Raw genomic sequence first — 576,716 nt, forward strand, 5'->3', positions numbered from 1 at the left:
GTTTGATTTGGTTAAAAGTGGGAGGTAACACGGGGAAAACAAACGTTTCTTTCTTCTTTCAAATGGAGATGAAGATCCATGGTTGCAATAACTTGCGGCAGGTATGGGACAAGTTATAATGTTTATTCAGTGGAAAATGTAGATAAAAAGTGTGAATCATGTTTAGTGGGGAAGAAAGTTGTGAATGCTCGAGAATGAGTCCGTGCGGGTAATATCGTGAATGATGGCTTGTGCGGGCGGTAGTTATGAATGTATATGAAAGTATAGAGTGGGAGGGGGAGAGAGAAGGAGGGAACTTAAGTGTTAGGATAGGTTTTTGCAAAAAGCAGTGGGTTTGAAGTTCACGTGTACGGAGAGGAGGGAGCAAAGAAGGGAAAGTATGGGGATACATGAAAGCATGTGAGATATAGAGACATTGGCAACAAGTGAAAGGAAAGGTTTGTTAAATGTGAACCAAATTAACAGATAGACACAGTTGGGTCATGTTGTGTTTATAACAATGGAGCGCTGAGCAAATGCTATAGGGGTGTTTTAATATTACTATTGTCATTTAGGCTGATTGTGGGTATAGTCAGACAGGTTGAAACGTAAAATGGCATTGTAAAGAATTGTATATTATTTAAAACATTACGATTTGAAGTAACAATTGGCTATTGTTTCATTGTGATTTGTAGAGACCCCTGACGAAGGGCTTCCCAGCCCGAAATGCATTGGGTGCATTGAATAAACACTGCCTTTTTAATGAACTGTGCATCATTCGTGTTCTTACGAGAGGTCCGGAGGGGCACAGTTCGAACAGAAGAAATTTGGAAAAATGGCACATACAACCGCGTGTGAATCAAAACATTCAATATTCTAGTGAGGAGAGGAGTAAAAGAGTTTGATTAAATGGATTACATGGATTATTGTGGAAATACAAACATAGCCAACATGGCACAATTCAGCAGTGCAATTGGTTGGGACGAGATGACGCCCCACCTCGTAATACTGTTACATTTAAAAAGCTGGCATTTTCTTGTCCTAACCATTTGGTGCCTGCTGCCTTTTTCCTGGGTCACATAAATATCAGTAGTTTGCAGTTGACCTTTGAAAATTCCTCACAGACAGTGAGATAAAGAAAGAATAGGTGTTGGCAGGATGGGCCATTCTTCCCGGATTTGGGAGCAGAGCTGTTCATTGTCCCATTTACATTTAAAAGGGCTGCCTCACAAAGGATCTTGACACCAGCCTTTTGTAACCCTAGATCACTTGGAGCCTGTGCAGGAGAAGGAAGGAAATTCAAGAACCAGATGGGGGCGATAGCCTATAAGTTTGTCCCAGTTCAAAGGCTGGCACCAGGTATAAATAATGGGCCCTCGGACCAACTCTTTAGTAGATTCTTGGACCTGCTATAAAATGGACTAACAATGGGACCTTCTATTTTACCAGCACCTGAAATTAATATCACCCTTTAGTATCTTTCCCACAGAGATATGCTATTACACATAGGTCAAGGGGATGTGTGCATTCTGAGTAGCACCCATTGTAACAATGCTAGTTCCCTAGGGAACATAATCAGACAAATCAAACATAAGCTAAGATGCACCACAAATTTATAAACAGTGTCAATTTGTCTATATTCAAATCAATTTCAGAGGACAAGGTAATCCTTGATTTCAGTTTCTTTATTCCAAATTCATTGGACAATGCAAAACGATACAGCCGACGCGTTTCGTCCTAACACAGGACTTCTTCAGGGCTGTTTAGAAAAATACATAGATACAATACAATTACAAACAGATCATATGATTAAAAAATATCCTATACTGGATATTGATCTAACACACTTGAGCTTACATACTGACAGACAAATTTACATAGATTCTTTTAAGTAGAAAATGATCATTTAAAATTCAATACAAACATAACGAAAATTGTCATGTTATATCTCCTGTCCATGATTTCTCAATATCCCCCACATTGAAAGCACAGCTAGACAAATTTGTATTTAATGCAATATATGTATAAGGGGCTTCTGTTTGAAGTTATCTTATATATGCATTTAGAGACACTAAATGAGGAAGAAGAGGAAAAGAAAAGGTGAGAGTCGGTGGGCACAGAAAGAAAGGAATAAAGAAAATCATACTGCCATTCACTAGGTTTATTCGAGTTAGGTCATTTTTTACATATAAAAGGGAAAATATTCCTGGTTGTGAGGTTTATGTGTACAGATCCCAAGGGTCAGGACTGGGCATACTCTATAATAAGTATATAATGTACCTACCAAGAATTAGCAGATAAGTTACTTCAAACTTTATCAGTTTAAGATTGTGCAATAGAGGCTGAGAATCTTCTGTCCAAAATTCTTATGATCCATATAGTTTAATCTGCAATATGAGATAAATAGCCTTTTCATTAAGACAAAAATGCTTGTAGTGTAAATGTATATCTAATAAAGATTGTAAGTGGACACAACCTCCATAGTAAAAAGTTGTTCATATATAACCCCATGGAATCTATTTAATAGAGCATTTAATTTTCAAAATATAAGCTATGAACCCATGTTAGGTCCATGAGACACGTACCTACATGTGGATATATGACGTTCAAAAACATGTTCTTTGTAATGTTACTTTCGGGAATTATTTTCTGAGTTTAACTGGAGAAACGTGATCCACTCACAAATACGGAGGGGGCACATGAACCGATCTAAAGGAAGGGAGGTAAACAGAGTAAGGTATGAGCATGTAAAGTATTTCAGAGCCTGACCCTATTATAAAGGCTACAAGAAAATTTAATACGTAAAAATCAAGGACAAGAGCCATTCCACCAAAAATTCCCCAGTGTTAGATCTCTGTATTCTTATTGCACACCCTCTTATTATTAAAAGAACTTGGTATAAAATAAGGTAAGAGGCATTCAGAATCCCTATTACGATCCGTTGCGTGCTGGACTAACTTGAGCATCTGCGCCCTATTCACGTCATGTGCCCCTCTAAGAGCCCTGTTCAGACCCAATCCATCATCATAATTTAAACAGAGTTCCTAAAGTCAAAACCAAGAAAAAGTACTGTCTCTAGGTCAACGATCTCACTGGTTCTTTGACGAAGCCTACTATAGTAATCTATCGCTTACGGAGTGGTTAGGCTGACAAGCGCTTACCATAATCTGTTAGTTACGAAAGGCGGGCCACAGGACAATCCACTGCAACAGGAAGCGGTCCCTCGATCAGGAATCCCAATATGCCGATAAAACACTCGCTTTATATGTTTCAAATGGCCCGGCAAGTTCAAAACACCTGTGTGAGGTTACGGGGCGACGCCCCTTGTAGATCACATGGGTTCTGGCGTGACAATAGTGGCCATCTTTGAATGGTATGTCCCGATCACCCTTATAGAGTAATAAAGGGCCAAATGAAGTTTATAGGTGATATGAGTCTGGCAGTGTCACCTTCATTTAATCTCAAATTTATATTTGTTAAGTGGTACTAATAGTGTATATGATATAAAGGTTGAAAATATCAAATCCTATCTACAAGCTATTATTTGAAAGGAGTTTCACTTTCGGAGGCCCCTGCGGGTCATGTGATTATCGGCACGAATTACGCGGCCATCTTGGAATATACACAGTCCCTATCAGGGAGTTGGGACCCACCACGTTGTGTGTGATGAGAAAACCGAGCCTCAACGTTCTGGCGTGACAAAAGTGACCATCTTTGAATGATATGTCCTGATCACCCATTTAGAGTAATAAAGAACCAATGAAGTTTATAGACGATATGTGTTTGGCAGTATCAACTTTATTTAGTCTAGGGTTTATATTTGTTAGGTAGTGCCAGAAGCGTTTATGATCAAACGGCGGAAGAATGATTTCCTATCTACAAGCTATAGTTTGAAGGAAGTTTCACATTCGAAAGCCCCTGCGGGTCATGTGATTATCGGCACGAATTACGCGGCCATCTTGGAATATACACAGTCCCTATCCGGGAATTGGGACCCACCACGTTGTGTGTGTTGAGAGAGCCGAGCCTCAACGTGGCAACTGCAAAAGTTGCAAGCGCAGTGCACGGACTGCAAATAGGCGATTCAAATGTATATTGCGGCTGAATATGGAAAAGAAAAATAAGAGCTGAAAGTCCTTGATCTGAATCCTGATCTGGCACAGGATATGACGGTCTCTCTATAGAGTCCTTATAGGCTGCTTGTAATCTTGACCTATGTTTATTTGTTAGATTCGAAATGCGGATCTTCATAAAAAGAATTCTTTTAATTAAAAGAAAAATAATATCAGTGTGGTAATCAAAAGGCGTATATGGGTGAATTCTAATGTGTGGCGGCCATCTTGGAGTGGACTTATATCAATGACCCTATAGGTAAAGCCAATTGTACAACACTCTAAGGGCAACATGATATTCTCTCTTTCTTCAATATAACGGTTAAATGGAATCAAATGTACACAACACCTACCGTAAAAAGTTCCCCTAGTGAATTGACAGTATAATAGAAGGTACTCCATATGATTTCAATACTTAAATTCGTATATAGAGAGGAGTTGTAAAGAGGGTTGGGGAAAGATTTGAAGTGACAGTAAAGACTAAGGACAGCAGAATTACATGATTTTCTACATATGTTATATTTCCAGTGATTAGTATCAGACGTACCATAGTTGGGGCAGAATTACATGATTAAATACATATGTTATGTTACCAGTGATTAGTATCAGACGTATCATAGTTGGGGCAAGGTTTTTATAGAAAATAATGCATCTCATTGTCACTGTTATGTCCCATCTCAACACTCCGTAATCTACATATCCATTCTGCTTCCTTCTTTCTGAGTGCGAGTTCTCTATTTCCACCCCTGGGGTGTACTGGGACCTGATCTATACCCATGAACCGAAGATTGTCTGCCCTGGAATGTTTTTCCTGCATATGGAAAGTCAACGGGTACCTCATGTCCCCATTCCGAACAGCCCGGACATGTTCTTGGATTCTCAATTTTAGGGGCCTTTTTGTACTGCCCACGTATATTTTATTACAATGGCAGCATATTATGTAAACTATGTAAGTTGAATTACAATTGATAAGATATTCAATTGTGTGTTTGCGTCTAGTGTTGAAGCTAAAGTTCTTAGTCTTATTCATCCCTAGATTGCAAACATTACATTTGTTACATGTAAAGAAACCTACTGTTTTTGTAGTGAGCCAAGTTTGTTTCTTGGTTGTAGTAACATAGCTTGGACAAAGCATATCTCGAAGATTTTGTCCTCTTCTGTATGTCACCATGGGCTTTTTGTCCAAATATTCATTAAGACCTGGTACGTCAGTGAGTAAATGCCAGTGCTTTCTGAGGGTGTTGTACACCCTGCTACTCTGTTCATTAAATTGGGTATTAAATGAGATGTAACTCTTATTAGGCACTTTCTTGTTCTTATTGACTAACGTAGTGGTTCTATTGATCTTTTTTACTTTGTTTTGTGCTTCACTGAGGATATGTTTAGGATATCCTCTTTCCAAAAACAGTCTTTCTGTCTCCCTTATGTTGGAAATGAAATCCTCTTCCATGCTGCAATTCCGGCGCATGCGGATCATTTCCCCATAGGGGATATTATTGATCACATGTTGTGGATGTGAACTTCGATAGTGAAGTGTGCTGTTACAGGCTGTGGTCTTTCTATGTGTCCGGCTATGGATATGGTTGTTTTGGATAAAGAAGGTAATATCCAAAAAGTCAATTTCCTCAGAGCTATGGTTAATGGTGAATTTGACATTAAAAGGATTATCATTGAGATAGTCATAGTATGACATCAAGTCCTCTACCAGTCCATCCCAGAGTATGATGACGTCATCAATATATCTGCCCCAGAATATTACATGGTGCATCCATGATGATGCATGTTTGCCCCAGGCATGCCCCCGCTCGAACCAGCCCATAAAGAGCCCGGCGTAAGCAGGAGCAAACCTGGAGCCCATAGCCGTGCCCTGGATTTGATGGTACCAGTCGGAATCATGGAGGAAGTAGTTCTTAGATAAGATAATGTCAGTCATTTCTAATAACATCTCATTATGATGACAGTGGTCCGCAGTTCTCTGTCCCAAAAAGGACTGTAAAGCTATAATCCCAAACTCTTTTTTGATACAGGTATACAAGCTTGTCACATCTAAGGTGACAAAAATAAGGGTGTCTGACCATGTGAAGCCCTCAAATTTACCCAAGATGTCCTTTGTATCTTTTATGTATGCTGGTTAATTTTGTACCAACGGTTGAATATATTTGTCCACATACTCCGATAGTTTTTCTGTTGGTGAATTAACCCCTGAAATAATTGGGCGGCCAGGTGGAAAAGGGCCGCCCTTATGTATTTTGGGTAATATATAGATGCAAGGAAAAGAAGGTGTTGTAACTTTTAGGTATCTGAATTCGTCATCACTAATCAGACCATCCTCCCGCCATTTCACTAGTCTCGTGTTGATGTGATCTCCCAGTGTCTTCATGGGGTTAGTTGTAATTTTCCTATAGCAATTACTGTCCATGAGTTGTCGTTCTATTTCCTTCATATAGCAATCTTTTTCCATCAGAACCACATTACCCCCCTTATCCGCTTCGCGAATAACGATTGTATGGTCAATTCTTAGATCTTTAAGGGCTGCCTTTTCCCCTGATGTTAAATTATGGGCCCGTGTATTCGCGCGGATTGGATTGGCTGACAATTTGTGAAAACCTTGTGTAACTCTTTCAAAGAAGGTGTCTATATTGGGATGGGTGCCAATAGGTACAAACTTGGATTTTAATTTCAACCCGCTATCAATACTTGTATCCTCAACAACATTAAGTTCATCACATACAGATTCCATATCAATTGAAGTTTCCAACTCAATGGACATCATTGTTTGAATAGTTTTTATTTCTTGTACAGTATACGTGGATAATGTTATTTCATTAGACAGTTGGTTACAAGTAGGTGGGTTGCGTATGAAGTGGTCTTTAAGTTTAAGCAATCTAACAAACTTGAAAAGATCCACAAAAATATCAACATCCCCACCCAATTGGTTGGGGCAAAATCCCAAACCCTTGTTTAGGACAGATATCTCATTTCCAGACAGTTCTCTATTCGAAAGATTTACAATTAGTGTTTTCTGTGTCCCCTCCTCATTGATTCCCATTATTTCCCTGTTTTCTTGGACCTCGTAATTCTGCCCCCTGGTTCTAGTTTCGATTTCTTGTTGTCGTTTTTGTTTGGATTTCTGCCATTTCCTCCCTCCCCTTCTTGTCTTTGATCTCTTGGTGTTATTTTTGCACTTAGTTTTAGTCTCTCCATCTCCAATAAAAAAGTATTGGACCTTGTTTCACTATCTGCAGCCCCCACCGAGTCTTCTGTGGTGACTGAGCTGACTGCTGATGAGATGGAGGTTATACTATTTGCAGAAGCGAGTTCTGACATTTCCTCCCTTTGTCTTTTTCCCTCCCCAGGTGTCTTAATATTGTCATATTTATGGGAGAAGGTATAAACCCTACCGTCTCTGTAGTCCTTATCATCCCTCTTTATCTTTTTTAATTTTTTGTCCCTTAGATATAGTTGGTATTCCTCCAGGATTCCATCCAAAACTGCATAGTTCTTTTTAATAGTATCTTTAAGCTCTGATGTTTCAATCTCTTTCTCTAATTCCTCAATCTCCTGTTGTAATTTGATTCCTTTGATTTCTGCATTTTTTATCAAAATTTTCATCATATTGTTCCTCATTTAGTGTCTCTAAATGCATATATAAGATAACTTCAAACAGAAGCCCCTTATACATATATTGCATTAAATACAAATTTGTCTAGCTGTGCTTTCAATGTGGGGGATATTGAGAAATCATGGACAGGAGATATAACATGACAATTTTCGTTATGTTTGTATTGAATTTTAAATGATCATTTTCTACTTAAAAGAATCTATGTAAATTTGTCTGTCAGTATGTAAGCTCAAGTGTGTTAGATCAATATCCAGTATAGGATATTTTTTAATCATATGATCTGTTTGTAATTGTATTGTATCTATGTATTTTTCTAAACAGCCCTGAAGAAGTCCTGTGTTAGGACGAAACGCGTCGGCTGTATCGTTTTGCATTGTCCAATGAATTTGGAATAAAGAAACTGAAATCAAGGATTACCTTGTCCTCTGAAATTGATTTGAATATAGACAAATTGACACTGTTTATAAATTTGTGGTGCATCTTAGCTTATGTTTGATTTGTTAGATTCTTGGACCTGTGGAGGAACCCCCAAAGGACTGCCTTGTATCTGCAGAGGACTGCCCTGCTGCTTGATGCCTGCCTTGCATGTTTGTTGACCCACTTGAGTTGCATAGCAAGTTAACCTGCCTTTATGGTAGCTTATGCTATGTTGTTCTCTACAGCAGCAGATTCTGTTCACTGAGACATCTCAAAAGGGGTATTCCACCTTGTGGAGCGCTTGTTGGCTACAGCTTACAGCTTTCGCAAGCTAAAGATTTTTAACTTCCAAAAAGTGACAAAGTCTGAACAGAGAAATCTTCACTGCAACTTTATCCAGCGGCTCCTCAATGACAATGATGCCTCCTCCTTGGATACCCCTGGCTGCCTTGCCCCACTGAAAATTACCTTCTCAAGAAATTGTCTTCATAATTTATGCCAAGCACAGAGGTAAGCCGAGATAGGGCGCAATCCACATTGTGCAGTCGAACTGAAGGCAGTCTTAACATTTGACTTTGCCCCAGTCTCTCATGACCAGATACCCGGGGTTTGACCTGTGATCTTTTTGCCCCTATTTTTCACGAAATGTTTTAAGAGTGCTTTTTGCTGGTTCTGCTAATAGGATTTAATTACTTTTGGTGTAATTTTATTTATTAAAATGTTCTCTATTTTTCTAAATTGGTGTAGGATTTTTCTTGTATTGTCACTTTATCACTGTTTCTGTGCTGCAGAAATTCTTAAAAAGTGTCTCTAAATTAAGCCTAATTCCTTTTGTGCCAAGCTACCAGAGGATTAAGCACACATTAATTTAGTAACTTTAGTGGTTCCGACTGACAGGAATTGTGGTTGTTGCTTGAGAAGGGTCTTCACTTCCCTCAATCAAAAACCCAAGTTCCTACCGACACAATAGTCTTCTGCATTAATATTCTATCGAGAATATCAGCTGCCACACTATTGTAAAATTCAGTATATGTAGGTAAATACAGTTCACTAATCTGAAAGACCCCTGTAAGAAATTGGGTTACTGGTTGAGGGGGGTGAAACTCTTCTCGAGCAGCAACCGCAAATCTCCTCAAGGTGACGTCACAAGCAAACACTAATTAACCTGTGCTCAACACTCGGTAGCTTGGCAAAGAGCAGTCACGCTTAATGCAGGTAAAAGGTGTATTGTATTTGTGTAACACTTGTAGCAGTAACACAGTATGCAACCAAAGAGTCCCACACCAGTGTAGAAAAATAGGGTACTTTTTAATAAATAAAACAAGATCAAAATGACAAAAATTCAATCATAGAACCAGAGATATTCAATTTGAAAGATTTTAGTAAAAATGGCACCAAAAGGCATAAAGTGTCAACTGTGGATATCTTGTTTCTCCGGACCGGGACAAAGTCACAAGTATAGGCTGACCGCAATGGAGCGCAGGCTGGCTACAAGTTCCAGTTAGGCCCTCTGAAAAAAGTACCTTCAATCCTGGTTTGTGGACCATTGGAAGGATTTGCGTTGAAGATGCATTATGCAACCAAAGTGATGCATTGGTTCTGAGATGCAGTGAGTTTGCAGTGTGAGGTCCTGTTGTGTTGTCTTCAAAGATCTCACCGATTAGGGCTTGCGAAGCAAACTCCGGAGTTGGGGATACGTAACGCAGTTGAGGCGATGCACCGGTTCTGAGGCACTGTGATGAGGAATCTGGCATTTTAGAGGCTTCCATTGACAAGAGATGTGAAGGCCTGTGCCAAGGATGCATTGCACAGTAACGGTTCCAATGAGGTGACAGGCTACAATACAATTGTAGGTCTTTGCAGCAGATCCGATCCATGCAGCAGCAGCACTGCATCGGTTCTGCTCAGCATTGTGCAGTGCAGCAGGAGATGTTTTGGTTCATCTAGGCCCACAGAGGCTGGCAGAGCACCTTAGACCCACTGCGAAGGGCCCAAGTCTGGGTTTGCACCACTTGGCAGAGTAGACTTACAGATGGTAGTGTCCAGGTACCGGTGCAAGTTTGTTGGAGCCTTTATTCCCTGAGTCTCAAGTCATGAGGCCCGTCAACTAGCCCTTGGAGTCACTCTAATGTTCTGGATTGAAGACATGTAGGTCCAGTCCATCTTACCCAGGCAGGAGGTCAGCAGGCAGAAGATCAGCATAGCAAAACAGCAGCACAGCAGGAAAGTAGTTCAGATGAGTGCAGTCCAGCAGAGTGGCAGTCATTTAGTAGCACAGCAGTCCTTCTTCCTGGCAGAGTATCCACAGGTCCTGAAGTGTACTGAAGTGGTGGTGTCTGAGGTCTAGTATTTACACCCAGAAGTGGGAGAGAAGTTTCAAGATGTTTCCCATTGAAGTCCCCAGGTATTCTGCCACCCCTGTCCTGGCTCCAGTATAACTACTTGGGTATGCAGCTGTTTGTGTGAGGCCGGACACAGCCTTTTCAAGTATTAGTGAGGCTGTGCCCAGCTCCTCCCTCCCATCCTGTCAGTAATGGTCAATCCAGTCACACGCAAGTTCGCTATAATGTGTGGCTGTTTAGGAGGAATGCACACAGCTCAACTGTCTGATACACCCAGTCATGTGACTCAGGTACAGGCTTCAGGCACCAAATGGCTAAGTCAAGAAAATGGCAACGGTCGCATTTTCAAAACTATAATTTAAAATCCGACTTCAAATTAAGTTAGGGTTTTAAATCCCAATTCCAGAGACACCAAACATGACCTAAGTACCTGTTCCCATTTGGAAAGTACACTTATAAAGTGTAGTAAGGCAACTCCAATGTTATCCTAAGAGAGAGGTAGGCCTTGCAGTAGTGAAAAACAAATGTGAGAGTTTTTCACTACCAGGACAGGTAAAACTTAAATGTACATGTGCTATTTTTAACTACATTGCACCCTCCTCTCTGGGCTGTCCTGGGCATACCGTGAGTTGACTTATATGTATTAAAAAGGAAGGTTTGGGCCTGGAAAAAGGGTTTACTTTTCCAGGTCGAATTAACAATTTAAAACTATACACACAGGCTGCAATGGTAGGCCTGAGACATGATTAAAGTGCTTCTTAAGTGGGTGACACAATCAATGCTGCAGAACCACTTGTAGCATTTAATTTACAGACCCTGGGTACATGTTGTACCACTTTACTAGGGACCTAGAAGTAAATTAAATATGCCAATTGGTTATCAGCCAATGTTAACATGCTTAGGAAGGAGAGCACAAGCACTTTCGCACTGGTTAGCAGTAGTAAAGGGCACACAGTCCCAAGGTCAGCAAAAACGAGAAACGCAAAAATGGAGGAGGAAGCAAAATGTTGTGGGGAAGACCACCCTCAGGCTAACAGGTCTAACTTTTATAACCAGATAATATATGGAATAATATAGCACTTGCTGTACAATATAAGGATATTGCAAGTCACTCACTGAGGAGCTCAATATCATAGAGAGGAACAAATCCGAAGGTTCCTTTATAACTTCATGGAACTTTGAGATAACAAGCAATAATCTTTTAATATATGGTAGGAGGTATGTTATTTCTTATATTACATAACCACACCATTACTATTCCCACAGGTTGCTTTACCCATTGGTGTCTTGTTTTGATAGTAAACTTGCAGGCATGAAGAATAAAGTATGTATGTAGAATTTAAACACACCAAAAGCAGCTGAGAAAAGACATTATGATCAATTTCATGTGAATCAGAATAAGAAAGCACTGTAGATAGAATATGTGGAAATGACTTGTAGCATGCAAAAAACCATATTGTCATTAATATCTCCTCTTTGCTATTTCTTTTTTTTTAGAAAAATAGAGAAGAATCAACAAACAAGATATTTTGTTTAAACTTCATCAGCGTTTTTCCCCAGTGACTTGCCTTTAACCTTGGCTGCATGCTCTGGCAGGAGCTATGACGTCACAACTCAACTGAAATAAATCATTGCAGCTGAGCAGCCACGTCATTTCTTTATTACAGGAGGCTATATAATCACTCACAACCCGACTGTAATGAGGAAATCAGAGACAGGCTTTTATAGAGCGATTACAGGCTCTCGCGTATTGCATTGGATTATAGGAGACAAAAAACGGTATCACTGTATAGTAAATGCTCTTTACACTTTCAATGCAGCGAGTTTTTCATACCAGCAGGCCTTTTTTCTGCCTAGGGAATGTAGACGCACCTTGAAGGTTATGTACAGTTTGCTCATCTGAACTGCTCAAACGACCACTTAGGTATATTTCATTTTGCAAGTCGGCGCCATATTACAGTTTCCTGATTGATTTACTAAACCTTATACATATCTTATACACCAAATAGTTCTGACAAGTCTCACAGGCAATCCTGGTTCAGTGCAAAGAACCTTGAATTCACCTGTCAGTCAATGAATTTTAGCAGCTTGTCACGGGGCACCAATATCACTTAATACATTTAGATATGGTTTAGCCGAAACCAGTCGCGACTTTATAAAGATTTTACAGCTGTACCCAGATGTCTAGAGGTAAGTGCCAGTTCTATCATTAATGACAGCATTGTGGTCTCAGGGAAAAATGCAAGCAGGCTATGCAATGACACAGCCTAAGATCGATCTATGGTCCCTACATGGCGCTTTGGATGACCTTGTCCAAGAGACACTGAAATGCCCAAAAGAAAGTACATCCCAGCAATCTTGATAAATGGATAGTAATAATCACAGTTTGTGACCATGTCTTCTTGATTTTTTCAAGTTCTCCCCCAGTTACCCACTGGAAATAAATATACTACGTGCCCATTAAATTTTGAGCTGGCAACGGTTTTCTTGGTTTTGTCAGAAGCAATATACAGTCTCTTTATAGTTTGAAGTAAACGATGCAAGCTTGGAAGGGCATACATTCATCCCTTTCCATTCAAGGTGACATTACTGTTTTATTTGCATAACGATGCTGATGAACGCTGAGGACATCTGTATGTAGCAGCCCTTTCAACTAATTTCCGATTTGGAACCATATTTCACGAGGCTCCAAGATTACAGTGTTCACTGTGTATGAGAGACATACAAACCCTTCACCCTTTATCAATTCCTTTTGAGGTGAAGATAGGGGATGGGGGCCTCTGTCTCTTTACTACCCAGGGCTCAGTCAACCTGAACCCTTTGAATGCTTGTGAGAATATACATCAGCCAACCTTAGTAATGCCAATACAGGAGTTATCTGTTATTTTATTACAGTGCCCCCACTTGGCCTAAAACTAAAACCTTTTACATTTGCAACAATGATTCTGACATGGGTGATGTTAATCATTATTTTCTCTTTTAAAAAATATTCTGTGAGGAACCCATCCAATATATTGTTGGTTCTGGCCATTACAACAACATAATCAGCTTGCAGAAGAAGGATGAACCCATGGAAATGACAGAAGCAACATTAATTGTGATCAGTAGTAGATATTTTTACATGTAGTCATTAAAGTTATTAAAAGTGTAATGGGCAAACACTCATTCCTGCCGGACCTAATTTTGCTCTGCTGAACTTGGTGGTGTTTTTCTCTTCCTCTTAAAATGTTATTCGTGAGGTATTACCTTAGGGCTGAGGTCAATGACTTATACAAGTTCAGGTTTAGGGCCCACTTCACCTAATGAGAAAAGCATACTAATTATTCTGCTTCTCTCCAGCATAGAAGTAATATTGTAGAATTTTTGGTACAATCATAAACAGGATTTATCAGCATCCATAAAGCTGCATACAAATGCTTGCTATATAAAAAAAATAGAAAATGTCCTCTATCCATTCCCGAGTTTTACTCAAAGGCGTCTTGCCAAATACTTTCCTGGTGGTGATGAGCAAACAGAAAAATATAATTGATTTAGGACTCATTTATTTGAATGAATCTACATTTCAGTCTAATTACATGAATCAGAGATTTCTCGGGTGTAGATGATTGCATTAGCAAATATTTTAAAGCGGCCAAGATAGCAATGCCTTTGAAACTGTGGTCTCGATTTCAATATGCACAATAGTGTCATTTATCACTGGTATCTTACCGCCTAAACATTATTGCATTTTGATTGGGAAAGCATTCGCTACAGTTTTACACTTGGCTCCTGAAGGATAGCACATGCAAGCAGTCACAGTATGCTCCAATAGGTGTGCTATTGTTACCCATGTAGAATAAAAATCAATAAACTAACATATCAGTTCGAACTTTAGAGACATGGGCCAATCTGGCATCTTGCCCTGACCTGGCAGCTGCGATTCCAGCTGGCTAATTACATTTTTAGGTCGAGCCTAGCATTGCAGCGCATGCCCTGCATGCTTTGCGAGGTATGCAGTATTCAGTATAGCGTGGAAGCTTCGTGGAAGCTCCGCCCTCTCTCCGCCCATCATTTTCATTGGCTTGAGTCTTAAATGCTGCCTCACGATTGGTTGTAGGCTTGTTAGTCCCTCCTTATGACGGGTATGTTGTCATTTGTGTCCTTCCATGGCTCCTTGCCCCTTTACTGCACAGACTACTTTCTTCCTGTGCCCCCCTCCTGCAGTACGATGCCTACTCGCTCGCCCACCCGCGGCCCCCCGTTCGTTCCTTGGAGCCCATCCGCACTCTTGTTTGCAATGCAATAGGTCTCGCGTAAATGCGAGTCCTATTGCATTACAAATGCTTGTTTTGTCCCTTGCTGCTAAAGCTCACTCTTCCCCGCGCTCCCTGTTTTGCACCGCAGATGTACTGGAGGATTTCACTAGGGCGCGCGGGGCTTACACAGATACCCACAAAAGCTGCATAGTATCCGCAAGCCTTTTCTTTTTAACAAGTCACCATTCATAGGGTTTCAGACTTTCCATCAAGGCAGCTCTCGGAAAAAGGCTCTCCCTGGTGCAGGAAGAAAGGAAAGCGCAGTGTGCAATAAGAAGCAGCCAAGCCCAGGAGGAGGCGGCGGGGGAGGAGGAAAAGGTCAGGCACAGTGGCCTCCTGCTCGCAGAGCACTAGCACGAGGAAGTTTTTACCCGGGCTGACACCCACCCATCTTCCCTCGGTGTAGAGACTGGATGATACCGAGGCCTTGGTCAGTCTACAGGAAGTGCGGAAGACCCCGGGCTATCCAAGCCAAGACTTGACAGCCAAGAATAAATTGCTGGTCAGGAGAATACCTGCCCCAGGGACAGTAGGAAACTCCTCACCCAGCCTTAGACGGGGCTGTTGTCATGCCAGATCTCCCCGCATTAGACTCCAGCTCAGAGGGATACCGTTGCTCAGCCCAGTACATCTCGCAGCACGACCGGCTAGGCTAGGCATCAGAGGTTCCTCTGCTTCCAACCTCCCACGAGTTCCTGCCCCAGCCCCTCATCAATCTAGACTCTGCCTCAGAGGGAGAACCAGGCTCGCCATACTTCACAGCTTCCCGGACTGAGAGGGAGTCCCTGCCCCAGCCCTCCTCATCTCTCAGTAAGCATTGTGGCTCAGCCTTGTAAGAGACTCTTACCTACACCCCGCACGCATCACAGCTCTCCAGTTCAGCCTCAGAGGAAGCCCCTGCCCCAGACCTGCCCACCTCACAGCCAGCATTCCCTGCTCTGCAGTGTTCACTCCACAGACCTAATAGTATCTATCCTGCACCCCGCACACATCACAGTATCTCTGCCTCAGCCGAGCACTATTCATAGTTTCTTTGCCTCATCTTCGGAGGTAGCCGCTGCCTTGGACTCGCACTCACACCTCAGTGTCCCGGCTCAGCCTCAGTCTTGCACATCTCATCGCAGCCCCTCTGCTGAGAATACTTGCCTGGATCACAATGTCCCTATCAGGCTTGACCCTCTGTGGGAAGCTCCCTCCTGCCATGGACTTAATTTCGACTACTCGTTCGATGCCACCAACGAGGAGAAGGCAGAAAAGATAGACAGTAAAGACCCCTACAAAGCCGGTAAGTGACTGAGCACTCACGCCCAGAACCTGTCCGTGTGGTGGTACCTAACACTGACTCATCTGCCCCACCACGTGCACATCTAAAAGTAATTTAAGTTTCTGTGAATGTGCTGAAGTCGACCTCTGAGTGCCTGGTAGGGTTTATTAAGAGAATACACTTTTCAGTTCTTTTACATATATTTTACATCAACTGTATAGTGGGAAACATATTTCTTTCTTTCTTTGCATCATCTTATATGTCTTCTGTCTAGCCCTCTCAAATCTCTAGCTGTCTTTGATTCTATCTCCAGTCTCTCTATTCTCCCTCTTTCCTCTTGGTCCATCTCTTTCTCTATCTATTGCTGCCTGTCTTTCGCTCTCCGAGTCTCTCTTGCTTCATCACTACCTCCACGCAAAGACACTACCCCGTCTATCTCATTATCCACATATCCTGCCTGTCTCCTTACCTCTGGCCCTATGGCTTGATTTATAGGGGCATATTATCAAGGATGGCGTTAACATTATCGCCAGTTTAGCGGCAGAAAACTGATGCTAAAGCGGCGATAATGGGCTTGATAATATGCCCTGGAAAATTCTAATAGAAGTCCATGTTCACACCAGAACATGGAGTCTATTGGAATTCTCCAGGGCACATTATCAAGCCCATTATCGCCGTTTTAGCTGCAGTTTTCTGCCCCTAAACCAGCGATAATTTTAATGCCGTCCTTGATAATATGCCCCGGTATCACTAAAAAGACCACATTGTGTGAACACACTCAGGTGTTCATTATAAAAGTGAGAACAGTAGGGGTGGGGAGAAGGTAAGCGTATGCAAAGCAGCTTAAATACTTACAATTCCACAGGCAGCGTGGCTTCTGCTGCGCTACGCTAGAATGAATGTCCACAACAACCAACCATGATGATGCGCGAGGCTTAATATACGTATGTTCAAAGGCAAATGGTCAACTTTAAAAAAAGTACATTTTATATGGTTCTATCCATAAGGCTTAAGCTGCACGTGAGGAATTCATAGAGGATTTTCCGTCCATTTCAATATGATGTAAACGGTCCTTGTAAATGTTAGTTAGTGATACACATTTTGTACGATCTCACAATGAAGGGCTTGCTAGGATTCTGCTCCAGGCTTCTGGTACAGCCGCACCGCAGCCCTCCCGTTTAGGATCGCCCCTCTTGATTCATAGTATGTTCTCAGGTGATGCAGATGTATTATTTCTCATCCACGCATCAGTACAAGGTCGCCACCCGCTTCCGCAATAAAACATCTACAGGGCAGCAAAACTGCAGGCAAGCGGTGACGTAAGAGAGGCCGAGCGTTGATGTAAGAGATTTCAACACTCATCAGGGGGCATATTATCAAGCACGGCGTTAAAATGATCGCCGCTTTAGAGGCAGAAAACTGCAGCTAAAGCGACGATAATGGGCTTGATAATATGCCCTGGAGAATTCCCATAGCAGCCCAGGTTCACACCAGAACATGGGCTTCTATGGGAATTCACAAGGGCATATTATCAAGCCCATTATCGCCGCTTTAGGGGCAGTTTTCCGCCGCTAAAGCGGCGATAATTTTAACGCCGTTTCTTGATAATATGCACCCAGATGCGCCCATTTCCCTGAATACCATTTATTCCTAGAGAATACATACAGATGAGGCCTGATTCCTAGATTTTGCTGTGACTTGCTCTTGTAGTACTACTGACTTACTCCTGCAGTCATAGAGTAAGCCAGTAGCACAGCTTACTCCTGGAATTCAGGAATAAGGCAGCGGTAATTAGATCGCACTTTCAGCTGAATGTTTGTGAATCAGGGCAGTAATCTCCAAGAATCACACTTACTTCTTTACTTATTGCTCTTCCAGGTCTGTAGGCCTTTTAGAGGCAGCCTCCCCCCCTCCCATTCTTGTGAAAGGTTGTTCCATTTATCAACTACCCTGGCGCCAATGGAGTTTTATAACATTGCTTGTGGCTTTCACCCCTCCAGTATTATGCACTTAATTAGAAATGCCAACATTTCTCTCTTCTGCAGGCTATCCTTCTTTTCATTGTTGAGCACCTTAAATGGCTCCCCGTTGGAACCATGCACCGCACTGACCACCCCTCTCTGGGCGGTCTGAGATCTTTGCCCTTCGACATTCGTGACCTTCGGAACTGGAACCGGTAATAGGCCTCATGAGGTCAGGAGGGGTGCACAAGAGAAGCACAGCATCCTTTCCTTCAGGTGACCATCTCACCAGGGTGAAACATAAAAACCGCAACATCACTCTCAGTTTGGTGGCTTTGGAGACTTTACTTCACCTGCTCCATCACTTCCTAATGTTTACTCCTCACACAGATTTCCAGTTCTCAAAGATTTTGCAGTCACTTACTCTTGTAGTACTTATGGCTTACTCCTTACAAGAGTAAGACACACTTAATGCAAGTTTTTTTTATTAGGCCCATACAGGGTAGGCAGCTATCTACCAGCCCTTTTCTCCAGTTTTGCAAATTTTCTCTTGTCCTTGTGAGTCGCAGTGGGTGCGAGGGGCTGTCCAAAGAATGTTCTCCCCTTCTTGAAACTCATAGAGAATTACACAGTTGAGAACACGCAAGCTAAGCATCATACAGAAAGTGTAAGCTGTCAACGTCTGAGAGAAGACACCTGGATGAGCAGTCTGTGGATATTTCTAGGAGCAGCAAGGGTTCCACCCATGGGTGTGTTCTATTCCTAATGCCACACTTACAATGAGCCACTCTTCGTGCCTGCACAATGCACATGTGAGTGCTGAGATGACAGTTTACTGTACCATGCAGGCCTCCATCCCAGCATCTGCAGTAAGGCATTAAGTTGATACCTGGCCCATTCATATTAGAGCCGGACAGTCTGGGACTAACTACACACTGATGGACCAGTAGAGAATGGCCAGTAGAGAATGAATCAGTATTAGGTTATAGGTTAGTACGAAATACACTTCTATTTTGGACATCTATTTTTATGGGATTACTTGTCATGCCAACAGGAAACAGACACGATGCAGACATTTGAACTCTTCACGGGAATAACCACAGCAATGGCCAAGCAGCCACCAGCAGAAGTAAGACTCTCTGACTTTAGCCCATGTTTTGAGATCAATATGGAGTGATAACTCAGTGTAAATAACTCCCAGCCCTATTTCTTCTTCCTGTCGGTTTGAAAATTGGTATATTCGAATTGTACTGGTATGTGCATGGTTGGTTTGGTGATATTTGAAAGGAAATGGATTAATGATATGCTCCAATCAGGTAGTCAAAACCGCATACTAAATAGCAGATTTCCCTATTAATATCACAGTAAAGTTTATATTTAAGCCATTTTGCTGTCAAATCCTATTCTGCAGATATGGCTAGTTTATGTAATGCTGTCTGATGTGAAAGAACATATAAAGCTCAATGGGCTCAATCAGCGTTTTAGGTTTTGTAGTCTTCTTCCAATTCACAAAATCAGTGCAACTTTTCTACTAAAGAAAGTGAAACTAGTCAGAGCTGACATCCTCATAGGAGACTTTTATGAGTGTGTCATGGTTGATACCAACAATTGAGGAATGAAAGTGCTAAGTGTTTGTGTTATCTATCAGGCATGTATAACCATCTCTGAAGGAGTCCAACATATCTCTCTCTTTCACACACACACACACATGCACGCACACACACACCTCTGCTAAGCACAACACACATTAGCTTAGGAGAAGATTGCAATATAATTTGCCAATGTCTTCTAAGTATCTTGCCCATTCAGTATTGGGAGTAGGTTTATTTAAGTGAAGGTCTTTATCTTTTTTATACTTGTTGAAATATCTTACATTGTCATACCTTTGGAACTTTTAGATTTTGGGTGTGTCACATATATCTTTATTAGGATATCACCCTCCAGAGAGATTCAGAGAGATGTATTGTTTTGCTTAACTAATTGGGTGCAGTCCCCAAGGTTCTGTTTCGCTTTAAGTTGGCATGTAACTGGAAGCAATCTAAATTTCTCCACTCACGACCAGCTTCTGATTATGCCTTGTTCAATGCAAGTTTCCCATTCAGAGTTTAATGAACATAAATCAAATTTGAGTTCTCCAAGTACCAAGTAGAAAGTGAGTGACTTGCTGTGTCTCACTCGCCTATTTCATACTACTTAAAGGGTCATCCAATGTAGAGGAAAAACACAGTTCTCTTTGTCTAGCCTTACAACTCTAACAATCACCAACAACAGTAAGACCTCGACCCTCGGTCTTGGTCCACTCTCTCCCCGCAGCTCTGCTGTGCCGTCTCTTGCCTCCAGACCCCCACCTCCTCCTTGGGAGGTTCGAGGCTGCTGTCCGCTCCTGCACCTGCTGCCCGCTCAAGCTGGGACCAGACTGCCTGCAACCACCCTAACCTTTCTCGGCCGTTTTTTTTCCCTGTTGTGCCACTGTTATTGTGCCCATCTGTGTCTTGCTCTAATTCCACCACTGTTTTTATGTTCTCGTGCCTGCCTGTTCCTTTCATCTTTTGCTGCTGCTGCCCCTGCGGCCCCTTCCCCCCCAGAATTTCCCCTGGGAATTCCCCCCTGGAATTCCCCTGCTCCCGCCTCCCAGCCTCTCCTCCCTCCCAACTCCCCTACTTAATGGCGGGTGCTGCAGGTGAGCATGAGTAAGACCTCCAACCCTCGGTGTAGGTCTAGGTCCACTCTCTCCCCACAGCTCTGCTGTGCCGTCTCTTGCCTCCAGACCCGACCTCCTCCTTGGGAGGTCGAGGCTGCTGTCCGCTCCTGCGCCTGCTGTCCGCTCCAACTGGGACCAGACTGCTGACAACCACCGTAACCTTTCTCAGCCATTGTTTTCTTCTTAATTTTTCCCTGTTGTGCCACTGTTATTGTGCCCATCTGTGTCTTGCTCTAATTCCACCAATGTTTTCATTTTCTCGTGCCTGCCTCTTCCTTTCGCCTTTTGCCGCTGCTGCCCCTGTGGCCCCTCCCTCCCGGAACTCCCCCTGGGAATTCCCCCACTCCCACCTCCCAGCCTCTCCTCCCTCCCACCTCCCCTACTTAATGGCGGCCGCACGCAGAGAGCGTGCCGCTGGCACGCCGAAGGCTCGCCACAGGCAAGCCCGTCTGCGCCCATCCACAACCCGACTGCGGCCTGCGCCAGGAACCCTGGACTATCCATTACCCATCGCTACTACGACCTCACCACCCTCCTCGCAATCAACCCTGGAAGACTTAAAGAATGCCAACAGGCCTCGCCGAACACGACCCATGGCCAGTTCTCCTGCCTCTACTGCCACCAGACCCTCACCGCTAACCAGGCCTCAAACACCGCCGATGCCTGCACCGGCGACACCCTAGAATGCATCCTCCTCAATGTGCGCTCCGTTCACAAACACACCATGGAAATCTGGAATCTACTCGACTCTCTCTCGCCCAACATCGCCTTCTTCACAGAGACCTGGGCCAACGCATCCTCCGCCCCTGACATCAGCACCGCAATCCCAGATGGATACAAGATCCAGAGGAAAGACCGCCCCAACCACCCAGGAGGTGGCCTCGCCATCGCCTACAAGTGCACCCTCTGCCTCACCACCTCCAGCGAAACCTTCCCCTCTGCCAAACACCTGCACTTCCAGATCTAGACCACCCCCAAAGCCACACTCCGAGGAACCCTCGTCTACAGACCCTCCGGCCCCCGAACACCCTTCGCCACCACCGTCACCGACTTCATCACACCCCACGCCATTGCCTCAACAAACTACATACTCATGGGAGACCTGAACTTCCACCTCGACAACCCCAGTGACCCCAACTCCACTATCCTTCGTGACAACCTCGCCAGCATCGGACTTAAACAGCTCGTCAACACACCGACCCACAGAGCAGGACACACCCTTGACCCCATCTTCGCGGCAGGAACCAGCATCCAATTCAGCCACACAACGCAGCCGCCATGGACCAACCACCACTGCGTACACTTCGCCATCTACAAACCCAAGGCACCCAAACCAGCCCCATGCCCATCACAAAGGAACTGGAGCAAGGTTTCCAACAAGCAACTTAACTCCACCCTCACCCGAGACAACTACACCTGGGCACCCGACGCAAAGGACGCAGCCAGAGAACTCCACACCTGAATCTCCGACTAAGCAGACAAGCTTGCCCCGCTACGCAACCCCGACAGACAATGCCCCAGGAAAGCCGCTTGGTACACCACCGCTCTCCAAGAAGCCAGACTTACCTGCAGACACCTGGAGAAGAACAGGAGAAACACCAAGACAACCGAAAACCACACCACCTACAAGGACGCCATGATGGCCTACCATAACCAGATCAGAGCCACCAAGAGGAACTTCATCCACAACAAAATCCTGGTCAACTCCATCAACTCCAAGGAACTTTTCAGTGTCATTCAAGAATTCACCAACCCACGCAGCGAAGCCACAGATATTACCCCATCCCAAGACCTCTGTGACAAGCTTGGAACCTATTTCCACCAAAAGATCAAAAACCTCAATGACAAATTCATCGACCATCCACCAGGTGCCACAGATGGCCCCCGACCCCCAGAAACACTAGCCAGCCCACCATCTTCAACTGGACACCAATCACAGCCGAAGAAACCTCCTCGACCATGAAAAGCATCCACTTGGGGGCCCCCACCATCCCCTGCCCCCTCACATCTGCCACAGAGTCACGGCTGCCATCGCACCCAAACTGCAACGCACCATCAACACCACCTTCAAAACAGGCACCTTCCCAAATGACTGGAAGCGCACACAAGTCAGACCTCTGCTCAAGAAGCCCACAGCTGACCCCACTGACCTCAAGAACTATCTGCCCATCTCGCTCCTCCCCTTCACAGCCAAAGTTGCAGAGAAAACAGTCAACAGGAAACTGACACGATTCATTGAAGAGAACGCCGTCCTCGACCCATCCCAATCTGGATTCCGAAGCAACCACAGCACAGAGACTGCCCTACTCTCTGCCACAGATGACATCTGCACCCTCCTGGACCAAGGCCACTCCACAGCCCTTATCCTACTCGACCTATCAGCGGCCTTCGACACCATCTCCCACCGCACACTAGTCACCAGACTACACAACGCAGGCATTCAAGGAACAGCTCTGGACTGGATCCGATCATTCCTCACCAGAAGAAGCCAAAGGATCAGACTCCCACCCTTCCTCTCCGACCCCACAAAAATCACTTGCAGAGTCCCACAAGGTTCATCCCTGAGCCCCACCCTCTTCAATATCTACATGACCCCCCTCGCAGCCATCGTCAGACAACACGGCCTCAACATCGTATCCTATGCCGACGACACCCAGCTCATCCTCTCCCTCAACAAAGACCCCACCACTGCCAAACTCAACTTCTAGAAAGGAATGCAAGACATCGCAGTCTGGATGACAAACAACTGCCTGAAGATCAACACCAAGAAGACAGAAGCCGTCGTCCTCGGTACCACTCCTTCTGCATGGGACAGCACCTGGTGGCCGACCGCCCTCAGAAGCCCACCTACCCCCTCAGACCACGCCAAGAACCTCGGCATTTTACTCAACTCATCACTCACCATGAACCAACAGGTCAACGCCGTCACCTCCAGCTGCTTCAACACCCTCCGCATCTACCAGCAGACTGGACTATGGAAACGCACTCTACGCCGGCATCCACAAGTTCCTACTCCGCAAACTCCAGACAATAGAGAACACCACAGCCAGACTCGCCCTCGGCATCCCCCGACACGAACACATCAGTCAACGCCTACGAAGTCTCCACTGGCTCCCCGTGGAGAAAAGAGTCACTTTTAAAATCCTCACTCACGCCTACAAATGCCTACACAACAACTGACCCAAATACCTCAACGACAGAATCAACTTCCACGTACCCAAAAGAAACCTCCAATCTTCCAACTGCATACTGGCCGAAACCCCGTGCATCCACAAAGCCAGAGCAGGCGGAAGATCCTTCTCTCACATTGCAGCCAAGACCTGGAACAAGCTACCGGCAGACATCAATCGTGCCCCCTCCCTGAACACCTTCAGGAAGTCCCTCAAGACCTGGCTCTTCGGCTAAACAGATCTGCGGACCCCCCCCCCCCTCAGCGCCTTGAGACCCTCACTGGTGAGTAGCGTGCTTACAATTCCCTGATTGATTGAACAAGCATTCTAGCCAGGTCCGGTCACTTAGTGGACTTTCCGTCAAATGTATGTGCCTGTGTTTGACCTCATGGTCACAGGTTAAAATCCAGGTGGGTCCACTCAGCCTTTCATCCTTATGAGACCCATAAAATGAGTACCATTGTGTTAGATTACAATAAACATTTGATATTCAGCACCAATATACCGTTTTGAAAGAATTGCACTTTACAAATACACGTTATGTAATTCTAGAAAATTATTTTGTTTGATGATATCAGCTGGGGGTTTGCGATGTATTGGGACATCATTTGCTGGATGACCCTTTTAAACATATCTCTCTTATTAGTCACACTAGTCAATGTTGTTGAGATTAAGTTTCAATGTCCTCACAATACATCTAACAGAAGGCATCTTACTAACATTCTTTCATTGGCCATTTCACCTGGAGATTCTCAGTTATGTGGCACCAACCAATGATTGTATTGAAAAGAATACATATTAGTAATCCTTTGGGGCAAGAAAGGAAAATCATATTTTCATCAGAGGTACCTTCAAAGTTTCAAGTGAGATCTTGGCTGTAAGGGCGCCCACTATGCAATAATTCATATATTTTGTTACTTTTCTTTACCCAACTCATTTGAACAGATGTTAAATGTTATTGATATAATACTGTATCAATGCAACAGTATACAATATCTCCCAAAGATATTTAAATTACCTGTTTGACATTCTCTGAAGATCATGTCCATGTTTGCTTAAAATCCCACCCAATAAATAGCAAGTCAGTAAGTTAGTTGCTTAGACTCAAATTTAAAAGCCATGTGTCTTATATTTTTTTAGTGATCACAACCAAGGCTGGTGTAAATGCCAATTTGTTTCAGTTTTCAGTTATGGAGATATAGTCTAATTTAACTAAATAGATCAACTAACAGACCAGGATAGTTTGAGTTAGAGCAAAGTATTTTTAAAGATTAGAATTGCAATCCTCTCACCCTATCTTTACCCTTCTGATGGAATAGATAGAGTGTATGTTAATGGATAGAGGCTCAAGGGTTAGACTGATGAACATTGGAGACAATGTGTATTTGATTGGTTCATTTGTGTGTCTTTAGATTTTTTGTCAACACCACAACTGCATGCAGAAATATTTTGGCACATAACTCTGAATATTCGGACAGCAACTTCAATAGACGTCTGGCCAAAGCATTTGATATTTGGAAGCATATGAGGGGAGCCGTCCCTATAGCATAAATAAAAGAAATGTTTATTTACAATGCCAATAGCTTAACTCGCGTAAAAGCAAGACCCATTGCATTGCAAATGCTTGTTAGATTACATCACACATATTTACAAGAAAGTGATGCATCTGTGGAGATGCGTCACTTTCCCTGCGCCACCCTGAGAAACCCTTGCATCACCATGAATGCACCGTATTTACAATACAACGCACCATGGCGCAAGGATTGACAGATGTGTCAGAAATTCTGACTCATCTGTTGGGGCAAAAGTCATGCATTGCTGGAGTTGTGTCGCAAGCACGACGCAACTCCAGCAGTGCATGCTGAGGCCTATACTTATTGTACTGCGTCACTCCTTAGGCCTTCTTCAAGCAGGCGTAAGGTTTTGACGCAGTGGTGTCCTAGAAGTGATGCAATGAAATGTTATAGATTTCACTGCGTCACTTTTGCTAAGCATTCCTGCGTGGGAAGGCCCACCCTGCATACATTATACCTGATGCAGGTATAACGTGATGCAGGGCTTTACAATGTGACGCATCTCCCTAGATGCGTCACATTGTAAATTTGCCGCTTTTTTTACGCCACCGATGCATACAAAAGTGATACAACAGTGGCGCAAAAGTGGTGTAAGGGGCTTGTAAATCTGCCCCACCGCATGATTCAACTATCCAATTAGGTTGTGAAGAACTCACTTTTGAATGTAGACTCACCACTAATCATGTGTTTAATGAACTGTTAATGTACAGTCCTACGGTCCCAAGATCTAATTTCTTACTATCAGTAAATGATTTTATGAATCATGCATGCAATTTCCTACCAACACCTTTTTAGGCGATTTTAATTTTCAAGGATTTATCAAGTAAAGAAACAGATCAACTTATTGACAATTTGAGCTGCTTCGGCCCTAAACAACAGGTTAATGCCGCCACAATGTCAGTGGGCCATGTCTTGGATGGTATTTTCTCAAGCAACCCAGACCTGCAGCTGGAAGCAGTTCTGCCGCTAGTATGGTCTGATTATGAACCCATCAGCTTCAATTTAAAACTCCTGTTTAAAAGTGCATTAGTTGGTATACCTTCGCAAGTCACAAAATCCTGGGCCTGAAAGAAAATTAACAAAACTGAATGTATTGATATCTTAGCAATACCTCAACTCCACTCACAAACGATTTGTATACAATCATAGCTAACTATTCTGAATGGATTAACTCAGAAATTGCATAGTTAGACCTCCTTAAGGCCTTTAAAAACCATAGAAATAAACCCACTGCCCTTGGTTTATCCCCAAAATAAGATCACCTACACAAAAATGACATAGGCAGGAGAAAAAATGGAGAGACAACTACAGCCTGAAGCCAAGAATGTCAGATCCTGGTTGCAGAAGTGGCTGAGCTCGGCTTGGTGCAGCTTGCGGCCTGGGGTGGTCTGAATCCTTGAGGTCCGGCTCGGGGGAGATCCCCCCCCCCAAGTGGCTAATAAGAAGAGCGGTGGCTATCGCAATTCCGCCAGGAGGAACCGCCACCCGGACACATTTTGTCCGCCAGCTGTAGTCCAGTGGCTGGTAGTACGTCCCCGGTCAATATGGGCAAAGATAAGCAGGGCAGTGTGGGTTCTAAACAAAGTACCGTAGACCAGTACACAACACCCCCCATTAGGGGGTTATAGGAGGAGTGGCCTGTGGGACAGTGTCTGACAACGCGGCACTCCTGGCTGGCATTATGGACTCAGGAAATACCCTGGATGCCAAAATTGGAGCGGTAGGATCAGAGGTCTCCCTGTTGGGGCAGGACCTTCGAAATGAAGAGGACCGAATCACTGAGGCGGAAACTCGCGTCTTGACAGTCGAAAACCAGGTATCAGCTCTTCAAAAAAAAAGTGAATAAAATGGCAGTGGTAGCCCAGGAGATGGCCTTGCGAGTGGAAGATGTGGAATGCCGAGCCCGCCGCAATAACCTGCGCTTCGTGGGTCTTCCAGAGGGACGTGAAGGCTCCTTAATGGTCCGCCTCATCACTGCATGGCTTCGGTCGGTACTGCCAAGGGAAACACTGTCCATCTGCTTTGTCATAGAAAAGGCACATCGGAAACACACATGAAGAAACCCCCTCCAGGCAAGAGTCCAAGACCGGTAATTGTTCGACTGCTGAACTATATAGATAGAGACACCATATTACAGTTCTCCAGAACGCATAAAGACGAGCTGATGTTCGACTCACGCCGAATCATGGTCTTCCCTGACTACATCAGGCTGATAGCAGCAGCGCCAATCCTTCATGGCCGCTAAGCGTAGGCTCAGAAAGCTAAATGTTCAATACATGTTGTTATACCCGGGCCAGGATGCTCGTTGCCTTTCATTCCAAGACGTTCTTCTTCGATAAGCCAGAGGCAGTCTTTGCCTGGGCAAATGAAAGAGCCCTTTGGAATTGGACTCCTCTCAAACTTCGCAAAGCCCTCAAAGGAACCATACGAAAAGGAAGAACTCTAAGCGGAGACATCGTTCTGGATCAAATCGGCGTACACGGACCACTGAGACGGCATCTTAAGCGAACCCTATCTGCCACGACCTAGTGTGGAGAGACATTACTTGTAAACTTATTCCTGAAACTCTTGTTCCGTTTGAATGCTATAATGGCGTATCGACCCGCCACGGAACAATCACGCCCCTAGACTCTTATGTTTAGGTGTTGGGGGAAGTTGGGAACCAATTGGTGAAGGACCTCTGGGCCTCCCCGTTTTGGGGTCTGGGGTGTCCTCCTCCGCTACAAATGCTCCACTTTCAAGGCAGTCTTGGGATGGGGGGAGGGGTGGGAGTTTCTCTTAAACAGTTTCGTTAATATTGTTAGCTGTTCACAGCAGCACAGGCCAGACCCCATATGCATTTTGACAGGTGGATGTCCTAAAGGTTGGGAATAACTTGTCCGACACACCAGGCCCCGTTTGGGGAACTCACTATCGTTAGCTGGGGTGCCATTTTACGCCAGGCCTAGAGAGGCCAAGAGTTATGCAGCGTACCTCATTATCCTGCAGGAGACGCATCTGCTTGGTAACAGAGCCCCCTGTCTTGCTAGATTTGTGTATCATGGGATTTACCACTCTGGGTTCAATAGGGGTTCTCGGGGCACAGACATTCTTTTACATCGCAGGGTCCCCTACACTCACACAAAGCAATGGCAGGATCCCGGAGGTCGCTACACTATCATCTCAGGGACATTGTACGGTGAACCCATTACTATTGCCAATATATATGCCCCTCCTCCCCTGGGGAATATCTTCATTGCCCAAATTAGACGGCTGTGGGGAGAGCTCCCAGACGGCATGACACTGCTTGGGAGAGACTGGAATGATGTGATGGCCCCAATTGACAGGCGACGAGGGAGCCCAGAGGGGGGGAATCCAAACTGCACCTCCTTGCCACTTTATTGGGATGGGCAGACGTCTGGCGAGACTATCACCCGGAAGTCCAAGAATACATGTCTGCAGTTCATGGTTCTCTATCCAGACTTTTTCCCAACACAAAATAAATGGCCCAATGCTTAGGCTGCTTTCTCCCTGCACATGGAGGATGTATTACATTTTCTTCAACCATGTCATCATGCCTTCCATTGGAGGTTTATGCAGAAAAAAATCAGTAATGATCCATTTTCCCCATTGGGTGGGTGACTACTAATACAGCACAGTGGTGTCAACCTGGTAAGGGGTTACAGTCAGTGAAGCCAGCTGAGGCTCTTCCGACTTTATGCCATTGGTCTCCTGGATTCTAAATAGGTGGGCAAACCGTATGCTTGGGAAAGCAGGAGGATTGCTACTTTTGTCTTTCCCCCTGATTTGCCAAACTCTAAACAAGACCCTACAGGAGGGAAAAGCACAGTGAATCCGCATCACACCCAGAGGCACAATTTTAGTATAGGAGTTGTAGTCAAAATGAAAGATAAAATCAAGGTTAATTTGTAGAATCCAGATAATAATTAGATATTGGAGTTCCTGGACCCATTTGACATGTACATTTTTAGGCCCTTGCACAAGCCCTCTAATACCTTAGTAGTTCTCAATGTGGAAAGCAGGGTTCCTAGCCAATGCAATAGGTAAAACACCATCCCCATTTACTGTTCTCAAGTAAACTAAGGAGATAATTGCAAAGATGTAAACTATCCTGTACAAGGCACACCTTATAATCAAGCTCTGTGCACTGATAATGTTATAAAAAATGGTAGAAAGGTTGGGGTCCAAATTGCCTCAAATCTCTAATTGTATCCATTTTCAGGTAATATCAGCATAGGGACCCTGAGGTTGTCAACCACTTTTCACAAGGTTGAAGCTGCCCTATAGAGACAGGTTCTACTCTCTGAATCAGGTAATATCCTATGTCAGGTGATAGGATCCGTTCCTTGATTTGCAACAGCAATTGTAGTCACAAGCAACTGATATATTTAATTGAAATTAGCGATTAGGAGGGTGCTCCCCTTAATCGCTTTCAATCTTCTTCCTCTATGTGATTCATAATGAGCTGCAAAATGTGCTTTGTGAGTTAGAACAACTTTTGTGACTCACAAAGTCCTTTTGGTACATATTGAAGCACTATTTTGAGATTGCAAAGTCTGTTATTTTTGAATCACAGTATTTCTGACTCTAAAATAGTTATATAAATAAGGCTCTTGAACTCTGGTAACCATAAGGGGGCTATTCAAAAAGGTAAACTTACACATGAGTAAATCTACACCTGTAAGTTTACTCTTTCACTTTGCAGTAAATTTACTACTTGAGGCTATTCACCATTTACAAGTGTAAATTTACTAAAAAGTGTAGGCGAAGATCTCCCTTTGGGAACATGTTGGGAAAAGTTTAAATGTTTAATAAAGTTTGAATGAAATTAGTAAAATATTTTTAAGATAAGTACTATTTTAAATTAATTTAAATCTTCATTTTAAATGTAGATACATTTAAAAAAAATGCTTAAGTATTATTAGTTTATATTTTATTAAATATTTAAATATGTTGAATAAATTAAATATAATAAAAATATTTACAATTTACAATTTATATTTATTTATTATGGAGTAAAAATTATTGAAATGTATGTGTGGAATTAATTTAGGATATTTATTTAAACAGATTAGTTACATTCATTTTTACATTTAAAAATGTTATTACCATATTTTATAATAAACCAATAAATATGTTATTTTTGCTTAACATGAAATTATATTTATTTATATTCATACAAAGTTAAAATCCATTATTTTCCATGGGAGGGTGGTGCAGTACCAATGGTTAGCTATGGATGGTGCTGGATATACTTGAGCTCTGAGCTGAAGTGCATTTTCTACAGTTTAACCCCTTCGATGCTCATGACGGAGCGGTTCCGTCATGAGCATCGGTTGAGCTGTGCTCATGACGGAACCGCTCCGTTATGAGCACAGCCCCTGGGGGAAGCGCTGGCGCTCCCCCACTGGGGCATCGATCGTGCCCCCACAGAGGGGGATGGCAGCGGAAGAGTTTCTGCTGCCACCCCCGAGCCCCCCACGCTTCCTGATGACGTCAGCGCGCACAGCGCGCGCCGGCGTCATTAGGAAGCGTTGGACGCACTGGAATTCATTTCTTCCAGCGCGTCCAACGGGGAGGGTGAGTATTTTGCTGCGGTGTGGCGGGGGGCGGAATTCAAAGGCCTTGAGGCATCGGGGGAGAGGAAAGAGTATTTCCTCTCCCCTGATGTCTCAATGCTGGGCATTCCTGTCCCACGATCGCGCACAGCGTCGCGATCGTGGAGCAGGGATGCCCCACTAGACACCAGGGATGTCCATTTGGTCATTTGGGAAGCGACCCCTTGGGCAAGGGTCGCTTCCCTTGGGGAATAATAATTGCACAGACTTTTCTGCCCCCCCTGGGGGCAGATTGGTCCACTTTCGGTCCGTTTCTGCCCCCAGGGGGGGCAGAAAAGCCCACTAGACACCAGGGATGTCTTTTTATTGATATGGGAAGCGACCCCTTGGGCAAGGGTCGCTTCCCAGGGGGAAACATTTATGCTCAGACTTTTCTGCCCCCCCCTAGGGGCAGATCGGTCCACTTTCGGTCCGTTTCCGCCCCCAGGGGGGCAGAAAAGCCCACTAGACACCAGGGATGTTGTTTTATTGATTTGGGAAGCGACCCCTTGGGCAGGGGTCGCTTCCCTGGGGGAATCATTTATGCTCAGACTTTTCTGCCCCCCCCCCCTGGGGGCAGATCGGTCCACTTTTGATCTGTTTCAGAAAAGCCCACTAGACACCAGAGATGTCGTTTTGTTCATTTGGGAAGCGACCCCTTGGGGGAATAATTTTCTGGAAGACTATTCTGCCCCCCCCCCCTGGGGGCAGATCGGTCGACTTTCGGTCCGTCCGCAGGGGGGGCAGAAAAGCCCACTAGACACCAGGGAATTAGTGTAAATAAAAATAGAAGTGACCCCTTTGGCAAGTGTCGCTTCCAGGGGGCAATTTTTATAATATGTATTTGGCCCACCCGCCCCGGGACAGAGTAGCCTTTTTTTTTCCTGCTGTTTTCTGCCCCACCTGGCACATAGCCCAATTGACCATTTGGGTAGTAACATAGCATGTTATAATGTTTATTGTTATATTTTTTGTGAATTGCAATAGTAATGTTTTTTTGTTTACTTTTTTGTTCTAGGTGAAGGCTTTTGCTCTTTTCAGTTTGCCGTGTTGTTACTGGTGGTTCTGCTGTTTGTGTAGTTTGGTAAGAGACTCTTTTTTGTACAATGTAAATGTGTTTGATTTCTCTGCATGAATTTTTTTTGCAAATGGTGTAATAATAGCAGTATGTTTGTTTTTTGAGTGTCAAAAACTTTTTGCATTGGTGCTCGATGTGTATTTTGTTGTCTTGTGAGTAATTTGTTTTTTTTCTTCTTTCTAGTTTGATATCGTTGGTTTTTGCTGTGTCACTGCAGAGTTGGTTTCTGGTGAGTGCAGCTGTCTCTTGTAATTGGATTGTATAGTTTTTGAGTACATTGATCTTTGTGATAAAGGTAAACACTTTTTTATGGCCATTTTGATGTCGCCTCACTACGTTTTGGGCCCTTGCCTGCCACGGGTACTTGGGCCTCCCACACAAGTGAGGCACCATTTTTACTGGGAGACCTGGCGGAACGCTGGGTGGTGGTAAATTTGTGTGAGCCCGGTGATGCCACAACTTTCCCTCCCCAAAATGTGTGAAAAAAGTATTTTTTTCAGCTAAAATTGAGGTTTGCAGGGGATTCTGGGTAAGGAAACGTTGGGAGATCCACGCAAGCCATACCTCCCTGGAAGCCGCCGGGTGTCTAGTTTTCAGAAATGCATGGGTTTGGTAGGTTTCCCTAGATGGCCGCCGAGCACCGGGCCAAAAACCAAAGTGACTCCCCTTGCAAAACCAGGTGGTTTTGCGATAGGCCATTTTGATGTCGCCTCACTACGTTTTGGGCCCTTGCCTGCCGCGGGTACTTGGGCCTCCCACACTAGTGAGGCACCATTTTTACCGGGAGACCTGGGGGAACGCTGGGTGGTGGTAAATTTGTGTGAGCCCGGTGATGCCACAACTTTCCCACCCCAAAATATGTGAAAAAAGCGATTTTTTTCAGCTAAAATTGAGGTTTGCAGGGGATTCTGGGTAAGGAAACGTTGGGGGATCCACGCAAGCCATACCTCCCTGGAAGCCGACGGGTGTCTAGTTTTCAGAAATGCATGGGTTTGGTAGGTTTCTCTAGATGGCCGCAGAGCACCGGGCCAAAAACCAAAGTGACCCCCCTTGCAAAACCAGGTGGTTTTGCGATAGGCCATTTTGATGTCGCCTCACTACGTTTTGGGCCCTTGCCTGCCGCGGGTACTTGGGCCTCCCACACAAGTGAGGCACCATTTTTACCTGGAGACCTGGGGGAACGCTGGGTGGTGGTAAATTTGTGTGAGCCCGGTGATGCCACAACTTTCCCACCCCAAAATTTGTGAAAAAAGTGATTTTTTCAGCTAAAATTGAGGATTGCAGGGGATTCTGGGTAAGGAAACGTTGGGGGATCCATACAAGCCATACCTCCCTGGAAGCCGCCGGGTGTCTAGTTTTCAGAAATGCATGGGTTTGGTAGGTTTCCCTAGATGGCCGCCGAGCACCGGACCAAAAACCCAAGTGACCCCCCCTTGCAAAACCAGGTGGTTTTGCGATAGGCCATTTTGATGTCGCCTCACTACGTTTTGGGCCTTTGCCTGCCGCGGGTACTTGGGCCTCCCACACAAGTGAGGCACCATTTTTACCGGGAGACCTGGGGGAGCGCTGGGTGGTGGTAAATTTGTGTGAACCCGGTGATGCCACAACTTTCCCACCCCAAAATGTGTGAAAAAAGTGATTTTTTTAGCTAAAATTGAGGTTTGCAGGGGATTCTGGTTAAGGAAACGTTGGGGGATCCACGCAAGCCATACCTCACTGGAAGCCGCCGGGTGTCTAGTTTTCAGAAATGCATGGGTTTGGTAGGTTTCCCTAGATGGCCACCGAGCACCGGGCCAAAAACCCAAGTGACCCCCCTTGCAAAACCAGGTGGTTTTGCGATAGGCCATTTTGATGTCGCCTCACTACGTTTTGGGCCCTTGCCTGCCGCGGGTACTTGGGCCACCCACACAAGTGAGGCACCATTTTTAACGGGAGACCTGGGGGAACGCTGGGTGGTGGTAAATTTGTGTGAGCCCGGTGATGCCACAACTTTCCCACCCCAAAATGTGTGAAAAAAGTGATTTTTTTAGCTAAAATTGAGGTTTGCAGGGGATTCTGGGTAAGGAAACGTTGGGGGATCCACGCAAGCCATACCTCCATGGAAGCCGCCGGGTGTCTAGTTTTCAGAAATGTGTGGGTTTGGTAGGTTTCCCTAGATGGTCGCCGAGCAACGGGCCAAAAACCAAAGTGACCCACCAGGCAAAACCAGGTGGTTTTGCGATAGGCCATTTTGATGTCGCCTCACTACGTTTTGGGCCCTTGCCTGCCGCGGGTACTTGGGCCTCCCACACAAGTGAGGCACCATTTTTACCGGGAGACCTGGGGGAACGCTGGGTGGTGGTAAATTTGTGTGAGCCCGGTGATGCCACAACTTTCCCACCCCAAAATGTGTGAAAAAAGTGATTTTTTCTGCTAAAATTGATGTTTGCAGGGGATTCTGGGTAAGGAAACATTGGGGGATCCACGCAAGCCATACCTCCCTGGAAGCCGCCGGGTGTCTAGTTTTCATAAATGCATGGGTTTGGTAGGTTTCCCTATATGGCCGCCGAGCAGCGGGCCAAAAACCCAAGTGACCCCCCTTGCAAAACCAGGTGGTTTTGCGATAGGCCATTTTGATGTCGCCTCACTACGTTTTGGGCCCTTGCCTGCCGCGGGTACTTGGGCCTCCCACACAAGTGAGGCATCATTTTTACCGGGAGACCTGAGGGAACGCTGGGTGGTGGTAAATTTGTGTGAGCCCGGTGATGCCACAACTTTCCCACCCCAAAATGTGTGAAAAAAGTGTTTTTTTCTGCTAAAATTGAGGTTTGCAGGGGATTCTGGGTAAGGAAACGTTGGGGGATCCACGCAAGCCATACCTCCCTGGAAGCCGCCGGGTGTCTAGTTTTCAGAAATGCGTGGGTTTGGTAGGTTTCCCTAGGTGCCGGCAGAGCTAGGGTTAAAAAACTACAGCTCGTCACTTTGCCAAAAAAGGGTCATTTTTCACTGCAAAATTGAGGTGTGACCACGTTGCGTTTTGCGCCGTTTCCTGTCGCGGGCACTATGCCGACCCGCACAAGTGAGGTACCATTTTTCTCGTAGGACTTTGGGGAACGCTGGGTGGTTGGAAATTTGTGGATCCACGCATATTCCAGAACTTTCCATCACAGAAATGTGGAGAAAATGTGTTTTTTTTGTCAATTTTTTACGTTTGCAAGGGATTCTGGGTAACAGACCATGGTGGGAGGGACTCAAGTCACCCCATCCTGGATTCCCCTGGGTGTCTAGTTTTCAAAAATGTATAGGTTTGCTAGGTTTCCCTAGGTGCCGGCAGGGCTAGGGTTCAAAAACTACAGCTCGTCACTTTGCCAAAAAAGGGTCATTTTTCACTGCAAAATTGAGGTGTGACCACGTTGCGTTTTGCGCCGTTTCCTGTCACGGGCACTATGCCGACCTGCACAAGTGAGGTACCATTTTTCTCGTAGGACTTTGGAGAACACGGGATGGGTGGACATTTGTGGATCCATGCAGATTCCAGAACTTTCCATCACAGAAATGTGGAGAAAATGTGTTTTTTTTGTCAATTTTTTACATTTGCAAGTGATTCTGGGTAACAGACCATGGTGGGAGGCACTCAAGTCACCCCATCCTGGATTCCCCTGGGTGTCTAGTTTTCAAAAATGTATAGGTTTGCTAGGTTTCCCTAGGTGCCGGCAGGGCTAGGGTTAAAAAACAACAGCTAGTCACTTTGCCAAAAAAGGGTCATTTTTCACTGCAAAATTGAGGTGTGACCACATTGCGTTTTGCGCCGTTTCCTGACGTGGCCACTATGCCGACCCGCACAAGTGAGGTACCATTTTTCTTGTAAGACTTTGGGGAACGTTGGGTGGGTGGAAATTTGTGGATCCACGCAGATTCCAGAACTTTCCATCACAGAAATGTGGTGAAAATGTGTTTTTTTGTTTGGCAATTTTTTACGTTTGCAAGGGATTCTGGGTAACAGACCATGGTGGGAGGCAGTCAAGTCACCCCAACCTGGATACCCCTGGGTGTCTAGTTTTCAAAAATGTATAGGTTTGCTAGGTTTCCCTATGTGCCGGCAGGGCTAGGGTTCAAAAACTACAGCTCGTCACTTTGCCAAAAAAGGATCATTTTTCACTGCAAAATTGAGGTGTGACCACGTTGCGTTTTGCACCGTTTCCTGTCACGGGCACTATGCCGACCCGCACATGTGAGGTACCATTTTTTTTGTAGGACTTTGGGGAACGCGGGGTGAGTGGAAATTTGTGGATCCACGCAGATTCCAGAACTTTCCATCACAGAAATGTGGAGAAAATGTGTTTTTTTTGTCAATTTTTTAAGTTTGCAAGGGATTCTGGGTAACAGACCATGGTGGGAGGCAGTCAAGTCACCCCATCCTGTATTCCCCTGGGTGTCTAGTTTTCAAAAATGTATAGGTTTGCTAGGTTTCCCTAGGTGCCGGCAGGGCTAGGGATCAAAAACTACAGCTAGTCACTTTGCAAAAAAAGGGTCATTTTTCACTGCAAAATTGAGGTGTGACCACGTTGCGTTTTGCGCCGTTTCCTGTCACAGCCACTATGCCGACCCGCACAAGTGAGGTACCATTTCTCTCGTAAGACTTTGGGGAACGCGGGGTGGGTGGAAATTTATGGATCCATGCAGATTCCAGAACTTTCCATCATAGAAATGTGGGGAAAATGTGTTTTTTTTGTCAATTTTTTATGTTTGCAAGGGATTCTGGGTAACAGACCATGGTGGGAGGCAGTCAAGTCACCCCATCCTGGATTCCGCTGGGTGTCTCGTTTTCAAAAATGTATAGGTTTGCTAGGTTTCCCTAGGTGCCGGCAGGGCTAGGGTTCAAAAACGACAGCTCGTCACTTTGCCAAAAAAGGGTCATTTTTCACTGCAAAATTGAGGTGTGACCACGTTGCGTTTCGTGCCGTTTCCTGTCGCGGGCACTAGGCCGACCTGCACAAGTGAGGTACCATTTTTCTCGTAGGACTTTGGGGAATTCGGGGTGGGTGGAAATTTGTGGATCCACGCAGATTCCAGAACTTTCCAACACAGAAATGTGGGGAAAATGTGTTTTTTTTGTCAATTTTTTACGTTTGCAAGGGATTCTGGGTAACAGACCATGGTGGGAGGCAGTCAGGTCCCCCCATCCTGGATTCTCCTGTGTGTCTAGTTTTCAAAAATGTATAGGTTTGGTAGGTTTCCCTAGGTGCCGGCAGAGCTAGGGTTAAAAAACTACAGCTAGTCACTTTGCCAAAAAAGGGTCATTTTTCACTGCAAAATTGAGGTGTGACCACGTTGCGTTTTGCGCCGTTCCCTGTCGCTTGCACTATGCCGACCCGCACAAGTGAGGTACAATTTTTCTCGTAGGACTTTGGGGAACGCGGGGTGGGTGGAAATTTGTGGATCCACGCAGATTCCAGAACTTTCCATCACAGAAATATGGGGAAAATGTGTTTTTTTGTCAATTTTTTACGTTTGCAAGGGATTCTGGGTAGCAGACCATGGTGGGAGGCAGTCAAGTCACCCCATCCTGGATTCCCCTGGGTGTCTAGTTTTCAAAAATGTATAGGTTTGCTAGGTTTCCCTAGGTGCCGGCAGGGCTAGGGATCAAAAACTACAGCTAGTCACTTTGCAAAAAAAGGGTCATTTTTCACTGCAAAATTGAGGTGTGACCACGTTGCGTTTTGTGCCGTTTCCTGTCACAGCCACTATGCCGACCCGCACAAGTGAGGTACCATTTCTCTCGTAAGACTTTGGGGAACGCGGGGTGGGTGGAAATTTATGGATCCATGCAGATTCCAGAACTTTCCATCATAGAAATGTGGGGAAAATGTGTTTTTTTTGTCAATTTTTTATGTTTGCAAGGGATTCTGGGTAACAGACCATGGTGGGAGGCAGTCAAGTCACCCCATCCTGGATTCCCCTGGGTGTCTCGTTTTCAAAAATGTATAGGTTTGCTAGGTTTCCCTAGGTGCCGGCAGGGCTAGGGTTCAAAAACGACAGCTCGTCACTTTGCCAAAAAAGGGTCATTTTTCACTGCAAAATTGAGGTGTGACCACGTTGCGTTTCGTGCCGTTTCCTGTCGCGGGCACTAGGCCGACCTGCACAAGTGAGGTACCATTTTTCTCGTAGGACTTTGGGGAATTTGGGGTGGGTGGAAATTTGTGGATCCACGCAGATTCCAGAACTTTCCAACACAGAAATGTGGGGAAAATGTGTTTTTTTTGTCAATTTTTTACGTTTGCAAGGGATTCTGGGTAACAGACCATGGTGGGAGGCAGTCAGGTCACCCCATCCTGGATTCCCCTGGGTGTCTAGTTTTCAAAAATGTATAGGTTTGGTAGGTTTCCCTAGGTGCCGGCAGAGCTAGGGTTAAAAAACTACAGCTAGTCACTTTGCCAAAAAAGGGTCATTTTTCACTGCAAAATTGAGGTGTGACCACGTTGCGTTTTGCGCCGTTCCCTGTCGCTTGCACTATGCCGACCCGCACAAGTGAGGTACAATTTTTCTCGTAGGACTTTGGGGAACGCGGGGTGGGTGGAAATTTGTGGATCCACGCAGATTCCAGAACTTTCCATCACAGAAATATGGGGAAAATGTGTTTTTTTTGTCAATTTTTTACGTTTGCAAGGGATTCTGGGTAGCAGACCATGGTGGGAGGCAGTCAAGTCACCCCATCCTGGATTCCCCTGGGTGTCTAGTTTTCAAAAATGTATAGGTTTGCTAGGTTTCCCTAGGTGCCGGCAGGGCTAGGGTTCAAAAACTACAGCTAGTCACTTTGCCAAAAAAGGGTCATTTGCACTGCAAAATTGAGGTGTGACCACGTTGCGTTTTGCGCCGTTTCCTGTCACGGGCACTATGCCGACCCGCACAAGTGAGGTACCATTTTTCTCGTAGGACTTTGGGGAACGTGGGGTGAGTGGAAATTTGTGGATCCACGCAGATTCCAGAACTTTCCATCACAGAAATTTGGAGAAAATGTGTTTTTTTTGTCAATTTTTTACGTTTGCAAGGGATTCTGGGTAACAGACCCTGGTGGGAGGCAGTCAAGTCACCCCATCCTGTATTCCCCTGGGTGTCTAGTTTTCAAAAATGTATAGGTTTGCTAGGTTTCCTTAGGTGCCGGCAGGGCTAGGGATAAAAAACTACAGCTCGTCACTTTGCCAAAAAAGGATCATTTTTCACTGCAAAATTGAGGTGTGACCACGTTGCGTTTCGTGCCGTTTCCTGTCGCGGGCACAAGGCCGACCCGCACAAGTGAGGTACCATTTTTCTCGTAGGACGTTGGGGAACGCGGGGTGGGTGGAAATTTGTGGATCCACGCAGATTCCAGAATTTTCCATCACAGAAATGTGGGGAAAATGTGTTTTTTTTGTCAATTTTTTACGTTTGCAAGGGATTCTGGGTAACAGACCATGGAGGGAGGCAGTCAAGTCACCCCATCCTGGATTGCCCTGGGTGTCTAGTTTTCAAAAATGTATAGGTTTGCTAGGTTTCCCTAGGTGCCGGCAGGGCTAGGGATCAAAAACTACAGCTCGTCACTTTGCCAAAAAAGGGTCATTTTTCACTGCAAAATTGAGGTGTGACCACGTTGCGTTTCGTGCCGTTTCCTGTCGCGGGCACTAGGCCGACCCGCGCAAGTGAGGTACCATTATTCTCGTAGGACGTTGGGGAACGCGGGGTGGGTGGAAATTTGTGGATCCACGCAGATTCCAGAACTTTACATCACAGAAATGTGGGGAAAATGTGTTTTTTTTGTCAATTTTTTACGTTTGCAAGGGATTCTGGGTAGCAGACCATGGTGGGAGGCAGTCAAGTCACCCCATCCTGGATTCCCCTGGGTGTCTAGTTTTCAAAAATGTATAGGTTTGCTAGGTTTCCCTAGGTGCCGGCAGGGCTAGGGTTAAAAAACAACAGCTAGTCACTTTGCCAAAAAAGGGTCATTTTTCACTGCAAAATTGAGGTGTGACCACATTGCGTTTTGCGCCGTTTCCTGACGTGGCCACTATGCCGACCCGCACAAGTGAGGTACCATTTTTCTCGTAAGACTTTGGGGAACGTTGGGTGGGTGGAAATTTGTGGATCCACGCAGATTCCAGAACTTTCCATCACAGAAATGTGGTGAAAATGTGTTTTTTTGTTTGGCAATTTTTTACGTTTGCAAGGGATTCTGGGTAACAGACCATGGTGGGAGGCAGTCAAGTCACCCCAACCTGGATACCCCTGGGTGTCTAGTTTGCAAAAATGTATAGGTTTGCTAGGTTTCCCTAGGTGCCGGCAGGGCTAGGGTTCAAAAACTACAGCTCGTCACTTTGCCAAAAAAGGGTCATTTTTCACTGCAAAATTGAGGTGTGACCACGTTGCGTTTTGCACCGTTTCCTGTCACGGGCACTATGCCGACCCGCACATGTGAGGTACCATTTTTTTTGTAGGACTTTGGGGAACGCGGGGTGAGTGGAAATTTGTGGATCCACGCAGATTCCAGAACTTTCCATCACAGAAATGTGGAGAAAATGTGTTTTTTTTGTCAATTTTTTAAGTTTGCAAGGGATTCTGGGTAACAGACCATGGTGGGAGGCAGTCAAGTCACCCCATCCTGTATTCCCCTGGGTGTCTAGTTTTCAAAAATGTATAGGTTTGCTAGGTTTCCCTAGGTGCCGGCAGGGCTAGGGATCAAAAACTACAGCTAGTCACTTTGCAAAAAAAGGGTAATTTTTCACTGCAAAATTGAGGTGTGACCACGTTGCGTTTTGCGCCGTTTCCTGTCACAGCCACTATGCCGACCCGCACAAGTGAGGTACCATTTCTCTCGTAAGACTTTGGGGAACGCGGGGTGGGTGGAAATTTATGGATCCATGCAGATTCCAGAACTTTCCATCATAGAAATGTGGGGAAAATGTGTTTTTTTTGTCAATTTTTTATGTTTGCAAGGGATTCTGGGTAACAGACCATGGTGGGAGGCAGTCAAGTCACCCCATCCTGGATTCCCCTGGGTGTCTCGTTTTCAAAAATGTATAGGTTTGCTAGGTTTCCTGTTGGACTTGGCCCTTCTGGCAGGTTCACCCCTGGACTTTTTTGGATTTTTATTGGTGACTTGGTATGGTGATTGTTTGGTCTCTGCGCACTTTCCCTGTGTCCCAGGGTAAAGTGCGTGCGTGCGCTGAGTGCATGTGGTGAGATAGGCCTGCCCTCCCATAGGAATGCATGGGGAATGTATGTGTCCCTAGTAGTTCCTGATGCGTGGGGTGTGCAGGCCCGAGTTTGGTATGTGCGGACTCGTGGGAGTGAATGCTGCGCGATGATGTGTGCGGCGTGTATGTACCTAGTGTGGAAGTGCCACTTCTAGAAGTGGGCACTTCTGTGTGCAGTGTGTCTGTCGCGTGATTGGCTGGTCGTGTCATGTGACGGGCTAGGGATTCCCCAGTGTCAGGATGAGTCACCCAGTGGTGAATGGGGAGATCATCAGCTAGATGGGTGGGAGGAGTCCACCTGGGTCCTGAATAGGACAGGGTTTTCCAAACACAATGCTGGCCCCGCCCCCTGTGGTGCGACTGACGACCCTAGCCCTGCCAGTGAATAGAGTGAGGGGCTGAGCACATCAAGGGTGCTCCCCAACCAGCTGCGACTGGTTTTCCCCCTCACCCTGAACCCAGACAAAGGGATTTGGTGTATAAAAAGGGGCTGTGCCCCCTTACAAAAGGTTCTTGTTCTCTGCCAGGATCTTACCTGAGGGGGGCTGCTGCTGCTGGGTGCCAGGAGAGACCGCCACTGGGGACTGCCTCCCTGCTGGAGGGCCCTGTGAGCTGGCCCCTGGGCCCAGTCCTGACCCCCCACCTCTGAAGACTTTGTTCTGGACCGGGTTTTTATCCTTAAGCGCCTGGGAGCGCTTTCATTTGTTTCATAGCGCTAGGAGCGCTTTATTCTGGACCCCAGCACTTCTAGAGCGCTTTTGCTCTTGCCTTTAGCGCTCAGGAGCGCTCTATTTTTGAAAGCCGGTGCCCACCCGGCGTTTGCCCCGTTCTGGGCTGATCCTGAGGTCCCCTGGCAGGTGCCCACCCTGCCAGGGACATTGCCACAATATCGAGTGCCCACCTCGATTTATTGAATACTAAAAGCGCCGGTGCCCACCCGGCATTTGCTCCGTGAATCGCCCTCCGGCGCCCGACCAGGAAGTCAGGCGGGCCGGGGGCGGGCCTCCGGGACAACCGGAACAGGAAGTGGGAAGGCAGGAGCCTACCCCGCCTCCCACCGAGGACTTGCGCTGATTTGGGAAGCCCCGGAGCCGGCAGGAGCCTACCCTGCGCCCCGGGGCCCTGGGGAGAAGTACTGCGCCCCCCCCACCCAGGCGGGAGCCCACCCCGCACTGGGACGTGCCGCCGGCGTGCACCGAGCCGTAGGCTCCGCATTCCAGACCCCCGAGGGAAGAGCTCCGGTGAAGAGGGCTCCTCGCTACAGGGCACCGTCCTGCCTGCACCGCCGGAGGAAGACTGCTGCCACCTTCGCCTCGAGGACCCTTCCCCCCCAGCTACGAACCGGTGAGTCGAGGCGGTAGGCTGGGGAGGAGAGGTGCTGAGTTGGGGCTGCATGGGGACTGAGCGCCTGCGCTTCCACGAGGCCCGCAATATTTTCTTTGAGCGCTGGTGCGCTCCAACGGCCCCCATTGTTTTTGAAGAGCCCAGGGAGGCTCTAAACCTAACGGGGGGGCATTTTGTTCATCAGCAGAGCGGCCCCGGAAGGCAGCGGGCCGCTCCTACGTTATCTAGGGGCATTCTTGATTTCGAGCCCACGAGGCTCTAACAGGGCACATTTGTTTATTGAGCCCACGAGGCTTCAACGAAGGCGCACAGTATTATTTAGAGCCTGCGAGGCTCTAGGGGGCATTTCATTTGTTTCAGAGCCCTGGGAGGCTCCAACGTTGGCCCCAGCATTTCTCCAGTTGCCCAGCACTTAGTGGGCAACTGCTACGTTTAGGTTGTAGCCTCTGTGTTTTGGCTTGCGCAGCTTGCGCAGCCTTGCCCTAACATTTGGACACAGGGCGCCCTTGCCCCTTCACGGCCAGTTGGCCTGGGACTGCCACAGGTAGTGGCTTATGTGAGTTCTTGCGCAATTGTGTTTCCCTGCACCTCTGAATGTGTTTTTGCGTCATGTGCTTTGCTTTACACCTCTGAATGTTATGCATCATGTGTTTATGTGCTTAGACCCCTACAGGTATAGTGATACTTAGGTGGTTGTTTTCTCCCTAGTACAGGTGGTGCTAGTGAGGTCCTGATTCCCTGCGCAATACTGTCCTAAGGTGGTTAGGGTTGCGTAGGTGGTACTTTCTGGTTACCAGTAGTTACTGGTTGTGTGCTACATATGTTATTTTGTACTACAGTATTATTCCTATGTTCTAAGTGCTAATTCCTGGCAGTGGTCCATGTGGCCCTGTCCCCTGTATATATACTCCCTTGTAAATTCTGCCCGTGCCTGGTGGCACCTTGTAGAGTGTGTGTTTTTATCTAATGTGTTGTGTATAATACAAAGGCTATTTTTATAGAATACCTTGTGTGGAGTTTCCTTTGTGGTGGGCCTTGGGTGTTGTTGCTGGGTGCGCGCGCAAACGCTTTACACATCGCCTCAGAGATAAGCCGGACTGCTCGTGCCAAGCTACCAAGGGGGTGAGCAGGGGTTATCTTTGGCGTGTAACTCCCCAGCCCTGACTAGAGTGGTGGTTTCTGCCTGGCTTTGGCGCAAGCCCTAGCCAACCAGAAATCCCATTTCTAACATTGGTGATCAGCGGTGGGATTTGGACTTGCGTTTGCGCTGTACCGCAGCAGCAACTGGCCGCACTACAAAACTCTGCATTTAGATAAATCACATGGTATAGGGATTATTGTTCTAAGTTTGTTTTTAAGTGTCATTTCTTTGGAAATGTGTTTCTTGTGCACTGTGAGTTAGGTGTCCCTAGCTCGGGAGGGTAGATCATCCCCCTTAGTGCATTGTGTTTCTGGATTCACCAGAGGGTGGGATCCAGTGGTGGCAGCGTAATAGTGTCCTGTACATTTGTCCCCCGCCCTGCGCCCAGAGTTGGTACCTGTGTCACGTGGTGGTCAGGTTGAGGAATCAGGGGTGGTAGAAACTGCCTTACCAGTCCGAGGGGAGGGTTGTGTGTGTGGATGAATGGTGTGTGGCACTAGGCAAGTGAGTGTGAGTTCTCTGGGTTAGAGAGCTTGCTGAATCTTTTTGTGAATTGTGTGCTCCTGTGTGAAACTCAGACCCCTAGGTTCCCTGTATAATTGTTACCATAACGTCCGCCAGAATGGAGCCTGCTTGTGATCCCTATGAGCTAGCTTGGCGCCAGAGGCAGGAGTTAGAAAGGTACTGTACAGAGGAAGAGTCAGAAGAGGAGGTAGAGGATGACAATACCTGGACGCCAGTAGAGAGTGAGGACCCCATAGGTAGGGCGTCCCGTGCTGGGTCCAGCGTAGGAGGCAGCGCCTCATCCCTTTCCCTGTCCCCAGAGGAGTGGGAAGATAGGAGGAAAGAAAGGGAGCACCAGCTGGCGTTAGAGAAGCTCAGGTTAGAGCATGCTCAGGCTATGGCGCAGCTGGAGGCCAGGAAGCAACAGCAAGAGACTGAGTGGGTCTTGGCGCGGGAGAGGGTAGAGGAGGCTGAGAGGGCCTCCACCAGAGGCAAAGTAGCTCTGGAGGGTAGACTATCCCCTGCGCGCAGTTTTAATTTTCTGGGCTCCCCAGGGAGGGTTGAGTCCAGTGGTAGTAGCGATGTAGATTCCAGTGTAGGAAATCCCAGTCCCAGTTCCCCCAGTCTGGTACCTGTTCCCCAGGAGGAGGAGTTAAGGTTGAAATTCAGGGGCAGTAGGAAACTGTCTCACCAGACTTGGGAGGAGTTTGTGGATGGATGTGAGGATGCAATGTTTGATTGGATTTCCACAGCAAGTGATTTTGACATACTGTGTAATCTGGTTCTCAAAGAACACCTGCTCAGTTGTTGTGTGCCAGGGTTGCGCCAACACCTGTTGGGGTGTGGATTGTCTGAGCCCCTTGAGCTTGCGGAGGAAGCAGAGCGCTGGGAAAGGGCTAGAGGTTCTCTAGAGTCATTAGGGAGTGACTCCAAAAGTAGTGGGTCAGGTATCTTCCAGCCCAGCGTGGTGGAAGAGGCTCAGTGTAGCCCAGCTAGGTCCCAGGATAGCGAGGAGGGTGTAGGGGCTCACTGCCTGGCTCAGTGGAGCAGGAGTGAGAGGGTGACCGAGGGTCCCCGGACGTACGAAACCCTGCCTCAGGACTTGGATGGTTTCATGAGGGAACACCAAGTTGGGGACCTAGGCTGTCCTGTTAGCCCATTTGAGGATGATCTCCTGGTGAGTAGAGGACCCCGAGCACCTGTAACCAGGGCTCCGGTGGTTCTGGAGTCTGGCAGTACCTCTCCGGTAGGGAGGGTACAGGAGGCCAGCGTGAGGAGTGATTGGGGGATGAGTTCCCCAGTGGAAGAGCCTGTGGGTCAGGGACTACCCAGTTGGGCTAGGATCCCGTGTAGTGGCCAGGGTGGCACCACTTCTGTTCTGGGGGATCTCCGCGCACTGTCAGGTGGACAGGGGACGGGAGATCAGCGCCAGACAGACAGTCACTTGACGTATGTGTCCTTTGATAGCCTCAGGGGGATGGAGTGGAAATCCCCAGAAGTCCTGGAGTGCCAGGCAATTATGCCACCAAAGGTTCTAGGCCGGAGGTTGGGAGGCCAGGTTAAGGATCAGCCTGACCTGAGGGGTGGGACGTCTGTAACCAGCGTCCCGACCAGTTCTTCTTCCAGAGGTACCGCCCCAGTTGGTAGGGAGCAGGGCTCTGGAAGGGGGTGCAGAGGGTGGGAGAGCCCACCTCTGCCCCCGGTACAACCTGAGGGGTTAAACCCTGGGTTGGGATGGCGTTCTAGGTGTACCCCTCGCCAGAGGAGGAGGAACCCTAGGAGAAGAGGTAGGGGGAGGAGAGCTTTCCCTGAGACTCCTGGTCCGCCTGAGGGTGTAGACCCTAGGCTGGAGAACCAGTGGCAGTCTAGTCCTGTCTTTCAGAGAGGAAGAGTGGAGAATGGCCGCTATGTGCCAGGGGTTACTACCCCCCACTCTGTGGTTAGGCAAAGACCAGTGGCACCTGGGTGGCCTAGGGCCTGGTCTTGGCCGCGGACAGCTTGGGAGTACCAGTGGGGTAGCCCAGTTGGTCCGGACAGTGGTGTTAAAAAGAATTCCATGGGTTCACCGTGGCGTAGAACCGGAGGGTGTCCATGCAGTTGCGGGCCCGCGTCCGTGTTCTATCGCCCCAAGCAGGGAAGTCCATCACGGTGGTGATTGGTCTGCCCTGCGTTTTGGCTGGAAGGGGGTTGTGTTGGACTTGGCCCTTCTGGCAGGTTCACCCCTGGACTTTTTTGGATTTTTATTGGTGACTTGGTATGGTGATTGTTTGGTCTCTGCGCACTTTCCCTGTGTCCCAGGGTAAAGTGCGTGCGTGCGCTGAGTGCATGTGGTGAGATAGGCCTGCCCTCCCATAGGAATGCATGGGGAATGTATGTGTCCCTAGTAGTTCCTGATGCGTGGGGTGTGCAGGCCCGAGTTTGGTATGTGCGGACTCGTGGGAGTGAATGCTGCGCGATGATGTGTGCGGCGTGTATGTACCTAGTGTGGAAGTGCCACTTCTAGAAGTGGGCACTTCTGTGTGCAGTGTGTCTGTCGCGTGATTGGCTGGTCGTGTCATGTGACGGGCTAGGGATTCCCCAGTGTCAGGATGAGTCACCCAGTGGTGAATGGGGAGATCATCAGCTAGATGGGTGGGAGGAGTCCACCTGGGTCCTGAATAGGACAGGGTTTTCCAAACACAATGCTGGCCCCGCCCCCTGTGGTGCGACTGACGACCCTAGCCCTGCCAGTGAATAGAGTGAGGGGCTGAGCACATCAAGGGTGCTCCCCAACCAGCTGCGACTGGTTTTCCCCCTCACCCTGAACCCAGACAAAGGGATTTGGTGTATAAAAAGGGGCTGTGCCCCCTTACAAAAGGTTCTTGTTCTCTGCCAGGATCTTACCTGAGGGGGGCTGCTGCTGCTGGGTGCCAGGAGAGACCGCCACTGGGGACTGCCTCCCTGCTGGAGGGCCCTGTGAGCTGGCCCCTGGGCCCAGTCCTGACCCCCCACCTCTGAAGACTTTGTTCTGGACCGGGTTTTTATCCTTAAGCGCCTGGGAGCGCTTTCATTTGTTTCATAGCGCTAGGAGCGCTTTATTCTGGACCCCAGCACTTCTAGAGCGCTTTTGCTCTTGCCTTTAGCGCTCAGGAGCGCTCTATTTTTGAAAGCCGGTGCCCACCCGGCGTTTGCCCCGTTCTGGGCTGATCCTGAGGTCCCCTGGCAGGTGCCCACCCTGCCAGGGACATTGCCACAATATCGAGTGCCCACCTCGATTTATTGAATACTAAAAGCGCCGGTGCCCACCCGGCATTTGCTCCGTGAATCGCCCTCCGGCGCCCGACCAGGAAGTCAGGCGGGCCGGGGGCGGGCCTCCGGGACAACCGGAACAGGAAGTGGGAAGGCAGGAGCCTACCCCGCCTCCCACCGAGGACTTGCGCTGATTTGGGAAGCCCCGGAGCCGGCAGGAGCCTACCCTGCGCCCCGGGGCCCTGGGGAGAAGTACTGCGCCCCCCCCACCCAGGCGGGAGCCCACCCCGCACTGGGACGTGCCGCCGGCGTGCACCGAGCCGTAGGCTCCGCATTCCAGACCCCCGAGGGAAGAGCTCCGGTGAAGAGGGCTCCTCGCTACAGGGCACCGTCCTGCCTGCACCGCCGGAGGAAGACTGCTGCCACCTTCGCCTCGAGGACCCTTCCCCCCCAGCTACGAACCGGTGAGTCGAGGCGGTAGGCTGGGGAGGAGAGGTGCTGAGTTGGGGCTGCATGGGGACTGAGCGCCTGCGCTTCCACGAGGCCCGCAATATTTTCTTTGAGCGCTGGTGCGCTCCAACGGCCCCCATTGTTTTTGAAGAGCCCAGGGAGGCTCTAAACCTAACGGGGGGGCATTTTGTTCATCAGCAGAGCGGCCCCGGAAGGCAGCGGGCCGCTCCTACGTTATCTAGGGGCATTCTTGATTTCGAGCCCACGAGGCTCTAACAGGGCACATTTGTTTATTGAGCCCACGAGGCTTCAACGAAGGCGCACAGTATTATTTAGAGCCTGCGAGGCTCTAGGGGGCATTTCATTTGTTTCAGAGCCCTGGGAGGCTCCAACGTTGGCCCCAGCATTTCTCCAGTTGCCCAGCACTTAGTGGGCAACTGCTACGTTTAGGTTGTAGCCTCTGTGTTTTGGCTTGCGCAGCTTGCGCAGCCTTGCCCTAACATTTGGACACAGGGCGCCCTTGCCCCTTCACGGCCAGTTGGCCTGGGACTGCCACAGGTAGTGGCTTATGTGAGTTCTTGCGCAATTGTGTTTCCCTGCACCTCTGAATGTGTTTTTGCGTCATGTGCTTTGCTTTACACCTCTGAATGTTATGCATCATGTGTTTATGTGCTTAGACCCCTACAGGTATAGTGATACTTAGGTGGTTGTTTTCTCCCTAGTACAGGTGGTGCTAGTGAGGTCCTGATTCCCTGCGCAATACTGTCCTAAGGTGGTTAGGGTTGCGTAGGTGGTACTTTCTGGTTACCAGTAGTTACTGGTTGTGTGCTACATATGTTATTTTGTACTACAGTATTATTCCTATGTTCTAAGTGCTAATTCCTGGCAGTGGTCCATGTGGCCCTGTCCCCTGTATATATACTCCCTTGTAAATTCTGCCCGTGCCTGGTGGCACCTTGTAGAGTGTGTGTTTTTATCTAATGTGTTGTGTATAATACAAAGGCTATTTTTATAGAATACCTTGTGTGGAGTTTCCTTTGTGGTGGGCCTTGGGTGTTGTTGCTGGGTGCGCGCGCAAACGCTTTACACATCGCCTCAGAGATAAGCCGGACTGCTCGTGCCAAGCTACCAAGGGGGTGAGCAGGGGTTATCTTTGGCGTGTAACTCCCCAGCCCTGACTAGAGTGGTGGTTTCTGCCTGGCTTTGGCGCAAGCCCTAGCCAACCAGAAATCCCATTTCTAACATTTCCCTAGGTGCCGGCAGGGCTAGGGTTCAAAAACGACAGCTCGTCACTTTGCCAAAAAAGGGTCATTTTTCACTGCAAAATTGAGGTGTGACCACGTTGCGTTTCGTGCCGTTTCCTGTCGCGGGCACTAGGCCGACCTGCACAAGTGAGGTACCATTTTTCTTGTAGGACTTTGGGGAATTCGGGGTGGGTGGAAATTTGTGGATCCACGCAGATTCCAGAACTTTCCAACACAGAAATGTGGGGAAAATGTGTTTTTTTTGTCAATTTTTTACGTTTGCAAGGGATTCTGGGTAACAGACCATGGTGGGAGGCAGTCAGGTCACCCCATCCTGGATTCCCCTGTGTGTCTAGTTTTCAAAAATGTATAGGTTTGGTAGGTTTCCCTAGGTGCCGGCAGAGCTAGGGTTAAAAAACTACAGCTAGTCACTTTGCCAAAAAAGGGTCATTTTTCACTGCAAAATTGAGGTGTGACCACGTTGCGTTTTGCGCCGTTCCCTGTCGCTTGCACTATGCCGACCATCACAAGTGAGGTACAATTTTTCTCGTAGGACTTTGGGGAACGCGGGGTGGGTGGAAATTTGTGGATCCACGCAGATTCCAGAACTTTCCATCACAGAAATATGGGGAAAATGTGTTTTTTTGTCAATTTTTTACGTTTGCAAGGGATTCTGGGTAGCAGACCATGGTGGGAGGCAGTCAAGTCACCCCATCCTGGATTCCCCTGGGTGTCTAGTTTTCAAAAATGTATAGGTTTGCTAGGTTTCCCTAGGTGCCGGCAGGGCTAGGGATCAAAAACTACAGCTAGTCACTTTGCAAAAAAAGGGTAATTTTTCACTGCAAAATTGAGGTGTGACCACGTTGCGTTTTGCGCCGTTTCCTGTCACAGCCACTATGCCGACCCGCACAAGTGAGGTACCATTTCTCTCGTAAGACTTTGGGGAACGCGGGGTGGGTGGAAATTTATGGATCCATGCAGATTCCAGAACTTTCCATCATAGAAATGTGGGGAAAATGTGTTTTTTTTGTCAATTTTTTATGTTTGCAAGGGATTCTGGGTAACAGACCATGGTGGGAGGCAGTCAAGTCACCCCATCCTGGATTCCCCTGGGTGTCTCGTTTTCAAAAATGTATAGGTTTGCTAGGTTTCCCTAGGTGCCGGCAGGGCTAGGGTTCAAAAACGACAGCTCGTCACTTTGCCAAAAAAGGGTCATTTTTCACTGCAAAATTGAGGTGTGACCACGTTGCGTTTCGTGCCGTTTCCAGTCGCGGGCACTAGGCCGACCTGCACAAGTGAGGTACCATTTTTCTCGTAGGACTTTGGGGAATTTGGGGTGGGTGGAAATTTGTGGATCCACGCAGATTCCAGAACTTTCCAACACAGAAATGTGGGGAAAATGTGTTTTTTTTGTCAATTTTTTACGTTTGCAAGGGATTCTGGGTAACAGACCATGGTGGGAGGCAGTCAGGTCACCCCATCCTGGATTCCCCTGGGTGTCTAGTTTTCAAAAATGTATAGGTTTGGTAGGTTTCCCTAGGTGCCGGCAGAGCTAGGGTTAAAAAACTACAGCTAGTCACTTTGCCAAAAAAGGGTCATTTTTCACTGCAAAATTGAGGTGTGACCACGTTGCGTTTTGCGCCGTTCCCTGTCGCTTGCACTATGCCGACCCGCACAAGTGAGGTACAATTTTTCTCTTAGGACTTTGGGGAACGCGGGGTGGGTGGAAATTTGTGGATCCACGCAGATTCCAGAACTTTCCATCACAGAAATATGGGGAAAATGTGTTTTTTTTGTCAATTTTTTACGTTTGCAAGGGATTCCGGGTAGCAGACCATGGTGGGAGGCAGTCAAGTCACCCCATCCTGGATTCCCCTGGGTGTCTAGTTTTCAAAAATGTATAGGTTTGCTAGGTTTCCCTAGGTGCCGGCAGGGCTAGGGTTCAAAAAGTACAGCTAGTCACTTTGCCAAAAAAGGGTCATTTGCACTGCAAAATTGAGGTGTGACCACGTTGCGTTTTGCGCCGTTTCCTGTCACGGGCACTATGCCGACCCGCACAAGTGAGGTACCATTTTTCTCGTAGGACTTTGGGGAACGTGGGATGAGTGGAAATTTGTGGATCCACGCAGATTCCAGAACTTTCCATCACAGAAATTTGGAGAAAATGTGTTTTTTTTGTCAATTTTTTACGTTTGCAAGGGATTCTGGGTAACAGACCATGGTGGGAGGCAGTCAAGTCACCCCATCCTGTATTCCCCTGGGTGTCTAGTTTTCAAAAATGTATAGGTTTGCTAGGTTTCCCTAGGTGCCGGCAGGGCTAGGGATAAAAAACTACAGCTCGTCACTTTGCCAAAAAAGGGTCATTTTTCACTGCAAAATTGAGGTGTGACCACGTTGCGTTTCGTGCCGTTTCCTGTCGCGGGCACAAGGCTGACCCGCACAAGTGAGGTACCATTTTTCTCGTAGGACGTTGGGGAACGCGGGGTGGGTGGAAATTTGTGGATCCACGCAGATTCCAGAATTTTCCATCACAGAAATGTGGGGAAAATGTGTTTTTTTTGTCAATTTTTTAGGTTTGCAAGGGATTCTGGGTAACAGACCATGGAGGGAGGCAGTCAAGTCACCCCATCCTGGATTGCCCTGGGTGTCTAGTTTTCAAAAATGTATAGGTTTGCTAGGTTTCCCTAGGTGCCGGCAGGGCTAGGGATCAAAAACTACAGCTCGTCACTTTGCCAAAAAAGGGTCATTTTTCACTGCAAAATTGAGGTGTGACCACGTTGCGTTTCGTGCCGTTTCCTGTCGCGGGCACTAGGCCGACCCGCACAAGTGAGGTACCATTTTTCTCGTAGGACGTTGGGGAACGCGGGGTGGGTGGAAATTTGTGGATCCACACAGATTCCAGAACTTTACATCACAGAAATGTGGGGAAAATGTGTTTTTTTTGTCAATTTTTTACGTTTGCAAGGGATTCTGGGTAGCAGACCATGGTGGGAGGCAGTCAAGTCACCCCATCCTGGATTCCCCTGGGTGTCTAGTTTTCAAAAATGTACAGGTTTGCTAGGTTTCCCTAGGTGCCGGCAGGGCTAGGGTTCAAAAACTACAGCTAGTCACTTTGCCAAAAAGGGGTCATTTTTCACTGCAAACTTGAGGTGTGACCACGTTGCGTTTTGCGCCATTTCCTGTCGCGGGCACTATGCCGACCCGCACAAGTGAGGTACCATTTTTCTCTTAGGACTTTGGGGAACGCGGGGTGGGTGGAAATTTGTGGATCCACGCAGATTCCAGAACTTTCCATCACAGAAATGTGGAGAAAATGTGTTTCTTTTGTCAATTTTTTACGTTTGCAAGGGATTCTGGGTAACAGACCATGGTGGGAGGCACTCAAGTCACCCCATCCTGGATTCCCCTGGGTGTCTAGTTTTCAAAAATGTATAGGTTTGCTAGGTTTCCCTAGGTGCCGGCAGGGCTAGGGTTCAAAAACTACAGCTAGACTCTTCGCAAAAAAAAGTGTAAATTTTCAGTGTGAAAATGTGGTGTGTTCACCTTAGGTTTTCAGCCACTTCCTGTCGTTGGCACTATGCCTACCCACACAAGTGAGGTACCATTTTTATCAGGAGACGTAGGGTAGTTCAGATTTGTAAAACAACTGTTATTACCTATTGATTTTTGATGCATTTCTCCCTTCCAAATGAAAGACATTGTGTAAAAAAAAAGTCATTTTGAAAAATGACCAATAATTGTCATGCAAGTATGAGTATTCCCAATTTCGAAAATGTCCAAATATTCACTGTTTCTAAACTCTGTAATTTGTTCCCATTTCAGAAATACATAGGTGTCTTCATACCGATTTTTCCATGTATACATTTTCCCACAATAATTGCTATATACCCGGAACAAAAAAAAAAAACATTGCAAAATGCTGCTCAGTTTTTCACTCTGGGTTCGTTGGGCTCTTGGTGAACCTACAAGTCCTATATATCCCCACAACCAGGAAGGTCCACCGGATGTAACGGTACATTGCTTTCAAAGAGATGTCATAATTCGAAGAAGTTACAGGTGAAAACGTTGACTCAAAAGGCTGCTTTTTTCAACAAATTTTTAATTTTTCCTATATTGACCTGTTAGTTTCTATAAAGAAACCTTGATGGATCTACACAAATGACCCCTTGCTGAATTCAGAATTTTGTCTACTTTTCAAAAATGTATAGCTCTCCAGGATCCATTATTGATTTTCTACCCATTTTTACCATTATCTGGAAGGAGGTTCAAAGCACAAAAAATAGCAAAAATAGGGTATGTCCCAGAAAATTGTCAAAACTGTGTAATAAATGTTGGATTTCTGACAAAAATCTGTCATTCCCTAAAAGCTGGAGAAATTGTGATTTCAGACCCTTTTTTGATATAATTTGCAGAGAAAAACCCAGATGCTTTCATTTGCAGCCACTTTTCCCCATTTTTCACAAAAAAAACAAAATTTTGCTGTATTTTGACTAATTTCTGGGAACCCTCTAGGAGAATCCACAAACCCTGGGTACCTTTAGAATCCCCATGATGTTGGAAGAAAAGGACGCAAATTTGGCATGGATACCTAATGTGGTCAAAAAGTTACAGGGGCCTAACAGCGCACTACCCCAAATAGCCCAAAAAAAGCTTAGCACAGGAGGGAAAAAGGCCTAGCGGCGAAGGGGTTAAGGTCTTTTTATTGTTGTTGTAACTACAGAAGTGCAGTTTGTAAATAGCAATGGGCTTGCTCTTTTGTGGAAGGATACATGTCTCTTCCTAATCCCCTTCCTAGCCTTCCCTTAATTCTATTTACTTCTCTATAAACCCCTCCCATTTATTCCTAAATATTCCCCAATTTCCATCCACCCTGTCCCTCCCACATTTACAACTAAAACATATAACTACATTTGTTGGGCTCTACACAGTGACGGCGGAGATCTTTGCATATGTAATATGGTAGAGACGGAGGTATAACTCTGCGCAAGTAGGTTAGTATATAGCATTTTGTACTTTGTTAATATTACCATTGTAGTACTACTAAATGTACTACAAAATGCAGTTGGTGACAAGGACTTTAAATGTAACAATTGCCTGAGGCAAAGAGGAATGTTGCGGGTTACTATACAAGATATATTCAGATATGATGGGGTTTATAACAATCTCTGAAGTCTGTGAAATGCTTAGGTGCAAATTTAACAGCCAGATTTGGAGTAGGGGTGGGCGGAATTTGCGAAATTAATTTTTGCAAATTATCGCGAAAATGCTAAAAATCTCCGCAAACACGCCGGAAATATCGCGAAGACGCGGAAGTTTTTTTCCCGCCAGTTTGCGGTAATTTTTGCGTGATCGTGGGTGCCATCTTACCCATGCGGTTGCTCACGGGCGCGGTCATCTTGTTTTCCCTTGCATGTTCGCGCCCGTTCGCGGTAGATATTTCCTGTTCACGACCGCTTTTACTTGATCGCGTTGCTTTTTGCTTGCTCGGGGAGAAAATATCGCGCTAACTTGCGCACGTGGTCGCAATGGGCGCGGCCATCTTGTTTTTCACTTTATTGCATGGTTCTGGGGCCTGATTTTGAATCTCCCTACATCTTTTCAATCCTTTGTTTAAACCCACTTTTTTTTATCTTTCTTATTTATTATTTCTCTAACTATTTTCCTGCTTCTATATTTTTGTTTTTTGTCTCCTTTTGTTTTTTGTTTTTTAGCTACCTTTTCTCTTTCTATTGCCTGCTATTATTTACTTCCTTTACTTCTTTAATTTTATTACCTTTTCTTACCCCAGAACCATGTCTAAGGGTAGGGCTGGTTGCCGTCGCAGCCAGAGCCGCGACCGCCTTCCTTGCGGAAGGCGGCGCCCACAAGGGGTGCAGGCATGGGCCTTATTTGGGGAGGTGGAGTTGGCTGCACTGATTTTCTTTGTGCAGCGCCACCTTCCCTCAACCCTGGCAGCAGGTGGCAGGCCTGGGTCCTAGTACGGCCTCCGGGAGCAGCTGCAGCGGTGGGGGAAGATGCGCCGGGCAGTGTTGCGCTTCTCTGGGGTCCGGCGCACCCAGGCGCAGCTGACGCACTGGTGGTCCGAAATCCTGGACCGTGAGCAGGACCTACTGGACCTGCTAGGAGTGAGGGTCCCGGGACTTGGTGAGTAACTATTTAATTATTACTACTTTGTGTCTGTTCTTCTGCTCTGTGTTATATATTGCGAATATCTTTTTTTTCTTCTAACCAGCTAGAATGTTGCTGCTTACATTCCAGGTTAATTACGTTTAAAAGTCTTCTGTGATTATGACACAGGTGCTCTTCTGCGCTACTACTAATCTTACTTGTTTGCAACTTTGCGTTTGTGCTCGCTTAGCGTGATTCTGTACGAGATTATTTTAGAGAAATTAAGTTACGTAATGCTACAGTGACTCTAGTCCACTCGTTACTTTGTCCTGTCACTAATAGATCGGGGCAGATTGATACTTAGGTTTAGGTACTTTGTATGAGTTTCTAATTTGTTAGTGGTATGCGTGATGCCCCCTCAGTTATGTGACGTGCTGCTAGTACGGCAGTCTTTATTAGAACCTTTTCTAGTTTGTTCAATGAGTGGTGGTAATTGGCTTAGCACTAGCAGAACATCAGCATCAATCAATCAACCCAAAATGTGGTGTATACAAAAAATGTAGTCATGTGTCCTCCATTTGACCATATGCATTGTTGAGGAATAAAAGAAGTGGAAATGCATACTTAATGTACAATTGGCATGCCTGGAATAGGTGGGCTAGGTTGGGTGGTACGTCGTACTTAGGCTTAGTTGCTTGTAACTTAGTATTCTGGAATCAGAATGGAAGACTGGATTACTGTTGATAAATAGTAACTTAAGTAGTCGATCCGCGAATCCCCCGATACTACTTGTTGACCAGATGAGATCGGTCAAATTAGTTATTGCAATTGTTGTTTACATAAGTGTTTTTTGACCGTTGTTGAAAAATATTGTATTTGTTTGACACCATCCATCAATGTTTGTCTCTTTCTTATATCTTTCCTGTTCATCAGCACCCAGGGGCAGACAGACAGGGAGTGGGGAGTCGGCGGGACAACAGTCTGAACAGCACCACCAGGAGGACACCAATGAGGGCTCTTCTGCTGGCCCCAGTAAGTCTTCTTGTTTTTAATAATATTTCTTATTCCATAACTTTTACTGCACCATATTTTTCACGAACTATTGTTTGTTTCCAAATGCTATATTTTTACCAACAATTATCCTTCGATCTGTACGGTTTCAAAAATCTTATCCCTGCCTCTGCTATGACGACTCTCAGTACTACTACTACTATCAGTCTGTCTGTATTGTAGTAGCTAAGCTTGCCCAGTTGGCCAGTGCCACTCTTTATGTGAAAGGTTGTAATATAAAACTCATATTCACCAGTAGCTCTAGCCATTGAGTCCAATCTTTTGGGTCGTCCTCTTGTACTCATGTACTAGTCTTATTGATCTTGATTCTTTGTTAATATTGAGGCTTTGAAAATTCACAGCAACAAAAGCCCAACCAGATTTATTACTATTTTGATAGGATAGCCTATAGGACATACTACTACTGTTGTAGGGAACTTCCACATACACAGACCTTTGCACAAGAAAATAGGATGTTGGTGATGGTAGGTTGGACCTTCCTCACACACCTCAATCAGAAATTCAGAACCCACCACAATCCCCTGCTCGACTATAGTACTGTCTTGTCATAACTATTAGGTCTCCAAACCCTCCCCCCAAGATACCCAACAAGTACACAATCCAGAACATAACACACCCAACCTCTCAGTCGTGGAAGCAATGCACATGCGCACCCTTACTTTAATTTGCTCACTCGTGTAAGTTAGTCCACACCAAATACCACCAAGTCTATGTACGTTCAAAATGTTTATTTTGAATTGAGAAGCTCTGTACATTGTTCTATTATAAAATGCAGCACCAACCGGAAAATCAATAACATTAAAACAATAAACATTGTTACACTTACTTACAGTTGGGAATTAAATCATGATAACTGAACAGTGGTGGAAGGCAGCACCACCATCCCTTAGGAATTTAGTTTATATAAATGTATAAATGAAGATGTGAGTGAAGGGACCGCTCACCTTAGAAGAACCTAGTACTGGTAGTTGTTGCATCATTCAGAAGCTCTGCAAAGCTCTGGTTCGTAGAAGGGAATCTTCCGTCTGTAATGCGAAAAATGAAATGGTGCGCGTTAGTATATTGCAACTTGCAAGTATTTCTCAGCCGTGCCAAAAAGTGTAGCATTTATTGATAAGCAATATGGACTAACAGTACAACAGTACTTCCTAAAAAAGTGGCTTGTTAATGTTTTTGTTGACCGCTTGTACGCAGCGCGTAGACTAGACAGTAGCAGTGTGAGGTAGGTCATGTGGGCTCAAAGGTGTCTTATACAAAAAGCTGCAAGGTAATGTCACATGTGCAAAAATAAAAGAGGCAAAGGTAAAATGGTTGCATGGCTCGGGCTAACTAAGCAAAGGCTAGAATGACCATATATAACTATTAGTGTCTACTCTACTACTACCTGATTTGTACTAGTGATGTATGTTAGTATTAACTCATTTTTCAACCTTGCTACTGATCAATAGGGGGGAGGTGTATATGACGCCTAATAAATGTGTAATGTTTTCTAGGCGCACTACCGACCACCATTGCCGGGGCCAGCGAAGGCGACGCGGAGGGAGAAGGTGCGGCAGTTGCTGCAGATACCAATGGAGCGGTAGGGGGAGTGGCAGCACCAGTGGCTGGCGGTGGTAAGTTAGATTCATAATCCTTAACTATTGTTGAACTTGACAGTACACTCACTGCAAGGGTGTACTGTATGTATATGTATACTGTCCTGTTGAGACTTAGGGCCCCGCCGACACCGCAGGGGCAAACCTCCCACCATCCCTGTAGAAAAGAGTCAGACCCCCACATGTCGACCAGGCGGAAAAGGGTGCAATATGGCTGTGGTGTCTCTCGCCATATAATCTGCATTTTGGAATGCATTTGCATGGCGGCATTGCCGTCCGCCATGGAAAGGCATGCAGACATTGCAGAGTATGCTTGGGTGTCCCCATGGAGGGTACCTACCTATGCTATGGTACACCCCTGCCTTTCAAAGAAAAACGTGACAGGCTGGGCCCGTCATGTTGTGCGTGGAAAAGCAGCGCAACATGTATTTTTAGCATTGCTCTAGGCACCGCCAACCAGAATGTAAAAAAAACAGGATGCGCCCGCCACTGTGCCGGGCACATCATCCTAATTAATTGTCCCCACGGGACCCCCACCCTTTTTAGCCTGAGAATGGCGGGCGGACTAAGTCCGCCCGCCATGCGAAGTCGTAAGTAAGCATGAGTTGTTGTGAACGTTTGAAGAGTCAACTAGAAGACTAGAATCCCTTTAATTGGCATAGGAGCGGGAGTATTGAGTAACCAATGGCCTCATCTATCTGATTTCAACTCCGCTTTGAAAGTTTTATGGAGAAGAGCACCTGGTGCACTATTCAACTAAAAAGTTAAAGACGGGTGGAAGGAAGAAGGACGGGCGAGATTTAAAATGTTATGTACTACTGTGCTTTATAGTGCTACTCTACCATGCCACTATGTGTATAAATAATTAACTTGTCTTACTGTTTTTCTAAGAGTATATTTTCCAATTGTCTTGTTTTTTTCTTTTTGATACACAGCTACTCCTAAACTCAACCGAAAAGGGTTGGCCGCCAAGGCACGGCGCCGGAAGCTAGAGGCAATTCAGCGGGAATATCGGCGGCTGGTGGTCTTAGCAGAGGAGGAGGAAGAGACTGCGGCAGCAATTCAAGCCTCCTCCAGTGCCCCGGGCCCCAGCCACCGCCCTCCAGCAGTAGCTGCCCGCCGCCACCGTAGTGCCATCTCTCGTGCCCCCCCTACTGTGGCTGCAACTGCCGCGCCCTTAGACGCCGCGTCGCCCGTTTAGAGGAGCAGATGCGTTTCCTCCTTGAGTCCCGCCCCACACCTTAGTCCCTGTCATCAAGCTCTGCCCCTTTTTTAATTCTTGTTTGGGTGGGTGGGAACTGGTTTGGGCGTTGGGTTTGGGTTTTTGCTTTACGGACTTTTTCTCCTGGACTTTCCTATGGACATTGGTTGGGGTTAGGGAGGGGGTGGGTCAGCTTTTGTGGGTTTAGTTTATTTTTGTTAGGGTAAATTAAATATATTTTTCTATGTTACATGCAATGTTGTTAATGTTTTGTAGTTGGGGTAACTGTTTTACATCACACTGTTTCCTTGCTGGTGCAGGGCCGCCCATAGCCTGTGTTTGATTTAAATAATTGGTTGACTGTGTAAGACACAAACAGATAGATGCAGCAACCCTCACTGTTTGACTTGTCCTTCTAGTACTTTCACTCTGTCCTCTAGTCTAAGCATTATTTATCTGGACTGGTGTGTGAAATTGAAATCATTGACAACATGTCCATTATTAATTCTGCCTTCCCCAAACTTCTCTCTTACCTGTGCTTGATGTTTAGGTTTAACTTTGGCACAACAATGGCTGCATGATGAAGATGGTTTCCTTTTTCTAACATGCCATGATTGGGGTGGTGATGGTGCTAGTTTAGTAGTAGTAGTAGACACTGGCAGGGCGGCAGCATTTGCAAACAAAGAAAAGGAGACAGTCAATCGCCTTTGAGAGACTGTTAGAGGAGTAGTAGAAGTACAGTACAGAACTTACCGAGCAACAATAATATGCTAAAATATTTTACAACAAAACATAATGGTGGTTGGGATAGCCTACTAGACAGAGTTACAAACTATAGTTGTGTCGAGTCACTTGACTAGGCCTACAGCCTAACAGTTAGTGCTGTATATGAGGAATGACAACAAACAAATCCAATCAATGCCAGCAATTAATGCTGAGGTATATGTTCCTCTGTTAAATAAAATAACCTCTAAAATATCCTACTCATGGGTGGGCAAGCAGAAGAAGATCATCGCTCTGCCTTGAAATTGAAGTACTGTTTCTTTTGCCACATCCGCCCCAGCAAGTGTGTGATTAAGTCACACCTCGACAATAAGTCACACAGCCCGGGGGAAGAGGGTTAGGGTTTGTTGAATGGATGGGAAGGGGGTTTTTGGGAAAGGTTTTACATAGAAAAACAGTATGCATGGACAAATAAACGACAATCATTGAAGACTACCATATCCATATGTTAAGGGAGAAAAAGGAAATGCATGCATGATGATGAGAGACCCGGATTACATACACTTCTAGTTCTTGTTCTGTTGTTCTGGCCTTAATACTTTTACAGATAGCAAATAGAAATTTTCAATATTGGTAGGGAAGAATAGTAAACAGAGAGCAAACCTAATGATGATCATAACAACTCCAAGAACACACTGTTGTAAAGATTGTATACAAAATATTAATCAAATTATTTAAAAGAAGATAAAAGTGGATACTGTTACTGTGTTATCCTGGTAAAAAAGTGGACTGGAATTGCATCTCGGCATTCCTCTTGGTCCTCTCGTCCATCAATCTTGGGTGTGTCGCCTCGCCACTCGCCACTGCCCGGCTGGAAAAAAAAGGTTGATTTATTGGTAAGGTAAGTGTGCATTGTAATGTTTTCCAAAGTATAGGGCATGGCCCGGCCTGTAATTGTAGATGGAAAACCAAAGGGGATATTGAGAAACAGGGCACTTTCCGAGGTGGCATGTATGCATCATCTCGACTCTAGTCAGTTTCCAGCATTGACCTTCAACAATAACAGGAGGGAGCGCCCACAGTGCTTAGCAGTAGCACATCCTACGTTAAGACTTTAGAGTACTTTTTTTTTTTTAAAGAGTTGAACAAAGGCAAAGCACATTATCCATTCCAAACATAGCATTTTACAGTTTAAGTTAGTAAATCAATGCACCACAGTCATCCCACCGCTACACTCTATTCCACTTCTACACAGACATTTGGGTCTGCTGTGGTTGTTGTTGACGTGTTTACCTTTAGGCTTTTATGTTTATGCCACTCATGAAACGTCCTCCTGACTTCATCATCATCTCCGATACTTTTACTTTCTGACTGTGAAGATCGGCCTGCAGTAGAAGTAAAATTGTTATTACACAACAAGAGTAGAAATATTATTGACTTGAGTCAGTCTTTAGTGTGTACAGAAAGATAGATTACTAGTACACGTTGACTTCACTTTGTGCACAACAAATAAACAACGAAAACACAATGACCAATCGCTCAGAGTCAGGTGTCCAATGCATGCCATTAATTGTCATTACCTGTTCCTTCTCATCTTAAGGTAACGGGCCGTCTATTTCGCCATCATCATGATGGACGGTGCTGTTGTGTCAATCATACTCATTGCGCAGAGTGAGTGAGTCCCCTTCCTGTATTGAATTAAAAGCAATGTATCACCAAGCTGCAGGAGAAGTACAAATTTCCTATTTGCAAGAACGGGAAAATTGAATTCACCTTGAGTTAAGTTTAGTGTGTTCTGTAGAAAGTTGATTAGTGGCAGTGCACAATTACATAAATTCATGCACAACAAACACAACACAATCATTCAGTCTGCGACTCTGCGTCCAATGCATGGCATCAATCATTACCTGTTCCATCTTATTTTCAGTTAATGGCCAGTCTCTCTCGGCTCTGAAAGGAGGATAGCTATAGTAGTCATCTGATTCATGCTCCACTTCTTTTGGCAGGACTAGGAAAGTTTGAATTTGTTCTTGCAGTATTTTACCATCATCCAATCATCATTCATGAGGGCAATGGATTTGGGCAGGAGATTCAGTATGATGGAGCGGAGGAGCTGGATTCGGAGGACTGTACTGTCAAATTGCAGACACCTGAAAATTGTATATTAAATAAGAAGAGTAGAAGACGTGGTAATGGATTTGTTGTGATTCACAAGTTTGTAACCGGAACGACAGACACACAAAGAAAGGTGGGAAAAAGGGAGGAAGACAGTAAGTGCAAGCCTAATTGTCAGGGAAGTATAGCTCGTCCTCATACTCTGGGGGGTCAGCCAGTAGTAGGTAATAATCATCATGTGACACACTACTTCCGTCACCTGAGCCGCTGTCCTCATCTTCCTCTATTGCTTCATGTATTGTGTAATTTCGTGGTATGAAGTGCTGATTCATTTTGATCATTGTTAACATCTCCCCGTTTTTGGGCGAGAGACTGGTCCTTCTCAATGTTACAATGGAACCAGCAGCACTGAAAACACATTCGGAAGAGACACTTGTGACAGGGCAAGCCAGATAGCTGATCGCCAGCCTGCTGAGCTGTGGCCATTCAGACCTTTTCCTATACCAATACTACAATGGGTTTTGATCAATGTACACCTCTGTTGGGTCGTCCAGATAGGCCTGGACCATCCGCTCAATGTTCAGGGTTGCTGCTGGTAAGCTTTCGTGCTCTTTTCTCTGTGCATCAGCACTGTGCTTATTAATGCCTAACTTTACATACCAATCGTGTAATGGTTGTACTCGGCCTAATGATCCAGTTATTGTTTCTGTGGTCGATAGTGATGGTGAGTGTTGTGATCCAAACGCACTGCCCTCAGCCGACGAAGTTGCACTTGATCCTGCATGGCCTGCTGCAGTACTTCTTGTGGGTTGATCTTGCGGGCTTTGAATTAGCAGCCGTTCGTTTTCCAACTTACTGGCTGTTCAGCTATACAAGTTTTGTAGCGGGCAACATCAATCTCGGAAAAAGCAAAGAAAGTCTTCAGTCCAAATGTTGCACGTGGATCCAGAATTGTGGCACAAATGTAATGTTCTTGCGACAAAATTTTATTTTGTATCCTTACATTTTCAGCTAAGCGCCGGGATAAGCTCTCCACCAAGTCACGGGCTTGCCTTTTGTCCTCTACACCTTTGTATGATTCAGACACATTATTCAGCTGATGCTCTAGCATTTGCAATAATGGGATAGCTAGGCCCATTGTACAGTCCTCCTTGCTGACTTCACATGTGAAGACCTCAAAAGGACAAAGCATCTCAGTCAGGCATTTAATTAGGCTCCATTGCTCCATCTCAAGGTTCATGCCTTTAACAGTAGCATCCCCTCTTCTTTTCCAGACATATTCATGAAGTGACCTGTGCTGCTCATACAGACGATCAAGCATGTAATACGTTGAGTTCCAACGTGTTGCCACCTCCTGGATGAGTGCCTTGACTGGCATCCTATGTTCACGTTGGATGATCCTCAGCTGCTTCCGAGCTTTAAAAGAATGGCTGAAATGAGTGCATATTCTTTGGCAGATGGCCAGTAAATTGCTGACTATGGGTTATTTTTTCAGAAAGTCTTGAACTATAATGTTTATGCAGTGCGCCAAACACGGAACCCTGAAATAGGAAACAAGTTCCATGGCCTTAAGTACATTACTGCCATTGTCTGTGGCAACAAAACCAATACCAAGCTCTCTTGGCCGCTGCCATTCCAAAACCTTGCTGCGAAACTCGTGTAAAATGTTTTCAGCCGTATGAGATTTCTCCATGGCGAACATGGCTACAGTTGCCGAGTACCTTCAAAAATTGCAGCTGTGTCAACAGCACCTCGTGCAGATAGCTTATAGAGATCCAGTGTGCAGTGATGCACATGTAATCTGTGGCTTGGCAACTGGTCCACATGTCTGTTGGCAGGTGGATATTGTGAACAGCACTCTGCTGCAAAGCTTGTCCAACCAATTCCAGCACACCATGATGTAGTGTCGGAACAGCAATTCTTGCGAAATAGGACCGGCTGGGAACCTTCCATTTAGGGCAGATGTCAGACACAAATTCAAGGAAACCCACCCCTTCCACAAATGAAAAAGGAAGAAGGTCCAGCGCTAACATTTTAGCCAGCTTCGCATTGTACAACCATGCCGTTGGGTGGTTGCGTTGGAACTGCCCCTCCAACCTAAACATGCTCTCAATGGTAGGCTGTATTCCTTTCCTTTGTGGTGCTGTTTTCATTAACCCACTAAGGCTCAACGACACAGATTGTCTCATTGCGGTACTCGGTCGCCTTGGTGTCTCAGCCTGACTTAGAGTATGGCTCTTACTGCGGTGCCACTCTGATGTTACTGAGGAGGATGTGGGCGTTACCACTGCACTACTGTGGACAGGGCTGGAAATGCCTCCCTCTTCTTCACCTTCCACCGCAATAATCTCGCTCCCTGATTCTTCCTGACCAACTTCAATGGGTTGAGTTTTTCTACTTTCTTTTAACTCAAGTAGGTGATCCTCCCACATGATAGTGTGGTGTATTCTGAGATGACTTGCTTGTCCTCCGATACCATAGTTTGTACCAAGCTTACCACGCCGAACACCTTGCCTACAAATTGAGCATATAGCAATGTTCTCCTCCTTGGCGCTAACAGAAAAGAAGTCCCAAACTGGGGAGGAGAACTTTCTGGCACTGCTGGATGTGCCACTTTCAATACCAGATGAACTGGAGAGTGTGCTTGAAATGTGACCCTGTGCACCTAGACTGTGACTTTTACTACCACTACCTACTGAGATGGTTGAGCTGGATGTATGTCCCTGCCGGGCCTTGGAAAATATGGCAGCTGGAGGTAGTGGTGGTGTAACCTGTGTTGGTGATATCCGTGCTACATCCCGCTCAGTAGCAGCCTTTCTGGATAGGGTGAGAATGTTGGTCTCCAATCCCTTTGGGGCGGGAGTAATGTGCGTGATGACTGGCTCGTCTTCATCAACATCATCACCCCCCTCTTCTACATCTACCTCCATAACTCTAAGTTTTTCTGGGACCTTCCTTTTCAGAAGCATTGTCTTGTGGCGTATATCACTCTCAGACTGAGCTGGTGGGAGCCAAGTGGCATCACGATCATCAGAAGCGGGGCTTGAAGAAGAAGATGATGGACTAAGCCTCCTTTTCCTTGCTGGTGGTCTGGAAGACAATAGATCTTCTGAAACAGTGGTTTGACTTTGCTCCACTTTGTCTGCAGGAAGCTCGATTTCCTGAAATGCCCCTACGCCAGGAACAACAACTACTATGGTGGGCTGTTGCGGCCGCTGCTGTTCTTGTTGCGGCTGCTGCTGTTCTTGCTGCGGCTGCTGCTGTTCTTGCTGCGGCTGCTGCTGTTCTTGTTGCGGCTGCTGCTGTTCTTGTTGCGGCTGCTGCTGTTCTTGTTGCGGCTACACACTTATCTGCTGAGTTTGCACCTGCGTTGAACTTGATTGTGTACTACTTTGCGGTAATGACATTTCTTCAACATCGCTGCTCGTTAGTAGACTGGCTACCTCTGCGACCTTGGGCCTAGGTTGGTGGGGTTGGACCGCTGTGCTGCTCCCAGCTTGGTTCCCGGACAACACTGCTGCAGGTGTAACTTTTTTGGTGCCAAAAAAAACATTGGCTGGCACACCACCAGTCGTGGTTAATAATGGCACTTCCTTTTTCTGTTCCTTCTTCTCACCGGCAACTTTCTTGGTACTGGACCTTGTACCTTTCTTTGGGGCCATCTTCTTCAGATGTCAGGCAGGATGCAGATGCACAACAAGTTCTGGTCACACGTGGACGTGATGTGCAGCAGGACTTCTGTCTGGCTGGCAGTACAACGGGTAGCCGGGTGATGCTGATGACACCTCCTCCTCTGTCTTTTGTGCCCCTAAAAGCAAATAAGCCAGGAGAAGAACATCAGTGAAATGTTGCATTTGTTGTTGTGGTTCAGTTACTTAGTACTGTACTAGTGCAAACAAAAGATATAGTCTAGTCATTTGTGACTTTTTTTTAACAAGGTCCATGTTATACTACTGTGTACAGTCACACACTACACTCTCAGGAAGGATAGGAAAGTTAATAATATCCACCAAAATAAAAATGTAATGGAAGTGGGGTGGACCCTATTTGCCATTAAATTATTTGAGCATCTAAGCATCCATGGAGCTGCTGCTGGCAAAGGGGGCGGATGGATGGAAGCAGTAAGCCAAATAGCCAATAGGAAAACCATGCAGGCCTATGGCAAAAGCAGGACACTAATAACTCCTAGTACAAACACAAAAAAAGGCCACCAGCCACATGGACACTCACAAATCACAAACAAGCAGGGGGCCTGGGAAACACCAGGAGCTGACAAAAGGCCTATAAAAGCCAGGTAAAGGATGCATGCTAAAGCACACTGCTCTGCCTTTTTAATGCAATAAAATGGAAATACGGACATTCACAGGCCCCAAAAAGGTCTGCAGGGTGCATGCATTGCACACCAACACACCAGACACATACAACAAAAGCATGTCTTTAAGACAACCAACATCAGAAAGGCCACCCCAAAAAAACACACTTCCCCAACTCAATCCAATGCCATACATGCCCTAAATGATGTCTAAATTCAACAGACCACACAGAAAACACTTGATTAATAAAGCTGTGGCTACCTGCTCTGATCCTAGTGGATAAAAGCAGGCCTGTTGGAAGACAAGGCCAGGCAAGCTTACAGGCCTAGGCTTCAAAATGGCCACCAGCCACATGGCCAGGCCCAACAACATCAGAAAGCCCACCCCAAAAAAAAACACTTCCCCAACTCAATCCAATGCCATCCATGCCCTAAATGATGTCTAAATTCAACAGACCACACAGAAAACATTTGATTAATAAAGCTGTGGCTACCTGCTCTGATCCTAGTGGATGAAAAAGCAGGCCTGTTGGCAGACAAGGCCAGGCAAGCTTGCAGGCCTAGGCTTCAAAATGGCCACCAGCCACATGGCCAGGCCCAACAACATCAAAAAGCCCACCCCCAAAAAAATACACTTCCCCAACCCAATACAATGCCATCCCTGCCCTAAATGATGTCTAAATTAGGCCTGGGCTAAATTTCCGTTCCGCTCGTGGAAATTACGATAATTTGACATTTTCGCGTTCCGCGGAGAGCGCGAAAATGTCAAGATTTCCGCAATCCGCATTTTACCGGAAATTTTTTGCTTGCTCGCGCTGTAAAATAATACATTCTCGCGTGCGTGCGATCGCCTTACCTGAATCCCCGCGTTCGCCGACAAGTTTTCCCGGTCCGGTCGCGTACTCCACAAGATGTTGGATTGTTGGTAGCCATTTGCGCTATCTCGCGACAGTTTGCGCCCGCAGTAACGTCATTCGTCGCGCGATCACGTCTTTCTTCTTGCGATCATGCACTGCAAGACAAGTGAAAACAAGATGGCCGCGCCCGCGAGCAACCGCATGGGTAAGTTGGCGAGCCGCGACCACGCAGAAAATACCACGAACGGGCGGGATAAAAACTTCCGCATCTTCGCGATATTTCCGCGTGTTTGCGGAGATTTTTATCATTTTCGCGATAATTTGCGAAAGTGAATTTCGCAAATTCCACCCACCCCTAGTCTAAATTCAACAGACCACACAGAAAACACTTGATTAATAAAGCTGTGGCTACCTGCTCTGATCCTAGTGGATGAAAAAACAGGTCTGTTGGCAGACAAGGCCAGGCAAGCTTACAGGCCTAGGCTTCAAAATGGCCACCAGCCACATGGTCAGGCCCAACAACATCATAAAGCCCACCCCCAAAAAACACACTTCCCCAACTCAATCTAATGCCATCCATGCCATAAATGATGTCTAAATTCAACAGACCACACAGAAAACACTTGATTAATAAAGCTGTGGCTACCTGCTCTGATCCTAGTGGATGAAAAAGCAGGCCTGTTGGCAGACAAGGCCAGGCAAACTTGCAGGCCTAGGCTTCAAAATGGCCACCAGCCACATGGCCAGGCCCAACAACATCAGAAAGCCCACCCCCCAAAAAACACACTTCCCCAACTCAATCCAATGCCATCCATGCCCTAAATGATGTCTAAATTCAACAGACCACACAGAAAACACTTGATTAATAAAGCTGTGGCTACCTGCTCTGATCCTAGTGGATGAAAAAGCAGGCCTGTTGGCAGACAAGGCCAGGCAAGCTTGCAGGCCTAGGCTTCAAAATGGCCACCAGCCACATGATCAGGCCCAACAACATCAGAAAGCCCACCCCAAAAAAACACACTTCCCCAACTCAATCCAATGCCATCCATGCCCTAAATGATGTCTAAATTCAACACACCACACAGAAAACACTTGATTAATAAAGCTGTGGCTACCTGCTCTGATCCTAGTGGATGAAAAAGCAGGCCTATTGGCAGACAAGGCCAGGCAAGCTTGCAGGCCTAGGCTTCAAAATGGCCACCAGCCACATGGCCAGGCCCAACAACATCAGAAAGCTCACCCCCAAAAAAACACAGTTCCCCAACTCAATCTAATGCCATCCATGCCATAAATGATGTCTAAATTCAACAGACCACACAGAAAACACTTGATTAATAAAGCTGTGGCTACCTGCTCTGATCCTAGTGGATGAAAGCAGGGCTGTTGGCAGACAAGGCCAGGCAAGCTTGCGGGCCTAGGCTTCAAAATGGCCACCAGCCACATGACCAGGCCCAACAACATCAGAAAGCCCACCCCCAAAAAACACACTTCCCCAACTCAATCCAATGCCATCCATGCCCTAAATGATGCTTGAAAATGAAATACATTCATAAAACACCAAAGGAACAGTTGCTTCATCATGCACACCCCCAAAAAAACACACTTCCCCAACTCAATCTAATGCCATCCATGCCATAAATGATGTCTAAATTCAACAGACCACACAGAAAACACTTGATAAATAAAGCTGTGGCTACCTGCTCTGATCCTAGTGGATGAAAGCAGGGCTGTTGGCAGACAAGGCCAGGCAAGCTTGCGGGCCTAGGCTTCAAAATGGCCACCAGCCACATGGCCAGGCCCAACAACATCAGAAAGCCCACCCCCAAAAAACACACTTCCCCAACTCAATCCAATGCCATCCATGCCCTAAATGATGCTTGAAAATGAAATACATTCATAAAACACCAAAGGAACAGTTGCTTCATCATGCACACCCCCAAAAAAACACACTTCCCCAACTCAATCTAATGCCATCCATGCCATAAATGATGTCTAAATTCAACAGACCACACAGAAAACACTTGATAAATAAAGCTGTGGCTACCTGCTCTGATCCTAGTGGATGAAAGCAGGGCTGTTGGCAGACAAGGCCAGGCAAGCTTGCGGGCCTAGGCTTCAAAATGGCCACCAGCCACATGGCCAGGCCCAACAACATCAGAAAGCCCACCCCCAAAAAACACACTTCCCCAACTCAATCCAATGCCATCCATGCCCTAAATGATGCTTGAAAATGAAATACATTCATAAAACACCAAAGGAACAGTTGCTTCATCATGCACACACCCATGAGGCCTTGCCCATGACTAGCTCGGGCCTACTACTGACTACTACTACCCACAACATTTAAAAAAAAAGGAATGATGATAGTTACCAAAAATAAATTGTAGTTACAACAACTGCAATGCCCACAATCAAACAGACACAACAACCACTTACTTGTAAAATATCCAAATCAAAAAATCCTCAAAACCAATTGCAATGATGCAGCAGACAAAAAGAGTGATCTTTCCAGCTCAAAATCCAAAGGCAGAATGACCAGGAGATGGACAAAGCACTGGGAGGAGCCTGCTGGACAGGAACAGGAAGTTGGAGATTCTGTGTCACTTCCTCCCTCTCCCCACCTTTTTAAAAAAAGGCTCCTTGCACAAAAAAGGACAGCCAAATGTCAATCTGAGGAGTTGTTTTCATCCAAAATCATTTGCAGAAGGTTTCATGCTGCTGGAGCTGATATTCTTCTCCAAATTGAAAATTGTACATGTTCGAGTTCTCGAGCTTCACATTACTTCCGCCGGATGTCGATGGCGTGTCCAAAATGACTTGATTGCATTCTCTCGCTCCCTGTCGCATTGGATATGACGTGTTCGGGGTCTCTTTCTCCTTTTCGGGTTCGATTAGACGTGCCCGCGTCCTCACTCTCTCGCTCGCGGTGGAGAATGACGTGTTCGAGATCTCAATCTTCTCATACTCACACGGTGCATGATCGCGAGAAGAATGACGTGATCGCGCGACAAATGACTTGATCGTGCGACAAGTGACAATAATGCGAGCGCGAACTGTTGCGAGACAGCTCAAAATGGCTACCAACAATCCAATAGCTCGTGGAGAACGCAACCGGGTCGGGAACACTTGTCTGCGAGCGCGGGGATTCAGGTAAAATGATCGCACGCACGCGAGAATGTATTTTTTTACAGCGCGAGCAAGAAACAAATTATCGCTAAGCTGCGGATTGCGGAAATTTTGACATTTTCGCGCTTTCCGCAGAACGCGAAAATGCCGAATTATCGCAATTTCCGCGAACGGAACGGAATTTTTGCCCTGGCCTAATTTGGAGTTCGATTTGTGAATTTTACATCCACCATTTTAGCATGTTAACAACCTACTCTACGGTAATAGTTAAGCATCTGCCATTTTTAGGGGAGAAACCTTACATGGAAAATTCAACAAAGTGCAATGATGCTGGTGGAAATTCTGCCGCCAAATGAGAATATTGAGGAAGTTCCCCAAGTGGAGGTGGACAGACATTGTTCACATAGTAGTCTTTGCAACATGCTCGGGGTCTATCACAGCTTCTTAGTGCCACTACACTTACCTTTCCTGAAAGTCCGCCATCATTTCTATAGCTGTGTATGAAGGAGTTTACTCTGACAGGCTAGTTGGCAGACCTCACAATACAGTAATTTGGGTCCTGACATGCTCATCCCATTCACAAGCCAGAGATGTATGATTTGCACACCGACAGGTTTGCACATAAAAATGCAATGTTCTTTCTGACCTATGTACTAACATGTTACATCACAAACGGTACATTTGCAGCTCTAACAAAATGACCTGCTTAATGAATATTAATCATTCAGCTTGCAGTTTACATATCTCTGTGATTGGCTGCAATTGCAGGGATGAAGGATTGAAAGGTACCGAAATAAGGAGAGGGGAGAGGAGCATATGGCTAGGTTCGTCCTCCTAGGTACTAATAACGCAAAAAAAGATCCGACATCAGGGATCAGAGAACCTAGCTAGATGGGAAGGGAGGGTCTACTTAGTGAGTAAGACGCACCTCAAATAAAGAAAAGAAAATACTTTTCTTGAGTCCCCTCATTCACCAAAGGTTTCCCCTAGGTGATATGCTTCATCATTGGGGCCATCCCAAGCATCTACTGCTTGGGGCGTGCTGCGACTTGCGACAGTTACGTAGGAGCACTATTTAGTGAAGACTATGTGTAGTGCAGTGAGAGGGAAGTGGTGTGGGTTTAAATCAAAAATTACCTAGCTAGTGAGCGTAAATGAGTTTATTCGTGCTCCTAGTTGGTAAAGGATAAAAAGGGGGGTTAATAAAAGGGAGGAATTAGGTAATAATGTGCTAATAGTCCCTAATATTGAAAGCCAACATGTTTTGAGGTTATCCCCTAAACCTCTTCTTCAGGACCGCATGGGGGCCAGCCCCATGTGTACCACTCCGTGCAAAGACCTATAATAGGGTGATAAAGTAAAAAGGAAAAATAAACGCGCACATTAGTGTCAGCGTAAATCAATTACATACGGTTAGATTGAACGCGTAGTATCTGGAGAAATACAAAAAACATACATGTTAATACGCTGCCTGCCCAATGATGTTGTGGGCAGGTGATTCATCTAAGATCAATTTCAACCGTGGGAGATGGTGCTCATGCCTGTAACTTAGAATAGGTGTAGACATCCAATGTAGTGTCTAGTAAAACACATATGAAAAGACATTACACTCGTGATGGGACATCCGACATAACAGACACAACATAAAACATATATAGTGGCGTTTGGACCTACTTAGTAGTTAATCAAAATTTGTCTCATGGTCTGCCGGGGTGGAGCAGCCTAAATAACCCTAGGAGAGAGTGGGGGTTATAAAGCTTAGAGTTGGTATGGCGTTACAGCCCTGCAGAATGGACAAAAGTTTAAGTTAGTGAAAAAAAGGAAAAAGGGGCTCAAGGTTGCAAGTTAGCCCCAGGCGCAGGAGAGAGAAAACTTACTTGACTCGGCTTGCCTCCGTCAAATTGACCTATTGGATCCCATCGGCGGACAGCATCTTAGCGTGTCCTGGGTTCCAGGGGTTTAAATACTCTCTGAGATTGTTAGAAAGTGCTTAGTCACCGGCTCTTGGAAAAGAAGAGTTGGGCCATGTGTAGCGCTTCGGTTGTAGCGGCCATCTTGAGTGTAGTAGGCAATGCGTTTTAGGTCTATGAAAGTTGGATAAGGATTGTAAAATAATTGTGAAGGGTGCGGAGCACACTAGCATTGAAGGGGAAGAGTTAGAGAATTATTAGGAAAAAATTCTTGAAAGCGGACAATGGCGAGTCTCGAACCTGGGAGGTCGAGAGGGAGTTGTCTCAGTAGTAGGAGGAAACACAATAATGTGGCAGCCATTTTAGCCTAGTCGGCTAAGGAAGGGGAAGATAGGGAAAGACATAGGGCCCGATTCACAGAACTAACTTAAGACAAAATCCTAAAATTACTACCATTTTCGTATTCACAGAAGGAACTTAATCATTTTGGTATTCACAGAAGACACTTACTCACTTCGGTATTCACAGAAGTTAGGAGTCCTAACTTTAGGACTCCTAAATGCCTTCTGTGAATACCGAAAGTCTTAAAATTGGGATTTTTCTCAGTTTAGGAGTCCTAAAGTTAGGACTTCTAACTTTACTACTACTAAACTGAGAAAAATCCTAATTTTAAGGCTTTCGGTATTCACAGAAGGCATTTAGGAGCCCTAAAGTTAGGAGTCCTAACTTTACTATTACTAAATTGAGAAAAATCCGAATTTTAGACTTTCGATATTCACAGAAGGCATTTAGGAGTCCTAACTATACTACTACTAAACTGAAAAAAATCCTAATTTTAAGACTTTCGGTATTCACAGAAGGCATTTAGGAGTACTAAAGTTAGGACTCCTAACTTCTGTGAATACCAAAATGAGTAAGTGCCTTCTGTGAATACCAAAATGAGTAAGTGCCTTCTGTGAATACCAAAATGGTAGTAAGTTTAGGATTTTGTCTTAAGTCAGTTCTATGAATCGGGCCCAGTGTCCGAAGCACAATTGAGAAGGGTGGGCACTGGCTCATAGCTAAAAATGGGAAAAAAATGACTAATGAGGACAAATTTAAGGTAACAAAAGAAAAATTAAAATTAAAAATGAATGGAAAGGAATTAAGGGCAAAATTAATAGAATTAAGGACAAAATTAGAATGATGCAAGACATTGGCAACAAAGGTGTAAAAATGATGCACATGGTTTTCTTAAAGTAAAGATTATTAAGCAAAAAAAGAATTAAGAAAAACAGGTAATAAAAATTAGGAAAAAGGACTAGGGGTTAGGCAAAAATCAGAATATACAACAAGTTAAAAAAGGAAAAATGAAAAAAGCAAAATATGTCTGTGAGGTTATGCCGGTTTATCTGACAAATTGGCCCCACGGGATATTGTCATTTAATCCTTTGGTATCGGTGCGCAGTTTGAAGACCCAGCGTTGTTCTTTTTCTAGCAGTCTATGCTCAAGGTTGTCACAAGGCTTAATATGCTCTAGGACCACCCACCTCATGTTGTTAGGTGTGTGTTGCATGCCGTTAAAATCTGCTGTCATTCTGGTACTTGCTCTGTGGCATCGGATGTTGCTGCGGTGTTCACAAATCCTTGAGCTCAGCTTCCTAGTTGTCATGCCACATAGTGGAGATTGCAGGAGCATGTGATCAGGTAGACTACACCCACTGTGTTGCATGTCGTGAAATTTCTGAGTTCCCATGTCGTGCCTGTGTTGAATTGGACCGTTTTTGTGGTCGAGGTCAGGTGGCACACACTGCAGTTATGACAGGGGTGATGGCCTGTAGGTAAATTGCTTATGGTCTTTTGCATTTTCCTCTGGTTCGCTTTTGGGCGTGTGTGTACCAAGAGGTCGCGTAGATTCTTTCCCCTCCTATGTGAAAACATGGGTGTTGGGATATCAAGGTTACCGCTGTTAAGGATCCTCCAGTGTTTTTTTACCATCTTGGTGATTTTGTCCGACGCTGTGCTAAAAGTGGTGATACAGATGGGTCTCCTGTCTTTTTCGGTTTCCTGTTTAACGTAAGTTGCTAGGAGGGCATCTCTGTTGTTATTTTTTGCTCTCTTCTTTGCTTTATTGATGACATGAGAGGGATACTTTCTGTATTTCAGTTTTTTTGCCAGGTCTCTGGCCTGTTCCTCATAGTCCGTGCAATTTCTCCTTAATCTGAGGAATTGGCCAAATGGTAGGTTCTCTTTGAGGTGTCTTGGATGGAAACTGTTGTAGAGCAAGAGACAGTTCTTCGCCGTGGGTTTAAAATGAGTAGTGGTTTTTAGGTGTCCTTCTGCAGCGTAGATGTTGAGGTCTAGAAAGGTAAGCTCAGATCTGCTCATTGTGTGTGTAAATTTGAGGAAAGGGTCTTGTAAGTTCAACCATTCTAAAGACAGATTAGCCTCTCTTTCATCGCCATTCCATATTACTAGGATATCATCTATGTATCTCTTCCATTCGGTGATCAGGGGCCGAAAGGTGTTGTTGTCTGAAAGGATCTTATGTTCTTCCATGTGGTAGACATACAAACCCGCTACACTAGGAGCGAAGGTGATGCCCATACTGGTCCCATGTTGTTGTTGGAAGATTGTATCTTCAAAACGGAAGAAATTTTCAGTGAGGGCCCATTTGCAACATTCCAAAACCATATGTCGCGGTGTATGGTAAGGCCAGGACACTCCATAGAGAATGTCTTCTCGGATGTCCAGGGTTGCCTTATGGGGTAGGTTTGTGTAGAGGCTTTCCACACACCGTGACATATTGTTTTGGAATTATGCAAATGGGCCCTCACTGAAAATTTCTTCCGTTTCGAACAACAACCCGATTTCGGTCTCAAAACATAAATACATATCTTAAAGATTTGATATCTGGAAGGGATGCCCTTAACACGCCCCTTCCAAATACTGAAACATTATTTATTCCCAATTAGCAATTCGGTAAGATTCGGCAACATATTACCGAATCCCGAATCGGCTTTAGTGAATGCAAAAATAAGATTTTGCAGTCGGAAATGCTTCGATTTTATGAATTGAAACCTTACCAATCATAAAATTGCTTAACTCATGAGGGCTCAAGTCACTTGTAGAAAATCAATTATGTAATTAGAAATCTCCGGCATCATTATTAAAATTGTGATGGAATGCAGCGCAACACCCAAAGTTGCTGCACTGGATTGCATGACAGAGAGAGAGTAGAAAAGTGCCATATCTTCAAAGCTATAGCATTGTCCTGTTCTCTCTCTTGTACTGGCGCACAATTAACCTCTGGAGAGCAAAACACACACCTTTGCACCATAGAGCCAAGTTGTCTGTGTGAATCTAGTTTAGGTTTTGTACTGCAAGGGTGCCCTTCCAGTACAAAATACCATGTCTAGACAAACTTTAAAACTTTTCCCACTTTGGATGAGTGCTGTGCAGTGCAGAACACGTGCAAAGTCATAAAAGTTAGGAGAACTAAAACCATGTCTTCATTTAAATGCCTACTTTCAAGTGGCGTTGTTTTTTTGCCTAAAACGCTGTCTACTATTGTTAGTAGATAAGGCTTTGTGTAAAAAACCATGGGTGGTTGCATGGGAACACCAAATACACGAGAACACCCATGTACCACCCATGGAATTCTCCCTTGATGCAGGATAACGGAAAGCAGAAGAATGTAAATTAACACAAAAAAACATTATGCAAAGGTTGCAGCACTTTTGTGATGCAAACCCAGAACAAAATGTTTGTTTATTAATCTAGGTTAATCTTTGTATGTTTGTTTGTCTCTTAATTGTTCTTTAGAACCTCAGATACAGTACTGAGTTCCTAATAGGTTGTTCCATGGTTACTTCTCATAATGTGCATGTTTTTTGATTCCCTCATTCTGACCTGCACTAAAACTTCAAGTGTGTGCTGTGTGGACAAGGACAACCTTCAGCCATGTATTATCATACAGGATAAGTCCCTTGTTTACATAACATGGTGCTTCATAATAAGAATGAGGTGTACTTTTATTAACTCACTTGAAGTGATGTGGTACCACGGATGTTGAGTCATCAAAATGCAAGCGGTAGTAGAAATGACATCACTAGCCCTTTCATTCCAATGACATCATAGAAAGTGCAGGTTCAATAAAAAAGACAGCAGTTATGGAAGCAGATTCATATCTAGGGTATTCACAATCTATATTTTAACCAGAGTGCCACCATGATATGCAAAGGGTCAATCCACCACCTATGAAGGTAATTCTGTCATATGCAAATATAGTCTAAAATGCTTGGGCACATATAATGTACCCTTGTGCAGTCAGCAACATTGCTTTCCTCCCCATACCAGCATGTTCCTGCACTACATGGAATTCATATCATAACTTTTATTTTTAATGTGAAAGTGCTGTCTTTTGGATTTGATAAGACTAAAATTCCTGTATGTAATGTATCATTTAATAAAAAAAACTATAAATAATAGTATTGAGCGCTTATATGCAAAACCCACAAGCTGCTAAAGGGTATTTCAGGTTCAATGGAATTAAGGAAGCTAATGATGATGATGATTTATGATGATGCATATAGTAGACCTGGGAATGCACCCACCCACAATCCCCTTCCCTGTGATAACATCCCCACATGTATAACTCCGTTTTCAATGCTCATTAAGACTCTGCATGTGCTGGCCCAGCCTCAAGTACCTCTCCCCAAGAAACCTTTTTCAACATCCACAACAGTGGGTCTCAACTGGACGTCTTCCCCTTTGTGAATGGATTACCACCTCATTTTCGGAGTTAGTTACTTTTTAATAGTATGCATCTGTAATTGTGATTACCGACCAGTGATACATTGCAAAATGAATCACAGTTTGTAAGGGTTGTCCTAAACAGGGTTCTTCCAAATTGTGATTCACGATCCATTTCTAAACCCATTTTGCAATTTGGTAACCCTTTGCAAAAAGTGTTAGGCACCTACCACCAAGCAAATTCACGTTTGTAACCTCTGTGATTTTGCTTATTACATTTGTCCCCCAGTGCCTAGTTATTTGCATACGACCTCCATTTATAACACTTGGAGTATTCAAACCTACACTTGTGTTACAAATCTTTAAAGATTAAAGTTACAATTTGAAGTATTTAAGCAGAAGATGTACTGTTGACAATGCCCTTTTTAAAATCGCACTACAATATGTTCATCATTGATGTCTTCCATGAAATATCAACATGCAGAAACCTTAATCTGGGGTACAACTTAACTTCCTTCAATAACCCTCCACATTAACTCCAAAGAAGCCAAGCCCATGCCACCAATCAGAAAACGATTAAAACACATAAACAAGGCTTTTACAAAGGAATAAAGTAATGAAAAAGCCTCATGAAAAGCATTCAGTTAGTACTGTCAGTTTAAGCACTGTTTACATGTCATATATGTTTCTCTCTCTGGCTTTTTCCTGTAGGTCATATGCCAAACGGACAATCGGAGTCAGCTGTACTCTCGATGGCATGCTACTTCTACATATCTATTCAGATGGGCTTTATCTGAAACTTTAACCCTGGGTTAAGGAAAACCAATTTGCAGCTATAGGAATACTAGCAAAGAAGGCATATACAGTTGCAAAGACTTATGGGTACTGCACAGCAATTCCTTCTCAGCAGGCCAGTCTATCTTTCCAGATGCTCATACTTCAGCCTGTAGGAAAACAAAAAATGCTATGGGTTAAATTGTCACGTTAATCTCAGCCACTGATAAATAATTTGGGCCTCATCACAATCCATACAGTTTTTGCCCATCATGCCCCTCTGACAGGACCCAGCCATATGCAAATCAGACATGGTCCTGCTTCAACAGGGACAGTCCAGCCCAGACTCCCAAGACAGGTCCCTTCTGAAACAGGACACAAGAAACCCCAGATCAGTTTCGGTTTTTTGGGCCACTCAGGTTGGCTCCAGAGTTAAGGTGAGAATGGGTGCCACCTCTGGGCATACCCATCATATTTAGGGGATCACACTGAGGAATACAACAAAGAGATTGTGGAATTCTTGAATTTATCTCTGCAACTGACAGCCTCACCGGAGAGCACAACGGAACAGTCCTCTTCTAAGTCAGGTTATGAAACAATCATCTAAGGTATGTAGCCTGGTATCTGCTGTACCCTGTGTACTCAAGTACCCACAATGACTTCTCATTCATTTTTCAGGTAACCGAGGGAGACATAGGTCAGAATTTAAAGTAGTGTACTCAAGATCAAACAATGATGATGGAGCAAGCCCTGATGATAACTTTGTGCTTCTTATTCTACTACAAACAGTGACTTAACCCGGACCTCATCTCCTCCCAGAGCACCAAGGGCCATTCCGTAAACTCACTATTATATTTGGTCTTAGAAGCCATGATAAAACTGCATTAACCAGCAGTCATCTTCTAGTTGTAGCAAGAGGGACTCTAGTCCCTGTCCTGCATGGCCAAAGGTTAGGCATTCCCCATGTTTGCACCATACTTGTACAGCAAAATGAAGTTCATTTAGTTACATAATTTTTCTTAATATTTGTCATTTTTGGAATAAAGGAAGTGAAGCCGAGTCAGGAGGTAAAGTTATTTTAACAAAAATTGCACAGTTGTGTTCAGTGAGGAAGGTTTTTAGAGAGTCCTCTGTTCTCCTGGTAATATCATTTACAACTATACTCCTACTTAATAGCATACACGAGAAACATTATTTATAGCTCTTAGAAACAGAAATGAGTCACTATATAAAAACAAATTATTAAAAACATATAATAGGGTGTCCAGCTTTATGTTCAATACCTACCCTGCGTGGATAGACCAAGACCTGGCCTGGTATACCCAAAACTCCTTTGCATCTGTCCCTTTCCAGTGTGCCCATATTAGCATCACTTCCAGACCAGCGCAGCTTCTCCTTAGCTTTATAGCATTTTTATGACACAGACATAATAAAAGAGATCACAGCACCATAAGAGCAAAGAAGCTTTGGGGCATATCAGCAAGCTGGCGATGAAAAATTATCGTCGCTTTAGCATCTGTTTTCGGACGAAAAGCGGCGATACTTTTATCGCTTAATCATCAAGGTCACTCTAACGCGTGATTCCTTGCTTCGGCTCCCTCTCCAATAGCGCCCACCTTTGCATCTCTAATGAGATGCAAAGTGGGCGTTCCGTCCCAAAATATCTGGAGAAATGTCGCTAAGTGACATTTCTCCAATTATCAAGGGAATCGCTAACAGGCATAGCGATAAGAAAAGTAGCGTTAACCACAGTTAACGCTACTTTCCTTACGCCTGCTTTCACCCTGTCTTAGCCATTATATCCAATGTAAGGTGGATATAATGGCTAAGTATGCCCTGCCTTATCAGCAAGCTAACGCCAAAATGTGTGAGATTCTCGCTGGATTCCCAGCGATAATCTCACTTCTGGCTGTTAGCGCGAGGAATTATATCGCTTTTGAGATAGGCGTTGCTGATAGCACGCTATCTCAGTGATAAAATTCCATGCTAGCCGGCGATAATTATCCTAGCGCCGGCCCTTGCTGATATGCCCCTTTGTGAGCACTGTGAAGTAATTGTCAGCTCAAGTTGTTTTCAGTAGGTGATGACTTTCAAATATGATGTCCTTAACCTCCCAACGAGCCTCATCCATGCTGCAAAGGGGCCTTCACATCCCCTGCATGCTCTCATGCAAGTTTTAATTTTAGTGGCGGGCCTGGGCATGGAGGTGCCAGTCAACGCAGCAGAATGCCAGCAGCGTCGAAACAATGTATTCAGTATACCCCCCTACTAAAGCTGACAGAAAATGTGTGTCATTTTTCTTTACCGAGCTAGAGAAAGTGACAAAGGCTCACGAGAGACCAGGTTAACCTTACATTCCTCGTACTGCCTTTATGATATCTGAGGTCAGAGGTTGCAAGGGCAGGGGTCGCAGGAAGTAAGCCAGGGGTCGCAGCTCCGACCCCTGGTTACCCCTAAATGGCGTCCGTCATTTCTAATTAAGACAGGCTAGGGCAGGGGCACCCAGAGTACGGCCCGCGGGCCGCCAGCGGCCCTGCAGGCCTTCCTTGGCGGCCCGCGGAGCATGCAGACATCGTACCTTGGTTTTTTATTTTTTTCCAAAGTGTGTCAGCAAACTCCGCCGGACTCCGAGAGAGACTGCTCTATGGGGGCCAGGAGATTCCAGGATAAGAGTGGAGACAGGCCCCCGTCGTGTTTGGCTGCCCGGGATGAGAGAGCTTCCCTGCACCCGAGCACTTCACAGGTCTTTAAAAGACCTTTTGCTTGTTAACGAGGCTTTGATGTTGCAGGGGCGCTAAGAAGAGGTGAAATACAACAAAGCCTCATTAGCAAGTAAATGGTCTTTTAAAGACCCGTGAAGTTCTCCGGTGAGCCCGGGAAGCTGTCCCAGCCCGGGCTGCCACACGTGCAGGGTGAGGTGACAGAGGACAGCAGGGTGAGAGTGCCCAGTGAGGTGAGGGGGGGGCAGCAGGGAGTGAGCCAGCGAGGAGTGAGAGCCGGGTGAAATGGCAGAGGCTGACGGGGGCAGCAGGGAGTGAGAGCCAGGTGTGGTGACGGAGGGCAGCAGGGTCTGAGAGCTGGCTTTTACATTACACAGGGAGAGGGGGGAGTGGGGGAGCTGTTTGTGGGCTGGTGTCGGGGACGTGTAGACACAGCCCGAGGCCCAGAGACAGAGAGAGATATAGATAGACAGGGACAGACTGACAGATAAAGGCAGGAGGCAGGCAGAGGCAGGTAGAGGCAGAGACAGGAACAGGCACGGAGAGAGGCAGATGGAGAGAGGGAGATAGACGGAGAGAGGGAGAGGGGGAGGGAGAGGGAGGGGGAGGGAGGGAGACAGAGGGAGGGGGAGAGGGAGGGAGGGAGACAGAGGGAGGGAGACGGAGGGAGGGAGATGGAGAGAGAGATGGAGGGAGGGAGACGGAGGGAGAGGGGAGACAGAGGGAGGGAGGGAGATGGAGGGGGAGATGGAGGGAGGAAGACGGAGGGAGGGAGGGAGACGGAGGAAGTAAGATGGAGGGAGGGGGAGACGGATTGAGGGAGACAGGGAGATGGATGGATGGAGGGAGAGGGAGGGAGGTGGGGAGACAGGGAGGGTGGGAGAAAGGGAGAGAGACCGAGGGAGACATAGGGAGGGAGAGATGGAGAGGGATGGAGGGAGAGAGGGGGACGGAGGGAGGGAGAGGGAGACAGGGAGAGGGAGACGGAGGGAGGAAGAGAGGGAGACGGAGGGAGGGGGAGGGAGACGGAGGGAGGGAGGGAGAGGGAGGGAGATGGGGAGACGGAGGGTGGGAGAGGGAGGGAGACGGGGAGACAGAGGGAGGGAGACGGAGGGAGGGAGGAAGAGGCAGGGAGGGAGACGGAGGGAGGGAGAAGGAGTGGAGGGAGGAAGAGAGATGGAGGGAGGGGGGAGACGGATTGAGGGAGAAAGGGAGATGGATGGATGGAGGGAGAGGGAGGGAGGCGGGGAGACAGGGAGGGTGGGAGAAAGGGAGGGAGACAGAGGGAGACTTAGGGAGGGAGAGATGGAGAGGGATGGAGGGAGAGAGGGGGACGGAGGGAGGGAGAGGGAGACAGGGAGAGGGAGACGGAGGGAGGGGGAGGGAGACGGAGGGAGGGAGGGAGGGAGAGGGAGGGAGGGAGAGGGAGGGAGATGGGAGATGGAGGGTGGGAGTGGGAGTGGGAGGGAGAGGGAGGGAGATGGGGAGACAGAGGGAGGGAGACGGAGGGAGGGAGGAAGAGGGAGGGAGGGAGACGGAGGGAGGGAGAAGGAGATGGAGGGAGGAAGAGAGATGGAGGGAGAGGGAGGGAGACGGAGGGAGGGAGAGAGGGGGACGGAGGGAGACAGAGGGAGGGAGACAGAGGGAGGGAGAGGGAGGGAGACGGGGAGGGAGAGGGAGACGGAGGGAGACAGGCAGGGAGAGGGAGAGACAGACAGAGAGAGAGAGAGAGAGAGAGAGAGAGAGAGAGAGAGAGAGAGAGAGGGAGAGAGAGAGATGTGCGTATGCCAGGTTTGGTGGCTCAGTGGACGAAGGCGTCCACTGCAGGGGCCTGTGTTCAACCTCATGGACACAGTTTTTTTTGCGCTAGCCCCGCCCCCTCCGCCACTGACCCCGCCCCCACCAGTGCGGCCCTCGGCCACAAACCACACTGTAAATTTGGCCCCTGAGAGAAAGTTTGTGAGTACCCCTGGGCTAGGGTAAACACCAAAAGGTTATTACAGCCACTAATTCACAAGGTCAAAATCAGGCTTCGCCTTCATGTCTTGGTCAACTTGTTTATACATTTATCTTTGCTTTCAGGTTGCCCTGAGCCTTAGTCAAGGAAAAACCTGTTGGAGTCACCCTATGTACCTGATTCTGGATGGAGCTGTGAGTGCAAGCAACAAATGCCCTACACACACAATACAATTGCTATGAAATAATATGCACTATTAAACAGTTTGGCCAGGTGACAGGCCAGTCGTGGGGGACTTTGCAGCAGTTGCACCACCATGTTTGGCTGACTAATCTCTAAACCTTGGTCGAGCCAGGGTATCTCTGCTGGCATGACGTCAGACACTTAGGGAGCACCAAAAAGAGCGATCATGCAACCAGAGGTACAAATGATGAATCTGTAATTGTTGGCTGCTTATCAATTAACATTCTACCTCTGAATAAGGCTGTGAATCTGCATGCCGTTAAAGTTTTTCAGAAAAAAAACATCATGATCTTTTCTTTCTTTCTAGGAATCAGAAAGTCAACACTGACACTGTAACTAAGGTTCCTGCTGCAGTCACAAATGTATCCCAAAAACTAGATTTTCACTCAATCCATTTGCTGTAAATAAAAAATGATAGTGTGTTGACTGGTCATTAAATAACTGCATTTCATGGCTACTGCATACAAAACCTTAACGGAAACTACTTATTTTAATAATAATATATTTTTGTTTTGATTATGTAGTAAGACTGATAAGGCTTGCAACTTGCTCTCAGATCAGAGTGGTGCAAATTCATGCTGCCTCATCCTGAATGGCTGGATAAGGCACACCCGACTGAAATAAATATCCTTCATAAATAAGAATAATATATAGAAAAATACAGTTAACTCGCCGATACACAATTTCTTTTAATGTAAAATAGTAGAACAGTAGCACTACTCATATCCTGTAGTCTATTCGCAAACCTATGGAAAGGGACCTTCACTACTCCTATCATTTCTCTTCTGAGCTCTCTGCCAAAGTTGCAGAGATAGGCAGAGTGGATTTACAATAAAGAAATAAATCTAAGAGGCATATTAACAATGCGGCGATAAAAAATTGTTGCCGCTTTTGCGGCCGTTTTCGGCCGAAAAGCAGCGATAATTTTATCCCCTAATTAGCAAGGTCACGCTATCGCGTGAAACCTTGCATTAGCGCCCAGATTCTTAACGCCCAGCTTTGCATCGCTAATGAGATGCAAAGTGGGCGTTCCTCCCCTGACATGACTCCTATCATCAAGCCCCACGCTATGAAGCATAGCGACAAGAAAAGTAGCGATAACCCCTGTTATCGCTACTTTCCTTACGCCTGCTTCAGGACTGACTTAGCCATGATATCCTATGGAAGGTGGATATCATGGCTAAGTATGTGAGGCCCTAACATCAAGCTAACGCCACACTACGTGAGATTAGTTTCCAGCGATAATCTCACGTTTGGCAGTTAGCACTAGGATTTATATCGCTTTTGAGATAAGCGTTGATAATAGCACGCTATCTCAGCGATAAAAATCCACGTTAGCCGGCGATAATTATCCTAGCGCTAAGTGCGCTTAGCAATAATTATCGCCAGTTGTTGCTGATATGCCCCTAATTGTTTTAGAAGATGCTTTGTACTTTAAGTGCAAATTCATCATGTCGAAATATGGGATAAACTTTATTTCACATATCCAACACCACACATCTCTTGGCTAGTCGATGTGATTTTATTTATTTTTAATTCTTTTTTAGCTAATGGAGCTCGTTATACCCGTTCCAGCCCGTTATGCACTGCCCATTATAAACTGCTTATCCTATGTGATTTATTGATTGACGATTTCGTTATCCCTACCAGTGATCTGTATATTGCCATCATATATTCATTGTTCATATCATTCTAATTAATATTTCTACACTCGGTTAATCTTCTAAAATTAACCAGAGATTATCCTAATGAGCCCATTAATAATTTAAAAATCGAGCCAAAAAATGAAAGTGACTTTCAGTTTTGTATCCAATTAGTCATCCGACATAAATGAATTCCTTCAAGCCATTCGTTTATATTTCTCTGCGGTCAAAATGTTATCCAGCTCCTAATTTACAAAGATTCCCACGGTGTTTTCTCTTCAAGGGAACCTGCTGGAGATTTTAATAAAGGTCCATGCCACCCCCAGCCTCGCTTGAGAAATTAATCTTTTGAGGCAATTTGTTATCACATGAAAGGTTTAATTATCTTCGATGGTGAATCTTCTCCTCCTTCGTGTGCGCTCTTAAAAAGCCTTGGCTGAGCGCGGAAAAAAAGGAGTGTCTGTGCACGAAGAAATCTTAAAGCTGACAATATATTTAAGATCAACCAAATTAAGGCATTTCAACAAAAGTATTGTTTGTGAGTTGGCTTAAAATGTAAGTGCCCCAAATAAGAGGTATTGCTATTTCCGTAATTATTTGTACTTGATTTATCGACCTCGTAAGGAGGAATAGCTAAATTTGCCCTCCACTAGTGGACATTATGACAATGCCCGATTGTGGACACTGGGAGGTATATTTACTTATGTGTGTGCGAGAGGAGGAGTTGCAGAGCAAAATAAAAATCTGGGCTGCATTCGTAGACCTTAATGTATTATAAATTAGGCGGCAGATTTACAAGACACTTGCGCCACTTTTGCGTAACTTTTCCCATGTTAAAAGTGACGCAAAATTGGCGCAAGGGGCTTGTAAATCTGCCCCCTAGATGTTTTGCTTTGAGGTTACCCAACGCGACTATCCGCACAAAACATCAGCATGCTCTTATGTGCTAAAAAGTCTGTGACATTTTGGGAACAAAATAATGGCCAGAAAAATCCCAAACATCTGATGTGTGTGTGAATGTGGGAAACAGTTACATGGAAATCTTTTGTATATGTTTTACTGTATAGGTACAGCAACATACATTTAATATAGGGAAATCAAAGGATTACAGTTGCATAACTTTGAACATATTACGTCAACAAATGTGCTTTACTGTTATGGATACAGGCCAGTGAGTGGTGTCTGCTAGAGTCATTACTTTCTTGAAATGAATTGTAAAACAACGGACACACAAGTTATGGGCAGTTTACCAAACCTTAACTTGTGAATTTCAGTGTTGTTTAGATTTCAATTTGTAGCCATAATTGCATTTCGACTGTGTTTTTTTTCCAATGTATTTTCTTAAACACACATTAATATTTTATAAGCAACCAGGGGCTGTATTACAGATGGTGCCCCAGGGGCGCAAGGGGTGTTTGTGGCCGCTTTGTGCGCACCTGGGGCACTTTGGTATTATAAAAGGGGACGCAGACGCTTGTGCATCCCCTTCTATAATACCGATAGCGCTGACGCACTTAAAGCGCCAGCACTATCAACCGATGGCATTCCCTAATTTGCATAGGGGTGTGCCCTATGCAAATGAGGGAATTCCTTTACTCTGCGCCTGCGCCATATCACTGACGTGGGCACAGAGTCAAAAAAGCCTTCAGGAGGCGCACTGATAGGGTGCCATTTAAAAAGTGCCACACTGTCCTGACAGCAGCCCTCTGCAGGAGGTAAAGGGGGTCCCAAGGACCACCCCCAGACTTCCCCTTGAGGGCGAGTGCAGTCACTGACTGCACCCGACTGCAAGGGGATCTTTAAACCTCTTTGAGGGTGCCGCCTGCACTGTGAAAACACGGAGCGGCTGCCGCTTGTTTTCACATGAATGTGCTGGCCCCAGGCCACCGCGAGTTTGCGACTGCCCTAGGGCAGCGTATTCATCCATAATGGGGCGTATTTTCACTCTTTGCGCCCGGCGCACCTTTCGAAAGGTGCACCAGGCGCAAACAGTGATAATGTGTCATACGACCCCATAACTATAACTTCACTATGACCTTGGTCTTCTCAGTGAATTTATGATGGTTGTTGATCAATTTCCACATGGAACTATGTTTCTTGGACTTCAACTTCTCTTTACAGCTAACCATCAATGCGGATGGACTTTGCCAGTGTGCAGGGACTGGCTACAGGCGTTTGTGACTAAACTGTTTTAGCTAGCCATCTCCTACAGTGCGTAGCCTTTCGTCACGTGAAGCAGGGGTTCTATGAAGTGCCTCACCTCTGGTCAGACCCTGCACCCAAATGTTCACAGCTGGCCAACCCCTGCGGCCCACAGCCTTAAAAAATATCACAAGAAAGATAAACATGGTAAGTGTCTGTCAACTGTTGTGCAGGTCCATAAAACTGCACTAAAGTTGTCCCAATTTTTTTTTTGACCACCCCATTTAACTTTGGTGCCTCTTCTTTGATCTGCAAGAAGCACAAGAATCCTGCACTAGGTTTAACATGCTAGCAGCCTACCAAATTTCATGAAGTTTCATTAACGAGCACCAAAGTTATTAGCGCATTAAATTGGTGTTTGTCTCGCTTTTTAACTTTAATCCCCTTTTATGGATCTGCACAAAGCATGCTATACCGACAGAAGACTAAACATTCATGCAAAGGTGTGTGTGGCACTAAGCAGCCTGTTTGAATGCCAGAGCAAGACATGGGATGGCATCAACAGTGCCTTGTCTCTGTAGCTATGTCGCTGCATTGTTTCCCCCTTATACAATGCAGCACAGGAATATACCCTTTTGGTACATCGTCAGTACTCACATATTTGCTTATTGCTTGCACCTGTCCCCTGGACCACATGTCACCCAAGCATTCATTCAGCTATTACCCCCTGATCACAATGTTTCCTTTTACAATTTCTGCACGTTGTCCTCCCCATGACCTCCTCATTGCACATTCAAAAGGATCAGTTTCACAGATCCTACCTTTGTGTCATATTTTAGAATGAAGTTGATATCTCTCTTGAGATTAATTTGCTATCCACTTCATTAAGTACTGTGTGGGTGATACTTAGATCCTACATACAATCTCTTACTTTCACTTTCTCTTGAAAAAAAGCATCACACTATGCTCCAAGAAAGTTAGGAGCTGCAGGCTAAAATTTGTCAGTTGGAAACCAGCCTTATTGGGCGTATTAATTTAGGAGATCCGGACTAAAAATATGTATCTCTAGCAATATGTAAAGCATAGTCATAACTCAAGAAACTTCACTTAAATCTGACCTCACAATCTGTCTACATAATTGAACTAATGATTAGGTATGACAATGCTCAATCTGTTATCGAAGGTAATATAACTTTACTCTGTGAGATGGTCAATAATCTTGCCCAACCCCCTTCACATTTTTAAAGGTTTTTAGATAGGAATGTATGCAAACTTTGACTCTTTTTCCAGTGTTTCCACTCTGAAGCACAATGTTCTAGACATACAACTTTCATTATTGGAACACCATAAAAATAGACATTAGGAGGTGTTGGGACTGGATTTTCCCTTGAATGGGTCTTGAGAGCGTGCCCTCCAGAGCTATGAATGCCATAGTAAGTGTCTGATTATTTATGGATTGTTTGGTCTCATAAAACATAACAATCACTTCTGTGTGCTGAATGCCCACTTTTCTATTTGTGAAACCCAGAACAGGGCTCTGAGGTCTGAAAGGGCATATCACACGCACCCCTCCTTTACTGAGCATGAATTCCTTCAGCTCAGCAAGCTGTAGAGTTCTGACAGTGGTGACAGTACAGGCCACTTTACCTGGTGACATCCAGAGAGAGTTGCATTTTGGTCTCTCCAGTTTTAAATTAGCCGCCAGTCCCCTGCAACCGGGTCTTTTGTTCCATGCATGGGCAACATGAATGTTGTCTATATGATTGCTATCTGTATGTGCAATAGGATATGCATGAAGAGTGTATGTTGTGCATGGCTGTGGCAGCCGAAGGATCCATTTTGATTCCCTGACCTTAAGTGGAGAGTGCCTACCTGACAGCAAAATGAACTTCAGGCCTTCTCCACACCATTTCTGGGATCTTTTAGATTGACCTAGACTCTAGGGTGTGGCATATAGGAATCAAAGGGTCCTTTTGAAGTGCAGAGTCAGTCTATGCTCCCTTCCTGCTCTATTCTCCTTCACTTATGTAGGTTTGAATACTCCAAGTGTTATAAAAGGACGCCATATGCAAATAACTAGGAACTGGGGGGCAAATGTAATCAGCAAAATCACAGGGTTTACAAATGGGAAATGGCTTTGTGGTAGGTACTAAACACATTTTGCAAAGGGTTACCAAATTGCAAAATGAGTTTAGAAATGGATACTAAATCACAATTTGGAAGGACACTGTTTAGGACATCCCGTACTTCAACCATCACCTCACATTTCATGTACCCACCAGAGACCTCCGCATCACCCAACTGCCCTGGCAACCATACCATGTACCTGCAAGACCACAACCGGAGGAAGATCCTTCTAAATTGCTGCGTAGTCTTGGAACACCCTGCCTCTCTACCTCAGGCAATCACCGTCCCCCCCTGCCTCAGTTTAGGAAGGACCTCAGGACCTGGCTCTTTGACTAAACCAAAGCGCCTTCGGCGGAGCACCAGCCACCCCAACCAGCACCTTCAGACCCTTACAGGTGAGTAGTTGCACTTTACAAGCCATTGATTAATTGATGGCATCCAGTCTTAAGTATATACGGATTCAATGCAAAGGGGGAGCAACAATCCAACCATTGGCAGAGCAATTGCAAGCATGCCCTCAAAAGTATTGAGAAATACAAAACAATACTTAACATAAGGAGTCAACCCTAATGGCTTTAAAGCACGTCATAGCTAAGTGGAAGACCAACTGCTACATTAATTTGAGAGAAACAGCCTTCCAGGAAGGTCCAATTACTGGGCAAGTTCTAAACATGTATTTGCAGCATAGATTTGGTATCTAGGGCAGACTGAGGGTAGACCAGGAATCCATCTAATATAAAAGTCAGAGAGATTGTGGTTACATTGTAATCTAACCTTGTTTATTATTGCCAAGAATATCTCATAGCCAAGGATTGCTTAAGAATCTCCAAGGATATCCCCTTATTTAATCAGATGGGCAATTTAGCAGCTGCCTATAGCAGTTGGATATCCATTGCTGTTACAAATGTCTGATATAAATAGATTTCTTTAAGTAGGCAGCATTTAGTATACACAGATATCTGAAAGTTAAGCATGTGTTTTCTTGTCTTAATCGAATTCAGACTTTCTGTTGGGATCACAATAACCCTAGCTAATTCCTAAAATTGATTTAAAACTACCTGAAAATATAATTGTTGTAAGTGCTTTAAATTAGAGTTTAACCAAGAGCAATGGTTATGAATCCAGAAACTCTCTGGTAGTTCTGCAAGGTTCCACAGGGGTAAATAGCATTAGTATGTTAGGACTGTTAAGTAGCTATAGATACCCTGTGGAACATAGCAAGGTAAAATAATAACTTTTGATTTCCCACACCTGGGATGACAGTCGGTCGAAGAGAAACAAAGTACAAAAAAAAGTAACAGAGTCAAAATGGATATCAGCGAAAATAACAATTATGGATACTTCCTGTACTACTTTGGCTAACCACTTCCCTAATGCAGCCTACTAGTAAAATTGGAAATTAGGGAGTTCCCATCAAATCCAGAAGCGCTGGGTCTGGTGGGTCAGTGGGTTAATGCATCCACCCCAGGTATCTGTGTTTGACCTCATAAACACAGGTTCAAATCCTGACAGGTCTTCCCAGCTTTTCATCCTTCTGAGGGAAATAAAATGAGTGCCATTCAGTTGGGTACCGATAAACATCTGTTATTCAATACCAAGATCTCCTTCTGGGTGAACAGGTGCTTTGCAAATACATATGTAATATTTTCTTCTTTTCACAGGAAGTCGAAGAAACCCAAGAGCTTGTCTTGACGTTTTACATGTACATATAACAGACAAAATAGATGCCTCTTTTCTTTTTAAGAAAATATACAAGAGAGGTAAAATGGGAGTGCACTGAATAGACAGAGTAGTTTAGGAATTAAAACCATATTAATGTAACTTAAGTGCCTTAGGCAAGTGAGAGGGATCCGCTCCAACGTAATGAACAGTCTGATTGTTTCCTTTAATATAGGTGTTACATATTAGATCAGAATTCATCACACATAGTAAATTAGCCAAATCCTCAGATACATAATTTTTATAAATGAGTGTTATGTGTATGGAAAGTTGGTCGATATTCAATAGCTGTGACTTGTCATAATTACATTTATATCGGGACATCTCACCAAAGGAACAGCTGCAGTTTCAATCAAGATGATTAAGAGGCTAAAATTATAAGAAGCAATCAGGATGTCATTGGCATATGTTAGTACTTTATATTCAGCCCGAGGAAATGGCAATGGGGGATATTTGTAGCATTAATCAGATACGTAAAAAAGTGTCATGAATAAGGTTTATAAATAAGGAGGCTGTAGACAGCCTTTATGGACGCCACAAGAGATATTAAAGATATTAAATGAGGCTATGGAATGGCCAGTTATAGTAAGTACTGTTTTGGGGCATGGTTAATGGTTTGAATTAATTTAATTTCTTTCCATCTAATGATATCAAAGACATGGAGTAATGCCCTAACTCTGCTTTGTCAATCAGTGCCACTGCCAGGTTAGTATAATCTCTTCCTGGGATGAAGCCAGGCTGCCATTGAGTCACTAAAGTTGATATTATGTTTTTTAATTTTCTGAACTAGAAAGAGAAGTTTATACCTTTTACTCCTAATACAGTAATAATATTAAAAGATAGGAATAACGTTTAAGAAAAATGTTTGTCATTGCTGAGGAAGACTATGATATGAGAAAGTTTTCAGAAAGAGGCCATAGAAGTTCCCGACATGATTTCATGCATTAGCTAAAGGAAAAAGAGGACTTCATCATCTACTTTGAATGTTATTATCAACTGGTATGGTATCGATAATCACCGCTTTGGTTTCTGGAATGGCATGAGTAGTTTCCAAAAGCTCATCAAGTGTAATTGGGATGGCAAGTTCTTCTTGTATTTTCAGTGTCATAGTTTCCAGAATTTTTTGATCAGAGAAGTGGTCAAACTTACACTTTTGTGCCTTGCTTACACATAAAGCAGAATAGTTGTTTATAAAAATAGGAAAAAACTTCTACCTGGAAACAGCCTTCTCTCCCTCCATTTTCAGTTACAAAATAACAGTAAAATTGTAATTGTTGGACCATATTTGTACAGCAGAGTGACTTAAATTGGGCCCACATGGAGACAAGCTTGCACCAAAAATGTTAGTGCTGCAAGTTCTTGTTTTTGTTTGCTTCAATATGTTCTTCCGTCACCTTGTCTAGTTTTCTTCATAGAATATATTCCTCCTTCTGGGCAAACGAGCATGCTTGCACTGTATAATAAAGGGCAAAACCACAAATATCTGCTGTTATTGCATCCCATACTATACGCTGGAGACAGAGTGACTAGTGATTATTAAAACAGCTTTAACATCATGTTTGCTCTCGTAAATATATATTATCAGTGCATGTGGTAATATCCATGATGCTGCCCCAATTGGATAATAAAACATTTTGTAGTTTTTAATTAAGGTTTTATTAATTGAAAATAAATCTGTCCTTGAATATTGGTGATAGACCAGTGTTTAGCAAGTATATCCTCTCTAATAAGACTGTCTTAATCTCAGAGAGTTCCTAATATCTAGTGATTTTAGTAAGATGGAAATTGTCTGCTGTGTCACTTTCTGTCAGTGCTAACTTTAGTGTGATAAATACTACAATTAAAACAACAGCAAACCACATAGCTGCAAGAGAATGTCTGCAATTTATTTTGGAGTCTCACTTGGTGTATCATTGTGAATAATGGCTATTACCCACCCTTTGGGCCTATTACAGTTTTAAAGAGATAAACCTGTCATAACTATTGAAAACAAATCTCTGAACTAATCATTAGGGATCATTTAAATGGGTCAGATTCTCTGAAAAATGTGTTCAGTATTTTTAGGCGCTAATGAAGAAGAAGGAAGATAGACAGCCAATATAGGGAGGTCCTTCTTTGGAATAAGATTTTATCAATTGTCCTGGAATAGTCAGTGTTTTTTATGCTCACTGCCCCTTTTCCGCACTAGAAGCTGATGCTCTCTGCGAATCTTACCTCCCTAAGAACCAGACTATGGCTCCAAATCCCCCCTCCACAATCCCAGTAATAGTGGGCACAAATAAAACCCCTGTAATTATCAACTCACCCAGACTTCCCGCTCAATACACCACCATTCATACACTTACAATCTACTAAGGATAATCCCTACACTCTATTGTGCATGCTCCTCAACCGTATAGCTGCAGCTCAGCACGCTACAGATATCGCGGAAACTATACTCAGTGATAAAATTAACATTGCTTTCCTCACGGAATCCTGGCTCAATGACCTCTTGACCTCCTTACACCACCTAGATACACCATCATTAGACATGATAGACCTAAAAGAACAGGTGGAGGACTAGCCATAATCTACAAAGTAGAAATGTATTTTGCAATGTTAAATAACGCACAATGCTCAACTTTTGAATACCTCAGTGTTGAACTTAAGGGTAAAGGCTCCCCTCCTATCAAACTTCATACCATCTACCACCTTCCTGGTGATTGCACCCTCTTCGCAGAAGAGCTATCTGACCTCCTAACTCGGTTCTCCTTAATAGACACAAAGGATGTGTTTTTAGGTGACTTCAACATTTACAGGAACAACTCAGAAGACACCGCAGTCCGGCTCCTCACAAACCATCTTGAAATAAACTAACTAAAACAGCTCTGCAATGAACCAATTCACATCAAAGGCTCTACTCTTATGCTATGATCACTAAACATCAACTGGTCACTCTCAGTTCCATCTTACCCATTGACTGGTCAGACCACCATCTCATACTGTTCAATATCGATACGACCATCAGACCACACACAGACTTAACAAATAAACCTAACCAGTGGACCAGAAACCTCAAACAAGTCCTACTTAGGAAACTGGAATCCAAGATTTGTGAACAATTACAGCGTCACCCTCTCACTCATATGGTTAATAGTCTCACTGCCCACTACAACACGGCAATGTCGGAAGTTCTCAACCAAGTGACACCACTCAAATTAAAACAACCGAGATCAATCCAATCTAAATCTCCTTTTAACTCTGATCTTAACAGCAAAAGAAGACAACTCAGACAAGCAGAAAAGACATGGAGACAAAACGCCTCGACAATCCACCTAGTACTACTTAGAACTGCAAGGCTGTCATATAAGAAACACATTTTGAGAGAAAAAGCTTCTTTCTTCCGCAGCCAACTTGGATGTGCAAAGAACAGGCCCAGGGAACTCTTTAACATTGTTAAACAATAAACCATGTCTTCATCCCCACATGAAATAATCACGACTAATGAACAATGTGAAGACATTGCCAGCTTCTTCACTGACAAAATTGCAAAAATTAAGCAATCCTTCTTTCAAGTCACAAACCTACCTTCCCTCCGAACTGTCCTCACTGACTCACCCCCCTCCACATTAATTCCACCACCTGAACCTATCAATGACCAAATGGCCCCAATAGGAACTAACGGCAACCATCTGAACACCCAATTTAAAAACGATGCCAATTGGTCGGACTTCAAACCCATGACAGAAATTGAAGTCTTCAATATAATTGCGAAACTAAAGCCCACTTCACACACTAAGGATCCCCTCCCCTCCACAATAGTACAAAATCTCAACCACATCATTGCCCAGTTTTGGACAAAATTCACCAATACATCTCTCGCCTCGGAATGTGTAACGGATTTCCTCCAACTAGGACAAATCACACCCATACTCAAAAATCCCAGGGCACACGCAAATGATCTCAACAACCTCAGACCTATCTCCAACCTCCCATTCCTGGCCAAAACTATGAAAAATGCGTCTTACAACAACTTAACCCCTTCGCTGCGGCGCGAATTCTGCCGCGGTGTGGGGAAGCTAGGGGGCGGGCAGGGCGCTTCGGTGCTCATGATGGCACCACACCGTCATGAGTCAGGGCGGCGTGTGCTTGTGACAGCGTGGTGCCGTCATGACTCCGCCCACTCACTAATTTGCTTGCACAGGTGGGGAATTAGTGCTGCATGGGCGGAGCGGCAGAGGTATGACGGCTCCACGCCGTCATGAGCACACGGCTACCATGACTCATGACGGCGTGGAGCCGTCATGAGCACGCAAGGGGTTAACCTTCATATAGGGAAATTCAACCTCTATGACACCTTCCAATCAGGGTTCAGGAAAGGCTGTAGCACAGAAAATGCCATGCTCAATATCTCAGATGACATCCATAGATCCCTAGATGAAGGAGACGCATGCCTACTTATCCTTCTCGACTTGTCAGCGGTTTTTGATACCTAAAATCACCCAGCCTTACTAGAGTCACTGAAGATCCACTCTGGTAACAATTGCACAGTTTTAAAACGGTTCACCTCTTACCTACAACACCGATCACAACAAATCAAAATCAACTCTTGCCTCTCTAAACCCATACCTATTACACTTGGTGTGCCCCGGGGTTCAATTCTCTCCCCTTCCCTTTTCAAGCTCTTCATGGAACCCTTTACTACCATCCTGAAGCAAGCAGGGATCAAATATCACCTATATGCCAACAACACTCAACTCTATTATAAAATCAAGTCACCCAGTGACATCCCACATCTCAACGCCACACTGAGCAAGATACAATCTTGGTTTAACTCCAACCACCTAAAGTTAAACTCCAACAACAAAGAAGTAATACTGTTCTCCCCCAAAAGTAACCACCTACCAATCCAAGACTGGCTCAATGACCTGAATGCACTAAATTTGTGTCTCACTCTATCCAACTCTGCAAAATACTCAGGCTTGACCCTGGACAAAAACATGTCAATGAAGGATCACATCAAAAACTCAGTCAAAGGAGTGCTTTACACACCAAAACACCTAAAAAAATCAAAGCATACATTCCCTCTGATGATTTCAAGATGGTAGTACAATCTCTGGTCCTCTCCAAACTTGACTATGGGAATGCCATCCTCAGAGGGACTCTGAAAACTCACATTGCCCCCCTTAGATCAGTTCTAAACATGTCAGCCTGGCTCATAACAGGTATTGAATGGTTTGAACACATCACACCTGCTCTCAAGATCCTCAAATGGCGTCCCATCGAAGGAACATGTACTTACATGACTGCCTGTATAACCCACAAAGCCCTTCACTCTCATACCCTCCGACTGCTTAGACAAACTCATAAAAGCAGGAAGAACCAGAACTCTGAGAAGCTCTAACACACTTCTTCTTGTTCCTCCCAAGCCAAAATGGAAATCAACCCCTTTTGCAACGAGCATATGGCACTCTCTCCCTAGAATCTTCTTTGCAACCCCTCCTTCTCTTGCTTCAAAAGAGACCTGAAACTCCATCTCCTCCACAAAAGCAACAGTCTGTGACAGTTGATTGTTTGTTTTTCTATTGTCTATTATGTCTTTCTCACCCTTAACTCATTCTGTGCTATTGACCACATAGGGTAACCCTCACTGCCTAACTAGTTTCCTTGTATATATTTTGTGTGGACTTGAATCTAATATGTCTCACATCATATGCTCATCGACTTGATTATTGTCTTGTTCACAATTATGGAAAGTGCTCTAATACCTTCGGTCTAGCTGGTGCAATATAAAACCTATCAAATAAAATAAAAAAATAAAAATGCCCCTTCCAGTTTGCTAGAGTCTCTTTGATACTTGCCTCATACATTTCCCCATGGTTCTTCTTTAGGCAAATGTCCAATATATTGGAAAATTGCAAAATGATGAGTGCTCCTTGAAACTCTTCCCAGTAAATTCTGGATTGCCACGATGAGACTTGGGATTAATATGACTGAAGGAAAAGTGAAACCCCCATTACAACCTTCTCCCCATTGACAAAAAAGCGATGTTACCCCAAAAGATATTCTCCCCACCTGACACTCAAAAAGTTCACATCATCAGGCTTCTGATAATTAGGAAAGGTGGATTATCACCAATATGAAGGCCTGTGCCACATTATTTTCATCCTTGCAACCCTCTACATATTCTTTCATTTTCTTGCTAGGAGTCAATTTCAATTCATTATTCAGATGGGAGGCATGATCACCCTGGATCTGCCAAGTGATCACTGGGCACTGGGCAGTTTGGGAAGTGTCTGCAGTGACAGCACAGTCAGTTTTGCTCAGTTTTGCCACACTCTGGCTTAGAAGAGCTGAGTCAGGTTCTGCCGCTGACGGACACTTGGTACCTCAACCATCACAAGCTGACAACCTCAAATGAGACAAATCCAGCAGAGCAAGAGGATCAAGTGAACCATTCAAATCAGTCCTCTAGCTTGCCTCCCAGAGTACATAAAAGAGGATCCAAGGTGAAGTGCTGGAGGTCAGGGTCAAGAGGTGGTAGTCCCCCAAGAGCTCAAGTGCTTGAAAGTGCTTGAAACTGTAATGCCTGCAGAACCTGCAGGCAGGACAACAAAAACATGGCACAGGTTGTCCCAGACCCCACGGGCCTCAATAAAACTGAACGTGTGTATGTTCAGACAATAGAGTTGCATTGTCTAGGCTGCGCAGTAGTCAATTGTATATAAAAGAGCAGTCTTATGAGGGGTTGGTAGGTGGTAAAGGTGGTCGATCTAGGGCCCCGTTAAGTCGCCCAGCGGGACCATATTTTTCTATGCTTCTGGGGACAGCCCCGGGCCTGCAAAACTGCAATCTCTGCTCCCATGCATCTGTCTCAGGCCTTCTTCCACCCGCCTATTGTCAGAGGGGACGTTCCTTTCCATAATTTGTCAATGTCTAATTTGGCGAGGGTGGGGGCAAGGAAGAGCAATCCCGCCAATCCCTTTTGTACTGTGAAGTAGGAACAACCTAGAGTCAAATGGAAGATCCCACAATGGAACCCAGCGTTGGCAGGACGCAATCTTATGCCAGAATGGTTGTAAAGCGCCACAGCTCCAGACAGTTTTCAGGAAGGTTCCCTCTTCCTTCTCACATCTAAGGCACCTGGAGGACTGGATGATGCCCATCATACACAGGCGGGATCGTGTGAAATATATACGGTGGAGATATTTGAATTGGATGAAGCAGTAAAGTGTAGAGACCACCGCACCACAGGGGATGGCCAGGGCCTTCGTCCAGTCATCATCTGTCAAATCAGGTAGGTCCTCTATCCATGCTCCTTTGGTTTTATGTAGTGTTGTTCGGGCGTGGGAGGCCAATGTCTGGTAGATCTGATGGATCCTATGTACTCCCAGGTCGACCTTTAGCAGGCGGCCCTCAAGGGGGTGAAATTTGGGCAAAGTATCAATTGAGTGAATTAAGGAAGTGAGTGTGTGCCTCAGCTGGAGGTATTTGTACAATTGCATCCGGTGTAGCTGAAAATCGGTCTGCAGTGTTTTGAGAGTAGTACCCTGCATAATGTCCCAAGGGTGGAAACAGATCCCATTTCGGAATCCTGAGAGAGCCACAACAGGGCGCAAATATGTACCATGCCACAGCGGGTCACCTGTGTCAGACGACCGCCAACCCATGTGCCTAACCGTACATCTCCAAAGCTGAACCACGGTTCCGCTTGCTGTGGGTAGGATGTCCAGGTTGATATGGTTGTAAAGGAGCTGTAGCTGGGGGTACTCTCCATCGCAAAAGCAGGATTTGTAGGCGAGTTATGCCACCATTCGTTAATGATCAATAGATGTGATTCTGCATAATATGCATACACATCCGCTGCTGTGACTCCTCTGCAGTACGTTAACTGTGTACATGTACTCAGCACCACCTGAACCACCCCTTTGTTCCATAAACACATATTGGTAAAAGCATTTACTTGAGCAAACCATGTATGTGGTATGTTATATGGAAAGTTCTGTAGCCAATATAATATTCGGGGTAAAGAAACCATTTTAAAAATCGCTGAACACCCATACAGTGAGAGGGGAAGATTAGACCACATTGCAGTCTCGTCACATAGACTAGTGATTTGTGAATTAATTTTGTGTGCCCACGAGATCTTCGGACAGGGTGAAATAAAAATGCATAAATATTTAAAGCCTTTGGTCGCGTGTGACAGCTGCGCCCCCCAGGTTCCATGTCTCTGATCCCAGAATACTGGAAAGAGTACCGATCTTGAGGGGTTGGTATTAAGTCCTGAGGTCTCTCTCTCAATACTCGGAGGATCTGGAGGTATTCGGGGTCCCGAGAACCACTGGTTGGTCAGAATAAACAAAACATCGTCCGCGTATAGCGCGATGCAGTCGGATTGAGTCTGTGACAATTCGAAGCCTCGGATCAGAGGGTCACCTTGAACCCAGGCCGCTAAGGGCTCCAAAGCCATGGCAAACAGTAGCAGAGACATGTGGCAACCCTGCCCCGTGCCGTGACCAATAGGGAAGGGAACCAACCGGTGCCCCGCGATCCGGACCGAAGTTGTTAGGTCTGTATAAAGTAGACACACATAAGCTAAGAAGCGCGGGCCAAAGTTAATGGCTTCAAGGAGTTGAAACAGGTACGTCCATCTAAGGGAGTCAAACGCCTTGTCTATATCAGCTAATAAGGTAGCTGTGGGGCGGCCCAGCTCAGAGGCCTTCGCTATGGTGTTGTGGACCTGCCAGATGTTGTGTTGGGGGGACTGGTGTGGCATGAAGCCAGACTGATTCAGGTGGATCAGTTCCTGAATGCAGGCACGAAGACGGTCTGCCAGGACTTTGCCCAAAAGTTTGGGCTCAAAATGGATAAGGGAGATGGGTTGATACAACAATGGATCTTCCGGGGGGCGGCCGGGTTTCAGGAACAGGACAATCTCGGCATGTCAAGTATGTGTTGGTCTAAGACGTCATGCAGTGCACCCAGTAAAGGTGGGCCTAGTGTGCTCATGTGTGGCCTGAGGAATTCAGCAGGCAATCCATTGGGTCCGGGGACCTGGCCCAGGCGTATGCTGGCCAGTGCAACACTGAGCTCATCTACCGTAATGGGGGCATCTAGCTGATCCCGCATATGCTCTGTGAGCTTTCAAGGAGGAATGTCTCTGAGAAATTCGGCAATCAGAGCAGTGGACAGATGTTCCTGCCATGTGTAGAGTGAGGAAAAGTATTTTGCGAACTCTCTGGCTACCGCCTTGGGGGACGAGCACCGTGTTCTGTTTGCTCCTGGACATTTGCGGGAGACATTGCTGCCTGGCACAGTCAATGGAGCATTTTGCTACATTTGTCTCCCCATTGGTAGATCCGATGTTGTGATGCTAGCCAGATCTCCTGCGCTTCATTAGTGAGGTGTTGTTGTATGTGTTGTTGCGTGAGGAGTAGATTATGTTGTGAAGATGGGCTGAATCCAGTAGCAAGCTGAGCTGAGCTTTTAGGGTCGTCTGGGGACCTTCCAGTTCAACCAGTTGTGCGATGCGTTTGCGCTTTTTGCCCTCACGGAAACTTATGTCTACCTCACCGATTGTAGGTTTTAAGGCTTTCCTCAGGATAATCTTGGATGGGGCCGAGGCTGTGTTAGACGCGAGATAGTCCGAGACGGCCTGTCTCAGGATTACCTGATAGTCTGGGTCGCGAAGGTGACATGAGGACATACGCCACCTAAATGGGAGTTTATGAGAGCCAATGCAGCGTTTGAAAAGGGCTGGGGAATGGTCAGCTAGCCCCCTGGGTAGGTTAGAGATATGGGAGATCCGATGAATGTAGCTATGTGGTATGAATACGTAATACAATCGCGACAGCGAACCATGGACGGCGGACATAAAGGTGTATCCCAGCTCGGAGGGATGATACTTGAGCCATGTGTTGGACCATGCCATTGTAGTGGCCAGGAGGTGTAGTTTGGATCTACCTGTCTGGGGTTCCCACACCGGTTTGCGCTGCCTGTCCATGGACATCATGACGTCATTCCAATCTCTGCCTAGCAGCAGCAGGTCCTCGGGGAATTCCCCCCACAGCTGTGTGATTTTGTCAACAAAAGTGTTTCCCAATGGGGGGTATATACGCTACCTATGTTGACTTGTTCCCCATGAAGTGTGCCTGATATAATGGTGTATCGTCCCCCTGGATCTAGCCAGTGTTTAGTGGGAATAAATGGGATGCAGCGGTGTAAGAGGATGGCTGTGCCCCGGGATCTCCTAGTAAACCCAGATTGGTGTTGTATGGTACCCGAATCTGGCGAGGCAGGGAGCTTTATTGCATAGAAGGTGAGTCTCCTGTAGGAGAAGGATGTCAGCCTCGTATCTCTTGGCTTGGCAAAGGACAGCACCGCTCTTGATTTTGTTTAGCAGCCCTCTGACATTCTAGGATACTACTGTCAATTCCCCAAGCAGGGGAGAGCATGTCTGTGTCACCGTCCACCGTCTATGAGAGATGTTATTTTAGCTGAGGTCGTAAAGTCATGGTGTAACATCTGTGCACATGTGGAAACTACATCAGTAAGAATGTGGAACCTCTGAAATTCCCCAACCTCCCTCCCCCACCCCAATACTTCCACCAACGAGGAGCATCTGTCGCGTCAAAGGGAACCCCGAGCCCCCAACGGTGGGGTCCAAGGGAGCCTCTGCCCATCATACCCCATCTTCCCATGGAACGTTAACATGAATGTTTAGGGGTGTGATGGTTCTGTGGCTGGGCATCCATGCCAGCATAACGTTCAAACAGAGCAGAATATTCCAAAGGGAGGGCAGACTATTTCTGGCCGGGGAGATGATTGCGGTGGCCAATGTTAGGATTCTTTGTCCAGGGCCGAGGAGCACCAGTTGAATCCTGATCCTTGTCTCCTCTTGGAATTGTTCCTCTTTGGCCTGTTCCATTGAGAGCTCTGAGAGGAGTCAGATTCTAGTGGTGATGGAGAGTAAGGTCTAAAATGCGTCCTCTCATCCATCCAAGCGAAGACCGCCTCTGGTGAATCAAAGAAGGAGGATTTGAAATTGTAGGTGATGCGCATTCAGGCTGGATATAGTAGCATGTATTGTATATTGAGGTCTCTGAGCCTGCGCTTAGCTGCCATGAAAGACTGGCGCTGCTGCTGCACCAGCTGGGTATTATCAGGGAAGATCATAATATGGCACGATTCAAACAATAACTTGTCTTTGTGAGTCCTAGCAAATTGTAGTATGGCGTCTCGGTCTGCATAATTCAGCCTCCTGGCATTACTGACTTTGACTTTCTCCATGGGGGGCTTCTTTGCCAGTGCCTGATGCACCCTCTCCACAACAAAGGAAGTAGACAATGTGGCCTCAGGCAGCAGGGCCTTCAGCCATTGGGTTATGAAGTGGTCCATGGAGGAGCCTTCGCAGCCTTCCGGAAAACCGAAAAAGCGCAGATTGTTGCGTCTAGAGCAGCCCTCTGCATCTTCTACACGGGATGCCAGCTTCTGCACACCACTGTGAGTTTGTTCATCTTCTTCTGCAGGGTTGTTATGTTATCTTCAACTTTCGAGACACGTGTTTCTGCCCGGTGATACGATCCATGGCCTTCCGGAGGTCCTGCCATAGAAAAGAGACCTCGGACCCCATCGCACCGATCTTTGCATCGAGAACATCTCTTGCCTCAGTAATTGCCACCAGGTGCACCGCGTTGTCTGGTATTGAGTCACCGGTTTCCCCCCCGGTGGACCCACGGGGGGTTGTAGTATTGATCTAGAGTGCTCTGCTTGGAGCCTGCACCCTCCTGCCTGTCCTTGCCCATGTTGGTCGGGGAAGAGGGTTTCTTGGTCCAGTGACGGCGAGGATCTCACGCCAAGGAGATGTTATGGCCGGACTGGTCAAGTCTGTGGGATGCCCCCCAAGCGCTCCGTCGATCACGTCGGGAGACGGCCCCGCAGGCCCGGCCTCACGGAAACCAGCCCACCCTGGACCACAAGCCGCACCAAGCCTAGCCTGGCCGCTTCCTTAGCCCAAGGTAGCCAACCAAGTAGGACCCCTAATGAGACCAAACTCGCCGGACCCCTGGCCCACAGCACGCCCCCGCAGGGACTTTGCACCACTGGTACGTCGCTGCTGCAGGGGGGTACCCTCCTCACCAGATTTGATGCTGCGGTGCCCGTCAAAGGGGCTCTGGGTATCCCGTCTGTAGGATCGGTCACGTCACCTGCCACAGTAAGGGACTCCCCACGCCTCCCTAGTGGATCTCTACATGGGCCTTGCAGATTTGGGATTGCGGCCTGGTATGTGGGCCCAGGCTTGGCCTCCTGTTCATCCTGTGGGGCCTGGCCTCACCCTAGGGCCCCCCACTGAAGCTGGCACGCCAGAATATTTTATTTTCCAAATTATCCGTTGCCCAGAAATCAATGTGGGGGGGGCCTGCAGCTCACCTTCACTGGGCCCGGGCCCTGCACCCTGGGGCAGGCGCGTTCCAGTGGACATGCAGATGCTGTATTTGGGCAGTGTTGGGCCAGGTGCACTGTCCGGAACCAGTGTCCCCAATCAAAGAATAAATGCCAGCTCATAGGGGCTAGAATCGTTTACAGTAACAGAAGCAGATTCTATGCCCTGTGCAACCTCAGAGAACCACACTACTTGTCCTGAACTGCATTGGTAAATGCGTGGTCTTCTAAGATGGGCGCAAGTGCTAAGGTTAGCGCTGCAGCCTTCCAGCAGTGCGCACGAGGATTCCAGCACAGCTGAGGGAGAGCGCAAGCCTCAGCTGTGCGCACTTCACCAGGACTGTTAGGTGAGCAGCAGTGCTTGCCTTCTCGTCTGTGGCATCTTAGAATAGTTTAGAGAGAGTGAGGGTCCATTTCATTTTCTCCGGCGGTAGAAAAGCATCTTTCTACGCGTCAGGTATTTTGAAAGAAGCTTTCAAGGAAAAAGGCTTGAGTTCCTTTCTAGAATTACCAGAAGAAATTCCTGACGCAAACCGGAGTGCTTCGTCTCTGACAGCAAGGCCCCAGTCACGCAAGTACCAGTTCTGGGAAAACTATTTACTATTTAGTACACACATCATTGCTACAATGTATCTTGCTATTGAAAATCTCAGTCATAAGTATCCTTTTTCTGCTGGCTAAAATAATCAAACTACAAATCATTATTCCAGTTAAGACAAGTCTAGCGTTAATGAGATAAACTTACCTGAGAAAACTGATCATGGAGGGCATTCTGTGTCCATATATCTACCTGTAAAACCAAAGAAAAGAAAGGTTATTAGATTTAACTACAGCACTAAATAGACAGTTAGAGTGTTATAGCCTTTCTAAGAGGAACTAAAGCTGTCATTGCTTTTTAACAGGATATTGCTACGCTCCATTTCACACCATAGTGGAGTTTATGTATTAAACGCATCAATAACCAATAGAAGAGAGGCAATAGCTCAGTCTCTCAGGGTACTGTGGTATGAGGGTGTGAAATACTTAAATACTTTGCTGTTTAAAAATTGTTCAGATCTTAGTAATTTGTTGTTTGTATTACAGTGTCTAAGAAAACAAAAGAATCAGCGCAAGAAGCAAGATAGAAGTAACAGAATAGAAGACACCAGAAAATAGAAGAGGAGGCTGTCTCTTCTCTGTCCCCAACCCCTGTCCCCCGGGAGTTCTTTCATACTTCCAGAAATATTCTTTGGGAGCGTGGAGGTAAACTCAGGGAGGCATTGGGAATAATCATCATTCTGCTCCTGTGAAGTTTCTGGGAAACTTCAATAAGACTCTCTGACATGCGCCCCAGCCGAGTACTGCTTCCAGCACCTGCCCCGCCAAGGAGCTCGCTGCCTCGTACTGGTACCTGGCATCCAGGGCACTGTTTTGCATGGGGCAGCCCAATCCAGGCAGGGTAGGCTCCACCTAGAATCCTCACACGGCCCAGGGCTCCCTGACACGGCCTCACCCACAACTAGGACAGGCCCGCCTGGACAGAGGGCCCACCGACAACCCCGGAGCGAGTCTGGGCTTAGGCAACCGCCTCTGCAGTGCCAGACGGGCGTGGCATCGCCTCACCTATGGGGACTCGATTAGCCCTGCTCTGTCTCCTAGGATACCTGCCCGATCAAGGTTGCAGGCACCAGGCGGGTACTAGCCCTGAGCAGGCCCAGGCCTGCGCCGCACTCCGGTCAGCTGCAATCGGCGATGCACCGGCGGGGCGCTGCTTTTTTTTCTCCTGAAACTGGGTGTCTGTTGTTTCTAGCCCCTGGTCTGGCCAATGCAATCCGTTGGAACGAGGATTTCAATGGATTTCAGCAGATTACTGGTGTGGATGTGCGGAGCCTTGTCAGGCTGCGTCCGCCATGTTGGCTGTCCAAACCACGCCCCCCAAGATGAGATAGTTTAACAAGAAAGAAAGAAACAAAGACATGCCTACTGATATCTTTAACTTCCTCTGTTACCTAATTTGTGATCTATCTCATATTTTAGAATATACTATTGTGCTGTTATTGGGTAGTGCATGATGCAGCTAGACCAATACTTTCCACATCAAATACCCAGCTTTGATAGTTTTCACATACGAGATGGGATTCGTACAAATTTTGGTGGTCCCACATTTTTTAAAGATATATACTTAAAACGTTTTTACAATATTTGTAGGGGTAATTAAACTTTGCAAAAAGTACTATTTCATGGGGCTTCAGCAATCTGCAACCAATTCCTACTCCCCTACATATCTCATGACTTTGGATGGCCACTACACTTTCTCAAAATCCCCTACATTTTTGATGCAATCAAATGTAAATCTTTCTGTACAGGCATTAGAAGTATTATGAGTTCTGTTTTTTAAGATACCTACATATTTGAGATATTTGTCTGCATAGTCAAATATTCTCAACATACTCCACAGATTTGTACGATAAGACCTATCCTCTCTCTGGGGGTTTTAATTTACATATCTTGGGCAAAGCAAACTAGTGATAGAGCAGCATAATTTGACGAATATGCCAACAGACCAGGTCTCGAATCTCATCAGAGGTGAGAAGAGAATCACTGATACATCTTAATTTTTTAGAAAATCGAAAAAAGGAGGCAGAGTCAAAAGGGATGGGGCTGTTTGACTGTCACATCCTTAATTATAAGGTAAACGTTATACTTGCGAAATGGTAGGTTGCAAGCATACCGGGGCTATGTTTGACCCAAATAAAATGATACTTTGGGCGCTTAATTGTACTTCTTTCAAAGGTGACATACTCTGTATTAGACCTGTACTATTATTTATTTTCTATTTTCTGTGGTTTGTATGTCTATCATTCTTGAAAGTAATCTGCTTTGGTGTTTCATGTAATTTGCTAATACTTTGAATAACCTAATTTTAAAAAGATACTGTTATCAGGTGCTTCCTGAGCCTTACTTTGTACATTCTCTGTAGATCTAATACTGCCCGGCCACTTAGTCTAAGCTTTCTCCCAACTCTCCAGAGGAATTAGATCAGTTGAATGCTCCCTGATAAGTCGTAAAAATGTTCTCTCCTACAATGCATCATTAACGTGCATTGGCACGTATGTCCTAATTTCGAGTTACGGTTAGTGGTAATTGTGCACTTTTGGAGGAATTACCACTGTGCTCAATTAATTTTTTTTTTCCAGATATAGAAATGCCCTGAGTGAAACTACCTGCTTCGGTATTGTGAATTAAAAAACGACCCAGAATCCATAACAAATATGTAGTTATGGGTTCTACATGTTGTTCCCTATTCCTGATCTCATACTAGTAACAGTTGATAAATGGGGTGAAGATACCAGCCTTGAATCAATACCATTGTGTCTGGTATTACCACCACCTTTTACAAGCCTTAGTAATGTAGCCATAGAACTACTACACCTGCTATATCTGTCAGAAATCTTATTAAGTGCATGGCTTTCAATGTTACAACCTCTAATATTCATTATGTTGCTTTTCCTGACATTGTCACAAGAACAACTAGGACTTGGCAGCAATTAGTGAGACCTGGCTCTTTGAAGAGAAAGCAAGTGCAGTGTTTCCAGGGTAGATTGCTAAGAAGGATTTAGTTAGGGTGAAAATAGAAATCAGTTACCCATGTCATTATGGCTAATTAACCTATTGCAGACATAGTAGCCCATGAACTCTGATGTTTCATGTCTACAAAGTGGTCACCTCCTGGCAGTTTAACTATTTTTATCATGTTCATAATTATTTTACTGATAAAATGTAGACGAATTCAAAGGAAATCCAAGCCACCGCCTTCGCCCTCCACCTAAGTGTGTGTTAATGCATATCACACTCATCTTGAGACTTCTACTGAGTAATGGCTTTTTCTTTCTTTTAATTTTTTTTTTGGTATGGCAAACATATCAGCATTACCTCAGTGGATATTTTTGTCAAAGCAATTGAGAACTGATCTTATCTCTTTCGACGTTGTGTGTCATCAGATCATGCAAAATAATAGAAGCTACAGGACATTCATAACAACATCTGTATATGTTCCGCCCAATTGATACCAGTTAATTACCGCTGTCCTTTGTGCTTAGCAATAAAAGAAAGAAAAGCAAATAAAACATGGTACCTTCGCAGGAACAAAACAAGCACATAAAAAGAGTTGCTCAGTGAAGGTTGCCATGATTATGATAGTGCCTAAAGGACTGGCCAAAGTGGTTTCAAATTCAACACTCCAACTTACAAGTTGACCCTTGGAATCCAGATGGCGCTTGACAGGTTGGATGGACCTTTGCCACCATATTGAGAATGGAGCTAAAACAAAAACACAGGTCATGCACTTATCATCAACTGCTAGATCCTCAATTTTCCATCAACGATGAGAGGCTGAAGAAGTTCCCAAAACCCTTATGTATCTTTAAGATTTAGTAGGTCTGTTTATGTTTATTCAGATGAGTCCAATTTACAAAATTATTGAGTACAAGGTTGATTAGTGACAGCATAAATCAATACAGAGTGTTCCATAAAGGAAATTGTCACTAATTAGCTAAAGAGACTAATATACCCTGAAGTAGGATCCATGAAAAGTCCCTTCTAGAAAAGAGAAAGAGTTTCGGAGCATATATAAAGACTAGAACTTCACATAAAGAGTCGTTCTGGAAACTCAGCTGAATTCCCTACAGCCGCAGTAGCAACCGCCAAAATATCAGTGATAGAGGAATGATCGTTGCAGTAGCAGTGATCGGAGAAAATCAGGATGAAGGGAAAACAATAAGGGCCTGATTATGAGTTTGGTGGTGTGGGAGCAAGGAGGCACGCCACTGCCCGCTTCCACACCACCAAATTCCACTGCTGACCGCCCGCCAGATTACAAGTTGTAATCCAAACAGGCTGTCCTGTGGCAACTGGCCCACAGCACTGCCTTTTAAAGGCTCATAGGAGAGCTTTAGAAAGGCAGTGCCGTGGGACCACCACAGCGCATTGCAGCACAGCATGGACTGTAAAGTTCATGCTGGGCAGGAACTGGGTGTGCAGAAAGAACGGGGGGCACACCATGTGCAACCCTGCATGCACCCCCATGCATCTAGGCACCAGGGTGCCCTGTTGGGCCTCTTAGATATCCCACCACCACCCTTTTCATGGTGGGCTCGCCACCATAAAAAGGAGGGCAGTGAGGAAACTCATAATATGCTTGGCAGTGCAGCAGCTGCACCACCAGCATATTATGGCTGCAGACCACTGCAAGACCGCCAGGCATCACGGATCCCTGGCGGTAGCAGGGGTCATATGGCGGTTCGACAGCCAAAGTCATGACACGGCAGTCGGAACTCTGGTGCAGTTGCCGCACCACCACCATGAGTTTGGCGACCCATCGGACAACCAAACTCATAATTAGACCCTGTCACCCTTAGCAATAGCTATCGGAAACAAAAGGCAAAAATGTAAAAGAGTGACTCTCCTGTAATAAAGTCATAAGGGGTCTCCTAACTAACTAGGAATACATTTTATAATATAAAAACACACAATAAAGTAATGAAAGCTGCTAGGTGTCTGAGTCGCTCGACCAATGGAAACCGCTCATCCGATGATGTCGTCAACATCTGTTGCTTCTCCTTCCAAATCTCAAAGTAAACATTCACATTCATGTTCTAGTTAAGGATTTATAAAATATATCTAAATTATTGTTCATTCTAGCAGTTTATTCATTCTAAATTCACAGCAAGGTTCATTGCTAATACAAGGTGATCTAATATGGTTCGATGAGGCTAAGGGAGCATAATCTTGAAGTCAGCACATCATTTAGCAAGATGCTGGTGCTAAGCAAATGTCCTTATTAAACGTCTACTTAGCTATGAGCAAGAGTCTAAAGAAAAGCCTTGGGACTAGTTACAGAGGCACATTTAAGAATGATAGAGTAGTACAAAAAGTTTTCTTCATGTTATTTTTCATATACATTTAAAGCTAGCACATTTTTCCTACATGTGATTTACTTATGTATTGGTTTAGCAAAGCTGAAATGCATTCTAAAGTGATTCTTTATACATTTAAAGCAAGCACATGTTTCCTACATGTTATTTTCAATGGTGGCTGCTTCCTTGAAGCAGTTGTGGGCAGTGGCGGTCCGTCCATTGGGGGCGTTGCCCCACTAAGCACAGTCACAGTCATCATCATGCTAACATTATGAAAATTAATTGAAATAAATATTTTGGAAATCGATCGATCGATCGCACTGTGCCACTGACTCGCGCACTCCGGGATAAGCCCGACTCAATGTGGATGGCACTGAGGGTGTGGGGGCGGGGCTGCTGTGAGTGACTGACACAGCGCGAATAGTGCAGCAGGCAGCAGCAGCAGTGTGCGCATGTCAATTTTTGGGCTAGTCATGACTGGCCCGAACATGCGCACACGCACACAATACCTTGACCTTCCCTCCTCCCCTAGCGACTCAGTCTCAGACAGTGTGTGGGTGTGGCGAGGCGAGGGACCCTTCATACCGCAGCCCCCGGGTCTCATTATGGGCAGGGAGTAACCCTGCTCTTGGCCCAATCCTGTTGCAGTGCGCTGCTAATGCAGCGCCATGATTGGCTAAGACACCGCAGTCTGCATGGTGCCGCGCGTGGGTGGTGGCCGCACTTGTATGGCCAATCAAAGTGTGGCTGGCTTATGTGAAGCCAAGCCATGCAGTAGTGATTGGCCATTGATTTCCCGACCTCTACGCTGATACGCTCGCTGACTCGGCAGTCGGCACGTGTCGCTCGTCCCCGCGCTAGTGCTGCCACATGACTCGAGTCACTCACGGACACGGAGTCAGTCACGAGTCGCACTGTCGCAGTCGTCGTTATTCACCTGGCCTGGCAGAAAGGTAAGGCGGCACTGATGTTCTATGCAAATATGCATTGATTTATGATTTTTGAACCTGAATCACCAATGATGGCGGCGCGCCCGCAAGGTCTGATTAACGAGAGACTCACCACCACTAAACTGGATCCATCTTGCCCTGACTTGACTTAACCTACGTAGTACGCGGCCGCAGCCTACCCCTCTATACTGGCCCATCATCACTGACCTTTTCAGTCTGTTTATTCCCCCCTCGGCCCTCGCATTATCGCATACCCTTTCCTCAATAAAAACCTACAAAATGTGGTTTTGTGCTGCTGAGTCACGCGTTGTAGTGTCATAGATTTGTGTCCAGCGCCTAGAATTTATGCCATTTAGTGCAGTATTATACCTTCTACTTGTACTTTGTACTCTTTTGTAACATGCACATGTCACCTTTCCTTTTGTAACGTATCGTTTGCTACCGCTTGTATTTTGTTTGCTTTTGAAACATGCACAATTGCCTCCATTGCCTCTCATGTAACGTAACGTTTGTTTTAGTGTTTTGAGTGTCTGCCAATTATTGCAATATTTTACCTCTACTCTACTTGTACTTTGTATGCTTTTGTAACATGCACACATATCACTTTTTCCTTTCGTAACGTATCGTTTGCTCCCTCTTGTATTTTGTTTCCTCTTGATACTTGCACAATTGTCACTATTGCCTTTGCAACATGCTCACTTGTACTTTTCTCCTCATGCATCATTACTGTTCCCATTGTGAAGCGCGCTGCTGACACCTTCAGGTAAAGTCCGCGCTATATAAAAACGCATTAAATAAAATACAATAAAGGGGGAGCTTCGGCACCTATCAAAGGACTGACACTAGGCTTTGTTTTTCGTAGGATTTTGGTTATTTTGGTGTCCATTGTAATTGTGAGTCTTCTCTGAGTAGACCCTTGAGCTTATTGTGCGACATTACATATGTCGTAGAAAATGGTTAAAAGGATGCTACTACTGATAACGAGACTTATGACTTCCAAAGATGTGACAGACGGTCACTACAGGGCAATGACGTCACACAATCCCATGTCGACGAGTACCGATTACCTCTGCCAATATAACCCACAATACCTTTTCTCTTACACAAGGACCTATTTGGAGATGGGAATTGATAACAGTAAAAGAGTTAATCTAGTTTGGGGCTTCTCACACCTATGAGCCGTTAACAGGCGGAGACTAGAATGGAGAATTTCCATGGTTTTATAATCTGACAACAAGGCGCTGCTCTTGTTCTCAATCTCAACTGCGGTCCAAGCCAAGGTCCCCAAATGGCCAAAGTGTTCCGACCCTACTACTCGACTCTCTATAGTGCTGCAGCTGCTGGCTGCTAGTGGTAAGTGAGGGTGTGAGAGTCACGAGTCGCACTGTCGCAGTCGTCGTTATTCACCTGGCCTGGCAGAAAGGTAAGGCGGCACTGTGACTGATGTTCTATGCATTGATTTTTGAACCTGAATCACCATAGATGGCGGCGCGCCCACAAGGTCTGATTAACGGTTAATCAGACCTTGCGGCCGCGCCACCATCTATGGTGATTCAGGTTAAAAAAACGAGAGACTCACCACTAAACTGGATCTTGCCCTGACTTAACCTACGTAGTACGCGGCTGCGGCCTACCCCTCTATATACTGGACCATCATCACTGACCTTTTCAGTCTGTTTATTCCCCTCTGAGCTGGAAACCCCCAGTGTTAGCATTAGGCTTCAGGAGAGTTCATGTACCTGATGCAGGTCACAAAATGCACATGAGGTCAGTGAGTCACTGCATGTGTCAGAGAGATCATTTTGTTAATTGCAGTTTGTAAGTAAAAATCCTAACATACAACAGTGAGCTATGAACTGTCATCTAAGAGCTGCATGCAAACTGCAAGGTAAAAATGGTAGCGTTATGTATTTTTCCCCCAGTCTTTGTTTGATTACCCTAATCTTTCAAAAATAAATTGTTATATTTTTATTTTCAGCACCTGGTAAAGCCTGACAAGTTGCAACTGGAACCTTTACCTAATTTTTGGCCAATTCTTGGACAAAGAACAAGAGGCCCCAACCTCCTTTGCTGCTCTTTCATCCCAGCTACGACCCAGCAAACACTAGTGTTAAAGGTAAGGAAACTGATGATATTTTTATTTAGATTGGAGTTAGGGCTATGTTTCTGGTCACTCTACATGGTGGTTGGGATGGGTGCACATTCTGTACATTGTACCCTCCCCCAGTGGATGGAATTTACTAATACTGAGCCTTAGCCCTGTGGTTTGGGCAATAACGGTTGTGAAAGGCACTATCTATTCCTTGCCTTCTTCAAGGCCCTCAAACAGTGTCTGTTTCAGTGCCTTCAGCAACCACTATGGCACACAGAGGCAGCGAGCAGCGGTAAGGCTGTATTTTTAGCAGTCCTGTTGCGCAAAGGGGAGCTGTTGGATTGGAGATATATTGTGAAAATGCACAAGATAGATGTATTTATACTGAAATTTGATATTATTGCACCAAATCTTATACGTTGTACTTTGACTATTGACAGGCTTCTTTCATATTGGTAAGGACAACATCGACATGATGAATACGGTAGAACAATTAATTACACGGTCATTCCATGCACGGCAACTTGAAGAGAAACTACAGATAAAGAGATTAGGACCTGATCGGCCAGACCTACAACTACAACAAGTTACCCAGGACAGAGGAAAATCTTACACACCTACATTCTCAAACACCTGGTACACAAAAGCTGAATGGCTTAGAGGGTGTCCGACAAGAAACAAACTGTTCTGCTTCCCCTGCTTGCTGTTTAATGGTGATTTTCCTTGGACAAGAGAAGGAGTGATAGACTTGAAGCATCTGTCTGAAAAAATCAAGAAGCATGCACACACAAAAAAGCATATGGAAAACGTAACAAGACTGGGAATGTTGGGAGACACACCGATTGAGCAGCACATAAGCAGTGCATACCGCCAAACAATACAGAAACACAATGAAACAGTTGATAGGAATAGGCACATACTATCAAAATTAATTGATTGCATTCGTTTCTGTGGTGCTTTCGAACTGGCATTGCGAGGCCATGATGAATCAGAAGATTCCACAAATCCAGGAATATTCAAAGGCCTTGTGGATTTAATAGCAAGCATAGACAAAGAAATGGAAGTACATTTAGCAACTGCTACAGTCTTTAAGGGCACCTCTAAAACTATCCAAAATGAACTCCCTGAGTGTATGCTCGAAATTCTGAGAAGCCATATTGTCCAAGAGTTGCAAAACACGGACTTTGTGGCTATTCAGGCTGATGACACCACTGATGTGGCCACACAAACACAGTCCGTATTAGTCTTTCGGTACCTGGACAATGACAATAATGTTGTGGAGAGGTTCTATGGTTTCACTCATTTAAGAGACTCAACTGCAGAAACCATTACTGCAGCTATACTGCGTCAACTGAACTTCATTTTTCCAGAGGGGCACCAACAAAAAAAAACTTATTGCACAAAGCTATGATGGTGCGTCCGTAATGAGTGGAAGCCTTGGTGGAGTACAGAAAAGAATTAGAGATGTGTACCCTTATGCTCATTACGTGCACTGTTACGCCCACCAACTTAATCTTATTATGCAGCAGGCAGTATCAAAGATCTCCGAGACACGAATTTTCTTTCTGGATGTAGGAGGCATGGCAGCATTCTTCTCACGTTCCCCAAAAAGAACGGAAGCACTTCAGGAGATTGTGGACAAAAGGGTTCCAAGGGGATCCTCAACTCGTTGGAACTTTAACATACGTACAGTCCAACTAATATATCAATATAGGGAGGACCTTGTGAAATGTTTTCATAATATAGAAGTCAATGACACCTTTGATTTCAAAACTCAAAGTGAAGCCCGTGGCTTTGCTAGAACACTAGAAGATAGAGAGTTTCAGTTCTTTCTGTTTTTATTTCAAGACATAATGTCAGCTGTCGAAAATTTATACAATCAGTTACAAGCACGAGAGATCGATACTGTCTCTGTGAAAAGAAATACCGCTATGTTTGTCGAGCGCATAAGCATAGTGAGAAATGAGGTTGACAATTTAGACAGCAAACTGCCAGAGGCTTCAATTTTTGGAAACCACAGGAAAAACATCACCACTCTGGTCCGAAATGCAAAGGAGATATGTGACATTGTAATTTTGCATGCACAAGAACGGTTTGCTTTCACAAAACATTTGGTGAGTGCTGCATTATTGGAAAGTCAAAACTTTGCAAAATATGGTGAATCCTTCCCTCAGCATGCTCTGCATGAGGCTGTGGAAGCTTATCCCATGCTCAACCAAGAGGACCTCAAAAGTGAGCTGACTGTACTGTACTCAATGCCTGTGTACCGAAATGCCAGAGATGCCAGGGCTTTGCTGACTTTAATTCATAAACTTAATATGGAAAAGACATTTACAGAGACAGTGACTTTACTTAAAATTGTCATAACCACTCCTATGACAACAGCAGAGGCAGAACGATCTTTTTCCGCCTTAAAGAGGATTAAGACATTCCTAAGAAACACCATGCTTCAGGAAAGACTGAATGCTTTGGCAATGCTTTCTATAGAGAGCAAGTTAGTTCAAAATATCTCTGATTTTAACGTTCAAGTAATTGAAAAGTTTGCTGCTCTTAAAGACAGACGTGCTGAGTTTAGATACAAAAAGTAAACATATGTATGTTCAATGCTGCTAGTTTCCGACCACCTGTTTAGTTGTTTGTTAAATAAAAAACACCTGTGAGGTACTCAGAAATGCATTATATCTCAAAGTCTGTTATGAAGCTCTGTGGTTATACTGAATAAGCAGCTACCTATGTTATATGACATGATCTCTTTATTACTGTAATAACTGCACTTTCTTCATTGCTTTATTAACCTTTCTGCTTTCTCAAATTTGCTTGCAAATGCACCATTTTTCCACTCTTTTTTCGAAATTTTCTCGGGGGGAGAACCCCCCGGTACCCCCCTTAGGTTGTTCGGGCTCGCTCGCTACGCTCGCTCGCTATGCTGAAGTATGCCAAACATTTTACGCCCCACCACTTTCAAATGTCACCGTCCGCCACTGGTTGTGGGGTGGGGAAGGGGGTAAACAAAAAGAAAGATAACTTACTTCCTTTCAACCAGCCTGCCAGCCCCCGCTCTCCTCCGTCCTCTCTGCCCTCTTACTGGCTTCAGTACAAACAGGAAGCACCCAAGCTCCTATAAGCTGATCACAACGCTGCAATGCATCGTTGTGAGTGGTCTGAGCACCATGGTTAAATGCTCAGACAGGGAATGGGAGCATGGCTATGTTCACCACCCAGTCTGTAATACAGCCTGTATGAAGAACTTTCAAAGTGCACATGAATGTTTGGCCGGCCCAAGACAGCCGGCCAAACATTTATAATCACTTACAGAGTGACATAACTCCTCCCCCGTGCACTGCCCTGCCCAGCCCCACCCTGCCACCAAAACTGCCTCAGAAAAATAAAATGATAATAACCTTGTGTCAGTATCATTTTTTCCCCGTTATTGCAGTTGAGAGTCAGTGGGGCGACGCTTCTCCACCTTAGCAGAGGAGCCGCCCTGGTTATTTTCTAAGTGAAAACATTTCTGCAATGGTGTAAACGTATTCTAAGGTGAAATTCAAATATGGTCTGCAAGTCCAAATTTGTTTTAAAAACTCATTCCTTACAAACCCTCCCTTCTGATGATTTTTAAATCATCACACAATTTTGTTTTACATGCAAATTCAATTCTAGTAAGCACTTTTGTCCAAAGATGTGTCTTGCCTCTTTCTTTTGATCCCCTACTAACGTTTTGTGAATTCATGTAGTCGCCATTCATAATGCCATGAAATCCCATGTCCCTTTCATACATTTTCTTCTGAAAATGTTCCTGTCATTTGCACATGGAGTATTTACAGCTCAGATATAGAATGTAAATAAATATTAGACAAAGTCCTACTATTACTACTGGCATTAATATCACTTTCAGTATATCTTTTCCGGCTGACGAAAACCAATTTCTAATTGTGCTCATTTCTTTCCCAAAATTCTCACACAAACTTAGTGTTTCCCATTCACGTAATTCAGGTTGTATCCCTGAAATGTTCTTTGCATAACTTTCTATTTCCTTACTCTTGTCTGGTTGAATGCACAGCTTTAAGTTAATTTCAACATGTGGCAAACTCTTCCCTTTTCAGTGAGTTAGATTTCTAAAACAAGACAGTCCTACAAATCCATGGACCTTATAGCAATTAGTTCAGTGTTAATCAAGAGTAAAGCTCCAGGGGTGCTGGTTGCCATTTTGTCAACTACAGTAGCTAATTTCTTGATCTTTTCATAATTTTGGACGACTCCTACAGGTGGCATCACTGCTTTAAATATGTCTCCCACTAATCCAACTATTTTGCTTGTGCTTCATTTCTATCTGTGTGCTGGTGTTGATGCTAATGCATCTAGGCTTTTAGCATGGAACATCTCAAGAATTAGTATGCCTAAATAGCAAGATCCCTCCCAATCGGTAGGCAATAAGAAATAGGCATTTTGTCCCCACATGTATTAAACCCCTGTAATATTTGTCATGTTCCTCCTGTCAGTTTGAATGTGTGATCACAGCTGCTGATACCTACATGTTTAGTCCTTTTTAGTGTTCTTCTTTTTTAAAAGCAAACCTTCCCTTGTGTTTGCTGTCTAGTCTGAGTTTATGGGAAACCATTTTCTTTCTAAATTCATTCTCTTCTTTCTTGCATTAATTCTCTAAAATGTCTCACTCTCTGTCTGTAGCTTTTGTCATGTTCATGTATCTTTCCTCTAAGGCCATATTGCAAGCCTTCTCTACAGTTCACATCAAATAGGTTAAATGGTTTTTGTACGTATTTACGCTATCTACAGGCATATGTGGGAAGAAATAATACCAAGCTGTGTCCATCATTTTTGCTTGTGGGTTTAAATTCATGCTTTCTATTGAGGACACTCTAGATAGTACTAAATCATAATTGGAATAGAAGTATTTGAAATGTCCTAGCCTATAAACTAGTGGATGTAAAATGCTACAGGAAACTGCATAAGATAAAGGTATGTGCTAGTATGTGACCTCTTCAGAAACAGAAGTTGCTATGTGTGCACAGACATAGTAATCCTAAACATCCAGGGTATTCTTGTATTAACCTAGAATATACATCAGTAGAGAAAACGTCTTTCTTGTAACTCAGAAACATTTTAGTGAATATACTATCCCAAATTGATGGTAGATGTGTATTAGTAACATTGGCGCTTGGTGTCTCTGAATAAGGTGTTAGGTAAAAACCTATTAGCGCGATTGTAATCATTATTACAGGTATTACAAAAACCACACCCATGATACATTTACCCCTATTTGTAATGCAGCACATTGTTCTGAGTCAGTATTTGAATAGCTTGCTGCAAAAGATTAGTAGACGTTCTTCTTTAAATCTTTCAAGTCACTGTTATGTTTTTTTTTTTGTTAGTTGCTCAGTTACCTAATAGACAATCCTTAACCCTGCTCCGTGTTCTTCTAAAGTGTTATCCATAATTCTTCTGTTACTTTCTTCAAGGATCTAGGTTAGACTTCTGTAAAACAAATAACTAAAATAAAAAAGAACTAATAGGCACAGCTCACAGTTTTTATTTGCTCAGTATTAAGTTTCCCCCCCTCAAATTATGTTCTCCAGTTTTCAATGTTCAGGCAGTGCAAGGAGGCACTAACAATTCAGGATTCATGTTGTACAGATCTTCTAATGTAACATTCAATGCTGCATTCATGTAGTAAGACTAATCCGGTGCTAAATATCTTCTGAAAGGTACTTGAGTCCTTCCAGACCTTTCTAGAACTTGATGATTTGGATCGAAATCACCTTTATCTTCTATTTCACTCTGCTCATGCATTGTTTCTGGAATCTGTGCTATTGATGAGCTTCCCCTTAGTCTCTCTTTTCTGAGACTCCTGGGTCACTCTACTTGACAGCAGACTCGTTTTATCCCAGAGCTCATGCCTTCATCTGGATCTTGTTTGTCTATTTGTTCTATTTCAGTGATGATTTCAGTGTGCGGTTCAATCTCTGCTTGATCTTCGTCAAACCACTCTCTGTAAATTCAAGCACTTGTACTTGTCTTGCAGCTTGCTTATCTTCACCACTTTCTTCTCATTTTGCTTGTCTCTGTATTCCAACTGGTGCTGGTGTTGTGGGTCTAGGTGGTCTCTCAGCTGGTGGTGCGACAACTAAAGCTCTTCTTGCTGGATCATAGACCAAATGTACTTCTTCTGGATTGGTCACTTTCTTGGTGTGTGAGGTATATAGCCAGTTCGGAATGCCAGTACATTCAACATGCAAAGTTCATAGTCAGTATGACTTGGAAGGGGCCTATCCATCTGGGTTGAAGAAAAGTCTTCTGAACATGCGTCTTGATCATGACCTAATCACCAGGGCACTGTTCTTAGTGGGGGTCTTGGATTGCAACTGATACCTGATGAGAGACAGGACAAATTAAATCAACCATTGTCCTGCAGTAATCCAATACTATAACATCTGTGATATTCAAAAGGGCACTTGCAGGCGCAGCAGATGGTTTTATAGCCCTTCCCATTAGGAGTTTGTGGGGGGCTAATTCTGTCTTCCTGTCTGGTATGCTTTGAATGCTCAACAGCACCAAGGGTAAAGCATCTGGTCATTTCAGGTAGGTCGAAGCGCAAAACTTTGCCAATCTAGACTTGATTGTCCCATTCATTTGTTTGACTGTGCCTGATGCTTCTGGTCTATAACTTCAATGTAGCTTTTGTTCAATCTGGAGAGCAGCACATCACTTCATTGTTGAAGTGTGTTCCTCTATCTGACTCAAGAAGGACCAGCATCCCAAATGAGTTCATGTAATGAAAGTTTAACTACAGTCAGACTGTCATTTCTGCTCATTGGGTAGGCTTTCACTTACTTCAAGAAAGCACATATAATTACCAGGATATATCTTAACCTGTTGTGCACAGGCATCTCAATAGCAGCTATTTGTAGTCTGTTGAAGGGGCCACTTGATCTCCCTTAGTGTGTGTTTCTAATGTGTTTTAATTTTATTGCCTTCAGCTGTTGACATATAACACTCCTTCTGCAATTCTCATTAGCGATCACCCGAAACCTGGGATTGTACCAGCTTTGGAAAAAGAATCTTATCATCGCACCCCTCACTAATGTGTATAACCATGATAGTAACGTGCCATTGGAAACAACAAACTATCAGGCAACACTGGCCTTCCATCGGCCGACATTCAGATGTAATTTGCTTATTTTAGACAACCTGACCAGATCCACCCGTTTTGTTCTGCTTCAGACACACTTTCCTGTACTGTTTTCAAATCCTCTCATGTCAGTCATTTCCATTATCATTGCAAAAGCACTTTCTTACTCAAATTCACATGTGAAACATCCATTAAATGTGTGTGCAAGCAGTGCACAATACCTGGCTACGGAGTGAGCATTTCTCTTGCCCACGGGAATGTATCTGCTGCTAGTTTGAAGATCTGGACATATTACTATTGCAATTTCACTAGGCATTTGGAATGTATTGAGCATGTTTTTAACATGATATCTATTCTGGATAGGAGTACCTGTGGAGGTGAGAAATCCACGTTGACACCAGGCAACCAATTGTGTGCCAGTAAAGGGGAAAGCACACGGATGTGTCGTATTGTTGTTAATACGACTCATCCCTGTGCTTTTAAAATGATGAATTGTAATTGAGACCCTTCTGGGGAGGCAGATCTGATCTTCCACAGCTGTTGTACTTCTTCTTGCTTTAGTGCTGCATTGGGTCAGCGGAGGCTTTCTTTAAGAGGGGTCTGACATCTGCGTGTTTCCATCTGTCCTGGAAAGGTTGCTGTGGAGATGGAGATGTTGAGGACGTTGGTGAGTTGCATGCTGATTGGGTTCATTGTGAGGTTGTAGAGGTGGTGGGGGCAGGGGTTGGTAGGCACCCCTGACTGGATGGAATACATGATGGCTGAGGTGGTCAAAGCCATGAGTGGAGACAAGGTGGTAATGGCTTGGCTGATGTTTGCTGGCTGTTTGAGGTCGGTGGTGTTGAGGGTAGCAGATTGGAGGTTGAAGTTGTTGTAGATTTCGGTGATCTTGCTGTGGAAGTAGTCTGAGAGTGTGTCGCATATTTGTTGGGAGAGGTGGATAGTGGTCTCTATGGCTGTCAGATTGGAGAATTCTTTGACTATTTTGAAGAATTATTTTTGGTTTTGGCCGCAGAGTCGATGTGGGTGGTATGGCAGCTCTTTTGGCTTCTTTGATGCATCGTGATAGTTGATGAAGGCTGTTTTGTGAGCTGCTCTGACATCAGGGTTCTTGGTGGTGCGCCATCATTTCTCCAGTAGGTGGAAGTTGCCCTTCATGGTCCTGAGATCTGAGGTGTGCCTGCGGGCATGTTTGGAGGTCTTGTTGGGTATTGTAGTTCTCAGTGGAGCGAGTTTGTCAATGTTGTCGGTGATCCAGGTGACGGAGGTTTGGACAGCCTGGTCGATATCTATTAAGACCTCGGGTTGGGAGGTGGTGAGGGCCTGAGACCACTGAGTTTCAGTGACCTTGTTTAAGTTGCGGTGGGAGGAGATCTGATGCCTGGTGATGGTGTGCTGGGAGTAGTTGAAGTGTACTATGGCGTGATCATTCCAGGTGATTTCTGCGGTGTGAGACCAGTTGGGTGAGGCCGATGTTGTTCAGATTCGCTAGGAGGGGAATGGAATATGCATTATTAGGGTCATCGGTGTGGAAGTTGAGGTCGCCGAGTAGGACGTAATGGTGAGAGTTGATTGCTAGGGGGGCATTGAGGCTGGAGATGGTGTCACAGAATGTTGATCGGGGGTCTGTAGGTGAGGGTGCCTCTTATCGTGGTCTTTGCATCCATTTGTAGTAGGAAGTTGAGGTGTTCTATGAGCAGCATGGGCTTGTCTTTGGTTATAGTGCATCTGATATTTCCTTGAAGATGATGGCGATTCCTCCACCTTGTTTGTTGGAGTGGTCTCAGTGTATCATCTTGTAGCCTTTGGGAGTGGTGGTGATGATGTCGGGGTTCATGGAGGGGTTGAGCCATGTTTGGTTGAAGGTGATGTCTGCAGAGAGGGTGTTTATGGTGCCCCACAATTCCGTGGCATGTTTGCAGAGTGAGCGGGCATTGAGCAGGATACAGTGGTGAGATTGCGGGGTGTTCTTGGTCTTGAGGGGAGGAGTGGGGCAGGATCTTTTGTGGGTAGTGTCGCAGGAGAAGTGGCAATGTCAGCAGATGAAGAGTCCTTTGGTGTATTGTGGGGAGAAGTACACGCAGCTGCAGTTGCAGCATCCGGGGTCTAGGTCCAGGATTTCATTTGTGGTGTACTGTCGGGGGTAGGAGGGCCGGGGGTCCTGGCATTGGGTGTTATCCAACCGGTGGTGCATTGGCATTGTACCCACTGCACGTGTCCATTGCATGGCAGTGTGGCAGTCTCCATTTGTGGTCCAGGTAGGCAGTTCGAGTGGACCAGGATGCTATGCAGGGATCTAGAGCGGGTAGCACAGGGACAGCAGGCAATGCAGGGGAAGGGTCTCCTGTGTGAATTTATTTATAAAGCTGTCACTGGAATCAGTGAGAATTGATTAAGACAAGAAATTTGGTACCAGACATCTCAGAAATTAGTGAAGCCATCCTGGAGCTAGGAAACTCATATTGACAAGTATCCAGGATATGTACCCTTTAAGGCTTCCCTACGCACTTACAACACCCCAGAATGGACTGGACATTATAGGTGCATATTTGCACATGATGATATGCCCACATATAGGATATAGTGCACCAAGCCTTAGGGCTAAAGGCCTGAACTAGGGGTAACTTACCTATATCCTATGTAGTGTATGGGAGACATGGCACACATGACGGTGTGCCATGTAGACTCTTCAGATTTATCTGCACCAAGACACGCAGCCTGCAGTGGCAGAGTGCATAGCCTTAGTGAGGGGTGCCCAGGGTGGCACACCCAGAGCTGCAGCCCCAGAGGACCTTCCTCAATATCCAAGCCCTGGGTACCAGGGGTACCATTTATTAGGGACTTACAGGGCAACTGAAGTTGTGCCAATCATGGTTCAGTTTTAGAGAAAGAGATCTGCACTGGGGAACTAATTAACAGGGGCCCAGTGCACATACAGTTCAAAATTACTTCAGACATCAGGCAAAAAGTGGGGGATAACCATGTCAAATGAGGCACTTTCCTACAATTGCCCAAAGTTCTGCACCACACCAAGCCCATACTGGCTGTCTGCAAAGATGAAGACTCTCATTTGAGCACTTAAACTGCAAGTTTGGGTGAGGGCAATTAACTCGGCAACTTGTGCATAGAAAAGAGGCTGCAGGCAGGAGCCTTCCATCACGTCATTTATGGTGCACACAGCATATGCTACTCTTAGTGTGCCTTCATTTCATGCTGCTCTTAGTGTGGCTTCATTTCCTCTCAGGCATGAACCATCCCCAAATAGGACATGGTCAGGCTCATTAAAGGTAGGTTTGGTATCCACAGTCTACAGTAGCCAACCATTCCCGAAAACATCCTGATTTCCTTTTATATTCGTGGTGGATTCATCTGTAAAACGTCTTCCACTCTTTCTCGTGACACCTTCCTAAGTTCTTTCATGATAAAGTGTCCCAGATACTAACCCTTTTTTTGACAGGAATAGTGACAGCTTCTCCTACCAATTTCTTAAACTCTTTTAAAACATTTCATGAGGACAATTACATTATTCAAACTTTAACGTAAACCCAAATATTTTGATTCTTTTCCGTACATATCAATTTTATTTCACTAATCAAATGACAGCAATTCATTTCATGCGATTATTTTCCAAATGCAAAGAAAGCACTCAAATTGACACTATCCAATCACAGCGCGACACTGAAAATCCACTAGTCAATGGCAGCGTGAAAGCGCTCCAACCGCCAATCCCATCGTGAAACACAAGACGTTCAATTGCACTTCTCGCAGCAGTCACCCTCTTTTACAATTTTCTTCACATTCACACACTTTCAAATAACTTCTTTTGACAACTTCTTGTTTTCTCTTACAAAGGAAATTAATTATCACAGCCACTCAAGAGTTTACTACACTGGCAATTGAACTCTCAACCAGAGAACAATCAAACAGATCAATACAGTTTCCCCTATTTGCACAATAAGGTTCCACCAACATCAACCAATATTAATCAAATGCAACAGCGTGTCCCTAATATTACCGATGGAAGTGATGGCACCTCACACTCCACATCTAAATCTCTGCAAACAAGTTTAAAACTTTACTTTTTGTCCCAAGATCTTTTGACTTAAACTAGCCTGAATCTCAACTTCTCCTCTTCAACGACTTGATGCCTCTATCACTCACTCCTACACCCTGAAAGAAAGACACTCACAACCACGACACTTTCAACAACGACATTTTCACCCTATTGATATTCATACCTTTAAAACTGCAACTGCCAATACCACAACCGCCTTTGAATTCTTCTTCGCCAGGCCATCAGGATCCCGATACTGGAAACTGGAATTATTTTATTATAAATTGAGTGCTAATTTTAATGCTCCATTCGGGGAGTGAATCATATCCTCTGCTACCAGAAACTGTTATTGCCTAAATGACTGGCCAAAGTGGTCACTTACAATAAACACCCCAACTTACAAGTTGACCCTTGGAATCCATATGGCGCATGACAGGTCGGATGGTCCTTTGCCACCATATTCCGAATGGAGCTAGAACAAAAACACAGATCATGCATATATCATCACCTGCCAGATCCTTAATTTACACTCAATGATGAGAGGTTAAATAAATTTCCCGAACCTTTATTTATCTTTTAGGACTCAGTAGGTTTCTTCGTCTTTATTCAGATGAATCCAATTTACAGAAATATCAAGTAAAAGGTAGATTAGTGACAGCATAAATCAATACAGAGTGTTCCATAAAGCAAATTGTGACTAACTAGCTAAAGACAAAGACACCAAGAGTCTCCTAGCCCTTTTACAGGAAATCACGGTTGATGATCATGCCACGATCTTAGTCTCATTGGACATAGAGAGTCTCTATACAAGCATCCCCCAGGACAATACCATGAGAGTCTTGAGTGAGGTCCCAATGAAGGTGCCCGGGAATATCAGACTCCCAAACAATTTATTGTCGAGTGTGCCACTTTGGCCCTAAAACGGAACTTCTTTGAATACCAAGGTGATTTGTTCCTTCAAACAACAGGGACTTCTATGAGCAGCACTTTTGCCCCAAGCGTAGCAGGGCTTTATGTCCATGATTTTGAACGCAAATACATCTTAAGTACCAACAACCCCTACGCTTTCGGTATATCTTTTCGGAAAATATATATCGCCGATATTTTTGTCATATGGCAAGGGCCAGAAGCCCCTCTTTTTGAGTTCTTGGAATGGATCAACACCCAAGATCCAAATTTGAGATTTACACACACCGTGGAATGAATGAGGTAGCATTTGTAAATGAATGAGGTAGCATTTGTAAAGCAAACGGCTACCCATGGGCATCCCAGCGCTGAGAAGTGAGAGAAGCTTCTGAGACTCATTTGGGGAAAAGCCGACCACCGCGCTCTGACTCTCTTAATCCTTGGTACAAAAGCCAAATGTTGTTCATCTGAGCGTAGAGACCTATTGGCGTGGTATGGTTTGGCCAGGGGGGAGATGATCTTAGGTCCATTCCCTCCAAGCAACCTATGAGTGATACATAGGGCTTTGAAATGGACTCTCTCCCGGATGGGCAGCCAATGTAGGGCTTTCATGGCAGGTTTGGCAGACTGTCGGTTGGAAGTCCCCATGAGAATTCTTGCCGCACAGTTCTGAATTATTTGAAGTTTAGAGAAGACTGCGCTCGGAGCACCCAGATACAGTACATTGCTAAAGTCCAAGCTTGACAGAATAAGCGCTTGGACCGCAAGTTTCTTAGCCTGAAAGGGAGGCAGTGGTAGTACTTTACGCAGCATTCTTAGAATGCCAAAGTAGGAGGCGACTACGTTTCTGGTCTGGACTGTAAGACTAAGGTCTGAGTCCAGCCAGAACCCCAGACTTTTTATATTGGGGTGCCGATCCCATTGCAGCTGGCCACATCAAATTTGGTCTAAAAAGCGACGGGTTACCAAGGAGCATAAGCTCCGTATTGTCGCTATTTAGCTTCAGGTGGGAATGGTTCATCTATTTAGCCACTTCTTCAAGGCAGGTGCAGAGGCAGGAGGAGGCCAAGTCTGAGTGGTTAAGTGAGACCACCAACTGGGTATCATCAGCGTATGTCACGATATTCACTCCATAGGGCCGTATGATGTCCGCTAGAGGAGTCATATACGTATTAAAGAGCATTGGGCTCAGGGAAGAGCCCTGTGGAACTCCACAAAGAAGGGGCCAAGATTTGGAAATAGTCTCACCCTCAAATACCTGGAAGGATCTTCCTTCCAGGAATGACTTCAGCCAGGTCAATGCTATTCTGGACATGGCTAAGTTTCTGAGGCGGTCGACCAAGATACGGTGATTGACCGTATCAAATGCAGCGCTCAGATCCAAAAGAATCATGGCAGACGAGCCCCCCCCTGCATCAAGAATTTTTCTGGATTCTTCAATGACGACCAGGAGAGCTGTCTCCGTGCCGTGGCGAGGGCGGAAGCCTATTTGAGTGGGGTGGAGGAGATTGTTAGATTCCAGGTAGGCAGAGAGTGTGGTATTTACGTATTTCTCCAAAATCTTACTGATTCTCAGGAGGAGGGAAATAGGACGGTAATTGGCCAAACAGTCTAGGTCTAGGGTAGGCTTCTTCAGGAGAGCTTTAATCATAGATTTTTTCCAGGGGGGGGACCACTCCGGAGGATATAGATGAATTAATCAAGTCTAGGATGACTGGGCCAATTATCTCTGTCACCTGATTAAGAATCCTAAGCGGAGCAGGGTCGCTAGGTGACCCGCTTTTTACAGGGGCAGATGTAGTAAGAAGCAGTCATAGTCCATTATAGTGAAGGCTATTAAACAGGTTTCTTTGTTCCCTGTGTATAGATTACCACAGAGGGGGAAATTGAGGTCTTTGGTAGAAGAAAAAGATCCATAGATGGTCTGAATTTTGTTATAGAAATATTCCACCATTTCATTTCGTGGATAAGAGAGAGATGGTGTTCTTAGACCTGGTGATAACCAAAGTACAAGGGAAACTGCTAACCAGGACACACTACAAGCCTACGGCTAAAAACAATTTACTTTAATTTTCAAGCTTTCACCCAAGACCAATGCCAGAGAACCTACCCTATGGTCAGTATTTGAGAATTCCTCATAATTGCAGTAATATTGGCGACTATCGTTCCCAGGCTTCTGATCTCACCAATTGTTGGACTTGGCCCTTCTGGCAGGTTCACCCCTGAACTTTTTTTCTTTTTACTGATGACTTGGTGTGGTAATTGTTTGGTCTCTGCGCACTTTCCCTGTGTCCCAGGGTAAAGTGCGTGCGTGCTCTGAGTGCATGTGGTGAGATAGGCCTGCCCTCCCATAGGAATGCATGGGGAATGTATGTGTCCCTAGTAGTTCCTGATGCGTGGGGTGTGCAGGCCCGAGTTTGGTATGTGCGGACTCGTTGGAGTGAATGCTGCGCGATGATGTGTGCGGCGTGCATGTACCTAGTGTGGAAGTGCCACTTCTAGAAGTGGGCACTTCTGTGTGCAGTGTGTCTGTCACGTGATTGGCTGGTCGTGTCATGTGACGGGCTAGGGATTCCCCAGAGTCAGGATGAGTCACCCAGTGGTGAATGGGGAGATCAGCAGCTAGATGGGTGGGAGGAGTACACCTGGGTCCTGAATAGGACAGGGTTTTCCACACACAATGCTGGCCCCGCCCCCTGTGGTGCGACTGACGACCCTAGCCCTGCCAGTGAATAGAGTGAGGGGCTGAGCACATCAAGAGTGCTCCCCAACCAGCTGCGACTGGTTTTCCCCCTCACCCTGAACCCAGAACAAAGGGTTTGCCTGTATAAAAATGGGGCTGTGTCCCCACAGAAACTGTTCTCTGCCAGGATATTACCTGAGGGGGGCTGCTGCTGCTGCTGGACCAGAGGACCGCCACCTGGACTACCTCCCTGCCTGGAGGCCCAGTGAGCTGGCTCTGGGTCCAGCCTTGCCCCCCACCCCTGCCCTGCTGCATGCAGGGAAGAACCTTGCTGGACTTTTGTGCTTTCTGGCACCCCTAAGCGCCTGGAAGCGCTTTTATTTTACCTATAGCGCTAAGGAGCGCTTTAAGTGTGGCCAGCAGCGTGCGCTGCACTTATTAGTGAGGGAACCCCGACGTAGGGATTCCCTGCTATTTTGCAATATTCAGAGCGGGTGCCCACCCCGCATTGTTGCGCTGGTTGGCGGGTGCCTACCCCGCTTATTTGTGGATTTCCGCCGTACATACTGAGGGAGCCCACCCCTCTCATTGCCGAGAAATCACCGCCGCGGCCCCGGGGAAGACAGGAAGTCAGGCAGCGCCCTTGGTGACGTGGGCGGGGCCTCATCTCAAACCAGGAAGTCGACGGGAGCCTACCCCGCGCTTCCCAGAAGGGCTCCGGTGAAGTAGGGCGGCCGCGAGGACGAGAGGGGTCCCGGAGGTACTGGCTGCCCGAGCGGGGCTCTCGTGAGGAAAAGGAGAGCCCCGCCGCCACCGGAGACGTCAGCGCAGCCTCCGCTTCAGCCCGGTAAGTGGGGCGCTTGCCGGGAGGGTGCGCGAAGCAGCCTGGGTGGTTGCTGAGCGCTGGTGCGCTCCAACACGACCCACATTGTTTTTGAAGAGCCCAGGGAGGCTCTAAACCTAACGGGGGCATTTTGTTAATCAGCAGAGCGGCCCCGGAAGGCAGCGGGCCGCTCCAACGTTATTTGGGGCCATTATTCCGCTTTGCCTAGAGCCCCGAGTGAGGCTCCCCCGACTGGGCAAATTGGTGTTCCGAGCCCCGCGTTAGGCTCCGACGACATGGGCAGATTGTTTGTCTAGGAAGCTCCACCGTTTGCCCCCCCCCCTCATTTCCGCCTAGAGCCCAGAGAGGCTCCATCGTTGGGGGCAGATTTGTTTTCGAGCGCTCGTGCGCTCCAACGAGGGCATAATTTGTCTAGAGTCCAGAGGGACTCCCAAGGGGTCATATTTGTTCTAGAGCCTAGAAGGCTCCCACGACGGGGCACATTGTTTGTTTAGAGCCCACGAGGCTCCCACGCTGTTTTGGGGGCATCCTCCTTTCAGAGCCTAGAAGGCTTCCAGGGCGGACAGACTCGTGTTCAAGGCACAGTAGTGCCCACGCTCATGTTCTCCAGCTGCCCAGCACTTAGTGGGCAGCTGCAACGTTTAGGTTGTGCATTGTGCGCCTGGCTTGCGCAGCCTGCGCAGTCGCGCCCTGACATTATCGGCTATTGGTCATTTCTGCACCCCTGAGAGGCCAGTTGGCCTGGGGACAGTTTTGCTGTGTTGTGCCCTCCCCTAGGGTGCCTGGTGATTTTCATACATGTACTTTTTGCGCCTGCGCAATGCCTTCATGATATTTTTTTCCTAAACTGTGTTGCACCTCTGAATGTATTTTATGCATCATGTGTTTATGTGCTTAGACCCCTACAGGTATTGTGATACTTAGGTGGTTGTTTTCTCCCTAGTACAGGTGGTACTAGTGAGGTCCTAGTTCCCTGCGTGATATATTCCTAAAGGTGGTTAGGGTTGCGTAGGTGGTACTTTCTGGTTACCAGTAGTTACTGGTTGTGTGCTATATGTTCTATTTTTAGTGCTACAGTGATTGTATGCGCTATGTTCTAAAGTATTATTCCTACGTTCTAAGTGCTATTTCTACAAAGTGCTAATTCCTGACAGTGGTCCATGTGGCCCTGTCCCCTGTATATATAATCCCTTGTAAATTCTGCCCGTGCCTGTTGGCACATTGTAAAGTGTGTGTTTTTATCTAATGTGTTGTGTATAATACAAAGGTTATTTTTATATAATACCTTGTGTGGAGTTTCCTTTGTGGTGGGCCTTGGGTGTTGTTGCTGGGTGCATGCGCAAACGCTTTACACATCGCCTCAGGGATAAGCCTGTCTGCTCGTGCCAAGCTACCAAGGGGGTGAGCAGGGGTTATCTTTGGCGTGTAACTTCCTTGCCCTGACTAGAGTGGTGGTTTCTGCCTGACTTTGGCGCAAGCCTTAGCCAACCAGAAATCCCATTTCTAACACCAATAAACTCCGGAAACGGGGTTACCCTGAGTGGATCCTGAAAAGGGGTTGCAAACGAGCTAGGAACCAACCAAGGGAAGTCTTACTTGAGGACCAAGTGAAAAACTCTGAGGAAGTGCCATTGACATGTGTCACAACATACAACGTCATTTTAAAATCAATAAATAATCACTGGAAGATCCTGGAAAGCAACAACAGAAAATGGACTAAACCCTTGTTCTCGTATAAAAAAGCAAGGAGTATCAGGAACGCTCTTGTCCACACTCGCCCAAAGAAAACTGGGACAGAAACAACACCAACTGTCTTGAATGCCTGGGGCCTGCCCAAAGTCCGAGGACACTTTCCCTTGTGGAACTTGTAGTGTTTGCCACCTTACTACATCCACAAAAATTTTGAACTTAGAGAGTGGGAGTACCTGGACGCAACGCTCACATACTAATTGTAATTCAACCAACATGATCTATATGATCACATGCCCTTGCGGTTTAAGGTATGTGGGTATGACAACATGAAAAACCAAGCAACGTGTGTGTGAGCATCGCAGTAATGTGCGATGTAGGAAGAGTCCCACTAGAATGGCGGATCATTTCCTACAGTTCAATCACAGAACGAACGACTTACGATGGACTGTCATCGAAAAGATTACATCTGGTACTAATATGACACTAGGGGGCATATCATCAAGGCCAGGCAATAATTATCACTCAGCACTCTTAACGCAAGAATAATTATCACCAGCCAATGCTGAATTGTTTTGCGGAGATAGCGGGCTATCAGCAACGCTTATCTCCAAAGCGATAAAATTCAATGCGCAAGCCGCACAACATTTGACGATAGCTTGCTGATAGGGCAAGGCAGACTTAACCATGATATCCACCTTCCATAGGATATCATGGCTAAGTCAGTTGAAAAGCAGGAGTAAGGAAAGTAGCGGTAACCATGGTTAGCGCTACTTTTCTTATCACTATGCTTGTTAGCGATTTCCTTGATAGTTGGAGAAATGTCCGTTAGCGACATTTCCCCAGTTATTTCAGGAAGGAACGCCCACTTTGCATCTCATTAGAGATGCAAAGCTGGGCGTTCTGAAAACAGGCGCTAAGGCAAGGATTCACACGATAGCATGACCTTGCTGATATAGTGACAAAACTATCGCCGCTTTTCAGCCGAAAACGGCCGCAAAAGCGGGGATACTTTTTTATCGCCAAAAGATTGTTCGAGGAAGAACAGCGGTGAGTTTACCGCCTTTCAACTAACACTCTGGGACTCAATGACAACATCCCTTGGGGTTCTGTTTTACATCACTGAGTTGTATGTATTTAACATTCCTTGAACACGCACTAGTCCAGCTTTTCAAGCTATTCTATGTATCCTGCTTTTTGTCCTTTCTGATCTACTTACAGCACACAGCTAGTATATACTGGCACTGGTCTCTTGATTGTAATTCATCAAGTTTTAGCCCTGTATGGTCTAATAATGATTGATACCTTACGAGCATTGGCTATTTGGACCTTGATTCTACTTATAATTTTGCATTCATCATTCTTTTTAGTCCGATTAAGATGTCGGACCTCAGATCAGACTCTTCTATATATTTATTACCAACGTTTTGTCATTAGAATTTCAATGCTTATTCAATCTGCTTATCTTTCTACTGACCAATACCAAGAGGTTTTATCAGATTTATTTCCTTTCTATGGTTTACTACCAAAACTGATGACTGTTCCCAAGAAAAAAAGCCCTATCTAAATATACTAACAAGATGTGGCAGATATAACCTTTATATGGAACCGATCACCAATTGCGATATTCGCATTCCCGTTGGCTTAGCGCAATGAAGCATGTGAAATTCAAAGTACTTCACAGAACACTCCGTGAATGGCCGGTCTAGTGTTTTCACGCGTAGCGCAGGTAGCGTCTTAAAGACATCATGACGTTGACGTTTCGCGCCTGGTAATGAAATTGTTCTTAGCTCTACTTAAGCCTGAGATTCCGATGAGGCAGTATATGCGGGGTCTTGCGGTAGGGAACATGCAGGTGTCATACGGGTGACAAACTTTGGCGTAGTAAGTAAGATTTTTTGTTTTAAACGTCGAGAAATCTGAACTGGTTTCTGTGTTAATCTACGATTTTGTTACCCGCTACAGAGTGTGACTACAAATTCGCACCTCCCACCAAGACCCATGGGGCATTTCCACTGAATAATTTGTGTAAGCATTATCCACTTCTAATCTAAATTCAGTCTTTGTTTACAAGAAAATTTCGCCTTTCACCCTGATTGTTTGCATAACTTTTAAGTTTTACTTCAGACAAAGTCCGCTGTGCTATTTTAAAGACTCAAGTACCTTCGGCGTTTGCCGTTTTTGGCGCATATATAAAACTGACGCTATTTTCCCACATTAAAGTTCTGTGGTTGAAAAATAATTACTCATTAGAATGAATTAATTTGAAAGCGCCAAGACTATCTTAGGTTGGGCTTTGAATCTTCAGTACTGTACATACAGTGGGGATATCACGAAAACATTATAGTCATTGCAAAAGATATAGTGGGTTTACTCAAGGAATGTTTCATACGCTAACATCACTGTTGGATGTGTGTTCCTATAATCTAGTGTGTTCCTTTGTGTTTGTTCTCTCTCTTTGCACAGAGTTACGTGGCTTTCAAAAATATTGAAGCCTTGACTACGAACTCTCACATCACAGGTTAGAGTGCGCCTTAGCAAGCGTATACCGTCGTGGTGTTTTTCTCGATTTCTTGGTCCTGATGAAAGCCTTGCAAATTTGCGAATAAAGGCAGAAACATGTTGTCCATTTTCCTTTTCTTTCACAGTGGATGAGTCTGGTCAATCTAGCCAGTATCATCCACCACATTGTTTTTAACAGTGCCCAGTTCACCACTAATAAAGTCTATTGATGGTAGAATTGGCCACTTTTTAAATCATATTTCACATAATCACACTTGGATTACATCAAAAACCTGCTCAGCTGTAACCAGGCGTTGTAGCACACCAGGGAGGCATTGGGCCTCTCTGGTGGGGACCCAATGAAGAAGCATGTCACCAACTAGGTTGGTGAGTAAGGGTCCTTTTTAATCACAAGAGTGATCCTTCACTTTTTGATATAGTTTTATTCCTTGGCTTGGGCCTCACTCTTTTGTTGTTTGACTAAGATTGTTAATAGGGGGGCTAAGAGTGACCCGGTATCCCCCTCTCTTGTTGTTTACATTTAACTAGCTAAAGAGCCTCATCTACACTAAATTAGGACCCGTGAAGAGTCAATTCTAGAAATGAGTAAGATTTTTGGAGCATAGATAAAGACTTTAGCTTCTCATAAAGAGTCATTCTGGAAACTCATCTGAGTTCCCCACAGCTGCAGTAGCAACCGTCAGAATATCAGTGATGTAGGAATGATCGTTGCATTAGCAGTGATCAGAGAAAATCAGGATGAAGGGAAAATAATAAGTCACCCTTAGAAATAGCTGTCAGTAACAAAGGGCAAGGATGCAAAAGAGCGACTCTCCCGTAGTAGAGTCATAAGCGGTCTCCTAAATATCTTACTAGGAACACTTATTACAATATAAAAGAACACAATAAGGTAACTAAAACTAGTAGGTGTCTGAGTCTCTCATCCAATGGAAACCGCTCTTCCAATCGGGTCATCAACATCGATTGTTTCTCCTCCCGATTCCCACTGTAAACATTCACAACAATATATAGTAAAACAGTGTTGTGATTACTAGAAACATGGAGGGTAGTTCTCATGAGAACCTTCTAATCTAACCTAAAGCTGTGTTCAATATCCCATTTTTGATACAAATGCTAGTCAGATGCACTGAAATAAATCTGTCAATAATGTTCTAGTTAAGCATACATAAAATATATCTAAATTAGTCTTCATTCTAGCAGTTTATTCATTATAAATTCAAAGCAAGCTTCATTGTTAATATGAGATGATCGAATATGGTACAATGAGGATTAAGATGCATCATCATTAAGTCAGCAAATTCTTTAGCAAGATGCTGGTGCTAGACAAATGTCTTGAATGGAAGTCTACTTAGCTATGAGCAAGAGTCGAAAAAAAGCCTTGGGCCTACTTACAGAGCATAATATAAGAATAATAGCCTAGTACCTAAAACAAGTTCACATTATTTTCATATATCTTTAAAGCAAGCTAATTTTCCCTATGTGTGATTTACTTATGTATTCTTTTAGCAAAGCTGTAATGCATTCTAAAGGAATTTTAAACACATTTAAAGAAGGCTCATTTTTCCTATGTGTTATTTTCTTTGTGAAAACATTTCTGGAATGGTTTAAACACATTCTAAGGTGAAATTCTAACATGGTCTGCATGTCGAAATTTGTTTTCAAAACTCATTCCTTACAATCACCAACTGTTCCCTCAAATACAAGAGTGCCATACCTCGCACCATCAGTGCAGTAGAGTGCGGAGAATGCGTGAAGTGGTAGGGTGCTCAGGGGAAGTAGGCCTCCCACCGTGTTTGATGCGTATATCTATGCCCCATTAGTGCCCTCGTTTAAGTCATCCTAGTGGTCATGATCCAAAAAAACTAGCTATCACTTCTTGCCAGAGGTCTGCGGTTGCTTTCATGTGCAGTCCTCTAGATCCTTCAGCCCGTAATGCAGTACCTTCTGCTAAGGCCCATGTTTCTACACCAGCCCACCATCTGCTGTGCAGAGAGCCATAGGATAAGTTTTAATGACCCACTGTGACTCTGTGGGCTAGCCCTAGGGCCAGGTCTAGGAACCTGTTACCTACTTTTCTCTCTGGTCACCTCTTCTATCGATCAAGAAGGCATAGCTCATGGTACAGAGATGGCAATGATTAAAGGTTTGCTCCAGATCCTCAACCATCTCCACCCAGAAATGCTCTGACTGGACAGCTCCCCACCATGTGTAAAAAGGCTACATCAACCAGAGGTCACCTAGGACAGCTCATTTCAGGTAAGTAAAGCATATCATACAGTCTGGGTGGTGTGAGATTTGTACAATGTAGATAATTATATTGAGTGAATTTGAACCATGTGTTACGAGTGAGCTTCTAATAGCTCTTTAGGACCTGGTCCCAATCCTTTTCCGTAGAAGCCCTACCAATCATAGTCTCCCATTTATCCTGGAAAGTTGGCAAGTCATCCATCCTCATGAAAAGTGCCATTTTATAAAGCCAAGACATAAGGTGTTGTCCTCTGCCAAAGGTCATCAGAGTGTGCAATACTTTATAAACAGGCGGTTCTAGGTTCAATGCCCCATACGTGTGCTGCACTGCTATGGCCAGCGCTCCGTAAGACACAAATTGGGTACCCGGTAAGCCATTATCTGTATCCAGCTCCTCCTTGGTCCTAAAGGTCCTGTCAGGGTAACAGTTCCCAAGAGTCTCCACGTCTGCCTCTGTCCACACATCTAGTTGCTGGGCAGTAAAATATATGCACCCCCAGCTTCTGGGAATCCCACCAGGGGTATCGCCGGAACAAAGATTGGAAATGACCTCACATTGCGACAGGCCCCTCTACAGCACCTAAGAGCAACTTGTAAATGCCGGGGTCTGGAATTTGTGGCCAGTTTGATCCCCAACAGCAGGGCCAGCAACACCCCCTCCTTATTGACTGTCCCCCAGCTCAGCCACATGAATCCCAACCAACCATCAGTCAACACATTGCAGCTGTGCCACAAAATAATACAGCTCAAAATCTGGGACCCCAAGGCCCCCCCCGGTTTTTGTAATGCGATGCTGCGCGCACAACAAATTTGATTTAATTGTTTACTTACCTCCGTTCAGCCATATTATGGTGTTTACTATCCCCCACCCTGCCCCTCCCCCACACGGCCTCACCGCCCCACAGAACACCTTCCATGGGCCGCTACTGCATGTGTGGATGATTTGTTCAGTCTCACCGCAGGGGAATCAGCAAGGGGAGAGTGGACCTATCAAGTACTATATACACCACTCCATTATAGTTACCCCCCATTAGCATCAGAGAATCTAGGTTTCATAAAAGGACTAGGGAGAGTGCTTTGAAATACTGCACTTGACCCATAATCGGGGCATAAATACTACCAAACAGTATCCAGAGCCCATTAAATCTCTCTACCAAGATCGCATATCAGCCCTCCTTGTCAATGTTAGTCCATTCAATCTCTAGTGGGGTTACCAGCCTAACCCAGACCAACACTCTCCTGGTAAAAGCAGAATGCCCTATTGCAAATACCTGTCCCCTCCAGTGCCTCTGTAGCCTAAGCATCTCAGACCCTGTTAAGTAGGTCTCCTAGAGGAAGGCCACTTCGATGTTCCTACATTTCAGGAAAGAGGATTTTGTATCATTTGTTAGCGGAACCCATCCCCCGGACTTTCCATGTCAAAAAGGAGCAGTGCATTTTCTTTTCAGTCAGAGGTGGAACTAAGTATGGAGGTCCCATCTTTCCCTCCCCAACCTCATCGTGAGATAATATCACAGCTGTTGGCTCACATTAAGCAAAGAACAATCAAACATTTTCCCAACTCCCTACTCCAGGGTCACAGAAGTAAAAGCTCTCTGGCCAAAACCAAAATTCCTATGCAATTGTAAACCCAAACCCCCAATATCAGTTTAATGAAAAGAGGTTTCTAGTGAGGGGGCGACTGCCATAGTGTTCTCACAGAAAGGTTTCTCTGCCACCAACCTCCCCATATAAATGCAGTGTAAATTCAAATGCACCTGGGGCTGGCCTATCCCAGCAAAATACTGTTTGAGTCTCCTTGCATCTGTTCAGTTGGTGCCAGTGAGCAACATTTCTCCAGGAGATCCACCCCTGCTGGGACGTCTCCAAGAAAGCAGAGAGCAAGTGCAGAGAGCAACGCACCCATATGTGGTGGTCGCCACATTCGAGATCATTTGCCATCCTGGAGGTATTATGAGGACCCTCAGCGAGCTCCTCAGGCAAAGGATCAGTTTTGAAATATTCAGAGGAAGCCCTAGAGCTGCCATCATCTGGAGGTTACCTCAGTGTTGTCCCCAGGAAACAGACCACACTCAGCCACTCCACTCTCATCTAATCGGCCTGTTTCCAGTCTGGTCATGAGCCCCTGTTAGTCGCCGGGTTTCACTGGCGGTATCACTTCATCTGCGGCGAGCCACTGCCCAGCTCTTCATCCAGGGCAGCTTTGTGGGACTCCAGTCAGTCCCATGCCATCGTTGAGTCATTGAAGAACAGTGTTTTGCCACTCAACATAATCTTAAGGTGGGCAGAGAACAAAAGCAAATACCGAACTCTGTCTTCTCTCATCCCGATTTTAACAGTAAGAATGGCGCACATTGTTGCTGGACAAGCATGGTGTAATCCGCGAAGATAGCCACCAAAGTCTTTTGAATCACAAATTTGCATGCCACCTGGGCCTTCTAGTTTGTCCATTGAGTCCGGGCTCTGATAGGGCTCTGCTCCCTGCACCACGCAGGAGGACTCTGGGCGTTCACCTAATACATTGCCACTGCTTCCCTTAGTGTGCCCCATGGCATATACTTTACAATTCATCCCAACCATCCTTTGGGGATAAATAATCTCAATCCCAGATGCCTAGCAGGGAGAGAAGTGCAGCCAATTCTCTGTATGTCCTCAGAGCCCGGGGGAAAGAGCCCTCTCCTTTGCAAGTCTGGCACTCCAGCAACATCCACTCATTAATGGGTCCTCCCCATCACCAGGTGCATCAAGATCTCTCCCACTGGGAGTTCCAAATTTGACCTCGTCCACTGGTGGTCCCTCGACTTCTCTTCCTATGTGGGGAGGCAGCCCCTCTTACCAGCAGGCTGCCACCAACCAGTGCCACCAGAGTCTGAAGTCTCAGGGCCATCCTCATTGGCCTATCCTCCATCTCTGTGCTGTGCTGCCTGATGGAACCAACCAGTCCTGCGGTACATCCTGGATCCCGGAGTCCTGTTTCTTTACCCCAGATGTTTGTCCCTGTTCCAGCAGGTTAGGCCCAATCCAGCTGTCCGGGTACCCCATGCCCACCTCCCGAGGCCGACACCACTGTCAGGAGGCCAGGGGGCACCCAGCAGCTGCTCATCCCCCTGCGCCCAAGTGTGGAACCCAGTACAGGCAAGCGCTGCACCAGCATGCAGCCAAACTATCTGCTGTCCCGTCCATGGGCAGTAGGGGGGTGGTATTCACTAGCAGCTGATTGTGATCCTCTGGTCACTGTGCCCAGATCTAGTTTAGACAGCTGCTCTCAGCTCCGTGGCACTGCAGCACCCATCACCTTAGGCAAAAGGCTGTGAGGCTGCATCAATCCCGCTATAGCTTGAATCGGAAGTCGCATCTCACTCCGCCACACCCAGTAGAAGTCAGAAAACGAGGCAGGTGTTGAATGGGTGTGGTTTCAGCCCCTAATGGCAGGATGTCAAACGGTGGTTGGCGGCGGAGCTGGAGCCCAGAACAGCATGGAGAAAGGAGGGCAGCCCTGGCACGTACCACGATGAGCCCTAATCAAGTCCAAGATACACCTACAAGTGCGCACACTGTCTCTCACGGTCGCATATGATAGCGCAAGCCACTGAGTCCATCCGTTTCCCAAGGCCATCTGAGTCATGACCGCTTAAAGATAGTTTAACTGCAACAAGTCAAAGACTTTTTTATAGCTACCAAAAAAAACAACGCTTCTGAGAACTGCTCTACAACAGTATTATCATCAATGCAAAACCTCAACATCTAGAATGCAACCTCTTGTAGGTCAAAAAACGATAGCAGGATCACAATTGTTGTAGAGTTATGTGAACACTTTTGTCTCCATATGGTTTAGCACGTGAACAATCTTAAATGACAGACCAAAGATTCAGTGAGTCATTTTAAACAATAATAATCTCCTTTCGCATATCCCAAATAAGCCAACATGCTTACCAGCAAGGGCAAAGTTCCTATGGTCACTTTAACTCTAACCCCACCATGGCCAAATAGGTAATGTTGCTCAACGGATCCTAGAACAAAGACAAACTGAGAGCATGTTGCTTGTTCTACTGGGGAGTGATGAGCACCCTGGAATACACAACAGAGAGCTTAAAATGGAAATCTACTCCAAATTCAGGCCGAAACCCATAACACAATATGATAGCACCCTCTGCAGACAATGAAAGCCCCCTGAGACTCCAGTATCTCACAGATACTCATAGGTTGAGCTCTGACCCATAGAGAGGTTGGAGAGCTGCATACCAAGGGCTGCAGAGGCCTGCATTAAGCCCCTGCAGTAGTGGCTCGCGAACAGTAGCTGCTCCTTTGCAATGGCAGAGGAGCGTTGCCCAACTGCTTTTAAGCAGTGTAAAGAAAAGGAAACATAAAATGATAATAACTTTGAGTTATTATCATTTTATGTTTTTGGGCGGGCTGCTCTTCTCTTAGAGAAGGGCAGGGTAGGAGTGGTTTTCCCACTCCTAAGTGCACATAACTGTTTGGTCGGCACTCTCAGGCCACCACAAACAATCATGTGCACTTTTCCTGTTCTCCATGCAGGCTGCATTACAGCCTGTGTGGAGAACATGCCCAGGCCCCCATTCCCTGGCTGAGCGTTAAACCAGGATGCTCAGACCAATCTCGTTGTGATTGGTCAGGGGAGCCTGGGTGCTTACCAATCACAATGGTGCATTGCAGTGTTGTGATTCGTCATGGGAGCCTGACTGTGCTACCTGTCCTCGAGTCCAAGGAAGAGAGCAGGAGAGAAACGCGGGACCCAGCGGCAAGGTAAGTGTTTTTTTAATATTTTTTATTGTTTCTTACATTGCGCACCCCCTGCGTGCAACCCCTCCCCCCCCGCACCCGCCTACCTCCCGCGAGCCACGCCGGCCACCACTGCTTGTGAATCAAACCGTCTCCCCTTTCACTCTGAAAGATTTTCATGTGCTTCATCTACAGAACCAACACCTGCAGGATACCAGAGGGCCTCAATTTCAAAATGCCATTTAACATTGCAAATAGTTTTTAACTTTTCACCACAGAATCCTTGATAAATAAGGCGACTGTTTGCGGAAATGTTGGGGTTTAAGAAACGCTGTTATACAAGCTCTGATATGTTTTGCTTTTCCAACGCCCTTAATACAGCTTCCATTTCACACCCCTCCCTGTGCGGCAGTGAACCAGATTAAATATCAACAGCGACTTCTATGGCAAAGAAAAAAGGAAAAAGAATAAAATAATAAAATGACTGATTCAAATCAGATTCAATTAACATGGATGTGGTTGGAATAATAACGGTCTGTGTAACTAAGTTTTATGCAATATATAGGTGGCAGGAAACTATTTATGCTTTTCTTGTGTATGTCCGCTTCGAGCATAAGTGAACACTTTGGGCAGATTTCCAAGGAACTGACGCATCTGCATAGATGTGCCAGTTTCCTTGCATCAGCGCCAAATGTCCTTGCGTCACTATGGATGCTCTGTATTTACAAAACAGTTCTCCATGGCGCAAGGATTAACAGATGCGTCAGAAATTCTGACGCATTTTTTGGCACAAAAGTGACGCATTACTGGAGTTGCTCATGAAAGTGACACAACTCCAGCAATGCGTTACAACAGATGGGTGAGTCCCATTCAAAAAGCCCTGCGTCATTCCTTGCGCCCGGTCTGAGCAGGCGTAGGGATTTTGACGCAGTGAAGGCGAAGAATGACACAGTGAAATCTTGCAGATTTCACTGCACCAGTTCTACATGGCTTTTTGCATGTGAACGCCCACCTTGCATACATTATACCTGACGCAGGTATAATGTAACGCAGGGCTTTAGAATGTAACGCATCTCCCAAGATGCATCAAGTTGTAAATTAGCTGCATATTTTACGCCGCTGCTGCGTCACAAAAGTGATGCAATGGCAGCACAAAAGTGGGGCAAAGGGGCTTGTAAATCTGCCCCTTTGTTTCCAAGGTCAGGCTGACCTATATGGCAATGCTGCTGTGCAAGAGGAGCTGGTCTTGTAGATCAGTGAATGTGCTGTGTGACTGTTTGTGGGCCTCTTTTATGGTCTAGTGGGACGGTTTTTACTGTTGATTTCTCCGATATTACGACAAACCTTGCCTGCAGCAAGCACTACTTCATCCACCCTTCCACTCCTGTCCCAGTCCTGCCCTGGTTACAGCAATTAAATACTTAAAAGTACACTTTGTTTCAACTTGGAAAACCTTTTGTACAAGACCTGCTTGACTTGGCAGATATCAGAATTGATGTACAGGCATGTGACCTAGTGCTACTTTATGTCATACAATATTTCTATCCACTATAGCTCAAATTAATTGCACAGAATCGGGGCGATTTTACCACATGCATGCGATTTCATGGTTCTTGTGCAGTAACATCACTACAATACATTGCAATTATGAAAATGTGCTTTTACAGCATTCATGCAGTAAAATGATTCAGAACTGTGAGGCCTATTCACAAAGAAATAACGCAGCGTGCCGCTGCATGAACTTTAGTACAATGTGCCGCTGTGTTTTCCCTTGCTCCAGTTCTAAAAAAGCTGCCCAGCGCCAACGCAGACACCCTTGCGCCATGGTGCAAGGGTGTCTGTGTTGCAGGAATGATTGTTTTATGTGCAGAAAGGGACACCTTCCTGCACATAAACAATCATTATAGGCAGTTTTGTCCATCTATGTGTGCTTCAGAATGCAGCACACAATGAAAGAGCAATAAACAAGGAGAAGTAAAAGTATTGCTCCTCATTGTACCACTCTAACACTAGCTTTCAATGCCATTAGTTTTTGGCACTGCCTCAGATTTACAAAAACTTCCTACTACAAACGGATGCAAAGACCACGATAAGAGGCACCCTCACCTACAGACCTCCGGAGCTCTGATCAACATTCTGCAAAATCATCTACAACCTCATTGCCCCCCTAGCAATCAACTATCACCATTACGTCCTACTCCGCGACCTCAACTTCCACATCAATGACCCTAACAATGCCAACTCCATTACCCTTCTAGAGAATCTGAACAACATCTGCCTCAACCAACTGGTCTCACACCACAGAAATCTCCTGGAATGATCCCGCCATGGTACACTTCAACTACTCTCAGCACCCCATCACCAGTCATCAGATCTCCTCCCACCGCAACTGGAGAAAGGTCACCGAAACTCAGTTGTCTCAGGCCCTCACCACCTCCCAACCCGAGGCCTCAATAGATATCGACCAGGCTGTCCAAAACTTCTCCACCTGGATCACCGATAACATTGACAGACTCGCCCCACTGAGACCTACAATACCCAACAAGACCTCCTAAAATGTCAGCAGGCATACCTCAGAGGTCAGGACCACGAAGCACAACTTCCACCCACTGGAGAAATGATGGCGTACCACCAAAAACCCCGCTGTCAGAGTAGCTCACAAAACAGCCTTCAGCAACTATCACTGTGCATCAAAGTAGCCAAAAGAGCAGCCATACCACCCACATTGACTCCGCAGCCAAAACCTAAAAGAATTCTTCAAAATAGTCAAAGAATTCTCCAATCCGACAACCATAGAGAACACTATCCACCCCTCCCAAGAAATCTGCAACACCCTCTCAGACTGCTTCCACAGCAAGATCACCAACATCTACAACAACTTCAACCTCCAACCTGCTGCCCTCAACTCCTCCGATCTCAAACAGCCAGAAAACATCAGCCAAGCTATTACCACCTGGTCTCCACTCATGGCCCTGACCACCTTAGCCATCATGTATTCCATCCAGCCAGGGTGCCCACCAACCCCTGCCCCCACCCACTCTAAAACCTCGCACTGAACCCAATCAACATGCAACTCACCAGCATCCTCAAAATCTCCATCTCCACAGCAACCTTTCCCAGGAAAGATGGAAACACACAGATGTCAGACCCCTCTTAAAGAAAGCCTCAGCTGACCCAATGCAGCACTAAAGCAAGAAGAAGTACAACAGCTGTGAAAGATCAGATCTGCCTCCCCAGAAGGGTCTCAATTACAATTCATCATTTTAAAAGCACAGGGATGAGTCCTATTAACAACAATACGACACATCTGTGTGCTTTCCCCTTCACTGGCACACACTTGGCTTCCTGCACTAGCGCAGGCACCCTTGCGCCATGTTGCAAGGGTCAGTGTGTTGCAGGAACGATCATTTTTGTGCAGGAAGGGACACCTTCCTGCACATAAACAATCATTAAATGCGGTTTGGTCCTTCTATGTGTGCTGCAGAATGCAGCACACAATGAAAGAGCAATAAACAAGGAGAAATAAAAGTATTTCTCCTCATTGCACCACTCTAACACTAGCTTTTAATGCTGTTAGTTTGTGGCACTGCCTCAGATTTACAGATACTTGTAAATCTGAGGCAGTGTAAAAAACCAATGGGTGTTGCAGTGGAACACCCACAGCACCACCCATTTCATGCCCCTTTCATGCAGATACCTGCGTTAAAGGGTCCAATAGTTACAAAGTGGTGTTAAACCATGCAAAGTGGCTTAGCGCCGCTTTGTATATATGGAGCAGGGCATTGATCTACCGGAGCATCGAAAAAGTGACGCTCCAGTGGCGCAATGCCCTTGTAACTATGCCCCTAAGTATTTATGAGGAAAATCCCATGGAATGAGGAGTTACAGTGCGAGGCCTATTTTGTGAGCCATAAAACCACACAGAATGCCCTATTCCTTGAGGTTTTCCCGCCTACAATTTCCACCTGCCCTGAGAAGGTGGTAAATGTATGCAGGGGCTTCTGCTTGGAGTATGGAGTAAGAGGTGGGAGAGGTGGATGGGGGAGTCGGGAAGGGACGGTTTTCTTTTTTTTTAGAAAAGGAAACATTGTATGCTTCCCGTGTTAGAAAAAAAGTGGCACGAAACTTGACTACTACTGCTGCAGCCATTTAATTTCGTTCCACCCGATTTATAATCTGCCCCTATTAAGCAACACTGTGCCTCAGATAAAAAGGCCCTCGTCTTCGGGAACGACTCAGATGTAATCCTTGTTCAACCCTTGACACTGCCAGCGATGTGCGCCAATAGCCCTGTGCATGGACTTCTGGATGAAAAAGTAACCTCTAACTGGAGTCACCCAGCATCCTTTGAACTTGTTCTGTGTAGCAACAGATGATGAGCAATAAAGAGGACGAGGGGTCTGCCGCACTGGTCTAATTAAAACGTTAACTTTACCAATACTCATTCCTTTCTTCATGCTCAAAAACAATCCGTTTATTGTCCAGCTGCTGAGAAAGACAGTACTGTAAAGATAAAGCCATATCTTTGCTAAAGAAACATACCACATATAAACACAATTTACCTAATAATAGAATAGGACACTGCTCATCCGGAAAAGTTATTAAATAGAACTTTTAATTTGGTAACTGAATACTTTAATACGACCATCTCAAGAGGAGTCAAAATGACAAGCGGCCCTCAAATGAAAGGTCATCAGACCATCTACTTTACACAGCCCAAGCAGGTTTTAGAAAGGGCATGTGACTGAATAAGAAGTACATCAATCCTTGATGGATTGAAATAAAGACAAGTGTGGTGTCAGAGCCTGGGCGTTCTGGACCTACGATTAGCTTGAAACACCATTGTACTTAGGACTCCTGAAGGAAGATTGAATTGGAATTTAAGCACAGTAATTAGCCTGGATCTGCAAACAGGATCTTCGCAATCCTCTTGCCAATTCCTTCCTTGCCGAGTTTCTCAGGATCAACGCATTCTTTCATTTTCATATACTTCCAACCTGAAAGATTCTGTATATAGAAATTAGTGTTTTAAGTTACGACACCACAATTATATTTTGGATTTGATGGTCCTCTTTATCTTTTTTTTTATTTTATTTTTATTTTATTAGCCATAAGTATAATAACATTAGACAAAAATAGCACAAAAATACAACACAAGTAACCGATTTCAAAACACATGAGAACACAGAGAGTACAACATACATTGCACTAACAGAAGTAATAAGATGATAATAAATTAAATTAGTTATTTATACAAAATAGCTTAACTACAAATCAGGAGCAATACCACTTCTAGTCCCACTGAAGGCTTGATCACACCCTTTTAAATTTTTCCCAAGAGAGTGGACCTCTGGCTTTAACTAATGCCAGTTCCAGTTCATAAATTTCTCTCAATAATACCCAAAATTAATTAATACTGGGCCCACTGTTTGAATCCATGCACAGGCAATGCATAGACGAGCACATGCTATGATAATAGAAACTACAAATTTTGTTAGATTGCCCCGCTCTGATATTACCCCCAATACAATTTTCTTCTTTGTTATCTGATTATCATAACCTGACAGTATTGCAAGCTCATGGGTTACATCATACCAGAACATATTCAACTTTGGACACGTGACAAATATATGGCGTAGGTCGGCAGCATATTCTTGGCACAGTGACTTTATGGATGTTTGGGTCGTAGCCCACTTAGAGATATGCTCTAGAGTATAATACAGCATAAACATTATCCAGTGTTGCTGAAGTTTCAAATTTACTGAGGTAATTGCAGTATCTATAATTTGCAAATATTCATATACTTCATCCTTAGTTATTTCGGTTTCAAAGATCAGACTCAGCCTGACTGCAGTCTGTAAACCATTGTCACTAGTAGCCCTAAAAGTTTCAGATAAACTGTACAAATACTAGCCCGGCCAGAAATCTGAAAAATTGCGGATAGTACCTCAGTCGAGCTAGGACATTCTTATAAGCCCTCTCCATGAGTAAGATAATCCCTTACTTGCAAATACTTAAAAAATGTATTCTGTAATATCCCAAATTCTTCTTTCAAAGATATAAATGATCGAAATCCTTGTCCGTCATACAGCTGCCCAAGCTGTGTTATACCACTACGCTGCCACCCCCTCCCCATGTGATCATGAAATATATCAGACAATCTCGGATTTAGCCATAGCTCAGTGTATGCATGCAGCTCCGGCAATGTATGGACCTTACATATATCTTGCCAGATTCTAATGATATGTCTAACTACCTTAAATCGAACCCTCTTGTAGTAATTAGGGTCGGCCATTTCATTCAATAGAAACCCCATGTTTGGACCACAGGCCAGCTGGTATGAGAGCCAAGTCATGCCAGTACCGGGCCCCTTTAGTAAACTTTGAATCCTAAAACAAGGGCAGTCCAAAAATATAATTTAAAATCTGGGAGTTTGAAACCACCTTGTACATATGGTAACTTAATGTACCGAAGAGCTCTCCTTGCCCGCCGGTAGCCCCATATAAAACTGCCTACAGCGCTTTCTAACCGCTTGAAGAACGACAGTGGCACCCTTAATGGGAAAGTATGAAACAGGTACAAATACTTCGGGAGAATGTCATTTTAACTACATTACACCTCCCAATTATACTGAGGGGTAGCCTATGCCAGCTGCGCATATTTGCTACCACCTTTTTCAACAATGGCTCGTAGCTTAAAGCAACCACATTGTCAACATGACAACTAAGACACACTCCAAGGTACGTTGCCGTTCTAGTGATTCCTAGTGTAATTGGGGCCGCTTCAGGTTGAAAATTTAAAATCGTCTGTGTTTTATCCAGATTTAATTTATAGCCAGAGAAAGAGCCAAAACGCTGGGCCTCTTGTCTAATCTCAGCTATAGCTTTTACTGGTCTTGTAGAAAGATAGCAATATCATCTGTGTATGCAGTTAATTTTAATTCCATACCATTAAGGGACACTGGAGGGATATGAGCATTTTGAAGCAAATGCTTTATAAAAGGCTCAATATAAAGAGCAAATAATAATGGGGATAGCGGGAAACCCTCCCGAGTACCCCTCTGAACATTAAAGTGAGATGATGAAAGGCCATTAAGCTTGACAGCAGCTGTAGGTTTGCTGTAAAGTTTCTGTACCGCCGACCTAAACTTCTGACCGAGACCTAATGATGATATCGTAAGCAATAAAGCTCCCCAAACCACCAGGTCAAAGGCCTTCTCGGAATCCAACATCAACATCCCAATCTGCTGATTCAATTGGCCAGAAACATCAAATGCAGCAATAGCTGTATTAATATGAGCAGCCATGTCACGACCAGGGACAAGGCCATGCTGTTGTTCAGATACTAAAAGATGAATACTAGGGGCCAGGCGAGAGGCAAGAATTTTCTAAAAAATGTCGGAGTCAGCATTAATTAAGGTTATTGGCCCGTATGAACTCCTATCCTCTACCGGTTTCCCCTTTTTTGGAAAAACTATGATGTTAGTAATATTCCAGGAGGAGGGGATTTCTTCTCCTTGCATTCTTTTGTTACACAGCGCAAGCAGGACCGGAACCAATATCTCTTTAAAAGTTCTATAGAATTCTAGCGAATGATATCTTCGCCTACAGCCTTACCTGCAGGTAGTGCACTAATTGCTTCTTCAATTTCTACTAGATCCATATCTTTTTGCATTGGCTCTGTAAGCAGCGGATTCAAAACAGACATTACGCTCGCTTGTATATAATCCATAGCAATTTGCTGGCTAACAGATGTTGAATCGCCATAGAGCTCAGCATAAAATAGCCTAAATTGTTCCACAATATCTGTGGATCTAGTATAGACTAGACCATCTGCCACTTTAATTTGTTTAATATGTGATTTAGCCCTCTGATCGGCTAGCTGATAGGCCAACACACGGCCAACACTTTCCCCATATTCATATTGTTTAGTTTTAAACTTATGAGAATTGCTAGCTACTCTGTCCCTTAGCCTTCTCTTAAGCTGTGCTCTTAATTCAATAACCTGCATATAAATCATCCGCTCACCAGTATCCTTTGAAGCAATAGCTCTAGCATGTTGCTGCTGCAATTCAATATACAGCCTGTGTTCCTTCTCCACCAAGATTACATTTTGCCGATTCTGTTTTATAACATATTGCAATGTAGCCCCTCTCACATACACCCTCAAACAGTCTCAGACTATTGCACTAGAAGCCATGCCCTGATTATTTTCTATGAACTCCCTCAATATTCCTTGCATATATTTCACGTAATCAGGGTTATTAAGAAGGTGTCTAGGAAAAGAAAACTCCCTGACTAGCTCTTTCCGCCCTGGCTGGAGCTGCACTGTCAGCATAATTGGGTTATGGTCCGACGTAATTTTAGGACATACCTCTATGGATGCATTTTCTAACATTGTATCATTAGTAAAAATCATATTGATTCTAGACTACTGTTTATGCGGATTTGAAAAAAAAGTATATCCTGGTACTGTTGGAAATACTTTCCTCCAAGCATCCTCCAATTGATGTATGTGAAGTAGATCAAATATAGCTGCCCTTGTCTGAACCATTCTAACACGCATTAGAATATTCGTGGTGTCAATTTTTTATCTAAGATACAATTAAAGTCTCCCATATCTATTAATTCACCTGCCATTACAATAATTCTGAACATAAATAAGAAGTGACTTTGGGGCAGTCAATATTAGGACCGTATACCATACATACTGTGACCTTACGCCCAAAGATCAGGAGTTGGGCAATTGCCCATCTCCCTTTAGGAATCGGCCATTGTTCGAAGCAGAGTAACTCTGCATTGCTAAGGCCACCCCTCGAATAGAAACTGATTATGAAGTACACACTAGTAAGTCATACCCAAGTTGTTTAAAATGGCCTCTATCCTTAAAAGCTAAATGTGTTGCGGCAAGCCCTAATATTTGAGGTTTAAATACCCGGAGTTCCTACGTTACCAACCAATGCTTTCCGGCCTGATTGAGCCCAGATACATTCTAAAACATAAACTTAAAATAAGACATTTAACAATACTTGTAAATTCAGTCCAGTCACTTTCCCCCTCATTATGTGCCCCTTACCCCTGTGCTCCATCTTTGCAACTTTTACTAAACTATGGCTATTTATCCCCCTCCCTCCCTGATACCCTCCCCAACTGCCATTCCAACAGATCGACCAAGGACGGCCGGCAACCATTCTCTAGCCCTCCTGCACCCTTCCAGCCCCCCGTGCATTTGAAAAGGAACCACCCCCTTCCTTGCTGTTCCAAATTGACAGCATACAGAAGACGCCACCTCCGCTCCCCTTGAGGAAACCTATGAACCCACCACACCCCAACCATTCCACCCCAAGTAAGTGGATAGCAGTGAAAAAAACAAAGCAAAACATTAAATCATACCAATACTTAGTAAGACATATAACCAAAGCAGTCACAGGTTATACTATTGTCTATAGTCACAAAAGTGCCTCCTTTACACATGAGATCGATCTGTAGAGGTGGACTGCCACTTATATAGGGCTTGTTTGGCCTCCTGCTTGTTGAAAAAAAAAGTGTGCAACCATCCTTAATTATCTTTAAACGTGCCGGCTCTTGCAAAAAAACCTGTGAGCACACAGTTTTCAGAGGATCCATTAATTGACGCTGCCGTCATTGCTTATCCATAGTCGGTTTGCAAAGGTCAGAACGCACAAATATGGACATAGTATCCAGTTTGACCGGAGTCGATGGACGTGCCTTTAAATATATTGCTTGACGTAGCAAAAATTGCCCAGAAACACAAGAATAGGCCGTGCAAAGTTAGATCTGGCTTGATTGCCTTGGGAGAGAAACAAAGGCAGTCTGTGCACACGCTGGACCTGAGTGTCCATATCCCAGTCTGCTAGGTCAGGAAAGGCTTTCTGAAAAAGGGTGACGATGAAGGGCCACGGGTCTGTACCTTCCCTTCCTTCCGGAATGTCAAAAATCCTTAGATTCTGGCACCGCTGCTGATTTTCGAGGTCTTCAATCTTGGCTTGCATGAGCATCATTTGAGAGTCATGCATTTTTACCAGGTTCACAGTATGAGCATTGACCTCCTCTACAGCTGCAACTCATTGTTGAAGATCAGTAACCTCAGAAGAGAGCTGAGTGACCATAGATGTTACATCTGACAGCGCTTGCTTGATCTCTCTACTGTCAGCCTTGGCCTGCTGATAGTAGTTTTGAGCTTTAGCTCTCTGGATGGCTAGCGCCTTCATAATTCTAGAGAGTGAAGGTTCCTCACCAGCAGCTTGCTGAGCCTCATTAGCAGTTACTTTTTCTAATGCATGGGACCTTTACATTTGTACTTGTATGGGGGAAAAGGAAGATGGCGGATTGACTCCGCAATAGGAGGACGCCTACCTATGTTCTCTCTATGGAGCCTGGGTGAGCCGCTGCTGACCCGCCCGCTACCACTTCATGCCCGCTGGATGCAGTTACGATATGCTCTGAAGTTGTAGCGGCCACAGAAAAGAAGGAGGAATTTATGGGCGGGGTTGTGCTATACTCGCTATACTCATCGGATGTGGCAGATCACACAATCGAGCACAGCAGTGTATGGCGGTCGAGCGGTGTGGTGGTTTTGACTTTGGCTACCGCTACCTCTACCGTCAACCTTGAATACTGGGCGCGCCCTCTTCATGCGAGGCAGCAGGCATGTATTGACAGTGCGGCTGGGGGAAAATCCAGAATTGAAAATAGCTCTACCACGAACTACTCGATGGGGTCGAGCTGGTATGCTGATCGAAACCGAGACTGCAGAGGAGGCACTAGATGGCGGTGGAGACAGCAGTGACTCAGTACCAGTGGGAGAAGCATTAGTATGTGATGCAGCGCTGGGGGCTGGGTGTAATCTTGGCTCTGGTATTGCTGTCGGTCCCCAGCTGGGGAAACCAATCCTGAAATTGCTGCGCTCTGGGCGAGCAACAGATCTGCTCCGGTCCTGTGGCCCAGAGACTGCCATCCCGGGTTTTTAAGTGCCCGAGTTGCTTAATGCTGCGGTACAGGAGGGCTAGGGGGTGAAGAAGGACCAACTAATCATCCAGATTTAACCTCAATACCCCCTGTCGCTGTCAGCCAAGATCTTGGCAGTACTACTGATCTGTCAGCTAAGATGCTGGAGAAAACGGCGGAAGCTTCTGCAAGTAAGGCGGTGTGCGAACCAGCTGCTGGAGCTGGCTCTGCCGACACTTTAAGAATTAATTCAGTTCAGACAACAGAGCTTATTGTGTTGACTTCAGAGGACTCTTTGGAAAATTTGATGCAGTCAAACATCAATTTTTCGAGTTCTGGCATAGTGGGTGAGAGTAGGAATAATGGTATTGCCAAAATATTGGAGCAACTGATTGGTGATTCTACTGATAATGGAACCACTGGTGTTATAAATGCAGAACAGCCCGAACGACCAGAACAGTCTTTAGATGTGGCACAGTCTAATTCTGTCGTGGGTCAGGCGCAAGGCACTATGACTGGCTATTACTGTGAAAAAGCGTCTCTTAGTAGCCCAAAAATCAATACCCCTGCGGGGGTAAAGGTGCTAAAGGAAAAGGCCCCAAAATTATCAGGGCAGGTAAAGGAGCTAAAGGTCAGGCAGTGGAAAAACGCAAGTGACTGACGCATTGGGTCGTCTTAAGGAAGCAGCAGTAAGCACCGTAAAGGTCGGTCCTGGGGCAAGCCCTCTGCGGAAATGGGTGTCGTCAAAGGGTGAGGTAAATGCCATTATTTCTAGGTTATCTAATCCTGGCAATATAGTAACTGCTCCAACAGACAACGAATGACCAGCATCAGCAGCTGCATTTATTGCTGAGGGTGTATCCACGATAAATGAGGGCATCGAGGGTCTGGATGGCCAGGGCGGATTGCTAGATGGGTCTAATAGTGGATGTCAAGGCCTCCCTTCAATGTCATCAGCTACGTCAGTAGCACAAGTTGAGGAGATTATGCCTGCCACTTTCATAATATCTCCGGTTTTCTCTCCCAGTACAGTAGATACATTGTTGCCTGCATTGGATTTGCTGGTCCTCGTTGGATAACTACAGGGGTTTCTTCATGCCTCTTCGAGGCTGATCGACATAGGGGTCATTTTTCTGAAAGGGTACTCAAAATGAAGATCACAATCTTAGGGAAGCTGGTCACATTCTGGGATACAAAAATAAGTAATTACACCTTGGCAAGAATGTTAAAAAAAAGATCGGCGTGAATATAAACACCAAACTGTCTGCCATCAAGTGTCAGGATCCATTCATCTAATTCCTCAGATGAGATTTTTAATTTTCCTCTTTTATTCACATCAAACCGGTGCAGTTGTGACAGCTGTCCTCTTGGGACTACTCTAAAGTATATGTTTAGGTTGCCAAAAAATGTCTTCTGCTCCCACAGCTAAGAGTACAGTATGCTGCATCTTGTTCAAAAAAGCTTCTTAATAAGAGGACACATGCATTCCTTTCCTGTGCCCTCTATGCTAGGTGCAAGTTAAGCAGTGGGCTTTCCACGCCATTCTAGTTTGGACCCAGCAATATGCAATTCAGTCTTCCCCCTGCTCCCAATGGGAACAGTCCAGCTAGAACTGTCAGGCAGGTCCTCCCTGGGCTAGAAACAAGCATCCTGGGACTGGTTTTGGGGTATCACCCCTGATCAGCCAGGCTAGCTTTAATCTAGTGGCATAGCGAGCATAGGATCCATGTCTGGGCACACCCTTTCCACTTGGGGCAACAAATGCAAAAAGAACAGATGATTGACGGAATGCTGATTAAATCAAATGTTCACTCCCAGTCCCAGATCTGGGTTAAATACATTGTTTTTTTGCTCATACTGTTGTACTTAAGCCTCTCCAAGGATGGAGTTTGATCTGGCAAACATGGCGTCCTACACTGTAGCCCAGCTACAGGAGTTCTGTAAGGAGAGCAGACTTACAACAGCAAAGAGCACCACCAGGAAGGTGGAATTGCAAAAAGGCACTGAGGACCTGGGCGGAAGTCCACTCCTAACTGGCTACAGCAGCTGAAGGAGATGATGAGGTGGACAAGCAAGGAGAGGGTTTGGATATCAGTCCTGAGAGGCAGCAGACTGCTGAGGGGGAACACTTGTCTCCTGAGTTGGAGCTCCATGCCGGAGCAGGGAGCAGTGTATTTTTATGCAACCGGTCCCCAGAGGAGCTGGCAGAAAGGAGGGAGAAGAGAGAATTCAAGTTGGAGATGGCCAAGATCATAATGAAGGAGAAGAGGTGAGCCATGGAAGAGATACTGGCTTTTCAGCATTTGACTCATGAAAGGAGCCTTGAGGAGCTGGAACTGAATGCAAAGGAAGCAGATCACAGCCATGGAGGAAGCATTACCTCAGTGTAACAAGGGGACATGAAGGTTTGCATTCCAAAATATCTGGTGCCCAACTTTGTGGTAGGGTATGACATAGTTAAGTGGCTTGCTGCATATGAGGTAGCTCTAAAGTTACACAAGATTCCAGAGGAGCACTGGGTGTGGCTTGTTGAAACACCTGCCTCCAGTGGGAGGGATACACTGCTTACACTAGAAGTGGAGGACCAAACCAGATATTCTTCTATGAAAGTCATCCTTGTCACCAAGTTTGGGCTCATCCTAGAGAAATACTACATCAGTTTCAGGGTTAGTCAAAAGATGCAGAATCAGTGTTAGGTGGACTTCTTGGATTATGTCAGCAAGGCACTGAATGGTTGGGTGTGGGACAGCAACGTTGATTCTTTTACTGGGTTGTTCAATCTGATAATAAAAGGGCACAGCTCAGTACATGTTTTACAGAGCTGTGCCAGCATATAGTTGACAGCAGGCTGTATTGCCCAAGGAAGCTTGCTGAGGAAGCATACCTCTGAACCAGTACCAGAGTTTCCAGGAAGGTACCTGGGAGTAAACCCAAGAAGTGTTGCCAAGGTTCACTCCAGCAAAGTGAGGGGGAGGTTAAAGATGACACAGACAAGTCCCAGAGAAAAGAAGGGGGAAACATTTTTCAAGCCTGTTTTGAAAAAAGGGGGATGGTTATGGTGCGTGGTGTACCAAGGCACGACATTTCTAACACTGCTTCTTTGAGTGCTCCCAGTTAGGACACAAGCAGGGGGACTCTGTCTATACAAAGAAACCACCCACTGGTGGGACGTCTACAGGGGTGGCCAATATGGCCTTAGGGGTAAGTAGTCCACAGGTCTTAGACCATGCCATGTTCTCCCTCAGCTGACAGGATAGACTCAGAGCGTGAGCTTGTGATCCTTGAAGGTGAAAGTCATCACTTGGGATCCCTGTCACTTCTCTGAGGTTCACTGGGGTTAGCCAGATTATAATATTGGAAAGGTTAGTTTCCCCAGAGCAGTACATTTACCAGGTGTGTAGGGTGACTCAGGCCCATAAACAGAACCTTGTTCACCCTATGACCTTGGTATCCCTGGGTGGGGTGTGCAGATGTCCCAGAGGAGGGTCATAATTAGTCCCCAGATGCCTATAGACTGCATTCTGAGGAATGAGTTGTTCCCGGTGTCTGAAGAACTGAAAAGGTCGGCCACCCAGGATGACTTGACAGGTCAGAATTCTAGGAGGTACCACTACTAAATGGAAGCAGATCACAGCCATGGAGGAAGCATTACCTCAGTGTAACAAGGGGACATGAAGGTTTGCATTCCAAAATATCTGGTGCCCAACTTTGTGGTAGGGTATGACATAGTTAAGTGGCTTGCTGCATATGAGGTAGCTCTAAAGTTACACAAGATTCCAGAGGAGCACTGGGTGTGGCTTGTGGAAACACCTGCCTCCAGTGGGAGGGATACACTGCTTTCACTAGAAGTGGAGGACCAAACCAGATATTCTTCTATGAAAGTCATCCTTGTCACCAAGTTTGGACTCATCCTAGAGAAATACTACATCAGTTTCAGGGTTAGTCAAAAGATGCAGAATCAGTATTAGGTGGACTTCTTGGATTATGTCAGCAAGGCACTGAATGGTTGGGTGTGGGACAGCAACGTTGATTTTTTTACTGGGTTGTTCAATCTGATAATAAAAGGGCACAGCTCAGTACATGTTTTACAGAGCTGTGCCAGCATATAGTTGACAGCAGGCTGTATTGCCCAAGGAAGCTTGCTGAGGAAGCATACCTCTGAACCAGTACCAGAGTTTCCAGGAAGGTACCTGGGAGTAAACCCAAGAAGTGTTGCCAAGGTTCACTCCAGCAAAGTGAGGGAGAGGTTAAAGATGACACAGACAAGTCCCAGAGTAAAGAAGGGGGAAACATTTTTCAAGCCTGTTTTGAAAAAAGGGGGATGGTTATGGTGCGTGGTGTGCCAAGGCACGACATTTCTAACCCTGCTTCTTTGAGTGCTCCCAGTTAGGACACAAGCAGGGGGACTCTGTCTATACAAAGAAACCACCCACTGGTGGGACGTCTACAGGGGTGGCCAATATGGCCTTAGGGGTAAGTAGTCCACAGGTCTTAGACCATGCCATGTTCTCCCTCAGCTGACGGGATAGACTCAGAGCGTGAGCTTGTGATCCCTGAAGGTGAAAGTCGTCACTTGGGATCCCTGTCACTTCTCTAAGGTTCACTGGGGTTAGCCAGATTATAATATTGGAAAGGTTCGTTTCTCTAGAGCAGTACATTTACCAGGTGTGTAGGGTGACTCAGGCCCATAAACAGAACCTTGTTCACCCCATGACCTGGTATCCCTGGGTGGGGTGGGCAGATGTCCCAGAGGAGGGTCATAATTAATCCCCAGATGCCTATAGACTGTATTCTGAGGAATGAGTTGTCCCCGGTGTCTGAAGAACTGAAAAGGTCGGCCACCCAGGATGACTTGACAGGTCAGAATTCTAGGAGGTACCACTACTAAATGGAGGGTATGGGAGCCCAGAAGGTTTTTGCTGATGATGTTTGCTGAATTCATTTTTGCTGGCCATGGGACTCTGCACTTTATCACTGCTACCCAGTGCTAAAGTGCTTTTGCTTTTATCTTAAAACTTGGTAGAATTGGCTTATACCCAATTTATATATTTAATTTACCTATAAGTCCCTAATAAAGTGATGCACCATATACTTAGGGTCTGTACATTAAATGTTACTAGTGGGCCTGCAACACACACTGTGCCAGCCACTTAAGTAGCACTTTGAAGCTTGTCCCAGGCTTTCCATTTCAGTCTGTATGCATCTTCAAACTGCCTTGTTGACTTGGGAATACAACTCCCTTGACAAGCATTAAACTCCTCTTGAATTACATATAAGTCATCCATAAGGTGGGCCTGAGTTAGCCCAAAGGGCATGGTGCTGTCTAATTAAATGGTTGGATATGTATTTTACGTTTTGTTTCCTGGCAGTGAAAATCTTCTAATTTCATTGTTCACTACTGTAAGGCCTACTCCTTTCATAGGATAACATTTAATAAGCTGTAAATTCCAAAAGGGAGCTGGTGGCTATGTCATGTTTGGTGTTTTGGGAATTATAATGATAAACCCTGTTGAATGGTAAAGTCGTGTTTTGGATTACAATTTTAAAAATGCCACTTTAGAAAGTTTGCATTTTTCTGCCCTTATCCCATTGGTGCCTTTAGACTATCTTGGGTCCCATGACTGGGTGTAACTGACAGTTATACCTTGTGAATTCCTCACAGGCAGTCACACAATAGAGGGTTTCAGTGTTCCTGAATGGGCCATCTGCTGGCAGGATGGTGGGAGGCTGGAGCTGAGCACAGTCCCACTTGTAACTGAAAAGCCGATGATTTGCATTCACATTAAACTGTCTAACAATCTAACAATTTAACTACAGCCAGTTTGGAGCAAAGTCAGGGGAGGCAGGAAATTCTATGTACTTCAAAGTCACAGTGTAGAAGTTTCTCACACATTCCAGAACCAGGGCATTAGGGTATCAAATTGGGACCTAAGACACCAACTCTTTAGTACACTTCTTGACCTGTTGATACTATGCCAGGAAGAAGGACTGCTGTGCTGCTGAAGGACTGCCACTCTGCAATACTGCTGCTCAGATGGATCTGCTGCCCTGCTGTGCTGAACTGCTGCCCTCTTGTCTGGGTGAAAAGATCTAAACCTCCATTCATTGAACCCAGAGTGACTCCAAGGGCTAGTTGGCTGGCCTCCTGATCTAGTTCCTCAGGGATTTAACAGGCTCCAACAACCTTGCACCCACACTTAGACTCTAACATCTGTGAGTTCACTGTGTCAAGTGGTGCCACCTTAGTCATGGACCCCTGGAACTGGGCCTAAAGGTGCTCTGACAGTCTTTATGGATCCAGCTGAACCAATGCATCACCCTTAATGCGCGATGCAACCCGGACTCCGGACTTCACATCGCAGGCTTTCATCAATGGGATCTCTGTTGATGACGCAACAGGACCTCGCACCACAGCCTAGCCGCATCTCAGAACCGATGCATTATTTCAGCTGTTTGACACATCTTTTACACAGATCTTTGCAACGCTCTGCAAACCAGTAGTTAAGGTACTTTGTTCAGCTGGCCTTACTGGGTCCCTGTAGCTGCCCCGCACTGCATCAAGGTTGGCCTGAGCTTTTGACTTTGTCGCAGTCAGGCATGACCAGGTATCTACTATTCCGGTATCGAACCAGCCGGCTCTGCTGAGTGCCCGACCTAATGATCCCCGATCGTAGAGACTCCTGACACAATGTGTAATCCAATTGGTAAGGACTCAAAAGTAGACTAAAACAAAAGTGCAGTACTAAAAATGTGATAGTGTGCTAAAAATGACTACGTGGGCAAAAAGTTAACTTTAATAGAGATTGACCAGGTGTCATGTCTAAAAAGGACCAAATAGTCTTGAAAAAATAGACTATAACTGGATTTGGTCTCAAAGGGTCGACATGTTTCAGCCGAGGTGGTCACCTGACCCGGCTTTCTTCAGGACCTATATCGATGGAGCTAAGGCTACTGCAAAAGTGATATGTCTAATGAGACAATGTGAAAAACAAGAAATCAGAAAGTTTGTGGCAACAGCCACCCTACCAGGCAAGCAATTTTTTGCTCGGGTATAGGAACTTGGTCCTCTTTCCCAGCTTTCTGTGGGAGGACAGCCTCACCTCACCCGGCTGACTGCTCGGAGAAGGAGGCACCGCTCTATCCGTCGATACCTCGAGCCGGACTCCGCGCCGGCTGGTTCGATAGTGTTGGCCCAGACTTTTTGACCCCTTAGAGTCTCAAATGACGATGCTCCGCCAATAAGGGTGGGCTGATGGACTCTTTGCTTCTGACACACTGATGTATTCATTACTCTGAGAGGTCCTTTCACTTTGTTCATAGCTTCCTACTAGCTCCCTCTGCTTTGTGTTGTTTGACTTAGTACCTTCTTTTGTTGTTTCTGTGTAGTTTGGGGTATTAAGGTACGTTAGTCGTTAAACTAGTTTCCCCTTGGACCCTTGTATATATGGTGTTTTCAGCTGGTGAAAATAACCTTCTGTTGCTCTTGGTACCTACATCGCGTACTAACAGTGACATAGAGACATTTTTTAAATATTTCTCAGGTTCAGCATTGTATGACAAATGCCTGACTTTGTCCTGTGATAAAAGATTCCTAAGTAGCAGCATTGGCAGTGATGAACTTTAATGTTGTTTGCAGAAATGATGGACACAGATGTTTACCATGGAAAATTGCTCTTATAAACATTGGTAGTGATCTGTTTGCAGACTCAGTGCTGCAAAACATGTAGGTATGGATCCCAATTCATTATTACAATCAACTTTTGAGGTTTTTCTAACAAAAATGAATGCTTCTATCTCCGATGCATTCTGTTAATATCAGCAGCAGCAACTCTGTAATGGCGAAGGAGCATTGCCACCCTGCTCAAAGCCAGCAGATAAAAAAGAAAGTGATAATAAAACAATTTTATTAACATTTCATTTTTCTCTGACAGCTGACGTGAGTCTAGGGCGGAACCGGGCCATCTTCTTGTCAGCAGCAGGAAGGAGGAGTGGTGGGAACTTGTGAGTGCGCATGTCACTTTGGCCGGCTATCTTAGGCCGGTCAGACATGAGCACTTATTTCTCCTACTCAGCTGTGTTCCATAGCTGGGGTGGAGAAGAGGCACAGGCTGCCTGTCCCTTAAAGTGTGTCAAACCAGCCCCGCACAGGCCAACCCTGACTCTTCTCTCATGCTTCATAATAGCATGAGAGCAGCGTCTTGATTGGGTGGGGACTCTGGGAGCCTGTACTGTGTGGCCCATGGACTGCCAGGAGCAGAGGAGCACCGGGACCGCCAGTTGCATCAGGTGAGTTCATTTTTTAATTATTATTCTCCCCATCCCCCGCCCCACCACTTTTTAATTGCAGCAACAGCTACTGGTTAATATGCCCTGTGACATATTCATAATTTGGAGGGTCAAAGCACGAATCTAGAATATTCAAATATTAACAAAAATCAGTCTGCAAATGTGGATAACTTAGAGGCAGTATGCCGTTTCTTTCATTCAGTCATAATCCACCCATTCGTAAACCATAATTCATTTACTACCCCTAACTCTCTCATTCAAGCAAGTTTTTGTTTCTGAAATGTATTGTTCCTAAATATGGCTACATTGTAGTAATCATCGTCCCGTTCACGCTGACAGGTGAATTACCAGGCCCACTACTATTTTAAATACTTTCTTTGCTTTTATTTTTCATCCATTCTTTCAAAACTTTCATTCATTCCGCCGTTCAATCAGACTTATTAATTAATTAATTCATTAGTGCATCCGCACATACACTCATCCATCTATCGAGATTCAGACTATCAGTCAGTCATCCGTGTATCCATCCACCCACTCCGCTTTATCCATTCGCCAGTACTATAGCTCGGCCAATCAGCAGAGTCAATGCTTGCTTCTGACGCACAATGACATGAAGATCCCGTAACAAAAACAAAGCGAAACAATGAATGGGATTAAGTTAGAAAGGCAGGAATACCCTTACTATCAGCATTGTATTGCTTTCCACTGAATAACACAATGGTCAACCCCTTCATTGCTCTGGTTTCAATATTTCAACGCTTTGTCAGGGGTAGTAAGCGTTGTATAAATACAATACGATTAGGCAAACTAGAAAGCATTCCGTAGCTTGCGCACAAAATACACATATAATACTAAGGGGCTAATTTACAAGACCCTTGCGCAGCCAGTGCTCTCTTTTAGGGGCAGATTTAGGACGACTGGCGCATCCCTGCAAATCAGCAGGGATGCGACAGGTAAGATGCGTCACACAAGTTTACCCAGGCGCCACCACAGAGGCGCCGCATTTACTATGCGGTGCATCATGGCGCAAGGATAAACAGATGCGTGACGCATTTCCCGTCGGAAGGGTGGCGCATTGCTAGAGTCGTGTTGCAAGCGCGACGCAACTCCAGTAATGCTTGTGACCTGCCCATACATAATGTGGTGCTTCACGCCTTACGCTTGCTTCAAGCAGACGCAAGGTTTGGACGCAGCGGTGTTGGAAAAGTGACTGAGTGGAATCTTGTAGTTTTCACTCAGGCACTTTACCGATGCTTTACTGCGCCTGAACGCCCCCCCCCCCCCGCCTCACGTCCACATGAAACCTGACGCACGTTTCATGTGGCGCAGGGCTTTTTCAACGTGACGCATCTCCCTAGATGCATCACGTTGTAAATAGGGCGCAACGTGGTGTATGGTTTATGCCGCCGCTGCATCACAGAAGTGACGCAACGGCGGTGCAAAAGTGGCGCAAGAGGCTCGTAAATCTGCCCCTTAGTATGAGCAAAAAGTGACGTACAGGCGGCGGAAGGGTCTTGCAAATAAGCCCCTTACTTTTTTCTTTAGAGTAGGGTTCTGACTCGCAAAGCAATTGAAACATGTTTCACATTTGAAACTACTCAGTGACAGCTTTGAAACGCAAAGCCGTCTGTGTTTTATTTCGGATTTAAACAAAAACGACATGGCAGGCTGATAATTAAATGGGGATCATTGCGCGTCCCGCGTGAGCAGCGGCTGCTGATGCAGAAAGGCTGCAGGCCCTCAGCAGATAATCAGCAGTAATCCTCATAGATGCATAACCGCAGGTGCCTTATCCCTACCAGGTCTGGAGGCACATTAGCATCCAGAACCTATTCCCATTCAAGCACAAGCGATGTAATCCTTTAACCAAAGGTAAACAGCTACCTTATGCCCTTGCTCCCCAAGTCTGGCACACATTTCAATATGTGATTGCAAAAAGACAGATGGAATTCAATATTTCCTTTCACAAATTGGCCAAAATCTTTCAAGACTTTGCGCTTGCCAAAAGTTTTCGGTTAGGCAGTGGAGATGAATATAAAATCATCATATATTCAATATTTGCATAATTCAGGAACTTTCGTCTACTTAAATGGAATTATATAATATTAGCTTTTGTGTATGGCTGTACTCTTTAAACTTGTCATGTCAAATGGTGTTCTTCGAGACCCATGTTCAGGACGTTTATATTTGATATTTGATTAAAAATGTTTATAGAGTAGAAAGAGGTTGGTAGAGAAAAGTCTGAAAAATGAATTTATTAAAAAAATTCTTACTGAACACATTCAGATGAGCAGGAGCAACAATACATCTTTAAAATTAAAAAAACATAAAAAATACTTTTTCCACAAGAATTACAGAAAAGGTGTTCAATGGCATCAGTTTAGGATTCTAGTGTCAATTAAAGGAAAGTAATAGCTTGGGTAGGAGGAGTCCAACGAGCTAGAAGTAAAGTTGAATTCAGTGTGTGATCATTTAAGAATGCAAACAAGAAAGTGAATCATTTTCCAGCTGAACGCTCAATTCACTTAAGGTATTTAGAGGAAACAATGAGCCAGATTCACAAAAATGAACACCAAAATATGGATGGAGATTATGTACTCCTCTGCCTGAATATATTTTTACGTTTACTTCCTATTCATTATCATTCCTGCCTGTATGTCTGGGAAGCTGCACAAGGTGTCGTTTTGCAGGCGTACAACTGGCAGTGTCTGGAGACATTTCCCAAGGTCTCCTCTTCTATTTAACGGAGACCACATTCAAAATGACCGCATTTGACTATTTATCCACAGAACGTCCAGAATCTTTATGAGAATCTTCTAAACATTTTTATAGTGCCTAATTGGGACTCATAGATGTGCCGCCTTGAGAAAGCCCCAGACCTACGTGCCGGGAAGGGCCCAAACATGTGTTGGCTGTCCACTTTCTATATATCTTGTTTCACCACTTGAATCCCTCCCAGGGGCGAGCCTTGCTCCCACTCTCAGCGCCCAAAACTGCGCCCCTTTCTCCCTTAATCATTTCAGTGACAAAAGGATTTGGTGTATAGAAATGCAGCAGTTTTATTCACACATCACGTGGTTGTACATCTCACAATTTACTTGGTCATTCATAAACATCCATGTCGTTGTATATTCTGCATTATTCTTGCTGGCCACTCGCCTGCTCTTCAGTGTCCGTGCCATGTGGCACCCAAGAACCCTCTGCAAGCATGTCATCTACTCTGCCTGTGGCTGTGTGCTGTCATTCGCTCACTCAGTGCCCCTGCTGTGAGGTATCCCAAGGGCACTGTGTGAGCCGCCCTTCTACCTCTAGTAATCTCCTCTTTTGTGTACTATTTCTGGGATTCTTCCGCCCTCCACCTCGACTTTGCGCTGCAACGCCCGTTTCCTTCGACGTGGGTGGGTGGGATTCCGTCTTTGGCTGGGGTGGGTTAGTATGCAAACTGGGGACCTGTTCCCCTTTTTAACACCCCGACCACTTGTCGCCGCGTCCTCTGATTGCGGGGCCAGTGGCTACCTCGGAGGTGACCAATCTGGTGCCCCCCTTTTTCGTGGGCTTTGTTGGGTAAGAGGGAGGGCTCCCGCCTGTGGACGGTGTTTGACCCAGGCCCCCATCTGGTCGGGCAGCGCTTCCCCCGGCCCATGTTTCAACCCCGCCCTGGGGGGAGCCTTCCTCCCCCTCTCAGCAGCAAAAACTGCATCCCTTTCTCCCTTAATCATTCCAGTGACAACATTATTTGGTGCATAGAAAGGCCGCAGTTTTATTCACATATAACATGGTTGTACATATAATTTACTTGGTTATTCATAAACATCCATGTCGTTGTATATTCTGCATTGTCCTTCTTGTTACATTTCTGTAGTTGTTCATTTCCTGACAGCACAATCATTTCTAGCAATGACCCTTTGCCAGGCCTCTTGGTTTGCGGTTCCAGGCTTTCCTTGCTACTGATTTTTGTGGGTGTCCGTTAGGACCGGCCTGGGCTGCAAGTAAAGTTCCTCTTGCCCTGGACCCTTGCTGGACCCTCGCCTGCTCCTCAGTTTTCCTGCCATGTGGCATCACAAGTACCCTGCGCAAGCATCTCATCTACTCTGCCTGTGGCTGTGTGCTGTCATTTGCTCACTCAGTGCCCCTGCCGTGAGGCATCCAAAGCACACTGTGTGAGCTGCCAATCTACCTCTAGTAATCTCCTCTTTTGTGTACTTTTTATGGGTTTCTTCTGCCATGCTACCTATGGTTCGACGATCGGAGGGAACTCCCCCCTTTTCCTCCTTGCCCGTTTGGGCTTTAAGAGAAGCCCATTTCCTCTAGGATCCTCACAGTGTTAAGTATGAACATGTCCATGCCCACCCCGTCAGGTGTACCCCGTCTTCCAAGTGATAACCCGGGGATCTCAGTTTAATGAAGCTGTGCCTTACGAAACCCCAGTTATTGGCCCTGCATATCTTTGCCATGGTAATGTTTAGCTTGCGTCTGGATTTTTCAACCGTTCCCTGGTCTAGGGCCCACCTCCACGCCCTGCACACTAATATTTCTGAAAAAATTCTCTCTGCCGGGCGGACTAACTTCGCTAGAGCGCGCACGGCCTGTGAACATTTTTTCCAAGAGGCCTCTCGTCCCTATGGCTGCCAGGTCATTCTTTGCCAGGTGGACCACTACTGCGTCTGGCCTGCCCCTTGCCCCAGTGCCCTCTGTACTGCGGGAAGCAGCAGGTCCCACTTCATCCTAGATCACCCCAGCCAGATCACTGCTGTGTTACGGAGCCAGACTGCACCGAATTCACGCCTTTCTGTCACCCATCGCTGTGCATGCATTATGTAGTATTGCCTCACAATCCAAACTTTCTTGAGCTGCTCCAACTGACCTAGACGAAGGCATGGTAAGAAACCAGACTCAGTAAACTGAAGGGCGTATGTAACGTTTGAAGGTACCCGATGCCCAGCGCCCTATTGCTTTGATCTGATCCACGCCCAACCCTAGGTCCGCCACCGTGGTAGCCGCCCCTATGCTGAACGAGTGTGACCCAAAATCCCTTGTAGGGAGTCTGGCCCTTTCCAGAGTTTTCTGCATTATTGCTATGAAGTGAAACCGGTTTAAGCATGACCCATTCTCATGTGTAAAGAACCGCCCGAGCGCAGGCCCCCCTGTAGCATATAATCCCGGACGAGGCACACCGGACAGCATGTCTTCTCCTTGATACCTTCAGTCCTCATAAACTTCCCTTTAACCGCCTGGTCCATCTTTGACCGGCGTAACTAGATTACCAAATATCCTGTTCTCATGCTCACAGCCACTCGGAGTATGCAGGCAACCCCCGGGTTCCTTTTTGCGGGTGTCACTAACTCGCTGACCCTGTAAGCCCTGAAGAAGGCAAGTGCGAATGTTGCCTTGAATAGCTTAATTTTTTGGTCCCCGCTGCATACCTTTTCTAATGCACAGATTTCCTGTTGTAGGTTCGCAAAAGCAATGGACTGTCCCCAATCCCCCTCCCTGTGTTGCAATCTGCCCCAGCCTTTCAATGCCATCTTGTATAGAAAGGACCTCTAGGGATCCCTCCCCGATGCTAGTTTGGTGTAGTATGCTACTGTGCTGAGGTGTGCCTGGGCCCATGATTTGGTTTTCCCGTTCTGGAATGCCCATTCTAGGAACGCTGTCACCTCCTCTTGTCCTGCCATCTGTCCACCCCAGGTGCCTGTTATGTCAGCAAAGGTCCAAAAGTTGGTCGCACTCTGCTCGTCACACCAGAAACTTGCCCCAGGGAACTGTGGTAGATGTAGTGGCGACAGCGAGTACGCCTATGCCACGATGTATGTAGAAAAGTATGTGTATGCATTAGCCATCCCTGGACACGTGTTTCGAGGTAGTTGCCTCTCATCAGCAGGGAGCAGGTCAGTGTAAAGGGGTGCCACGTGGACTGCCAAAATGTAATTAAAACAGGTGAAGTACCTCTCATGGCGCGCAGGTGCAGGTCCAAGGCTCGTCAGCCCGTTGGCTCAAGGGAGCCGTAATAAATGATTCAAAAGTTGGTCGCACTCTGCTCGTCACACCAGCAAGTTGCCCCAAGGAACTGTGGTAGATGTAGTGGCGGCGGCGAGTACGCCTTTGCCACGATGTATGTAGAAAAGTATGTGTATGCATTAGCCATCCCTGGACACGTGTTTCGAGGTAGTTGCCTCTCGTCAGCAGGGAGCAGGTCAGTGTAAAGGGGTGCCGCGTGGACTGCCAAAATGTAATTAAAACAGGTGAAGTACCTCTCATGGCGCGCAGGTGCAGGTCCAAGGCTCGTCAGCCCGTTGGCTCAAGGGAGCCGTAATAAATGATTCAAAAGTTGGTCGCACTCTGCTCGTCACACCAGCAAGTTGCCCCAAGGAACTGTGGTAGATGTAGTGGCGACAGCGAGTACGCCTATGCCACGATGTATGTAGAAAAGTATGTGTATGCATTAGCCATCCCTGGACACGTGTTTCGAGGTAGTTGCCTCTCGTCAGCAGGGAGCAGGTCAGTGTAAAGGGGTGCCGCGTGGACTGCCAAAATGTAATTAAAACAGGTGAAGTACCTCTCATGGCGCGCAGGTGCAGGTCCAAGGCTCGTCGGCCCGTTGGCTCAAAGGAGCCGTAATAAATGATTCAAAAGTTGGTCGCACTCTGCTCGTCACACCAGCAAGTTGCCCCAAGGAACTGTGGTAGATGTAGTGGCGACGGCGAGAACGCCTATGCCCCGATGTATGTAGAAAAGTATGTGTATGCATTAGCCATCCCTGGACACGTGTTTCGAGGTAGTTGCCTCTCGTCAGCAGGGAGCAGGTCAGTGTAAAGGGGTGCCGCGTGGACTGCCAAAATGTAATTAAAACAGGTGAAGTACCTCTCATGGCGCGCAGGTGCAGGTCCAAGGCTCGTCAGCCCGTTGGCTCAAGGGAGCCGTAATAATTGATTCAAAAGATGGTCGCACTCTGCTCGTCACACCAGCAAGTTGCCCCAAGGAACTGTGTGACGAGCAGAGTGCGACCAACTTTTGAATCATTTATTACGGCTCCCTTGAGCCAACGGGCTGACGAGCCTTGGACCTGCACCTGGGTGCCATGAGAGGTACTTCACCTGTTTTAATTACATTTTGGCAGTCCACGCGGCACCCCTTTACACTGACCTGCTCCCTGCTGGCGAGAGGCAACTACCTCGAAACACGTGTCCAGGGATGGCTAATGCATGCACATACTTCTCTACAAACATCGTGGCATAGGCGTACTCGCCGTCGCCACTACATCTACCACAGTTCCTTGGGGCAACTTGCTGGTGTGACGAGCAGAGTGCGACCAACTTTTGAATAATTTATTACGGCTCCCTTGAGCCAACGGGCTGACGAGCCTTGGACCTGCACCTGCGCGCCGTGAGAGGTACTTCACCTGTTTTAATTACATTTTGGCAGTCCACGCGGCATCCCTTTACACTGACCTGCTTCCTGCTGACGAGAGGCAACTACCTCGAAACACGTGTCCAGGGATGGCTAATGCATACACATACTTCTCTACAAACATCGTGGCATAGGCGTACTCGCCGTCGCCACTACATCTACCACAGTTCCTTGGGGCAACTTGCTGGTGTGACGAGCAGAGTGCGACCAACTTTTGAATAATTTATTACTGCTCCCTTGAGCCAACGGGCTGACGAGCCTTGGACCTGCACCTACGCGCCATGAGAGGTACTTCACCTGTTTTAATTACATTTTGGCAGTCCACGCGGCACCCCTTTACACTGACCTGCTCCCTGCTGATGAGAGGCAACTACCTCGAAACACGTGTCCAGGGATGGCTAATGCATACACATACTTTTCTACATACATCGTGGCATAGGCGTACTCGCCGTCGCCACTACATCTACCACAGTTCCTTGGGGCAACTTGCTGGTGTGACGAGCAGAGTGCGACCAACTTTTGAATCATTTATTACGGCTCCCTTGAGCCAACGGGCTGATGAGCCTTGGACCTGCACCTGCGAGCCATGAGAGGTACTTCACCTGTTTTAATTACATTTTGGCAGTCCACGCGGCACCCCTTTACACTGACCTGCTCCCTGCTGACGAGAGGCAACTACCTCGAAACACGTGTCCAGGGATGGCTAATGCATACACATACTTTTCTACATACATCGTGGCATAGGCGTACTCGCCGTTGCCACTACATCTACCACAGTTCCTTGGGGCAACTTGCTGGTGTGACGAGCAGAGTGCGACCAACTTTTGAATCATGTCACCAAAGGTCGCCCAGCACTTACGATAGCGGTTCTCTGTCTTGGGCGCCAGTGCATTGTCCAGAAATCTTCTCACTCTGGGTCCACCAACCCCCATAGTTCTTCCGGCACTGGTGTCATAGCCTGGTCCGCATCCGGGGCGAGTTCCCTGAACCTGCCCCATTGAAAATAAGAAATGGCATCCGCTATTGAGTTGTCTTTTCCAACAATGTGTCTCGCCCTAATTGCTATGCTTGCTTTCAGCTGGCAGGCGACTAGCCTCCGCAGTAGGTTGACCACCGCCAGGCATTATGTTGTCCCTAAATTGATTGCCAGCACTACAGTGTGGTTATCTGACCATAGGATTATATGTCTGTTAACCAGTTTGTGGCCCCATATGGTGAATGCTACGACAATGGGGAAACGTTCCAGCAAGGAGATGTTGCCTGTAGTGCCGTTCCGATGCCAACTCTCTGGCATTGCACCAGCTGCCCATACTGACCCCACAAAGGCCCACAGCCATGGACCCCTGCCGAGTCCGTGTACAGTTCCAGTTGGTCAGCATGCACCCATGATTCTCGCCACATAAGGGTACCGTTGAATTTGGCCAGGAATGTGTCCCATTGCCCCAGGTCCTCTTTTACTCCTTGTGCTAAGTGGACCCTGTGGTGCTGTCCATAGTCAGCCAGGCCAGACATCTAGCAAAAGGGCGCCCGCAGGGACCACTCTTGTGGTGAAGTTCAACTTCCCTGGCAGCTGCTGTATCTCGCCTAGCGTTGGCTTCTTTTGCTGCCTTAGTCATTGTATGATCTGGCACAGCTCATCCACCTGCTCTGGTGGTAGTTTGCAAGTCCCGGCCACCGAGTCTAGTTCTATTCTGAAGAAGGACAGTTTGGTGGTTGGGCCCATGGTTTCTTCCTGAGTGAGTGGGACTCCCAACTCCTGTGCCAAGCCCACAAACAGGTGGAGGGGTTTGCACACGCCCCTGTCCCCACCCTACCAATGCATAGGAAGTCATCCAAGTAGTGGCCCCTCCCCCCTGCGGGGTAACTACTCCCAAGTTCCCATTCCAAAAACCCACTAAAGGACTCAAAATACGCACATGATATAGAAAAGCCCATTGGCAGACATTTGTCGTAGTAATATTCCCTGTCCAGCGGAAAACCGAGGAGGTAGCAACTGTCCGGGTGTACCGGCAATAAGCGGAAAGCTGACTCTATGTCTGTTTTTTCCAACAATGCCCCTTTTTCTGCTTATCTGATCAGTTCTACTCCATTGTACATGGATGTGTATGCTACTGAGCAGCTAGCCTGATCCAACCAATCATCGATGGAGTCCCCGTGGGGGTGTGACAGGTGGTGTATCAGCCTGAACTTGCTAGCTTCTTTTTTGGGTACCACGCCCAACAGGTAAACTATCAGGTTTTGGAGTGTGGGGAAGGGAGAGGGCCAGCTACTCTACCCAGTTGGACTTCCTTGCTCACCTTCTGCCTAGCCGCTTCTGGGTTATCTCGTATTGACTTCAGGTTGCGGCTATCCAGTGAAATCATTGGTGGTCTGTAGGGGATGGGAAAACCCGCCATGAAACCTTCTGCTAATGGTTGTCTGTCAGTTTTTTTCAGATAATGACTTAGCAATGAAGCCAGTATACTTGTTGTTATGGGGTTGGGCAGTGAAGGCCCCCTGGCTGTCCCTTCCCAACCTTGGGGTGTCATACCATACACGTTATTTCTTTGTGTTGCCTTTGTCTCTGCTGGTACCTGTCCCTTGAAACTGTCTGCATTGCATGGCAGGGTGGTTTCCCCTGCAGGTTCCAGAGCTGTGCTTAAACCTGCAGGTGCTTCCCCATTTCAATCAATCCTTGTCATACTTCCAACATGTTGCCACACAGGATTTTCCTACCTTGCCGTCGTACTGGATTTTCCCCTTGAAACCCTGTTCCTGACTCTCGTATCTCTGTTTGAACCCAGGGGGACGAAAATTGGATTTACACGTGCTGACCCCTTCCCTGGCCGCCATCATGTGGGTTGTGAAGCCCTCCATGTCCTGACAGTCCCACTCCATCACTGGCCATATCTGCATCTTTTCCCTAAAGCCATCATCATATCTCAACCATGTGTCAACCTGGTATTTTTGTTGCGCTTCGTGTACCTTCTGCTCATATAAAATGAATGCTGCCGAACTCTGGTGGAACTTTTCTATGAACACGCATGCCAGTGTATTGAAGGCCCTTAACCAGATTTCCAAAGTTCTGTCTATCCTGGGCTTGTGTCTGTCCTTCCTGTCCTCATCTTTTTTGTCTTGTGTTGTGAGGTCTAAGCCTGTTTGGCGTACCTCAAGCAACGATAAAATATCTATATACTTGTTAGACCTGTCAGCCCTTTGGGTGGTCCCTCCTCATCATTATTTATTTTGTCCCACTTTTGCCTCAAACCCTGTTAGTATTTTTCCTTTTTGGGAACCACCAGATTTTTTAGTGTTGATGCAGGGTCAGGAAGCCATTTTCCCTACCCCTGGAACTTCTGTCTGAGGGCCTGCAACACAAAATGGTGGCCACCCATTGTCACCTGTGACATCACTGGAACCTACTAGTACCTTCCAGAACATTCTAGAACCCTGTGACAGTGTGAGGCAGGTTTAGAATGTTGGGAAGCCTGCTCAGAGTTGGCAGTTGGAGTAGGCAGTTGGCACCTGACTGGTGAAGGGAGAGCAGCACAACACTGAAGGAGGAAGGAGTGAGGCAGCAGGGGTGGAAACTTGTGCCTGGAGTGGGGTCTGGAAACCCACCCTTGATACTAGTCCCTACTGACTGAGCCCAGCCTAGAGCCCTGTGTGGGAGAAAGTCAAGAAGAACCAACTCAAGGACCTGAACAGCCGGAACAGGCCTTGGAAGTAAAGAACAGCAAGTTCCTGACCTGTCTATTGGTATCTTCCTGGAGTCCGACGCCGAGAAGCCTAGAGACCTGGGGCCGGAGGTGAAGAAGCAGCGCTGACTGGAAAGCAGACATCGTACCCGGAGCCGCCAGAGGTCGAGAGAGGGCGCCGACGGAGGTCGTGGAGACACCAGAGGTCGAGGAGGAAGTCACCTGAGGTCGAGTGTGCGGCGTCGACGGGGGAGTGAAGTCCGCCCTCCGGAGTCGCCGGAGACCGAGGTGAATCGTGCCGGAGGTCGGGAGTGGAGATCGCACTCTGGAGTCGCCGGAACCTGAGGAAAGGAGCACCGGAGGTCGGGAGTGGAGATCGCACTCCGGAGTCGCCGGAACCTGAAGGGAAGAGCACCGGAGGTCGGGAGTGGAGGTCGCACTCCGGAGACACCCGGAAGTAGGGAGATCGTGTCCCTGTGACGCCGGAGACCGACATCGAATCGAGGCTGCCCAGCAACATCGAGCCGAGGCCGCCCGCTGACATCGATCCGGACCCACCTCACGGCGTCAACAGGAACTGACATCGAGCCGAGGCCGTCCGCCGACATCGTTCCGGAACCACCTCACGGCGTCGACAAGAACTGACATCGAGCCGAGGCCGGCTAGCGACATCGTACCGGAACTGCCTCACGGCGTCGACACGACTCCGGCGGAGTCGGAAGTTCATAAAGAGGGCAGTAAGTGGAATAGAGGGCGCCTAAGGCCCTGTGGAGCCCTAAGAGACCATCCTAGGGGCTAGAGAGGTGTTAGGGCCAGCCTGGGAGTGCCAGGGGTGGACTGAGACTGATACAGTGACCTGTGTGAGGGGTTGTGTAGTTTGGGAGAGCCAGATTCCTAGATTACCCTTGATCTACCTCAGTTTTAGCCTCAGCCTTATCCAAGCTAGGTGAGACACCCTCAGGCCATCCACATAACCACAAGCTGTGATTGGGCCAAATCAACCCATAGTACCTCTCAAATGTGACCTGGTTTGAAAGTGTACTGATGGCTTATATTTATTGAGAGTATTGTATTCTTTGTATTTATCCTATTTATTGTCTCACAGTATTTATTGTCTCACAGTATTTATTCCCTCGCAGTATTTATTTGCCTATGTATTTTATGCACATCTATTTATTCATTGATTATTTATGATCTGAGCTTATTTTTTTGACCTACCCTTTTTACAGAAGAAGCTTTGTGTACTGTAAGTGTGTTATTATTTATTTAACCTGCAACTAAGAGAAAACAAGATAAACACAGATATATTTTCATAAATTTTTACGGTGTAGAGTCGTTTTTGGAACGGATGCACGCATGGTTATTGTGAGGGTGTGACGTACGCTTAACACGGCGCCTGACCCCCGACCGCTCGAGCCAAGCTACCCCTTGTGTGTTGGGAAACCCCCGGGTGACTGCTAAACCCCGGTTGCCCGGGGTTTTCTAACAGTACTCCTTTCTCCAAATCCTTTTTTTCTCTGCTAGCGGAATACGGTTTGCTAGGCCCAGAAGTTTTGTGGTGGTGGGCAGGTCCCCCAGGGAGGGGCGTCTGTATTCCCTTGCAGTTCCCCCCCGGGTCCTGGCCCTCCCCTGCCCCGGCCTTCGCCGGGTTGCTTCCTTCTGTTGCTGTTCCTCCCCCTAGTACAGTCTCCTCAGACCCCATGTCCTCTTTCCTTTTCTCCCCCTGTAGGCTTTCGTGCCTACCCCCTGTTTTCTCCTTTGGGTCTCTTTTATTCTTTGTTCTGTGCTCTGGCCCCTATCCCTTTCTATTGTTTTCTGCATTTATTTGGGTCCCCCACCCAATGGGGATCCTGGCCCAGGCCGTTGCCACCAAGGCACCCACGCTGCAGGGTAGGCCTGCCTCTTCCCCCATGCCTCACCCTGAAATTCCTGATAGTCCCCTCCCTAGTATGCTTGAGGATCGTTAATGCCCCATGGATGTGGGCTACCCCAATGTGAGGGTCTCCTTGTCTCACTCCCAAAAATCCAGGACAATTTGTGTGTGCAGATGCTTGTGATGGCACCAGCTGCTGCTCGCTCCGTGCGGCTCACTTACCCGCTCCTTGATGTGGAAGGCATCCTCCCCCTCTGTGATCGCCTTGTGATCTGGGCTGTTCCCATGTAACTAAACCAGCCGTTTGGGATGTTGGGCCGGTGACCCACTCATGATTGCCTGGTCACAGGCTCCTGCCCCGATTGTTGGCTCCGCCTCCCACCGGTAATCACACGCAGTCTCTGGCTCAGCCCCAATGCCTCCGCAGGCTTCTTCTAGGGCTCCTGCCTCAGTTGCTGACTCTGTCTCCCCCCACACCGGCTTACCCTGGTTCCAGGCGGTCATGGAGGACGCTTCTGTGTTTGCCACCCTCATCACTGTTGGGTTGACGATGACCGGTTCCCGCCGGTTCTAGTTGTGCCGCATCTCTGAACCAGCTGCAGGCACCTTCCAAGCATGACCTGAAATCCTGGCCATGACGCTCCACCTCAGCGCAGGGTAGCTCCTGCCTTGAACGAGCTGCAGACTTAGACCGATATGGTGGTGGAGCAGCGTAGGAGCCCGGTGACGGTTCTGCTCTTCCTTCTTCCTCCTGGCAAGCGCAAGGGATGGTCAGGCCTGGCAAGTGGGTGCACTTGTCAGGACAACAAGGCAGCTAACAAACTGCACACAGGCACTACAGTGGCAGGCCAGAGGTCTCTTTTAGGGCTACTTGTCTGGGTGGCACAATTAGTGCTGCAGGCCCACTGGTAGTATTTGCATTACCAGCCCTGGCACACATAGTGCACTTTACAAGGGACTTTACCAGCAAGACAAACATACCAATTATGGACAACCAATTACCATAACACTATATACAGGGAACACTTGCACTTTGGAACTGATCAGCAGTGGCAAAGTGCACAAAGCATCTAAGGCGGCAACATTATATCAGCAAAAGGTCTAGGAGGAAGGCAAAAAGTTTAAGGAACTTTAGCTAAAAAGGGCCAAGTCCAACACAACTCCCTCCGAGCCTAAAGCCAGGGTAGGCCAATCAACTACCTTGATGGACTCCCCTGCATGGGGGTGATAGAACCTGGATGTGGGCCCGCCACTGCAGGGACACCCACCTGTTCTATGCCTTCCTGACCCCAGAGGGTTCCCCTGGTTACAACTCCCTGGGCCAACTAAGCTACTCCACTAATACTTCCTGGCAATCGGGGGCCCTCTAGGTGTGCTGGTTCCTTGCCAACTCCCTCCTGGAGCGGTACCCCTGGGAGACCCAGAGGCCAGGGCACTGGTTACAGTTATCCTGCCCTTCAGGTTAGAGGCGGGGTTACCCTGGTGACATCAAGGGGACCCAGTCCTTCTGGCTTGGCCCTTACCCACGGGTTCTCCTACTGGGGAACACATCCCCCTCTAAACCTTCCGTCTAGACTTCTGGGCCTGTCACTTAGGAATGGCACCAACAAATTTCAGGACCGCGGGAGCCCTGGTTACAGATGCCCCACTACCTCCAGATGCTAGGTGTTCTTCCTCGCACAGCTGGCAAGTAGGTTCTAGACCTCCAACCGGGTGCTCTCCTAAGGAACCATCCAGTCTCTGGGGTGGGGCTGCGGACCCCCAGGGATGCTGCTTATACTCCTCTCAGTGATCATTGTTTACCGAGAGGAATCTGGCCAAGATCATCAACAACGCAGCAGGCAGCACCTTAACCCGTCCGGTTACAGCGTCGCCTAACACCAGAGCTGTAACGTCATCGGCCACCCAGCAGGACGTCTGATGAGCTGGGAGAGAGAGAGAGCGAGGCAGCGCACCCCCCAGGTAAGGCTTGGACTCCGGTCTGGAGCCACAAGCGTGTGTGGCCTGTGGGGGCGTGCAGGAGGGGTACAGTAATGCTCCAAGCTCTCTCCCGCTGCACCGTGTTAGACGCGCTGAGTCCCCGAGTGGCCCGTACTTGCCCAGCAGTATCGGGGCTGCCCCTTTAAGCTCATGACCTTTGTCTCTGGTGTTGGGGCCTAGTAGGGGCCCGAGTTGACCGCGCCAATTGGCGTCTGCTTTATTCTTGCATTACAAACTGCCTGATTATTGCATTACGTCCGCTTCATTCTTGCATTACGAACTGCCTGAATATTGCAAAACGAATCACATTATTCTTGCATTACGAACTGCCTGATTATTGAATTACGAATCACATTATTCTTGCATTATGAACTGCCTGATTTTTGCATTATGAGGCGAATCATCCTTGCATTACGAACTGCATTATTCTTGCATTACGAATCGCATTATTCTTGCATTATGACCTGCATTATTCCTGCGTTACAAACTGCATTAGTACGTGCATTAAGGACTGTGTTATTACTACATTATGAACTGCATTATGAACTGCATAGCATTGCATTAGGACTGCATTAGATCATTGTGAACAGCTCATTAATACCGCAAGAACCTATATGTGATTGCTGGCCTAATAACCGGCAGAGTGATATAATATGAATAAGCATATGTTGGGTTTCTATCATTTGGTCTCATCGTATTCTTTTTGATAAAGATACCGCTATTTTTATAAAAACCAGTGTGGTGTCCATTTGTGGTGTTATCACTGTTTTACTGGGAGTGTGGTTGCAAATACTTTACACATTGCCATGGAGATAAGCCTGGCTGCTCGTGCCAAGCTACCAGTGGGTGAGCAGGGGTTATCTAAGAGTGTGTCCCTCATGTCCCTGACTAGAAGCAAGGGTCCCTATTTGGACTAAGGTACCTACCTCAGTCAACTAGAGACCCCCAGTTCTAACAATTTCATTTAAGCCAATTGTTTTATTTACCTTTGAGGCTTCTTGTATGTGCTTCATTTGGTTCGTTGCTTCACGTGCAAGCCTTCCAGCGTGCCTTCACCTGCTCAAGTGCAACCCTTGCCAGAGCGTCTCCACATCATTGCAGCCTACGCCGGAGTCTGCTACATGCATTGCACGCGTATATGTCTATGCGTAAGGTCATGCAATATGACCTGGAGGGCCACCATTTTGGTTCTTGTTTTTAGCAGTAACACTATTGCATTCAATGCATTCTAGTTTTGGTCATACAACCTAACCCATAGTGTGTTGTATTATTATTCTCCGCTTTGGAAACAGCAATATAAATAATAATGCGGAGCATGGCTGTGGAAACGAAAGTAGCAGAGGAGAAGTAAGCAGTAAAAAATGTTTGCCTTCAAGTGTGCCAGCATTGATTTAACAATGGTAAACGGTATGTAACTGGAACTGTTACTCCTGCAGTCATAAATCCTACACAGTGCTTCACTATATTTACTATTTGGGTGCATGCATTATTTGAACCATTTTTTACTTTATACTCTTGTGCATGCAACCATGGAAGAGGAATTTCAAACAGTACATTGAATGTGGGTATCATTTTAAATACACCCAAAGAATTTCGTATGGATCCTGGTGAGCTGAACGTTAAGTGGCAAGAGTGGAAAGAACATTTCTTAAATTACATTGCAACATTGGAAGGCAATGGTTATGTACTATCGCCTGATAAGAAGAAAATAATCTTCATACATTGTTTGGGTGCAGAGGGTGTCAGAGTTTGCAATCAAATGCACAAACCTGGAAGAAGTGGTGACTGTGTTATGTTTAAAAATGCAATTTTAGATCTGGATGAGCATTATTCACCCATTATATGTGTCGCTGTCACAAGTAATGTTTTTTTTCAACGTAAGCAGGAGCACAATGAATCAGTTGAAGCCTATGTCTCTGTCCTCAAGAACTAAGCGCCTGATTTCGATGTGGGGCGGAATTCCCTCCTCCCGACACTGACTCTGTCCTGGGACTGACCGACACACGCTCAGCGGGTCCCGACCTCCTCATTAGGATGCTACCGAACACTGTTCGGTTGCATTCCTATATTTCACTATGGGAGCATGCATTATGGCCATAAACTGGCCATAATACATGCTCCACAGTGAAATGGGAGGTGTGGTGCATCCCTGCACCGCGTGGCAGGCACCTCAAGGTGCCTGCAACAAGGTGAGGGATCAACAGGGGGGCACCTCGCCTCCAACCGGAGGCCGTGCACCAAAGGGGTCCCTGCTGTGTGCCCCCACACACACCTTCCGACATGGTTTCCGAGTCAGACACACCGGCATGAAAACCATGTCGGAAACCATGCATTGTAATCTCAAGGGCGGAGAGGCCCGTCCTTGAGATCACTAGCTGGCTTCCATCTGGCGGACGGGCTCTCCTTCAGATGCCAGCTGGATGACCAGCCACTTTCCTTTCCGACCGCCTCCATAATAATGAGGCAGTCGGAAAGGAAACCGAGCATCCCGTTACGATGCATCCCTGCCTTTACGAGACGCATCGTAATTGGTCCCTCAGTAGTTAAATTCAGAATTGGCAACTGCATGACGAGTTGATTAGAGATGAAATAGTCATGTGTGCAAGGGATAAAGGCTTCCAAGGGAGATTGTGAATTGAGGAAGACACCATTGCCTTAGTTAAGAAATCAGAACTTTCAGAGAGAGGTGCCAAAGTGGTGACTCCATCATCTGACAGCTCCTCTGTAAATAAAGTTTCAGAAGGGAAAAAAGAAAAAGTGACCTCTCCAAAAATACAACTGTTCATTCTAAGTACAACAAAGTTTCTGGGAAGGAAGGAATTAGCCATGGAAGCATATCTGGTTTTATGTGTTTTCCACTGTGGCAGCCAAATTTGCCAATTGTCCTGAGAAGAAGATGAAATGTCTTGAAAGTGGAATTTTAGGACATTTCACAAGGGTATGTAGCAAGAAGGATAAAAAGATGAATCAAGTAGTTTTACTGAAAGTGGTTCTGATTCTTCAGGGAATGAGTTGGTTGATGTGTCAGACGATCTTGTCCTTGTCCTAGGAAAAGTAGTAGTAAAAAGAATGTTGTCTTAATTGTAGGTAAGATTGCAACAAACCATTATGCATCATTATATTGAAGGTATTCCATTACAGTTTGCAGCTGAATCTGGTTTTCCGTTCACAATTATTGCCCATTTAGTTTGTGATGTGTCTTAGGTCCTGATTCAGAACCTACAAATGTAAACCATGGTCTGTCATTTTTAGGTTGAAAAGACCAGAAGGCATTATAACTCGTTCTTTATCCTAATAGTCCAGAGCAGGATTTGGTCATTTGTGATGGGGAATTACCAAAAAGAGTAGGATTTTAAAGGAGTTTTCTGAAGTGTTTAATGGCAAAATCAGAGAAAAAACCTGTGCATCCCCCAAAATTCACAAAGTCGGCAATATACTCATAATTGTCAGAGAAGGGGTTAAGATTGAGCTCAAGAAATTGAAAGATGCTGGCATCATAGAGCCTGTTGAAGACTTCAAGTGGATTTCACCAATGGTCATTGCAAGATGAGTCCATGGTAAAACCAGGCTCTGTGTTGATCATAGGTACATAAACAATAACATACTTGTGGATCAATACCCCTTTCAGAGAATTGATTAAATGCTCTCTTTAACCAAGAATGCTCAGTGGTTCTCCGCTATAGACCTCTCTTTGACACATCACCAAATTTCTCTGCATCCCTCTAATAGAGATGTGACACTTTTCTCTACACCCTTTGGCTGTTTTCAGTTCCGCTGTATGCATTTTAGACTTGCGTCTGCAGCCACTGTGTTCCAGAAGCTTATGACAGAACTATTTGGTGATATGCTAGGTTTGTGTTTTTTCAAAATAATATCCTAGTGGTGGACTGCAACATAAAAGTCCATGATGACAAATTGAGAAAGGTGATGAAGGTGCTATTAAAAAAAGATTGACCATCTGCAATCACGAAATGCAAATTTGCTGAATAGAAGGTCACCTGCTTAGGACATGAAGTTAGTACTATTGGAATTTGACTTCAACAGAAATTAGTGAAAACCATAGTGGATGCACCTTCAGCCAAGTCAAAAGATGACCGTAGGTTACTGTCAGGTCTAGCTGAGTTATATGCAAAATTTGGATACAGATTTTCTGAAAAAAACTCATACTATGAAATCTCTACTAAAAACAATGCACATTTTGTTGGGAATAATGCATGTCGACATTCTTTTTAGACCATCAAAACCTCTATTAGCAAACCACCAAACTTTCAAGAGTTTGATCCCAATGCTAGTACAGTTGTTTCCACTAATGCAAGCGGCAAGGGGTTTGGCACCGGCCTTACCTAAGTACATGCAAATGGTAAGGAAGTAGTAATTGCTTTTGCATCATGCTCACTCATCCCCAGTGAGACCGCAAAACCTTAGCATTTGTTTAGGCATTGGAGAATTTTAGGAAATGTGAATGGGGAAGGAAATTCACACTATGATGCAACCACAAACCTTTGAAAAAACTGTTGACAACTGAGGGACTTTTAAGGCCACAGCTAGAATAACTAGATTGTCAATGCGGTTACAGGATTACAGGTATGACATCCAGTATGTGCCTGGTGCAAATAATTTTACAGCAGATTTGTTTTGTAGAAGGGCGTTGACTTTGACAGAAATTGATAGCAGTCAATGAAATTAATTTTCGGTGGCCAACATTCTGCAAATTAATATATCCCAAGACTGCTTTGATCAAAATGAGTGGTTAGAAGCTAAGGGAAAGTAAAACATTTTAAAAGAAGTCGAAGAGAAAACTGTAAATGGGTGAGGTGGTTTGGAATAAAATGTCTAAAAGATGAACACAGGATTTTCGGAAGTTAAAGATGAATTGTGAGTGAATGATTCTTTGGTATTACATAAGAAGAAAGTAATTCCATCCATCTTGAAGGTGCGTAGAAGCGGAGTTAAGAATAATTAACCTATACCTCCCTTTGTCCACTTACCTGTCTGTACTTTTTCATTGATATTTTGACTATGATATTCATGTAGCATACTTGATATTCCATACTACAATTGTCTATATGACAGCACCAATTAATGATCTTCTCATGGAATGTGTTTTGGGTTTTGAAGACTTCTGTCTTATTGAAAGAGCGGCCACAGAGGATGAGCAGGCTGGCAGTGAAGGTAAAACCTGGTATGTTGATGGTCTTGTTTACTTCTTTTTTGGGTATCTGGTGGCCCTCGGATGCTGACAATGAAAAGATGGAGCTGACGAGCACTGTTTCATATTCATATCCAGTTTTCTTAGAATTGATTGTGAACTTTTCGCGTTCTGATTCAGATTCTGAAAATAAAACCCGAGATGTAGCGTTGAATGAATCACTTTCTCACCATTTACTCTCTTTAATATCTCCTGCCTGTTAGTTTTCAATTTCAACTAAGAAAACTAGTTTGCAATTGACATTGAGAGATGTCTGGTGTGATTGTTATCTTCTTTGACTATTTCTAAGGACTTGTGAATCTTCGATAAGTTCCTCTTGCACATTAAGAAGTATTGAAAGAGCAAAACTGATGGCCATATTCATGACTCTGTTTGCATGGCTCGTGTACCACAGAAGGTGGTGCAAGAGCAATGCACACATAAAGTCATCTTTTTGAAGCCACAGAAAGACATTTTGCGTGGCTTTGAATGGCTTCAATACTATGAAGAAATGCAATGCAGCACAAATTGCCGTGTTGCATTACTCTGCGAAAGAGAGGCATTCCATAGGCGGATAGCACTCGTTACAACGCATGCGTTTACAATGCAAGTCGTTTCAGTGATACCTTGTTACATCGCATGCAATTACAACGCAAGATGTTACAAAGACTTGCTGTAGGGGGGGCACTGAAGTTTGGAATAGTATAATTTACTATTCCAACTCCAGTGTATGCAACAGTAGGGAAGGTGTTGGATTGAAAATCCAACAAATCCAACACCTTCTGCCCCTACAGCAAGTCGTTGTAACGACTTGTGTTGTAATGGCATGCGATGTAACAACGCGTCATTGTATCCACTTGCGATGTAATGACAGGCATTGTAAATGAAGCATTGTAAATGTTGTTTACCTCCATAGGTGCTTAGTGGGTCTTTCCAAGCAACTCCTGTGGTTTTTGACCCATTCCCAGATTTACCATACCTTGTAAGCCTCAGAATGATCCAAAAAGATACATCTCCCAAGGTGAGGCATAACGAGGAGAAATGTCTTTATTTCTCCTCTGTTTTTACTTCTTTTTATGTGTGCTCCATTCTGCAGCACAATTAGATAGAGGAAAACACCTCTCAGGATTGTTTATGTGCCAGAAGGTGCCCATTTCTGCATAAAAACAATCTTGAATACAACAGAGGCACCATTACACAATGGTGCAAGGGTGCCTGCATTAGCGCTAGGCTGCCATAACAGCGTCAGGGCAAGGGGAACAGACAGGAATGTGCTATATTGGATAAATACAGTACATTCCTGCCCATTCCGTGTGACGCAGGGCAGTACAGCAAGGTGACTTGCTGCGCTGCCCTGCACCACAAGGGTCGTAAATACGGCTGAGTCTCATTTGATTCTGCTTAGTAACAAGGATGATGTAAAGGAAAAAGAGGGGGATTCTGGTGTTTCAAGTCATAGTGCATATATAATGATGAATCCTGTTCCCATGATACCTTTTACCTTGCTCATATCTCCCTTCTCTACGAGGAAGGTACTATCTGTCACCTGGCACAACTAACTGTTCTTTCATCGTGAATCTGGCAGCTGATTCCAAACAGCCAGTACTTGCTAATGAATCTGACTCTGCTAGATGTACCAAAGGGTTTATCAGCTCCTCCGGCACCTTTGCATGTCAGTTACAGATATATGAATATAGCCTTTAAATATAGTGTTCACTTACCCCTGCAATTGACCTACCACATGGCACATTTACTTCTCTTATGGGGGCATATCAACAACAACCGGCCATAATTATCGCTGAGCGCACTTAGTGCTCGGATAATTATCGCCGGCTAGCGCCGATTTTTATCGCTGAGATAGCGTGCTATTAGCAACGCTTATCTCATCAGTGATAAAAATCCTAGCGCTAACTGGCTAACGTGAGATTATCGCTGGAAACCCAGCGATAATCTCACATTAGCTAGTTGATAGGGACTCACAAACTTAGCCATGATATCCACCTTCCATAGGATATCATGGCTAAGTCAGTCCTGAAGCAGGCGTAAGGAAAGTAGCGATAACAGGGGTTATCGCTACTTTTCCTGACGCTATGCTTCATAGCGTTAGGCTTGCTGATAGGAGAAATGTCGCTTAGCGACATTTCTCCTGTCATGCCAGGTCGGGAACGCCCACTTTGCATCACATTAGAGATGCAAAGCTGGGCGTTAGGAATCCTGATGCTAAAGCAAGGTTTCACGCGTTAGCGTGACCTTGCTGATTAGGCAATAAAATTATCGCCGCTTTTCGTCCGAAAACGGCCGCTAAAGCGGCAATAATTTTTTATCGCCTGCTTGTTGATATGCCCCTTAGTTCTCATTGTGGCATACGTAAAATGAATGATTTGGGAGATGTTTCCAAACCAACTGAATTCATCTAGAAAATAATACGTTACTATTAGTCTTGGCCTGCTCTGCTTTAGCCCTTTCCACAATTATTAAGGCTATTATGGTTTAGAAAACTTAGGGGCAGATTTACAAGCCCCTTGTTCCACTATTGCGTCATTTTTTACATGGGAAAAGTGACGCAAAAGTGGCGCAAGTGCCTTGTAAATCTGCCCCATAGTACCTCTTATTAGACGTCCCCTATAACCATGCTGGTTAATTCAACTCTGGATTATTTGGCATGCAAAGTCAGATGAAGGAGCAAGCCAGATGAGGATTCTTTTCCTGATGGCACCTTTTAGTTTCTCCTTTTTGTCCTGCAAAGTTTGATCCTGAGGCAAAGCCACACCTGAGTTGACACTGTGGATGCAAATTCCACAACTGGATATTTTCTGCATTAATTAACAGTAAAGAGACTCAAGTGCAATGCCTTTACAATGTTTAAAATAACAACGTTTTATTAGTTGATATGACTGTAGTTCTAAAAGCTGCCTCACTGTTGCCTGTACTGTGTGTAAGAAGAATGGAAACTTGGCAGCCACACCTGGATCAATGTCTTTCGTGAAGCAAAATAAAACTTTTTGAGAACATTTACAAATAAAATGTGTTACAAAATGTATAAAGAAAATGGGGGCATATCAGCAAGCGGGCGATGAAAAATTATCGCCGCTTTAGTGTCCAATTTCGGACGAAAAGTGGCGATAATTTTATCGCTTAATCAGCAAGGTCACGCTAACGCATGATTCCTTGCTTTAGCTCCCTTTCCCATAACGCCCATCCTGTGCATCTCTAATGAGATGCAAAGTGGGCGTTCCGTCCCAAAATAACTGGAGAAATGTCGCTAACCGACATTTGTCCAATTATCAAGGGAATCGCTAACAGGCATAGCGATAAGAAAAGTAGCGCTAACCACATTTAACGCTACTTTCCTTCAGCCTGCTTTGACCCTGACTTAGCCATTATATCCTATGTAAGGTGAATATAATGGCTAAGTATGCCCTGCCTTATCAGCAAGCTAATGCCAAAATGTGTGAGATTATCAGTGGATTTCCAGCGATAATCTCCCTTTTGGCTGTTAGCGTGAGGAATTTTATCGCTTTTGAGATAAGCGTTGCTGATAGCACGCTATCTCAGCGATAAAATTCCACGCTAGCCGGCGATAATTATCCTAACGCTAAGTGCACTTAGCGATAATTATCACCGGCCCTTGCTGATATGCCCCATGATGTTTGGAAGTGCAATAATATGTCCATATTTCACGTCTTTTACTTTCTGGATGTTTGATAGAGAATGCGTAGAAAACAATTCAGATGATGATAATATACCAGTGTACTTTTCAGATAAACATGATTCATTTCGACCAATCTATCTTCTCTGACCAATTGTTCTGAAAACAGATATTTTATAAGTTTTATTTTTTAATTTAGGCATTTTCAAAGCAACCGCAAGATACTTTGCGCCGTTGATGCCTTGCAAGTGAGCCTTTTCACCTTGTGTGGCTCGCTTTCAAATCGTGCTTTTTCTAGAGGAATCTCTACGGATCTCCACAGACTAAACTGCATGAGAAGAACGCTCAAAGAAAGACAGATAAAGCAATATGGACTAGAGGGGGGAATAAACGCCAGAGGAACTCCGTGAGCATCAAACGAGACACATAGAATCACATGATACAAAAAAAAAAATCAAACACAAAACAAAGGTAACATTTTGGTTGTCGCACTAACCTTATAAAAAAGTCTTTTGAGACGCAGGAAAAAAATGCTGAAAGCCATGTTTACCTCTGAGATTTCTTCTTGTTTGAAAGGTGCAGATTGCGATGAATAATAACAGTGTCCTTCTAGGATTCCGCGCACAGCAATCAATCATGACAAAATGTCTCCCGTCATAAAAGCCTTTTGGTAACAAATGTAATTAACCGTTTTCCCTAAACAACTGATTGTTTGATTTCCATAACGCTATTTCAGTAACAACCCAAGTTTAGAAGTACGGCAAGATCTAAGCATGTATGTAGACAAACATTGTCAGGGGTTTTTGAGCCTTTTGTCTCGGTTTATTTACCAGACAGTCACATTATCTTCATGCAATTTATTTACACTTTAAATCGGGATTCATCTCTATGTGATGGTTTGCACGTCAAGGTCTTGTTATTAATAATAATTGCATTGATAGCTAAACTTTCATTACAGTCATCTCAGGAGTGTACACATATAATGACGCACACACAATTTATTGTTCAGTGTGACTTGCATATTTGTCTTCAGAAGTTTACATTACTGTACTGAAGCACAGCGTTTTCTGAATTCCCTTTTCACTATGTAACTCACAAATATTACAGAAGATACAACATTTGATTTACCTCTCACACAATTCAGTGCAATTATTGTGTTAAAATAGTCCATTTTTAACACAAAGGCGGCAGGGTTTGTTCTCCATGATCCAGATCAAGATAGTAGAATACCAGTTAAGGGCATTACATATTAAATATGCTCATGCAGATGGTATGGGATTATAAACAGAAAACAGAAAATGTACATCTGGGCAGGGGCGGCTCCTCCATTAAGGTGGAGGAGCGTCGCCCCATTGAAAAATAACATGATTATAAAACCAGATTATTATCTTTTTATTTTTCTTACTGAGCCAATTGCCAGAATACAGGCAGGGGCAGGGCCATCGTAGCAGAGCGTCACTCAGCTGCAGGGAGGAGAGCTGTGCACTGCAAGTCTTAGGACGGCCAAACTGATTCACGCAGTTCCATTTCTCCAGCCGAGCTGTATTGCACCGCTGGGTGGAGAAATGGCACGGGCTCCCTGTGCCTGAGTGAGCGGCAAGCCAGCCTGCTCAGGCCAATCACGGCGCTGCTCTCATTCTGGTATTGCCAGCATGAGAGCAGCGCTGTGATTAGCCCCTTGGAGCCTGTGAAGTGTAGGTATGGTTGCAAAACAAAACCCCAAGATCACTGAAATTTGCCAGTTATGGCTTATTAAACTGACTATAAATTGTGCCCCCTTCATGCACTGCTGGTGACTTCACATATTACATTGCTCATGATATATTGCATGACACTACTATAGGCATCATTGATGAGGGGCGTGGCCTGGTCGAGCGCCAATATGGTGCCTTGATGAAGAAGCTCCCGAGCAGCCGCGCTGCGGACGCTGTTTACTATCGAGTCAGCATGATGGAGCAGGCCCCCGGTGATGGTGCTGGTGGCCTGAAACCTGCGTGCAAGTGGGGAGAGGTGTGGGGGCACCTGGAATGCCCCGTACCTGCTGCAGCGGCTGCCTCTCAACCATAGCCTGATGCGGAACTCAGAGGCCCGCGATGTCAGGGGTCAAGGGTGAGCCTGAGGGCGGGGCCTGCGGTTGTGGGGAGCGGCTGTGGACTGCTAAATTGAGCCCGAGGATGTGCAGCCTTTGATGCTGAGGCCGTGAGAAGCCGGCTCTGCCGTGGGCCTAATGCAGGTATTAGCGGTGAGTTCGGGGGGGGGGGGTGGAGTCATCCTGCCCTCCTCGTCTGCTATTTCCTCTCCCCTTGGCTTTTACAGTGTGGGGGGAGAGAAGCATCCCACATGTCGTGTGGTGCACGATGAAGCACAGACATCGGCGGATTTGGCTGCTGGTGGCTGCGGAGGTCTTTGGGGGCATAACAAGAATAACCAGAATGCAGATACCCTGGGCCCCTCCAGCGGTGGCTGAGTTGGGAATAAGGCACAATGGAGACTTCCGGAGGGTGCTGGGGACTGAGGGGATACCGCTGAAGTCCACATATAACTCCATGCCTGGAATCACAGGTGGTGCGCTATCTTTTTTGCCGTACCATGAGTTGCACAAATCGACTTGGAGATTCATAAACTCTGCTTCAGCTTAGCATTTATTGGCAGCCATGGGGCGTGGAGACCCTAAACAGAGGCAGCTCCCCTTCAAGACCTCCAAGACCCCAGGGAGGGGGGGAGGAGATGATGCGCCACACGACAATCCTCCTGGCCGCATCAATCTACCCGGGTGCTGGCGGTGCAGTGGTGGAGGGAACCGCCGCTATCATGGCGGAGTTGCTTGCTGGATTTAAGGCCATAGATGCGTGCTTTGATGAGCTGGGTGTGCGAATGGATGGCAAGCACGGCCAGGTAGAGCAACATGAAACTCGCTAGAAAGCCGCTGAGCAGCGCATCTCTGATTCCGACGATGCATAAACCGCAATGGCTAAGTGCCAAGATCGTGCTGAGCGACTGCTAAAAACAACTGCAGCAAAATTCGAGGATTTTAAAGCGTGATCACGCCGTAATAACCGCTGCATCACAGGGATTGCTGAATCAACCAGCACTGGTCCCATGGAGGCCTATGTCGAACGTCTGTTAGCAGAACTGATGGGCAGAGACAGCTTCTCATCGACATTTGCGGTAGAGTGAGCTCACCGGTCTCTGGCCCCCAGGGCAGCTCCTGGGCACCCCCTAGACTTGTCATAGCATGACTATTGAACTATCAAGACAGAGATGTTGCGTTGAGAAAGGCTAGGGAGATGGAAAATCTGCAGTTCCAGGGAATGAACTTGTCGTTCTACTCAGATTTTACGCCCATGGTGCAGGAGGCCTGGCTTGAATATTAAGACATAAATGCACTCTGAGGAACTAAAACGTTTGATACGCCATGCTGTACCTGGCATGACTGTGTGTTCAACTTAGGGGGAAAGCTGTTATTTTTGATACACCCACGGAGGCAGCTGATGGCTGGAAACGATATAAGTCGAACAAAGATGATGCCCCTGGAAAATATGGTCAACATGGGCTTAAGACATGGAAGCAGGAGCGTGGCTCTTTATGCTACCTTGTGACATGTTGATCTCGTCGCATACTTTGCAGCATTTCAGATACCGCATAATAGACTGCACTACCCTTTGTCTCTCTTTGCCACTAAAGACACGCTTATAATAAATAAAGCAATTCACAACAATACACCCAGTTACCTGGCTCTAAAGTTGGAAAGGTCTGGAGGCTGCAGACGACTTCGAAGTGCGAGCACTTTCCTTCTGAAACCCCAATCCTTCCATAAGAAGAGAACTGGCTGTAGAGCTTTCTCAGGGATTGCACCAAGGATCTGGCACTCCTTACCTCCAATAGTTTGTGGAAGCACTTTCCTTGCCGCCTTCAAAAAAGAAGTAAAAATACTACCAATGAACAAATTTATGCCATAAGTTTGATTTCTAGGACGGCACCGAGTCATCTTTATGATCGGAATACGTTTGCCTACCTCAGGTGGAATGGTTGAGTCCACTTTATGTATGGCGAATATCACTACCCTTACTGTTCAATAACCGTATGTAGTGCAAAGCTTAGCTGGTGGTGGGTCTCTCTTGGTTTTATCTATACACTTCTTATCCATTGGGATTCGATCGTGGTTATAATATGTATGTTTGCTAGCACACTCACGTATTGTTCTTTAACTGTATATTGTACTACGTCCTGCAGTTTCACGGTCCTCTATGTTTGTTAGTCATATATCTTTTATTCCTTTTGTACGAATTGACACTTTTGAATGTATGTATACCACCTCAACCATTTATGTTCTTATACTGTAAAACGCTCTGATACCCTTGTGGGTCACGTTCGCGCTATATAAAACTTTATAAATAAAAAAATAAATACCACTTGAACCTTTGGCTCAAATGATCAGGGCCTATTCCGTTAAGGGCCTTGAAGGTGTTCTTGGCCTCGCCTATCGGGGCAGACGAGATTATCGAGGCCATAGATGGCCTGGATGGCTCGCGACCCCTTGGCACAGATGGGCTCACTGGTATATTTTATAAAATGTACAAGGAGCACCTTGTCCCGCAGCTCCTGGAGGTTTACGCTGAGGCACTTGAATCAGGGGCGCTCCCCCCCACTATGCGCGAGGCAATCGTAGCATTGCTGTCAAAGCCGGGTAAGCCGTCTGAACAGTGTTCTTCCTACAGGCCACTTTCTCTCCTAAACCAGGATTATAAAATACTAGCCAAAGTCCTGGCCACATGTATTTCGCTCATAATCGTGCAGATTATATCCCCCTATCAATCAGGGTTTATGCCAAACAGGTCCACATCAGTGAACTTACGTATGCTGTTTGCAATTATCAACCAGATTAACCCAGCACTCCCTGCTGCAGCGATATTATTAGATGCCGAAAAGGCATTTGATTCCCTAGAATGGGATTTTCTGCATGCAGCACTAACAAAGCTAGGCTTCCCTCAAAATTTTCGGTCACTGGTCCGAATAATATACACTAGGCCAGTTGCACAGCCACACATCAATGGGGCATTAACTGATAAATTTAATATGTCAAGAGGCACCCGTCAAGGATGCCCGCTGTCGCCCCTACTTTTCATCATTGCGATGGACCCCCTAGAGCAGCATTTACAAAAGCAGCATTTACAGCGAGGTATATAATTCCACCAAGGACCCCTGCTTGCGTCATTATATGCGGACGACATTCTGCTGTTTGTTTGCGAGCCCGCCTCAAATCTTCCTCCTGTTATGAGAGAGGTGGTGCCACTTGGTGCCTTCTCTGGCCTAGTCATAAACTGGAAAAAATCTGAAATATTCCCTCTGACAGATGCTACTGAGCCTTTCACACTGGATTTCTTGAAACGTTGGTGCGACGAGCCCCCCAAGTATTTGGGAGTATTCATCCACCGCACAGCCTCGGAGGTAGTGCGGTTCAACTATGGGCCAGTCATCGATCGACTAGCTGGACAAATAGCTTGCTGGATCACGCTGCCCTTGTCGATGGCAGGGGGTATTGCGATCATTAAAATGGTCGTGCTGCCCAGGTTTTTATACCTGTTTTTAAACATACCAATCCCACTTACTGCCTCCTTTTTTTAAACTCTTAGAGGGCTGCTGATCAGGCTTGTCTGGGCGCGGGTACAGGCACGGGTGTGATGGAAAACTCTTATTCAACCCTTTGAGAGGGGGGGTTCAAGGTGCCCAACTTCTACCTGTATTATTTAGTTGCGCAGGCCCATTATGCTTACTTCTGGTACCATCCTGAAGTGCGCTTACAGTTCTTGAGACCTGTGCACACGCAAGCCCGCCCTTACCGACTATTCTCCATCCTTCCAAATGGGCTAAAAAGAACGCTGAATGAGATACATACTTTACAGACCACAGCATGGGCGTGGGAACGCTTGCACAGATACCTGGGGTCAGAACAATTGTATTACCCACACTTACTGATTCTCAACAACCCTTGGGTAGTGCCCACGATTGAAATGCTGACGCAGAGAGCACTTGCCCGCTGCCAAATACACAACTTGGGTGGCATGTTCAGGGACAGACAACTACGTACACTGTCTGTCTTGGTGGCAAACCAGGATGTCAGCACGCTAGACCGCTTTTTTGTACACAGAATGAGAGTGGCTTTGGACACGGCACTGCACCCGAAAACCGAGGAACTTATAGACTATCCCCAACTAACAATGATTATCACAGCACCCGATGGTGCGCACTTAGTTTCTGGATTGTATCGGCAGGCGCAGGCACTCCGGCCACTGATGGGTGATGGAGCCCGTGCGGCATGGCAGAGGGACCTAGCACAGCCGATGACCAAAAAGATATGGGCCTACTGCTATGAGCAGGCAAGCTTAGTGTCCAATAGTTACAAACATAAGCTCCTACACTTCAAATACATACACAGAATTTATGATACCCCTGTGTTGCTCGCCAGGATGGACCGTTCGAGGACAGACTGCTGTCAGAGATGTGCGATGGCTAACACCGACTTCTTTCATTTGGCATGGAACTGTCCTGCGGTCCTGGTCTACTGGGAGGTGGTGTTTGGCCATCTCAAGCAAATGGTTGAGCCACACTCCCACATATGCCATTGTTGGCCCTACTGGGGTATGTACTTCCGCGCTCAGTAAGAGTATAAGACGCTTCACTGCTATTGCGTTAGTGCTGGCAAAAAAAAGGTTTTCCTGTCCTGGGGTGGAACGGTGGCGCCACAGGCTGGGGCATTGCTCAGAGATATGCTGTATTTTGATACAACCAGTGATGTATATGCATCCCTACGTCCTCCGGCTTCCCGCCCCAAAGATATTTGGCAGCCACTCCGCTCCTATCTATTAGCCGCAGCTTACAGACTGAACTGTACCAGATGATGTTGTGAGAACAGGGTTGCCCGGTCGACCATATGGTTTGAGAGAACCACAATATGTTTACTACATGTGTCTTTATTGTTGGTTTCTATTGTTTTATATGTATTGTGCATAAAATACTATGTGTGGACAAATGATCGACTCAACATTATATTGCCAGAAAAAGATTTGAGTGAGTGAGACAACGATAACGATGTAACTTTCGTTTTACTTTGTATGATCTTTTCCAAAAACTCAATAAAACCAAGTTAAAAAAAAGGTTATCATTGATGACATTTCAAATGGGATGATCAATTTTTCCAACTGCAGTTCATTATGCAAGGGAATATTTGTGAAATAGGGGCAACACTGTGTGAGTTTCTGGACCACCTTAAAATACTCTTTCAATAATTGATAAACCGACCAGTGCCATGAAAAACCTTTTGAAATGTCACCAGTACATAGTAAAGATGCACTGTGATCAACTTTTATTTTTGGACTGAAGAGAGTATAGTGCAACATGCCTTGACAATCAAGATGAGAGAGGCAATAACAAAGAACTGCCAAGTTCAATCTACATGGCCAAGACATGCACAGGATTCAACTACAACACGAACCATAAAGAAACTCTAATATGAGTCCTCCTGGCTCACTTTCACACCCACCTCCTCCACCTCAACCACCACAGCCACCACATTAAACATTAAAACATAACTAAATTCACTACACTCCTCTTTTAACACCTCTTTCACTCAAATACACATGTATCCATACTTTTATATGTACCATTCACATATCCAGATTTGTAATACTCTAACCAGTGAGCACCTTTAAAAATCGAACTTACAATACCTACCCTAAAGCCATGTTAATTTGAATGTGTGTTTATGTTAATGCTGACAATATCTATGTACCTACACATGTCACAATAAAGTCAGACATTTGAATTACATTCACAATCATTTACTCCCTAAGATCAAAAACACATTAAATAATGTTCTTTGACATTTTATGCATTAAATCAAAATATAGTTTTGTGTATGTTAGAAATGTTTATCCTAGACACTCCTTGGGATTGGGCAAAATGAAAATTATAGTGACATTATCACATGGTAAAGGTAAACTCAAAAGGGGATTGGCAAATAATAAAAATACACTGAGAGAAACATGGACAAATTCAATTTAAAATAGAGTATAATCAGAAGAACATGAATTCAACCTAATGGTTGCAACACATAGCTAGAGAGTCCTAAAAGAATGTCAAATGTTTCAATGAAACCCAATAGTCCAAATATTAATCAGAGCCACTCCCCTTAACCCAGTTGTAGTATCAAAATAGAGTTTCTTGGTTGGAGACAAAGGTTCCTGGCTATCATCTAGTTCACTCTTAAAAACCACAACATTGATATTCTTATTTAAAATAGACATGTAGCTGGAAGTGGCAGGACAGACCGCAGCTTAGAAATTCAATGCACAGGTATATGGGGGAAAACAGATGACGGCTCTCAGCAGGCCTTAATCTTTAGAATTTAAGTGAGTCAGTCTCTAGACATGTGCCTACTGACTTCTGATGCTTGGTTCCTCCTCCTTGCTGGTGGTAGAGAGTTTTTTTTCCCATCATGCAGTCAAGGACCTTATCAAAACGTTGCCCGCTCCTGCTCTGGTGTTGGTTGACCAGTTAAGTTTGCTATATAGTAGTGAAGCTCAAATAACGAAATGATAAGTGGTTATATCCATTATTTCATGTATCTACAAATACTATTAAAAATATCACACCATTAAATAAGAGAAATATTGATATTGAGAAACTCTGGACAGCGTTGTGCCATACTAATGTGTAAGGTAACTTTACATTTGTCTCACTGGTAAAGTTGTGTCCATTCATTTTTTACATTTTCAGCCATGACACTAAAAAATGTAAGCCATGCCTTCAAAGCAGGATATCTTTTGTGGAATTGAGAAATGTTGACAGGATTGTGGCATGGCAGACAATGCCAGACAATCCTACTGAGGCAACAGTCCTCCCAGCATGCAGACTACCGTGTACATGATTTTGAAGTAGAAATTGATTTTGAGTTTTGTTTGTATATTTAAATGAAAATATGCACCTTAAAATAGTAGAAGCAAAAAAAAAAATCAAAGCTAGTTGGAGTTTGAAAAACCCATTGCTTGTGGAATAGTGAGTAGAAGTTATTCAATGGCAGTCTTCTATACACTTATGTTGGTAAAACAAAATGCAATGTGTGTCAACGTTCAAAGTTTCAAACTGTGGTTAATGATGGGCTATACACCCAATATAATAAGGCCATAATACATTTCAACGACACTGACTTAATATTATGTTTATTCTTTTAAACAAAAAGAAACATAAAACAATAAAACAAAAACATACCCATTTATTTAAGAGGACAACATATGGTACAGCCAACATGGGCATAATATAAAGGCATTAAACAAGTGTATATGACTGGACAACACGTTTAAAACAGATAAAATAATAGATAAATATATCACTTCCATGCTTTCTACTGCTAAAATATTTCAGCCGAGCTGAGAGTATTGGTCAGACAGCTTTAAGGAACGCCCGTGCGGTGGTGTCCGTCAGGGATGGGAGTACAAGCAAAGCACATCCTGGGCCTTAAGGAATGGCCAGAACAGAAGTTCTTCCCTAAACCAGTCCATACCACTTTGGATGTGGACACCCACTGCATTGCAGCATGTACCAATCTCCCAGCAAATCCGGACCCATACGGCAGTGGGCGGGGATCTCAGGCCATAGAACAGAGGTCCCAGCCATGCACAGACAGGTCCCACCCCTCAGCCCCCGACACCACCGCCCGCAACCTCAGACAGTGGATCAACGACTACGCCAACACTGTCGCCCGACAAGAAACCCTCCAATAGACACACCAGCAAGAAAGCCAGCTGGTTCACTGAAGACCTCCAGGCCTCCAAGCAAACCTGCCGAAAGCTAGAGAAGAAATGGCACCGTGAACGAACACCGGACAGCTACGCAGCCCACAAGAATGCCACCCGCAGACACCATCACCTCATCAGATCCACCAAAAGGGCCTCCTTCAAAGACCACCTAGACAATAACGCACACAACAGCAAAGAGCTCTTCGACATCGTGAAGGAACTTTCCAACCCCAGCTCCAACACCAATGACATCCCTCATTCGCAAGACCTGTGCGACTCCCTTGCCACCTTCTTCCATCGCAAGATCACAGACATCCACGACAGCATCAACGCCACGACTGCCCCGACAACCACTAAGACCTCCGCCCGCACAACCACCATCCGCACCGACCCCCTGCTCTTCGGGACCAACATAAACGACGACGACACCATCAAAATCATGAACACCATCCACTCCGGATCTCCGTCAGACCCATGACCACACCACATCTTCAACAAAGCCAGCACCACCATCGCACCCCATCTCCGGAAAGCCATCAACAGCTCCTTCGAGACAGCAACCTTTCCGGAGAGCTGGAAGCATGCCGAAATCAACGCCTTACTCAAAAAACCCAAGGCTGACCCCAAGGACCTCAAGATCTGCCGGCCCATCTCCCTGCTCCCTTTCCCAGCGAAGTTCATCGAGAACACTGTCAACAAACAACTGACCCGGTACCTCGAGGAGAACAGCATCCTGGACCCGTCCCAGTTCGGGTTCCTCAGCAACCACAGCACCGAAACTGCCCTCATCGCCGCCACTAATGACAGCAGGGCCCTGCTAGACAACGGAGAAACCGTGGCCCTCATCCTTCTGGACCTGTCGTCCGCCTTCGACACAGTCTGCCACCGCACCCTACGCACACATCTCCACGACGCTGGGATCCAAGTTAAGGCCCTGGACTGGACCACCTCCTTCCTCTCCGGCAGACCCCAGAGCATCCACCTACACCCTTTCCACTCCGAAGCCACCAAGATCATCTGCAGCGTACCCCAGGGCTCATCCCTCAGCCCAACACTGTTTAACATCTTCATGGCACCGCTCGCCCACGTCGCCCGACTGCATTACCTCAACATCATCTCCTATGCCGACAACACCCAGCTGATCCTCTCCCTCACCAAGGACCCCCACATCGCCAAAACCAACCTCCATGAAGGAATGAAAGCCGTTGCCGAGTGGATGAAGAACAGCCGACTGAAGCTAAACTCAGACAGGACGGACGTCCTCATCCTCGGTTCCACCCCCTCGGCTTGGGACGACTCCTGGTGGCCGACCACACTGGGAACAGCTCCAACACCCACCGACCACACACGCAACCTAGGGTTCATCCTCGACTCCACCCTCTCCATGACAAAGCAGGTCAACACCGCCTCATCCTCCTGCTTCAACACCCTCCACATGCTCCGCAACATCTACAGGTGGATCCCCACCGAAACTAAAAGAACGGTCACCCAGGCCCTCGTCAGCAGCAGGTTGGACTACGGAAACGCCCTCTACGCAGGAGCCTCGGCCAAACTCCTGAAACAACTTTAACGCATTCAGAACGCCTCTGCATGACTGATCCTCGACATCCCTTGCCGCAGCCACATCACACCCCATCTGAGAGACCTGCACTGGCTCCCCGTCAACAAGATGATTACCTTGAAGCTCCTCACCCACGTGCACAAGGCACTACAAAACACCGGACCAGCATACCTCAACAGATGACTCAGCTTCTACACCCCAACCGCCAGCTTCGCTCTGCCGACCTCACCCTCGCCACAGTCCCCCCCATCTGAAGAACGACCTCCGGTGGCAGATCATTCTCCCACCTCGCCCCCAAGACCTGGAACACCCTCCCCATCCACCTACAGCAAACCCAAGACCTGCTGACCTTCAGAAGACTCTTCAAAACCTGGCTATTCAAGCAGTAGCAGCATCCCCCCCAGCGCCTTGAGACCCTCATGGGTAAGTAGTGCGCTTTACAAATGTTCTGATTGATTGATTGATTGATTGATTGAGTATTGAAGTCTCCCTGCCTCATACACATTGGTGTTTTTAAACATAGAGGAAGAGGTTATTTGAGAATGCAGTTGCTTTTCTTTAGGTGGAGCAAAATTGAAAAGCTAAAACAATTACGTAGACATACTTATGTAAATATGCATATGTTTTTAATTTTGAAAAAAGCAATTGAGATAAAATGAGTGTAACACCGAAGTCAAAGTGCATAAATTAGTATGTTTGATTGAGATATTGTGATTGTGAAACACAATGATCTCAGGATGGTAGAGTTGTATGATGTAATAGCCAACCAATAATTAGTGACATAATGCTGTCCAACCACTATGATGAAACAAAACTAGTAGTTCATGTGAACATTGAGGCCATTAGTCAATTAAGCACCTGCACAACCTGGCAGCCTTTGAAACAGTATCGCATTATCCCATGATCAGAAGACTACATCACATCAGTATACATGGAAACATGGCCAACATCGTTAGGTCCCACTGACTAAACATCATATTCTCTGCAGACAACCCCCAGCTCATCCTTTCACTCTCAGAAGGTCCCACCCACAGAAGAACTAACTTCCAGAGGTGCATGATGAGCAATGCCAACTGGATAAACAAAATGGAAGCGCTGATCTTCTGCAACAACACTACTCCTTGGAATGACTCCTGGTGGCCCTCAGAACTAGGACCATTACCCAAATTGACTTACCACGCCAGAAACCTCAGCATAATCCCGGACAGCAAACTCATGATGAAGTCCTAGATTAATGCAGTCACCTGCTTTTGCACACTTCTCATGTTATGTAAAGTTTTCAGTCGGTGTGCCATCACTCAGGCCCTACTCCACAGCCTATTAGAATATGGCAACGCACTCTACACTGTGATTACCACAGACCTTCTCCAGAGGCTCTAGACCATACAGAACTCTGCTGCCAGACTCATCTTTATCCTCCCCAGATGGACCCACATCACTCCACCTCAGAAAATTCCACTGGCTTCCAATACAGAAAAGATGTCAATTCAAGCTGATTATCCATGCCTACAAAGCCCTGCACAACCAAGGACCAGCCTACATCAGCCATCACCTGAATGTCCACCATCCTACCAGACAACTACACTCTGCCTCTCTCTCACTCACACCCAACTTCTGCATCCACTGATGCAACAGAGGAGGATGATCCCTCCTACCCCACTGTGAAAACCTTAAACGAAATCAGTGATGTCATTTGAGATGTCATCAGCGATGTCATCAGTGGTGTCAATGACCATGCCATGAGTGATGTAATATGTGAGGTCATAAGCAGTGCATTGCGGGGGTGTAAGTTACAGTTGGCTCAGGTAACTATGACTGCTGAATTTCACTGTTTTTTTTACGAGTGAAATCTCAGCCTAACTATAATGTCTTTTTAACCTTTCCTTTCTCAAGGAATGTCTAAGGTTTTTCACATTCTATTTCTTAAATGGAATGTCCCTGTACCCTTTGTTCTTTTTAATGAATTTCTATGGTTGTTTAACTAGTATTCATGTTTGCAGAGTGCTGGAGAAAGGGGGTGGTACTTCCTACCAGCTTTCATGAATCCCACTGTAAGGGACTTTCTGGAGGTAACCGGATGGCTTCTTGGCCCCCAAGGTCCATAGGGAGGCAATGGTACTTCATCCCCAAAGCAGTAGTGCACCAGGAGGTGCATTTGCAGAGTGGTGGAGAAAGTGGGCATGGCCTCCAAAGTCCTTACATCAATCGTAATCTGTGGGAGTTACTGGAGGTAACAGAAGGGGTAGTTGACCCCAAGGACCGTCTGGAACCAAGAGGAATGTCAGATTCCTCTGTCCAAAAGCAATTCTGCTCTGCTACTAGTAAGCAAGAGCATTTTTATGCTCTTGCTTACTAGAAGTGGATCGTAAAGTTCATGCCGAGCCATAGTAAAATGCAATGTCCCCGGGTGGGCACCCCAGGACATTGCAGGAGCCGGCCCTGGGGGGTGGCAGTCCAGAGGGCCGTATTTGGCACCAGGAGGAGAGCAATGTGACCTCCCCTCCTTTGTTTTGTTTAGCCCCGAGGAGGTGGTGGTCCCGGGGACCAGGAGTCTGCAACAGACCCCCTGCATTATATTATTTGAACCCCGGGAATGCTGTGATCCACGGGGAAGCAGGGGGGCCTAGTGGGCCCCCGCATTTCTATTATTCATTGCCCTAGGGAAGTGATGGTCCCCAGGACTCCAGGGGGCACAGCGGGCCCCCCTCATTAATAAAATATTAGCCCCATGGAGATGGCAATCCACGTGGCTGCAGAGAGGCCATTGAGGCCTTGCCTGCACTAATTTTAAACAATAGTCCTGATGAGGTGGCAGTCACCTGGGTTACAGCGGGCTGTGCAGGCCCCCTGCATTACTTTACTTGTTTGCCCCGAGGAGGTGGCGGTCCCCGGGGCATGGGGTGCTGCAGCAGCACCCCGCATAATTTTAAAAACATGCAAGCGGGTGTCTTATAAAAGCCGCACGGGAGTCCATGCATCTTTTTATAAAACATTTGCCACTGATCCATGTATCTACCCATGAATTTGCTGCAAAATAAATAGAGAAAATATTTTAACACTTGGCGGGGTCCCTGGGGGGATGCCTCAGGGTGTTCCTACCCTGGCCCTTTCTTTTTCTTTTTTACTTGTTTTTGTGGAACTATCAATATGGCTGCCAAGACTGCCTATTTGAAGTGTCGGCAGCCAAAAATAAACACAAAGAAGCACAAAAAACACGAATGGAGAATAGAGAGGGTAATACGTCTGTTTGATGACCCATATATTAACAAGTGTCCCTAATACAACCGATTAAAGACTCAAAAAATAAGTATCCCACTATAGAAGTTCAGAAAATTGACTTATCCTATATGCATATGAAGTTCTTCATCCTAATTGAGTCCCCTCATACATTTGCTGTTAAGTCTGATTATGTATTCAGACTCCATCCTCCTCAGGATGTGTTCCCTGTCTCCACCTCTCGTACTTGTCAAGGCTCTGTCAAAACCATAAAAAGAGATCTTTTCAGTGTCGGTTGAGTGGACCTGTTGCCAATGTCTAGCCACAGTACAACTAGGATCATTGTGTTTTTGTGGCACGCATGTACTTGAGAATTCTTTTCTTCAAGGGAAAGATGGTACCTCCCACATATTGAAGTCCTCAAGGACAGACCTAAACATAAATGAAAACATCAGTACTGCACATGATGAATCTCCTAATTTTGTCCATACCACCCTTGAGTAATGTGTATGACTTTACATTCTTGCTGTGCGCACATGTTTTGCATTCACTGCATTTAAAAACCCTGTTGTGTGGTACTGAAAATTCTGGACCGGTGTTATAAACATCGTCGTATCATGACGATTTTGGTATCAGCAGACCGAGAATGATTAGGATACTATGCACAAGCATTTTCGCTATATTCGGGTGACGAAATCACCCTGAAATCAGAGTTTCCGTCCTGAACCCTCGGCTTCCATTGAACGGCAGCCATTTTGTGATTGCCCTCACATAGGCCAATGACTAGGCCAAAAATCGAGTCTGAAGGACACATACACCTTTACTGACTCCTCTGTGACCTGGGTAAGCTGACTCCACTGCCTGAAGCCAAACCTGTTCGGCCAGTTCTTTTCCCAGTGGCCGAATGAGATTAGTATCAAGGCACAACATATCATAAACCCTTTCATCACACACAAACCATGCCTAATCTTACACACCCCTGCCCCTGTTTCTTTCTTTATGACTTGCTTTACGAGGAGGAGGTGCCCGTTTTTATTGGGGGTCCGTCGATATCTGATGAAAGTACTGAGCCTTGTCGGGTAATTAATTGAGGGCTGGACAAACTGAAATATGGGCTTGTCATCATGACTCTGCTTTTTCTTTGTAGGGAAAATATGTGAATGGTCAACTGTAAAATAAGGAATGTTTGCCTAAAGCTTAATATTTTGTATTAAAAGAGAAGGCTGGCTTTGTAAGGTTGAGCAGTCTCCTGAGAATATACACCGTGTTGTACTTCTAGGATACCTGTTACTGGCTGCAGCCAATAAATACGATCTTTGACTTCACCAAGAAGACTCTGTGTTTCTGTAGTCTGAAACAGGAAGGACTCGAAGTCTTAGGGTGTGTTCCCTGGCACCGTTGGGTTCTGAAAAACCCAGTACTTCAGTTGGCACCCAATGTGGGGCGATTTCAGTGGTACCGGTCCAAGCCAGAGGTTCGTGAGGAGCTTCGTGTGAAAATTATGGAGGAAGGCCGCCACTTCATCGACCCCTGCATGTCGACGTGGTCCGAAAGTCTTTGCTGCGAGGTTCCCCTCTTCCCGACGGCTACGAAGGACTGCTGCCCTGACTATCGCCCTGTTTTGGACCCTTGATGATTGGTAGAGCGAAACGATAGACGAGTCTTCTAGTGACGTAATCGATACCTCAGTTAAGTATAAGTGAAGCGTCTCCCAGTCTTAGTTTGGTATCCCCTTGGGATCTTTGATTTGGAACTTGCAAGTACCAAAGCCGAGGGACTTGTGTATTCACGAGACTATCGTATTCGATAATCCTTTGAAGTTTGAAGCTATACTAGAGAGCGAAGATGCCTGGTCTTAGCAGACTTGGAAATTTGTTTTGTCTTGGTTGTGATAGGGATTCCCGATTGGAGGACTCGTGTCCGGTTCCTCTGATTGGAACTCCAACCTATGAACTATATGTGAAACATGGCGTAGGCCCCATCACATATAATGAAGTATGGATCCGATACACCAGGAAAGATGGTGTTTTAAAATGGCCCCAATATGGTAGTTTTGACACAGAGATTCTGGATAATCTGGAGGTTAAACTTTTTAAGAAGAAAGCCCGGCCGGCGATGTTTGACTCTTTCCGCCTATGGCGTAAGGAAGCCAAACAGAAGGAAATTAAATTAGCAAAGAGAAATAAGAGAGAAAAGGGTATGTCGATAATGCAAGCTGCTATGCAGTTTAAAGATAATGAAGAAGAACAGATGAGTGAGCAGTTGCACAGACAACGTAAAATGGTGATCGATAGATGTTATCCAGTTTTGCCGCTTCTTCAGCAAGATGCAGCAAAAGAAATTGAGAAAGATCCTTTAATGTCACACTGGTTGAGTTCGCCACCCCCTTATGCGCAGAGTGCTACAGCACCTCCACAACCTTTAGTTGTGCAACATCCGGTTATTGTGCCTCAGGTTCTACCACAGCCGCCAGCTCCTCTTCAGTTGGCTCCTACTCCTATGGCGCAGCCCCCTCAAGGGCCGCCGACTTTACTACCTGCTTCATCTGTACTTCCTACGACTTTGTCTACTACATCGACTGCCTCTTCTGGTGTTCTTCCTGATACTGCCTCTGTGTCTGCATCTGCGTCTGCCTTGCCTTCCTCTGTTTTTTCTCCTGTTCTTACGTCAACTTCTCCTTCTATCCGACAGAGAATGACTGATACTGTTGCTAGCCTTATATTTCCACTCTTCGGGTCATTTGGTTTGACCCCTGATTCGGAGCGAAAGCAGTCGTGTAGTCAACTGCCTAATTCTCTCGAGAGAGAAATGTTTGACCGTATGGCGCGTCAATGGGTTATTTACCCTTTAAGATATGATGTGGAGTCTGTTATGGATGTCTTCCGTCAATGGGAAGCACCGAAACAAAGATACGTTTTTGAAAAAATGTGTGCGTTCCTTTGTGAGGAATTGGAGGATAATGATTTGGAAGTAAGTCCGCCTGATTTGTGCCGTGTACGGTTTGAGTTTTCAAAGGGCACGATTGTGGGTCCCGATGTTGACAAAGCAGTTGCGACGTTGTTGTCCTTTAGGAATAAGGATCCTTCTCAGTCACTGTTTGAACATGACCCCTCTGTTAAGAAAAAAGTGAGACAGTTCCCAATGAGAGAAGTCCCTCCGGTATGGAAGGACGCCGTTGCGGCTAATGCCGCTAATAACATTGATGCTGTTCCAGCCCATTTTCAGCGTGTTTGGGTACATGTTCCTTGGAAGCGAGCTGAAGTTTTAGCCCTTAAGCAGACTTTGCCTGACCCCCGTAAAAACCCTGCAGGGTATTATAAGGAATTATCACAGACTGCAGACTCGTGCATTATGAATTTAGCCGACATAGACATGTTATTTGGGAATGTTGTTCCACAGCCTTTGTGGGGATTGATTCGCCATGCAGATCATGCGCAAGAGTTAGGTGACTCATGGGCTAATATTAGTACTGCAAATGATAGACAAGTTGGTGGTGCCAAGCCTGAGCCTCTGGTAGCAGAACTCCCTGCTAGGATCATTACTTACATGAAAACTTTAATGCCTGCGATGCGTGTGAATTGGGATAAATTGTCTGCGTGTAAGCAGAAGAAAGATGAAACAGTGTCTGATTTCTTCACCAGGTTTGAGGAAACGTTTATCGACCACAGTGGTCAAGATATGAGTACAGAAGGTGGTCAACGGTTGTTCGTTGACAAGTTTGTGCACAATTTGCTTCCCAAGCTGTGTAAAAAATTGAAAGATTCAGAGAGTTCTTGGGCCGTTTCCTCTTCAGCACAAATATTGGCTACTGCACAGTACTATGAAAATAGGGATAAAGATGAGAAGGATAGAGCAGAAAAGAAAACTAAAGAATTAAAGACGAAGGTTCTTTTACAACAGGCGTATCCGCCACGTGTTGGTCAGAGTAACTATCAGCAACCTCAACAGTTTCAGAGAAACTCGCAAAGGTTCGAGTATTCTCAACCACGTGTTCCTGTAGGTCCCAATCAGTGTTCATATTGTAAAGAAGAGGGTCATTTCAAGTATAGTTGTCCTATTTTGTTACAGCGTACGAATGGTATTTCTGGCGCAAGAGGTCGAGGTGTTCAACAAGCTCCTAGAGGTAGAGGACGTGGAAGTATCCCCCAGAACGCGCGTTCCCTTCCACCTCAGAATTCAATGAATAGCTTTGACCAGCAAAATAGTGCGTCTGGTAGGACGGCCCAGTACTATGCTGACGACTACTATGCAGAAGATGAGAATATCGAAGGTAACGATTGCTAGGACAGCCATAGACAAAGAGAGGGAGTTGTTTCAGTTCCAGTAGATCAGAGTGGACCTTATGTTAAGGTGATTACATCAGGTGTGTCAGAGTCTTTTCTGTTGGATACTGGTGCTACAAAGAGTTCTATTATGCACTCAAAACTCCCTGGCGCACCTTTGTCTGGCGAGATGAATGTTTCAGTAGGTTTTTCTGGCGCCCCGGTTAGGAATCCGATTTCTAGTCCTATGTCCCTTTCTGTTGGACCTTGTGAATTGGAAGCACCCCTTATTCTGACGACAGGTTGTGGTGAAAAGTTGTTAGGATTGGATTTGTTGAAAAGATTGTATGCAACATTATAGTGTTCTCCTTCGGGAGTACAACTTACACTGGGTAGGAAAGTGATCTCTCCAATGTATCTGTCGAAGGATAAACTTCCGACAGAATTGTCGTTTCTTCCTGATATTCTTTGGGCTACTGGTCCTAATGATGTGGGTCTTTTGGAAATACCGCCATATGTTGTGACATTGAAAGCCAATGTTAAATTGCCACGCATTCCCCAATACAAGATCTCTAGTGAAGGTGAAAAGGCGTTGCTAGCGATCATTTATGATTTGATTGAAAAAGATGTAATTGAAGAGACAAGAGGCAACGTTTGTAATAGTCCTGTTCTACCTGTCTTGAAACGTACTGACCCTTCTCAGCTACCAGTTTACAGGTTCATGATTGATCTTAGAGAAGTCAATAAAATAGTTGTGCCACAGTTTCCAGTTGTTCCTGATATCACTGCCCTATTGACTATGATTTTAGCTTCCGCCACCTGGTTCTCGGTGATTGACTTGAAGAATGCTTTCTTCAGCATCCCGATTGCCGAGGAGAGCAGGGATATTTTTGGCTTCAGTTTAGGAGGCCGAAGTTTCCGCTTCAAACGCGCTCCTCAAGGCTACTGTGAAAGTCCATCAATATATAGTCAAGCTTTAAAAACACAGCTTGATGCAGTTGTTTTACCTGATGGCGCTACCCTTATTCAGTACGTCGACGATTTGCTAATCGCTGCAGATACTGAGGAAATTTGTAAAGAAGCCACCTTGTTGTTGTTGCATCATTTGTCTGATTTACATCACAAAGTGTCTCTTTCAAAACTGCAATATTGTCGACAAGAAGTGACCTACTTAGGTCATCTCTTATCGAAGGAGGGAAGGAAACTGACCCCAGAAAGAATTCAGGCAATTGCAAAATTGAGTGTGCCAAGGACACAGAGAGAAGTACGTGCTTTCTTGGGCATCACATCATACTGCAGACAATCGATACTGAATTTTTCTTTGCTGGCCAAACCTTTGGTAGCATTGACCTGTAAAGATACACCGAATCCCGTTCCATGGTCTGAAGTTTGTCAGAAAAGTTTTTCCGAATTGCGTAATGCATTGTGTTCGGCTCCTGTGTTGGGTACCCCCGACTACAGTAAGCCCTTTACACTGTATGTCCATGAGAAAGATGGTTGTGCATTGTCAGTGCTGACACAGTCTTTTGGAGACAAGCAGCGTCCATGCGCGTATTTTTCGTCGACTTTGGATCCGGTAGCTAAAGCATTGCCGAGTTGCTTGAGAGCCACAGCGGCAGCAGCTGTTTCTATTCGACAGTCTGCGGGGTTAGTGATGAATAATATGTTGATTGTGATGGTTCCACATGCAGTGGACACGTTGTTAAACAGGACCAAGACACAGCACTTAACTAGTGCTCGATTGTCAGGTTACGAGTTGACACTGTTAGCGAGTCATGTGCACATAAAAAGGTGCAATACGTTGAATCCAGCCACGTTATTGCCAATTTCAGTAGAAACAGATGATGTTGAACAGCATGATTGTTTTCTTAGGACAGAAGAAGAAACGAAAGGGAGAGTAGATCTTAAAGATACTCCTCTTGTAAAGTGTGATGGTACCTTATGGGTGGATGGTTCATGCTTCAAGCTTCCGAATGGTGATACGACTGCAGCATATGCTGTCACGACTTTGCATACGATTGTTGAAGCTGCACGTATACCACATAATTCAGCTCAAGCAGCAGAGTTGATGGCACTTACGAGAGCGTCTGTGTTATCGAAAGGAATGAAAGTGACCATATATACTGACAGCCAGTATGCGTTTGGTGTAGCTCATAGTTTTGGACGATTGTGGAAAGAACGCGGGTTCCTGACTTCGCATGGAGCTAAGATTCAGCATGGTCAGTTGGTGAATGAGCTTCTTGAGTCACTGACCTTGCCATTACAAGTTGCGATTGTGAAATGCAGTGCACACAAGAAGGTTACTGATGATGTTGGTCGTGGCAATGCATTTGCTGACGAAATCGCAAAAGAAACAGCAAAAGATGTGATGAATCGAATGTATGTTGTAGGCCCTGCAAGATGGGTTGGTGACGTTGGAATGTGTGAAGATACGATAGAGAGTGTGAAGTCTCTTCAAGCTGAACCTTCAGAGAAAGAGTTGAGTGTGTGGAGAGAAAGTACGGGTAAATTGGATGAAAATGGTTGTTGGGTTGACTTGTCCGAACATCAGCGATGGTTGTTACCCGATGCTTATGTGCTTGCAGTGGTGACAATGGCTCATGGAATGGCCCATATCAGTGTGAAAGGGATTTGTAAGTTGTTGGCTCCAGTATGGCAAAATGCTGGAATTCCTAAATGTGCAGAGAATGTGGTCAAGAATTGCATGGTGTGTCTGAAATACAATCCTGGTAGGGGAACCCCAACTCCAGCTGGTCATTTTGCACCCCCAACATATCCGTTCGAGGTCTTGCAGCTAGATTTCATCCACATGGAAAGGTGCAACAATTTGAAATACGTACTCGTTGTTGTTTGTGCCTTTTCAAGATGGCTAGAAGCATATCCCTTAAAAGACAACACTGCCTTATCCACAGCTAAAGCCCTTGCCAAAGAATTCTTCCCTAGGTTTGGAATGCCGAGAATGGTCTGGAGTGATAATGGGAGTGAATTTGTGGGTCGAGTGATGAAAAAAGTATGTGAGGGGCTAGGCATTCAGCAGAAATTCCACGCTGCAAATCACCCCCAATCAGCTGGACTAGTAGAGTGCTATAATGGCATGCTAAAACTTAAATTGGCAAAAATACAAGCGAGCTCTGGTCTTAAATGGCCTGACGCTCTGCCTTTAGCACTCCTATCAACAAGAATGACTGTGCATTCGCGAGTGGGACTTAGTCCCTATGAAATTGTGTTCGGCCGCCCGGCCAACATATGGGGAGTGCCAAGGCCGACAAAATTCAGTGAGATCAAACACCCTGTACTGCTTGATTATTTGTATGAATTGACGGCTAAATTGCGTGTTTTACACCAACAGGTTCACGATATTCTGCCTCAGGTCTCTGAAGCTCCAGGACATCTTATCGATCCTGGATCATGGGTGCTAGTCAAAAACTTCCAGCGGACAAACAATGACCAGCCCCGTTGGACCGGCCCCCACCTCGTCCTTCTCTCAACAAGATCAGCTGTTCGAGTGGAAGGGAAAAAGAACTGGATCCACGGCGTACACTGCAAGAGGGTCCCTTTGCCTCTACCGTACGACCGGTGGGTCCAGAAGGGGATCGCTGACTCTGAGACTGAGACCGTGCCTCGTTTTCTGCCTTTTAGCGATGCACGTGTAAAAGGAACACTTTCTGAACAAGAAAGTGACAATATTTTGCAAGAAGCTGTGCCACCGTCAATTCGATTGAACACTACAGAGCCTGAACTCTTGTTCCAGAACCAGACAGTACCTGGAAAAAGCCATTACAATTTGAGGCCGAGAACTATGGACAAATAAAACATTATTTTTTCTTTGCTATTTTTGAAAGTGCAGCTCTCTCTTCTGAGAAACTTTCTTATTTTTGTTTTTCGAACCGCCATCCGGCTTCAGCTGTAGGGTCGTGGTTGCCCAAGTCTTTGGAGTGCAGCTGAAGACGTTAGGTCGACAGTTCTGGTCTGTCTAAGGGAGTTGCCCTGGACTGACAGAAGCATTCCTTAGCATAGAACACCCCACCACCACGAGCAGAAATTAGAGAGGATGGAGTTTTTCGAGAATGAGAGACCTGCCAAACTGATAAACTTTAAAGCAGGAATGTGTATAATGATGACAAAGAAATGATTTTTGATATTATGTATTTTCATGTTGCTTAGTGTAATGACGTTTTTAATAGGATATATTTTATTCTCTTTTCAAGTGACATTTGCACCCACTACACAGCCCATACCTCCTTCTACTGTTTCCTCGCATTCTTTTCACCCTCTGCCTGAACACGAGTATGCTAGAAGATTAGAATTCATCAATAATTCATTCATTCAGCTTCTACACCAACACCAATTAGTAGTTAACACAACTAACTGTTGGGTGTGTGGTCTTATGCCTCATACTACTGATAAAGGTATCCCTTATCTGGTCCTGCCTTTCAGCCATAATGGTTCTGTGTGGGCATATAGAACGATATTCATATACGCTCATGAAGCCAACCCCCTACGTTCTGTGAAAGATAATCCTAAGAATAGTGCTCTAGTTAAGGGTATAGTAGATATGATTAGGGAAGATATTTCCTATGAGACTATTCCGAGAGATGAGACACTAGCATATATTGGATGGAACATAACAGGATATGGAGTTACTCTGAGTGAGAACCAGCGAGCAAAGAGATCCTCCCCGATTTGGATTGTGCCCCATCAGGGTCACCTATGTCTGCAAGGTAATGGCAAGAATCCCAGAGCTCAGTTAGGGAAAAGTATCTGCACTGAAACATATGTTTTTGCGTCTCAGACTTCCCCTTCGTTCTTAGTAGCTAAGGGTACCTATTTCATCTGCCATAATAGAGCCTATACATGGTTGCCCCCTGACTTCTCAGGCACATGTTTTGTTTCGTTCCTGTTGCCTCCCACCTACACGGCTGCGGCAGATTACCATAAGACAAGGATAGTTAGAGGTGTCATCAGTAAAGAAGACACTACAGGACAAGAACTTGGAGATTTCGTAAAGGGTTTTCTGCCGTTTTGGGGGCCTATGGTTAACAGCAGGAACATAAGGCAATTGACAAGGGTGGTTGAATCCACAGTAGATGAAACCGCCGGTGCCCTTAGTAATTTGACGGCTGAGCTCCAGTCGGATCGCCTTATGACTCTTCAGAACAGGGTCGCATTAGACGTCATACTTGCAGACCGAGGTGGAGTATGTAAAGTGATCCAATCAAGTTGCTGTGTTTACATTCCAGATAACGCTCCGACAGTTTACCAGGCCATTTCCAAACTGCATAAGATCTCTGAATCTATACACGTGGATAAAGGAAATTGGTCATTGATGGGGTGGTTCTGGGAACTGATATCCGCCTGGGGATGGAAGATTCTGATAGTCATTGGGATGATCTTAGCCATTCTTTTCCTGTTCTGTCTGTGTGTACAGTGTGCTCCTGCAATATGTGGCCTCTGTGCTACATCGTGTGTAAGGAAACCTGTATCAAGGGACGAGCTAAGTAATAGGATGATGCTACAGCAACATCTCAACGACTTTATGAACATAGACCTGGACTCAGACCTAGACTCAGATTAACGTGAGTATAGGTTATTGCCTATGTAAGGGCAAAAGGAGGGTCTGTGGTACTGAAAATTCTGGACCCGTGTTATAAACATCGTCGTATCATGACGATTTTGGTATCAGCAGACCGAGAATGATTAGGATACTATGCACAAGCATTTTCGCTATATTCGGGTGACGAAATCACCCTGAAATCAGAGTTTCCGTCCTGAACCCTCGGCTTCCATTGAACGGCAGCCATTTTGTGATTGCCCTCACATAGGCCAATGACTAGGCCAAAAATCGAGTCTGAAGGACACATACACCTTTGCTGACTCCTCTGTGACCTGGGCAAGCTGACTCCACTGCCTGAAGGCAAACCTGTTCGGCCAGTTCCTTTCCCAGTGGCCGAATGAGATTAGTATCAAGGCACAACATATCATAAACCCTTTCATCACACACAAACCATGCCTAATCTTACACACACCTGCCCCTGTTTCTTTCTTTATGACTTGCTTTACGAGGAGGAGGTGCCCGTTTTTATTGGGGGTCCGTCGATATCTGATGAAAGTACTGAGCCTTGTCGGGTAATTAATTGAGGGCTGGACAAACTGAAATATGGGCTTGTCATCATGACTCTGCTTTTTCTTTGTAGGGAAAATATGTGAATGGTCAACTGTAAAATAAGGAATGTTTGCCTAGAGCTTAATATTTTGTATAAAAAGAGAAGGCTGGCTTTGTAAGGTTGAGCAGTCTCCTGAGAATATACACCGTGTTGTACTTCTAGGATACCTGTTACTGGCTGCAGCCAATAAATACGTTCTTTGACTTCACCAAGAAGACTCTGTGTTTCTGTAGTCTGAAACAGGAAGGACTCGAAGTCTTAGGGTGTGTTCCCTGGCACCGCTGGGTTCTGAAAAACCCAGTACTTCAGTTGTTCACTGAGTTACGATCTAGCAGCTGCTGGGTTTCTTAATGGGGTAGCTGTGCACCAATATGTCATGTAGAGATTTACTCTTCCTATATGTAATGAGGGGAATGGACTGATTAACTTGCCGACAGTTGCATCGGATCTCACCATACCCCAATGTCTATATATATATTTGTACACACTCGACAGTCACTGCACAGACTCATGTACGGACTCACAAACTCACTCAGACAGTTATACACCCATTCACATACCAACTCACACATTTATACATCCAGTCACATACCCACTAAATTACTCATGCACCCACTTACATACCCATTTAGGTACTCATGCACCCACTCACAGACCCACTCAGATACCCATGCACCCACTTACAGACTCACTCGAAGAGTCACACACCCATGTACAGACCCACTCAGACTCATGCACCCAATTACAGACCCACTCACACATGTAATCACTGACCCAGTGAGACACTCACACACCCATATATATATTTGTGTGTGTTTGACAGTTATAGTTTAACGAACTAACTATAAAACTATAACATGCATCCCGTAATGGGCTGCTTTTGACCCCACATAATACACCACTCATTCATGCAATTTAAATCACATCATTGATGAAATCACTGATGATACCTCAAATGTCATCAGTGATGTGATTTGAGACATCATTAGTGATATCCTCAATTATGTCATTTAAGAGGCCATGAGTGATGTGGGAGGGAGAGGTGTGGTGCAGCGGCCAGGGCAGCCGAAACCCGAGCACAGGGCTCACGGTTCCATCCCTGGAGCTGGATGCTGTCTCCAGAGCACGGGACTCACGGTTTGATCCCTGGGGCCAGCAGCTTCTCCACCCAAAACCATGTGACTCTGGGAAATAGCTTGCTTAATCTCCCTGATGGCCCCCAGCACCTTGAGACCCTTAGGGGTGATTAGTTGGTGCTTTACAAATACTGGGTTTATCACATAACTGTTTTTAGTGCATGATGGTTTTGCAAGTTTTAGTTAGTTCACTATACTATAGCTGGTGAATTTTAGTGCTTTTTAATGTTTGAAACATAAGTTCTTATCTCATTTCGCCACCTAACTGTATCACCATGTTAAACTTTTTCAGTGAAGTTCTGGTGTATTTTGAATGCACATTAACATATTATTACCATATCTATCTATAAATTCACTTTAACCTTCATTTTCTTCATTTCCAAGGTTTTTATCATATTTTAACCCCTTCGATGCTGCGCAGATTCCGCCGCTGTGCTGACGGAATCTTGCGCGGGTGTGGTCATGACGGAATGGTTCCGTCATGAGCACAGCTCAACCGTGGGTCATGACGGAACCATTCCGTCATGAGCACCGAAGGGGTTAAGTTGAATATCCACCCCACCTATAGGTGACCTACACTCACCCACATGCTGGCCACAAACTCCATGCTGCACACAGCCTTTGGCTGTGTCCAACAGAATCTTTGCCACATGCCCTGGGAGAAACCAGGCCCTGCGCCCAAACCACTATGGATGACCAACCTTGAACCATGCTCAGCATGTCTTGTTCCAAACCTCCACTTGCTGTGCATAGACTTCGGCCATGTGCAGCGGTGGGTTGGCCACAAGAGTTGGCCTTTGGCTAAGCCCTATGCCAAACCCCATGTGCAATATGTGCCCAAATCCCACAACAGCTGACCTCCTGCCAGCAGCCAACTGCCCCACTGTGCAACGCCAAGTTCCTATGTCACTCTATCCATCCATGCTCATTGGTAGATTTGCCCTGTGCCCAGACCACTGTAGGTAGACAACCCCACTATGCTTGGCCTACAGCATTCACAATGGTGGCTAGCCACAGAGTCTGGTCTATGTCAGGGTCCTTCTAATTATTTTTTGGTTCCACAATACTGGATGGGAGCGGGCATACCACACATGAGGGCCTCACTGAGTACCACAGATTCAGCCCCTGGAACTCCAGTTCACAAGATCAAAACCATTTTTTTTAATGTACCCTAATGGAAAGTATTTTTGGGATCCCTTACAGGGACTGGTGGGTCAGAATACAATACAGCAAGAACTGCAATAAATGTTTGTGTATGTATGTCTATGCACATGATAAATCCAAGCAGAATGTCTTGTGCTGAATTTGACTACAAGGCTTTGTGCAAAAAACAAAAATGAATCCAGAAGGGATTAAAATCAATAAAGTTGGTTGAAGATGACTGTAGAGATAAACAGCATAAACTTCGATTGTATTTCTCTTGTTTTTCTGAGTTTGTATCATTATGAAAACAGAAGGACACTTTGGAAACTTAGTCCATCAATGAGAAAATCCACAGACAGAAACAATGGTGATTTTCAAGTCTCAGTTGTTACAGAGAAGATTTCGATAACAGTGATACTGGTATTGTCAGGACTGTCAGGCCTTATCTAAATAACAAACTCCCTGTGAGAGTGAACCTCCTTAAATCCCACCATCTAAAGAAAAGGCGCGAAAGACTGTGTCAATCCAAAATGGCCGCTAGGGTTGGGACGTGTGAACAGCAGGTTAGCGTTCTAGCGTACAGTACCAATCATCAAGATCCAGGTGTCAGGTCCGAGGAGCGGCGCACTTCACCGGAGTTTCTGAAGAGAGAAGTCTGTATCCAGTTGGCGTCGCGAAGTTAGTGAGGGAAATTACTTTGTCGCGCTATTCCAAGTGTTCGAGAATATACGGAGTTGCGGAGATATAAATATTCGAGTAAGACCGTAAAAACTCACCGACGGATTTGAAGGAGCTTGCGCATTTTTAGAAAGGGTCTCCATTCCAGGCATGCACACAAGTCCTTAGCTTGGTTATGAGCAGAGCGAAGGGAGGCTTTCATTGCTGCGCATGAAGCAGCGGTATTTGCAGCATCAGAACAAGCAAAATTTGATGCGCTAAGCTTCTGTAAAAAAAGTTCTTTCCCATTTAGCATATAGTGTAAGGTGACAAAAATATAAAAGAAAAGACAAGACAGTCAGGTGATTCCAAAATAATAACCATTGGAGTGATATCTATTTTCCCACTTAAATAACGGAGAGCAGAATACATCGTTAAGGCTTACAAGTAGAGGAACCTCACCCCAGAAATTAAGCTAAGAGTAGACAGTGAAAGAAGTTCTACTTACCTTTAGGAATCCAGTTTTAAGGCACACTTCAGGACGCAGCAGGTGAGAAAAACTGTAGGGAAGAGACCTGAGAAAGAATAGATTAATGTTTAGTAGCAAGCTAACACATGTAATGTTTTAGTTTACAGCACCTGAAGGAAGACAATACATAGACAAGAATAATTAACAAGAAGAGGAGCATTGGTCACTCACTGACAGGGTAGGTGAACAGGAAGAAAAGACACATATAAATAAAGAATAGTTATAGGGCAAGATAATTAAACAATGTTCATGTGAAAATTCTCTTTCAGTACAACAACCTGTCCAGTCAAGGAGAAAAGCTGAAGATAGATAGACGTCCAGGCTGAAGAAAGAAAAGACGCAGAGTGACTGTCTCTTCTCTGTCCCATCCCCTTTCCCCCCTTGGGTTTCTTTGGCGACTCGTTACTCAAGGCGCGTCGATGGGAAGACTGAGAGAGGCATTGGGAACTTGCGACATTTTGCTCCTGTGTGTAGAGAAGAGCACAGATCTGACAGAGTGAAGTGCCCATGTATTATTTCGCACCTGAGCAAAATGGCGGAAGGTTTGGACTTAAAGAAGTTAGGAGAAATATTAGAAGGAATCCAAAGGGAACTGATTTCAGTCAGAGAGGAGAATAGGGAGTTGAGAAAAGAAACCACAGATTTAACATTAAAAGTGAGTAATATAGTGTCTGGTCCTAGTTTAAGATATTCGACATATCCAGAAGGGAATCCTAGTGACGCTTCAGTCTCTCAATCTAAGGTAACGATACAAGTAATACATTCCTTGTCACCTGTAATTCCTTTAGCACCCCCAGAACGATTCAGCGGAGATCCCCGAAAGGCTCAAGTGTTTCTGATGCAATGTACATTACACTTTATGTGTCGCCCGGCACTCTTCCCCGATGCGCAGTCTCGAGTGGCATTTATCCTGTCATACTTAAGTGGGGACGCAGCGTCTTGGTCTATGCCCTTGGTGACCAGCAATGTTCCAATTTTATATGATTTGGATGAATTTAAAAAAGAATTTCTTCTAATCTTGAACAGGAGAAGAGTTTCGCAGGCTACAGACAATGATTTATTGGAAATCAAGCAGGGCAGTCGAGATCCGGTGGCTTATTTGGCCCAGTTTAATAAGTTGGTTGTAGAAACTGAATGCCCAGAGAACAAACGAGCTGCAGTATTCTATCGAGGGTTAAAAGACGAATTAAAGGATGCATTAGCGCAAGTGCCCAATAGACCCACAGAGATTGCAGCATTAATAGATTTAGTTTTAGAAATCGATTTCCGCCAAAGTGAAAGAAGAGGAGAGAGGAAGCGAGATTTTCATCCAAGTGTGGACAGATTTGATCGAGTAAGAACCGAAGGAAGCATGGAAAATGACTCAAACCGTGGGGGAGAACCCATGCAAAGGAAGAGAAGGAACGACGAAGGGCGAACAAGCAATGCCTATATTGTGGAGGTACAGGACACTTCATCCGGAATTGTCCCAAGAAACCTAAGCAGACACCGGCGGAAAACGCCTTGCACCACCAGTAAGTGGAGTTGGACTGGTGGTTGCAGAATCTAAAACAGCTCCGGAGGCACATACATTGGCAAATACCTTGCAGTCAGCAGCTCCGCATTTGGTTTTGATGATGACTCTACGATATAGAGAAAGAAATTTAAGACAGGTAACTGTCATGATAGATTCCGGAGCGACGGGCAACTTTTGCGATTTAAAGTTTATGGAGAAAATCGGTCTAAGAGAAATCAAGCAGGAAAGAAAGGAAGCTGTCCGAGCTGTTGATGGAACAAACCTTTCTTCAGGACCCATAGTGAGCCATACAGAACCAGTGGAATTGGAATCGAGGGAAGGTCATCGTGAAATCTTGCAATTTAATTTGATAGACGCCCCTCAGTTCCAATTAATATTGGGACTACCATGGCTCACGGAGCATAATCCAACTATAGATTGGGAAGCTCGAACACTAACTCTGAATTCAGACTATTGTAAGGAAAATTGTTATAAGGAATGTACAAGACTTCAAGAGAAAACTTCGGCATTTCATTTAAGTGAAAGGGATTCAACTATCTGTGTGATCAATACAACTGAACTGCCAGCGGAGTACACCAAGTTTCAGGATGTGTTTAGTGAGGTGGAAGCTGAGAGACTTCCTCCACATAAAGACTTTGACTGTAAAATCGAGTTGGAACCAGGGTCCAATCTTCGATGTAGTAGAATTTATGCTTTGACAGAACGAGAAGATGAACATCTGAAGGAGTATATTCGAAGGTATCTAGAGAACAGATTCATAAGACCGTCCCAATCCCCTGTCTCTTCTCCGCTCTTTTTTATTCCGAAGAAAAGTAGAGAATTGAGATCTTGCATTGACTATAGGGCAATACATTGGATTACTGTAAAGAATAAATACCCCTTGCCTTTAATTTCAGTTTTATTGGATCAGGTGAAGGGAGCAAAAATTTATACCAAATTGGATTTGAGGGGGGCCTATCATTTAGTTTGAATTCGTGAAGGAGACAAATGGAAGACGGCTTTTAGAACCAAGCATGGGCTCTTTGAATATCAAGTAATGCCCTACGGTTTATGCAACGCCCCAGCCGCCTTTCAACATTTCATCAATGATGTATTGAAGGAATTCATTGATCGGAATGCAATCGTATACATAGATGACATACTAATTTACTTGAATTCCATAGAAGAACATGAAGAACACATCAAGAAGGTCCTGCAGAAACTGCGTGAGAACAGTTTATTTGTAAAATTAGAAAAGTGTGCATTTAGTGTTTCCTCTGTGGAGTATTTGGGATTTGTGCTAACTCCAAGTGGAGTAACCATGGATGAAAATAAGATCAAGGCAGTTATTGAATGGGAATCTCCTAAATCAGTGAAAGAAATTCAAAGTTTTATTGGATTCGCTAATTTCTATAGGAGATTCATTCAAAGAAGTTGATTCCCATGACCAAATTACTTAAGAAGGGTGTCAGTTTTGAGTGGTCAAAGGAAGCGGAAGAGTCATTCAAGCAACTGAAGAAGGATTTCACCACAGCGCCAATATTACTACATCCTGATCCATCGGAGCCATTTTTTGTGGAAACAGATGCCTCCAATTTGGCTTTGGGGGGAGTGTTATCCCAAAGACATAAGACCACAGGACAACTGCATCCGGTGGCCTATCGTTCTAAGAAACTATCCGCAGCGGAAGTTAACTACACCATCACTGAGAAAGAGTTATTAGCCATCAAGGACGCGTTCAAGGAGTGGAGGCACTATTTGATGGGAGCTAGGCATGGGGTGACAGTCTATACAGATCACAGAAAACTGAAATTTTTGAAGTCGGCCAGAACTTTAACTCCTAGGCAATTACGTTGGTCGTTATATTTTGCCGACTATGACTTCATCCTTACTTATCGCCCTGGTTCACAAAATGGGAAGGCGGATGCCTTGTCAAGACTGGGAACAGAAGGAGTTTTGGAAGAGATCAAGGATCAGACAATCATACCTGCATAAAAGGTGATTGGAGCAGTTTTGCAAGAGTCGCTAGAAGACAGAAGTCAGACGATAATGTCTCTGGAGGAAATTAAAAAGTCGGTTAAAGAAGATTCTGGAAGAGAAAGTCGAGAAGATTTACCGTGCCATCAAGGAGCTCTTTACCTGCCAGCGCCCGAAATGCAGCAAAAGGCTCTGAAGGAGAGTCATGATGACATATTGGCAGGACATAAGGGAATTACCAAGTCTGAAGATCTAGTGAGACGGCGTTTTTGGTGGCCAAGTATGATAAAAGATGTACGACAGTATGTAACCACATGTGAGATCTGAGCTAGGGGAAAGCCAGAGCGACAAGCTCCCAAGGGGTTACTGCAACCCATGCCAACTCCATCCTACCCATGGCATACCATAACCTTGGATTTAATAGTAGATCTGCCCTCTAGTAGAGGTTTTGATACAATATTGGTGTGCGTAGACGCATTTACTAAAATGGCCCATTTTATACCATTAAAGGGGGTTCCCACGGCAGTAACTTTGGCACATGTTTTTAGTCAAAACATAGTTCGAGCCCATGGCATACCTAAGGTTTTGATATCAGACAGGGGTTCCCAATTCTTATCCCATTTCTGGAAGGCATTTACTAAGAAATTGAATGTAGACACTAGGTTCACCACTAGTTATCACCCAGAGACTGATGGCCAAACAGAGAGAACAAATCAGGAATTAGAACAATACCTAAGATTGTGTCTGTTAGAGCAGGAGGGTGATTGGCCAGATTTCCTGTGGGCAGCCAAATTTGCGCATAAAAATGCGAAAAATGTATCTACCGGTTACTCTCCTTTTTATCTCAACACAGGAAGACATCCTCATCAATCCCTAAGTTTTCAGGAGGTAGATGTACCAGCAGTAACAGATTTAGTTGGGCACATGACACGAGTGCATAAATTAGCCACAGAAAATGTAACCAAGGCCAAGGAAAGTTATAAATTCTATGCAGACAGGAAAAGAAGAAGAGAACCAGAATTGCAAGTAGGAGATAAGGTTTGGCTAAACACAAAGAACCTAGGGCTTAAGGGAGTCAGAAAATTACAGCCCAGATTTGTAGGCCCTTATTTGGTTGAGAAAAAAACTAAGTACATTACATTATCAGTTGAGGTTGCCTAAAAGTTTACGGGTGCATCCGGTGTTTCATGTCTCCTTGTTAAAAAAGGCATCAAATGATTTACGGATTCAGAAACCCCCAAAACCAATCCAAACAGAGAAAGGAGAAGAGTTTAAGGCTCAGCAAATATTAGATGCGAAGATACACAAGGGACGACTGTACTATTTGCTGGATTGGAAGGGCTATAGACCTGAGGAGAGATCTTGGGAAGTGTCTTCAAATGTTAATGCCCCTAGATTAATTAGGGAATTCCATAGAAGATTTCCAAATAAGCCCAAGCAGGAAGGAAGCCCTTTGAGGGGGGTACTGTCAGGACTGTCAGGCCTTATTCAAATAACAAACTCCCTGTGAGAGTGAACCTCCTTAAATCCCACCATCTAAAGAAAAGGCGCAAAAGACTGAGTCAATCCAAAATGGCCGCTAGGGTTGGGACGTGTGAACAGCAGGTTAGCGTTCTAGCGTACAATACCAATCATCAAGATCCAGGTGTCAGTTCTGAGGAGCGGCGCACTTCACCGGAGTTTCTGAAGAGAGAAGTCTGTATCCAGTTGGCATCGCGAAGTTAGTGAGGGAAATTACTTAGTCGCGCTATTCCAAGTGTTCGAGAATATACGGAGTTGCGGAGATATAAATATTCAAGTAAGACCGTAAAATCTCATCGAGGGATTTGAAGGAGCTTGCGCATTTTTAGAAAGGGTCTCCATTCCAGGCATGCGCACGACTCCTTAGCTTGGTTATTAGCAGAGCGAAGGGAGGCTTTCATTGCTGCGCATGAAGCAGCGGTATTTGCAGCGTCAGAACAAGCAAAATTTGACGCGCTAAGCTTATGTAAATATAGTTCTTTCCCATTTAGCATCTAGTGTAAGGTGACAAAAATATAAAAGAAAAGACAAGACAGTGAGGGGATTCCAAAATAATAACCGTTGGAGTGATATCTATTTTCCCACTTAAATAACGGAGAGCAGAATACATCGTTAAGGCTTACAAGTAGAGGAACCTCACCCCAGAAATTAAGCTAAGAGTAGACAGTGAAAGAAGTTCTACTTACCTTTAGGAATCCAGTTTTAAGGCACACTTCAGGACGCAGCAGGTGAGAAAAACTGTAGGGAAGAGACCAGAGAAAGAATAGATTAGTGTTTAGTAGCAAGCTAACACATGTAATGTTTTAGTTTACAGCACCTGAAGGAAGGCAATACATAGACAAGAATAGTTAACAAGAAGAGGAGCATTGGTCCCTCACTGACAGGGTAGGTGAACAGGAAGAAAAGACACATATAAATAAAGAATAGTTATAGGGCAAGATAATTAAACAATGTTCATGTGAAAATTCTCTTTCAGTACAACAACCTGTCCAGTCAAGGAGAAAAGCTGAAGATAGATAGACGTCCAGGCTGAAGAAAGAAAAGACGCAGAGTGACTGTCTCTTCTTTGTCCATCCCCTTTCCCCCCTTGGGTTTCTTTGGCGACTCGTTACTGAAGGCGCGTCGCTGGGAAGACTGGAAGAGGCATTGGGAACTTGCAACATTTTGCTCCTGTGTGTAGAGAAGAACACAGATCCGACAGGTATGCAACAATTGTTGATTATAATGAAGCCAGAATGTCACTAAATATTGAAGATGCTGAAATAGTAGATTCCTACTGCATCAGAGGTGTAGGAGCTGAAACTGTTGAAGCATTTCATGAAGGGACAATGAAGTTGTCTGAGAATTGTAAGATTCTTGGTCCTACACATGTCGGCAGCACGGGTGAAGACTCAAACACAGCAACTCTGATGATGATGGGTAACTGCATTACATTGCAGAACGCTTGGTGCTCTCTGATTAGTTGAGTTCCTTCCTAGCAATAAACAGGAAGTCTGGATTGTTGTTCCAACAGAATGTTCAATATGAGATCTTATAAGCAGTTCAAACATTGCCACACTGATCGAAATGAGAAGGTTGAGTTTGCCAAAACACAAACTCCAGTGTGCACTTAGCTTAGCTAGTATATCTCTGAGATATAATGCAGTAGCTTTGTAGCATGATATTCAGTTGATAGGGCGCATTCACATTCACGTTGACTTATTTCTTCACCAGGAAACAAAAAACAAAGTTTGAAAAGAGAGAGCCTAAAAAGGAAGGGATGAATTCAAAAATAGTTTTAAGACTAGTCACCATACCTGATCAGGCAATTTAAAAAACATGGTTATGTTCAAAACATGAACACAGTGTGCAATCAATCATATATATGCGTGGAAAATGCAACTTGTAAAAGCCACTGGATCTCAGCTGGAGAACAGGCTGTTTGGAGAGTGAATTTATCAGTTGCTGGGTTAATGGTACCTATTTCGGAGTTACAAATGCAATAACCTTATTTCATTTATCAACACATGTATTTATAATTTCTACCTTTGGCCATCAAGCTCTTTAAAAAAAACTTCCTTTCAAGAGTATAAAGTGTAATACCACAATATTTTATAATCCCTGGGGGACTTATTGGTCCTTTGAGGATTTACATGGGCACTTCTCAATGGTCTGCTGTACTTCTGGCAGCCGCTAAAGCACATTATAATATGTTAGTGGTAGACCCAGCCCTTGTGAGGCACCATCGAAGGAAATATGCAAACCTTTTTTGCCGAACCCCAGAAGATTCTGGAGCACTCCTGTTGCCCAAGGCAATGCACCAAATATAGCAACAATGTGCTGCAAAGGAAAATGCAGTTTGAGCTCTCATATTTAAAATTTAAATTTTTTGATCTTTGGGACTGTGGGCAAGTTCTGCACACTGGCACTCCCTGCAGTCTGCGGGAGCAGCCTGTACACTGTATTAGCATCCCTGGTCAGCATGGGTGGGACCCTGCTACACCTAGATCTGTTGTACCCCCCAAACAAATGCTCAGGAGGCAGGAGAGCACGCAGTACCACTCACTGCACTTTGGCCCACCCAGGGGTGCTACTTTTTTTCCAACTCCAGTGTGGGAGAGCTCAGGGTCTGCCCTCCTACCCTTTAGCCCCTGGCTCAGAACCTGTTCTCCTCAACAAGTGGTCAACCCCAGTGACACCTCACAGCCCTGAAGACAGAATACCCTCTCTGCCTTAACTTTTCAGATCCCATGGCCTGCTTTGGCCATTTGCAAGGTATTTGTGTGTTGGCGGAAATTAGGGGGCTGCCCTCAGATGAGTTCCGGGGCAACCATTCTCTTCCAGGGTCCCTCAGCATATCCATTTCTCTACTGTCCCCAGAGGTTCTAGGAGGGCCTGAGAATGTGCCCCTGGGGAGTTGAATCAATGGACTCCCATCCAGCCCAAGCCCAGGGTGCACCAGGGATTTGTTCTTCTTCACTGTACTGTGAACCCAGCTTCTCTCTCTATCCTGCCCTCTGTGCAGATGTTTTAAGTGGTGGTGTAAAGCTCCAGAAGGTAACCACCTCTGATCAATCCTAGGGTAACACGTTATCACTCCACTCCATCCTAACCCACCTGCACAGAATTTTAGTACATTCCAACAGTGCAATTTACAGTGTTCTATTGAAAGCCCTCCCTGAGACCCTGAAACCAAACCCTTAGTTACCAAAGCTTCCTGGTCCCTTCTCTTAAAACCTAAAATTGGGATTTCTCCTGTGAATGTCTCCAGTGGATTTGACTTCTCCTTGGAATGATCCTCCCCACCTCTGTTGCTGTGTAAAAAGTAATAAGCACAAGCAGATTCTGTCTCCACCCTTTCCTATGCCAGAAATAGTCAAAATATCTATCAAATGGTGCTAATGTGTGGGAAAGCCATAGATCCTCATGGTGACAAGAGAGTAATTACTATGGCCCAGCAGTGAGAAAAAATCCAGGAAGATAATTATGAGCTGAGTCATGGAAAAGTCGAGACATTTTCAAGCGCCTGAAGAAGTGCAGATATGACAAAAGTAATAGTAAACTTGCACTTGTAATCCCTGTTCACCATAAGATTGATGTGTCACATTGTTCTTGTTAGAAATGGGATTTCTGGTTGGCTAGGGCTTGCGCCAAAGCCAGGCAGAAACCACCACTCTAGTCAGGGCTGGGGAGTTACATGCCAAAGATAACCCCTAATCACCCCCTTGGTAGCTTGGCACGAGCAGTCAGGCTTATCCCGGAGGCAATGTGTAAAGCGTTTGCGTGCGCACCCAGCAACACAAAGGAAACTCCACACAAGGTTATATATAAAAATAGCCTTTGTATTATACCAAAACACATTAGATAATATTCACACAATTTACCCTGTGCCAACTGGCACTGGGCGGAATTTACAGGGGACTATTTACACAAGACAGGGCCACATGGACCCCTGTCAGAATCATCACAAATCACCAAATTGTAAATGTAGAAATGTAGAACAAATAATAAATGTAGTGCACAACCAGTAACCACTGGTAAGAGGTAAGTACACCCTACGCAATCCTAAACACTTTAGGCATATATCACGCAGGGAACCATGAACTCACTAGCACAACCTATATTAGGAAGAACCATCCCCTACGCATAGGCACCGTTAGGAATAAACATAGCATAGAGGCAATGCACATAAAAGGTAGAACAAATCTGAAATGTAGCGCACAACCAATAACTACTGGTCAAAGTTGGGAATAGAACATAAGCATACAGGCAATGCTCAGGCACAAAAGTACATATGTAAAAAATAATCATGTACCCTAAGTGAGGGCACAACACAAGAAAACTGTCCCCAGGCCAACTTGGCCTTTCAGGGGCTCAAATGCCCTTTGTCCACAGAGTCAGGGCTGGACTGTGCACGCAGTCAAGGCAGAAGGTGCAAAGACTTGGCCTAAACGTTGCAGCTGCCCACTACTTGCTGGGCAGCTGGGAACCCGAGCCTGGCACCAGCGTCGCTCCTGGCTCTCCTCTGGGTTCTAATGAATAATAGGGCCCAAGACAATGAGGGAGCCTTGTAGGCTCTAAGAAGAAAACAACTGTATCCCCAGGAGCCTCGTGGGCTCTACCTCATCCAGCACTGTGGGACAACATGGGAGCGGCCCGCTGTCATCCGGGGCCGCTCTACCGCAAAGGGAATGCCCCCGACGTTGGAGTACCGCTCGGGGTACTCGTGAGCCCTTAAAATACTATGTGCCTGAAACGTTGGAGTCCTGCTCGGGGGCTCTAAAACATGGAATAATACCCCCAACGATGGAGTCCCCAGGGGACTCTAGAACAACAACTGTGGCTTCAAGTTGCAGCGGCCCGCTCTCCTGCGGGGCCGCTGACGGACACAGGCACTGCCACCACTGTGCCTTGTGGGCACTCAACATACACCCGGTCTGCCCCCACACTCACCGGGACACTCCATGCGCTGCTCCGACATCTCCGGTGGCGGCGGGGCTCTCTCCTCCTCACGAGAGCCCAGCTCGGGCATGCAGTACTTCCGGGACCTTTTTCTTCCTCTGAGCCGCAACACCAAGCCTCCCGGTCACTTGGAGACCCGCGCTGTGGGAACCAATCCCAGCGCCGCCTCGGCGGTGTCGCTAGGGAACGGGAACCAATCCCGGCGCGGCCTAGCGGTGACGCGACGGAAATCCCTGAGGCCTGGGACCAATCCCAGTGCGGCTGCTGCTGACGTCGGTGGGCCCAGTACTTGCAACGAAGCCCCCGGGCCAGCGGCGGTGAATTCCTCGATGCCGGGCAGGCTACCGTTTATCTTTACATAAAGTCCCTGGCGGGGTGGGCACCCGCTAGGGGTATACTTAAAAAGGGGCAGCCATAAGGCGGGGTGGGCACCCGCTTATGTTCAAAGTAAATAAAGTGGCGGGGTGGACTCCCGTCACTAGCACGAAGTCCCTGGCGGGGTGCGCACCTGCTAGGGGTATGAAGCAACACAAAGTCCCAGGCGGGGTGGGCACCCGCTAGGGGTATAAATCAGCGCACAATGCGGGATAGGCTCCAGCTCGTTTTCCGCCGCGCTGAGATGCAGGGTAGACAGCAGCTGTGGGGAAGAGGAATCTCCACGCCAGGGATTCCCTTAAAATGGTTGCAGCTCAGCGTTGCCGGCAGCAACGGGGCACGCCTCGTCCTAGCTGGTCAAAGAACCACACTCTCTGTTCAAATAAAGGAAAAAGCGCTCCCAGGGAGCCAGAGGCAAAAGTCCAGGATCAACAAGTGGAGAGCTTCTCCTCAGCAAGGCAAAGTCCAGGGAAAGTCTTTAGGCAGGCAGGGGGGCAAGGACTGGGCCCAGGGGCCAGCTCACAGGGCCCTCAAGGCAGGGAGGCAGTCCCCAGTGGTGGTCCTCCTGGCGCCCAGCAGCAGCACCAGGCCCCCCCTTCAGTTAGGATCAGCAGAACATGTTACATGGGGTCACAGCCCCTTTTTATACACAGGCTACCTTTGTTTCAAGGTGCAGGGAAGGGGCGAACCAGATGCAACTGGTTCTTGAGCACTTTGTTTTGATCAGCCCCTCTCCCTATTCACAGAACAGGCCAGGGTCATCAGTCGCACCACAGGGGGCGGAGCCAGCATGGTGTGGGGAAAGCCCAGCCCTATTCAGGTCCCAGGTGTACTCCTCCCACTCATCAACATGCAGACCCATCCTGGCTCCTGGAGCCAGGCACACCAGCCAATCACACGCCAGACAGTTACTGCACATTTATGCCAGAGTCTAGAAGTGGCACTTCTACACTAGCCACAGTAACGCCGCACACATCATCGCACAGTATTTACTCTCACGAGTTCGCAGTTTTGGTGTGAACCTGCCAGAAGGGCCAAGTCCAACAGTTCTCTTGACCTAAGTATAGCAAAGATGTATTTTAGTAAATATTTTGCCCATAATGTAGTATACAGTGAAGAACACCTCCTTTTTCAGAGAAACACCCCAGACTTTATGAATGTCCACTCACATTCTAATTTTTAAAGCCCACCTTAGTAACCTATTAAACCAATGGGAACCTGGGTATAAATATATGCACAAAGGACAATCAATTTATCAAGGACTTGTCTGTTATCAAGTAAATGCTTATCAGCAAACAAATTACTGTAGACATTTAATGTAATGGGAAGGAAGTCTAGCCTAATCTGCATTGAAATATCATTTTATTATCATAGTCAATTAGAATACGAGCAAAGAAATAGTCAGCAATAAACACACTTTTAGTACTAGGTGGAAATGGAGAGGAAAGGAAGGGCAATATAATGTAAGGTGGATTTGTGGAGAGCTCCATGTCACCATAAGCGTATCTAGGTGCTGAGTAGGTGAGAGTAGGTGTGTGGTGAGGCTGGGCATGAATACAAACAGTCTCCATGGTCCTGCAAGAAGACTAATTGAATAGCCAGGTCTTCAACTTCTTGGGGAATTCAAGAAGTGAGGAGCAGGCCCTAATGAGTTGGAGAAGGTTGTTCCTGGATTTGGCAGCTTGGTAGGTGAATGATTGACTTACTTTTCTGTTTCTGTGGATGCAGGTGTCTGTGCAAGCAAGTAAGAGTGAAGCTAAGTGAGGTTTTCTGGTGAGTTGGTGGAGGCGAAGCCGGTGATTGTGATATGTAGGATCCATGTTGTGTAGTAACTTCAATGCATGTGTGAGAAGTCTGAACTGGCAGTGTTTCTGGAACGGGAGCCAGAGGAGATCCATAAGGAGTGGTGTGGTGTGGGTTTGGCACGGGAGGTCAAAAATGAGTCTGATGGTGAGGTTTTTGACCGTTTGAAGTCTGTGAAGAAGATAGGTCAGGATGCCTGCGTAGAATGTGTTGCCATAGTCCAATCTGATTGTGATTAGGGCCTTCGTGATGGCATGTCTAGTGTCCAAAGGGAGTCATTTTAAAATTTTACGTAACATCCGGAGGATGTGGAAGTATCAGCAGGTCACTTCATGGTGGGGTTGGTGTCCAGGATGAGGTCTGGGTTCCTAGATCGGTTTAGGTTAGTGTAGATCCAAGATTGGTGGGCCCCCAGGTGGAGTCCCAATCCCAAGGTGAGCTCTTATTCCTGAAGATCAGCACTTCAATTTTGTCTGTATTATGCTTGAGGCAATTTTCTTTCATCCAATTTGCCACGCTGGTAATGCATTGTTGAAGTTTGTCTTGGTTGTGGCGGGGTCATCTGAGAGGGAAGAAATGAGCTGGGTGTCATCGGCATAGGTGATGATGTTGATTCCATGGGATCTGATGATGTTTTCCTCAGTCATGTCTATGTTTAAAACAGTGGGGCTGCACAATGACCCCTAGGGGACTCCGCAGATGATGTCCTTGGGTTCTGATGTGAATGTAGAAAGCCTGACTTATTGTGTTATTCTGGAGAGGAATGAAGTTATCCATTTGAGTGCTGGTCCTAGTATTCCTGCTGTTTGTAGTCTGGATATGAGTGTGTGGTGGGAGATGGCGCCAAAAGTGGTGGAGAGGTCAAGAGGATAAGAGCGGGGTCTGTCCACTGTGGAGGATGCTGCATATGTCGTCTGCAGCAGCGATGAGGGCTATTTTGGTGCACTGGTTGTTTTGGAATCCTGATTGCAAGGCATCCAGGAGGTTGTGGCATTCTGGGTGGTCAGAGAGTTGTCTGTTAATTATCTTCTCGATGACTTCGGCTGCAAAGAGGAGCAGCGGTAAGGGTCGCTAGTTTTTGAGTACTTCGGGGTCGGCTAAGGTGTTTTGTTTTTAGAAGGGCAGTGACTTCAGCAGAGTGAATTGTCTGATAACAATTGAGTTCTTGGTGAGTCATTGTTCCTAGTACACACACTCAAATTAGAAAGCCAACACACACGTCAGTACCAATCAAAGAAGGGTACCTTTTGCAGAATGAAACCTCAGTGCAATTACCAGCCTGAGTTGGACCGGAGTGCCACTTGCTCAGCCCATACATGTGTGCAAACATATGTGCACATGTTCATGTACAGCCACCTTAGAATCTTTTACTGCAGCTGCACGTTAGCAGAATTCTTTTTAAAGCTGGTCACCTGTGACTCGCACTCCAAATCCATTTTAATAGATCTTACAGTGAGTAAGAATCAGTTGGTGAAACACATCCATGGTACAAGTTCAAAAACTGGGCAGTCCAAAAAGCGAAAATCCAGGGGATTAATTGGGTTGGAACCTATTTCTCTATCAATTAAATGACTGTTTTCTTTTTTTGGAAAAAGATAAAATACATGTGAAAAAGAGAGTGCAAACAAAAATAATGTATGGATTTGTGATGTAGTGATAATTTCAGTATCAATTATTCAATGACAATGTAGTGGTATCTGATGTAATGGTCATGATGAAGTAACTTCCACCCTATTTCGTTCAGATGTAGTAATGTACAACTGATTTTAACAAAAAAATTAGCTTCCAGCTCAAGCCAGCCAAAAGTTGTTAACGATTACGCAAATGTGGTGGCAATCCACAAGCATAAACAAAAACTTAAACACTTTGAAATGTAATTCAAGCATAGTGGGAAGAATGATTCCAATTTTGTAACTTTTTATTTTGTTTCACAATTGAAACAAACTCATATAACAACGCAGATTCTGACAAGCATTTCTTTCAGCAGGAAATGTAGACTTTAGAAGAAGCACAAATGTGCTGCTTCTATTGTTAAAGTCCTTGATTTGCATCATACACAGGGCCAAAGTCCTTGCTTTGCATCATACACAGGGCCACTGAACTTATATGATTGTGCGGCCACAGTGAGTTTTGCATAAATGATCTGCAGATTTTAACCCAAAAAAAAGTTATTATCTCAAATGGTTCAAAAGTTACTCAGAATGCATCGACGGATGTTACTGTGCAGTAGAACGCCGTTTGCAAAGCTTGACTGATCACCTGTCTCTGCTCTATTGCTATATTTCGATGTTGAGCTGGTACTACTGAGGTACAGCCAATGCCCACAGAGTGTAACAAAGATTTAAAATAACAAAATGATGAAGTAATAGTTACAAATTGTGCTGCATTATGCCATATAATTTGTAGGCCTGGGCGAAAATTTCGTTCCGTTCGCGGAAATTGCGATAATTTGACATTTTCGCGTTCCGCGGAGAGCGCGAAAATGTCAAAAATTCCGGTTTCCACAGCTTGGCGATAATTTGTTTCTTGCTCGCGCTGTAAAATAATACATTCTCGCGCACGCGTGATCGCCTTACCTGAATCCCTGCGTTCGCCGACAAGTTTTCTTGATCCGGTCGCGTTCTCCAAGAGATGTTGTATTGTTTTTAGCCATTTGTGCTGTCTCGCGCCCGCAGTGACGTCATGCGTCGCGCGATCACGTCTTTCTTCTCGCGATCATGCACCGCGAGCCAACTCAAAACAAGATGGCCGCGCCCGCAAGCAACCACATGGGTAAGTTGGCGACCCGCAACCATGCAGAAAATCTCGCGAACATGCCGGAAAAAAACTTCCGCATCTTCGCGATATTTCCGCTTGTTTGCGATAATTTTAAACATTTTCGCGATAATTTGCGAAAGTTAATTTCGCAAATTCCGCCCACCCCTAATAATTTGCCTTTTCATAGTGCGTAATTTACTCAACCCTGCCGCATAATTTGGGCCTCTTCTGCCACATAATTCCAGTGGCCCGCTCATACAGTACATTTTAGTGAGACATGTGCACAACAGATACGAAAGTAACTATACAGTTTGGGCAAGCTGATTTTTAATGAACAGTGAAACTTTGTTTTATTGTGAACACATTAAATCCAAAACTGAAGACAAGTTGCAAAAGTTCATTGGGATTCAGTGAATAAATGAGCTATATCTATTTTTTTAAATATGTGAATATGCAGGAGCTCATGTGTAGAAACATGCAGAAAGATTGTATCTTTTCTATAATTAACTTAGGAGTGGAAAAAATAAACACAAGAATAGAGAAGCAGAAAGAAAAGCAATGTTTCTTTTTTGTTGCTTTAAACAGCTGCTCCGTAACCTCACCTAACTTTCACCTGGGCTGGTGGCTCTGGCAGCAGGCATTATGACGTCAGAACTCAACTGTAATAACTTATTGCAAATGGGTTTTGATGTTTTTTCTTTATAATTGGTGCCTCATGCATTACAAGTCACAAATTATATTAGGGATAAAGTACCCACTGCTGTACATTATAAGGATATTGCATGTCACTGAGGAGTTCAAGTAGTACTATAACCATTTAGAGGAATGGGGTGGAAGGCTGAGTTTCTATATAATATTATGGGACTCCAAGGTGACTTGCAATATCCTTATCATGTACGGCAGGAGGTACTTTACCTTATATATTACATGTCTACACATTACCTTTCCCACAAACCATTTAAAACCTTGGTGCATAACTCCTTAAAATGAAAAAGCGAGCATGTTTGGAAACATCAAGACTAAAAATAAAACCTCTAGTGCAAAACACTTAAAAAACCTGTTAGATATTTGTTGCAAACAGAAATTAAAAACAATTCAATAAGTCAGTTTTTAAAAAAATACAAAAGCTGAAATAGCTCAGAAGGTGTAGAAACATGCAGAAAGATGCTAGCTTTTCTCTCTCTAAGGTGTGCAAAAATAAACATAGTCTCTCTGTTTCTCATTGTAAGCTATTAAAATAGAGTAGAAGAAAGATAGGCAAGTTCTGTTTTGGTTGCTTCAGACAGCTGCTTTAATTATGATCCATGACCTGAGCTGCCTTTCATTTGTTTGCTGACTCTGGCTGCAAGCATTGTGACATCTGAAGTTGACAGTAATAATCTTATAATAGTCAAGTTCTAACATCTTTTCTTTATAGTTGGCAACTTGGTGCATCACAAGTCATCCATTACAAAGATATTGGTGACTGCCATGGATTACAGAATCCCATGTATTATAAAGAAAGAAGAAATGGGCGTTTGTACTGGGATCACAGAATTCAATGAATTATGAAATTGTATTTATGTGCCTCCACGCAAGACCAAATTATTAAATGCTGGTGAATAACATTTTAAATTGGGTGTCATCAGTGTATTAAGGGGAAAATGTATCCCAAAAAATCGTGCAGCAACCCACCTGGCTGCACTGCATAATAGGGAAAGGGCAGGAATGCGCCATACTAAACCTTATAAGGTGAATTCCTGTCTTTTCTTTACGCTGGTGCACAATGTGCTTCCTGGCGCCATTGCAGGCACACTTGCAGCATGGTGAAAGGGTGCCTGTATTGTAAGCAGGATTGTTTGTGTGCAGGAAGGGACACCTTCCTGCACAAACACAATCCTCTGAGGCCTTTTCCTTTTTCTATGTGTGCTGTAGATTGCAGCACAGAAAGAAAGAGGAAAAATAAGGAGAAAATAAGATGTTTCTCCTCGTTACACCTCGCCTGGACAGGCGTAGTATTTTGACGCATTCCCAGGTTTACCAGTGTTGGTAAATCTGGGAATGTGCCAAAATCCATGGGTGAATATGTGGGAACAGTCACTCTCCACCAATGGAACACCTTCCTGGGGCAGACTAATGCCACACAGCAATTTTCACTGTGCTGCGTTACTCTAGATTATTCAAGCCACACAGGGCCACACATGGTGGTCTTGCGTGGCTTAATAAATCTTAGTTAGTAGTTGCGTCAACCTTGCGCCCCTTCTTCATAAATGTCCCTTTGTTTCTTCTCTTAATAAACTGATGCCTTTTAGAGCATGATAGTGACTTGTTTACCAATGGGCTAAAATTGAAAAATAGCTACATGATACAGCATGGAATGTATTACAATGTGTTTGCCTTTAATGGCATAATTTGCAAGGCATGTTAATAAGCACAGAAATAGTACATAGATGATTTCCCCTATCTTCCAAATAAATACCTGGTCAATTCCCTGACAGCACTGTTGTTTTTTTCATGTTATATTCCTAACCATAAATGTAATATTTTGAAAATGTTCCCAAATTTGAGGCTTTCCCATAGTACGATGGCCATTTACCAGTGAATGTTGTGAATTTTGATTGAGATTTACCAGGCAAGATAGCCTTTTTCTGCAGCTATGGTATCAAAAAGTTATGAATCAGATTCTAAAGGTTTTCAAGTTCATGAGCCAAACAAAGAATTAAAATTGTTTTTTTCTTCATAGGATGGCATTAATCCTATTGTCAAAGAACACTAACGTAATATGAGGAAAGCTTGTTGATGATCTGCCAAAATGTTCAAATTACCTGTGATGGAGCGCGATGGTGCTCTGTTATTTGTAGGGTGCATCATAATCACAGTTAGTCCACCCCCGCATATATTCTTTTGTCGTGTTACCCTTTGATTATTAGAAAGTGTTCAGAAGTAACACATGAAATTATAAATGGTAGGAAAAGTGTTGTGCCATGCAAAGAGACAACGTAGCATTCATGTTAAAATATTGTAATCCATAGTATTTGATACCATTTATCTAACAAAATTGTCTGCATGAGATGTAACGCATTTTGATTTGAATGTGCGCTATTTAAAAGTTGCATGTAGATGTCATTAATTATGCTTAACGTGTAGGACTTCATACGTTGTTTGTAGTACAGATGAATTTGATGTGCTTTTGTGATGCAACGATATAGAAAGACCTAAATTAAATGTTTACTTATGTGTATAATTGAAAGGCCTATTTGTCGTATTCTTATGTTAGCTGATTTTTGTAGGCCTGAAATGTATTTTCCCTGGAGGCTCTTTAGTAAGCCTTATTAGCTAAATTCATGTGCGTGTTGAATTTGTTCTGTTCTCACGTTTCTGTTGCAGGTGGAGAAAGTAGTCCCTGTTAGTTAGAATAACGTCTTTTGTTAAGGAGAGTTAGGCTCGGGAGGATGGGATACAAATGAGCAAGGAGAACTGATATTTCGGAGCCAGTGTTCTTTTCCGTTGAGGAAGGCCTGGGAATCAAGGTAATCGAGCCAGGATCTGGGAGCACCGACACCGCATGGAAAATCACCTATGAGAAGTGTCCAGCAGGATGAGGTGATCTGTGGGCGTGTTATGCATTTTGGGGGGTTTGTATTAGGGACAGTGCCCCGGGGTGGCATCAGGAGAAGAGGTGAGGCGATCGAAGGAGAAAGAAGGAGCATCTCAGAACGAGCTCCGTAGCTTTGGCTAACTGACCCATGCAACGTGAGTGTACTTTTTAGGAAGTCTTCACGCGCTGACACCTTTCCTTATCTTGCCTGGGAAATGTTAAGTAGGAATGTCACAATAGTGTTAGTGTAGGGACAGACTAATGTTCTTTATTCTTTCACAGATGAAGATGGATCTTGACGTGGGGGCAATCATTGCCTGCGCTCTGCTTCTTGAGATTGTCAGTCTGTTTACGATCCATCGCATAAGATTAGCTCGTACGTTTGGATATGTATTAGTACCTATGTACTTTTACAACCTCGTAATGAGGTGCTTGTATGTCCAGTTGTTTTTGGCTTTGTAATAAACCCACTAACTTGCAATTCGGAGTCCGTGATTCTTTAGAGTTATGTTCTTATAAATTGTGGTCCTGTTTAAACGAGTCATTCCTCCCTCTACACTTCTCAGCAGGCAATAAAGGTCCATCGGCCATGAGTTCCACAGTAATTTGGTAGGGAGGAACTCTGCTCTTTCACCCGTTTTTCATTACTTCTGTTTATTGTTATAAAATCAGATTTCCAATTCTCTTCAATGCACAATACAGTTTTGATTTTCGCTCTCAGCAGTTATAAATGATAGAATCTCATGTTCAGGTGGTTACCCCTCCTCTAGTTATCCTGTTGTCTCAGCAAGGTCTAATTATTTAATTAGGAATTGAGTAATCTTTTTTGACATTCCCGAGGCCTAGTAAACTGACAGGAGGCAGCTTATAGGTGGCATCATTTTAATTGCTTTCACTACAGTAAGTGAAATGTGGTGTTCTGTTTCCACTCTGTCGGATATTATCTTACCAATTTCCGAGTACACGTTTTCAGGCCCACATATATGTAATAAACGTGAGTGCCTGCTTGTGAATCGCAGATGTTTGCTGGGGAGGAATGTCTCTGGGGTAGACACCGTCAAAGGCTATTAATCAAGTAGCATTAGTAACCTGACAGACAAACCATTGCCCCAGGCCTTAATGCACTGCAAATGGAAACACCAGGCCTCATTTCCTAAAGGGTTGCTGTGAACTCGGGGAGTTCCTATGATAATCCCGGCTCTGAAGCTGTGGATCAGTGAATCCACGCTCGGTGTCGCTGTTGTCGTCACTTCCATAATCAGAAATGTCCCCTGGCACAGTTCAGCCCCTTGACCTAGCAATACACAAGCAGAATTTGGCAAGAGTTTATTTTTTTTGTAGCGAAAAATAGTCACTAATGACCTGCTGCTGACTGACGGTTATATTCGCTCCCTCACTTATGTTACATTCTTATAATATCATTGATGTATTTCTGAAGTATATGATCAGTTCATTTTACTCAGACAACACAATGTATTTGTAGGACGCACGTTCACCCAGGAGCATAACACGGAGCTGAAAACATGCGCATCGTTACCCAACTCAATGCTGTTTATTTTATCTACCTCGGAAGGATGAGAGGCTGGGTGAACTTGCCGAAATTGAAACCTGCCATACAAGGCCTATAGAGGGTAAATTAGTCCAATGAGCCACCAGGCCCTGCATACCAGAAAGGTTGTAAACATTATGGGGCAGATTTACAAGCCCCTTGCGCCGCTTCTGCGTCACTTTTAACATGGAAAAAATGACGCAAAAGTGGCGCAAAGGGGCTTGTGAATCTGCCCCTATGTTGTCTCCTACATATTTAAATAATTGTGTTAATAAAAAGCGAGTTCATGATACTGCCTGGGGAAATAAATGCTTGAAGATTTGACCAGGCCTTTTCTTTGGAATGTTGGTAGACAATTGCTTTTAATGTCAGATATTCAGGGCAGTATTACCAACATAGGGGGCATATTATCAAGACAGGCAAAAACAATATCGCCACTTTAGCGACAGAAAACTGCTGCTAAAACGGCGATAATGGGCTTGATAATATGCTCTATGGAATTCCAATTGAATCTCATGTTAGATGTCCTTCACATTTAACATGGGCTTCAATTGCAATTCCATAGAGCATATTATCAAGCCCATTATCGCCGTTGTAGCGGCAGTTTTCTGCCGCTAAAGCAGCGATAATTTTATCGCCCGTCGTGATATTATGCCCCAAAGATCCATAACAGTCCCTGGATGGGCTTGTGTTCTTTGTATATAGCTTTACTCGCTATTTCCAGTCATTAGGTAACATATATTGACTCGAACATCCTCGTCTTAAATTGGTAAATTCTTCTAAACGGACAATTCTTGACAGAGTTGTATTTAGGTTATGAGGGCACATTCTAAATATAGGGAGGCGCTTTCTGAAACCATCGCAAACATTAAGTGAGCAGCAAGCCCTGCATAAGTCACATTTAGTCAAACTCCAAAAACGTATAAACACTTTCGGGTCTGTAGGGATTCCACAAACTGATAGCCCAGAAGTCAAAAGAATCCGATTCGAAATGCCCCGAGCTATTCAAAGTCGGAGGCTCATTAGGAGGATCAGAACTGGGTCAGCAAGCGTTTCCGTCCTTGCTTTGCGGTGGATGTGGGAGCTGTAATCATTTCTGCGTCGTGTTTGAACCACGCTTTGCTACTTGTATCCGGAAATGGCGTCTCAACCAAAGGAATGTCATCTCTGAGGTTCAAAGAGTGTTTGTAACCTGTGCGTGATGAATACACGTTTAATGGGCACTCATTTATTTTTTTAAGCATGTGGTGATCTTCGTGGGATTTTGAACATCCAAATGTTAACATGCAGGAACGTTTCCTTTCAGACGTTTTCATTCTGGACAAATAAACATCAGCTTCGAGAGGGAGGGGGTACAGCGGTTAAGGTCGGGGAGGCCGTCACACATCATTTTTCAGTAGATCCATTTCATGTCAATGCTTGGTGCAAACACCTTTTACCACCATATTATGAAGCAAGTTCCATGTGTGACAAGAATGTATGTGCATGTTTGTTGTGTAGCAGTTTTTTTGTGTTTGAGGTTGTTCCGTTGTTCTTACTATCGCTGTGTTTTTGTGCTGCACTATTGGAATGTGATGTTGTTGTGCTTTATTATGTTTGTTGTGAATGTATGTACCTATAAACCAGGGGCGTAACACAGGCCCCCGCATCGCCCGCAGTGCGAGGGGGCCCCCAAGCTCCAGGGGGCCCCCTCAGCACTGCACTACGGCCAGAGAGCTTTTGATAGAGTTCAGAGGGGGCCCCTCCATGTACCTTGCAGGGGGACCCCTCATTTATCGTTACGCCACTGCTATAAAGTACTTCTATAGCGCTTACCTAGCCAAAAAGCAGAAGAGCTCTGTATAGAGCTGTTTTGACTGTTTAGTTGTGGTATGGCAAGTTATTTTCTAGTTGTGTTATGTTGCTTTGTGCATGCTATACTGCCATGTTGCTTACTTTAGATATTTGACAACAAATGCTGCTACAATTCCAGTCAAAAGCAGAAGATGGCTTTAAAGTTCCCTTGAAAAGCAACCTTTTGCCACTGTCTAAGGTGGTAATATAGTGATGCTCCATCTCTTAGACTACGTAAAAGACTAGTCAGTCCAAAACTGTGGCACAGACTGTCTTGATTTATTGTTGAAAGTGCTCACTATATGTGATATCGCATGTTTCATTATTATTCAGCTGTGCAGTGATTTTTGTGGTTTTGTGGGGTGAGACAATTTAAGTAAGGAATGTTGTGTTTCTGGTTGACAGAAACATTCATAACACACAGCAACATTCAAAGTTATGATAGAAGAACGAAATGTAGTCAGCTGCTCCAGTTGTGTGTTTTGGCCCACCACGCAAGGGATCATTGTATCAACAGAAACAACAGCCACTATACACCCTCTGTCAGGAAGTTCATGGTAAACTCTGTTGCCTTTCAAACCCAAACAAATGTAGCAGTAGAGTGGTTAGTCTACGTGAGTTGAGCCAAAAATATTGTTTCAACTCGAATAGGCTCTTGCATGAGCAGAGTGTGGAAAACTTAGGCCCTAATTATGATGGCAGTCCGCTGGACCACAGACCGACCACCGTATCGGGCAGGTGACCGTCCGACAATGAGTAGTCTGTCCCACCTGCCCTTTTACGATAGCACCGCCGTGCAGGCTGTTGTAAAATGCTCTTTTCTACTGTGGCTTGTGCTGGGGCCCAGGAAAAGGGTCACAGCACAAGCCAGAGTAGAAAAGGGCACTTTGTGCACATCCATGCACCTTGTGTCAGGCACACAGGGCATGAATGTGTGCCCAGGGCCAATTAACAGTGGCCTATGGGGGACCAGTTTGGGACCCCCAAAGTCCCTTTCCACCTGGCATTTCATGGCAGTGGGACCGCTATGAACAGGCAGTCAGAAAGGGATATCCTAATCGCTATGGCGGTGTCTGTGCAGACACCGCCTCCATTGTAGGGTTGGGATTCCAACCTCCATCCCAATGGGATCTTTGATTCTGTCAGATGCGGCGAACTACCCCCAACCTCTGCAGTCTGACTGGCAGAATTGTAACGCAGTGGTCCAACCGATGCCCTGGATGGCGGGCAGACAAACACCGACGACCTGTCAGTGGCGGTCCACCCCCCATTGTAATGAGGGCCTTAATGTCAAGAATATACTCAGACTGCAGTAGTGAATATATCAAAAATACCTTTGCTCTACATGCTCGGCGATATGTTGAAAGGCCGGTGGTAGCAAAAGTGGCAAGATACACCTTTTGTGGACCCATACAACCACAGTGGTGAACCCTTGTCCACTTCTTCATTCATCAATAGCTCTTTTTTTAAAGGACTGCCATCCACTGAAAGTAAAGAGTGTCTAGTTTACTTTTTATCCCCTCGTGACCTCTGAGGTCAACAGTTGTAAGGTGAAGCCCAGCGCTACCTGAAAGCAGTGCTCAATTTGAGCAGTTGGATGTAAAGGCGGTCCTCTGGCACTCATTTTTGGGGGCCAGCACTTATTTTTCCATTGTGGACTGACCCAGAGGAAGAGAGATAAAACACTCGAAGATGGAAGAAGGAGGAAGAGAAAGATGGAAATACTGTGAAAAAGACAGAAAGCAGTGATTAACTAGAACCTGAAAGTGAGATAGGGCATCAGGGAATGTCTGTTGATGGATTAAAGAGGTGTGAGGTAGAATCAAGACAATGCAGCCTTGGTATTCAGTACCACAACATTTGATAGGGCTGACAGCAGGCTTCTTGGCAAAATGTTTGGCCCCAGGACTTATTCTTTTACAAAGTCACCCATCCATGCATCCTTTCATCCACCTATTCATCTTTTCACTCATCTGCCCTTTCACCTGTACATCCTTTCAGCCTCTCACTGATCCTTTCATCCATCTACCCTATCACCTTTCCTTTCACTCATCCAGCCTTTCACCCATCCTTTCTATACTTAGCATAAAAGGGGTGGGCAATGGGTGTTGTGGTGGGCGTTCCTCCACAACACCCATTGATTTTGAAGCTGCACCCTATCTAAAAGAGTGGCATAAATCTGGACCTGCGCCAAAATTAAGACCAGGGAATACCTGTTCTTAACAGGGCGCAATGAGGAGAGATGCTTTATTTCTCATTGTTTTAGCACACAAAAAAAATGTAAAACGCCATGCATGATTGTTTATGTGCAGGAAGGTGTGCCTTCCTACACATAAATAGTCGTTTAAAAAATTAAGAATTGCAACTTCTATGTCGGCCGCACAAAGTAGCACGCATCGAAGTTAGAAATCGCCATTAAAGATTGTTTATGTACAGGAAGGGACAACTTCCTGCACATAAGCAATTATTCCTCACAACACAACCTTGCACTATGGTGCACAGGTATCTGCATTGGTGTGAGGCGGCTAAATTTAGCGCCGGCGCAGGGGGAAATGCAGGGCTGCACCGTATTGTTGTAAATAGGGTGCAGCTCTGCGTTTCAGAAGTGGCGAACGCGGCGTTAAGCCAAGAAGGCTAACGCTGTGCTCTGTCACTTCTTTGTAATTATGCCTCTGAGTTTGAAATACATTTTGGGCCTCATGTAGGAAGCCAAATACCGGTCAGTAACGGCCGAAATTCGGTAAATATCCCGTTACCGACCGGTATTTAGGCATTTGCGATGTAGGGGGCTGATTTTCTGGATTCGGTATTTACCGAATCGGAAATTAAGAAATCGGTAAAATACCGATTCGGTAAATACCGAATCCTGAAATCAGATGTAGGGAGCACTCTAAAGAGTGAAAGTTAGTATTAAGAATTCGTTATTTACCACCAAATACAGGTTGGTGATAAATAACGAATACCTTGCAAAAAGCAATATTTTGCTGATTTAAGAGTGCCATGTGGCAGACATACATGCCCTTAGGGCATGTATGTGCGCCACATGTGCACACATGCAAGATTCAGGGGTGCAACAGGGTGTCAATGTGACACCCTGCCACCCTTGTATATGCTCCCCCATTACCGAATCGGTATTTACCAAATCGGTAATGAGGCATACCTTCCCATTGATTCCTATGGGCCTCCAGGCCCATAGGAATCAATGGGAAGGTATGCCTCATTACCGAATCGGTAAATACCGATTCATAATTACCGAATTTTTCCGATTCGGTAAACTTTATCGAATCATTACCTACATCATATTTACCGATTCATAAATACCGAATCGGTAAAATTCGGTATTTATGAATCGGTAAATGTGAGGCTACCTACATATGGCCCTTTGTCTCTCATTTAAAGCTGCATAGACCTACAAATCTTTGAGTTTCCTGCCGGCTCAGAGGCGAATGTCCAATAAAATGTGATGGTACCTTACAAGGTGGTAGCACACTTACACAATGCCTTATGAGCCCACACCCTTGTCACCGTAGCATGATGGACCACTTGGTGATTTTCAAAGACAAGTTTTATTTCTTAAAGACAAATTCCTACAGAAGAGTTTTGTTTTGAAAAATTAAAAATCAATGGTCCTTGAATTGCTAGAGTTTTCCCCCAATGTATGGTTGATAGACATATTTTTTTCAATGCCCGATTCAATCATGCTGTGTTTTTCCTAGAAAAGCACAGCAGGCACAAACATAGCAAATATGCCATTAGAAGCCCCACTCTATATAAGGCAGGTTTTTTCAATGCCGTATTGGTAGCCTACATGAGCTGGAAAGGGTGTTTTAAACAGTAGAACTGGGTGTGACTCCACCATCAAAATGTTTTGAAATTACAGAAACAAATATTTGCTTTGGGGAAGTTGTATCTGGAATCAAAAGCCATGACGTGCTGGGAGTTTTGTCCTCACACAGTTGGCACCATATTTTATTCCTAGGAAGAAAAAAATCATGCTCAAAAGGTACCAAAAACAGGACATTCATCCTGCACAAATACTGGGTTAGCTAGTGGCACATGCATCACAGGTCATAAGTTATCGAGTGCAGCACCAGCAGAGTCTCCACCCTTACTATAAAGGATGTAATGGAATCATGGATTTAACCAATTTACAGTGGACTGCCACTCTGGCAAACTTTAAATTGCCCCCTTAGGAGTTGATGACAAATTTCCAACCCACTCATAATCCCTGTGTGCGCAAGAATCAGAATTTCAAGTTGGTTGGTATTTTTGGCACCCAGAGATAACAGGGTGTAGATAATACCTTACCATTCATTATATTTCAGCAGGTCAAACACACCTGAATTTAACAGGAAAACGTGCACATACTTATCATACCATGTGGATTTTGGTGCTTGGTACATTAAGCATCAACACCAACATGTTATGCACCAAAAACTGGGATTAGGTGTTATTTATTGCATCCAATAAATAACTGTATCGTTATTTATCAGGTGATATAAATAACAAATATTCCTCCCAAAAAACTTAAAATTACGGTTCCCTGTCTAAAATTCTATATCATTAATGAAAAATATGAGTAATTTAAAAATTCACTTTGAGAAGTGCCACTTTTGTATCCAAATAGAGAAGATTTATATAAAAAGAAAAAAATACATGTTTTACATTTGCAAAATTTTAAAAACAATCTTATGATAAGTTGTAAAAAAATCAGTCTATTGAGCTGTTTGTTTCCTTTTTGGCATGGCTTATGTATTTCGTTGGCTATTATAAAATACCCAGTTTACAGTTCTAACAGTAGTCCTAGTCAATTTGTTTGGTAGTGTCAAGTGATTGTAATGGTAAATTGTGAAAAATTTCAATTAATACATTCAAGTGCTATTTAACTCAAAATATGTTAAACTAAAATCTTCAAATTAAATGTTTTTCAAAGCAAATGTTTCCAGCAAAAGGGCCTAGTTTAATGTGGGGGTGATTGGTAGCTATCCAATGTCAATTAAATTCCGCTTTCACAGAAATAAGAAAATGGGTTATTAGTTGGGGAGGAGGTGAGTCTTTCCCAAGTAATAATTGTAAAATTCTGTCAGGTCCAATACACAAGTTGTATAAAATACATCTGTGCACAATCCCTAGTACATTGGGCACACAGCAGGCAGACTTAACTTAAGAAAAAGTATGTGAAGTATTAAGCAGTGTTAAAACAATTAAAAAGTCAAAACATAGCAAAATAAATATCCAACAACCAAAAAGTGAACAGTTGCAGAGAGAGTCTCTGTTGTACTCTTGTTCAAGCGATAGCCTTCTCTTATTGTTGTTAACTGGTTAGGCCAATATACTGAATAGTTTCCAGGTATCTAGAGCAAGTTGGCTTTCAAGTTAGCGATAGCAGATATAGCCGCTTCCGTCATAATAGGTTTCTGTTATAACCTGTTGTGTTGTGTGAATCTTCCTTATTACTATTCTGTCCCTTGCTGCTCAGCCATGAGTGATGTCACTTAGAATGTTGGGTGTGAGGGACTGGTTTCCTTCTGGTTTTAGCATAGTGATGGGATGGCTTAATCATGTGGGCCTTGTCTAGGTATGGCTTAAGATTGGTTCTTCTGTAGTCTTTGTCATATATAGGGTCTGGCAGCAGAATCTAAAAGTTTCTGCAACTTGGTCATCCCAGTAACGTCCTCCCCTTCATGAACCATTTAAATTTGACTCTTTTACTGGTCATTTTCAAGTGAAGCTTAAGCATTTACTCTTTTACTGGTCATTTTCAAGTGAAGCTTAAGCACCAACAGCTTCCCACTTTCATTTCCACTTCCATAATATTTTTGTTGGAGCCAGAGCATGGCATATTCAGCCATATCCAAGTCCAATATCATTATTTGGGTAAGCGTTGTGTCTAATTTGAACCATACATAGTATTGAGACACCTGACTTTTTATGAATTTCCTCCAGCTCTTTTAATGCTTTCTCAATTTCAAACCATTTTTAGGTCGAGCCTATACAGCGCTTGCTTTGTAAGGCGATCTGTTAAAGGTAATTTGTGGAGGTCTGATAAGCTGTTGTGTGTGTCCTTAAAAAAATCAAAGCCTGCAAATGGCTACTGGTGGGTGCAAGTCCCGCCTTTTTTTGCAAGTTAACTCCCATGGAGTATTGCCGCTGGAACGAGCAGACACGCGCACAATGCTTTCGTGCTGATTACCAGGAAGCACTGCTGAGACTTTTTAACCCCTCCCAGCCCGGCACACACTTCAGCTTCTGCCCTGCCTGTAGCATTTTTTTCCCTTCACAAATGTTAACTTTATCGTATTTTTTTTATTTATTTTCAGGGCATGCACACCACTGGTTTTACCTGGTGCCCAATTCATGGGCCATGCACATAAGTTTTATCTTTTTTTTGCCCCAGAGGAATTCCGTGAAAGAAATCCCTCAACTGCACACTGGGACACGTTCACTATTAATTTGGTGTGTGGAGAAAGTCAAAAGCTTCTCACATGATGAAGCTTTTCTTTAATCTCAAAGTTTCAGAAGGAAACAAGATACGAGGGTCTGGACAGGCTTCGCTCTCTGGCAGCCGTCTTATGAAAGAGAATAGGTGTGTGTGCTGGCCGCTACTCTTTCACCGAGGAGTTAGCTTGCAGGAACCGGTAGAAGCCCTGAGCCCTGCTCGCCGCTTGCGCAGCAGGGGTCTGGGCCTATGCGCCTTTGGCCTCTTTCTGCTGCTAAGGGGTGCTGTTCACCTGATCTGCAGAGCAGCCTTCCTGTCTTGCAGAGCAAGACTCGACGAGATGCAGGTGGGTTCGACTTTCAGGGGAGCTTGCTACTCCATGCTACTCCACAGAAGCTCGCAGTTCATTGAAGTCAACTGGTCACTGAGATTTCACAGACTTCAGCAGTAGAATTGGTGATACTAATTCCATTTCATGCAGTCACAGTTTATTTGGTTTTCGTATTTCCCTGCACGACACAGAAGACGTTGTTCAGCTTTCTCTCATGCATAACGTGCACAGCAACTTCACAGACTTTCGCGAGGAAAAAAACTAAAGGCACTGGAAATCAGAAGCCTTTGAAATCAAGTCAACCATTTTGGTGTGTGAAGCTTTGATGTTGTAGTCTTTTCAGGAGATATGCGGGAAGAATACGGGTGCAAAGGCAATACCGGCAGCTGTAGGCTGTCCATTTCCATGCGTGAGTGGCTCATCCATTTCAAGTTTTTCAGTTGCATGCTTTGATCTATAGTCCTGTATAACGCATTATAAAGCAAGGACATCAAATCCCAGAATTCAATGAAAATTCCTGGACTGAACTGAATCATGTCCAATACCAGTAGCTTTAGAGCTCTGCTGACTGTTCCTGTGTATTGACATATCGACTTGGGAAATCAGAGGCTTATCTACTAACCGTGTATCAGTTGCAGTCACTGGACCGCAATTATACTTATTCTTTACTGCTAAACTGTGCGTAGAGGGGTCAATATAACGTGCTCACCTGGGGTCCTAAGGTACACTTGCTACGTTATTGCAGAAATTTCAAACACAATTGGCAGACATATCGTTTCCATTGGCTGTCATAGCGTTTTATTTTGTGAGGTGATTTTTTCTTTTTCTTTTTATATATGTTTTGTTTAAATTACATTTATGTAGCTCTTACTACCCCTGACTAAGTGTCTATATGATCATGTAGAACGTTTAGACTCTGAGCTTGTTTTCACAAATTTTATATTCTTTTTTTAAACCTTTGCATGCTTAGAAAATTCAAATAAATAAATGCATGTAATATAATTTCGCCAGGATGGCGTTGTTTAAATGAAAAGCCATGTAAAATTACCACAAAGTAAGCTTTCCATATGGCAAATATCACAGCAACAAAAAAAATATTTTGCCTCCCTAAAAAATTTATGTATGAAAATTATCTGCAAAAAGATTTTTTTCTGCTGAACATCACCAGTGGGCAAATTCACGCTGTAACTAAACTCCTCGCTGGTTTGAAGCGTAAAAGGCCATTTTTCAGGACAAGGTTATCAAAAACTCTTTTATTAACATAACAATTCAACTCCAATAACTTTAATCACCAATAAACAAGCCCATCCCCCTCATCCATCCATTCTCCATCTGTCTCATCACTTTCACTCCTTCCCATTCCTGCTGTAAACCTTTCCATCCATCCGTTCTTCACCTTCACCGCCCTTTTAAGCATCCTCTCTTTCATTCCCTCTGCTGCACCTTGCATCCTGCGCTCCGCCGTCCTTCACCTGTATACCTCCCCCCGAGGGGCGGCTCCGCCCGTCCATGACTCACCACCCCTCCAAAGCTCTGCCACCCAGGTAACCCCCGTAGGGCGGTTACCTGCTCCACACTGTTTGGTGCACCTTTCCTTCACTAAACCCTGCAGCACCAGATGGATTCATTCCAAAGCTTGCTGATCGTATCCCGCATTTCCATCAAGTAATAAGCATTGCCCATCCTCGAAAGGTGCACCCCATTGTCCCTGAAAAGGACCTGCTCTTCAAGCCTCAAACCCCATGAGCAATCAACTTAATGTTCCTTGGCTGGCAAAAAACTCTCATTGCCCAATTCAGTTTCCTCCGTGCCTTATCAATCTCTGCATGGTTGGCAGCTCCTCTCCAAACCCTTCTTGGTACCAGTCCGTCCATGCATGGCAAGTACCCGCAAGGTTTTTTCTCAGAACCTCCAAATCCCTTTGCATGGCGTGCAGCAATGCCAGGCCTGACAGCTGCACCAAGTCATTTTCCTCCAAATGGATGACTAGCATGTCCGGGCAGCCCCTCTGAGCAACCATCTTGGTAAGCCAGGGCAGGAGTGCATCCCATCGCATTCCCCCTTTACCCCACCAGCTCACTTTGTGATGGCTGCTTCTCAGACCCAAATTTCATCCATAGAGTTGCTGGTCTGAATACCTGGCTGCCCAGTGCACAAACGAATGTCCCTCGATCCAGGTGACTGTCTTGGTCCCTGGGCCGCTCACGCACCCTACAGCAGAAAGAAAGCAGAATTAACACTAGAAAATAACCTCATGTTCCCACAAACCCCCTGTGTCATCGCCAGAAACTGTGAAGCCCCTTTTGCTCCCCTTTCAAGTTATTTTGTCACATACTTCTCACAAAAACGCGAACGCCAACGTCCTATCTGACGAATCTGACCCCATGACCACCCCAGACATGCCGCTGAAGTAGCCGCAGCTATCCTGAAGGCGTGTGTTCCATATTCAGCGGGCTCCCTCCCTACACTCCTGAGTGTTCTGCGCAGCACCGCCAGTAATTGAAAAGACAAAACCCTCCCTCCAGCAACGTGGCCGAATATCTCCCCACTCCCCCGCTGACCCCACAAGGCAGCCCCTTGGCATTCCCACACCGGGCAAACTTCAGGGGACCCACATTCTTGCAACCAAACCCACTTACCCCTCCCCGCCTGATCTGTCTTTGATTGCCTCAGCCAAACTCCCAGGTTCCTGTGAGCCATATCCACCTCACTGTACAATAAACCAGGCCTCCGTGAGGTTTCCAGCAATTCCGACACCTGGAAGGCTCCAAAAAAACATCCATATCATGCAAAGCCTAAATAACTGCGCCTCCCCCGCATCATAACAGCAAACCGGTAACACCTCCAACAAGTCCCTCAACAATTCAAAAGTAATGGCCCCCCTCACTGCCCCCCTGCCCCTCACTCCCTCCCACAACCCTTCAATACTCTGCTCAGAAGTTCGTCCTTCACCGGATCAAAGCCCATATACAATTTACAGTAAAAGGAGATCCCGGCCAACTTCACCGCTATGGTTGTTTGCGACAGTCCCCATCTAAACAACGCAACACAAAAGTCAGGACTCCCTGCTCGGCCTCTGGACGTGTGATGATTTGCGACATCATCCCAAGCCCCAGCGACTCTCTGAACTCCGACCAAGCCAGCTTGTAACTCCGCCGCGTTGAATCTGCCAAGGATTTTTCAACCAAACCTATCAGCCTCATTACCCCCAGGCCCAGATGTTGTCCGGCAACTGCGTCTTGCACTGCTCCGCTCCTGGTGCCAAAGTTCGAAAGCGCTGCCACTGCAAACTAGACAAAGCATCCGCCACGTCATTGCTTGCTCCAGACACGTGCTTGGCACGAATAACAATATTCAACCGTAAACAGTTCAACATAAACCTACCAACAGTCTCAACACTCTCAGGTCCCTCGCCTTCTGCCCATTGACCAGTTCCACTACCGTGGTATTATCCACATGGAAAAGCACCGTCCGGTTCTGCAGCTCCCTGCCAGACACCACCAGCGCCACCAGCAATGAAAAAACATCCAAGAGGGCGATGCTCCGACCTTGGGTCAACCAATGTGCCGGTCACCTTTCTGCACACCACTGCCCATCCCAAAATAGGCCAAATCCCGATGCCCCAGCAGCATCCGAAAAAATCTGCACTTGCCAGATCATGTTTTCTTCCACAAAGTTCAACAAGACACCATTGAAGTTTTCCAAAAACATTTGCCACACTCCCAGGTCAGACCTGACTCCCAGTGAAATCCGGACAATGTCATGCGGTAACACGGCACCTGACATGGCCATGCCAAGCCACCTGCAAAATGTCCTCCCTGCTCTCAGCACCCTGCATGCAAAGTTCAAGAAACCAAGCAACTTCTTCACTGTCCACAAATCGATCTTCTTTTCCCCATCACTGTTGCCAGAAATCCCTGCATGTCTGTCACTTCGTCCTGTGGGAGCCGCGCCATCCAATGCACAGAGTCTAGCTCAATGCCCAGGAATGTCAGCCTACAGCTGGGCCCAACTTTCTTTTCCGGCGCCAAAGGTACTCCGAACGTCTGTGCCATGTCCTTAAACTGCTGCATCACCTGTCCACAGTTACCCAAGTCCCCTTTTCCCACGAACTGGAAATCGTCCAGATAGTGTGTCACCGCTCCATGCCCACACTTGATGAACACCCATTGTAAAAATTTACTGAACATCTCAAACAGCGAACAGGAGATGGCACATCCCATGGGCAAGACCTTGCCCACGTAGATGGCCCCATCGAACTGCAAGCTCAGCAGCGGGAAATCCATTGGATGAATACGCAACAGGCGGCAAGCAGACTTGACATCACACTTGGCCATCTGTGCTCACCCCCCGCACATCCTTACCAGACGGATCGCATCGTCCACCAAGGCATACAGCACCCTAGAGTCACTCTCCATGATAAAATCATTCACTGATGCCCCTCCCTTCTGACACCTCCTTCTCCAATTTTGCTGCCACAATTGCAAGCAGTTGCTTAGCTGATTTCAGATTGTCCGCCCAGTGCCTGCGCCTATGACCCTGATAACCCACCCAAAAACCTTCTTGAAAACCCCATTGCAACCGCAGTGCCGCCTCTCTGTCAGGGTAGACTGAAAGCCATGGGCCCACGGCTTCCAGCTTAATTGGAGATGGGGCCCTTTGGACCCACCTGCCCTCTCCCCTTCATTGCCTGCCACTGCTCACTGGGGGTGACCAGGGCGAAGCACTGGACAAGTGGGTGTCTACCCCCGCACTTGGAGCATTCGTGCTTAAACGTACAAGGGTGCCTTGTGCAGGACCCTTTGTAGAAGTTCCAGCAGGTCCCTGTATTTGCCCCTGATGGCTTGGATGGCCCGCCCACACTCCCTGCTGTCACACTAATCCCACCTGCCCCATACTGGGCGGGACATGCCTGAAAGGACCAATAGGTCACCGGCAGCCCGCTCGCCATATGAGTGGATGCTGTTGATTGCGTGGATGACATACATTGCAGCCACAACCCCTGATCCAATTCCCCCCCAAGGCTTGTCGGGGTTGATGCTAACTGGTGCCCGAAACTCTTCATCATAACTCAGCCACGCTGAGCCTCCAAATTGCATCTGAGCTTTCTTGATTATGTCCATGTATTTCAGCAAAGCTATCGCTCTGTTCAGATATTGTTTGAACTATATACTGGTGAAATTCCGAAATGCTGAGGTCCGATTTTCCATCGTAATGGGCACCCTCGGCCGTCTCCTTCGTTCCCATTCCTTCTCCTTAGGGCCCTCTTTTGACTGTATCTCCCGATGTAGTGATTTGAAAACATCGACATATTGGTATTTCCATATCCTGGCCCGGGTCTTATCTGAGGGATGGGAACCCAAGGGCATTGCTAACCCCATGTACGGGAGCTTCTTCTGGTGTTTATCACCGTCCTTATCCTCCTTATCGTCCATCCCCACTGATGCATCCGTCTGTACCCCGGTCCCCACCACATTGACCGTCTGAACCCCCATCCCCACCAAACACGCCTGCCCCCCGTCTCGCTGGCTATCTAGACTGGCGCAGCTTCTACCTGGAGGCCCCCGTCCCGTATCTTCCCATCTCCCACACCGACCGACCGGCAGGATTTCACCCATCTTCTCCTCCCCCCATGCTAACCACCACACCCCCTGTAACTGAGGGTCCTCCTCGTGTTCCCATGTCGCTTACTTGGCCACGGGTCTTCCACTGGTGCACCGCCTTCCCTTTGGTCACCGCCTTTTTCTGCAAGACACCAATTTTCTTGTTTGGCCCCCCAGAGGCCCCTGGCAAGACCCTATCCCCTTCGTCCTCCTCACGCAACTCACCATCCTCCCAGTCATCACTCTCGTCCTCATAGTCCAACACCCACTCCATCACGTTCTCTGCTTGCTCACTCACTCACTCTCTCCTGCCTTCCTCTCTTTTGCTCTCGCACCGCACTAGCGTTCCTCACCACGCCTTTCTGCTTAGCGCGCTCCCTCGGCAGCAGGTTGGCTGCTGCGGACCCACATGCTACTTCTGGCCGACATGCCAGAGCCGTGTTGCTCCCTGCCAGCCATTCCCTCCCTCTCCCAGCCGATGCTGCCGGGTAAACCCTCCCCCAGGCTGCTCCAACCTGGGGGGTCCTCAGCACCAACGGGCCTCACTGCGGTGCAGTCTGTCCCTGACCCACCACCTACCTGCTGTTTGACAGGGACCCATACCCACCGACCCCTCGATGATTCAGGGTCCTGAAGCAAAATTGGGGTCCTCCCTCATTGATCCCACACCTCCATCTCCCTCTCCGTGCCTCTCCAGCCCGCCCGGTCCCTGCCCTCACACATGGCAGCCCACCTGTCCTCTGTCTCCTGGATCAGTCACTTCTGCTCCTTGATCCTGTTATCTAAGGATAGCCCTGCCCACCATGGCAACATCGGGGGCAGGTCATCCTGCAGGTCATCCCCCATCCCCTAACACAGCAACCAGTTTGCCCTGTTCCCTGGAGCACGAAGGTCCCACGTGGGCCTCCCCCTGCAGCCCTGCTGTCTTAGCCTTCTTCTTCGCTGGGGCCTGTACTGTTGGGGCTTTCTTGTCCCCTCGAGCCGATTTGGGGCTAGTGGAAAGGTCCAAAGGCATGCCGGCATCCTCCTCAGCCCCCCCTCTCCCCCATCTTCTGCACTTCCATCAGACATTGAGTCTGCCTCGCGCTGCATCCCTCCACCCTCCGCCTCCCCTTCACCTGGTACTGAAGTATATGTCAGGCGCGTGGACAGGCTGTGCCTCCTGCCCCTGCCCTTCCCTCTGGACGTGCCCTGCCCCCAGGGCCCAGGGGGTCTCTCCAACATCAGCAGCTCATCCAGACATGCCGCGATCGCCGCAGTCACGCCCGCTGATGCGGACCGCGTGGGCCGGACCATGCCGACCGACACCTCAGCCAATACGCCGGGACAGAGTAGATATGCACAGCCCGCTTGTCCGAAGACGCGCAGTGCTTCATGCATCGCGTCAGACTCCGCGCCAGTCATAACTCACGGTAGGCGCCCCTTGCACTAAATGCTTGCCACTGTCCTGGCCCCGCCTCGATGGGCCAATCCTCGCTAATCTACCCACTCTCTATCAATTTGACAATCTACCTAAACCTCCCTAACCCGGTGGTGCGAGGTGTTGGGAAAGAGGCCGGAACCTCCAACCCCAGCACCTTTATAATCACCACCGGTCCGCCCCCAATCCCACCCCTTTGAACTCCCACCCCACCTCGTCCTTCCGGCCAGGTGAAGATCCCTGGGAGAAGACTAGTCGGCGACTTTGCTTCCCCCGGGGGACGACATTGTGCAAAGTACACAAACTCTACAAAAGTGAATTTCGGCACATACTTCGGTTATTTATTTGACGCATGCCTCAGCAGTGATAATGAACAAATGATATTTGGACTAGAGCATAAGAGCAGAGTGCAGTGTAACGTAACTGATTGTAGCATGCTTTCGCACATACTTATTAAGCGGTGGAAGTCCCACGTACACATTAACAGCAACGTAGAGTAATAATGCACAGGAAACTCGATGAAACAACATTTTCATGGTTTATTTCTCATATTTGCATTGTACGCAAACCTGACTCTAAATTACTTTGAGCAGTCAGTGGCAAAAGTATTATATACCTCTAATATAATCTCCAGTATAACCAGAGGTATCTAAATTACATTTCGGGCTACTATAGCACTGATTGTCAATGAAACAACCTTCCTTGGGAAAAGATCCAGTGTTATGTTCAGCATCACCTGTTTGTCCAACCACAACTTGTGTGTTTAAGGCTTCCTGTGTCTGCTCAGCCATTTTCAAAGTGAAGAAGTTCTGTGCGTTATCAGATTACTATCTGCCCCGGCCACATCCTCTGTGGCAGTGGGCTTTTTATCTTTATCGTGGCTATGTGAAGTTTCAAACTAAAACTACCACATACCAAAAAATAAGTTGGGGATAATAAAAAAGATGGTGTCTTACCATCACAAGTTCTGGCTCGCACTCGAGTCCAGATGAAACCAATGAAAAAGGCTGCTGCAGTGTAACAATAACCAAGAGGCAGCCGTGTTGGTCTTTTACATAAATGTCATTAAAGATGTCTGTTCAGCGCACAGACAGCCGGGACAGCCCTTTTAAAATAACTTTTCTGTTGAAAAGGACACTCGAGGTACGCCTGCCTCCTTGGCAGTGATGCTCTTTGGAGATTGTATTGCACGATTGTTCAGACGAGCAGAAGGAAGACACAATAAGATCTGCCAAGCTCAGCTTTCAGTCTGATATTGCTTGAAATAATGCCTAGAACCCCCCATATAAACCTAATAGCAGTTTCATACAAGCGCATCTTTCCCTCTCTGGAGCCATGCAGGTTGAAAGGCAGAATGCTCCTCTTCTGATTAGGGTTCAGGTGTGCCCAGTGGGGATGGGAGGGAAGCCTCTTCACTTTATCAGGAAGTGAGAGGAACAAAGAGGCTAATTGCCTCTTCTAGGCTGCCTCATTCTTCGATGAGCACTTAATACACATTGCGCAAGAGCGGCAATTGGCTCCTGAATAAAGGCCTCGAGGTTATCAGAAGCTGCCATATTGAGCTCTCACAATGCCAGCCCAATAGTCATTGACTCAACTGTTCTGCACTGCTCAATATTTGCAGCGCCTCAGGCTAAATACTATGCGCCCTTTCTAAGGAATTTTATTTTTCAGGTATTTTGACGGGTTGCCCTATGTTACAGTACCATATTTTGTTTCTGAAGTAGTGTGTAATATTTCTTGTAAACTGTTTTATTAAGGAGATTTCGATAACAATGGGAATGCGAGCAGTAAAGGTAACAACAGTACAGAGTCAGTTCATCTAGCGTGTCACTACAGTTCCATTTTAAGTCATGTCACAAGTTGTTATGTTACTGATTATATAGGTCTGCGCTCACTTATTGTTTGGCCTCTAGATATTTATCAAATTTAACAGACTGAGGTGTGCCATGAATGTCTCAAATGCTTTCTGTAATTTAAAAGCATGGTTTGGACCTCTGGGGTTAAAGCAGTGGGTTTTGGTTCACTAACAATCCTTGTTTGTGTTGATAAATGTGTACCCTTTTCCTGTGAATAATTATTTTCCTTCATTGTAACATCCACAAATGCTGTTAGCTGTTTGCCCCAATGTCTGACCGATCAGATCTACTTCAGCTGTGTTTAAATTGTATGCAAACGACCCCTGTCCTTTCTTTGAGGGAGAGGAGGGTAGTTCCAATACCTTGGATGACTTGGAAAGGCTCCTATGAAGAGTCCACTTTCAATTAATCGAGCCATTCAACAAGACTTGCCATGATTAGAAGGGTCTCTCACTCTTAGGAATTCTGGTTTGCGTTTTCGGACCGTCCAGGCATAGGTAGTCATCTGTCTTTCAGGTCACTTAAAATGAACTTGCTGTTTTCCCTGTGTTGCTTACTCAGATATCCATTTATATTTTAATTATGTTTACAAAGCTCCGTGCATTGCAATCATTTGATTTTTTTTCCTGTTCATTGTTTTGAACTTTGTCTTATTCTAAAACTATTGCCCATCTATTTGCTTTTGTTCTTTACTATGTTTGTCTTAAATGCTTCCTTTTTATTGGTGCATTTTTGTAGACGCTGTTTGCGAGGAATGCTGTGTTCAGTCAATGGCTGCATGGATAAAATCCCAAAGGCGAGACCGATTGCATTACAAATGCTTGTTCGTTTTGGATCTTGTTTTCTCTAGCTGAAATGGCTATCAACTCTTTCCTGACAAATGATTTTAGGGCATCCCATATGGTACTCAGTGATACTTGACTCATATCTTTGTCTATTAAATATTGGGTAATTGCTGTTTGCATTGCGTTATTGTGTGTATCATGTTGTAAAATATTGTCTTGCAGCCTCAAAGGGCCTGGCTCCCTCTCTTTCCAGAACAATACTGAGTAATGGATGGTTGGACAAAGACGTAGCTCCTCTTTCCACATTGCTCAATTTAGCTTGTAGAGCAGTTGTGCCTCGGACGTAATCTCTGTGAGTATATGGTTTGTGAGAGGCTGAAAAATAAGTGTAATCCCTCTGTGGGAGATGTGCTGTCTTCTAGCCCACTCTCTCCTAGCTATGCTATTCTGTTCTTAATGACGGCCTCATTTGTCTAAATTGTGGACCTGATCTGTCTGTCTCATTGTTCATAAAAAGATTTCCTTCATGCAGTACTGCGTTATATGGGGTTTGCATAAGGTCTTTGATAGTTTGTTTCAAAAATGGGCCCTGACCTTTGCTAGGTGTGTTAGCTAAGATAAAATATTCAATCTTCATTTTTATAAGATATGCAAGTACCCTGCCTCTCTTCTCACATATCTTGCCCTCAACCTCTCCTTAAAGTTATGTGACAAAAGTATGCCTACCACTTCCTTTTTGGTAGGCCCAGAGGACAAAAGTTGTCTAGCAAGCCAGAGAGATTTTAATCTATTCCATTCTTTAGAAAGGAGTTGTGTCCCAGGAAAAAACAAATATCACATCCCATCCATTCAAACATTAACAGTTTTGCTGATATGTTTGTAAGGCTGTTCAATCCTCAGGTGTTGAGGCTAAGTATTTTAACAGTGAAAGCATTGAAACTGTGGCATCTCCTCTGTGCTGAATTGTAACAGAGGCGTAGATTCAAAATCTCTGCACTATCTATCTCGTAACTGCTGGAAGGAACAGGGAGCTTCCTATAGCATCATCATAAGTAAGTAACTAAAAATGAACCCCAAATGTAACTACAAGAGTATTATTGAGTCCAAACTGAGTGGGAACAATCTGAATCTATCCATCGAGTGTGGCCTGAACATAGGGGGCAGGTAACCTGTCCAAAGTTTGTGCGCTATAATTTTGGCATCACTGCCTGACCTATCCTTACTCTTATAGGTTTGGCTGCCCACAGGGGGGTCACGACTCGGTCACATCTCCATGGTTATCTTAAAAGAGGGTATGTCTATTGTTGGTTGAATTCTTTTGACACCTGATCAAGCACTACTTGTCTTACTTGAGCAATGATGTTGTAGGCTTCTCATAGTTCATTCGGGGATCTGCTTGCACTCTGCCAGGTGTTAGCCCTATGGGTGGACATTGGCAGGGTCCACTGGGTCCCAGCCTGCACGGCATGCTTCGGAAGATGTAAAATTATTTTCTCTGCAATTCAGTGTATCTGATGGAGTAAGCTGTGCCACTGCTAATGAAAGAGGAGAATGGAAATGGGTGTTTGCTTCCATATTCAATATATTTAATATTATTCTCTTTCAAGAAGTCAGTGTCAGTTTGAAAGTCTCTTCATTTTTGGAGGGGGACCACTGAGAGGTTCTGAAGCATTATAATCCTGGGACCTGGAAACTGTAGAACCAGCATCTCATTCTTTTCTGAGTATCTCTTCTTTTAGCTTAATAAAATAAATAAAAGCTAGGATATCAGGTGGTCTTGTGTTGTTCCTTCATGGACATCCAGCTCTGTGACCCTACCCATTTAAATGCCAGTTTTGTCATCCTTGGGAAGAGACTTTACAAGTATCGCTCAACAGATGGCCTCTTCAAATGAATAGGAATACCTAAGATTCAAATATTCTGCTGGTGAAAGCAATTTTCCGAACCATATGTTGTTTTTTTCAAAATTAGAAACTCTTGTTGTAGGATTTCGATGTCTTCATTGTGAGTCTTCCCAGTGTCATCCCAGTGTCTTCCAGTGCAGATACCATATTCCCTATGGTGTCCAGGTCTTATTTTACATTGCAAAGTTCCTTGGTAAAATCTTGTTTTACTAAGGGTAGGTCCAATCTGAGGGATTCAAACAGGGATTCCATAAACACACTTGTGAGTGGTACACTTTCTTCAGTGGAGCAGTCTGGCAATGGACCTGCTGTTGGCTGAAGTGATGTGCACTATTTGTGAGGCTGCATTGCAGATTTAGCAGCATGACTTTTAAACTCTGGTCATTTATGCCCTTATTTGAGTCCACCGCTACAAAAAGGGGCAGAACCCACAACCGGAGTGCTGTCAAAGTGGGTTTTATATTCCAGTTTGTTCGAGCATGTAAGGCTTTGTCCCAACAACTGTGATTTAATTGCCTTGACTTAATAAAGTTGCATGTCACTCTGGATAATTCCTAGTCATCTGCACCACTGCTCTGGGAATCTTCACAAGAAAAACAGTTTGAGTAGAATTTGCTAGTACATTCAATTAGATTTCATCTTTCAAAGTCATTAGCTCAGAGGGACTCCTGCCCCATTCAGCAGTGGATGAGAGGATCATTTCCTTTGCATGAAGAGTCTTTCGGAACATTGTCCTATATATTTTGAATGGTGCAGAGCCCAAATACTCACATTTTCAAGTAATGAGTCATTTTCCTATTTAGCTTTATCCAGAGAAGATTTCTGTATTTGTACAATATTACTGTGGCTGAATGAATGTTGATGTTTCACCGTAGGTTATCCAGAAGAATGCTTTCTAAAAAAAAGTCCTATTGCCTGCCTCAGGATCCTATAGATAGGCTGTAGAGAATTCTATTTGCAGCCCAGACAGCATTCCTTCATCATCTCCCGGGTCACTTACCTCGGGGGGGCAACACCTTCTGTCAACAAGCTGGCCTTCTTCAGCTTCTTGGCAGGTACCACGTTGGACACACAGTGAGTCAATCCAGGCCTCTGCTCCATCATGTTTGTTCCCTTGGGGATCAACGTGAAATGCACACCCACTGCTGAAATCCGGCAGGAATTTCAGTACCATTGAATTTGCATTTCAGCATGGCTAGGAACCAGGCCTCGCCTCGAGCACTCCTACCACCCTCAGCGACCTTAACTGATCAGCTGGCTGTTCGTCTCCTGTAACTAAGCCAACTTCTCCAGTTTGAGTGGTGGGAGCCTCAATGTGTTTCATTCTCCCTCTTGACACATCTTATTTGGTGACCATCTTTCCCTTGCCCCCAACAATTGGAACATTTTAATTAGAAAATTACACAAAAATAATTAAAATCCAAAAAGATGAACCAGAAATGTGAACTTTAAAGTTTGAAGTTTTAGAGGAAAAAGCACCCCTCAAAAACCTAATAAAAAGTCATTGTTTACTGTTGACCAGGACCTAAATCCAATTTTAGGCTGATCACAGTGAAGCAGAGGTCAGATATACCAAGTGTGTTATCCTGGTTAAAGATATTGCCTTCTGACCTAGTCTTTGAAATGGAAATCCAAATCATCCGGCAGGGTAAGTTTGAAGGCTGTAGCGACTGAAATCCTCCCAAAGCCAGATAGCAGTTGAACAAAGTTCCACTAAACAGATAGCAGTTGAGGAAAGTTCCACTAAAGCTATCAGTTTTGGTGGAGAAACTCTAATTACATACCCACCAAAGTACCTTTATAGGTAGGATTCTTTTTGCACCTTCACCCACTCAATATTTCTGCCTTTGAATTTAATTTCATTTTTGGAGCTCAAAAGGTTGCAGGGGAAAGCATGAAGTTGTGTCCAACAAAGTCATCCTAAAATGAAATACCCTTGCTTTGAGTTGCTGCTTAGGCTACAGAGGCATAGAATTTTAAAAGGTTTTCAAGTCTCAAGCTTTTACATTTTCTGGAACAGTTCCTCTTGGTTTCTTCCAAGTCTCCCTGGACCTCGAAGACAGCATTTATGGGCTAGGACTCACTACAGGAGAGGCCACCAGCAGGGTCTACTCTATATCCAGTTGCTATTGGTCAGATGTTCACTCCAAAAAACAGTCCCTAGCTTCATGTTGTATCCCTGTAGTCACATAGGAGGCCTATCAATTTACCCATGGAGTCTGCTTCTTAGTCCTAGGGTAAATACATGAAAAGACATGAGCAACCAGTGAAACCGAAACATTGGCTCAGAGATACTAAGAACCTTGACCTCTGGAAGCTGACTGCTCGCTGCGAGAATGACCTACCTCCCCCAAATCTATCTAAGGTCAACAACCTCACAGAGCACTACAACTCAACTATGTCCAACATATTGGATGATCTGGCCCGCTAACGTGCAAAAGGTCCCAAATCAAAGACAAAAACACTGGTTCAGCAGACCCCTCAATAGCAAAAGGAGAGCTCTCGGACTCAAAGAAAGAAACTGGAGACAGCACCCCTTAGCCCCCCAACTCAAACTTCTCCGCCAGGTCAGAAATACTTACAACAGGAACATCTTCTTACCCAAAAAAGAGTTTTTCAGAACTGGAAAATGCCAAGAACAGACCCCGCAAACTCTTTGAAATAGTCAAACTTCAATCAAACAAACTTGCAAAATCATCCAAAGAAACTACAAAATCACTAATAACCTGTGATGAGCTCTCCTCCTTCTCTACAACCAAAATTGATTCGCTAGGTATCGAACTTAATGCCACCTCAAACTTCCCTCCTCCTCTTACCGGGACCCATCTCTCCCCTCTTCCCGCCCAAGCAACACCCAAAACCAATGCTCACTGGTCCTACTTCGAACTTTATGATGACCATTCGATCTCGAAAATTCTATCCACCTTAAAACCAAATCCCCACTTCAACCACCCTCTCCCCGCCAACTGCTTGGCAGGGACCTCCCTACTCATCGCTCCCATTTGGACTGCAATTATCAACGCTTCCCTTCTTCAAGCGTCCATACCTGACTCCCTAAAAACCATGCAAGTCTTCCCATCCTAAAAAAAAACACTCTGAATCCGGCAATTCCAGACAGCTTCAGACTAATTTCTAGTATTCCTCTTCTTGCAAAAGTGCTGGAGAAATGTGTGAAACTACAACTAAGCCAACATATCACTAATTTCATTCTGCTTGACGATTTCTAATCTGGGTTCAGGCCTGGACACAGCACTGAAGCTACTATTCTTAACATCGTAGATGAGGCTCTCCAAGCCCTTGACCATGGCAAAACCTGCATCCTGATCCTCCTAGACCTCTCTTTGGCATTCGACACCGTCAACCATGAGAAACTTCTCGAACGCCTCAAACACAAGATGGGTCTAGGAGGTACCATCATCAACTGGTTTGGTTCCTTCCTCCAGAACCCCACCCAGAAATTCTTAGTCAACAGCAACCTATCTGCTCCTTCCCTGATATCAATTTGTGTCCCTCAAGGCTCTACTCTGTCTCCTACCCTCTTCAATCTCTGCCTTGAACCCTTAGCTGAAATTCTTCGCAGGCCAACATCTCCTTCTACATGTACGCTGATGATACTCAGATATACATCAAAATCTCTTCTCTTGGGGAGATTACCCACCAGAACGATGCCCTAAAACTAACAGTTCAATGGCTCCCCAATAACCAACTCAAACTGAATGCCCAAAAGACGGAGTTCCTCCTCATCTCCCCCCCAATAACTCCAATGGCATCCAGGAATAGATTAACTCTATCACAGCACTCAACTGCACACCAACCATAGCGGATTCTGCCAAATCTCTCGGTATAACCTTGGACAGCAACCTGAATATGCGCAAACACATCAACTCGATGGCCAAAATGGCCAGGTACCGTCTGAGCTATTTGAGAAAACTAAAACCCTTCCTTGAAACTGCTGACCTAAAAAACGCAGTTCAGACGTTAGTTATCTCTAGAATTGAATACGGCTGCTCTACCCTATCTGGCCTACCAAAGACTTCCATGGCCCCTCTAAATGCTTGCCTCAACACAGCAGCTAGACTCTTATCTGACTCAAGAAAATTTGACCACATTTCATCACATCTGAAGGCCTTGAACTGGTTTCCTCTCGAGGCCAGAATCCAGCTCAAGCTGGCTTGCATCACTCACAAAGCCCTGTACACGAACTCCCCGGTATACCTCGCCCAAACAAGTGTGGTATCTGGGAAACTCAGAAACTCCCTGTCTGCCAGAGACCTTGTGCTCCAGCCAAAACGCTTCCGCAAAGAAAAAACATATAAACGAGTGTTCTCTGGGGCTGCCCCAAGAATCTGGAACTCACTACCATCCTCCATCAAAAGAATATCTTCTCTGTCAATCTTCAAAAAGGAAGCTAAAACCTTCCTAAGGAGCAAATTCCTCCAATAACGCTCCTTTTATCGCACATACTGCCTTTTATCATGACTTTTGTTTCTGTGCATAATCTCATGTACTGTTTGGCACTCTCTGTGTACCAATTCTCTCTCCTTCAAATGTTCTGCCGGTTCTCTCTGCCTTTTGCTATCTTTTGTACCCCATATACAATTGCTCGGTTTTCCCTTTTTATCGCTTACATGTTGCTCACTGATTTTGGTTCTGCACTGATTATTGTATATAACTCTGGCTGTTGTCCTAATGTGTTCAATTTCCTAACCCCCATTCCCTGCTTTTTGCCGATGCCTAATGCTGTACGTAATGTGTTTATTCCTGTAAAGCGCTCTGATACCCTGACGGGTCATTGAACTGCTACAGTCCTTTTGCAGTGAAAATAGCTTTGAGGATGCTGTCAATACACTAAATTCTTGAAGGTATCACTTTTAGAAACTAGGCACCCTTCCATTTGGGTTATAAGGCCTACTTAGGGGTGACTTACTCAATATTAATCCTATTATTCCTGACAGACATTTATATTTTGTCACATTTACCTGCAGATTTAAAAGCTGTGGCAGCCAGGCTACCCATGTAGTCCTGAAGCCATTTTTTCCCCATGTCTTCCTATTGCAGGTACCATATGTGCTGCAGTCCACAGGTGACTTTTAACTTTTCATACATTTGGTGTGTTCCCCTACACAATATATTATGGCCTTTTAGGAACGTTAAATATGCCCAATTGGGAAATTAGTCAATTGTACCATATCAAAGGGGTTAGAGCACATGCACTGGGAAATGAACAGAAATACCTTAGTGAGCAATGGTCAAAAATAAGAAAAAATTGGGGGTGACCACACAAAAATGATAGTCATTACTTTGCATTCGTGCTTTGCAGTCACCACCTTTGTCTCCTCCTTTCTTTGTACAGAAGAAAGGGGGGGAACTGTGTACCCATACTGGTTAAAGAGTCTTTAATTGTTGTGAAGATTAAAATGCAATACCCACAACCATTTTATACCATTTGGCAGAATCAAGCAGATAAGTTACTATTCTTAGAAGATTGGCTCTGCAGAATTCATAACACAAAGGGCAGTCCAAACTAAGGGTCAAATGTAGAATGCCTTTTTGTCGATGCATAGATTTGCAAAACCACAGTGCCCGATTCATGAAGGTGCTTATGTGTAGTAAAGCTACAAGTCTGTAGTCTCAATGCTGAGAGTGTATTATGCAGAGATTCCACCCTAAGTGCGGAGATTCTGCCATGAGTGCGGAGACTACACCACGATTGCGGAGACTCATAACTTTACTACACGTAACTATCTTCTTGAATCGGGCTCACAGTATTTGTGACTACAAAATGTCTTGTTGCTATCTTTCGAACATAACTACTCATTTTGTGATTCAATAAAGCCTTTTTGAATTACAAAATGGGCTTCCCAAACCTTTCTGATTCTCAGTTAGGGAAGGAAGTACAAGAGGCACTTCCTCCTAAATGTGAATTGCAATGAGATTTATCAATGGTGTGTGGCCTCAATTGCAGTTGCAAACCATTGATACATTTCATTCATGCCACAAAAGAGATGGTGACACATTTGCAAAGACAAAGCTGTTGCTGGCGGTGTTTTCTTTAAGAATCATGGGTTGCTTTAACACCCTGTCCATTACAAAATCAGAGACAGATCACAAACCGCCAGTCAATAGCTTGTGACTGCTGTTTCCAACCTGTCTTTTTGTGCATCAGACTTTAAGTTCATTCCAAATTTTCATTGATAAGATAATGCTGTGCAACCTGGTTGTGTTTTGTGAGGACTATGTCAATTAAATATTGATTTATATTCTAGAAATGAAGAAAAGCACATCCATCATGTTACCAGAGTTCTCGTATGAAAATATGTGCTTTACCACTTTGAAAACTTTGCAACTTTCACACTAACATGGCTGAATTTTGGGATAAATCACCATTCCACATGGAGTTAGAATGGATGAACATAAAGAGCCCTATTCACACACTGCACTCTGTATGTTTAGTAGTACTATAGTAATAAAACTCCAATGCTACAAAATTCTATTCAGTAACCTACATACAAAGTCCCTGTCTCCATCACTCTTATATTTTTTTATGCAGAGAACTCCATGCGGGTTATGGAGCTCTCCACACGTATATGCCTACTTTTTTTTTAAATGTGGGAGCAAACGTGGGAGTGACTGGAGAAGGGGGACTATTTACTAACAAATGGGAGGGGTTTTAGAAGGGGTAAAGAGACAGTTTTGGAGGGACAAGCATCCAACCACAAATCAGTAAGCCCATTGCTATTCATAAACTGCTCTTCTATAGTAATTAATGCCACAACAGTTACTAAATAGTGAATATAATCCAGCGTAGCCTCCGAGTAAGTCCATTACCATGCATGATGAACCACTGGCACTACCCCCCCCCCCCATAGAAAATAATTGAGCCAACAAATAAATATATAAATATATTGGAAAATGAAGGAACATTTATTTTATATTTTTTAAGATTCACTTTTTTTAACCCTTTCGGTGTTCATGACAGAATGGTTCCATCATAAGCACCAGTGCTTGTGTGCTCATGAGGGATCCATTCCATCATGTGCACAAGCGCACTGAATCCCTCCGCTGTTAACAGCAGAGGAATTACCTTTTTTTTTTGCCTCAGGAGTCATTTTTTTCTTTTTCAATGTAATGATGATCATGCGCATGGCGCGCTGACGTCATTACATTGAAATTGAAATAGAAACTTAGTTTCAGTTTCACTGTTTCGGTGCTTGTGGGGCTATCTCCACCCACTGAGCACCAAAACACACAGGAGAGGTTTCATTGTTAAGTTCTTACCTGGTACAAAATGTTATTTGTAGAAGAAAATCATGGCTATGACGCATGTTTCATTTAAAAAAAAAAATGTAATCGTTTACATGAATCTCTATAAGTACAATTGAATATGGTACATTGAAAATGGCTTCTTTTTAAAAAAAAAATTGTTATGTGCAGTATTAGTCACCATGAGAAAGTATTTCACTTCTATAAAGTGAATACATTGATTTAAAATAAAAACTGGATGGTGTGCATTGAGCCCACGCTCTAAAACTGGAGATGACTGATGTAATTAGTCAGTGGAAATGCACCTCTTCAAATGCCGTGGTGTTTCGAGCCAGACTGACCCCTGACATTGTGACTTAGGTGTGCTGCTTCGATCAAAGAACAATATGAAAGCTTTCTCTCTTGCATGTGAAGGAAAAAAATGACAATGAACTCAGTGGTAAAAAAAATTGTTCCACATCTAAGAAATCCTACTAAAGACAGATTAGTATTGATTTCTCGCTCTCCTTACCTTGAAGGAACCTCGACTACAAAAGTGGTTTGACTGTGAACTTCACATTCATTTTCACTTCAGGTATTAGAGATCGATAACGTACACCACAGATATTGCAGGAAAACGTGTCTATTTAAAAATCCACTGATACATTGGGGACTTGGTGGGTAGGCGAGCCCATGCATAATGCGGACCTTCCCTGCAGCAATGAGTGCCAGTGTTATGGACATCCGTTCAGAATCACAGAAATCAGGGGCATCCTTTATCATTGAGATTAAGAGTAAAAATTGCACAAATGTTATCCAATATAATAAACAAAACAACAATATCATAAACGGAACAGATAACATACCATGCCTGTATCCCTTCGGTATGTATCTGTTTTATTCTTAAAATGTCATTTTAATTTACCTTTTATTCTACATGTATCACGATGTTGCTTTTAATCACATTTTAAAAATAAAAGCATTGATCTGGTCCTTACATAGTATTTCATGTAACCCTCTGCCAAAATGAGTGTTGTAATGAGCAATATTCTCAGGTAAGTAAATGATGATCACATGGTCAACCAACCTAAAAGTGTTTCTATAGGAGTCAACATGTTGCCTTGCAGCCACTTCACCGTGTTAGATGTGACATAAACAATTAATTGAGAGAGCGCAAATATCTTGGGGCCATATCAGCAACGAGGCGATGTAAAATTATCGCCGCTTTGCGTCCGTTTTCGGACGAAAAGCAGCGATAATTTTATCGCCTAATCAGAAAGGTTACGCATTCATGTGAAACCTTGCATTAGCTCCCGGATTCTCAATGCCCAGCTTTGCATCTCTAATGAGATGCAAAGAGGGAGTTCCTGACCTGACATGACTGTAGAAATGTCGCTAAGCGACATTTCTCCTATCATCAAGCCCCACTCTATGAAGCATAGCGGCAAGAAAAGTAGCGATAACCCCTGTTATCGCTACTTTCCTTACGCCTGCTTCAGGACTGACTTCGCCATGATATCCTATGGAAGGTGGATATCATGGCTAACTATGTGAGGCCCTATCATCAAGTTAACACCAAACTTTGTCAGATTATCGCTGGGTTTCCAGCAATAATCTCACGTTTGGCAGTTAGCGCTAGGATTTTTGTCGCTTTTGAGATAAGCGTTGCTAATAGCACGCTATCTCAGCGATAAAAATCCATGTTAGCTGGCGATAATAATCCTAGCGCTAAGTGCGCTTAGCGATAATTATCGCCGGTTGTTGCTGATATGCCCCTGGGTACAGTGTGAAGCATTGGTTACAATTCCAATATTAGGGAGGTTAGCCCCTGGTACTCTGTATGTAGCTTCGGGTGAGTCAGGAAGTGTGCCAGTACTGGTGAGGGTAATAGTAGGAGAATGAAGGAGCTATCTCAGGACCGGCATGGTACAGGACATCATCACCTATTTTATACTACGCTATAAAAATCCAAATAACTTTGGTAAATACTTGTATTTACTTAAGTGCGAAGGCGACCCAAAAACACACGTCCCCTTTACGAATAAACAAAAAGATGAGCAATAGGTTCTGATAAACAAAAGCAGGTAGATTTTCAAACACAGTGCATAAACAGTATAGCCAGGTAGACGATTATAGATAAAATATTAGAAAAGTAAATTCGGTTCTGAGTCTCAATCAAAGTGTCTTCGGATCAGGAAGATGTTAAGCTCCTTTTTTTAAATTGAAATACAGGGAGTTGAACAGAAAGCAGGTGGAAATGTGTGCACTGCTCTGTTAGAAAATAGGATGGAGCAAGGAGAAGGAGTTCTGTATTCCTCACCCCCTATGAACGCCACAGATGATTAATTCCTCAGCTAAATAGGAAGGAGTGGACATTTGTAGGGCTTTTTGGGTGATGATTGCAATTTCAAATTGCACACTAGGTTCAACAGGAAGCCACTGTAGTGTCTAAAAGACAGACATGGTTGAATTCCTTACACCTAGAATCCAAGCAAGTATTTACATGTACCACTGCTATAAGAGAGTGTAATATGTGGTTACATGTACAAGCGGATGCCGTTTGGATTGGCATCCGCAGCTAGTGTATTTCAACGGTTAATGGATGAAATTTTTGGGAATCTGGAGGGTATACAAACTTTCCAGGATGATATTTTAGTGCATACTGAACATGTTATGTTGTTGGAGAGTGTTTTGAGAAAGTTAAATTTGCATGGGATGACAGTGAATATTAACAGTGAATATTAACAAATGTAAATTTTTAACACAGGAAGTTAATTATTTAGGACATAACATTTCGGCGGAAGGTATAAAACCAAAGGTATCCTTATTGAAAGGTATCAATGATGCTAGTGTTCCTAAGGATAAAGATGCACTTAGGTCCTTTTTGGGATTAAGTGAATATTACGCGAGGTTTGTTCAGGGATATGCTTTCATCGTACAACCTTTGAGAGATCTTTTAAAGAAGAATGCGAAATATATTTGGTCTGATGAATGTCAACAGGTTTTTGAATCTGTAAAAAAACTGATTATTTCAGCTCCTGCGATTAAGCCATTTACACAGGGAGCCAAGTGCATGATTACGGTAGATGCAAGTGCTAAAGGTTTGGGGGCGGTTCTTAGCCAAATGTTGGGTGGTAGGGAGTGCACAATCGCTTTTGCTTCACGTACATTAAATGGTGCCGAAAAGAACTATAGCACTATTGAGCGAGAAGCACTAGCATGCTCTTGGGCTTCAGAGAAATTTAAAATGTATATTTGGGGAACAAAATTTGAGTTACACACGGATCACAAACCTTTAATTTACATGCTGGGTGATAGTTGTTCTAATAAGGCTTCTTCAAGATTAATAAGGATTTTATCTAGATTACAGGAGTTCAATTTTGACATTAAGTACATTCCTGGTGGGAGAAATGTAAGGGCTGATTGTTTGTCGAGGTTGCCGGTAACAGAAGATGATGACAGTGTAAAGGAGGAATGGGAAGATGTGGAGTATGTCTTTACTGTTAATGATATTAATGGACAACTTAAGATATCTGAAAAGGATTGGTTTGAGTGCTGTGGAAAGGATGATTGCATGGTTCAAGTAAAGAAGTGTCTCGTTGACGGGTGGCCATGTGATAGGGGCATGTCCACAGATTTGAGGTGTTTTGCTCAGGTGGCATCGGAATTGTCATTGGTTAATGATATCTTGATAAGACAAGATTTGTTTGTTCCTCCTGTTGGTCTCAGGTCCAAGATCATTTCATTAGCTCATGAGGGACATTTAGGTATAACGGCTACAGTGAAGAAGATCAAACAAATCTATTGGTGGCCAGGTATTGATGGACAGGTGAAGAGATTTGTAGAAACGTGTGCAGAGTGCTTATTTTCAGACAAACACTGGAAAACTTCTACAGCACCTTTGTGTCCAGTTATATTGCCTAACAATGCATGGGAAAAAATTGGATTGTATTTTACAGGTCCATTTAATGTTTTAGGTGGTGATAAAAGATATTTAGTTGTAGCTATCGATTATTATTCAAAGTGGTTGTATTTTTCTTTGGTGCGATGTGCAGATTCTTCTTCAGTGATTATATTTCTGAAACAGTTATTCGGCATTGAAGGTAGAGTTAAAGAAGTGGTTACTGACAATGGGTCCCATTTTGTTTCTGAGGAATTTACTAATTTCCTCAGTAAACATGATGTGAAACATATTAGAGTACCTGTGTATAGTCCGGCTTCTAATGGACTAGTGGAAAGGGCGAATAGACTAATTAAAGAAGGTGTGCAAACAGCAGTGGCTAATAAATTGGATGTGGCGGATTATTTACATTTTAAGGTTTGGAATTATAATATTACTCCACAAAGCACCACTGGTGTTGCTCCTTTTGTTTTGTTAAGAGGACGAAAACCCATCTCTGCAATTAGCCAAACTTGGTTGTTAGACAAAGCTGATCGCTATCACAATATTGACTTACATGTAGTAAGGGAACATGTGAAAGAAAAACAGAATAGTTATAAAAAAAATTATGATAGCAGAATGCATGTGAAAGAAGGGACATTGGATGTTGGAGATTGGGTTTTAATTAAAAAACCAAAGAAGGTCGGTAAAGGATATTCCAAATTCTCTGAACCTGTAAAAGTTGTGAAAATCAATAAGACGACCGTCTTGTTACAGGACAGGGGATGGTGGAATAGTAATGCTTTGGTGAAAGTGACGAAGGAACAAGCAAAAATCATTCTACAAAGAACTATTTTTCTAAAAAAGGGGAAAGACAGGATTGGTTTGATTTGGATGCTTTAACGTACATTAATAGGAGTTGTGATAACTTTGACAGAGGTGATCTTCAAAACAATGCGGAAAGTGTTGTACCATCATCTAGTACAAATCTTGGGGGGGGGTGGAGACAATTCAATCAGAAGCAGTTCAAGAGTGAGATCTGCTCCCATTCACTCCAGAGACTATGTGTACTATTGATCAAGTGTTATTGACGTATATGTATTTATTTTATTGTATTTTATTTTATTAAGGAAAGGGGTGTGTGTAATATGTGGTAATGTAGTCTTTAGTTATGTATATTGCTTTAAGGAATCTTGGGTAGGAATGTTTATGTTGTAGAGTTCTTTTCCACTGAATGTTGATGTGGCATTATTTGAAGACCAGCTGTTGTGCTAGAAGCGGATGGTTGTGAGTCCTGTTATTGGAATAAACATCTTTCTAATTTGTAATGCACTTTGTGGGAATTCCTGATTAAGAGAATACTACAGAGAGCTAAATACATGTTTGTGCTATGCCAGTAAAAAGAGAATTCATTAATTCAGGTTGGAAAGAACAAGCAACTGAACCCAGGTCTTCAAGTTTTGTTGAGGAATAAGCTCCCAGATATCACAGAACAATCTAAGCTGGTAGTGTAAGCTCTTGTTTATAGAAGAGATTAGTCCTTATATATTAAATCTGTTGTTGTCCAGGAGGATAGCCAGGGATTTGGCACCATCCAAGAAAGAAGGTTTCCAATGCAGGAGAGTGCAGTATTCAATCCACTACTGAGAGGTAGCAACTCTCTTTTAGAGGTGTTGATTTTTAAATGATGGTTAGACACTGATCTTCAGATGGTTTTAAGGGTGTTGAAGAGAAAGGAGGTTTTATAATTCGGAGATTAAATCTCAAAAGAGATCTGGGTGTCTTCAATATTGTGATGATAAACTTTCCCAGAGAATCCCAGAGTTTCCGAGGGTAGCCCTTGGTGGTTCGAAATGCATATTAAACATTGTCAGACACAGACTGGAGCCTTGAGGATCCGACTGTGGTATACTGACATAGTTAGATACAGTTATCTATTTTAGCTCTTTGGATTTATTTTGACAAAAAAGAGGCTAGCCAGTTCAACCATACACCCTCACTGCCAATTTATTCTTTCACAATTGGTGGAGCAGGGACTTTAAAAATATATTTGGTTTAAAGTATTACGTTTTCCACTCATCTGGAGGGAAGTCCTCACTCATTACTGGTCCCAGGGCTAAAACCCATTGGACAAAGAGAATTAATCAGAAGTAAATCAACAATCCTAACTTTCTATACATCAGATTTCAAATATCTCTTGAGAGTCAATGATGAGATTTGGTGTGAGTTTTTAAAGATATATAAAATCTTTTAGTAAGTAGATCTTAAATCTCAAAGTATGTAATCAATTAATTTGAGAGACAGGACAGAAAAATTCCATGAAGCACATTCTATACAAGTAAATCTCTATTCTAAGTTGAGGAAATGAGAGAAAAGGTATTTTTAGAATCTAGAAAGAGTTCCAATGGAGAGGTGAAAGCATAAAGCTTTTAAGTAATCCTTAGCGCCTGATTACGAGTTTGGCAGTGTTTGGGCGGCCTGCCACACCAGCACCCTGTTCCCACACCGCCAAACTAGACTTCCCGCCACATTAGGGTGGTGCTTTGGCTGTCCAGGTGGTGAGCGTATTAAGGCACAGCAATGGGAACTCCAAAGCCCATTCCTGTAGGGCATGGGCTGGTGCAGTCTATGCCGTGCAGGAACTGGGGTGAATAAGCACAGGGTGGCATACCATGCACCCCATGGCCCTGAGACAACAGGGGTCCCTGTAGGGCCCCCTTAGTTTCCTCACAGGAACAGTTTTCATGGCAGGCGCATCTATATGAAAACTGTCCCATGGAAGCCCAACCACCCAACTCAAAATATGGCTGTCGGAATGCTGGTGTGGTCACCGTTGGTTTGGCAGTTCATCCGACCACCGGGCTCATAATCAGGCCCTTAGTCAGTTATCGCTTCCCAAAAGGAGAAGTTCATGAAATTTCCGGGGCGTCTCAGAGCAGCATAGATTCAGGCAAGGGAAAAGAATAGGTCTCTTTGAGTAAATCAGAGAGAAACTCAGCAAAGGCTCAGCAAAGAGTAATACCTATCACTAAGGTAAAATGTTGCATTTTTCAGTCTTCTCCTCAAATCAACGTACAGTGTCATCATGGAAACAGGAACGCTTCCGTCCTCTAAGCAGTTCTAGACTAAAGGCTTACAGATATTAAGTGCTAATATGAAACATTTCATACACATTGTGCAAGTCAGGGTTTGGTGCCCACTTTTCATTTCTACTACAGGACAAAACAGTTCATGGTTAGGTCTCTACATCACACACATGAAATCATGCAATTCTCCCATGGTCTAACTTGTGGATTTCACTCATGAAGAATTATTTCACGGAAATTAAACTACACAATTTAATACACTATTGTTTTCTGTGAAAATATCTCTTTGGGAAGGTTGAAATCAATCGTGTTCTACTGGTTCATGTTCAGTTCAACAAATTTGTATCATTGAAAGTCTTACATCCTTCATTACTAACATTTTTGACCTTAGGAAAGAGAAAAGGGAAAAATGCATTCAGAAGTCTTTCTATGGTAATACATGCAGCTATGAAATCCTAGTCCTCTCAGTTGATTTTGAAATGTGGCATTTTGATCAAGCCCTACACAATATTTCTACAAGTTATGTGTATTATTTTTAATTTATTAAAAACGCTCTAGCATGATGTTGAACAGAGACATATGGGTGACCATATTGAAGGCAAGTGAAGGCTTGAGAAATACAATTAAGCTTAAATATCCTGAGACAAGGAAATTAATACAGTTTCATCAACTTTTAGAAAAACAATCTCTGTGTAGGAACCCTGTCTGAACTGAACGTATTCTAGTGGATAGTTTGACTGAATCTTATAAGAACATTGGAAGGCTGAACAAGTTTCATTCGATTTCTTCAGGAAAGATAATACTAATCTAGGGTGGAAGTTCTCTACATTAGTGTAAGGTTTCTTCAAAAGACTGGGAGAACACATTGAACAAGCAACACATTTACCATAGTGTCCCAATCTGGTGGCAAGTGTTTGTCCAGCTCGTTACTCAGATTGCCAGGCATCAGTAAAATGGGCAGAAGTTTTATTAGCTATCAGTTTGAGTAGCATGGCCTCTGACATCTCAGTAAAATGACGCCTATTCATCTCAGTTTAAGTGTTGAACTGTCAGTCAGTCAAAGGATGGGGGGTTGGGGGAAGTGAGAGTTCAAAGGACTTTGCCTTTACAGTAAAGAATTTTACAAAGTCTTTCTGTCTGGATTCAGGGATGTTGAACGGGCCAGCAGTTGGGTTATTTTTCTGTTCAAATACCTAAAACCTGTTTTGGGCAATTCATCGAGGCCTTTAATGGTGATTAGATGATTGCGCACTTTGCTATGTATGTTTTTTTCTGGCGGCCCTACACTTAGTCAGCTTAGAGGGAGAGAGTGAGTTTCGCCAAGTATTCTCAGCAATTGTCTTCCAAGAACCAGGGGGCATATGTATCCTCATCTCCATTTGCGATACTCAAATAGCGATTTTTTGAGAATCGCTATTTGAGAATTGCAAAACGGGATGTATTTAAAAAATCGCACAAATTTTGCGATTTCTTAAAATTCCTTAATTGCGATTAGCAAATTGCGAAATCGCAATTAAGGAATACCTTCCCATTCATTCCTTTGGGCCAGGAGGCCCATAGCAATGAATGGGAAGTCCATCTCAATTTGCGAATCGCTATTTGCTAATCGCAAATTGAGAATATTTTCAAAGGTGCAAGGGTGTCATGATGACACCCTGATGCACCCCTGAAATCAGCATGTGTGCACATATGGCACACATACATGCCCTAAGGGCATGTATGTGCACCACATGGCACTTTGAAATATGCAAAAAAGTACATATTTCAAAGAAATCGCAACTTACCACCAACTTGAAGTTGGTGGTAATTTGCGATTTCTTAAGGAGAAATCGCACAACTTAGGTGCGTGTTACATTGCATTTAAGAAATGGCTATTTGCGATTTCTTAAATGCTTACGCAAACTTAAGAAATCGCAAATTTAGCGATTCCTTAAGATTGCGAGGCTGAAATGCCTCATACATCTCCTTTTGCGATTTTGTATTCGTAAACGTTGTTTTTTTGCAATTCACAGCGTTTGCGAATACAAAATCCTTTGATACATATGCCCCAGGTAACAGATGGCTTTGACCTTTTCCTCTTACTTCTTAGTGCAGCACAATTTTCGGTTAGGTCTCTCATGCAAACATTACCTGTCACTGAGGAGATTTAATTGTTTTGTTGCATTATATTAAGGAGAAGGTTCATCCAAACCCCCTACTTGCATGTGTGCTCATGTCTAAGCCTGGGCGAAGCACTATGCTACGCTTGCGTAGTTTGCGAAGTTCGCGCTACTTCGCACTATGCAAACTGCACGTAGCACAGTGCGAACACGCGTAGCGTAGTGTTGCGTAGTGCTGCGGTCATTTTTTGCTTGCTCGCTGTCCTCAACGTCAAGTTGGCGACCGCGAGCAAGCAAAATGACATCCCGGCGAGACTTTTTCCTTGTTCGCGATCAGCAACATCAAGTTGGCGATCAAGAGCATGGAAAATAAACCTCCCGGCGAGATTCCCAACGCGAGGAGGTCAGGTTTCTCATTGCGAGGGGTCGCGTATGCTCGCGACCGCTCGCGATGAGGAACTACCAGTTCACGTTGAGAAAGCTGCCGCTCGAGTAAAAATCTACTCGAGCAGCAGAAAACTACAGCTCGCACTGTGCAAGATGCCATTTTCAATGATTGCACAGTGCCGGTTGCTTGTCCGCACTGTGCAATCATTGAAAACAACATCTTGCACAGTGCAAACATGTTACTACGCAGTTCGCGAAGTGCTACCCGTAGCTCGCGTAGTGCGAACTTCACTTTGCGTAGCTTCGCAAAGTGCTACTTCGCGAACTACGCCCACCCTTACTCATGTCAATATTTCTGGTATCTTGAAACTAAACCATCTCTATGTTTAGCCACGTATTTGCAGTGGACAAAGGCTATTGGGCAAGGAACCTGAAGATGGTTAGGCAAATCCATAAAGATGGAGGCTTCAGTGGTCAGTAGGAGATACTCCGAGATGATCATGTCAAGCATGGACCATTTGAAATGCAGACTTTCCCACGAAGAAACACAGGGTTTAAACATTATTCTATCATGTAATCCTTAGATTACCCAATGCATGTGTTATGCTCACTTTGAAATAAATGGCCTTTAATCTGACTGTTGGGGCACTAAGAGAAGAACCATCCATAGATAGGCACTAGAAGAAGTTCTACAGATCACTGGGTTATTTTATGTAACAGATTGTTGCTCTACCACCCTGTTGTCTTAAAGGTCACAATGGAAATTGGAGCCCTATGGAGAAGAAAAGCCTGATAATGTTTGAGGTACCTTTAAAACAGATTTTTGTAAGAAGCAGGATATCCAGGTTAAATATTAAAATAGTGTCAGAAATCTACAAACAATGCAATGCTTATGTACTAAAAGACAGTTATTCAGCAGGCTATTCAGATCGAAATAGACACGTGGAATAACTCATCTACTTTTTGGAGGGCAGTAATCAACATCAATAGCACCATACCTAGAGCAATAACCTCACACATACCGAAAACCACATTGATGCACTATCTATCAGAGCACTTTAAAGTGGAGAATATTCACTGCATCGGGAAAGACAACCCTGAGTCCGCACAACCATCAGGAGAATGCAGAAGCTGAAATTCCCAGCTGAGAACTGCTAAAACAAAACCTTTGAAGATAAAGATCCCTTATGGCAAATCAGCCTGAAGAGTGTAAACGGGGTTAGCATCCATCTCTAAGCCCGGATAATTTCCTCAATTGGAAGCTGTTCATTACCTCAGGGTCCATCCAGAGCAAATATCCAAGGGGGTGGGCAGAAGGGGCCCAGAACCAAATGGGGTCCCCCCTGCAATCTTCAAGGAAGACATCAGTTTTCTGGACAGAACAATTATCTCCACTTTTTAATTACATCTTAGGTAGTAACAGCACCCCGACATCATGGAATAGGTCACTAATTCCACCAATATTTAAAGTTGCAGATAAATGTAAGCCTAGAAACTGCCAAATATTTCGCCGGGGCTCTATTGGAAAAATATCTGTCTCGGGCTGGTGTCAACAGCATAATTTGTCCATCCAATGGCAAATATCTAAGGGCTGGCCAGAATGGGCCCAGGACCAATTAGGTTTTCCCCTGTATCTTCAAGAAACGCCTAGATTTTTGGGTAGTACAATTATCCCCACTCTTTAATTACATCTTAGGTAGTAGCAGCTCCCCAACATCATAGAATGGATCAATAATTTCACCAATAATTAAAGGGGCAGATAAATGAAGGCCTGGAAACTCCAAATATTTTCCTGGGGCTCTACTGGAAAAACATCTGTTTTGGTCTGATGTCAACGCCATAATCCCACTAAATCAAACAAGCTTTACCAAGAACATGGGAACAAAAAAATTAACATTTTGGCCCTCTATCTGCTGACTGATTTTGCAGTGATGTTGAAGCAAGTGATTCATTTAAGCTTCATAGACTAAAAAGCTGCATTCAACAGGATGGATCGTGGGAAACCATGGCATACATTTCCAAATGGAACATCCCATCCGGCCTGTGAAAGGTGATACAGATACTTTATACTAAGACGTGCATCCGGGTCAAGGTGGCAGACGGCTCGCATTTTTTGTGCTATGTTAAAAATATTTATAGAGTGCAGGTACACCACACGGGATCTGGGCGCTGGATATAGGGGGTAGCGTGCTACTCCTTGATTAATTCATATGCCTGGGAGAACAACCACGTTTTTAGGAGTCTCCTAAATTGAGGATAACTTGTTGAGGATCTGATGATGGAGGCGAGAGAATTCCAAAAATGATGGGACAGAACAGCAAATCTAGATCCACCTAATCTCTTCCATTTAAAGGTGGGGATAACCAGGAGGTTAGATGGGATAACCTTAAGTTTCCGGTGGGGACATACCTCTGGGTGAGGGTAGAGAAAAATTCCGGGCATGTGCTGTGAAGGGATTTAAAGATAAGGCATCCACTCTGAAATGCTCAGCGTTGTATTACTAGAAGCCAGAGTAGCTTACTCATTAGATGAGTGATGTGGTGCCATCTCGTTGATGATAAATCAGTCTAGCTGCCTGGTTTTGCACCAACTGCAATCTTCTTGTTAAATACACCAGGAGGCCGAAGTAGAGTGAATTTGCATAATTAATGTGAGAGCTTCAAAAGTAAGGAATCTACTAATTTTCCTGATCTTCCGAAGCTGGAAAAAACAGGTGGAGACTATCGTCTTGATCTGGTTCTTCAAAGAGAGGTCGCTATCAATTTTGGCACCAAAGCTCTTGGCTGAAGTTGAGGGTAGGGGTGGCGTTCCCAACTCAGCAGGCCAGACATTCAAGCTCCAAGGATTTTGAGAGCCACCAACTAAGACAAGTTCTGTTTTGTCTGGGTTCTATTTGTGGTTGCTATTCATCCAGTTACGTATATGTAACATAGTTGTCTTCAAATTGAAGATGGAGTCAGAAGTATTGTTGATGGTAAAGATCAATTGCAAATCATCTGCATAATTGAAAGTGCACACATTTCTGTCACCAAGAAACCGAATTAGTGGAAGAAGGTACAAATTGAACAGGTGCGGGGGCAGGGAAGATCCCTGCGGCACGCCACAGGTCAATTGAACTTTGGGAGCCATAAATTAGGAAAGACGAACCAAGTGGGAGTGACCATCTAGAAAAGACGTGAGCCATTTCAGGGCAGATCCCTGGATCCCCGTGTCTCTGACATGATCCACCAAGAGTTCATGGTCTACTGTGTCGAAAGCCGCAGATAGATCAAGGAGCACCAAAGCCTGAGTAATACCATTGTCTGCTTCTTTCCTCATTTTGTCTAGTACGGTCAAGATTACTGGCTGCCTCAGTTGAGTGAGAGGGACAAAAGCCCGCTTGATGAGAGTCAAGCAATTGGAAATGTTCGATAAAAGAGCAGAGACAGTTGGCAACGTGGGCTTCCAACAGCTTAGTCAAAAAGGGGAGCAGAGAGATGGGCGTTAGTTCGTAAGGACAAGAGGATCTGCACCCATTTTCTTGATTAGTGGAAGTACTACCTCCTCTGTGAAGGCTTTGGGAACAGAGACCTGGATTAGTGAATCATTCAGTAGAGAGAGGGCAGGATCAGGACATGCATAAAAAGCTTCCCTCAGAATATGAGGGGGGCAGCTATGAAAAGTAGATCCGGATTAGACTTTGTTCAGCAGGTCCACAAAGAATTCTCTGCTAATTATGGGCAACTGATGCAGAGAATGAGGGTTCCTAGAGGCAGCTGGCTGGGCGCCAGGGAAGGAATTAGCAGGTATGCTGGCTTTAATGGTAATGATTTAATCGTTGAAAAAGGAGTTCAGAGAATTACATAATGCCTGAGTTGGGGCTAATTTTACTGGTGGGCACAGTGGTCGCCAACGAGTTACAGAAGGTTTTGACGTTGGTATGATTCCAGTTCCTCACCATTAGACCCACCTTAACTGGGGGTTTAGAGATAGCCAAATCATTAAGGGTAAACCTTATTAATAAATGATTGGACCAGGTGCATGGGGAAAACCGTCAGGGTGGACACTGTGAGGTCGTTGGTCCATAGTTGAAGTCGCCAATTAGTAATATTTTAGCATGGTTGATTACTAGGTGTGATATTTGTTCCCCCAATAATTGAGGGAAATTAGGCATGTTATGAGGGGTCTATAGATCAGCACACAGATCAGGGGGTAATTGAGGAGTCAAGTTTGATAAGTAAGCTTTCTACTGAGTTGATGTCTAGGGCGGTGAGAGTGGTGAACTTCAGCTCTTGATGAAATATGGCAGCAACCCCTCCTCCAGTTTTCCCTGAGGCCTGATTGGTCTGGAGAATGTAATAATTGCTCTGGTGTGCAGCAAGGATGTCAGGATTAGACTCATGGGAGATCCATGTTTCAGTCAATAGGAGTATATCTGGTTTAGCGGAGTCAAGTAGATGAAATATTTCCAATTGATGTTTCACCAGTTGATGTTTCACCAAAGACTGAGTATTCAGATATATTATTGTTAGTTGAGTCGTCCTATGGCTATCGTCCCTAGGGATGGTGTCGTCAGCTGAGTACAGTGAGTTAAGTTCAGGAAGAAGGTCCCTAAAGTTCCTAATCCCCAGATTGACTAATCTGGAATGAGTGGTGGAATTAAGTAGGTAGTCGTTAAAATACCATTGTTTTAGTTCGGACTTTGAATAAGTTAAAATTTGGGCATAGTGACTAGCCCCTAGCTCCGGAAAGTCACGGATGGGTGCAGACAGGCCAGCCTTTGGGACGCCTTTGGCGTGCGATTGGCGAGCCCACTTTGTGCGTCCGCTGCACTCCCACGCTGCAGCAGCCGTCATTAAATGGCCGGGTATAGCTGTAGACTGATCCCCCCGACCCACCATGATTGGTTTCCCCTACTGAGCTTGATTGAGGAAGTATGGCTGATGTCAGGCGCTGACACAAAAAGATATAAAAATGCCAAGTGCGATTCAATATGAAGAAAAAGGCAAGTCAAATTCAAACAATGCAATGTTTGAAAACACACAAATAAAACAAGGGCAGCAGCGATACTTATAACGCTAGCTCCTGCTCTGCAGCCGGCATTAAATGGCTGGGTAAAGCTGTAGATTCCGCTCCGCCCACCATGATTGGTTCCCCCTACTGGACTTGGTTAAGGAAGTGTGACTGACGTCACGCGCCAACACAAACAGATAGAAAAATTCCAACTGCAATTCAATATGAAGAAAAAGAAAAAGTCAAATTCGAACAATATAATGTTTAAAAACACGCAAATAAGACAAGGGCAGCAGCGATACCCATAATGCCTATTATTGCGTGCCTGCTTCAACCCTCTTTAATTTGTTCCTTTCTGATCTTCCATAAATTATAAGCAAGATTAACAGTCATGCCCCAAGACTGGGAGGGATACAACTCTCCAGCTTATTTTATGCTGTCGACCTAGGGCCCGATTCACAGAACTAACTTAAGACAAAATCCTAAACTTACTACCATTTTGGTATTCACAGAAGGCACTTACTCATTTTGGTATTCACAGAAGGCAATTACTCATTTCGGTATTCACAGAAGTTAGGAGTCCTAACTTTAGGACTCCTAAATGCCTTCTGTGAATACCGAAAGTCTTAAAATTATGATTTTTCTCAGTTTAGTAGTAGTATAGTTAGGACTCCTAACTTTAGGACTCCTAAATGACTTCTGTGAATACCGAAAGTCTTAAAATTAGGATTTTTCTCAATTTAGTAGTCCTAAATTTAGGACTCCTAACTTTAGGACTCCTAAATGCCTTCTGTGAATACCGAAAGCCTTAAAATTAGGATTTTTCTCAGTTTAGTAGTTGTAAAGTTAGGAGTGGACTCCTAAACTGAGAAAAATCCAAGGGCCCGATTCACAGAACTAATTTAAGACAAAATCCTAAACTTACTACCATTTTGGTATTCACAGAAGGCACTTACTCATTTTGGTATTCACAGAAGGCACTTACTCATTTCGGTATTCACAGAAGTTAGGAGTCCTAACTTTAGGACTCCTAAATGCCTTCTGTGGATACCGAAAGTCTTAAAATTAGGATTTTTCTCAGTTTAGTAGTAGTATAGTTAGGACTCCTAACTTTAGGACTCCTAAATGCCTTCTGTGAATACCGAAAGTCTTAAAATTAGGATTTTTCTCAATTTAGTAGTAGTAAAGTTAGGACTCCTAACTTTAGGACTCCTAAATGCCTTCTGTGAATACCGAAAGCCTTAAAATTAGGATTTTTCTCAGTTTAGTAGTTGTAAAGTTAGGAGTCCTAACCTTAGGACTCCTAAACTGAGAAAAATCCTAATTTTAAGGCTTTCGGTATTCACAGAAGGCATTTAGGAGTCCTAAAGTTAGGAGTCCTAACTATACTATTACTAAACTGAGAAAAATCCTAATTTTAAGACTTTCGGTATTCACAGAATGCATTTAGGAGTCCTAAAGTTAGGACTCCTAACTTCTGTGAATACCGAAATGAGTAAGTGCCTTCTGTGAATACCAAAATGAGTAAGTGCCTTCTGTGAATACCAAAATGGTAGTAAGTTTAGGATTTTGTCTTAAGTTAGTTCTGTGAATCGGGCCCCTAGTGCTAGTCAGTACGATGAAGGTGGGCTTACAATGGCTTCTGGTCACAACCCTTGCTTATTCCATTTAAATGAACTGACAATTGATATGAAAAAGACCAAAACCCTAACGGTCAATAGAAAAGGGCTGAAATACCATACCTGGCACCTGGGGAGAGGTGAGCTGAAAGCTGTCAGCATGTACAAGTATCTAGGAGTGCTCTTTAATGCCACTGGAAGGTTCAACCACCAATAGGAAGATATTAAAAGAAATGGCAATGCCCTAATAGTATGTTTTGGAGCCCTGCAAACAAAACTGAAGGGCCCAACGTTAACCATGTTACTATAAGCCCTTCCCAGTTTAACCTATAGTAGCGAGGCCCTGAGAGGTCAGGACAATACCACTGTGAGAAGTTGGCCCGGCATATGCTGGTCACTAATTATAGTGGCCACCTTGCACCAGTCCAATTTGACTCTTATGGTAGATAGGTTTAAGACAACCTTTTAAAGAAAGCTATACTAGTGGTAGCTGTGGAGAGCAGCCTTCAGGTTAAGTCTCTGAGGAATGTAAAGCAGCTTGTTTTACCATATAATTTCTTGAATTACCAAATGAAAGGACACCACACAGGTATATATATCAAATATATATGTATTTATTTCTAGACACACTCTACTAATCTCTTTATGAGATTAGAAGTCAGGAACACATTCAAATATCAATGATTCACAATAAGTTAAGCACAAATATGGCTGGGGCCCTAGGGGCATACCAGACCATATACTAAAAAAGAGGTTTAGGAAAGTCGACTTGCAAGGGGACAAGGCCAAGGGCATGTAGAATCGCTGGGGCTTCACTAATGCATTAAAAGCAGGTAAGTAAAAGACCCACAGGAGACGCATGCAGTGTGAGAACACAGCTGCGGGTTCCCTATTGATTTCAATGGAGCAAGTCGTGGTTGCATTTTTAAAGTTTAAGGGTACTTTGAGGAAGTCTACATGCAAGCCACTTACAAGGTAAGTAATTCGAGGGCCAACACACACTAGGGGACCGGCGTGCACGAGTTACCTCAACAAGGGAAGCCGGGTGCATAGGTGTCTTTTGGTGTCGGGTCGCGTCGCTGTTTTCCATGGAAGCCAAAGAAGATTTGCTGCTTGCGAAGACTGAAAAAGTGTCCGGTGGAATCCAAGGCTGGATTCAAGATGCAGATGACCTGAAAATTGAAGGGACAGTGTTCACAGTCACTTGCCAGTGACCCGGGGCCAGGAAGATGGATGCCCACGGAAGTCGGGTGATTTCAGGTGATCAATAGTGATTTGACACTTCACGCATGAGAACCAGGAGGCATCGACGATGACCAGCAGCTGGATTCGGAGTGTGCCACAATGTCTGCAGCTTATGATGTGTCGGCAACCGGATTGGAGCCAACAAGCCTTGGCAACAGCAAGTCTTGTGGAAAGTGAATAAAGTCAGCGGTGCAGACTAGCAAGGTCTGAGGGATTCACCCAGTGAGGGTAAGTGAGGGCAAGCCTGGAGAAACCAGAGGAGCCCTTTGGTTTGTTCAGAAAGTCTTCAGGAGACCCGCAAGCCAACGGGCAAGTGATTGCAAAGACACCTCGTGAGGAAATGCTTCACAGGAGCCCACGGTCACTCGGGATGGGGTAAGCCTCTGATTTTCACTGCAAAAGCTGCTGGAGGCTTGGGCCACAAATGGTCCAAAGCACAAGTTCGTAGAATGTCGTGAGGGGGTTACACTTGACAATAGTGCATGGTACCCAGGTATTGCAGTTCCTCGTCACTCGTGGGGTCCACTCACCTCAGCTTTGCTAAGGCCTCAAAATGGCCATCGAGAAGTCAGGAAATCTACTTCCAAAGCTGCAGGGACTTCGAACTCCAGCGGGAGCGGGAAAGTTTAAGACTGTTGATTGGAGTTTTTGGTGCCTGCTAAGTAGGGGAGTCACTCCTTGACTCCAAGGGAGATTCTTCTGTCTTCCAAAGGTAGTGGAACGTCGAAGGGCCAGGATTCTTCTTGAAAGCGTTGCCCAGGATTATCTAACTTGCAATGGCAAGGTTTCCCTATCTTATACTGAAGATAGGGGAGGGACTAGCTCTATGACCACTCCTCCTGGAGGGTCAGGGTAGGGGGTGGTTACACCCATTTCCCTTTGTCCAGTTTCATGCCAGAACAGGGACAGGTAGCCCCTGAACCGGTTTGAGCTGGCATATGCACAGAGGAGCCTACTGCTCCCCCAGTGCAGGACTTCAAAGCACTCTAGGAGTGCACCCACCCAGCCCCAATACACTAAATCCTGTCTGGAAGGTGGTGACACCTCCCTGTGACAGGATGCCTATTGTTGGGCCTCCTCCACTGTGAGTTTCAGTCAGCAGCAGGAGGGCAGCCCAGTGTCTGTGCTGGTGGCATCCATTTTGTGATGCCAGGGCTCTTTCAGATCTCTACCATTTTACTACAGTGGGTACATGTCGTCCACTCTAGAAGGGTGGGATCATACTCCCACATCATGGACCGATGTGGTGGTATGATTCCAAGTTGTTTGACACCAAACACAACATGTTTTGATGCAGTCATTCCAAAGCTAGCATTTATAATGCACTTAAGAGTATATGGTTTAATCGCACCCACAAACAGCCACAGAGAATAGACTCTGCCAGCTGCAGAGGGGCCCTGCTCAGGCAGAGGCACTGCCTCACCTTGTAAACCAAGCACCCTGCCCTCAGGATTGATAGGGCCTGCCATAGGGGTGGCTGATAGGTTTATATGTGTGTTTATGGTGACATATAGGAACCTATACCTCAGTGAGGAGTGCTAACACTACCTCACCCAGGCTGCAGTAGCAGGCCTGTGGTGTCAGATTTAGTCTGCTTCCCATGGGTGGCATAATACATGCTTCAGCCCCTGGTAAGCCTGTGAAGTGCCTATGCCCCAGGTACCTAAGGTACCATATACTAGAGACTCATAAGGTACCACAGCATCCAATCACTTGTGCATCTAATATGCACACCAAGTCATTTAGAGAGAACAGAGAGACTGGGGCCCTGATTAGCAGGGACCCAGCCAGACTATAGCCAGAAACCAGTGTATATATCAGAAAAAAAGTGGGGACAACATAAGTGCAGATCCTACTCTCCTACAACCATCCTGGAGAAAGCAATAATGAAACTCTTCAAGAACATTTTTAAATTACAGTCATATACATGTCCTGCTCAGATCAGATTGGAATTTGCCTTTGTGAAGCAATCCATGGCCTGGCCGGCAGCTTTTGTGAGTTGCTGCTACAAATTCAAAGCATCAAGCAAGGGTACCTTAAGTCGTCACCTCTGACTTGATTTAAAAGGTAGGGCTCGATCTTCAGCAAAAGCATACTTAAATTCAGCCATAATTAATATTGTCTTTTCCTCAGCACAGGATCTATCACTGAGCAGGGTTAAATTTAAAACAAATAACAAAATTAAGTATTAAAACCCTCCCTAGGGAGGATATAACTGCGCTGGCCAGGTGCAGCCATAGCTGTCTAACCTCTAACTACTATACAAATCTTAAGCCTCAGTGCTACTTAGGAGAGCTGTATACAAACCCAATAAAAGAAAAGATCTTAAAAAACAAACTGGGAGTTCTGCCCACACTGAAGTACGCCTTACCATGGAGAAGAATAGAAGAGCAGGACCATTGCAGGCTATGCAGACAGGGAATGGAATATATTGCCCATGTGTTGTGTCTGTGCAAACCTAATCTGGAACACAGACGGTCAATTCTTAGAAATAAATTCAACGAAAGAGGATAAGAGTCATGGAGAGAGGCATCAGTAGCTTGTTTTAACCTTGAAGATCCTCGGCGGAATTGTGAGGTGGTAACAATCTTCAGATGGTAGATTGCTCCACTCTGGAGCAAGAAAGAAAAAGTTAGAAACAAAGGAACTTGAATCAGAATCAACCATGGTAACACAAAAGGCCAAACTAGGAAGCCTAGCACAATGCATAATGCACTATCAGAATCTGTATGCAGATCCAAACTAGGAGGAGACTAGGTGCAAAATCATACTATAATCCAAACATTGCAAGGTTTTTGTTGATACAGGCATAGTACTGCATAAGAAAAAAACCACATGAATTCACGGTTGAGGAAATACCTGAATGATCTGCTTCGGGAGTACATTAGGCACAGAAACACTATTTGAATGGTTTTTGCTAGGCAGACAACATGCACTAAAATACTTTTTTACAGTCAAACTGCAAGTTGCTACCGTTGCTACTACTAAGAAAATTCTAGACATTATTTTATATATCTAGCCTAGGATAAGGTTTAGTGTTAATACACTTAGAGGGGTACAATGGGCCTCTTTCCAAAGCTTTTTATTTTTTACCTTATTGGGAAATGCTGCATTCAAACGAATTTGAACTAGAATCAATCATGGAAATAAGGTAGGACCAACCGAGATGCTTGCATGATGCACGTTTCACTTTTAGAATCAGCTTACTGATCCATACCAGGCCAAGACCAAGCATAAAGTCACTTTAGACTACATTAATGCATGTTTCTTCTTTCCGAAGGCAATGTACTCTATAAAAATCCTGCGTTTTGCAGTCGAGAATGTACTAGATTAGCCTGTGCCAATCGGACGTTAGGTACAAAAACACTTTACTGCTACACAAATGGCTTATGTAAGGTGGACATTATGCACGAAACACTTCATGACCATTGAATTGTATGTCGCCAAGAGTCGTTACCTCTAAGAACTCAGACGCTATTTTGTTCTCCAGCCTAGGTTAAGGAACAGCATCAGGACGCCTAGAGAAGGATAAGGGCTTCTTTTTATGCTTTTTTTTAAACAAAATTATCTGCATCTAAGTCCATTCTCACAAAGTCAATACATGTGCGGTCAAACATGTCATACACCATTAATGAACATACGTTAAAATAGTGTAAGGCCTCACAGTGTACTCAGGATCCCAATCTCAAAACTCTCTTGCCACATCAATAACGCCATACTCAAAGCATATAAGTATTGAATCTTCTACAAATCAAACTCACATACATACATGTGAATTCCTAAAGTGTTGTGCCCAGATCTGTCATAGAAAGGTACTTGTATCTTTACAGTTTGCCCCAAGTAAAAGACAGCCTACTTTGTCAGATCTGTTTCAATCTAAAATCACCATGACACCTTGCCCTCCAAAAAGCATTATCTGTTATTTGACCCCAAAATATAAAAAGATCCATGTCACATTTTGGCAATGCACTACATGCACTAACCAAATAGGCAAGCTAAATTAAGTGAAGAAATCCAAGACTGTGCTAATGTTATGTAGGCAAGCAACACTATCAGAGGTTTTAAAAGGACAAATGTATGTGTGAAGTTTAAACATGTTGGCACTGTCACAGCCTACGTAGGGGTGAACACATGCCAGATAAACTTCATAAGTTTGTAACTTTGCTCAGATAGTGAGTGTTAAAAACAGAGAGATAAAAAAAAAAAAAACCATCATGGCAAACTGCTGCCTAAACATGAAAGTCATCATGCAGAAGTGTTATCAGGGCATTGTCAACATTTGCTATTACATATTTAACTTGATGATACATGTGTAAACCAATGGTCAACAGTGACTAACACACATTGATCCAAATTGTAAGGAATGCGTCTGAGTGTGTCAGCAAACATAAGACACATGGACAGTCATGTCTAACAATGTGCATAATCATTTACTGTTGTCTTATTGGAATTTCAGGTGACTAAGGATATGGGTTGCAGCCATGGACCATGACCCCATTCATCATCATCATCATCAACTGACTTTATTTTGCATTGAGACAATGGTTAAAAGTATACAATAAAATAGAGCATTTCACTGCAATTAAAATTACATTTAAAATCCATTCAAAAAGATCCAATAAAATGATGAATACAGTACAAGAGCCAGTGGGTTTAAAAACATCAGATTAAAACAAAGATATAACAGCAGTCTCATGTTCGAGCAGTCACATCGATAAAACAGTAGACTTAAGAAGTGACCAATGTTGTACTATGCACCTTACGGGTTCCCAGGGCAGCCAGAAAAAAGGAAGCAAGAATGTAACAAACTAATAGTGTTTCCAATTGATAAAATGTGGACAGGGCTAAGCCTGACATGCGCAGTGAGAATTTCTTTAAAAGTGTGATAATAAAAATCTTCCTCTCTAGAGCGTACAGGGGGCAGAAGACTAAGAAGTGAAAGGTTGATTGGGGTGCCATGTTGTTACACAGACAATGCGGTAAATTGCTTACAGAAAATTAAATATTAGGGTGACCCAGCATTAATGGAATTAAATTCAGTCAACATCTTGACAAAATAAAACAATGCTGGTTGTTCTCAACAAACCCTAAATAAGATAGAGAATGATTTTAATATCTGCAGTATATTATAATAAAACATTTCTCTCTATGACCTTCCCACCTATCCCGAATCGCTCTGTTTAGGTAAATGTCCTTTAATCTAGATTCAGATAAATGTTCACAGAGGGTCGGTGTCATATAAAAAGGCCAGTTCTGGGATGGTTAGATTTTTCCTGACATACGCTAGCCAAGGGATTTTATTAACGTGGTGCAGGTTCAGGATATCAATCAGAATTTTCAGGTTTAGAGCCACTGTGCCCCTGTTCCATTCTGAAAGCCATAGGAAAAGAGGCGCAAATTTGATGGCATCAGTAATGAATGGCAAACCAATTTGTTTATGTGCGACAAACTTATTACAATAAGGTGGGACTGACAGCAACCTTTTGATAAATTTGTACTCAATGACTTGAAGTGAAGTCAAGTTAGTTATTCCCCAAATTGCTGGCCCATATTTGCTGGCCCATATTTAGCAATTGAATGTGTTTTTGCCCGATGGATTTTTAGCATTTCTACAACTGGCTCACAGCACAATTGTTTGGACAATCTGAAAATTGCCGCGATGCTTTGGGCCATTAGATTTGCACGAATATCCAGCATCGTCTTCCAATTTGGTTTTACACCAGAAACTATCCCCAAATAATTAAGATGTTCCATCTGTTCAATCTTTTCACCCTCTGAGTAATATCTCATTCTCTTCTTTCTGGGCCCGCCCATTGCCATGATAAAGGTTTTGGCTTTATTTACATGTCCATGGGAGTCCTAGCCAATAAGACCACATTGTCTGCGTAAAGGAGGATTGGGAGGAGAGACAACTGGACCTGTGGAGTGTCTTTCGAGCTTTTAATCAAGGCATCATTTAGGTAGTTGGTATATAGAGCAAACAGAAAGGGGGCCAGAACACATCCTTGTCTGACACCCCTTTCAATGTTAAAGGGTTTAGTGCATTCACCATGCAAATCAAAGTGCACTGAAGCAGTGGCATCCCTATAAAGCTCTCTTATAAAGTTAATGATGGTGTTATCTATTCCCATAACCATCAAAATGGGCCAAAGTTTGTTATGCACCACTCAGGCAAAGGCCTTTGACAGGTCCATGAAAGCCATATAAAGGCTGGCATTTTTTACTGTAGTATATTTGCTTGTGATCAATTACAAATTAAGGCACTGATCAACGGTGCCCCTCCCCTAGCGAAACCCGTACTGCACTTCTGTAAGGATGTTCTTTTCCTTTGCCCATGCTTCTAGTTTATTTTAAAGAAGCTTGCCCATAAGTTTAGCTGTACTATCGAGCAAGGAGCTGGGGTGAAAGTTTGCCAGCATAGAGGCGTCCCCATTTTTATAAATTGGAATTATGACAGAGTTTTCCAAGATGGAGGGGAACCTGTCTTGGCTATCGCATTAAATATCACTGTTGAAAGAGGGGACCAGAAGGGAAGATCAGCCGGAAAGATATCCAAGAGGACCCCATCCGGCCCTGGAGCCTTCCTCAAGGAAGATTGTAGCAGTGCCAATTTGATTTCCTCTAGCTCCAAAATAAATTATATTAGGGGGTAACATCAACACTAACAAGATCCCCTCTGTTGTCAAAAATTTCTTGAAAATAACTAACCCAAGAGTCTTCATCAATATGGACCTTGAGGGAGTGTCCATCGTTATCTTTCAGAAATGGTGCATTAATAACCTTCCATAAAGCGGTGCTGTCTTGAAGGGCTGAGGCTTGTTTTAAATTATCCCAGGCCTCTGATTTAAGGTGCCTCAACCGATTATCCCTAGTTAATTTGTATATTTTCCTTAAAGTGCAAACCACCTCTTGGTTTCTAGGAGAGGTTTGAAGGGCCTTGCATAGGTTTGCAGAGGCCAGGCAACAAATCTTATCAAACCACCCATACGGTGCACTATCTCTAGCTAGGATCAAACGAAAAAGCTGTGATTTAAAGTAATGCAGTAATCTACAAAATGCTTCAGTTACCAGTGCTTGATTTGAGAAAGGATCCAAGGAGGTGTTAATATCTTCCCGGTTAGACGCTATAAAATTTTGAGATGAGACTAGCTGCATCGACCTTGTCCCATTTTAGTATAAAACCATTATTTCTAGCTAAGATCGGATTAGGGATTTTAGTTGTATTATGTATTTTAGAATCATGCCACGTAATAGCACAGGGAATATGGCATGGTCACTAAATTCGGTAAAATATGGCTGTGACTTAGTTAGGTATGTACTAAAAAATTCAGAGGAAATAGTAAAGTCCAACGTGGATGAATATTCGGCTCTATAAAAGGTAGGGAAAAAGTTCCCCGTGTGTGGGTCTATTACATTTTGTAAGTTTAGTTGCCACTTCCATATGATACTATTTAGCACGTTGCCAGACATCTCTATGATCTACAATCCCACATAGATCCATTGGATCCCAGTTGCATATATTTGTATTAAAATCACCTAGCCAAATAATACAGAAGGGTTTTGGGAGGAACTCCACAAGGTCTTCTAATACATTATCTAAGAGTAGAGGTACAGCTTCAGGATTTTGGAAATTATTATTATATTAGTTCACACTTGCCTTTAATCACCAAGATATGAAAATAGGGAGAAGTAGTTAGGAAGCGCAAAACATTAAGGGCAGCCGTGTTGCAAATCAGTGTAAGTAAACTGCCCCTGTCCCTGCCCTCAGATGAGGGCAAGGCTGCAGAATGACCTCATTCACCCAGCCCCAGATGAAGACAGAAGAATGGTATAACACTGCACACAGCAAGACGAGGAATGTTGTAGAGAGGACTTTTGGTATCCTAAAGTCCAGGTTTAGATGTCTGGACATGTCTGGGGGAAGACTGTTGTACTCACCTCCTATGGTCTGAAAATTAATCCTCATCTGTGCCATATTGCACAACATCTGTGTAAAAACAAATCTCCTTTGGAAGCGTAAGCCTACACATCAAGGAAATAGAAGAGGATGAAGACAGTGAAGGAGACATCCAGTACACACTGGCCGGTTGGCGGAGATAGGGCCAGATTATGGCTAATTTATTTAGCTAATCTACATCATATGAGCATAAAATAGACGGAAATTATGTGGCAAGTCCTAGCAGATTTGGGTCTTCCGCCTTATCTATTGGCCGTTCTATCTAGGCTTCATGATAATAATTTTGCCCAGGTAAGGTGTGGTAAATATGGTGACCTTACTGACCGATTTCCCATCCAAAAGGGTGTTCGCCAAGGGTGTGTGTTGGCTCCCACACTGTTCAGCCTTTATATTAATGGTCTTGTTGACCATCTGAATTGTGTGGTAAACAATGATGCCCCTAAATTGGTCTTAGGTTGAGTGCCCGCTCTGATGTTTGCAGACGATACTCTGTTTCTGTCTAGAACATCATCGGGCATTCAAAACATACTGAATGGCTTCGTGAAGTTCTGTGAGCTAAGGGGACTGGAAATCAACTTGGGGAAAACAAAATATATGATTTTCAACCCCACGAAGCGGGTGCGTCCAAATCCAGTTTTATTTGGTACTCCCCTTGAAAGGGTTAAAACCTTTGTTTATTTGGGCGTTACCTTAACTGAGAATTTTAGTTGGAACCCGCAGATTGCTAAGTCGACGCTGAAGCTTGTCCAGCTGGTAGGGGGTTTAAATAAAGTTTTTAAAAAATCAACTTTTAAACCAGTGTCTCCTGCTTTGGAGATTTATTGTCGGCAGGCAAGAGTGGCTGCAATTTATGGGGCTGAACTTTGGGGACATAAGCAGATAGGAACCCTTACAAAGGCTGAGCAGTCCTTTTTAAGAACTCTTTTAGGGCTCCCTCCCAGCACGCCTTTGATCCCCCTCAGGTTTGACCTTGGTTTAGTTCCAATAGAGGAGATCATTAGTGGCAGACCAATTTTGTACTGGAAGAGGTTATGGTCAGCGCCTGAACTGGCCTCATATAGAGCAGAATTTGCTGAGATCTGGCCCGCCCTAAAATATAAAAAGATACCTTGGCTCCTGCATATCAATGCAACTAGTATTCGTCTAGGACTGCCGGAATTGTGGGCAACTCCGGAAACCTATTGTCCCGGGTTACCACAGAAAGAACTTCTCTCTCTGATATCCACACAATTTTTTTTATCTCTTTCAAGCTCTACAGCGGTGGGTAGGTTGACCTCAGAGTTCCTCATAGTTAAACCAGATTCTAAACTAGAGGAATTTATGGACCAAATTAAACCCCCACTTGCTCGAAAATTATATATTCAGCTAAGACATGGTACCCTACCGGTTAGGTCCTTTTCATCCAAGTGGCAGAGCGAGAATCAGGAAACTTGTCCTGCATGTAATTATAAAACGGAGACTATTGCACATGTGCTGTTTTTCTGTCCTGCCTATTATGTAATCAGAAAATGTTGCTTGATTCCCATCTGCAGGAACTTGGGATTTCGTTATTTTATGCAGGCCTGTAGGTCTTTAACTTATGATACCCATCCCCATATTGTCTTTGCAGTATCTCGTTATTTACACAGTATGTGGCGCAGGAGACAAACCTTTTTAAATTAATCCTTTTTCTCACTGATAACTTGTAGTTTAATCCTTTTTTAAACTTTTAACCTTTCTATGCTTATTGATGTCTTATTGTAACTGTTGATGTACTTGTGTGTACTATTATGGTCTTTTGACCGAAATAAAGTTATCACTGACTGACTGACAGAAATTATGTAAAATGATCGGTAAATAAATTAATTTCTGAACTCATTCACTGTTATCTTTATGAGAATTTGAATGCAAAAATCAAGACACTCACATCTTCCCCAGAGGGGGCAGAAAGACTGTTGCATGTATATTGGGTTGTGGGCATGGCCATGCCCTGGTGGATAGCCCCCACCCCAATATTTTTATATATATATAAAAATAAAACCCCTGGTGCCTAGTGGACTTTCTGTCACCCCCTGGGGCAGATCAGGGGCAATTGATCAGGGGCAATTGCCCCATATGCCCCCTAAGGGGGCAGAAAGACTGTTCCATTTATTTAGGAGTGGAGGCATGGCAATGCCCTGGTGGGTATTCCCATCCCTATATTTTTATAAGGGAAAAAAATCCCTGTTTTCTAAAGAGTTTTGGCCCAATATTTTTGTAAGGGAAAAAAATTGCTAATGTATAGTTGGCTTTTTGCCCCCGCCGGGTGGCAAATCAGGGGTAATTGCCCCATCGGTCCCCCTTGGGGGCAAAAAAGACTGTTCCATGCATTTAGGGGTGGGACCATGGCCATACCCTGGTGGGCATCTCCATCCCTATATTTTTATAAGGGAAAAAGTCCCTGATTTCTAGAGGGATTTTTGCCCCCCAAGGGGTAGATTAGGGGCACTTGTTCCCATCTGCCCCCAGGGGGGTGGAAAGACTGCTATAAACAAATGTGCTGTGGGAGCACTTGCCTAAGGGGCTGCTCCCCCTATCCCCTGTGTCTAGTGGGTGGATCCCTTATTGGGGATCACTCTCCTGTGGCGATCCCCAAACAGTGATCCACTGGAAAGAGGTACCATTAGGAAGGGGAGATTCTCCCCTTTCCACCAATACCTCTACCATAAGAATCAGTGCTTGAGGGGCAAGATATCCCCCTGAGCACTGATTCAGTGAAAGTGAAATGAAATGAGCCCTTCGGCTCATTTTACTTTCACTTTTGTATGTAATGACATCAGCGCTTTGTGTGCACTGATCATCTTTACATACAAATATTGAAAAAAGCTCATGGCTGCTCTAAAGTTCTTCCTGAAGAGCATGCGCCTCACTGGAAATATAGGAAACCCTCTGGTGCATTGGGGAGGTCAACAAATTACTGTTTGTCTCTAAACGTACTTGGTGCATCAAATGACAATATCCGACCACACAAGTTCAGTATGCATGATGTGAGGATTGGTAGGTTGTCATCCTGAAATTAATGTAAAATGAATAGCTTCAGAGTGCATCAAACACATCCCTAGGCAACCAAATAATTGCAGAGTTTTTTTTTTTTTTTGAATCTTCAATTTGCTTTATTCAAAGACGATATCTTCAACTGATATTCTTAATGATTGTTAAATCAAAATGATACATTTTTTTTTTTTTTTTTTTAAATTTTCAAAACCTTTATTCAGCATGAATACGAAATACACAGCCCCATGCCTACAACCAACCTGTGGCCGGCGGCGTGATACGAGAAGGAAAATGAATGTTAAACACAGCTGCCTGCCTACAACCCTCCAGGGGCCGGCTGCGGCATAAGAAGCAGGATAATTAGCATACCAGCATGAATGACCACCACCCATCAACCACAGAGTACTTTGCATTGAAACAATCTACCCACAACAACATGCAGCGATGGTATAGAGGTGCCTCATAATTGTGCACAATGACCGTCTCACCTCTCGGCCCCGTGTGTTGCCTGGCCGAGGGACAGAAGGTGGGCCACTACCGTAGGAGCGGTGTCTAGAAAGGTTAAGGGGTAAGCGGGTAGGAAGGCCCGCTATGGCTGTGGGTGTGACAACAGATATGCCTGCAAGGGACCCCAGATGTCAGTTGGCTTAGAAGCGGAAGGCAGAAGTTCAGCATATCGAAGTAAAGTATCCTGACAGTGTACCATATCACCAATCCAATCCTTAAATTTGGGAGCCCTGCCCCGTCCCCATCTGCAGGCTATCAGACGTTTCGCCATAAGAAGGGCGATAGTGGCAAATCTGCGGACCGGTTTTCGTATAGTTTTTGTATAACCCAGGAGTGCCTGCGTCGGAGAGGGTGCCAGTGGGACATCTATCATTTCCGAAACGCCGGAATACACTTGTTGCCAATAGTCGGCAATCTCCCGGCATCCCCACGTCATGTGAAGGAAGTCCGCCCCCGGAGCGCGGCAGCGCCAGCATAGATCATCCTCTCGGAGGCCCACCCTATGCATGTGTGCTGGAGTACAATAGAGCCTATGTAAGAACCTATAATGGATCACCCTGAACCTGCTACTGGAGGAGATCTGTTCAGTTTGTAAGCAGCAATAGCTCCAGAGTTCGTCATCTATGGGCAGTCCTAGGTCTTCCTCCCATTTGGTACGTGCCCTGCAAGGCAAGGAGTCTGGTGTAGTGCGTAGCGAGTGGTATAGGGTAGAGACTGCGTGTGCCGGAGTGGTAGCCTTGAGTAGCCGATGCAAGGGTTCCAACGTGGGTGGCTCACCAGGAAACTCCCCTGTCACTGCTCGAATACCACTACGAAGCCTGACATATAGGAAGGTGTCCATGAAAGTGGGTGCAAAGTGAGTGAACATGTGAGATTGGGAACGGAATTGTCCGTCATGATAGAGGTCCCCCCATGTTGTAATGTGGAATTTGGCCATAAAGTTTTTAAACAGTTGTTCCTGTAAAAAGGGCAACTGGGGATGGTATGCCAGGGGAAGCAGTGGAGAATAAAGCAGCGGTGCGCGTGCCACCTTCGCAATGTATCGCCACGCCAGAATGGAACTCGAAATCGTGGAGCGGTATGCCGTATGTGTCTCTGGTGTACTGAGTATCGCTCCCTCCAGTGGGATAGGAGCAACCAGCCAATGTTCCACAGCCGTCTGCGGCAGGAAGGGCGTGGGGCGAATCCAGTGATGAATGTAGTGGGCCTGCGCGCTATGATAATACATCTCAAAGTCCGGGAGGTCGAGCCCTCCCTGCACGAATGGACGAGTCAGCACCTCCCAACGAAGACGCGGCCTCCTCCCTCCCCAGACCAGGCGAACGAGCTCAGACCTCAAGAGACGAAAGAAGGACTTGCCAGGGTAATATGGGATATTCATGAAAAGGTACAGGAGTTTCGGAAGAACCACCATCTTAATTAAGGAAGCGCGGCCCGCAAAGGAGAGGGGCAGCGTGATCCATCTCGACACACATGCCTGGATATAGTCAAACGCACGGCCATAGTTCATCCGCATTAGTTCTTCTCGGTCATGGGAGAGAAGTATGCCCAGGTAGCGAACCTCTTCCATCTCCCACCGTAGAGGGTAGTCCAGAGGGAAAGGCTGAGCGGCCGCAGTCAGGGGAAATATAGTGGATTTTCCCCAATTGATATGGATACCAGACATACCCGCGAAGCGAATAAACTCACGAAGGATAGAGTTGAGGTTGGTAGAGGGATCACGTATTTAGAGCGTGATGTCATCCGCGTATAGGGAGATGAGGACCTCTCGCTGAAGACAGCGCAGTGCCTTGTCTTGGTGATGTTGGCGGAGCCGGGCCGCCAGAGGTTCCATCGCCACCGCAAACAGCAGCGGAGATAGTGGGCAACCCTGCCGGGTACCCCGCGACACCACAAAAGCGTCCGATATGTGCCCATTCAACCCCACCCTAGCAACCGGCCGGTCATACAGGAGATCTATCCAGCGCGTGAAGCCCAGCGGCATGCCCATGTTGCGCAAAATACAGTGGAGATAGTCCCATTCCAGAGAGTCGAAGGCCTTGGTGGCGTCCAAAAAAACCGCCACCAATGGCAACTCCGGGTCTACATTATGCAGGATGGAGAATAGCGTCCGGAGATTATTGGAAGTGGCCCTGCCAGGGACGAATCCTGCTTGATCTGATAACACCAGGCCTCCCAGCAACAACTGCAACCGGTTAGCTAGTATTTTAGTCAGGATTTTGGCGTCACAATTAATTAACGAGAGAGGGCGGTACAAGGAGGTAATCAGTGCCTCCTGCATTGACGGAGGAAGCGTGCCCGATTCATGCGCTTCCATGTAGACCTCCCGGAGCACCGGAGCAAGGATATCCATATACGCCTTGTAGAAATCCATGGGCAACCCGTCCAGGCCAGTGGCCCTTCCCAGAGCCATCTGTTTGATCGCATCTCTAACCTCCTCCAGGCCGATCGGCTCCGCCAGGAACTCCCGTTGACGGTCAGAGAGCCATCCCAGTTTGGGCTCCCGAAGGTAATCGTCCATGTCCAGTGCACCGACCCTAGTAGTAGAGTATAGCGTGGAATAGTGTGTAGTGAAGGCCGCTAGAAGCGAATGCGTGTCACGTATGGGAGTCCCATCCTCCCCCTCTAGCTCCAGCACAAAATTAGAGCCTCGCGGTGGGCGGACCGCTCCTGCCAAAGGTTTACCGGGTCGTTCCCCTTCCCCGTACGTACGAGCTTTAAAGTACTTGCCCCGGAAATTTACCTCTCTTTCAGCGGTGGACATGTAGTCCGATAACGTCTTGCGGTACTTTGCCTGCGCATCTGTATTATTGGCGTAGTCTGGGCTATGTTCTAGGGTGTGGAGTGTAGTTTCCAGTTTGCGTAATGTATCTCGCAAGGTCCTTAGTACCCCGGAGCTCTTAGAAATGCAAAAGCCCCGTATTGTGACCTTTAGCGCCTCCCAGAGAGTGGCCGCCCGGTCTACCGTTCCCTTGTTACGGGATAGGAAATCTTCTAGCTCTTGACCCAATTCGATTCGAAACAGTTCATCAAGTAAGATGGTGGGCTGGAGTCTCCAAGTCCGAGGCTTACCCATTATGTCGGGTAGACAGAACTTGGCCAGAACCGGAGAGTGATCGGAGTACGTACGGCCCACATGTCGCACCTCCACCAAGGAGGGGGCCAGGGCCCTATTCACCATAATGTAGTCTAGTCTGGCCCAAGTTGCATGTGCACTATTCCAGTGCGTGCCTTCCAATGAAGTCGGGTGTAAGTGTCGCCAGGTATCCACGACATCATGGGTGTCGCAGATGTCCCTTAGGTATCTGTGTGTATTAGTGTAGTGGTGCATAGATGGGTTCCACCTATCCAAAGTGGGGTCTAAAACAGCGTTGAAATCTCCCCCCCAAATGAGGTGTGTGGATCCCACTTCTCTAATCTTGTTCCAGAGAGCAATGAAACTGCTCGGGTTGTCGCAGTTGGGGCCATAAGAGCAGGCAAGGGTGATGGTCTCGATACCTATCCTACCCCACGCCATACAATAACGACCCTCGCGATCCGTGGTGGTGCCTATGGGAACATAGGGAACTCCCCTTTTAACTAGGATAGTAGTGCCTCTCGCATAAGACGAGTATGGCGCATGAAGTGAGTGGGCAGCCCATCTGGCAGCGAAGGTGGCATTGCGGAGGGGGTCCATGTGAGTCTCCTCAAGAAATACAACCTGAGCCTGCAACCTGTCTAAGGCACCCAAGATTCGCCTCCGTTTCCTTGGATCCCCCAGACCATGTACATTCCAGGTAATAGCAGTGAGAACCCCTCCCCCCCCCAGCTCAGTGCGTGTGGTGCGGGTCATTTGTGCCAATAAATGAATTATGGGTTAAGGGGCGCATCTGGCAGCAAGGCCATAGATGAATTGGCCGAAAAAGGGTGGCACGCTGTGCCATTTCAACAAGTAAGTTCGCAGTGCTCATGCTGAAGAACAACAACAACCCCAAAACAGTCCCTAGAAAACCTACCCCCCCACCCACTCCGACATCCCAATCATGTCGGACAACCCCATCCCCATCCCACCCCCTCCCACCACTGCAGCCCAATCCTGCCGGAATTTAGAGGGCGAAAGGCCAAGGCAGTCCTTTACTGGGCCAACGGAAACGGTCCCTCTCAAAAGCATCATCCTCCCCAGCTCCACAGCCAAAGTACAGGTCACTCCAGAGAGAGGAAGCAAGAGTGAGGGGGGGCTGGCAGTGCCAAGGAAGAAAGACAGACACATGAAGGGGGAAAGAGACAGAACATGAACCAGAACAGTGGTACTCATCAGTCCGGTGCAGACGTCGGAGAGCTGGAGCCCGATCCAGTCCCAGGACTGCGTCGCCGAGGGGCCGCAGAAGGCTGTTCTTTCAAGAAGTCCTCCACTTGTTGCGGATTGCCAAAAAAGAGGGGCTTGCCATGGTGGGTGACCTTGAGCTTGGCTGGATATTGCATGGAGTAAGGAATGTCTCGTTGCTGTAGTTTCTTTTTTACTCCTGTAAACTTCCGACGGGCATCCTGCACTGCCTGGGTAAAATCCGGGTAGAATGAAATGGTGACGTTTTCATGCAGGATCGGTTGTTTCTCCCTGGCCAGGCGCAATACGGCGTCCCGATTCCTGTAATTCAGAAATTTGATGATGACAGGGCGCGGTGGGGCACCAGGGACCGGACGAGGCCCCAAGGAGCGGTGGGCCCGCTCCACCACCAGCTGTGGCGAGAAAGAGTCCCTTCCAAATTTATCGATCAGCAGCCGCTCAATGAGATCCTCCATACGGCCCCCACCGCTGGACTCCGCAAGGCCAATCAGGCGAACGTTGTTCCGTCGGGAGCGTGCCTCTAAATCTTCATTTTTGTCGGCAATGACCTTGAGCAGCCGGTCCATCTGCGTCAACTTAGTTGCCCCAGCCACTGCGCCATCCTCCAGCTCCGATATTCGGCCCTCCGCCTCTTTCAGGCGCTCTCCGTGTTGGTCCAGCCGGTGTACCACCGCCTCCAAGCGCGTGTTCATATTGTCAATTTTGGTGTCAATGGACGTTAAGCTCTTCTGCATGCCGAGAAGGATAGTTTTCCAGTCCACCTCCTCCTCCTCGCTGGGACCCGACTCTCCACTCTCCGCGGGCAGCGCGCGCGTTTTCTTTTTGGGGGGGTTGAACTGTAGCGTCGCTTGTTTTGCGTCCGATTTGCCCATGGCAGCCTCAGACGAGAGCCCAGATCTCCAAGAGTTAGTCCGCCAGGTGAGTTCAATGTTGTATGCGACCACGTGAGCACCAATTCGAGGGGCCAGCCACAGTCCGCAGTGCTAACACCAGCTCATCAGATGACCAGTCCCCTCTATCCGCCAGGATTCTGCAGCTCAGCTTGGCTTCAAGGCGCTCCGTGCAGCCACAGCACCTCCTCAGCCCCCGCAAGGACAGGGCTGCGCCACTCCGCTCCGCAGGCCACGAGGCGCCGACCGGGGGATGCACCAAGCCAGGCCCAGAAGAGACGACCGTCAGGCAAGGGCCGCAGCCACCTCTTAGCGTCAGTGGAGGGGTTCTGCCACCAGCCCCCACCTCGATGCAGCTCCCGGTGCCCCCGGCCACGGCACCCCCGCGACCCACGGGCCCAGAAGCGCGCTCCTCCGCTTCAGTGCGGTCCAGCCGGGCGGGCAGGGCACTTACACGCACCGCGTCCGTAGCCCCGATGCAGCGATGTCCCTTCAGCGTTCCCCGCACGCCCGGCACATCAGGTAGGCACCGGCAGTCGCGATGCAGGGAGAGGGACGTCCAGGCCCACCTCGGCTGTCCAGCAGAGCGTCCGCCGCATCAGCCACAGTCCACAACTCCCCCGCGGCTCGCAGGGCCCGATGAATCCCCGGTCTCGCGTTGCTGGGAGCTTCCGCTCCGACGGTCCGCTCCTCACGCTGCCCCGTCCGCAACGGGTAATATCTTCACCGCCAAGATGCCCACGGACCTGGAACTCACACCGAGTGTACCCACGACCTTTAGCCGTCCATTGGTGTTGTTTGGATGTCGGTAACTGGCCTGTAGGATGGTGCTGTAGGGTTTATTGTTGCCCGGCTGGCGAGAGCCTCGCTAAAGCGCGGCCATGACAGTCCAGCGCCCAAATAATTGCAGAGTTCTTAAATAAGTGTATCCAAAAAAATATACAGTTTTGTTTTGGAAAACCATCTTTAGCATAATTGAACACCATGATTCATACAACTCTGGTGACCATGATCCCAATATGGTTCCCTTTCACTGTCCACATGATCTACAAATGCAGCAGAATGTCCGTAAATCAGTACAGGGGTTTAATATAGCCATATCCAAAAACTACTTTTAAATAATTAAAGGGTGTATGATAGTATCCAAATAGAGCAGCACACTTCCTATGGAAGTAGTAATAATTTAAAGGCAAGTCATTTGAAACATTAACAATGTGTGAGCATCGTAGCCAACATGCCATAATGTGAAAGCACAATGACTTAAGACATCTTAAATCATGTGTGTCTCTCCACTCTTATATTGGAGGTGTCAGGCAAACAAAAAGATGCTCACTACTGTTTACTCCTTCAGAAGAAGGAATGTTGGGTGTCTTAAGTGAGTAGCATACTTACTGTCTTATCTTTAATAGAAGTTGAAGCACCAGGCCCATAAGGTTTCTCATGCCAACATCAATTCCCTTCCACAGATAACAATAAGCCAGTTGCCCAGTAACAGTTTGTCTTGCCCTCCCCGCACCAGCATGAAGCTAATTACATCTACCAGTGTCTTGACTCCCACAACCTCCGCTGTAGTCCTCCCTCTTCTTTCCTGGACAACATTCTAAAACATCTCAAAATCTGTGCTGTACGGGCAGGAGAGATATGTGGCCACACCAACTTATTCTCAAGGCCCTCACAAATCTGCTGTAACAAGGCCGGTTATTCTAAGGGCTGACCAAGGGTGCAGGAATTAATGTAATTTAGATCTACAAAAATATGATTGATGCAGCTAAATGGTAGGAGTAACAATTGGACAAGATTATCCACTTGCCTTTGGTGGAGAATGAACCCTTGTAGTAGGATTGTTGCAACTCATTAATTAATTCACTAGTGATCATAGTGTCTGACCAGGCAGCAGATGTCTGTAGCCACCGTTCATTTATTACAATCCCATCCCCTCCAACATCACAGGAACCAACATTTTATGTGTGGAATTCTCCACCCGACTGCGGTGTCTCTGCAGTCATAGACTTAATATTAACTCAAAATAGCAAAACAACTGTAAACTTACACAAGTATGTAAGTTTACCTTTCTAAATCCGATCCTATATATCTCTGCAACCGAAAGAGTAGGACAAATGTAATATTATACCACCTCTATGTATTGACTGCGCGAAATAACCAACTTTTGCATGATGCACCACCAGTTTTTTTACTTGACTTTTTGTGCTGGCAGTAGAAGACTGTGCACTGTGCACTGCACTCTTGTTAATCAGAGATAAAGTGTCTGTGCTCCCATTTTCAACATGATGAAATTGGCATTCCCCTGATAAGCATATTTAACGTACTTCTAAATCCCTACCTAGTATATGGTACAAAGTTGTACCCAGGGCCTGTAAGTTAAATGTCGCAAGTGGATTACAGTATGCCTTATGCCATCTACTCCAGGGACAGTGTAAACATGACTGTAGGCCTGACATATGTAGCCTGGCTGTGCAGGTTTAAACTGAAAATTCTACCTGTCAATATAATCACTTCTGACAAGCCTAAATCTTCCTTTAATTAATGTGATCCCTAAATATGCCTTACTGCCCATAAGAAAGGCTGCATAGTATTTAAAAGTAGGATGTGTAAAAGTTTAATGTCAATCATGTCCTAACAGCAAAAAGGCCCAAATGCTATTTTCATTGTAGCAGGGTTTGCTATTTCATGGGAAAGCATTGGAATACAAAATTACATTTAATACTTCTATCTCCAGCTAGGAGGCAGCTACACAGACCATTTTTGAACACGTGGACATAGTTATCACAGGACTAATTCACTGATGAAGTCATTTTTTTTAATAAATTGTTTTCAGAAAATTACCATCCGTTCTAAAGCCTCTAGAGCCCCATTAGCATGAGCTGCAACTGCCGGTCCAAGGAGATGAATAGCCCCTTTGATGAAGTGTGAACCTACTCCAAGAGCTGCAACAAAGGCCTTGGGTGTGGGGAGGTGTTCTATTCCTCTGGCGGGATGATCATCTGGGCTGTGCCCAAGAACCTATTTAACTTCCGTTGGACTTGGCCCTATTTGCAGGGTCATCCCTGAAATTTTTACCTTCCTCCTGTATTTTTTCTGACCTGTTGTTGGCTGTTCTATGACTCTGGGCACTTTACCACTGCTGATCAGTGCTAAAGTGCATATGCTCTCCCTACTGTAAAATGTATATGTTGGTTGGATTCCATGATTGGCTTATTTGGTTTACTGTCAGACCCAAGTAAAGTGCACCAGGAGTGCCCAGGGCTTGTAAATACAAATGCTGCTGGTGGGCTTGCAGCACTGGTTGTGCCACCCACAGAAGCGGCCTAGTAAAATGTGTCTAAGGTCTGCCATTGCAGAACCTGCGTGCAGTCTGGTTCTGTCATGCTGATTGGGCGAGTGCACCCACTTGCCAGTCCTTAAACCTTCCCCTAACTTCATATTAGTCACCCCTATGGTAGGCCCAAGGGCAGGGTGCATTGCAAGCATAAGGTAGGACAAGCCCTGATGTGTGTGGCATGTCCTAATAGTGAATTACAGCCAATTTCGTGTTTCACTATTGTAAGGCTACCTGTTCTCCATAAGCCAGAATGGGCTGTTAGAATTGTTACATTCTATGATCCTAACAGACCAAGGGAACATGGTAGAAATTCGAGTTTAGCATGCCTGAACTCAGAATAATAAAATACATCTTTTAGTAAAGTTTATTTCAATATTCTGTGTTTGCAAATACCACTTTTAGAAAGCTGGTATTTGCTTGCCCAACCATTTCAGCCCGTCTCTGCTAGGATGCACATCTGCTGTCTGGTTTCTGTGAGTGACAGGGCTGGGGAATTCCAGGAGACAGGCTGGGGCAGCCCGGTGGTGAATAGAGAGATTTACATCCAGATGGGTGGGAGGAGTACACCTGGACTCTGAATAGGGCTGTGCTCTGCCACCACAATGCTGGCTCCACCTCCTGTGGAGCGGCTGATGTCTCTGCCCTGCACTCTGAATGGAAAGTCAGAGACATGTCAACAAAGTGCTCAGGAATTGGTTTGGACTGGGCAAAGGCCCCTCTACCCCAGAGGGACAAAGGAATTAGCGGTATAAGTATTGGGACCCTGCTCCCAAGAAATTAGATCCTGCTTGACATGAAGAACCTCTGCCTGAGGAGAAAGAACTGGGAAAGCCGTAAGAAGGAGTACTGTTCCTGACCTGGGGATTGGCCTGCAGTGGTTGCCTTGCTGCTGAAGGAGAGGAGAAAGACTACAAAGACTTTATTTCAACTTGTGCTTTAAAAGATCTCCAAGGGCCTGAGTAGAGCTGGCCTCCTGTTAAGATGTCCCAGGAACAAAAGGACTTCACCCCCAGCTTCCTCCTGAACTCTGCTGTGTGAGTTCTGCCCCTTCTAGAGTGCTGGAACCAGTTTTGGGACCTCTGGGAGCTGTGCCGGCTGTTGGGAAGCTGGCCAAGAAGAAAGAAATCAAAGATCTCCACTTTTTCACGCACAGCCGGCTTAGCAAGAAAATTTCCGTTGCACCGCTCGTTAGCATGCAGAATTTTATCGCTGAGGACATCATCGCAGAGCCTGCTGCCGCTGAGCCAGATCAGCGCTGGAAAAATGATCGCCCCGCTCGTTAGCCGGCCGAATTTGATCGCTACCAGCCAAGATCCACGCTTCGCCTGTTAGCGGGAAGAATTCTATCGCTGTGAACTTCGTCACAGAGCCTGCCGCTGCTGTGTGGAATCGTCGCAGAACAACCAAGATAACCGCTGGTGAAATTGTCGCCCCGCTCGTTAGCGGGCCGAATTTTGTCGCATTGTGCCTGAGCGAGTAAATTTCTACCGGATAAGCTACACCTTGATTTTCAACGCTGAAGTGCCGCTAGGAACTTTTTATCGCATCATAAGGTACTGTGGGTTAAAACGGACGCTAAGGTGAATAATTTTGTCGCTAACCTAAGAACTCTTTCTAAAATCATATACTGGAACTGTGTATGTCATTTTTGTCGTTATTTGGTCTTGTGCTAAGCCTTTATATAAAAGATCACTATTTTTGATATAAATCTAGTGTGGTGTCCATTTGTGGTGTTGTCACTGGGTTACTGTATGTGGTCACAAATGCTTAACCTATAATGCTCTGAGATAAGCCTTGTCTGCTCACGCCAAGCTACCTAGAGGGTGAGCAGGGGTTATTTTAGGAGTGTAACCCCTTACCCTGACTAGAGGAGAGGGTCCCTGGTTGTCACAAGTACCTACCTGTGCCAACCAGAGATCCCCATTTCTAACAACTTCAAAGAGGCCTACTATGTCACACGCATGTGTAGCTAACACCCGGTCCTGTCTGCCTCCTTTGACCCACTAGTTAGGCAGACATCAGTCCCAGTAGGAGAGGAGCTGCCCATAGAACCAGTTTTGAAGTACCATAGAGGAGGGGTTTCTCATTTCCCTGGCCATGACTCTAGGTTGGACACAGGAGCTGTGCACAGGGGAGGAAAAGTTCTGCCATTTTGGTTTTAGATAGAGAGGGACTCCTTTGAATTGTTTGCAGTATGGCACACAGAAAGTACTGTAAAAGTGGGTAGGATTGCCCCCTAGGATATTTTACTTTATTAGTCTGGGAGGGGACAGGTATCACCGAGACCAAAAGGCTGGTGCCAGCTGTACATGTGACAATCTGTGGAGGAACAGAAGAGGACTGTACCTGCTGTCTATGACCTAAGAAGAGCCTAGAACACTGGACCTGCTGTCTCTCTTACACCCAGAAAAAAGGTGTTGACTACAAGGCTAACACAGCTGAAATCCTGTTTAAGCTACAATGACTCAAGCTACAAAAAGGCATTTCGCACAACTGCCAAGATGACCAGTTCCAAATCGATCTGCCTTGGATCCTGCTGCTCACCTCAGCTAGCGTGGGTCTTGACCCCAAACGTTTTGGCTTAAAAGACCTCCAGAGGACTGGGATCAACCTGCCGAGCTGATCCTGTGAAGGTGCGTTGCCTCTGGGCTAACGATTTGGGTTGCTCCCTGAATTCAGTTAACCTGAAATTGCACCAAAATGGTACCACCTCCTCATTTCTCCCTCTTTCTATGCGTAATGCAGTAATTGCCTCTTAGGATTGCTTTTGTGCAGGAAGGAAACCCTTCCTGCCCATGAAAAATCCGACCATGGTGCAAGGGTGACTCCATTGGAGCTCTGCAGCCACATGTGTCCCAACACAGGTAGAGGGCTGAAGAGTATAATACCTTATTAGATATGCACTGTTCAGCTCCCTCCCATTCATGCAATGCAGCACAGAAATATTGCTTGCTGCCATGTATTGCGTGAACTTTTAGTAAATATGCCCTTAGTTTCTGTATCCGACTCTATCATGGTTGCCCAAAAGCTGCACCTAGTTACCGGTCAGGTGCAACCAGATAACCACGGTGGGTGAGTAACGTATTTTGACTCTATTTAAAACTTTAAAATTCATAATAGTGGTTCCCACATTTGGATATTTGTTGTACTGATGTCATTTTTATTGTTTTTTAAAGTGACTTTATTTCTCTAAAGTGATTTAGAATTTTTCGAAAGATTTCTTTTGACTTTTTTGCTGTTTGAGTACTGCATATTTACTTTAAACACTGCCGCTAAGTTAATCCTCTTTGCTCTGTGCCATAGCTTCCCTGGGGTTGGGCTCTGGTTAATTTAGTGACTTCAACACTTCACACTGACAAGGGCTGTGTTTATTGCACGAGGTGGGTACTCACTCTCCTCAACTGATAACCCAATTTCTTACTCTGGTGTCCAGTGATGGGATCCAGGACTTGCGTTTTTCTGTACCACTCAGTGATTTAAGTTAAAATAAGAAATACCTTTTGTAATCTGACATCAAAATTGACTTTTTTAAATTAATTACATTTTTAATTGCCTATTTTTTTATTTTTCTGGAATATCATTACTACACTCATGTTTTACATCCTCCTTGAAGTGGATCTGATTAGCATTGAGAGCCTCAGCATGGAGGAGCTGAGGAAGCTGTGTAAGGACAGATGGCTGAAGCTGGCAAAGGGGTCCAAGAAGGTGGAGTACCAGATACCCCTTAAAGCATGGCAGGAGGGCAGCCTGCTACAGGCCCTCGCACAGGGGCAGGAGGATCATGACCTAGCAGAGGAGCAAGAGGAAGATAGCATTGTAGAGGCCCAGTGCCAGAGGGGGATAAGCTTACAGGAGGCAAATACCTGCCTTCTCAAGAGCAGGCAGCATAGCCTCTTCCAACAGTCTAACCCAATCAGAGCAGGAAGACAAAGAAGCTGATGAAAATCTGAAATTAAAACTGGCAACCCTTTAACTGAAGGAAAATATTTGCACTGGCACTGGAGGATAAGGAACTGTCCTTGTTCTTGGAAGAAAATAAGTTCCTGGTGACTAATGAAGTCAGCCAGAAACAACTGGAACTGAAGGCAAAGAGGGCCTTTGAGTCAATTGATGATTGTGGAGGCCACGCTGAAGTGCCAAGGAAAGGTAAGAGTCGACATCCCCAAAGATCTTTTTCTCAGCTATGTGGTGGGAGAAGGCATAAATGAGTAGATTACATCATATGATGTAGTCCTGCGTATGTATAGAGTCCCAGATAAGGACTGTGAAACTAGTCTGTGGAAGCACATATCCATTCTGGAGAAGGATACCTTATTGGCCCTTGAGGTACCTGACCAGATGACATATACCCCAAGAAAGACACCCATATCCTAAAAAAGACCCCCAAAACTGTTTTCATGGAAACGAATCCTAGTCATCTTCTAAACACAAGTAACAGGGTTTCCTTGGATAGAAACCCCAGGTACCTTACCAGTCCAAGTGATTTGACTGTTAGCAGTCAGGGTACAATAAAGAAGATGCTGTCTGTCCAAGGAAGAAGCAGCCCACCACTGGGTGCTTTCCATGGGTATTGCGAGTGTAGTGCTAAGGGAGTATGTTGTCCAGTTGTTTGAGTGGTAGTACAGATGTTACCCTAGTGCCCCAGCGAGATGGTGCCTATCACTCACATGCCTGACAACACTAAGAAATACAAGCAGTGGCTCACCATCAACAGGCAGAGTGTGGAGGCTTTAAGAGACACAGGACCCAGCATGTCTACTTTTAGCCGTCATGAGGTGTTTTCAGAGCAAAGCACATCAGGTTGTCGCAGCTGGCAACCAGGTAAGCCACCACCCTGTGGCTTAGGTGCCCATAGAGTGGGGTGAGGACTCTGCTTCTCTTAAAATAGCAGTGAGTTCAGCCATGCCTGTAGATTGTCTGCTGGGGAATGACCTAGAGCACTGTTAAACCTGTTCGCCTTATGATGGTCTTCCCCATACCTTTTGCCTGTTTGCCTCACCTTTTTGCTGACCTTAGGACTTGGAGCACTTTATTACTGCCAACCAGTGCTGAAGTGCATGTGCTTTTCACCTAAAACGCGGTATGATTGACTTATCCACAACTGGCATATTTAATGTATCTACAAGCTCCTAGTAGAATGCATTATATGTTCCCAGGGCCTGTAAATTAAATGATACTAGTGGGCCTGCTGTACCGACTGTGCCACCCACACACGTAACACTTAAAACGTGTCTCAGGCATTCCATGTAGACCTTGTGTGTCCAGTTTTACTGCCGTATCGACTTGACATTCAAAACTCTTTGCCAAAGACTTATACTTCACTTGTATTACATAAAAGGTACCCCTCATGTAGGCCCTAGGTACACTGTAGGCAGGATTCTGTGTAATCAAAAGGTCGGACTAGTACTTTTAAGTTTTACATTTCCTTGTAGTAAAAAGCTCAGAAATTAGTTTTTCACAACTGTGAGACCTACCCTTCTCATAGGGTAATATTAGGAATTCCTCACTACAATTATAAGCTGTAATTCCTCATTTATAAGGAGTAGCTGTGTCATAATTCATATAATTGGAATTGTAACGATAAATCCTCTTTACTGGTAAAGATGAATTTATCACTACCCTTTTAAAAATGCCACTTTTAGAAAGATGGCATCTTTCTGCTCTAAGCCCTGTGTGCCTGCAGCCTGTCTCTAATAAATGTCCACGGTGGGTGACAGCTGTACTTTGTGCATTCCCTCTAGAGGGGCCATCCACATCCTGATGGGCCATCCTGGGCAAGATGGAAGGAAGAGGTGACATTTACACCTGAATAGGCTGTGTCCTGTCCCCACACAAAGGCTGCATAACTCCTTCCAGTGAGTCTGGGGCCACAGCTGGGAGGGAGGATCTCTGTGCACTTAAAAGCCCCTCTTGGAATGCACCTCCACTTTAAAGGCACAACTGGGTATAAGTACTGGGTCCCTGACTCCACCAAATCTGACACTAGTCAACCTGTGAAGTAACTCTTCCAGGAGGAAGGACTGTTGCGCTGCTACAAGGACTTCCGATCTGCTGAAGTGCTCCACTGGAAAAACTAGTTTTATGCTGTGCTGCCCTGCTGCTGCTATCCTCTGCCCTGTTGTGGAAGAAATTGACACTTTGGCTCGAACCCAGAGTGATATCCAAGGGCATGTTGGCTTGCCTTCTCAAATAAAACTCAGGGATATCAAAATCTTACCCCTGCTTCTGTGCCTGGACCATTGGAAGTGATTGCTCCAGTCTAACCAATACATCCTCTGCTGCATGAAGCAGGATTGATGCATTGCCGCTGTTACGGGAACAAAACTGGCGCATCGCCATTGGAACCGACACATCTGAACCACTGCATCACCGCCGCTGTAGTGAGAGACAATATGGCTCCTGAATCCGACCCGCGCTCCATCGCGGTTGTCCTGAATTCTTGACTTTGCCCCGGTCCAGTTTGACCAGATAACACCATCGGTGCTTTTAGCTTCTAAGCACTATTTTTCACTTTTAATCTTTAAAAATTCATATCTTGACTCCTACTAATTGGATCTTTGTTGTTTTGGTCTTGGTTTATTTATAAAATCATGATCTATTAGTCTAAACTGGGGTGGAGTATTTTGTCATGTTTTCACTGTATTACCATTTGAAATGTTGCACAAATACTTTACACATTACCTCTTAAATTAAGCCTTCCTGCTATGTGCCAAGCCACCAGAGGGTGATCACAGGTTAATTTGTGGTGTGTATCTGACTTACCCTGACTTGCATTGTTGTTCCTGTTTGAACAGAGTGCATACCTCTGCCAACCTGGAACTCAATTTCTATCAATCACACTGTCTGGAAAGAGGTGGAGCTCAGGTCGTATCTGCAGATGTTAGGATTGGCTGAGTGGGTGCTCATTACCACATAGTCAATAGCAACCCCCCATCATGGGACTCAGAAGGCCCTGGAGTGGCCCAGATACCTGCCTGAAAGGTGAAGGTCAGGGGTATAGGAAACCCGCATGGACATTTCTATGGTCCGGGAGGAGGCTGAACCTTAGGGTGGAAGACATTGCTTCTCTGGTAGAAATACCTGAGCTACCTAGTTGGAAAATTGCAGAAGGACCATCCCAGATGGATTTCTGCAAGTTGTAGATGTAGTGCCTCAATCTAGAGGGCCTATGGTGGCAGGCTGAGGGCCAGGACAATGGTGCCACCTCTGGTGACCACCAAATTTATTGGGAGAATGGTCTCTTGTACAGTGGACCTAAGGTGCTTGTGACTGGATCAACCAAAGTGTCAGTGGTTCATGTGTACTACTGGGCCTTCCTACTAGAGCTGCTCATGGGATGCCCTTGGCAGGACATCTGGGGCAGGTCAAAACCTTTGACTGCCTAGTCACCCACTTTTATTGGGTCAGATAAGAACTAAACTAAAGCAGGTGTATTCAGTAGGTTGTGTGTTACCTGTTTAGACAGTGGTAACTCAGGAATAAAGTATAATGTTCCCATGCAAACTTTTCTTGTGGTCGTGTGGATATTGTGGATCCTCTGGACCCCAAGGCAGCCTTGGACAGCAGGCTTATCCCGATCTTGGTAGATCACGCCAAGGGTTCTCCAAGGAGGTTGTGTGGGGCGCTGTCTTCATGTCTGCCTACATGTAGGTTATTTGGGATCAGTGTGGGGTAACCTATAAGTTCTCCATACCCTACCACCTCCAAACAAATGGGCTTATTTAAAGATTCAACAAGACCCAGAGGGGCATAATTTTGGATCTTTCAGAAGCCCTGAGGCATTAGTGGGACGTCCTGTTCTCGTGCCTTCTCTTTGCCTACAAGAAGTGCCCCAGAAATGTGTGGAATTTGGCCCCTTTGAGCTCTTGGTTTACCCTGTTAGAGGACCTTTCAGCACTGCCAAGGAGGGGTGGGATAAATCTCCCAAAGATAAAAAACACAAGAAGTAGTGAGCTATATGTTAGTCCTCAGAGTTCACATTAAAAGCATCAAAGCAGACGCCATTGAAACTCTTGAGGCAAGCCAGAAACTGATGAAAGAATGATATGACCAGAAGGGCACTCTGGTAGAAAAAACACCTGGCCACAAAATGTGGGTCAAGGAATCTGGGAAGCCTAATCCTGTACAGGATCCTATGAGACAAAGAGAAAAAGAATGAGGTCAGCTACCTGGTGGATCACCAGACATCCATGCAGCCCTTAAGAGTTCTACATCTGAATCGTCTCAAACCACAGATTGAGAGGTCAGAATTAGCAATGCTCATTGTGACAGATCATGGTGGGAAAGAGGACATTGAAACATTGCCAGACCTGTTAGCCGCCAAGGATGAGGGTGGGTCAATAGAGGGAGCTGTCCTCTCCTCGGGCAATAGAGAGACTGTAGTCAGTTTCTGGGGCAGTACCCCTCTCTATTCTCCCTTACCCCTCGGATCTTTGATGGTGTCTCCATGACACTGACACAGGACACAGCATGCTTGTCAAAAACAAGATTTATAGGCAGTCTGATAAGGTGAGTGTAAGCATTAAAGATGAGGTTTCCAGTATTGGGGTAGTTGAGCCCTTCTGTGGTCCTTGTTCCATCCCAGTGGCTTTGATACCAAAGGCTGCCAAACCCAGGCACCTGCACAGAACTTAGATTATGTGTGGATTACAGGGGCCTTAATTTAGTCATCAAGACTGATGCTTACCGCATTCCTAGTGGGTTTTTTGACCATTTACATTAGTACCTTTGAATTGATGTCAGAGTATTGGCAGATTGCCTCAACTTGAGGGGTCAAGAAGAGGTCAGCATTCCCCACCCCTAAATGCCTTTTCAACTCAAAGGGATGCTCTTTGGGTTAAAGAATGCCCCTGGTCTCCTTCGCGAAGTTGGTCAACTGGGTCCTAGCTCAATGGGAAAATGTCAGTGCAGCCTACCTTGACGACATTCTGTCTTCATCTACAGCTGTGATGCCTGCCTCTACCACCTTAAAAAGGTGTTTTAGATCCTGCAACAGGTAGGTCTGACTATGAAGACAGATAAGTACCAGATAGGGCAGGGATCTATGGTGCACTTAGGCCACAAAATTGGTGGAGGTACAACCTTTCCAGCCGAAAATACAGACCATTGTGGCGTGGGAGCCTCCTAAGACCCTGACACTGATGAGATGATTCTTAGGTCCCACTGGATAAGACAGGAGATTTTTCAAGGGATACAGCACCATTGCTACCTCTGTGACTGAGCTGCATTCTAAGAAGCAGACACAGCAGGTGATCTGGACAGAGGTGTACCAAAAAGCATTTGTCACCCTGAAGGAAGCCATGTGTTTAACATCAGTGCTTTAGACATCTGACGTAAGTAATGAATTCCTTGTGCAGATAGATACATGGTATTGGGGCTGTACTGTCACAGCTAAATGATGAGAGCCTGGACCAACCTGTAGGCCTTCATCAGCAAGCAAACTCCTTCTAGCCAGGGAAATGGTGACGTTTAACTGAGAATGAAGCATTTGCCGTTGACTGGACACTGAAGAAAGTGAGACTATACCTGTTTGGTACTCATTTCCAGGTTAAGACAGACCAGTCTCCCCTCAGATGGCCGATACCGATGGGGTGTGAGAATCCTAAACTGTTGAGGTGGTCTATCTCGCTATACAGTATGTACTTTATAGTCGAACATCGCCCTGGACTTGACACATCAGTGGTGATACTCTTTACATCTTTTTCTGCCTTAACAATGAGGACTTCCAAGGTGGTGGGTAGTTCTCCCGGCCCTCTGCTGGGAGAACCTGTGTTTGGAATAATGAGTTTTTGCATGGTGTTCCCAGAGATTGTTTCCTGGCGTATTTAACTTATAGTTTGGTTCCTGTGACACAGTGTTCACAGGACCCACATGTGGACATAGCCGTTCCACTTAGAGTGACACCCTGAGAATGCAAAACGTGATGGGTGGAATCCGTGAGTTAATCTCGATACGTGGCTGATGAAGTTGCTTGTGTTCTGGATCAGGGAGGGCCTGGCCCGGCAGTTGGGCCTAGACTGTGTCCATTGGAGAAGGTTCAAAACTGATGTTTATATTATTGGTTCAAACTAAGGTGGCAAGGTGTGCAACAAACAATGCACTGGGATGTGGCCCTGAGTAATTACCAGTACCTGAGATTTAATTCAGGCAATCCTTCTATCACTTTTTTGTATACTTGAGTGTGTCTGCCTAAGTTGGATGGTGATGCCTAGACATGGGTCATGTGCACACTGAGGGCTAGATGTATGATAATTTCATTTTGCGATTTTCTGTTTGCCATTTTTTTGTGACTTGCAGTTAGAGACTCGTAAAATGAGACACATTAGCAATTCCCAACTGGGTTGCAATCAACCTGCCTCATCAATATTCATGAGGCAGGTTGCAATTTACAACCCAATGGGAATGGGAAATAACACAGGGATGGTGGCCTGCTTTGGACAGCAGACCACCATGTCCGTGTTTGCTTTTAAATAAATCAACTTTTTTTTCCTAATTGCAGCCCATTTTTCTGAGAGAAAAATGGGATGCGTTTCAAAAAGTAAAATTAAACGTTTCTGTTTATTTTTTTAAGGGTAGACAGTGGCCCGTGGTAGTACGGCCTGCTTTTAGAAAAATGTTGCTACCATTCACAAAGGGGAAGGGGTCCCTTGGGGACCCCTTCCCATTTGGAAATGGGTTACCACCCACTTGAGGTTGATTGTTTTGCGACTACATTCTGGTCGCAATACAATCATACATACCCCTGCGACTGGCTATTAGGAAGAGACACCCTTGGCATGCCCCTTCCTAATAGCGACTCCAAAAGCTTTTTTTGCGAGTCGGTCATAGGTTACCGACTCAAAACATAGGGTTTGTACATGGAAAAATGCATTTTACCAGTTGCAAACGGCAGAATGGGCCATATGCGACCTGTAAAATTCAGCTTACATCTGGCCCTGTATCACTGGAGCCAAGCTATACCTGACTGATGAGTCCTAACTAGAGCAAAACTAGCCCTAGGTTGCTTGTGTTCTTGTTCAGGGAGGACCTGCCCTGGCAGTTCGGGCTGATCTGTCCCATTAGAGCAGGGTCAAGGCTGATTTGCATTTGGCTGGGTCAAAACCGAGGTGGCATGGTGAGCAAAATAACGATGAACTGGAATGCTACCCCACGAATTACTAGTGGCTGAGATTAATTTAAGCATTTCATCACTTTTTTGTATACTTTGTTGCAGACTGTGTCTGCTGCTAAACACAAGGGCTAGGTTCCACAACTGCTAATTCCACCCTCAGAATTCCTAAATTCCCAGGAAAAATGAATGGCAACCTGTCCAAATGTGTTTTTCTGTACAGATTTATTTTACTAAGGTATACATGTTATTTCCTACCCCAGGAACTATAATTGCCATCAATCCTGGCAATTCAGTGTGCAAGAAAATAACGAGGATTGCATGAATTTGCAAATAATTCCCCTGGTCCTTTATATGGGGATTTTGATTGTTTTCAAAACTAGTAATTCCTAATGGTGATTTGTATTGAGGGCCTCAATGGCAACACATCACTGCCAATAGTTTTTTCATTGCTAAGTGGATTTATGATCAATCCAACCCAACTAGAGATGTGTCTAACAAATACTGTACACTCGTCAGCTCACTTTCACTGGCCTTCATTGATAACTCAGTATGCTGTTCTTGGGGTTGGCAGATCTGAAGTCTCATACATATTCAATGTACCTTTGAATTGTATTAGTATTATGGATTCGGATAACAGATCCATGCCTGAAGCCTGCTCCGCGCTCAAACTACTCTACCTCAGAATTTATAGTAGATAAATTATAGTCATTAACTTTTTGTTAAAAAGCTGTTTTGACAGCTATTGATTTGATCATTCATGTTTTTCTTATAAATTTGTGAGCATGAATGTTTATATGGTGACTGTTCTTATTAAAACAGTTATAGTCTACAGGCTCCATTTTAGTGATCATTTTGGACTTTTAGATTATTTCCTGTATCATTGATTTTTGTTTTTTTCCCCACCGTTATTAATAGGTAAGAAAATGGAAAGAATATATGTTCTCTTAGACCAGTGTCCTAGTTTTTCTTTGTAGATGTCTTGCAAGCACTTTTAAACTCGATGATGCACGTTTTGTATTGCGAGTTGCCTTGCTCCTGCCTGTGCACATTCATGGACCTCATACACCTTTCCCTGTTGTCTAAAATACTTGTGAGCTGGCCGAGCTGCAACATACCATGCCTTAATGGTGACGAATTGTTACTGCTTGGCAACAACACACGAGAGTCCCTTCCTCTCCATGGGCCTACAGACCTGGAGAAGCCACACAGCCAAGCTATTCGTCTTTGATGACTGCCTCGTCCTACTCAGCTAAACCATTAACCATCCCTGGATATGGTAATTATCTCTCCATGCCAGACTACTTCTAGACTGCAGACTGCTCTTCATTTCTTAATCATATAAGACCTCGAAACCATAAAAATTCAAGATTTCATCATAAAGTCGCATGATCGTACCTCACATGCCTTGAGTCAGATACAGTGGCTCGCAATATTTCTCATAACAAAATTCAAAATTCTCCATCTCGCACACAAAGCGGTACACAAATTTACCTAGCGGACCCGAAAGTTGATACTTTAAGCACATCTGTGTCCAAGAACTGAAGACCCACCAACTTCATATTGGTGGATTTCTGGTTTGTGTCCAGATTTCTGGATTAGTTCATCAAAAGTAACAGATTCACAGACGGTTCAGATCCTGTTTATTTTGCTAAATGATTTTCAAAAATAACTTTACAGGTAGAATTGCTCAATTACTAGCCTTACTGTTATTTTTGTGGCTAGAGTGATTGCAACTAGATTTTGGAATGCCACCTTCCAGCTTTCTTCGCTCTCTTTCCTTCTCCACAACACTTTCCCCATACACTTTTTGATGTATACCATCTGAAATTTGTATGTTCCCTATACCTCGTGCACATTTTGCATAAAAATGTTTTTAAAAAAACATTAAACACCCACTGCCTGTTCAGATCTTTGGACAGAGTCGGTGTGTTTTTGTTTGTCAGATAGTTTGAAGACCTAACTAAACTGGCCTGGTGGTCTGATTGAAAAAGTCTTTTGAGGTTTGCCGTCTACCCTGAGACCGTGCTCTCTGTTCCTGCATTATGTAAGAGGACTTACATAGGACTTAGCATGCATTCAGGCCCTCATTTATGAGGCCCTATCGGCACTTTTCCGCTACCAGAATGTCACTTTTTGACGGTCCGGGGGCGCAATGTGCCACTGGCATATTTATATGGCCACCTAAAGCCACGTTACGTGGCTTTTCATGGCGTTATAAATATGTGCCCTTTCACTGCGTGAAAGGGGTGTTCCATGGGTTTTGCTGGGGGCAATCCCAGCAACATCCATGGCTTTTTGACACTGCCCCACATTTATGAGAAATCGTAAGTCTGAGGCAGCACCAAAAACATACGCATCCCCAGTATGAAGCCTATGGGAGGCACAACGCGGAGGCACATTCTGCAGCACACAAAGAAAAAGGAAAAAGCCTCTTGTGATTGTTTTTGTGCCGGAAGGGTGCGCTTCCTGCACAAAACAAATTATATCCTCAATGCGGTCCCCCTTGCACTATGGTGCAAAGGTGCCTGCATTGGCGCACGGCAGCCCAATGTGTGCTGGCGCAGTGGAAAAGAACAGGAATGTGACGTATCTAATAGATACTGTGAGAAGTTGGCCTGGTATATGATGTTCACTAGTTAAAGTGACCACCTTGTACCATGCCAAGCAACCCTTATGGTGTGGTTGTAAGTCAACCTTTTCGGACTAGCTGCCCTAGTGGTAGCGTAGGCTAAGCAGTCTTTGAGGCTAAACTCGTTAAAGCGTGTTAAGCAAGCTGTTTTACCATATGTAACCCCCCTTTATACCAATGAAAGGACACCACACAGATATATATTCAAAATATATATGTATTTATTACTCAAAGTATCCCCTAGACTCTTTATGAGCACAGGAGCACAAATCGTTAAACAGGAAAGTATCACAATATACAGAAGTTGCACTTTATATGGATGGGCCCTGGTGGCCATTCAAACCATATACTAAAATAGTGGTATAAGTACCATGTCTAGGAAAGGAACAAGGCCTAGGGCCTTTAGAATCGCTGGGCCTACAAGGAGCTAACTTCAGTTAGTGACCAGGAGGTCCACGGGTCGCGTGTGCAGTGAGGAAAGTTACACGCAGGCTCCCATAGGTTTTCAATGGGTGCGTAAAAGTTCAAAAGTTACTGCTAGAAGGGTCTTCTGGTTGGACTACGAAATCAAGACTTCAAACCTAGACATTAGAGATGTTACTCTACACTTGTGCACCGGAGTGCCAGCTTTACCTCACCCACAGGAAGCGGGTGCATAGGTCTCGAAGTGCGTCGGGTTTCGTCTATCTGTTCAATGGAGCCTGATGACAAAGATGCTGCAGGCGGCCGGTCCAGAAGAGATGCAGTGGATCCAAGGATGGATCGGAGTTGTAGAAGACCTGTAAGCAGAGGGGACAGTGTTCACAGTCACTAGCCAGTGACCGGCGTGGCACCAGGTAGGTAGCAGGCGATGTCGGGTGCAAACAGGTGAAGAGGTGTAGCTTGTCTCCGCAGCCACGTGGTCCCTGAAGGTCGACGACGTCCAGGAGTCGGTTCACAAGCTGTCCCACGCAGGCTCTCGCTGTTGGCGGTGTCGGCGACTCAAAGGATGCAAACAAGCCTTGGCAAAAGCAGGAGTCGCAGGAATTGAAGAAAGCTGTTTACTCTGACCAGCAAGGTCAGAGGGGCGGCTCCTTTGGAGGGAAGCAGGGGCCAGTCTGGAGCAACGAGACCAGCATCGTAGTTTTCAAAGTTAATCGCCAAAAATGGCCACTAGCCAACTGGCCAGGGACCGGGCAGGCGCGTCAAGATGCAAAGTGCAGAGGGGCCCCACGCAGATCGTGGAGAGGCTGGAGGGCTCACCTTTGGTGCAGATGCTGCACGGATGTTGGGCTTCTCAGGACCCAATGCACAACTTGGAGGGAGCCTCTGTTGTCGCGCTTGCAGCTTGTCGAGTGTCTTCCAAGATGGCTGGCTCCACATGTCTCGGTGCCTCCACGGGTTCCTTCTTTGCAGGGACTGTGGATCGGGCTGTGAGAGGTCTGGAGGTCCAGTTCTTGTCGGTCTCTGGGCTCGGGCTCCAGCAGGAGGCGGCGGCAAAGCAGACATCGATTTGCTGGTTAGTGCTTGCGTTAGCAAGATGGTCACTCCCTGACCATAGGGGAGATTTCCTTCTGTCCTCTGTGCAGCAGAGCGTCGAAGTTCCCGTCTTCTTCTTTGTTTCAAGTTGATTCCAGGATGTCTGAAGTCTTAGGACACAGCTCCTACCTTTAAGCGGATTCTAGGGGCCGGACAACCTTCTAGGTCCCTCCCTAAGGGTGGGACCAGGAAGGGGGGTGGTTACACCCCCAATCCTTTTTCCAGCTCGCCCCAGGTCCGGGGCTGGTGTGCCCCAGGACCGGTTTGAACTGGCATATGCACCGAGGCTCCTTGTGAGCCTCAGGCATGTCTGATTCTATTCAAGCCCTACCTGACCAATACACAAAATCCTGTCTGGGGTGGTGCACGCACCTCCCCTGGCAGGAAACCCTTTGTCCACGTCTCCCAAGCTGGAAGGACTCCCAGCAGCAGGAGGGCAGACTTGTGTCTGTGGTGGCAGCGTCCATTTTGTGGAGCTGAGGCTATGTCTGATTTTACCCGGGTTTCAGGTTCTGTACATGTCGTGTCCCTCTAGAAGGGTGGAATGCTAACCCCGTCGCCAGAATTGGCGAGGGGTTAGTATTCTAATTCGTATGACACCTTACTCGACATGTTTTGATAAAGCCAAACCAAAGATAGCATTTAACCGCGAGGTTCATAATGCACTTAAGAGTATATGGTATGGCGATATCTGGAAACGGTAGAAGGAAGTTGTTCCGAACACTGCAGACAGGCTCAGCTCATGCCAGAGCACCATCTCACATGGAACCAAGCACTCTGCCTTCAGGATTGTTAAGGCCTGCCATAGGAGTGACTTATAAGTTAACATGTGTCCCATTTAAGGTTAGGTATAGGTATACTACACCTAAGTAAGAGGTGGTTACACCAACTTACCCCAGCTGAGTGATCAGCCAGTTGTGTCAAATTGTTAGGCCAGGCCAGGGGTGGCACAATACATGCTACAGCCCCTGGTAGGCCTTAGATACACCAATGCCCTGGGTACCTAGTGTACACTGGTACAGGGGCTCACAGGGTGATCCAATTCCAATTGGTTTTGCACCTATAGTGCATAGTGTCAAATTAGTAGAGAGAACAGCAGGCTGGGGGTCTGATTAGCAGGCACACAGCCTCAATACGTCAAAAACCAGTGAAGCAAAAAGCAAACATTTGGGGTGACCATAGGATAGCAGACCCTACTCTCCTACACAACCCCCCCCCCCCAAATGCAGGGACATAAACTAGCCTTGACCAGTCTCGTCTTCATGTCCTAAGTGGAAGTACCTGGAGAGACCATCTGCATTCCCATGGTCTGTACCTGGCCGGTGCTCCACTGTAAAGTCCATTCCCTGTAAGGAAATGGACCACCTAAGCAGTTTGGGGTTTTCACCCTTCATCTGATTTAGCCACAAGAGGGGCTTATGGTTGGTCTGAATCTTGAAGTGAGTGCCAAACAAGTATGGCCTCAGCTTCTTCAGGGCCCACACCACAGCAAAGGCCTCCCTCTCAATAGCTGACCAATTCTTCTCTCTGGGGGTCAACCTTCTGCTAATAAAAGCAATGGGTTGGTCTTGACCATCTACATTAAGTTGTGACAGCACAGCTCCCACACCCAACTCAGAAGCATCTGTTTGGACAATAAACTCTTTGGAGTAGTCAGGACTTTTCAGGATAGGTGCAGAGCACATGGCCTTCTTCAGGTCATCAAATGCCTTTTGACAGCTTACTGTCCACTGAACCTTTTTGGGCATCTTCTTGGATGTCAGATCATTAAGAGGAGTCACAATGGACCCATAGTTCTTAACAAACTTCCTGTAGTACCCAGTCAAGCCCAAGAAAGCTCGAACTTGAGTCTGGGTGGTTGGAGGAGACCAGTCCTTGATGGATTGTATCTTACTCTCCAGTGGTTGAACTTGGCCTCCACCTACAAGGTGGCCCAAGTACACAACCTTACTCTGCCCTATCTGGCACTTAGTAGCCTTGATAGTGAGGCCTGCCTTTTGCAGAGCCTCAAGTACCTTCTTCAGGTGGATCAGGTGATCCTCCCAGGTGGAGCTAAAGACAGCAATGTCATCAAGATATGCTGCACAAAAGTCATCCAACCCAGTAAGGACTTGATTCACCAACCTTTGGAAGGTGGCAGGTGCATTCTTCAGACCAAAGGGCATCACCAAAAATTGGTAGTGTCCTCCTGGGGTTGAGAATGCTGTTTTGGACTTAGACTCCTCAGCTAACATGATTTGCCAATAGCCAGCTGTCAAATCAAATGTGCTCAAAAACTTAGCAGAAGCTAGTTTATCTATGAGCTCATCTGCCCTTGGAATAGGATGTGCATCTGTCCTAGTGACAGCATTGAGTCCTCTGTAATCCACACAGAACCTCATCTCTCTCTTGCCATCTTTGGTGTGAGGTTTGGGGACCAGAACCACTGGGCTAGCTCAGGGACTCTCTGAGGGCTCAATGACACCCAGTTCCAGCATTTTGTGTACCTCAGCCTTTATACAGTCCCTGACATGGTCAGGTTGTCTGTAAAGTTTGTTCTTTACAGGAAGACTGTCACCAGTGTCCACCACATGGGTACACCAGTCAGTTTGACTAGGTATCAGTGAAAACATATGCTGAAATGATTGTAGAACCTGTCTACATTCAATCTGCTGATGCTCAGTGAGGTTGCCTCCAAGGGTCACTCCTTCAACTGAACCATCTTCAGGGTTCTGAGACAACAGGTCTGGGAGAGGGTCACTCTCTTCCTCCTGTCCCTCATCTGTAGCCATGAGCAAGCCCATGTCTGCCCTGTCAACATATGCTTTTAACCTGTTAACATGGAGTACCCTGTGGGGACTCCTGGGAGTTCCTAGGTCCACCAAGTAGGTAACCTCTCCCTTCTTTTCCAGGATTGTATGGGGTCCAGACCATTTGTCTTGGAGTGCTGCTGGGGCCACTGGCTCCAACACCCATACCTTCTGTCCTGGCTGAAACTCAACCAAGACAGCCTTTTGGTCATGCCAAGCTTTCTGTAAGGCCTGGCTTGCCTCAAGGTTTTTAGATGCCTTCTCCATGTACTCAGCCATCCTGGAGCGGAGACCAAGTACATAGTCCACTATGTCTTGTTTAGGCTTTTTGAGAGGTAACTCCCATCCTTCCCTCACTAAACACAGTGGGCCTCTTACAGGGTGCCCAAACAACAATTCAAAGGGGCTGTAGCCAACTCCTTTTTGTGGGACCTCTATGTAAGAAAACAGAAGGCAGGGTAGAAGGATGTCCCATCTTCGACCGAGCTTTTCAGGTAATCCTTTGATCATACCCTTTAGGGTCTTGTTGAATCTCTCAACAAGCCCATTGCATTGTGGGTGATAAGGAGTGGTGAAATTGTAGTTGACACCACATTCCTTCCACATAGCTGTCAAGTATCCTGACATGAAGTTGGTACCTCTGTCAGAAACCACCTCCTTAGGAAACCCCACTCTGGAGAATACTCCTAGCAGGGCCCTGGCCACAACAGGAGCTGTAGTGGTCCTAAGGGGAATTGCCTCTGGATACCTGGTGGCATGATCCACTACCACCAGTATAAATCTGTGCCCAGATGCAGTGGGGGGATCCATGGGACCCACTATATCTATTCCCACTCTTTCAAAGGGTACCCCCACCACAGGTAGTGGTATTAGGGGGGCCTTTGTTGTGCCACCTGATTTGCCACTGGCTTGGCAGGTCACACAGGAGCGACAAAACTCCTTGGTATCTTCATTCATGTGAGGCCAGTGAAAGTGAGGGACAAGCCTGTCCCAAGTCTTGTTCTGGCCTAAGTGTCCTGCTAGAGGAATATCGTGGGCCAAGGTAAGAAGGAAGCCCCTAAATTGCAGAGGTATAACCAACCTCCTGGTTGCACCAGGTTTTGGGTCTCTAGCCTCTGAATAAAGGAGCCCATCATCCCAATACATTTTATGGGTACCTTGAGCATTCCCAGCAGCCTCAGCAGCAGCCAGCTGTCTGAGGGGTTCAAGAGATGGACAGGATAACTGAGCCTGCCCCAAGTCAGCCCTAGAAGGCCCCCCTGTCCCCAGAAACTCAACCTGGTCAGGTTCAAGCTCTTCAGGGACAGTTCCTTCAGGGTTCTCAAGATCATCTCCCTGGGAAGACTGATCATCTCTTGGAGGCAGGGGGGAAGGCACAGCCTTAACCCTCCTGTTCTTCTTCTTGGTAGGTGCTTGGTCCATTGTTCCAGGGTCCAAGACCTGAGGTTCAGTAAGGCACTCTTTGGCCTGTGACCTGGTCACAGCAAGGACATGTGGTGATATACCTAACATCTCTGCATGTGTCCTGTACTCCACTTCTGACCATAGAGAACTCTCTAGGTCATTGCCCAACAAACATTCTACTGGTAGGTCTGCACTAACCACAACCCTTTTGAGGCCAGTTACCCCTCCCCATGAGAAGTTAACAATAACCACACTATGAGAAGTAGTGGCATTGCTGGCATTGGTCACCAGGTAATTCTCACCTGGTATGTACTGTCCAGGATCCACAAAGCCTGGTGTCACCATAGTGACACTGGCACATGTGTCCCTGTAGGCTTGAGCCACTTTTGCATTTATTAAAGGAGTTTGTCTGTACTTGCCCAGGTTACTGGGGCTCACAGTCAGGGACAAATCCATGTCCCCATCAAAGATCAAGACTGCCTGTGTAAGGGTTCTGTCTAAGTCAGAATCTCCTTCAGTTCCCATAGTGATTCCCACTACACCCTTTGTCTGGGGACCAACACTGCTAACAGTAGTACTGGGAGCAGGTGCCTTAGGGGCAACAGTGTTGGGGGCTCCACCCTTCTTACAATCACTAGTCCAGTGAGTTGTATTCTTGCAAGATTTGCACCAGGGTTTCTTTGGACCTTCTTTCTTCTTCCCTTCAGGTTGTTGGGACCCACCCTCGTTAGTACTAGTTTGGGGCCCTGTTGAAGACTTCTGGTCTTTGGATTTCTGATCACCCTTTTGGTCTGTTTTCTTCTGATCACCCCCTTGGCCCTGGTTCTGGTTCTTTTGCTTAACCCTGGTTCTGACCCATTTGTCTGCCTTCTTTCCCAATTCTTGGGGAGAGGTCAGATCTGAGTCAACCAAGTGTTGATGCAGTTGCTGGTTTTGACAGTTATTTAAAATCAGTTCTCTCATCATCAAATTGTACAATCCTGTATAATCAGACACCTTACTTCCCAGCAACCAACCCTCCAAAGCCTTAGTGGCACATTCAATGTATTCAGACCAGTCCTGAGTCTGTGTCTTCTGGGTATCTCTGAACATTAACCTGTACTGTTCAGTGGTAAAGCCTAACCCATCAACCAAGACACTCTTCAGGGCTCTGTAGTTTCTGACATCCTCCTCTCTAACAGTGAGGAGTCTATCTCTGCCTCTACCTTCAAAGGAGAGCCATAAGATTGCTGCCCACTGGTCTTCAGGAACCTGCTGCACTTTGCAGGCTCTCTCAAGAGCAGTCATCCACTTGTGGATATCATCCCCACTTTTGTAGGGGGGCACAACCTTGGACAGATTCCTATTATCAAAGACCCTATCTTTGTCCCTAGGGACAATGCTGCCACCAGTGGGTATAGACCCACCCTCTCTAGGTTGCCTAGCCTTGCTCAGTTTCTCATCCATCAGGGCTACTTCTAGCTCCTGTCTCCTGATCCTCAGCTGGGCTTCCTTCATTCTGGCCTCATACTCCCTCCTCTGAGGGCTGGTCATCCTTCTCCTGGAGTGACCTTGAGAGCCTCTAGAGGCATGAGAGGCATTAGAGTCACCTGAGTGATTCCTCTGTCTCCCAAACCCCTGGTTAAGTCCACTAGGGAGATTCAATGGGGGGAACCCATTGTCAGTCCCAAGTAGTCTTAAGTTAGCTGAGCCAGGTATAGCACCTGGCACTGGGCTAGTTCTCCCATCAGAACTACTACTACTATCAGACTCAACCCCTTTGTCATCCCTGTCTCTATGCTGATCCTCATCATCTGTAGTCAGATTCTCAACTAAGGGGCGACTGTTAGAAAGGGGTACTTCAGTAGCATCCTCAGAAGGAGGGCCTCCTGTTCCAGTCCCTGAGGGGTCTAACTGGAAGGCTTTCTTGAGAGCTCTCTGATCTTCATCAGCTTGTAAGAGTTCTCTGAGTTCAGCAGATGTAGGGTTTCTGGGCTGTTTAAGGCCCCTGATATTAGCCAACTGCCTGAGCTCATTCTGGTTTAGGGTAGCAAAGATGGTTGGTGCCCTCTGGGGGTCACTCTCGACAGAGATGGGTACATTGGACCCCTCTGCCCCAGCCATTGCTCTTAAGTGTGGGTGGATGTGTTGCAACTACCTACACTTGGGTTTTCCTACTAAATCTATCTAGTAGTTGTAGTCAGGGTGTGCTACTCCCTTTGCTCTACAACAACTAAGTTCAGTAAAACTTAAGTATATAACTAATCTTGTTTTATATGTACCTAAAGGTACCTGTATGATCTTTCAATTGGTAACAAAGAGATTACAGAGGTAAAACACAGCAAGCTCAAATCCCACCGCTGCTCACCAATGTGAGAAGTTGGCCTGGTATATATTGTTCACTAGTTAAAGTGACCACCTTGTACCATGCCAAGCAACCCTTATGGTGTGGTTGTAAGTCAACCTTTTCGGACTAGCTGCCCTAGTGGTAGCGTAGGCTAAGCAGTCTTTGAGGCTAAACTCGTTAAAGCGTGTTAAGCAAGCTGTTTTACCATATGTAACCCCCCTTTATACCAATGAAAGGACACCACACAGATATATAATCAAAATTTATATGTATTTATTACTCAAAGTATCCCCTAGACTCTTTATGAGCACAGGAGCACAAATCGTTAAACAAGAAAGTATCGCAATATACAGAAGTTGCACTTTATATGGATGGGCCCTGGTGGCCACTCAAACCATATACTAAAATAGTGGTATAAGTACCACGTCTAGGAAAGGAACAAGGCCTAGGGCCTTTAGAATTGCTGGGCCTACAAGGAGCTAACTTCAGTTAGTGACCAGGAGGTCCACGGGTCGCGTGTGCAGTGAGGAAAGTTACACGCGGGCTCCCATAGGTTTTCAATGGGTGCGTAAAAGTTCAAAAGTTACTGCTAGAAGGGTCTTCTGGTTGGACTACGAAATCAAGACTTCAAACCTAGACATTAGAGATGTTACTCTACACTTGTGCACCGGTGTGCCAGCTTTACCTCACCCACAGGAAGCGGGTGCATAGGTCTCGAAGTGCGTCGGGTTTCCTCTATCTGTTCAATGGAGCCTGATGACAAAGATGCTGCAGGCGGCCAGTCCAGAAGAGATGCAGTGGATCCAAGGATGGATCGGAGTTGTAGAAGACCTGTAAGCAGAGGGGACAGTGTTCACAGTCACTAGCCATTGAGCGGCGTGGCACCAGGTAGGTACCTGGCGATGTCAGGTGCAAACAGGTGAAGAGGTGTAGCTTGTCTCCGCAGCCACGTGGTCCCTGAAGGTCGACGACGTCCAGGTCTCAGTTCACCAGCTGTCCCACGCAGGCTCTCGCTGTTGGCAGTGTTGGCGACTCGAAGGCAGCAAACAAGCCTTGGCAAAAGCAGGAGTCGCAGGAATTGAAGAAAGCTGTTTACTCTGACCAGCAAGGTCAGAGGGGCTGCTCTTTTAGAGGGAAGCAGGGGCCAGTCTGGAGCAACCAGACCAGCATCGTAGTTTTCAAAGTTAATTGCCAAAATGTCCACCAGCCAACAGGCCAGGGACCGGGCAGGCGCGTCGTGATGCAAAGTGCAGAGGGGCCCCACGCAGATCGTGGAGATGCTGGAGGGCTCAACTTTGGTGCAGATGCTGCTCGGATGTTGGGCTTCTCAGGACCCAAAGCACAACTTGGAGGGAGCCTCTGTTGTCGCGCTTGCAGCTTGTCAAGTGTCTTCCAAGATGGCTGGCTCCACGTGTCTCGGTGCCTCCACGGGTTCCTTCTTTGCAGGGACTGTGGATCGGGCTGTGAGAGGTCTGGAGGTCCAGTTCTTGTTGGTCTCTGGGCTCGGGCTCTGGCAGGAGGCGGCGGCAAAGCAGACGTCGATTCGCTGGTTGGTGCTTGCGTTAGCAAGATGGTCACTCCCTGACCATAGGGGAGATTTCCTTCTGTCCTCTGTGTAGCAGAGCGTCGAAGGACACAGCTCCTACCTTTAAGCGGATTCTAGGGGCCGGACTACCTGCTAGGTCCCTCCCTAAGGGTGGGACCAGGAAGGGGGGTGGTTACACCCCCAATCCTTTGTCCAGCTCGCCCCAGGTCCGGGGCTGGTGTGCCCCAGGACCGGTTTGAACTGGCATATGCACCGAGGCTCCTTGTGAGCCTCAGGCATGTCTGATTCTATTCAAGCCCTACCTGACCAATACACAAAATCCTGTCTGGGGTGGTGCATGCACCTCCCCTGGCAGGAAACCCTTTGTCCACGTCTTCCAAGCTGGAAGGACTCCCAGCAGCAGGAGGGCAGACTTGTGTCTGTGGTGGCAGCGTCCATTTTGTGGAGCTGAGGCTATGTCTGATTTTACCCGGGTTTCAGGTTCTGTACATGTCGTGTCCCTCTAGAAGGGTGGAATGCTAACCCCGTCGCCAGAATTGGCGAGGGGTTAGTATTCCAATTCGTATGACACCTTACTCGACATGTTTTGATAAAGCCAAACCAAAGATAGCATTTAACCGTGAGGTTCATAATGCACTTAAGAGTATATGGTATGGCGATATCTGGAAACGGTAGAAGGAAGTTGTTCCGACCACTGCAGACAGGCTCAGCTCATGCCAGAGCACCATCTCACATGGAACCAAGCACTCTGCCTTCAGGATTGTTAAGGCCTGCCATAGGAGTGACTTATAGGTTAACATGTGTCCCATTTAAGGTTAGGTATAGGTATACTACACCTAAGTAAGAGGTGGTTACACCAACTTACCCCAGCTGAGTGATCAGCCAGTTGTGTCAAATTGTTAGGCCAGGCCAGGGGTGGCACAATACATGCTTCAGCCCCTGGTAGGCCTTAGATACACCAATGCCCTGGGTACCTAGTGTACACTGGTACAGGGGCTCACAGGGTGATCCAATTCCAATTGGTTAAGCACCTATAGTGCATAGTGTCAATTTAGTAGAGAGAACAGCAGGCTAGGGGGCTGATTAGCAGGCCCACAGCCTCAATACGTCAAAAACCAGTGAAGCAAAAAGCAAATATTTGGGGTGACCATAGGATAGCAGACCCTACTCTCCTACAGATACCATGACTCCCTGCCCTTTGCTTTTGCCGTAGGGCAGTGCAGCAGGCCCTATGGCAAAAAAAATATATAAATGAGGCCGTCAAAATCTAATGGGGCTTATCTATGAGCCCCTTGCGCAGCCGGTGCATCACTTTTTGTGACGGACCAGCAGCATAAAATATGTGCCGCACTGCTACAAATTTACAAAGTGACGCATCTAAGCAGATGTGTCACTTTGTAAACCCCTGCGCTACATTATACCTAAGTCAGGTATTATGTATACAGGGTGGGTGTTCCCCTGCAAAAAACAGGTCTGAAAAGTGGCGCTGTGTAATCTATGAGATTTCACTACGCCACTTATAGGACGCCACTGCGCCAAATCCTTACACCTGCCTCACAGTAGACGTAAGACTGGCGCAGGCCCTTTCACTTGGGGCTTGCTGGAGTTGCGTCTGTTTTTAGACACACTCCAGCAATGCGTCAATTTTGCGCCTACAGATACTTCCGAAATACTGACGCATCTGTAAATCCTTGCAACATGGAGCGCCATGCAGTAAATGCGGCGCATTCATGATGTCGTGAGGATAGCACTATGAAAAGTGTAACATCACAGTTTCCCCCAGCGATATGACACTTTTCATAAATGAGGCCCAATATTTCTAAGACTTTCGTCATTTCTTGCTTCTGTCAAAAATACTTAAAGTGAACGAGGAGAGCTCTTTGCCAATGGACCTCTCATGACTGACTCCCTGCTCCTCCTATATGAGATATGACATTATTTTTTGATGGTTCAAAAAGGCATCAATCGTGCATTTTTGCTGATAACTAAATATATTCAACAAGCAAATATTCGTTTGATATTTTAACTTACGAAAAATCACTCTAACTTTGTGAATGCATTTGAAACCCTGTACAGAGGCCATCATTTTAGCTGATTCAATTATGTTGTAATAAAAGGGCATTTCACCCGACTTAGGCGGCACAAATGGTATATTTTATATTTTGACCCAATCGATTTTGATGTTTAACTGCTTATGGATCGCCCTGTTGTTTCGGGAAAAGTCTGACTCCTTATACAACCGTGATGGACTGGATAAGTAGGCTTGGAAAGCTGCTCCTCGTGATAATGAACACTGGAGACTCGGAGACCCACTGTGTTTCTTTGAAAAGACATTATGTTAATAACACTGCGGCGGAAAAATAAGGCTCGAGGCCATCTTTCATATACTTCCTGATTATCTTTAATTTTGATTAGTTATGCAAGCTGATTCTAAAAGTTGTCCCAGCATAATTTCCTGGTTATTATTTTTAAAAGCTGAAATGTGTGCACAAAATGTACTACAAGGAAATGTTTCCCTGAGCCTTGACTGCAGTGACTGCAAATGGGAAATTAACATTCAGCATGAGGTGCCGGTGAAAAACAGTAGGAAATTCATTTTCAAAATCATATCGAGCCTAGGGAGGTGCTTCGCGCCATGATTACATTACTACTCATTGCATTTCAGGGGAGGACACAATGTTCGGGGAAAGCCACTACTTTTCTTGGGAGTGTGGGTTTTGACAAAACAAGAAGGCTGCGCCATATTAATGCTATACAAACAATAGACAGGGCCATAGGTTCCATTATACACGAAATGGCTACACATTTTAAATGTTCTGAAATCATACAGGTTTCCTCTCCCTTCAGCGCATGAATAGGAAAATGCATAAATATGGTTTTAGAATCTTAGAAAAAGCAGTGATTATTTATATAGTTTGACACAAATCTGAATTGTTGACCCCAAGACTCAGGTGCCGATTCCGATCCTGTAAAACCCGGGTACGAACCGTCAGACGGAGCGTTTTCTCCGTCCGACTCGTACCCGGGAAAAACACCTTACAAACCCGCAAGTACGATTCGTACAGAAACACCATTTCCGTACGAATCGTAAAAAACACCGACTGGCAAAAAAATACATACAAATCGGATCCGGGACACCGCGGACGTGACGTCCGGACGGAGTCAGGCAGCGTTTCACGAACCAGCAAGTACGATCCGTGCCCACGTCACTCCGCACGGATTATATTTTACGGCAGCCAAAAACTGCTGGGAAATCAGGACGACGCGCAGAAGGAGCACCTGTACGCGACGGACAGCCATGGACCCCAACCTACGTGTCATCCTGGCCCTCATAGCAGTCCACCTGGTGTACAGGAACCAACGCAGACGCAGCAGAAGGTCAGAACAACACCCAGGGGCAAAGGGGGGGGCAGGGGCAGGTAACATAACCCCCACCCAAGTTAAAAATCATACATGCCCTGTACATACCTGACCCCCAGGGCCTGGTCACTTTGGGGGGCGGGGGCGTCTCCACCAAGGCCTGCGTCCACCACAACGGAAGTGGACATGGACGCGAACCGGCAACACAACAATTGTGGGGTGCCGTAGGGGTGGGCGTAGTACAACCCGTACCCATGCCTTTGGGACGTGGGTACGGGCCGAACCGCCATTGTTGGGGTGCCATAGGGGTACGGCCCATACCCATGCCTTAAGAGCGTGGGTACGGGTCATACCACGCCCACCCCTACGTCACCCCAACAATGGCGGTACGGCCCGTACCCATGCCTTTGGGACGTGGGTACGGGCCGTACCGCCATTGTTGGGGTGACGAAGGGGTGGGCGTGGTACGACCCGTACCCACGCTCTTAAGGCGTGGGTACGGGCCGTACCCCTACGGCACCCCAACAATGGCGGTACGGCCCGTACCCACGTCCCAAAGGCATGGGTATGGGAGGTACCACGCCCACCCCTACGTCACCCCAACAATGGCGGTACGGCCCATACCCATGCCTTTGGGATGTGGGTACGGGCCGTACCGCCATTGTTGGGGTGACGAAGGGGTGGGCGTGGTACGACCCGTACCCACACTCTTAAGGCGTGGGTACGGGCCGTACCCCTACGGCACCCCAACAATGGCGGTACGGCCCGTACCCACGTCCCAAAGGCATGGGTACAGGCCATACCGCCATTGTTGGGGTGACGTAGGGGTGGGCGTGGTACGACCCGTACCCATGCCTTTGGGACGTGGGTACTGGCCGTACCGCCATTGTTGGGGTGCCGTAGGGGTACGGCCCGTACCCACGCCTCAAGAGTGTGGGTACGGGTCGTACCACGCCCACCCCTATGTCACCCCAACAATGGCGGTATGGCCCGTACCCATGCCTTTGGGACGTGGGTACGGGCCGTACCAGCATCATTGGGGTGCCGTAGGGGTACGGCCCATACCCACGCCTTAAGAGCATGGGTACGGGTCATACTACGCCAGTGGACAGACACATAGGGGTGTGTGGTCATCAGCCCCAGCAGTGCCCAGACATAGGAGGGGTGGGGAACTTTGATTTTCGATTGTGATCGTATCGACCCGCCATTTTGTGCTCCACCGCCATTTTGTGTTGCCCTCACTCAGGCAGCACGACGATCGAAGTCTTTTTCTGCTTTTCCTGCAATAGTGTTTCGAAATAACCTTGTGCCTCTGTTTACAAAAGCTGGTGTTAGAGACTAGCCGAGTACACTAATCCCTGTCTGTTTTTCCTAATCCCTGTCTCAACTATCTGTTGGTTCACACTATTCTCTTCTGATTTTATCTTATCGTCTGGCCTTCGCTGTCCTCTGCTCGCATTCTCTTGTTTCACAACTATCCTCCAAAACACACAAACGTATCTCGTCACCTGAAAGACAGCTACAAGTCAGTTAATGAATTAGCCCGTGGGGAGGGGTGACAAACACAGTTAGAGAGACTTCCTCGAGTTACTCGATACTTTATTTTCAAACCTTTCCTATTGGTTCTGTTCTGTTTTCCAACTTTTCTTATTGGCTCCTTTTATATGTTTTAGGTGTGTTCTTAGTTAATGTATATGTCACCTATATACTATATAAGATTGTGCGCCACGGAGTGAAGTGGCAGTCTCCTGAGAACATACCGTGTGTACTTCTAGGACAACTGTACTAGCTGCAGCTAATAAAATCTGATCTTTTATGCCGACAGAGTGTTCCCGTGTCTCTGTGTAGCTAAGCAGGAGAACCCAGGAGATTAAGGCATACCCTGCGCCGCCAGGTCCAAACGGTTCTGGTTCTTCAACTGGCGCCCAACGTGGGGCGGCTTCAGTGGTACCAGTTCTGCCTGAAGGTCGTGAGGGACCCCGCAAGAAAATTCTGGAGGAATCGCGAGCCACGTCAAGCGACCCCTGTATGTCGAAAGTGGTCCGAAGGTCTTTTTCAGAGCGGTTACTCCTTCCTGACGGCTACTAACGACTGCTGCCCTGACTGCCGCCCTGCTTTGGCCCTTCCTTTGGTGATGTATGGTAAGGTGAGACGATAGACGGGCCTCTGTTGGCGTAAGAAGACGTCCTTAGTTAAGTATTTGGTGGGTCGCGCCCACAATTTTGGTTCTTTGTTCCTTAGTTTCTTTGGTCCTTAGATTCGACTATTGCAATAGCCGAAGCCGAGGGTAAGTGCATTTGTGCTGCGTAAACTGAGTTTTACCCCCTTGATGTTTGTGAACAGTCCGGTGAAATCACGAGATGCCTGGTCTGACTAAGTTTGGAAAACTTTGTTGCTTTGGTTGTAATAGGGATTCCCGGCTTGAGGACTCTTGTCCGATTCCTTCAGTTGGAACTCCCACATATGAGCTCTATTCTAAACATGGTGTTGGCCCCATTGCCTTTAACGAGACATGGACCCGATACACGAAGAAAGATGGTGTTTTAAAATGGCCAGAAAATGGTAGTTTCGATTCTGATGTGCTAGATAATTTGGAAGCAGTTTTATTCAAAAGAAAAGCCCCGGCCGGCAATGTTTGACTCTTTTCGCCTTTGGCGTAAGGAAGCCAAACAGAGAGAAATTAAACAAGCAAAACGAGATAGGAAAGCACAGGGTATGACAATTATACAGGCTGCCCAACAATTCAAAGATGATGAAATTAATAATGCGATGGAAATTTCAGAAAGACAGCATCGTATGGCGATAGATAAATGCTATCCGGTGTTGCCTGTTTCCCCTTCCGATAACAAGAAAGATTTAGAAGAAGATCCCTTAATGTCCCATTTATTGAGATTGCCTCCGCCCTATGCACAAGGTGCTAATGCACCCCAGTTGTTACAGCCTGTTCAGCTGCCAGCAGTACCTCCGCCTGTTCCGGCTCTTCCGCCTTTGCCCCTTTTAGTATCTCCGCCTCTACCAGTTTTGCCTTTAACTTCAACTTCTTTGCCCTCATCTCCTGATCTTCGATCTCCCTTGCCTTCTGCTCCTTCTGCAATTACCGGTTCTCCTTCCGTTAGTTCGCCTAATACCTTGTCCCCTATTCTTATGTCCAATTCTCCGTCTGTGCGTAAGCGTCTCACGGACACCGTCACTGGTATTCTATCTCCTTTCTTTGAAGCTTTAAATGTGTCTCCGGCTTTTGCTCGAAGACAGTCTCGTAGTCAGTTCCCAGATTCTGAAGAGCGAGAAAGGTTGGACTCTCTCGCACGTAAATGGATCAAGTGGGGTCCCCAGTATAGCGTGCCCGATATTATGTCTACCTTCTCACAATGGAATGCGCCTATGCAAAGATATGTTTTTAATGTAATGTGTGATACTCTCATTAAAGAATGGGAGGATGTGAATTCGAGTTCGATTCCACAGGGTCGGTTAGATGTTCAGACTGATTTTGACAAAGGACTTGTTGTGGGTTTTAAGGTTGAGAAAGCTGTAAGGACACTTATTTCCTTTAGATCCTTGTTGTCCTCTCAGACTTTCTCTGATTCCGATCCTTCGGTTAGACTAACACTGAAAAATTATCCAATGAGAGAGGTTCCTCCAGTTTGGAAGGAAGAAGTTGCGGCTCAAGGTAATAATCCAGCTATTCCTGCTCATTTCCAACGTATATGGGTTTTTTGTGACATTACGCTTAGCCTCAGCCGCAGGAGTCAGTTGTAACGGGGCCACTACCTGTTCCATGGGTACTTGCTGCTGCCTACTCAGGGACATTTGCTGATACTAATATTTTCTTCGTTGCTGCTAGTTCACTCACCTGCCGCTTGAGCAGGATCTTTCTCTCTCTCTCTTCCTAGTCACGAGCGCCATCTTGGATCGGTCTAGATCCTAAACTTTGAGCGCCATCTTGGATCGGTCTAGATCCTAAACTTTGAGCGCCATCTTGCAACGTGCATTTACGCTCTCAGACGGGGAGACTATAAAACACAGAGTCATGCAAGCGCGCAGCTGTTTGTGACATTACGCTTAGCCTCAGCCGCAGGAGTCAGTTGTAACGGGGCCACTACCTGTTCCATGGGTACTTGCTGCTGCCTACTCAGGGACATTTGATGATACTAATATTTTCTTCGTTGCTGCTAGTTCACTGACCGGATTTCGGTCTTTTACTGTGTTTATTGTGTCTTTTACTGTGTTTACTGTGTTTTTATCTGCACTCTGAACCGCATACCCTCATTTAAAATCAGAATTCACTCACCTGCCGCTTGAGCAGGATCTTTCTCTCTCTCTCTTCCTAGTCACGAGCGCCATCTTGGATCGGTCTAGATCCTAAACTTTGAGCGCCATCTTGGATCGGTCTAGATCCTAAACTTTGAGCGCCATCTTGCAACGTGCATTTACGCTCTCAGACGGGGAGACTATAAAACACAGAGTCATGCAAGCGCGCAGCTGTTTCTGACATTACGCTTAGCCTCAGCCGCAGGAGTCAGTTGTAACGGGGCCACTACCTGTTCCATGGGTACTTGCTGCTGCCTACTCAGGGACATTTGCTGATACTAATATTTTCTTCGTTGCTGCTAGTTCACTGACCGGATTTCGGTCTTTTACTGTGTTTATTGTGTCTTTTACTGTGTTTACTGTGTTTTTATCTGCACTCTGAACCGCATACCCTCATTTAAAATCAGAATTCACTCACCTGCCGCTTGAGCAGGATCTTTCTCTCTCTCTCTTCCTAGTCACGAGCGCCATCTTGGATCGGTCTAGATCCTAAACTTTGAGCGCCATCTTGGATCGGTCTAGATCCTAAACTTTGAGCGCCATCTTGCAACGTGCATTTACGCTCTCAGACGGGGAGACTATAAAACACAGAGTCATGCAAGTGCGCAGCGCGCGTGCGCAGCGGGCGCGCCGCAGGTGCGCCGACCGGACTCGGCCCAGGGCCATAACTTCTGGCCCTCCACTATGCTATTCTTCCCTGCAACTAAGACAGTTGAACCCTGGCCATTCCGACCGACATTGCATTACTCGGCCTCCCTCCACTGCAGTGGGCGTTACCCCCACCCCTTGCCCTGGGTGTCAATACCAACTTCCGCAACCTCGTCTTCCTGGCTCCTCAGCCTTAGACCCCCCTAGCAATATACCTTTTCATGAATTGCATATCACTCAGCCCCATGGTTATCGAGCAGCGCTCATTAATACGCGCTCCCTTCCCTGTCACAGCTTACAGATCAGCGAGTTTATTCTCGCCCATGATCTTGACTTCCTTTTTGCCACTGAAACCTGGGGAGATGCTGGTTCAGGACCGGACTTTTGTCTGGCAACCCCTGAGGGCTATAGTGTCGCTAGGCATGATAGACATATAGGAAGAGGTGGTGGACTTGCTATCATTTACAAGAATCTCTATCGCACTACACTCGATCCCATACAGTCCATTAACTGTGAAGCAGCCACCTTTGCCATTAATATTAATCACATACAAGCCCTCAAGGGAATTTTGCTATACCGACCTCCTGGGCCCCGAAATTCTTTCCTTGCCACACTCTCTGATTTTAATGATCTTATCATAAGTTCGCCGGAATACATGATCTTAGGAGATTTTAACTTCCCTCTGGAAGAACAGGGCAACCACGAAACCACTCAACTCACTGATGATCTCCTAACCTTAAGACTTCAACAATTGGTGAAGGGAACTACACACCAGGCGGGGCACATACTAGATGGTCTGTTTACCAATAACTCAGACATCTTTGTACAGGATATTCTTCCTCTCACCTGGTCAGATCACAGGGCCATTATCTTTGGGATCCATACACGGCACGCTAACCCTCCCCATTCCAGGCCACGAACTAGGTTAGGGACCCGTGCTTGGAAAAATGAGGATATCCATCAGATGGCAGATATCCTGACACTATCCTTTCCTATGGGGATAGCCAATCCTGTCTTCTCAGCCTCCGACTTCCAAGACTGGATTCGGAATGCTGCTGATCAGGTGGCGCCGGAGAAGTTTACGCGACCTAACAGATAATCCCTTTCGGCGGTTTGGTATACCGAAGAGCTTAGGCTCCACCGACAACATTGCAGGAACTTAGAAAGGCGCTGGAGGAAATTTTACTGCCCCATAGCCAAGCATTCCTACAAAGACGCCCTGACAATATACAAAAAGACTATCATTGCCCGAAAAAGTGCATTTTTCTCGGCTCAAATCGAGAATGCCAGCAACTCTGCTAGAGAGCTGTTTTCAGTGGTCACCACTCTGTCCACCCCCTCTACGGGACCTGGGGTCGAACCCTCTCAGTCTCTCTGTAATGCTCTGTCCAGCTTTTTCACCACTAAGGTAGCAGATATATACTCATCCTTTGCAGGGAACGCAGAGACAAGATCCAGAGTCTGCAGTGGTGTAGAACCCGCCACCGATCATGATCCCTTCTCTTCCTTTGCTCCCATTACGCAAGATCAAATCAGCAGACTTATCTTTACTACCAAGTCTGGCTCCCCCTTAGACCCCTGCCCTCCTTCAGTGATGGCTAACCTTAGCGAGGTGATCTCTTATCCACTTATGAAAATCTGTGACACCGCATTTCAAACTGGTCACTATCCAGATCTTTGGAAGAAGGCCGTGATCAAACCTCTCCTGAAGAAACCCTCCCTGGACCCCACAGCTCTGGCCAGCTATAGACCAATAGCGTGTCTCCCCTTTCCTGCCAAAATATGCGAATCTCTGATGAATAAACAACTCTCAGAGTTCATCGATACTCACCAACTTCTCGACGAAACGCTGTTTGGCTTTAGGAAAGGTCATGGAACTGAAACCGCTTTAATAAAAGCTTCAGATGAGATTAGAGCCATTATGGACCAGGGAGGTGTGGCTGTCCTGATTCTGCTGGATTTGTCCACAGCCTTTGACACGGTCGACCATGATATTCTGGTCGACCGTGTCACAGCCCTGGGGATAAACGGTATGGCTAGAAATCTCATTTCATCTTTTCTTGCCTACCGTACCCAGACAGTGAAGTTGGGTAACTTCTATTCTCCTGTCTCTGCACTCCCCTGTAGAGTCCCACAGGGCTCCTCGCTAAGTCCAACGCTATTTAATATCTATGTAGCAGACTTAGCGAGGGTAATAAAGGCCCATGGGCTGCGACTTACATCCTACGCAGATGACACCCAACTGGTTCTGGCAATACACAAGGACGGCCCAGTGGTGGCAGCTAATTTCCAAAGCGCCATGCTTGCTGTCAGTACCTGGATGTCCTCCAACTGTCTGAGGCTTAACTCGGACAAAACTGAGGTCATGACCTTTGGTAATCTCTCCCCGGTTTGGTCTTCTGTCTGGTGGCCTGACCAGCTGGGCCCTCCTCCTGTCCCAGTTGATAAGGCCAGAAACCTGGGAGTCATTTTTGACAGCAAGCTGTCATTCAACCTTCATGTCAACAAGGTTGTGTCATCTGCGTTCTTTATTTTAAAGAAAATTAGGAAAATACTGCCTTACCTTCCCACCTCAGCTGGGAAGACCCTGGTCTCTACCCTAGTGTTTTCTAAAATCGATTATGGGAACGCCCTCTTCCTTAATACTCAGAAACTCGTTCTATCTAAGTTGCAGTCCATACAAAATGCTGCTGCAAGAATTCTTCTTGACATCCCCCGCCGCCAGCCAACTACTCCAGCCATTCGTCACCTGCATTGGCTAAGAGTAGAGGGCTGCATTAAATTCAAGGCCCTCTGCATTGCCTATAAGGCAGTGCATGGCGTCGGTCCAAAGTTTCTGATTGAAGCATTCCAGTTGTATAGCCCCAAGAGACAGCTGAGATCGGCCAACTCCTGCCTGCTTCCGTTACCTCGCACCAGAACGGCAACATGGGGAGACAGGCGCTTCCTGGTTGCCGCACCTAAACTCTGGAACCTTTTGCCACTCACCATAAAAACTGCCCCCAATTTGATAAGCTTTCGTAGGCTCTTAAAGACATGGCTGTTCAATCAGTAATCCTGCGGCTTGGTCTCTCGTTTTTGTCACATGCGCCGAGACACCTTCGGGTATTTGTTTGCGCAATAAAAATCGCGAAATAAATAAATAAATACATGTCCCTTGGAAACGATCTGAAGTTCTAGCTCTTAAGCAGACTCTACCGGATCCTCGTAAGAACCCTGCAGGTTATTATAAAGAGTTATCACAGACGGTTGATGCTTGCATCATGAATCTAGCTGATATCGATATGTTGATGGGAAATGTAGTTCCGCAAGCCTTATGGGCTAAGATTCGTAGAGAGAATCATGATCAAGCATTAGGTAGTGATTGGGCTGCTATAATAGCTGCGAATGCAGCTCAAGTGGGTGGTGCCAAGCCTGATGCTTTAGTTTCAGAACTCCCTGGTAGGATTATTACATTAATGAAAACGATGATGCCTGCCTTGAGAGTTAACTGGGATAAATTAGCAGCATGTAAACAAAAGAAAGATGAGAGTGTCTCTGATTTCTTTACTTGTTTCGAGGAGACATTTATTGATCATAGTGGTCAAGATATGGCTACAGAGGGTGGTCAGCGATTATTTGTGGACAAATTTGTATTTAATTTGCTTCCTGAGTTGTCACACAAATTGAAAGATTCTGAAAGTTCATGGGCTGTTTCTTCTTCTGCCCAGATATTGGCTTCTGCACAATATTATGAAAATAGAGATAAAGAAGAAAGAGAAAAGCAAGAGAAAAAGACAAAAGAATTGAAAACAAAGGTTCTCTTGCAACAAGCTTATCCTCCTCGCTATATTCAGCCTCAGTTTCAACAGCCTCCGCAGTTTCAGAGGTTATATCAAAAACCTGAGTCATATATTCCGTGACCTTTATTAGGACCTAATCAATGTGCCTATTGTAGAGAGGAAGGTCATTTTAAGAATAGTTGTCCGGTTTTATTGCAGCGCAATGAAGCATTATCTGCTCCACGAGGTCGTGGTGGCCTCCAGTCAGCAAACAGAGGTAGAGGTCGAGGTATGTCGACTCAAGAACAGCGTCCCTTCCTCTTCCTAATTCCGTGAATTATTTTGATCAGCAAAATGTTAGGTCTACACAGTATTACAATGAGGATTGTTATGTCGAAGGCGAGAATGAAAGTCTTCATGCTAACTAGGACAGCCATGGACAAAGTAAGGGAGTTGTGTCGATTCCAGTAGATCAGAATGGACCCTATGTTAATGTCACTACAATGGGTGTTTCAGAGCCATTTCTCCTAGATACTGGTGCAATGAGAAGTTCTATCATTCATTCCAAACTCCCTGGGGCACCTTTGTCTGGCTTAACGAATGTTTCTGTAGGATTTTCTAGCGCCCCTGTTCGTAATCCAGTTTCTTGCCCTTTGCCTATTTCAGATGGCCCTTATGATTTGGAAGCTCCGCTTCTTTTGACGAATGGTTGTGGTGAAAATCTGATGGGTTTAGACTTATTAAAAAGAATGCATGCTACGATATATTGTTCTCCTTTTGGTGTACATCTTACTTTAGGACAGAAACTGACTTCTCCAATGTATTTGTCCAAAGATCAGTTTCCACCTGAATTGCTTTCTCTTCCGGCAACGCTTTGGGCCACGGGTCCGAACGATGTGGGCTGTCTGGAGATTCCACCTTATGTTGTCACTCTTAAGCCTAATGTTGAATTGCCACGTATTCCGTAGTATAGAATTTCCACTGAAGGTGAAAGAGCGCTTCTGGAAATCATTCATGACTTGATTCAGATGGGTGTGGTTGAGGAAACGAGAGGTAACGTATGCAATAGTCCTATTCTTCCTGTTCTTAAACGCACTGATCCTTCTCAGCCTCCTGTATATCGTTTCGTAATTGATCTTCGGGAGGTAAACAAAATTGTTGTACCACAATTTCCTGTAGTCTCAGATATCACTGCTTTGTTGACAATTATACCTTCCACAGCGACTTGGTTCTCTGTTATCGATCTAAAGAATGCTTTCTTTAGTATTCCCATTGCTGAAGAAAGTAGGGATATTTTTGGCTTCTCTCTTGGAGGCCGAAGCTTCCGGTTTAGGCGCGCACCTCAGGGCTATTGTGAAAGTCCCTTGATGCCTTTCATTTGCCGTCTGGTGCTGCACTTATTCAATACATGGACGACTTGTTGATAGCTGCTGATTCAGAAGATATTTGCAAAAATGTGACTGTTGCATTGTTAAGCCATCTGTTTAATCTGAATCATAAGGTTTCACCTTCAAAACTACAATATGTTCGTCGAGAGGTTACCTACTTGGGTCATCTCCTATCAAAGGAGGGACGACGATTAACCCCAGAACGAATTCAGGCGATTGTGCAAATGTCTGTGCCATCCACACAAAGGGAGGTACGTGCCTTTCTGGTACTGTAGGCAGTGGATTCTGAACTTTTCTTTGTTAGCTAAACCTCTGTTGGCACTCACTTTGAAAGATACGCCTCAGCCCCTTCCATGGTCTGATAAATGTCAGAAGAGTTTCACTGACTTGCGTACTGTTCTGTGTTCTGCTCCTGTATTGGGTACTCCCGATTACAGTAAGCCTTTCACGCTCTACGTTTATGAAAGAGAGGGTTGTGCGTTGTCAGTTTTAACACAGAGATTTGGAGATAAACAGCGGCCATGTGCATATTTTTCGGCTACGTTAGATCCAGTAGCTAAAGCATTACCTAGTTGTCTTAAAGCAACAGCAGCAGCAGCAATTTCTACAGAGAAAGAATTGAGCAAGTGGAAAGAAAGTACAGGAATGTTGGGTGGAATTGTCTGAGCACCAACGTTGGCTGTTACCAGACGCTTATGTGCTACCAGTAGTCACTATGGCGCATGGTCCAGCCCACTTAAGTGCGAAAGGTATATGCAAGCTTCTGGCTCCAGTGTGGCAGAATGAAGGAATCCCAAAGTGTGCAGACAATGTAGTGAAACATTGTATTGTTTGTTTGATGTACAATCCGGGAAAGGGAACCCCAACTCCGGCAGATCACTTTGCTCCTCCGACATATCCCTTTGAGGTGTTGCAGATTGATTACATTCATATGGAGCGATGCAATAACCTCAAAAATGTTCTGGTGGTAGTATGCGCCTTTTCTAGATGGATAGAAGCATACCCTCTAAAAGAGAATACAGCCTTATCTACAGCTAAAGCTCTACTAAAATAATTTTTCCCCAGGTTTGGTTTGCCGCGCATTGTGTGGAGTGACAATGGGAGCGAATTTGTGGGCCAAGTCATGCAAAAAGTTTGTGCGGGTCTTGGTATCAAGCAAACGTTCCATGTGGCAAATCATCCACAGTCATCGGGTTTAGTGGAATGCTACAATGGAACTTTAAAGCTAAAACTAGCGAAAGTACAGGCTAGTACAGGACTTAATTGGCCCGATGCTCTACCATTGGCTCTTCTATCCACCAGAACAGCAGTACACTCTCGTTTGGGACTTAGCCCTTACGAAGTGGTTTTTGGACACCCAGCTAATGTATGGGAAGCCCCTCGCCCTAAGAAATACTCAGACTTACCATGTCCAATGTTAATTGATTACTTGCATGACCTTACGACTAAATTGCGTGTTCTCCATCAACAGGTTCAGAGTGGTTTGCCGAAGGTTTCCACAGACCCAGGTCATTCCATCCGGCCAGGTGATTGGGTCTGCATAAAGAACTTCCAAAGGACGAAAAATTTGGAACCCAGGTGGAGAGAGCCCGAATGGTTTTGCTCACCACGAGAACAGCAGTGAAAGTCGAAGGAAAGAAAAATTGGATTCACGGTGTGCATTGCAAGAAAGTGCCTTTGCCTCTTCCGTTCGATCAGTGGGTACGTAAGGGCATTAGAGACTCTGAGAGCTAAAAGGTTCCACCATTTGTACCTTTTAGTGATGCACGCCTGAATGGAACATTGTCTGAGAAAGAGGTCGACGACATTCTTCAGGAATTAATACCACCACATCGTCGCTTGAATACGACCAATCCGCGAACATTGTTCCGAGACCAAACTGTACCTGATAAAGAACACTATAACCTAAGACCTAGACTAAAGAACACTCAAGATTTCTCTCTCCTATGTAGTATTCTATCCCGGTTGCAGGGTCACGGTAGGAGTCTTGATTGCGACCTGAGTAGTGGCAATAGGCCTGCAGGACTTGCAGTGTCATAGGACGGCAGACAATCGTGATTAAGTGATTGAGGAAGATTGCCGTGAGCATCTACTTAGAAAGATGGAGACTACATTAGGCAAAAGAGAAAGTAAAGATAAAATTATTCATTGTAAAGAAATGTATAGTCGTTGTGGTATTACTTTATGTATTATTATATTATTGTGTATTCTTTTGGCATGTATAAATTGGATTGTTATTGCTCTGCAGCGAAAAGTTGTCTCTCCTTCTACCTCTTCGTCTTCTTCTACTGTCTCTCCACATCTATTTCATACACTTCCTCATTAGAAGAACTGAATATTACAATAACTCATTTGTCCAGTTGTTACATCAACACCAATTAGTGATCAATACAACTGACTGTTGGGTGTGTGGACTTATGCCACATACCGTAGAAAAAGGGATGCCGTATTTAGTTCTTCCGTTCTCTTATGAAGGTTCTGCTTGGGCTTATTTTGTTATCTTCTCTAATGCCTATCAAAGCAAATTCAGATGATCCGTTAGTTCATATATTGGTGATCCAGATTTTAGTCATAGTTCATTGATAAAGGGAGTGGTAGCTATGGCTAAAATCATGGAAAATAGTAAGATCTCCATTGACGAAAGAAAAGCGTACACTAACTGGAACGTCACCCATTATGTCACTAGCCTTAGTGATAAAGTTAAAAAAGGAAAATCTTCACCGATTTGGACTATACCACATCAGGGCAATTTCTGTCTACAGATAAATGGTCAGTCTGCTGAAACCGTACAAAGAAATAGCTGTTCCCACACATATGTTTACTCCTCTCAGAATTCACCGCCTCTAGTACCATCTCAGGGTACATATTTCATCTGTTATAATAGGGCTTACACGTGGTTGCCAACTGGTTTTTCTGGTACCTGTTATATAGCATTCCTTCTTCCCCCTACATACACCGCTTCTGCAAATCATCATCGAAACAGATATGGCAGGGGGATTATTAATTCTAAGGACACAGCAGGACAAGAGGGAGGAGATTTCCTCAAAGGATTTCTTCCTTTTTGGGGCCCAATGGCCAACAGCAGAAATATAAGGCAACTGGTTCGTGTCGTAGAAACCACCATAGACATCACTGTAGGAGCCTTAAGTAATATCACGGCAGAACTACAGGCAGATCGTCTTATGACTTTACAAAATTGAGTTACCTTAGACTTTGTTCTTGCAGACCGTGGTGGAGTGTGCAAATTGATTGGGTCAAGTTGCTGTATTTTCATACCTAATGACGCTCCAACAGTATACCAAGCTATCTCCAAGTTACATATAATCTCTGAGTCAATTCAGCAGGACTAAGGAGATTGGTCGTTATTGGAGTGGTTTTGGGGACTACTGTCCAAATGGGGTTGGAAGGTATTGACATTCCTTGGAGTAGTTTTAGCCATCGTATTCTCCTGTTGCCTTTGCATGCACTGTGGCCCCGCCATCTGCGACATTTGTGCTACTATGTGCATCCCTAAACCCAAATCACAAAGAACAGAGAATATCAGAATGATGCTACAGCAACAGCTCGATGACCTCATGGCCATCGACATTGACTCAGATTAATGTGAGTCTGTGTATCTTGCCTGAGTTCTGACAAAAGGAGGGTCTGAGGAACTTCGATTTTCGATCGTGATCGTATCGACCCACCATTTTGTGCTCTGCCGCCATTTTGTGTTGCCCTCACTCAGGCAGCACGACAATCGAAGTCTTTTTCTGCTTTTCCTGCAATAGTGTGTCGAAATAACCTTGTGCCTCTGTTTACAAAAGCTGGTGTTAGAGACTAGCCGAGTACACTAATCCCTGTCTGGTTTTCCTAATCCCTGTCTCAACTATCTGTTGGTTCACACTATTCTCTTCTGATTTTATCTTATTGACTGGCCTTCGCTGTCCTCTGCTCGCATTCTCTTGTTTCACAACTATCCTCCAAAACACACAAACACATCTCGTCACCTGCAAGACAGCTACAAGTCAGTTAATAAATTAGCCCGTGGGGAGGGGTGACAAACACAGTTAGAGGAGAGACTTCCTCGAGTTAATCGATACTTTATTTTCAAACCTTTCCTATTGGTTCTGTTCTGTTTTCCAACTTTTCTTATTGGCTCCTTTTATATGTTTTAGGTGTGTTCTTAGTTAATGTATATGTCACCTATATACTATATAAGATTGTGCGCCACGGAGTGAAGTGTCAGTCTCCTGAGAACATACCGTGTGTACTTCTAGGACAACTGTACTAGCTGTAGCTAATAAAATCTAATCTTTTACGCCGACAGAGTGTTCCCGTGTCTCTGTGTAGCTAAGCAGGAGAACCCAGGAGATTAAGGCGTACCCTGCGCCGCCAGGTCCAAAAGGTTCTGGTTCTTCAGGGGTGGGTGCAGAGTCCTCCCAGCAGTGCCCAGACACAGGAGGGGTGGGTGCAGAGTCCTCCCAGCAGTGCCCAGACACAGGAGGGGTGGGTGCAGAGTCCTCCCAGCAGTGCCCAGACATAGGAGGGGTGGGTGCCTATCACTCCCAGCAGTGCCCAGACACAGGAGGGGTGGGTGCAGAGTCCTCCCAGCAGTGCCCAGACATAGGAGGGGTGGGTGCCTATCACTCCCAACAGTGCCCAGACACAGGAGGGGTGGGTGCAGAGTCCTCCCAGCAGTGCCCAGACATAGGAGGGGTGGGTGCCTATCACTCCCAGCAGTGCCCAGACACAGGAGGGGTGGGTGCAGAGTCCTCCCAGCAGTGCCCAGACATAGGAGGGGTGGGTGCCTATTACTCCCAGCAGTGCCCAGACACAGGAGGGGTGGGTGCAGAGCCCTCCCAGCAGTGCCCAGACACAGGAAGGGTGGGTGCAGAGTCCTCCCAGCAGTGCCCAGACACAGGAGGGGTGGGTGCAGAGTCCTCCCAGCAGTGCCCAAACATAGGAGGGGTGGGTGCCTATCACTCCCAGCAGTGCCCAGACACAGGAGGGGTGAGTGCAGAGTCCTCCCAGCAGTGCCCAGACACAGGAGGGGTGGGTGCAGAGTCCTCCCAGCAGTGCCCAGACATAGGAGGGGTGGGTGCAGAGTCCTCCCAGCAGTGCCCAGACATAGGAGGGGTGGGTGCCTATCACTCCCAGCAGTGCCCAGACACAGGAGGGGTGGGTGCAGAGTCCTCCCAGCAGTGCCCAGACATTGGAGGGGTGGGTGCCTATCACTCCCAGCAGTGCCCAGACACAGGAGGGGTGGGTGCAGAGTCCTCCCAGCAGTGCCCAGACACAAGAGGGGTGGGTGCAGAGTTCTCCCAGCAGTGCCCAGACACAGGAGGGGTGGGTGCAGAGTCCTCCCAGCAGTGCCCAGACATAGGAGGGGTGGGTGCCTATCACTCCCAGCAGTGCCCAGACACAGGAGGGGTGGGTGCATAGTCCTCCCAGCAGTGCCCAGACACAGGAGGGGTGGGTGCAGAGTCCTCCCAGCAGTGCCCAGACATAGGAGGGGTGGGTGCCTATCACTCCCAGTAGTGCCCAGACACAGGAGGGGTGGGTGCAGAGTCCTCCTTGCAGTGCCCAGACATAGGAGGGGTGGGTGCCTATCACTCCCAGCAGTGCCCAGACACAGGAGGGGTGGGTGCAGAGTCCTCCCAGCAGTGCCCAGACACAGGAGGGGTGGGTGCCTATCACTCCCAGCAGTGCCCAGACACAGGAGAGGTGGGTGCAGAGTCCTCCCAGCAGTGCCCAGACACAGGAGGGGTGGGTGCCTATCACTCCCAGCAGTGCCCAGACACAGGTGGGGTGGGTGCCTATCACTCCCAGCAGGGCCCAGACACAGGAGAGGTGGGTGCAGAGTCCTCCCAGCAGTGCCCAGACTCAGGAGGGGTGGGGCCAGAGACCTCCCAGCAGTGCCCAGACATATGAGGGGTGGGTGCCTATCACTCCCAGCAGTACCCAGACACAGGAGGGGTGGGTGCAGAGTCCTCCCAGCAGTGCCCAGACACAGGAGGGGTGGGTGCAGAGTCCTCCCAGCAGTGCCCAGACACAGGAGGGGTGAGTGCAGAGACCTCCCAGCAGTGCCCAGACATAGGAGAGGTGGGTGCCTATCACTCCCAGCAGTGCCCGGACACAGGAGGGGTGGGTGCAGAGTCCTCCCAGCAGTGCCCAGACACAGGAGGGGTGGGTGCAGAGTCCTCCCAGCAGTGGACAGAGACATGGTGGTGTGTACACCATCCTACAATTAGCAAAACTCCATAGGTGCATGAAGGCATACACAAAGTGCGACTATATTGAGAGTGGCATGCCAACACATCACTGAAAGCAGTGTCCTACTCCCATGAGGGTAGATGTCCATCCCCCACTGCATGACACACCACATGTGGGTGTGATGACAAATGACACATGCTTACCCACCCCTGGCACTGGCAGCACAATACACACACTGAGAGCATGCAACAAGACTGTATATTCATGTGCCACCCTACTAAACTAAGAGACCCAAAGGGAACACACACTGTCACGCACATTCCAGGACTGATAGGAATGTACATGTGCTGGGGCAGCCAACAAGTTGTTGCCTCCCATGGAAGGAAAAGGGTGGAGTACCCACAGATACAATGCCCACAATTGTCAGACAGGTGCCCAACGACCCTGCAGAACACGTAACACATGTGTGCGAGGCTGGGAGTACACACATGCATAGTGCGTAAAAGGGAACATGTCCACATGAAGTCATGTCAATATACTCCATACACAAGTACAGTGACCACCAAGGATGCCACAAATGATGCAGGTGGAGACATTGCTGAGCATGCATGGCCAAAGTTGAAGGGATCCGTCACACACCCAGGAACTGTAGACAGAGCTCAGCACAACAATTGGGAAACACCCTGCAGGGAAGATGTCAGGGTCCACAGAGGAAGGAACACACCTTGGGACAATGTCACCATACAGTAAGAGCTTACATGACCAAAGATTATTTGCAGATACCTTGTGATGGCACACAGATATCAGGGTCCACCCCATGAGCAGCACTACAACATTTCCCAGACACCTAACACATTATAACCACCCCAAATCATGGAGCAGCACCACCAACAGCAAGACCAGAAAAGCATTCGTGTGCAAATGAAAACCAAAATGCTTTATTCAGCATAAAAAATTATAGCAAAATAAATGTCCACTATATACAGGGCCCATAGGCCAGGCCAAGTGCGAAGTCCTGGTGGGGGACACTTTGGGACGCGTCTCGCCTAGCTTGCCTGCACAGTTCACTCTTCCATATTATCCACAGAAGGGGGGGCATCATGTGGGGGGAAGGACCAGGCACCGCAGGGACAGGAGGGGCAACGGTAGGTGTTGTGGGTGCAGGGACAGACAACTCCACCACAGGGGGTGGGGCAGCGCCAAAGGTGGTGGTTAGCAGGGCGCTGCACACGGTTGCAAGCTCTTCCAGCGTCTCCCCTGCACCCGAATGACCCACAGGATCCAAGGAGGGGGGGGGTCGGAGGGATGGGTTGCAGCGCTACTGGGGGAGGGTGTGGATAGGGGGGGGCTCAACTCCCCTGCCTGGGGACTTTCTCGACCGCTTGCGGGGTGGTGTCACACTGGGGCTGAGGGACAGACTGGCCATGAAGGACTCTTTGTCTGACTGTTGGGCAGGGGAGCTAAGGGGAGTGGTTTTGGAGGAAGTGGGCCGTGAGGACTGTGGACTCCCACTGTGGCTGCGTGGCTGCCGTTTGCTCCCTGACCCAGTGGGTATGCCTACTTCCCCCTGTGTGTGCGTGACAGGAGGTGTGCGCTTGGCCTTCCCTGGTGGTGTGCTGCCTGTGTCTGGTGGGGTGCGTGCATGGGGACGTCTGGGTGTGCGTGGGACAGGCATGGGATGGGAAGTGTGGATGATGCAGGGGTAGGGGGGGACGTAGCGCTGCTGGAGATCCACTGCTGCAATCAGTGACGGGTCTATGGACTTCAGCAACATCCGTTGGTCAGACATCTCTGCTGACATGCCCTCCATGTACGACACCATCTGTGTCAGCAGTCTGGTGTGGCCATGGAGGACATTAAGCAGCGATGTCTGACCAACCTGCAACTGCCGCAGAATGTCCACAGACTCGGCATTGACGGCAGCAGGGGAGGCAGGGGGTACGGTGCCTGGCACGAAGGAGACATGTTGTTGCCTAGCACGGAGGGAAGGGACCCGAGCAAGTGGGAGGCCGGTGATGGGAATGGAGGGGGAGGCGAGAGATGGAGTGCTGCTTTCAGCTCTGGGAGCAGCCTCCGCCCCCTCTGGGAGCTCATCCTCAGACCCGTCAGCGTCATAGTCGGTGGTGGGACTCGACAGGTCCTCCGCCTCACTCCCCTCGGCCTCCGTGCCACTCGCTGCGCCAGACTCCCCAGCACTGGTGGCACCGGTGCTGGATCCCTCCTCAAGGTCCATGCCAGTGTCTCCCTCGGTTTCCCCCGGCGATGATGTGGGCAAGGTGAAGAGACAGGAGAAATCAGACACCTGTATACATATGACACATGATTCAAAACTACATAGGTCACAGTGCATAGCATGAAAAACAACATGAGTAACATCTATAATACTACGCACATATGTAGTCCCTGCATCACACAGTTGGTTGACCCACAATGCCACTGGGAAACAATGGAGAGCATGACACAACAGCAAATAACTTGATATCAAATTAGACAGTGGAGCCAGTCTCTGGGGACAGTCGAGCACAGCATCTGGACAACACACCGTTGCCAAAAAAGGGATGAGCAGGAACCATGTCTCCTAACTTTTGGCACATGCTGCTTAGCAAATACATTAAACCATGCCCAACATGACTGGGTCACTGCATGTTGAGTGTATGTTCAGGCAATCATCATACACAGACCAGACCTGGGAAGGAGACATAAGGTTTGGACATGTAGGCCTTTCCCACACAAACCCTCCCCTACCTGAGACAATGTGATTGAGACAGAGGAAGTACTTACACCTCCTACTCGGGGACTACAAACATGCCCTTCAATGAATCCTGAGTGTACACAAAGTACCCCTCGTGAGCCTGTCCACACATATAATTGACAAACAACCATCATCAGATAGTTGTACCAAGACACACAGGCACTGGCCACTGTGAGGATGCACAAGCCAAATTGGGTCACCCTGTACAGTGGACACATGTAGCACACTTTACGTAAATACAAATTAGGCCAGGGTACAATGCCACAGAGCCCAACCTATGCTGAATACACAGAGAATGTCCACATTGTTGAATGACACACATGATACCTAGGAAAAGGTGCCCCAGGGGACTGTAGTGGCCACACTCCTCCATGGTCCTGTATGGATATGACAGCAACAGAAGCGACCGTCCCTGCACTATGCACATCTCCCACTCATGCACATCATGTCTGAGGGCACAACATTGGTCATGCATGCTGTAAGGCAGTACACTTGTAAGACACACTCCTATGTCGGGACTCAGCACCAGTGGCAACTAACATGGACCCCACAATGACTGAACTGGCCAGGGCACAGGCAAGGTCCCAACACATGTAACACACCACCCCCACACATGATGCTGCAAGCATTGGGCACTTGGATTAACTGGCAGCCTAGATAACCTTGTGCAAGAGTGACTACCCACAGACCCGGGAACACATGTCAAGGAGGGGATGGGAGGAAGAACAGCACGGGTTGACTTTGTGGAACAGGATATGCACTGCACATATAAACCCTGGCAGTGTATCCATGAGACTGCGCACCTCCAAAAGCTGGTGACACACAACAAACACACGCGTGTATGGACCGTATCTCTATGGCGTACGCCTACGGCAACACAACCATAGTGATACGGACCCTACACACGCGTGTACGGACCGTATCCCTATGGCGTACGCCTACGGCAACACAACCATAGTGATACGGACCCTACACACGCGTGTACGGACCGTATCCCTATGGCGTATGCCTACGGCTACACAACCATGGTGATACGGACCCTACACACGTGTGTACGGACCGTATCCCTATGGCGTACACCGAAGGCAACACAACCATAGTGATACGGACCCTACACACGCGTGTACGGACCGTTTCCCTATGGCGTATGCCTACGGCAACACAACCATAGTGATACGGACCCTACACACGCGTGTACGGACCGTATCCCTATGGCGTACGCCTACGGCAACACAACCATAGTGATACGGACCCTACACACGCGTGTACGGACCATATCCCTATGGTGTACGCCTACGGCAACACAACCATAGTGATACGGACCCTACACACGCCCTCAGAGCGTGTGTATGGTGCGTTTCACACCTTACACTGGTGACAGGCGGCACACAGAAAGGAATTGAGCTGTCATACTTGGCCAAGGCTGGACATCAAGTCATTGTCAGTGCAGTCGTACATGTCTTGGGCCTAGGTGTGTCAGGCTGTGATGTGGCACAAATGTCCTCATGTTTGAACCCAATAGATGTGTGATGAGCTGTGTACACAAGTTATGTGTGATGGTGCACTATGTGCCACACATCCCCGTCACACCTTTGACATGTGTGCATGTAGTACAGACTTGTTGAGCAATGCGTCACTGGCATGGCACAGTCGCCAACACCCGCAACTGTCCCCTGATGCCAGGTACATGGACAATTACACCTGACATGTGACTACCGGCGTTGCACGATGTGAGTATGTCATGTGTGTGTCATGTGTTCCCATAAGCTTGCTGTTGGTGTTCCATCAAATGCATCTGAAGTTTCTGCATCCAACATGTGCATGTGTGTGGATGGGCATGGCACACTATTATGCACACCAGTACACATGTGGAATCAGACGTAACGTGTGTATGTATGCATCGAACATGGACTTGCGAGACAAGGACATATCTGCGTAGTATCAATGTATGTGTGATCAGTCTTGACATGTACCCCTTCATGGCAAGGTGTGTGGTCTGTCCTTTTTTCAGGGACATGTGACCTGTGCCTCTAGTGTTTCGCAACCTGTCTGTATGATAAACATCCTTCTTCTGCACATATGTGGATGTCTGTCACTCCTGTAATGCGTCTGCCTGTTCACTTACACTGGCCCACAGCTAGTTTCATGCCATGTCATGTTGAGCTTGAGAATCCACGTTTGTAGCTGGCTCTTGGTAGGAGTGTCACCTGCCTGGCATACGTGTCCAGGATATATTGCACAGACCTGACTCTGTATGTAGCATATGTGTATTGGCTGTTTAACATGTGCTCAGTACATTGACATTGTTGTTGTACTGTACTCACTCTTCGTTGTCCCTTCCAAATTACTGCAGGGCTCCGCCTCTCCCCCGACCAATCCCAGACTTGGCTGCACTGAGGGAACGTGACTGTATACGCCGCTACCGCTTCACCCAACGGTGGATTGTGAACTTGACAGCAAGGCTGGCACCACACCTCCAACCGCTACACAGGTATCCTACTGCACTGACACCCATGATGAAGGTGATGGCAGCCCTACATTTCTTTGCCACGGGTACGTTTCAAGATACCATAGCTCATGTTGGTGGCCTGTCCCAGACCATGTTCAGCCGTGTCCTGCATGATTTTTTAGAGGCCATGTTGGTTCACCTGGATGAGTTTATTCATTTCCCAACTCCTGAGCAGTTGACAGGTGTCAAGGGTGACTTCTATGCCCTGGGAGGGATGCCCCATGTCATTGGGTCTATTGATGGGACACATGTGGCTTTGGTACCACCACAGGTTCAGGAGGTAGTCTTTCGCAACCGTAAACACTACCACTCCATTAATGCCCTTGTGGTGTGTGTTGCTAACATGGTGATTTCCCATGTCTGTGCTCGTTTTCCAGGATCAGCACACGATGCCTACATCATGAGGCGTAGCAGGGTGCCTGAAATGATGCTGCAGCTGTGCAACGAACGAGCATGTCTTGTTGGTGGGTATACTCTGTTACTCCTTTATTTAGCGTCATCTTTCTGTCTTACTGCTTCTCCTGACCCACTTCTGTCCATGATGTTTCCATGTAGGGGACTCTGGCTATCCCAACATGCCATGGCTGATCACGCCTCTCCGCAACCCCAGAACGGCTGGCGATCACCAGTACAACAACGCCCATGGGCAGACCAGGCGAGTGATAGAGAGGACCTTTGGCCTCCTGAAGAGCCGATTCCAGTGCCTCCACAAGACCGGCGGCGCACTCCCATATGCATCAGTGAAAGTCTGCAAAATCTTCCTCGTGTGCTGCATGCTGCACAACATGGCAGTGGAGAAAGCTGTGCCACTCATCCTGGATCCGGATGAGCAGGAACATCCACCCGTGGAGGATGAGGGGCTTGGTGACGAGGCAAGAGATGTTGAGGAGGAGGAGGAAGAGGACATCCGGAGTCGGCTCATACGCAACTTCTTTGCTTAGTGGTGAGTTGCAGTGTCTGAGTGTGCACGCATTGAGCCTTGTGTGGCATGTGTTGCAATGTGTGGGTCCATCTGCATGTATGGCAAATGTGTCAGAGGTGTGTTTGGATGTGTCACTCGAGTGATGGTGTAATAAAAGAATGTCTTTCCTGAGACACTATTTTCACCTAGCAGGTTGACAACCTTATACGTGTCGAGTACATGCCCATGCATGCGGATGTGCTTCTTTTGGCTCACTTCTTGTATGTCTCTCATCGCCAGGTATTTGCGCATGCTGTCTGCTGGTGGCATTGGTGTGCTCCTGCTATTCCTCATGAATACAGCAACGTGTGCTGAATCAGCGTAACATGCAGGGACATGTCGAAAATTCTCCTTAGGGTAAGGGATGCAGCACGGCTTTTTGGGTGTGCTATTTGTTTGGAATGTGTGTGCACTGCTCCTGTTCATGTTTGGTTACTTTGCATACATGTAGAATCACTGTGGGGCACATGACATGGATCTAGATTCACCTGAATTGATAGTCACACTTGGTGACAGTCATCTGTAATGTGATTGTGGATTGGGATGAAGGCATCAATGTGTGTAACACTGCCCTCGGAAACATACGGGATGCACCGGGTTGACATAGTGTGGGACATCCCCATTAGAGGCTCAATGGTGAATAGCAGCCTCTCCGTGAGCAGCACGGGGTGTTTGCCTCAAACCCGTCACTTGTGTGCCAGTTCTATGGATTGCCTGCATCTGTGGTGCAAAGGGGGGTGCCAGTGTAGGTCCCACATGTTCATCCACATGACCTGTGCATCTGTTAATATAGATGCATTTGCCTTCAGGCAAACATGACTAATAAAGGTGTCCCTCAGCCTCCAAGGTGCCTCATCTCTGTCAATGCAGGTCTCTTGCCACTGTGCATGCGGCATGTCTGGCATAGTTATCACAGATTGTGCATATGAGTCTATGTGTAGAGTAGCAAGATGCAAGCTGTTTGTCAGGGATTATGATATGTATTGTGCATGATGTACATGGCTGTGTAGGTATTTTGGCATCTCAGTCCCCACAACGGCCACTTTGCTGCATGTGCATCCATTGTCTGTGTGTGTGCCATGTTGAACCAGACACTCCTTCCTTATCATACACCTTTTGCAGTAGTCCTTTCTGACATGCTTGTGTTTGTGTGCAACTTGTGGCATGGTTTTCAGGACATGACGCCTGCTGCTGCAGGCCCTGCAGCTAGGGCACACAGAGTTTCTATATTTGCCCTCACACACACTCCTCTAAGACGCACCCCCCTTCCTCCCTCCACCCATTCATTTTGGTGTAATCTGCTTGTGTGTGACACAGTTGCGGTGGCAAAGGCTGGACCGTCTGCACATGCTGCATGCACATTGCACGTGCCTCATGTCCTTGCATGTGCCACATCACGCTACACCATGATGTTGAGGCCGCCCACCAACCAATGTCCATCCAATACATCTTTTGCATGCACTCAGGCATGCACTCATCGCCCACACAATACCTTTGCATAATGAGTGTGCAACTCCAACTGCCTACACAGCGCTGGCATGCCTTCCAGGCCCTGTCACACCAACCAGGTCATGTCCCTCCTACTCCCCACCGGCTCTGTACCCCAACAAGGCCATGGGACTGGTACTCCAGGCCTCTGCATGTAGTATGGTGTCGTTGTGGGACACATGGCACAGGTATCATGTCTCAGCGTGTCAGTCTACAATGTGTCCAGGATCCCCCTCTACATCATGACATGCGCACTGCATCTCATCATCATCTGGTGTCCCATTGCCAGCCAGGTGCTCCTCACCCTCCCCAAAGACGCAGTCCTTGCCAGTTCTCATATAGAATAATGCATGGTATCCATTGGCAGATGGCTGAACATCGGCCATCTGATGCTGGACTTGTACACGACTGAGGTGTTCATCTGCGGATTGTCCCCTTACAGCTGGGTCAACTGCTTGTGTCCCACCCGCAAGGGCCCTGCACAGGCACACAGTGTCCACGCACACGAGCTGGTGTGCATCATAGATTGCTTGCTCACATATGCTATGCTGATCACCAGCATCTGTACCTCAGGCTTCAGCACACTCTGCATTATGCACAAGATCCACAGTTCGATCCACCTCAAGGCAAGACAGACCATCCCCCAGGTCAACTACAACATCCGTGTCTAATCCTACCCTGCACTCTATGGAGAAGTACGTTACAACTCCCATGATACTTGTCCACATCCAGGGTGCATCTGCACAGCTCTGCTTCAACATCCGGCAACCCAGCCACATCATCGTCCAATAGAGATAGCTGCAATGGATCACTGTCAGCTGCAGGATGACCTTCACAATCCACGCCCACACTCAGGATGCAGTCCACGACCCCAACACAACCTTGTGGCACTGTCATCCAAGACCCCATTGTGCCATCTCCATGCATCCAACCTTGGCCTGGCCACCATTCTCCACATCCACCTGACTCCTGCATGCAGGACATAGTTCTCCCACCTGGCTACACATACCTGGGACTCCCACTCCAGGACACTCCAGATGATCCCTAACCTCTGCGCATGACTGTTGCTCTCTGAAATAGGACTGTCCGCACAGTTGTGCAGGCACCCCCTCAGCTTGTTGGGCCCATCACGGGTGGGTATGGTGCTCCATGTCTGTATTGGATGATACATTGTGACCCATGTGTGTCCTGTGCCAGACTCAGACCCCAGGGTATGCATGGTTGGAGTTACTTCAAAACTCAGGCATGGTTTGACTTTCCAACACACACATGTTATGGAATAATGCAAAATGACGGCATCATCTCGTGATTTTTATGAATCTTATTAGTGGTGGGGTACGTATTTGGGGGGATGTAAAGAGGTGCTTGCCGGGTGTCTGTAATCCAAAGTTCACAGGGGGAGTTGGGATCCTTGCCATTGGAAGTCATCAGAGTCCATGCCACAGTCTTTGTCAACATTGGTCAGACAGTGACCAGCAAGTCCATGTGGCAGAGAATATCATTGGATGCGGTGCTGCTGTTGCGCCAGAGGGCCAGGTGCCAGGCCAGGTGACCTGGGAGATGGTGATGGGCCGCTGACTCTCACGGTCTTTTGCGTGGACAACCCACCTTCCTCCGGGGACCCTCAGAAGCAGGCCGTGACGATGTCTGTGATGCTCCATCAGACAAATCCTCCTCCTCCTGATCCCTCCCTGTGGCTGGTGGTGATCTTCGCCTGGTGGCACAGGGAGGGTTGCCCATGTTGTCGCCAATCCGACGGAGTGAACGGCTCATGTCCGTTAGCACCGCCACGAGCTCAGCCTGTCTTGCCTCCATCCGTCCTTGGTGTTGCTGTTGACTGGCATATTGCTCGGCCTGCAGGTTCTTAATCTCATTGAGGGTCTCCACTACCTGGCTGATGCCCCTGGTGTCACGCCGGTATGTGTCCAGGATGTTGTGGACGTGTGACATAACAGGTTCCTCAGCTGTCTGGTCAGGTTCGCGCCTCCGCCGTCCTCCACTCCCACCACCCCTGCCCACTTGAGCCTGGCCTGCTATTGTGGGCACATCGGGTCTCCGGGACCCCTGAGGGATGGCATTTGTGGGGTTGCCTGCCTCCTCCTGGGTGCCCGGAGTACCTTGTCCCTCCTGGTTAGACTGGCTGCGTTGTTGTGTGCGAGCAGGGCTCCTGTGTGTATCCTGGGATGTGGCAGGAATGGGGGTGGTGGTTGGCACAGTTGTACCTGACGCAGGTGCTGCAGGTGCTTGGGCACCAGAGGGGCCAGGTTGGTCGGGGTCATCCACGGTGTGGTGAGAGTCGTCGCTGCCAGTGGGATCATCGTCACGCCGAGCCTGGTCCTGTGATTCTTCCCCCCCAGTGTTGGGGGGAGATCGACGACGTTGCCCTGTGTGTGAGAGAGAGACAATGTTAATGGTGTTTCATGCGTCATCCATGTTTCATACATATTCAAGTTGGCACAGTTCCTCTGGGTAGTTGGATATGTCTAGCATTCCTCTCACAGTGCACTTGTGGATGGGTATGTTGCGGGGGACAGATTGATATGTACTCCTGGTTATTTGGCCTGTCTAATGAGTGTTGGTCTGCTTATTTGGCTATGGATTGGTCTTGTTGTGTCACATATCCATTGTGGGAGTGCCAATTTGCGTTTGCTGCCCCGGGGGTGTGTGCTTGTGTAAGGGGGGGGTGTGTGACTGGGCATGGTGTTGGGTGTGGTGTGATTTGTCATTGGGGCTACCAGGTGATGTGTCTATCCCCTCATGGTGCATGCTGGCATGACAGTGAATGTGAGTTCTTGTGGTAGGTAGGTGGTATGTGGAGTTGGTGTTTCAGTGTACAGTGGTCACGGGATTGCCTTGCGCTGTCTACAGCAGGGCCAAGTGTCATTTACCTTGTCTGTACTTGCCAAGTCCCTGTGCATTGTGCATGGTGCATGGGTATGTCCCTTGGCCACAGCTTTCAACACTTTTCCTATGTGTGACACACTCTTTGTTGTTGCATCATTTTTTAACACAGTGAGCAGTGTAGCGAGCGTGCGTAGCGAGCGATGCAGAACCGGCTTACGCGTTGCACTGTACGTGGGCAAATGGTGCTTGTTCATATCTATTGGAGAATGCAGGTAGGTAACTTATGCATTTGTGACTGGGTTCTAACAAATACAGTGAGTGGGTATACTGGGTGTAAGGTTAGGTTTGTGCCAGCAGCAAGGATCTACTCGTACACAGTTTGACACATGGCCCAGTGATTTCCAAACGAAAAAGGGATGTTTCACGCACTGCCAGTCCTTGTCAACATGCACACAGTCCACCTGCTGACGAGCGGACATGCCCACACCACCCAAGGGTGATTTTGTCTCCCTCTGTCTCCCTCTCTCCCTCCCTCTGTCACCCTCCTCCCTCTGTCTGTCTCCCTCTGTCGCCCTCTGTCTCCCTCCCTCTCTCTCCCTCCCTCTGTCTGTCTCCCTCTGTCGCCCTCCCTCTCTCTCCCTCTCCCTCCCTCTCCCTCTGTCTGTCTGTCACCCTCTGTCACCTCAGCCCAGCTTCCTGGGCACACACACTTTGCAGGTCTTTCAAAGGCCATTGGCTTGTTCATGTGGCTTTGTTTAGAATCTCCCGGCCCCCATTGGGCAGAGTGTCTCGGAGTCTGCGCTGCTGCGGCGGTGTGTGCTGACACTCTTTCACAGTGATGCCTCTTCATTAGCTGCTGTTATGTGCAAATTGGGCCTTCATACCCATGTCACCCTGCGACGTGGCCACCATTTGCAGGCGACACAGTACAGTGTCGGGACACACTGTTTGTATAGCTCTGCCCTAGGCCATATGGGCTGAGGGCATTGATGTCTGCTTCTGAGTTGCACAATGTTTTTTTGGAGGCCCACCCTCCTGGCATCACGGACATCCTGTCTTGTGTTGGTGTTTTGTGTGGCCTGTGACTTGGCATGGCCTTGCTTGGTGCATGGGGCATGGAGCCGCTATTGGCATGTGCGTGTTTTTAGAGGGTGGTTGTGTCCGGTGATGGCTTTGGGGTAGTTGCGTGCATTATTGTGAGTTGGGTTGTTGATGCAGTTCCCCCCATGTGTGGTGAGTTGTTTGTGTACTCACCAGGCTCGGCGACTCCTTCTACTCCGTGTACTCCCACCGGCGGCAGCGTGCGCATCACCTTCTCCTCCCAGGGATGGTAGTGTACCGGTCTGCGGGGCGGGCCACCTCCAGTGATGTTCCCCTGGTTATATTCGTCAGTCATTTTGCGGCGGACCGTCCTCCGCAGATTGTACCACCTGGCTTGGCATTCATGCCTGGTCCTTCTGATGGGCGCAACAGCATTCACCCTCTCGACGATCCTCTGCCACATTGCTGATTTTGCTGCTACGCTGGTCTGTATGACCAATGTTCCAAAGAGCTGTGGCTCGACTCTGATGATTTCGTTGACAAGGATCTCCAGCTCCGCTGTTGTGAACTTTGGATTCCTGTCTGTGGGCATGGTGTGGGGTATGGGTGTGGATTGTTGTGTGTGTGTGTATGTGGTTGTGAAGGTGTGTGTGTGAATGTGATGAGGGGGTGTTTGTGAAGGTGGTTTTGTGAAGGTGTGCAAGTGTAAGGTGTAGTCAGGGTTCAAGTATGGTGCTGTGGGTTGTCTGTGGGGTCTGGCAGCAGTGGGTCTGTTGCAAAGGCTCATGGTTTGTGTGTGTGGGCCCTTTTTATTGGTCCATTTGTGGGTGTGGCTTTGTTTGAACTTTGGGTGGGTGTGTTATAAGGAGTGGTTGTGTTTTGGGCCTCTGTTTACCTGTTTGGCTGTTACAGGTCAGTGTATTGGTTATAGGTAGGGCACACTGTCGCAAGAAGGCAGGACATCAGCCCACCTCGTATTGATGGGTGGAAGACGCTGCTGCCGGTCGCGACCCGAGTCGGAAGTTAGGGGACTGCCTGGACGAGGCCTTGCAGGAAGATGACGGCCCAAGAGGAAGCCAGGTGGCCATGCCTGGTTGGGGGCATGGCCTAAAGCCCCGAAGCAGAGAGTCCCGGCTGGGAGAGTGGCGTCCGTGCAGCTGACGAGATACCAATGACCAGACGGTGGAGTCCCGATTGCAGGATGATCTTGAAGCTTTGTGGCCTTGCCTATGGAGAGCCCCGGTTAGTGGGGCTGAGGTTGCAGCCCCACGACAGAGCCCCAGAAGGGACCGAGTGCTTGTATATATTGTGGCTACCTGTGAGACCCGCTGTCCCGGGGCACAGGGAGATTAAGTGGTTTGCTTAAAATCAGTCTACGCAGCCTCTGATCCATGTCTCAGCAGTCCCCTCTGCCTCCAATTAGCATCTCTGCAATGGACTGCACCTTATCAAGCCTTCATAGTGTCTACTGTCTCTAACACAGTCTGTGCACCCTTGATCTGTGTCTCTGCCGTCGGCTGTCTGGTTCAAGTCAGTTGCGTCGTTCTCTCTATTCCGTGTCACTGTCCTAGCGGTCTCTGGTCCGTGCCACTGTCCCAGAGGTCTCTGGCCCGTAATACTGTCCCAGCGGTCCATGTCACTGTCCCAGCAGTCTCTGGTCCCTGTCACTGTCCCAGCGGCCTCTGTGGTAGCGGCCTCTGGTCCACTTCTCAGCTGTCACACCCCTTCTGCCTTCTTTTGTCACGGTGCCTCAGTTTCGGTCCCTCTCTGATGTCTCGGATCCTTGTCTGTGCTGTTGTCTTTTTGTTATCGAAGCCACTTTTTTTACTTTCTCGCCCGTCTTTTAAGTATTTCTCCGTCTGCTGTCTCATTCTCAGATCCACATCTCTTGAGCCTCGCCTGTTCCTGATCCGTGCTTTTGAACCCCCAGTCTATGGGCTCTGTTGCTCCACGTGCACCTGTCTCACTCGGGTCCCTGTCTTTGTGCCTGGCTTCTCCTATTCTTGTCTTCATCATCTCCCGTCTCTGTCGCTTCTCTCTGCAGTCTCTAATCACTAGCTGGGTAACTCATGCTTCGGATCTGTGTGCATAGGTAGGGGTACTTGCACTTGTTCAGCTGGAATGGAAGAGTACCTGCGCTTCTCAGCAGGGCGAAACAATACTTTTAATGTGTGAGTACCGTCCGTTCTCCTCAGCATAATGGTACCCCGGATTGAGGAGTAACAGCTCTGCTCTAGTTCCTTATGATGCACCTTTTGTCTACAAAATTTCCCAGCAGCCACCTGCATCTTAACACGGCTTCTATCTCTTGCTTTGGATGGATTCACTGCAATCTCCTCTATCTAAAGTTAACAAGCTTTAAAATGGAAGCACAGCCTTCGATCCTAGGCACGAAGGGCTGGATGGGTCAGCCATCAGCATAACACACCTCGCTTATCTATGCTCAAATCAGATGCCAGCCCCTATGCCATCCTTGTGAAAGGCATGCAAGCTCTGTATATGTGATGTCAGACAAGCAATTGAGGGGATCAGGCGCACTTTGGGTGTATTTTTCGCCGAACATTTGCTCTCCTAACAGAGCTTTGGAATATACCAGTGCCCGCTCGAAGGCAATATTTCTCTACATGTGTTCCCATACCTGGTGTGCCATGCAGTTTGGTGCTTACTTTCCCTCCATATTAAAGAATAGTAGATGTTTCAGCACCAAGGCTAATATGCTGAATTGCTAAATACATATAAGGTCCGAAAGGCGAGACCGATGCATTGCAAATGCTTGTTTAATTTGTGTTCTGTATTTTAGTATATATTTTAAATGTATGTGATGTATTTTCTTTTAATAAGAATTGTTGAAGTGTTTTGATATATGTGTTAAATTTTTAGTAGTTATCAATTTTATTTTAATTCAATTTTGTGTTTTTTAGTTCCATAGCAGCTTGTGGGTTTATATGGAAATAGGGTGCGAAGTAATTTAATTATAATAAATTAATGATTATTTTTTATTTACTAATATTTATTACATTTAGATTTTATAGTGTTAATTGTGGGAAGTAATGTATTATTAATTAATTATTAATTGGTTGAGAATTAATATTAATTAATTAATTGCTAATTATTTATGGTAATTGTGTAATTCTTTTAGGTGCATGTGGTGGGGTTTATAGGGGTAAAGGGTGAGAAGTAATTTTTAATTAATTATTAGTAAGTTGTTTATTAGTATTAATTAATCGAAAATTAAATATGGAAATTGTTTAATTAATTTTAGGTGTGGGTTGTGGGGTTTATAGGGGTAATGGGTGGAAAGTAATTTATTTTTGATTAATTAATAATTAGTTGTTAATTGATAGTAATTAATTTATTATAAACTTATTATGGAAATTGTATAATTAATTTTAGGTGCGGGCTGTGGGGTTTATAGGGGTAAAGGGTGGGAAGTAATTTAGGTTTAATTAATTCATAATTACTTGTTAATAAATATGAATTGATTAAGTGTAAATTAATTATGGAAACTGTGTAATTAATTTTAGGTGACGGTTGTGTAATTTATAGTGGCAAAGGGTGGGACGTAATTTATGTTTAATTAATAATGTGTTCTGAAATAATATTCATTAATTAATTAAAAAACTAAATATGGAAATTGTGCAATTAATTTTAGTTGTGTGTTGTGGGGTTTATAGGGGTAAAGGTTGGTAAGTCATTTATTTTTAATTAATCTATAATTAGTTGATCATTTATATGAATTAATTAATTGATATTTAATTAGGGTAATTGCTTCTATTTTTATGTGTTGGGGTTTACTTTTATAGGGATAAAGGGTGGGGAGTACATGAATTTTACTTACTTTATAATTAGTTGTTAAATACTATTATCTTTGTAATTGAAAATTATATCAACTGTGTAAACAAAAATGTAAAGTTTAATTTTAGCTGTGGTTTGTGGGGGTTATAGGGGTAAAGTGTGGGAAGCTTATTCTATTTTATGAGTTTTAAGTAGTTTTTTAATTAATAATATTTCTTTAATTGGTAATTAATTATGTTAATTATGTATGTACATATTTCTTTTTAATGTAGATGTGGGTTGTGAACTGTGTGGTGTTATAGGGTAGGGAAAAAAAGTAAATGTATGTAATAATTAATGTCATTGTTTCAAAATAATTTCTAATTAAAAATATGTATTTGAAAATATTTTTTTTTAATTTAATATAATATTTGTAGGTATTTGTCATATGCATTAAACATTCTTATATGCTTTTTATTTTTTTAATATATTTGTTTTCAAAATATTTTTGTTGTTAATATTTTGTTTATTTTTAAGGGTGGGCGTAGTTCGCGAAGTAGCACTTCGCAAAGCTACGCAAAGTGAAGTTCGCACTATGCGAGCTACGCGTAGCACTTCGCGAACTGCGTAGTAACATGTTCGCACTGTGCAAGATGTTGTTTTCAATGATTGCACAGTGCGGACAAGCAACCGGCACTGTGCAATCATTGAAAATGGCATCTTGCGCAGTGCGAGCTGTAGTTTTCTGCTGCTCGAGTAGATTTTTACTCGAGCGGCAGCTTTCTCAACGCGAACTGGTAGTTTCTCATCGCGAGCGGTCGCGAGCATTCGCGACCCCTCGCAATGAGAAACCTCGCGTTGGGAATCTCACCGGGAGGTTTATTTTCCATGCTCGCGATCGCCAACTTGATGTTGCTGATCGCGAACAAGGAAAAAGTCTCACCGGGATGTCATTTTGCTTGCTCGCGGTCGCCAACTTGACGTTGAGGACCGCGAGCAAGCAAAAAATGACCGCAGCACTACGCAACACTACGCTACGCATGTTCGCACTGTGCTACGTGCAGTTCGCGTAGTGCGAAGTAGCGCGAACTTCGCAAACTACGCGAGCGTAGCGTAGTGCTTCGCCCAGGCCTATTTATTTTTCATTTTGAACCGACTGGAGTGAGAATATTAATTGTTACCCCTTCACAATTCAACACTTTCCCTACTGTTGTACTGATTAGAGTGGGAATAATACACTTTACCCAGCCACTATCCAACACTTTCTCTACTGTTGCACTCACCGGAGTGGGAATAGTAATTTTTATATGTTTGCTATCCAACACTGTCCCTACTGTTGCACTTATTGGAGTGGGAATAGTAATTTTTACCCCTCAGCTATCCAACACTTTCTCTACTGTTGCACTCATTGGAGTGGGAATAGTAATTTATACCCTCCGCTATCCAACATTTTCCCTACTGTTAAAATGATTGCAGTGCGAATAGTACATTTTATCCCGCCGCAATACAAAAATGTACCTACTGTTGCACTGACTGGATTGGGAATAGTACTTTTTACCCCTCCGCTATCGAACACCTTCCCTATTGCTGCACTCACTGGAGTGGGAACAGTAATTTTTACCCCTCCGATATCCAACACTTTCACTACTGTTGCACTGACTGTAGTGGTAAATTTAAGTTTAAAGGTTTTTAAATAGTTTAATGGCTTAATTTATAATACAATGTTTGTTGTTAATAGATTTTATGTTATTGGTGTATATATTTGTACATTTTTATATAATCTAGATTTATTTATTATTATGTATGTATTTAACTATTTAAATTATGTTTATTTGTTAAAATGTATATTAATTCTACTTTATTTTGTTTTAATTACATTTATGATTTAATATTTATTATTTTATTTTAGATATATATAAAAATCTATATTTTGTGCAACTATATATTTTTTTCAATATGTTTGTATTTACCTGTTTAAGTATAGGGAGTCGATATTTTTGCATTCTATATTTTTTCATCTTTATTTTTTACATCTTTAGTTTTTTACATCGATATTCTGTCAGTGAACCGTCCAATTGCTAATCCAATACCCAGAAGTGGATGTGAGGCTCACTGTGTGACTGAAACTAAGCTATCAGACTCACAAAAGATACGATCTCAAAACACTAGGGGTTTGGTTAAGGAAAAGTATTTCTTGATAAGGACGAGAACACTCACTCACCCGGAGGTGACAGGCTTCATCATGAGGCTCCCTCCTCACACAGGGGCCACAAGGTCCCTGGTGTGGGCTACAACTCTCCACTGAGTGAAATAGATGGAGAGAAGCTGAGGTGTTTTCAGTGGGGGTGCCAATGAGATGTCTGAGTGAGGGGCAGAGTGCAAAAATAGAAAAGTGAAAAGTTAAACCTATCTCACGGGACCCAATAATTTTATTCGATGGTACCCCTGGATAGAGTTAAAAGAAAAGAGGACTGGGGGTTTAAAGCAAATATATCCCCTTAGTGGTCAACATGTTTCTGCCTTCAATCAACTTCAGATGGAGTTCTTACGCATTCTTCAGGACCAGTTAACAAATCAAGTCGGTCTGCATTAAATCATAAAGGTTTATCAGATGGATATACTGGCTGTGATTGTGTGGAGCCACAAAAGTGATGGGTGATTAGTACACCATCTCCATCAGACAAGAACAAAAAAATGAAGGTCGCCTTATATATCTGTGGTGCACATGGAATTCTCAGGGCACAGTATCATTTTACCCCCTAAAACATTGGTGACATGAAGATAAATGCCAAAACTGGGTTACCTGATGCAGGAGATAAATGTTACCTCTCTTCATCCATGCGGTGCCCCACAGCAAGCTCGGCTATTGAAACTATAAACACAAAAGATGAAAGACAAGTGGCAGTCTAGTGTTGTCAGAATTATACATAGTCTCATATACCAGGTTTGGCAAGAGATAGGCGGATATATAATCAGTGAAGATCATTCTCACAAATCATGGATAAGAGTAGGAAACTATCTGAAAAAGTTGAATGTACAATGTCTGTGGCATTTAATTTCCCCTATATATACACTACTATTAAAGTTAAAATTCAAGGTTGTGTAGGAGCATGTGTGCAAGTTGCAGGATACATGTTCTCATATCCAAGCAAACACTGTATTGCACACCGGGAAGACCGACCCCATAACCCTCTGCCACATGAGGATCTAGTTTGTTATTAGAGACAGGGGTCCCTGAAAAATTGGAAAATATTAATGCAATGAATATAGCTTCAATCAGTGCTATATTTATGCCGATATCCAGCCGCACACAGGTGCATTTTAATATTTACAATATTGAAATAAAGGTGAATACATTGCAAGTCAAATGACAGTGGGATACAAGCCTGTATCTGAGGACTTACATATCATACAAACAGTTGAGTACAGAAAAGGCTCAGGCAGTTTCGTGGTTGTTTCATTCAGTAAATGCTTAAATGGCGAAACAACTAATATACATGAGGTCACCTTCACAATAACTTAGGTACAGAAAATACTATGTGTAAGGCTGACAACTGTGTCGACGGCGTTTCGATCCTTATCAAAAAGATATCGGACCATCATCAGGACTTTAACAATTAAAATGCCTGTGAACAATTGCCTAAGATTACAATATAAGTGAAACAAAAAAGGAATTGGAGAGGGAAAAAAGAAATATAGCCATAATATTGGAGTTAGTTGATGAATAAGAAACATAGAAACAATATGGTGTGACTAGTGAAGTCAAAGAATGGCGTCAGAATCATGCATACTTAAGTGGAACGGTATAGTGACTGCTTTACAAGTGAGAGAATTGCGCGATAATAAAGCTATCTAAGCGCGGCCATGCATTCACGAATTTTGGAATTAATGGCTAACCCGATGGAGTTACGTTAAGGTGAAGTGATGGACAAGATAGTGAGAGGCTGATGCGAGGTGCACAAGAATATCGTGACAGGAATAACACGTGAACAAACTGGTAACAGTGAAGGAATAAGTGAGGTTTGCGGGGAAGTAGAAGGTTAAAATAGGGTAAGAACCTCGGACTACGTGGTGTTCGTGTATAAGACACGGAGGCTCAATGTAGCAGATGGGCGAGGCGAATCCGAAGCATCCCGGAATGGGACAATTGTTCGAAACCTGAAATGGAAAGGGTGGGAGTGAGGGCGGGATTGCGGTACGTAGGAGGGTAATTACGCCGAAAGTGAAGGTAGGTCTTACCTTACAAATTGAAGGTAGGAGATTCAATAGTAGTTAAACCTCGCGGTGGAGGGACAGGCCTGTAAGAGAGGATAGCCATTGTGTCAAGGCCTGCGAGGCTGATGGTATGATACTGGGGGTTACGGGGAGAGAAGGAGTCGTCTACGAGGAGTGATGGTGCTTACCTCATGGGCGGGTGGAGTGAAGTCCGACGGTGGATTCCGGTGCAGCGGGATAGATCTGACCGATGTGATAGGAAAGGCGTCATAAGGTCGTGGGTCGATGGTCATGTGACCAAGAGGGAGGAGGGATGTTTATATTGGAGTGGTGAATGTTTTGCCGTGCGCTGAATGTGGAGGAGAAGGAAAAACGCTAGGCACTGGCGGTGGGAATAGTGGTGTCCAGTTGGAAAGGAAACGTAGAGCATTTGGAAGGTGACTGGAGGACAGAGAAGTGTATTAAAAGGATCGCGTGTAAGGGGAGTGAAATGAGGGATGGTTGTTGAGTAGCAGCGGCCATCTTGGAATGGTTAGAAGATGCAGTTAGTAAACTGGGGGGAAAAAGGAAGGAATTACATCCAGAAGGAGGATGAAGGGAAAGGGACTAATGATAGTCAAAAGATAAAATCGAATGAAGAAAAAGGAGTAGCATTGTAGTAATTAAGAGAAAACGTTACAGCCATCAAGGGTCTACATCAAACAATTACATGCAAGATGTAATAGATGCAATATATATCAGTCAAAACGCAGAGGAAATGAATGTTGGTACACTGATAGGGTTACAACAGTGTTGTCCAGTCTTCAAGGCGGTTTAACCCCGTGTGGATACTGCCCGTTTTAAGGATCCATTTCAATTCCTCTTTGTTGAGCAGTTGCGAGAGGTCAGCTCCCCTCGGTGGTACCTTAACCACGCTTATCACTGTCCAGCGTATGTCATCTTCAGTATGACCTGAATTTTGGAAATGTTCAACGAGAGGAGCATTGGGCGTGTTGCAGCGGAGTCTGCTCCTGTGTTGGCAAATTCCGATCCGAATCTTTAGTGTTGTCTGACCTATGTAGATCTTATCACAGGGACACAAACCAGCATAGATAACATTGCTAGTGTTACAATTGGAAAATTCTCTGTGTATATGTTTTATAGTGCCAAACACAAATTCCTTACAGTCAAAGGTAAATCTACAAGCAGTGCAGTTACCACACCTTGTGTGTCCGGTTAGGCGTGGGAGCCCCCAATGGTCATGAAGAGTACCTGTGTGGGGCAGACAAGGTAGGGCTGCCCTGACTAGGTGGTCTTTAATGTTTTTATTCTTTTTGAACTCAAAAAGTGGTCTGTCAAGGTTAAGTAGGCCAGCATTGATCACATTCCAGTGTTTTAATACGCCCTTACGTAGTTTGTTTGAGGAGGGAGAAAAAGTTTAACACATACGATGCGGTTCTGTGTCTTTTTTGGTTTGGGTAAAAGGAGGCATTCTCTTGGGCAATACCATGCTCTTTTGAGGGCATTGCGTATCAATCTCTTAGGATATCCTCTGGCTGTGAGTTTGGTACTCAATACTTTTGCTTCTTTGAAGTAATCTTCCTTAAGAGTACAGTTACATCGTATGCGCAAGAACTGGGAGTACGGAAGGGAATCCCTCAGTGCTCTGGGGTGATTGCTGTTGTATTTAAGTAGAGTATTGCGTTCCATGGGTTTCCTAAACAAGCTAGTAATAAGCTGTCCGTCTTTGTGTGTTATGTTGAGGTCTAGGAAGGGGATAGATGTTTTGCTATGTGAAAGCGTGAATTTGAGGCCCCCACAGTTGTTGTTTAACCAATGTAGGAACTGTTCTAGCAACGTTTGGGTGTCATACCAGATCATAAAAATATCATCTATGTAGCGCTTCCAAAGTGAGATTGCATTTTTAAAGGGGTTCTCTTGTGCAAGTATGTAATTGGTCTCGAGAGCATTCACGTACAATATCGCCAGATTTGGGGCAATAACAGCTCCCATTGATGTACCTTTGGTTTGCTGGTAAAATTGGCCATCGAACAAGAAAAAATTTCTGGTGAGGCAGATTTAGAGCAACTGCAGGATAAAAATGGTGGGAACAGCATGTGGTCTCGGACGTGTGTCTAAGATGTTTTCAATCACCCTTAAAGAATCATTTTGGGGGATGTTAGTGTATAAAGATTCGACATATAGGGTGCACAGGTTGTCAGTGCACGGGTCAAAAGAATGATTCTCGACTAGTGTAATCATTTGCATGCTATCTCTTACATAGCACGGGGTAATAGGTACAAAATCTTATATAAAAAAATCTACATAGAGGCCAAGTGGCTCAAGGATAGACCCGCATCCAGAGACTATGGGGCGTCCTGGTGGGTTGGCCTGATCTTTGTGGATCTTTGGAAGTGTGTAGATGACAGGTGTGCATGGTGCTTTCGCGTTTAGAAACTGGTGCTCGAGTTTGGATATAAACCCTTGTTCAAGGCCTGATGTGGTCACTTGCAGGATTCAATCAATCAATCAAGCATTTGTAGAGCGCGCTTCTCACCCGGAAGGGTCTCAAGGCGCTGGGGGAGGGGGGTAAGTTACTGCACGAACAGCCAGGTCTTGAGTTGCTTCCTGAAGGAAAGATGGTCCTGGGTCAACCGAAGATGGATGGGGAGGGAGTTCCAAGTCTTGGCTGCCAGGTAGGAGAAGGATCTTCCTCCGGCGGTGGCTCTGCGGAAGCGTGGTACGGCGGCGAGGGCGAGGCTGGTCGATCGTAGCTGGCGGGTGGGCGCGTAGAAGGTCAGGCGGTTGTTGAGGTACTTGGGGCCCAGGTCGTGGAGAGCCTTGTGTGCGTGGGTGAGGAGCCTGAACGTGATCCTCTTGCTGACGGGGAGCCAGTGCAGGTCTCTCAGGTGGCCGGAGATGTGGCTGTGTCGGGGGATGTCCAGGACAAGTCGTGCGGAGGCGTTCTGGATGCGTTGGAGTCTTTTCTGCAGTTTGGCTGTGGTTCCGGCGTAGAGGGTGTTCCCGTAGTCCAGTCAGCTGGTGACGAGTGCCTGGGTGACGGTCTTCCTGGTCTCGGTGGGGATCCAACGGATGATCTTACGGAGCATACGCAGGGTGTTGAAGCATGATGAGGAGACGGCGTTGACTTGTCTGGTCATCGAGAGGGAGGAGTCCAGGATGAAGCCCAGGTTGCGTGCGTGGTCCGTTGGCTTGGGAGTGGTGCCCAGGGCGGGGGGCCACCAAGAGTCGTCCCAGGAGGAGGGTGATGATCCCAGGATGAGGACTTCCATTTTGTCTGAGTTCAGTTTCAGGTGGCTGTTCTTCATCCACTCGGCGACGTCTTTCATCCCTTCGTGTAGGCTGGTTCTGGCGGTGGCGGGGTCGTTGGTGAGGGAGAGGATCAGCTGGGTATCGTCGGCGTAGGAGATGATGTTGAAGTTGTGTTGGCGTGCAATGGCTGTGAGGGGGCTCATGTAGACGTTGAAGAGGGTTGGGCTGAGTGATGATCCTTGTGGTACGCCGCAAATGACTTCGGTGGCCTCGGATCTGAACGGGGAGGCGGACTCTCTGGGTTCTTCCGGCGAGGAACGAGATGATCCACTCTAGTGCTTTCCCTTGGATTCCGATGTTGCTGAGGCACTGTACTAGGGTGCGGTGGCAGACAGTGTCGAACGCTGCGGAGAGGTCCAGGAGGATGAGGGCTGCTGTTTCCCCGTTGTCAAGCAGGGATCTGATGTCATCGGTGGCTGCGATCAGGGCGGTCTCGGTGCTGTGGTTGGCTCGGAAGCCGGACTGCGAGAGGTCGAGGGATCCATTCGTCTCGAGGAAGGCGGCGAGCTGTCTGTTGACGGTCTTCTCGATGACTTTGGCAGGAAAAGGGAGGAGCGAGATGGGGCGGAAGTTCTTGAGGTCGGTGGGGTCTGCTGTTGGTTTCTTCAGGAGGATTAGTTGTTGTAGTTCAACAGTGGGGTTGGTGGGACGTTTGCAGTAATGGTCTGTATTCTCTAATTGTTTCAATATTTCATTTTTATAGCTAGTTACTTCTTGTAGTACTATGCCACCGTCTTTATCGGCATGTTTTATGACAATGTCATTATTAGTCTTGAGTGTTGGGAGTGGAGATTTTTCAGACAGTGTGATGTTATACGGGACAAAATGTCGTTCCTTCGCCATTTGCGAGAGATCATTGAGTACAAGTCTCTCGAATGTAGGGGATTCAATTTATTGAATCCCTACCACTGAAAAACTCCAACACACCCTTGAGACCTGCATCTACATTCTCTCCATCTTCGAATATGGTTCCTCCAGAAATTTCTACATTCGAAAAACTTGTACTCAATGATCTCTCGCAAATGGCGAAGGAACGACATTTTGTCCCGTATAACATCACACTGGCAGAAAAATCTGCACTCACAACACTCAAGACTAATAATCCCCCAAAATGATTCTTTAAGGGTGATTGAAAACTTCTTAGACACACGTCCGAGATATTAAGATAACTTCTATGTAACACACTATGAAAGCATGGAGCAGCTAACCTGCCGCTTGACTTTCTTGTGGCCCAGTGCACTGTATACCTGTTCGTAGTGGATTTGCTGTGATTATCAGATCTCAGCTGAAAGAGATTTCCCTTGGTCAGGAAACACACAGCGAACTGGTCTCAGCTTCTTTCACCTGTGTATCAACTCTCAGCAGCCTCGCTGGACCTCTTGTGATAATGTGGTTTGAAGGCCTCTCAAATCCAGTCGTCCATTCATGAGGTTTATATAGGAAGACCATTGACTTTTAGACTACATTCTGGGAACTTCCAATAATTCGAGACATAAGAAGACTAAACCTACATGGCAAAAATGTGTCAACTCGTACTACGTTTATTTTACACGTCTACTGTCAAACTTTGAAAAACAGATACAGCAAAGCTTGTAGAAGACTTGTGCCATTTTATGTAGTAGCAAAGTCATTATTTAGATGAATTGACACTTTCACAAGTTCTGTGAAAGATAAAGACATGCTAAATGTGGACCAAAGGCAGACATGCTAACTTCATACACTCAGAATGGAATCGACGTTTGTGCATTTTGTGACAGTTTGCACTTCAACATGCTACACAGGGTACGTCTGAAGTCATGTTTGCACTGCCACTATAGTGGATTGCACAATAGGTGCTGCAGTCAACAAGTGGTGATAAACTTCCAGTCTCCGGATGCACGTTTACACCATATACCAGTGATTTACAGGCAAGTTAAATGTTCTACTTAGGAATAAGCAATGTAACATGGTTAAAAGGAGAAAACAGTTACATTACTACTGGTTAGCAGGAGCAAAAAAATACACAGGGTTCTAAAGCAAGCAAAGATATAAAGTCCAGCAAAAAGTAAAACACCAGGTGTGACTATGCAGAAAAGGCCAATTTCCTATAATATTTGGTTCTATATCAACTCCCATTAGACACAAATGTATTTGTATAAGATTAGATTGAATTTCTTTATCACTTTTCAAAATAATAAGTTGATCCCCAGCCCATAGGTTAAGTAATTATAACCAATAATCTGTTGTCATATACTGTAATATTGCAAGAAGAAACAGTGACTGAAACTCAATTTTAATTCAAATGGGGTTCATTCTTTTGTGGAAGCTATATTATTATGCTTGATAGGAAGTCAATTACTCATGACATAGAGAGCGGTGTTATAAGCTGATGCTGCCTTGAAATATTTGACACATTTATTCTAAAGGGGCCATCCGGTTAATGATGACAAAAAACTTCTCAAAGCCAAAAGTAACATCCTCAAACAAAGCAACATTCTAGTATTCCAAGTATACAAGTATCTGTATATATATATTATCCACTGGCGGTCTCCAGTAGATAGTTATAGTTACAACCTAGTTTCCATAGGAAATCTCAAAATTCTATTTTGAATAACTTTGGCGCCGGATGACGAATCCTCGCGAAATTTTCAAAACAAATGGGGCGCTCCGTTCAGCTCCTACCCTGAAAGTCTCGGGGTGATTCGTCAAGCGGGGGCCGAGAAAAAGGGGGTGTCCCAAAACGCAGCTTCCCCATGCATTTTTCCATAGGACCTTTAGTCGCAGCTACAGCCCGAACGGCTGAACAGAATTACGTGAAATTTGGCAGAGAGGTAGCCATAAGGTCAAGGAAGTGCCTTTTGCAGGTCTGGTGTAAATCTGTTCAGTATTTCCTGAGAAAATAGCATTTAAAAGCATATCAATATCTATGCGCGCACACCGTGCGCGCACGGTGCGCGCACCCTGCCGTGCGCGAGCGCCATTCTGATTGGTTGTTAGATGTCGGTAAACATTCGAATCGGTTGAAACCAGGAAGTGTCGGCCGCAAATTTTGTCTCTCGCAGTCTGAGGGTGTGAAAAACAAAGGTGGAGAACGTGAAAAGGGGGCAGAGTGGACAGTTCCTGACCCCCTAGCCTTGGTCAGGGGGTCACAGAAGGACCCCCAAGGGAGGAAAAAACATTTCTTTTTTTTTTATATCGCGAAGTGCGCGCACGGCATGCACTGCGAACCGTGGGCCCTCAGCGAGCGCACCGTGCGCGAAGTGCAACGTGCGCGCACCGTGCGCGCACCTCGCGATTTAAAAAAAAAAAGAATTGTTTTTGAAAAACCTGAAAAAAAAAACATTTAATAAATACATAACTTAGCATTTAGAAAACCGAACAAATTCATTGAAAAACCTATAGGTTTCACACACGTTATAGTTACGAATTAGCATTTAAAAAACCTTGCAAATTCTCTTAAAAAACCATAGGTTTCACACATGTTATAGTTAGCTGGACATTTCACTCGTAAAAAACCAATGAAATTCCCCCGTTATAGTTAGTGCAGGCAACTATAACTCACGCGACCGCAATCCTCTGCTGATGACGTCATATATTACATCACTGATGACATATGTGTCTTTCTGAAAAATAAATATTTGTAATTATGCATAGCTAAAGATTAATGGAAGAAGACATGGGTAAATAAGTGTCTAAATACAGTGATGTAATATCTGACGTCATCAGCAGAGGATTGCGGTCGCGTGAGTTATAGTTGCCTGCACTAACTATAACGGGGGAATTTCATTGTTTTTTTACGAGTGAAATGTCCAGCTAACTATAACATGTGTGAAACATCACTCATGACATAGTCAGTGACATCACTCATGACATCACTGATGACATCTCAAATGACATCACTGATGACATCACTGATGACATCATCCATTGAGTATGTGTTTCTGAACAATTTTAATATGGATAATATATATAGGGAAAGGCCTGTTGAAGAATAAGTGGGTGTACAATTGTGTAAATGGATGATTTTCTGTGGTGCGTAACTGACTCTATAAGTGAGTCATTAAATGTATCTTACTGCAGACTAGTGAGTAAACTGTGTAAATGTTTGTATGTGTCTGTATGTTGGTGTATACGTGGTGGCATGGTTGTTTGTGAATACCTATATAAGTGTCTGTATGAGTTATTGATTGCTTGTCTTAGTTTCTGTATGGGTTCCTCAGTGTTTGTGTGGGTAGGGTGTGTGTGAATCTATGCATAGATGTGTGAGTGGGTGATTCTATGGGTGCATGGTTTTAAGAGTGCATCTGTGATGGACTGTATGGTTGAGTGAGTGTATGTATGGGTGTGTTAGGGATTGAATGTATATCTCATTGGTACATTTGTGACGAACTACATATGTGAAAGGCAGTATATATGCGTGTAAGAGTATATAAGTGGGTACATGTGAGAGTGTGTGATTGTGACAGTTACTGTATGGATGAGTGTGTGCTTGTATCAATGATTCTATAAGAGTGTAAGAATGTGATACTATTTTTATGAGTAAGTGAACTTGAGTGTGTATAACCACATAGGTGAGTAAATGGGAGTGTGATTATTTCCATGACTGAGTAGGTGTGAGAGTACCTCTATGGATGATTGGTAGTGTGTGAGTGGTAGGTGTATAATTGCATATGTTAGTTTTGTATGGAGTGACTGTAAGTATGAGGGACTGTACAGGTGAATGAGTGGAGGTGTATGTAGACCTAAGAGTTAATAAGTGGGTATGTAGTTATTGGTATTGCAGTATGTATGGTTTTGAGAATGGAACTCTTAAATTTTGAGTCGGTGTATCACAGGTTATATTAGGGTGTGAGAAGATGTGGTAACTTATCACATGGATGACGTCATCAGTGATGTCATCAGTGATGTCATTTGAGATGTCATCAGTGATGAGGAACTTCGATTTTCGATCACGATCGTATCGACCTGCCATTTTGTGGCCTGCCACCATTTTGTGTTGCCATCATTCAGGCAGCACGGCGAACAAAGTCTATTCTGCTTTTTCTGTAGCCTGGTGTCGAAATACGCCCTCGGCCTCTATTTGCAAAGCTGGTGTTAGAACTAGCCGAGTACACTAATCCCTGTCTGGCTTTTCTAATCCCTGTCTCAACTATCTGTTGGCTCACACTATTCTTTCCTGACCTTATCTTATCGACTGGCCTTCACTGTCTCCTGCTAGCATTCTCTTGTTTCATGACTGTCCTCCAACACACACAAACATATCTTGCCACCTGCAAGTTAGATATGAATCTGTCAATGTATTAGCTTGAGGGTGGGATGACAAACACAGTTGGAGGAGAGGTCTCTTCGAGTTATCTGACACTTCTGTTTTCAAACCTTTCTTATTGGTTCCACCTTGTTTTCCAACTTTCCTTATTGGCTCTTTCTTGTATGCTCTGAGAGGGCATTTTATTAATAATTGTGTCATTGTATGGTATTTAACTTGATGCGCCACAGAGTGAAGTGGCAGTCTCCTGAGAACCTACTTTGTGTACTTTTAGGATAACTGTACTAGCTGCAGCTAAATAAATCTGATCTTCTAACGCCGACAGAGTGTCCCGTGTCACTGTGTAGCGAAGCAGGAGAACTCCGGAGACTTTGGGCCAGGCCCAAAAGGTTCTGGTTCTTCAACTGGCGCCCACCGTGGGGCGGCTTCAGTGGTACCGGTTCTGCTCGAAGGTCGTGAGGAACCCCGCAAGAAAATTCCGGAGGGTTCGCGAGCCACACTAAGCGACCCCTGTATGTCGAAAGTGGTCCAAAGGTCTTTTGCAGCGCGGTTACTCCTTACTGACAGCTACTGACGACCGCTGCCCTGACTGCCGCCCTGCTTTGGCCCTTCCTTGGATGATGTATGGTAAGGCGAGACGATAGACGGGCCTCTGTTGGTGGAAGAAGACGTCCTTAGATAAGTATCTTCGTGGGTCGCGCCCACAAGTTTGTTCTTTGATGTTCTTTGATTAATTTCTTTGGTTTCTTAGATTTATCCTTTGCAAAAGATAAAGCCGAGGGTAAGTGCATTTGTGCTGCATAAACTGAGTTTGACAACTGAGTTTTACTCCCTTGAAGTTTGTGAACAGTCCGGAGACATCTCGAGATGCCTGGTCTGACTAAGTTTGGAAGAATTTGTTGTCTTGGTTGTAATAGAGATTCCCGACTTGAGGACTCTTGTCCGATTCCTTCGGTTGGAACTCCCACATATGAGCTTTATTCGAAACATGGTATCGGCCCCATTGCCTTTAACGAGACATGGACCCGATACACGAAGAAAGATGGTGTTCTCAAATGGCCAGAAAATGGTAGTTTTGATCCTGATGTGCTAGATAATTTGGAGGCAGTTTTATTCAAAAGAAAAGCCCAGCCGGCAATGTTTGACTCTTTCCGCCTTTGACGGAAGGAAGCCAAACAGAAAGAAATTAAACAAGCAAAACGAGATAGGAAAGCACAGGGTATGACAATTATACAGGCTGCCCAACAGTTCAAAGACGATGAAATTGATAATGCGACTGAAATTTCAGAAAGACAACATCGTATGGCGATAGACAAATGCTATCCGGTGTTGCCTGTTTCTTCTTCTAATAATAAGAAAGATATAGAAGAAGATCCCCTAATGTTCCACTTATTAAGGTTGCCTTCACCCTATGCGCAAAGTGCCAATATACCTCAGCCGTTACAGCCTGTTCAGCCGCCAGTGGTACTTCCGCCTGTTCCGGCTCTTCCGCATTTGCCACCTCCAGTATCACCGCCCTTGCCGGTTTTTCCGTTAGTCTTAACCTCTTTGCCTTCATCTCCTGATCTTAGCTCTCCTTTGCCTTCTGCTCCTCCTGCAGATATCCATTCTTCTCCTGTCAGTTCTCCTAATACTCTGTCTCCAATTCTTATGTCTAATTCTCCGTCTGTGCGTAAGCGTCTCACAGACACTGTCACTGGTATGTTATCTCCTTTCTTTGAAGCTTTAAATATGTCTCCGGCTTTCGTTCGAAGACAATCTCGTAGTCAGTTCCCAGATTTTGAGGAACGGGAGAAGTTAGACTCTCTTGCACGAGAATGGATCAAGAAGGGTCCACAATACAGTGTGCTTGATATTATGCCTACCTTTTTGCAATGGAATGCACCTACGCAAAGATACGTTTTCAATGTAATGTGCGACATTCTCATTAAAGAATGGGAAGATGTGAGTTCGAGTCCGATCTCACAAGATCTATTAAATGTTCAGACTGATTTTGAAAAAGGACTTATTGTGGGTTCTAAGGTTGAGGAAGCTGTAAGGAAGCTTATCTCTTATAGATCCTTATTGTTTTCTCAGATTTTCCTTGATTCCGATCCGTCGGTTAGACTGACGTCGAAAAATTATCCTATGAGAGAGGTTCCTCCACTATGGAAGGAAGTGGTTCCAGCAGCAGATCCTCCTATCCCTGCTCATTTCCAACATATATGGGTACATGTCCCCTGGAAGAGATCTGAAGTTTTGGCCCTTAAGCAGACTCTACCAGATCCTCGTAAGAACTCTGCAGGTTACTATAAAGAATTATCGCAGACAGTTGACATGCTAATGGGAAATGTAGTCTCACAGACAATATGGGCTAAAATTCGTAGAGAGGATCACGCGCAGGAACTAGGTGCTACTTGGAATGTTATAACTGATACAGATAGAGACCAAGTGGGTGGCGCAAAGCCCGACGCTCTGATCTCGGAACTCCCTGGTAGGATCATTAACTTAATGAAAACTATGATGCCTGCATTGAGAGTTAACTGGGATAAACTAGCAGCATGCAAACAAAAGAAAGATGAAAGTGTCTCTGACTTCTTTACTCGTTTCGAGGAGACATTTATCGACCATATTGGTCAAGACATGGCTACGGAGGGTGGACAGCGATTATTCGTGGACAAATTTGTATTCAATTTGCTTCCCGAGCTGTCACACAAATTAAAAGATTCAGAAAGTTCATGGGCTGTTTCTTCTTCTGCCCAGATATTGGCTACTGTGCAATATTATGAGAATAGAGATAAGGAAGAAAAAGAAAAGCAAGAGAAAAAGACGAAAGATTTAAAGACGAATGTTCTCTTGCAACAAGCCTATCCGCCACGTTATGCTCAGCCCCAAATTCAGCAGCCCCCGCAGTTTCAGAGGTTGTATCAAAAACCTGAGCTATACAATCCGCGACCTTTATTAGGTCCTAATCAATGTGCCTATTGTAGAGAGGAAGGTCATTTTAAGAATAGTTGTCCAGTTTTATTGCAGCGCAATGGAGCGTTACCTGCTCTACGAGCTCGTGCTGGCCTCCAGTCAGCAAACAGAGGTAGAGGTCGAGGTATGTTGACTCAAGAACAGCGTGCCCTTCCTTCTCCCAATTCCATGAACTACTTTGATCAGCAAACTGTGAGGTCTACTCAGTATTACAATGAAGACCATTATGTCGAAGGTGAGAATGAGAGTCTTCATGCCAACTAGGGCAGCCATTGACAAAGTAAGGGAGTTGTGCCAATCCCAGTAGATCAAAATGGACCTTATGTTAACGTCACTACAATGGGTGTTTCAGAGCCATTTCTTCTGGATACTGAGGCAATGAGAAGTTCTATCATTCATTATAAACTCCCTGGGGCACCTTTGTCTGGCTTAACGAATGTTTCCGTAGGATTTTCTGGCACCCCTGTTCGCAATCCAGTTTCTTGCCCGTTGCCTATTTCAGTTGGTCCTTATGATTTGGAAGCTCCACTTCTGTTAACGAATGGTTGCGGTGAAAATCTGTTGGGTCTAGACCTATTGAAGAGAATGCATGCTACAATATATTGTTCTCCTTCTGGTGTACATCTTACTTTAGGACAGAAATTGGTCTCCCCAATGTATTTGTCCAAAGATCAGTTTCCACTTGAATTACTTTCTCTTCCAACAGCACTTTGGGCCACGGGTCCGAACGATGTGGGTTGTCTTGAGATTCCACCTTATGTTGTCACTTTCAAGCCTAATGTTGAATTACCGCGCATCCCACAGTATAGAATTTCTGCTGAAGGTGAGAAAGTGCTTTTGGGCATCATCCATGACTTAATTCAGAAGGGTGTGGTTGAAGAAACAAGAGGTAACACATGCAATAGTCCTATTCTTCCTGTTCTTAAACGCACTGATCCTTCTCAGCCTCCTGTGTACTGTTTTGTTATTGATCTACGAGAAGTAAACAAAATTGTGATTCCAAAATTTCCTGTTGTCCCAGATATCACTGGTTTGTTGACAATGATACCTTCCACAGCGATTTGGTTTTCCGTTATCGATCTAAAGAATGCCTTCTTTAGTATTCCCATTGCAGAAGAGATTAGCGACATTTTTGGCTTCTCTCTTGGAGGCCGAAGCTTCCGGTTTAAGCGTGCACCCCAAGGCTATTGTGAGAGTCCCTCCATTTACAGTCAAGCTTTAAAATGTCATCTTGATACTTTTCATTTGCCGTCTGGTGCTGCTCTTATTCAATATATGGACGACTTGTTAGTCGCCGCTGATTCAGAAGATATCTGCAAAGATGTCACTGTTGCATTGTTACGCCTCTTGTTTAAACTGAATCACAAGGTTTCACCTTCCAAACTACAACATGTTTGTCGAGAGGTTACCTACTTGGGTCATCTCCTATCAAAGGAGGGACGACGATTGACACCAGAACAAATTCAGGCGATTGCGCGAATGTCTGTACCATCCACACAAAGGGAAGTACGTGCCTTTCTGGGTATTACTTGCTATTGCAGACAGTGGATCCCTAACTTCTCTCTAATTTCCAAACCTTTGTTGGCACTCACTTTGCTCTGTGTTCTGCTCCTGTACTAGGCACCCCAGATTACACTAAGCCTTTAACGCTCTATGTTCACGAGAGAGATGGTTGTGCATTGTCAGTTTTAGCACAGCAATTCGGAGACAAACAGCGGCCATGTGCCTATTTTTCGGCTACGTTGGATCCTGTAGCTAAAGCATTTCCCAGTTGTCTCAAAGCGACAGCAGCAGCAGCAATTTCTATCCGGCAGTCTGCTGGAGTGGTGTTGGATAACACTCTCATTGTCATGGTTCCACATGCAGTGGATACTTTACTAAACAGAACGAAAACACAGCATCTTACGAGTGCTCGTTTAACTGGTTACGAACTGACACTGTTGGCTAGTCACATACACATCAAACGATGTAATACCCTAAATCCAGCTACTTTGTTGCCCCTTCCAAATGAGGAAAGTGTTGAGGATCAGCATGATTGTTTCTTCCGTACTGAGGAAGAAACAAAAGGAAGAATTGACCTGAGAGACACACCGCTAGAGAATCCGGATGGGACTCTATGGGTAGATGGTTCTTGTTTTAAAATGCCAAATGGAGATACAGTTTCAGCCTATGCTGTAACTACTTTACATACGATTGTGGAAACTGCACGCATTAGACATAATTCAGCGCAAGCAGCAGAATTGATAGCATTAACAAGAGCTTGTGTATTATCAAAAGGGAAAAGAGTGAACGTATACACTGACAGCCAATACGCTTTTGGTGTAGCGTTCAATTTCGGGCGTCTCTGGAGGGAAAGGGGATTCCTCACTTCACATGGCACCAAAATACAACATGGTCAGTTAGTGACTGATCTCCTCGAATCACTTGCCTTACCCACCCAAATAGCGATTGTGAAATGTAGCGCACACAAAAAGATTACGGATGATGTTGGTCGAGGAAATGCGTTTGCAGACGAAATAGCAAAGAAGACAGCGAGAGATTCAACGAGTCGAATATATGTGGGAGGTCCTGGGAATTGGGTCAGAGAGAGAGGAATATATGAGAATACAGTGGAAAGTGTAAAAGCGATTCAGAAAGAGGCTTCAGAGAGCGAGATGAGCAAGTGGAAAGAAAGTACGGAAATGTTAGATGAGATGGGTTGTTGGGTGGAATTATCTGAACATCAACGTTGGCTGTTACCAGATGCCTATGTTCTCCCAGTGGTTACTATGGCACATGGTCCAGCCCACTTAAGTGCAAAAGGCATTTGTAAACTTCTGGCTCCAGTGTGGCAGAATGAGAATATCCCAAAATGTGCAGACAATGTAGTAAAGCACTGTATTGTTTGTTTAATGTACAATCCGGGAAAGGGAACCCCAACTCCACCACGTCACTTTGCTCCTCCAACATATCCATTTGAGGTGTTGCAAATCGAGCGATGCAACAACCTCAAATATGTTCTGGTGGTAGTATGCGCCTTTTCAAGGTGGATAGAAGCATATCCTCTAAAAGATAACATAGCTTTATCCACAGCTAAAATTCTACTAAAAGAATTCTTCCCCAGGTTTGGTTTGCCGCGCATTGTCTGGAGTGACAATGGGAGCGAATTTGTTGGCCAAGTCATGCAGAAAGTTTGTGCAGGTCTTGGTATCAAACAAAAGTTCCACGCGGCAAATCACCCACAGTCAGCGGGTTTAGTAGAAAGTTACAACAGAACCTTGAAGTTAAAGTTAGCAAAGGTTCAAGCAAGTACAGGACTCAATTGGCCTGATGCTTTGCCGTTAGCTCTGCTATCCACCAGAACTGCAGTACACTCTCGTTTGGGACTTAGCCCATACGAAGTGGTGTTTGGCCGACCGGCTAACGTATGGGGAATCCCTCGCCCTAAGAAATACTCAGACTTGCCATATCCAATGTTGATTGACTATCTGCATGACCTTACGACTAAATTGCGTGTTCTTCATCAACAGGTTCAGAGTGCTCTGCCGGAGGCTTCCACAGACCCAGGTCACTCCATCCGACCAGGTGACTGGGTATGTGTGAAGAATTTCCAGAGGTCCAGCAATTTGGAGACCAGATGGCGGGAGCCCCGGATGGTCTTGCTGACCACGAGAACAGCAGTTAAAGTCGAAGGAAAGAAAAATTGGATTCACGGTGTGCATTGCAAGAAAGTGCCTTTGCCTTTTGATCAGTGGGTTCGCAGAGGTATCGGTGTCTGTGAAAGTGAAAGAACTCCACGATTCGTGCCTTTTAGTGATGCACACCTGAATGGGACACTGTCTGAGAAAGAGGACGACGACATTTTACAAAAAGCAATTCCATCACATCGTCGCTTGGATACGACTGAACCACGTACATTGTTTCAAGATCAGAATGTTCCGGGGAAAGAACGATATAGTTTAAGGCCCAGACCAAAGAACATTTAAGACTCTTCTCCTTTGTGTAGTATTCTGTCCTGGTTGCAGGGTCACGGTAGGAGTCTAAGTCACGACCTGAGTAGTGGCAATAGGTCTGCAGGATCTTCAGTGTCATAGGACGGTAGAGCATCGTGACTTCAGTGATTGAGGAAGATTGCTGTGAGCATCCATTAGTAAGATGGAAACTACACTAGGTAATAAAGAAAGAAAAGATGAAATGAAGAAAGCATCCTGTAAAAATAATGTACAGTCATTTCACCATAACTTTATGTCTTATTATATCATTGTGTATTGTTTTGGCGTTTATTAGTTGGATAATTTATGCTTTGCAGCCAAAAGATGCCTCCCCTTCTTTTTCTTCTTTGCCTTCTTCTACTATCTCTCCACACCTCTTTCATACTCTTCCTTCACATGAACTCGTCAGAAGAACTGAATACTATAACAATTCCTTTATCCAACTATTACATCAGCACCAGTTAGTAGTTAATACAACTAATTGTTGGGTGTGTGGTCTTATGCCACATACCACAGAGAAAGGAATGCCATATCTAGTTCTTCCTTTTTCTTATGAGGGTTCTGCTTGGGCTTACTTCATCATTTTCTCCAATGCTTATCAAAGCAAATTCAGACGATCTGTTAGTTCACAAATTAATTATCCGGATTTTAGTCATAGTTCTTTGATTAAGGGTATGGTAGTTATGGCTAAAATCATGGAAAACAGTAAAATCTCCATTGACGAAAGAAAAGCATACACTAATTGGAACGTCACCCAATACATGTCCAGTCTTAGTAGTAAAGTTGGAAAAGGAAAGTCCTCGCCGATTTGGACTATACCACATCAGGGTAACTTCTGCTTACAGATAAATGATCGCTCTTCTGACACTACACAAAGGAATAACTGCTCCTACACGTACGTTTATTCCTCTCAGAACTCGCCTCCTCTAGTGCCATCTCAAGGCACCTATTTCATCTGTTATAATAGAGCTTATACTTGGTTACCAACGGGTTTCTCTGGTACTTGTTATATAGCCTTTCTACTTCCCCCTACTTACACTGCTTCTGCAAATCATCACCAGACCCGATACGGCAGAGAGATTATTGATTCAAAGAACACAGCAGGACAAGAGGGAGGAGATTTCCTTAAAGGTTTTCTTCCCTTCTGGGGTCCAATGGCTAACAGCAGAAATATAAGGCAATTGGTCTGTGTCGTAGAGACTACAATAGACATCACTGTAGAAGCCTTAAGTAACATCACGGCAGAACTACAGGCGTCTTATGACCTTACAAAATCGAGTTGCCTTAGACTTTGTTCTTGCCGATCGTGGTGGAGTATGCAAATTGATCGGGTCAAGTTGCTGTATTTTCATACCTAATGACGCTCCGACAGTATACCAAGCTATCTCCAAGCTGCACATAATCTCCGAGTCTATTCATCAGGACAAAGGAGATTGGTCTTTAACGGAATGGTTTTGGGGACTACTGTCTAAATAGGGTTGGAAAGCATTGACGTTTCTTGGTATAATCTTGACCATTATTTTCTCCTGTTGCCTTTGTATACACTGTGGTCCCGCTATCTGTGATCTTTGTGCTACTATGTGCATCCCAAAACCCAAACCACAAGTAACAGAAAACATAAGAAGGATGTTACAGCAACAGCTCGATGACCTCATGGCCATTGACGTGGACTCAGATTAACATGAGTCTATCTTGCCTGAGTTCTGGCAAAAGGAGGGTCTGAGGAACTTCGATTTCGATCACGATCGTATCGACCCGCCATTTTGTGGCCCGCCGCCATTTTGTGTTGCCATCACTCAGGCAGCACGGCGAACAGAGTCTATTCTGCTTTTTCTGTAGTCTGGTGTCGAAATACGCCCTCGGCCTCTATTTGCAAAGCTGGTGTTAGAACTAGCCGAGTACACTAATCCCTGTCTGGATTTTCTAATCCCTGTCTCAACTATCTGTTGGCTCACACTATTCTTTCCTGACCGTATCTTATCGACTGGCCTTCACTGTCTCCTGCTAGCATTCTCTTGTTTCACGACTGTCTTCCAACACACACAAACGTATCTCGCCGCCTGCAAGTTAGTTATGAATCTGTTAATGTATTAGCTTGAGGGTGGGATGACAAACACAGTTGGAGGAGAGGTCTCTTCGAGTTATCTGACACTTCTGTTTTCAAACCTTTCTTATTGGTTCCACCTTGTTTTCCAACTTTTCTTATTGGCTCTTTCTTGTATGCTCTGGGAGGGCATTTTATTAATAATTGTGTCATGGTATTTAACTTGATGCGCCACAGAGTGAAGTGGCAGTCTCCTGAGAACCTACTTTGTGTACTTCTAGGATAACTGTACTAGCTGCAGCTAAATAAGTCTGATCTTCTAACGCCGACAAGAGTGTCCCGTGTCTCTGTGTAGCGAAGCAGGAGAACTCCGGAGACTTTGGGCGTACCCTGCGCCGCCAGGCCCAAAAGGTTCTGGTTCTTCAGGGATGTCATGAGTGATGTCACTGACAATGTCATGAGTGATGTAATATGTGACGTCATCAGCAGTGGATTGCGGGCGCGCGAGTTTGTAGTTAGCTGAACTAACTATAACGGGGGAATTTCATTGGTTTTTTACGAGTCAAATGTCCAGCTAACTATAACATGTGTGAAACCTATGGTTTTTTCAGTGAATTTGCAAGGTTTTTTAAATGCTAATTCCTAACTATAACGTGTGTGAAACCTATGTTTTTTTCAGTGAATTTGCAAGGTTTTTTAAATACTAATTCCTAACTATAACGTGTGTGAAACCTATGGTTTTTTCAGTGAATTTGCAAGGTTTTTTAAATGCTAATTCCTAACTATAACGTTTGTGAAACCTATGGCATGCGCGCGTGCTCCGTACGCACGTGCTCCGTACGCGCATGCGCGCGCGATCCCTATGCGCATGTGCGCGTGCATCGTGCGCGCGTGCTCCGTACGCGCATGCGCGCGTCTTACGTACGCGCATGCGTGCTTGTACCGTGCGTGCACCGTAAGCGTACCGTGCGCGCACGGTAAGTCATGTGATCAAGAAACAACACTTTTCATTGGTTTATAGTAGTTTCAGTTCCAGAAACTTCCAACACCACACCCACTCCGCTCATTATTTCTTCTGATTCCCTGGGAGAAGGAGCTGAACTGTTTTTGTGATACAATGGCAGAGCAGCAGCCATCCTCTGGGAGTGAGCAGGAGACCCTTGTGAGACAGAGACAGAGGAAACAGAAAGACTCTTTTATTTGGCAATGTTTTAGATTTCCAGAGGGGCAGAAGAAAGTGAATGCTCCCAAAGTCACCTGCACTCTTTGTAATCGTGTCTTATCAAGAGGAGATCCTAAAAAGAAGTACTCTTTTATTATCTTCACTATGATCAGGCACGTTAGGGATGTACATCCTGTGGCTTATGCTCGAGCTGCTAGAGAAAACCCTCCAGCAGCTCTTCCGAGCACATCCGCAGCAGCTCAGCCGAGTACATCATCGGCAGCTCAGCTGAGCACTTTATCTGCGGCGGCAGCTTCACCTTCTTCAGCTCCTCTGCATATACACCCTCTGTTTAAGAGGGTGCATATAAGGTGCAATACGTGTAATGTTCTTCTTGCTTTGGGAGAGACCAGCATTCCCCTAATAGAGATCAAGATACAGCAGCACACGTGCGGCACCCTATAATTTTTGCCATTCTTTTCTTCCTCTGTCCCTCAATTAACACAACGGCCCTTTTTAGAGCCACCTAAAATCTAAACACTTTTTTTTAAAAATCTTTTTTTTTGTTTTTTCTCCCCGCCGTGCGCGCACCCCTGGAATTTTTTTATAAAAAATAAAATGTTTTTTTCACCCTTCATTGTCCTTCAGGGACCTCCTGTCAAAAGGTAGGGGGTCAGGAACTCTGTACCCTGCCCCCTTTTCACGTTCTCCACCTTTTTTTTAAATGGAAACTCACATTTCCTTTTTTTGCATATTTTAACCCTTTCCAAATGATTTCTACCCCCAATATGACTTCTGCCTGCTAGCATAGCATTAGATCATGTAACACTTGTGTGTGCAGAGACGTCAGAAGTTCAGCACATAATGTTTCTAATCCAAAGAGCAAGAGTGCTTGACTTTTCAAACCTAACAGCAAATCCAAAGTAATGTTCTGTGGGAACACATTTTTCTGAACCAATAAAAAACATGCTTTTAAAAATATAAACATACAGCCTAGTTTTTAGTGTAGAATGGTCTGAAACAGCCAATGAGTTCTTTTTATTTAAAAAAAATTATATAAGCCTCCAATTTACAACTACCTTTCTTTTCATTTTGTCATTCTATTGAAAGACACCTTCAGAGTGCATCCAGGTCTCCTCCTCACTCCCTGAAATACACTGCTGTTCTACCATTTTTAATTAAAATTGATTGTTGCTCAGCTCCTATTCCCAGGTAATAAGAAGAAATAGTGAGGGGAGTGGCTATGGTGTATGAAGATTCTGGAAGAGAAACTACTATGAACCAATGCTTCTGAGTGCATCCAGATGTCCTCCTCACTCCCTGAAGTAGAGTGCTCTTCTGCCATTTACAACTAAAATTGATACCTGTTCTGCTCCTTGTCCCACGAAATAAGAAGAAATCGTGAGGGGATTGGCAAGGCATTTATAGAGTAGACGGTGTACATTTCACAGATGAAGGGAACAGAGTCTTCCTCTTGATCTTTACACTCTGCATCGATACTTACTTATAGGTACCAAAAACACTCAATTAACACAATGGCTCTTTTTAGAGCCAACCAACATCCAAACACTTAATACAGATATTTCAAACTTACCTGACCAACAAAATAACTTAATTATAAATAAATGGGTTTTTTTAATTGCTAGAAAAAAGGATTACATTTCCAAAATTTTCTTTCTCGATCTGAAAAAAAAGAAAAAAAGTAGTAATATCTAACAATACATTTTAGAATACAGTACACATATTTTCATATTTTACAAAGTAATGTTTTGCCCTTTTTTTGCTGTTTTCAGAATATATTGAATTTCACTGCAAATTGTGAAATCAATTGCATTCATCACTTAACAGCGGGCAAAAAAATTAACAATCTGAAAGATTGTTTAAAAAAAGCCCGGAATCTCTTCTCAGTAAAATTTACCTTGATAGAAATGTAACATATATATTAATAATATCATCTAAGAACAATAACTATTTCCAATAAATAACGTCAGTAAATCTTGTTGCTTAAGCTCATACACCAAAATAATATCTGTCAAAGAAGTCCACAATAGAAAATGTTACCTTTCCATAAGGCCAAAGGGTAATTTTTAAATTCTTTTGTGGTGAAATATCCAATGGTTATCCTATAAAATCGAAATAATGGTTTCTTCAGATGCTGCAATATGTATCTAAAATTTTGGTTTTAGAAAAATTAAGTAGGAATTTGGTAATTCTGCAGGCAAACGTTGCTTGAAAATCAATTGAGAATCATTACACAGTGTCCAGCCTCTTTCACATTTTAGATAAACTGTGTAATGACCAGAAGTTATAGAAAGTCCATCATGGAAAATTATTGCAACTGCAACAAAAGTTTTTCCTGATATTGATAATTGATTTCCTGTAAACTTCTTTATTAAAGTGTCCAATTTTGTTCCATCAGCTCTACAACGTTGCATCATTAAAATTACATACTGTCCATATTTCTTTAAAAATAACGTTGATAACATTTCTGATTTACATTGAGAACATTCCATGTTGTGATTTGCATCTTTAACTAATTTACTAAAAGTCACTGATTTACTCTCTGGTAATGTTAAATATATGAACCTTTCAGAATCAACATTAGAGCTGCATGTGTTCAAACAGTTTTCACAACTATGTTCCCATTTATAAGAGAGACCAAACATATTTTCTATTTCTACCCCTTCATCTTCCAGTACCATAAGCATATACATTAAGATGGACATTTTCAGTAAACTGTGTACATCCTGAACATACATCTAAAAGATTTCTAACATCAGAAGCACTTTCTATTTTAGTTTTATCATTACTCAGCTTCTCATAAAGAAAACTCAGCAGAGAACAGAATCTTTTTTCATGATTTAGTATTATCTGCTCTTGTAAACTTTCAAGATAAAATACAACATTCAGCACTACATTAGCGTAGCAGTTGACACCAGAGCTATTTTCAAAATGACAAACAACAACCTCTTCAACATTGTCCTTTTTCTTTTTGCTTGCAATCACATCACTCTCCTTTTGTTTTCTCTTCTGTACATCCTCATTACAGATATTCTCAATTCTCCTTTTCCGACAAACAACACGTTTTTCAAACACAGGATGCTGACCTTAATGAGGAGCATAGCTTCTTCTTAATCTATTATATTCCTTTACACAGTTTGCATCAGCACTAACTTTTGACTCATCAAAGTCTATCATGAATAAACCAGATATTTTTGCACGCGTGACAAAGCAACATGTTCCATACCTTCTTTAAACACAGTTGATCCAATGTTTACAAAAGCACTATCTACAGTTAATCCTTGAGATTTATGAATAGTTACAGCATATGCTAGAGAAAACGGAAAATGCTTCCCACGTACATATAAGTCTTTCACAAGCAAGAAACGAACTGAACAACGACTAATGTCTTTAACCTCTTCAATCTGATCAAATTTTATTTAAAAAAATTCAATTCCATCTTTTTTCTGGTAATTAACAAAACCCACAACTTTACCCATAGCTCCATTCACTAAACCTTTTTCTACATCCAAATTACGTCTTAAAATTACTCGACAGTTCATACATACATAAAGATTGTTTTCTAAACCAGCTGTTTTCGAAATGTTTTCCTCTAGAGAATCCAATTTAGTAGTCAATTTGCTTGTCAATATAATAGTTATTCCTTCATGCAGTATTTTATCCACAGCTTCCAGTTTTACAATCTCTTCATTTTCCAATTTCAAAAGTTCTTGATTGAATATAGAGCATTCATGTAGTGTTGGCATTAAGCAGATTACAGTATTTTTTCCAGCAATTTTCTTGTATATTTTCTCTGGAACTATTTGTTCTGTTGGAAACACATTACATAGCAATCGACTCTGTAAAGCTTTTCTTCCATGTTCTGTGAGTGGTCCAATTCTGATATCTTTGAGAATACTTGCATAATCATCATCATTTGCTTGCCGCATATTGGTAATGAGTTCTTTGTACTGAAAGTATGTCCAAATATTCACATTACCTATACTTCCTAACGACTTTTTCGTGTCTTCATGTGTAAGAGTATGAAATATTGGTTGTCCTTTAACTGGAGTGAGCTGCAGTAGATCCCCAAAAACTATAACATGTTTTCCTCCAAATAGCACGTCATAGTTTGTCTTTAGAATTTGCTGCATTCTTAAATTCACAAAGGCAAGCATTAAGTTTGATACCATGCTTACCTCATCAATAATGAGAACTTTCATTTTTTTCAATACTCTTGAAACTTCAAAACATGCTTCTCCTGTTAGCTTATGGTACTGTATTTTGTTCTCATGCTCTACTGGTAACATTAGCAAACGATGGAGGGTAATTCCTTTTATGTTATATGCTGCTAACCCAGTTGGAGCAGTAACAACACAAGACAGAGTTGAATCAGTTTTTTTCTGTCGGTAGCTTCTAATTTCTTTAATCAAGAAACTTTTTCTGGTCCCAGCTTGTCCACTCACATACATTCCGATTGGTTCAAATGATGTGCATGAGCACTCTTTATTTTCATGTAGTAATCCATGATCAATTTGTTTTGTGACTTCCTCATAAATTTGTTGTTGTTCATCATTCAGTTGCTGTTCCAAATTTGGTAAGTTTATTAAATCTTCCTGAGCTTGATTCATAGCTGTTTCCACTTCAGTCATGGCTATTGCAGCTTCATTTTCTACGATTGCTTGTCCTAGGGGATCTTGACTGAGCGTCCCAGAACTTTGACTGTCTTGAGAACTGTCTCTAGCTACTTCAGCTGCAATTCTTGCTTCTTGTTCAATTTCTTTATTTAACATTTGTACATAAGTTGTGAAAGTACTGCGTTCTATGGTATCTTTGCATGCATTAAAGGAATCTTCATAGCTTTGAAAATGTCCAAGTAATTCATCCTCTGAGCGCCATGGTTTCAACAACTGTAAAAGTGCTAAGTGGTAAAATTCCTTCTTGTCAGTATTGTCGCAACTCAGCTTCCTGTGATTAATCAAAGTTCCTTTTGTTTGTTTTACCAAACATCCTTCCTCACCAATGACTTTATATTTTCCATTGTTGATGTCTTCTGTGGCATTCCGTTTATAAATGTCGTTCTGCAGCACTTCATAGAGACACATGTTCTCAAGATGATGACTTCTCTTTGGGTAATATGTGTCCAACATGTTTGTTCTTAAAATGTCTGTACTTTCAGGTTCGTACTCTGCTAAATATTCAATTTCTCGAATATATTTCAGTACCCGATTTCGCATTCCTGCAAGGCCTAAACTTACCCAAATTATTCTTCTGGATTTGGAGTTGCAGATGATAACCTATCTGAGCATTCGTATGACCCAATTTCTCGATGCGATAACATCTTTAAACTGAAACTGTATAGCTTTTTACTGACAGTCTTCTCGTGAGAAATCTCTTCCCACATTTCTTACAATTCCGTTTTCTCTGATTTAGTAATGTAAGATGTGACATACCGAGCAACAGCAATAGAATTGTCAGCTACATACTGAATATCCATGTTAGCATTCCACATGGATAAAATGACTGGGTTGTAGTCATTTATATATTTTGACTCTTCTTTTCTTCTTAGGTTGTAGGTATTCTTAGGCGATTTTCTTGTAATAGTATGTCGCACAGCTGACATAAAACTGTTTACTCTTCCTTTTGAAAGAACAGGTCGTGGAAATCCAAATCAACATTTTGTGTAGAATTTATCTTTACTCTTGTACTTTCGTTGACAGTATTTTCCACACCGATGACTTTGGAAACGTAAAACTTGCTCTTTTAAATTTTTTTCTTCTGTGCTTTTAGGTATAGCACATGTTGCATATCCTTCAATGAAAGATAAAACTGCATCATCAGAATCTGTTCCAAATTTTGGGGCATCCTTGATCCACAGCAGCATATGAATATGAGGAGCACCTCTTGCTTGGTACTCTTTTCTCCAAAAGAAATCCACAACTTCTCCAAGAGGTGGATTTCTTTTATTGCAGATGAAGGACATCATAGCCTCAAATCTATGATTGAAATATCTGCAAACATTAACCGGATCCAATGAGCACAATTCTCCTGCTGTCTTGTATTGGATATTTTCAATATTTGAATTTGCCTCTCGAAGAAAATCCAGTAAATCATCCCAAGCGTACTCTGCACAGCTTAGGGTAAGGAACCATGTAGGAGTTCCTAAATTCCGTAACATACATTTCAATTCTCCATGGCGTCGGTACCAATATTCATTAGTCCCACGCTGACAAGCCATTAGATTAATCAATTTAGATTCCAAATGATCATCTCGCTGTTGCACTTTGTTCAGAAAATCCTTTGCAGACACATTGGTGCCAATTACGATCCTGGAAAAACCGGGTACGAACCGTCGGTCGGAGCGTTTTCTCCGTCCGACTCGTACCCGGTTGTAAAACTTTACAAACATGGAAGTACGATTCGCACGGAAACACCATTTCCGTACGAATCGTAAAAAACACCGACCGACGAAAATATACATACCAATGTGATCCGGGAATGCTCCGACGTGACGTCAGGACGCTTTCAGGCAGCGTTTCACGACCCAGGAAGTATGATTCGAACCGACAGCAGTCCGGACGGCAATATTTTCACGGCACCAAAAAGTGCCGGAAAAGCGAAGTACGCCGCGAAACGAGCAGATTAGGGGGCCCGGTACGCGCCGTACCCCCCCAGCCCCCGTGAGTCCGTGCCGAACCCCCCGTGTATGTACACCCATGTACGTACGAGTCGAACCCCCCCGTGTATGTACACCCGTGTACGAGTCGAACCCCTCGTGTATGTACACCCGTGTACGAGTCGAACCCCCCCGTGTATGTACACCCGTGTACGAGTCGAACCCCCCGTGTATGTACACCCGTGTACGTACGAGTCAAACCCCCCCATGTATGTACACCCGTGTATGAGTCGAACCCACCCGTGTATGTACACCCGTGTACGAGTCGAACCCCCACCCGTGTATGTACACCCGTGTACGAGTCGAACCCCCCGTGTATGTACACCCGTGTACGTACAAATCGAACCCCCACCTGTGTATGTACACCCGTGTACGAGTCGATCCCCCTGTGTATGTACACCCGTGTACGTACGAGTTGAACCCTCCCTGTGTATGTACACCCGTGTACGAGTCGAACCTACCCGTGTATGTACACCCGTGTATGAGTCGAACCCCCACCCGTGTATGTACACCCGTGTACGAGTCGAACCCCCCCGTGTATGTACACCCGTGTACGTACGAGTCGAACCCCCACCCGTGTATGTACACCCGTGTATGAGTCGAACCCCCCGTGTATGTACACCCGTGTACGTACGAGTCGAACCCCCACCCGTGTATGTACACCCGTGTACGAGTCGAACCCCCCGGTGTATGTACACCCGTGTACGTACGAGTCAAACCCCCCCCGTGTATGTACACCCGTGAACGAGTCGATTCCACTCGTGTATGTACACCCGTGTACGAGTCGAACCCCCACCCGTGTATGTACACCCGTGTACGAGTCGAACCCCCTGTGTATGTACACCCGTGTACGTACGAGTCGAACCCCCACCCGTGTATGTACACCCGTGTACGAGTCGAACCCTCCATGTATGTACACCCATGTACGTACGAGTTGAACCCCCACCCGTGTATGTACGGTGCGTACCCCCAGCGCAGCAGCCATCCTCTGGGAGTGAGCAGGAGACCCTTGTGAGACAGAGACAGAGGAAATAGAAAGACTCTTTTATTTGGCAATTTTTTAGATTTCCAGAGGGGCAGAAGAAAGTGAATGCTCCCAAAGTCACCTGCACTCTTTGTAATTGTGTCTTATCAAGAGGAGATCCTAAAAAGAAGTACTCTTTTAGTATCTTCACTATGATCAGGCACGTTAGGGATGTACATCCTGTGGCTTATGCTCGAGCTGCTAGAGAAAACCCTCCAGCAGCTCAGCCGAGCACATCCGCAGCAGCTCAGCCGAGTACATCATCGGCAGCTCAGCCGAGCACTTTATCTGCGGCGGCAGCTTCACCTTCTTCAGCTCCTCTGGATATACACCCTCTGTTTAAGAGGGTGCATATAAGGTGCAATATGTGTAATGTTTTTCTTGCTTTGGGGGAGACCAGCATTCCCCTAATAGGGATCAAGATACAGCAGCACACGTGCGGCACCCTATAATTTTTGCCATTCTTTTCTTCCTCTGTCCCTCAATTAACACAACGGCCCTTTTTAGAGCCACCTAAAATCTAAACCCTTTTTTTTTTAAATCTTTTTTTTTTTTTTTTTCCCCACCGTGCGCGCACGGTACGCGCACCCCTGGATTTTTTTATAAAAAATAAAATGTTTTTTTCACCCTTCATTGTCCTTCAGGGACCTCCTGTCAAAAGGTAGGGGGTCAGGAACTCTGTACCCTGCCCCCTTTTCACGTTCTCCACCTTTGGATAAATGGAAACTCACATTTCTTTTTTTTGCATATTTTAACCCTTTCCAAATGATTTCTACCCCCAATATGACTTCTGCCTGCTAGCATAGCATTAGATCATGTAACACTTGTGTGTGCAGAGACGTCAGAAGTTCAGCACATAATGTTTCTAATCCAAAGAGCAAGAGTGCTTGACTTTTCAAACCTAAAAGGAAATCCAAAGTAATGTTCTGTGGGAACACATTTTTCTGAACCAATATAAACATACAGCCTAGTTTTTAGTGTAGAATGGTCTGAAACAGCCAATGAGTTATTTTTATTTTTAAAAAAGTATATAAGCCTCCAATTTACAACTACCTTTCTTTTCATTTTGTCATTCTATTGAAAGACACCTTCAGAGTGCATCCAGGTCTCCTCCTCACTCCCTGAAATACACTGCTGTTCTACCATTTTTAATTAAAATTGATTGTTGCTCAGCTCCTTGTCCCAGGTAATAAGAAGAAATAGTGAGGGAGTGGCTCTGGTGTATGAAGATTCTGGAAGAGAAACTACTATGAACCAATGCTTCTGAGTGCATCCAGATGTCCTCCTCACTCCCTGAAGTAGAGTGCTCTTCTGCCATTTACAACTAAAATTGATACCTGTTCTGCTCCTTGTCCCACGAAATAAGAAGAAATAGTGAGGGGATTGGCAAGGCATTTATAGAGTAGACGGTGTACATTTCACAGATGAAGGGAACAGTGTCTTCCTCTTGATCTTTACACTCTGCATCGATACTTACTTATAGGTACCAAAAAACACTCAATTAACACAATGGCTCTTTTTAGAGCCAACCAACATCCAAACACTTAATACAGATATTTCAAACTTACCTGACCAACAAAATAACTTAATTATAAATAAATGTTTTTTTTTAATTGCTAGAAAAAAGGATTACATTTCCAATATTTTCTTTCTCGATCTGAAAAAAAAGTAAAAAAAGTAGTAATATTTAACAATACATTTTAGAATACAGTACACATATTTTCATATTTTACAAAGTAATTTTTTGCCCTTTTTTTGCTGTTTTCAGAATATATTGAATTTCACTGCAAATTGTGAAATCAATTGCATTCATCACTTAACAGCGAGCAAAAAAATTAACAATCTGAAAGATTGTTTAAAAAAAGCCCGGAATCTCTTCTCAGTAAAACATACCTTGATAGAAATGTAATATATATATTAATATTATCATCTAAGAACAATAACTATTTCCAATAAATAACATCAGTAAATCTTGTTGCTTAAGCTCATACACCAAAATAATATCTGTCAAAGAAGTCCACAATAGAAAATGTTACCTTTCCATGAGGCCAAATTGTAATTTTTAAATTCTTTTGTGGTGAAATATCCAATGGTAATCCTATAAAATCGAAATAATGGTTTCTTCAGATGCTGCAATATGTATCTAAAATTTTGGTTTTAGAACAATTAAGTAGGAATTTGGTAATTCTGCAGGCAAACGTTGCTTGAAAATCAATTGAGAATCATTACACAGTGTCCAGCCTCTTTCACATTTTAGATAAACTGTGTAATGACCAGAAGTTATAGAAAGTCCATCATGGAAAATTATTGCAACTGCAACAAAAGTTTTTCCTGATATTGATAATTGATTTCCTGTAAACTTCTTTATTAAAGTGTTCAATTTTGTTCCATCAGCTCTACAACGTTGCATCATTAAAATTACATACTGTCCATATTTCTTTAAAAATAACGTTGATAACATTTCTGATTTACATTGAGAACATTCCATGTTGTGATTTGCATCTTTAACTAATTTACTAAAAGTCACTGTTTTACGCTCTGGTAATGTTAAATATATGAACCTTTCAGAATCAACATTAGAGCTGCATGTGTTCAAACAGTTTTCACAACTATGTTCCCATTTAAAAGAGAGACCAAACATATTTTCTATTTCTACCCCTTCATCTTCCAGTACCATAAGCATATACATTAAGAATTCCTGTGCATCTTGCTGGACATTTTCAGTAAACTGTGTACATCCTGAACATACATCTAAAAGATTTCTAACATCAGAAGCACTTTCTATTTTAGTTTTATCATTACTCAGCTTCTCATAAAGAAAACTCAGCAGAGAACAGAATCTTTTTTCATGATTTAGTATTATCTGCTCTTGTAAACTTTCAAGATAAAATACAACATTCAGCACTACATTAGCGTAGCAGTTGACACCAGAGCTATTTTCAAAATGACAAACAACAACCTCTTCAACATTGTCCTTTTTCTTTTTGCTTGCAATCACATCACTCTCCTTTTGTTTTCTCTTCTGTACATCCTCATTACAGATATTCTCAATTCTCCTTTTCCGACAAACAACACGTTTTTCAAACACAGAATACTGACCTAAATGAGGAGCATAGCTTCTTCTTAATCTATTATATTCCTTTACACAGTTTGCATCAGCACTAACTTTTGACTCATCAAAGTCTATCATGAATAAACCAGATATTTTTTTCACGCATGACAAAGCAACATATGCCATACCTTCTTTAAACACAGTAGATCCAATGTTTACAAAAGCACTATCTACAGTTAATCCTTGAGATTTATGAATAGTTACAGCATATGCTAGAGAAAACAGAAAATGCTTCCTACGTACATATAAGTCTTTCACAAGCAAGAAACGAACTGAACAATGACTAATGTCTTTAACCTCTTCAATCTGATCAAATTTTATTTTAAAAAATTCAATTCCATCTTTTTTCTGGTAATTAACAAAACCCACAACTTTACCCATAGCTCCATTCACTAAACCTTTTTCTACATCCAAATTACGTCTTAAAATTACTCGACAGTTCATACATACATAAAGATTGTTTTCTAAACCAGCTGTTTTCTAAATGTTTTTCTCTAGAGAATCCAATTTAGTTGTCAATTTGCTTGTCAATATAATAGTTATTCCTTCATGCTGTATTTTATCCACAGCTTCCAGTTTTACAATCTCTTCATTTTCCAATTTCAATAGTTCTTGATTGAATATAGAGCATTCATGTAGTGTTGGCATTAAGCAGATTACAGTATTTTTTCCAGCAATTTTCTTGTATATTTTCTCTGGAACTATTTGTTCTGTTGGAAACAAATTACATAGCAATCGACTCTGTAAAGCTTTTCTTCCATGTTCTGTGAGTAGTCCAATTCTGATATCTTTGAGAATACTTGCATAATCATCATCATTTGCTTGCCGCATATTGGTAATGAGTTCTTTGTACTGAAAGTATGTCCAAATATTCACATTACCTATACTTCCTAACGACTTTTTCGTGTCTTCATGTGTAAGAGTATGAAATACTGGTTGTCCTTTAACTGGAGTGAGCTGCAGTAGATCCCAAAAAACTATAACATGTTTTCCTCCAAATAGCACGTCATAGTTTGTCTTTAGAATTTGCTGCATTCTTAAATTCACAAAGGCAAGCATTAATTTGATACCATGCTTACCTCATCAATAATGAGAACTTTCATTTTTTTCAATACTCTTGAAACTTCAAAACATGCTTCTCCTGTTAGCTTATGGTACTGTATTTTGTTCTCATGCTCTACTGTTAACATTAGCAAACGATGGAGGGTAATTCCTTTTATGTTATATGCTTCTAACCCAGTCGGAGCAGTAACAACACAAGACAGAGTTGAATCAGTTTTTTTCTGTCGGTAGCTTCTAATTACTTTAATCAAGAAACTTTTTCTGGTTCCAGCTTGTCCACTCACATACATTCCGATTGGTTCAAATGATGTGCATGAGCACTCTTTATTTTCATGTAGTAATCCATGATCAATTTGTTTTGTGACTTCCTCATAAATTTGTTGTTGTTCATTTTTCAGTTGCTGTTCCAAATTTGGTAAGTTTATTAAATCTCCCTGAGCTTGATTCATAGCTATTTCCACTTCAGTCATGGCTATTGCAGCTTCATTTTCTACGATTGGTTGTCCTAGGGGATCTTGACTGAGCGTCCCAGAACTTTGACTGTCTTGAGAACTGTCTCTAGCTACTTCAGCTGCAAATGTTGCTTCTTGTTCAATTTCTTTATTTAACATTTGTACATAAGTCGTGAAAGTACTGCATTCTATGGTATCTTTGCATGCATTAAAGGAATCTTCATAGCTTTGAAAATGTCCAAGTAATTCATCCTCTGAGCGCCATGGTTTAAACAACTGTAAAAGTGCTAAGTGGTAAAATTCCTTCTTGTCAGTAGTGTGGCAACTCAGCTTCCTGTGATTAATCAAACTTCCTTTTGTTTGTTTTACCAAACATCCTTCCTCACCAATGACTTTATATTTTCCATTGTTGATGTCTTCTGTGGCATTCCGTTTATAAATGTCGTTCTGCAGCACTTCATAGAGACACATGTTCTCAAGATGATGACTTCTCTTTGGGTAATATGTGTCCAACATGTTTGTTCTTAAAATGTCTGTACTTTCAGGTTCGTACTCTGCTAAATATTCAATTTCTCGAATATATTTCAGTACCCGATTTCGCATTCCTGCAAGGCCTAAATTTACCCAAATTATTCTTCTGGATTTGGAGTACAGACTTGCAGATGATAACCTATCTGAGCATTCGTATGACCCAATTTCTCAATGCCATAACATCTTTAAACTGAAACTGTATAGCTTTTTACTGACAGTCTTCTCGTGAGAAATCTCTTCCCGCATTTCTTTCAATTCCGTTTTCTCTGATTTAGTGATGTAAGATGTGACATACCGAGCAACAGCAATAGAATTGTCAGCTACATACTGAATATCCATGTTAGCATTCTACATGGATAAAATGACTGGGTTGTAGTCATTTATATATTTTGACTCTTCTTTTCTTCTTAGGTTGTAGGTATTCTTAGGCGATTTTCTTGTAATAGTATGTCGCACAGCTGACATAAAACTGTTTACTCTTCCTTTTGAAAGAACAGGTCGTGGAAATCCAAATCGACATTTTGTGTAGAATTTATCTTTATTCTTGTACTTTCGTCGACAGTATTTTCCACACCGATGACTTTGGAAACGTAAAACTTGCTCTTTTAAATTTTTTTCTTCTGTGCTTTTAGGTATAGCACATGTTGCATATCCTTCAATGAAAGATAAAACTGCATCATCAGAATCTGTTCTAAATTTTGGGGCATCCTTGATCCACAGCAGCATATGAATATGAGGAGCACCTCTTGCTTGGTACTCTTTTCTCCAAAAGAAATCCACAACTTCTCCAAGAGGTGATTTTTTTTATTGCAGATGAAGGACATCATAGCCTCAAATCTATGATTGAAATATCTGCAAACATTAACCGGATCCAATGAGCACAATTCTCCTGCTGTCTTGTATTGGATGTTTTCAATATTTGAATTTGCCTCTCGAAGAAAATCCAGTAAATCATCCCAAGCGTACTCTGCACAGCTTAGGGTGAGGAACCATGTAGGAGTTCCTAAATTCCGTAACATACATTTCAATTCTCCATGGCGTCGGTACCAATATTCATTAGTCCCACGCTGACAAGCCATTAGATTAATAAATTTAGATTCCAAATGATCATCTCGCTGTTGCACTTTGTTCAGAAAATCCTTTGCAGACACATTATGTAGATGTACTCCAGTTTTCAAAATGTGATTTACTGCATAAGATAGTGCTGATAAGTCACTTTCAAATAAAAGATGGAACAAATAAGGAATACTTTGACGAAATCTTGGATCTTCTGCATATAATCTTGTAGTCCGATACTCAGAAGCAGGAATCTGTACTGGATGTTCTTCATGTCGTCCACCTTTTCCTGTAGGAAACAGCTGGGGAAAACATAGAGCTTCCAAGCTCTCCTCCCATACACTCACGGGAGTTCCTTTTGCTTTTTTTTGTGTTTCCCATAACTTCTTTAGAATGAAGAGGATGTATGCTGAAATGTTCATAAATGTCCTCTTGTATGTAGATGTACTCCAGTTTTCAAAATGTGATTTACTGCATAAGATAGTGCTGATAAGTCACTTTCAAATAAAAGATGGAACAAATAAGGAATACTTTGACGAAATCTTGGATCTTCTGCATATAATCTTGTAGTCCGATACTCAGAAGCAGGAATCTGTACTGGACGTTCATCATATCGTCCACCTTTTCCTGTAGGAAACAGCTGGGGAAAACAATGAGCTTCCAAGCTCTCCTCCCATACACTCACGGGAGTTCCTTTTGCTTTTTTTTGTGTTTCCCATAACTTCTTTAGAATGAAGAGGCTGTATGCTGAAATGTTCATAAATTTCCTCTTCTTTTGACTTATCCACTTTTTCAATTTGCCCAGTTGGTATTCCTGTGTCTGCTAGTAAATCTTCGTCATCGTCATCCATATAAATTGATTCACACCATTTATTATTTCTTTTCAAATATAAATTTGCTCTTTGTACTTTTCGTACATCCACCAGCTCCTGCCAAATTTTCTTATTCTTTGTAGGTACACCATTAACCAGAATAACTAATGGTTCAGTTTCCAAACTATCTGCATCAATTGTTTCAATATTTTTTTTCAAATCTAATGGCAAATAGACAACTCTTCCTTTTAAACCTCTTTGTAAATCTGTAGGAGGTAATTTGCCTGTTTTGGGCTCCATGCGAACTATAGTCTGAAATGGATGGACATATTGAATGAGTATAGACTCATACGTATTTAAATCACTAAGTTCTACTGGAATATCAACCAATTCTAAATTATTATGTACAGCTCTAGCAGGCATTTTATTTTCTTCTAACTTGTTATAACAGTATTTACAAATACGCTGATCTTCACCCAAATCAAAACACTTTTCCAGAAATAAATATGTAGCAAAATCCATCCATTGAGAATTATTTTCTTTTTCACTTTTTTTATAGAGATCAACATTCCTTGTTTGATTTTTATAATGGCTTCTCCGGCAACAAATACAAGTCATATTTGGTCTTTCATTAGAGATGATAGTAAATTTTGTCATTTGATCTTCAAATGTTTTACTAACAGTGGGTTCTACATTCTCTTCCACATTTTCTTCAATAACTGTGTCATTTCCTGCACTTTCTTGCTCTGGACCAAAGTAACAAAACTCAATATCCTCACAAACCTTCTTCACATCTGTTACAGATCCACGGAACAGAGCACTATTCAACTCATGTAACTTTAGTGCTGGACTTTTAGCAAAATACAATCTTCTCACAAACTTTCTCATTTCAGTATGATGAACTGCCAGCATCCTAAAATGGTGAAAAACACTTTGACAATCATTCCTAGAAAGACAAGCCAGAGAATGTCCTTGCAAACCAGTATTCTCTCTCACTCTGCATGGATCTAGTCTTTGAAGCACCTTAATCTTCTGTTTAACACTATTTTTTTACTATATTCTCTTAGAAAGTCACGAAATTTATCAATAGATTCCTGTCGTACTGTACAAATACTACTACAATTCCAAGTGTACACTGGGGCTTTAGGACGTCTCCCCATAACCTCATCAGCTAACACTTCTTCCTCATTTCTTGGAACCATTTTCTCCTTTTCCATTACACAACCATCCTTAACTTCATATGCTCGACCACTGGTGTCAACTGCATGCAGCAAACTATTATTTTGAAGATAACTCTCTTCATTAAAAAATGGTTCAGTACTTAAACTATGCTTCCATTCTCCTAAGAAGACTTTACAAAAGTTTTTTTTTTCACTTCTCTTTTTCTTTTTCTTTTTGACTTCATTACATTCACAAATTTATCTAATGTACGGATCCTGTTCAAAATTAAAATGAATAGTTTTCTTTTTAATTCCAAAGCCTTTTCAACAATTGATTCAATATGTTTCTTTTTCTTATAAAATTTGGCTTTCTTCCTATATTTTTTCACATCCTTTAGCAAATTGAACATCACTCTTCTCTGAAACATTTTTCTACGAATGTTTTTAAAATCTATTTTTCTTTTTATGTCATTCTTTCGTATCTCTGTTTGTACATTAGCATTTAGTATATTCTGTCGATTGTCTTGTTGTTTTCTACTTGAAACACTATTTCCAGTGGATATTTTTTTTACATTTTTTCTTTGCTTGAGGATATTTTAAAAAAAATCCTTAGTCTGCTTACCAGAAGGCTTTTTCTTTTTCCCAACATGAGGTTCTTCAACTCATTTTTGTTGTCCAGTTGTCTTCAAATATAGATGTTGTTGCTGTTCTTTTCTCTTTCTTGATAGGCGTCTTTAATTTATTACCTTAATGTAATTTATATATATTACTATATTTTTTATGAGCTTTTCAAAACATATCATATGAGCTATCCCTTTCCTATGACTGCAAGTCTTACACAATAAAAGCTACACAAATTAAATCTCTGACAACAATTCCTGTGTGCACACAGACTCATGGTGTGATTCTAGGCAGAAAACAATATTTGATTGGCAATTTTAAAGCAGATTTACCACTGTGGTTTTGCAAGTGATAATTACTGTAAGAGCCTGACACATTTGCCTTATAGTTTAGTGAGGCAGAAAATAGCACATGTCCTAACAGCTACTTGAGAGCATGAGTATGTGGTACCTGAGTGAGTGATTAGACTAGAGCAAAAGAAATGAGCCTTGGTGATGTTGAATGTGGTAGCGTTACACACTACTATCTGAAATACCACACAGTGCTGTATACTTAGCATGGGAGTGCAGGAGAAGCAGCTGCCTGTGTGCTAAGAGTGTGTTTCTGGAGACTGTGTATTGTCAGGTGCAAGAGAGATCTGCATGGACGCTTGCACAACTGCATGAAGACTGCATAGATGTATGTAAGATCACCTTTGATAAGGGTTAGTTGCAGTTTTGAACATGTAGGAACTACCTCACCCATTGCAGGAGTGGAAGGAAAATCTACCCTGTTATTTTCAAATGTGTTAGCATTTGCCTCTCTTTTGTGAGATATTGATTTGTGCTGAATTCTAGCCATCACAGTTGAAGAAAACAAGCTGCCCCTCTCCTATGAATGCAAGTCTTACAGAACCTGACCAACAACAATTAAATCTCTGTCAACAAATTCCTGTGTGCACACAGACTGATGGTGTGATTCTAGGCATAAAACAAATTTTTGATTGGCAATTTCAAAGCACATTTACCGCTGTGGTTTTGCAAGTGTTAAATACCGTAACAGCCTGACACATTTTCCTTATAGTTTAGAGAGGCAGAAAAGAGCACATGTCCTAACAGCTACTTGAGAGCATGAGCATGTGGAACCTGGGTGAGCGATTAGACTAAAGCAAAGGAAATGAGCCTTGGTGATGTTGAATGTGGTAGCGTTACACAGTACAATCTGAAATACCACACAGTGCTGAATACTTAGCATGGCAGTGCAGGAGAAGCAACTGCCTGTGTGCTAAGAGCGTGCTTCTGAAGACTGTGTATTGTCAGGTGCAAGAGAGCTCTGCATGGACGCTTACAGAACTGCATGAAGACTGCACAGATGTATGTAAGAGTACATGTGGGGTAAGGGTTAATTGGAATTTTGAACACGTAGGATCTACCTCACCCATGGCAGGAGTGGAAGGAAAATCTACTATGTTGATTTCAAATGTGTTAGCATTTGCCTCTCTTTTGTGAGATATTGATTTGTGCTGAATGCTAGCCATCATAGTTCAAGAAAACCAGCTGGCCCTTTCCTGCGAATGCAAGTCTTACAGAACCAGACCAACACAAATTAAATCTCTGACAACAATTCCTGTGTGCACACAGACTCATGGTGTGATTCTAGGCAGAAAACGATTTTTCATTGCCAATTTCAAAGCACATTTACTGCTGTGGTTTTGCAAGTGATAATTACTGTAAGAGCCCGACACATTTTCCTTATAGTTTAGAGAGGCAGAAAAGAGCACATGTCCTAACAGCTACTTGAGAGCATGAGCATGTGGAACCTGGGTGAGTGATTAGACTAGAGCAAAAGAGATGAGCCTTGGTGATGTTGAATGTGGTAGCGTTACACAGTACAATCTGAAATGCCACACAGTGCTGAATACTTAGCATGGGAGTGCAGGAGAAGCAACTGCCTGTGTGCTAAGAGTGTGCTTCTGGAGACTGTCTATTGTCATGTGCAAGAGATATCTGCATGGACGCTTGCACAACTGCATGAAGACTGCAGAGATGTATGTAAGAGTACATGTTGGGTAAGGGTTAATTTGAGTTTTGAACACGTAGGATCTACCTCAACCATTGCAGGAGTGTAAGGAAAATCTACCCTGTTGTTTTCAAATGTGTTAGCATTTGCCTCTCATTTGTGAGATATTGATGTGTGCTGCATGCTAGCCATCACAGTTCAAGAAAACAAGCTGCCCCTTTCCTGCGAATGCAAGTCTTACAGAACCAGACCAACACAAATTAAATCTCTGACAACAAATTCCTGTGTGCACACAGACTCATGGTGTGATTCTAGGCAGAAAACAATTTTTCATTGCCAATTTCAAAGCACATTTACTGCTGTGATTTTGCAAGTGATAATTACTGTAAGAGCCTGACACATTTTCCTTATAGTTTAGAAAGGCAGAAAAGAGCACATGTCCTAACAGCTACTTGAGAGCATGAGCATGTGGAACCTGGGTGAGTGATTAGACTAGAGCTAAAGAAATGAGCCTTGGTGATGTTGAATGTCGTAGCGTTACACACTACTATCTGAAATACCACACAGTGCTGTATACTTAGCATGGGAGTGCAGGAGAAGCAGCCGCCAGTGTGCTAAAAGTATGTTTCTGGAGACTGTGTATTGTCAGGTGCAAGAGAGATCAGCATGGACGCTTGCAGAACTGCATGAATACTGCAGAGATGTATGTAAGAGTACATGTGGGGTAAGGGTTAATTTGAGTTTTGAACATGTAGGATCTACCTCACCCATTGCAGGACTGTAAAGAAAATCTACCCTGTTGTTTTCAAATGTGTTAGCATTTGCCTCTCTTTTCTGAGATATTGATTTGTGCTGAATGCTAGCCATCACAGTTCAAGAAAACAAGCTGCCCCTTTTCTACGAATGCAAGTCTTACAGAACCTGACCAACACAAATTAAATCTCTGACAACAAATTCCTGTGTGCACACAGACTGATGGTGTGATTCTAGGCAGAAAACGATTTTTGATTGGCAATTTCAAAGCACATTTACCGCTGTGGTTTTGCAAGTGATAATTACTGTAACAGCCTGACATTTTTTCCTTATAGTTTAGAGAGGCAGAAAAGAGCACATGTCCTAACAGCTACTTGAGAACATGAGTACGTGGGACCTGGGTGAGTGATTAGACTAGAGCAAAGGAAATGAGCCTTGGTGATGTGGAATGTGGTAGCGTTACACACTACTATCTAAAATACCACACAGTGCTGAATACTTAGCATGGGAGCGCAGGAGAAGCTACTGCCTGGGTGATAAGAGCGTGCTTCTGGAGACTCTGTATTGTCAGGTGCAAGAGAGATCTGCATGGACGCTTGCACAACTGCATGAAGACTGCAGAGATTTAAGAGTACATGTGTGGTAAGTTTTAATTGGAGTTTGTAACACGTAGGAACTACCTCACCCATTGCAGGAGTGGAAGGAAAATCTACCCTGTTTTCAAATGTGTTAGCATTTGCCTCTCATTTGTGAAATATTGATTTGTGCTGAATGCTAGCCATCACAGTTCAAGAAAACAAGCTGCCCCTTTCCTGTGAATGCAAGTCTTACAGAATCAGACCACCACGAATTAAATCTCTGACAACAATTCTTTTGTGCACACAGACTCATGGTGTGATTCTAGGCAGAAGACAATATTCCTGGGTGATACCAGTACACCTTTACTTATGGTGAAGACATACTCCATAATATCTGACAAGTTCAAGGCAGTTAAATATCTTCCAAAACATAAAATATAAAACACAACTTTAAAACAAGAATCTCATTTATATTTTTTATATCAAAATACACCACATACATCCCCTCTCAAATTCATAACTCACCTTTAAAAGTAGTTAGTTGAGAAAGAAATGTGCCACTCACACAGCAGATTATCAGAGCCAGAATCTCTGAACTGTACACCTCTCAGCAGAACCAGTAAACGGCAATGTTTCCCTCTCTTTTTTCACACATATACATGTTAACTTCACATCACAGTGCTTCCCACATTTTTTCAAATGGAAACACACATTTCTATTGGTTGCAAATTTCAACCCTTTCCAAATGATCCCTACCCCCAACATGACTTCTGCCTCCTACCATAGCAACAGGTCATGGAACACTGGTGTGAGCAGAGAGGTCAGAAGTTCAGCACACAATGTTTCTAATCCAAAGAGCAAGAGTGCTTAACTTTTCAAACCTAACAGCAAATCCAAAGTAATGTTCTGTGGGAACACATTTTTCTGAACCAATACAAAACATGCTTTTAAAAATTTAAACATACAGCCTAGTTGTTAGTGTAGAATGATCTGAAACAGCCAATGAGCTCTTTTTATTAAAAAAAAAGTATGTAAGCCTCCATTTTACAACTATCTTTCTTTTCATATTGCCATTCTACTGAAAGACACCTTCTGAGTGCATCCAGATCTCCTTGAAAGATGTGCACAGTGTGGATTGTAGGTCATAGCTATGTCTTCTGGAGTGAAAAGTATGCAGAAAAAAGAGGTATTTTAAAAGACCTTGCTTTGCCAAATGTAGACATTAAATGGATTGGTCAGAGAGGGTTAAAGTGGCACCAATTAATGCCTTTGGTGAAATCCTTTCTTCATCTCCCACAGCCTGACCTTATAATTGTGCACTGTGGTGGAAATGACCTAGGCACTTTAACTGGGGTAGGTCTGGAAATGCTTGTTAAGGACACCTTTGTGCAATTGATGTCACTTTTTCCACAAACTACCTTTGTATATTCTAATATATGCCAAAGGCAAAAGTGGAACTGGTCCAACCAATATTGGCCTCAGATTGACAAAGCAAGAAAGCACGTCAATAAGTCTGTTTCTGCTTTCCTCAGAGACTATGGTATGGGTTCTATATACCACAACAACTTGCGTTACAACATGCAAGGCATTTATAGAGGAGACGGTGTTCATTTCACAGATGAAGGCAACAGAGTCTTACTCTTGAACTTTAGACTCTGCATCGGTACTTACTTGTAGGTACAAAAAAACACTCAATGAACACAATGGCTCTTTTTAGAGCCAACCAACATTTAAACACTTAAACTTGATTTTTTTAATCTATTTCTTTAATGTTTTTTTTGCCACCGTGCGCGCACCGTACGCGCACTGTGCGCGCACCCCGCGATTTAAAAAAAAATTTTTTTTTTGAGACCTAGGAGGTCTTACATGGTCCCCCTGAGAAGGCCTAGGGGGTCAGGGACTCTCTAGCCTGCCCCCTTTTCACGGTCTCCACTTGCGTTTTTAGCTCTCTTCTACGTCTAAAACTCAAAATGTCGGCTGGGGGAGCGCGCACCGTGCGCGCACCCCGCGATTTAAAAAAAAAAAAGTAATAATGTTTTTTTCACCATTCGGGGTCCTTCAGGGACCCCCTGACAAAGGCTAGGGGGTCAGGAACTCTCTACCCTGCCCCCATTTCTCGTTCTCCACCTTTGTTTTTCCCTGTCACACACACAACACACAAAATGGCAGCCGACACTTCCTGATTTCGACCGATTCAAATGTTGACTGTCATGAATCCACCAATCAGAATTACGCTCGCGCACGTTAGGGTGCGCGTACCGTGCGCGTACGGTGCGCGGACGGTGCGCGGCTATAGATATTTATGTGCTTTTAACTGCAATTTTCTCAGGAACTACTGAACAGATTGACTCCATATATCCAAAAGGCACATGCCTGACCTGAGGACTACCTCTTTGCCAAATTTCAAGTAATTCTGTTCAGCCGTTCGGGCTGTACCTTCGACTAAAGGTCTTATGGGAAAATGCATGGGGAAAACGTGTTTTGGGCCCCCCTTATTTCTCGGCCCCCGCTTGACGAATCCCCCGAGACTTTCAGGGTAGGAGCTGAGCGGAGCGCCCCATTAGTTATGAAAATTTTGCGAGGATTCGTCAACCAGCGCCAAAGTTATTCAAAATAGAATTTTCAGATTTCCTATGGAAACACGGTCCTAACTATAACTATCTACTGGCGACCGCCAGTAGATAATATATATATATATATATATATATATATATATATATATATATATATATATATATATATATATATATATATATATATATATATATATATATATATAATGGAGCACACTTCATAATATGTAGATCATTTTCTGCAGCCACATGTCCAAGCCCTGCCATCATATGTCCGAGATTCTAGTGATTTCCCGAATAAGTTGGCGAATATCCAATGGAAAGACACATATTTAATGATGGCCTTAGAAGTAACATCATCGTATACAAGTATTCAACACATTGACGGCGTCAGGGGGGGCCATCGAATATTACCTGAACAAAGACTCTAATCACTGTGAAGATCACAAACGAATGATCTTAGAAATGATATCATTTTGTCTTTATGTTCAACAACATCCTATATCAGCAAATTAGGGGGGTAGCTATGGGGGTCAGCTTCTCCCCAATCTTTGCCTGTCTTCACATGGGCTGCTGGGAGGAGCTGGTCCTCAGTACAATAACGAGAGATGACAACAGAATTGTATCGTGGCTACGATACATTGATGACCTCTTTGTAACATGGGATGGCAATAGAGACACAGCCTCTCAGTTCATAGAAGACATCAACAAAAATGAGATCAATCTACAGTTTACAGTCACACTGAGTGAAACATCCATATCTTTCCTAGATATAGAAATCTATATTGTTGACAACAACATTGAAACCAAACTATTTAGGAAACCTACATCAGGGAACTCCACCCTACATGCAGACAGTGCGCATCCACAGCACCTCGTCAATAGTATTCCTTATGGCGAGATGCTGCAGATGAGGCGGCTCCATAGTAATCATGAGTACCTCATTAAGACACAGACAGAATGTAAGAAAAGATTCAGACAAAGAGGATACTCTGATACGATTATGGAGTCTGCCATCAGTAAGTCTATGAGCAAAACTAGAGAGGAATTACTTAAGAGTACAGACTCGAGCAATGTACAAAATACTGATCCATGCCTCGCAAACACGACAGCCAAAGATAGGAACTTTAGACTTATAGTCCAGTACAGTAATCAACACAATCAATTACGGGCTATTATACAAAAAAACTGGCCATTAGTGCTTAGTGACCCTATAATTGGTCCAGATCTACCACAGAAAGTGTCACTAACTTACAGTCGAGGTCCCTCGATGAGGGATCAGCTTGTTAAAACAAGCCCTGAGATCATAGACACGACTTCATTCAGTGTAAAACCTGCAAGGCACATCAGCACGGAGACAATAAGACGGAATATTATACTCCATTCAGTGGTAAGAAATATACCATCAGTAAACTGCTCACATGCAAGACAGACCATGCAGTCTATGTCCTCTCATGTCCGTGCAACCTCTTATATGTAGGATGCACTAAACTAGCAGTGCACAGGCGCATACTTAGGGCCATCAGCAATCAGGACAACACCTACCCGGTGGCACGTCATTTCAAAGAAAACCACCACTCTAATAATAAAGATCTAAAATATTATGTGATTGACGCTATCCCACCGAGTAGACGTGGTGGAGACAGAGAAAGTGCCCTAAGACGGTTGGAAACACACTACCTTATTGCACTTGATACCAAACATCCAAATGGCCTTAACATATCTGAGGATTTATACACTTGTCTGTAATATTATCAATGGGTGGAGCATAATAGTTATCAGCAAACATCAGCAGATATTAGAAAGTAAACAAACATTATTTGTAGTGGGTTGAATCATGATTTTGAGTTGAACCCTAGATTTATGAATCCATACAGATTAGCAAGAATACATGTGGAAGTACCACTATTAGGAAAATCATATTCGATTGTAACATACAAATTTGAATTCCATGCATTTCTCCATCTCAAAAGAGCAACATTATTCAAATAAATAGTTACTAAGATACCAGATGTTGCAATGTATTGGTGACCAAAAGATATTAGGTACAACATGATTCTCCTCTCTTACATGTGTTTACAAATGTATTTTTGTCTCATATAAGCTCATACAGTCATGCACATTGTATATTCATATTTATATTATATATTTAAACAATCTGTTTGGTTATATTTATACATATATTTATAGTTGTACTTGTATGTTTTTATGGTTATTATTATCTACATTTGAGGAGGAAATGTCTGTGACATATTTTATCTTATTTATGGACGGGGACATATACATATATACATAATTGAGGACACTGACGATATACGAATGTATCTATTTTATTGGCGTATTTGCACACAGCACAACTATCCTGGGAATATTACATACAGCCAAAGAGTTAGGATATATTCAAAATTACACTAGACTATATAGCCAGGATATTATAATTACAAATATAAATGCAATTAAAAGGTTGCCTCAATGATCAGTAGCTGTCGGCAACTCCTAGTTTAGGTCCTACAAGTTAATTACGAGAGGAGCAGAAATAGATCAATACTATAACACCATACAATACATTGCCAGTAATAGGTTTTCCATCTGGGTATTTTACCGTAGAAAGACCGAGCAAGCATTATGCCAGGATACCCATACCTCATATAAGGAATCTGACCAGTAACTGAGTAATGCACTATGAACACACCAGCACTTTATTCACTATGCACGTAACTACTATTATTATTTTGCACTTGCTAATCACCAACACATAGCGGATAATTCACAATACACTAGACATTAACCATGGAGTACCCATCAGAACTTAGGGAATATACCAACAACAGTGGTCTACTTCACACACATTATTCGCAATCATAATTAGAAAGGTTATATGTTTACATATACAACAAAATTTATATACTCATATGAGATCAAATTGCACAATATATATGTTGTATTTTATATAATATATATATATATATATATATATTCACTGAAAAAACCATAGGTTTCACACATGTTATAGTTAGCGGAAATTTTACTGATAAAAAACCAATGAAATTGCCCCGTTATAGTTAGTGCTGGCAACTATAACTCACGCGACCGCAATCCTCTGCTGATGCTAATACTGTATTTAGACACTTATTTGCCCATGTCTTCTTCCATACATTTTTAGCTATACATATATTACAAATATTTTTTTTTATAAAGACACATATGTCATCAGCAGAAGATTGCGGTTGCGTGAGTTATAGTTGCCAGCACTAACTATAACGGGGCAATTTAATTGGTTTTTTATCAGTAGAATTTCCGCTAACTATAACATGTGTGAAACCTATGTTTTTTTCAGTGAATTTGCAAGGTTTTTTAAATGCTAATTCCTAACTATAACGTGTGTGAAACCTATGGTTTTTTCAGTGAATTTGTACGGTTTTTTAAATGCTAAGTTACTTTACGCCATTCGAGGCGTGCGCGCCCACTTAACGCAGTGCGTTCCGTGCACGGTTTTTATCAACTTTAATAAGCCCTGTACATTTGGTGGCCTTCGGCCACCAAAAGCACAGGGGGTGGGGTCAATGTGGATAGTGTTTTTTTTATTTCGATTTTATAATTTCATGTTGCCAAAATATATTTTTTTTACTGATGTAATAAGCCCTTTACATTTGGTGGCCGACGGCCACCAAAATCACAGGGGGTGGGGTAAGTGTGGATAGTGTTTTTTTTATTTCTATTTTTTACCGTACGCTTACGGTAAGCGTACGGTAAGCGTACTCGGCGAAATTGCCGAAAAAAAAATAAAACCGTTTTTGCTCTTGGGGGATGTTTGGGGACTCCCTCAACATGACTATGTGGGAGGGAGTTGTCAAAACAGCCCCGTAACATGTTTTTGGGCATCATGTTTGATAAATAACACTCAGTGCGAGAGACAAAATGGCGGACGCCGCTTCCTGGTTTCGGCCGATTCGAATGTTTACTAAGATCTAAGAGCCAATCAGAATCGCGCTCGCCCACGCCACCGTACGCGTACGGTAAGCGTACGGTAAGCGTACCGTAAGCGGGCTCAGATATATATATTGATTTAAAGGCTATTTTCTCAGAATCTACTGAACAGATTTACACCAAACCTACAAAAGGCACTTCCTTGACCTACGGACTACCTCTCTGCCAAATTTCTAGTAATTCTGTTCAGCCGTTCGGGCTGTAGCTCGTTCTAAAGGTCCTATGGAAAAATGCATGGGAAAAACGCGTTTTGAGACCCCCCTTTTATCTCAGCCCCCGCTTGACGAATCCCCCCGAGACTTTCAGGGTAGGAGCGGAGCGTAGCGCCCCACCTATTTTGAGAAATTCGCGAGGATTCATCGAGCGGCGCCAAAGTTATTCAAAATAGAATGTTGCGGATTTCCTATGGAAAAGGGGTCCTAACTATAACTACCTACTGGCGACCGCCAGTAGGTAATATATATATATATATATATATATATATATATATATATATATATATATATATATATATATATATATATATATATATATATATATATATATATATGTTTTTAAATTAATTTATCATGTTTTTAATTTGATTTATTATATCATAACTTATCTAATTCGAATAATGGACCTCTTTAAAATCGATTACAAAAAGTGTTGCCTATATGGGCAATATTGTTAATATTTTTTCTATGTCTATGAATTTGTAAATACCACGTGTTATGTGTTACAAAGCACTGTCACATTAAGAACGAGCAAAACGCTTTCCTCTGTGTCATGTGATCAAGGCTTACCTTGGAGCCAAAACGCGTTAGGCCAAAGGAGCAATAAAAATCAATCTTTGAGCACAATACAGTGGTCCGTTTCCGTCTGTGCGGGTGAAGCCAGGAACGACGGAGTGTATATATATATATATATATATATATATATATATATATATATATGGATATATATATATATATATATATAGATATCTATATATATATATTCTACTGGCGGTCGCCAGTAGATAGTTGTAGTTAGGACCGTGTTTCCATAGGAAATCTGAAAATTCTATTTTGAATAACTTTAGCGCCGGTTGACGAATCCTTGTGAAATTTTCAAAATAGGTGGGGCGCTCCACTCCGCTCCTACCCTGAAAGTCTCGGGGGGATTCGTCAAGCGGGGGCTGAGAAGAAAGGGGGGTCCTAAAACGCGTTTTCCCCATGCATTTTTCCATAGGAACCTTTAGTCCAAGGTACAGCCCGAACGGCTGAACAGAATTACTTGAAATTTGGCAAAGAGGTAGTCCTCAGGTCAGGGATGTGCCTTTTGCATATCTGGAGTCAATCTGTACAGTAGTTCCTAAGAAAATTGCAGTTAAAAGTACATAAATATCTATAGGCGTGCACCGTACGCGTACCATACCGTACGCGCACGGTGCCGTGCGCGAGCATAATTCTGATTGGTGGTTACATGACAGTAAACATTCCAGTCTGTCGAAATCAGGAAGTGTCGGCCGCCATTTTGTGTGTCTCACACTGAAAAACAAAGGTAAAGAACGTGAAAAGGGGGCAAGGTAGAGAGTTGCAGACCCCCTAGCCTTTGTCAGGGGGTCCAAAAAAGACCCAGAAGTGTGAAAAATAAATTTAAATTTTTTTTAAAAAAATCGCGACGTGCGCATACCGTGCGTGTACGGTACGCATACGGCGGTAAGAAAAAAAAAAAATAGAATTAAAAATCAAAATTAAATGTTTAAATGTTGGTTGGCTCTAAAAAGAGCCGTTGTGTTTATTGAGTGTTTTTTTGGTACCTACAAGTAAGTACCGATGCAGAGTCTAAAGTTCAAGAGGAAGACTCTGTTCCCTTCATCATTGAAATGTACACCGTCTCCTCTATAAATGTCTTGCACGTTGTAACGCAAGTTGTTGTGGTACATAGAACCCATACCATAGTCTCTGAGGAAAGCAGAAACAGACTTATTGACGTGCTTTCTTGCTTTGTCAATCTGCGGACAAAATTGGTTGGACCAGTTCCACTTTTGCCTTTGGCATATATTAGAATATGCAAAGGCAGTTTGTGGAAAAAGTGACATCAATTGCAAAAAGGTGTCCTTAACAAGCATTTCCAGACCTACCCCAGTTAATGTGCCTAGGTCATTTCCACCACAGTGCACAATAATAAGGTTAGGCCGTGGGAGATGTAGAAAGGTTTTCACCAAAGGCATTAATTGGTGCCACTTTAACCCTCTCTGACCAATCCATTTAATGTCTACATTTGGCAAAGCAAGGTCTTTCACAGTACCTCTTTTTCTGCAAACCTTTCACTCCAGAAGACATAGCTGTGACCTACAATCCACACTGTGAACATCTTTCAAGGAGATCTGGATGCACTCAGAAGGTGTCTTTCTGTAGAATGGCAATATGAAAAGAAAGATAGTTGTAAAATGGAGGCTAACATACTTTTTTTTTTAAAAAGAACTGATTGGCTGATTCAAACTATTTTACAGTTAAAACTAGGCTGTATGTTTAGATTTTTACAAGCATGTTTTGTATTGGCTCAGAAAAATGTGTACCCACAGAATATTACTTTGGATTTGCTGTTAGGTTTGAAAAGTCAAGCACTCTTGATCTTTGGATTAGAAACATTGTGTGCTGAACTTCTGACCTCTCTGCTCACACCAGAGTTCCATGTCCTGTTGCTATGGTAGCAGGCAGAAGTCATGTTGGGGGAAGGGATCATTTGGAAAGGGTTGAAATTTGCAACCAATAGAAATGTGTGTTTCCATTTGAAAAAAATGTGGGAAGCACTGTGATTTTGAGTTTGTATATGTGTGGAAAAAGAGAGGGAAACATTGCCATTAACTGGTTCTGGTGAGAGGAGAGAGGTGTACAGCTCAGAGATTCTGGCTCTGATAATCTGCTATTTGAGTGCCACATTTCTTTCTGAACTAACTACTTTTAAAGGTGAGTTATGAATTTGAGAGGGAATGTATGTGGTGCATTTTGATATAAATAATAGAAATGTGATTCTTCATTTAAAGTTGTTTTTCACATTTTGTGTTTTGGGAGATATTTAACTGTCTTGAACTTGTAAGATATTATTGAGAATGTCTTCACCATAAGTTAAGGTGTACTGGTATCACCCAGGAATAATGTTTTCTGCCTAGAATCACACCATGAGTCTGTCTGCACACAGGAATTGTTATCAGAGATTTCATTCGTGTTGCTCTTGCTCTGTTAGCCTTGCACTCACAGGAAAGGGGCAGTTTGTTTTCTTGAATTGTGATGGTTAGCATTCAGCAGAAATCACTTTCTCACAAATGAGAGGCAAATGCAAACACATTTGAAAATAGCATGGTACATTTTCCTAGCACTTTAAAAGTTGTGTTTTACATTTTATGTTAAGGAAGATATTTAAGTGCCTTGAACATGTCAGATATTATGGAGTATGTCTTCACCATAAGTTAAGGTGTACTGGTATCACCCAGGAATACTGTTTTCTGCCTACAATCACACTATGAGTCTGTGTGCACAAAGGAATTGTTGTCAGAGAAATAATTTGTGTTGGTCTGGTTCTGTAAGAATGGCATTCGTAGGAAAGGCGCAGGTTGTTTTTTAGAACTGTGATGGTTTGTATTCAGTATAAAAAAGCTGTTTGGGCATGTGCTATTTTCTGTTTCTGAAACATATAATGAAAATGTGTCAGACTGTTGGAGTAATTATCACTTGCTCTACCACAGTAGTAAGTGTGCTTTCAAATTGCATGTAGCGTTACATACATGTCTCCAATGTTTATGCAGTTGCGCAAGCGTCCATGCAGATCTCTTTTGCACCTGACAGTAGACAGTCTCCAGAAGGACAGTCTTAGCAGAGAGCAAGCTGTTTCTCATGTACAGTCATGCTTACTATTCAGCGCTGTGTGGTGTTTCAGATAGCAGTGAGTAACGCTAATACATTGAACATCACCAAGGCTCATTTCCTTTGCTAGAGTGTAGTACGTCATTCAGGTTGCACATGTTCATGGTCTCAAAAAGCAGTTTGGGCATGTGCTGTTTTCTGTTTCTGAAAAAAATAATGAAAATGTGTCAGACTGTTACAGTAATTATCACTTGCTCTACCACAGTAGTAAGTGTGCTTTCAAATTGCAAAGCAAATTTCGTTTTCTGCCTAGAATCACACCATGAGTCTGTGCGCACACAGGAATTGTTGTCAGAGATTTAATTCGTGGTACTCTGGTTCTTTTAGAATTACATTCGTAGGAAAGGGGAAGCTTTAATTCGTGTTGGTTTTATTGTGTTTTTCACTTATAGGAAAGGGGTAGATAGTATTATAAGATTTGAAAAGCACAAAAAAAATATAGTAATAAATTTAAATTACATAAAGGTATTTTTTTTTTAGTTTCTTTCAGATATTGCTGACCAACAGTTATGGCAAACACTATTGATCTGTTTCAGATGAAAAAAGCACAAGGAACTCCCGTGAGTGTATGAGAGGAGAGCATGGAAGCTCGTTGTTTTCCCCAGCTGTTTCCTACAGGAAAAGGTGGACGATATGATGAACGTCCAGTACAGATTCCTGCTTCTGAGTATCGGACTACAAGATTATATGCAGAAGATCCCAGATTTCGTCAAAGTATTCCTTATTTGTTCCATCTTTTATTTGAAAGTGACTTGTCAGCACTATCTTATGCAGTAAATCACATTTTGAAAACTGGAGTACATCTACGTAATGTGACTGCAAAGGATTTTATGAACAAAGTGCAACAGCGAGATGATCATTTGGAATCTCAATTGATTAATCTAATGGCTTGTCAGCGTGGGACCAATGAATATTGGTACCGACGCCATGGAGAATTGAACCGTATGTTACGGAATTTAGGAACTCCTACATGGTTTCTCACCCTAAGCTGTGCTGAGTACGCTTGGGATGATCTTCTGGATTTTCTTCGAGAGGCAAATTCAAATATTGAAAACATCCAATACAAGACAGCAGGAGAATTGTGCTCATTGGATCCGGTTAATGTTTGCAGATATTTCAATCATAGATTTGAGGCTATGATGTCCTTCATCTGCAATAAAAAAAATCCACCTCTTGGAGAAGTTGTGGATTTCTTTTGGAGAAAAGAGTACCAAGCAAGAGGTGCTCCTCATATTCATATGCTGTTGTGGATCAAGGATGCCCCAAAATTTGGAACAGATTCTGATGATGCAGTTTTAAGTTTCATCGAAGAATATGCAACATGTGCTATACCTAAAAGCACAGAAGAGAAAAACTTAAAAGTGCAAGTTTTACGTTTCCAAAGTCATCGGTGTGGAAAATACTGTCGACGAAAGTACAAGAGAAAAGACAAATTCTACACAAAATGTCGATTTGGATTTCCACGACCTGTTCTTTCAAAAGGAAGAGTCAACAGTTTTATGTCAGCGGTGCGACATACTATTACAAGAAAATCGCCTAAAAATACCTACAACCTAAGAAGAAAAGAAGAGTCAAAATATATAAATGACTACAACCCAGTCATTTTATCCATGTGGAATGCTAACATGGATATTCAGTATGTAGCTGACAATTCTATTGCTGTTGCTTGGTATGCCACATCTTACATCACTAAATCTGAGAAAACGGAATTGAAGGAAATGTGGGAAGAGATTCCTCACGAGAAGACTGTCAGTAAAAAGCTATACAGTTTCAGTTTAAAGATGTTATCGCATCGAGAAATTGGATCCTATGATTGCTCAGATAGGTTATCATCTGCAAGTCTGTACTCCAAATCCAGAAGAATAATTTGGGTAAGTTTAGGCCTTGCAGGAATGCGAAATCGGGTACTGAAATCTGTTGGAGAAATTGAATATTTGGCAGAGAATGACCCGAAAAGTACAGATATTTTGAAATCAAACATGTTGGACACATGTTACCCAAAAAGAAGTCGTCATCTTGAGAACATGTGTCTCTATGAAGTGCTGCAGAACTATATTTTTACACGGAGAGCCACAGAAGACATCAACAATGGAAAATATAAAGTAATTGGTGAGGAAGGATGTTTGGTGAAGCAAACAAAAGGAAGTTTGATTAATCACAGGAAGCTGAGTTGCGACACTCCCGACAAAAAGGAATTTTACTACTTAGCACTTTTACAGCTGTTTAAACCATGGCGTTCAGAGGATGAATTACTTGGAGATTTTCACAGCTATGAAGATTCCTTTAATGCATGTAAAGATACGATTGAATGCAGTACTTTCACAAATTATGTGCAAATGTTAAATGAAGAAATTGAACAGGAACCTACAATTGCAGCTGAAGTAGCTAGAGACAGTTCTCAAGACAGCCAAAGTTCTGGAACACTCAGTCAAGACCCCTTAGGACAACCATTCGTAGAAAATGAAGCTGCAATAGCAATGACTGAAGTGGAAACAGCTATGAATCAAGCCCAGGAAGATTTAATAGACTTACCAAATTTGGAACAGCAACTGAATGAAGAACAAAAACAAATTCATGAAGAAGTCACAAAAACCATTGCTCATGGATTACTACATGAAAAGAAAGAGTGCATCATTTGAACCAATCAGGATGTATGTGAGTAGACAAGCTGGAACTGGGAAAAGTTTCTTAATTAAAGTCATCCGAAGCTACCTACAGCAAAAAACAGATTCAACTTTGTCTTGTGTTGTTACTGCTCCAACTGGGTTAGCAGCATATAACATAAAAGGAATTACCTTAAATCGCTTGCTAATGTTACTAGTGGAGCATGAGAACAAAATAGAATATCACAAGCTAACAGGAGAAGCATGCTTCGAAGTTTCAAGAGTGTTGAAGAAGATGCAAGTTCTCATTATTGATGAGGTAAACATGGTATCAAACTTAATGCTTGCCTTTGTGCATTTAAGAATGCAGCAAATTCTAAAGAGAGACTATGACGTGTTATTTGGAGGAAAACATGTTATAGTTTTTGGGGATCTTCTGCAGCTCACTCCAGTTAAATGACAACCAGTGTTTAATACTGTGACACATGAAGACACAAAGAAGTCATTAGGAAGTATTGGTAATGCAAATATTTGGTCATTCTTTGAGTACAAAGAACTCACTACCAATATGAGGCAAGCAAACGATGAAGATTATGCAAGTATTCTGAAAGATATCAGAATTGGACTACTCACAGAAGTTGGCAGAGAAGCATTACAGAGTCGGTTGCTACATAATTTATTTCCAAATGAAGAAATAGTTGCAGAGAAAATATACCAGAACATTGCAGAAAAAAATACTGTAATCTGCTTAATGCCAACACTACGTGAATGCTCGATATTCAATGAGGAACTTTTGAAATTGGAAAAGGAAGAGATTAAGAAAATGGAAGCAGTGGACAAAATTCAGCATGAAGGAATTACTATTACATTAACAGGAAAATTGAAAAAAAAATTGGATTCTCTAGAGAAGAACATTTCGAAAACAGCTGGATTACTAAAAAATCTTTATGTTTGTATGAACTGTCGAGTATTTTTAAGAAGAAATTTGGATGTAGAAAAAGGTTTAGTGAATGGAGCTATGGGTAAAGTTGTGGGTTTTGTGAAATACCAGAAAAAAGATGGAATTGAATTTTTAAAAATAAAATTTGATCAGATTGAAGAGGTTAAATACATTTGTCGTTGTTCAGTTCGTTTCTTGCTTGTGAAAGACTTATATGTACGTAGGAAGCAGTTTCCGTTTTCTCTAGCATATTGTGTAACTATTCACAAATCTCAAGGATTAACTGTAGATAGTGCTTTTGTAAACATTGATTCTACTGTGTTCAAAGAAGGTATGGCATATGTTGCTTTGTCACAAGTGAAAACATTATGTGGTCTATTCATGATAGACTTTGATGACTCAAAAGTTAGTGCTGATGCAAATTGTGTAAAGGAGTATAATAGATTAAGAAGAACCTATGCTCCTCATTTAGGTCAGTATCCTGTGTTTGAAAAACGTGTTGTTTCTCGGAAAAGGAGAATTGAGAATATCTGTAATGAGGATGTACAGAAGAGAAAACAAAAGGAGAGTGATGTGATTGCAAGCAAAAAGAAAAAGGACAGTGTTCAAGAGGTTGTTGGTTGTCATTTTGAAAATAGCTCTGGTGTCAACTGCTACGCTAATGTAGTGCTGAATGTTGTATTTTATCTTGAAAGTTTGCAAGAGCAGATAATACTAAATCATGAAAAAAGATTTTGTTCTCTGCTGAGTTTTCTTTTTGAGAAGCTGAGTAATGATAAAACTAAAATAGACAGTGCTTCTGATGTTAGAAAACTTTTCGATGTATGTTCAGGAAGTACACAGTTTACTCAAAATGTCCAGCAAGATGCACAGGAATTCTTGATGTATATCCTTATGGTACTGGAAGAAGAAGGGGTAGAAATAGAAAATATGTTTGGTCTCTCTTATAAATGGGAACATAGTTGTGAAAACTGTTTCAACACATGCAGCTCTAATGTTGATTCAGAAAGGTTCATATATTTAACATTACCAGAGAGTCAATCAGTCACTTTTAGTAAATTAGTTAAAGATGCCAATCACAGCATGGAATGTTCTAAATGTAAATCAGACATGTTTTCAACGTTATTTTTAAAGAAATATGGACAGTATGTAATTTTAATGATGCAACGTTGTAGAGCTGATGGTTCAAAATTGGACACATTAATAAAGAAGTTTACAGGACATCAATTATCAATATCAGGAAAAACTTTTGTTGCAGTTGCAATAATTTTCCATGATGGACCTTCGATAACTTCTGGTCATTACACAGTTCATCTTAAATGTGAAAAAGGCTGGACACTGTGTAATGATTCTCAATTGATTTTCAAGCAACATTTGCCTGCAGAGTTACCAAATTCCTATTTAATTTTTCTAAAACCAAAATTTTAGATACAAATTGCAACATCTGAACAAATCACATTTGCGATTTTATTGGATTACCATTGGATATTTCATCAAAAAAGAATTGAAAAATTACCATTTGGCCTCATGGAAAGGTAAAAATTTCTCTTGTGAACTTCTTTGACAGATAATATTTTGGTGTACGTGCTTAAGCAACAAGATTTACAGACGATATTTATTGAAAATAGTTATTGTTTTTAGATGATGTTTTTATTAAATATGTTACTTTTCTATAAAGGTATGTTTTAGTGAGAAGAGATTCTGGGCTTTTTTTAAACAATCCTTCAGATTGTTAATTTTTTTGCCCGCTGTTAAGTGATGAATGCAATTGGTTTCACGATTTACAGTGAAATTCAATATATTCTGAAAACAGCAAAAAAAGGGCAAAATATTGTTTTTTTAAATAAGAAAATATGTGTACTGTATTGTAAAATGTATTGTTAAATATTAATACTTTTTTTCTTTTTTTACAGATTGAGAAAGAAAATTTTGAAAAATTAATACTTTTTTCTAGCAATTAAAAAAAAACAAGTTATTGATAAATAAGTTATTTTGTTGGTCAGGTAAGTTTGAAATATCTGTATTTATCACACATTTACTTTCGTACTCCCTTGTTTTCACTTCTCCTCACTCTGCTTTTCTCATTTCCCTTGTGGTCTCTCAAGTACATTGAAGGGTGAAATAAATATATATATTTTTTTTAAAAGTGATAAAATAAAATAAAAAAAATTGTGATGTAGGGTGGCTCTTAAAAGAGCCCTTGTGTTAATACAGAGGAAAGAAAGAATGGGAATATTAAAAGGTACAGCACTTGTGCTGCTCAATCTTATTGTCAATGAGAGGATCCCCCATAGCAATAAGAGAGTAACAAGTGTTGCACCTTATATGTACTCTCTGAAACCTAGGGTAGATGTCCAGAGGAGCAGAAGAGGGTGATGCTCCCACCGCAGAGGAAGTGCTCGGCTGAGCTGCCGAAGATGTACTCAGCTGAGCTTCTGCGGATGTGCTCGGGTGACTTACTGGAGGGGTTACTTCAGTATGTCGAGCAAAAGTCCTGGGATGTACATCCCTAATGTGTCTAAACATAGAGAAAATTCCAAAATAATACTTCTTCCTTAGATTACCTCTAGATAAGACACGCCCACAAAGTCTGCAGGTGACTAATGGAGCATTGACTTTTTTCTGCCCCTCTGGAAATGTGAAAAATTCCCAGACAAAATAATTCTTCTGTTTCCTCCTTCTCTGTCTAATAATGCTGTCCTGCTCACTCCCAGAAGAGGACTGCTGCTCTGCCATTGTATCCCAAAGACAATTCAGCTCCTTCTCCTAGGGAATCACAAGCAGTAATGAGGGGAATGGGTGTGGTGTTGGAAGTTTCTGGAAATGAAACAAGTTTAAACCAATGAAAAGTGTTGTTTCTGGATCACATGACCTACCGTGCGCGCTCCGTACGCTTACCGTACGCGCACGGTAAAAGTACGCATGCGCGTACGTAAGACGCGCGCACACGCCTGTACGGCGGTTCCGCGTAACGCGCGCGCGCGCGTGCGCGTAGGGAGCAAGCGCTTACGCGTCGCAGAGGAAGTACGGACGCGTACGTAAATCGCGTACGCATGCGCACACGGAGCATAAATACTACGTACGCGCACTGTACATAAAGCGTACCGTGCGCGTACCGTAAGCTTACCGTACGCGCACGGTCAAAAATCTTAAAATAAATAAATAAATAAAGGTTTGTAGAAGATATTAACTATGTTATTCAACTATATCTAACCATTTATTTAAAAAAGGTGAACCTTTCTATATTGCAGGATACAGTAAATCAATGATTATATACATAGGTAGCATATTGTTTAAAAAAATAAATAAAAAGAAAAAAGAAAAAGAAAAGAAAAATGATTTAAAAAACCTTACAAATTCACTTAAAAAACCATAGGTTTCACACACGTTATAGTTAGGAATTAGCATTTAAAAAACCTTGCAAATTCACTGAAAAAACCATAGGTTTCACACACGTTATAGTTAGGAATTAGCATTTAAAAAACCTTGCAAATTCACTGAAAAAAACAGAGGTTTCACACATGTTATAGTTAGCTGGACATTTCACTCATACAAAATCATTGAAATTTCCGCGTTATAGTTAGTTCAGGTAACTATAACTCGCGCGCCCGCAATCCACTGCTGATGACGTCACATATTACATCACTCATGACATGGTCAGTGACATCACTCATGACATCACTGATGACATCTCAAATGGCATCACTGATGACATCACTGATGTTGTCATCCATGTGATAAATTACCACATCTTCTCACACCCTAACATAACCTTTGATATACCGACTCAAAATTTATGAGTTCCATTCTCAAAACCATACATACTGCAATACCAATAACTGCATACCCACTTATTAACTTTTAGGTCTTCATACACCCCCACACACTCACCTGTACAGTCACTCATACTTACAGTCACTCCATACAAAACTATCATATGAATTTATACACCTATATAGACACTCACACACTACCAATCATCCATAGAGGTACTCTCACACCTACTCAGTCATGCAAATAATCACACTCCCATTTACTCACCTATGCGGTTATACACACTCAACTTCACTTACTCCTAAAAATAGTATCACATTGTTACGCTCTATTAGAATCATTGATACAAGCACACACTCATCCATACAGTCACTCTCACAATCACGTACTCTCACATCTACCCACTTATATACTCTTACACGCATATATACTGCCTTTCACATATGTAGTTAGTCACAAATGTACCACTGAGATATACATTCAATCCATAACACACCCATACGTACACTCACTCAACCATACAGTCCATCACAGATGCACTTTTAAAACCATGCACCCATAGAATCACCCACTCACACATCTATGCATAGAGTCACACACACCCTACCCACACAAACACTCAGGAACCCATACAGATACTGAGACAAGCAATCAATAACTCATATAGACACTTATATAGGTATTCACAAAACCATGTCGCCACTTATACACCAACACACAGACACATACAAACATTTATACAGTTTAGTCACTAGTCTGCAGTAAGATACAGTTAAACGACTCACTTATACAGTCAGTTACGCACCACAGAAAATCATCCATTTACACACTTGTACACCCACTCATTCTTCAACAGGCCTTTCCCTATATATATTAAACCTATTAAAACTGTTCAGAAACACATACTCAATGAATGACGTCATCAGTGATGTCATCAGTGATGTCATTTTAGATGTCATCAGTGATGTCATCAGTGATGTCACTGACCATGTCATGAGTGATGTAATATGTGACGTCATCAGCAGTGGATTGCGGGCACGCGAGTTATAGTTAGCTGAACTACCTATAACGGGGAAATTTCAATGGTTTTGAACGAGTGAAATATCCAGCTAACTATAACATGTGTGAAACCTCTGGTTTTTTCAGTGAATATATATATATATGTGAACAAGGCTCGGACGAGCCGAAACGTTATGGCAACATACCGCACTATATAAATCTATTGCACTGATTACCTGGTCCGTGTCCGTGAATGCTTCGAAGCTTAACTACGGATGTTGGTGATATATATATACATACATATATATATATTCACTGAAAAAACCATAGGTTTCAGGGGTGTTATAGTTAGCTGGACTTTTCACTCGTACAAAACCATTGAAATTCCCCCGTTATAGTTAGTTCAGCTAACTATAACTCGCGTGCCCGCAATGCACTGCTGATGACGTCACATATTACATCACTCATGACATGGTCAGTGACATCACTGATGACATCACTGATGACATCACTGATGACATCATCCAGTGAATGTGTGTTTTTCTGAAAATTACATATGTTTTATATATGTATATCTCAAGGTCGATGGAAGAATAAATGGTGTATAAGTGTCTAAATGGATGATTTGTTTTTGAAAAATTGATTGTATAACTGACTGATTAAGTGTATCTTAGTGAATACATGGCTTAGTGAGTAATGTTTAAATATGTAAATATCTGTATCAGTCTCTCACTTTGTGTATAAGTGGCTGCATAGGTTGGTGAGTAGCTACATGAGTGTCTATATAGGTTATTAGTTGGTTTTTTGAGTATCAGTATGAGTGTGTGAGTGTCTGTACGGTTCGGTGGGGGTTATTACGTAGTGCATAGGTGCATGAATGAGTGACTCACTGTTTGTATGTGTTGAAGACAGCATGTGTGCAGGACTGTATGGGTGGATGAGTGTGTTAGTGAGTGAATGACTGTCTCAATGGTGTCTTTATGAGTAACTACATATGTTTTAAACTAGCATATGTGACTATTGGTGTATATAAGTGAGTGTATGTGAGAGATTGGAAGAGTTCCTGTATGAATAAGTATGTGTTTCTATAAGTGATTGTTTAAAAGACTAAGTATGTGTAAGTTTCTGTAGAAGTAAGTGTGGTGGTGTGTGTATAACTGTATATGCAAGTAAATGGATGTGTGATTCTTTATTACCATGAGCGACTGTGTGTGAGTAACTCTATGGATGAGTACATGTATGAGTGACTGTATAGGACTGTTGGTGAATGAGTGGATGTGTATGTGGATCTTAGAATTACTGAATAGGTTGTTGTAATTGGTATGTCCATTGTTTTAAAAATTTTAGTTTCTATTTTTGAATGTGTGCATCAAAGGTTATATTAGGGGGAGAGGAGGTCTGCCACTCTATCACAAGGATGATGTCATGAGTGATGTCATCAGTGATGTCATTTGAGATGTCATCAGTGATGTCATGAGTGATGTCACTGACCATGTCATGAGTGATGTAATATGTGACGTCATCAGCAGTGCATTGTGGGCACGCGAGTTATAGTTAGCTGAACTAACTATAACGGGGGAATTTCAATGGTTTTGTACGAGTGAAAAGTCCAGCTAACTATAACGCCCCTGAAACCTATGGTTTGTTCAGTGAATTTCTAAGGTTTTTTAAATGCTAATTCCTAACTATAACGTGCCTGAAACCTATGGCTTTTTCAGTGAATTTCAAAGGTTTTTTAAATGCTAATTTCTAACTATGCCTACAGAGATAGGACATGTGAAGAAAGAAGAAAAAACGTACAGAAAGAAAAAAAAGAAATGCAGAAAGAAGCTACAGAAGTCCTCAAAGACGAAAAAAAGTGCAGGAAGAAGGATAACGTGCATAAAGAACAAACAGAAGAGCAGAAAGAAGCCTTGTTGCAAAATCATCCTGTACCCTCAACTTTCTCAGACGGATACTGGTGGTAACTGAGTCTGACTAACCAGTCCTAGAGCCAGTACTATGTTAAAAGACACTCAGAATACAGTGAAAACACCTACATACACTAGGGAACACTATACATTGGGGTCCCCCTGTGATTAGCAGGACCTCCGCTGTAAGCCCCTAGTATATAATAGGGCAGGGGATTAAAACTACCTCTTAAAACACGCCACAGGGCGTGTTTGCACACGTAACCTCAGGCCCCATCCCCTCCCTTCCCCACTGTGCAAACACGCCCTCTGGCCATTTTAAGTTGGGAGATTAAGTCCCCTTGAATCCTGAGGGTCCCTAGGGGCAAAATAGCCCACTAGGTACATCCAGTAAGCGCCATTGCAGAGAGGTGTAAAAAGGGGCATGGCCTGCACCACCTCTCTGCAACGCAGAGCAGTGGCACTTACTGGAAGCACATGGTGGGCAGTTGGCCCCCAGTGTCCTTCAGGATTGAAAGGGAATTATTTCCCCATCTTAAAACGCGCCACAGGGCGTGTTTGCACACGTCACCTCAGGCCCCGTCCCCTCCCTTCACCACTGTGTAAACGCACCCTGTGGCCGTTCTAAGTTGAGAGATTAAGTCCCCTTGAATCCTAAGGGTCCCTAGGGTCACACTAGCCCACTAGGTACCTCCAGTGCATAGAGGTGTAAAAAGGGGCGTGGCCTCAGGACACCTGTCTGCAACGCAGCTCCCAGGCGCATACTGGAGATACCTGTTGAGCTAGTTGGCCCTCAGGGACCCTCAGTATTGAAAGGGAATTAATTCCCCAACTTACAACTGGCCAGGGGGGGCGTTTGCAGAGTGCAGCAAGGATGGGGCGTGGCCTCCTGCGCTATGCTGGTCTTTTATTTTTTTAAGAAGGAGGGCTGTGTGACCCCCCTTCTTTTTCTAATTTATTGGCCCTGGGAACCCCATTGGGGACCCCATCTCCCAGGGCATGCACCCTAATTGTTTTTTGTTGAAAAAAATAAATTTGGAAGGGAGCCGCGTGGCTACCCTCCCAAGGCCTTAATCGGCCCCGGGTACCCCAACCCCCGGGTCATGGCCTTTTTTTCTTAATTCTTTAGGAGGGGGGCTGCGTTGCCCCCCTCCTCAGGCCACTTATGGCCCCGGGGACCCCATCCCCCGGGGCCGGCCTTTGTTTTTTATTATTTTTAAAAAATATATATTTATAGAAACACCTAGGACATGCTGGATAAACCGTATGTACCTATCACCATGAAGATTTGCGTGATATTCATTAATAGGCAACTATGCATACAATGAATCCACGTGGAATGTATTTACACCGCTAGTGAAGCTCTGACGTGTCTGACGCCCTACCGTGCCTAAGCCCGGCACCCCCGCCGGTGGGTACTCTCCAAGTAGACACCCTTGTCGTTTATTTATACAAACATGTGTAGCTATTGACGGGCACATTTAATATACACGCACACCAAGCCATTCAAAGTGGAATCGACAAAAATTCAACCAAACTATGCAAGAAACCCCCCTCATGGTTAATAAAACACACATCCACCGCCGGATGTGTAATGCTTTTTATTTTACTCTTTTGAAAGGAGACAAACCTCACTTGAGAGTCACAGCGTGCTCCTGGCTGAGGCCAATGCTGTGTTACACCCACCAGTGCCCGCCGAGTGCCACACACCTCTGTGTTGTATTCCACCAGCTAGTGCGTATGCTATGACACTCTCTAGACCATGTGCACTGTAACACCACCCTGTGAATATGTCATGCCACACTTGCCTTTGCACGGGTTACATTACCCCATCTAACGTGCCTTCCTCGATGCCTACGTTATAACGCACAGCGCTATGCCATACGTATTACAATCTGGGATCCATATCTTTGTCACAGTGCATATGCAAAGTTACACTCCCCAGCACATATTTTATATTACAACTTTAGAGACTAGTTAGGTTACACAACACTGCCCGGTGCATATTACACTCCAAGGCGATTATCGCATAGCACGCGCTAGTGCCTGTGCTATCTCGCGCTCTCCAATGAATCTGTCATTGCGCACAATGTATTACATATTATATTTCACGCCCCGGTTCATCTTATATCACACTTTTTGGTGCATAGTTTATATCATATACTATATCTAGTTTTCATTTTCAATCATGCTCTCAGGACTATGTTCTATATAACACTGCGTCCACCTACCCTTTTCACGGGCATTACATTTTGCGATGGGGGTGGAGGGTCAGGGGGTGTTTCCGCTAAGTGAGCCCAGAGTCACAGTCAAAAATGTCCTCTTCTTCCTGAATAAAAGTGAGATTATGCTGCATACTTGTTAATATTTTAAGTAGTTTGCCCAGACACACATTTTAAAAACAATAACGTTCCTAATACCCACCTTCTCTGAACAGTTAACTTGCTGCCCCATCCACCTCCTCCCTATCCTCTGTTGTCTGAATCCATGAACTAGCCTCCTCCCTCCTGCCATGCATGGTCTGATGTGCTGCCACTGCCCTCCATTTAGCATGATGTACCAGTCCACTCCTCCTGCCCTCCATTGCCCAATTCTATGGCCCATCATTGACCTCCTGCTTAGCCTCTGTGCTTAGCTTGCTGCCCCTATTCTCCTTCCCCATGCCCTTCGATGTCTTTGTGCATGCCCCTGCTCCATCCTTTTTGCCCAGCATGTTCCATGGACCTGCCACTCCTATCTACTCTGAGTGTTCTGTTGAGCTGCCATTCCCCTTCCACCTGCATAGCATTGTCAGATGACTGTAATCTGTCCCTGCCACCTCCACCCTGCCTGTCCACATGCCATGCCCCTATCCCCTTCCTCCTGTCCTTCATGGTCCATTTTACTGCCACACCCTTCTGCCCTCCCTGGTCTGTTGTGCTGCAACTGCTCCTCCTGCCTGCCCCGCACGGTCTGTTGTGAGGCCCCTTCCCCTGAACTCTCTTGTCTGTGTCCAGGTCCTGACCCTCCCTTCTATCCTCCATGGTCCTTTGTGCATGCCCCTGCACCCTCCTTCTTGCCCATCATAGCCATTGTGCTGCCACTAACCCTCCCGCTTGCCATGCATGGTCTTCTCTGCCGCCTTCCCTGTGTGGTCAGCTAGCTGCCCCTGACCCCCTCCCACCTTCCCTCCATGGTCTGTGTGCATGCCATCATAGTCTCACTGTTGCTCTCCATGGTGTGTCTTGTTTCTAGTGCCCAACCTGCCTGACCTCCATGGTCATCTTGCTGCTCCTGCCCTGCCCCCTTGCCCCCAGCCCTCTGTTTCCATGTGCAGACCCCTATTCCCTCCCTCCTGGCTTGTCTGTTCCATTGTAATGCCCCTGATCCGTCCCTCCTGCCCTTTATGGTCTGTTATGCTGCAGCTTTCTCTCCTGTCTGTCCATTATGGTCAGCTAGCTACCATTGCCTCTTTCCCCTCTGTTCTCTGTTGCCCATGTGCATGGTCCTGTCCCCTCCCTATTGCTTTCAATGGATTTTTGTGCTGCACTCCCGTGCCGCATGCCCTGTGTGGTGTATTGTGCTGCTGCAAACCCTGATGCCTGCCCTGTAGAGTCAGTTTGGTGCACCTCTCCATGTCCCTCCTGTCTTCTGTTATCCGAGTCCAAGTCCCTACCCCAATTCCTCCTGCCTACAATGATCCAATGTACCATACTTGCGAACATTTTGAACTTGGTAAGAGGGAGCTTTTGAAAAAAAACTGGGGCATTGATTTTCCCCTTTGAGTTACATTGAAAAAGAGGAGATTTTAGACAGGAGACAGATCAAATAAAGCCCATTTGAGCTTAAAAACATTGGACGTTTCCTGGCTGAAACGGGTCTGTTGGCATGTATGGTTGTACTACCACTGCCTCTTCCTTCTGCCCACAATGGTCTATTATATTGCCACAGCCTCTCTTGCCAGTCCTGTATTGTTGGTTTGTTGCCCCTGCACCCCTTTCCACTGCCCTCCATAGTCTGTTGTGCTGCCACTGCCCTTCCTGCCTGCCCAGTGTGGTCAAATTGTTGCCTCTGCACTCTCCTACCTGCCTTCAATTTTCAGAGTCCGTGCCCCTGGCCTCTGCCTCTCAACAGTATCCCAATGAACAACTAGATTGCTAACATTCTATATTTATTACAAAAGTGTGGAATGCCTGACGTCATCTTGATGTAATCAAAACTGTAATACCTAGAGTATTTCCTTTCGAAATTACATATATGAGAGGGTCTTATTTGCATCAACATTATGGTTAGTGCTCTAAAAAACTAAAATGAGGACATATTTTCTGAGTATTCAAATAGCGACAAAGAACTTTTAAATAATTTGTAATCTTTATGTTTTTTTATCCAGTTTACCACTTGATTAAATGTTGCACCTTGGCGAGAGGATGTGGTGTTACTTCCAGAGCTGCAGCCTTTCCAACTGGGGAACCAGGTTGGAGTTTCTGCTTCAGCTCAACATTCTGTGATTGTGGTCAAATCACTTAATCTCCCCATGTCTACAACCAAAATGAATTTGATCTTGTGTGATGTAACCAATGCTCATGTAAAGCATTCCAATACCTGACAAGTCTGCACTATATAAAACTGCAAATACACAAAAAATAAGTGTTTTGCACACTTCTGTCATTGGGCTACATATGGGCTACATCTGGGTGATATTTGTGCTGCATTTAGGCTCTTTTGTGTCTGGTGGCCATCTTGGGAGATTTATTTGTTATGAAGTTTCCTAATTTCCTCATTTACTGCAGTCTCCTCAGTAGGAAATACTTTCAGTTTTTCACTTTGATTCCATCAAGAAGGTATTCAGATATGTCACATATTTGCCATGAATTCTGAATGTTAGCACTCTAGTTGCTCATTAGATCACTGTAGTAAAGCTACTGCTCACCACGGAAGTCTGCTGCTGATATTCAAAGTGCATGTTTCAGTCTGCATGTCAGAATTTTTTTATGACATAGAAGAGGATTTGAGAAGTCAAAATTTGTCTTTCTGCAGCACTTATCATAATTTCTATGGCAAAATGAATCCCCTCATTGTGTTCCTTTGTAAATTAAATGTTTTAAGTGTTACCACTTTATTCCATTCAAGATGGCTTCAGGTGTGCCATACTTTTGTCATAAGTAAGACTGTTAGCGCTCTAGTTGTTCGTTTAAACACTCTGGGGCATTCTGTCATTGGGCTATACTTGGGCTACATCTGGGTGATATTTGGGCTACATTTGGGCTCTTTTGTCTCTGGTGGCCATTTTGGGAGACTTATTTGTTATGATGTTTCCTAATTTCCTCATTTACTACAGTCTCCTCAGTAGGAAATACTTTCAGTTTTTTACTTTGATTCCATCAAGAAGGCATTCAGACGTGTCACAAATTTGCCATACATTCAGAATCTTAGCACTCTAGTTGCTTATTAGATCACTGTAGTAAAGCTACTGCTCACCAGGGAAGTCTGCTGCTGGTATTAAAAGTGCATGTTTCAGTCTGCATGTCAGAATTTTTTTATGAAATTGAAGAGGATTTGGGAAGTCACTCAAAATGTGCCCTAATTTTTCTTTCTGCAGCACTAATCATACTTTCTATGGCAAAATGAACCCCCTCATTTTGTTCCTTTTTAAATTAAATGTTTTAAGAATTACCACTTTATTCCAACCAAGATGGCTTCAGGTGTGCCATACGTTTGTCATAAGTAGGACTGTTAGCGCTCTAGTTGTTCTTTAGAACACTCTGGGAAGCTGCAGTAGAACACAAAGGAATCAACTGACAGTCTCTGCCCTTGTTGGATGTACATGTTTTACTGAGAATGTCAGACTTCATTCTCACATGACTGAGAAAGATAATGTGAATTTACAGAAAATATGCTCTCAGTTAGCTTATAGATCACCTTCCAAACCTCTGTGGGAAAAGCATGAGAAAATAGTTTTCTCTCAAACATGATTCATGATATCACAGCAGAAGGCTTTTTCATATGGTAAAATAACCTTAGAACACACCACAATTCCTAAAATGAGTATGGTACCATCAAAAAATGATTTATAATGTAACTAAAGTCTTAAAACCTTCTATTAACTGCAATGCTTTTTATTGAGGTGCTATCATGTGTATTGGTCCCAAGATGGCTGCCAACACTTCTTGGATGAAGTGCTGACAGCCAACCAGATCTCATGATGAGATGTGTGGTTAGGCTCCACCCAGATATATATGTGATTTTACTTTTAATTTTCTCAGATACTACTGAACGGATTTACACCATTTAAGCAAACGGCACATGCCTGACCTGAGGACTACCTCTTTGCCAAATTTCAAGTAATTCTGTTCAGCCGTTCGGGCTGTACCTTCGACTAAATGTCCTATGGGAAAATGCATGGGGAAAATGCGTTTTGGGACCCCCCTTTTTTCTCAGCCCCCGCTTGTCAAATCACCCCGAGACTTTCACGGTAGGAGCTGAGCAAAGCGCCCCATTAGTTTTGAAAATTTCGCGAAGATTTGTCAACCGGCGCCAAAGTTATTCAAAATAGAATTTTATGATTTCCTATGGAAACACGGTCCTAACTATAACTATCTACTGGCGACCGCCAGTAGATTATATATATATATATATATATATATATATATATATATATATATATATATATATATATATTCACTGAAAAAACCATAGGTTTCACACACGTTATAGTTAGCTGGACATTTCACTCAAAAAAACCATCGAAATACCCCCGTTATAGTTAGTTCAGCTAACTATAACTCGCGCGCCCGCAATCCACTGCTGATGATGTCACATATTACATCACTCATGACATGGTCAGTGACATCACTGATGACATCACTGATGACATCTCAAATGACATCACTGATGACATCACGTTTAAATGCTAATTCCTAACTATAACGTGTGTGAAACCTATAGTTTTTTCAGTGAATTTCAAAGGTTTTTTAAATGCTAATTCTTAACTATAACGTGTGTGAAACCTATGGTTTTTTCAGTGAATTTGCAAGGTTTTTTAAAAGTTAATTTATGACTGTTTTATTATATTTTGTATTTATTTATTTTACAATATGCTACCTATGTATATAATTATAGATTTACTGTATCCTGCAATATGGAATGGCTCAGCTTTTTTTTTTTATTTTGGATATAGTTGAACAGCATAGTTAATATCCTCTATAAACCTCTAAACATTTATTTGTAATATGTTTTTTAAGGGTTTTTGACCGTGCGCGCACCGTACGCGTACGGTACGCATACGGTGCGTGCATGTTGATTGCATGCGTACGTGCTCCGTGTGCGGATGCGTACGTAATCTACGTGCGCATGCGTATTCCGCGCATGATGCGTACGCGTGTGCTCCTTTCACGCATGCACGCTTGCTCCGTATGTGCGTGCTCCGTACGCGCATGCGCGCGTGCTTCTTATGCACTCCGTACGCGCGTGCTCCGTACGCGCATGCGTGCTTGTACCGTGCGTGCTCCGTGCCCGCACCGTACGTGCTCGGTGCATGCTCGGTAAGTCATGTGATCAAGAAACAACACTTTTCATTGGTTTATAGTAGTTTCAGGTCATGTGATTAAGAAACAACACTTTTCATTGGTTTATAGTAGTTTCAGTTCCAGAAACTTCCAACACCACACCCACTCCCCTCATTATTACTTCTGATTCCCTGGGAGAAGGAGCTGAGCAGCTTTTCTAGTACTTCAGTACTTCAGAATGGCAGAGCAGCAGTCATCTTCTGGGAGTGAGCAGGAGACTCTTGTGAGAGAGAGACAGAGGATCAGAAAGATTCTTTTATCTGGCAATTTTTTACATTTCCACTGGGGCAGAAGAAAGTGAATGCTCCCAAAGTCAACTGCACTCTTTGTGATCGTGTCTTATCAAGAGGAGATCCTAAAAAGAAATACTCTTTTAGTATCTTCACTGTGATCAGGCACGTTAGAGATGTACATCCTGTGGCTTATGCTCGAGCTGCTAGAGAAAACCCTCCAGCAGCTCAGCCGAGCACATCCGCAGCAGCTCAGCCGAGCACATCATCGGCAGCTCAGCAGAGCACTTCATCTGCGACGGCAGCTTCACCTTCTTTGGTTCCTCTGGATATACACCCTCTGTTTGATACGGTGCATATCCAGTGCAACTCGTGTAATGCTCTTATCTCTTATGCGGACACCAGCATTCCGGTAATAGAGAGGAAGATACAGCAGCACACGTGTGACACCCTATAATTTTTGCCATGTCTGTTTTTTTCCTCTGTCCCTCAATTAACACAACGGCTCTTTTTAGAGCCACCTAACATCTAAACACTTACATTTTTTTTTTAATTCTTTTTTTTTGTTTTTTTTTCCGCCGTGCGTGCACCGTGCGCGCACTGTACGCGCATCCCGCAATTTTTTTATAAAAAATAAAATGTTTTTTTCACCCTTCATGGTCCTTCAGGGACCTCCTGACAAAAGCTAGGGGGTCAGGAACTCTGTACCCTGCCCCCTTTTCACGTTCTCCACCTTTCTTTTAAATGGAAACACACATTTCTTTTTTTTGCATATTTTAACCCTTTCCAAATGATTTCTACCCCCAACATGACTTCTGCCTGCTAACATAGCATTAGATCATGGAACACTGGTGTGTGCAGAGACGTCAGAAGTTCAGCACATAATTTTTCTAATCCAATGAGCAAGATTGCTTAACTTTTCAAACCTAACAGCAAATCCAAAATAATGTTCTGTGGGAACACATTTTTCTGTACCAATACAAAACATGCTTTTAAAAATTCAAACATACAGCCTAGTTTTTATTTTAAAATGGTCTGAAACAGCCAATGAGTTCTATTTTTTTTAAAAAAAAGTATATAAGCCTCCATTTTACAACTAGCTTTCTTTTCATTTTGTCATTTTACTGAAAGACACCTTCAGAGTGCATCCAGGTCTCCTCCTCACTCCCTGAAATACACTGCTGTTCTACCATTTTCAAGTAAAATTGATTTCTGCTCAGCTCCTAGTCCCAGGTTATAAGAAGAAATAGCGAGGGAAGTGGCCATGGTGTATGAAGATTCTGGAAGAGAAACTACTATGAACCAATGCTTCTGAGTGCATCCAGATGTCCTCCTCACTCCCTGAAGTAGATTGCTCTTCTGCCATTTACAACTAAAATTGATACCTGTTCTGCTCCTTGTCCCACGAAATAAGAAGAAATAGTGAGGGGATTGGCAAGGCATTTATAGAGTAGACGGTGTACATTTCACAGATGAAGGGAACAGAGTCTTCCTCTTGATCTTTAGACTCTGCATCGATACTTACTTATAGGTACCAAAAAACACTCAATTAACACAATGGCTCTTTTTAGAGCCAACCAACATCCAAACACTTTATTTTTAATTCTATTTTTTATACGATTTTTTTGTCGCATCTCTATGCTTCCCCTGCGCAGGCGTACAAACTGCAGCCATGCGCCGGCGCAGGCTCCTTTGCACCATGGTTTAAGGATGCCTGCGTGGTGGGGAGATTGTTCTTGTGCAGGAAGGGACACCTCCCTGCACAAAAACAATCACAAGAGGCTTTTTCCTCATTCAATGTGTGCTGTAGAATGGAGGACGCACTAATAGAGGAAAAAATGAGGAGAAATAAAAACATTTCTCCTCGTTGTGCCTCGCAACACCACCTCTAGGGTGGCGTAGCATTCACACACATCTCCAGAGTTACAATTTCTCATAAACCTGGAGATGTGTCTAGTTCTTTGTGTGTTGCGTGGGAACACCCACAAGAACACCCATGAAACGCCCCTTCAACGCACAGTGCTGCATGTGAAGAGGCTGTATTTATGTGGAGAGGAAAAGTCACGCAGGGTGGCTTTTCCTCTCCTTGTAAATATGGAGGGGCTCCCTGCGCCACCATTACGTTATGAATAGTGACGTAGTGGTGGCGCAGAGGCCATTTTAATCTTCCTCAGAGATGTTAAGCAAATTAAGGGTAAGACAGACAAAGGGAGAGAGACAGAAACAGAGACAGAGAACAAGGAACTGAGAAGGAGTAAGGCAGTTAGAATGACTGAGACATATGGAGACAGGGAGAGATACATGGTTGAAAAAGTAGTGATGGAGGCAGTAAACCTAGGGGAGTAGTATAGAAGGTGTGAGGGAGTTACGAAAGAGCAGTAAAGGAAGAAGAGAGAGAGAAGGGGAATGAGAAAATCAGAGTGAGGAAAAGTGAAGAAAAGGGAGCATGAAAGTGAAGGGGTGAGAAATGCAGATATTTCAAACTTACCTGACCTACTAAATAACTTAATTATAAATAAATGGTTTTTTTTAATTGCTAGAAAAAAGGATTACATTTCCAAAATTTTCTTTCTGAATCTGAAAAAAAAGAAAAAAAGTAGTAATATTTAACAATACATTTTAGAATACAGTACACATATTTTCATATTTAACAAAGTAAATTTTTGCCCTGTTTTTGCTGTTTTCAGAATATATTGAATTGCACTGCAAATTGTGAAATCAATTGCATTCATCATTTAACAGTGGGCAAAAAAATTAACAATCTGAAAGATTGTTTCAAAAAAAGCCCTGAATCTCTCCTCAGTAAAACATACCTTGATAGAAATGTAACATATATATTAAAAATATCTTCTAAGAACAATAACTATTTGCAATTAATAACGTCTGTAAATCTTGTTGCTTATAAGCTCATACACCAAAATAACATCTGTCAAAGAAGTCCACAATAGAAACAGTCACCTTTCCATGAGGCCAAATGGTAATTTTTAAATTCTTTTTGGGTAAAATATCCAATGGTAATCCTATAAAATCGAAATAATGGTTTCTTCAGATGCTGCAATTTGTATCTAAAATTTTGGTTTTAGAAAAATTAAGTATGAATTTGGTAATTCTGCAGGCAAAATTTGCTTGAAAATCAATTGTGAATCATTACACAGTGTCCAGCCTTTTTCACATTTTAGATAAACTGTGTAATGACCAGAAGTTATAGAAGGTCCATCATGGAAAATTATTGCAACTGCAACAAAAGTTTTTCCTGATATTGATCATTGATTTCCTGTAAACTTCTTTATTAAAGTATCCAATTTTGTTCCATCAGCTCTACAACGTTGCATCATTAAAATTACATACTGTCCATATTTCTTTAAAAATAACGTTGATAACATTTCTGATTTACATTGAGAACATTCCATGTTGTGATTTGCATCTTTAACTAATTTACTAAAAGTCCCTGATTTATTCTCTGGTAATGTTAAATATATGAACCTTTCAGAATCAACATTAGAGCTGCATGTGTTCAAACAGTTTTCACAACTATGTTCCCATTTATAAGAGAGACCAAACATATTTTCTATTTCTACCCCTTCATCTTCCAGTACCATAAGCATATACATTAAGAATTCTTGTGCATCTTGCTGGACATTTTGAGTAAACTGTGTACATCCAGAACATACATCTAAAAGATTTCTAACATCAGACGCACTTTCTATTTTAGTTTTATCATTACTCAGCTTCTCATAAAGGAAACTCAGCAGAGAACAAAATCTTTTTTCATGATTTAGTATTATCCGCTCTTGCAAACTTTCAAGATAAAATACAACATTCAGCACTACATTTGCGTAGCAGTTGACACCAGAGCTATTTTCAAAGTGACAACCAACAACCTCTTCAACATTGTCCTTTTTATTTTTGCTTGCAATCACATCACTCTCCTTTTGTTTTCTCTTCTGTACATCCTCATTACAGATATTCTCAATTCTCCTTTTCCGACAAACAACACGTTTTTCAAACACAGGATACTGACCTAAATGAGGAGCATAGCTTCTTCTTAATCTATTATATTCCTTTACACAGTTTGCATCAGCACTAATTTTTGACTCATCAAAGTCTCTCATGAATAAACCAGATATTTTTTTCACGCGAGACAAAGCAACATATGCCATACCTTCTTTAAACACACTAGATCCAATGTTTACAAAGGCACTATCTACAGTTAATCCTTGCGATTTGTGAATAGTTACAGCATATGCTAGAGAAAACGGAAACTGCTTCCTACGTACATATAAGTCTTTCACAAGCAAGAAACGAACTGAACAATGACTAATGTCTTTAACCTCTTCAATCTGATCAAATTTTATTTTTAAAAATTCAATTCCATCTTTTTCTGGTAATTAACAAAACCCACAACTTTACCCATAGCTCCATTCACTAAACCTTTTTCTACATCCAAATTACAATATGTAAGGGTAATTCCTTTTATGTTATATGCTGCTAACCCAGTTGGACCAGTAACAACACAAGACAAAGTTGAATCCGTTTTTTTCTGTAAGTAGCTTCTAATTACTTTAATTAAGAAACTTTTTCCATTTCCAGCTTGTCCACTCACATACATTCTGATTGGTTCAAATGATGTGCATGAGCACTCTTTATTTTCATGTAGTAATCCATGATCAATTTGTTTTGTGACTTCCTCATAAATTTGTTGTTGTTCATCATTCAGTTGCTGTTCCAAATTTGGTAAGTTTATTAAATCTTCCTGAGCTTGATTCATAGCTGTTTCCACTTCAGTCATGGCTATTGCAGCTTCATTTTCTACGATTGGTTGTCCTAGGGGATCTTGACTGAGCGTCCCTGAACTTTGACTGTCTTGAGAACTGTCTCTAGCTACTTCAGCTGCAATCGTTGCTTCTTGTTCAATTTCTTCATTTAACATTTGTACATAAGTTGTGAAAGTACTGCATTCTATGGTATCTTTGCATGCATTAAAGGAATCTTCATAGCTTTGAAAATGTCCAAGTGGTAAAATTCCTTCTTGTCAGTAGTGTCGCAACTCAGCTTTCTGTGATTGATCAAACTTCCTTTTGTTTGTTTTACCAAACATCTTTCCTCACAAATGACTTTACATTTACCATTGTTGATGTCTTCTGTGGTATTCCGTTTAAAAATGTAGTTCTGCAGCATTTCATAGAGACACATGTTCTCAAGATGATGACTTCTCTTTGGGTAATATGTGTCCAACATGTTTGTTCTTAAAATGTCTGTACTTTCTGGTTCGTACTCTGCTAAATATTCAATTTCTCGAATAGATGTCAATACCCGATTTCGCATTCCTGCAAGGCCTAAGCTTACCCAAATTATTCTTCTGGATTTGGAGTACAGACTTGCAGATGATAACCTATCTGAGCATTCGTAAGAGCCAATTTCTCGATGCAATAACTTCTTTAAACTGAAACTGTATAGCTTTTTACTGACAGTCTTCTCGTGAGAAATCTCTTCCCACATTTCTTTCAATTCCGTTTTCTCAGATTTAGTGATGTAAGATGTGACATACCGAGCAACAGCAATACAATTGTCAGCTACATATTGAATATCCATGTTAGCATTCCACATGGATAAAATGACTGGGTTGTAGTCATTTATATATTTTGACTCTTCTTTTCTTCTTAGGTTGTAGGTATTTTTAGGCGATTTTCTTGTAATGGTATGTCGCACAGCTGACATAAAACTGTTTACTCTTCCTTTTGAAAGAACAGGTCGTGGAAATCCAAATCGACATTTTGTGTAGAATTTATCTTTACTCTTGTACTTTCGTCGACAGTATTTTCCACACCGATGACTTTGGAAACATAAAACTTGCTCTTTTAAGTTTTTTTCTTCTGTGCTTTTAGGTATAGCACGTGTTGCATATCCTTCAATGAAAGATAAAACTGCATCATCAGAATCTGTTCCAAATTTTGGGGCATCCTTGATCCACAACAGCATATGAATATGAGGAGCACCTCTTGCTTGGTACTCTTTTCTCCAAACGAAATCCACAACTTCTCCAAGAGGTGGATTTTTTTTATTGCAGATGAAGGACATCATAGCCTCAAATCTATGATTGAAATATCTGCAAACATTAACCGGATCCAATGAGCACAATTCTCCTGCTGTCTTGTTTTGGACGTTTTCAATATTTGAATTTGCCTCTTGAAAAAAAACCAGTAAATCATCCCAAGCGTACTCAGCACAACTTAGGGTAAGGAACCATGTAGGAGTTCCTAAATTCCGTAACATACATTTCAATTCTCCATGGCATCGGTACCAATATTCATTAGTCCCACGCTGACAAGCCATCAGATTAATCAATTGTGATTCCAAATGATCATCTCACTGTTGCACTTTATTCAGAAAATCCTTTGCAGACACATTATGTAGATGTACTCCAGTTTTTAAAATGTGATTTACTGCATTAGATAGTGGAGACATGTCACTTTCAAATAAAAGATGGAACAAATAAGGAATACTTTGACGAAATCTTAGACCTTCTGCATATAATCTTGTAGTCCGATACTCAGAAGCAGGAATCTGTACTGGACGTTCATCATATCGTCCACCTTTTCCTGTAGGAAACAGCTGGGGAAAACAACGAGCTTCCAAGCTCTCCTCCCATACACTCACGGGAGTTCCTTTTGCTTTTTGAATCTGAAACAGATCAATAGTGTTTCCCATAACTTCTTTAGAATGAAGAGGATGTATGCTGAAATGTTCATAAATTTCTTCTTCTTTTGACTTATCCACTTTTTCAATTTGCCCAGTTGGTATTCCTGTATCTGCTAGTAAAACTTCTTCATCTTCATCCATTTAAATTGATTCATACCATTTAATATTTCTTTTCAAATATAAATTTGCTCTTTGTACTTTTCTTACATCCACCAGCTCCTGCCAAATTGTCTTATTCTTTGTAGGTACACCATTAACCAGAATAACTAATGGTTCAGTTTCCAAACTATCTGCATCAATTGTTTCAATATTTTTTTTCAAATCTAATGGCAAATAGACAACTCTTCCTTTTAAACCTCTTTCTAAATCTGAAGGAGGTAATTTGCCTGTTTTGGGCTCCATACGAACTCTAGTCTGAACCGGATGGACACATTGAATGAGTATAGACTCATACGTATTTAAATCACTAAGTTCTGCAGGAATATCAACCAATTCTAAATTATTATGTACAGCTCTAGCTGGCATTTTATTTTCTTCTAACTTGTTATAACAGTATTTACAAATACGCTGATCTTCACCCAATTCAAAACAATTTTCCAGAAACAAATATGTAGCAAAATCCTTCCACTCATAATTATTTTCTTTTTCACTTTTTTTATAGAGATCAACATTCCTTGTTTGAGTTTTATAGTGGCTTCTCCGGCAACAAATACAAGTAATATTTGGTCTTTCATTAGAGATGATAGTAAATTTTGTCATTTGATCTTCAAATGTTTTACTAACAGTGGGTTCTACATTCTCTTCCACATTTTCTTCAATAACTGTGTCATTTCCTGCACTTTCTTGCTCTGTACCAAAGTAACAAAACTCAATATCCTCACAAACCTTCTTCACATCTGATACAGATCCACGGAACAGAGCACTATTCAACTCATGTAACTTTAGTGCTGGACTTTTAGCAAAATACAATCTTCTCACAAACTTTCTCATTTCAGTATGATGAACTGCCAGCATCCTAAAATGGTGAAAAACACTTTGACAAACTTTCCTAGAAAGACAAGCCAGAGAATGTCCTTGCAAACCATTATTCTCTCTCACTCTGCATGGATCTAGTCTTTGAAGCACCTTAATCTTCTGTTTAACACTTTTTTTTACTATTTTCTCTTAGAAATTCACAAAATTTATCAATAGATTCCTGTCGTACTGTACAAATACTAATACAATTCCAAGTGTACACTGGGGCTTTAGGACGTCTCCCCATAACCTCATCAGCTAACACTTCTTCCTCATTTCTTGGAACCATTTTCTCCTTTTCCATTACACAACCATCCTTAACTTCATATGCTTGACCACTGGTGTCAACTGCATGCAGCAAACTATTACTTTGAAGATAACTCTCTTCATTAAAAAATGGTTCAGTACTTTTCATTTGAATCTTTATTTCGACGCATTAGCATCATAAAAGAACAATAAAAACATTTCTTACATTTTAACATTTGCTAACTCAAAGATGAAAAGGGAAAAGGGGTCAAGTAGCTAACCTATTCGTATATATCCGTTGCTTCCGAGTAATCAATATCTAATTTCATAATTCTTTGTCAAACACATTTCGCCTGGGCGGAAATTTTACAAAGTTAAAAATACAATTAATAATAAATATAATTTAAAAACTGTTAAAATAGTATTAAATCACTAACCGCTAGGACATTTTTTTATAAAATTCATAAAAAGAAACAACAACAACATCCTCCAGGTTGGATAATAAAACAACAATTAAATGCTCTGGTATCATAATCTTATTTTTAAAACTATCTAGTGATGTGTTTCCTCATTTTTCCTTTCCTTTTTTTTTTTTTTTTTTAAAATGTAGACCCAACTTTATTCTAATAAAATTAGCAGCGAGAAGAAATCTACTAACTCCAAAAACTATCACCTGGCTGGTATCAGTTTTTACAATTCTGCCAGCCTCCTTGTAGGATCTAGAACCTATTCTATGGCAAAGTGGTACTATCCACTTTTTCCTTGGTATTACATAGCTGGAGCAAAATAGAAGTATGTGTAAATCATCTTCCTTAGTACCATGAGTACATGAAATACAAAGATCACTTCCTGATTTCGCCCAGCTTTTTTCAAGGGCCTTCGTTCTAAGAGTACCATATCTAAATTTTAGGTACAGAGTTTTTGATAAAGGCGGGTGGATCTCGTCTAGAAAGGGTTCAAAAATGCTACATCCTTAAACAATAAAAAGTTTTCAGTTAGTGGTCCATGAATTCTTGCGTATACTGACTCATGGCTCACATGTGACCAGAAGGATAGTTTAACAATTTTCTTAGAGCACGGGTTCATAGCCTCAGGGTCATTCCAAAAATGGGCTAGTCCGATCATGCCTAACCAATTTCTTACATGCTTGAACCAATAAACTTTGTTACAACTGTCGAGATCCAAAACTTCTTTCAGGCCTTTCTTGTAATTTGCTAATTCTGGGGTCGTCCACAATCTAACCCACAGCAATAATGGTCTTAATATTGCATGTTGATCTGTTTGTTTCAGGTTTAGATCCAAAAAAAGTGGTGTTAGTGGGGTATTTGTAGATATTTTTATCAACCCCCTAAGAAACTTGTTCTCAAGGCTTTCAAATGTATTTCTACATGCAGGACCCCATAATTCCGCCCCATATAATACCGCTAATTGGACTTTATACTTAAAGATCTCTAAGGCAGGGGTCACAGCCTTGTTCAAGCATTCTTTGTGTCTCTTGAGAATTGGTAGACAGTTTTGTTTGAAAATAATCTTATTCTTTTCTAGCTGCGGTCTCCATGCTAAAGAGGAGTCTATAGAGACACCTAAATATATAAAATTCTGCACATAATCAAGCTTCTGTCCATTTAGCATTAGATTTTTCTTAAAATTCCTATGTGGGCTCAGTGCCATGTATTTCGTTTTTTTAGCATTGATTTCTAGGCCCTTCAAGGAACAATACGACTGGAATCTATTTAATAAATTTTGGAGGCCCCGTGGTGTTTGGGAAATGAGAATGGTGTCATCTGCGAACAAAAGGGAAGAAACCCGTTCGCCCCCTAATCTTGGTGCGTCGTTATCACTACACTCCATGTAAGATGGTATATCGTTAACAAACAGGGAGAATAGGGTTGGCGCCAGTACACACCCTTGGCGTACTCCTCTTTTTATAGGGATAGCTTTTGTAAGTTCCCCAGTAGGACCCCACCTGACCTTTGCATAGTTGTCCTTATGTAATCCAGTAACCAATTTTAGTAGGCCTAGCGGGAGCCCCTGGGATTTCAGTGATTCCCACAAAAGTTCTCGCGGTATAAGGTCAAATGCGGCCCGTAGATCTACGAATGCCACATATAAGTGACCTTTACGAAGAGTAACATATTTCCAATACAAGCAACAGAGCCTTAGGACTTGGTCAGTGGTTCCTGTTTTTACTCTGAAACCTGCTTGATATTTCGCTAAAATTTGTTCTTCTTCCAACCAGGAATTTATACGGTTTAATATATGCCTAGCATAGATTTTTTGAGTAATATCTAAAAGACTTATGGGGCGATAGTTAGCAGGATTGCTTCTATCGCCCTTTTTAAAAATAGTAATAATTTCCGCCCCGTTCCATGTGTCCGGAATTGTCTCCCCAGCGGCAACAGTGTTGCACAAATGATTAAGGTAAGGAACCCAGACATCTAGTTCATGCTTGAACAAGTCACCTGGTACTTTGTCCAGCCCAGGAGCTTTCCCAGATTTGACAGAATTAATAGCTAATTCTGTTTCCTCTAGATCAAAAACTATATGTGTAGATTCAGCCTCTGCGAGCAACAGAGCATGATCTTCCTGTACTACACTATCAGCCCCTTGGCTGTACTTGAACTATGCTTCCATTCTCCTAAGAACACTTTACAAAAGTTTTTTTTTTTCACTTCTCTTTTTCTTTTTCTTTTTGACTTCATTACATTCACTAATTTATCTAATGTACGGATCCTGTTCAAAATTAAAATGAATAGTTTTCTTTTTAATTCCAAAGCCTTTGCAACAATTGATTCAATATGTTTCTTTTTCTCATAAAATTTGGCTTTCTTCCTATATTTTTTCACATCCTTTAGCAGATTGAACATCACTCTACTCTGAAACATTTTTCTACAAATGTTTTTAAAATCTATTATTCTTTTTAAGTCATTCTTTCTCACTTCTGATTGTACATTAGCATTTAGTATATTATGTCGATTGTCTTGTTGCTTTCTACTTGAAACACTATTTCCAGTGGATATATTTTTTACATTTTTTCTTTGCTTGAGGATATTTTAAAAAAACTCCTTAGTCTGCTTACCAGAAGACTTTTTTCTTTCTTCCAACATGAGGTTCTTCAACTAATTTTTGTTGTCCAGTTGTCTTCAAATATAGATGTTGTTGCTGTTCTTTTCTCTTTCTTGATTTTATAGGCATCTTTAATTTATTTCAGTCTTGTTCAGCAATACCTGAAAGAAACAAAAAAAATACCTTTATGTAATTTAAATATATTACTATATTTTTTATGAGCTTTTCAAAATCTATCATATGAGCTGTCCCTTTCCTATGACTGCAAGTCTTACACAATAAAAGCTACACAAATTAAATCTCTGACAACAATTCCTGTGTGCACACAGACTCATGGTGTGATTCTAGGCAGAAAACAATATTTGATTGGCAATTTCAAAGCACATTTACTACTATGGTTTTGCAAGTGATAATTACTGTAACAGCCTGACACATTTTCCTTATAGTTTAGAGAGGCAGAAAAGAGCACATGTCCTAACAGCTACTTGAGAGCATTAGCATGTGGAACCTGGGTGAGTGATTAGACTACAGCAAAGGAAATGAGCCTTGGTGATGTTGAATGTGGTAGCGTTACACACTACTATCTAAAATACCACACAGTGCTGAATAGTAAGCATGGGAGTGCAGGAGAAGCACCTACCTGTGTGCTAAGAGCGTACTTCTGGAGACTGTGTATTGTCAGGTGCAAGAGAGATCTGCATGGACGCTTGCACAACTGCATGAAGACTGCAGAGATGTATGTAAGAGTACATGTATGGTAAGGGTTAATTGGAGTTTGGAACATGTAGGAACTACCTCACCCATGGCAGGAGTGGAAGGAAAATCTACCCTGTTGTTTTCAAATGTGTTTGCATTTGCCTCTCATCTGTGAGATAGTGATTTGTGCTGAATGCTAACCATCACAGTTCAAGAAAACAAGCTGCCCCTTTCCTACAAATGCAAGTCTTATAGAACCAGACCACCACAAATTAAATCTCTGACAACAATTCCTGTTGCACACAGACTCATGGTGTGATTCTAGGCAGAAAGCGATTTTTGATTGGCAATTTCAAAGCACATTTACCACTGTGGTTTTGCAACTGATAATTACTGTAACAGCCTGACACATTTTCCTTATAGTTTAGAGAGGCAGAAAAGAGCACATGTTCTAACAGCTGCTTGAGAGCATGAGCATGTGGAACCTGGGTGAGTGATTAGACTAGAGCAAAGGAAAGGAGCCTTGGTGATGTTGAATGTGTTAGCATTACACACTGCTCTCTGAAATACCACACATTGCTGAATACTTAGCATGTGAGTGCAGGAGAAGCAACTGCCTGTGTGCTAAGAGCGTGCTTCTGAAGACTGTGTATTGTCAGGTGCAAGAGAGATCTGCATGGACGCTTGCACAACTGCATGAAGACTGCAGAGATGTATGTAAGAGTACATGTATGGTAAGGGTTAATTGGAGTTTGGAACATGTAGGAACTACCTCACCCATGGCAGGAGTGGAAGGAAAATCTACCCTGTTGTTTTCAAATGTGTTTGCATTTGCCTCTCATCTGTGAGATAGTGATTTGTGCTGAATGCTAACCATCACAGTTCAAGAAAACAAGCTGCCCCTTTCCTACAAATGCAAGTCTTATAGAACCAGACCACCACAAATTAAATCTCTGACAACAATTCCTGTTGCACACAGACTCATGGTGTGATTCTAGGCAGAAAGCGATTTTTGATTGGCAATTTCAAAGCACATTTACCACTGTGGTTTTGCAACTGATAATTACTGTAACAGCCTGACACATTTTCCTTATAGTTTAGAGAGGCAGAAAAGAGCACATGTTCTAACAGCTGCTTGAGAGCATGAGCATGTGGAACCTGGGTGAGTGATTAGACTAGAGCAAAGGAAAGGAGCCTTGGTGATGTTGAATGTGTTAGCATTACACACTGCTCTCTGAAATACCACACATTGCTGAATACTTAGCATGTGAGTGCAGGAGAAGCAACTGCCTGTGTGCTAAGAGCGTGCTTCTGAAGACTGTGTATTGTCAGGTGCAAGAGAGATCTGCATGGACGCTTGCACAACTGCATGAAGACTGCAGAGATGTATGTAAGAGTACATGTGTGGTAAGTTTTAATTGGAGTTTGTAACACGTAGCAACTACCTCACCCATTGCAGGAGTGGAAGGAAAATCTACCCTGTTGTTTTCAAATGTGTTAGCATTTGCCTCTCATCTGTGAGATAGTGATTTGTGCTGAATGCTAGCCATCACACTTCAAGAAAACAAGCTGCCCATTTCCTACGAATGCAAGTCTTACAGAACCAGACCACCACAAATTAAATCTCTGACAGCAATTCCTTTGTGCACACAGACTCATGGTGTGATTCTAGGCAGAAAACAGTATTCCTGGGTGATACCAGTACACCTTAACTTATGGTGAAGACATACTCCATAATATCTTACAAGATCAAGGCAGTTAAATATCTTCCAAAACATAAAATGTAAAACACAACTTTAAAACAAGAATCACATTTATATTTTTTATCAAAATGCACCACATACATCCCCTCTCAAATTCATAACTCACCTTTAAAAGTAGTTAGTTGAGAAAGAAATGTGGCACTCACACAGCAGATTATCAGAGCCAGAATCTCTGAACTGTACACCTCTCAGCAGAACCAGTAAATGGCAATGTTTCCCTCTCTTTTTTCACACATATACATGTTAACTTCAAATCACAGTGCTTCCCACATTTTTTCAAATGGAAACACACATTTCTATTGGTTGCAAATTTCAACCCTTTCTAAATGATCCCTACCCCCAACATGACTTCTGCCTGCTACCATAGCAACAGGTCATGGAACACTGGTGTGGGCAGAGAGGTCAGAAGTTCAGCACACAATGTTTCTAATCCAAAGAGCAAGAGTGCTTGACTTTTCAAACCTAACAGCAAATCCATAGTAATGTTCTGTGGGAACACATTTTTCTGAACCAATACAAAACATGCTTTTAAAAATTTAAACATACAGCCTAGTTTTTAGTGTAGAATGGTCTGAAACAGCCAATGAGCTCTTTTTATTAAAAAAAAGTATGTAAGCCTCCATTTTACAACTATCTTTCTTTTCATATTGCCATTCTACTGAAAGACACCTTCTGAGTGCATCCAGATCTCCTTGAAAGATGTTCACAGTGTGGATTGTAGGTCATAGCTATGTCTTCTGGAGTGAAAAGTATGCAGAAAAAAGAGGTATTTTGAAAGACCTTGCTTTGCCAAATGTAGACATTAAATGGATTGGTCAGAGAGGGTTAAAGTGGCACCAATTAATGCCTTTGGTGAAATCCTTTCTACATCTCCCACAGCCTGACCTTATAATTGTGCACTGTGGTGGAAATGACCTAGGCACTTTAACTGGGGTAGGTCTGGAAATGCTTGTTAAGGACACCTTTGTGCAATTGATGTCACTTTTTCCACAAACTACCTTTGTATATTCTAATATATGCCAAAGGCAAAAGTGGAACTGGTCCAACCAATATTGTCCGCAGATTGACAAAGCAAGAAAGCACGTCAATAAGTCTGTTTCTGCTTTCCTCAGAGACTATGGTATGGGTTCTATATACCACAACAACTTGCGTTACAACATGCAAGGCATTTATAGAGGAGACGATGTTCTTTTCACAGATGAAGGCCTCAGAGTCTTCCTCTTGAACTTTAGACTCTGCATCGGTACTTACTTGTAGGTACAAAAAAACACTCCATGAACACAACGGCTCTTTTTAGAGCCAACCAACATCCAAACACTTAAACTTGCACCGTGCGCGCACCCCGCGATATTTTTTTACATTTTTTTTTTTGTGACCTAAGGGGTCTTTCATGGTCCCCCTGAGAAGGCCTAGGGGGTCAGGGACTCTCTACCCTGCCCCTTTTTCACGTTCTCCACTTGTGTTTTTAGCTCTCTTCTGCCTCTAAAACTCAAAATGGTGGCTGGGGGTGCGCGCACGGTGCTTTTTGAAAAAAAAAAAAATGTTTTTTTCACCCTTTGGGGTCCTTCAGGGACCCCCTGACATAGGCTAGGGGGTCAGGAACTCTCTACCCTGCCCCCTTTTCACGTTCTCCACCTTTCTTTTTCCCTGTCACACACACAACACACAAAATGGCGGCCGACACTTCCTGATTTTGACCGATTCGAATGTTGACTGTCATGAATCCACCAATCAGAATTACGCTCGCGCACGGCACGTTGTGCGTACCGTGCGCGCACGTTGCGCGTACCGTGCGCGCACGGTGCGCGGCTATAGATATGTATGTACCTTTAACTGCAATTTTCTCAGGAACTACCAAACAGAATAACTCCATATATGCAAAAGGCACATCCCTGACCTGAGGACTACCTCTTTGCCAAATTTCAAGTAGTTCTGTTCAGCCGTTCGGGCTGTACCTTCGACTAAAGGTCCTATGGGAAAATGCATAGGGAAAACGCGTTTTGGGACCCCTTTTTTTCTCGGCCCCCGCTTGACGAGTCACCCCGAGACTTTCAGGGTAGGAGCCATTAGTTTTGAAAATTTCGCGAGGATTCGTCAACCGGCGCCAAAGTTATTCAAAATAGAATTTTCTGATTTCCTATGGAAACACGGTCCTAACTAAAACTATCTACTGGTGACTGCCAGTAGATAATATATATATATATATATATATATATTACCTACTGGCGGTCGCCAGTAGGTAGTTATAGTTAGGACCCCTTTTCCATAGGAAATCCGCAACATTCTATTTTGAATAACTTTGGCGCCGGTTGACGAATCCTCGTGAATTTCTCAAAATAGGTGGGGCGCTACGCTCCGCTCCTACCCTGAAAGTCTCGGGGGGATTCGTCAAGCGGGGGCTGAGATAAAAGGGGGGTCCCAAAACGCGTTTTCCCATGCATTTTTCCATAGGACCTTTAGAACGAGCTACAGCCCGAACGGCTGAACAGAATTACTCGAAATTTGGCAGAGAGGTAGTCCCTAGGTCAAGGAAGTGCCTTTTGTAGGTTTGGTGTAAATCTGTTCAGTAGATTCTGAGAAAATAGCCTTTAAATCAATATATATATCTGAGCCCGCTTACGGTACGCTTACCGTACGCTTACCGTAAGCGTACGGTGGCGTGCGCGAGCGCGATTCTGATTGGCCCTTAGATCTTAGTAAACATTCGAATCGGCCGAAACCAGGAAGCGGCGGCCGCCATTTTGTGTATTTCACTCTGAAAAAAAAGAGTGAAAACAAGAAAAGGGGGCAATGAGGAGAGTTACAGACCCCCTAACATTTGTAAGGGGGTCAAAGAAGGACAGAAAAGTACAAAAAAAACATTTATTGATTTTTTAAAAAATCACGGGGTACGCGTACGGTAAGCGTACGGTAAAAAAAAAAATAAAATAAATAAATGAAATGCAGAATTAAGAGTTTAGATATTAGGGAGCTCTAAAAAGAGCTGTTGTGTTTATGAAGTCATTTTTATAAGTGGTACTTACAAGTAAGTACCGATGCAGAGTCTAAGGTTCTAAAGGAAGACTCTGTTCCCTTCATCATTGAAGTGCACACCATCTCCTCTATAAATGTCTTGCATGTCATAACGCAAGTTGTTGTGGTAAATGGCACCCATACCATAGTCACGGAGGAAAGCAGAAACAGATTTGTTGACGTGCTTTCTTGCTTTGTCAATCTGCGGACAGAAATGATTGGACCAGTTCCATTTTTGCCTTTGGCATATGTTGGAAAACACAAAGGCAGTTTTAGGGAAAAGTGAAAACAGTTGTGCAAAGGTGTCCTTCATAAGCATTTCCAGACCTACCCCAGTCAAAGTGCCTAGGTCATTGCCACCACAGTGCACTATTATGAGGTCAGGGTGTTGGATTTGCATGAAGGATTTCACCAATGGCATCAACTGGTGCCACTTTAACCCTCTCTGACCAATCCATTTAATGTCTACATTTGGCAAAGCAAGGTCTCTCACCATATCTGTTTTCTCTGCAAACTTTTCACTCCAGAAGACATAGCTGTGCCCTACAATCCACACTGTGAACATCTTCAAAGGAGAACTGGATGCACTCAGGAGGTGTCTTTCAGTAGAATGGCAATATGAAAAGAAAGACAGTTTGGAAATGGAGGCATACATATTTTTTTCAAAACAAAAAGAACTGATTGGCTGTTTCATACCATTCTAGAATAAAAACTAGGCTGTATGTGTAAATTAATAGAAGCATGTTTTGTATTGGTACAAAAAAATGTGTTACCAAAGAACAGTACTATGGATTTGCTGTTAGGTTTGAAAAGTCAAGCACTCTTGCTCTGTGGAATTGAAACATTGTTTGGCGAACTTCTGACCTAACTCCACACAGCAGTGTTCCATGAGCTGTTGCTATGGTAGCAGGCAGAAGTCAAGTTGGGGGAAGGGTACTAGGCAGAAGTCAAGTTGGGGGCAGGGTACTTTTGGAAAAGGGTTGGTTTTCAACCAATAGAAATGTGTGATTACATTTGAAAAAAAGGGGGAAGCACTGAGATTTGAAAATTACATGTATATGTGTGGAAAAATAGAGGGAAAGTTTGCCATTATCTGGTTCTGCTGAGAGAAGAGAGGTGAACACAACAGAGATCCTGGCTCTGATAATCTGCTGTTTGAGTGCCACATTTCTTTCACAACTAACTAATTTTAAAGGTGAGTTATGAGTTTGAGAGGGGATGTATGTGGTAACTTAAGAAATGAATAATAGAAATGGAAATTCTTTTTGTTGAAGTTGCGTTTATCATTTTCTGTTTTGGGAGAAATTTAAATGTGAGGAACATGTAAAATAATATGGACTATGTTTTCACAATAAATTAAGGTGTACTGGAAAAAAAAAGAATAGTTTAAGGGTTTGAGGTTGGACTCAGTAATGCAAATACATTCAGCATCACTAAGGCTGGTTGCCCTTGCTGGAATGTAGGCAGCCACCCAGGTTACACATGGTGGTGGTCTGAAAAAGCAGTTTGGACATGTGCATTTAAGAAAATCAAAAAAGTGGTTTCATAATGTGTCAGTCTGTAAAAGTGATTTTCACTTGCCAAAAAAAAAAGAGCAGTAAGTGTGCTTTCAAATTGGCAAAGAAATTTCGTTTTGTGACTAATGTGAAAACATGACTCTGTGTGCAAAGAGGAATTATAGGCAGAGATTTATTGCGTTTTTTTCTGGTGATTTCACAGTTGCATTAGTAGGAAAAAGGGGGAGCGATTTTTTGGGGGAAGAAGCAGACTCTTAGCACACACCCAGCTGCTTACCATGTAGAATCATGCACAGTATTCACAAGCGAGTGGGGTTTGAGGTTGCAATATATTCTGAAAACAGCAAAAATAAGGCAAAAATATTTTTTGGAAAAAAATGTAAATATGTGTACTGTATTATAAAATGTTTTAAAAATATTAATACTTTTTTCTTTTTTTTCAGATTCATATAGAAAATTTTCGAAAACTAGAACCATTTTTAAAGCTATTTTTAAAAAAAACAAATGAATAAATATTTTTTTGAGTGAGTATGGTAAGTCAATAATAATAATTGTAGTCTCTCAAGGACCTTGTAATGTGATAATTGATTTTTAGTGTTTTTTTAAAAAAAAAAAAAAAAAAAATACGCGCACCGTACGCGTACGGTAAAAAAAAAAAAAAGTTTTTAAAAACATATGTAAAAAAAAGATGAAAGATAAGGTTGGCTCTTAAAAGAACCGTTGTGTTCATGCAGGGACAGAGGAAAGAAAGCATGGGAAAATTAGTCTCTGCGACAAGTGTGCTGATCTATTTTGTTGTTCACTAGGGAAACACTGGTCTCCCTATGACAAATTAGATCATGACAAGAGGCGCATCGAATATCAACCCTCAGAAATCGAGGGTTCATTTCCAGAGGGCCAGCAAAAGGAGATTCTCCCCCCACAGATGAAGGGCTCACCTGACCTGCAGAAGAAGGAGTCAGCTCTGCAGATGATGGTCCAGGCTGAGCTGCTGTGGATGTACTTGCTTGTCTTTCTGAAGAGTTACCTCCAAAAAGATGACCATGTGTCCTTTTGTGTACATCCTTGAGGTGTCTCTTCATGGTGTGATTCCCAAAGGAATACTTCCTGTCAGGATTACCTCTAGAAAGTACACGCTGACACAGCCTGCAAGTTACTAAGGGTGCATTCACCTTTTGCTGGCCTTCAGGAAAAGTAAAATAATCCCATACATAAGAGGGCTTTTGTTTCCTCGATCTCTGCCTCAAGACAGTGCTGCTAGTGCTAGCCTCACTCTCAGAAGAGCTCTGCTGTTCTGCCATCGTATCCCAAAGACAAACCAGCTCCTTCTCCTAAGGGATCACAAGCAGAAATGAGGGGAATGGGTGTGGTGTAGGAGAGTTCTAGAACTGAAAGTAGTTTCAACCAATCAAAAGTTGTGTTTCATGATCACATGACCTACCGTACGCTTACGGTACGCTTACGGTACGCTTACGGCAAAAGTGCGCATGCGCGTAAAAAAGACACGCGCTTGCGCGCATGCGCATAACAGACACTACCCGACACTTCCGCGTAACGTGCGCGTGTAGCGTACACGCGTACGCGTCCCACGCGGAGTACGCGCGGCTACGCAAATTGCGTAACTATACGCAAGCAGCGTGGATAAATAACGGACGTAGCGTAAACCGTACGCTTACCGTGAGCTTACGGTACGCGTACTAAAAAAATAATAAAAAAAATAGAAAAAAAGTACTGCAAATAAATTTTACATGTTTATTTTAAAAAATATATTAAAAAAACATATTAAAGAATTTTAAAAATTTAATCATAGTCTTTATAAAAGGTAAGAAAATTAAAATAAAAATATGTTAGAAAAAATAAAAGAAAAAAAAAAAATTAGCATTTAAAAAACCTTGCAAATTCACTGAAAAAACCATGGGTTTCACACACGTTATAGTTAGGACTTAGCATTTAAAAAACCTTAGAAATTCAGTGAAAAAACCATAGGTTTCACACACGTTATAGTTAGGAATTAGCATTTAAAAAACCTTAGAAATTCAGTAAAAAAAACCATAGGTTTCACACATGTTATAGTTAGCTGGACATTTTACTCGTAAAAAACCATTGAAATTGCCACGTTATAGTTAGTTCAGCTAACTATAACTCGCGCGCCCGCAATGCACTGCTGATGACGTCACATATTACATCACTCATGACATGGTCAGTGACATCACTCATGACATCACTGATGACATCTCAAATGACATCACTGATGACATCATCCTTGTGATAGAGTGGTAGACCTCCTCTCACCCTAATATAACCTTTGATACACACATACAAAAATAGAGACTAAAATTTACAAAAGAATGGACATACCAATAACAGTTACAACAACCTCTTCAGTAATTCTAAGATCCACATACACATCCATTCATTCACCAACAGTTCAATACAGTCACTCATACATGTACTCACTTATCATATGTACTCATACACCTATACATCCTGTTACACAATGCCACTTATCCATAGAGCTACTCACACACATAGTCACCCATGCTAATAAAGAATAAAACATACATTTACTTGCATATACAGTTATTCACACACCACCACACTTACTTCTACGGAAACTTACACATACTTAGTCTTTTAAACAATCACTTATAGAAACACATACTTATTCATACAAGAACTCTTCCAATGTCTCACTCTCACATATACTCACTTATTTACACCAATAGTCACATATACTAGTTTAAAACATATGTAGTTACTCATAAAGACACTATTGAGACAGTCATTCACTCACTAACACACCCATACACACACTCATCCACCCATACAGTCCTGCACACATGCTGTCTTCAACATATACAAAGAGTGAGCCACTCATTCATGCACCTATGCACTACGTAATACCCGCCACCGAACCATGAAGACACTCAGACTGATACTCAAAAAACCAACTAATAACCCATATAGACACCCATGTAGCTACTCACCAACCCATGCAGCCACATATACACAAAGTGAGAGACTGATACAGATATTTCCATATTTAAACATTACTCACTAAGCCATGTATTCACTATGATACACTTAATCAGTCAGCTACACAATCAATTTTTCAAAAACAAATCATCCATTTAGACACTTATATACCCATTTATTCTTCCATCGACCTTGAGATATACATAAATAAAACATATTTAATTTTCAGGAAAACACACATTCACTGGATGATGTCATCAGTGATGTCATTTGAGATGTCATCAGTGATGTCATGAGTGATGTCACTGACCATGTCATGAGTGATGTAATATGTGACGTCATCAGCAGTGCATTGCGGGCGCGCGAGTTATAGTTAGCTGAACTAACTATAACGTGGCAATTTCAATGGTTTTTTACGAGTAAAATGTCCAGCTAACTATAACATGTGTGAAACCTATGGTTTTTTTCACTGAATTTCTAAGGTTTTTTAAATGCTAATTCCTAACTATAACGTGTGTGAAACCTATGGTTTTTTCACTGAATATATATATATATATATATATATTCACTGAAAAAAACATAGGTTTCAGGGACGTTATAGTTACCAATTAGCATTTGAAAAACCTTTGAAATTCACTGAAAAAACCATAGGTTTCCGTGGCGTTATAGTTAGTTGGACATTTCACTCATAGAAAACCATAGAAATTCCACCTTTATAGTTAGTGGAGCTAACTATAACTCGCGCCCCCGCAATGCACTGCTGATGATGTCACATATTACATCATTCATGACATGGTCAGTGACATCACTGATGACACCACTGATGACATCTCAAATGACATCACTGATGACATCACTGATGACATCATCCAGTGACTGTGTGTTTGTATAAATTTTAAATATGTTTTATATATATGCCAAGATGTATTGAAGAATGACTGGGTGTATGAGTGTGTGTATGGATGATTTAGTAGATGTGTGACTAATTGTATAAGTGACTGATTGAGTGTATCTTACTGAATGCATGGGTTAGTGAGAAAACTGTGTAAATGTCTGTATCAGTTTCTTAGTTGGTGTGTAACGGCCACATGGGTTGGTGAGTAGCTACATGAGTGTCTATATGGGTTATTGTTTGGTTGTCTGAGTATCTGTATGGGTGCCTGAGTGTCTGTGTGGGTGTGTGGGGGGGTGTGACTCTATGCATAGATGTGTGAGTGGGTGATTCACTGGGTGTATGGGTACAAGAGTGCATCAGTGAAGGGCTGTATAGGTGGGAGAGTGTGTGTAGAGCTGTGTTGGTGAGTTAATGGACATCTTAGTTATACATTTGTGAGTAACTACATATGTGAAAGGCAGTATATTTGAGTGTTGGAGTATATAAATGATTATATGTGAGAGTGAGTGAATGTGAAAGTATCTGTATGGATGAGTGTGCTTGTGTCAGTGATTGTAAAAGAGAGTAAGTATGTGTTAGTATCTCTATGAATAAGTGATGTGGTGTTTGTAGAACTGTATAGGTGAGTAAATGGAAGTGTGATTGATTATTTGCCTGAGTGACTAGGTGTGTGAGTAACAGTGTGGGTGAGTGGTGGTGTGTGAGTGTCTGTATAGCTGTATGAGTGCATATGATAGAGCTCTATTGATGAGTGACTGCATGTATGAGTAACTGTATGGGTGAATGAGTAGACGTGTGTATAGCCATAGGAATCAGTAAGTGGGTATATAGTAACTGGTATTGGTGTGTCTACGAAGATGGTAGTCTGCATTTTTAAGTGGGTGTATCAAATGTTATATTAGGGAGTGAGGAGGTGCATGAGATTTTCACGTGGATGATGTCATCAGTGATGTCATCAGCGATGTCATTTGAGATGTCATCAGTGATGTCATCAGTGATGTCACTGACCATGTCATGAATGATGTAATATGTGACATCATCAGCAGTGCGGGAGCGCAAGTTATAGTTAGCTTAACTAACTATAACAGCAGAATTTCTATGGTTTTATATGAGTGAAATGTCCAACTAACTATAACCTGAAACCTATGTTTTTTTTCAGTAAATTTCAAAGGTTTTTTAAATGCTAATTTGTAACTATAACGTCCCTGAAACCTATGTTTTTTTCAGTTAATTTCAAAGGTTTTTTAAATACTAATTTCTAACTATATCCTCACTGAAAGCTACTATTAATAATAATAGCGGATACTTGTGTAAGTAACTAGTCCATTCCATCAGTACATGACTAGTAACTGAGTGCATGCTGAATTTATAAGTGCTTACATATTGCCTGGATGGGTGCTGAAGTGTATCGGACTCACAGGAGAATTCCTATACTGCATGGGTAATAACTTTGTATTTATATTTGTTTATTAATAGTATATAGGTGGTTAGAGATCTGCATGGCTAGTGTACAGTATATTGTAGCTGTACTTGTATTACTAATTAGGCCATTCAATAAGTGCGTGACTAGTAATTAGATTATTATAGTGCTGTAAAGAAAGTGCTTAGTGCTTGGATATTAATGGACAGGTTGCATTAGTACATAGTACTGGCTGGATGACTAGAGATGGGCATGGGGAATGACAGTGTCTTTGATAGACTGCAAGGGTAGAACCTGGGTGAATTAATCTTACCTCTTTTCAAGTAGATATCAAATTATTAGTAAATTATATTCACTTCTTTTTTCATGAAAATGTAATGTATTTTAAACTTGAGTAATAAGGTCTGTAAAAGAGAATAAAAAAATCCTGTTATTACATATAATTTTATTGTTTTTGCAACACAACATAAGTATACAATTATATCACATATTCAATTTGCCTTTTTTTGCAATCTTCAGATTGTATTGAATTTCACCAAAAACAGTGATTTCAATGTTAATCATCAGATGACAGCAGGTAAAAAAGTACAATCAATAAGATTGTTAAAAAAAACATATTTCTCTTCAAAATATTTACAACAAACACAGCTTAGTATTTACATTTTCACAAATGAACATCCTTAATAACATAGTACATAATACAAAGATCAAATATATGACCACCTTCTTTCTAACACAATTTTTCAAATGTAATATAAAAGAGCAGAATCAATAATTGAATCCGTAATTACCAACATCTTCCCAACTGGCCGAATGATGTTTCTGAAAATATTTCCATTAAGTATATCGAAAATACATTTTTGAATTCATATACAAACCTTCCCAATAGGCCGAATGATGTTTCTGAAAACATTTGCAATGAGGATATCCAAGATAGACTTCTAAAATCATATTCACATGCTTCCAATAGGGTGAATGATGTATCTAAAATCCTTTGGAGTGGAAATATTCAAAATATACACAATAATTTATGTTGATATCTTCTCAGAATTTTGGCATCAAAAATATTAAATATTAATTCGGTAATTCATTAGGCAACCGAAATGTATACTCTAAATGTGCATCATTGCATAGTGTCCATCCTTTATTGCATTTTAAATATACAGTATAGTGTCCAGATGTTGAAGTAGTTCCATCGTGGAAAACAATAGCCACTGTTTTAAAAGTTCTTCCTGAAATTGAAACTTGACCTCCCCCAAAATGTTTAATTTTGGTTTCCAATTTTGTTCCATCCGCTCTACAACGTTGCAGCATTAAAATAATATATTGTCTACATCTTTGTATAAATAATGTTGACAACATTTCTGATTTGCACTGAGTACATTCCATATGTTGATTAGCTGATTTTACTAAATCATTGAAAGACACTGTTTTCAAATCTGGCATTGTCAAATATATGAACCATTCAGTGTCTATTTTAGTAGGAGATGAAAATGAACAGCTGTCACATGTATGAACCCATCTGTAACATAGTCCAAACAGATTTTCAATTTGTATACCTTCATCTCCTAATACTGCAAGCATAAACATAAGAAATTCCTGAGCATCTTGCTGTACATTCGGTGTAAATTGTGAAGATCCAGAACATATATCCAGAACATTCCGCACATCAGAAACAGTAGGGATTTTAGTTTTATCAGTTTTCAAATTCTCAAAAATATAATGTAACAAAGAACAAAATATTTTTTCTTGATTTTCCATAATTGCATGCTGTAGATTTTCCACAAAAAAAACCCAACGTTGATGATTACATTAGCATAGCAGTTGATACCTGAACTATTTTCAAACTGTTATCCTACAATATTAGGAACCGTGTTCCCTTCCATTTTCTTTCCAGGGTCATCATTCTTTTCAATTCTTTTTTTCTTTGCAACCTTAGTAAAATCTTTATCATATTTTCGTTTTGGACGTATTAAAGGTTTTTCATAAATAGGATATTCACCGAAGCTAGGAGCATAGAGTCTTCTTAACCTATTGTACTCTTACACAATTTACATCTGCACTAATCTTTTCTTCATCAAAATCAAATACAATATGGATAACGTTCTTACTTGAGATAATGCAACATGCTATACCCTCCTTAAACATAGAAATTCCAATATTTACCAAAGCACTGTCTACACTTAAACCTTGAGATTTATGAATAGTCACTGCATATGCTAAACCAACAGGAAACTGTTTTCTAGGATCATACAAATCTTTTACAAGCAAGAAACGAACAGAACAGCATCCAAACTGTTTCACCTCTTCAATCTGATCAAATTAAATCTTCAAAAATTCAATTCAATCTCTATTTGCATAACTAACAAAGTCAGCAACTTTCCCCATTGCTCCATTTACTAATCCTTTCTCAACCTCTAAATTATGCCGTAATATTACCCGGCAGTTCAGACATACATATAAGCTCTTTTCCAAACCAGCAGTCTTAGATATTGATATTTCCAAAGAGTCTAATTTTAACTGCAATTTCTCTGACAATAGAATAGTTACTCCTTCATGCTCTATTTTATCAATAGCTACTATTTTCATTATCGGTTCATTCTTCAGTTTCAACAGTTCTTCATTGAATATAGAGCATTCTTTTAGTGTTGGCATAAGGCAAATTATAGATTTCTTTTCAGCAATTCTTCGGTAGATTGTTTCAGCTGCAATACTTTCTTTTGGAAACAAGTTTCTTAGTAGCCGACTTTCTAAAGCATTTTTTCCATCCTTTGTTAAGACACCAATTCGAATATTTTAATGAATATTTCCATAATCTTCATCATTTGCTTGTCGCATGTTCTTGATAAGTTCCTTATATTCAAAATAACTCCAAATGTTCACATTTCCAAAACTTCCCAAAGATTTTTTAGTGTCTTCATGAAAAAGGGTTTTAAAAACTGGTTGGCCTTTCACAGGTGTGAGTTGTAGTAGTTCACCAAATACAATTACATGTTTTCCTCCAAATAAAACATCTTAATTTGTTTTTAAAATCTGCTGCATCCTCAAACTTACAAACGCAAGCATTAAGTGCTGAGACCATGCTTACTTCATCAATTACCAGAAGTTTCATTTTCTTCAGTACTCTTGAAACTTTGAAACAAGCTTCTCCAGATAGCTTGTGGTATTCCAGATAGCTTGTGGTATTCCAACTTATGTTCAAGTTCTACTGGTAACATAAGTAGACAATGTAATATAATCCCTTTAATGTTGTGTACTGCTAACCCAATTGGAGCAGTTACAACACAGGATAAATGTGAATCCGTTGTTTTCTGTATATAACTTGACAAACATTTAATCAAGAACCCTTTCCCCGTTCCAGTTTGTCCACTGATGTACATAAGAAAAGGTCTAAGGCCCACATGCATCAAAGCAAATACCAGTCGCAAACGGGCAGATTCTCAGAATCTGCCCCTTTGCGATTGGTATTTTTGCATTTGAGATGCATCATCCCAAATGCAAAAATCGCAATTTAAGTAATCTCTAAATTGCGATTACTTAAATTGCGATTGCATTTAAGGAATCTCAAATTGAGATTCCTTAAATGCAATGCATTCAAGTAAAAATATTAGCGATTTCGCTAATAGGGGGAGCAAATTACCATGAAGTTGAACTTCATGGTAATTTGCAAAAACTTTAAAAAATGCACTAAAGTCCATTTTTCAAAGTTCCATTTTACACACACACATGCCCTTGGGGCATGTGTGCGTGCAAGATGTACTCATATGCAGATTTCAGGGGTGCAACAGGGTGTCCTTTTGACACCCTGGCACCCTTGAAATTGCATGAGCAATTTGCGATTCTCTAATTGAGAATCGCAAATTGAGAAAGTCTTCCCATTCATTCCTATGGGCCTCTAGGCCCATAGGAATAAATGGGGAGGTATTCCTTAATTGCGAGTCGCAATTTGCGAGTCGCAATTAAGGAATATTTAGAAATCGCTATTTTGTAAGTGATTTCTACATGCATAACCTTTTGGAATTCCTTATTAGTGAATGCTTATTTTTCGCTAATAAGGAATCGCAAATGGCATTGTTGATGCATGTGCCAGTATATTATGTACATTGGCAATCATTCTTTTCATGCAGTAATCCATGTTGTATCTGTTGTGTAACTTGGTGATATATTTCTTTCTGTTCAGTATTCAAACGTTCCTCCAAATTTTCCAAATGAATATTCTCCTGTTGTGCTTGCTGCATCACCGTTTCTACTTCACTCATTGCTATTGCCGCTTCATTTTTAAGTATGGCTTCTCCTAGTGGATCTTGACTTTGTGGAGCAGAACTCTATCTTGAGAACTATCTCTTGCAATTTCAGCTGCAAATGTTCTTTCTTGATTGATCTCTTCATTCAACATTTGTAGATAATTTGGAAAAATTGTACATTCAGTGCTATCTTTACATGCATTGAAAGAATCTTCATAGCAGTCAAAATCTCCAAGTAATTCCATTTCAGTCCGCCAAGGTTTTAAGAGTTGCAGAAGAGCTAAATAGAAAAACTCTCTTTTATCTGGAGTATCACAACTTAATTTCCCTGTGATTAATCAAATTTCCTTTGTCATGCTTTACCAAACATCCTTCAGATCCAATTACAGTGTATTTTCCTTCATTTATTTTTTTAAAAACTATAATGTTGTAGTATTTCATATAGATATATGTTTTGCAAGTATATACTTATAATTGGATAGTATGCATCCAACATATTTGATTTCAGAATATCTGTACTTTCTGGTTCATTCAGAGCCAAGTATTCAATTTCTTGTACAGATTTCAAAACTCGATTTCATGCTGCAGCAAGGCCTAGACTTATCCAGATGATTCCTCTTGACTTTGAATATAAACTTGCAGATGTCAATTGATCCGAACATTCGTAGGATCCAATTTCTCGATGTGAAAGCATTTTCAAGCTGAAGCTGTACAATTTTTTTGCCAAGTGTCTTCTCCAGTGAAATTTCCCCCCACATTTCTTTCAATTCTGTCTTCTCAGATTTCGTAATATAAGACGTGACATAGCGAGCAACAGTAATTGAGGTATCTGCAAAATATTGTATGTCCCTATTTGCTTTCCACATCTTTAAAATCACTAGATTGTAATCATTGATATATTTCGATTCTTCTGTTCTTTTTATATTATATATATAAGTATTTGTTTGTAATTTTCGAGTGATAGTATGCCTTACTGCAGACATAAAACTGTTCACTCTTCCTTTGGAAATTACTGGACGTGGAAAACCAAATTGAGATTTTGTGTAAAAGTTTTCCTTTGACTTGTATTTCCGTCGATAATATTTTCTACATCGATGACTTTGAAATCGTAAAACTTGCTGTCTAAAGATATTTTCTCCTGTTTTCAGAATCGCACAGGTAACATAATCTTCAATAAAATATACAATAGTCTCATCGAATCAGTTCCAAATTTGGGTGCATCCTTGACCCATAAAAGCATATGTATATGAGGAGCATATCTAGCTTGGTATTCCTTCCTCCAAAAGAAATCAGTAACTTCACCAATAGGTGGATTCTTTTTATTACAGATGAAAGGCATCATAGCTTCAAATCTATGATTAAAATATCTGCAGACATTTACGGGATCTAGGGAATAGAGTTCTCCAGGTGTCTTCAATTCAATATTTTCAATATTTGAATTTGCTTCTCATAGAAAATTCTGTAAATCATCCCAAAAGTACTCAGCACAGCTAAGTGTAACAAAACACGTAGGGGATCTTAAGTTTCTTAACACACATTTTAGTTCCCCATGACGTTGATACCAATATTCATTAGTGTCAACATCAAATTAATTAACAGTGATTCTAAATGTTTGTCTCTTTCTTCAACTTTGTCCGTAAATTGCTTTGCAGAAACATGAGAAAGATGCGTTCCAGTTTTTAATATATGGTTGACTGCATATGAAAGTGCAGACAGATCACTCTCAAATAAAAGATGAAACAAATATTGAAAACACTGACGAAATCTTGGTTCTTCTGAGTAGAGTTTTTAAATACGATATTCTGAAGCTGGAATCTGAACTGGTCGTTCATCATATCGTCCACCTTTTCTAGTAGGGAACAGCTGTGGAAAACAACGAGCTTCCAAACTTTTTTCTCACACACTCATGGGAGCTCCTTTTGCTTTTTTCATCTGGAACAATTCAATAGTATCTCCTATCAGTTCTTTTGAATGTAGAGGGTGTATAGTATAACGTTCATAAATTTCTTCTTTTCTTGAATTCTCCACTTTTTCTATTTGTCCACTTGAAATATCTGTTTCATCTTCTAAAGTCATTTCTTCTTCTTCTACATTCACACTTTTGTAGTAAATATTGTTTTGCACCAGATATAATGTAGCCTTTTGGACTTTCCTCACATCCACTAACTCTTGCCATATTTTGCGACTCTTTGTGGTTACACCATTAACAAGAATGACTACAGGTTCATTATCCTCTCTTTCTACACCAACAGTTTCAACATTTTTCTTAAAATCTAAAGGTAAATACACAACTCTTCCTTTTAAACCTCTTTGTAGATCTGTTGGAGGTAGCTTACCTGTTTTAGGCTCCATACAAATTATAGCCTGAAAAAGGTGCACAGATTGAATAGGGATGGCCTCATATGTATTTAAATCTTTAAGTTCAGGTGGTATAGCTACTAATTCTAAGTCATTATGGACAGCTCTAGCTGGCATTTTGTTTTCTTCTAATTTACTGTAGCAATATTTACAAATACATTTTACAATACCTAACTCAAAACGACCTTCCACAAACAGATAAGCAGCAAATTCTTTCAATTCTTCATTGTTTTCATTTTCACTTTTTAAAAACACATCTACATTACTAGTTTAAATTGTGTAATGAGTACGTCGACAACAAATACAGACATAGTTGGGATTTTCACCAGACACTACTTTAAACGTTGTTATTTCTTTTTCAAACTTCAAATTACTACTATCTTCCATCTCTTCTTCAACACCTACAATTATCAATCTCTCACTTTCACTATACTCCTCTTGCCCAGCAAAGAAACGTAACTCTATATCATCACAAACTTTTTTTACATCCAACACTGAACCATGCAAAAGAGCTGTATTAATTTCATTTAAACATAATGCAGGACTTTTCACGTATTATAATCTTCTAACTAACTTCCGCATTTCAAAATGATGTACTGCTACCATTCTTAAATGATGAAAACGACTTTGACAGACTTTCCTAGAAAGACAAGCCAGAGAATGACCTTGCAACCCTGTATATTTTCTCACTTCGCAAGGATCCAGTCCTTGTAATATCTTAATCTTCTGTTTCACAGTTTTTCGTCCATATTCTCTTAAGAAATCAAGTAAAATATCAATAGATTGTTGACGTATACTACAAATACTACTACAATCCCATGTAAACACTGGAGCCTGGGTACGTCTCCCTTGAACTTCCTCAGCTATTACTTGTTCAACATTTCTAGGAACTATCTTTTCTTTTTCAATTGGAAAGCCATTTTTCACTTCATAAGAATGACCACAAGTATCAACCGCATGCAGTAATCTATTTTCTTGAAAATAACTTTCTTCATTAAAAAATGGTTTCGTACTAGAAGTATGCTTCCCTTCCCTGGAAAATATTTTACAAAAATTAGTTCCATTTACAATTCTTTTCCTTTTACATTTGTCCTTCATATGCTGCATTATTGTATTTAAAGTCTTCAATATTTTTATAATTAAGATAAATAATTTTCTGTTCAATGCAAAGGCTTTTTCAATTTCACTTAGAATCTCCTTTTTTGTCTGTAAAATGCTGATCTCCTTTTATATATTTTATAATTTTTAGTAAATTTTGGAGTACTCTACTTTTATAGATTCTTTTTCGAATTTCTGAAAATTGTTTTTTCCTGCTTCCAACATAATTATTTTCCCGACAATCCAATTTTCCATTTTTCTGTACATTATTCTTTTCCTTTTGTTTCACTATCCTTGTTGTATCTGTCTGTTTTTTATTTTTAAAATTAGAAACAGTTTTTACAAGTTTTATAAAAAAATCTTTACTTCTCTTACCACAACACTTTTTCTTTAAAGATCCCTGTTGTAGTTGATCTAATTCCTCTTCTCCTTTTTGTTTTAATAAACCTCTTTTCTGTGTTCTCTTTTTCTTTGCTCTTTTCTTGTCATTTTTACTCTTTCTTCAAAATTATGCAAAATATCTGTAAAATAAGAAGTTTTGAAAACAATTTAATATAATTAAAATAGTTATATATAAATATTCACATATATAACTATAAAAATACATAGAAAGAAACTAGATCAATCATTTCAGCAATGGAACAGTGCTACCTGCATAGTTGTAGTAGTGTATGAGTAGTGTGAATGATACTAGAGCACAGCAATAATAGTACACATCTAATTATGGATCTGCTTTGTAACAGCCTCTATCATTCCATGAATACATGGCTAGTGACTACAAGATTACAATACTACAAGGAGAGTGCCTGAGTGCATTTATAAGTGCTTAGATATTGGTGGAGTGATAGGATAAGTAGATAGTGCTGCATGGGTGACTGGAGAAGTGTATAAGACTGACAGGAGGATTCCTACACTACACAGGTACTAACTGGATATTTACAGAACTGTACCAATAGTATGTAGCTGGTTAAAACTCTGCATGGACAGTGCACAGAATATTATAGATCTACTTGTATTAGTGGCTGGGCCATTCCATAAGTACATGACTAGTAACTGGAATGATTACAGTGCTGCAAAAAGAGTGCATAGTGAATTTATAAGTGCTTAGGTATTCGCGAAGTGATAGGATAAATAGATAATGCTGGATGGGTGATTAGAAAAGTGCATGGCACTGACAACACGATTCCCACCCTGCACAGGTATTAACAGTGTATTTATAGCAGTGTACCAATAGTATGTAGCTAGTTAAAGGTGTGAATAGATAGTGCACAGAATATTGTGGCTGTACTTGTCTAACTAGCCACCCAATTCCATAAGTACATAGCTACTAACTAGAATGATTACACTGCTGCAAATGGAGTGGATGGTGAATTTATAAGTGCTTAGATATTAGATAAGATAAGTATATAGTGCTGGAAGGGTGATTAGAAAAGTGCATGGGACTGACAGCATGATTCCTAGACTGCATGGGTACTAACTGTTTTTTTATAGGAGTGTACCAATAGTATGTAGCCGGTTAGAGGTGTGGATAGATGCTGCACAGAACATTATAGTTATACTTGTCTTAGTGGCTAGGCCATTCCATAAGTACATAACTACTAACTAGAATGATTACAGTGCTGCAAACTGAGTGCATGGTAGACTTAGAAGTGCTTACATATTGGCAGTGCTAGGGTAAGTAGATAGTGCTGGATAGATGATTGCAGAACTACAAAACACTGACAGCAGGATTACTAAACTACATGGCATGCAGACGGAGAGCTGCGTGCCAGCTAACAGAGGAACCGCTGCAAACCAAATACTATAGTGAAAAGTACGGGTTGTCGCCTTGCAGAGAGATAGCTACGACCGCTAATGTTGTAAGAGGGAGCATGAAGGAGATATCGTGCATACACAACTACGATATATTTCCAGTGTTGGCTTGCAGAGGTACAACTCCGGGCCCGACGGCTCGCAGATGAAGAGCTGTGAGCCCAACAATGGTTTGCAGAGGGTCAGCTACGAACTGGCGGGCTGGCTCGTAGAGGGACAGATGCAGCCCTTGTGCTCGCAGAAAGAGAGATGCGGGCCAGCGCGCACAGGAACAGCTGCGGGTCGGCTGCTATAAGAAAAGGTGCATGCAGGCCATCGGCTTGCAAATCATGCGTGTGGGAAGGCGATATGGGGAGAAGAAGCATGAAGGTGGTATCTCGTAGACACACACCTGCGGTATATTTCCAGTCTTGGTTTGTAGAGCTACAACTGCAGACCTGACGGCTCACAGACTAAGAGCTGCAAGCCGACTAGTGGTTCGCATATGGAGAGTTGTGACATGTGGGCTAGCTCATAGAGGAAGAGGTGTGAGCCCACCAATAGTTTGCAGAGAGAGACCTGCAGGTCGGCGGGCTGGCTCATAGAGAAAGAGCTCCAAGCACACTGACTGACTCCTACAGGGAGAGCTGCGGCCCGTCGGGTCACACAGTGAGAGCTGCGGACCGGCTTGGAGAGGAACATCTGCGGGAGAGCTGGTATAGGGAGAGGTGCGGGTCCTCAGCTTCCAAACGGATAGCTGTGGGACGGTGATGTGGAGAAAGGTATCGTGAACGGAGTATCTCGCAGACAGACAGAGCTGCGCTATATTTCCAGTGTTCGCTTGCATGAGTTGCGAGCCGAACAATGGTTTGCAGAGGGGGAGCTGAGGGCCGGCAGGCTGGCTCGTAGAGGAAAAGCTCCAAGCCAACTAGCTGGCTCGTAGACGAACAGCTGCGGCCCATCGGCTCGAAAACAAAGAGCTCCAGGCCGGCTCGCACAAAAACAGCTGCGGGAAAGGGAAAGATGCGGGTCGTTGGCTTGCAAATGCATACATGCAGGACAGTAATGTGGAGAGAGGGAACGTGAAGGGGATATCTCGTAGAGAGACAGCTGCAGTACATTTCCAGTGATCGCTTGCAAAGGTACAACTGTGGGCCCCCCGGCTCGCAGACAAAGAGCAGGGAGCCGACCGGTGATTCACAGAGGGAGACTTGCGAGCCGGTGGACAAGGTCGTAGAAGAAGAGCTACGAGCCAACTGGCTGGCTCATAGAGGGAGAGCTGTGGTGCGTTGGCTCGAAGAGGGAGAGCTGCGGGCCAGCTCACAGATGAACAGAGTGACAGCTGCGATCCGGCTACCACAGGGAGTCCTGCGGGCCGTCGAGCAGCCTCGCAGAGGGACACCCGCGACCCGTGGGCTCGGCTCCCACACAGAGAGCTACGCCGTCGGCTCCCAAATGCAAAACTGTGAGCCAATGGACTGCTAGTGTTTTATGGTTTAGGGTAGTGCAGTGCTCTTTGGGTAGTGTAGGGGGTCGAGCTGGGGGTAGATTTAGGGTTTACAGTAGTGCAGTGGTGTTTCTGTAGTGTAGGGGATTGTCCTGTAGTTACTGTTTTAGGGTTTAGGATGGTGCAGTGGTGTTTGGTTAGTGTACAGGGTTGTGCTAGGGATAGCGTTTTAAGGTTTAGGGTAGTGCAGTGGTGTTTGTGTAGTGTAGGAGATCGTGCTGGGGTAGTGTTTTAGAGTTTACGGCAGTGCAGAGGTGTTTGGGTAGTGTAGGAGGTCGTGCTGGAAGTAGTGTTTTAGGATAGTGCAGTGGTATAGGATGTTGCTCTGGGAGTAGATTTAGTGTTTGGGTAGTCCAGTGGTGTTTCTGTAGTGTAGGGGATTGTCCTGTGGTTACTGTTTTAGGGTTTAGGATGGTGCAGTGGTGTTTGGGTAGTGTACGGAGTCGTGCTGGGGATAGCATTTTACGGTTAAGGGTAGTGCAGTGGTATTTGTGTAGGAGATCGTAATGGGGTAGTGTTTTAGAGTTTACGGCATTGCAGAGGTGTTTGGATAATGTAGGAAGTCGTGCTGGAAGTAGTGTTTTAGAATAGTGCAGTGGTATAGGAGGTTGTGCTGGGAGTAGTTTTGGTGTTTAGGGTAGTGCAGTGGTGTTTGGGTAGTGTAGGGGGTCATGCCAACGGACTGACTCACAGAGCTCAGAGCCGACGGACTGGCTTCAAAAGGCATAGCCGGACCTGGTGATGTCGGTAGAGGTAGCGTGAAAGGGATATCTCACACAGACACAGGTGCCAGTGTTGCCTCGCAGAGGTAAAACTACAGACCCAATGGCTTCTACACGGAGAGATACGAGCTGACGGACTAAATATTGATATCTGTAAAATTTGTTATTTTTCAAAAACTATTGAACGGATTTACACAATTTAAACAAAAGCGCCCTTTCCGGACCACGGCCTTTCTCCCTGCCAAATTTGGCTTAATTCCGTTCAGCAGTTTGACCTGTAGCCTTGTCTAAAGTTTCCTATGGAAAATGGATTGAGAAAACACGTTTTGACATCCCCCTTTTTTCTCAGCCCCCCTTGACCAATCACCCCCTAACTTTCAAGATAGGAGATGATTGAGAAAGATAAACTTTTTGGAAAATTTCGTAAAGATTCGTCAAACGACGCCAAAGTTATAAGTACATGGAGGGCTCCAGGAGAGGGGCCGCGCAACCCTCCTCCCAACATGAGTGAAGCCCCGAGACTGTGGGGACCCCAGCGGGCCCCCGCAGCCCCAGCGAGCCTCGCAATTATTTTTTAACAAATGCCCCCGGGACCTAGGCCACCCCGGGGTCTCATTAAAATAAAACACGGGAACCCGCGACCCAAGCGTGAATTGAGCCGTTTAAAAAAAAAAAAAGTTTTTGGGGCCCTGGGGGTCGTTCTGGGACCCCCTGAGCAGGCCTAGGGGGTCAAGGTGTTTTCTACCCCTACCCCTTCTCTTCTTTTCTACCTTTGTTTCTCTGTTGTCTAGCGACTCGCTTCTACCGAGCCACAAAATGGCTGCCAACACTTCCTGGTTTGGAGTGTTGACAGCCAATCACAGTGAAGCTCATGCACAGGACTTAAGCTCCGCCCAGATATCGAAACTTTTATTTTTCTAATTTCTCAGCAACTACTGAATGGATTTACACCATTTAATAAAAGTTCGCTTTCTGACCCACGCACTACCTTTGTGCCAAATTTGGGGTAATTCCGTTCAGTAGTTTCAGCTGTAGCCTTGCACAAAGTTTCCTATGCAAAATTGATTTTTTCACTCTTATTTTTTGTATTTCTCAAAAACTACTGAACTGATTTACACCATTTAAGAAAAAGGCCGCTTTCTGAACCAAGCTCTACCTTTCTGCCAAATGTGGGGTAATTCTGTTCAGCAGTTCGGGCTGTAGCTCGTCGCAAAATTTCCTATAGAAATGAACATGGGAAAACGTGTTTTGGGACCCCCCCTTTTTTTCTCAGGCCCCGCTTGACGAATCAGCCCCAAACTTTCAAGATAGGAGCTAACCTAAAAAATGCAACATTTAAGAAAATTTCATAAAGATTCGTCAAACAACGCCAAAGTTATTAGCAAATTAAAAAATGTTTTCCTATGGAAACTAGGTTGTAACTATAACTACCTACTGGCGACCGCCATCTGATGAGTGCGGGCTCTGGTAACAGTCCTCCTATCCCTATGACTTATCTGTCTGATTATTAAGAAATGTTTGCAATTCCAGCACCCACTTGCCTCGTTCCAGCACCCAGAATCTGGTCATCTGACTGGGGTACTTGTAATCTCCTTGGTCTTGGTTTTTCCTTCAGCAGCTCCTTGTGACCCTGGAGGTGGGCTACACTGCCTACTTGCACTCCTCAGCACTGTCTCCTAGACAATTGTAGGGCAGCTGTGTATCCATCAGGAGTAAGGGGTCCTCTTTCTAGGATACCCACCACCAGACCTGTCCAAAGACGTCCAAGTGAATGTTCTGCTTTGGGGTTCCCAGCAAGTCAGCCCTCTACTGTCCCCTAGAGGGAGCAGGGAAGCCAGTGTGACTGGCCCTGATGGCAAGGCAGTCCAACAGAATGGTTAGAAGATGTAGGCTGGTGTTCTCTCAAGGATCAGGTTCATCTGCAATCTGGTTCTCCCCTTTCTTCTGGAGTTCCAAGTGCGTCTCAGAGTTCTCCCTTTGACACATGTTTAAAGGGGATGAGAATGGGAAGTTCTAGAATCCAAATTAGCCATAAGCATTCCTGCCCTAATCAATTCTTCTGCAGAGTAGTCTAAGATTTTCCAGGATGCCAGATTCAATTTTGTTGACACAGATCTCCGATGTCCTATTACCCTGCCCTTAATTGACACAGCAAACTAGATCCTTGCTCTAAAACTTCAAAAGGTAGCTCCATGTGTGAGTGGTGCAAGAGGTCTTGGCTGTCCCCCTTTGTCTCAATGAGAAAGGGTATTCCCAGGCTAGTCAGTAAGCCTAAGTTAATATGCCTTTGCATATTTCTTCCACACCATCTTACTCTCCTAGGGCCTGTTGTCTGAGCAAAGGATTGATCTACCTACTGGTGAACAAAGTAACTTTGCCCAGCAGTGTAGTTCAAAGCCCGACCCTCATTCGGGACTGACTCAGGAAAATAGAGCAGAACAGAAACTATATGAAGGAGTGACAATGTGGTCAAATTAATATTATATATGAACTCAGGACCTTGTTAAAGATATGAAAAAATATGAAAAAATGGTGAAAACCTGCATAGATGCACTACAGATTCTCGGTAATATACTACAGACTAACGCTACAATCAAAACAAAGTGGGACGTCTCTTTTTGAATGCTTAATTAACTGATAACGCCTGGATAGAACATAACCATTTTACTCTAGGTGCCATCTGCACCAGTCTACCTGTGTGTCAATACCTGTATGAGTTAGATAGTAGCCCTACTTGCACAGCCAACACATACATGTGTAAAACTTTTTCATGTGTAACTAGAAGAAAACCTCTTTCTTTTCTACCCAGCAGCATACCTTATTCTACAAGGTGGGCACTTGCATTTAGTACTTAAAACCATTTTACGGAAGCTTATAAAAAGTGTGATTCAGATTATAAGACTGACTCACTGCGGTGATCTAATAAACAGATGGTGTGAGAAGTTGGCCTGCTATATGCTGTCCACTACTTATAGTGGGCACCCTGTACCAGTCCAAACAACCCCTTATTGGCTATAGGTTAAACACAACCTTTATTGAAAGCTATCCTAGTGGTAGCAATGGAGAGCAGCCTTCAAGCTAAGTCTTGAAGGAATGTAAAGCAGCTTGTTTTACCAGTCTATAATCTCTTGAGTGCCTAAATGAAAGACAACCACACCAGGTATATATATAAAATATATGTATTTATTACTAAACACACCCTCCTAGACTCTTTATGAGTCTAGAGGTTAAAACACATAAGTTACACTTCAAATATCACAGTAAAATAGCACAAACACACGTCAGGCCCTAGGGGCGAGCCAAACCATATACTAAAATATAAGAACCACGACTTAACTGGACACAAGGCCTAGAGCCTGTAGAAGTGCTGGGCAGGAAGTTCTAGGGTCAACACCCACGGGAGCACCGGAGTACTCGTGTTACCTCACCCAGGGAAGCCGGGTGCATAGGTGTCAAATGGTGTTGGGTCGTGTCGTCGATTTCAATGGGAGCTGGCGAAGAAGTGCTGCTGCAGGGAAGATGCGAAGTGTCCGAAGAGATCCAAGCCTGGATCAAAGTTGAGAAGAACCTGAAAGCAGAGGGGACAGAGTCTGGGTCACTAGCCAGTGACCAGGAAGGCGATAGGCAGATGCCCACCGATGTTGGGTGATTTCAGGTGAAAAAGGTGAAGCTTGACTCTTTAGCCACGAGGACCTGGAAGCGTCGAGGACAACCAGGAGCAGGATTCGAGCTGTCCCACAAAGGATGTCGATGCTGCAGCATCGGTGCCCGGATTGGACACAACAAGCCTTGGCAACAGCAACCCACGCAGAAACAAGAAAGATGCTTCGGTGCAGACCAGCAAGGACTCACCACTTGGTAGGGAGTCAGGGCACATCTGGAGCAACCAGGGAAGCCCAAAGAAATTCAAAGTTACGCCCTCAGGGACCCACCAGTCAACATACCATTGATCGCAAAGGGACCTCAAGACAAAACACAAAATGGCAGCCCATGGGTCACTCGAGGTGACTAGGCCAACAATCTTCAGTGGATTCTGTGCTCGAGGTGGGGGCTACAAGTCAGCCCAAGCACTACTTCAGGAGACGTCGAGAAGTCAATGCACTTGCAAAAGTGCACGGTGACCAGGAGTTCCGGTTCCACGCTACTCACAAGGGCTGCAGGTCTCAGCTTTGCTGGGGACTCGGGTTGGCCTCTGAGATGTCTGGAAATCCTCTTCTTGGGCTGCAAATACTTCAGAGTTTGGCGAGAGCTGCAGAGATGCAGACCGGCAAAATGTTTCGTTGGTGCCTGCCAAGTCACTCCTTGACCACAAGGGAGATTTCTCTAGTCTTGAGAAGAGAGCCGAAGTTCCAGGAATCAGCTTTAGAGTTTCATCTAGGAATATCTAAAGATCTGATTACAGACGTTCCTTACTTATGCCTAATGAAGGGGTTGGACTAGCTCTGGGACCCACCTATGGGAGGGTTTGGAAAGAGGGCTGGCTACACCCATTTCCTTTGTCCAGTTTTGTGCCAGAGCAGGGGCTGGGAGCCCCTGAACCGGTTTGAGCTGGACTATGCACAGGGACACCAAATGTGCCCCCAGTGCAGGACTTCAAAGCACTTAGAGAATGCTCCCACCCAGCCCCAATACACATAAGCCTGTCTGGGAGGTGGCTACACCTCCCTGTGACAGGAAACCTATTGTGCAGGCCTCCCCTGCCAGAGTTTTGGTCAGCAGCAGGAAGCCAGACCCGTGTCTGTGGCTGCAGCATCCATTTTGTGATGCCAGGGCTCTATTAAGTTTCTACCGGGTACACCAGTACTGTCATTTCTCTCCCTCTAGAAGGGTGGGATCATACTCCCACACCAGTTACTGGTGTGGGGGTATGATTCCAAGGTGTTTGACACCGAACACGACATGTTTCCGTGCAGCCAGTCCAAAGTTAGCATTTACCGTTGGGTTATAATGCACTTAAGAGTATATGGTCTGGCTGCACCACTGACAACCCTGGAGAAGAGATTCCAAAGGCTGCAGAAGGGCTCAGCTCATGCCTGGGCACCCTCTCACATATATCCAAGCAACCTGCCTTCAGGATTGATAATGCGATAGGTTACTATGTGCAGTGATAGGTGAGGTATAGTGAACCTATACCTCAGTAAGGGGTGCATGCACCACCTTACCCAGGCTGCTGTAGCAGACCTGTGGTGTCATTTTGCATTGCTTTCCAGGGGTGGCATAATACATACTTCAGCCCATGGTAGGCCTTTGGGGTACCTATGCCCTGGGTATATAGTAAACCATATACTAGGGACTCACAAGTGTACCCCAGAATCCAATCTGGAGTGTACCTTAAGTACATGCAATCAATTTAGAGAGGATGCAGCTAGGCTGGGGACCTGAATAGCAGGTTCCCAGCCAAACTAAGTCAAAAACCATCAAAACACCAGGAAAAAAGTGGGGGCAACCATGCAGGCAGATTCCACCTTCCTACGGATGGTTCAAAATCAAAAAATATTTATTTAAATGACAAAGTATATGAAACACATCAAACAAGGAATGAGCTCTGGACAAGTAACAATCCATTTGGCATAGTTTTTCATAGTGGATTATTAGGGGTTAGAAGAAAAAGTACTAATTGATCTTGTTTGCAAATGAGCTGCAATTTTTTCCTTCATATGAAACATTACTCAGTATTTGGAAACATTTTATAGAACATATTAACTTTAGTGCTGTTGACAGTTACACATGTTAGGTAAACTTTCAGAAGGATATGTATTTCTATTGCTTACGTGGGGATAAATACCCTCATTGGATATTCACATTCCTAACATGTTAAAGTCACATTTTCATCTTGTATTTTGAATGCCTGTATATGAAGCATTTTGATGGAACTGGATTGTCAAAAGGTGGGTTCCTGCAACAGACCTAAGTGTAAACAAAAAACTTAAAATTTCATTCCAATGTGCAAGTTTGAAATATAGCTAGATAGCAAGTGTTCTTGATGGAACATATAGGGCCTGGTCTCAAGTATGATTCTGGGCTGAAAGCATGGCTTTGAAGTGTATGTCGTAAATCAAGCTACTGACAGCTGTTAATCATTATATTTGCTGTTTTAAACAGTGTTGTAACTACATACACTGAGTCACCTGGACGAATGTGAAATTAATAGGATCCAAACAAATCTTCCTGTTTCTATATGACACACAAAATAAATTGTTTGAGGAACAAACAGTACCTTTCGATATCACCCAGGTTTACAGAAAATGTGTTGGTCTGGTAGCTCATTGTCTCAGTAGACCAAAACACCACTGGAGTGCCCTGTAGTTAACCATGAAGTCATAGGTTAAAATCAAAGCAAGTCTACAACTGCTTTCATCTTGCTGGAGCTGATAAAGTAAATACTATTAACCACACCAAGAAATCACATAAGTGGTGAACATGTGCTTTAAGAAAAATGACTATTTAAGACTATGGCCTCATGTAATATCTGATTCATAAGATACACTGCAAATCTGAAAAATAATGTGTCTCCATTAGTGTTGCTTTGGTATACCAATGGAGATCTGAACCTGAAAATGTGGATCATACACTGGTAGACGGAAACGCATACATCTTGGTCAAGGAGACATGCATATGGAGAGAGGAAATGCAATGTTTCTGTGAATGAGTGACAAATTAGGATATGAGTACAATTACTTCTGCTCATCAAGACATGCACAGTTGAGCACCACAAATCATTTCTGTTCCAGAACAAACCAGATATAGTACAAACTTGGAAAGAGAGGCATACATTCTTGGAAAATATGTCCTGTGCACGGAGCAAGGGGGGCATACATTAGAATGAGGAACACCTTGAAACTGGGGCAAGAACCATGCTGTCACCGCCACAGTTAACATATTGACACAAGGGTAAGAATCACACTACTATAGGGTCAGGAAGCACACTAACACACAAACATGAAGATAATTATACATGAAGATTTTGATAGAAAAAGAAACAGACAAGAGCACCAGGTAGCAGAGCACAAATCAGGGACAGTGAAACAAAAATACTGGGTTTATACTGGGCAATGTTATACTGAAACTGGGCCATGTTATGCATTATCACCTGGTCCACTAAAACCTGGACATTGTGCCCCCCGAATCTCAAATGCAAACATCAGATTGTATATTTACTCATGTGCATATTCGCTACCTCGCCTTAATGTAAATCTCATTTTGCTACTCACCATTTCTGAGTGAAGACTTACACCTCTGTGTAGACTTACATGCCTATAACACTCCCGTGAGGGGTTGGAGTGACCTATGACTGAATATAAAACTGTAAAGTTACTATGTGAAATACAGCGGTAAAGATACTACAGATAACTTTATGGCCGTATATGTTCGGCAGTTGCTTACACATTCAACAAAAGTCATTTAAGTTGTGCAGTTAGAGGGCATAGGGGGCAACTTCCTGCTAAGGCAATTTGTGGAAACCTTATACTAACTGCACCAGTTACAGCTACCAGTCGTGTATTTTGACAGTGTCACATAGTGTTTGCACTAAGGATAGGTGAAATCAAGGGGGTGATTTACAAGAACTGACTCATCTCTGCATTTTAGCAGAGATGCGGCAGTTCAAATGTGTCACGCAAAAAAACCTTGCAGCACCATGGATACGTCGCATTTACAATGCAGTGCACCATGGCGCAAGGATTGACAGATGCGTCACGCATCCGTTGTCGTAAAGGTAACGCACTTCTGGAGTCGTGTCGCAAACGCGACGCATCTCCAGCAATGCTTAGGAATGCCTATTCATATTGTGCTGAGTGGCGTCGTAGAAGTGACGCAATGAAATCTTGAAAATTTCACTGCGTCACTTTTACGAGGCTTTCTTGCGTCGGATCGTCCACCCTGCATACATTATACGTGACTCATGTATAATGTGACACAGGGCTTTACAAAGTGGTGCATCTCCCTAGATGCGTCACGTTGTAAATGTGTCGCAATGTGGCGCATTGTTTACGATGCCGCTGCGTCACAAAAGTGACGCAACGGCAGCCTAAAAGTGTCGCAATGAGCTTGCAAATTTGCCCCCAAATATTTTTCCTCACATAATACACCTAATTCTTAAGAGAATTAATGGTTTCAAGCATGGAGTCTTGCATTGAGCTTTGATTTTGAGATTCCCATTTTTTTCATCTGCTCCATAGTAAAAGTGTCCTCACACTAGGATGCTGAATATTCAGTCAGTAGAGAGGCAAACTATGAACGCTATCCTGTCCAGGCCAATTAGGCTCACCGGATACCTTTCTCCATCTGTCAGTTACTTACTTAATTTTGCTAGCATAGTGAATCTGGCTGCACCAGACTGTTTGTTTGAGACATTTTTTCCTCAAAACAACTGGTGAGACAAAGTTTGGTTTGCACAGTTGGTAAAAGTGAAGAAAAAAAAAGAAAAATCGAAATACAGATAACCTGTTAGTGAATGTTTCTTGTAGTCCCTACTCAAGACTCAACCATACCTTGATACATTGAAAACACCCACTACACTTCTTACCTTCGAAATAGAGGTCATTTTTTGACATAAGAAGTGATTGCTATTGAAACAAGAACAGTGACCTTCAAAACTGATTCTGTGAAGGCCACTATCAAAGTACTTTTTTGCATAAGTGACAGGTTGTAAAGCACAAAAAAGGAATCAATCTATTCTTAAAGAACATTCTATACCCAACAAATGTGCACAATGCCAAATAAACGTCCAGATCCCAAAAATGAATGCCATCTAGTTGTCCAAATAATTGTAATGCAGAGGGCATTAGTTGTCGCAGTCATGATTTTTACGTTTCTATCAAAATAACCTGTGGGTAGTGGAAATTCCTGAAATACTATTTTTGCCAAGATTTTGCGTTTATGATATAGTTTAGATTCTGTAATCTGTGCATTGTGTCGCTTACAGGAAATGTTTCAGTTCTTTACAGGAATCTAGGAAGGCCTGTGTGGAGCTTTGTAAGGGTACACGATGCGCAGGATGTCCGGAAGTGACCTTCTAACACAGATGGATTGCTAGAGTCCATTCGGAGGGTTGCCGATTAACTTTGGTCCCCATCCTGATAAAGAACCATCATTTTTCCAGCAAGAAAATATTGGAAGAAAAAGGAATGTAAGGTGGGATGGTGGATGCTCGGCCTTCCAAAAGTCCAACAGTGAGGTTGCACCGGATGTTGAGGATGAAGAGGGTTATACGTGCATCCTCCCTAAGTGAAGGTTGCTTGACTTGCATCTGCCTCGTACACATTCTTCTTACATCTTCCCCCACCACATACCATTGCACTTATTCATGCAGGTCACAGCTGCATTTTGGCCACTGCAACCCCCCTTTACTCTTCTCACACACAGTGCTTCCTCTGGAGGTTTGACCAAGTACAGAAACTGTAGTACTTAGTCTACAGGAGATTTGGAGCTATCATGAGCATGTTTCTGATGGCTGCAGCTATGAGAATCTTTCTGGTTTCCTGAGATCCCCATGTTCTCAAACAACTTTGAGGAAGCGTGTGCATTACTCACTGATTTGTATGTTAGAAGCACATCCCTTGTTTTATTAACAGCTTTCTCTGTACAGTCAGATGATTCCCTGATGTGGATGGAGTGTCGATTCAGTCACTTCCCCTTATTACAGAAGTTGCTATGGCAGCCTAGAGTAGGTTGTGGGATGCTAATGTAGTGGAAATTGTCTAATTGGACCTCAGGTAGGTTGCTTATGGTTACTGAGTATTGTGGGTTATGTGTATGTGGCTTGAATTGTCTCCTACATGCACAGGCACATGAACCTCTCTTTAAGAAACCTGAAGGCCCTCTCAACTGTGCATTGTGTCTTATTACATCTCCCCTGTTCGCTATTGTCAATTCAATCAATCAATCAATCAATCAATCAATCAATCAATGGCATTTATAAAGCGCGCTACTCACCCGGGAGGGTCTCAAGGCGCTGGGGGAGGGGATATGTTACTGCTCGAACAGCCAGGTCTTGAGCTGCTTTCTGAAGGAGAGATGGTCCTGGGTTCGCCGAAGGTGGGTGGGGAGGGAGTTCCAGGTCTTGGCAGCCAGGTAGGAGAAGGATCTTCCTCCGACGGTGGCGAGGGCGTGGCTGGTCGATCGTAGCTGGCGGGTGGACGTGTAGAAGGTCATGCGGTCGTTGAGGTACTTGGGGCCCAGGTCGTGGAGAGCCTTGTGTGCATGGGTGAAGAGTCTGAATGTGATTCTCTTGCTGACGGGGAGCCAGTGCAGGTCTCTCAAGTGTCCGGTGATGTGGCTGTGTCGGGGGAGGTCCAGGATGAGTCGTGCGGAGGCGTTCTGGATGCATTGCAGTGTTTTTTGAAGTTTGGCTGTGGTTCCGGCGTAGAGGGTGTTCCGGTAGTCCAGTCGGCTGGTGACGAGTGCCTGGGTAACGGTCTTCCTGGTTTCGGTGGGGATCCATCTGAAGATCTTGCGGAGCATGCGCAGGGCGTTGAAGCATGAAGATGAGACAGCGTTGACTTGTCAAGTCATCGACAGGGAGGAGTCCAGGATGAAGCCCAGGTTGCGTGCTTGGTCCGTTGGTTTGGGAGTGGTGCCCAGGGCCGGGGGCCACCAGGAGTCGTCCCAGGCGGAGGGTGATGATCCCAGGATGAGGACTTCTGTCTTGCCTGAGTTCAGTTTAAGGCGGCTGTTCCTCATCCAGTCGGCGATGTCTTTCATCCCTTCGTGTAGGTTGGCTCTGGCGGTGGTGGGGTCGTTGGTGAGGGAGAGGATCAGCTGGGTGTCGTCAGCATAGGAGATGATGTTGAGGTTGTGTTGGCGTGCGATGGCTGCGAGGGGGCTCATGTAGACGTTGAAGAGGGTTGGACTGAGTGAAGATCCTTGTGGTACGCCGCAGATGACTTCGGTGGCCTCGGATCTGAACGGGGGGAGGCGGACTCTCTGGGTTCTTCCGCCGAGGAACGAGATGATCCACTCCAGTGCTTTCTCTCAGATTCCGATGTTGCTGAGGCGCTTCACGAGGGTGCGGTGGCAGACGGTGTCGAACACCGCAGAGAGGTCCAAGAGGATGAGGGCCGCTGTTTCCCCGTTGTCGATCAGGGTTCTGATGTCATTGGTGGCTGCGATGAGGGTGGTCTCGGTGCTGTGGTTTGCCCGAAACCCGGACTGCGAGGGGTAGAGGGATTCGGTCGTCTCGAGGAAGGTGGCAAGCTCTCTGTTGACGGTCTTCTCGATTACTTTGGCGGGGAAAGGAAGGAGCGAGATGGGACGGTAGTTCTTGAGGTCGGTGGGGTCCGCCGTTGGTTTCTTCAGGAGGGCGGTAAGCCCGGCGTGCTTCCAGCTCTCCGGTAAGGTGGCGGTGTGGAAGGAGGAGTTGATGATGTCCCGGAGATGGGGTGCGATGAAGGCGTCGGCTTTGTTGAAGACGTGATGTGGGCAGGGGTCAGTTGGTGATCTGGAGTGGACGGAGTTCATCGTGCGGGTGGTGTCTTCGGTGCTGATCGGGGTCCAGTTGCAGAGGGTGGTGGTGGCGAGCGTTGGTTCGGTGATAGGGTGCGTGGTCTGTGTGTTGAAGCTGTTGTGTATGTCGGTGATCTTGCGGTGGAAGAACGCGGCCAGTGAGTTGCACAGGTCTTGCGAGGGCGTGATGTCGTTGTTTCCGGCGCTGGGGTTGGAGAACTCTTTGACGATGCTGAAGAGTTCCTTGCTGTCGTGGGCGTTGTTGTCCAGTCGTTCTTTGAGTGCCGATTTCTTGGTGGCGCGGATCAGCTGATGGTGTTTGCGGGTGGCGTGCTTGAGGGCGGTCCTGTTGTCTATGGTCTGGTCGAGCCTCCAGGCTTTCTCGAGGGTGCGGCAGTTCTTCTTGGATTCCTTGAGTTCTTCGGTGAACCAGGGGGTTTTCTTGCTGCCGGGTCTGCTGGGAGGGTTCTTTAGTGGTGCGAGGTCGTTGGTTCAGGCGGTCAGCCACTTGGTGAGGTTGCTGGCTGCTTCGTTGGGGTCCGTTGTGTTGGTGGGAGTGTTCTGGCTGAGGGAGGCTGTGAGCTGCTCGGCGGTGATCTTGCTCCAGCTCCGGTGGGGAACCTGTTGCGAGTGGTAGTGGGTTGTAGTTTTTCTGAAGCTGAAGTGGACGCAGCTGTGGTCGGTCCAGTGGAGTCCGGTGGCGTGGCTGAAGGAGATGTGCTTGCTGGATGAGAAGACGGGGTCGAGCGTGTGACCGGCGTAGTGGGTGGGAGTGTTCACCAGTTGCTTGAGTCCGAGGTTGTCGAGGTTTTCCAGCAGGGCTGTGGTGTTTCTGTCGTTGTTGTTCTCCAGGTGGAAGTTGAGGTCCCCTAGGAGGATGTAGTCGGCGGAGGGCAGGGCGTGCGGGCTGATGAAGTCTGCGATGTCTTCGCTAAATTGTGTGCATGGTCCCGGGGGTCTGTAGATGAGGGTGCCTCGGAGGGTGGTCTTGGGGTCAGTGTGTATCTGGAAGTGCTGGTGTTCGGCGGCGGTGAAGGTTTCGTCGGAGTTAGTCGAGATGCGGATGGTGTTCTTGTGTATGATGGCGATGCCTCCTCCCGTCTGGTTGATGCGGTCCTTCCGGGTGATCTTGTATCAATTCAGTTGTAGGCTGTCGTCAGCCATGTCTTCAGAGGGCGCCTGCAGTCACCGGTGGATAGACTGTGTAGAGGTTCAGTGTGGTATGTGTACGTGTAGTCTTTCCATCTAGCAGCACACAGTGGAGGTATGAATATTTTACATTCATGCAGAGTTTCTAACACATCCACGATGGGAACCCGGGAAACATCTGGAGTATTTGGAAAAACGGACACCTTGTGCATTTACCCTGCCTTTGGCCCTGTTTGTGACATATAACTACTACAGACATACATACATACGACAGGAAAGGCGCACTCTAGAATTGATTCAAACACTCTCACGTTTTGACGCCATTTTATCTGTACCATATCCACGAGCAGGTCTGTCAAAGTAATGAATCTTCTCCTTGTCGTTTTTGTTCTCTTGTCTTACAGAAAGCTGTTCACAAACAAATAAAGCAAGGCACGTTATTCTGTAAGCAATTACATAAATGTAAGGTGCTTAATAAAATATCAGTTGCATACAAAATATTGATTAATTTCTTGCAGGATAATCACACTATCATTAACAGACTCCAGCTTCCTAACATGCTTCTGAAGTAAATATGTGATGCACATGTTTAATTCACTCCAGCATGAACATATTATTTTTCATATGCCTTAAACACTTGCAGACAGTAGCCCCAGTTGCATACAGAAAACCCTTGGAAATGCTTCAAAATGGAGGATATTCACTTAGAAACAATCATTATTTATTCCCTTATATCCTCACAGTTAGCCTTCTTGCTCTAAAAGCTTTCTCAAAGTGCGTTCTGTCGTCTTTGAGAAAAAAGGGAAACAAACACGCTCAGGGGAGAAGCGTAAAGTTCACGTTTAAAAATAGAAACCGCATTGAAAAACAAAAGTGCCACCTCTCTTGTGTTTAGCTGAAGGCAGTAATTTCAAGAGGTCCTCTGTATGATTTCAGTCATTTCTTTAATCTGGGGCAGAGCTCGAGATGACAGATTTGCTTCGCTTTATTCTGTAAAGTGTGCTAAATGTGCGGAGGACACTTGACAACAGCAGAGTTGCAAATGTAGACATCTTTTGCCGGAACTTTTCGAAATCTTTTGTCTTGCAGTAGAAGATACAAATCGTCATGCTCACGAGCATTTCTCAAATAGGTGCTGATAAATTACCTGTCAGATAAAGTGGTCGAGAGAACGTTTTGATAAGTACAGACTAAACGCCGAGGTCAAATCTTTGCTAGTTTATTTGGCTGTGCCAATGGCATATTCGAAATGAATAACTCAAAAACATTCGACTGGCTTTTTAAGCAGCTGATGAGTGCCATTAGTTTGCGTTTTATAAGTTTCGCAGTCGGTAGAAATGTCGAACTAAGGTGTGGGTTTTTACATAATAATAGATCGTTTTAGGCGCCCATGCCCTCCCTGTTTTACTGTGGACAAAAGAATGAATTAAATAAAACCCTTACATGCAAAAAACAGCTTCAATAGTGCTTCAAACAATGTAACCTTTAGCACAATCAGGGCAATCAAATGAAACAGTGCACACGGGGCAGGGGGAGTTTAACTGCCAAAAGCCTGAAAAAGTCAGACTTAAATTACGCTTCAGAATCTACAAAATGAAACGATGTATGGTGTATGAATAAGTGTATGGTGTTACTGTTCAAATATAAATTGTTATTGTGATAAAGTATACAAAGATGACTGAGTTTACTTAGTCGGACTTATGCTAGGCATTCCCTGACGAACCCACATCACACCCCACCCCACTGGCTCCCCGTACTGAAGAGATACCAATTCAAGCTGCTGACTCAAGTGCGCAAGGCTCTACACAACCAAGGACCGGCCTACATTACCAACACCACCTGAACTTCCACCAAGCATCAGGAAAACTATGCTCCGCCACCCTTTCACTTGCCCATACTCCCCGCATTTACCTAAGCAGAAGTGGAAAACACTCCTACTCCCAAATTACAGCAAAGACCTGAAACAGCCTCCCCACGCACCTAAGGACCATCACCTCACTTCTGGCAGGGGCGGCCTTAGGCATGTGCAAGCTGTGCACCTGCACAGGGCCGCCAAACCCCAGGGGCCACCATGAGGAATCGGAATCCGACTCTTTCTTCCTGTCGTTCATTTGTTCCCCTGTGAAATGGATGCAAAAAAGAAAAACACTTTTGCTGGAAATGCCGTTTTGACATTTTTCTATTCCAAAGTGCAGCCACGGAAATAAAAGGTTCAAAATATGAAAAATCAATAAATAAAGCAAGACGGAATGTTCTTAAAGTGCCCAGATCGGTTTTATTCAAACCCCAAAAACATTAGCGTCACTTTACTCAGTTTGCCAGTGAAGCGCTGTTTTCCTCCGGTGGGGAAGTGCGCCAAACCTGGAGGTACTGCGATACCTGGTTGATGGGTGGATTGGAAAACAAAATGTGTACGGCGGCTTTGTGTTCATGAATGTGCTCATTTAAACCATACTGCTTACGTTTTGTAAGCATATAAGCAGTGGACATTGAAATGGGTCCTTTCTGGGCCCTGTAGTTTTCAGGCAGAAGCACTCACTGATTTCTGAATAGTGAGTGTAAAAGCGTTAAGTTCACCATGTTGTTCCTGCTTAAATTTCACAAGCTTTATTTAATCTTTCATTCCCAATGAGTGTTTGCTTTTTTCAGGATGTTGTTACTTGTTCCTTTAGGGAGCATATTGCTCTTGCCAGTGCTTAATTTGAATTGAGCCGCATCCAGTTGTTTATAGCAGGTCAAATTGGATTGTAGTTGAAGGCAATGTGAATTTCTCTCAGTGGGGCAGTATGTTGTTCAGTGAGGGAGCGGATGTAGCACTGGGGGCAGAGCTGCCGAATTTAGAACTGAGGAACCAGTTTCAGCCTTCATGAGCAGTCCCCCAGACCACTCTCCTGAGGGAGCACATTCCCACGCTAAACCTTAGAAGACCCTGCAAATCCGGAAAAGCCATGGTGTCTTAACACCAGCAGGTGGACCCTAGCAGTGGCATCTGGGTTCACCTTGAAGGCTTGCCCACCACAATCCATACTGAAGTTCACCTCCAGTCTTGCTGGCAGGCCTAAGAAGTAGCAGACCCTAGAGCAACAGTGAGGTCACAGGACCCCTGAGAAGAGCTGGCACTAGGGTGATGCGACTGGTGTGACCGCAACGGGTGCTGACTTTGAGTGGGGGCATTGTATATTATGGTTTTAAAAGCACTTGCTGCCTCCTTCCTGGCCTACAGCAATTTTCGGCAATAATAAAAATGTCATGATAACTTCGGTGAATAAACGTCTTACTAGAGCGAGATCGGAGTTTTGTCTAGTGGAAGTTTTGACTCATGGAAAGATAGCGCAGAGAGTTAATGTGCCTGCTGCTAAGAACATGTACCATGCCCATCACAAAGTGCACATATTGTAAATAGGTTAGTGGGTTACTGCTTTTGACAGTAAGATCCTTTTGCTACTTGCAGTTTATAAGTTAAAATCCTAACAAAGAACAGTGAGCTATTAGCTTTCATCTTAGAGCTGCATACAAACTGCAAGGTATAAACTAGAGCTTTATGTTTTTTTTACTTAAGCCTTTGATTATCCTAATGTTGCAAAAAGTGTTCATTTGGATAGAAATCTATAATGATTATTAAAGGGAACCTCCAATCATGGTATTAAGTTTTAAATTCTGAGTTTGTGTTTCTCCAGATCAATCACTATTAAACTATACTGCCTACTAATATGGTTGTCATGTGACTCCTACACCTTGTAGTCCTTTGTCTGATGTAACATTTCCCATACAGTGATTTACACACGTAAATTGTATTGTCTCTGTGTATATTGCTGACAACAGAAAATCCATGGCTTAGAAACAAATGGCTTGTTCTTCCACTTTTAAGCATATTTGGGACATTCTGTGATTAGAAACATATCCCACTTTGTGAATTTATTGTAATGTCAATAACTCATAATAATCGTTAAATAATCATGTGTATCCATTGGTTGAATTACATAACATAATAAGCTGTAAATGGTCAGTGAAATGCCAAACAAATACTAAAGATTGGGATGTTTTGCCAATCCTGGCCACACCTCTAACTCCGCCCACTGATCCAATCGTCAGATTATTCCCGCCCTCTGATTCTCTGCCCACAGTTCCCCTACTTTTTTTTCCCCACTTCGACCACTGGATACAATACATATTCGTGGCGGCCCCTGGCAGGGATTTGGCGGCCTCCGGCTTCCACTAACTTGCAAACACCCTGACCGTCACCCCCCCTTCCCGCACCTGTGTTCCTCGTTCCTGATTCGCGCCTCCCTCGCAACGGTCGCGCGGCGCGCTCGTGGACGCCGCCATCTTGCTCTGTCTGTCTGTCTGGTCTTCTATTGTCCGTCCGCGGCTCGGGACGAAGCCTTTTACTGCTGAGCTGGTGGCGTCCGCGAGATCTGAGAGCCTCCGCGTCCGGCCGAGCCCTGTCACAAGCTCTTATCGGCCTGAGGGCCGCATACCGGACCACGTCCGTCTGTCTGTCCACTCGGGACAGCGGTGACTGGATGCAGGTGAGACATCTGCCTTCCAGGCGGATGAAGCGGGCAACAGGCATGTGTGTCTCTGAATGCAGGGTTCCTTTACTCCCTGTATTTTTTTCGGATGTGTCAGTGCTGTCTGTCATTTTGTCTTTCTTTTTGGGTCAGTAACGCTGCCTATTAGTGTTTCTGTCTCTGTGGGGATAGAGTGATCTGCGCAGACTCAACCTCCTCAAACTGCTTCCTGCGTGCGGCGTGGCGTGTGTCATCAGTCTGCATTCTTTCTGGTGGTCGGACTCGGAACGTTACGACGCGTGCGGTGCCATCATGCTGTCACACATTGCCAAACTGTGGTAAGAAGGTGTGTCTCAGTGAGTCTTACAATTTGTTAAATATAAAGAAAAAAAACATTTTAGGTGAAAAAGGGAAGAAAGGGAAGCATGATAGGTCTTTGGTAAACATGAGTAGTGCGTCACGTGCTGAGGTTGCGGAAATTCGTTTCTTTTGCAGTTTTCCTGGTGTGCCTGGGTGAAAACGAACCCTTATTTACTACATCGCTGCCCGCGTATCCAGAGGACACAGGTCCTGTCATGGCCCTGCAGCCGTCTGTGCCAGTCCCTCACGTCGCGTGTCACAAGGACCTCCTCCTCCTCCTCCTAAATGTTATCGTTCTGAGACAAATTCGGAAGGGTAGGAGCAGCCGCAGGTACTGGTCATCTAACGCCTTTTCTGGACGTTTTATTAAAACACCTTCCTGAGCTCCGCCCGCCCGGACCCCCTCTTCCGGGGCCCCCTACCTACGCTCCCTACACAGGGCCACCATGAGCCTAGAGCCGCCCCTGCTTCTGGAATTCCGAATGGCCCTCAAGACCTGGCTGTTTGAAGAAGCCTCCGGGGCCTGCAAGCGACTGGATAACCTAATAGGGTGAATATCCGCGCTTTATAAATCCGGAATGATTGATAGGTAGCGTCACTGTTAATGAGTGAGGCAGAGTGAAAATCTGTGAGAGAATGTGTGAATATGCAAATAAGCGAATGTGTGAGTGAATGTCATCATATGCATAGACTGTATGAACTATGCACATGCGTTGTCCTTGGATCACTCATATTGATATTTATGTGGCTTTGCGTCAATTTTCAGCTACAGAATAACCCAACGTAGCGCAGCGCTTTGCATTGCCTTATGTTACTCTGTGTCTGCATGGGCATTCCTGTGGATCCACTCCTGTATGTTGACCCAAACCCAGATTTACTGCAATCAGTAAACCTGGGCTTGCACCTAAAAGGGGCTCCCAACCGAGAGAGGCATAACGAGGAGAAATACCTTCACTTCTCCTCGTTGTTTCTTTACTTCCTCTATCCATGTCCACTGTATTCTGCAACACACATAGAAAGAGGGAAACATCTCTAAGGATAGTTTTAGTGCAGGAAGATATCCTTTCCTGCACAAAACCAATCTTGCGTTAATGCAGGTAGCTTTGCACAATGGCAGGCATATAGGAGAAGTGTGCCAAATCTTAGTAGATATGGCACATATCTTCTCTCTCTCTTTCACTCAATGCATCACAGCAAGCTGCCTTGCTACATTGCGCTTTGTGAATGGTTATCAAATACGGACCTAGGTCTTTATGAGGTTCATGAAACAGAGAGAAATGATGGTCAAATAATTCATAAACAAGGATGGAGTTCAGATTTTTTATTGCAACTGATTATTGTTGCACAAACTATCATATGTATTTAAGGACTTAGTTTCGACTTTCACTTCCTTCATATTGGGTTCAGGTTGCAGGTGGGTGACACTGGCCAAGCTACAATGTGCCACAGCAGAGGGGGGGGCTCGCAGTCCCAGATTTCAAGGAATATTATATAGCAGCGGAACTGAGCTGGTTGATCCAGTGGCTTGCAGCTGAGAGGAACCCAGACAGAGCGCAGTACCCATTGGTGCTGTCGACTCAGACTAGCGAAAATACTGTTAAAGGTACAAAGAGGCGTGGGAGGGGATGCAACCGAAGTTAAGGTGGTAACAAGGTACCCGAGGCGAGTGGGAAGCAGAGTGCCCTATTCTCCTGACATGCCATAAGGCCTGCTTCGACACCTTCCAAGGGGGAACGATGGGCGAGACTAGAAGCCTGGGAGGAAGCAGGACTGAGAGTAGTTGGAAATCTCTACTGGGACTCCGTGCAGCTCGCTTTTGAAGAGTTACAGGCTGAATATGACCTACCGGGAGGTCACTTCCTTATGCACGGAGCAACCACATTGAGTATACGGAAGCACTGGAGTGTTGGATGGCCGTATGTATGTAGCACTTTTGGCAGGAAGGATAAAATGGTTCCTTGCCTCTATAAGGTGATTCGCCGCGACGGGCAGAAACCCCTGGAGTGATTAAGATTGCAGTGGGAGGAGGACTAGGGAAGACCGACGCCTGAGAAGGACTGGTAGACCAAAGTAGAGAGGACCCCAAAAGTATCCAGAAAAGCAAGATTCAAAATGATAAAGTATTATGTCCTCCATAGGGTGTATCTCACCCCGACGCGAACTAGAAGATATTTCGGGGTGGACATAGCAGCCTGCCCTAGATGTGGAGAACGAGAAGCACATATAATGCACATGTTCTGGGATTGCCCTACATTACGCACATTTTGGGAAGAGGTACGGATGATAATAGGGGAGGTCATTGAAAAAGAGATACCCCAAACACAAGAACTTTACATACTGAGGTGGTTTCCACATGCAGTTAAGACAAAAATGACAGAGAAATTTCAGGTCCTGGCATACATCTTGGCCAAAAGGGAAATTACTAGGAATTGGAAGGCACCAGGGGGACCAAGTATAGGGATATGGAAAAAGGAGTTGGAAAAGTGGGCAGGGGTAGAAGGAAGGCGAGGTGAGGCATAGGCAATATGGACAGGGCAAGAGCACGGGAAAGGCTAGTAGAAGACCTAGCAGATAATGGACAAGAAGAGGAGAGGGAAGAAGATTCACTGCCCACATTGCCTGCCAGGAGAGGGGAAGAACAAGGCCAGATAGGATAGAGAGTAAGACAGCTGAGAGCATCCACTCTGATAAATGAGGATTTGTGATGGCAAGGGACATGAAGAAACTCCGGGTGTACAAACATTACCTGAATAGAGGACCAGCAAGTGAGTGCAACTCAAGGGGGGGAGAGGGGAGGGAAAGGATAGGTCTAAGTTACTGTTAAAAGAGCCAACTTACATGAAGATAAGAATACATAGCTGACACCAATGTGTAAAGATATGTGATGCAAATACCTTGAATCTTTTTCACATCAACTACGTTCATGGCATACACTTAGCCTGAGCTTAAGGTGGTTTGAAGCTTTACTGGTCAGATCATGGAGACCCTCCCTGTAGTCCCATGGTAGTAAAAGAAAAGGGAATGGACAAGGAGAAAAGGCAGGGTAGTCTATTGTCAAACAAAGTAATTATGGGACGTGGTCAATGTCAGTAGCAATCACCACAACGCTTGTAGAGAATCCTTCTTTTCTTTAATTGGGGCTATGTCTGAGGCTTAAATTATATTTTATATTACCACGCCATAGATTTGTTATGCATAGCCTCAATCAAACATTCAAACATAAAGGACAAACATATGCAATGGTACTCGAGGAACTTGTTTGTTTTATAAGCAAAGGAAACATCTATGATTGAGGAGATGTATTATGTTTTTAAACTCAGTCAAATCCTGGGACTATCATATTCTGCATATAGCGACTGAATTCAGCAAACTATGCTCTGTCGGGTGCTTGTTGTTGACTGCCTGCTATCTTACTGTAAAACTCGTGGACCAACATTAGCCCACTAAACATAGGGCCCGATCCAAAACATAAACCACTTTCTTCTTCAAGGGGATGTGCCTGCGTGCACACCTACATATTCTCCTGTAAACTGATCGGCGAACGATCGGTGCGTTCAGGTGGCCGGTATTTAACATACACCAGAGTGTCACGTCGCAGGACAATGGCGTCACCGCATTATGCAACGTCTCAACGTCATCTCCCACACGCGCAAAGGAAGTTGATGTTAAATGTAGTTCCCAGTTTCACCTACCATGGACAAACCTCCAGCTCCTGGACATATCAGCGTTATTGTGTGATTTATTTTCGTTTTTTGGAGGGAATAATGGAAAATATAAATGCAACACGTTCTAATGTGTGTAAAATATTAATTTACACCTGCACTGGGGGACCGTGGAAATTGTAGTTCCCTGGTTGAAAAATAAAAAAACTATTAAACCCTAGCAAAACCACCATAGTTATGTGTATCTCATATATGTAACTGGTGTTATTATGTGCATTTCGTAATCTCAACTGGTGTTTTAAGTGAATAAGGATAGCAATTGTGTGTTTTTTCAATTGATTTGTTAGGAAAATATCCATACAGAATGCTCCCTCAGCGCATGTTAATATAAAATGTTGTTTTAAAGTTAAGCCTGTATGTATATTAGTGTAGTCTTCAAGTCAAACTAAAAGCTGTCTGTTAACTGATTCCAAATGGAGTTCCAGAAAATGCTGGTAGTCACAATATATAAATGTCTCTAATGGCCGAAAACAGTTATCTCTATTTTTGTCATCCAAATAGCTTAAATCATTGAATATAATGATTCAGTCCCCAAATTGAACTTTTGAATCTGTATATCTGGATTTTTTTCTAACGGGAACAGTTTTGAGTCATTTCAATTTTTGGGTAATTTATCAATTACACACCACTGTATATCATTCTCAGAGTGTTTTATCTAAATAAAAAAGGGTCTTATCAGTTTTGTAGCTGATCTTATTGTGCTCAATTACCGTTTATCCTTTCATGGATTTTATGGGTTGTCGTTCCTATATATCTCAGATTGTCCTACCACATGAGGAAGGTTCCAAGTCATTCTCTAAGTATTCTTCTGTGACATGGTCTAGGTCTAGTATAGGTCGTGTGTGGACCAGAGAGTCCTTCAATGAATGACCATGTCCAAATGTAAAATACTTTATTTAGACAATCAAGTCTATCGAAGTGTGTTAGTGCCATATAGAATTAAAATAATAGACAGTGCCACAATGTTTTCAAAAGTGCTGATGATTCGACAGATAACCCATAGATCTTCAGCAGGTTTCCTCAAAGGTGTACTGTTAATAATTTAAAATGCAATTCGATAAGCAACTAGTAACTTGTTAAATAATATTTAGTTACAATTTTGCCATGTGAAGCTTGCTTTTACTGTCTGGTCTGCTTGAATAAGAACTAATACTTTAAGAAGCAATGCTGTGTTTCTATTTAAAGGTAGTCTTCAAAGCTACTGGGATTCAAGGTTCCTCCCCTTCTTCGTTTTGTGCTTCTGGGTTATTTCTTAGTTGCTTGTCAATGCTCTCTGGCAATTTTACCAGTTTAGTATTCACTTGGGCTGCGCATTGTTCAGTAGTAAGTTAACAACAGGTGGTAATGTCCGTGTCCCCTCCTTAATCCACAGGTGCCGAAGCAAGCTTCTGGGTCTTCCAGGAGTATAGGGCATATGCAAAGCAAGTGAGTTATTGATTCCAGGAATAGACTGCAGAGTCAACATGTTTTCGACTCTGGTTTAAATGCCCATTGTGGAGATATATCTAAAGACGCAAATTAGCTCATCTGAAGCTGCAGGTATTTCGTTTTGTAATAGGAGGAGAATGGTTCCATGATATATTTGTGTGGGCATTCTCAATAATAACTGCTATGGACCTAGTGGGCATGTTCTCTTTTGGCAAATACTCTTTCGTCAGATTCAAGAGATTTAATTTAAACTTTTTTATTCAGAGCTGTTTTAAACTGAAGGTGTGGGAATTTTTTAATTCCATAGCCCAATTGAGCATGTTTCCACCAATTCTTCGGAAAGGGCGTGTGACCAGATATTTGATTGGTTTGCACTATAGGGACACGAAACTCCGAGCCGGATGAGGTTTTTCAATGACCCTTGCTCAGCTGACATTCAGGAGTGCATATATTTTATAATGTTTGCCATCTGTACGAACAGCTGGTTCTTTAATGCAAATTCCATCCTGATCTGGGCTTGTGCGGTATTACATGGTAATTGAAATAGAGAGCTGAACACTGCGCTCTGTGCCCTGTTTAAAAAGGCCCCTAGTATCCTCGGGTAAGACTATGACCCATATGACAATGTGGGCGTTAATCTGGCAGAATACTTGTCATTGCTCTTGAAAATTGTTTGGAAGGCACATTGCAACAAAGCTAATTTTGGTTTTAATGGGTTCAGATGCAACAAGTGACCTCCTTTGTCATCTAACCAGCATCCCAATTATTTGCATTTATTTGCGATGGTCAGGTGATGGTTGTCAAGATGCCAGTGATGTTGCTTTTCTTTTTCCGACCAAAGATAACAATATTGGTATTTCGTGATTAATTTTCATCCTGTTTGCAAGGCAGTGCACATCTAAGGCATCTAGCAATCTTTGAAGCCCTACTGGCATTTGGCTGAGCAGGACGACATCATCTGCATAAACCAGAGAAGAGATGTGTTGGTTGGCTACTTTAGGAGCATGACTGTTTACTTGGTTTAATGCGGGAACCAAATCTCTCATGTACAAGTTAAAGGGGGGGTGTCTATACCCACCCCTGTTTGGCCCCTTGTTCCATGCTGATTTATTCCGAGACCGAGGTGTGTCATCCTAATTTTACTCTGGCCCATGTGTTGGAGTAGAGCAACATGATGCCTTGTTATAATGGCACTGGGATTTTCCAGGCTGTAAGTTTGGTACACAGTAAGCAACAGTTGACTTGGTCAAAGGCTTTACTGTAGTCTATGGAACAGTAGTACAGTTCTTCTTTTTTCTGTATTTGTTTGGTTACAAGAATCCTTATGGCCACCAGGTTGGCGATAGTGCCAGCCTGTGTTGTAAACCCAGTTTGGTTGAGGTAAAGCAGGTTGTTTGTCGTTGCCCAATCTTGTAAATCCTCGAGTAGTAACAAGGCAAAATATTTTGCCTCTATAACCAGTAGTGCCATATGTCTGTCATTGTCTAGGAGTGAGATGGGGCCTTTTTTGTAAATGAGATGAAGAATCAAACCTTGCCAGGATGGTGGCACTGTGTACCGAACTATGCATCTTTTGAATACATTTTCAAGTATGCACAACCAAAAGTCTATATTGTGTTTGGAGACTGATGCTGGGATGCCGTTGGGGCCTGGTGCACTATCTCCTCTACTTTTTTTAATTAATGTTGCTATTCTGCTGGTGTCAAAGGTTACAGCATATTGATGGTTTGTGGCCACAGTTGGTATTGAAGAGAGCTGTGAAAGGTTTTGTTTGCTTAAATCTGGCACTTCATTGGGCTTTATAGGTGTGGCTATGAGAACATATAAGTGAAGTAGCCTCATGTGAGGATCCTCAAATGTGCATTTACTATCTCCAAACAAAGGGAGGGACAAGGAGTTAGTTCAGGTACAGGGCCCATGCTTCTGAAATGTAATGATTAAACATAGAAGGATGCTGTTCCTCCAGGGAAAGGAAATTGGGGGAGGAGAAGCTGTCACTTGGGACTGGTCAATTGGATCGGGGGTCTGATTGATCAGAACTGAAAGCTCTCACACACCCAGAACTGCCAAAGTCGACACGGCTCTCGGAATGATGACTCGCTCCTGGTTCTTATCAGTTGCGGTTGTCTTCTCAAGGGACCGTTTATGCATTATTTGGCTCATTTGGGAGAGTGATTGGATTCCTCTCTAAAATTTATTTTGAGTGTACATTGATATATATATTCTCACTTGCATTGTGCAATTGTGTGTGGACAATATGCCATTGGAGTTTTCTAAATTTGTATCTTGGACTCCTCATGATAAGGAGAATGAACACATTTTTCTATTGGATGCTCTGGTATTGAATATTGTTTGTCCTGATGATGACCAGATTTAATGTGGCCGAAACGTCGTTGACGCCTCTATGTTGCCCTAATTGAAGAGGACACACTTTTTGCTATTCTTGTTTTTTGTTTTGTCTGAACAGCTTATGTGTAATAATTTTCCTCAGCCACTGTTTATTGTCTTTCTGGTTTGTTGTGTAACCAAGAGAGCACCATTGCCTTTTGATGTTATATTAAGGTCCTATAAACATTTGTACATTTTTAATTTGTGTTGGGGTATCACTTGCCAAGAGTCTTATGTTGTATTTATTTTTGTTTTGTCCTATGTGATATATTCTATATTTTCATAGTTTATGTTAACACACTACTTGAACACTTGTTAGGATTCCAAGCTTCATCATTGGGCTGCTCCTAATTGGACTGCCACTGAAATGTCCAACGGGCCCCTTGTGGGGCTCTTTTTCAGAGGTGAGTGGTTAAAAATGTCTAAGGGGCACTAAAGTTGGTTTAATAAGGTGGTCCCCTTGAAAAGATAAAACAAATAAACACTGTCCTAGGGATTAATCACCTGTGACAGCTTAAAGTACGTGACGGGTCCAGTGGCAGCAGCCAGAACTGCAAATGCAAACCAGGAGCAAGACAACCAAAAAGAAATTGTGGTTAACCTGCACCCCAGACTTATCACTCCAGATGAGAACAACATCATTCAAAAGGGATTAGATTTAGTTTTGACTCCTCTAGAGGATAGGTTCCATCTTGCAGGTAAGCACCACAATTTCTTCTGGAAAATCAGACTGCAGGGCTTTTTCCAGAAACTGGTGAATCAGGATTACGCAACCCTTCCAGATTCACTACAACAGCTGGGATGACTCTCCATGAAGTGCTTGTGTGGCGCCGTGTCGAGCTGGTACGAGAGACCTAGGCTGACATCGGGTAATAATGATGTTTTAATGCATTTTCAAGTAAAGATAGAATGAATGTAGGGTTTGTTGATGTGTTCCTTTTTGGCAGTCAGTGTATAATGGCAGGAACCTATCCTTTTGTTTTATGCAGTCACTGATAGTTCGCAACAAGTGTGCAGATAAGGTGGACGAAGTCCTGGTGCCCTGAAGAAATTGCCATGAGAGTAAGGCAATGAAACATGTCGGCCCAACGGCATTTGGTCTGTTAAGATACAGCACGTTTTTATTTTTGAATTGATCCATGAGCTAAGAATAAAAATATGGTTGCTATGGATTATTCTCAATTTTAATTTGGGACTGAATTGTGTGATGTTTTCACATATGTTCACCTTTTTTGATTAATAATAATTTTTTCTGGTACATGTTTCCAGTTTTTTGTTCAAGGTAGTAACCTATGATGAGAAACGTGGCATAACTGGCGATATTCTAACCAGTGTAAGCCCATTGTGGTGTTGCACACGTGAGGTTCTACCTTGTTTTGCACATATTTTTTCACTGATATTCACCTGGTGGTTTGTTTACATCTGTGATTTCACAGGGTATTTGCATAAATTTGGTTTTTTGAACACAGTGACTGCTTCATTTGGTTAAGGTTCTTGTAGTTTTTACGTGATACGGAGCCTTGTGAACTAGGGACCTCTCTGACATACCTATGTGGTGGGGAGTGGGTCAGAAGAAGTAAAGTTTATACTTCTCAGTCCTTCTCACAAAGTGTTTAATGAGTTTCCGTATGATTAGATTGGGTCACTTTGTTGTAGTATTGATTTGAGTGGGGGAGACCCAATTCTATTTCCCCCTTTAGCTCCCTGTTGATTTGACTTGAAGGGTAAGATTGACACCTGCCATGAATTCTACATCTGGATCAACTCAATCAATCCTTACCACAGGTTCACTAAAGCAATCTCAGACAGAGAACTTTCATTCCTGACCTCCGGATCTCTTTCAACAGTGGCAAACCATCAACCACCACTTTGAAGAAGATTACAGACTGCAATAGTCTACTCTTATACAATAGCCACCATCCCACAGCCCTACGGGATAGCGTCCCTTACAGGCAATTTCTATGTCTTAGACAGAATTGCAGCAAGGTCAATGACCACAACCAGCAGTCTAATGAACTTAGCACCAACCTAAAAGCCCTGAACCATATCCCTCGTACCGTGAAACTAGCACGCAAGAGGGTGATAAATAATCACTAGGCATCACTCTTAGAACCCAAAACCAGGTCGAATGATGAAATTCTCACTTCTGTCACAACCTTTACTCAAAACTCCAACTGTATCCCAAAAATTATACAAAAACACTGGCTTATCCTTAACTTTGGTTCCCTAAACATCCCCCCTACTCTCTTGGCACTAAATAATCTCACCTCACCTGCACATCGCTGCCACCGCCGCCGTCCGGATCCGCATCGCACACCCTTGCGGTGCAGGAGGACCTAGGCAGACCTTGGCTGGCAGATATCATCTTGGGTGTAGGTCCTGGACAGCGCTCTAGACGCTACCAGGTCGGGGCCATAAAAAACTGATGTCAGCGCGAGCGCGCAGCACCTAGTTCATCTGAGGCAGAAGCCGGGAGGTTTTTAAAACTAATAGAAATTGCTTCGCTTTGCGTTCTGCTTTGCGTTTATTTCTAACTGTGTCCCTACTCTCTTGGCACTAAATAATCTCACTTCACCTGCACATCGCTGCCACCGCCGCCGTCCGGATCCGCATCGCTCTCCCTTGCGGTGCAGGAGGACCTAGGCAGACCTTGGCTGGCAGACATCTTGGGTGTAGGTCATGGACAGTGCTCTAGACGCTACCAGGTCGGGGCCATAAAAAACTGATGTCAGCGCGAGCGCGCAGCACCTAGTTCATCTCCTGAGGCGGAAGCCGGGAGGTTTTTAAAACTAATAGAAATTGCTTCGCTTTGCGTTCTGCTTTGCATTTATTTTTAACTGTGTCCCTACTCTCTTGGCACTAAATAATCTCACCTCACCTGCACATCGCTGCCACCGCCGCCATCCGGATCCGCATCGCTTTCCCTTGCGGTGCAGGAGGACCTAGGCAGACCTTGGCTGGCAGACATCTTGGGTGTAGGTCCTGGACAGCGCTCTAGACGCTACCAGGTCGGGGCCATAAAAAACTGATGTCAGCGCAAGCGCGCAGCACCTAGTTCATCTCCTGAGGCGGAAGCCGGGAGGTTTTTAAATCTAATAGAAATTGCTTTGCTTTGCGTTTATTTTTAACTGTGTCCCTACTCTCTTGGCACTAAATAATCTCACCTCACCTGCACATCGCTGCCACCGCCGCCGTCCGGATCCGCATCGCTCTCCCTCGCGGTGCAGGAGGACCTAGGCAGACCTTGGCTGGCAGACATCTTGGGTGTAGGTCCTGGACAGCGCTCTAGACACTACCAGGTCGGGGCCATAAAAAACTGATGTCAGCGCGAGCGCGCAGCACCTAGTTCATCTCCTGAGGCGGAAGCCGGGAGGTTTTTAAAAGTAATAGAAATTGCTTCGCTTTGCGTTCTGCTTTGCGTTTATTTTTAACTGTGTCCCTACTCTCTTGGCGCTAAATAATCTCACCTCACCTGCACATCGCTGCCACTGCCGCCGTCCGGATCCGCATCGCTCTCCCTTGCGGTGCAGGAGGACCTAGGCAGACCTTGGCTGGCAGACATCTTGGGTGCAGGTCCGGGACAGCGCTCTAGACGCTACCAGGTCGGGGCCATAAAAACTGATGTCAGCACAAGCACGCCGGCAGCGCGCTAAAGGCAAGCCCGTCTGCGCCCGTCCGCGGCCCTTCTGGGCTAGGGGCACTCCACTCTGCCAAATTCATCTCCTATTCAGCCACTGACTTACACATTTACCGAGCTAACTGGCCTATTACTCCCCGCTTAAGAAGTAAGTTATCCTCCTGTGGGATTCTCTCTCCCAGGTACGATCCCCCCGTACTCCCCTTTCCTTTGTCCAGAGGGCACCCTTCAACTAGTTCAGCCGCAATCTCTAATATCTCTCCCCTCTCCAATGAAACAGGCATGGAGTTCTACTACCTTAATACTCGCTCGCTACCCAAACACCAACTGGAAATATTCCACCTTCTCGACTCCAAACAACCTGATATACTCCTCCTCTCAGGGACCTGGCTTACTGCCGACTCCTTACCAGACATCCTGGCTGCAACTCCCACGGGGTATTACATACTCCAGGCCAACAGACTCCCTGGGAAACCGGGTGGTGGTGTGGCTGCCATTATCCATCATAAACTTAGATTTACTGCATTAACGGTCACTAGCATACCCTCCGTCGAGAGTCTCATCCTGAAATTTGAGTCCCCCCATTCTCCTTTTATCTGTGCCCTCTTCTACCGACCCCCCCAACCCATGCCCTCCTTTCCTCAGCTGGTTGGCGAACTTATTTCCCAACTAGGTATTAATAATGCAAAATTGATTATAATTGGCGACTTTAACTATTGGCCCTTGGACCCTAAAGAAAGCACTAACTCCCGGGAATTTACGGATCTACTTTCTGGGCTAAATTGCACCCAACACGTCCGCACTGCTACTCATGTCAAGGGCCACATCTTGGACCAGATTTGGACTGCCAATTTGACTATTTACCCCCCTTCCATTTCTCCATGTTCCTGGTCCGACCACCATATTATTCAATTCTCCTTGGATTATCCCCTCCCTTCTAAACCCCTGACCTTGGGCAAGTTCTGGGCCAGAAATTGGAACCGGGCTAATAAGGATAAGTTTTGCTCCTTACTTTCTTCATCTATTCCCGTTGAAACTGACTGCCTTAACAACCAGGCGGTTGCTATTAAATGCTGGCTTGACTCTGCCAGCAATATTGTTGCTCCCTTTAAACTATCCACACTTAGACGACCTCACGACGCTCAACGCTGGTTTTCCAATGACTTAAAATTAAAGAAACTAGCGCTCAGACAGGCGGAACGTTGTTGGAGACGCAATTACTCTCTGGAAAAGAAAGCTACATTCATCGGGCTCCTAAATGACTATAAACAATCCATAATTCAGGCTAAATCCACGTACTTTTCTCTAAAAATTACCAACTTTGCTTCAAAAACCAAAGACATATTTGCTATCGTGGACAAACTATCTCTGCCTGACAGAGTAACTGTCAAACCTCTTCCAACCCAACTGTTATGCGATGCTCTCAATGACTACTTTTTGCAGAAAATCATTACCATCAAGAGTAGCATCCCTCCGCCAGTAACTCCTACAACTTCTATGACCTCGTTTAAGAACTGACAAGTATTGGATCAGATACCTCTGATCTCGAAAGAGGAATTTCTCATACTTGTAAAGAAGGTTGGCTCGGGTTCCCCCACCGATCCATGTCCTCCTCACGTTCTCCAAGAAGTATTCTGTACATGCCCTGATCCCCCTCTAGCACTCCTCAACAACTCCCTGAAATTAGGCCTAGTTCCTGATTCCTTTAAAGCTGCTAAGGTCGTCCCCATCCTAAAAAAAAACAACGCTGACCCCTCCAATCTCACCAACTATCGTCCTATTTCTCTTCTCCCTTACCTCAGTAAGATCCTAGAAGCCCATGTCACCCATTGTCTTAGTTCATTTATTGAGCTTTCGTCCTTTCTTGACCCTCAACAGGCTGGCTTCAGACCAGCTCACTCTACTGAGCTGGTCTTACTTGCAGTCATGAATGAACTCAGAATGGGGGACGATAATAACCTCTCTCAGGACCTTCTGGATCTTTCCGCCGCTTTTGACACGGTCGATCACAATCTCTTGATCGACCGTGTCAAGGATGCTGGCATCCATGGTACAGCTCTGAAATGGATCTCTTCTTTTCTTGAAAATCGGTCGCAGGCTGTTCTCCTTGACACCTTTTCTGCCAGGAGGGTCAGCTTGACCTGCGGAGTCCCCCAGGGATCCTCTCTTTCCCCTCTTCTTTTCAACTTGTATATGCTTCCTCTGATCCGCTCTCTTCGCAATTTCGTGGAGAAATCAAAAGTAAAATCATATATATATGTGGGCGGAGCCTAACCACACATCTCATCCTGAGATCTGATTGGCTGTCAACACTTCATCCAAGAAGTGTTGGCAGCCATCTTGGGACCAATATACATGATAGCACCTCATTAAAAAGCATTGCAGTTAATAGAAGGTTTTAAGACTTTAGTTACATTATAAATCATTTGTTGATGGTACCATACTTATTTTAGGAATTGTGGTATGTTCTAAGGTGATTTCACCATGTGAAAAAGCCTTCTGCTGGGATATCATGATTCAGAGGAAAATATTTTCTCATGCTTTTCCCACAGAGGTTTGGAAGGTGATCTATAAGCTAAACTGAGAGCTTATTTTCTGTAAATTCACATTATCTTTCTCAGTCATGTGAGAATGAAGTCTGACATTCTCAGTAAAACTTGTACATCCAACAAGGGCAGAGACTGTCAGTTGATTCCTTTGTGTTCTACTGCAGCTTCCCAGAGTGTTCCAAAGAACAACTAGAGCGCTAACAGTCCTACTTATGATAAACGTATGGCACACCTGAAGCCATCTTGCTTGGATTAAAGTGGTAACTCTTAAAACATTTAATTTAAAAAGGAACAACATGAGGGGGTTCATTTTTCCATAACAAGTATGATTAGTGCTGCAGAAAGAAAAACTAGGGCACATTTTGACTTCTGAAATCCTCTTTTATTTCATTAAAAAATTCTGACATGCAGACTGAAACATGCACTTTCAATACCAGCAGCAGTCTTCCCTGGTGAGCAGTAGCTTTACTACAGTGATCTAATGAGCAAAAAGAGTGCTAACATTCTGAATTTATGGCAAATGTGTGACACATCTGAATGCCTTCTTGATGGAATAAAAGTAAAAAACTGAAAGTATTTCCTACTGAGGAGACTGCAGTAAATGAGGAAATTAGGAAACGTCATAACAAATAAGTCTCCCAAGATGGCCACCAGAGACAAAAGAGCCCAAATGTAGCCCAAATATCACCCAGATGTAGCCCAAATATAGCCCAATGACAGAAGTGTGCAAAACACTTATTATTTTGTGTTTTTGCAGTGTTATATAGTGCAGACTTGTTAGGTATTGGAGTGCTTTACATGAGCATTGGTTACATCACACAAGAACAAATTAATTTTGGTTGTAGACATGGGGAGACTAAGTGATTTGACCAGAATCACAGAATGTCGAGCTGAAGCAGAAACTCCAACCTGGTTCCCCAGTTGCAAAGTCTGCAGTTCTGGAAGTAACACCACATCCTCTCCCCTAAGTGCAACTTTTAATCAAGTGGTCAACTGGATAAAAAAACATATAGATAACAAATCATTTAAAAGTGCTTTGTCGCTATTTGAAAACTCAGAAAATATGTCCTTATTTTAGTCTTTTAGAGCACTAACCATAATTTTGATGCCAATAAGACCCTCTCATATATGTAATTTCTAAAGGAAATGCTCTAGGTATTACAGTTTTGATTACATCAAGATGATGTCAGGCGTTCCACACTTTTGTAATAAATATAGAATGTTAGCAATCAAGTTGTTCATTAGGATACTGTTGAGAGGCAGAGGCCAGGGGCACGGACTCTGAAAATTGAAGGCAGGTAGGAGGGTGCAAAGGCAACAATTTAACCACACTGAGCAGGCAGGAAGGGCCGTGGCAGCACAACAGACTATGGAGGGCAGTGGAAAGGGGGGCAGGGGCAACAAACCAACAATACAGGACTTGCAAGAGAGGCTGTGGCAATGTAATAGACCATAGTGGGCAGAAGGAAGAGGCAATGGTAGTACAACCATACATGCCAACAGACCCGATTCAGCCAGGAAACGTCCAATGTTTTTAAACTCAAATGGGCTTTATTTGATCTGTCTCCTGTCTACAATCTCCTCTTTTTCAATGTAACTCAAAGGGGAAAATCAATACCCCAGTTTTTTTTCAAAATCTCCCTCTTACCAAGTACAAAATGTTCGCAAGTATGGTACATTGGATCATGGAAGGAAATGGGGTAGGGACATGGACTTGGATAACAGAGGACAGGAGGGACATGGAGAGGTGCACCAAACTGACCCTGCAGGGCAGGCATCAGGGTTTGCAGCAGCACAATACACCACACAGGGCATGCGGGACGGGAGTGCAGCACAACAATCCATAGAAAGCAAGAGGGAGGGGACAGGACCATGCACATGGATAACAGAGAACAGAGGGGCAAGAGGCAATGGTAGCTAGCTGACCATAATGGACAGACAGGTGAGAAAGCTGCAGCATAACAGACCATAAAGGGCAGGAGGGACGGATCAGGGGCATTACAATGGAACAGACAAGCCAGGAGGGAGGGAGTAGGGGTCTGCACATGTAAACAGAGGGCTGGGGGCAAGGGGGCAGGGCAGGAGCAGCAAGATAGCCATGGAGGTCAGGCAGGATGGGCACTAGAAGCAAGACACACCATGAAGAGCAACAGTGAGACAGTGATTGCATACACACAGACCATGGAGGGAAGGTGGGAGGGTTCAGGGGCAGCTAACTGACCACACAGGGAAGGTGGGAGGGGCCATGGCAGCACAGAAGACCATGCATGGCAACTGGGAGGGTTAGTGGCAGCACAATGGCTGTGATGGGCAAGAAGGAGGGTGCGGGGCATGCACAAAGGACAATGGAGGATAGAAGGGAGGGTCAGGACCAAGGCACAGACAAGAAAGTTCAGGGGAAGGGGCCTCACAACAGACCGCACGGGGCAGGCAGGAGGAGCAGTTACAGCACAACAGACCAGGGAGGGCAGAAGGGTGTGGCAGTATCAATCAATCAATCAAAGACATTTCTAGAGCGCACTACATACCCGTAGGGTCTCAAGGCGCTGGGGGTAGGGGGGGTGCTGCTACTGCTCGAACAGCCAGGTCTTCAGCTTCTTCCTGAAGGAGAGGTGGTATTGGGTCAGGCGCAGGTCGGTCGGGAGGGAGTTCCAGGTCTTGGCGGCCAGGTAGGAGAAGGACCTTCCTCCTGTAGTCGCTCTTCGGATGCGGGGGACCGCGGCGAAGGCGTGGTTGGCTGAACGGAGGTGGCGTTTGGGAGCATAGAAGTTGATTCGGCTGTTGAGGTAGCTCGGGCCTTGGTCGTGTAGGGCTTTGTGTGCGTGGGTGAGGAGGCGGAAGGTGATTCTTTTGTTGACGGGGAGCCAGTGTAGGTCTCTCAGATGTCCGGAGATGTGGCTGGTTCGTGGGATGTCGAGGATGAGTCTGGCTGAGGCGTTCTGGATCCGCTGGAGTCTCTTCTGGAGCTTGGCGGTGGTACCGGCGTAGAGGGCGTTGCCGTAGTCCAGTCGGCTAGTGACGAGAGCCTGGGTGACGGTCTTCCTGGTCTCGGTGGGGATCCACCAGAAGATCTTCCGTAGCATGCGTAGGATGTTGAAGCACGCCGAGGAGACGTTGTTGACTTGTCTGGTCATGGAGAGGGAGGAGTCCAGGATGAAGCCCAGGTTGCGTGCATGGTCTGTCAGTTTGGGTGCGGTGCCCAGGGCGGGAGGCCACCAGGAGTCGTCCCAGGCGGAGGGTGAAGAGCCCAGGATGAGGACCTCCGTCTTGTCTGAGTTCAGTTTCAGGCGGCTGGTCGTCATCCACTCGGCTACCTCTTTCATCCCTTCGTGCAGGTTGGCTCTTGCGGCGGCGGGGTCGTTGGTCAGGGAGAGGATCAGCTGGGTGTCGTCGGCGTAGGAGATTATGCTGAGGTTGTGTTGGCGTGCGATGGCCGCGAGGGGGCTCATGTAGACGTTGAAGAGGGTGGGGCTCAGCGAGGATCCTTGGGGGACGCCGCAGATGACTTCGGTGGCCTCTGACTTGTACGGTGGTAGGCGGACTCTCTGTGTTCTTCCGTCGAGGAAGGAGATGATCCATTCCAGAGCCTTGTCCTGGATTCCGACGTTGCTGAGGCGCTGTACTAGGGTGCGGTGGCAGACAGTGTCGAATGCCGCGGAGAGGTCTAGGAGGATGAGGGCCGCTGTTTCTCCGTTGTCCATCAGGGCTCGGATGTCATCGGTGGCGGCGATGAGGGCGGTCTCGGTGCTGTGGTTGGCTCGGAAGCCAGACTGTGAGGGGTCGAGGGATCCATTCGTCTCGAGGAAGGCGGCCAGCTGCTTGTTGACGGTCTTCTCGATGACTTTGGCTGGAAACGGGAGGAGCGAGATGGGGCGGTAGTTCTTGAGTTCCGTGGGGTCCGCTGTGGATTTCTTGAGTAGAGCGCTGAGTTCGGCGTGCTTCCAGCTCTCGGGGAAGGTGGCGGTGCCGAAGGATGTGTTGATGATGTCTCGCGGTTGGGGTGCGATGACAGCGTCGGCCTTGTTGAAGACGTGGTGAGGGCAGGGGTCGGTCGGTGATCCGGAGTGGATGGAGTTCATCGTGCGGATGGTGCCTTCGGTGCTGATCGGGGTCCAGGCGTGGAGGGTGGTGGTGGGGGGTGGTTGTTCGGTCGTGGTGTGCGTTGGTTGGTTGTTGAAGCTGTTGTGTATGTCCGCGATCTTGTTGTGGAAGTATGAGGCGAGGGAGTTGCAGAGGTCTTGCGATGGGGTGATGTCGTTGTTTCCTGCGCTGGGGTTGGATAGCTCTTTCACGATGTTGAAGAGTTCCTTGCAGTTGTGTGCGTTGTTGTCCAGCCGGTCCTTGAATGCAGTTTTCTTGGCGGCGCGGATCAGCTGGTGGTGCTTCCGGGTGGCAAGCTTGAAGGAGGTCCTGTTGTCCGGTGTAGGTTCCCTTCTCCAGACTTTCTCGAGGGCTCGGCAGTTCTTCTTGGAGCTCTTGAGTTCGTCGGTGAACCATGGGGCTTTCTTGCTGCCGGGTCTGCTGGGCGGGGTCCTCAGCGGGGCGAGCTCGTCCGCGCAGTTGCTGATCCACTTCGTGAGGTTGTCGGCGGCCTGGCTGGGGTTCGCTGAGCTGGCAGGAGGGTGCTGGCTCAGGGAGGTGGCGAGCTGGTCGGCTGTGATCTTGTTCCAGCTTCTGCGGGCAGCCTGTTGCTGGTGGTGGTGGGTCGTCGTTCTTTTGAAGGTGAAGTGGACGCAGCTGTGGTCCGTCCATTGAAGCTCTGTGGCGTGGCTGAAGTCGATGTCTGTGCAGGAAGAGAAGACTGCGTCGAGTGTGTGTCCGGCGAGGTGGGTGGGGGTGGACACCAGCTGCTTGAGTCCAAGATTGGCGAGGTTGTCGAGCAGGGTGCTGGTGTTGCGGTCGTTGTTGTTCTCCAGGTGGAAGTTGAGGTCCCCCAGGAGGATGTAGTCAGCGGAGGGGAGGGCATGCGGGCTGACGAAGTCGGCGATGTCCTCGCTGAATTGGGTGCGTGGTCCCGGAGGTCGGTAGATCAGGGTGCCTCTGAGGGTGGTCTTCGGGTCGGTGTGGATCTGGAAATGCAGGTGTTTGGCAGTGGTCAGGGTGTTGTCGGTGCTGGTCGTGAGACGGATGGTGTTCCTGTGGATGATGGCGATGCCTCCTCCCATCTGGTTGGCGGTGCGATCCCTCCGGGTGATCTTGTAGCCCTCTGGGATGGCGATGTCGGGAGCTGAAGAGGCGTTCATCCAAGTCTCCGTGAGGAAGGCAACGTCCGGGGCTGTGGCGTCTAGGAGGTTCCAGAGTTCGATGGCGTGTCTGTGGACGGAGCGGGTGTTGAGCAGGATGCACTTGAGGTGGGTGCTGCTGGTGTTCGACTTGGCGGGTGCTGGTGCGAGGCAGGTCTGGATGCAGGTGAACTTGCAGGCGTGGCAGCTGAAGGGTCCGTGGGTGCGTCGTGGTGTGGCTCGGTAGCATCCTGGGAATCGGCCGGTGTTGAGTGCGATGAGGGTGGCGGCGGTGTACGTCAGGCGGGTCGGTCGGGGTCCTCGTGGGCCAGGGGTCCTGGCGCTGGGCGCGATCCGGTCGCGGACTGGCGCAGACGGGCTTACCTTTGGCGCACCTTCGGCGCTCAATCGGTGCTCCCGCTGCGCGCGTCCGCTGCGCGGTCGCTCTGGGGACGTCATAAGAAGGGAGCCGGTCGGGAGGGTCTGCGGGGAGGCGGGAGCGCGTTCCAATTGGCTGTCGGGGGGCGGGGCCACGGGCTGGGGCGGCGGGAAAAGCAGGTGTGGGCTTGGCGGCCCTCGAGAGGCTGGGGCGGCGGGAAAAGCAGGTGTGGGCTCGGCGGCCCTCGGGAGGCTGGGGCGGCGGGAAAAGCAGGTGTGGGCTCGGCGGCCCTCGGGAGGCTGGTGCAGCGGGAGCGGCAGCAGGCACAGGAGCGTGGGGGTGACCAGGCCGAAGGCAGTACAATGGACCATGTAGGACAGGAGGAAGAGGATAGGGGCATGGCATGTGGACAGGCAGGGTGGAGGTGGCAGGGACAGGTTACAGTCATCTGACAATGCTATGCAGGTGGGAGGGGAGTGGCAGCTCAACAGAACACTCAGAGTAGATAGGAGTGGCAGGTCCATGGAACATGGTGGGCAAAAAGGATGGAGCAGGGGCATGCACAAAGACATCGGAGGGCAGGGGGAAGGAGAATAGGGGCAGCAAGCTAAGCACAGAGTTTAAGCAGGAGGTCAATGATGGGGCATAGAATTGGGCAATGGAGGGCAGGAGGAGGGGACTGGTACATCATACTAAATGGAGGGCAGTGGCAGCACATCAGACCATGCATGGCAGGAGGGAGGAGGCTAGTCCATGGATTCACACAACAGAGGATAGGGAGGAGGGGGATGGGGCAGCAAGCTAACTGTTCAGAGAAGGCGGGTATTAGGAACTTTATTGTTTTTAAAACGTGTGTCTGTACGAACTACTTAAAATATGAACAAGTATGCAGCATAATCTCACTTTTAATCAGGAAGAAGAGGATGTTTGTGACTGTGACTCCGGGCTCACTTGGCAGAAACACCCCCTGACCCTCCACCCCCTATCGCAAAATGTAATGCCCGTGAAAAGGGTAGGTGAACACAGTGTTATATAGAACATAGTCCTGAGAGCACGATTGAAAATGAAAACTAGATATAGTGTATGGTATAAACTATGCACCAAAAAGTGTGATATAAGATGAACCGGGCGTGAAATATAATATGCAATACATTGTGTGCAATGACAGATTCATTGGAGAGCGCGAGATAGCACAGGCACTAGCGCGTGCTATGCGATGTGCGCCTTGGAGTGTAATATGCACAGGGCAGTGTTGTGTAACCTAACTAGTCTCTAAAGTTGTAATATAAAATATGTGCTGGGGAGTGTCACGTTGCATATGCACTGTGACAAAGATATGGATCCCAGATTGTAATATGTATGGCATAGCACTGTGCGTTATAACATAGGCATCGAGGAAGGCACGTTAGATGGGGCAATATAACCCGTGCGAAGACAAGTGTGGCATGACATATTCACTGGGTGGTGTTACAGTGCACATGGGCTAGAGAGTGTCATAGCATATGCACTAGCTGGTGGAATACAACACAGAGGTGTGTGGCACTTGGCAGGCAATGGTGGGTGTAACACAGCATTGGGCTCTGCCAGGAGCGCTCTGTGACTCTCAAGTGATGTTCGTCCCCTTTCCAGAGAGTAAAATAAAAAGTATTACACATCCAGCAGTGGATATGTGTTTTATTAACCGTGAGGGGGGTTTCTTACATAGTTTTGGTCGAATTTTTGTCAAATCCCCTTTGAATGGCTTGGTGTGCATGTGTATTAAATGTGCCCGTCAATAGCTACCCATGTTTGTATAAATAAACGACAAGGGTGTCTACCCGGATTAGGCACGGTAGGGCATCAGACATGTCAGAGCTTCACTAGTGGTGTAAATACATTCCACGTGGATTCATTGTATGCAGTCGCCTTTTAATGAATATCACTCAACTCGTCATGGTGATAGGTACGTACGGTTTGTTCAGCATGTCCTAGGTGTGTCTATAAATATATATTTTTTTAAAATAATAAAAAACAGTGGCCGGCCCTGGGGATTGGGGTCATAAATATATAATTAGGAGACAGGCCCTGGGGGATGGGGTCATCAGGGCCAATAAATTAGAATAATGAGGGGAACCACACAGCCCCCCTTCTTAAAAAAGTTAAAATAAATAATAGACTGGCATCATGCCGGAGGCCACGCCCCCTCCTTGCAGCACTCTGCAAACGCGCCCCCTGGCGAGTTGTAAGTTGGGGAATTAATTCCTCTTCAATACTGAGGGTCCCTGAGGGCCAACTAGCCCAACAGGCATCTCCAGTATGTGCCAGGGAGCTGCGCTGCAGACAGGTGTTCTGAGGCCAAGGCCCTTTTTACACCTCTCTGCCATGCAGCTCTGTGGCGCTTACTGGAGGTACCTAGTGGTCTAGTTTGACCCTAGGGACCCTTAGGATTCAAGGGGACTTAATCTCTCAACTTAGAACAGCCACAGGGCGCGTTTACACAGTGGTGAAGGGAGGGGACTGGGCCTGAGGTGACGTGTGCAAACACATTTCCCTTCAATACTGAGGGCCCCTGGGGGCTAACTAGCCCACCAAGTGCTTCCAGTAAGCGCCACTGAGCTGCATTGCAGAGAGGTGGTCCAGGCTGTGCCACTTTTTACACCTCTCCGCAACGCAGCTCTGTGGCACTTACTGGAGGTACCTAGTGGGCTAGTTGGACCCTAGGGACCCTCAGGATTCAAATGAACTTAATCTCCCAACTAAAAACGGACACAGGGTGTGTTTACACAGTGGTGAAGGGAGGGGACGGGGCCTGAGTTAACGTGTGCAAAAACGCCCTGTGGCCTGTTTTAAGAGGTAGTTTTAATCCCCCTGCCCTATTATATACTAGGGGCTTACAGAGGAGGTCATGCTAATCACAGGGGGACCCCAACGCATAATGTTCCCTAGTGTATGTAGGTGTTTTCACTGTATTCTAAGTGTCTTTTAACATAGCACTGGCTCTAGGACTGGTTAGTCAGACTCAGTTACCACCAGTATCCGTCTGAAAAAGTTGAGGGTACAGGATGATTTTGCAACAAGGATTCTTTCTGCTCTTCTTTTTGTTCTTTCTGCACGTTATGCTTCTTCCTGCACTTTTCTTTGTCTTTGAGGACTTCTGTTGCTTCTTTCTGCACTTCTTTTTTTTCTTTCTGTGCATTTTTTCTTCTTTCTTCACATGTCCTATCTCTGTAGGCATATTTAGAAATTAGCATTTAAAAAACCTTTGAAATTCACAGAAAAAACCATAGGTTTCAGGCACGTTATAGTTAGGAATTAGCATTTAAAAAAACCTTAGAAATTCACTGAAAAAACCATAGGTTTCAGGGGTGTTATAGTTAGCTGGACTTTTCACTTGTACAAAACCATTGAAATTCCCCCGTTATAGTTAGTTCAGCTAACTATTACTTACGCGCCCGCAATGCACTGCTGATGACGTCACATATTACATCACTCATGACATGGTCAGTGACATCACTCATGACATCACTGATGACATCTCAAATGACAAATGTCCCAATATAAAAACCTCATCATCTGGTACATGGCGCGTCGTCAAGGGGAGAAACACCTGCCCACGTCGCCGAAACCGGTTTCAGCGACGTGGGATGGTTAACGGACCTCCAGGGGGACTACAAACTGAAACGAATGTGTTTCTCCCCTTGACGACGCGCCATGTACCAGATGATGAGGTTTTTATATTGGGATTAGGTTACCCCCTTGATATCAGAATACAGACAAATTAGGGGAACCAGTAGTGGGTGGGTAGTCAATTTACACCCACCCTAGCACACCACACTGTAGATAGTTCTTGCACATATCACTATTGTATCACTGGTCCTGACGAAGCTCCAAGGGATCCTCCTGACCCATTGGACGCGAAACATGTTGACCAGAAGAGTAGAGCGCAGCTAGCCACTCCTCCCTTTGTGAGCACTTTAGCATTAACGCCAATCAACCTTTTTAATAAGGTGGTTTACTGAGTCAATAAAGTCGTATTTCAGACTAACCAACCTTTTTTACTCACTCACACACATCTACACGCACGGGCCCTCACACGCACGCACCAAACGGCAGGGAACAAAAGATCTCCGGTAAAGAGCCCCTTTATGGGTGCCCGTCGGGTATTGCACCGCCGACCCGATGAGGAGCAAACCCAGATAATGAAGCATGACACCTAGCTTGCTGGGTGTGTGAGGGTTTTAGTTCCACCCTTAAGGGACCCCCATCCCTTGTGCACTCACATTCCATTGGTGAGAGTCTGGTTTTGGATAACCCTTCTCCCCCAGACATTCCTCTTTGTAGGAACTGCACATCTTTCTTTGTTGTCATAGCTTAGGGCCTATGTGCAGGACCTCAATAAAAATAGCCCACCCCTTTCTCTCCTCCCTTTTGTTGACATTTAAAGAACTGTGTTGGGTTATTATTTGAAGTATTTCAATGTACATTGTTTAGAAGAACTAAGGGTAGCTATTCCCAGCAACTGCCTGATCCATGGCCAATAGTATGGGAGGAACTGCTAGGTTATCATGTATTGAGATCCTGGTGAGGTAGGGAGGTATTGGTAAACTTGTCGATACTCATCAGGTGATTGGTGCACTCTTCCTCCCATTTCCAGTGCATGGAATAAAGAAAGAAACTCCCCTCTGTCTCTCTTTCGAGGACCATTGATACTGAAAGTAGAATGAATGATTGGTGTTATGGGCCCCACCAGTGAATGAGTGAATGAAATGTGGTCCGGTCTGTAGCGAGGGGATTTGTGGTATTCAGCGCTGGAGCAGTTTTCTTGGTAGCAGAATGATGGTTAGCTATTGTTTTGGGTTTAGCGACGAATGCTTGTAAATAGCTTATTGATTATTGATTGGTATTGATTTATGTACTAACACTCTATGTTGAGTTGCGTCGAGTTATATGTTGTTTGCACTGCTTCTGGGATGTAGGAAGTTGGAAGTTTAACAGTTCCGTAATAGAGCAGAGGCAGATGCTGCTCTCGGGAAAGACGGGATTGTTGTAGCCCTGTAGGTACACAGGGAAACGTGTGACAAGTGAAGTTGCACGGCGCATTGTCTGGGTTCGATTCGGTGACATCGTCGTGTGTTGCCATTAGAGACATTTTCTGTATGAGAGAAGTGTGTATGATAGCGAAGGTTACCTGTGAAATTTTGGTCTTTAAGTACCAGGAAACCAATTGGCATACCGATAACGCTTATCACTGAAAAGGTAGCAGGTGTTCTCTGAGCTTGGTAGAAGGACAAAGTAGAGGGAAGCGCTGCTTTGTTAACGAGTGTCATAATTCTGTAGTAGGACAGACTGTTCGCTGTTCTCGGGAAAGACAGGATTCTGTGCGTATGTACTACATTTTCTTGTATGAACGAGTGTGAATGAAAAGGCAGTTGGGTTGATTGCAAAACTCTAGGTTATTTCTAAAATACCAGAGGAACAATTAGCTAATGCTTGCTAGAGGGGTGAAGTAGAGGGATGTGCTACTTTATCAACGGAAGTAACAAGTCCGTAGTAGGGCAGAGGTAAGCGCTGCTCTCGGGACAGACAGAATTCTGTGAGAAAGGTCCTTTGCTGTTCTTTGGTTAGCGAAGCAGACAATGGAGTTGTTTTAGTGTTGTTACTAATCGAATTGTAAAGAGTTACAGTGAGAGTTCACGGAGCGGTCTTGTAAAGGAGGGGTAGACGAGAGCAGAGCAGAGCGAGCTGCCGCAGCGGCTGCTGACGTCAGAACGACCGCGCTGGGATTGGACAGTAGATTGGAGGTGTAGAACGCTCCGGATTGGTGCGTTAGTATAAAGCCACGCTAGGAGTGGAAGAATACAGTGTGACGTAAACGCTCCCTAATTGGTGCGTTAGTGTGAGTCGCGCTGAGACTGAAGGATTGTGATAGTGACGTAGACACTCCTGATTGGTCCATTAGTAAGAGTCGCGCTGTGAGTGGACAGAATAGTGGTACCATTGTAAAAGGACTAAACGGTATACGGAAAACGAGAAAATGTTTTACCAACCACCAGAAAAGATTAAATCATGGTTTGGGAAAATTAGAAGGTGGTTCAAGAAAGATAAAGTAGTTGAGACTAGGGAAGGACAGTTACTTCCTCCACCGAAAACCCCCGCATCTGCAATGATTGCGAAATATGGGTATCATACTTGTATTTGGTTAGACAATTGGGTAAAATACACCAAGGACGATGGAGTCCTGGCGTTATTAGAACCACAAAAGGCCCCAGAACAAAATAATGTAAATAATTCAGTGGGACCTTCCGTAGATGAGTTAAATGAATGGATCAGAGAGTTACAGAAAAAGGATCAAGAATCCCAGTCAATAGATGTGGCAAATTTACGAATGGTATTGGAAGAAATAATAGTAGGAACCATCCCTACTGAAAAATTGAAAAATTACCAGGATGAAGAATTGTTGTTTCTTTGCAAAAGTGCAACTTGAAGAGCGAAAAAAAGCTGCATGAAAGATTAGAGGAAATTGCAAATGAGATGGGAGTAGATTTTGACAAAGTAAAAGCACTGCAAAAATCCTATTGAGTTGATTTCACTGAGAAGGATATAGAGAACATGAATACTACAGGTAGGATAGGTCAAATTAAGGACATCATTGGTTTGTTGAGAAAATGGGGAGATGTTGACAGATGGAGAAGCAAGTGGTGTAAAAGACGTGATAATATCACAGAAAAGACATTTTCAGCATTTCCAGTTAGAGAGAAAGAAAAGGTGACGACAGAATACCCCATGAGAGAGATTCCAGGGGGAGGGTATGTTCATGTTCCATGGACAAGACAGGACATTTTGTCTTTCACAAATGATTTCCCTCGACTACGCAAAAAGCCCATCGAGTGGTACCGGCAGGTAGACAGATTTGTAAAATTGGCAAAGGTATTATGGATAGATTTGAATAGTCTATTTGATATAATAGTACCAGCAGATTTGTGGACAGAGTGCAAGCTGATGATAAATTGGCCCACTCAAGAGTATCCCAGGGATCCTAAGACAGGAGCTCCAGACCTAGAGGTAATGAAGAAATATGAACAGGTTATGGCATTTCTGAAAAATAAAGTACCCCCTAAAGAAACCGATTGGGTAAAAATTGACAGGACCCAACAGGAAAGCACGGAGTCAGTACATGCATATTATGAGAGACTAATTCAGGCTTTTAAACAGTTCAGTGGAGACGAGAACCTGAGTGATAAAAAGACTTGAGCCAATTCGTATACAGGTTTGTATATGGTTTATGCCCAGAAATTGGTGATATGATAAAGCAGCATGCAGTTGATTGGCAAAATAAGAAAATAGATGAAGTTTTGAGACATGCATAATATTTCAGTGACGAGATTGAGGCAAAACAACGAAAACTGAAGGAAAAGGCAATGTGGGCACAGTTAGAGGTAGCCGAACGACAGGAAGCTCAATTGGTAGAACAAGCGAGCAATTCAGGAGTGAGACCCCGATTTGGTACAGGGAAAGGGAAAGGTAATATAGAGGAAGCCAAAAAGAAATTCCCATGTCACAATTGCAGTGAGTTAGAGCATTGGAAATCCGAGTGTAAGAACCCTCCAAATACTAATATTGAAAATCGATCGTTGAATCCACAGGTGCGGAAAGAGGTGGGTGGTCAACTGCAGCAACAGCAGCAGGTGGTTACTTCCCAGAACCAGGTGCCAAAACCACCTTTTCCACAGAACAGAAACTCACAGAAGTATAGTAAAGAATCGGGATTCTACAATGAAGAACAGGTAAATAAAACATCACGCGCTCGCACTTTTTCACAGTACTGGCTGCAACAAGATGAGAGTGATTCAGAAATGGATTATTGACGGTGCCGAAGGGAGGAAGAAGAGTGCGTACTTGGTGCAACTCTAGAAGTAGACCAGACAGGACCATTTGTAGATGGGAAGATTAATGATGACAACATTATTTTCCTAGTGGACACTGGTGCTACTCCATCTACTGTTAGATCAGCAGATGTTAAGACTCTTCCTCTTTCGGATGAAACAATCCAAGTAGTTGGTGTATCTAACCAACAGCTAAAAACACACCTTACAGAACCTGTAAAGGTTAGTATAGGGAAATTTTCTGACATGTACCGATTTGTGGTGTGTGACACCAGTCCTGTGAATTTGTTAGGTAGGGACCTGTTGTGCAAAATGAATTGCACTATATTCTGTACTCCAGATGGAATAGCTTTTGAAACACCAGATGAGGATGTATTATACAAAATGACCATAGCTAACAGAGAATGTGAAACTATTGGAACATATGCAGTATTTAATCCAGATGAACTGCCTAGAGAATTGAAACTGTCTGTAAAAGCAGAGGATTGGGATTTTACCGGAGAAGATGTAGGGCTAATGAGAAATGTGGACCCAGTAAAAATTACTGTCAAAGATAGAGTTAGTTATCCAAACATTCCTCAGTACAGATTGAAACCTGAAATAATTGAAGGAGTAACTCCAATAATTGAGAAAATGATCAAGCAAGGAATTCTGAGGGAAATATTGAGCAGTCCATGTAATTCACCCATAATGGGCCTGAAAAAGCCAAATGGGAAATTCAGAATAGTGCAAGACCTGAGAAAAGTAAACAAAATTGTTGTACCATGCTGTCCCATTGTGCCAAATCCATCAGTGATTTTGTATCAGATTCCCCATGATGCAGAATGGTACACAGTAATTGATTTGTGCCATGCGTTCTTTTCCATTCCATTGCATCACGACAGTCAGCAAATTTTTGCATTTCAGTTTGGAGACCGTAATTTGGCATGGTGCCGAATCCCACAGGGGTATACAGAAAGCCCCTCAATATTTAATCAATTGTTGAAAAAGTCATTGGAGAGTCTGCAAATGCCCGAGAATTCAGTACTAGTGCAGTATATCGACGACCTCCTTGTGGCATCGAAAACTCGTGAAGCTTGTGAAGTAGACACTATAGCTTTACTAAATCATCTGGCAGATGGAGGATTAAAAGTGTCCCCAGCCAAACTGCAGTATTGTAAGAAAGAAGTACAGTATTTGGGAGATAACATTGAAAAAGGATTGAGGAAAATAACAATAGACAGAATCAGAATCATAAAAGGAATGAGAGCCCCCATGACTCAAAGAGAAGTGAGAATGTTTCTGGGAATGGTAGGGTATTGCCGCCAGTGGATCAGCAACTTTTCGCTGATTGCAAAACCTCTGGTGCGGCTAACAAGGAGTGATGTAATAGATCCCCTTGAATTGAACAAGGAAGAATTGGCAGCATTCAAACGATTGAAAGATGGGTTGTGTGAAGCCCCAGCATTGGGTATGCCTGATTATGAAAAAGAATTTGAGTTATATTGCAGTGAAAGAAATGGATGTGCACTTTCTGTGTTAATCCAGAAGCATGGAAGATTGAGGAGACCAATTGCATATTACTCATCAATGCTTGACCCAGTAGCTGTAGGCTTACCTGGATGTCTGAAAGCAGTGGCTGCAACATGTCGAAGTTTGGAGTAGAGTGAAGGAATCGTGATGGGATATCCTTTGAAAGTGTTTGTACCTCATGATGTGGCGATTCTTTTAACAAGGAGTCGTACTCAGTATATGACACATAGGGGCATATTAACAAGCCAGGCGTTAAAATTATCGCCGCTTTAGCTGCAGAAAACTGCCTCTAAAATGGCGATAATGGGCTTGATAATATGCTCTATGGAATTCCAATTGAAGCCCATGTTAGATGTCCTTCACATCTAACATGGACTTCAATTGGAATTCCATAGAGCATATTATCAAGCCCATTATCGCCATTTTAGCGGCAATTTTCTGCCACTAAAGTGGCGATAATTTTATCGCCTGGCTTGTTAATATGCCCCATAGTCGGCTGACTAAGTATGAGAAAGTCATATTAGGTGCAACAAGATGTGTGAATGTGAATCCAGCAACATTGTTACCCGATGGTGAGAATGTGGAAGTGAGAGATGAAGCAGATCATGATTGTTTGGATGTGCTTGAGTATTGTACGAAACCACGACCAGACATAAAAGATGTACCTTTGGCAGAGAATGAATATGTAATGTTTGTTGATGGGTCATGTTTGAGAACAGAAGAAGGAGTGTTTAGTGCAGCATATGCAGTGTGTATGGTTTCCACAGTAATGGAAGCATCCTTTTTGAAAGGAGTGAAATCGGCCCAAGTAGCAGAGTTAGTGGCTCTGACTCGAGCATGCAAAATTGGGAAAGGTGTGAGAGTGACTGTGATAACTGACAGCCAGTATGGCTTCGGAGTTGTCCACGATATTGGCCAGTTGTGGCTGCAAAGAGGTTTCCTGACCTCAAGTGGAACTCCTATAAAGAATTCTGAAGTGGTTGGAAAGTTGATTGAGGCGATACAGCTGCCTAAACAATTGGCTGTGGTGGAATGTGCTGCCCATAACCAAGGGGAGGATTATGTTACTGTCGGCAATCGTTATGCCAATGACATGGCACAGTACTGTGCCAGAAATCATTATTCAGTCAATCAGGCAAAGGAGAAAGAAATGACTTCCTATTCCTTAATGTTCACTAACGTTGTAGGGACATGGGAAGAAGTGAGGCAATTGTAGCAGGAAGCAGGAGATGAGGAAACAAGGCAGTGGGTAAAAGCAGGATGTGCACCAAGGGAAAAAGATCATGTGTGGGTCTATCGAGATGGAAGACCAGTCATGCCTGATAGCATGTTGTCTACCATGGCACGGATGTATCTTGGCCAGGGACACATAGGGAGAGATACTATGATCAGGTCATTTAAGCAGACCTGGTACAACCCAAAATTCTGAATCATATCAGAGAGTCTATGTCAGAGATGTTTAATTTGTCAGCAGTACAATCCTGGGAGAAAGACAGTGGTGAGCCTGGGAACTATAGGCCGAGAAGGAGGGCCTTTTACCAGAATGCAAATAGATTTCATTGAGATGCTAACATGTAACAGATTGAGGTACGTTCTGGTCATAGTCTGCCTATTCTCCAGGTGAATAGAAGCATACCCGACAAGGAGAAATGATGGATTGACAGTAGCAAAACTGCTTTTGAGGGAATTCATCCCCAGGTTCGGGTTCCCAGTGACCCTTGAGTCAGATAGAGGAGGGCACTTCTATAATGAGATTGTAAAATTGATCAGTGAAGCATTGAATGCACAACAGAAACTGCACTGTGCCTACAGACCAGAGGCTTCTGGTGTAGTTGAGCAAATGAATGGTACAATCAAGAACAGAATTAGGAAAATGTGTTTGGCCACAGGAATGAAATGGCCTGATGTCTTGCCTCTAGTTTTGATGACCATACGTGCAACCCCAGATAGAACTACAGGGCTAAGTCCTCATGAAATAATCATGGGACGTGCGATGAGTCATGCTTATATACCAGTCAACAAGCTGATGACGATTTCTGATGACATGGTGTTGGAATACTGTAAAGGCCTGGCTGACGCAGTTCATTCTGTGTTTCCTCAGGTTGGAGCGGATGCCACCACCCTTGAAAAGAAGCCAGCCCATGATCTAAGCCCAGGGGATTGGGTGAGGATAAAGTTCCACAGAAGAAGAAACTGTTTGGTTCCCAGGTGGGGAAAACCAAGACAAGTCATTCTGACTAGGGGTGGGCGGAATTTGCGAAATCCACTTTCGCAAATTATCGCGAAAATGTTCAAAATTATCGCAAACACGCGGAAATATAGCGAAGATGCGGAAGTTTTTTTCCCGCATGTTCGCGAGATTTTCTGCATGGTTGCGGCTCGCCAACTTACCCATGCGGTTGCTCGCGGGCGCGGCCATCTTGTTTTCAGTTGTCTCGCGGTGCATGATCGCGAGAAGAAAGACGTGATCGCGTGACGCATGACGTCACTGCGGGCGCAAACTGTCGCGAGACAGCGCAAATGGCTAAAAACAATACAACATCTCATGGAGAACGCGACCGGATCAAGAAAACTTGTCGGCGAACGCAGGGATTCAGGTAAGGCGATCGCGCGCACGCGAGAATGTATTATTTTACAGCGCGAGCAAGAACCACATTATCGCAAAGCTGCGGAATGCGGAAATTTTGACATTTTCGCGCTTTCCGCAGAACGCGAAAATGTCAAATTATCGCAATTTCCGTGAACGGAACGAAATTTTAGCCCAGGCCTAATTCTGACCATGATGACAGCTGTGAAGTGTGCTGGACTGAAAAACTGGATCCATGCCAGCCATACCTTGAGAATACCAAATCCGGTGGATTGCAAGGAGAAAGAGTACTATGACGAATCAGAGTCAAGTACTGAATCAGATCACGAAGAACCAAAAACACGTGAAGATCCTGAAAGGGGGGGAAAACGAACCAAAGCAGATTCTGGTCCCCAGAAGTGTCTCTCTGAGAAGAAGATTGCAGATTTCTGACAGCTCAGATTCTGAGGATGAGCAGAGAAAGAAAGGTCCCAATAAAGAACCTAAAAAGAAAGAGGGAAAAGACAAAGAGGAAGCAGTAAAAGAAAGTCAAAGGGAACAGATCCCAGATGAAATTTTGAGAGAAATTCCACCTGAACTAAGAGATTTGAATGAATAAGGGACAGTTACAGAGAGAGAGGGACAGATTGCGGAAGACCCCCGAGGAGGTGTAGGGAACTGCAACATCCAGCTAGGTGAAGGGACAAGTAGTCAGCAGGAAGATTGCGTGCCGGAGATTCGAGGAGGGAAAGAAGTAGGGAAACCAGAACAAGTGGTGGATAAAGAAACTGGTGAAAAGGAAAAGCAAGTTGGGACAGAATCAGAAGAGAGTGGGAACGAAATACCTGAAGGTCGAGTTCTGAGAAAGAGAGCTTGGAGAGAAGAAAAGAATGTCAAAGAAAGTAAATTGAGAAAAACAGTAAAACCAGAAGTTTGGCCGAACAAAATAAAAAGACTAAGATATCGCCTGTCTCGACTGAAATCACCCAGAGCTGAACAGGTGAATGAAGTCACAAGTCAGGAAAAATCAAAGGAAAAAGAAACAGTTGTAACAAAAGAATCCGGAAGAACGAGAAAACCTAACCAGAAGTATAAGTCGCCGAAATGGACGTATGTGGCCCTGCCTGAAGAATCTCAAGAGGCAGATAGTCAAGGAAATCCAGAGGAGGCTTTACTGAAAGTGGGTAAAGAAGAAGAAGAATCAGAAATCTTGAGAGTTCTCTTGTCGGACATTGGAGAAGAAGAAGCGGAGATTCAGGAAATTCTGTATCCTGATTGGGTGAAAGAGGCAAAGGACGATGAGAAGCCAAACTGAATAATCAAAGAAGCTGTTGATGTGGAGAACGATAATAAAAGAGAAAAAGTAGAAACCTAGTAGAACCAAGTAGAAGCTTAGAAGCTTTAGGGTAGAAACTGGTCACAAAGTAAATGTAAATGTATGTGTCTTGTAAAGCGCACTGCTGCCCTGAGGCGTCGTGGCGCTGTAGACCGCTGGGGAACCCGTCCTGGCTATCCCTGTGAGATGGTCCCTCCTGGGTATCTCCAAGGTGAAACCAGGCATCCCCAGCGAATGTGGGGGGCCGTTGTGGAGATGAGGCAAGCTAATGCCCAGAGTTGCCAAGTGTGTTCCTGGTTAGAGTAGGTACCGAGGCAAGAATTATCTAGTCTGTTTTTGACCCTGGTCCACGACCCTGCCGCGTCGGGAATTGAACCCTGGTCCCTGGCCGATTCTCTGCTTGCGGATCTGCTGCCTCTAACCAGTGAGCCACACCTCTCCACAAAGTAGAAGAGGCTAAGTCAAAAGACACGGTCTATTTTAGAAAAATGGCTAACACAGATGGTAGTAAAAGTAGATGTACATTCATGAAAAGATGGTGTAAAACATGTTGCTGTTGTACAGGATTATTAATGCTTTTATGGAGCATTCTAGCTCATGTAATATCATTTAAGGTCACAATAGATACAATAGAAGGAAATGGTCAGAACAAAACTAACATAGGTAAAATTTCAAAGGTAGTACTGACTGTAGAAACAAACATTCATTTGCATAAAGATAGGTCTATTAACGATTTCTCTAATAATGTATTTTCAAAATTATTGTATGAATATGTAAAGACTATGGATGTAAGGGACTGCTACGTCTGCATGCAGTTACCTGCTTCTGTGGCAGAGGGAGTGACTTATCATCACCTTCCAGCTACTTATGGAATAACATGTAGTGTAGTAGCTAGTTTGTTTTATGAGATTGGGAAATGAGAGTATTATTTTTCAGATGTAGATAACATTTTTGCATTAGTGCCTGCTAATAATAAGTTGAATAAGGTAAGACCTGCAAAGGTTTTAGGTGAATTTTTCCTAGAGACTAGTGAACTAACATTAGAAGCTGTGTTTAAATATAATCTGACATACAGTTTGCAGAAAGAAGAAAAGACATTTTTGAATATGGTTGAGGAAAGAAGGCATAAGATGCACAAAAAGGCATCAGATGGAAAGGTTGAGAAAACAGCTTGGGATATAGAAATGGAGAAACACCTGACATAAGGAGAGTCAACACCAACAATAGCTTTAGACAGGCCTCAGAAAGGAAAACTTTGTATAAGAAGGAATCAAACTGCATATGATAACCTGTTTGTAGGTAATAGTGAGTGCCATGATACATACCGAATCATGGGTGGATGGGGATTCAAGGGTGGAAGAGATCCAGTATTTCCTGGAATATATTTTATCTGTGGGAACAGGGCATATTATCGTTTGCCAGACCATTGGTATGGCACATGTCATGTAGGCCTGGTATTTCCAAAAATCTTTCACATGGACAGAGAAGAAGGTGTAAATAGTTTAAATAGTCATTTAGCGCGAAGAAAGAGAGAATCTTGGGCAGAAATTGTGGGTGACATCATTTGTGCATTGATACCGGCAGTGGGAATAACTCTGAATGCAAATAAAATTAGAAGATTATCTACAGTAGTGGATCGCTTGTCAACAAGCACTGCTCATGGATTCTTATTGGTTAATACTGAAATGGTTGCCATGCGTGCTATGGTGAGGCAAAATCGACTTGCCCTTGACATTCTTTTGGCAAAAGAGGGTGGAATCTGTGGAATGCTGAAAGTTCAACATTGTTGCACTTACATTCCAGATGAAAGTAAAGATCTAAAAGTGTACATTAAAAATATTACTGAATTGCACGATGAACTTGTACCACTGGAGGTGGAAGATGTATGGACAAGAATGGGAAAGAAAATAGCTGCTATTAAAAATTTCTTAGTCAAAATAGGTAGTACTGTTATAGGTAAAATTCTGTTTCCATTAACATGTGTGATAGTTGCAGTATTAGTGATAAGATTAGGGTGTATGTGTTGCATGGAAAAGAAAACAAATAATAAAATAAAAAGAGATAAACTTTAAAGTAAAGGAAAAGATCCAGAAAAGGATTTTGAAGAGATAGCCTTAGATGAGTGGAAAGACAAAATGTATAAGAAGGTAAAAAGAATGAATATGAAGAAACTGAATTTTGAGCTATGAGTAAGAAGTCATTTCAAATCTTCGTAAAAGGGTACTAAATTTGGGTGTTTTGTGGTGATAAAATCACCAAAGGGGGGATTGCTGGAGCGAGGTTTTCCCTAAGAAACGTATACCTCCTCCATTTCATCAATTTAAACTTACATGAATAATTGAATTAACATTAATAGTATTAACTGTTTGATGTGTTTAATTAATCAACCTTATTAATTAGAAAATACATGTGGGAAACGCATTTGCATGGCTTGATTGATACGTAAACTAATTTCGTACGCATACTAATGTCATATATTTAGAAATTGCATGATACATGTTCCTTTTGTGATGTGATTTGTGAATCGTGCTTTAAATTGTGAGTATAAACTGCAATGCGTGCTGCTTTTGTTAGATAAATACACACACATAGTGGGTTTAGTGAGGGAATAACATTTTGATAGTCATTTCCATGTATTAATTACGTTTTATGTTTCTTTGCTTAAGTTGACCTTTCTGGAGTGGCCACAAAATGGCAGCCATCCCTATTCTGATGCCCCGACAAGACATAGAAGTCACTGAGTGAAGTGCGCCTGCGCTAAAAGATGAGCAACAATAACCTCGTCCTGACCCCAGGCAGACTGTATCCCTGAAGGACATCTTGGGAGGAGTGCCAAGCATCAAACAAAGGACTTAAACTATGAACTGTTATAATTGATGACACAAAGGACACGACCCTGCATGGGAATAAACATGCCTGAATGGACTAAAAACTGTTGCAAATGTACTCACAAATTGAGAAGCTGCATCTAATGCAACATTTAATGTATGAGAATCAGGAAGAATGATCCTTGTTAACCAATTAAATTTGTTCTGAAACATGTATTGAAACATTTTGCTGATAACATTTTATTATAAAAGTAGACTAGAGAGGGTAGGAGCTTAGCTTACTTCTTTGCACCCCATCACTTTACCAGATAGCCTGACGTTATGCTGACGGAGAGGACGGTGACACTGCTGGACAGCTGCTGCCTTAGACTCTGATGGACTGATCAGATGCCCAATTAATTTACAAACTGATTCTTTGATTTATGGGCATAGAGACGAAAGATCTGAATTTGACATAGAGGACGACATTTAGCCAGATTAGGTAAATATGCAAACCAAAAATATTGAATGCTTTATGATTTCCTTATGCTTTAATTAGATAAACATATTGTTGCATTTAAAGAACTGTGTCGGGTTATTATTTGAAGTATTTCAATGTACATTGTTTAGAAGAATTAAGGGTTGCTTTTTCCAGCAACTGGCTGATCCATGGCCAATAGTATGGGAGGAACTGCTAGGTTATCATGTATTGAGATCCTGGTGAGGTAGGGAGGTATAGGTAAACTTGTCGATACTCATCAGGTGATTGGTGCACTCTTCCTCCCATTTCCAGCGCATGGAATAAAGAAAGAAACTCCCCTCTCTCTCTCTTTCGAGGACCATTGATACTGAAAGTAGAATGAATGATTGGTGTTATGGGCCCCACCAGTGAATGAGTGAATGAAATGTGGTCCGGTCTGTAGCGAGGGGATTTATGGTATTCAGCGCTGGAGCACCCCCACCCATACTTGTTGCAGGGATTCTTCACAAACACAGAAGTATGCGCAGGATTATAGGACCGTGGTGTATAGGGACTGAGTCACCCTACCCCCTTAGTACCCACGAGCCCATTACTGGCTAGCTATAATGTCTCACTTGCTCTCCCACTCACTCTTTGAGAAACAAATGATTAGACACCTCAGAACACAACACTCCCAGATCTCTCAGGAATTGCGATAACAAGACATACCTTTTTGTTCTCACTCTTGTACTTATCCACAATAGGATCTGACAGAGACACAAAATAGTTTAACATATTAATTTCAACTAATGTGCCTAACATGCAGTATACATGCCACAACAAGCAGGAAAATGCATAGTACAAATACAGTCAGCATAGCAGCTAGTCCATATATCATGAAGGGAGATATAATCATGGAAAGACAATAGAGCCTAACCTGCCTCCCCTTGCTAAGAAGCCATATTATTATATATTAGAAGATCTCTGGGCTTTGTCAGCAGACCCCATACCTTAGCTCTATAGATGGTAGATCTACATCATAGGTGCTGTCTCTCTCTTCTCCTGGGAAACATCCCGCTCCAAGTGTGTGCTCCCTGTTCATGTATTCTAATAAAACCAAAGTACGATTGTCCAAACAACAGCTGAATCAGTATATTTTGTCTAAGGGCTAAGGCCTGACCAGAACAAAATGACAAAAGGCATTGTTGTTCGACATTGCACATAATGTTCAGTCGAAATCCCAGGAACATGCAGAGAGTGAACACAGCGATGAGTTCTCATGTGAAAACAGCCATAGAAATTAGTGTAAGAAAATAAAGACGTATAGTAATGTGTGCAAAGCAGCAGCCTGGCTGCAACATGCTCATGCTAACTTAGTGAAGAAGACAATATCCCTATGGGCCACGTGACACCCTCCCCTTGACCCGGTCATTAGCACATGCGAAAACGAAAATCAGAGATAAGCAGAGTCAATGCATCTCAGTGGATCCCAATTGTAATGTTTGTGAAAAAAAAGTTTTGGAAATTAAAAATTATATATATCCAATTGGGTATCCAAAACCCATCCATTCATGGCGTATCTTCAGATTCAGAAATTTTGCGGGAAAAGCGGAATGCCATAAACTCCAGTAGGTTTTCTGAACCTTCCATGGTAAAAAAGTATGCCATCCCCTTGAGAAAGTCAAACGCACACACATGCTCCTTATATCCAGTGGCCATTAGGAGCATGTCAGGGCAACTTGTGCTAACTTCGATGAAACCCCGATCTATGAGGCGCTGCGCATGAACACAGGTATTCAAGTCTGTCATTGTTCCAAGTAAAGAATCGCACACCAGGGAACATTCCTGGTCTTGGGCCTTCAACGGACCCATTAACAGTTCACAATCAAGGATGATTGGGTTGTAGAGGCGAGGCAGACATCCAGGGCCCATTGAAAAGGGCACCGGACACAGTGTAACACAGCTTGCATGCAGGTGAAGTAGGAATAATGGAAAGTCAGCCTGTAGCTGATATCAAGAGCTTTAAATGGCATCGCACCAAAAAGTTGGCGCATCCGCTCATGATACTGCTGCAACTGGAGCGGGTTTGGCAGCTCCAAAGATTGAGCAGCCATTGTGGAGCAGCAATAGAAGTACAAGTACACAACAAATGAGCAGGAGCACCAAGGGAAACCCTCCGAAGGCACTGGAAAAAATAAAATGCTGAGTTGACTCCAAAAAAAGTCTGAAAAGAGGTGACATGGCTGGAACCCACAAGTTTTAATAAGTGGGCTAGGCCCTCAGTATCAGACGCATTAAATATTTTGTGTATTAATTTTCCAAAATGTAGTGGGAGATTTGTGTTTAGCAGTGAGTGAATCTGTGAGTGAATCTCACTTGTTGTTCTCGCCACATGAAATTTGAAGGTCTCACGAGCTGATGTGAGAGCCACTTCTTGTTGAAACAATAGAGCATTGAGTCTGCTTAGCTTATTGAAATCTGCTTTCAAAGTTGGAATAGAAGGCCAAAGCGAACTATCTACAATCACATGCGGGGGTGGAAACAGGAAATTGCTGCAACATGTAACACGTTGGGAAACGGTTAACATATACGGGATGCCTGCCCATGAGCCACAGCAGTCGTGGTTATTTAGAATAATATAACTTCCATTAGAAAGCAAAGTCAGCACATAAATAATAGCTGAGACAGGGGTACCTTTGAAAAAAAAAAACTAGATTAGGGGACTAAATGTTGCAGGCTCTGTGAAGTTTAACTTGTTTACAGACTAGGGGATGTCCTACTGTGGAAATGCAATCCTTCCCTGTGAGAAAAACTTCCTTATCCGCTCGTTGACATCTAAAGTTGAAAGGCAACAACCATAATTCATGACTATAGCTACTGCCGAGGGGCTCAAATCTACCAACCGAAAAATGTTTAATGCAAGCTGTAAACTGAAAAAATTAGATAGGCAGTAAAATAACCCCATGTATTAACCATACAGCTGAATCGGTCTCTGCCACAGAAAATGGTAACTGTTCTAATTGTTCAATATGTAACAAGGTGTATGTCGCATCTTTCATGGACATTAATTGCCGTTCGACAGTCAAATTAAACGGCAAAAAATGTGCTGAAGCATTCAAATAATCTCATGGAACTTTTCCACTTTTGAGTATTTGCAAGGTCTAAGCAAATTGCATTACAAAACGTAACTGATTTTGACCATGATACAAAACAGACACTTTATTTTGAACAATGTCAATGACTGATGATGCAATATTATTCAAATTATATATATGGGAAGAGAGTGTATTAATGCTGTTATCGCCTACTGCAAGAACTTTCTCTAAATTAGCTTGGTCAATTTGGCAGCAAAAACAAATCATTTTGCTCGAGGGGACTTTGGACCTAAAAGAAATTCCGCAAGATAAATGTCACTCAACAAGAGAGAATGGTGTTGTTTCACAAATGACAATGTGGAATGTTCCAACGATTGCTGACATAGTTTACCCACAAAATATGTGGTAGCAGTTTTAGGAATGTGGTAAACGAGGGCAAGGTCTACTTTGTGTAAACTCTTGTGTGGTATTTAAAAAGCGTAATTGACATGCATTTGAGCTCGTTGGCTACAGTAACCATCCCAAGGGATCAATAGTGGAAGAGTTAAGTGTGCCATTATTAAACATGACAGCTAAGTTCTCAATTTTGTAGTTGGTATGTGTTTGCAATGTTTCATTTTAGAATGGCGGTAATATTCAGATTTTTGGCCGTGGCTAAACCAAAACAAGTAGTCTGTTGGACCATCTGATTTAAAAATACGAGCTGAGACGGTATCAGACTTGCGTAATGTAAAGACTCAATACCATGCACCTGCCAATTTTTGGTACCTCAAATGGATTTTAAATCGACCATGTCCTTCCAGTAATCATAATCTTTCACAGACAAATAAGTTATGAAGGACAAGGAGTAGACCAGTTTGGTATGGGTTAACAAAAGTTTGGTTTGGGTGGATATGTTCAATTTATAAAAATAGGACGTAGGCTCAGAAAGATTGTAACCAGTGAAATCCACAATTTTAATATTTTGGGTTTGTGAGCTCCCTGGCAACAGAGTTGGGCAATGTTTCCACTGGGTTTGATTAAAAAATGGTCTTTGAGTATTAGTTTTGGGCAAAAAGTGATGGCCATAGTGTTGGAAACAGAATAAATCTGCGTGATTTGCAGAATTCAAATACAAATCTTCAGTGTCAAAAGCAGTATAATATTTCAAATGAATGAACAGCATGAGCATCCTAGTCATCAGAGTGCATACCAGGCAAGAACACACGCCTCATGAAACCCGGAAAATGTATGGAATGTTCAAATTTTGGTCAGGACATTGATATCAAACGGTACTTTACCCCACACAATGCAATCAACAACTGGGAATGCTGAAATATTAACTAGGGCTTGATCTATTTTTTGAGATAAGGTGAGAGGGGCCAGAACTCCGTCAACCAAGTTCACAGCAAAACATTCGGGTAGGTAATGGTCATTAATCAAAAGGAATAACACGATCACAAACCCAATCCACATGAAGAGGAACACCATCGTCAGCACCATACAGATATATGTCCAGGGTGGGACTCGGTAAGTCTTTTTGAACCAGGAGATGAAAAGACTGGCACGTGAAGGGGGCTCTTCCACATAGGATGACATGGAAGATGTATCAATAGAAAAGCTAGTATGGTCTATGCAGTAACCACTGGACCCCGGCTGAAACAACGGGGGATGTTCTTCATTTGAAGGTGAATTAACTGTACTTTCAGGAATGTCAATCATAACATCAACTAGAGGAGAATACGCATAATCTGCTGTTGTTGGTCTAGTAGGTAAAATAGGCAACAAATGAGTTGACGATTCCATCTGCCCCTCCATTATTTGGGCACCAGTCGAAGGAACAGAACCCATTGCATTCAAGGAAAGATCTTGGCGTGAAATACTATTCAGTATTGGCCATATGGTGTAGCTTGACATGTTCAATGGAAATGTAACATTCTCCTTATGACCAGGTAGTGGAGGCAGGATCACAGTATGGATGCCTTTTAAACCAAGGACTCTGAGCGGTGCACAGTATGAAGAACCACATTTATTTTTGTTCTCTACCTTCTCCCGGAAGCCAGCCAGAAACCGGAATCAGCACCACTGCATCCGTGGAAGAGGGTAAATGGGCTTTTGCTTGTGAATCACAAGCCTATTGTAGATCCTGTAACATAGCAGAATGGTTATCTATATTAAAGGTTGTGGCAGCTGCCACAACGTCTAGACCATCAAGGTTTGGAACAAACATTTTAATGTCAAAGACCATTTCGTATGGGGTCCGCCCACCCTGGGATCTTTTTGGGAGATTGTTAAGTGCACGTTAAACCCCATATACATGAGTCAACCAGCCATGACCAGCACCTAACTCTCTCGCTGTCAAAGATTGCTTTAAGTCACGGTCCATCCACTCCACAACAGAACTGCCCTCAAGCCAATATGTAGACAAGAATTGCACCTTTACTGCAGACTTCATCGCATCCGGGTAAGCCTTAGAGGCAAAAGCAGGACCTTGGTCAGAATGGAAGGTAACACGTCCCTACAAAGACACACAAATCTTTTATAACAGTTTGAGCATCAGCACTACGTTGTGCCAAACCCAAAGAAATCTAGTGCACGAATCCACTGCAAGTAAGATATAATTAAAAGCATTGTCAGATGTCAAAGGACCGCAGTGATCAAGATAAATGCAACCAAATGATTGATTTGAAATGTACAGTTGAGTGTGAGGTGGACGTCAAAAGGCTTAATTTGTTGACAAATGTCACAGGAAAGTAAATATTTACGTGCCTGTTGGTATAAACCATGCCACCAAAAACGTTTCTGTAAAAGGGAAATAGTCGCTCTCATGCCGGCATGTGAAGTCTTCATTCACGGTTATGATCAGAGAAAGTCTGCAGTCCTCGTTGGGAATCAGCTGATCCCCAACGGAAGGAATAGTTGCAAATGCAATTTGTTCAGAAGACAAGTGATATGTGTAACATGAAGGGAAACCTTAGGGATACTCTGTTGCCTCCTTCATCGCAGCTTTAGCTGCCAAAATATCATTTTCAATTTTAGTCATGGACCTAGTGACCGCTGCAACTGAACAAGTGGCTACTGCAGATTTGGCTGCTTCATCAGCCATCAGATTAACAACAGCGTGTGCTCCTACACATTGATGGCCCAAAGTATGTATAACATGTGTGAGTGGCAAACATTCCTTAAGAGCGGCCTCTCGGACCCAACGAGTTTTATGCTTAATTGCGCTACCTTTTGAATCACAAAAATCATTTTGTGTCAAGAAGAACAAATTTTCATTAAAGGATTGTACACAGTAAAAAGAATCACACACTAAAAGTGTAGGAACATCTGGATCAGCAAATTCATGAGCCAAAACCAACGCACGTAACTCTGCCAATCACGTCGTGCAATCTCCAAGAGATTGTTTGTGCCCCAAAGATTATATAAAATCCCTGTCAACAATCGAACCTGCCACAATTGCACAGGCAATTTAAGAGTGTTTAAAACCAATGGCTGGCAGTGCAGATTTATCAGTGTAAATAATGCATTTGTACTGATCGAGAAGGAGTAATGATAAAGGAGGAAGATGAACATGCTCATAGTGTAAAAACGCCTGTTTGCAAAGAAGGATCAAAGATAAAGTTGACAACAGCCAACGTCAAAGAGTTATCCCATTGTACCCATGGAGGATGCAAGACTTTGGAATTCAGGACACTAGCCTTTGTGACTGCTTCTAAAGCAGGTACCGGCAAAACTATGAAAATGAGTTTTCCTTGAGCCAGAGAACGTACCTTAAGAATAGCCATCTGCACACGGGGAGCTCGTTCCAGGTCTTGGCTGCGATGTAGGAGAAAGCTCTCCCTCCCGTCCTGTTTCTGCGGATGCGGAGGACCTCTGCCAGTGCGAGGTCGGCGGAGCGGAGATTCCTTTGGGTACATGGAAAGATACTCTCTCGTTGAGGTATTTGGGTCCGATGTCATAGAGGGATATGTAGGCGTGGGTGAAAAGTTTGAAGGTGACCCTTTTCTCGACGGAGAGCCAGTGGAGGTCTCGCAGGTGTTGGGTCATGTGTTCGTGACGCGTTGTTTCAAGGACCAGTCTGGCAGCGGCGTTCTGGATGGTCTGGAGTCTGCGTAGTAGGGTCTTGTTGATTCTGGCGTACAGGGCGTTGCCGTAGTCCAGTCTGCTGGTTATGAGTGCGTGGGTGACGGTCTTTCTGCAGTCGGGGGAATCCACTTGAAGATTTTACGGAGGATACTCCGGCAGTTGAAGCTGGTGGAGGAAACGGCGTTGATCTGGTGGTTCATGGAGAGGGAGGAGTCGAGGATGATGCCGAGGTTGCGTGCGTGGTCAGTGGGCGTGGGTGGATTCCCGAGGGTGGAGAGCCACTAGGTGTTGTCCCAGGTGGAGTTGCAGGATCCGAGGATGAGGACCTCGGTCTTCTCTGAGTTGAGCTTCAGGCAGCTGTCTTTCATCCAGGATGCCATGTTCTTCATTCCTTCCTGGAAACAAAGTCTGGTGTTTTTGGGATTCTTCATGAGTGAGAGAATGAGCTGGGTGTCGTCGGCATAGTATACAATGCTGAGCCCATGCTGTCTGACGATGGCGGCGAGGGGGGCCATGTAGATGTTGAAGAGCGTGGGGCTGAGTGAAGAGCCTTGGGGTACTCCACAGTTGATATCAGTGGGTTCGGATAGGAAGGGAGGGAGTCTGATCCTCTGGGTTCTGCCGGAGAGAAAGGATCGGATTCAGATGAGGGTGGTTCCTTGAATCCCTGCGTCATGAAGTCTGGCTGCAAGGGTGCGATGAGAGGCTGTGTCGAAGGCTGTGGAGAGGTCTAGGAGGATGAGGGCCGCGGTGTGTCCCTGGCTGAGTAGCAAGCGGATGCCGCCAGTGGCGGCGAGGAGAGTGGTCTCGGTGCTGTCGTTGCTGTGGAATCCAGACTGGGAGGCATCTAGGATGGAGTTCTCTTCGATGAAGGTGGTCAGCTGTGCGTTCACGAGTCGCTTGGTGACTTTCGCCACGAAAGGGAGGAGAAAGATGGGCCGGTAGTTTTTCAGGTCCGTTGGGTCGGCCGTGGGTTTCTAAAGGAGGGGTTTAACCTCCGCCCGTTTCCAGTCATCTGGGAAGATGCCAGATGTGAGGGAGGCATTGAAGGTCCATCCCAGTTCGGTTGCGATGGCGGCATCGGCCCTTTAGAATATGTGCGGTGGGCAGGAGTCGTTGGGGGCTCCTAAATGGGTTTTCCGCATGGTGGTTGTGGTGTGTTCGGCGGTAGTGGGAATCCAGGTCATGATGGTTGGCCTATCGGCAGCATTGGGGGGGAGGTGTCGTCAGGCGTAGGTTCATTGAAGTTGTTGTAGATGGCCTTGATCTTCAGGTGGAAGTATGAGCTGAGCTTGTTGCATAGTTGCTGGGCTGGTGTGACGTCCGTGGCTTCGCTGAGGGGTTTCGTGAACTGCTGTATGATGTTGAACAGTTCCTTGGCATTGTCTCTTATGAAGGTCCGTTTGGTGTCCATTATGGGCTGGTGATATTCCTTCAGGGTGCTCCTGTGGTTGTCCCGTGCTTCCATCGTTTTCTGGTTTCACCAGGATTTCTCTAGGCATCTGCAAGAGTGTCTGGCTTCCTGTAGCTCAGTGGTAAACCAGTTGGCTTTCAGCAGGCATAGTTTGGCGGGGTGTCGGAGGGGTGCGAGCTTGTCGATGCAGCGGGAGATCCAGCAGTGAAGTTCTTTGGCTGCGGAGTTGGTGTCGGTCGCTGGGCTGGGGGGGTCTTGGATGAGGGTGGTGAGGAGGAGTTCTTCTGTGACCTTGCTCCAGTTTCTTCGTGGCGGTCGGGGCGGGGGCTTGGGTGCGGTGGTGGTGTTGAAGGTGAAATGGACGCAGTGATGGTCAGTCCAGGGAGGCTGGGTGGTGTGGCTGAACCAAATGTTTGTTCCTACCATGAAGATAGGGTCAAGGGGGTGTCCAGCTCTGTGTTTGGGCGTGTTGATGAGGTTGTTGATGAGAGCGGTGGTGTCGGGGTTGTTGGGGTTGTCGAGGTGGAAGTTCAGGTTCCCGAGTAGAATGTAGTCCGTGGAGGTGATGGCATGGGGTGCAGCGAGCTTGGCTATGGTAGTAGTCGTGATATCGGGGCCGGAGGTGGTGTTGGTCCAGGTTTCAGTGAAGAAGGTGACGTCGGGCGAGATAGTGTCCATCAGGTCTCAGATCTCTATTGCGTGTCAGTGGAGGGAGCGCACGTTGAGTAGAATGCACGTCGGTGTGTCAGTGGTGCGTACGTCCGGCGGGCCTTCGGCGGTAGTGTGGGTCTTGTCGAAGGTGAAGGATCTGCGGCAGGCTCTGCACAAGAACTGTCCTTGGGTGGTGTTTGGAGAGGATCTTACGCAGTCGGTGTGTCTTCCGGAATTGAGTGCGTTGAGGGTGGCAGAGTCGTAGCGGAGGGACCTGGGAGAACCAGGGTTCCTGGTGCTGGTCACGTTCAGGTCACGGATGGGCGTAGACAGGCTTGCCTTAGGCGTGCTTTCAGCGCTCCAGTGACACGTCCGCTGCGGTACCCTGCAATGGTCAGCATTAAATAGGGGAGGGGAGAGAGGCTGAGCTGGGAGGCAGGAAAACGGGCACGGGAAGAGGGGAGGGGCTGGGACAGCAGAGGCGGGAATGGGAGAGGGGGAAGGGGCAAGCACAGTTAAGGGGGAAAAATATTCAGAAAAGGATAACGGAAAAGAAGACAGTGGCAAGTGGCAAAACAGAACACAATTCACCAGAAAACTAAATTAAGCCAAAAAAACGAAATCACAATACCTAGAGGCAGCAGAAAACACAATTAAGCCAAAAACTAAATCACAATACTTAGAGGCAGCAGAAAACACAATTAAGCCAAAAACTAAATCACAATACTTAGAGGCAGCAGAAAACACAATTAAGCCAAAAACTAAATCACAATACTGAGAGGCAGCAGAAAACACAATTAAGCCAAAAACGAAATCACAATACTTAGAGGCAGCAGCCTCGAACACCCAGGGCAGGGGGCTCAGTGTCAGTGACGAAGAGCAGGAGCTGTCGGGGAGAGTGCAGGCCTATGACCGGAGTCCAGGTCTTACCTCTCAGCTGGAGTATACAAATGCGATTCATAAGCAATGTGGACAGTGTCCCTTTCATTGAACATCAAGTAAGTAAAGCCTAACGCCCCTGGTACAATCTTTATGACCAAATTAGTAGTATTATCTCTCGTTAACAAGAACTGACTGAGTCGCAAGCAGATCAGATTGCAAGGACCGCAGAATTGCTGTGTGTTCTGGAATCCAACTAGAAGACGAGAAAGAAGGTTATATCAACTCATAAAGCGGTTTTATATGCTGGGCATAATTAGGAATGTATGTCCTCCTGAAATGAAAAAAAACAGCAAAGACTGTAATTTTTAAGTGTAGTTAGAAGTTGCCATTGAGCACATTTCTCAAGAAAGGTGGGGCCATCCCCCTATCTTCATTATTGAGCTTGTAACCAAGAAAAAGAACCGCTGAGACGGAGATGTGAGACTTATTAAATTGAATTTGTAACCAAAGTTCGCAAAATGTGTGATAATGCGGTCTACACGCAAGAGATGCAGCTGTAGTTAATCATCTGTCAAGTATATGTCATTGACGTACGAAAAGGCATTGGGGTCGATCTCATGCAAAATTAAAACAATGCGTGCCGCAAACACACCAGGGCTATTGTTATATATCCCATAGGCAATCTTGCATATCAGCGCTGATTGCCCAACACGCTGAAAAGGGTTAAATTGTGGCTCTCAGGAGCCCACGAGTGCCTTAAGGAGCCATTAGAAACATCCAAAGTTGTTTTATATCTTTTGCGAACAATGTTGTTTACTAAGGAAGATAGATGTGTGTTCTGAACCGCAAAGAAACAAACATGACTGTTCAATGTCTGTAATCTAAAACTATATGATATGAACCATCCGGTTTCAATATCTGAAAAAGGGGATTATTCATCGATGAAACACAGGGTTTAATCACACCCTGGTATTCAAAATGTCACTTATGGATACCTTTGTGTCATGTTTAATTAGATACTGTGGTTGGGGCTGAGGTGTAGAATGCAAAGGAATCATATGAACTGGGAAATCCTTGTCCCACCCCGCCTGATTGTGATATAGGATGGAGCCAATGACAAAACCCATTTAGAGGCATAAACCATTTTATTGTCATTAGGAACATGATGTGAAACACTGGGTAGAATAACATCTTCCCCTCTTGAGGAAGCTAGGACAAAAGAGGGAGGCAAATCCACCTCCGCCAACAAAATATCATAAGAGGAAGTTAGATTTTCCCAAAACATTGCTTTTACTGGGCATTTAGTATCACCTTCAATTTGCAGGACTAATTCATGAAGCCTATCAGGAGGTGCAACTCAAGTATCAGCTGTCTCTACTGTAATAAAATTATCAGTTGCTTTCGCCTCTGACACTGGTGGAGTGTCTGTCGCACTATGGTAACCTCTGCTACACTGCCGAGGAGGGTTACCGCCCAACTCCTGTTGAGGAGCAGGGTTCTCATCGTCTGAGGAATACTTTACAGTCAAAGCGGCAACTTTATTCTTCTGAAATGGGGCACGATATTGAGGTGGTTCCTCCTGCTTGATTTTTACATCAAACTGGCGATGCGGATCACGTCGGGCTTGCGTAGACTCACCTTGTCTGCAATCCTGACGCCCTGCTCCACCAAATTTTTGATCCAACAATTCCTGAAAGGAACGAGGAGAAAAAGTATCAGGAACCTGGAACCTCTCAGGTGTCTTAATTTTAGAGTGGTTGAAGGAAGTGGCCCTCAAGGGCCACTCGGGTTACTTACAACTACCTGCTATGCCTTCCCAAGAATGAAGAGTCGGTCAGACAGTAGAGCATATAAACTTACATTTTATGAGCAATACTCTGCAGAGGAGTCCAATCTGACCTGCACCCTAAGATGTCTGCCAAGGGACTGTCTCCTCAACAGTTTGCAACACGTAATGAACCTTCCCAAGAACCTCCAACCACGCCCACAATGGAAAGTTACCGGCCTGGGCCGAACATGAACAAAGGAGGCGCAGAGGGATGAGCTACCACCTGCCAGATGGGTACATGTTATCCACCTTTCAAGGCTACCGCACTGAGTCTCAGCGTCTCCTAACGTGGAAGCAGAACTTCACACTCAATAGGTATGCGAGGGCAGAATTGCCTATTCATTAATAAGTCGGGAAGCAGCCTTGGAAGTTAGAGGAAAATAATAACGAAATACAATGTTCTGCTGGGACAAGCAATACTGAATAATTAGGTCTAGTACGGGCACAGCTTAAGCAGTCTAATAGGGATTCCGAAATACAAAATGGAGTCACACTTACTAACTAAAGCCGGCACTTCATACGGATAACTCAGTGGGATGCATAGCATGAATACAAATAGCGTCTATTTAGCCACACATTGCTAACCTAATAGAGCATTAAACGAGTGCATTGAGGGAATGGGATTTTCAAATCTAACACTGTCACGCAAATCATATCTACGTTCAGAAGCGTTAAGTGGAGGTGAACCTGCATGAGACCCAGGCTTCTGTTGTTGCTGCCACTGATTCTTATTCCAAGGCTTTTTAGCAAAGACTGGGCGATCCTCCTTGTCAGGAGGGGGTTTAGTCTGTGGTTGAGCAAATGGCCGAATCCCCAAGCTATTGCGACCCAAAGATGTATACACATCCGCAATTATAATCGGCAACTGTCGCTGCCGATCCACTTCTGAAACCGCTGCTAGATGCTGACGTACTAGTAAGCAAACCACTTCACATTTTATATTTGCCAGAATCCTATCGGAGACAATAGGGAACATTCCCACTAACTTCTTCCCCAAATCCAGGGCTGAACCAGGCCCCTGTTCATCTTGTATCTTTTTCAGAACATTCGGTAGAACTCTCATGGAAGGGGTGCCAAAGCACAGTGTATACACTGAAGCAAACAACGTCCCCTAGGTGGCGCAGTCAGCTAAAGCAGGAATCAGACCTGTCGGCAAACTCATTGTAAGGATCCTGTGTTTTTCAACAGGAGTTGTGTGTGGAAAAACAGCCTCGAGTTGTTCAAATCTTTGTGCAAGCCAAAATGGGAGGTCATCACGATTTTGCGGATGTTTGCCGATCACTGAGCTAATCATGACAGGACTAATCACCAGTCCACTGTAGTGTCCTGGATGGGGAGGTATAGCTCCAGCCGGAGCTGCTTGAAGTGCACGTGACATAAACTGTATGACACTTTTGTGTATTTGAATCAATGATGTATGTAGCTGACATAGCTCTGCGAGTGTAAGATTAAGATCATTTGGATGTGCTGTAAAGCCAGCCAACATTGGAAAAGTGGCCCCATCAATAGATAAGGGGCTCATGCGAACAGCAGTAACAGGGTGAGGAAGGGTGCCATTAACCCAAACGGTATGCTCCCAAACCTTCAACATAACTTCAAGAAAAGCGTATGGACGATAAGCCGCCGGAACAGCAGCCCTTGTATATTCATGAAACAAATGATCATTCCCATCCACGGAGGGGAATGCAAACCAGGAATAAAAGACTTCCAAGCCAAAAGCAGGGTCCACTTCCACAAAAAAAACAATGTTAGTCCTTGTATTTGGGACTCCGCGTTGGTTCAAGAAAGCTATACCCGCCGCACGGTCATGTGCCGCAATAGCGACCGGTTGTGCCATAGTAGAAATGGAAAAAGGAAACTAAAATAATTGTACCACAAAACAGGGTAAATAAAAACCTTTAAAACATCAAGCTTGAAAAACCTATAGATCAACCAATATAGGAGGCTAAGACCCCCCACCATGGACTTCTCCAGAAACCAGTGAGAGGGTGTTGTGGACAAGCACAAGCACTACTCAGAGGTCTCGTGAATAAGTACCAGACCAAACATTGGTGGCACCATATTGCAGGGATTCTGCACAAACACAGAACTATGTGCAGGATTATAGGAAACTGGTGTATAGGGACTGAGTCATCCTACCACCTTAATACCCACAAGTCCAGGACTGACTAGTTATAGTACTCACTCATAGAGAAACAAATGATTAGACATCCCAGAACACAACACTCCAGATCTCTCAGGAATTGCGGTAACAAGACATACCTTTTTGTTCTCACTCTTGTACTTGTCCACAATACGATCTGACAGAGACACTAAGGGCCAGATGTAGGTAATCCTGAAATACCGAGTCCTTAATAGCTAATTTTACCGATTCATTATTAAGAACTCGGTAGTCCAGATGTACGTAATGAATCGGTAAAAATCGTTAATAAATAGCAATTCGGAATGAATTGGTAAAAAATAAATACCGATTCCCCATTACCGATTCGTTATCAGCGAATACTTAATACTGATTCGGTAATTGGCGATTCCGTAATTTAAAAATCGGTAATTGTCGAATCCGCCAATCCTGTGCATCCTCATTACCTCCCAAACAGGAAGTGGCCACACCTATGCATCTGCACTGAACCTGGAGCTGATTGTGAGGCAGGGAGCAGAGCTGAGAAGCCAGGAGCAACTCAACTGAATTTTGCAAACAAAACTGAGCAAAATAGACAAGCAGGAGAGGGAGAAGGAGGCAGGTGAAAGAAAAGGGAAGCACAAATTCAGTGAGAGGGAGCTGGAGGTCCTTATTGAGGATGTGACCAAGGACCACGAGAAATTATTTGGCAAACAGTCCCTGCACGTGCCTGAGTCACAGAAAAGGCAGATTTGGCTTTCAATTCAAGAAAAAATAAATGCCATCGGAGTCACCCAGCGCTCCATTGAGGACCTCAAAAAAAGATGGCATGATCTGAGGAAGTCTGCTAAGGTGAGGCTGGCAGAGAGGCAGAAGCAGGCCAACCGTACACGTGGAGGGGGGAACACAGCACCTGCACCAACTGCCCTGGATCTCCTGGTCGAGTCCACCCTCCAGCCGGAGAGTTTGAGTGGGATTGGGTTTGCAGACAGCTCAGCCAGAGCTGCCAACAAACAAGGTAAGATGCATTCACAGCATGCTGTACCCCCCACTCCCTACCCCCAATCCCCAAAGAGGCATAGGGACTCCTACTCCAGTACATGTTTTACTTAAAATCTGCAATGCATTATGGGAGATGTAGTCAGAAGTAACACATGTCAGAACAGTCAGTCCACTGAATCCAAAGGCATGTGACACCAATTAGCAATTAGCAAGCAGAGGACAGTCAGTGTGATTGGCAGGCATGAAATTTATTACAATGCAAATGCTGCCAGATAAGTGAGCAAATGTACATTCTGTCTTCACAGGCAAGCCATCTCGCAGGGCAGCAGAGGGGAGCAAAGGAAAGGCACCCAGGACAGAGAGGAGACAAGAGGAGGAGGTCCAGTTGCCTGCAGGGCACACCACCCCACCACCACCACCACCACCATCACCACCACCACCACCATCACCACCACCACCACCATCTCCACCGCCACCATCAACGCCACCAGCACCGAGAGGCAGGAGGCATTCAGTGGCCACCCTCCAGCAGATGGTGGTGTCTGAGGAGGACAGCACAGGAGGACAACAGTCCACAGTGGCTGAGGATGCCAACGGGCAGGCTCACAGTCCCCCACAGAGCATGACCACACACGTTCCAGATGCCGCAGGGCAAGGGCAGCCAGTCCTCCTTCTCAGGGCGAAGATGAGAGTGTGTTTTCTGGCCTTGAAGGGAACATATTGAAGGTCCAGCACCTGCAAGGAAAAGCAATTAGGTCAGTGCAGCGGCAGATGGCACCGATGAATGGCCACATGCAGCGTATTGAGAAGGGCATCTGTTCCATGAACACTACTGTGGCTGAGGGCATGAGGGACGTGTCCGAGGCTGTGAGGCTGCTGTGCAGCAAATTAGATAAGGACCGTTTGTCAAGGTGCAGGGAGAGGTAGAAACTTGAAAATTACACCAAGGCGGTGAACCGCCTCTCCACTGCCACCTCTCTGCTGTCGGTGGCCATGCAGGAGGAGATGGCTCACTGCAGCCGTGATATGGAAAGGGGGCTGGTCACAGTGACCAGGGCACTAGAAGTGCTACAAACTGACAAGGTAGCCACTACAGGTGATGGGGTGAAAGTGAAGAGGCTACTAGCCACGGTAGCATCACGCCCCCTCCCACAGAGTCCAGGAGGTGCAGTGAACGCCACAGCGCTGCCACAGGACAGACTGGCAGTGAGGACAGTGTGGCCAAGGAACACAGCAGTGCAGCGCGTGGGCGCAGGAAGTAGAGCCAGCCTTAACATGGTTTTCCACAAATGGGTGATATAACCCATTTTTTGTATGAGCACTGCATTTGATTTAGGCCTAACATGTGACGCACTTCAAGTTGTGGTGGTGAGCTATGATCATTAAACACCATCACTCACATACAGTAACTGGCTATGTCTCCTTACTTACTCAGAAATAGTTACGTATTATCTCAACCCGTCTGTGTCTCCCATCCTGTGCTGCTGCCACACCTGCTGCACTGTGCTCTTGCTGTGGACAGTCCTCACCCTCGTCCTAAGAGTCAGTTAGTTCCACTGCTGTTCCTTTCTTTGTGGCAAGGTTATGCAGCATTGCACATGTTGCTATTATTTTGCAGCAGATGATGGGACGGTACTGACGTGCACCTCCACTTTTGTGGAGGCAACGGAACCGGCTTTTTAGTAGTCCAAAGGTGCGCTCCACAACGTTGCGTATGCTTTTATGTGCCACATTGCATCTCCTCTCACTTGGGTTGGAAGGGTTGAGGTATGGAGTTAGGATAAATGACCGCACGGCATATGCGCTGTCACCTAAATGGGAAAGGAAGTGCCATTAATTGAAGTCACCAATGCATTCATCCAAGGTATACATCAGGGTGTGTCACATTGATTTACCTAGCAGGTATCCTTCTCCAAATTCACCACCAGCCAGATGTGTGTAGATCCCACTGTTCCTGAATATGTAGGAGTCATGGGTACTCCCTGGAAATCTGGCCACGATGTCAGTGATAATGTTGTCTGCATCACATATCACCTGCACATTGAGGGAATGCGTGGATTTGCGGTTGCGGCATATGTATTCTGTAGCAGCAGGTGGGCAGATTGGTATGTGGGTCCCATCAATGCACCCTATTACATGTGGGAACTGTGCCTTTTGGTAGAAATCCAGCTTTGTCATACATCCAAGAAGGAGTTGAAGAAACGGGAAAGGCAACTCTGTGACACACCACCTGCCACAGCTATCACACCCTGGTAACTTCCTGATGCAAGTAGGTGCAGGCTAAAGAGCACCTGCACATGTGTTGGTATGGTGTGCGCCCTTGGTGCCTGATGCTCCAGGAATGGGTGCAGGTCCCGTATCAGGTCTAGGATGGTTTGTGGGTGTAGCCTGTACCTCTCATGTATTTCTGCCTCAGTCATTTGGAACAGTGTGACACGCAGTCTGTTCACACGCTCCTCCCATCTCCAGACCCTCAGTTCTGCTGCTCGCAAACGTAGCCGACTTGCTATAACGAAGAGGGCCACCATTGTGTTCACACTGTTGCATTTTGGGGCTGTTTTTATGCAGTGCACCTGATTACCACCTGCTTGGAGTCAGTGGTAATTACCGATTCTTAAATACCGATTTTTGGCAAATTCTGTATTACCGATTTTTGGTACATCGCATTTGCGATTATTTACCAATTTCTTATTTACCAATTCTGTATTTTAGTGTTTCGTTGTCTGCCAATCACTAAATAAGGAATCGGTAACTGGTTTCCCTTATTTTGATCGATTCCTTATTAGCGATGGCGTTCGGTAATACCTACATCGCACATGGGTAAATACCGGTCGGCAACACAGAAATTTAACACATTTCTGCATTACTGACCGGTATTTAGCCACCTACATCTGGCCCTAAATAGTTTAAAATATTTATTTTAACCAATTTGCCCTAACAAGCAGTATATGTGCACAAGAAGCAGGAAAATGCATAGTACAAATACTGTCTAATAAAACCAAAGTACGTTGGACCAAACAGCAGCTGCATCGGTATGCTTTGTCTGAGGTCTAAGGCCCAGTCCAAAACAAAATAACAAGGGGCATTGTTGTTCGACCTTGCACAGTATGTTGAGTCAAAAGCCCAGAAACATGCAGAGAGTGAACACAGCGATGAGTTCTTATATGAATACAGCCATGGAAATTAGTGCAAAAAATAAAGATGTGTAGTAACATGTGCAAAGCAGCAGGCAAGCTGCAGCGTGCTCATGTTAACTTAGTAGACAACAATGTCCCTATGAGACACATGACAAACTGTGGCTGACAGTTCAATGTGCAGCAGCTTCACCTTACTAATAAAATTGAGACCGAAATTCAGTCTATTCAGAAGGTAGATCAAATCAAAGGATTTATGGAACTCAGCCAGCAGGAATGAATGTGCCCCAGGCAGGTACTCTGCTGACAGATATTGTGGAACATGGTGTGATGGGGCATAAAGCCCAACTGATCTGGGTGGATGAGAGAGGGAACCACTCAGAGCACGAAAGTTCAAGAAAGAAAGGAAACATTTTCTGAAAGAAATTTTCTGAGATCGAAAAATTAGATCCTGCAGCAGTAATCTCGTGGCTAAGCGAAGCCTCAATACCCCTCATTTGCTGAGGTGTAAAATTTGTAAAAGCAAATCCAAAAGCAATGGAACAACTAACATAAGGCACTTGCATTATAATAAAGAAGTACATGTAAGAACATAGTATTATTGACTAAGTTGCACAATGCACCAGCACTTTAAAACTAGGGGATCAGAAAAGGCAAAAGGGAATAATGGTCTTAACCGCAGAAAAGAAATCTAAAGTGGAATTCATTTTCACACCAAGCATGGACATTACATTTGTAAAAGGCCCTTGTACTTAAATCCACGGGACAATATCAGGCATCAACTAAATTGCACAAAGCTCTAGCTCTTTAAACCATGGGACTATGAAAGAAGACAACTATCTCTCTAGATAAGTGATTTAGAGAACATTCAATTTCAATAGTAAGTATTAAAGTAAGAGTTATGTGTGGGACTATTAATGAGGAATAGATCAGTGTTTTAAAGACAGGTGCTATAACAATAGAGACGTAAAATAGGATTTAATGTCTATTTTGATACAAGTGTCTGTGTGACGTTTTAGAGATTTTAAATATATTCTTTTTTTAAATGAAAGCAACTTGACAAAACGGTCAAGGACAATGTTTAAAAGTGCTAGTAAAGAAACTGTTTACATTTATGGTATGCAGTGAACAAATGTTTGTGTAATGGTTTTTATTGACCAAACCCTTAATAAACATTATTATTACACTCAGGGCACCCAATTGGCTAACACTTTGGCCCAGATATTTACTTCTATGTTTAAGGGGAATTTTAGACTGTGTGATGAACAGCACTCCAACAGGTGCCCTGGTTTCGGTAGGACAACAATCTCTGCAAGTCAGAGATCAGGGGGAAGTGTCCATGTCTTCAGGGTTGCAGAAAAGTTCTCAGACAGCCGATGTAGGAGTTGGGTCCTGGATGCTTTTATGAATTCTGTCAGTAATCTGTTGAGATCCGGGGTCTTACCGGATTGGAGCTGAGCTAGAGCCTCTGCCAGTTCCTGCTTTATGATGACTTCTTAGCGGGCTAACCAGAAGATTGGCCACAAACTTTCTTAGGGCTGACTGCTCGGACTTGCCTTTACATTGGTGCAGTACTGCATGGTAGGAAGTGAAGCACCAAGCAATGTCACCAATGCTCGCCATCTGCTTCTTGGACATAGACAGTGGATGGCATTGGTACATAGCTAATGTAGTGTTGTACTTGTATTTTCACCCCACTGATAAATGTGGCTTTGTGTGGCAAGCCACTTAGTCCTTGCTTCATTTATCACAGTTTGCCGGAGAATCGTTTGCATGTATAATGAATCTCTAACAAGGGCTGGTGAGGTAGACAAGTTCTCTCTCTGACCTCAAAATGTGGGCTTCGAGTTTGTGCATCTCTTGTTGCTGCCTACTCCTTATACAGGATGTGTGACTGATTATGTCTCCCCTCAGAGTGGTATTTAATGCTTCCCACAGAGTAATCAAAGTCATTGAAACCTTATTAGCCTCTAAGTAGTGAGTAATGGCATACGAGATGTAGGAGCAAAGTTATTGGAATTGTATTGCAGAGCACTGCAGAAAGTTACATTGCTATGCTGCCCTGCATCATAAGGAAAGTGCAGGTATGCGCGTATTTATCCAATATGGTGACTTCCTGTCCTTTGCCCCTAGCTGGTGCTGTTTTGGCACCCTAACAGCAATGCAGGTATACTTGCACCATTGTACAAGGGTGCCTGTGTTACAGGCAGGATTGTTTTTGTGAAGAAAGGGGCACCTTCCTGCACAAAAAGAATCCATTGTGGCCTTTTCCTCTTTCTATGTGTGCTGCAGAATGCAGCACACATAGAAAGAGGAAAAATCAAGGAGAAATATACAGATTTCTTCTCATTAAGCCTCACCTACGGAGGCATAAGATTGTGATGCATTCCCAGGTTTGCAAGACCTTGTAAATTTGGGAATGCTTCCAAAACCATGGAAGTTGCATGGAAACACCCACCGCAACCCAAATGGAACTCTCCCCTGCACAGAGTAAGGCAACACAGCAATTTGCGCATTACTCCATATTTGTGAAACCATTTAAACCATGCAAAGTAGCTTTGCGTGGCTTCATAAATATGACTGAGAGGCTTGAGTCATGCATGTTGTGGCATGGTGCAAGTATGACACAAATGCCTCATAAATATGCCTTTCAGTGTCTTGTATCCATTGCGCCTTGAGTCGCCAGCTGACTGTTGACCCCTCTAGACCCATCCGCAGCCTCAACTCCACCGGAGAAGGGTCTGACAATCCTCCAGCAAGTACACATCTCCAGTACTCTATCTGTCTCAGAGCTGGGCGTAAGAAAATAGTCTAATCATGAGAATACTCTGTGCGCCCATGAGTAAAAGGTGTAGCTTTGCTCCCGGGGGTGAAAAGCCTTCCACTCATCTGAGAGTCCCAAGGCCTCCAGGAAGCGTGCAAGCGATGACTTAAATATGGTTGTTTGACTCCCCTCAGTGGATCTTGCAAGATTCAGATTTACTACCCCATTTAGGTTCCCTTCCAACATCCAAGCCACTGGGAATTGCACAGTCAGTGCCCCCAACGTGTGGCGAAATTTAACACTGAGAGGAGGAAGACGTATATGGTTAGGATTGCTAAGTGTTGACCTTCAGAGGGGCCAGACACTGCCACATTTCCACCCACTCTTTTTTGCCACACCTGAGTCACATTTAAAAGCAAACAGAGTATCAACACTGCCACCCCTCTTGATCCTTTTTCAAAGACTCTGTAGATCACTTGAGTGTACTCTTCGAGGCTAGGAAGGGGCACTTTGTGCCCACTAGGTGTCTCTTCTGGAGGAGGAAAATGTCAGCCACAGACTGTTTGGACTCCCATAGGTTTGCCCCCCATTTCACTGTGTCTATGAGACCATTGATGTTCCATGAGGAGAGGAGCATCAGCCCTGAGGTTGAGCAGCTTCAAATATAATTTCCAGAACTACACCAGAATGACCACCATTTGATCTATTCCATGGTCTCCAGCATCCCGTTTAAGAAAAAGTTGAGATTGCGTTAAAGACCTTCAAAGTATTCACATGCAAGGATCTATTTCTCATGGGCTCTGATTTTGTTTTCTTGCATGCTTGTGCATAGACTAACCTCCCAGAGCATAGCTTCGTAGCAGTCATGACTCATTATTTGGAACTGAGTAGGCTGGCCGACTAGACACAAAAAGTAGACAAATAGAAGGGGCACAGGACTGATTGTGATCAAAAATTCCAAGGGATACAAATAGTCAAGAGACCAAATACACCCAATGCAGGGTTTCCAGCCAGATTGAACAGGAATGAGTCAGATACTCCAGGAGGGCTTATCTGCTGTGATTTCCTTAAAAAAAGAAGAGCTCGATGTGCTGCGTGACTGTCCGTACTCCAAGTACACTGTGGGTATGACAGTGAAACGGGTCTACATAGTATGAATCTACACACTTTGTGTGGCCTAATGGATGTTGAAGCACGGGCAAAGAGATGCCAGGAAATAAGCAGCCAAGATGTGCCAGAGCACAGAAAGGCACCATACGTGTCAGAGCACACTTAGTTTCAGGCAGCTACTAGCAGAGCCACAAGCCACATCTGGGCCCCCAGTCAAACTGCCCGACTCAGTGGGCACACAATCCTTCACCCCTCCTATGCCAACCCGCACCCCCAGCAATACCCAAACCCAACAACAACACCCTTCACACCTACTCAGACTGACCAGTAGCCTCTGACGCTGCATCACCACCCTGAGCAGCACAATGAGAGAGAGAGAGGCTGCTGGGGTGAGGAGACCTGCACTGGACCTCCAAAAGAGTGGCCCACCAAAACAGGAATGATTACAGCTAGGCATAAAAGCTACTTCAGTGGTCCTTGGAAGAGCGGTAAGGTAGTGGTAAGGCAGTAGACCCTTGTATGATCTGGACAAACAGTGTGTACCAGGGCCAAAACCGAGGTGGTTAGAAATGGGCACCAGCGGCTGTCGTGAGTCCTTCCCTTGTCCTCATTATTCTCCTTTGTTGACCTGGGATGAAATTAGGACACCCATGTCGCCTGCAGCTGTCCCTCACCATGCATTTTCTTCAGCCTCTCCTCACTGCACGTCTGGCTCTGCGTCATACTACCAGCACCCGCTAACATGAACAGGCCACATGCATTACCATGATCCTGACCTCTGCAACTTTCTTCATCAGGCAGGGGTAGCACAGCCTCAGTTGATTCACCCCTGACCTATCCTCACCTGTCACCTAGATTGCTGTGCCCTTAGAGTTGTGTATCTCTGGTTCTACCTACTCTCTCCCTGGTGCAGGGTCAGCAAACAATCAAGGCAGAGGGTCTGGCCGGGGGTCTACTGTCCAGCCCTTGCAACCCATGTATCCATCATGGATACTCGTCCCTTCAGGCAACCCAGGTGGCAGCAGCATCTGTAAATAGCCCCAAGGGGATCCTCAAGCCCCATGAGATGGGTGTTCCACTTGGCATGCCCTCAGCCAGGTGTATTGGAAGACCCAAGGAGGCCCTTTAGGCCCTTGGCGTGGTCCTCACTGTTGGTCTTCAACGTGGCACTTTCCCAAGGCTTTGTGCATTGGTGTGTCCTGATGTTGATTGGTCAATCCAGAGGCCTATGACTGCGCAACAGAGCAGTGAAATGACCCTGCAGGAGCAGAATGGGAGGACAGAGTGATTCCTTTCCAGCTGCCACAGGATGCCATTGGCTGTTTAAAATGGCAATACTCAAGAAATCTTCATATACACTTAGGGTCATATTTATGATATTTGTGGTGCAGGGCAGCACAGCAAGTCACCTTGATGCGCTGCCCTACATCACTGGGAAGGGCAGGAACGCACCATATTTATCCAATATGATGCATTCCTGTCCTTTCCCCCTGTGCTTGCACTGTTTTCACAGCCTAGGGTCAACGCAGGCACCCATACTGCAAGGGTGCCTCTGTTGCATGCTGGATTGTTTTGTGTAGGAAGGGGCACATTCCTGCACAAAGACAATCCTGTGAGGCTTTTTCCTCTTTCTACGTGTGCTGCAGAATGCAAGACACATAGAGAGAAGAAAATGAGGAGAAATAAAGATATTTCTCTTCTTTACACCATTCCAGGTGAGACATATCGTTCTGGCACATTCTCAGGTTTAAAATCCCTTGCAAATTGGGGAATGTGTCTAAAACCATGGGAGTTGCGTGGGAATACCCGCTGCAACGCCAATGGAATGACTCCCTTGAGCAGAGTAAGACAAGGCAGTGATTTGTGCTGTGTTGCCTTATTCTAGATTTTTGAAGCCATTCAAACCCACACAATGTGGTTTTTGGTGGGCTTCATTAATCTAATTTAGAGGTTTGCCTCACGCACGTACCACGTTGCGTGGTGCAAGCATAACGCAAAGTTCTCATAAATATGCCCCTCTGTTCCAAACAAAAATACAGTCTCCTCTTAGAACTTTTATTATTAGGAAGTTGGACGTCTTTGGACTAGTGTCCTGATTTATAGTTTTTCTGACGAGATACTCCAGCACAAAAGTGACAGATATTTCAGCCACTGTATTACAAGTGTATTTTATCATATGGCACATGTAATAGGCGGATGGGAAATCCGTCATGTTTCTGAAAGAGAATCCAGTCCATAGGACTCTAAATCAAGCCCTTATTCTCAGAGGAACATAAGAGTATGTAAAAGAGTACGCCTGTAGTTCTACTCATAGATGCCTCTGTGAACCAGCCCCCAAAAATGAAGATTCAAAACTTGGTAAAATAATCACTGCGCTTTCTCCGCTGAAGTAATGGCTAGTGGAACATGGTCTGTTCTAGTGCCCATTGCAGGGTTTGTGTTACAGCTGCTGTTCAGCCAGTGTGACTAGTAGCGGCCCGTGGAGGGAGTTCCGTGGGGCGGGGAGGCAGGGCGGGGGAGGGCAGGGTGAGGGGTAGTAAACACCGGAATAGGGATGAACGGAGGTAAGTAAACAATGAAATAAATAAAACTAATTTTGTTGCGTGCGCTGCATCGCATTTTGCCACTACTGAGTGTGACTGGGTGTGTGGAATGTCTGTGTGGTGATGCTGTGGAATCTTGGATGAGTGTGGAGTCAGTTGGGGGATGGGCTGAGCAGCAGGAAGGCTGCTCCTGGCGGGACTCTTCATCTTAAAATCTAATCTAATAAATCATTTTACATAATCTAACCTGACTACTGGACGTCTTTCGTGTACAGTTGCACCACTCTGAGCTGGGTGGTGTCCCTCCTGAAGCACAGCCAATTGTGGGCTGCGACGGCGCCAATCAAGTGTAACCAAAGGTTTGGAGAATTCGTCTTTAGTGTACAACATATTAGCTCAACTTCACATTCGACATTTGAAAACCTGGAAAAGTGCCACCTAATGTACACAGTACACACGTATTCACTGTGTAAGACAGCTACGTGAAATTTGAAAAGTTAGCAACAACAAACTCCATCATCACAGTTAAACCAAGTCACTGATTGTAAAATAAGTTTCAAATGTCTGACCTTCTATAACACTTGCAGATATTTTCACATCAGCAATAGTTTACAATATAATGAAAAAATGCTCATGAAACAAAGGATGAAAGACGTATTAATATACCTAAATGCATCGCTAATTTGAAATTTTCGTTCTACGGAACAATTAAAAAGTTTTACAAGCTTGAAAGTCATTACTTCCTGTAAATTACAGAAAATTGTTTCGCTAATGAGCTTGTGGTGAAGTTCAGCGATGGCTGCGCTATACATGCGGTGAAAATCTGGAAAGTATATTTCTGCACGTATGTCGGAGCAGCAGGATGCATCATGGGGAGGTGATTTGCATTTCTGATTGAGTACAAGCAAATGGCAGACGAGCTCTTCTCTCAATTGCTGGTCCGTCGGAGGCGCTTGCCTGCTGCCACAAGGTTAACACAAACTTCAATCACGGAGGACATAGAGCCCATGCAACAGTCTGTTTTTCAGAGTTAAATGACAAATGTCAGGTTGCTAACGAAAAAATCGAAAGATTAGAAAAATTCTAGATGCGCTAAAATATGTTCAGTTTACATCAAATACGTTAGGAAAACGCCAATATTGTTTTTTTTATAAAAAGCTGCAGTTTACAATAGAAGGCGCTATGAAAAGATTTTAGGCCCTTATGTAGAGTTTGGGGTTGTGTTACTCTGTCCCAACGTAACAGATATCCCTGCAGCCTTATTACAAGTGTCATAGCATGTAATGTACTTGTAATAAGGGGGAGGGAGTAACGGTCACGAGTTTGAGGTGCAACCTATGTGTCAAACTGTAAATCAGGCCGTTGTTCTTTTTTCTTTTCTATTTTATCTTATTTTCTTCGCAATAGCAAATTTATTTGATCAAAAACAGCAAAACTAGCACATGTTATAGCACAGGGTTCTATATTGCATTAAAAACTTCAAAACATGTATTTCATCTGGTTCATAATTTCCTGTATTTAGATGTTGTCCTGATTGCCCAGATATGTGAAGCATATATAATTTAAAAACTAATAATAGTTTTACATACATTAGTGGCAAACATTTAACCCAGTGTTTAATTTGAGCCAGTGGTTTCTCCATGGGCCATCAGACATTTACGGAGAGCAAAAGAGAAAAAAAGTACAGAGAGGAAAGGAGAAGAGAAAGACAGAAAAAACCCATAACGGTAGACAGCAGCGATCTATAATAATGAGATAAAAGGTCAGGGAGTGCTGGTAGGGGAATAAAGCGGTGTGATGAAGACTCAGAACTACCCAGCCTTGGTATTCGGCACGCCGACATGTAATAGCACTGGCCGCGGGCTTCTGAGCAAAGATCTGGGCACCTGGCACTCGTTCTTTTACCAATTAAGCACTGATTTAACCTATGATTTACCTATGAAATACTTGTTTAGAGGCTGTTGCAAAAAGTAACCGATCCTTAACCTTGGCGACATAAAAGACCCAAGGGAGTAGTTATAGTGTATTAGATATTTTGTATAATTTCCCTGAAACTAGTGAATAAACAGAGGAATTACCGCATCACATTCACAAGAATTCCCTAATTCACCACAATTGGAAATATTTGGACTGCAAAGCTTAGAGTTATCAAAGAATATGAGATAATTAGACAATTAGGCATTTATCCAAATTGTTTTAGTCCTTTTACTTTTCAGCAGTTATATCCTCTTTTCCTACTACCTTTTAGAGTATTCTAAACAAGAGGGCACAGTAGCCAGATCTTGGTTCCCAATTGCTGTGTAAATATGACGGCGCACCAAAAAAAAATTATTTCAAGAAGGTACATTGTCAATGAATTTTGTGATCCGCACTTTTCAATTTTTAGGGTGTGGAAAACAATAATGCACAAAATAACTTGTGACTCAAATTTTTGCAAAAACAGGAGGCTATGCAAACTGTGTTGCATTAAGTAATTTAAAAAATGAGGGTCATCATTAGCAGTCCTTTCTGACAGCGAGCAACTGTTCCTGCTGCCATTAGGGTATGTGTGTGTCTTATGACAGTCTACAGTCATTTCTAGATCGCCTGCTCTTAATATTAGCCCTTCTTTCTGGAAAATTTACAACCCTACATCTCTCCTTGACCACTTGGCTGTATGGTCCTGGCCACGCCGTGCATGGCTCACTGTCCCACCCGCTAGCGCCCTGGATGGCTCCAGTCCCATGCAGAGTACCCCACTGTTACCATCTCCAGGACTTAATGGTGATTATGGAATTGTTTAGGTTTATGTTCCAGAATTGCATGTTCTATGATGCCTTGCCCACAAACTCTCTGGTCCATGAACTTGTAAATGGGAAGTGTAGTTGGATTTTCTCTGCGCCTTGCACAGCCTGTACAACTGTAAAATGTCAACCTTCTACTAAACGGCAGAATTTTTCTGATTTGGCATGAATACCTTTCAATTTTACCAAAATCCTGAGAAATATTTTTCAATTGCAGTATTTTTCCAAGAACAATTATTCTCTAGCCAAGATATTGCTTGGCAATATATATTCAACCATAAATTTAAGACAGAGAAACATGTGAGTTATAGTCTCGTGTTTTGATGTACATAACTCATATAGCCTTGCCCACTTTGGTATCCATTCCCAGACCCCCAAAATACCTGAATAATAGGAGCAACGTGAAGTATTATTATCAAGAGTTTGTTACTCATCCCATCTTTCCCATCCACTTCACTCCACCTTTACAGGATCTGTTCGGCACCAGTGAATCGCGACTTCCTTAAGCATTCACATGCTGGTTCAGTTTGCAATTTGTATGAACGATGTACATACATTTCATCTGATTTGATTCCATCTGTCTGTATATAACGTCAATAAATAAACATGTTTAAACAAATAGAGGCATATCTATAAGGAATTGGTGTATGGTAAAGTTGTAAATCATTTTGTTGCGCTGCCCTACGGTGCACTCCTGTCCTTTCCACCATCGCCAGTGCACATTTTGCAATCGAGTGCCAACAAAGGCAAAAACAAGTTGAAGTAAAAGTATTACTCATTTTTGCACCAATCTAACGCCTGTTATTCAGTGGCGTTAGTTTTTGGTGCTGCCTCAGATTTACAGATCTTTGTAAATCTAGGACCACATCAAAAAGCAATGGGTGTTGTGATGAAATGCCCACAGCAACACTCATTGCACTCTTCTTTCACGCAGATACCTGCGTGAAAGGGGACAATAATTACAAAGAGGTGTTAAGTCACGCAAAGTAGCTTAACACCGCTTTGTAAAAGTGGAGTAGGGTATTGCGCCCGTGCAGAGACGGAATATCGAGTGAAAAATATTGAATTGCACAAATATCGTGCAAAAATATTGTGGGTCAGGGATATCGACAGACAAATTCTCGTGGTCAAGAATATTGATTTTAGGTAAGTAATATCGATTTAAAAAAAAAATGAAGTGGTTAATATCATTTGCAAAAATATAGTTGTACAAAATATCAATTTTTATTAATGTTATGTATTTCAGTATATATTTTATGTGTGTGATGTATTTTTTTGTATAAGAATTGTTTGTGTTTTTATTATATGTGTTAAAATTTTAGTAGTTATTCATTTTTTTATTTGAATTTTGCGTTTTTAGTTCCGTAGCGGGTTGTGGGTTTTTGGGGAATAGGGTGGGAAGTAATTTAATTATATAAAATGTATTGATTATTTTTAGTAGTTATTATTTTTTTTTATTTGAAATGTGCTTTTTTAGTTCCGTAGCGGGTTATGGGTTTATAGGGGAGTAGGGTGGGAAGTAATTTAATTATATAAAATGTATTGATTATTTTTAGTAGTTCCTTTTTTTTATTTGAAATTTGCGTTTTTAGTTCCGTAGCAGTTGTGGCTTTATAGGGAATAGGGTGGGAAGTAATTTAATTATATTACATTTATTGAATAATTTTTATTTATTAGAATTTGTTTAGATGAGATTTTCTAGTGTGAAATGTGTAAATTAATGTACTATTAATTATTTGATTATTAGTTGCTAATTAATTTTAATTAATTAATTAGTGTTTAATAATGGTAATTGTGTGATTGATTTTAGGTGTGTGTTGTGATGTTCATAGGTGTAAATGGTGGAAAGGGTGGGAAGTCATAATTTTGTTATTGATTCATTATTAATTAGTTGCCAATTAATTTAAATGAATTAATTAGTAATTTATTATGGTAATTGTGTAATTAATTGTATGTGTGTGTTGTGGTTATTATAGTGTTAACGAACAACTATTCAATTAATGTTTATTTTTTTATTAATAATATTTTAAAAATTCATCATTATGTTAAATATGGAAATAAATGTAAATATACATGCTGAAGTCTTTTTTTATTGGTGTGGTGTTATAGGATACGAAATAAAATAAAAACACTTATGTTGTAAATCATTTCTTTGTTTATTAATATTTGCTCCTATTAAATAAATATTGTTTATAAATGTATAACATTTTTAATTATAATATGTATGCCTTTTTGTTATATGTAATTAATATTATAATAATTGTTCTTTTTATATGTTTAATATATTTAATCATATATTTATAAATATATATATTTTTCTAAGATTTTTTATTTTTTTCAATTGTTTAAATGTTATTAGCAATTTTGTTTTTTCTGCTATCCAACACTTTCCCTACTGTTGCACTCACTGGAGTGGGAATAGTAAATTTTACCCCTCCGCTATCCAGAAATTTCCCTACTCTTGCACTCACTGGAGTGGGTATAGTATTTTTTGTTTCTCTGCTATCCAGTACTTTACCTACTGTTTCACTCCCTGGAGTGGGAATAGTAATTTGTATACATCCACTATCCAGCACTTCCCCTACTATTGCTCTCGCTGGAGTGAGAATAATCATTTTTACCCCTCCGCTATCCAGCACTTTCCCTACTGTTGCACTCAATGGAGTGGGAATAGTAATTTTTACCCCTCAGCAATCCAGCACTTTCCCTACTGTTGCACTCACTGGAGTGGGAATAGTAATTTTTACCCCTCCGCTATCCAATACTTTACCTACTGTTGCACTCACTGGAGTGGGAATAGTAATTTTTTACCCCTTCGCCATCCAGCACTTTCCCTACTGTTGCACTCACTATAGTGGGAAAAGTAATTTTTAGCCCTTGGCAATCCAACACTTTCCCTACTTGTGCACTCACTGGGGTGGGAATAGTTATGTTTACCCCTCCACTATCTAACACTTTCTCTACTCTTGCACTCTTTGGAGTGGGAATAATCAAATTTGCCCCTCCGCTATCCAACAAATTGCCCTACTGTTGCACTCACTGGAGTTGGAATAGTAAATGTAATTCTTCCGCTAATCAACATTTACCCTACTTTTGCACTCACTGGAGTGGGAATAGTAATTTTTACCCCTCCTCTATCCAACACTTTCCCTACTGTTGCTCTCACTGGAGTGGGAATAGTAATGTTTACCCCTCCGCTATGCAGCACTTTCCCTACTATTGCACTCACTTGAGTGGAAATAGGAATTTTTATCCCTTCGCTATCCAACACTTTCCCTACTGTTGCACTCAGTGGAGTGGGAATAGTAATTTCCCCCCCTACGCTATCCAGCACTTTCCCTACTGTTGCAATCACCGGTGTGGGAATAGTAATTTTTAGCCCTTCGCTATACAACATTTTCCCTACTGTTGCACTCACTGGAGTTGGGATAGGAAATGTAATTCTTCCCTTATCCAATATTTACCCTACTTTTGCACCTAATGGAGTGAGAATAGTACATTTAATTATTCAGTTATCCAACATTTTCCCTACTGTTGTATTTATTGCATTTGGAAATATATGTTTTAATATTTTTTTAATAGTTTAATGTTTTAATTAATTATAGAATGTTTTTTTCAATTTAAATTATTGACAAATGTATATATTTTATTTTTATGTAATTTAAAAGTTTAAAAATTAAACAAAGATAATAGTTAATAAATTGTTTGAAAGTAAACATGTCTATATATAAATTATTATGTTTGTGTGTTTATACTGTTTTAATTTAAGTTTATTTTTTATATTGAGTTCAAATTTATATTATATGTAATTAATTTTTTCAGATAATATTATTTTATATATTCAACATATATTATGTTATTTTATTTAGATTTTTATATCAATATTTTTTACATCTATATTTTTGACTTCGATATTTTTGATTCAATATTTTTGTTCTTACCTGTTTAAGTATAGGGAGTCAATATTTTTGCATACTATATTTTTTTCGATGTTTTTAGCATCAATATTCTATCAGTGAACCTATTGCACCACTGGAAAGTCAGAAAAAGTGGCGGTCAGGTGGTACAATGCCCTTGTAAACATGTCCCATGCTCTTCTTAGAAAGGGGTGACATTGCAGCTATTTTTAGGACATGATGATATTGCTAGGCAGGAACATATTCTAAACTCAAACCCCCTTTTCACAATCAGCCTACATTTTCTATGTGCCAGCCAGGGATATCCTAATGATAGCTGTAAGCAATCGGCAGTGATTTAGGGAGAGTGTGCAGCAAAGGAAAATGCCACAGCACAGAGTTGGCTCACAATAAGCCTCATCCCAATTCATCAAGATATTTAATGTAATAACATCAAAGAGAGTGGCCATGCCCCCACCCCATCCAGAGAGGTAGCATATATGCCCTCCCAGGGGGGAAGGTGGTGGTAATTATTCCCCGATCTTCCCCCTGTGATACCAGGGTCTAAAATAAAAAATATAGGGGCAGATCCTGGCTGTATGGCCGCACGTCAATCCAGCAGCCTCACTCACCACTCTGGCTTCAGCCACGCAGCATGGCGGGAACTCACGTGACCTCACTGTCGTTCAGTGCAAACTCGTGTCACTGGGGAGGTTGGATCCAAACTCTCCCACCTCGAGCCACAAAACCAGACCTCCACGTCTCAACTCATGCTCCCACCCCAGCAAGAGAGACAGTCTTTCTGCCCCCTGGTTTAAGTACCCCTTATCTGCCCCCTCAGGGGGACAGAATGCCCATTAGACACCAAAGAAGGTTATTTTTAAAATTTAGTGGTGGGTGCTGCCCATCATGGCTAGGGCTATGCTCCCTACTACAACAAGAAGAAAGATAATATATCTGTCCCTCTTTGGGGGCCGATGGGGTAAATACCCCTGATCTGAGGGGCAGAACGCCCACTAGACACAAGGTCCATTTTTTAAATAGATGAAGGAGTGGGGACGACCCACTATGGGCAGGGCCATAGCAACCAACAGTCCAAAAACTACAGTGATAGTTTTTCTACCCCCTTGGAGGGCAAACGGGTGATTACCCCCGATCTGTCCTCCAGGGGCAGAAAGCCCACTAGGCACAAGGAATGTTTTAAAAAAATAAAATTGGGGTTGAACTGCCCACCATGGGCATGGCCATGTCACCATGCCAACAAGAAGAGATATTTTCTGCCCCCCCCCAGGGATGTTGGATGGGGGTAACTACCCCCAATCTGCCCCTTCAGGAGTAAAGAAAGACCACTAGACACGGGGTTTATTTTCAAAATAATTATAGGAGTGGGGGCTGCCCTGCCTAAACCCCAAGAAAAACTACAGTGACAGTCTTTCTGCCACCAGAGAGCAAATGGGGGTGATTGCCCCCAATCTGCCCTCTAAGGGGGCAGAAATCCCATTAAAAATCAAGCAATTCTTTCTTTAAGGAAATATACAGGGGTGGGGCTGCCCACCATGGCCATGGCCATGCACCTACCCCAACAAGAGAGGTCGTCTTTCTGCCCTACTCGAGTGAATATGGTGGTTATTACCCCCGATCTGCCCCTCGGGGTGCAGAAAGCCCACTAGACACCAAGGTCTACTTTTAAAATAAATGTAGGGGTGGGGACTGCCCACTAGGGGCGAGGCCATGCCCTCACCCCAACAAGAAGAGATAATCTTTCTATCTATGGGCTGGCAGATGGCTACAATAACCTTTGATCTCCCCACAAGGGTGGCAGAAATTCCACTGGACACCAGGATCTATTTTTAAACTAAATATAAGGGTGAGGGCTGCCCACTATGGGCGTGGCTGTGCCCCCACTCCACTCCACTAGAGTAAATGTTTAAAATAAATATAGGAGTGTGGGTTGACCACTGTGGGTATGGTAGGCCCCCACTGCCTACAAAACTACAGTGACAGTCATTCGTTCTCCCCTTGGAGGTCAAATGGAGATGATAACTGCCAATCTGCTCCCCAGGGGGATAGAAAACCCCAAGACAACAAGAAATATTTTTTCAAAATATAGAGGTGGGGATGCCCACAATGGGCAAGGTCATGCCCTTACACCAACAAGAAGACAAATATTATTTATGCCTCCCCTGGGGTGGGCAGATGGGGTTAGTTACCCCCCAACCTGCCCCTCTCCAAGGTGGACAGAAAGACCACTAGGAACCAGGGTGTATTTTTAAAATAAAAATAGGAGTGGGTCTGCCCACTATGGGCATTGCCATGCCCCCACCCTCCCACAAATTACGGTGGCAGTCTTTTTGTCCCCCGAGGAGGCAAATTAGGGTGAATATCCCCAATCTGCTTTGGGGGTGGCATGAAGCCTATAAAAAATATTGGGTTGAGGCTGCCAAACATGGGCATGGCCATGCCCCCACCCTAACCAGGGCAGAAAGCTCACTTGACACCGGGGTCTATGTTTAAAATACAAAATATAGGCATGCCCCCACCCCTCAAAAAACTACGGTGACAGTCTTTCTGCTCTTCCTGGAGGGCAGATGGGATGATTACACCCAATATGCCCGCATGGGGGCAGAGAGACCACAAGACCACAGAAACTGTTTTTTTTTAAATATAGGGGTGGGGCAGAAGAAGAGAGTTAGTCTTTCTGCTCTCCTGGGGGTTAATGGGCTAAATATTCCTAATATGCCCCGGGAGCAGAAATCAGAGTGAGGGCTGCCTACTATGGGTATGGGCATGCCCCCACCCCGCAAATAACTAGGGTGATTACCACCAACCTTTCCCCATAGGGGGACAGGAAGCCACCTAGATACCATGGAATGTTGTTTCTTTTAAAAACAGAGTATAGGGGTGTGGGATCGTCATGCCCCCACCAGAACAAGAAGCAGGCATTCTTTCTGTCTTCCTCGGATTTGATTGGGGCAATTATCCCAATTTGTCTCCCTGGGCGGCAGAAAGCCCACTAAACACCATGTATTTCAAAAGGGAACCAAAACAAACAAAAGGAAGGTGTGGCATACCTTAGTATTGAGCCATATCCCCTCTGCCAGAAGGTGCAATAGTGTGTTTCTGCCCAAGGGGGTTTGTTCTAATTAGAGCGATTACCCACAATATGACCCCAGAGGTAGAAAGTCCCCCTGACACTTAGGATTTTGCCTTTGTGGCAAAAGAGAATGGTGTGGGTCTTGCACTTTGGCACTGGCCATACCCCTACCCCCAAAAAGGAATGAACCAATCTTTTGTCCCTCTGGAGCAGATAGGAGGTTTGCCCCAATTTGCCCCTGGGGACCAGAAACCCCACTGTATGACAGGAATATCATGTTGTGATAAAATAATGGCGTAGGTCTTGCCCACCCTAACATCCATCCCATCCTCACCCCTAAAGCCTCAACAGTGTTTCTCCTCCCCTGAAGACTAAGAAATCCCACATTAATTGCAAATGAGAGGAAATTTGATTCATTTGGGTGTTATTTTTTAATAATGTTACACTTAACAATGGCTGCATTTTGCACTGTCAATCATCAGATCTAACTTACTAGACTAAAGGAGATATGGGTGGAAGGCACTTGACTGAACAAATCCAGTTTGATTCAGCATCAGGCAACTTAAAGGAGCTCCACTGGCTACCAGTCAAAGAAATAAGAATTTTCAAAGCCAAGTGTATAGTTCATAAAGCTATAAATGGAACAGAACCGAGTCCTCTACAAACGAAAATTAGCCACTATAGCCCTTTGAGGCTCTTACGATGTTCGTTAGTCAACCTTCTTTGTGTGCAAAGCTTTAGGAACATAAGTGTGGGTGGGAGATCTCTCCAAGTCAAGGCAGCTCAATTATGGAACAGTCTGCCAAACTCCCTCTAAGATAATGGAAATCTTTTGAGTTTTAGGAAGAGCCTAAAAACTTGGCTCATCCCTAAGTAGAGAATGTAATCCACTGTGCCCTCTGTTGCAACATTAAGAAAGGCTTATTTTGTGGTTTGATAGCCCTATGATACCTTTCAGGGGACCGTTTGCTCTTTACAAGATGCAAATAATAACAATAATAAAGAGAGAATTCATAGTCTTATTTCTGTTGGCAAGTTAATATTCAATGCAGCGCTCATTAAGAATATCAAAGCAAATGCACTCACCCACAGTGGTAGCAGGTACAGCCGTGGCTCAAAACAGAAAAACAGGGAGGGACATGGGGACGTATTTCTAACATTTTATAACGTTGTGTAGCAACTGATGTTGCTGAGCTACAGTGCCAGAAAGTGAGAGAAAAGAACTGTGCCTTAACTAATGAAATATGCTTCTATTTTCCTCTTTCCTGTGCTGGCTAACATTAGACTGCCATGTACCAACACACACACCTTTGCACCATACTTTCAATGTTCTAAATGTTTGGTGTACAGGTACTGATGGATTTTATTGCCATCCACCAAACCTTTGATATTTTATTTCCTTTTGAAATAGGAGAGTTTGTTTTTTTAAAAGAAACTGAAAACGAATGACCCCAACACCCTGGGAGTTTTCCCCAGGGTGTGGGTGTCACTATTTGTTTTCTGTCCTTCACCATGGTGAAGGACAGGAAAATAAAAACATCAACCTACATAGGGTGGATGGCTTAATGTTCTTCCTCTGATGGTTTCTACTCCATCAGGTCATGGGAGGGAGTATTCCGCTGTTGGAGCCAACTGGGGCTCTGTGGATCGAATACTTAAAGGTCTGCTTTTCAAAATAAGGCGGGCAGACTGAGGGTTTTCAGGCAAGGTATTCTGTCACAGTGGTGATGGGGATGCTGTCCAAGAAAAGCTAAATCGGGCCCTAAGTCCAAAGGTAGAGCTTTGACTGGGACAACCTGCTTGGTGTATCTGACCTCCACTTCTTTTGCAGTCGGCCTGAAATTACGGCTCATGCTAGTTAAACAAGAACTGATATTTTTCAATAACTTTTGCTAGGTACTTCTTTGCTGACCCTAATTTAATCACTTTTAAGCTTTTCTTTCTTTTTCTAAATTGGCATAGAAATGTGATTGTGCTGTTTTCTTGACTTTAAAATCATTGACACTGTTTGACATTAACAATAACTTTTTTGTGGATAGTGTGTACAAAGTTGGCAATGGGTCACTCCTGTTTTAGTGGAAGGTTTTTGTGCTAGAGCAGTTTCTTGTATAGAAAGGGTGATACAGCCCTTTCTGCTACTTTTGAAATGTCAGAGCTCTTAATTTGTCACACCATTAGTGCCCATGCATTAAAGCAGATCCACTAGTGGATTGAGAGTTTGTACTTAAAGAATAAATGAAAAGTCATCCAATCTGCAGAAGTACCACATTTTATCTCATTAAGAGGGCAATAGTGAAGAATGCATTGTTCCTGTCTCAGTGCACTAAGACATCCACATTAGGTCTGTGGGTACAAGGCAGGCAGAACGCACCTGGCCTCTAGCTAATGGCTACTAGCAGTGACTCCCCCCTCTGTTCACATTACACACCATACACGAGACAGCTCCTGTGCTGTAGGCCAGATGTTGCTGCATTTCTATGGCTTTACAGACTGGCATTTTTTCTTGGAAGCTGGGACGATGGGGACTCCACCGGTTTACGGTTGATGAAAGTCAGCAGAATGGCAAAGTGGTACTTCATCAGCAGTAGAACAGTAATGCGTTGTTAGCCACAACATGCCTCAGTACCTCGCTCCAGATTGCTATTGAACACTGAGAAGCAAAAGGGAGTGTGAGGCTGGTTAAAGGACCTGAGGTAGGTGAGCTCTGGTCGCGAGGAGTTGTGGGGCGGCTCAGCCTATAGGACTTAAAGGGCTGTTCATGCATCCCAATATTATGCCGTGACAGCATCAGAAACTGACAGGACAAGCGGCGACTATCCCAGTAGCAGTTTCACAGCAAAAGAAAGCATCACAAAGTCATGTGGGAAGTTGCAAGAAAGAAGGATAAATGGCAGCATGATTATACCGCCATAACTGATAAAAGAGATGCAGGCGACAGTGTCTGCACAGTCCCAGAGTTTGATTAAAGGGGAAGAAGATAATTCTTCATGGAAATTTGGTGTCTTTGCAGTATCTGAGCACCCTCTATTTACCACATTGCTGTCTTGCCCTCTGCTCGCAGTAACTTCAATAGCGAATCCTTTGGAGTTGGCCAGAAAGTCAAAACAGTATCCCCTTTTTCAAAGATTACCCCTTAAAGGAATTCAGAGACAAAATAACGAGGCACAAATCTCAAATAGTCAAGAAGGATCAGGGCAGAGGCAGGCAGAAAGTGCAATTGGGGCACCAGTGCTAGAGGAGGAGGGAAATCAGGAGTCTGAGAGTATCGGTCAATTGGTGATGCCGCCAGGGTCTGAGACCAAAACATTGGCTGAGATTCAGTAACATAAATATCAGACAGGTGGAGAAGTGTGGCTCACTGGTTAGAGTAGGCAGACCTGGAAGCAGAGGTCAGCCCGGGACCAGGGTTCAAGTCCCGGCTCGGCTGGGTCTTGAGTTCATAAATTGTCCATGGACTCGATAATTCTCGCTCCAGTGCATACTTGATTCATGGGTTCACACTCTGCGACTCTGGGCAATAGCTTGCTTAATCTCCACAATGGCCCCTCGCGGCGGGATGCCTGGCTTTCACCTTGTGGATACCCTGCTGGGTTAGCTCACAGGGGAATACCAGGACGGGTTCCCTAAGCAAGCGCTTAGAGACCGGTTGGTGATTTGCGCTATATAAATATCTGCACATTTACACATTTACATTTACATTTACAGGTGAGTTGTTAGAGGCAGTGGCCTCCATACTGCTGTCTTCTAATCTACATGCTAATAAGGATGTTGGTGTGGAGAATTAGTTAACTGAGAAATATTGGGGTTGTTAATGCCATTGCTGAAAATGATATTAGCAAAGATTTGTGGTTTAACGGTACAGCCAACTTTGGACAATGAAATAAGACATCAAAGATTGGCTAAGATAGAGGAGAATTTCATGCAGCTACCTAATTGGCTCCAAGAGGCTGAACAGAGAATATCAGACCTAGAGGATAAGATTCAATTGTACCATAAAGACTTTCTCCCTGAGAAAAAGAAGATTTTTCAATTGGAAACCAAGGTGGAGGAAATGGAAAACCATTCAAGGCACTCAAGCCTTAGATTTACTGGTATTGCTTACGGCAGCGAGGCTCAGCGAGGTATTCAGAGCCGCAATTGATGAACTCGCTCATCAAACATTTATTTTACTATCTGCACCATCTGATTTGACTTATTATGAGGGCACATAGAATTCCAACCCAGCGACTATGAGAAGTGAAATATCCTAGAACATTTCTAGTGAACTTCTCAGATTACAGAATCAAAGAGTAGATCTTGACTATGGCAATTTGGCAAAAATCTTTTTCATGTAAAAGTATTTTCTGATTTATTTGTGGCTATGGCACACCATCCGTAAGTCTTTTTAAGGGTTGATTCAGAAATGTAGACTTCTTGGAGGCCAAGCATCAGTGGTCCAACAGGCTACATTAAAAGTTCTTATAAATGGCCACTTTAATTTGTTTGCCAAAATAGAAGATGCAAATGCTTGCTTTTTATGTTTGGCTAAAACATAGGTCAATAATGGAAGGGAAAAAAGGATTTTCTTGTTTGTGACAAGTTCTGAAGTATGGTGAAAGGAAGGGAAGTTGTGAAGCTTGATTTCATTCTTTTTCTTTTTCTATTGCTTATTACAGTGGGGGGTCGTGAGTGGGTCACCTGGTCCTATAACATGGCACCCATTTATGGATGGTGGATGTGAGGCGGGAAGGGTGGGATGTTCCCAGCCTCAAGGGTTGGGTTTGGGTTAAGGAGGTGAGGGGGGTCACTGGGAGGGGTTGGGAGTGCAGTTAAAAGTAAGCAGAATGAGAGAAGGGAGTGTAGTGACAATAAAGAAAAGGAAGGTCTAAATTAGGCCAAAGAAAACAATTGAAAAGGTCTGAAATTGAGATTTGATGGCTGCAAAAAGGTCAGGGACAAATTGTTAGGGCCCAGTACTGGTAATCCGGATGATAACTCATAAGTCAAGTGGCTAATAATGACAAAGAAAATAAAGATAATGCAATGTGTATGGCCTGCTAAATAATAGGAAAAGTGGAGCTCTTCTGATATGGTTAGCCTAATTTTTTCCAGGGAATTTTTCTACAGGAAACCTATTTCAAGTCCAACAGCCCCAAACCATCTATTCCGATAAAGTACTCACAAGCATATTTTGCTTCAGCGGATATGGCAAGTAGATTGGTAGGTTAAGAATTTATTTGAGACAGAAAGGGTATATGGATATGGATCAGGGTCAAGGTTGCAAAATCCATGTTAAATCTTTTGAATTATTATGGACCTATTTTAGATGAGATCGAGGCACTGAGGCTAATTTATGACCTTGTGATACATACAGAGCGATCGCTTGTTTTGGAGGGAGATGTTAATTATATACAAAACTTGGTGTTAGATACTTCTAATAAAACTAAGAGACAATTAAAACCTAAAACAACCAAATTGTTAAATATTATGACCTTAATAGATCCCTGGCGGCTTAATCACCCTGGCTTTTGTCAGTATACTTGTTATTCATCCAGATTTAGGGCTGCTTTCTGGCTAGATGTTTTTCTTTTGACAAAGTTCTTGAAAAGAGGGAGAACTGAGATATTGGCAAATAATGTTTCAGACCATTCCATAGTTTATCTTGTACTAATCTTAGAAGCACCTCAGAAAATGAGGCCGATATGGCAGTTCGATAAATCTCTGCTTTCATACCAAATCTGGCTAGGTGAAATGAAGCATATTATTAGGGAAATATTTAAGACAAATGTAAATACTGCCCCAATAATTATCGTCTGGGGCGCATGTAAGACTGCTTTTGAGGGACAAGTAATATCTTACAAAGCCAAAATATCCAAGAGTTGTGCTCAAATAATTAAGATTTTACAGACCTCAGTTGAGAGGGCTAGACGGGAACTCAATATGAGTTTAATGGAGGGTCTAACACTATTTCATAGCATGTCAACAGGTCCAAAAACAGTTGACCAGAGCTAAGCAGCAATTAAAGGAATTGTGTTGTGCTTAAGGCTATTGTAGGGAGCAAAGCTTTCCAACAAAACCTTCATAAAGAGTCAACACATAGGTAAATACCTGGCCTGGTCCACTAAAATTCCGAAAAGTAGGCAAAAAGTTACCCAATTGAGAAATCCAAATACTGGAAATATAGAGGATGATAATGAGAAGATTGATGAGGAGTTCCTTATAGGCATTATAGGAAGATCTATGTAGAAGCTCGGGTGATAGATGAGCAAGAGCTCGCACATTATTTTGGGTCCTTTCAGCTACCACAAGTTTATGATACTCACTGGAGTGTATTCATTAAAAGAATAAAACCCCTTGAAGTGGCTGACATCCTTAAAACTATGGCTAGTGCAAAGGTCAAATCAAATCAAATCAAATCAAATCAAATATAACTTTATTCGATTGTTAAAAACAACCATAAAAGCATACATTAAAAAATCATTGCGTTTAAATAAAAAATCACAACAGTTCATTTAGCGATAACTCAATGGCTTAAACACCAGAATTATTAATACAAATCATTCAAGGACTTAATAAAGTGTATTATATAGTGCAAATCACTTTTTTTTAAAACAATGTAATTGTGGTAACACTAAATTGATTATCCAAATGTAGGATATCTAACATAGCCAAACGACATTGCCGATGACCCACCTCTCTCAAAAATGGCAGTAAAACTGTGTGCCCAATATAACTGTAACATTTGCAAAATAAAACAACATGGATAGTACTTTGAGGGGAAACATCATCACAAGGACAGGGCAATAATTTGTGCGTCCAATCATTTGTTATAGGAAAACTAACCAATCTGTGGAAGATTCCAAATCTGAAACGTGATAGTAGGAATCGATCATAGTTACTAGGGACATACAGTAAATAGGGTTGAATATTAAAAGTTGTTAAAATTAATTGGTGTTGCAGGACAGCAGGTTTTAGGATTTCCACAGAAATTCTCGCGGAATCCAAAAAAGCAAGGCCCTCCTTCTTCAAATCCTTACACGATATGGCTGAGATAGTAAGAGGATTTAAAAAATAATCCAGCTTTCCCATGTCAGCTAAAAATTTACGTACATATCTCAGCCATGGTATTCTCATCGCTCCTTCCAATTCCAAGATATCTATCAATATATCTCTATTAAACTTGGTTTCATCTTTAGTCCACATCCTGTGCCATAGTAGCACTGGTTCAAGTTTAATAAGATCAGAAATAAAAGGAAGACCCAATTCTTCATGACAATTATAGTTAGGGGAACTCTTGAGTACTGCGAGGATACATTTCAAGAAGGAGTTTTCAACTGCCTGAATGGGAGCAGAGTCAGCAAAGCCCCAAACCCCACTACCGTACATTGCACCAGACACACATTTAGCTTTGTAAATCTTAATTAATTCTACCGGCGGTCTGGTACCTAGTTTCATGGAGAAGGATTTAAGGGCGGCAGTCGAGCGAACCAATGCAAGTTTTTTCGCTGCCACTGCCGGACCCCAAGAGTCATTCTGGTTGAACAAGATACCCAAATAAGATTATTGTTCGGGGAATCAAGCTTCTGTCCTGCTCTAAAAATGCCCTTTTTGATTTTCGGATTTCGACCACAGCGCATGATGAAAGTTTTCGAGATGTTCACTCTAAGGCCCAACTCGTTCATAAAGAGGGCAAAACTATCCACCACGCGCTGTAATTCCACTTAAATGGGTTTCTGCCAAAAAGATCAATAGCTGTGAATACCTATTTTTTAACTCACACTATTGACTATTTGTCAGTCAACAAGGACAATGCCTCAGTGAAAATGATAGACACGGAAAAAGTCTTTGACCTTGTTGACTGGTAAGCATTGTTTTTTATCTAGAGAAAGCTGGATTCCTATTCCAGTTTTTAGATATGCTGAAGGAACTTTGTAATGGGGCAGAAGCTAAAATTGTTATTATTAGTGTGGAGGGTGGTGTAGTGAAGACCAAGCGGGGCACTTGGACGGGATGCCCGTTGTCCCTGCTTCTGTTTTCCTATTTCACTGAACCCCAAGCAGTCAAAATACGCACTAATCAATTGATTGTTCCACCCATAAATGGCATGGCAAAATTATTTACAGATGGTATGAAGGCAGCAGTTTCTAATAGACAGAATGCAACAGATAAAATTTGGGGTTTCAGATGTGTTGGAGGGTATACAGTTAACCAAACCAAAGCAGAAATTCTTATATTTAATTCGACTATTTCTCAGCTTCCTGTCTGTTTACAGTCTGTTCCTTAGCGTCCTAGTAGCTATCTAGAGAATTTTGTAACAAACAACTTCACACAATTATTTCAATTAAACTAAGGGGCTATGGTAATGTAGGCAAAAAGTTATTAGAGAGGTGGACTCTTCTGCCTCTGTCCCTAGTGGTGCTGGTTTCGTTGATTAAAATGTCTTTTCTTCCCCTGTTTTTATTTCTTTTCCTGAATCTCCCTTTTAAGGTGGATACAGTTTAATTTGAGGAGTTAGATACCATCATTCGGAAATTTATTTGGGCAGGGTGAAAATGTCTACATTCCTACTTGATACAATGCAGGGAGGATTAACACTTTTAAGCATAATACCAGGCCCCTTAGGTTAACTTCACAATACAACTACCAGCAGCATCACCAGTCTATGATCATTTTTATAAAATCATATGGTAACAGAAAATGAAATAAGATTACCTGTCTTTTTGCATTTAGAAAAACTCCCTAAGAAAACAAGATGCAATGGGGCATATTATCAAGACAGGCGATACAATTGTCGCCGCTTTAGCGCCATAAAACTGCTGCTAAAACGGTGATAATGGGCTTGATAATATGCTCTATGGAATTCCAATTGAAGCCCATGTTAGATGTGAAGGACATCTAACATGGGCTTCAATTGGAATTCCATAGAGCATATTATCAAGCCCACTATCGCCGTTTTAGCGGCAGTTTTCTGCCGCTAAAGCGGCCATAATTTTATCGCCTGTCTTGATAATATGCCCCAATGGGGCATATTATCAAGCACAGCGTTAACATTATCGCCGCTTTGGCGGCAGAAAACTGCAGCTAAAGCAGCGATAATGGGCTTGATAATATGCCCTTGAGAATTCCAATAGAAGCCCATATTGACACCAGAACATGGGCTTCTAATGGAATTCTCCAGGGCATATTATGAAGCCCATTATCGCCGCTTTAGCAGCAGTTTTCTGCCGCTAAAGCGGCGATAATGTTAACGCCGTTTCTTGATAATATGCCCCAATGTGTAGATTTATTATTAAAGAATGGCAGCTGCTTAGTGAGATAGGATGTAGAGCATTAAAGGCTGTGAATTTTAAGAGGGTGGCATTTTTCATCAAGATGGACAGTATACTATGCTCCACATACATTGCACAGAATGTTTCCATCCCTTTCCAATCAATGTTTTCGGGGTCTGGTGAATGAGACTGGTCAGTTCATACCTTTTTTGGGTGTCCCAGTCTACAGCAATTCTGGAATGAAGTTTTTGAGTTAAATAGCCTCTGTATGCTTAGTAAGATTCCCCCATCACCCATGATAGCATTGCATGGTCCATCGCACAAGGACAAGAAGTTAAGGAAATACCAGCAATACTGTATTTCAGTATCGGTAACGTTTGCCCGCTCTTTGATTTTATAGTGCTTGGAAATAGCAACGGTACTGAAAATAGGGCGATGGTGTAACAAGCTGGTCAGGACCCACTCCTTTGAGGAGGCTTATGCCAAGCGGGTGAGAGCTCTTCATAGATTTAAGGCAACTTGGGCATGATTTTCCTCATCTTCTACAAATGTTGAATAATATCTATGTTTATTCTGCTTCACCTGACCACAGAGGGAGGGGAGGAAGTAATTATGGAAAACAGCAGTTCATCCAGGTATTAAAGTTGGTTATAATTGGATAGCCCTTGAGCCAGGTACAACACTTTGTGCTTCCTGATAATATTCCTAGCTTTTTCTCTCTACATGTAATGGTGGTCTGTTATCCTATGACATTTGTATATTTTCTGTATGTGGCTATGGTTGTGTGTGTTTTTTTTACACGTTACATACCTGACATGTTTGTGAAGGAAGATTCCAGTAATTCAGCTCCCGATAGTGAATTCATTCTTGACTGTGTTGTACCTTTTCTATATGTTGGGAGCCTACTCTTTTGCTGACCATTCTCTATCAGCTAAGTATGAAGAAAGTTTGGGGTGCTGCATCTTGTTCAATCCCTGTCATGGGAGAAGCGACTATATTTCAATGTGTAAGCCAGCTTTGCACTACTGCTCTATGTGGAAGCAGTTGAAAGGAGATAAATCAACCCAGTCAGGTACTGTGGTGAGCTGAAGTTGTGTTGGCACAGGAAAGTTACTAGACAGTAGGTACTAGGGTATTTGAAGATGCATTCCAGGATTCAGATAAGGCTGTGGGCAAGGAGAAAAATGTGGCAGAATCCAGAAGCTCAATCTTTGAGTGAAGGGGTTGGTAGAATAAAGACACTGACATGTGAAGGGGTTATCCTGGAAGTGGGGTAGGGGCAAAACCAACTCATTGATTCTCAGGGTAATTAGGTTGAGAGCAGCCTTAAAAGGGTGGAAATGTCAGTGGTGATTTGCTGAAGATACGCACCTGGGTGATGAGGCAGGAGCTAAGTACTAACATGATGTTGTTGCGGAAGAAGGCCTCAAGTGTTTAGATAGTAACAGATGGAAAACTGATAGAGTTATAAAATGTTGCTGCCCAAATGAAGCAAAATGCCAATTATGCGCTACAAAATGCATTTTAGTAAGGTGCAAATGTTTGTAATCATGCCACAATATTCTTGGTGTCTGCTAAATGCAAAGGGGGTTATAGGAGAGGGTACTTCTCAGAGTAACCAGAAATGCCAATAGGGACTGTAAATGAAACAAGGTATCACAGAGCTGACTGGCAAAAGCTTATTTTGGTCTCCTGGGGCAAAACTCTGATGGTCTTTGTCAGCCAACACACCCAAACATGGTCTTTGCAAGAAGCCTTAGAAGGATGACTTCCTAGCACATTTCCTTGTAGAAAACTCTTCAAAAGCCAGACAATTGTATAGTTATAGGCAGCAATGACAAAGAGGACTAGTGCACCTCCCTTGCAAGGAATAATGATTCTACGTATCTAATGGGGTATTTGATCAATAGCTGCATAGGGTGGTGTGCCTTTAGTCATTACCTAAGGCAATCCAGCACTGGTGGCTCATTAGCTTATATGCTGCATCGTTTTTAACACAATTATTGTGAGCACCCTGGGCCGGATCACAAAACATTTTTGACTAGTGCTATTTCATATCCATGTTGGCAGTGCCTGCTCCACACACATTTTACCGCTGTATTATGTTATCAGGATTCTGGCCATAGCTTTGTGTGACAAGAAAATGTTGCACATTTTTTGTGTGGTATTTTATGGTGGCAGGGTGGTGGTGATGATGAGTTCTGCTGTTTTTGTACTGCATTATGGCAATATAAGTTTATTGTGTTGGACTGTGGTTGTTATGTTGCAATATGCAATATATTGAGTGTTTTGTTGTGATATGCCATGTTAAGAATTAATTGTATATGTATGTGGCTTTTTGTATATTATTTTGTTTTATTCAGTATTCTTTCTTAAATAGGTCGACAAATGCTGCTATATTTCTAGCCAAAAGTGGCACAAGACTTGAAACACTATGTGGCAAGCAACAATTTACCACTGCCTAATGTGATACAATAGAGCTGCCCTAGCTCCTCAACCACTAAGGCATGTCAGAGGAAAACTTATCAGAAACACATAAAGTGAGTATTGGGAGTGCTAAGCTATGACACAGTAGCTGAGTTTTGGTCTGATTCTGGTGTTCAATAGTTGAACAGCTGGAGTAGCAATATTTTGCCATCTTCTACATTAATACATTGTTGCTTGCCACGGTAATTGTTAGCTAGAAATCCAGCAGTATTTGTGACAGATCTAAATTAAACAATAGGACTTAACACAATGGCATATTCAAAGACACAAAACAACTAAAGTAAAACAGAAAAGTGCACAACACAACAAACATTCAAAAGAGAAGGCAACAACAGAACCACAATAACACACAACATCACATTGCAAATGCAGCACACAAAGTAGCAGTAACAAAAAATACCTCATCACGACCTCAACAAAATGCCACACAACAAATCAACACAAACATTCTTGTCACACATTAGCATCTCCTGCATCCTGCCTTTATAATACGGCATCAAAAGTTGTAAGCACCAAACACACCCTTAACTTACCACCAGATGAAGGAAAGAGCAGCAGTCAGAAATGATTTGTATTCCAGCCCTGAGGCTTAATTTAGGTGTTTTCTGGAAGCACTGCCTTAACCTACCACTTATTACATGAAATAGCGCCGGGCAAAAATGTTTTGTCATCTGGCCCTGTGTCTTAACTTAGCGCTCATTATACACTCCCCATGTCTTTGGTGCCTTATTGCTTTTTCAAAACTAACATCAACTCAGAATACTTTGCTATCAGAAAACATTAAGGGGGATATTCTCAAGGACCTATCGCCGAGTTAGCGGCACTTTATCGCAGCCAAAGTCGTGATAAATCTATCGCACCATTCACAAGCTGGTGCTAAAAGCCGATAACACCAGTTTACCTGCGATAGCCGCCGCAAAAAATATTGCCACGGATGATACCGGCAACTAACGCTAATGATTCCCGTGCTAAGGTGTTCCCGTGCAAAAAGCCGCTACAACACCACTTCGCAATATTCACAATGACCAACCAGATCAGTGATAACATCCCTAAACATGCGATAAGGCGCGTTAGCAGCAGGGGTTTAACACCTGCTCGGACCTGGTGTTAAGTCGGAAGAAAACCTGCACCAGAAACGGTAGCCCAGCCCACAGCCACACCAGAAGAACAACAGATACCATGGAGCTACTGCTCATGTAGCCCGGACACCCAAGAGGGCCACAACACCCACCGCCACCACCCCCCCGACTCAGCACCCCCACTGGGCCCTACCCAGGCCCCCCCAGGTCAATGATATTGCACATCAACTTTACAAATTAATGAACAAAACAATTTCTCTGATGTCGCACAAACACAGCAATCAACTGTCATGTGTGGCCAGAAAAAGGAGAATCAATCATTCATCTTTGAATTCCAAAAACAAATATTTATTTCAAAATAAACTCAATACAACTATTTTGAAGATTCATGGCGGGTCATGTCTGGACAATCTTTGAGTCACAGCCTGCAAGACAAAATTCAAGATGAGAAGGTGTGTCATGCGCTCATCAAGGGACAGAGAGAGAGAGAAAAATGGAGAGAGAAACAAAGAGAAAGGGGGAGATAGGAAGAAGGAGAGAGAGAAACAGAGGAAGAGAGAGCCAGTGAAAGAAAGAGAGGGATAGAGAGAGAGAGAGAGTAACAGAGGGAGAGAGAGACAGTGAAAGAATGAGCGGGAGAGAGAGCAACAGTGCAGCCCCTGCGCACCCAGGCCTTACTACTCACCTGCTGCCACCGGTGTGTCCCCAACCACGTACCGGCATACAAGGCAGTCCACCCGGTCCCTTATCTAAAACAGAGTCCAGAGTTAATGATGGCAGAGTACATATCATTGCAAATGGCACCATCGGTTGCCCTCCCCTGCTCACACAAGCTGCTGCACCCCAGCCCCTCCCACCGCCCAGCAGTGATTGCCCGCCCCTGCGCACCCAGGCCTCACTGCTCACTTTCCGCCCCTGCCGTGTCTCCAAGAGGGCCCACCACATGCCCGTGACCTTGGCAGCCTCCACATCATGCAGCCCCGCACCGCGGTCCACCAGGTCGCACACTTGATTTTGGGTCTTGAGTTTGCAATGGCAGAGATCATATCAGTGGACATGTCTTCATTGCAGGCTGCACACCTGCTCAGCTCTACAGGTGCCACTAACTCTGTAAACCACGAGGCAACGCCACGTGGCAGTGAGCCTGGGCTGACCGTTGGCACAGGCCTACACTGCGGTCCAGCAGGGCTCACACTAACCCTTGCCAGTCCGGACCGCCAGGACGGCACATCATCGCAGGCTGCACACCCGCTCAGCACTTTAGGTGCCCCTACCTCAGTGCATGGAAAGTCACCATCCTGTGGCGGTAGGCCCGTGCCGGACACAGTGTATTCGGTGCCACCAGTTCAGTGCAACGCAAGTCATGGACCCTCTATCATTGAGTCTTGTGCTCTATGATTGAGTCTTGTGATATGCCAGGCGGATGCAGCCATGTCACCTCAGGCAGTGGGGAAGAACTGGGGCTCGTTGCGTCATCGTCCCCCCTTTATACGTACGCTGAATGGGCTGGCTCGGCGTACGCCAGGCCAGCGTAGGGGTGTGAATAATTGTCCCTGGCCTCTGGGCATGGGCCATATCTGGGCTTTACAGGAAACAAACTAATGCGTGTGTCTCCGTTGAAGTGTCGGCGCCACACGGCCCGCCATCGACAATGTTGCAATATTGCATGCACACGGAGGGTGGACGCGCACAAAGGGATTGTACAAGGAGCGCAAGGCCACTCTGGGTCTTGGCTCATACATGCCAACTGGTGTGTGTTTATTGCTATTGGTGCACCATAAGCCTAAGGCCTTGCATCAATTGCAGTGCGAAAGACCCATCACATATCCAGAATGCAAGCAGTAGTCAGAATAACATTAGGGATGAAAGCTCCTTTGTCTCAATACAGAATGCGGAAGGACATCTGAACCTCTGAGCTAGGTGTTGCCTGCGGCAGGCACCCCCTGAAAGATACACCACAGCAGATGATGACGACTACCACACTACGCACAGCGGTAATGATAGTCCAACGTATCCCCACCCCACACACAGAAGTCCTTGCTCGAGGTACTCTTGCATGGAATGCCCTTGACATTTATGTACACAACAATACATATGTCCAAGCGTTGCCACTCATACAACCCATTACTCCAAGCAGTGGCATATCCTCCACAGAAGAGTGCCAGTTCTTCGAGAGCCACCAACACAATGGCAGGACATCCCGGGCACATGCACATCCCCTGTCATGGAGGATTGTACCTTGACCAAATGCTGCATTTGTTGGGGCACTGCCACTGGCAGTATTGCACATCAGTCACTGGCTAAACTTCTGCCTTGCCAACGTCACCTGAGTTCAGCCTGTGTTGCATTGTCTATCTAGCATATTCGAGTGGTCCATAGATGTCTGCCTATCCAACAGGAAGGCAGCTGAACTGGATCTTGACATGTGTGTGCACCCCCTGTTGGCCCATGACCAGGAGTGTCACCGTGATACCCGTTCATGGGATGCCTTGATACTTGGCATACATGCTGGCAGCCGGCCATGGGAGACTGCACAACTCCTCGTGTGCAGTGACTACATTGAAATGCTCCCCTATTGGGCTGTGATGCATATTGGTGAAAGGGGGTGGATGCAGCACTCCTGTCCGGACCATTGCACAGGTCCCAACACCTTGTCACATCCTGGAAAACTGGTCACATATCCCACGACAACAGTGGATACGGTTGCATTCACCTGGACTCCGAATACATAAGCGGACAACAACACGGGTTGACACACACCCGTGCAAGTTGAGTGGACAGCGGTGCTTGGCAATGTACCTCAATCTGACATACTGTTTGAGGGAGAGTACACATGTAGGTATGAGGAGAGATGTACTGTTGACGAATGTGATGGGGGCACTACTTCAGGCCTGCCAACAACTTTGACATTTCATACACAGCACTATTTCAAACATTGCATGGGTCAAAGGTGTGAAATTGCGCAGTTGCTGTTTCATAGCAATGAGACCACAGCTAGTGCACACCTTCCCAGTCATCTAATTCGCCATGTGGGTCATGGTCAAACATGCGCATTGATGTCATTTCCCAGGGTGTACCTTTTTGTGCAATCAATGTCACTACATTCATCCATACTTACATACTTGGTCGATCATGGACATGACACATCTGTGTGAATTTGGAATGTTTAGTTCATATTAGGTGGAGTGTCGGAGCTGGAACAGTACATGGCCATGCAAAACCCACATTACTTTGTAGCCCAGTGGAGGGCCAGCCAGAGTTCTTTAGGGCTTGACGGGTACATCGGAAGATGAAGAGTACAGTCCACAGTCTGATTGCTGTGTCATTGGTAAACAAACAAAATATGGCTGTTCATGTCGAGGTCCAAGGTAAGTGTAGCAGAGTGTTTTGGGGGATAGTGGGAGGTGTTGTTACATGCATAATGCAGAGGGCAGAACCAAGCTGAAACCGGGCATGTAGCGGAGATGAATGCTAATGCCTACTTCTTAATACAAAGGTTAATTCACCCGCATCGCCGTCCTCTGTGTCATCTGGCTGACATGTGGGTGCTGGTGTTTGCTCTACAGCACTGTGTGCCACTGACACATCAGATGCCGCAGGTGGTTTGGCCGCAGCACTGTGTGACACTGACATATCAGGAGCCGGAGATGTGTGTGTAGCATTACCAGCAGCATTCATTTGCAACTGCCTTAGTGGCAGCAATGCGATGATGAGGATCTGCAGGGCATGGAAGATCCCAAGAAGTCTTCGCTGGTGTGCATCTGTGGCAGCCATTCTTTCCGCATGCCTCAGCTCCATGTTCTCCATTGTCCTCAGCATCTGTGCCAACTCTCGGCTGACATCGCTGAGGCCGTTCTGACCAGACAGTTTTTCTCGTCTCATAATCATGACTCCAGCGATGTCGGGCATGGATTGCTGGACATCATGGAGCTAACTGTGAGTGTCCGTTAGGGAGTGTAAGTGGTCCCTGATGTGACTTAGACACAGATGTATGTCATCTAGTTTGCTGCCATGAGTTCGAACCTTACCAGCACCTGTTCAGCCACCTCCTTCTGGCAGTGTAACACCTGGCCTTGGAATGCCATGTGTTCTTCCGTGACGTGCTGGGAGCCAGCCGTGGTGGTGGGTGCTTCCTGCTGTGTGGTCTGTGCAGGGGGTGGGGTCTCCTCGATGCAGGTTGGCTGCCCTGCTCCTGGATGTGAGTTGCTGTAGATGTCCATGAGCTGTTATAGGGCATCAGTCTCGAAGGTGTGGAGGTCCTCTTCATCATCCCTGATGAGTTGTCTGGTCTGCTCTGCAGGAGGTGTTGATTGTCCCTTTGCAATGTGAAGTGGAGATGCATTTCAACATTGTATTGATGTGTATGTTGATGCATTGTTGAAGTTCACATACAGACTGTTTGGGAGGAGCTGACTATTTGATGCGGGACTGTGGGACTATGGGCATTTGAACTACATGACAGATGTGAGGTTGTACACGTACATTTTCATTTCATAGTTTGCTGCTATGCCAGATGTGATTGGCCAGGGTCTATGCACAAGCGGAACCAGTTGTGTCCTCTGTTCTATGCTGAAAGTGTTGCACTTTGTACCACATCGTCGTCGATGTAGATGTGCTGTGTTTGCTGTGTGCGTGTGCTGCAGTGTGCCTAGGGGATCAGGGACATGGTCCAGAGTCATTGTGGGTGTGCTGTAATTAATTGTGCATGTGTGCCATTGAGCCCCTCTCCCCCCGTCCTCCCAGTCCCTGTTCGGTACTTACCCTGGTGCTGTTGTGTCCAGTCAAATCTAGCAGCGTCCCGACCCCGACTCCTGCCACTGTCTCCTCACTGATGACTGTGGAGGCCAGTTCCACCTTCTCATCCAGCTCATGGTTTTCCGCTGGACTGCCACCTCCAGTCTGTTTTGCTGCCTGATGGTTGTCAACGAGTTTCTTCTTGGTTTTGCGCTTCGCATCATTCCAGTGCCTCTTGAGGTCTCCAATTGTCCTCCTCCCTCCGACTGCATTCACCTTGTCCAGGATGGACTGCCATATTACATTTTTATTTGCCAATGGCACGTTGGAGGTGACGAACAGTTGTTGGTGGTGTTCTATCACCTCTGTGATGATGATCCTGTTTTCCTGTGGACTGAACCTCGTCTTCCTTGTCTTCTTCTCCTTGGCCTTCCGTGACCCTGAGGTCCCAGGCTGGTCATCCTGGGGGCTTGTAGGGATCTGGTAGTCCTCTGTGCTTGCTCCGCGTTCTTCCATGGTGCTACGCAGTTGAATTTATTTTGTTTGTGTTTTTCTGTGCTTTTATGGTGCTTTTTCCCACATGACGCGTGGGATTGCAGGCCTGTCTCTGGTTATCATTGATTTTTTTATCACGGTTGGCCACATCGCCACATTTTTCGCATTGGTGCTTCGCATTTTTTCGGTGTCGTGTTGATTTTAACGCGGTCATTTGAGAATGCAACGTTAACACAGTGTTATTTTCCTGCTATAGACTGCGATGTGCATAGTTGAATTGAGCTAATTTTGCGATAATTAACACACGTTCTTGAGAATATCCCCTTAAGATTTTATACTAAGAAAGTTCTCGCATACCCGTAGACAGTTATATTTTACCATTCCTTTTTAGGTTTTGATGTGTTGCAGAAGCTACTTCCATTGTATTTCAGAATCAGTAACCTGCAGAGTACTGCATCCAAGCGCTTGTTTCAAAATGTTACAGGAACATAGGCGCCTCTTCCCAGCGGCAAACTGTGCGCACTGGCGTTATTCCTGACTGATTTCTTCCAGAACAAGAAGGTACTCGCGAGAGACGAGCTGCAAAGAAGAGATCGCGCTGATATTTTACAATGTGTGCTGCCACTGTTTTCAAAAGAAGCCGGCAGATGAAATAACATTTGTTCTTGTTGCAAGTTTATAACTGCAAACACTTCCTAGCACAAACTTTCTTACAGAAAATATTTTTAATGAAAAATGTCATCCATTCCACTTTCTCCAGCGGAAGAGCAAACACCTTTACTGACTGATATGATTCTGGAGTCCTGTTTATTGGAAGAATGTGCAGACGCGCGCAAAACTGTAGGAACCTGTTTCCATCAAAGTACAAAAAATCCACTTTGCTCCATGTGACAAACAGCAGCTTGTTTGCTAATAATCAAGCATACTGTTTGGGAAAGCTGGCAAAGGATTCTAAGCTATGTCAACAGTTCTGTTAAATGATTCTGAATCTATTCCTTAAACCTTTGTGTCAGCCACAATATTACAGTTTAGCTTGCAGCGAGGCACAATTAAATTCCAATCACTTCTGCAGTACATTTTGAAGAGACACACTGAATCTCCTCGGCGAGGAGAAACTAATTCAGTTCCCATCAACAGCTTCAAAAGGACACAGGAGGAAATTTAACAATGTAGCCAAATTAAGTTTTCCGTGAAAAAGGAGACCTATTTTGAAGAAAAATCTCAAGCTTCTACACAGTCGTTTTGGTTTTATAATAAAAAAAATTGAGCCAAGCACCAAAACGAAAAACAGTAGTGGGAAGGAAACTCAAACAGCCTACATTTATATAAAATATAATATTATAAACAGACAATTTTAATTTCAAAAATATTTTTATATCACCGAACGAGTTTAGGCACGAGTAAATGAATTTCAACCATTAAGATAAATATTTTAAAAGTACTAAGAACAAAACATGAAGGCAATGTCACGATACTGTTACTGTGTATCACAATCTTTAACCCCTTCGCCGCGGCACGAATTTTGCCGTGGCGCTGGGGGAGTTTGGGGGCAGCGCGGCGCCCCCATGCTCGTGACGGAACCACTCCGTCATGAGCCACGGGCGCGCTGTGCTCATGACGGAGTGGTTCCGTCATGACTCCGCCCACTCGCGCTAATCGCCCGCACAGGCGGGGAATCAGCGCCGCGTGGGCGGAGCGGCCGCCAACGGCCGCAGCATGACGGAAACACTCCGTCATGAGCACACGGCACCCGTGGCTCATGACGGAGTGGTTCCGTCATGAGCAGGGAAGGGGTTAAAGATGTTATAAAGCTTACACTTTGTTGTGCATGCACTGGTGCAGAAGCATATAAATGTGATCTCACATATCTATTCTTTCCTTTAAAGGAGTACTTGGGGACATCGCAAATGAAAAATTTGATTTATGAAGCCATGTAAAGCCGCCTTGCGTGACACTGTGTGGCTTCATAAATCTCGAGTAATGTAACTCAGCGCAACTCACTGCGTTGCATTACTCTGCGCCAGGGAGGCATTTCCATTGGTGTTTGCATGGGTGTTCTCATGCAACATCCATTGATTTTGACGCATTCCCAGATTTACAAGTACAAGTAAACCTGGCAATGTTACATTCTGCAGCATACATAAAAAGGGAAAAAAGTCTCTCAGGATTGTTATTTTTCAGGAAGGTGCCCCTTCCTACACAAAAACCATCCTGCATATAAACGCCGTCACCCTTGTGCCTGCGTTGGTGCTAGGCAGCCCATTGTGCGCCAGTGCGTGGGAAAGGACAAGAATGGGCCATATTGCGGAAAATATAGTGCATTCCTGCTCTTGTCAAGTGACAATGAGCAGCAAGGTGACTTGCTGAGTTGCTCTGCACCACATTTTCATATGGCCATGAGTGACTTAGGGGATGGTTTAAAGTTTGGCAGATATGGTAATTGTTAGTCTTGTGAGCCGTAGGGTGGTCTTCCCCCAAACCTTTGCATACTTCTCAATTTTTGCTATTCTTGCTTTTTTGGCCCCTGGGCTTTGTGTCGTTTACCAATGCTTGAGTGTGCATGCTCACTCCCAAAAACATGGTAACACTGGCTTACACCTAATTGGCACAAACAATTCCTTGATAAGTTCCTAGTAAAGTGTACTACATGTGCCCAAGACCTGAAAATTATGTGGTACTAGTGGGCCTGCAATGCTCATTGTGCCACCCACTTAAGTTGCCTTTTAACAATGTCTCAGACCTGCTATTGGATTGGGAGGCTCATAGGTTCTCTAAAGGTAGGGTTGGGCCCAGCCATGCCTGTAGATTGTCTTTTGGGTGACAATCCAGAACACATTCATTGGATGGAAGTGGAGCTTAAGTCACTCCTGGTGATGTTAAGCTTACCTGAGTGGGTTTGTATGACCACATGGTCAAAGGCAGCCCAAGAGGGGAGTCAAGCAGCTTGTGGCTTGGAAAATGGCCCAGGCAGCTACCAAAAAGAGGAAGGGCAAGGAGGCAAGAAACCAACCCCTGAAGTTTCAGTGGTACACGTTGACGCAGCACCTGAGGAACCACCCCAGGGCCTACCAGGGTGGACATTGCCACTTTGGGAAACCTGCCTGAAGTAGCTGGATGGCAAGTAGCGGGTGGGTCCACTAGGGAGGAATTCTGCATTTAAATGTATATTTCAATAATCCACAGAATGTAAAGTTTAATAATAGTTATTATTACAAAATGTTTAATACAGTTTTAATTATAAAAAAATGTAAAAATAGTGTCTTCCACTCTAGCTAAAGAGCTGTGGGGGGAACCCAAGGGCCCCAGCGGCCCTGGAGGGCTTCCCAGGAACTATAGTGGGAGCCAGCATTTTGTTTTCCTTAAGCGGTGCCCCATTGCTCACCTAGGGCACCCACAGCTCTAATTTATTGGGAGGCAGGGTGAGTTAATGGGCCCCCACTCCCTCCCATTTAAATAACATGAGGCCCCCATGCAATGGTGTCATCTGGGTCAAAATCGGCATGGGAAGGAGGGCCCCACGCATTCTCCATTCCCAAATATTAATATATTTTGGTCCCCGGGCCTTGTCTCACTCCGAGGTCACTAAAGTCAATAAATCAATCTTTTCGGTTTCCACAATATTGCAAGAGTACTGCCATGTATTGCTGCAAAAAAACGAGTTAAAAAAAGTCTTGGCCACAGAGGGGATCCCTTTGCATTACCCCGACAAGGGCTAGCGGGGCAGGGTATCTCTACCCTACCCCCTTATATTGTTGTTTCAAAACACTTTCAGGACAGGGGACTCCTGTAATGGCTGCTACAACATTTTTGTTAATTTTGCGGTCATCCATTCAGAATGCTAGCTCCAACAGAACCTTCACTCTCACTAGAGTGAGGTGGCCCACGGGAAAAAAGCTCCCTCGGCCAATCCAAACGCTCTATTTTTTTAAGTATTATATGAAGTCTCTTGAGAGTCCTGCAAACCTAACGGTTCCTGGGGCCCAGCAAAGCTCAGGGAGAGAGGCTCCATGCCTCCTCCCATATTTAATTGTATTTGGCCCTTGACTGGGGTCTTCAGGGATTCAAAAGGCTTTGGAACTGCTGCATGTCCACCTTCCCTATATATGTTTTGATCCCAAGGATTGAAGGCCAACCATACACTATGCATGCCAAAGGCAGGGTGAAGTGTGAGGTTGACAGCCTGTTGGGGGATTGGCTACAGGACCTGGTGGCAGGCAAAGCTGTGTGGCCAATCCCCCTCTGCATATAACCATAATATTGGCAACCTGTGAGGAGTTGGACACAGGGCCTAGCTGCAAGACAGGCCCTGCGGCCTAAACTCATTCCATGCCTGAACAAAATTTAAGCGCGGCATTGGGTTCACTATCTGTGGGGGTTGGCTACCTCTGAGTGGGTTGAAAATAGGGCCTGGTTGCAGGACAGGTCATTTTCCCAAGCACCTGCTGTGCACTGCCGACGCGTGGAGTTGGCTGTTTTGTGGGTGGTTAGCCAACCCCTGCCACCGATGGCTGAAGGCATGGGGTTGGTTGCCTGCTGGGGCTTTGGTTGCAGGTCTTGCAGCCAACCCCCTGCCATAGGCTGTGCACCTTTAGTTTTGTCAGTGAATTTCTAGGATTTTTTTAGGATAAAGTAATATTTCATTAAAATTCCCAGCTGGCAGTCAACTCCATGCTGGGTATGCCCTTTGCTGCACAGAGCATAATGTTTGCCTTTTGGCCAGAGGGATTCATCTAGGGCCAAATACAAGAAAAAGGATAGGCCACCCTCTCCGAGCCTTATTAGCTCTGGGGATCCCATCCCCTAGGGCAATAACAATAAAAAAGGGGGCCTTATGTATTTTAAAGGGGGAGGGGCCATGTGGACTCCTTCTCTGAGCCTTATTAAGCCTTGGGGACCCCATCCCCCAAGGCCCTTTTTTTAAAGAGGAGGAGGGGCCACACAACCCCCATCTCCAAGCTTATTAGGCCTATTATCACATCAAATAACATAATTAATGACATCACTGATTACATCATCCAATAAGTGTGCTAGTTTGTTTTACATGGTGACATTTAGCTACCATATTATATTTCTACCTACTAATTACAACCTGTGTCCAGGTACTGGGTGTAATTGGTTACAAAACAGAAGTGCTTCTTTTTTAAATGTTTTTCTTCAATTTATTGTTATTGCCATTAAATAATGCAATTACACAAAAAAGAAATCCAAATTGCAGTAGAAACGAATCATCCAAATATGCAGCATACTAAAAAGATCATATAGATACGTAAAACATACTACACAGATAAAATGATCTTGACAGCAGAAGAATAAATACTTGCAAAGTATTAGAATCAAATTTCATTTGAGGTTCATGCAATCTAGTATTGCCCCCCAAATCCTTCATCCTAATTTCCGTCTCCGGGGTCATGTAAGAGAGTATAGGCTGTGCTCAAGATTAAAAAAGCACAAAATCTTGCTCTCCACTTGTCAAAGGACGGGGGTTCACTTTGAAGCCAAGAAGAGGCTATACATATTCAGGCTACCGCAGTTGCCATAAATTTCAGATACCTAGCATGCTACTCGGCCCGACCTGTCACCGACCCCCTTGACAAACCCAATAGCATCGCCATGGGCAAAATCCTAATTTCTACACCAATGCGATTGGCTAGAAACCCCTCCATTCCCCGAATTCAGTGATTTAATTTAGAACATGTAAAAAACCTGTGGAGGGTATCAGCCGAATCAGCCCGACAGCGAAAGCATTCACCATCATTTGCTCCACCCCATTTGGGCATTTTATCCAGAGTGATATACAAATTAAATATAGTTTCTAGGTGCTGTGCCTTAAAACAAGAGGAGAGCTAAAGTTCGTCTGCCTTCTCGATTGATTCCTGCAGGATTCCACCCACTTCACCCAAAATAGTGTTCCATTTAGAATTTCGAACCTCCATATCATCCTCCTGTCTTTGGACAAAGCACTTATATAGGTTACCGATCTTGTCTCTACGGCTGATTGCTTCACTCAAAGTATATTTGACTACTGCTACCTGATGTAGATTTTTCAGCAGATAATCCAGAACCTGCAGGAACTTAAAAAATTCAGTTTTGGGAAGATGGTGTTTCTCAGCTAGTGCAGAGAATGCACAAATATAATCTTTGTAATAGAAATCCTCTATAATCGAAATCTCATTGTGTTTCCATCTAGCCATTGTGACATCTCAGAAGATAGAAGATAAAAACAATGATCCAGAAGTAGGTGTATAGTAACCAATTATATCAATCTTAAAACTTCTGCAGGCCTGCTTCCAAACTTTAAAAGCTTCCCAGAGAACCTTAAAACTTGTCTTCATATAATGATTTGGTTCCACCATTGTAAACAAACCCCTCTCTGCCTCTGAACCAAGCAGCATCTGATAAATAGAAGGAGCCTCCTCCACATCACTAATCCCTTTACTAGTCGATAAAATCTGCATATTCTGCAAAAAGCATGCATAATAGTAAAATGCAAAATTTGGGACTGCCCAACCTCCCTGTTTTCTAGGCAACATCATGAGTTTCATTGCCCTGCAAGGATTCTTCTAGGCCCAGATGAACTTGCCACTTACTGACTGTAAATTCTGCAGCTGAACTCTACTAAACTCTAATGGTACTGACCTGAAGTAATGCAGCACCCTAGGTAGAATATTCATTTTTAAAGCGTTACTCTCCCGACCAGCGAGAGATGTAAGTATACAATTCCATCTAGCTCTCTTTTAATTCCAGCCAACATATAGCCCCAATCCGCCTCTACCAGTTAGTCCAGACAAACTCTGATTTTAATGCCAAAATATATTACTTCATCAGTAACTCTTGGATCATTAAAGTGAGCTTTGTTCGTGTAAATAATCTGGGTTTTTCGATGTTTAATTTATACCCTGAAAATTGCCCAAACAATCGCTATATTTCGGACATTGCTGCAGCTAGTTCTGAATTGCCACATCGTCTGCATAGGCAAACACTAGGTAATCTTCCTGCATAAATTGAATTGATTTGATAATTGTACTGCACTTCAACATGACCTAAAAAGGATTAATATACGTAGCAAACAATTAGGGGGACATGGACATCCCTGTCTCGTCCCTCTGGAAATATAACCTGGCTCACATTCTAAATCCATCACACAAATTCGGGCAATAGGTGACTTATACATGACTTTTACTCAATTGATGAAACCTGATCCAAAGCTGAATCGTCAAAACACCACCCATTAAAACTACCAGGAGACAAGATCAAATGCCTTTTTCGGCATCAAGTAGTACCAGCCCCAGCGGGGCCTGATGTACATTGTCCAAATCAAAATAGGGTCACCACCATACTGATGTAGTTGATCATGCCTCTTACCGGAATAAAACTGTGGTGACGAATTGAGACCAAAACGGTGATTACCCTGGCTAAACGCATAGCCAGGATTTTTGCATGGATTTTATCGTCACAATTTAGCAGAGATATTGGCCTATATGAACGCAGCACTGTAGAATGTTTGGCTCTCTTTTTTTAAAGATGACGAAATTAGCAGAATCCCAAGCCGATGGTGCCCGCCCCATCTGAGCTTCCTGGAAAGTTAACAACATGTCTGATTTCCATTCCTGAAAAAAGACCTTGTATAATTCTAAAGGTAATTTATCGGGGCCAGTTGCATTATCTATCGATAATGACTTAATCGCTTCTTTCAACTCTTCCAATGTAATGGGGATATTTAACTGCTCGAAATCCTTCTGACTAAGAGTCTCACTAAATAAATCTTGTGACAATACCTCGGTCGCAAGACTCCCACCTCTGCCACCTTCTGCGTATAGCTCCTGATGAATGGATGTGAATACTGCAAGAATCTTCGAGAGTGTCTCAACCAAATTCGCTGTCGCATCTTCCATGGAGGCTATCCCTTGTTCCACCTCCTTGGATTTGACCCGCTTCACCAGACATCTTCCTGTTGCTTCACCAAACTCATAGCACTCCCTCCTATATACTTGACCGTGATCAGACAAAAGCTGCTGCAGTGCCCTGAATACCTTAGGTTTCCACCCTTTATACTGACGATCGCCAGCTTGTAACTCCAGGCCATCTAGATGTATATTAAAATCACCATAAAGATTCAAAGGTGTAGGCCAGGATGCAAGTTCTATATTGAGAAAATCCTAAATCTGTGCCTCATCCAAATTTGAACCATAAACAGAGCATATAACAAACTTAGTAGAACCAGCGGCACATTCTGCAATCACCCAGTCCCCGTATTTATCAATCAGTATCCTACCAACGATACGTATATTTGACTTTGCCAAAATGGCCACCCCTCAGGTTGTAATACCCTGTTTCATGCTGACTAATACTGTATAGCCCAGTTCTACCAACACCCCTTGCTTATCCCAGAGAATATGAGTCTCATGTAAACACACCACATCAGGTTGTATTAATCTCAGCTCCATTGCGACTCTCTGTCTTTTAGCCCTATGGCTCTCCATCCTTGTCTCATCTCTGTGCACCATAATGCTCTGATAAATGACGCTGCCAGTGGGCCTGGGTTAGTATGCATAGTCTCAACACCCCCCTCAACCCCAAGACCAGAGGAGAATGAATAATCCCATACAAGTCCCCCAGTGGCGTCTTTAGATTCTACCTCCAGCAACTCTCTTTTTATCTCCACTGTATGTGATTTGATGTCAATGTTCCCAAAAGTCTCATCTTCAAGATGTAAACTACTCGAGTTACTCCCATTACTGCACAATGACTCTCCGCCTGCCCAAGACTCAGAGCCACCGGGGTCTCATCCTCGGATAAATTAGAGGGGTCTGAAAGAGAAAAAAATCTCCTATTTGTTAAAGATGATGCTAGGATCAGCCCAGCTTTGGTCCCCAGTCTTAGACCTAGTGTGGTGTCTGCTTCCAGCTTGCTGCTCAGCCAGTGTATGGTGTAGAATGTTAGCAGGAGTGTATGGTGTCATAGAGTGTTGTGTGCATGCATGAATGTGAGTTGAAGAGTAGGGCTGAGCAGCAAGCAGGCTGCTCCTGTTGGGGTTCGTTCATTGTACCTTACTTCATTTATTGGTTACCTAATAAACTACATGAACATACCATATAGAATGCGGACCATTCTTCCATTACAACACTGGCAACGATTGAAGAACCTACATCTGTTTCTCAAGGATTTTTGAATTTTGAAAAATGAAGCAACTACAAGGTAACTACTTATGAACCTTAAAGCATACTGGCACCATCTTAAGAGCCCCAACAGTGACCTCACACCGGTCGCCCTCAACATCTATGTGCCAGTCTCTGCTTCAATCCTTCGTATCTGCCTGCTGTAACCTAACTTGGAATGTCCCGCCTCTTTCCGTGAATGAAACCTGACTCTACTACCATCTTGCCTGCTGTCAGCAACTTCCAAGCAATATGGAGCAGTGTCGTTACTAATTCCTTTACTACTGCATTGGAACAATATTTTGCCACCTTACGAGCGCACGATTAAAACAACCGACAACCTGACCTTAACGGCATTGAGAGAAAAAGAACCGGGGTACGTGGACCAGATCCGGTTACGGAGTAGCAGACAGAATCCATATCAAGGGTGCAAATTTGTGTATGTGACCTTTAATTTGTGGACAAGAGTTTGTTTTCGACGGTTTCCTTGACGGATCTACTCTGCTGCCCTCAGTAACCTGCTCGGCTCTGAGTCGTGACAGTGGGAGTTTGCGGTTGCAGTGTTATGATGAGACTAACTCAGGTGAGACACGAGCCCCCCTGCACGCACTTACCTGTATCCTGAGGACGCGCTGTTGGCTCGTGAATTCCTCAGTGACGTTGCAAAAAGTTAAGGAACTGACAAATGGACGTTTTGCTGCACTGGCGTGTAGTGAGCCATCCGGCGCAACGTCTAATTACGTGCCGCCATTTTGTGTTTGTCTTGTTCTTCATTATGTGGTTTACTATAATCATCTTGCCAACCACGTATTTTTGAAGACAACGTTCACAGCGTTCCTCACTTTTGATTCAGCAATACTTCAGGGTTGATGCACTGTATTCCGGCTATCCCAGCAACGCCAAGATTCTCTCATCTTATTTACCTCGTATTTTATGATATTCTGCAGGTGCGCGCATTCCTTTATTGGATCATATTTCTGAGCGAGTGGAGTCATCCTGTAAGTACTTTCGGCGCGGTGACACGCACACCTTCTTCAAAATGTGACGATTCTCCTCAGTATCACGGTACTGTCACTGTAGCTACCGACAATCCTTGGCCATTAAACATTCTTCTGCCAACCATGCCATCTACGTCTGCTATTGCCACTTTAATGTATTCTTCAATAGGTTGGTGGTTTACAATTATTTGTTTTTCGTCAAGGTTATAGACCCTGACTATATCTTGCGCAGTTTTATTGAGATGAAATAGTGCCACCTAGCGGTCATTCGCACCTCTGCACCGCGTCAAGGAAGATAAGTTCCACTCGTTTCAGACATGTAAAACACGATTCCTCCAATGTTTTCTTTCATCAACGGTTCTGCACAGGTCTCCTGTTACTTCATAAGGTTCTGTTCCAATTCCCTTTAATTCGTCGGCTGCATTCTACCATGACAACGGTGACCACCTTATTTGTTTTATTTTATTATTTTACTGGAGCGTGGTTTAAGTTAAAATGCTTATCTTTTCTGTGTGAACCATTTTGCCAATATACATGTCCTAGTGTTCTCGCATTTTACGCTGACATTTTTGGGTTAACTAGTGTTACTACTTATTTTACATGGGTTCAATACATCAGAGGACCAGTATTTGCAGGGCTTAGTGCTTTTAATTTAATACCCTACTGGCTTTACATTTACATGTGATTCCTTCTCAATTCTTGTTGCGAGAATCTAGTGTGTTTTTATCATAGTTTTTATTGCATCGGTTATAGGTTTAAAAATTTCATAGGGATTTTCTTATTGAAATCTGAAGAGTGAGTTTGCTTTTATGTTACGTGACTTGTCAGGTCACCAGTTTGGTATCTTACTATGTTACATTTATATGTTAAGTGACTGGCCAGGTCACCAACAATGTTATCTTTTATGGTAGGTCTCCTTGCCATGTTTCATGACTTGTCAGGTCAATTACTAGGTTATCCAAGGGTTACCTTATTTTACATGTTCCTAATCCTTCGTGATTGTCATTCACAATGTTTCTTTCATACATTAGGGTTTACATTACTTTATGTTGCATTTAATTACTGTGCCTTCCTTTAGGGCGTACGTTGTGTATGTAATTGTGTTGTAACGGCTTTACTTTGTTAATTATGGTATCTTATCTACTTATTCTTGTTTTTGGTATCTAAGACAGTTTGTTTTTCCGCCTTCCATGGTACCTGTCGGTGGATTTACATTGTATCGCTTTACTATTTTACTTTTACTATTTTCTTGTGTATTTTCTAATTCAAATTCTTATTCATTTGAGAGTGTTTTATTGTCTTGGACTTGCATTGTCTGTTTTCTTTTGCTGTTTCTTCTTGCCATCTTCATTCTGGTATGGCCAACTAGTATGTTAGGTGGTGATTTGGAGCTTCAATTCCTTTTGTTAGGTGTGTTTCATTTCTATTGCTACGGTTTTGTTGTCCTTCCGTATTTGTTAGTTCTCTTTAGCTTGTTGACATTTCCTACTTTTCCTCTTCTTTT

Source organism: Triturus cristatus, chromosome 5_1, assembly GCF_964204655.1.
Source record: "Triturus cristatus chromosome 5_1, aTriCri1.1, whole genome shotgun sequence".
NCBI lineage: Eukaryota > Metazoa > Chordata > Amphibia > Caudata > Salamandridae > Triturus > Triturus cristatus.